This window comes from Poecilia reticulata, chromosome 22 (genome assembly GCF_904066995.2).
Source record: "Poecilia reticulata chromosome 22, P_reticulata-male-v2, whole genome shotgun sequence".
Lineage (NCBI taxonomy): Eukaryota > Metazoa > Chordata > Actinopteri > Cyprinodontiformes > Poeciliidae > Poecilia > Poecilia reticulata.
In genome coordinates, this window is record NC_088851.1 from 3189484 (window position 1) to 3735867 (window position 546384).

The 546384-nt window shown below is 39.4% G+C and overlaps 23 protein-coding genes and 3 long non-coding RNA genes across 65 annotated transcripts; 10 read left to right on the forward strand and 16 right to left on the reverse strand.

Moving 5' to 3' along the window:
• Nucleotides 1-292: 292 nt before the first annotated feature.
• On the reverse strand, nucleotides 293-4296 carry haus2 (HAUS augmin like complex subunit 2). Of its 2 annotated transcripts, none has more exons than XM_008398716.3 (7): nucleotides 4146-4296; nucleotides 3467-3553; nucleotides 3019-3117; nucleotides 2404-2473; nucleotides 1972-2104; nucleotides 1762-1870; nucleotides 293-899 (listed from the first exon to the last, which is right to left on the reverse strand). In XM_008398716.3, exons 2-7 carry the CDS (start codon nucleotides 3551-3553, stop codon nucleotides 759-761), a joined length of 639 nt encoding a protein of 212 aa, XP_008396938.1. In that variant the 5' UTR covers nucleotides 4146-4296; the 3' UTR covers nucleotides 293-758. The 2 variants fall into 2 exon arrangements, with proteins under 2 accessions (XP_008396938.1, XP_081459701.1); XM_081603575.1 differs by having other exon boundaries at nucleotides 4102-4278.
• Nucleotides 4297-4948: 652 nt separating this feature from the next.
• Nucleotides 4949-12796, forward strand: lrrc57 (leucine rich repeat containing 57). 2 transcript variants are annotated; one of them, XM_008398717.3, is made up of 6 exons: nucleotides 4949-5107; nucleotides 7850-8029; nucleotides 8270-8405; nucleotides 8489-8757; nucleotides 9571-9756; nucleotides 10586-12796. In XM_008398717.3, the coding sequence occupies exons 2-6, from the start codon at nucleotides 7946-7948 to the stop codon at nucleotides 10625-10627; spliced, it is 717 nt and encodes a 238-aa protein (XP_008396939.1). In that variant the 5' UTR covers nucleotides 4949-5107; nucleotides 7850-7945; the 3' UTR covers nucleotides 10628-12796. The 2 variants fall into 2 exon arrangements, with proteins under 2 accessions (XP_008396939.1, XP_008396941.1); XM_008398719.3 differs by lacking the exon at nucleotides 4949-5107 and adding an exon at nucleotides 5156-5290.
• Nucleotides 12797-14721: 1925 nt separating this feature from the next.
• Nucleotides 14722-40848, forward strand: tyro3 (TYRO3 protein tyrosine kinase). Of its 2 annotated transcripts, none has more exons than XM_081603616.1 (19): nucleotides 14722-15005; nucleotides 19605-19788; nucleotides 25816-25916; nucleotides 26012-26182; nucleotides 28681-28767; nucleotides 29724-29839; nucleotides 29919-30099; nucleotides 31144-31286; nucleotides 31805-31943; nucleotides 32796-32919; nucleotides 33079-33173; nucleotides 33640-33735; nucleotides 34340-34420; nucleotides 34826-34918; nucleotides 34997-35118; nucleotides 35199-35308; nucleotides 36043-36202; nucleotides 36320-36456; nucleotides 36625-36739. In XM_081603616.1, the coding sequence occupies exons 1-19, from the start codon at nucleotides 14942-14944 to the stop codon at nucleotides 36689-36691; spliced, it is 2271 nt and encodes a 756-aa protein (XP_081459742.1). In that variant the 5' UTR covers nucleotides 14722-14941; the 3' UTR covers nucleotides 36692-36739. The 2 variants fall into 2 exon arrangements, with proteins under 2 accessions (XP_081459742.1, XP_008396943.1); XM_008398721.3 differs by lacking the exon at nucleotides 36625-36739 and adding an exon at nucleotides 37183-40848 and having other exon boundaries at nucleotides 14725-15005.
• On the reverse strand, nucleotides 33138-34417 carry LOC145550098 (uncharacterized). Its single transcript, XR_014085942.1, has 3 exons — nucleotides 34332-34417; nucleotides 33614-33809; nucleotides 33138-33221 (listed from the first exon to the last, which is right to left on the reverse strand). It is a non-coding gene; the product is annotated as an uncharacterized LOC145550098 (long non-coding RNA).
• Nucleotides 36478-37760, reverse strand: LOC145550097 (uncharacterized). The gene is made up of 2 exons (XR_014085941.1): nucleotides 37652-37760; nucleotides 36478-37559 (listed from the first exon to the last, which is right to left on the reverse strand). It is a non-coding gene; the product is annotated as an uncharacterized LOC145550097 (long non-coding RNA).
• A 10499-nt stretch (nucleotides 40849-51347) lies between the features above and the next one.
• Nucleotides 51348-88015, forward strand: mgaa (MAX dimerization protein MGA a). 3 transcript variants are annotated; one of them, XM_008398720.3, is made up of 29 exons: nucleotides 51348-51535; nucleotides 56152-57304; nucleotides 59101-60820; nucleotides 61556-61673; nucleotides 61835-61933; nucleotides 62413-62541; nucleotides 62702-62821; nucleotides 63770-64503; nucleotides 65439-65715; nucleotides 65829-65956; nucleotides 66047-66124; nucleotides 66721-66835; nucleotides 66948-67312; nucleotides 68239-68943; nucleotides 69324-69642; nucleotides 71349-71627; nucleotides 73419-73703; nucleotides 74395-75002; nucleotides 75829-75922; nucleotides 76827-76918; nucleotides 77795-77946; nucleotides 78104-78158; nucleotides 78911-79033; nucleotides 79143-79254; nucleotides 82287-82407; nucleotides 82591-82645; nucleotides 83315-83429; nucleotides 85334-85633; nucleotides 86444-88015. In XM_008398720.3, the coding sequence occupies exons 2-29, from the start codon at nucleotides 56205-56207 to the stop codon at nucleotides 87073-87075; spliced, it is 9030 nt and encodes a 3009-aa protein (XP_008396942.2). In that variant the 5' UTR covers nucleotides 51348-51535; nucleotides 56152-56204; the 3' UTR covers nucleotides 87076-88015. The 3 variants fall into 3 exon arrangements, with proteins under 3 accessions (XP_008396942.2, XP_017157946.2, XP_017157945.2); XM_017302457.2 differs by having other exon boundaries at nucleotides 66951-67312; XM_017302456.2 differs by having other exon boundaries at nucleotides 59104-60820.
• Nucleotides 88016-92379: 4364 nt separating this feature from the next.
• mapkbp1 (mitogen-activated protein kinase binding protein 1) lies at nucleotides 92380-138825 on the forward strand. Of its 2 annotated transcripts, XM_008398725.3 has the most exons (32): nucleotides 92380-92872; nucleotides 114400-114491; nucleotides 118787-118849; nucleotides 119621-119678; nucleotides 119776-119946; nucleotides 120031-120168; nucleotides 120251-120433; nucleotides 121081-121098; nucleotides 121629-121789; nucleotides 122318-122507; nucleotides 124022-124156; nucleotides 124236-124444; nucleotides 124539-124630; nucleotides 126594-126719; nucleotides 127521-127591; nucleotides 127750-127871; nucleotides 128577-128652; nucleotides 128728-128839; nucleotides 128958-129021; nucleotides 129352-129480; nucleotides 129975-130075; nucleotides 130185-130222; nucleotides 130879-131019; nucleotides 131120-131236; nucleotides 131855-131979; nucleotides 132550-132677; nucleotides 132764-132949; nucleotides 133578-133659; nucleotides 134880-135271; nucleotides 135355-136059; nucleotides 136673-136758; nucleotides 137809-138825. In XM_008398725.3, exons 1-32 carry the CDS (start codon nucleotides 92756-92758, stop codon nucleotides 138046-138048), a joined length of 4668 nt encoding a protein of 1555 aa, XP_008396947.1. In that variant the 5' UTR covers nucleotides 92380-92755; the 3' UTR covers nucleotides 138049-138825. The 2 variants fall into 2 exon arrangements, with proteins under 2 accessions (XP_008396947.1, XP_008396948.1); XM_008398726.3 differs by lacking the exon at nucleotides 121081-121098.
• Nucleotides 138826-139586: 761 nt separating this feature from the next.
• On the reverse strand, nucleotides 139587-146031 carry LOC103458133 (uncharacterized). 2 transcript variants are annotated; one of them, XM_081603154.1, is made up of 16 exons: nucleotides 145976-146031; nucleotides 145661-145723; nucleotides 145523-145585; nucleotides 145383-145445; nucleotides 145115-145177; nucleotides 144960-145022; nucleotides 144822-144884; nucleotides 143066-143119; nucleotides 142751-142813; nucleotides 142613-142675; nucleotides 142473-142535; nucleotides 142058-142111; nucleotides 141288-141371; nucleotides 141127-141189; nucleotides 140506-140634; nucleotides 139587-140427 (listed from the first exon to the last, which is right to left on the reverse strand). In XM_081603154.1, exons 1-16 carry the CDS (start codon nucleotides 146013-146015, stop codon nucleotides 140147-140149), a joined length of 1272 nt encoding a protein of 423 aa, XP_081459280.1. In that variant the 5' UTR covers nucleotides 146016-146031; the 3' UTR covers nucleotides 139587-140146. The 2 variants fall into 2 exon arrangements, with proteins under 2 accessions (XP_081459280.1, XP_081459281.1); XM_081603155.1 differs by lacking the exons at nucleotides 142473-142535; nucleotides 142613-142675; nucleotides 142751-142813; nucleotides 143066-143119 and having other exon boundaries at nucleotides 145976-146030.
• Nucleotides 146032-149853: 3822 nt separating this feature from the next.
• LOC103458132 (uncharacterized) lies at nucleotides 149854-158712 on the reverse strand. Its single transcript, XM_081603582.1, has 20 exons — nucleotides 157918-158712; nucleotides 157027-157101; nucleotides 156867-156950; nucleotides 156091-156153; nucleotides 155219-155320; nucleotides 154405-154476; nucleotides 154268-154324; nucleotides 153643-153705; nucleotides 153491-153553; nucleotides 153343-153405; nucleotides 153066-153128; nucleotides 152911-152973; nucleotides 152773-152835; nucleotides 151298-151351; nucleotides 150983-151045; nucleotides 150845-150907; nucleotides 150705-150767; nucleotides 150437-150499; nucleotides 150282-150344; nucleotides 149854-150206 (listed from the first exon to the last, which is right to left on the reverse strand). Exons 1-20 carry the CDS (start codon nucleotides 158273-158275, stop codon nucleotides 150088-150090), a joined length of 1677 nt encoding a protein of 558 aa, XP_081459708.1. The 5' UTR covers nucleotides 158276-158712; the 3' UTR covers nucleotides 149854-150087.
• A 13979-nt stretch (nucleotides 158713-172691) lies between these two features.
• Nucleotides 172692-176680, reverse strand: LOC103458135 (tubulin beta-1 chain-like). The gene is made up of 7 exons (XM_008398728.3): nucleotides 176517-176680; nucleotides 176179-176287; nucleotides 175708-175818; nucleotides 175047-175291; nucleotides 174611-174933; nucleotides 174195-174539; nucleotides 172692-174127 (listed from the first exon to the last, which is right to left on the reverse strand). Exons 1-7 carry the CDS (start codon nucleotides 176571-176573, stop codon nucleotides 173980-173982), a joined length of 1338 nt encoding a protein of 445 aa, XP_008396950.1. The 5' UTR covers nucleotides 176574-176680; the 3' UTR covers nucleotides 172692-173979.
• Nucleotides 176681-179928: 3248 nt separating this feature from the next.
• brf1a (BRF1 general transcription factor IIIB subunit a) lies at nucleotides 179929-246837 on the reverse strand. Its single transcript, XM_081603156.1, has 19 exons — nucleotides 246205-246837; nucleotides 244790-244998; nucleotides 243507-243587; nucleotides 236405-236578; nucleotides 230766-230797; nucleotides 224730-224802; nucleotides 212339-212488; nucleotides 203611-203704; nucleotides 203327-203453; nucleotides 202052-202091; nucleotides 201526-201618; nucleotides 200897-201181; nucleotides 194661-194722; nucleotides 193049-193130; nucleotides 192249-192304; nucleotides 191064-191335; nucleotides 182706-182757; nucleotides 181283-181436; nucleotides 179929-180680 (listed from the first exon to the last, which is right to left on the reverse strand). The coding sequence occupies exons 2-19, from the start codon at nucleotides 244971-244973 to the stop codon at nucleotides 180643-180645; spliced, it is 2049 nt and encodes a 682-aa protein (XP_081459282.1). The 5' UTR covers nucleotides 244974-244998; nucleotides 246205-246837; the 3' UTR covers nucleotides 179929-180642.
• LOC103458136 (BTB/POZ domain-containing protein 6-B-like) lies at nucleotides 209141-224191 on the forward strand. 2 transcript variants are annotated; one of them, XM_008398730.3, is made up of 5 exons: nucleotides 209141-209258; nucleotides 218304-218667; nucleotides 220221-220311; nucleotides 220412-220530; nucleotides 222608-224191. In XM_008398730.3, exons 1-5 carry the CDS (start codon nucleotides 209228-209230, stop codon nucleotides 223638-223640), a joined length of 1638 nt encoding a protein of 545 aa, XP_008396952.2. In that variant the 5' UTR covers nucleotides 209141-209227; the 3' UTR covers nucleotides 223641-224191. The 2 variants fall into 2 exon arrangements, with proteins under 2 accessions (XP_008396952.2, XP_008396951.2); XM_008398729.3 differs by lacking the exon at nucleotides 209141-209258 and having other exon boundaries at nucleotides 217736-218667.
• Nucleotides 246838-247901: 1064 nt separating the features above from the next.
• On the reverse strand, nucleotides 247902-257015 carry zfyve21 (zinc finger, FYVE domain containing 21). Of its 3 annotated transcripts, XM_081603161.1 has the most exons (8): nucleotides 256811-257014; nucleotides 254909-254959; nucleotides 253414-253582; nucleotides 252641-252716; nucleotides 252469-252560; nucleotides 252211-252264; nucleotides 251764-251894; nucleotides 247902-251295 (listed from the first exon to the last, which is right to left on the reverse strand). In XM_081603161.1, exons 1-8 carry the CDS (start codon nucleotides 256934-256936, stop codon nucleotides 251260-251262), a joined length of 735 nt encoding a protein of 244 aa, XP_081459287.1. In that variant the 5' UTR covers nucleotides 256937-257014; the 3' UTR covers nucleotides 247902-251259. The 3 variants fall into 3 exon arrangements, with proteins under 3 accessions (XP_081459287.1, XP_081459288.1, XP_008396954.1); XM_081603162.1 differs by lacking the exon at nucleotides 252211-252264; XM_008398732.3 differs by lacking the exon at nucleotides 247902-251295 and having other exon boundaries at nucleotides 251769-252264; nucleotides 256811-257015.
• Nucleotides 257016-258684: 1669 nt separating this feature from the next.
• klc1a (kinesin light chain 1a) lies at nucleotides 258685-294872 on the reverse strand. 6 transcript variants are annotated; one of them, XM_081603158.1, is made up of 16 exons: nucleotides 294351-294872; nucleotides 288636-288903; nucleotides 286350-286580; nucleotides 285522-285600; nucleotides 283585-283813; nucleotides 282647-282734; nucleotides 280455-280556; nucleotides 276935-277108; nucleotides 276698-276797; nucleotides 275684-275736; nucleotides 275396-275463; nucleotides 275010-275118; nucleotides 274397-274531; nucleotides 265649-265782; nucleotides 262990-263056; nucleotides 258685-261887 (listed from the first exon to the last, which is right to left on the reverse strand). In XM_081603158.1, exons 2-16 carry the CDS (start codon nucleotides 288900-288902, stop codon nucleotides 261822-261824), a joined length of 1902 nt encoding a protein of 633 aa, XP_081459284.1. In that variant the 5' UTR covers nucleotide 288903; nucleotides 294351-294872; the 3' UTR covers nucleotides 258685-261821. The 6 variants fall into 6 exon arrangements, with proteins under 6 accessions (XP_081459284.1, XP_081459283.1, XP_081459285.1 ...); XM_081603157.1 differs by having other exon boundaries at nucleotides 274370-274531; nucleotides 294351-294870; XM_081603159.1 differs by lacking the exon at nucleotides 262990-263056 and having other exon boundaries at nucleotides 294351-294868.
• Nucleotides 294873-295473: 601 nt separating this feature from the next.
• coa8 (cytochrome c oxidase assembly factor 8) lies at nucleotides 295474-299071 on the reverse strand. The gene is made up of 5 exons (XM_008398742.3): nucleotides 298787-299071; nucleotides 297541-297738; nucleotides 296253-296316; nucleotides 295991-296081; nucleotides 295474-295617 (listed from the first exon to the last, which is right to left on the reverse strand). Exons 1-5 carry the CDS (start codon nucleotides 298910-298912, stop codon nucleotides 295497-295499), a joined length of 600 nt encoding a protein of 199 aa, XP_008396964.2. The 5' UTR covers nucleotides 298913-299071; the 3' UTR covers nucleotides 295474-295496.
• Nucleotides 298163-315145, forward strand: bag5 (BCL2 associated athanogene 5). Of its 3 annotated transcripts, XM_008398740.3 has the most exons (4): nucleotides 299693-300007; nucleotides 300081-300475; nucleotides 303673-304545; nucleotides 305955-315145. In XM_008398740.3, exons 2-4 carry the CDS (start codon nucleotides 300444-300446, stop codon nucleotides 306493-306495), a joined length of 1446 nt encoding a protein of 481 aa, XP_008396962.1. In that variant the 5' UTR covers nucleotides 299693-300007; nucleotides 300081-300443; the 3' UTR covers nucleotides 306496-315145. The 3 variants fall into 3 exon arrangements, with proteins under 3 accessions (XP_008396961.2, XP_008396963.1, XP_008396962.1); XM_008398739.3 differs by lacking the exons at nucleotides 299693-300007; nucleotides 300081-300475 and adding an exon at nucleotides 298163-298218; XM_008398741.3 differs by lacking the exon at nucleotides 300081-300475 and having other exon boundaries at nucleotides 299692-300007.
• A 9142-nt stretch (nucleotides 315146-324287) lies between these two features.
• Nucleotides 324288-330947, forward strand: LOC145550016 (uncharacterized). The gene is made up of 2 exons (XR_014085840.1): nucleotides 324288-325208; nucleotides 327429-330947. It is a non-coding gene; the product is annotated as an uncharacterized LOC145550016 (long non-coding RNA).
• Nucleotides 330948-334850: 3903 nt separating this feature from the next.
• trmt61a (tRNA methyltransferase 61A) lies at nucleotides 334851-357512 on the reverse strand. The gene is made up of 4 exons (XM_008398746.3): nucleotides 357249-357512; nucleotides 354862-355206; nucleotides 347714-347980; nucleotides 334851-335440 (listed from the first exon to the last, which is right to left on the reverse strand). The coding sequence occupies exons 2-4, from the start codon at nucleotides 355190-355192 to the stop codon at nucleotides 335130-335132; spliced, it is 909 nt and encodes a 302-aa protein (XP_008396968.1). The 5' UTR covers nucleotides 355193-355206; nucleotides 357249-357512; the 3' UTR covers nucleotides 334851-335129.
• On the forward strand, nucleotides 356549-364947 carry ckba (creatine kinase, brain a). 2 transcript variants are annotated; one of them, XM_008398743.3, is made up of 8 exons: nucleotides 356549-356674; nucleotides 361479-361666; nucleotides 361788-361942; nucleotides 362019-362151; nucleotides 362929-363100; nucleotides 364107-364230; nucleotides 364317-364506; nucleotides 364584-364947. In XM_008398743.3, exons 1-8 carry the CDS (start codon nucleotides 356652-356654, stop codon nucleotides 364760-364762), a joined length of 1164 nt encoding a protein of 387 aa, XP_008396965.1. In that variant the 5' UTR covers nucleotides 356549-356651; the 3' UTR covers nucleotides 364763-364947. The 2 variants fall into 2 exon arrangements, with proteins under 2 accessions (XP_008396965.1, XP_008396966.1); XM_008398744.3 differs by lacking the exons at nucleotides 356549-356674; nucleotides 361479-361666 and adding exons at nucleotides 359697-359855; nucleotides 360143-360344.
• Nucleotides 364948-366432: 1485 nt separating this feature from the next.
• Nucleotides 366433-411998, reverse strand: mark3a (MAP/microtubule affinity-regulating kinase 3a). 19 transcript variants are annotated; one of them, XM_081603316.1, is made up of 20 exons: nucleotides 411349-411998; nucleotides 404241-404423; nucleotides 403281-403334; nucleotides 393450-393498; nucleotides 391868-391933; nucleotides 390211-390281; nucleotides 388682-388738; nucleotides 387033-387269; nucleotides 384876-385016; nucleotides 383258-383357; nucleotides 380884-380996; nucleotides 380648-380795; nucleotides 380241-380458; nucleotides 379459-379562; nucleotides 379030-379212; nucleotides 375865-376134; nucleotides 372029-372108; nucleotides 371790-371837; nucleotides 368710-368754; nucleotides 367163-367288 (listed from the first exon to the last, which is right to left on the reverse strand). In XM_081603316.1, exons 1-18 carry the CDS (start codon nucleotides 411400-411402, stop codon nucleotides 371791-371793), a joined length of 2175 nt encoding a protein of 724 aa, XP_081459442.1. In that variant the 5' UTR covers nucleotides 411403-411998; the 3' UTR covers nucleotides 367163-367288; nucleotides 368710-368754; nucleotide 371790. The 19 variants fall into 19 exon arrangements, with proteins under 19 accessions (XP_081459431.1, XP_081459433.1, XP_081459432.1 ...); XM_081603305.1 differs by lacking the exons at nucleotides 371790-371837; nucleotides 372029-372108 and adding an exon at nucleotides 373848-373874 and having other exon boundaries at nucleotides 366433-367288; nucleotides 411349-411996; XM_081603307.1 differs by lacking the exons at nucleotides 371790-371837; nucleotides 372029-372108 and adding an exon at nucleotides 373848-373874 and having other exon boundaries at nucleotides 366433-367288; nucleotides 384897-385016; nucleotides 411349-411995.
• A 2091-nt stretch (nucleotides 411999-414089) lies between these two features.
• eif5 (eukaryotic translation initiation factor 5) lies at nucleotides 414090-424105 on the reverse strand. Of its 2 annotated transcripts, none has more exons than XM_008398751.2 (12): nucleotides 423952-424105; nucleotides 423185-423392; nucleotides 420793-421072; nucleotides 420618-420699; nucleotides 419104-419276; nucleotides 418796-418907; nucleotides 418545-418675; nucleotides 417581-417742; nucleotides 417150-417311; nucleotides 415744-415908; nucleotides 415431-415574; nucleotides 414090-414539 (listed from the first exon to the last, which is right to left on the reverse strand). In XM_008398751.2, the coding sequence occupies exons 3-12, from the start codon at nucleotides 420862-420864 to the stop codon at nucleotides 414441-414443; spliced, it is 1302 nt and encodes a 433-aa protein (XP_008396973.1). In that variant the 5' UTR covers nucleotides 420865-421072; nucleotides 423185-423392; nucleotides 423952-424105; the 3' UTR covers nucleotides 414090-414440. The 2 variants fall into 2 exon arrangements, with proteins under 2 accessions (XP_008396973.1, XP_008396975.1); XM_008398753.3 differs by lacking the exon at nucleotides 423952-424105 and adding an exon at nucleotides 423696-423893.
• A 2202-nt stretch (nucleotides 424106-426307) lies between these two features.
• Nucleotides 426308-433792, forward strand: vps29 (VPS29 retromer complex component). 2 transcript variants are annotated; one of them, XM_008398755.2, is made up of 4 exons: nucleotides 426308-426434; nucleotides 430825-431016; nucleotides 432231-432466; nucleotides 433278-433792. In XM_008398755.2, the coding sequence occupies exons 1-4, from the start codon at nucleotides 426432-426434 to the stop codon at nucleotides 433393-433395; spliced, it is 549 nt and encodes a 182-aa protein (XP_008396977.1). In that variant the 5' UTR covers nucleotides 426308-426431; the 3' UTR covers nucleotides 433396-433792. The 2 variants fall into 2 exon arrangements, with proteins under 2 accessions (XP_008396977.1, XP_081459424.1); XM_081603298.1 differs by lacking the exon at nucleotides 426308-426434 and adding an exon at nucleotides 426457-427992.
• Nucleotides 433793-438418: 4626 nt separating this feature from the next.
• On the forward strand, nucleotides 438419-448662 carry LOC103458148 (uncharacterized). Its single transcript, XM_008398756.3, has 11 exons — nucleotides 438419-438696; nucleotides 441008-441323; nucleotides 442662-442746; nucleotides 443316-443417; nucleotides 444662-444759; nucleotides 444923-445030; nucleotides 445638-445761; nucleotides 445867-446010; nucleotides 446177-446332; nucleotides 446411-446532; nucleotides 447517-448662. The coding sequence occupies exons 1-11, from the start codon at nucleotides 438609-438611 to the stop codon at nucleotides 447671-447673; spliced, it is 1500 nt and encodes a 499-aa protein (XP_008396978.1). The 5' UTR covers nucleotides 438419-438608; the 3' UTR covers nucleotides 447674-448662.
• A 4309-nt stretch (nucleotides 448663-452971) lies between these two features.
• Nucleotides 452972-461341, reverse strand: tnfaip2b (tumor necrosis factor, alpha-induced protein 2b). Its single transcript, XM_008398757.3, has 12 exons — nucleotides 461205-461341; nucleotides 460621-460869; nucleotides 459864-460521; nucleotides 457938-458049; nucleotides 457142-457264; nucleotides 456714-456808; nucleotides 456553-456636; nucleotides 456341-456467; nucleotides 456131-456253; nucleotides 455885-456040; nucleotides 453943-454064; nucleotides 452972-453542 (listed from the first exon to the last, which is right to left on the reverse strand). Exons 2-12 carry the CDS (start codon nucleotides 460802-460804, stop codon nucleotides 453392-453394), a joined length of 1935 nt encoding a protein of 644 aa, XP_008396979.2. The 5' UTR covers nucleotides 460805-460869; nucleotides 461205-461341; the 3' UTR covers nucleotides 452972-453391.
• An 11032-nt stretch (nucleotides 461342-472373) lies between these two features.
• exoc3l4 (exocyst complex component 3-like 4) lies at nucleotides 472374-502905 on the reverse strand. Of its 2 annotated transcripts, none has more exons than XM_008398760.3 (14): nucleotides 502687-502905; nucleotides 500656-501094; nucleotides 496867-496992; nucleotides 495662-495880; nucleotides 492292-492910; nucleotides 490122-490239; nucleotides 488332-488457; nucleotides 487417-487517; nucleotides 484410-484508; nucleotides 478913-479036; nucleotides 477906-478028; nucleotides 476390-476542; nucleotides 475027-475148; nucleotides 472374-472882 (listed from the first exon to the last, which is right to left on the reverse strand). In XM_008398760.3, exons 2-14 carry the CDS (start codon nucleotides 500882-500884, stop codon nucleotides 472663-472665), a joined length of 2379 nt encoding a protein of 792 aa, XP_008396982.1. In that variant the 5' UTR covers nucleotides 500885-501094; nucleotides 502687-502905; the 3' UTR covers nucleotides 472374-472662. The 2 variants fall into 2 exon arrangements, with proteins under 2 accessions (XP_008396982.1, XP_008396981.1); XM_008398759.3 differs by having other exon boundaries at nucleotides 500656-501196.
• A 24746-nt stretch (nucleotides 502906-527651) lies between these two features.
• Nucleotides 527652-544192, reverse strand: LOC103458151 (protein LBH). The gene is made up of 4 exons (XM_008398762.3): nucleotides 543964-544192; nucleotides 531619-531697; nucleotides 529160-529334; nucleotides 527652-528433 (listed from the first exon to the last, which is right to left on the reverse strand). Exons 2-4 carry the CDS (start codon nucleotides 531694-531696, stop codon nucleotides 528366-528368), a joined length of 321 nt encoding a protein of 106 aa, XP_008396984.1. The 5' UTR covers nucleotide 531697; nucleotides 543964-544192; the 3' UTR covers nucleotides 527652-528365.
• Nucleotides 544193-546384: the final 2192 nt, after the last annotated feature.

Here is a 546384-nt window from a genome sequence, read left to right on the forward strand (position 1 = left end):
CTGAGCTACAGGGAGCCAGTGTAGGGACTTTAAAACTGGTATTATGTGCTCCATCTTTCTGGTTTTAGTGAGAACGCGAGCAGCAGCTTCTGGATCAACTTGATTGATTTGTTGGACAGACCTGTGAAAACGCTGTTGCAGTAATCAATGCAACTAAAGATAAACGCATGGATGAGTTTCTCTAGATCTCGCTGAGACATCAGTCCTCTAATCCTGGAGATGTTTTTCAGGTGATAGAAGGCCGACTTTGTAACTGTTTTTACACAACACCTATAATACAAGCAACATAAGATAAGGTGATAAAAGATTTATTTAAAAACAAAATCTCTATATCAATAAGGCCCAACAATGCATTTTTTTAACAAAAACTTTTTCTTTTTTACAAATTTTGAAAATGAACAGCAAACCTTAGATCAAATACTTTTAACTCACACCTGTTAGGTTCACGCATGATCTTCTTGCTGCCCAAATCCACCAGAGGGGGCGCTGTGGCCAATCACCCATTTTGCCTTGACCGAGAAAAAGAGCGATAGTACTTTTGCAATAAAAAAAATGGTGGAAACTTGAATGGAAAAAAAAAAAAGACTAACTCAAAAAATAAAGATTTTCTTATGTGTAACTCAAGCGTGCTTTATTTAAATCTGAAGAGTCTGGGTTACAATAGTATGAGAAAGAGGACACTGAGGTCCAGTTGGAATTAAGGAAGCTATTCTGGTTCATTCCGGCTGGTTTTCATCAGAGGGGGCTCCACAGAGTCCTCAGGAAGCAGCCAGCTCAGAACTAGTCTGTGCCTCAAACGCTCCTGGGCGGCTGCACCTGATCGACCTCCACTGCTGAATCCTCTGGAACAACATCTCAGACTCTGAAGCCATAGTCAGCAGGAGGGTGAGCGAGTTATCCTGCAGAGGAGAGGCAGGGAGAGACTAACTTCAGAATGATCATGTCCCTGTAGCCTGTGATCAGAACATGCTTTATGCTAAATGTGCTCCAAATGTTCCCATGTCTCTGTTACTGAGCACAGCCCAAGGGTTACTGCTCATCTGACTGAGATAACTGCTACTGGAACAGTAGATAAGAATGGATGGACAAATGGACTGAAAAATATAAAACACTATTTACACTCTTTTCATTTATCCAGACTGACCGTCATTAAAGGGACAGTATTATGCGTTTTCCGGGCACATAGTGCCATTTTATGACATAATTAAGTAACTGTTACCTTCACTTGTTAAAGAAATGCTGCATATAACAAATATGACTTAAAATAAATTTTACTTCCTAATTTAATGCCTTGAAATTGGGTTTCTGTCTCTTTAAAAGTCCTGTTCTGAGACTCCCCCTTCAGGAAGTCATCACTTTATTTACGTTTTTACCAGCATTGCTCTGAGAAGTGACTCCTATAATGAGATCTGCAGATGAACAGTTCCACCAGGTGTTTTCTAATTGCTGTTGGCTAGTCTGAAGGAGCTGAATGGGGACGTCGTGGGGGAGAGCTGTAGGTGAGGAGGAGCTGCGTTTCAAAGGCAGAGCTAAGTCCAACCAGGCGTTTTGCATGGCTGAATGGTTCTCAAACATGCATGAAAAAAAATTAAAGCAACACTCCTGGTATGCTATTGATGAGGGAACAACGTTATAACATGGCGTAAAGCTCTAAAAAAGTCTATTTTAAATGTTACCGCCCCTTTAAGAAGTTCAGCACTGACATCCTGCAAACAGATACCGGGGTACAGTTTGTGGTTCCACGTCTGTGACGGAACTGACCAGCAGGGCGAGAGAGTTGGTGCTGGTGGTTCGGTTGTGGGTAGATCTCAGCTTCTCCTCCAGACACTCTATGAAGTCCATCATCAGCCTGATGGAGTCCACCACAGAGCTGGAGCAGAGAATTAGACATGAGCTGGAAATAAGACACTTTTGTCCAGGTCAGCACATACACCAGATGACCAACTCTTGTTATAAACCATCAGATCTTACGCATGCAGGTGAGCCAGGACGGGCAGGTTGGTCCGAGCAAGCGGCCGCATCAGCCTCTGTCTTAGAACCTTGTGCTCCCTCAGGATGCCCAGGAGGTGGTTACCAAGCAACTGCAGCTTCTCATTCTTCTGACCTGATGGAGAGAGGAGGAGTCGGGGGGTGGGGGGAGGTTAATCAGCAGTAATCTGACATGTGACTGCTCTGGTCTTTGTCATGTCACAAACTGAGCTGGATTTCTCATGAAGCACTGTTAAAAACTAGAGATGACTGATACAACATTCATATCTGTATTGCTCACAATATTGAAAAAAATAATAGATTGGGTAACGGTGACAATGTGTCTGATCCATAATGACAGGTCTAGTCAGTCTAATGCTGATTTCAGGTTAAAATAAAATGCTTGTGACAGAGCTGGATGAGAATGAGACTCACTGAGGTGGAATCCATGGGCGACGCCAGCACTTTGTTCATCCACCTTCAACAGCTCCAACTGCAGCTGCACCTGGATCAGTGGGACCAGACAGAACACGTGTACAGAATGTCAGCCTGTTGTTATAGCCTGAAGAACCAATAGGACGCAGCGGTTGCTAAGGAAACTGGGTTTTTTTCGCTTAACGAGAGGTAATTTTTCTCTGAAAACCAGGACTTTTCCTTCCTGAAAGTCAGACCGGCTCATCAACAAGCTACTTGAGGAGTTCTGGAAAGAACATATTTACAGGCAAAACATTTTTGTATCTTAAATGCAAAATGTACAGATTTTTTTTTGTACAGCTTTGAATTAATTACTGCTCTGTTCTTGTTCAACTTTTTTTTTGTCCTGTTAATGATTTATCAATTACTAAATTACAGTAAGTCAAATAATTGATTCATTACAATTAATTGTTTAAGCCCTAATAACAAACCTCGTTGTTACATAGAAATTAGATCCTGTGCACAAAATAGTCACTTTGTGCTGATTAGAGCAACAAGATTTTAATTGAAATTAGTGAAACAAGCACTTTAGGATGTAGTGCAACAAGCAGTGAGTGTGATCACAGCCAGGCATACCTCATCCAGCCGCTTCTGCTTTCTGATGAGCTCTTCTGCCTCACGCAGGCGGGCCGAGAAAACGGGACTCGGCTCAGAAAAGGCTGAGTCGATTTCATCCTAAGGGGAGATAGAGAAGATATCACTCCAGAGCGCTGACCTATCGGATATAACTCACACATCCAGATTCATGAGAAAAATGTAGGAATTGACTAAAATGTCTGGCTTTCCTGCTTACACCTTTAAAAACAATCTTTCAAGGTTCTATAAACATATTTGCACAGGTTTGTGTGACATGTTGCTCCATTATGAAACATTTCACACACAGTGAATCAGTAAACTGTGCTCGTATGTTGCAAAGTAAGTCATTTGATATCTATGTTTGTTTTTTATTTAATAAGGGGATAAGTAGGAAATAAGATCAAGAGAAAATAATTCATATAACAGCAGGGGGACATGATGTCCTGACCTGGGAGGCGGCTCCCACAGAGACGCATCTGGACAGCAAACTCGCAGCCGGAGTCACAGAGAACGGAGACAAATCCCACTGATGCATCTGGAAGTGAAACATGGACATTCAACTACATTATTAATACAGCAGATCTCAAGAGCAGCTAATGGAAGCTAATGCATCTCTACTGTTCTCTAATAAACATATGAGGTCAGAAATAAAACAACTGGATTTATACAGATTACATGACGCACAGCTGGGCTCTGTTTACTAATCAGGTAACTTCTGAAATTAGTTGCACTTGATTTCATTTAGAGGTTTCACAAACACAACTATGTATTGTGGTGAGTTTATGATATAAAATCATAACAACGTAAATTGAAGAAAAAATTATCAGTGTAATGAGAACAAAAGACGATATTTCTAGCTGTGAAAGTCCGGGGATGTGAATGAAACTTTCTGAAGGATAACATGGATGTTATCTGATCCTTATCTGAACAGCACAGGCTGAACGGTCAAAGTGCAAAGCATTAAAAACCAAAAGAGATTAATATCTCTGTCATTGTCTGCTGCCTTTCTGAGGTTTTTATCTTCCAAATAGACATCACAGCTATTGGTTCAACAGGTCTCACAGAAGACAGACTGTGTCTGACCTGTGTAGACACCGGGGTGGATGAACCGGAGGTTAAGCTCTCACCTTTGCGTCGTTACTCAGTCTACCGACCACATAATCGACCCGCTCTGTTTGACCCAGCGCCGGGGAAAGGCTGCGGCTTTTCGACTCAAATCTGAGCGCTTTTCCGCCAAGTTTCTTCTTCTTCTCCGGTAAACATCTTAGAAAAACAACACCGCCCCCTATTGGTCTGATTGTTGGACTCAAACAAAAGTTATTTTTTCGATGTTTTTTAAATTATTTTTTTATTATTATGATTTCACATTGGCACACACCCCTGTGGAGTGCCACTGTTTAGCGTTATGCTGCAGGGCTCTATTTTAACCTTTTATATCCATTTTATGGGAATGTCTTATTCAGGAGCTAATGAATACATGTTATTTTCCATCAGTATATTTAGGATGATGGTGTTGAAAACAGAATTGCAATCAATAAAAGGTATAAAACTATAAAAATCTTGTACGGTGTCATTGAGTGCCAGAAAGGCGCCTTTGAAATAAAATGTATTATTATTATTATTATTATTATTATTATTATTATTATTATTATTATTATTATTATTATTATTATTATAAAAGGGCTGTGTGCTGAGTCCCAAAGGCTATGCTTCCATATACTTCCACAGACAAATTTAAAAAAAAAAATGCCTATAAAGGTATTTCAGAGGAAAACGAAAAGGGCAAACATGGTGTAGTGATGGTTGTAGTTATTTTAACCTCTTTTTCTCAAAAGCCTCCATATCCTGGTCCATGCAGTCCTGATGGAGCCACAGTTCGAGCACTACCACTCCAGCCCAGTAGATGGCAAAATACAGCAAAAAGTACACGTAACTCCGCAAACGGAAGACGAAGAAGTCGGAAAGGGAAGAGGAGGAGATTCATTCTGAAGCAGCGACGCCCTCCTCACTGAACTTGTTTTCATCGGTTTGATCAGTTTAATTCAGTTTACTGATCCGGACCAGAACCGTCCACCGAGTCCACGGTGAGGTGAGTTAACAACACGGAACTCCCGGAAGTTAGCTGTAGGGTCACGTCACGTCACAGGGTAATCTGTGAGCAGAGAGGCTTTAACACGGAACACCAAGCTGAGAGGGTTCATGGAGCTCAGGCGGCTGTTTGGTACAGTGGAGGGGCCTGAGCTGCTAGCAGGAAACTGATGTGTGTCTGTAGGTGACATTCTAACGTGTTCTAGTAACTATGACAGTACAACAAAAGAAAGCAGCAATGCGTAGCACGATTTAACTGGTGCTAGTTAAAATCCTAAAGCAACAATAAAATCCAGCAGAACATTTATTAGTAAAGTTATGATAATAAAACGGTGACGTTTCTTGTTTAATATTCATAGTAAATGGATAAGCATAATAAAGAGGACCAATAGTTCATGTGTCAATATGGAGTGAAGTTATAAGTTTCATAAAATCTTAAATGATTAACTGGACTTATTAATTACTTTAACATCTATTTATTCATAAAAGTATTTTTCCTCAGTCTCATTAGGTTAAATGTATTTGCTCTCAATTTTATGAAAATGTGAGAGGGGAGATTCTTTTTGACATTAAGTCTAAAATGACACTTTATTCAAAGCAATAGATAGAAAATATTCATTGGAATCCTAATATTTATACTTTATTATAAATTCGATAACTATTCTGGATCAAGTCATGAAAAGAGTCAATGTAATCATGATTATATGAGCGGAATTGAGAATGAATGTTCTCGAAGAAGACTAGGGCTACTAAAACATGTGTTTATATATATATATATATATATATATATATATATATATATATATATATATATATAAAATTTTGATTTCTACAGCCACATAAAAAAATCACCTAAATCGTCATGTTCCTCCAGGTAGTTTCTTCTCCTGCACAACTCTCCTCTCTGTCTGGGAAGCTGGTTGCCCCTCGGTGCTCTTCTGCTTTGACGTCAGAATTGTTAACATTTTTTTACCATCTTATCTTTGAGAACGTGTTCTCGCATTAATCTGTAGAGGATTATCTTTATCCGATTTAACATTTAACTTGAACAACTCATCTTTGTGTAAAGTTATGCTTTCTCACACATATTTTTGGTTTTCTAAATATTAGTTTGAACTTTAAGGAAGAATTCGATAGAGATTCTACTGTCTGGCTCAGCCTGCTGGATGTTTGTATGCACTGCTCCTCTTTCTGAAATTCAAATCCAAATTATTGGCAAATTTAAAAACTATCTTGATGGAAGATTAAAGTTTGCAGTCATGAATGAACATCAGATTTTAAGTTGATCTATGGTTGGCTGTCACAATAAACAATAAATCAATTAATCGCATGATAAATAAAAAGAAACAAATTAATTTTCATTTGCTTGATTTACTGTTATTGTAAATCAAGCAAATGAAAATTACTTTGTTTCTTTTGGTGTCAAAACACCAGGTTTTTTGATAGATCATTTTGTTTGCAGAGATTTCATTACTCATTTTATTTGTTGTTTGTCTGTTCCAGCGTTTAATGTTCATTTAAATTTAAAGTTTATTGATCATTGAGAATGTGTTCTTGAATTTTTATGCCATTATTTATTATTATATCACTTGAAAATTGTCTCAAAACAACAATACTATTGTTTATCACAATACGTTCTGGGACTATTTATCATCCAGTAAAATGTGTTGTCATGACAGGCCTAGACCCAACATCTTGGTTCTGTCAGCTGGTTGGTCTGGCTCTCTCTACCGTCTCTTTGCTCTGACTCTGCAGTCACCCGTTCACAGAAATTGGAGATACATTCTCTAATTAATTAGATAGGAAAAATAGATTAAACTATTTGAATCCCATTTTCTTTACTTTCCAGTCGTCGTGTTGCAATAAATCAGTTAATTGCATGAAAAATTAAAACAAGCTCAATCATTTCTATTTGCATGTTTTCTCCTTTTTTCCTCTTTTCTCTTTACTTTCAACCAGCTCACTTGTTTTAGGGACAGTTTTGCTTACAGAGACTTCAGTTTCCATTTTATTTGTTGTTGTGTTTATTTATTTAGGATATTTAACATGTCTTCCAGTTCCAGTGTTATATTTAAAGTTTATTGATCTTTGAGAATGTGTTCTCGCATTATTCTGCCATTACCATTATATTACTTGAAAATTGTCTCAAAACAGCAATATTATTGTTTATCGCAATAACTGATGGAACAATTTATCCCGCAGGAAAATGTGTTATTGTGACAGGGCTACCTTTCAGAGTTCAGAACAAAGCTGAGTCTGTCCCGAAGCAGTGAGCTCATGATCTACTGCCTCCACTGAAGTATTCAAAGACAACAATTCATTCGTGTTCACAAGCTCAGAGTTTTAATCCAGCAGAAATGGGTCAGAATAACATATTTTTAACTGTGCAAACATCCAAAAAAAACGGTTGCATCAACACTGCATTCTGTGGAGTTTATGGCTGTTTAGTTCACTTGCAGGCCGTTTGCACAGAGTTGATCAGTGATATGTTTACGTCTGTGCATCTATGAGCATCTTCAGTCAGTTTTATTCTGTCTGTGTTATTTTACATCTGGAAACGATCAAACATGGACCTGATTTTCTGCGTTGCTGCACAGACGCTCATCAGGAAAGAAGGAAAAGATCCCAATACTGTGTTTCATTCCCACAGTCATGATTAGATGTCAGTAGCTGTCTGTCAGGAGGGTGTCAGTGTGTGGACTGCGTGTCCTGCAGGGATTTTATCCTCTGATCTCATTAACAGCTTCTAACCAGGAGGAGGGGGAGGAGCTCCATGGAAACAGCCCCACCTCTGGACGTGAGCTGGATGTGAGCTGGACGTCCAGATCCAGAGGGGAACATGGGCAACAGCGCGCTGAAGTCTCACCTGGAGACCTCCCAGAAGACGGGAGTGTTTCAGCTGACGGCCAAAGGCCTGCAGGAGGTAGGAGGAGCAGCTGGGAGGAAGAGTCACTTCCTGTCTGAGCAGTGCAGTCCCTTCCAACAGAATCAGGCAAAAAATAAAAGCAATGGGTATTGATGAATTAGTCATACGATTTACAGATAGTTGATAGGCGTTCTAGCGTCATACTACAGCTGTAAAACAGTTCTGGGTGCGTATTTTAAAGGGATTCTGACGTTGATGTAGCTAGATGACGCTGCTCTGAACTTGTCCTGGTTTCAGTTTCCAGAGGAGCTCCAGAGGCTCACCGCCAACCTGAGAACAGTGGATCTGTCCGGGAATAAGATCGAGGTTCTCCCGGCCTCAGTTGGAAACTTCCTGCATCTGAAAAGCCTGACGCTGAACTCCAACAAGCTGAGTGAGTGAGTGAGCGGTAGATGGTGTCTCCTCTGGGATATTCCAGCCACGCTTCCTCTCACATTTCTGTTTTTCCTCTTTAAGCTGGCCTTCCTGCAGAGATTGGCAAGCTGAAGAAGCTTGAGACCCTGAGCTTGAATGGGAATCAGATCCAGCAGCTGCCCCCCACACTGGGCCAGCTCAAGGCCCTGAGGACCCTGAACCTGTCCGGGAACCAGTTCACCGAGTTCCCAGCAGGACTGGGAACGCTGAGGCTGCTAGACCTGCTGGATTTGTCCAGAAACAGAATTCAGAGCGTCCCAGCAGCGGTCTCAGAGCTGCAGGCCATCGAGATCAACCTCAACCAAAACCAGGTTTCATTATCAATAATAGAGCAGCGTATTATATTCATATTCATATTATATTATATTCATATTCATGCATCTGTAAAGTTGTATGAATATGAGGAAAAGTTATGTTTTTAGCAATTTCAATTTCTTATGTATTTAGAGGTTTAGCTCTAGCTTCTGCTACTTTTTTGTTAGGTCCTACTAATTTTTCTATGGTTTAAAAATAACCTCTGCTAATTTTCTTTTACCTGTTTAGCGGTTCAGTGTTTGATTCCTGCTCATTTTCTTATGTGTTTAGAGGTTTACTGTTTGCTTCGCCACTTTTTAGGCAGTTAATGAGCTAAGATTCTTGTTTGGCACATTAGTGATTAGTGAACATAACGTTTTGGTTAGCTGTGCCCATCACTGGTGACTTTAGTGCAAACATATATTCTACATTACAACTATGGTGGCCATTTTGAAAATGCCACTAGAAAAAGGAGACACTAGATTGAGAAAATGTGTATCCTTTTATGGTTCAAAATATGTAGGCTGTTATTTGACACCAAAAGTAATCTGTGATAAATATTGGCAAAATTAGCAGAATAGAAGAAAATTTCCTTCATCATGCTAATAGTTTTTTTTTTTGTAAAAGCAAACTCCTGGGAACATCTTGTACCAAGTTAGGCTCTTATGTCCACATGTGAAAGATTTTACTGAAAATATTCAATTATTTTCTGCACCATAAGGCCCTGTGAGAAATATGTTAAATATGGGATACACAACAGCTGCTTTGAGACCTATGAGATGGTCCTTTAAGGGTTTTGGAGTGTAAGCAGGTCTTCTCCTCCCTGTCAGATCTCAGTGCTGTCAGCAGAAGTGTCTCGCTGTCCCCGTCTCAAAGTTCTGCGTCTGGAGGAGAACTGTCTGGAACTGTCCTCCATTCCTGAGTCCATCCTGACCGAGTCCCAGGTGTCCCTGTTCTCCGTGGAGGGAAACCTGTTCGAGGTGAAGAAGCTCCGAGAGCTGGGGGGATATGAAAAGGTCAGTTCAGTATTATTATTATTATTATTATTATTAACAATCCATTTGTTTTTTTCACTCTTTCTAAGCAAGTTAAGAGTTGAGCTGTCTCAACAAAGATCTTAAAGACTTAAATAAACTCTAAGGAATATGTGTAAATGCTGTAGAAGTTATAAAGCTGTCTTTCTCTGTCTCAATTAACAAATCACCAGGTTATGAAGCAGAAATATTTGTGTGTGTGTATATATATATATATATATATATATATATATATATATATATATATATATATATATAAAGGCAACTACTCCACCTGCATTGCTTCTCCGCTTCAGTTAAATACCCATAATCCTGTGCTGCGTCACTAACCCAGTCACAAGACCAAACAAATAACACATGATCACATAAACAAATGGCAATGAGATTGAAATAAATATCGATTGTTACAGCCTAGTTTCACTTATCGGACCCATACTGATGTTAAAGAACATCGTCCTGAACCGACATGATGATTAAATGTTTTGCTTCCCCACTTTCTGTTATAAGCAGAGTGAGACAGAGTTTATTCAGCTAATAAACTCTCTCTTAATCAGGATTTTGATTCTTCTTCTTAAAAAGTCTAGATCCTGACTTTAACAAGGAGATTTCCAAAAGATGTTCATGACAGATAAAACCAGACTCCTTAAGATGATAGAACACAGCGTCTTTGCTTCTGTTATGAGTTTAAGTTTAACAGCCTGTTTAAAAGCAGCAGCCTGAGGGTCAGGGGTCAACCTCTTTACCTCCAGACCAGCCAAACACCATTCAGAGCCGGTCCCAGGTTACCACGTCTCTCTTCCTCTCTCATCAGTACATGGAGCGTTTCACTGCCACCAAGAAGAAGTTCGCCTGAATCCCCGCTACCATGACGACTCCAGACTCGGCGTCGGTCTGAAACCCACCACCCCCCTCTCTTCCCTCCTGCACCAGCCGGAGCTTCTTATTGGTCTGCAGCGAGGTGCTTCCCGCAGCACTCCACACAGACACCGGACCTGCTGAGACACGGAGACAGACCATAATGGCGAGGCAGGCTCAACACGACCCCCATGAGATCCAGAGCGGCTTTTTAACCAGGATTTGCTTCCAGGCTTAGTGTTCACAGAGCGACATGCACCTCCAGGACAGGGACGTTTAAGTGATGTCATGCACTTTCACAAGTCCAGATAAGGACTTGTGATGAGAAAGATGATCTTGATTCAGAAGAGAAAAAGAAAAAAAACAGCAGGTTTTTTAATCAGTTTTTCTCTGCATGTTGTGACTCTTTCCCTGCAGCAGAGCTCAGGAGGCTTCGGACATGTTGGATGCTTCACGGCTGTTTTTGTCTTGCATGAGATCTGGTGGCTTTATAGTGCAGCTGCTCAGTGGGGCATCACGTCGTACTCGCCCATTAGCAAAAACATTAAACCGCTTCTCCCCCCCTCTCATGCCTTGCAGTTTTATTTAATCACCGCCATCTTTAGCGCGTCCCACCATGTGACCCCGAGAAGCTCTACCCAGCAGTGTGTGGACTCTAAATCCTTTCTTCTTTGAGGCAGCGTTTGTGTTGCTTCTTATTATCCATCAGACGTAAACATGTAATGTAATGAGTAAACAGTCGAGCTGGGTTTGAGAGTCTGAACCAGACTTCTTCTGTGAACGTCAGTGCCGGCTTAGTTCCCCCAACCAACCATAAATGAATAATTTCATGGATTTCTTCACACGTCTCATCAGCTCTGTATTTACATTTGATAATCCAGTCATACAAAGACACTTCATCATGTTTTACAATGATTTAAATCTGACTGATCCCACATCACAGGTTCCCCAATGCTGCTGCTTATTGAACAGAGATGATGAAATAATGTGAAAAGAAATGAGGGAAAAACTACATGGAGCACAAAAGGCCCAGATTCGTCCAGATCAATGCAAAGGTTTTCATACCCCCTGACTTCTTCACTTTACTGCCTCAACCTTCAGTGTTTTTCAGAAGAAGTGTGATCGACCAATCAGTTCACAGCATGAGGAGAATGCTGCAGGTCTCCCAGCAGACAGAGACATTCACATCTCTGTTTCAGTCGAACGGAGAGCATCTGAAAACGTCAATTTTCAGGCACTCCACAAATTCAGTTTGATTTTGAGCTTCGACTAGGCCATTCTAGCACATGCATGCAGTTTGATCTAAAGTGGCTCTGACTGCATGTGAAGGTGAACCTCCTCCCCACTCTTCAGTCTCTGAACAGGTCTTCCTCCATCCGACCTTCTTTCCCATGTCTGTTGGACGCAGACTGGACTTCCTGTTTCTGTCTCTCAACAAACAAAACAAAACAAAACAATGTTTTCCTTCTTGCTGTTCACGTTCAAAGCTTGGGATGTCGTTCTAGATCCTAACCCTGCTTTTTAACTTCTCCAGAACTTCCTCCCTGAGCTGCTGCTGGGTTGCTGCGTCTCCACGATGCTGCTCGTTCTCTAATGCTCTCACAAACCCAGCAGCTGCATCCAGACTCAGATTTTATTGCACAAATCTGGACTCTTGTGTACAATTAAGCGACTTCTGAAGGAAACTGGTTGTGCTGGAATTTATTTAGGGACTGAATAGTTCTGCATGTCTTTTTAGAGTTGCGGTTGTGAAGGACTTTGTGAAACGTGCCACCGTTTTCTTCCGACTCCACAGGTTTGCACTGCTTTCTGTTGGTTCATTCACAACAAAACGTATTAATGGAACGGAACTAAAAGTGGAAAGGTTGTACGTAAAACGGCCTGTGGATACTTTTTCAAAGTGTGTACTTACTTTTTACCATGACTGTAAGTAACTAAGACACTAAGCAGCTGTTTTCACTTACCGTTATTGTTTTAAAATAATCAACTGAATTGATATTTTGTTAAAGCCGGTCTGTGTTTTGCTCTGTGATTGTTTAAACTCTGTACTCTGCTGCTGAAACAAACAGGTGGAGTGAAGGAGTTGCTCTCCAGCATGTCCATGGAAATTTGTCTATAATCTTTTTTTTTTTCTTGTATTTAATTAAAGCAGATGCTTAACAAGTCAGTCAGTGTATGCTTTGTTTTTTTTCTCTTAAAACCTCACTGACATTTGAAAACCTTTTGAATCCAGCTTTAACAGCCTGTGTCGCTCTGTCAGGAGAAAAGAACTGCCAGCTGAACATGTTGGACAGGTTTGTGTATTCACATCATAATTAGCTCCATGTGAAACCCCACAGGCCTACGGCAGCAGGTTGACGTTAAAGCTCATAAAAAGATAATTAGCAAAATACAAAACCTGTATAACTTCTTTAGCGAGGTGGACAAAGGAAGCATGTTTTTTATAAGAAAAAAAACCCGCAACAGCTCTCGGGGACATTTCGTGTTTGGTCAAACAAACACGGCACTTTAACTGTCAAGCATGGTGGTGAAGTAGTGATGATATGGGCTTGTTTTGGAAACCGGGTGTCCAAACTGGGTCACCTAAAACTGTTGATCTACAACAGCATGGCTGTAATGGCCCAGTTAAAGTAAAATACAGCAAATCCAGATTCTTTCCCAACTAGCTTAATCTGATTCTGCTCACCAGAAAAACAAGAGATTAAGAAATGAGCTGATGGGAAAGTGAATCAAAGAAAACGCTGGGAAAAGATCAATAACATGAAGTTATGTTAATTCAAACTCTAAATAGTCCATAAATCCAAAGATGAGTGATTATTATTCTTACACATCACACATTTGAATTCTAATTCACTGGCCACTATTAATAAATATCTTTTTGATTTATTTTTATCAGCTTAATGAAACATTTTTTTAAATTGCTACCTAAAACATTTAAAATATTTCTGACATAAACTTTCACTGATAAAAAAGAAAAAATTATCAACGTAATTAAATGTTTGATAACCTTCACAGAACTTCATTAGACCTCCTGTAAACGTCTGAATGATCCTGTCCACCTATCTGTGTTCTCCAGCACTAAATGTTCTGGTTAAACTGTCTCTTTGTCAGCCAACGCTCAATCAACCTGGACATTGTGTGGCTGTAAACAGGATGTTCTCAACAGGAAGCTGCAGCAGAGACACAGGATGGCAGCGGACATCTTCTGGCCATGTGAATATCTCTCAGCTGCAGGGACATTTAAAACAGATTAGAAACATACATACATACATACATACATACATACATACATACATACATACATACATATGTATGTATGTACATACATATGTATGTATGTACATACATATGTATGTATGTACATACATATGTATGTATGTACATACATACATACATACATACATACATACATACATACATACATACATACATACATACATACGTATGTATGTATACATACGTATGTATGTATGTATGTATGTATACATACGTATGTATGTATATATACATACATCTTTGCAGAGCATTTTTCATACAGGCTGATGTAAAATTAAGTGATCTACAGAGGTCAAAAACAAAAAGACGTTTACTAGAGATGCATAATGAGATTATACAAAAAAAAAAACCCACAAATATTAAACAAACATTTGTGAAAGAAAGAAATTGGATGAGGAACTGTGGAAGTAGAATCATGAAGTGTACCGAGGAAACACTGGAAATATGAATGTTTAAGGAAAAAAATAAAATGACAAATGACGAAGAGTCACAATTTGTCACAAAAGGATAGTGTCAAAAAAGATAGTAAAAAGAATAAGCATCAACAAAATCCATTATAGCAAAGAATATATATCTTTTCTACCCTATAGTTTAGGTCATATCCTAAATAAGTCAATTTGAGTTATTTTGATTTCAGTTTAAAATAAGTCAATTTGAGTTTTATGAAATATTTTAAATGTCATGTTTTCATTAGTGGAAAGTCATCGTAGTTAACAAATAATTAATCCATATAATGTGCTCCGCTTAGTGATAAAGTTCCTACATTTTCAACAATATTCTATCTTATTGAATTGAGTGCAGTAAGTTTTCAGGACTTGTTCAGGAGGAGGAGCTCTACCACCAGCTTGTTTTCCTCCGGGTCTCCTCTGTGTTCCGCGGCTCCTCGAGTGTTTTCCTCCCCTCCCCCGGTCATTCCGTCGGTGTTCCTCCGTTCACAAGCTGGAAAGTCAGGCTTTATTAACGATGAGGAAGAGCGGAGCGGAGTGACACGTCGGTAAAAGTGGCAGATGAAGGAGCCCATTGAGACGATGAGAGGATGAAGCCGCTGCTGTGGGTCGTTGTTGTTGCTCTGCGGACTCTTACTGGGAGCTGTGGGAGCGGTGAGTGTTAATGAGCCAGTTAGCTGGGAGAGCTAATGGTTTCCTCACTTTCTCAGCCTCGGTGTCCCCTTCTGGGAACAGTCAGGTGGACATGCTGAGGACGAACTTTCAGTCTCACCTGTTGGACCGGGGAGGGACAATAAGTTCTGACATGTGAACTTTCCTCTCTAAATGAAGTAGAAACACCAGGAGTGAGGCTGTAAAACTGCTGGTCCACAATAAACTTTACCTCAGGTCCAACAGGAACATCTACCGAGGTGTGGAAGAGGATTAGGGCCACTGGGAAAAGAAAAAAAAGAAGATTCTGACATTAAAATCGGAATTCTGACTTTTTTTTTAATTCTGAGAAAATGTCAAACTTCTGAGATTAAGTTCTGAAGTCAGATTATAGTCAGAATGTAGTTTTTCAGGGGTCTAATCTAATCAGGTTCACAAGAGTGTGCACCAGTGCACAGGTGACTATTAAAGATCTGAACTTTGTACAGATTTATCTCACTGAATCATTTCATGAGCAGTTTAAATATTATCAAACTGCTCATTTATTTCAGTAATGACATTTCTTTAAAAAAATAATGAATATATTATACAGATTCATTACATAGAGAAGGATGCATGAGTGTTTTTATTATAGTTCACTGTGATTATAACGGCTTATGAAAACACAAAATTCAGTTTCTCTGAAAATTAAAAATGTCATCAAAATGACTCTGAGTAACGTTACTGAGATAAATTCAGTTTTAAAGAATTAAAGAATGAACAAGTTATTGTTCAACAAAATTACTTCAACACTCGCATCTGTCAGATTGGACTTTAGATCTAATATTAATAAAACTGGTACTTCTTTATGGAGGCCATTGTTCTTCCAGGTTTTCTCTGTGAACTGTGTGTTATGATTTGAACCCAAAGTGGAATTTCTCCATTACAGCAACAGCTCTACCAACTGCGCCACTGTGCAGCCCCATCTCAATATATTAATACATTTTTTACATTTATCAATAATCTTCTGTATATGCATCTTAAATGAAAACTTTTCATCAAACCTTACACCCAGATACCTTACAATATTTACCTGCTTTAAATTTTGCCCATATAACCTAAGATATACTGTAGGATTAACCCTTTTCTTTGAAAAACATATTACTTGTGTCTTCTCAACAGACAAATGAAACCCCCATTCATGTGACCCTGTTTCAACTTTATTAATTGCTGATTGCATTCTATTTTTTAAAATTAGTTCTTCCACCATCAGCCCCCAAGTGTCAAGCTCTGCTGATACCGCAGTCCTGCTGCCCTCAAGCTTTTCTGCCACCGACAATCAAGCATGAAGCTTGGGCCCTCATGATACTTCTTTATTTAGAAGTACTAAAGTTGAACCCAATACCTCAGTGTGCCTGTTTTATACATTTTTACAAGTGTATTGGTGAAGCCCCTGACCACAAGTCTGAATACAGATGGCTGCTCCTGTGGCTGGTCTGGTACCGACTGGCTGTCTTCGTGGGTTTCTTCTTTGGATGGCTGCTGGTTCTGCTGCTCCTCTCTGTCCCTCAGCCTATTGTTCAGCTGTTCAATTTCAAGCTGCAGTTCTGTGGTTATATTCTCCAATGCAGTGTTTTGCTGCTCCAAGGCAGTGTTTTGCTGCTGCAAGGCGAGGCATCTCTGCTGGAGGACGATGCGATTCACCTTCAGGGCATTGTTTTCCTCCTCCAAGATGTTCTTTTCCTGTCTGAGGATGTCGCTTTTCTCCTTCAGGTCGTAGTTTTTCCTCAGCAGATCAATGTAATCATCCTCCAGTTCGGTTAAATTCTCCTCCAGTTCGGTCTTTTCCTTCTCCAGGGCAGCGTTTATCTGCTCCAGGACGGTGTTTCTCTGCTCCAGTGGGGCGTTTCTCTGCTCCAGGGCGGCGTTTCTCTGCTTCAGGGCAGCGTATCTCTTCTCCAGGGCGGCGTTTCTCTGCACCAGGATGGCGTTTGCCTGCTGCAGGATGATATTTCTCGGCCCCAGGGTGGTGTTTCTCTGCTCCAGGGTCGTGTATTTCTGCTCCACTTCAGTCAGTCTCTGCTCCAGAGCGTCGTTTGTCTGCACCAGGTTGGCGTTTACCTCCCCCAGAGCGTTGCCTATCTGCTCCTGGGCGATGTTTGTCTGCTCCAGGGCAGTGTTTCTCTGCTCCAGAGCGATCTTTTCCTTCTCCAGGGTCTTGTATTTCTGCTGCACTGCGGTGATTTTCTGCTTCAGAGTGTTGTCTATTTGCTCCTGTGGACGGTCTGTGGACGATCATCCACAGACCGTGGACGATCGTCCACGGTCTGTGGACGATCATCAGACTGTCCTCAGTAAACTTTACTTTCACATGGACTGATAAGATGCAAAGCAAGAAAGCTGCTCTTATGGACAAACCACATGGCTTCAGGAGACAAATGAGAGAAAGACGGCACTCTATGGACACAGTGACAAGAAGTATGTTAGGAGGCTTTTCAAACTCAAGATGACCGAAGCAACGATCAATGACGGTGTTACATCAATGGTGCATTGTGCAAAGTGGATGGAGGATGACATACTGTATTTCAAATGAGCTGCTAGATGGTTTAACTGCGACAGAGTTGGGGGTTCCCAATGGAGGACAATGACCATATGGAGCGGATTCAGCAGTCTGAGAAGTTTTAGTAAAGGTAGACTCTATCCCAACCAGGATTTAGCTCAACTCTAGCTACTCAAGGAGACTGGCCAACGAATCTGAACAATGCCTCAGGTTTGTTGATGGTTCTGAAAAAGGTGGTTATCTGTAGTTGTGCTTCTATTACAAACGTGAGCAAATCTTCATCTAAATTCTACAACGACGTGTTAGGGATATGGTAGATAAGAGTAAAAAAGGAGGAGTAAATTTCAGTATAAAAACTTGGAAAAATTAAGATTAATCTCTGAAATTTTTGGGACAGCCAGTCCTCCATAGAGTGGGTCTTATCAGGGACCAGCTGTAGAACTGAGGAGTGGAAAGGATGGAATGTCCTGTATGGAGTCCTGACCTCAATCTCAGGACTCCATGAGATCTCTTGTGGGGTCAGCTTGAGCCCGTATCCATGGGGATTAGGGAGTTAAATGGCCTGCAATGAACTCAAACCTTCAAATACTTGGGACATTTTCTAAAAACACTGATAAATGTTTCATTTAAATAGGTCAACATCACATATACCTTAATAAGTTTTAATGTGAACAGTGGAAACCATCCTGGTACAACCACAGGAGCTAACCTCTACATGCTTCCTCATCTCTGCTCTTGGGAATACAGCCAATCAGAAACAAAGAAAATGGCTGCTTTGCAAATGCCAGCCAATTATATGTCATGTAGCTTTTTTTTGGTAATTTTTCAAATATGCTCTACCTTCGCCTGGAAATCTGGAAATAGGCACATTTTTCACAATTTGTTACATTCCACAAAAAATCAGCAAATAGGATCCACTGCATATTGGCTGATTTGCCTCAATTGCTCATTAAAGTTGCAGTATATAACTTCTATAAAAAATGTTTTTTACATATTTGTTGAAACTGTCACTATAATGTGACTGTGAGACAAATAATCTGTGAAAAAAAATCAATTTCCTCTGCCTTCTCCCAGGGCTAACTAACCAACCAATCAGGGCCAGGAGCGGGGTTTTGGTGCTGTCAGTCACACTCTTGTGTGGTGGTGCTCATCTCCGTCCCCTCTGCTCTATGTCACCACTACAACTTTTCCCTGTTGGCAGATCCTGTTGTGAATGCTAAGGCTAGTTAGCAGGACCCCCAATAAACGATTTTCCTGTAAAGATAAGTTGTTTTTCTGCTGTTAGCACATTTAGCAGCGAGTACGTGAGGTTGACTGACAGCACCTAGACCTGCCTCCTGACTCTGATTGGTTGTTTTTGGTCTGGAGCCGTTCATTTCTTCAGACGGCATTAGCAGCTCTGAGAGAAAGTGGAGGAGATCAAACTTTTCACAGATTCTCATACTATACTGTCACTACATGGTGACAGTTTTAACAAATATCGAAAAAATACTTGTTTTTGTACAAGTTACATACTGCAGCTTTAAGATCATCCGTTCACACCATGCACGTGTTCTTTATGGCTCATGATCCAGACATGGAATGGGGGGGTTAAGGTCACCGTACCAACGTAATTCACAAGCTCTTTACCACTGTGAGCTGCTACAGGATAATGCAGGATGACAGGACAAATACTGTGATCTGGTGTGAAGTGAAGGCAGCTGCAGAGTCAGCAGGAGTCTCTCCAAAGGACCACCTTTCACAATCAATTCACATCTGCTTTGGAGGGACAACTGCTACAAATTTATCATCCATCCATCCATGTGCAAATTCACAAAATACAGTTTATCAACTCTGGGACTTGAAATGTGCAAATGTCCTGCATTTATCCATCATGTTACGAAAGAAATCGGTAAGATTAAGAAATGGAAACAAATGGAAGTCTTTGGTGTACGTCCTGATCATTCTTATTAACATAGCAAAAATTAATTATTTTTCATCTGTGGAAAAAAAATTATATAAATCTATGTTTGTATGTATAGTAGTGTTGGAGTGGTTTAGGAAGTATCCCCCCTCTTCTGCAGGCGTGCTGTTCACGAAGCACCCGTCCAATCAGACGGTGTCTCAGGGGAACGAGGTGAGGCTGGGCTGCGCTGTGGAAGGCCTGACCGAACCGGACATCATCTGGATGAAGGACGGGGAGAAGCTGTACAGCACGGATCAGGTCTTCCTCATCCTGGGAGAGCAGCACTGGGAGACGTCCCACAGGTCCAGCAGCACCACACTGGAAATGATTGAGATCAACATGGCTGAGTTCACAGTGCCTTGCAAATTATGGGTGCACCGATTGTTGTTTTCTTGGCGGTCGTTGATTACCAAGAAACCTGATCGATTACCGATTCTGATTTTGGCCAATTCCAATTATTTATTTTTTTGCCTGAATGTTGCTAAATATAGAAAGAAGCTCGCTGAGTTGGCAATAGTGAGTTGACTGTTGTTAACTGCAAACATGCAGACATGACCTGGTGGGCTGGTCGGTCTGTCAAACCTCTCTAAAGGCAGAGCCGGGGTAACCCTAGGGTTGACAGAGGTAGATACAATCGTGGGATAAGATTTGCTTTTCACACAACTATCATCCAATCACCGATCTCTCAAAATTAAGGAAATGGGTACCGATAAGTCAGCTGGCTGGTAAATCAGTGCACCCCTATTGCAAATATATCCATATTGTCTGCATTTAATTACAAAACATGTTCATCCTTTAAACTTGTGAAAATGAAAACGGCACTGTGGCAACAGGTCCAAGCTTTGGCTTTGAAAAACAGGGAAGATGCCTGAATGAGTCACAGGGAATCTGATGTTGCCCAGACAACATCATCACTTTATTTTCCTTCTCTGGATGAAGAAACAAATCAAATCAGTAGATTAGGAGTGATTTTCTCCCCATGGCTGTAAGCTCTGGTTCTGAGTGAGTCTGTGAATGTTGCTGGTGTTTTTTCTGCTCTGTTGAAGGCTAAACAGCAGATCAGCTGTAAATAGAGGCTGGGCCGTTCTTTTGTTTTTAACACTAATCATTCTACTTTTCCCACGCCTCCCTGTAAACTTTGTCCTCCTCTCTCTTCCCTAGGCAGATTAAAATTTAACCTCTAATGCCCTGATAGCACGAAACTGTTACTGTTTTTTTTTTTTGCCAACTAGGTGACACGTTTCTAGATTACGGTCCAGTCTTAGCGTCATTTAAACTGTCTTCACCACAGTCAGGCCATCTGTCTTTTTTTTTTTTTATTCAAGAGGAGTCAGTAGCTGTGTTTCCGTCACAAACTTTGTCAACGTTCCACTTATGTCGAAAAAACATAATTTCACAATTGCTGTGTTTCCTCTAAATATGAAACACAATTTAAATCATACTTTAATTAGTTTGTTAATTGGATAAGTCATCCTCCTACTACTTCCTGTCATTGTCTTCTTCGTAGTTTGTGCCAGTGGTGACGTCGTGTTGTGATGTAAAAAAAAGTGTTTCTATTGAAATACATTGATTTTAACACGGCCAAAAGACGCCACCTAACACCAAACATTTGATCTAAAATGGATTGCACTTGTTTGCTTTTAGTGCATGTGCGAAAAATCACATCTAGTGATTTTCTGTAAAAATCCCTGGATGTTTGTTGTCCTTTTTACTACAAATAAAAAAGGAAAGTGAATAAAAGGCGGATGCTTTGTGTTGTTCTTAGCAGTTTCTACTTCAAGAAGATTTCATTTTGTCTGAATTTGTTGCATCAATTTGTCAGCAGTAGCAGAGAAGTGCAGAGCATAAGGAGTTCTGAGTCTTGCTGCAGGATTTCTGTATAAATCTGTCACTTTTTCAATTTTAAATCAGGATCTGCTTGACTAAAAGCTGTTTTATTCTATGCCAGTGAAATGAAAGAGATTTTTTAAAATTAATGTTATTGGGTGTTAGGCAAAGTAGAAAAGACTTGGACAAATAAGAAATAAATACACCCATGTTTAATTTTAAGTGGTCGTTATTTGTCATTCAGTGTGCTGAGGTCCTGTCACAGAGCTCTGTCTCCCACTGAAAGCAGATTTCAATCAGGACAGCATGCTTGGCAGCACACTGTGGCCCACTGGGCCACTCGGCTCAGACCTTTGTGGTCCCGCTCTGTCAGCAGCCATTCCAAACAGAAGAATGGTTTGGGAAGCAGTACGCTGTTCCAACGCTTCCCCAGAGCAAAGGGCTTGATGTAACGATCCCAACGCTTGGAAAGAAGCAGTTGCATGAGCCACTCAGAAAATCCAACCTTCTTTAGTTTTTATTTGAAGTAAGGAAATTCAATCACTTTCTACTGATTACTCTCTACTTATAGGCAAGAAAATGTTCACAGTATTTCCACAATATAGCCCCTTTAGTAAACATACAGTATTCTTGTGTTCTGAAAACAGATCTTTCCCTAAAGATTAGACAGTGAAAAGAAAGAGAATGCTTTGGAGGTTACATTTTAGGGAACAGCAAAAACAATATGATTTTTAGTTGATTCTGTAATTTGCATCTAAAGTGAAATGTACATAAACATCCAAAACATTGCCGACACTGTCATTAATTTCATAAAACTGAAGCCAAAATAGAAAGTATGAAGTCCAACCTGACTTCAAAGTAGATAATTAAATGATAATTAAAAAGTGCACAATCCTCAAAGAAATCTCAAGAAAACTTAAGTACTCCATCTCAGGTAGCACATGAACCCCTTATTATGTTAAAGACTAAAAATAATGGCAGTACACGTACAAGCCTGACTTGTTGGAAAGGTGCAGCGCTACTGATCAACCAGTCTTGTGGAACAGATGAGACCACAGTAGAGATACTTGGCTGTAATACACAGCTCTATGGTTGGAGAGTTATAGCTACATCACATGCACATATATATATATATACACCTTGATTTGTAGCCACAGAGACTGGGCAACTAGCATGGTCACTGGGTTGACCATAAATTCCTGTATGGTGTCCAGTATAAGATTTTCTGTCAGAGAGATGAAACAGTGATGGATGAAACAACTGTTTCAATCGGTGGGTTGCTGGTTCGATCCCTTCTTTGTCCAGTAGCTCCCCAACAACAGTGTGGGAATGTGTGGGTGAATGACTGAATGTAGTGTGAAGCACTTTGGGGACCTCTGGATGTGACAAAACGCTATACAAGTACAAGTCATTTTCCATATTCAATGTACAACATTGAATTTTAGCTTGCTATTTACAAGGGCTGGGACTTTAACAGGTTCCAGTCGGAAGCTTTGTGTTCATACACGGGACATTCTCAAACAACTACAAAACAAGTTCTCTTGGCCGACGGGAAGTTAAGTTTTTGATTCAAAAATCAATCTGATGAGATGCTGGAAAAGATTATTGTGCTAAAAGGAGTTAACCTACCAGTGAAGATATTCTAGCCTAAACTAGCATCTCAATTCTAAACATGTAGCAGCAATACAGAAGTCTCCAACGCTAATGTCAGCGTCCACAGTCCATATTTCTGAAGAATTTAAATGAATGATCAAGGCTTCCTAAACCACTGGAACGATGACTGGCTAGAATCCGATGGTTATTACAAATTATTAGTAATAATAATAATAAATTGTTATTAACTGCAATAATTGTCATTGGGGCATGCCATTAGCATTACATAGGAAAGAGCAGTGACTGTCACTGCCTCCCATGTAATGCATGGCAGGCACCTATTGTTCTACACCCAATAGAATGTCTCTTTATTATTCTTCTGTCACTGTTAATGCGGCTCATACCGCTGCGAGAAACGGCACAAAAAAGGTATCAAAACGTGCAGCTCGATCTCGGCATCCGGGCTATTATTTTTATTGGGGTTTCATGTAAAAATGGCGACGTAAAAAGCAAAAAATGACCGAAATTTCCAACTGCCGGTTTTTTAGAGTGAGAAACTCAGTGGATTTTTGACCCCAAAATAATTTTGAAATCGCTCCCAAGGCCGCAAAAATTGCTCTATTGGTATGAAAGTCGGTCATGTCATTGATATGCATGCCTGCTCCCATAAAATGTTTTCAAAATTTCTCTAGGGCTTACGGTTTTTGGTCCAGTTGCTTCAGAGCAAAATGATGGGACAGGACTGATGCTCCACCCCAGTGTTTTACATACATTTCTGAAAAATTTCTGAGCTCAGCGCACACCATATTTCTCTCATCAGTGCAGTTACTGTGAATGAGCTACAGATCTGAATCGTGGGACAATTGGAGACGTCAAATAGCCCTCTCATACATTTTAAGCGGTTTTTGGATCGGCCTTACGGATCCTGAATGGGAAGCAGTTGTTCGGACTGCTTTTTTCATCAAAACTGACTGGGTGTCTCATAAAGATAGAAATCTTCCTCCACCTTTCTATATCACACACACACAGCAGTTGGCTGAGGCTTAATCACTATAGCAACAGAATACAGAGAAAGGCAGAACTGCTGGTTTGGACTACAAAGACTCTGTAGTTCTAAACATGGCAGAACACTTTAATACAGAGGGCAGAGCAGAACTTCAGAACTACAACATGGTGGAACACTCAATTATTAAAGAGCAGGGCTGAGCTGGCATTTAGAACTACTTGCTCTTTTGGCCACTATATAGCTGGATTAACCAAACCACTGTTACATATTGAATTAGTGTGGTCATTATAATGAAGCTTACTGAAAGTTTCTAAATAAAAGCCTGCATATTCCTCTCATGTTAGTGCACCGCCATAGGCGGTGCAATAATATTAAGCCTTTTTTATGTTTTTTGTTTCATTAACATTAGCAAAAACATTAGCATTTCACTGCGCTTGATTATATGCTTCAAATGGTTTTCGGATCGCTCTTACAGATCCTGAACAGGAAGGAATTGTTCGTACTGCTTTGTTCAGAAAAACTAACTGCTTCAAACAGTTAGAATTCTATCTGTCCCTGTGTGTCTCACTCACATAACAGTGGAGCTGCTATTTAGAACTGCAGTGACTGAAGGTCAGAACTACAACATGGCGGAACTCTGATACCACACATTAGGGATGAGCTGCCATTTAGAACTACTTGCTGTTTTGGACATTATATAGTTGGATTAACCAAACCACTGTTACACATTTTATTAGTGTGGTCATTTAAAATGATGCATACTGAAAATTTCAAAAATAAAAGCCTTGACAATTTTTACATAATGTAATTGCTCTTTGGGGCTTTATGTGAATGGTTTAAACAAACCACTGTTAAGTATGGGATTAGTGTTGCCATTTCAAATTAAGCTTACTGAAAATTTCAAAACAAAAGCCTGCATATTCCTCTCACGTCAGTGCACCGCCATAGGCGGTGCAATAATATTTAGCTTTATTATGTATTTTTTCTCAGGACAGTAACATTTAGCCTTTTACCTTACGTTAGCTATTAGATAATTTTCTTACTTATTAGCGATGTTTAGTATACTGAATGGAGTAAGTCAATGACAGACAACAAGTGAGTGATGCTCCACATGCTGCTGATAGTCTTCACGCTAATATTAGCATTTTGGCAAATTTTAGCTTATGCATTCATTTTAACATACATAATGGTGCAGGTAGAGCTTAGTCCACATGCTTCTGACTCTCCACAGGTTATTGACTACATTGCAGCTTTCTTTAGCATTAATGCAAATTTTTAGCATCAGAACGCTGGGTCCAAGCCCAGCGTTCTGGGCTTGGACCCAGAACGCTGGGTCCAAGCGTTTACGGGACACACTTTGGCATGTCCCGTAAAATTTCTGCAGATTGTCTAGTTAATTACTATAATTTATAATTAATGATGATAAATATTATAAATAATAATAATAAATTATAAAAAATTGACCATTTTTAATAAATGATTAAAAACAATAAAGATCTTTGTTCTTTAATATGTCTATTTATTTGTCAATAATTTAGCAGCAAAAACGTTTTTGGTTAATTGAAAATGCTATTTACAATATCAGTATATACAGTAGTTTTCAATTAAAATGTAATTAATTGCGGACCCTCCAATTAATTAAATAAAAAATGTTAATTGAGTCTCACCACTACTACTTACTTGCAAAAACCATATTGGTGTAGATGCCATCAGAAGACAGCTGTGTGGTGCGGTGGAACAGTTTTCCTCCACCATGGAGGACCAATCCGCTTTGGTCCAGCAGATTGTTGTTGGTTGTCCGTTTGTAGAGGTGATGTCAGCTGCTTGTCGTTTCTGTTGGACCTGCAGAGGCAGCAGTGCTGAAGCATGTCCATGGTTGTGACATTCTACCTTGTGGTTGCAGTGTGAAGTCGGTCCAGCAGCAGGATGCTGGTCAGTATTGGTGTGTGGTGGAGTCCCACGGTCAGATGTTCTCCTCTGAACGAGCCTGGATAACAGTTGAAGGTAAGGCCATAAACACGCCGCGGCAGTAAATATGTCTCTGCGTTTGCTCCTGCTAAGTCCCCTGGTGGTCGTCCTCCTCTGTGCCTCCTCCACAGGCGTCCCTCACTTCACCCAGGAACCTCAGGATGTGGCAACGTTCCCCAACATCCCCTTTAACCTCTCTTGTGCCGCTGTCGGCCCCCCTGAGCCTGTGGAGGTGCTGTGGTGGCTGAAGGGAGTCCAGGAGGGAGAACCCCAACAATCACCCTCTGTCCTCCATGTCCCAGGTCAGAACCTCTGCTTGGATGAAAACCCCTCCTGTGTTTGTTCCTGAAAAGGCGCCATCTTGGTCTGACCTGACCAAAGCTCCAGCAGGGTTTTACATGTTGGTGTCTGGGATGGTAGGAAGAAAGGGTTTTAATCTGGTATCACTAGAAAACAACCAGTCAGCATGAAGATGGAGTCTTTGGACCCTGAGAGCTTCTGATGGAAGTGAACTGACTGATCGCAGTAATAGTCCAGGTTCCCTCTGGGTATATGTTCAACATGCGCCTGCTGAAGCCACAACTTTGCTTCCATCTGGTTAGAAGGGTAGCAGTGAACAGTGCAACATGTAGGCATTTCCAGGCAAATCATGGCTTCTAATGGAAATGTCTACAGGTTTGTACCAGAAGTATGGCTAAACCAATTGCTTTAATAACACAGCTCACTGCATACCAACACAAACCGCTTTACTGCAGCGTCTGCTATTATGCCAGAAGTAGCCAATAGAATTGCTCTGGTAGTAGTAGTAGGATTAAGTTGGATACTGATATAAAAAGGTGGGTTTAGGTAGGAGAATCTGCAAAATGGCTTCACTTGTAAAGTGCTTTATCAAGTCCGAGAACTCTAAAGCGCTTCACACTACAATTAATCAATCATTCACACATTCGTACACTGATGGTAGCCATGGCTACTACGGGCCCTTTGACTATCACCAGCAGACAAGATCCTCTTTCTTTCCTTTTAGAATTGAACATTTCTAATTTGATGTGTCACATGCTCCATACTCTTAAGAAGCTTGGAAAAAACAGGCATTGATACACTTCTCTGTTCTGGATCTGTCAATGATTTACAAACAAGGTGACACACACACACCCAGAGTGTTTCCTGTCAGTAAGGCATGTTGGGATATTGGCATCTGAACTGATCCTGCCTGTTGATGTAGATTGTAATGACAGGGCCTTACACACTCACTAAATACATGTACAACCACAAACTTCAAGGTATTTTATTGTCCTTTGTATAACAAACAGCACTAAGTTTTAGTAAAATCCTTCACAAATAAAGACCTGAAAAGTCTGACTCACACTTTTACTCACTTTTATTTATTCAGTCAAATCCAGTATTACCAGTTGCCTTCAGAACCTAATTGTAGTCAGACTTCTGCTTTGTGTTATTTAATCTGAGTTTTTACTTTTCTGCTTCTGGCCTAAGAGATTCTACAGAGAATATTAGAGAGCAAACAGCATCATGCAGACCGAGGGACCCATCAGGGATGACGCTATGGGTCCCTGCAGCTCAGATTTGCTTCAGATAGAAGTCCTGTCTGAAGCTGTCAATAGTCCATTTATGGGTCACATCGTGTGTTGTGGCAAGATAAATGCATACACAAGAACCATCTGGCCTACTGCTAGTGGAACAAGTGGCTCTTTGGACATGACATGACACCTGTCATGACCATGAAGAAGTCTTTATGAATGTTTATGACTGTTATGAAGTGAGATTCGGTAAACAATGACGCTTTTAATGCAAAGCTGCAATAGAAGTACATTAGAAGTGTTAACTTTGTATTATTTTGTAAATAATGTAATTTTTAATGCAAAGTTGCTCTAAAAGTTGCATTGAAAGTCCAGTAAGAGTGCCAACTTTGCATTAAAGTGTCATTACTTACCGAATGACACTTCATGACAGTCATAGACATTCATAAAGACTCCTTCATGGTCATGACATATGTTATGTCATGTTAATGACAGTGTCGTGTCAGTCTTATGCACACCCTGTCAAAGTGTTACCGTAGTTTTTTTTTCAACAGATCATATGACATTTGCAGCTCTAAGCAATTTTATTTCATTAAATGTTGTTGTAACTCATATTAATTCAAAATCCTTCATATAGTACATGCAGCCAGAGCTGTAATAGAAGGGTTTATCAAAGTTATGTCAAAAACAGAACTGTACCCATTTTTGATGTTTTACATTTTTCAGTTTGTATACATTATGTTGTGCCATTTTAAATGATTATTGCTTCAATTTTTAGAGTTACCTGTTTAAAGCCCAACTAGGGACAAGTGCTGCGAATTAGCTGTTGCTATTGCACCATGATGCAAACATGGGACTGCTGTTTTATTCAGTTTGTCTATGTTGATGTGTGTCTGTCCCTATCAAATAAACTTTATAAAAAAAAGAAAAAAAAAGTTTATCCTCATGAAAAAAACCCATAAAATGCATGAGCTGAAAAGGCCTAGTCAAAGTCCAAACCTAAACAGAGCTGAGAATCTTGGGAAAGACATGGTGAAGATCTGCAGCAAAGAGTTCTTCCATAAAATACTCAGGAGAGATGGGCTGAATACAAATTCACACCGCACTTTTCACGTTTTTATTCCTTAAAACTACAATGTGAAAAGCTCATCTCATTTTCCTTCAGCTGCTGTTAAAACTCCCGGTCTTTCCTGTCACTTGTGTGTGTGTGTGTGTGTGTGTGTGTGCGTGTGCGTGCGTGCGTGTGCGTGTGTGTGTGGGTTCAGGTGTGAACAGCAGCATCAAGTTTTACTGCGAAGCGAAGAACGCCAGAGGAATCTCTGTGTCCAGAACCGGAACCGCTCATATTAAAGGTGTGTCCTGCTCCAAAGGTGTGTCCTGGCTGTAGTGATGCACTCTGTCCTGAACAAAGTTTACCTTCTATCACCAGAAGAACATATCCAGGATTAAAAGACGAACGTCTCAGCAAGATCTAAAGAAAGTCATTCATAAATCATAAATTTAGTCGCATTGATTACTGCAACAGTGTCTTTATAGGTCTGCCTAAAAAAAAAATCAATCGGAACGTTGCTGTTGGCAGATAGAGAACATCATCCGGTTCTGAAGTCCTTCACAGAGAGAATAGACTTTAAAATACTGATGTGAGTTTATAAATCACTGAACAGTTTAGCAACACAATACATTAAATATCTGCTGTTGTATCAATCTTCCAAAACCTCTCAGGTCTTCTGGTTCTGGTTCTGCTCTCCATCCAGAACCAGAACCAAACGTGGATTCAGTTCTTATGCTCCACTAATCTGGAGCAAACTTCCAGAAAACTGCAAAACAGCCGAACACTGAGTCCCTTAATTCGAGACTTAAAACTCACCTGTTTAGAGTTCTTTGATCAGCAGGAACTGGAACATCAATCAGCTTATTGGCTGAGTATTTGCTTTATGATTTTGATTATATTTGACTTAATCTAATGTTTATTGCTTGTTTCATAACTGATAACTGATATATATATTTTAATTCTTTATTTGTGAAGCATTGAGAAGATTACTAAAGCTTGATTCCACCTAAAGGTCACAGTTTTAGTTTGTGATCAATTACAAAATTTCTTTTCTTTACCGTTTACATTTACAACAAAACAAAAACAGAATGTAAGGAGGGAACAAGGGGGTACTATTTTGAAAAGACATTACTTTTATGTACATAACCATAATGAATGGTTTTTTATATATAAATCTCTTTGAACTGCCTTGTTGCTTAAATGTTCTATAAAAATAAACTTGACGCACCAATCAGCCTCTCTGTCTGTCTGCTGAAGTGTTGCCAGCAGCTCCGGTGGACCTCCAGCTTCTCAGGATTACAGACAACAATGTTACATTGTCATGGAAACCAGGATTCATGGGTTACTCCGAACTGTCCACGTGTGTGATTCAGGTAAAACACACAAACACACACAGAAAGGTAGAGGTACATTGTCAGCAGTTGTGCAGCTGCCCCTGCTCCTCCTCTGCAGGTGGTGCGGGTGTCGGGGCGCCGGTGGAACCTCCCCCAGCAGGAGGTGCAGGTTCCTCCTCACATCCACACGCTAACAGGCCTGAGGAGTCACTCCAACTACAGCCTGAGGGTCTCCTGTGCGAACGAGGTGGGAGCCTCCCCGTTTTCCCCGTGGCTGACCTTCATCACCCCGGAGTCAGGTGAAGAAGCTGATGGTGGATGTGTGTTTAAGCTGGTTGCTGCTACAGCCAGGTGTTGAGCTCAAGGCCTGCTGCAGAGTTTCATCAGTAAACACTGGAGCTGCTGGTCCCCTGCTTAGAGCTGAACCCTCTGGGTGGGAGGGTGTTTGTTTGTGTGTGTGTATGTGTATGTGTGTGTGTGTGTGCGCGTGCACTGGTCCAGCTGGACCTACTCCAGTGGATTCCAGTCCTCTCTGTACAATGAGCTTTTGTTTGTGGCCTCAATCCATTTATAAGGGCTGGCTAAAGTGATTTTAGCGCCACCTGCAGGAATATGGACCAACATGTTATTTATTATTAGGAGTGTTTGATGGAGACAGACACCCAATAACATAGACAGACTGAACAAAGCAGCACTCTCATGCCTGCATCATGGTGCTTATAGTGTAAAGGTTTGTTTCGGTACAGGCTTTTCTAAATAATCTATCTAAAAACTATTAGGAAGTAAACTAATAAAACATGATATTGACAACATATCATCATCTTCCTAAAAACAAAAATAGACCACTTCTATTTTTGCCAAAAGATTATTTAGGAAAAAACAAATCACTTTTGGCAAAAAATGATGGTGATGACATTTAGGCCTGTTGCAACAAGCAATATGGTCTCATAACCATATTATCGTTTATCGCAATAACTTGTGAGAGAACTTATTGTCCAGCAAAATGTATACAGTCCTGGAGAGAGAGAGAAAGAGAAAGAGAGAGAGCTTTGAGCAAAACTGCTTCTACAGTTGCCGTTTGAAGTCGTTCTGGTAGCTCTGCTGTTGCCCTGCCATTGTTTAATGGCTCAGGTGCAAGTCCATTTTATTTAAACATTTGAAAAATCAGATTTAAAAAAATTGTGATTTATAAAATTGGAAAGAATACCGTGTCCAGCCAGAATTGACCTGAAGTGACCCACTTTCAGCTTTGGATTGTTCCACCAACATGGCAGCTGAGATTGTAAAGATGTTAAAGAAGAAATAGAGCTGGTGCTGACTGAACTGTGTGGCCCTGTCTGCAGTGCCCTCTGTGGCCCCCAGGAACCTGAGCTTTGTGCTGTCAGGGCAGAATCTGTCTCTGCAGTGGGCCAGGCTGAAGGAGGATGAGCTGCAGGGGAAACTGCTGGCCTACAAGCTGCAGTGGACTCATGGAGGAGAACCTCAGGTGAATGCTCCGTCATAGCACAGAACACCGTCCATGATTCCACCTCCTCATGGTTTGTTTTCAACATTTCGAGCTGCATTGTGTAACTTTTATAAGGAATATGTTGTGTCACCATGTCATGACAACTTAATATAGGACAGATTATACACGGGCTTGATTGATAGCACTAAGACCCGCCTCCTGGCTCTGATTGGTTGTTTCTAGTTAGCAATGGGAGAAACCAGAGAAGCTTTTTTTTTTTTTTTTTAGTTAATCCGTAATAAGCCAGGTGTGATGTGTAAGTATTTCATGTCTTGGAGTCAGAGGGAACTGGTGGTGTGTGTGTGTTTTTTATTACAGATCAGAGAGGATGTTATGTAGAGCAATCAGGACAGACTCAAGCAGCAGCTCTCTGTCGCTGCCATCAACCTGCATGGCCTGGAGGGCAGTCAGGGTCTGATGGGGGTCAGGGTTCTGTTTTGTCCTAGCAGTCCCAGAACCAGCTAAAGTTCCTCATCCCTCCAACTTTGTGTTTCCAGGAACCTCTTCTGTTTAAGGAGAACTCTACTCCAACGTTAGACGCAGCCCGTTTCTTCAACGCCTCCATCCAGGTGGCAGCCTGCACCGCGGTTGGCTGTGGGCCCTGGAGCCCCTCGGTGCTGGTGATGCCTGCCTCAGGTAGCCTGTCAGGGGTTGGCCTGGTTTATCTGATGAATGCTTCGTCTCAGGCAGCAGAATGACCTCCTGTTAAACAGATGTTTGCTTCCTATCAGGATCATTTTAGTTTTGTTTTTCCCAATACAGTCCAGTTTGTCTGATTCGGTTAGTTTTTAAATGTTTGCTGCTTTTTGTTAGTGAAATATTGTTGTAGTTCCTGTTTAGCTGTATTATCTATAGTACCGGTACTTGATTTTATTTTTTCATACATTGGTTAATTTTAAGGTGGAGATTTTAAAAAATCAAAATACTGTACTGTGATTATATATATATATATATATATATATATATATATATATATATATATATATATATATATATATATATATATATGGTAATGAACACTAAACAGATGGAACTATTTTCAAAAAATGTTTTCAGTTATTGTTAAACAACCAACTGATTCTGGTGTTTTCTCCCAACTTTTGCTGTTACTATTTTGTGGACTAACGTAACATATGGAGTAACATAATTTGCTGACAGCTGATGTAAACTGCTTGTGTGGTGGAGAATTATTATTTCACATCAGTTTGAAATGCGAAAAATAGATTCATAAACACAAAAACAAAGGATTTTATAATTACATTTTCCTTTTTTTTTGTTTTACAAACACACAATATAGTTGCTTTTAGTTATAGTCCCCCCACCCCCCATTATTTATTTTTTTTGTAATTTCATTAGTTAACTATAATAACCTTCCTTACTATATATGATTTCCTGTTAGATTCTTGGTTTAAGAGGATAAATTTTAGTTGTTATTGTGAAGGATTATTCTGTTCCATTCTGTTAAACTGGACTGATGTCTGCCGTCAGCTCCTGTCCAGGTGCAGCGGAGCCGCATGTGGGTGGGACTGCTGCTCGGCCTGCTGGTGGCCACCATCGTTGGGCTGCTGCTCACCATCGCAGCTCAGCGCAGAGAGAAGGAAACAAAGTTTGGGTATGATGCCTGGTGTGTATGTGTGTGTGTGTGTGTGTGCGTGTGTGCGTGTGTGTGTGTGTGTGTGTGTGTTTGTGTGTGTGAGTGAGATGTCTTGTTAGAATCTGAACACCCAGAGGAAGAGAGCTGATCTCGTTTTTGCGTTGTGTCTGTTTGCAGTTCGGCCTTTAAAGCTCCTGGTCCAGAGAGTTCGGTGTTCTTCACTGCTGCTCGGTCGTTCAGCAGAAACGTGGCTGATCTGCACGAGTCCACCTGTGAGTGAACGGTTTCCTACAGCACTTCTTCTGCTCAGAGCTGTGATTCTGTGGTTTTAGCAGCAATGAGATGAAAAGAAAAGAGGTTAATTGCACATTATTCATGATTAAACAAGGAAGGTGAAGACTTTTGATATAAAGCCAGGTAGGCTTCTTTTCATCTTTCGGAAACCTCAGGTTACTCAGGTTATTTTTGTCTGATATAAAATTTTTCTTGACTTTTACATGTGGCAAAAAAAAGCAACTAAAACCAGATTAATTCTGTAAGAGGTGAATATTTTCTTCCAGCACTCTACATCTGTCATCAGGCTAAAGTTGAAGCAATATGACAATTACCCATTTATAATATCTTAGTTCTCCTTTCTCTCCTATGCTTACCAGGAGATAAGTTGAAATGTATCACTTTATAAACTCAGTGGATAATTACAGGCCTTAATAACCTTTGACTGTGTCTTCCTTCCTTCAGTGGACAGTCTCTGCATCAGCAGTGAGCTGAAGAACAAGCTGCAGGATGTGTTGATTTCAGAGAGACTTCTTACTCTGGGCCACATGCTGGGAAAAGGTAACGCTTCCACATAAACCAGTCAGTAGAAACCTGACCCAATATTTGGTTTGGTAAAGCAACATGAAAATGACCTGAAAATTAAGAAGAAAAAATACCAGAATTGTTTCATCTTTATTCTGCTAATATTATGACCTTGATATTTGCAAGTAAGAAATAACATATCTTAGTCTTCTTGCCCTAATACTCCATTATATTTGCATTTCTAGCCTCTGCCGCCATTTTTCAATTTTTTTAAAAACACTTTTTACTGTCACAAACTTCTCCAGCTCTTCTCCTGGCAGCTGTGTACTCTGTCTGTGTAGGCTACTTCTTCTACTGGGTTCAACAGGTAGACGGTTGATTAACTTGAGCACTGCTGCCATCTAGTGACTGCAAGTTAATATAAGTAGTTAAAACATGAAAAAACTATTGAATCCAAAGAAGTCTAAAAAGAATTTGTGTTCTAAAAATATCAGATTTAACAAATATGTTTAAATATATTAGTTCTAAGACCAGTAAAAAAAAAACATTAACAAGAAATCCTTTAACAAAATAGAAATTCTGTTGTGGAGTGACGTGATATAGAAGCTGGATGTTGATGTGTGTATGTTAACCTTTGCAGGTGAGTTTGGTTCAGTACGTGAAGCCATTCTGAAGACTGATGACTCATCGATGCAGAAGGTGGCTGTCAAAGTGCTGAAATGTGAGTCATCATGGGATTTCTATCTCCTATTTTCCCAAATAAAAAAAAAGAACATAAGAAAGAGAGTATTGATTAATCCAAGTGGAAATGCTTGTTTGAATAGCAGAGTTTTCAGCTGGTATTTAAAGACAGACAGACAGACAGAGTCCTTTGCGGTGAGTGGGGAATGTGGAAGTGTTTTCCAAATGGAGGATGTGTTGAGCTAACTTGGCCAAAGTGCCAGCAAATTTATTAGGCAAAATCTCAGGAAATTTGCTACTTACATTTGAGTGAAGCTTTCCATCCTTTCATTATCTACTTTCTTCCAAAGATCAACAATCATGCTGGCCAGAGTGTTTGTGACATGTCAAAGAAGTGGGGGGTCAAAACGTTGCTGCATGTAAACGTGTGTGTTTTCTTGTGCAGCTGACATCACCTCCTCAGGTGACATTGAACAGTGTCTAAAGGAGGCTGCATATATGAAGGACTTCCACCATCCCAATGTCATCAAGCTCATTGGTAACACACCAGCAAAACACAATGAATGCTTCAACAAGCTGTCAGAAAACCCAGTTCACAGTCTGTTCTGTGCAACAGGAGTGAGTCTGCACCGGCGTCCTGGCCAGCGGCTGCCAATCCCAATGGTGGTCCTGCCATTTATGAAGCACGGGGATCTGCACACCTTCCTGCTGTTGTCCCGTTTGGGGGATGAGCCATTTGTAAGCAACTGGTTATGAATAATTTCAAGCTTGAACCTGATGCCTGATAAACTCCTGACAACATACTGTCTCTACTTCAGGACCTCTCTCTCCAGACGCTGGTGCAGTTCATGCTGGACATCGCTCGGGGGATGGAGTATCTGAGCAGCAAGAGCATCATCCACAGAGACCTGGCCGCCCGAAACTGCATGTCAGTCTGAACACTTTTCTGAGCTTTAGCTGACATTTACCTACTCCAGTAGAAAATGCTGGTCTCAGTTGGACCTAAAAGATTTTTTGATAATTTTATGATCTTTATCACCTTTAAAATGGACTAAAGTTGAAAAGCAGTGTAGCACTCCATCTTTCGTCTGTGGAAACGTGAAGAAGTAAAAGAAAAGCAGGACTACTTTTTTTCTTTCTTCCTTGGATTAAATTTGGTGTTGCTGCTGTCGTGACTTAAGCAATTGCAATATTAATTAGGTCATTAATTTGGCACAGTTAATGACCTCATTTGAAATGGAGTCCATTTGATATGTAGTCATTCTGACATAACTTTAGTTTAAATCAGCTCCTCATTTATTGAGTAAAAAAAAATGTGGCGAGCCAGCCAGGACAACTTAAAAAAAACGGGGAAAAAATTAACAGAAGTACTCTGTAGTACGTGCGTGAACCAGGTTTTTATATCCTTGTGGGGACCTATTTCTGTCTACATTGTGGGGACCACTGCTTTTTGTGGGACAGTTGTTGGTTCCCATGAGGGGAAATGCTGTTTTGGGGTTGGGGCTTCGGTCTGTGATGGTTAGGGTTGGGGTTAGGCTGTAGAAAATGAATGGAAGTCGATGTAAAGTCCCCACAAGTCATGAAAATGTGTGTGTGTGTGTGTGTGTGTGTGTGTGTGTGTGTGTGTGTGTGTGTGTGTGTGTGTGTGTGTGTGTGTTACAGGTTGAACGAGAACATGTCTGTGTGTGTGGCAGACTTTGGGCTCTCTAAGAAGATCTACAGTGGAGATTATTACCGTCAGGGCTCTGTTTCCAAACTGCCTGTCAAGTGGATCGCTCTAGAGAGCTTGGCAGACAATGTGTACACCACTCAGAGCGATGTGGTACTCACACACACATACACACACATTGCTATCAACACAACGGAAATGCTAATTTATTAACCTGGGGATTAGTTGTGGTTTTATGCAGATGTATTTATTTAACTATATTTGTTTCAGTGGGCGTTTGGTGTGACAATGTGGGAGATCATGACCCGGGGTCAGACTCCATATCCTGGAGTGGAAAACTCTGAGATCTATGAGTTTCTGATCAAAGGAGAGCGTCTGAAGAAACCTGCAGACTGCAGAGAGGACATGTGGGTCTTTACACACCAACATACGTTGAGAGTATTTAAGTTTATGATGTATCATATACAGTGTTACAGGTGAACTTTTTTGTCACGTTCCACCACCTTTTTTTACACGTTTGTTGGTATTAGACGGACGATCTGTGAATAAATGCAGCTCCTCTGCCTTCTGCCTAGAAACAACCAATCACAGTCAGAAGAAGGATCTGAGCGCTGTCAATCACCCTCCGTGTGGCGCTGCTGATTCCCTTTCTCTCTGCTATCCTTCATCTAGCATAGCCTGTGGTGAATGCTAATGCTAGCTAGCATGGCCACCAATGATGGTGTGTAAATAGTTTTCCTGTAACGGTAAGTTGTTTCATTTCTGCCGCATGGATGGATGGATGGATGGATGGATGGATGGATGGATGGATGGATGGATGGATGGATGGATGGATGGATGGATGGATGGATGGATGGATGGATGGATGGATGGATGGATGGATGGAAAGTTGCTTCCCTGCCGTTAGCACGATAAGCAAGGAGTACATGAGCTTGATTGACAGCACTAAGCCCCTCCTCCTGGCTCTGATTGGTTGTTTCTGACTGGGAGTGCAGAATTTTAACAAATATGTGAAAAATATATATTTCATAAAAGTTACCTACTTAATGTTTCAAAATGCTTTTACAGTGACCTTTTTAATGCATTTTCTGAATTTTTGCAGTTTTTGTTTTTTTTCTTCTTCTGTCTGCTAGTTATGAGATCATGCACAGATGCTGGAGCCCGGTCCCCAAATGCCGTCCCAGTTTCCCGCAGCTGGTCATTCAGCTGGAGACGCTGCACCTGTCCCTGTCCCCTGCCGCCCCTCTGAAGGAGCCTTTGCTCTACATCAACCTGGAAGGGGACAACAGCGAGACAGACAGAGAGGAAGGAGCTGTGGGGGCCCGGATCCTGGGACCGGAGGCCGCAGCGGAGGGTTCCAACTGGAGCGTCCCCTGGCAGCGCCGAGCAGAGGACGAGGAGAAGGACTGGCTCATGGTGGGCTCTGGGGCCGCGCTGGCCATCGGCGGGGACTACAGGTACATCGTGGGCCCCTGTGGAGCCATTGCTGAGGAAGCAGAGGAGGTGGGCTCTGTGGGAAGAAGAGGGGATTTAGCAAACGGACCAGTTGATGAGCTACGGGACGAAGACGATGACGTCGTAATTAACGTTTGATCGATTGACCTGGCATGGCCCAGATTTGCTCCTCTCTCCTGACCGGCTGTTCGCTTTATATCTGAGAGTGGCTGCAGTCGGTAGAGACCAGGCAAGGTACTAAAGGACCAACTCTCCCAGGCGAAGTGACCTTCATCTGTTGCCAGCACACAAACACATTCCTGGCGTGTCGTCGAGTGAGTCTGGTTGAGGAGCTCAGAATCTCTTGAGCCGTTTCAGAGATTTGCCTGTAAAAGGATGAAATATTTTTTTGGTTCCAGCTTCCGAGGCAGAAAAAATGAACTTAAATACCTTAGTGTATCACTAGTTTATCATGAGGTCAATAGTAGGAATAAACAGTTTGAGAACATTTCTCACCTCTGAGAGCTGCTAACCACCTGCTTCACGTTTGGTGAAATAATTATTAGACATGCGCCGAGAAATCAGCTGGTGATTCTCAGAGTCAGATGATCATCATCTGACCGGTGGCTAAAAAACTGGATATTTTTAGGTTCAGTAAATGCACCACGATGTGGAGGCTGTTACTTGTGGTAAGAACTCAAAATAAGATGATTTCAGTCTCTGTGAAGAGTGAGGAAGCACAGACGTGGAAGAAACTACTTAAAAGGAAACAGTGTTTTTTACAATTCACAGAGGGAGAGATGTTCAGCAGACCGGTTGAACAGAGAACAAGCAAATGGTTTCCGTTCATCTTTTTGAGTTTTCAGAGTCTGTTGTAGAGTTTTCTCTGGACTTTTCTAGAATATTCCGTTCACGACTACGATAACTGGTGCTAATTCCTAATCCAAGACGGTTAAAATGTTACAGCTTGATGCCAACTCGGCTAATTTAAATAATGACTTGTGATGACAGGGAGGATAGGGAAAGTGCTACAACAGCAATTTGGAAATGATTGAAATCGGGATCAGTATGTCAAAACTCCAGAGCAGAAATCAGCCACAGAACCATGATCTGTGGATCTGTGGAGGGTAACTGTCACTGGTTATCCGTGATACTGATGGTAAACGTTTGGACTTTTCCCTGTGGTTTTGCTCCATGTTACACAATAATTTAAAACGATTTTAGCTTCTTTATTGGTGACATTATGAAACTTGCTCTTTCTTCTTAAGAACTGTGAAGCTACGTTGTGCCAGGATTCTGCATTTGGGTGAGACGTAGTCGGGTATTGAAAATGGTTTGGAGTTCATCTACAAAAGTGAAGTCAGAATTATCTGATGGGAGCTGAGATCATCTCCGCTGGTGATTAACCGACTCCTTCTTGGAATGATCAAAGCAAATCCTCTGCAGAAGACACAAGGTTCGTCCTGCTGAAGGAGCCGCCTGCTGTAAAATCATGATTTGTCCGGTGTGGAAGACTTTCTACACGAACCGGTTTGTTTCCACTGGGAGAATACGGTTACTGGAGGAGAGGCTTGGAACAGGAGGACATACAGGGAGGCTGCACAGCTCTGCACCTGAGCTTCCTCATCAACAAGCAAACAAGCTGAGGAAATGGCAAGCGTCGGCATGTTTCTTATATTCTTCCTTGATAACCAGTGTACCAGCTAATCAGGCTGGAGTACGAGGCAACAGCTGCTGCCGTGGTGACACACTGCAGGACCTAGGCAATGAGAGAGATGGTATTAAATGCATAGTCAGTGATAACTCAGCAGTCAGAAGGGACGGCCCAGTTAGACATGCAGAACTTTAACAGGCAGGCATTAAACGTGCCTCAGTATCAGCAACAGGTGAAGAACGGTAATGTTGCTTTTCATTATTTTATTGATAACATTTCACACACTGTATTTCAATGAGTTGTCAGTAAAGCTATTTAATTATGGCAGCACTAAGAACTCTGGGTAAGCTTTTATTGTGTAGCAGAAGGCAATGAAGGTCTGACATGCCACTTTAAAACTAATAGTTTTTGTTTTGCAAACAGGTTATTTCACAATAATCAAAACGCTCTAGCTAGCTGTTAGCATCTTGTAAATCAACTTATTTGCATTCAAAAGCTCCCAAATCAGACCTTTTGTCCTGGGGACTAAACTGCTTTGGTCAAGTAGTCAAAGCCTCAGCAGGTGACTAGAAGATGAACCAGCAGCTGTTGCCTTGGTGAAAATGTGCTGCTCTATTTAACATGCTAATGTTAATATGCTGGTGTTGACTTTATTAGCCCCTCTGGGACATGATGTAGCACATGTGAATAGGCTTTAGACGTGTTTTTAACCTGAAGCGTGTTCAGTCTGCTGATCATGGTGAACTGAACACTTGCAGTTGAAACCAGGAGTTTACATAAATGAATAAAAAGACACATTTTAAATTTTCTCACTGTCTGAAGTTAAATCAGATCAAACTTCTCGTTTTAGCCTTATCAGAATCACTGCATGTCTACTTGATAATTGCCAGTAAACAAAGTGAGGAAAATGTTTTTAGAGATTATTTTGTAATGTTTTTCATTTTCAGAATTTTACATTTCTGTTGTAAGGGATACTTGTATTTTGAAGTGTATGACTTGGGTCAAACCTCTTAGGTTTCCTCTCAGATGTTTCTCACAGTAGTTTACTGGAGTTCTGATGGTCACACCAAAACATTGACTTTGTCGACTTAAGCCACTTTGGCCAGATGCTTTGGGTTATTGCCCATTTGGAGCTTTAGCTTCCTGGCTGATGTTTTTAAGGTTTCTACATCATGTTCTTTATTCATAATGCCACCAGTTCCTCCTTCATCAAAACGGCCCCACCACATGATGCTGCCTCCCCCATACATCAGTTAGAACGGTGAGGCTTCCAAGTGTCGGCCTTTACTTCCAAATAAAGTTTCCAAGGCGATGACATCATCATCTGGGCTTCCCCTTGTTGTTTGAAGAGATAATCATTCTGTATGTAAACATCTGATTTCAAAGATATAAATAAATAAATCTGTTTCATTCTCCTATTATTGTGGGATTTAGTTGTTAGAAATAATTTTGGTAATTCTAACTGACCTAAAGCAAAAGCAGGTCAGTCTGATTAAACTTCACACAGTGAGGGAAGAAAATGTGTTTTTATTCGGTGTATGTAAACTTTTGGCTTTAACTGTAGCAGCTTTAGGTTTTCCTAATGATGTGCTGGTTGCTGCATTGCAAGGTTTTAACTACCTTTTCTTAACCTTTCTGTAAATCACTGACTTCAGATCTGTGGGGAATACTGAGGTGGGCTGAACTTGTAAAAAATAAAGTGTTACTGGTGGCGCTGGTGTCTGAGGATTTATGCTGGCAGCAGCAGACTAACGATGTAAACCCTTACATCAGTACTGGACTGTAGGCGTGAAATGATAAGTGTGCCATAACACTAAAACATCCATATATAAAATAACTACAAATCATGTTATCACAGTATTCACACACTTCATCTTTTATTTGAAATGTACAACCAAAAATTGAAAGCAGTATGACGACTGCAGCAAAAGTCATCTTTACATTAATTACACTTAAAATATTGATTGTTTTAACTTTCATACAAATACATTAAATTCAGGTGAAGGTTTTAAAGTAGAAAGATTTTGGTAACACTTTATTTGAAGGGGTGTGCAAAAGACTGGCATAGTGCTCTCATAAACATGACATAGCATCTGTTATGAACATGAAGGAGCCTTTATGAATGTTTGACTTGTCATCAAGTGTCATTTGGTAAATGAGACTTTTAATGCAACGTTGTACTAAAAGTTGCATTAAAAGTGTAAACTCTGCACTAAAAGTGTCATTATTTACGAAAAGACACTTAATGACAACAGCCATAAACATTCATAAAGGCTCCATGTTCATAACAGGTGCTATGTTGTATATATATCTTGTATATATACATATATCTTTTTATGCTATGTTACGCACACCCCTTCAAATAGAATTACCAAGGTTTTTTTTTTAAACTTTTTTTTTTTTGCAAAATGCGTTGCTCCTTTTTGCCATTCCGATGCACATATCGTAAGTCTTGTTAAAAGCCAAATTTGTCTTATTTTTAAGCCAGGGAAAAGACCGTTCATTCAGCCAGCTGACCTGCAGTGTGCAGCAAATGGTGGGATTGAGGGGAAGCACAGGGTTACTTTATGCTTCAAAAATCTGAAGTCATTTCTGTTCATTCCGCCATTGTATTTTGTCTCACTGAAGCACATTTTGGTCTTGTATGTGGCCAGATGGTAGCAATGAGCAGACGCCTGGTGAGTCGGTGAAGGAACTGTTGGTATAGAGTACAACTTGATGTACCTGCTAGACTAGCGGTTCTCAACGTGGGCGGTACCGCACCCCAGGGGGCGCTGGCGGACATTTTTACAAAAGGGGGTTGCTGGGATGCCTTTGGGGGGCGTTTGGTCGAAAGTAAACTTTACACCTTAAATGCACAACAATGCCAGTTTAGACTTTGAGCAACTTGGTAAAACTATTGTGTAACATTAAACCATTCTTGGCTGCAGGTGTATCGATGGCAGCTCTTCTTCTATTCAGTGTTTGTTAGCTTCTTGGCGCAGCTCCATTCTGCTACTTTAGCTTCATCGCATCAGTTCAGCGTTAAACCGGCTGATGACGTTACTGATTCACTTTGTCTGGTATTTATATGTTTTGGCAGTTATGTGATCATGTCAAAGCAGCAACTTATATTAAAAGGTGTTTTATTTCCGTCTGGATGCTGCCCGCTTCCATGGAAGGCTAACAGACAATCGCTCTTACAAACATGTAATTACTAAAATCTCGATACCCTCACTGTGTGTCTCTGAAAAATGAACCCATATAAATCAAGAAATCCCTCCATGGGCGATACCACGATAGAGAGCGTTCATTTTATAGCGTTAACACCGGTGCTGTAAGAGGTCCGGTTTGAAACGGGGTGATAGTACAACACACACAGCACTTTTAAATTTCAATAATCAGAATGCAGAAATAGTTTCCGTTGTTTTAAAACGGAAAACGGAAACTATTTCCGTTTTAAAACAACATTTTTGCCTTTTCCCCATCGATATGACAATGACAGTGTAACTAAGTTATCACTTATTTATGTTTTTAATTAGATTTGATATATTTATTTCTTCAATATTATTTTTCATGTCAGTGTTAATGTCATGAGGCTGATGACTCCATGACACTTTCAATTTGACTCATTAGGATTTGATTAAGAACCAGATTTGTTCTTTGTAATTTCTGTCCAGTAAAACTATTAATCTATAACCAGTAGACGGGTCTATATAAAGATATAATCCATGTTTCTGTCTCATATTTGTATGGCATTAAAAGGATCTGGAACTTTAGTTTTTCCACTGAAAGCTCTGGTTTACACAATAAATGCCATGTGGGTGAAATTTTATGGATGATACTCTGATGTCCCATTCTCCTGAAGGCAGCACAGAGCTGCACCACCAGAAACTGACAGAAACACTGAAGAGAAGAAGAGCTATTATGATTAATGTAGTTACAGTTCTATCCATGTTTTAATGTTGCAGAGCTCAGTCGTTTTGCAAATAGTTCAAAGTTTAAACTGGCATGTTGAACATCTTTTATCAGGTCATTTTGTGGAATATTTAAAATGGCAAAGAATAAGAATATTTTTTCCACTGACTGGCTGCTGTTAGGTCTACCAAGTTTAACTTGAATGTTCATTGTATTTTTCATAGACACCTGTGAAAATAATTTCTATTCACATGGCTCTTTTGTTCTCTGGGAAATAATTTTTGATGATAAATACAGAAACAAGCATAAAAATCAAAACATCTACAATAGTGATAGTAATATTAATGATAAAATAATGGTCAGTGCAAAGTAGCCTGCAAATTCTTTGGTGGGGGGCGGTGAGGGACCTGGATAAGAGCTGGGAGGGGGGGGGCGCTGGCCCAAAAAAGGTTGAGAAACACTGTGCTAGACCATAAGACAACCCAGTTTCTTTGGGAGACGTATATCTGTAAAGGTGTTGTGGCAACGTTTTAGCAAGGGATGCACCGATGGGAAAATTTGGGCTGATATTGATATCCAATATTGATATTGCTGTTACAGCTATTTATATTTCACTGCCCTTTTGACATCAAGAATAAACAACCACACCACTGATGCTGCTTTTCTGCTTCAGTTAAACACCCTCCAATTCACGTGACACCATGCCAAAACCTACTTATTACAATAGGATGGAAATTAATACTGGTAATTAACATCTACACAATCCTACTTATCGTACCCATATCGATATACTACATCATCCGATACGATGTTAATGTAAATGTATCGTGCATCCCTGGTTTTAGCAGTTTTGAAACTTTAATTTTAATAAATTTAAATACCTATTTACACAAACGTATTAATAGAAGACGTCAGTCTTTCTTTAGGATGAAATATTCATTTGTCAGCCTTGGCCAATGATTTTATTTAATTTAAAAATGACAATGACAGAAAATTTAAAAATGCCTCAAAGCAGAATATGGGAAACTCCTTATAAAAATTTACATATTGTGTACCACACTGAACATGGGCCACAGGAAGCCAAGGAGATGATGGTCATTAGGAGAATGTCCTTCGGACAGATGAGACAGAACTGGGGCTTTTTGTCAAGGCATGTTAGTTCTTTGTTCACTGATGCAACACTGAAGCATACCAAGAAATGAACTCTTGGTTCAAGAAATGAAACATGGAGGAGGCTCTGTTATACTCTGGGGCTGCTGTGCTACATCTGGTGCAGGGCGTCTCGATGCGGGGTATGATGAAATCTCAAGACTCTGGGTATTCTGGACAGAAATGTGCTGCTTTGTCAGAAAACCTGACCTCAGTCACAGGTCATGGGGTCTTTCAATAGGATTAAGACTCAAATGACCCAAGAATCACCAAGAGCAAAACATTGAACTATTCCGAACTGGCCTTCACAGCTACAGAAATTGTTCAATCGCAGAAGTGATTTTCACTGGTCTATTTTCAGTAAACATTTATTCATTAGTACTTTTGTCAGTTTCAAGTTATTTTAGAGACCACTTTGAGTTTTCAGTCATCAACAGGCACCATCTGCCTCCTCAACACAAGGTGTGTTCTTTCACTTTTTGTTGCTGTGCCTCCATCTGTAAGCGTGTTCATCTTGATCTGAGTTGAACATTGCTAATCGCTACTTCTGTTTGGTACTTTTATATTAATTACACTGGGTTACAAAAAAATTTTTTTTGTTGTCGTCTATGCTTTTTCAGCTGAATTAGGACTATTTTGCACCACTGAATCAAAAAATGACATTGATTTTTCTCAGGTCAGGTCCTTATTCTAAATTCATTTAGAGAAATCTTATCTTCTGACTAAATTACATTTTAGTGACATTATCAGTTCATTTCCATTCATATTTCTCATCCAAGAAAGGTTTTAGGACAAAAAATATTCTAAGAGTGTATTAATTAAATGTTACAAACTGGGATTTCTATAAATTGAATAATAAACACTAATAAGGGTAAGTACATATAAACTGAACATTGTGTAAAATTCTCCGTCTCTTTCCTGTCCTGATGGAATCTCTCCTCCTGCTCATCACTCATTGATCAGATTCTCAGGAAACGGATCCAGATGTCAGAACAAGTCATGATTTTGATACTCATGTTGCTCCATAGTTCAGAAAGTTGACCTGATTGAGCAAAACCAAAGTGATTTTTGGATTCAGCTCATCAACATGACCCTATAACAGTTGGAAACCCCCAGACTATTCTTTTGGCTGTTGACCAGTGTAACTTATGCTGCAATATTGTAATTCTTTTTAGGAGATTTTGTAGGATGTATTTTAATAGCTGTTGTGCTCATTAGAAAGAACGATAAACTCGGAAGTGAAAGAGGGTGTACATCATTAATATCAACTTGAAATATATTCTCACACTGCGATGGTGATGGTGTTGGTGTTGAGGTAGAGAAGCTGCCCATTTATGGCATCTATAAGTCCTTGATGCATTCAGTTCCTGAGTCTGGGACTTTACTTGCTCTTTACCCATTTCCTATTTTATGTCTTACTTGCTGCAAATAAAGGTCACCTGAGCCAGAAAAACCTTCAATTTTTTTCACTAAAGCTTGATTAAAAGTGACATCAATAAAACTGGAAGATACAGTTTACAGATACAAAAGCTAAGGATCTATTCTAAAACAGCCTATATATAAAACGTCTCTGTTGAGAGAGACTCTCTTCCCTATTGCCACCCTCTGTATCTCAATGTGCGAGTGTCATTTTAATAGAACACCCTTATAATTGTGAGCCTTACTGGTGAAGTTTGTTATTTTAACTATGTCAGTTTTACCCATTTTCACTTTAATATGTTTAGTGCTTAGGGGTGTAGCGATACAATAATTTCACGATACAATACGATATTCTGGTCACGATATGATATGTATCACAACATTTGTTGAACGATACAATTCGCTATGATTCAGTGCATTTTTACGATTTTCCTGAAAGATTTTAGAAGGACAGAGTGATTTTAGTGACATTTTGTGTTCCATAGACATGAATTTAGTTCACTGAAAACTGATTAAAAGCACCAACTACACAATACCAGACTCTGATTGGACAGTCTAACAGTCTGCAGCTGAACAAAATGAATCAAAGTTGCAGTGAGAGAATTAGTTTCTGTCATTTAATTCATGTGGATTTGACATAAAACTCAAAAGTTTAAACGGTAATCCAGGAGCAGAGTGGGGAGATTATCAGCCTCTGTAGACTCTCAATATGCAAATGATTGCATTTATGTTTTTTCTTTTGGACACTGTGGCTGCATTTTGGAGTAAAAATGCAGCATTTTGGAGTAAAAATGCAGCCACAAATGCAGTCTTTTGGACTATGGGGAAAAGGCTTTTCTACCTTGGTTCCCGGAGTTAGCCGTGGCCGTAAACTGTTTACTACTAGCTGCTAAAGTAGTGGCTCCGCCTCACCCCGTAGTGATCGACTCCCTGCAGCTACGCAGCGCCGCTTTTCCCCTGCTTGGATCTCTGAGTAGCTGCCTCTCAGACTGCCAGGATCTCATAGTTCTCTCAGTCTGATACTCTTTGTCTGTTGCTAATAAGAATGATCGATCAGCCATTGTTACCATGGAAATCCTCACTGCGCCGCGGATTCCGGCTGGGGTTTTTCCCTCGTCTTCCTGCTCAAAACACAGCGCCGCTGCGCGCCCGCTTCGGATGTTATCAACCCATGTTCATTCTTCAGGTCCTTTATATATAGAACAGAAACCGCCAAACTAAAAACTAATTATGAAGTGAATGCTACCAGTCGAAATTTGCATTAATTTCGCGATCTCACTGCTTTTGCAGCTGCTCCGTTCCGCTTCTCTTTCACGGTTACTTTCGCAACTTTACTTCGTTTCTCAGCAACAAAATACAGTCCATCGTTATTTATTGAAGATTTTACATTTCCACAAACACATGAATCTAATGTTTCGTACATTTGGAAGCTCATTCCCTCACATAATCGGAAAAGCCGGGGAATGGCGGCGCTTTTGACATTTCTCTGACTTTCGGGAAAAATATGGTTTACTAATTTTAGCATAACTCGGTTATACTTGGCCCATTAACACAATTTAAAAACTGGTGTGTAGTTTATAATGTGCACTTTAAGCTCAAGTTGAAAGTGAGACTGAGGGAGGCGGAGTCTTGCTGCTACGCCGTAACAAACTAGACGTTAAAAAGAGCTATAAGGCTATGGACCTGGTTTAACGGATCGATACTCGCGAATGAAAAAAAGATACTTTCCTAGGGCGGAAAAGTTCGATATATTGCCGAATCGATTTATTTATACAACCCTGTTAGTGCTGTAAGAACAATTTGCCCCCTTACAGATTTCTGTTTTTACCTTTTTGTCATGTTTCAGATCATTATCAGACCATTCGTCCCATCCCATCCATTTTCTTACACCTTTGTCCCTAGTGGGGTCAGGAGGGGTGCTGGTGCCAATCTCTAGCCAGACATTTGGGGCGAGTGGTGGGGTACACCCTGGACAGGTCGCCAGTCCGTCGCAGGACCATTATCAGAAAAGTAAAATCTACATATGTATAAAATTATTTCATTTAAGGGAGACATCCAAACCAAACTGGTCTAATGGGAAAAGTCGATCTACTTTATTAAATTATGAATACACTGTAATTAACCATATTGTTAAAGTTAATTTCCACAGGCCACACTCAGGTCTGATTATTGATCAGACTTGTAGAATCAAGAAATCACTGAACAAGAACCGAACTGACAACACGAGGTAGGCTCAAGGATTTGGAAAACCAACACGACTGATTCAAACTAAAGAAATTCAAGGCAAATGTTAAACAGCTCTACTGCCATCAGTTTTCAAAAAAGTAACAAAACTGTTTCTAAGGTTTTGGAACTTCTTCCCAGAATTAGCAGGCCTCCAAAAAGTGTTACAAGAGTTTAATTTATGTGGTTGATGCAAAACACACAGCTAGCCAGTTCAAAGGATGGCTTCAATCTGATTGGCTTGCACATCAGAATCAGCTTTATTGGCCAAGGTTCTGTAAAAACAAGGAATAAGAAATTTGACTTTAATTTTACATGCTCTTTGTGTACAGACATTACATATAGACAAATCATTTTGGCAGAGATAAAATTTAAAAGGAAACTAAATCAATAACCCAGAAGAACTTCTAAAGTTCTGCAGGCCTCACCTGTCTAAGCTAAGTTCTGAGTTGATGATTAATCAACAAGACAAACTGGACAAAATGGCCTCCAAGGGAGGGTCCAAACCAGACTCACAGCTCGTAAAGAAAAAAACATAAAGACAGGCCTCTTGTTTACCAAAACTTTAAAAAAAAATATACATTTTCATGGTCCACAAAACGTTAGAGAAAATATTGTTTGGACTGATGGGGCAAAACATTCTGGAAGACGTGTCGGTCAGGCTATATGATTGCATCTGATGCTGGATGAGCTTGGTGTTTCATTACTTTTAAAATTAAGAATTCTGACCATTAATGTTCCCATTTTAATATATTTTGATCTGAAAACAGAGAAAGACGGCGGCTCAAAGAGCATGCGTATTACTCCTTGGAACCATGATCTCACAAGCACAAGATCCCAGGTTTAAATCCTGCCTGAAGCCTTTCCATGCTGAACTTACACCGTTGTCCAGAGGAAAACTGGAGCTTTAAATTTATGACAAGAAATGTTGAAAAACAGAAACCAACTGCTTACCTGTATTCTATGTGCAAATGTTTTTTTTTAACACATAGTTGTTACCATAACTGTGATAAGAAGGATAGTAGTTGAGCTCAGGATCTAAGTTATTTTAACTGGACTTGAATGACAATGAGATCTTGAAAATCAATTCCTTGTTAAAACAATGAAATAAAACAGGATCAGCTCAGTGAAACTAAAAAAATACAAGCATTCAGCTGTTTGTGTTTTCTGGATCAAATATTGATCCAGAAACTAGCCTGGTTCATGGTTTAAAATCTAATTAAAGAATGCAAGCAGATTTGTATTTTTGGACACCTTCAGTATCTTTAAAAAAAAAATAAAGGTAGATGGAAATAAGCAGGGGAAACAAAAGAAAATCCAGATCGATAGAGTGGATCTGGACCAATTAGTTCCTTCATACCTCAACATTTACTTTTTCCTCTTGCACAAACCATCTCATACTTAAACATGGTCATTTTTGCTGGTTCAATATTTTAGAGAATTATGAGAGGTTATAAAAATGTTCAAATCAAATTTATGTTTTAATCAAATTTTGAGAATTTTAATTATTTCACAGGATGTATGATGTAATATTAGTGTCAGCCTATGTTTGTGGGTTCCATTTAAGAAAATATTGGTATCGGTCCATAAGTAAAACTGTGCTGATATTAACCGATTTCCATCTTGGTCGTGTGGCATTAATAGTGATGCAGTGCAGGATTGAATTGTGTTTAACTGAAGAAAGAAGCAATAGTTGTGTTTACACCAACCACTTATTTGTGCAGTTTGACATTTCAAAAATGACTTTGATAAAACTTGTTCTTTGATTAGTTTTGGCACTACGATGATTGGCCGAATAAAAATTGGTTTATTTCACAAAATGCAATGAAAAAATGTAAGCAAACACTGTTTTTCGCATCACGAGTCACAGGCTCAACAACTGGATGGTACCACTAGAACAAACCAAAGACGACAACAGGAAGTAGTTGAGGGACTGTGCTACGGCACGTTTTATGAAGACTTGGCGCATGAACAAACTTTTTCACATGTGATTTTGTGTTTCTTATTTAATGGAAACATTGTCAAATTGTTTTTTTCAGCAATAGCGGAATATTGACAAAGTATTGCACACAGTTGTATTGGAAACACAGCTAATGTGGTTGTTTTCTCAATGTGTTTTTTTGTTTGGTTATTGGTCGCAGCAGCAATATTTTCAGATATCGGCCCAAATGTTCACATCTGTGCATCCCCAGATATTTAAATTTGAATTATGTATTGATAAAATATGATGCTTGCTCAGATCAAAACAAACATGGTCAAAAAATACCTTAAGTCATCATTTGTTGAAGCTGGTTAAGCTTAGCCAAGATTATTGGCAGTATGAAACATTTTGTGGCAAGCAGCTTCATTCCATTCCTGACTTTTTAGATCAAGAAAGATTAAACAACAAAAATGGGATTAAGGACCTCAAACTTGTAAATTAACAAATAGTCAATTAATTCAATTGTCAATTTACGTGGAGGGAGATGGCGAGTCATATCTTTCATTTTAGCAATAGCTGTTAATTACATCACCAGTTACCTAATATAAAGACATGAACCAAATACAGCTCCATGTCAAAGAGCTCTGCCGGTGTTTAACGTGGCACATCTCGCGTGCAGTTCACGTTCGTACGACACAAAAGAATACATCAGAATATAACTTACCAGCGCCATTTGTGGGCATTGCTATCCTCTACAACAGCGCCCCCCGTGGCTAGGTGTCTCCCCCTCCCAACTACAGTACAATCAAACTGACGTCGAAGGGTTCTGGCCAACAGGCCACGCCCATACGGCAAGCTTCGACATCCCATCCTGAATATCTTCAATATACACACAAACACACTTGTTATCAAAATATATGATTCTTTAACATGCAGTATGATTTGCAAGCAGCTATGCGGTCTTCTTGGTTCCATCCTTCACGGTCCATTTGTCCGGTTGGGGTCTGTAAGGGAGATAACAAGAGTCGAGGCAAATAACTCCCCCGCCCCGTGTGTGTTACCATGCTCCTAATCTCCATCTGCGGCCGCCATGACGGGATGACGGTGTTTAAACCCGGCGCAAACAACATGGCGGAGGCTAAACATAAGACTCGGACAATATATTAAATGCAGAACAGACCGAGGAGATGTCCACATCTCAAAGACGGAGACTATTAAATTAACTGTGTTCACACAACCTACTGTTAAAAGAACTGTTGAATGTCAAACCACGGAAACAATAAAGAAAGCACTATAATATGAACAAATAACCCGTTACAATCCAGATGAGTGATGCTTCCGTCGCAATTTCTTTAAGCTTTACTTCTGTTCACAGAAGAAAACATGGATCCAGATGCCTGCTGGTACTGATCTGAGAGAGCTCACCCTCGAGCCTCGAGTAGCTAGTGACATGTGAACCCCGAGAGGAAGGCGTCAGAAGGAGAGCAGAACCGCCCGAGGGTCTCTTCCTGTGTGTATCCAGCGTCAAATCCTGTACTTCTCCGTTGTTTGCCTAGCACGAACACGTTTCACGCAGGTGGCTTTTGTAAGATGGCGTCTGAGTCTGCGCAGTTCCGGAAGAAGAGGACGGTGATGTTGGTGACGTAACAAAAAAAAAAAGCGTGTTATGTTTTTTTTTTTTGAACAGTGAATGGTCCTCATGTGCACGCCAGACCGATGGAGTTATCGACGACACGGACGGATTTGATGTGGCATCAGGACACACTCCGTGTGTTCCTATAGGCAGAAGGTAATGTGCGTGCAGATAGAAGAGCACGTGCTGGGATATGTTTGATGTTTGGTGGGCAGCCATTACTGGGCTGTGACTATGGCCTGCAGCTAGCTAGGTATTTCTGGCTTAACAGCACAGTGATATATTTACTATCCGACCTACTGAGAGCACAGAACAAAGACAATCTCACTAACGTACACAGCATTTCATTTGACTCTTTTTATCAACTGCATTCTTCACCATCTTGCAGTCGCTGGCTAATGGCAGCTTTTACATCTGAAACATAATCAACAGAATAGTTAATAACAGAATACACGTGCCTTAGCAGAATGGGTTTTAAACTGAGCATACATTTGACCAAGTCTTCTAGGTTATTCATTTGATTGTGAAGGACTAATCTTTAAATCATTGTCCTTAGTCAAACAAAAGAGCAGCTAGTAGCTGTTAGCATTGATTCCAATATGGAAGAACCACAAAATCTGTTAAAGGTTACCTTCTTGGTTTTTTCTTAAATGTTGATATGTTTATTCTCTTTTAATAACAAACCTTCCCAAAAGAAATCAAGTTCATAATCTTAAATCAATGTCTAAGGTAGAAGACTGAGAAGCTAACCGCTATTTTGTTTGAACTTCTCCAGAATTTGACACAGTACCTGAATCATACCAATATTTAAGCTTCCTGTTGTGTTTCATACTATCCAGTTTTGTACCCCTGATTGTTCCTTGGGGATTGGTGCATATCTCCAGCAATCAAAAAGCAAGTGGCGGGTTCAGATCACCAGTCCATCACAGGACAAACAACCAAGCTTACATTTAGTGGCTTATTCTTAATGTTAAGAAAATTAAACAAGAGGCAAGTTAACCTACTATACATCTTTTTGGACTGTGGGTGTAATACCCGGAGAGAAACCACAAATGCATATGGAGAAAATGCAAAGTCAATACATAAAGATTCTGATTTGGGTTTGAACCCAGGACCGACGTACTGCACAGCAACAGTGATAACTGCAGTAAAATGCAGCCCCAACCAAGATTGTTTGACTTTTTATTAACTGTGCCCAAAAGTTGTAGCCTTCAACAGAAGGGTATTGAGGAAAGTTTCCTTCTACTTTAAAAGCCAATGACTTACAATAACCTTCTGTGATCTTGACTGATTCTTGATGTTGAGATATTCCAATGTTGTGAAAAGCCAGATATACCATCCAGTTTAAGGTTCTATTAATAGGACACCTGGATTGGCCAGTTTTCTAAATATGTTTAGATCGTAGTGCCCCAGGCGGGGGTGGGGGCAAGGCTGTTGCTGTGCGCTGCTGATCAGCTAGCTGGGAACCGGCTAAAGTTGCTTTCAGTTAAATTTGCCTCTTGGGTATTACTCTTTCAGTTGGAAATCTATTTGGCAAACGTCAAGTTTTAGGAAAGTTTGATGGCAAATATGTTAGAAAGTTTGATGGCAACTGTAAGCACATAGCTTGACTTATTAACCGACGTATAGCAGCTTGTTGTAGTTGTTACTATTTAAAGAACAGAATGATAAGAAGACATAATAAATATCATCACAATGTCTCAAACCGGGCTGCACAGTGGCGCAGTTGGTAGAGCTGTTGCCTTGCAGCAAGAAGGTTCTGGGTTCGATTCCCGGCCCTGGTCTTTCTGCATGGAGTTTGCATGTTCTCCCTGTGCATGGTGGGTTTTCTCCAGGTACTCCAGTTTCCTCCCACAGTCCAAAAACATGACTGTCAGGTTAATTGGCCTCTCCAAATTGTCCATAGGTGTGAGTGTGTGTGTGCATGGTTGTGTGTCTCTGTGATGCTCTGCGACAGACTGGCGACCTGTCCAGAGTGACCCCGCCTCTCGCCCGGAACGTTAGCTGGAGATGGGCACCAGCAGCCCTCCCGACCCCACTGAGGGACGGCTTGAGACATGGTTTGGATGTCTCAAACCATCATATTTAGTGGTTTGTTTGCAATTTTGCTTAAGTAAAAATAGTTGGAATAAATATATTTTTAGGACAATTTACTGACATGAGTAGGTGTGTTCTGTATTTCTACCTATTGTGACGCTCTTGTTAATTTGTCATGACATTTATTTCTGGCTATCCCACATTTTCTTCAATCTTTCTTTCCTGTCCATCTCCTCTCTCCCTGAATATTAGCATCTTGGTCACTAAGATTCATATCAGTTGAGGGAATAAAATGAAGTCTTTCAAACTCTATATTGTATTTGCAAGTAGAGTTTGAATGCGATGCTCCCCGAATTTCAGCCAATTTAAACAGTTGTGATGTTGTGCTAATTATGACTCCACATATTGTACAACTTTAAACTCTTCTGTCATCAGAAGGTCGGCTATGGTTGTTTTATTTAAATAAGGGGTTTGTCATATATGGTGGATGTAGAACCTGATTTTTTTCACTGTTCTTTTCCACACAACATGACAGATTGCTGGCTGAAAGCTGAATTCAGCCACTGTTTCAGCAGTGGAGACAAAATTTAACTGCTTTCTTTTGTCTAATATTGCATATACAGACATATTCATTACTGAAAAGTAAATTTTTTTCAGTATCTAAATTTACCAAGTCAAATATATTAAATAAAATAACTCTGCTTTTTTGTTACTCATGATGATTTTCTGCTTCCAGATAATGAAAACATGACATTTAAGAATAAAGTATTACATCAAATCAATAAAAATACGTTTTTATAGAGAAATGTGGTCTCAAAAATTAGTTTTATGTCTGCTTAATTTTCAAAATAAACAAATGAGAGTGTAACTAATTGAAAATGACTGTAGAACCGGAAAATGAAGTGCAGCTGGAATGCCTTCTCACCAACACAGCCATGTTGAAATTACAAGTTTGACTAATTGGGGAACATTTGCTTTGTAATATAGAAGAGTGCTATTAATATTTTAGGATTTTAAACCTTCAAACATTTGCTATCATACATAATCAATCAACCAAATTTTATTTGTATAGCACTTTCCAGCAACAAGGCATTTCAAAGTGCTTTACATCAGAAAAACTAAAATACAAAGTCATAGAACACACAGTCAACAATAACACAGTACTATGTGTTACTAAGATCCAATAGGAAATGCTAATAAATGTATTCATACAACTGTAATTAGATGTGCTGGGTTTTACAAGCAGTGGCCAGTTTACCAATAGTTTTTCTGGACAATATGTTTGGGTTTTTCTCCCCTAAAAACTACAAGACATGCAATATTATTTGTTGTAAAATATTAAATTAACTACCAAACCCGTGCCTCAGGTTTCTGGGTGGAGACGGAAGTTAGGAATCTGTGTGTGCATCAAAACCTGTGTGTAATGTTAATTTAGCTGACTGTGGGGTGTGTCTGTTGTTGTCATGGTTTTAACTCTGCAACCAGATTATAATTTTACGTAACAAAATGCCTGACTTCATAAACTACAGGGGCAGTTTACACACTCACACTACTGTTGTGCCTAGAAAAATTCATAAATCAACAAAATTGGCTTGGTGTCCAACAGTGAATGAGTTGTTTTTTGTAGACTGATGTCACATTACAACTATTTTAAGAGGGAAACCCGTTTCCCGCTGCCCATAAACGCAGCCTGATGAGCCACATTCCAGGTTGGAAAATAAGAAACCTGTCCTTTTTCAGAATGTATAAAAGTAGGGCTGGACAAAATGGCTTAAAATAACATTTCTGGTGGGGGGGGTCATACCAAAACCAATTTCTGATTACATTTTTTTTTTTTCAAATTTTCTTAAAAGAAATTACAATTGACAGAAAATATTTTCAAAAAAGGGATTCAGTCTCTGGCCTGAATTCAAAGTCCAAATATATACAAGCCGTAAAGCAAGATGGTAGGCCCAGGCTGAGCTGATGTCACTCTGAACAATGGAACCCCAAGAAATGTAATGGAGGGGGGGGAAAATCCAGATTTTTTCTCCAAAAATGAAATCATCATACACAGAAAGTTTGATTAATTGATAAAAATTTGTTTATTGCCCAGCTCTGTTTAAAAGGAAACTGCATTCTCTGTGATATATGTAGCTTATTTAGGCTGCCAGAAAGTGAGAGAGAGCAATACTTTCCACAGATAATGGCTTTCATTGTCTTTCATAAAATATGTAACTTATTGTTACATGCCAGTAACATATAATATAGAATATTATATGCTAATATAAGTATATTTAGAATTCAATTGCTCATTTAAAACAGTGGTGATATTCTGATTTACAGTGGCAGCTTCCACAGTAGCATAATTGTTCTGTGTTCCCAATATTATAAATTAACAACAGAGAATGAAAAACATTATTTGAATTTTGTTCTATCTTCATCTGATATTACAGTCATTCAAGAGAGATCCAAATCAGCTAACGTTGTTGGGATGAAAATGAGCTACAAAGTTCTGATCAGTTCTTCTTAACTGTGCAGTGTTGAGTGGGGTGCCTCAGAGTTTTTAGGGAGACTTTTTAGGATCAGGAAAATGTACGGTCCAACTATGTTTAGATTAAGACTTAAGGTACAGTTCATCGTTTACTCTGCTGCTCTAAGCTACACATCTAAGATTTGAAATATCAGTTTGCTGTATGCAAAATCTCACATGTAATGTCATGCTGTACTGACACAGTATGGATCTTGTTTTTCAGGATGCCATCTTGAAATATTATGCCGAGAAGTGGGATCCTTCAGGGGTCGGTCCATGGCCTCTTCGAAGACTCGTCAAGGTATGGTGATCCTGAAGGAAGGGGCGACTGCCCCTACAGCAGCTCCAACGGCTGATCATTCATCTGCATGCCTTGTGGCTGTGAGAGCAGGAAAGGTGCAAAACAGTGGGATTGTCCAGGGCATCTGTGTGTCTACTGGTGAAGCAAATATTAGTGGGAAACACAAGATGTACCCAGCCAAGGAGGCCATCATAAAGATGGGTGAACTCAAGCATCCCACCTGTATAAACTCTCCTTCTGATGTCCTGTCATCTGACTGCATCTGTAAAGATGTCAAAGTGACACTAGACAACAACGGCATGTGGAATGAGTTCTATAAATGTAGAACAGAAATGATTCTGACCAAGCAAGGCAGCAGAATGTTCCCTTACTGTCGCTTCCGTGTCACTGGCTTGCAGTCATCGAGGAAGTACTCGCTGGTCATGGACATTGAGCCTGTAGACAACAGTCAGTACAGGTGGACGGGTGAGAGCTGGCAAGTTTGCCGAAAAGCAGAGCGTCACGTGAGGAGTAAGCCTTTCGTTCATCCAGACTCCCCAGCAACAGGTCAGCACTGGATGCAGAGTCCAGTGTCCTTTTACAGACTGAAACTCACAAACGACACCTCAGACCAGGAGGGGAACATTATCCTGCATCCGATGCACCGTTATTTACCGCAACTGCATATGGTCCAGGCAGACAAAGCCATAGAAGACTTTAGACTGAACGGTCCCAATGTTCTCACTTTCACTTTCCCCCAGACTGAATTTATAACAGTCACCACATACCAAAACCCCCAGTTTACCCAACTGAAGGTGAACTACAACCCGTTTGTTAAAAAACTGAAGGAGGACCGGGTCAATACATGTGGCTTAAGACTCAAAGGAAACGCGGGCAAAGATTCGAACAGTTATGAAGGTAAGACGAACACTGAGCAGCATCCCGTGAAGAAGAGCTTAAAGATTTTGCTAGCAAACCACAAACCCAGAAATTTAAAAGCATTGGACGTGAAACTTCCACCTTCAAAAGAGCCTCAGGAAAAATCCACAACGAGCAACACCCAGCCAGCCGCCACCACTCCAGTGGAAAGTCCCAGGTAAGTTCTGACAGTTCAATGTGAAAAATATTTTACTACCTTTTTGCCAAATATGCCATTTGCAACTGCAAGAAGTCTTTAGGTCCAAGTAAAGATGTTATTAAGGCAGTGTTCTTCAAGAAGTCTCTGTTTCCACAGACACTCAAAGCCCTGAAGGTCTTGGCTGGTATTTTGTATAGAATGAATGGCAAATTTTATCTCAGAAACAATTCGCAGATCAGTCTCACTTTCTAAAATGTTTTCTCTTTGATATCTGGTGGTTCTCAGTGTTTTGTAAACTCCCTCTGATAGCATACCAAAATGGATTCTGTTTCTTGAGAAGACCTTTCTTCCTGTAGAATGGATCTGTCAGTTATTAAGTACTGACATTTGTCCCATTGTTGCCTTGGTTTTTAGCAAAAAAGCATTCTCTAAGCCTTTGTGAAACCAACCTAACATCGCTTTAAATCACCTACCTGCATTTTTTAAATATAACTGTACATTCCTCCTATTTAAAAGTAAACCCTAGTTTTAAAATTTAAATGAAAGATCCTTAAATAAAACATTCCTGCTTATAAAACATATATTTTAATACCCATGCAACAATAATTGTAATGATTTAAAATGTGTTTTTTTTTTTTTATTACAATTTTTTTCAGTTTGTCTTGTTTAATGCATCAACTTGTACTGACACTGCAGGTACCTTTACATTCATTTATTAACCATTCTACACAAGAACTTTTACTTCGCATATTAATGTGTGTCGGACGTGTTAAGGGTGTCATGAGTAGGTTTTAAAATGAAAATATGTATTTTGAACTGATGCATAATACATTTGTTTTCCTTATCTTCATTTCACCTTTTTTGGTACTATTGTTTACCAGGTTGTTATTAATAGATATTAAATAGCTTTATTTACAGTCATAAATAATAAAATAAAGGAGAATATTATTGCAATGTTCATTTATTTTCATAACTCCATTCTGTTGGTGGATGGCGCAGTTTAGTTAATACTCATTTAATACTCATTTAGTAAATGCTAAACCAAGACGTATTACATTTACTAAAATACTAAAATAGATTAAATTCAATGTATTTATATTGCACCAATTTACAATAAATGCACATTCAAAGCAATTTAGAAAAACAAATTCATATTCTTTTGTGTAGAAATATTATAATAAATTTGAGCTATTTCATGCCCACTATGGTTCAGCTTAATCATAATTATACTGCAGCACACTCAAATTCAGTTAATGATGCATTGACAGATGGTAAACAGTTAATTATTTATCTCTTCTTTATAACAGTCCCCCATTCAGTACTAATTTCTGTATTTCTTTGAGGTGTGACTTATCTATTTAAATTTTGAGTGATTTTGGTTTTTCCCCAACACACCTGCTTTTTAAATAGTCGAATGTAACCAGCATTGTCAATATACTCAGATACTCAGCGTCCCTCCACCAGAAATTAGCAGATTTAGGTCCAGTTACTGATTGGTGTATCACTGTTGAAGATAAAGATATGAATTCTGGATCTTTTTGAACTGTGCCTTTACAGAAACAAAACAACTACAATGCTAGGGATTCTATTAGGGGCGCAAGTGGCTCCAAACAAACAATTAAAGTTGTGCTTTTTTCTACTGTATGTTTTTAAATGTTTCTTTACCTCACTTTTTGTTGTCAGTTGTGTAGCAAAATGGAAGCGTACTTATCCGGTGCCAGTTTGAGCAAATTGACACAAGTAGCATCAGTAAATATTTAACAATAAAGTGTGCCGGTGTCACTAATGTGTCATTTCTTTCTGGTTTCCTTCAGCAGCAGTTCACGTCCAGTTCCGAAGTTAATTTCTGAGCTAATTTGTGAGGCTCATGTCTCACTGCAGAGATGTCACAAAGAGCAACGTGGCAGCAACCACAGCAACTCCTCCGGAGCAGCACAAGGCAACACTACGTCCACAACTTTGACAGACAGACTGACTAAACAGGATATTGCTCATAAGAAAAACGGATCTGTCACTACATTCACCAGGAAAAGTTCAACTGTTGAAAAATCCAGAAATATCAAAGACAATGAACATCTGTCTAACTCTATTGCCGATGTCAGAACAGTCTGCTCCTCTGCTGCTCCTATAGAAGAGGACGGCTCCTTGAACAAATCACACCAACAATGTAACGTAGGTGCCGAGTCGGATGGTGTGAAGCAACAGAAACGACCAGCTCGACTGCCCCTACCAGCACTAGCACTTTTTTTAAAGCAACATTCAACAAAATCTAAGAAGGCAAACAACACACCGGAGTCTGCTCCTCAAGCACCTCTGCCTGAGTCCTGTGGTTCTCCGAGTCCTGCCGTAGCGCCTCATCAGGAAACCAGCGTCAAACCCGTCATGGAGGACTGTGGAGGAAACCATCTTCTGCCAGATGAAAAGCTTTTAAATGTTACTGAACAGGCAGCTGAAACGAATCCCTCCCGCCCATCCGGTCCAGACCTTTTCACTGCTTTAGATGCAGCCGTTCCAGATACAAAAGCTAAAGATCCCTTCATCACTATTTCTGAATGTTTAAGCTCAGAGTCGACAGTCCTTGACCATAAAGCTTCGATATCCAACTCTGAGAATACATTTGACTCGCTTGAGATGTCTGCACTCACCCTGTCCTCATCTTCTACCTCTGGATCACCTGATTTGTCCTTGCATCTCAGTACAGCGTTGTCTCTCCCGGACTCCCCCAAAGCAGCAGCAGAGTCCTCCACACTAACTTCAGGCTCCCGCTCCTTGAAGATCGACTCTTTGCTTCCAGACCCTCAGTGTTCCTCGTTCGACTTTGACCCTTTGTCACCAGCGAGCTCCCCAGAACCTTTACCTCCTCTTCCAGCCTCATTAGCTTTAGAACTTGACTCTGCAACATCTGCTGCAGCGAGTACTCCGGACCCTCAACACTGCAGAAACTCATCAGTCTTTAAGTGGCATACAGTGTTACCTCTGTCTGGGACATATGCAAACCCATCTTTCACAACATTACAGCCCCAGCAGCAGTCGACTCCTGTAATGTCAATCACTTCGCCTTTGTTGTCCTGCCTTCCTGAGCCACAGAGTGTTATATCTTCGACGCAGACCACTCCAAAAGACTCCATTCCATCATTTCAAGACAGCGAACAGTCTCTGCCTTTCCCCACAGAGCTGTCTCCCCTTGCTCTCCAGCTCCCACTGTCTCCAACCTTCTCTTCACTGGACGAAGACGGCTTGTCGCCCACAACTTCCCTCGCAGAACTGGTGCACTTTTTCTCCACCGACGACGACATCGGGGTAGAGTTTTCCAATACGGACACTGCGGCCGTGACCAGCCAACCTTTGCCAGTTTCGGAACCGGCGCGGCCATCTGTGCCGGTCCTGCCAGTCTCAAGCACCAAGCCCTGCAAGAGAAAGAAGTCAATGAAGCTGGCCAGGTTGGAGGTGGGTCAGACTGGGAACGAGTACAGGAGTAAGCAGCCCAAAGTTGAAGAGGTTGAGGAGCAGCTTTTTGTCTCTTTCACATCAAAGGTAAAGTGACATTAAATGTTTAGCGGAAAAATGTTTAAAAAGGATAGTTCCAGATTCTTGTATTTGTGCTACATATGCCCTTTGGCTTTACCTTTAGTAGTGCTATGGGCTCCTTATGTTTTGATCTGGGAGATCTCAACCATCCACTGAAGAGAATTCCCTCTTTTTCCTGTGTCAGTTAAATACATGGAATCCTGTCAGGAAGCATGAACCAAATCCTAAACTTCCTCTGAACATTCTTCGTTTTTACTGCGACTTACTGGTGATATAGACTTCCTACACAAATTGATTTATTTATTTTCCAGAGGTGGAGAAACATCCATCCATTCATTGATTTCATCAATCTATCTCCATCTCCTAACTGTTTCAGTTGATCAATCGATCAATCAAACCTCACCATGAACTCTGCATACAGATGGTGAAAACATCAGAATTTATTATAAAAATGTCAAATATAATATGAACAAATCTGCATGTGATTAAAAGCAATGCTTCAAGCAGTCATGTTTCCAAACATCTGTCACTGCATAAACATTTATTCACAACTCTGTTTACATCAGTGGTATTGATTCTGATTCATATCATCAACCAATCATTTGTGTACATGTTATTTTATAGACTTAATAGTCACTGTTTGTTGTCATTAACATGTGGATTAATAATTTTACAGTATTTTAAATATCTACCCATTGATGTATTTTGAGAATAAGAATAAAAAGATTCCTATCGTTTCAGGAGGCCCTAAAACTCCACACTGCTGAGTCATCTGAAGAGCTGCTCCCTGACCCTCAGCTGACCTCTGACCCCAAACCTGATGAAGAGGCAGATGACAGGAGCAGCAGCAGCAGTAGGGGTATCACAACAAGCATCATTCTTTATCAAACCAGTTTGATTAACAATGTTTTCATCTAGTAAAGTTGAGGTTGTGTACCAGATTCTGGTTATCAGATGTTTGTCAGCTTTGGGGGCTGGGGGTGAATTCAGGTCTGACATGAACCTTCACAATTTCAACAGAGAGTCTGGAGGAGACAATCGCAGTTCATGAGGAAAATCTTCTTCGAGACTTAAAGCTTATGAAACACAGGCAGGTCATCCACCCTGTGCTGCAGGAAGGTATGCATTACTGCCTTCTAGGGGTGCACCGATAAATATGCCGGTCCATAAATCTACCCATGATTTCCTGCATTTTATGTGATCGGGGTTTTGGCTGTAAAACTGAACTTATACACTGATCTTATTTATCTGTGCTAAGATCTGAAGACGAGCCACTGTCCTCTTTTGCTCTACCATGAGACTGACAGACCTGCCCATTAGGTCACATCTACGGTTAATAACAGTCATCACAATTTTGCTAACTCATTAACTTTGTCGCTATATTTGGCAACATTTCAGACAAAAAAAACAAAACAACAAAAAAAAAAACGGTATTGGCCAAAATCGGAATCAACAGGTCAAAAAAAGAAATCATTAAAAATCATTGATCGGCCAGAAAACTACAGTCGGTGCACCCCTACTGGATTCCAGTGAGTTGACTTAAAGCTGTCATTGACTCTAAGATAATACTTTGTGTCTGGTGATGTTTGTGGCCTCAGTTGGTCTTAAGATGACCCTCCTGGATCCGGCACTGTCCATTGACCTGCAGTACCTGGGAGTCTCTCTTCCCATCCCCCTTCCTGGAGTCGTTACGGAGCCACTGACCCAGACGACCCCAACCTCTCAGGGTAGGCATCCTTCCAGACTGGGTGCTTTTATTCTGAAAGAGTTTCTGTGTTTTGAGACAAACAGAACTAACCATAAAATGTTTAGAAATAAATAACATGCTAAAGTGCCACTGATCCAGAATCTAATTACCTTTTTTTCTTATTATTCTTTTGTCTTTAGGGGTTTTTGCTTCATTTCAGTCCAGAACTGGAAAAACTACAGATTTGACCCAGATTAAAGGCTGGAAAGAGAAGTTTACCTCGTCAGAAGTCGAATCAACCTCTGCTCCAAAACCTGAAGGTGCTTCACATTATGTCCTCAGCTTTAGTCAATACAGCACAGTGCAGAAGTGTCCATAACTCTGGAACCTCTCCATGTGTATAACTACAAACGGATGCATTTTCTGAGGATTTTATGTCAGACACACAGACTAATGCATAAACTGTCAAGTAGAGAAACAACATACGTTTCCTTTATTTTTTTTATTTTTTTTTTTTCATGCAGTCCATTTGGAAAGTATTCAAAACGAGTCATTTTTTTCAGATTCTATGATATGTTATAGCGTCATTTCAAATTGTATCAACATCTTAGCTGTCATGAGGACTCTGGTCTCCTCATGGACCCGTCGTCTAACACATGAGCGGCAGTAAAAGTTTTACACACCTGAAACTGCTGCTCAAGTTATTCAGGTTGTTGCTAGGTAACCAAAGAGTGAGTGAGTTAAGTTGATGTCACCCATCTTGCATAGCTGACCCTGAGAGGCTGAGCAGCTAAAGCCTTTCCCCTGCCTTCATCTCCCAGCAGGCTGTGCGGTTCTGGATCAGAGTTCAGTGAAATTATTGAATATTCTATTCTATCAATGAATATATATCTCTTCATATATATATATATATATATATATATATATATATATCAACATAATATATCAGGATAGTGAACATAATATCCTGATATAATGCGCTGAAGTTTGTAGTTTTTGCAAAAAAATAAAAGAACACTTATTTTTTACACATCTCGTAATTGATTTTGAGTAAATAAATATGCCGACCTATTTACATGAACTTAAATTTGTGCTCAGACAAGAAACAGACACAAGGGAGGGAAAAAGAAAAAAAACCCCAGCAGACACACCAACAGTACCAATCACCAGTTTGCCTTCCCACATGTTGAATCGGATATCATTTTGAACTAGAAAATGAACACTTATGCTTTAAATCCTCCTTAAATGTCTCACTCTGTATTCTGTAGCTGGCCCCAGTGCCGACCTCCCAAAGAAGAACCTGTCTGCGTTCTGCAGCGACATGCTGGACGAGTATCTGGAGTCGGAGGGGAAGCTGATCGATGAGCGCGCCTCCAGTTTCTCCCAGCCGCCAGCCGAGGCGCCGTCCTACCGGCTCCCTGTGAGCAGCACCAGCTATGTCCGGACTCTGGACCACATCCTGAAGAAGCCCTCAGCCAGCTCGCCAGCCTCGGACATTATATCCGGGTTCATCCCGCCTTCGAAGAGATCGCGACTCAAAGAGAGCGCGGCCTGCCGGAGGGCAGAGAGGAAACCCAGAGGTCCCAAACCGAACAGAATCAAAGCTGCTTGTGCTGCTTCGGACTTTCCAGCAGCTGTACAGTTGCAGTACTCCGTGCCTGGTTCTCTGACCTCAGAACCTCTGAACGGACCCGCTTTTACAAAGAGAAGGAGGCTGAAACCCAGAGCGTCCTCTCAGACCCTCAGTATGTCCACGGTGCTCAACATGTCTGAGGAGATGGCTCCGCTTGAGTCTGACTCTGAGCTCAAACCAGACTCTGTGAGGAAGCAGCCTTCTGATCACTCTGTGGATGGCCAGAGAAAGGAGAGCAGAGTCACGGTGACCCGGGCCTACGCCAGGCTCAAGGAGCTGGAGGACAGCGTGATTCTGGAGGGCCGCTTCCAAACCAGCATCACCACAGAGAGGGCCACCGTCGCTCTGATGTCCCTCTTCACCCAAACTGTGAGTTCCAGTTTGTTTACCAGGATGGGTCTGTGTCTCTGTTGTCTCCTTTTAAAGATGAGACCTGCAGCATTCAATATGTCAGAGAAACTAATGAAGGCTCTCTCATTTCCAGCTTCAGGGTTAAAAATGGAGTATGTAACTTTTATAAAAATATGTTGTTTTTTTTACCCGTTTGTTAGAACTGTCTATGTCATGACAGTTTGGTATGAGTCAGGTGGCCAGGGTAACTAGCATTAACATCCACAACAGGCTCTGCTAAGGGGAAGAAGCTGTAGCATAGCAGAGAGTAAGGGGGTGCGATCAGTCAGCCACTCAGCTCCTTCAGACTAGCCAGCAGCAGTTAGCAAACATCTGATGGACCAGCGCATTAGCTGAGTTCATTATAGGAGCTACTTCTCAGAGCAACGCTGGTAAAAATATTGATGAAGGGTTAATAGAGGAGCCATGTTGTGATGACTCCCTGAAAGTGGAGTTTTAGAAAGAACAGAAGTTTCTTAAATAGACAGAGGCCCAATTTCAAGGTGTCAAATTTCTTTCAAGTTCTACTTGATACATACAGCGTATTTATAGCTACTGAAGGTGACATAGTTATTTGATAGTGCTATAAAATGATACAATGTGGGTAGAAAACACATAATACTGCCCCTTTCAAATGAACAATATCTACTTTCTTTAATGTGCTTGACCTCAAATCATGTATAATTTAGTTTATCTAATTAGAGATGAAATGAGGCAAGAAAGGGTTAAAACATGGAATACATTGATTAGTGGGACCAACCCATTCCAAGTGAGAGTTGATAAACATCCTTGTATGAAATCTTTCTGATCTGTTCTGTAAATTGTGTGTCAGTCATAAAAAAACGTATGCTTCTAGCTGCAGCGTAAGGTACCAACCTGTCGGCCCTGCTGACTGTTTTCCACTCCCCACTCAGGGTTTTGTGAGAGAAAACCCAACAGCGCCGATCAAGCTAAGGCAGAGACAAGCTGTGACCTGTCTGAACGAGTTCTGCAGGCTGGGATGCGTCTGCTCCAGTTTGTCTCACTGTTCCAGGATCAGCCACTGCGGCCGGCCGCTCTGCATGTTCGGCTGCAGCTGCCTTAAGCAGAAGGTGGTTCTGCTCAAGAACCTGGACAGCTCTGACGCCAGCCCCTCCCCCCTGCAATGCAAACTCAAGAAGAAGAGGAGAAGGATGATGAAGATGGCCTATGGTACATTTTTCAATTCTGCCTTCATTGTTTAACCAGAACAAATTATTTTAAGTAGAAGCAGGTTGTTGTTGAAAAGATGTAAGCGCACTCCATCCAACCTGTTGAACTTGCAGTCCTGAAAGAGGCAGAGACCGTGGCCCACCCTGCGGAGCGGGTCCGGACCCTGTGGAGGAAAATCGCTGACTCCTCTGATCCAGAGCCAATCCATGCGCCGGATGTTGCCCCCTTTCTCCAGCCACCTGTAATTATTCTTTACAGAATTGATACTGGCACAATACGAGTAAAGGGGGAAGATATGGGCTGAAGTGAATGTTGTGAATTTTTTTTAAAGACTGTCCAGGTGAGAAGGAAATATCGCAGCAGCTGTGCCAGAGTTCGAAGTTACATCAGGAAGACGCAGAAACAGAAGGTAATGATGCTCAGATCAGTGGTGGGGACCACCAGCCCTAAAACACTGACCCTAAAGCACTGGGCCTAAACCATTGGCCCTACAGCACTAATCATAAAAATTAGTTCTTCTAATGCTTAAAAGCGACACCAACGTTGGATTTGGAGGAAGCAAATGGCAAATTTAATCATGTTGACACCCAACATGTGTTGGAACAAAGTATATCACTCATCAGGATCAAATTTGTCATTGCACACCTACTTGGACGGTTTGTGCTTCAGGAAGTGATTGGTATAGAACAGACCTTTCACTCATGGTTTTGATTGAGTTTTGCTAACTCTGATTTGGCCTAATTGACCTCGTTAGGGCTTTGGGCAGAAAAGACTTACCTGTTTAGTGTCATTCTACAGCAATGCATTGTGAGTAGAGACTAGACATAATTTTCTGCACCACATCGGGAGTGAAGAACATGAGGACCGTCTGTTTTATAGTTGTTTTTATACAATAGCATTCTGTAAGGATATGACTAACGTTTTCCAAAAAGACAGATCCATATCTGAACTTCTCTTGACTCATTCCTGGACCATTTGACCTGTAGTCCAATATTTACCCAACAGGAGGAAGAATCCAAAGCACTGATGTCATCCAGGCATACAGCTGCAGGACATGTCCACAAACATGGAGAACAAGCCCCTACACAGACTAATGTTGCCACACCCAGACCTCCTTCTGGTAAGTTCATGACCAACCCATCATGGTGGATGTTTTCCCATCAGCTTTTAGTGCTAGTTGTATTTTCAGATTCATGTCCTGAGCGTAATGGAGAGCTTTTCTCGTTCTTCAGCAGCAGATGCAGGTGAATCACCCAGCGTTAGTCCTCCAGGTTCTTCAGAAGCACTCTGTTCCAAACCATCCAAACGCCTCATGATCCTGGCCGACTGCAAGTGGGTGAACGACAGCGACCGCAGCTACGTGTTGAAGAAGCTGTGTGAGGCGATGGCTCAGGATCAACTGGACAGACCTTTCTGGATCAAAAACTACCTCATCACTCCAATCGACGAGACGGTGGATGAAACTAACGGAAACAGGTGCATCGAGTATAAGGTCCAGATCTCAACACCCATTCTGGACAGGAAAAAGGCACCAGCCAAAAAACCAGGGACTCGTGGAAAGAAACGAGGCATCAAACCAGCAGCTCAACACAGACAGGTGAAGAACAAGTTGAATGCTGGTCCACATCTGGAATGCTATTTCTAAGCAACAGAATCTTATATGTCAACTTGAAGAAGATTGTAGAAATAACAATCCTGATAATACAGCTAATTGTCAAAAATCATTAATAGGAATTTATTGGTGTCACAATGACTCACAGTTTTCGGCATGACAAATTTTTTTTTTAATAATAACGATAAATGCCCAGCTCTATTGTTCATCTCTTGTATGGTGGATACAACAAACGGACTTATTAGCCCAAACACATCATGTCATTGTCAAGCACAGTTGTAGAAGGGTGATGATGTGGGCTTGTTTCGCATCACAAAACTTTGACACCTTACTGTCATTAAGTTGACCATAAACTTCTCTAAGCCAAGGTATTTTAGAGTCAGGCATGAAGCCATGTGTTCAGCAGTCCTTGTCCAAACTGAGTCAACGACTGGTCAGTGATCCCAAACTGGCAATGCAATGATCTAGTTTAAGTCCAGACCTCAGCCTTATTGAAAAGCCATGCTCAGGCCTGATTCAGAGGCTTGTGTTGGGAGATCTCACTGAATCATTTGGTAGACTCCGTTTTTCCCATGTGGTTATAATACAAAAATTAATTTCCAAATATTAAAATACTTTCTAATCATTATGATTGTCATCAATATTTCCAGGAATCTTAGCCACTTCTAGGACACTTCAACGTCCATGCAGAGATGGAAAAGTGTTGTATTTTCATATTAAGAGAAACTGATTATTCCAGTTTGTAGCTTCAAACTGTATGCCACTCAGGAGTGACTGTTCATCCATTTTGTAGTGGTTGCTGGTGACATGTTATGCGTCCTTTTTTCCACTGTAGTTTAAGTTGAATGGAATCGTTTGATTTTCTTGTTATAATGTGTCCTTGACCTTACCCAACATGTTTTGTCTTTTAGGACAACCGCTCTGATTTAATTTCAAAAAATGACAAGGCTCCTAAAAGCTCGAAGAATATGATGAATCAGTCTTTCACAGACTCTGTGTCCGTAGAGTCTGTGGAAGACTGGCAGAAGGAGGTGATGGAGGAGGAGCCCGTGGAGGAATGGCAGAAGGAAATGATGAAGGAGGAGGAGGAAGAGCTCACGGAGGACTGCCAGATGGAGGTGATGGTGAAGGACAAGCCCATGGAACCCTGGCAGAAGAAGTTAAAGGTGGAAATGGATCCTATGGAGCAATGCCAGAAAAAGGTGCTGGAGAAGAAGGAGCTTATGAATGACTGGCAGAAGATGTTAAAGGTGGAAGTGGAGGCTATGGAAGACTTTCAGAAGGAGGTGACGCCTACAAAGAACCATCTAAACGAGGCAGAGACCATAAAGGGGTTCCAAAAGAAGGTGGAGTCTATAAAGGACTTCCAAAAGGAGGTGGAGTATATAGATGACTGCCAGAAAGAAGGAAGGGAAGATTATATGGAGAAGGATGGAGAAGGCTTCAGACGTTATAAAGCCAGGCTTGAGCTGAAAAGAAGCACAGAGGGATTAAATTCACATAAGAAGAGGAGGACTGGCATGTCTCTGCCTTTCCCTTTACTGGTGGGACTATCACCTTCCGGCTTTCTCTCAGCCAATAAGAAAAAGCCAGGAGGATCAGATGATGTGATACAGGTAAAAGCTCATCACTTTTTTTCTTCTGCATTTATTCTAAGTGACACTCCTGGTTCTGGTTACCCTGCAACATGGTTTTCTAATAGGTCTTGTAATGACTTCACTTCATAGCTTCATCTTTTCTAGCTAACTCACACTACAGTAACAAAACAATCGCAATCTGTCAAAGGTTAATCTGAAGAATGATGTCTGTTGGAACCTTTTGGCTGATGGGGGGAATCTCGTCACATTGCTGTTTTTTATAGTCTGGGATCCATCTTAGCACAGATGACACTGTGGTTTATCTGTTCTCTGTTTTATTTTTCTTCTCTCTTTCTGCTGGTGTAGAAGCAGATTTCTATTGTGTTACTTTGAATTCTCATGTTTCTGTGGTCGTGCAGGTCAATGGGAAGCAATACCCTTTAGCAAAGATCAAGTTGGGCAGGATGGGGGCGCTTCATCCAGCCAATCGTCTGGCAGCTTATCTGACAGGCAGAGTGGGGTCTACGAAGCAGCAACAATCTTCTTCATCGTCCGAGCCGTCTTGCAATCTTCAGAGTATCCCCCACGTCACATCTTCAGCTTACTGTGTCCCACCTGCTCCTGCAGCCTCCACTGTTGCCCCAGCTGTGGTCCAGTCACAGCCGCCAGCCACTCAGCCCACTCTTGCCACCCCTCTTTCCTCCTCTCTTCCTACTCCTCTTTCCACCCCTTCTGCAGGTAAGCACATATATCTGCAAATAAGCATAATTGGATGATGAAATTATGAGTAGTGCTATTACTACTACTTGTATTACTAATAATAGTCACAGTATTAAATAATATTTTAACTTAAAAATTTACCAACAGAAATTACATCAAGAATTGTTAATACTAGAGATGTGCCGATCAGGTTTTTTCCTGCCGATACCGATACCGATCACCCATGAGGGCCGATCACCGATACCGATCACATAATTTTTTTAATTTTTTTATCATAAACACTACCGGTTACATTATGTGGAAAAAGGAACCACATGAATTCACCTTAATTTAGACAAACACTTGTTTTTAATAACTTTTTCCAAGAAGAAAACTAAACAAAACAGGCATTGTGCAAATTGTACTGCTATTGGTAATACTGTCTTTAACAGACTGAAAACATATGAAGGCTCTGAAGAGGCTAAATAATGCAAAGAGCCAAAATAAAACCTCTCAACATTGCCAAAAGATTCAAGTATAAAACTTAACATTCAAAGGCAAATACAGGTTCCATTACTATAAACAATCCCGAGTTACTGCATGAAAACTTCCTGATAGCATGGCGGCTAGCTGATTACTGCTAGTTCTGATTGGCTGTTTCTGACTGAGCAGCGTAATTATGCAGAACAGGGAGGAGATCGGTTATTTTTTCAGATATTATCTGTCTCATGTTAGGACAGCGAAAGTTTTAATACGTATGTAAAATGTATTTTTTTAGGTTAGATGCTGCAGCTTTAAGCAGAGGTTCAGTGTGAGAGTCGCTACCAGGTGGAGTAGAAGCGGCGCTCTGTCTGTGAAATATTACTACATGTAGCGCGTAGCAGCAGTTCAACAGCGAGAGCAGAAGCAGCGTCTTACATCGCAGCTCGAAGACTTAAATAATTTTCCAGGTTATTTGTTTAGCTTTCTGACCGTCATGCTAATCCGGGTGAGTGTTTGTAGCTGTGCGCTGCTTTACCTCCTATCTGATCCTCCGTATGTCTTTTTTACTGCAGTGAGCCTCGATGTAGCCAAACTCTGTCAAGTATGGCATTGTTTTTATGTCGTATTAGCTTTGTTGTGTTGATCCATTTTGACATGCTTCAATTTTCCGCTGCAACACGCAAACGTCCCCATTCACTCAGTGCGTTATAGTTCCACATAGCTTAGGATTTGTTGCTGCACGTTTGCACAGAGTGAAGGAAAGAGGAGACCAGCTGCACAGGCAGACTGAGAAATGAGATGCAGGTGATCGGTATCGGCAACATGAGCCAATGATCACCGATTATGCACTTTTTCACGAAAATCGGCCGATTATGATCGGTGACCGATCGATCGGCATACCTCTAGTTAATACTGTTTCATCTTGTCTGTCATTCCGAACTCTTTCCCATTCAGTTTTGGTCTTAAACACACAAAAAAAAGTTTTCGGCAATAAAATTTCTTTTCGACGTTTTAATGATGTAATGTTTTTTTTTTATTTTTTTTTATTTTTTTTTATCTCTCTCTTTCTCACTGATTATTTCTGTTTTTATTTTAATTATGTAAAGCACTTTGAAATGCCTTGCTGCTGAAATGTGCTATACAAATAAAATTTGATTGATTGAAAATTCATTTATAAACATTTCTTAAACTTAGGTTTCTAAGAACTGCGGTGTGTTTTCTCAACCTTTGAATCAACCGTCTGTTGTTTCATGCACATCTAGACTCTGAGCCACACAACATGGTTATTGGACCTCCAAATCCACCTCAGAACTCGACCCCTCCTCAGCCGCTGCTGATTCAGGTTCCAAATCCTCCTAACGTGGCTGCTCCTTTGCTCCCGCCCCGGATCACTCAGTTCCCAGCTCAAAGGATGGTCCTGAAGCCAGTCCAGTCATCAGCGGGTGTCCAGTATTACCGAAAACCTGACGGAACCTTGGTCCAGCTGATTCCCACCAGCCAGCTGAGGCCTGGCAATCCATCAACAACCATCCATGGAGGAAGTGAGTGTTGAAACATGATGAGGATTTGTTGAATTCTGTCAAAATATTATTATAGAGCAGTGGTTCTTAACCTTTTTTGAGGTACCAAACCCACCAGTTTCATATGTGCATTCACTGAACCCTTCTGCAGTGATAAATAAAATATGATTTTTTCCCCCCCAAATTCAAGACATAGGGGTGACCCAACTAGAGTCTAGTTGGGTCACCCCAAGATCACCAAGTCTTCTTAAAAGGTAGAGTCTCTGAGAACAGTTCTTCAAAATATAATCAGTGTTTTCAGCAAAGTTGAGCTGACTGTCCAGGAACGACCCAATGTATTTAAAATTTGCCACAGTTTCAACAGGTTGGCCATCGAGAGAAACTGGAACCACTTTAAGGTCTTGTTTAGATAATTTAATTAGCTCTACATTCTTAAGAGAATGAAAAAATAATAAAGACTTGTGTTATTCTTATTTAGTAATGTAATTATATTAGTTGTGTTACCACCCCCACGCCACTAGAGGCAGTAGCAATCCCGAAAAGATGCGACTAAGGAGCAGATTTAGAAGTTCACCGAAAGCTACAGAATTTGGTAAAAACTGTGAACTTTGCTGAAGTAATTAAAGACACAAGTTCAAATCCATGCTGAGAGTGGAGCTCCTTCAATCAGGGCTCCTCCGCAGCTCTGATTGGCTAAGCAATGTAACGTGATCCTCTGCAGCAAGTGAGGGCAAAGCGGGGCGTCATCACGACTTTACACAAGTGTGTCTTTACCTCTGCGGCAGAGGCTCCGCCGAACCCCTGGGGTTCGATCGTACCCAGGTTAAGAACCACTGTTATAGAGTATTAATAGTGTTATATTAGTGCAGTTCAGCTCAGTAGGATGAACATCACTCTGTGTAGAATAAGATGCTGGTGTTGCAAAGAGTTACAGCGTCATGTTTAACTTTACCTTTAATTTAGTTTTAATCAGTGTTTTGACTAAAATGCTAGTTTGAGTGGCATTCAAGACATCTGTAGTCATTTTGGCTTTATTTAAATAAAATAAGTCATAAAGAAATGCTTAAAAATACCCCTCTCGTCTTTAAGGAGATGTATGTTTTTTTTGTCTTAATTTGCTTATATAGGAATAAATAGGGTTATTGTATTTTGAAATGCACATATTATCATTTATTTAAAAAAAATGGATTTGCTTTTCCCATCTGAAATACGACGTGCATTTGCTGTTGAATACATTCAAAACTGCTTATTAAATAAAAAATGTGAAGGAAGTGCGACAGTTTTAAAAGCATTCTAACTTTATATTTTTCTAATGGAGACGATGAAAGGATGTATAAACATTATTGAATTAAAAAATTATGTAGAAAGATGAGGAGCAAATCTAATGATACAAGTTTTTAAAAACAAATAAGTTAATCTTTGTTAGGATCTTAAGAAAAAGCTTGTTTGAACGTCTTCAGCTTCAACAATGTGAAATCAGAGGGAACCTGTTCCATAGAGGTCCAACAGTGAGGACAGAGCAGAGGTCAGACCACCTGAACCCAGTTAGACCGTGGAGTTTTAACAGTTCAGTAAAACGGAGAGGAGCTTTTTCATGTAGGGCCCTGAAAGTTACATATACTAAAATGAACAGGTAACCAGTATATTAATAACCAGAATATTAATTCAAATTTTTAAAAATGAAACATTTTTTAACCCCTTACAGAAATCTCTCTGCTGGCCGGGGTGCTCCAATCAACACATACTGAGAAAATAACTTTGTTGTCTTTTCCAAACCTTTAATCAACTGTCTGTTGTTTCATGTACCTCTAGACTCTGAGCCACAAAACTTGGTTGGTGGACCTCCAAACCCACCTCAGAACTCGACGACACCTAAGGACCCCCAGCCGCTGCTGATTCAGCTTCCAAATCCTCCTAAGGTGGTTAATTTGCTCCAGCCCCGGATCACTCAGTTCCCAGGCCAAAGGATGGTCCTGAAGCCAGTCCGGTCATCAGCGGGTGTCCAGTATTACCGAAAACCTGACGGAGCCTTGGTCCAGCTGATTACCTCTAACCTGCCAAGGTCTGACAATCCTCCAGCAACCGTTCACGGAGGAGGTAAGTGTTGAAACCCTGACAGGGCTGAATACTGTCAAAATATTGGTTGCAATATTGGTATGGGATATTATATCAACAAAGATCTGATCATACCCAGTTAAGTCCATTTGTTATTTGACTCGGTAAATAAGAAATTGTTCACATCCTAAACCCAAACCGTTCCAGATTCAGTCTGGACACTTTGCTACTAATGAAAGGAAATGTGAACAAGATAGTTGATCTTCATGGTTCTGGAATAGATTTCATCCATCCATCCATCCATCCATTTTCTTGCACCCTTGTCCCTCAGTGGGGTCGGGAGGGTTGCTGGTGCCCATTTCCAGCTAACGTTCCAGACGAGAGGCGGGGTCACTCTGGACAGGTCTCCAGTCTGTCGCAGGGCAACACAGAGACACACAGGACACACAACCATGCACACACACACACTCACACCTAGGGGCAATTTAGACAGACCAATTAACCTGACAGTCATGTTTTTGGACTGTGGGAGGAAACCGGAGTACCCGGAGAAAACCCACGCATGCACAGGGAGAACATGCAAACTCCATGCAGAAAGACCGGGGCTGGGAATCGAACCCAGAACCTTCTTGCTGCAAGGCAACAGCTCTACCAACTGCGCCAGTGTAAAGTAAATTTTTTTTAGCCCAATGAAGTTTTTCCCATCTTCTTCCTCCTCCTTCCTCTTCCTCAGGCCATTCTGCTTCCTGCGCCCAGCTGCCTCCTGTAGCGGGGGTGAAGAGGTCGGCTCTGACCAACCTGTCCTCTTCGTCCTCTGTGGTTTTACCTTCACCGTCTCCAGGAACCTCGTCTTCCTCCTCCAACCCCCCCATGCCACCATCCGTTTTTCTGTCCCCGCAGAGCACCTGCACGTTTAGGATCGTCCCCCCCCACCAGGTCAAGGACCCCATCTTTATCCAGCTCCCTTTCCTGCCCCCCACCCAAATAGTGGGATCAGAACGCGGCCTCATACGACTCCAGGGCCCCAGCCAACCTGTGAACTACACCCCCCTGGACCCCCCAATGTGTGAAAAAAAGGACACTCCAGTTGAGCGCCACGGCGATTCACCACAAACCCTGCTGACCGTCCAGACTGCCGCTCACAGGGGGCCCTCACCTCCGGCGCGGTCCCCCCTGTCCGAGTCCACCCCGGACTGTCACGGCCCTAAAGAGGAGTTTGCCTTTGACCCCATGGACCTGAACGTCGTGTTTGTGGACGAAGTGGTGGACTTGGTGTCCAGCAGCGAGACAGAGGACTCGTCCGACTTCAGGGAGTCTGACAGTGAGGACGAGAAGAATCAGGTGATTACAGACCAACGCAATGTTTTCATTTTGAAAGTTTCTTTTTTCTCTCATTAAAACAACATGAAGTTCTTATTAGTTCAGTGAACATTATTTAGATTTGCCCCCAGATGGATGAATCAGTCAGGAACAACTGGTCAGCTGGGGAAGTAAAAGTTACATCATTCTGTGATGAGCAGATTTAGATTCTGGTTAAAAAAATAAATTAAAAAGCTGTGATGCATTGATCAAAGGTTTTGTTACCGATTTCATTTTTGTGATGGTAATCTCACCTACTTCCTGGTTTTTTTTTTTGTTAGTTTGTTTTAAAGTGTTAAGATTAATAATGTTCATAAACTATATTTTTCTACTTAATTCTTTCATCCAACCATAACATAAATGTGCGATATCGCAAGATTACTATTTTACTCCAAAAAAATGAATTGACAGAGTCGATGAGGATATATTTGACTGGTGAGATTGATCCATTTATTTATTGTAAGACCAGAGGTGAATATCTGTGAGGGAGAGCAGTAGGTGCTACAAAGCTCTGCAGTAATCACATTATTACAGTGACATTTCAAGCATTATTTTCACAGATTATCTGTCTCATCACAAACTGTCACGACATGCTGACAGTTTTAACAAACATGGGGAAAAACCTTTCTGTAAAAGTTACATACTTAAGCTTTAGGACCTGATATTTGCAATTATTAGGATTAGCACAGCTAGCATTAAGACAGCATTATTTCTTTTTTTATTTTCACAAACCAGCTGGCTGTGTGTGGAATTTTTTTTGTTTCTTTTTTTTGCTCTGGTGACGATCACAGCATGTATTTTTCTGCAGAATGCAAAGCGCTGTAAAGGAGACCTGAAGAAGAAGAAGAAAAAGCGGCTGAGAAGTCGTGATGAAAACCAGTCAGTTCTGCCTCCATCAGCAGGTCTGAACACACATTTTATTATCCATAAATCAGAGTCTAAAAGCAGCTTTACTGCTGTAGATTACATCATTTGAATCAAACTGTGGGATCTAATGGGACCTTTATGGCAGCGGTGTCTCTTTCATGTTTCTGTGCAGAAAAGGTTGCAGTGAAAAATATTTTTCTTTCAGATTTTCATTTAGCTTTAAGCCAAATAAGACAGGCAGCAAAATTAGTTTTGTAAAAAAAGATCTCTGCTGAGAAATACAAAGTGAACAGAGGCACAAATACTCAGTCAGTGTTTTGTCCTTCATTTGTCTCAAAGCTGATGAATTGGTTCAGTTGCTCAGTCTTTGGTGTTTTTATGCAACTTAAAAAGTCTTAATACCCATTTGCAACTAAGTGTTTCCATCATATATCATTTCTGAACTTTTTCCCACCTTTTTTACGTGACCTCTGACCTCCAAAACACAAAGACAAACGTCAGTCTCTTAGAGAATAAGTGATCAGAGGCTGTGGCTGAACCCACCCCAGGTATAAGAGGTGATGGGAGGTCAAGCAGAGTTGTTCTGTTTCTTCCTCTTGAATGATTACAGTTTGGTTTCCACTGCAGGAAAAAGTTCTGAAAGGATTTTTATTTTCTTCTATACAAACCAGGCAGTCTGAGAGGACTGTGCAGACTTTTCATATCAACTTTAAGGTGAACGAATCACCAAATATTTATGTCCAAATGTGAAGCAAGGTTTTTTTTTGTTGTTGTTTTTTTTTAGTTTAAGTGCTTTTGCATAATTGGAAACAAACATTTTTCTGCTTAAATAATCTAAACACATTTAGCAGGTCTGTCGGTAGCAGGTGTGTGTTGGAACACCAACACACACCTGGCTGACCTGACCAGTTCTGGGTGTGTTCTCTGGTTCTGTGACAGTGGGTCAGGCTGCAGCTGCCAGGATGGAGGTCCAGGGTCTGATTTACGTCTCATCTGAGGAGGAAAGCCCCAAGAGGAAAACGATCACTAATGTAAGACATGTTTACACAACTAGAGTCAGGTTATCTGCAAAGAGTCGCATCTCCACAGCACTTCTACTTCCTACTTTAAATTTGTTTTATTTCATCTGTTAACCTGTTGACTATGATGCTTTCATCATTAAAGTTCCATAAAAATGTTTGATCCACTTAAAGATATGTTTTTGTTTTGGTTTTTTACTGTAAAATGTTTCACCAAAATTATTTTCATAACAATCAAAGAGAACCAGAGTGAATATAAAAAGCAGTTTTCTGATAAAGACTTTATTAAGAAAAAAAGCAATCTATACCTTATAGAATCTCACTTGATATTTGAAATGTTTTGAAAATTGTCCTGATTTTTCACATTTCTAGGCAATCAAGGCAAAGTCAGTCAAATTTGTTACATCCCAATTTTTTGTGCAAGAATAAAAATGTCTACTAATAGAATAAAATAAAAATAAAAAAACTTGAAAATATTTTAATATTTAGTTTTTATTTGCAGATAACTTCTAAAATTATAAGTAAAAGAAAATTTTGTCAGACTAAAGAACAGGCCTTGAAACAACTTATTTTTCTTTTCTTTTTCTTCTTTTTTCTTTTTTGCCTTCCTGTACATTTTTCTAGTTCCAGACACATATTTTTCTCTCTGCTGTCTTTACATCTTTCTTGTCATGATGGCCTTTTCACTGAATCAGATACACTACATTATTCAGTTCATTTAGTAAAGCAACTCGTGCCAGAAGTTCCGTTCAAAATATTTGCACGGTCACAGAATCCTCCTCTGACAAACAAATGTGTGCAGCCACATAAATACAGATGCCAGACTGCTCTGAAGCTGCAAAATGGCTGCTGACTTGACTGGGCTTCATCTGTTTCTTGGTGTGGCAGGGCGCTGCTGCAGCTGCAGCTGGTGAGCTAACAGGTGATGGCCAGCTGGGAACCGGTCAGCAGGAGGCTTGGAGCAGTACTTTGGAAAACCTGGAGGGGAACAGTGGATGTGGAGCGGCTCAGCAGCAGATAGAGATGGCCATTAATTCAGAGTAAGAAGTGAAGCCACATCACTGTGAGCTAACCAGACTGGTAACTAGTTGGTTAGTTGGTGTTTGACAGGTTCAGCAGGTTCTCAATACTTGATATGTAACATTTCTAAGACCTAAACTCGTCTTCGTGTGTAATCTGGGATTTTCTGTTTTTCAGCTTGGAAGCTGAAGTGGACTCCGGAAATTCTCAAAGGACCCAGATTAACGTTCAGGTGTGTAATACTGTAACCGTGGGAGACCAGCAGGTTCTGTGATGCATCTATTTTTAGTGAATCAGTTATCAGATGTAAAAAATATTGGAATTTAGTTTATTTGTGCAAAATAAAGGAAGATGACCATTTGCAGTTGCTGAAAGTTCTGGTTAGGAAACATGATTAATATATGTAACGTGATTTTTTTTTTCCCTTTCTCTCTTTATGTTGGTGTTGGATACCATTAGTGGTGAAACGATTAATATGATTAATTGATAACTGAAATGATTAACTAATTTAGTAATCGATTACTTGTTAAATGGAGTATATAGACTCTTATAAAGAAAAAGTCATTTTCTCAAAGAACAACAATATTGAACAAAAAATCTATGCATTTTGCAATTAAAATAAAAAAGCCTTTTTCTGTAAATATGTTCTACCCAGAACTAAAAGCAACTTTTAAGTTTTTCTTATTTAAGAAATGAATTGAAATATTGATTGGTGTTTTTAATATTGTCTATAATAACAATTTTATATCCAATTTAATTGTCAGAATAATCAATAAAATAATTGATTAGTAAAATAGTTGTTAATTGCAGCCATAAAAATGATAGGAAAAAACAGCTAAACAAAAAAAAAGAAGAAAGCTAGAAAAATCCCATCTGCAGCAACTTTGATACATTTCACTTTTCATTTAAAGACTTGTGAAGCTTACGGGTGTGTGTGCGTGTGTGTGTGCGTGTGTGTGTGTGTGTGTGTGTATTTGTGTGCAGCACCACAAATCCAATGCAAGTTGCAGAAAGCATCGAGCCCAGATGAAGCAGACGTTCCTCCAGTTGAGGAGGGAAGTGTTACCAGCTGATGACAGCATGTCCAGAACCTCCCTGCTGGAAAAGGTGTGCAATCAGTTCTCCAACCACCTTTGTGCATGGGTGCGCGCATGTGTGTGTGCGTGCACTCGTGTGTGTGTTGGTCTGAAGACGTTCACAGTGTGTTCTGCTGCAGGCCGTACAGGTGATCCAGGAGCTGAGGAGCTGTGAGGAAGACCTGAAGAGGAAGAAAAGGAGCCTGGTGCGGAGACGGGATGAGTTCCTGTCCATTCTGGCTCCCTCAGCAGGTGGAAAGACTTCTTATCTGAGTCTAAACACAACCTGGGGATTGATCTGGATTACATCATTTAGACTAGCGGTTCTCAACGTGGGTGGTACCGCCCCCCAGGGGGCGTTCAGAGGACGACGGGGCGCTGGCGGACATTTTTACAAAAGGGGGGCGCTGGAATTCCTCTGGGGGGCGTTTGGTCGAAGGTAAACTTTACACCTTAAATGCACAACAATGCCAGTTTAGACTTTGAGCAACTTGGTAAAACTGTATTGTGTAACATTAAATCATGCTTGGCTGCAACGATATAGATGGCAGCTCTTCTTCTATTCAGTGTTTGTAGCTTTTGGCACAGCTCTGCTCCTGCTAGTAACTTCTCCTAGCGTTACAGTTCAGCGTTACACCGGCTGATGACGTTGCTGAGATTCACTATGTCTGGTATTTTTGCCAGTACTATGATCATGTTAAGCAGCAACTTATATTAAAAAGTGCTTTATTTCCGTTTGAAGGCTGCACGCTTCCATGGAAGAACAACAGAAAATCGCTCTTGTAAACATGCAATTACTATAATCACGATACCCTGACTTTGTATCCCACTGAAAAATGAACCCATTTAAATAAAGAAATCCCTCCATGGCTGATACGACGATAGAGAGCGTTCATTTTATAGCGTTAACATCGGTGCTGTCACGGTGTAAAACGGTGTGATGGAACAACGGTACCACAGCACTTTAAAATTTCAATAATCAAAATACCGAAATTGTTTCCGTTGTTTTAAAAGGTTTATTTCAGACTGCCTTTTCCCCATAGATACGTTTCACGACGGCCCTGCACCTTAGGGGGTTAAAAAAAAAATGACGCGCACATTGCGCAAAACTCTGAAACAGGAGAAGCGGGACATAAAACGGAGCGACGAACTAGATGTGAATTATGGCATAAAAACAGAGAATCCGACACTGAACAGTGAAAAATCAACACATGATGTGAAACACATGACGATTAGGCGGCGCAGCAGCTGATGAGTGAAGATTACTGATGGTGAGCGTCAATAAATGATCAAATAAATGTAGCAACAGGAAAGAAACTAAAACGGACATAGCAATAAACCAAGAGAGGATAAAACTAATCAAAGGAAACTAAATGGAACTGAAGGAAGAACAAAATGCAAGAATAAACTAAGAAACTAAAGTAAATACAGAGGAATAAACTGGTATGGCAAGACCTTTCACGCAATTATTAATACAGAGGACTGTCTGGCAAGAATAAACGGACACCATTTCCAGATAAAAGGCAAAATAATATGTTGAAATGTCATGGGTTTGTTGAGACCACATCTAGTACTGAGAATAAATATATTTTATAGACCATAACAGTAAAGAACTTATCACTTATTTATGTTTTTAATTAGATTTGATATATTTATTTCTTCAATATTATTTTTCATGTCAGTGTTAATGTCATGAGGCTGATGACTCCATGACATTTTCAATTTGACTCATTAGGATTTGATTAAGAACCAGATTTGTTCTTTGTAATTTCTGTCCAGTAAAACTATTAATCTATAAATCAATAGGCAGGTCTATATAAAGATATAATCCATGTTTCTATCTCATATTTGTATGGCATTAAAAGGACCTGGAACTTTTGTTTTTCCACTGAAAGCTCTGGTTTGCACAATAAATGCCATGTGGGTGAAATTTTATGGATGATACTCTGATGTCCCATTCTCCTGAAGGCAGCACAGAGCTGCACCACCAGAATCAGACAGAAACACTAAAGAGAAGAAGAGCTATGATTAATGTAGTTACAGTTCTATCCATGTTTTAATGTTGCAGAGCTCAGTCGTTTTGCAAATAGTTCAGTTTAAACTGGCATGTTGAACATCTTTTATCTGGTCATTTTGTGGAATATTTAACAACTAGAAAATGACACAGAACAAGAATATTTCTTCCACTCTGATTGGCTGCTGTTAGGTCTACCAATTTTAACTTGAATGTTCATTGCATTTTTCATAGACGCCTGTGAAAATAATTTCTATTCTCATGGCTTTTTTGTTCTCTGGGAAATTATTGTTGATGATAAATACAGAAACAAGCATAAAACTCAAAATATCTACAATAGTGATAATTATATTAATAAAATAATAGTCAGTTCAAAGTAGCCTACAGATTCTTTGGTGGGGGGCGGTGAGGGACCTGGATAAAGACTGGTAAAGACAACCAAAAAAGGTTGAGAAACACTGATTTAGACGGAACTGTCAAATCTGATAGAGGTGCAGGAAAAAAAATGTATTCAATAGAGAATCGCAATTCCAAGTACTGGGAATTCTGAATCAATTCAAAAATCAATTTTAGCCTGCTTGATTTTCTGTAAAATAGTAAAATTGTATTTGTAATTTTTAGATTTTTTTTTTTTTTAAGAGAAAGTCAACCAGCTAAGCTAACCTCATACTGGTAATTTGAGTGACAGATTTTTACACACAAACTTCTGTTTTGTTTAAATATAAACTGATGGAATTTGATACAGTATGGAACTTCTTAGAATTGTTTTAACTAGATGGTTTATTTGTTTACAGTGTCTTTCCTCTTAACACTCAGATGGTTTAAACAGGATCTCCAGACCGTTTGAACAGAAAAGTCGTTTCTTAATCAAAAATTGTTTCAGATCTGAATATAGTTTCTGAATCAAATCATGACCATAAAAATCAGAAACGAATCTCTAGACGGTGACAGATTTGCATTTCTAGAATCTGGCATATCTCCTAGAATAAGCTGCCATATCTGTAAATGATGCCAGTTTGTCAGATTAAGTTAAAGGAGAATTGCGGAATGTCGCTTTATTTGCACTTTTACCACAAACCTGCATCATATCAGTCCACATCCTTTTAAAATGGAACAAACAAGATAAATCTTTAAGTAGTAACTAAACCACAAATCAACCTCCCCCCGATAAACTGTCTTAAATTGGTCCAAAAGGGCGCCATCTTTATTTCTGTGCAAATTTTGACATTCTTGTGTAAAAAAGTTTAATTATGAAATGTATTGACATCAGGTGATGGCCAGCTGGGAACCGGTCTGGATTGGAGCGGAAGTTTGGAAAACCTGGAGGGGAACAGTGGATGTGGAGCGGCTCAGCAGCAGATAGAGAAGATAGAGATGACCACGAATTCAGAGTAAGAAGTGAAGCTACATCACTGTGTGCTGACCAGACTGGTAACTAGTTGGTTACTGGTAACTAGTGGGTTATTTGGTGCTCGACAGCTTCATGTCTTCAGCAGGTTCTCAATACTTGATATATAACATTTCTAAGATCTAAATGTGTCCTCCTGTGTAATCTTGGATGTTCTGTTTTTCAGCCTGGAAGCTGAAGTGGACTCTCCAATCTCTCCAGGAACCGAGCAGCTTGGTCAGGTGTGTATTACCGTAACCTTGGGAAACCAGCAGGTCCAGTAGATAGGTTATAATGTTATTCCCTCATCAAAAACATACCTGGAGTTTTGTTTTGATTCTTTCATGCATGTTTGGGAAATCATTTAATCTCCATGGCAACCATTCAGTTGTGCAAAACACCTGAGTGGGCCTAGCCCCGCCTTTGAGACACAGCTCCTCCTCAGAGCTGCAGTTTTCAAGCTTCTGCGCCTCACAGAGCAGCCCTCCCTCACTCAGCTCCTTCAGACTAGCCAGCTGCAATTAGCAAACACCTGGAGGAACTGCACATCTACTGGGTTCAGTATAGGAGCTACTTCTCAGTACAGTGCTTGTAAAAATGTTGCTAAATGGTTAATAGAGGAACTTATCATGTTGTGAAGACTTCCTGAAGGCGCAGCTTCAAAAAGAGCAGAAGCTTTTAAAGAGACAGGTTTCAAGATGTTAAATCAAAAGTAAAATTTTTAAGTCATATAGCATTTTTATAATAACTCAACATAGTAATTTGATTGTGCTATAAAATTGTACTGTGTGCCTGGAAAATGCATAAAACTGCCACTTTAACGATTAAAAAAAAAAAAAAAAGAAATTATATGAGCTCATGAGACGGCTGCTTTGTGGACTAAATGAACTTGGAGTGTTTGTGGGTTTTAGGCTCCTCAGGAGGTCCAGAAGCTTCCAACAGAGGCGGAGAGCCTGTTGTCCAATCAAAGCTTGAAGAAGGGAGATGATAAAGACGCACACACTGAGGACGACTGCAGCACACCAGGTCTGACACTAACCTTTTTTTACTTTACTTTGGCCTCTTAGAATGAATTAGAATCAGGGAAATCACAAACAATGATTGAGTTTTTATCTCTGCACAACTTCAGGATCATGCTGCATTCACTGTACCTCCAAAGTGTGAAATCAAACTACTTTTCTGCTCACCAGTCAGACTCGGTGCTTGACCACCAAACATGCTTGATTGTACAGTTGCATTTTAATTAGGACTGATCCACTTTTTAACTTCCAGTACCGATACAGAGAAACAGCTGAAACATTAGGTTTTTTTAAACACAGACATAAATTTACTGAATTACCGATTAATGTGCTAACTCTGCACCAGTACATCACACTGAAATACACCAACAGCTTCACTGGAAAAACAACTTTAGTTTAGTTAGTGCAATTAGGAGTAGAACAACCAATGGAAAATAAATAATAAAGAAACTGAAACTGACTAAAACAATAGATTGATTACTTTGGTCAAGCATGTAAAATAAATTTTAAAGAGGTTCAGAAAGTCCAATTAAGAATACTAAGTATGATGTAGAATAAATAATTAAGCATGATGGAGTTCAGAGCACAACACATAGAATTAGACTGAATGGATCTGGCTTTATGGATTGGGAACATTTTGGGCACAAAGCTCCTCCTCTGAGCTGCAGTCTCCAAGCTTCTGCTCACAGAGCTGCCCTCCTTCACTCAGCTCCTCCAGACTAGCTGGCATTAATTGGCAAACACCTGAGCTCATAATGCAAGCTACTTCTCAGTGCAACACTCCTAACAATGATTGTAAGCAGCATAATGGAATCGTGATGTTATGATGTTATGCTGAAGGAGGAGTGGCAGAAAAAGGAGGAGCTTCTTAAAGAGACAAAGGACCGATTTCAAGACATCAAATTACAAAGTCTAATTTCTTTTAAGTTATTTTTGATAAACAGCATTTAGATATTAATTAAGATAATAAGTCACCACATGTAATTTATGTTTGATGAAAAGCTGTGATTGTCTGTTAAGCAGTTTCTGCTTGGCTCCTCTGTGAGCAAGTGACATTTACAGAACCTGAGAGTTGGGCCAGTCAAGGATTTTTTTTTTTTTTTGTTTTTCTTCACCAAAGTAGTTTCAGTGTTAAACTGTTTTCATTTCTGCTGGTGATCGCTTTGCAACAATTCTTTCTTTTTCCCATTGCTGCAACCTCCGGGCCTGGTCAACTGAATCCAGCTCTGAGCCGGGTCATAGAGTAACAGCCGCTCTCATCAGCAGCTGGTGGCGTCCGATCAAAATGTTTGAAGTTTCTGACTTGTTTTTGATTTTTGATCTGCCTAATCAAATCAGTAAAAACACACCAGAGCCTCGCTGTGCAGGGCCGCTGGAGTCATTCATTAGATTTCCGTCATCAAACTGTCTCGGTTCACTGTGATCCTGTGAGACTGTTCTGGAAAACCAAACTGGTTCTTTCATAAAACCAGTAAAGAACAGAACCAGAAGCCGCCTGCCGGCCATGACTCGTGGATAGATACTTTTAAACTCTGGATGGGTAAACTGTGAAGGAGGAGAAGTGTAAATATTTATGGATCAGCTTGTCTGTCATGCCATCAGTGTGGTATTTGCTAATGTAAGCTCTCTCACTGGATGATGTGGTTCAGAGGACTTTTATAGTCCTGCATATTGCAAAAACAAGGCAGATTAGAAAAATCCTCTGTGGAGAAGCTGTTTTGATTTTGGTAGTTTTCATTTCCACACATTTACTTTGTAAACCTTCCTAAAGGCAGAACATTTTAGATGTTATGAGCGAAAACCTCCATAAATCACTTGGAAATATGTTCTTTATTATGGAAACATGTCAAGTAAATGTGATATGTCACATGTTTGGTGGTTTTCTTGAATCTGTTGTGTTTTTGGCTGCAGGGACGGAGACGCTGCAGCACCTGCTGACCAATCAAAAGCAGCCTGAGATGGAGAGGAGGCAACAAACAACCAATGACGTCTCAGTGGAGGACGTCCTCTGTGTAGCCATCCCTACAGGAGACGCTGGCCCCCTGCAGGCCCCGCCCGCAGCCATCCAGCTGAAGCCTCTCCGTCAGCCTGTCTTGCATGTGTCCGACGGCGCGCCGGCTCCTCCAGACACCAAACGGATAAAGACCGTTCCAAACATTCTGTCTCGCAGCAGGAACCGAGACCTGCCTCAGAAAACGTCAGCTGAGAAGAGTAAGACGGCAGCAGCAACATAACACGTAGACAAAACCACTTAACTGGGTCAGGAAGCGGATGAATGTAGCTGCGTTTCCATTAATGGTAAAATGGAAACGACGAAAATACATTCATTTGATGGAAACACACCAATGATGTGAAAATCTTTTTTGGAAAAAAACTCACGTTTTTTGGGCAAAAAGCTTTAGCGACAGGATGAGGTGGTTCCTCTGCCATATTGACATAGATGTATTTTGCAAAACTGCAATGGAAACATTTTTTTGTGATCAACATCTGGATGTTACTACTGGCGGAAACAACAAAGAGACAGGAAGTTGTAGGATATTTGATATGATATCATTTTTCTTTGGTACAAGCTTCAGTGAGACTTCAGAGGTTACACATGCCTTACGTTATTGATGTAGAAGGAAAATGATGGATAGGTTATAGAAATGAGGAGGAATGTAGTCTGGATAACTCCAATGTAAAAAAGGGGAGAGGTAAATGGGAATAACCAACACCAAAAATGTACAAAGGTTTTTAACGTGCACAAAAAAGAGCACATTTCAGCTACTGTACATGCTGAGCAAGCAATGTGAAAGATGAAAGGATGTCTAAACCAGTCAGAGTGAAGCTGGGTAATCAGTCCTGAAACACATCAAACCAAATCTCCAGTCAGTTCTCACCATGTTAGAGCATATCACTTTCTCCAATTTTTAAAAAATTTTTTGTTTTGACTGTAATTTTCCAAAATGGAACTAAGCTGTTATTTTTGTCTACCCTAAAAACCTCTAGTTTCCTGCTGCTGATTACTGTGTTTCTCCACAGCACCACCCATGGATAAAGTGCTGTTTGCCGCTCCTCCAGGAAGTACACCGCACCGAACCCAGGAGCTTCAGCCGCTGCTGGCTGCAGCTCCGCCTGCGTTTCTGCTGGTGTCTGCCGAACCCAGCCAGATGGGAGTCCCCCTCCCCAGGCTGGCCCTGCCCCCTCAGGCTCTGGCCCTGCCTCCTCAGGGTCCAGCTCCGCCCCCTCATGCTCTGGTCCCGCCCCCTGGTCTTCCTTACCCTCCCTTAGACGTCGGACAATCTGATCCTGCTGGACTGATGGCCCGACAGGACTCGGACAATGAGAGCCTGTCGTCCCTCCTTAACGAAATTGTTTTTCTTAACCAGCAGACTGTTGCCACGGCTACTACAGCAGTGATTGATCCTTCGATGGCGGGCAGATCCGAGGAACAGAAGCATGCCTCCGAGCACCCAGGGCCAATTTTAGGGAACGCTAATGAAGGTGTGCTGGCCCCACCCCCTCTGCTGCACATGAAGGTGGGAGGAGCCAAAGAGGCGGGACTAGGCAGTAATAACGAAGCAACAGTGGGAGGGGCTGGGACCGCGGGCGTGGCCTGGAGGCCCATGCCTAGGCTGGTTCCTCTGGGGCTGAGGGGAAACTCCCCCAGCTGACTTCACGTCACCTGAGCAGCGACCGGGAATGACTAGAAATGGATTTTCTTTCTACTCCCGAAGCCGAATCAGATGGATTTATTCAACACGGCTCTGATTTTTCTGTTTGATCTCTCACAATCGCCGAGTTCTGCGGCAAAGCTGCAACTTTTCTGCTTTAGACTTTGTGGACTGAGATGACGTCAGCCGCCTTGGAGCAGAGCAGAGAAGAGCTGATCTGCTGATCTCCACACATTTTGGTTTTCATCCTTCGATAGACAGAGAAATCCACATGAACTATTCAACAACCTTTCATCGTGCAGATGTTGCCACCCAAGAAAGTCTCAGCATAACCAGGCGCAGCAACCTTTGTTAACAGAATGAAAGGTGTTAAAGGAAAAAGATGGATGCTTCAAAATCAGACAGCAGAAACCTGGACTGGTTCAGAATCATCAGACTCTCATTAAAAGAAAAACTCAAACCAAGTTATGAATAACTCCCACTCCATAGTTACAATATCTGAGAGAATATAAGTTAATTTCCCTTAAAGAATATCTTTTTTTTCTTTTTTTTTCTCCTAAATTTTGACTCGATAAAGTTTGGTGTAAAATAATAAAAATTCCACTTTCTCCTAAATATTGTTTGCTGCTAAAGTTTCTACTTCTATCAGTCAGAGGTTTGTTGACATGCAGTATTCACTTCCTTCACACTGACCCACTCGTCATGTCGAGTCTTCTCCTGTCACCACCTGGGATGATTCCGGTGAACGTCTCCGGAGTAAGATGGTTCAGTTCGGTTTCTTTGTTTGGAAGTTCAAATAAGTGCAAATCGTTGTTCTTTAAGAATTCTGCCTCGTGTCGCTTAAGTTTGGAATTTATTTTTATTTGTGTTAAAAACTTTTGAAGTAGGTGATGTTACTTGTTTAACACTTTAATATTAATAAAGATTTTTTTTTAATAAACTTGTGTTTTTGGCTTTGATCTCCATCCATTTTCTTCCGCTTATCCGGGGTCGGGTCGCGGGGGCAGCAGCTTCAGAAGGGAGGCCCAGACTTCCCTCTCCCCAGCCACTTCTTCCAGCTCCTCCGGGGGAATCCCAAGGCGTTTCCAGGCCAGCCGAGAGACATAGTCCTTCCAACGTGTCCTGGGTCTTCCCCGAGGCCTCCTTCCGGTGGGACGTGCCCGGAACACCTCACCAGGGAGGCGTCCAGGAGGCATCCTGACCAGATGTCCGAGCCACCTCAACTGGCTCCTCTCAACGTGGAGGAGCAGCGGCTCTACTCTGAGTCCCTCCCGGATGACCGAGCTTCTCACTCTATGTCGAAGGGAGAGTCCAGCCACCCTGCGGAGGAAACCCACACAGCAAATTCAAAAGTGTTAAATGTTTTGGTGTTGGTAGACTTTATGCAAAAGCAGAGTTAATTTTACACTTATAGAGTCACATTCTGTTTATGTAACTCTGGGGTGTAAATTATTAGTAGTTAAAATCCAGTGTTAAAACAAAGTGTTTCCGTATCAAATCTAGAGGTGTTAAAATAGAGTCAATAACTCTTTACTTCTTAACTCTAAACTCCACCAGCGGCTCTAACACTGAAGGAGTTAATTATTTCACTGACTCCGCCCCAGAATCACAGATTCCCACCTAAGGAAGCGACAGAAGCCAAGTTATTTCAGGATTATTTACTTTCCACCTGTCTTGAGTTATTTACTGCGCTTGGTAAGTCATTTTTTTCTGAGATGGTTTATAACTATTATTTTGAGTTGAGCTCAACCTGTATGATAGACGTCACGTTCGCCACACGGCTCGGTGTTAGCATATTTAGCTTAGCATGCCGAATGTTAGCGGAGTATAAGTGTTGGAAAAAATCGAGTCGGTGAACATTTAATCAAATTATTGGCTAATTTGAACAGATCCGTAATAATCTGGAGTATGTTTTTTCATGATGTTGAACGTTTACATGCATGTTGGTCAGATTTATCAACCTTTCTGATCTTTTTTTTTTCCTTTGATAAAATGTAAAAGGCTTTTTCATGTTGAGAGCGTTATTCCCGCTGTTGTGTCTTCTTATATACGTTTTGCAGCATGTTTTAATCCTTTTATTGCCTTTTTGTATATATTAGATCCAGTCTGGTTGAGGATGAATCTCCAGTCGTCAGCCTAACCTCCCCCTCCCGATCCCTCCATGGATTCTTCGAAGATTCAAGCTCCAAAAATGATTATGTAAGTGTTAATATCTCTGAAACTCTACATTTCTGTAATGGAGGCTTGTTGTTAGAGTTGTAGTAAAAATGTATTCCTTCGTTCCATTCCTCATTGTTATGTTTTTTGTTTGTTATGATCCAGAGACCGACACTGACTGTCCTACTCAGAGACTGAAGACTGTCTGATGCAGTAGAGGAGAATGTTGGTGTCTCCGACCAAACTTCACGAACAGCCCAACAACCTGAAGACAATCTGTTAGTGAGTGGACATCTCTGGTGGAGTGCAGAGAAGAACTGTCTCTTATCAACAGAAACAGAAACTGGATAAGAAATGATGGATATGAATATCAGGTTGGTCTGTTATGTACTGTAATATCCAGTAATCTACCTGTTAAAAGAAAATGCACTCTATCATATTACATGAACTGCATGCATTGATAGTCTTTACTTTCTCCACCTTGTACTTTGAACAATTTCATGCAATGAAGAAAAAATAAAATTTTCTTCATTGTTATTGAAGAAAAATGTCTTAAGCATACTGCATTTTGTATTGAACAGCTGATATGTCAGACCTTTTAATAAGCAATATGTGAATGAAAGTTACATGTGAAACATGCACATTATTCCACATTGTAATATGTTTTGCAATTATGGTGCACGTTTTGAAATAAATGCATTTGAGAAAATCATTGCCTCTTTATTAAATGTTTATTTTACAAATAATTTTTTAAAGTTCAAAACAATAAAATACCTATTTAATATTAATTACAAATAACTCTTAAGAAGTTGAAGAAGAGTTAATATGTGAGAGTTAATATTAAGATCTAACACTGTATTAGTGTTAGTAAGTGTTAAATTATTAACTCCAGCAGATTTGATATTTGACACTTTATAAGAGTTCAGGTACCAACTCTCCAAAAAGAGTTAAATTAACGCTTTCTGGTGTGGACCCATATAGACACTTTAAAAGTGTTGAAATCAAATCTGACAGTGTCAATCTGGGCCTCCTGGATTTGCTGTGCATTTCGGCCGCTTGTATCCGTGATCTCGTTCTTTCGGTCATGACCCAAAGCTCATGACCATAGATGAGGGTCGGAACGTAGATCGACCGGTAAATCGAGAGCTTCGCTTTTTGACTCAGCTCTCTCTTTACCACGACAGAACGGTACACTTTAATATTAATAAAGTTTTTTTTAAAATAAACTTGTGTTTTTGGCTTTGATCTGCAGAATGAAAATGGGAAGATGCTTGGATGGAGTAACATTTAGCAGGGTGTCTGCACATCCTTAAAACATCTTAAATTTATGTATCTAATATAAAGGCCTTAAAATGTCTTAATTTCCATTTTTAATGTAAATTGGTCTTAAATTTTTGTCATGGCTGGACTATTTAATCTTTTATATTGGCGTTTATTTTTTTGTTCTCATGTCAGGCAAAGGTTTGAGTCATGCGCAGATATCTTCATATCGTTCTGTGACTTGAGGTGGTTATGATTACTGCTAAGTAGTTGCTAATATATCTAGCTAGCTTTTTCATGTCTATCATGGATAAGTGTAAATTTATCACCAGTTGACTAGAGGAAGTTTCTTAGCCACTGACTCACTTCTGTTGCCAACCCATACGATTTCTTTGTGATTTTATAGGTCTTAAGGTTCCATAGATGGTGGTTATAAAAAGGTCTTAATAGAACTGAAATTGGAGTTTTATGAAACCTGCACAAACCCTGCTTAAGTTATCATGCTGGATGTTTTGCATCCATCTGTTCAGCTCCATGGAGAAATTCTAGTTTGAAGTCTTTGGGTATGTCTCTGGACTTTGACTAGACCATTCTTATCACATTAATAGGCGTTTAAGTTGATATTTAGGGTGGTTGTCCTGCTGGAAGGTAAACCTCTACACCAGTCTTTAGTCTTCTGCAGAAACCAACAGGTTTTCTTCTGTATTTAACTCTTGTCATCTTCCAATTCACTCTGACCAGCTGCCCTGTCCCTGCTGCGTGATGCTGCCCCACCTTCTATCATTCTTAGATTATTGTACAAAATCATCAGATTTAGATTAATTCATTAAAAAGAGCTTAATTAGCTTACATCCAAAATGTCATTAGCTGCGTTTCCATTGACCATGTAATTGCCCAAATTGAATTCACAAAAAGGTACTTGCTTAATGGAAACACAAAGTGATTAAATGTTTTTGTACTTGGATGAGGTGGTTTATTGGCTGCCACGAAATGATTGTATTTTACAAAGTTACAATGGAAACACTTTTATTGGCATCACACTTACGATGTGATCAACAACAGGATGTTACTACTGACGGAAACCACAAAGAAGACAAAAGGAAATTATATTTATGAATAAATATAATTCAGTATTATCAGCATTACAATCCTCTGATCATTTCAACAATTGTTATATATAGCAAAGAGAATAGGGCCGAGAACAGAACCTTGTTACCACAAGGTTTTGTTCTTGGCCCTATTCTCCACAAGTAACCCTGGAGGGTGAAGATTTATCATTTACATAAACAAACTGGAATCCTAATATTCCAGTTTGTCCTAACAAACCAGCACCATGCTTCCTCCCTACAGCATGTTCAAGCATTTCTAAGAGAATACATATCCATTCAGTAAATTAGAAAATTCTTGAAAAGCCTACTTTATTTTAAATACTTTATCACTAAGAGAGAAACATTAAACACATTAATTATACAGAGATTGATGCTTGAAAGCCTTTTCTTACTGTGAATTATTTTTCATTTTCCAGTTATAATTAATAAAAACACATCACATTTAAAATTAGAATTTAACATCAGGCCAATAAATAGATTATTTTCAAAAACAAAAAATGTGGACTTAACGAAAAGTACAATGGTCTAAAGGTGGGAATTTTCAAAAAGTACTTTTAATCTGTACTTGCATACTAATTTATTGACTATCACTGTTGTGATCGACAGTGTCAAAAGCAACACTGAGATGTAACAAACAAAACTGATATGACAATATAATAAAAGTCTTATTGATTGTTAACAAAGTTCAACCAGAATATGCAGTTCGATGTTTTTTTTTTTGTTTTGTTTTGTTTTTTTTTTTAAGAAAAAAGAAAAATTTAAAGCAAAACAAAAATCTAACTGTAAACCGTTTGACATCCAGAGCGTACGTTAGTCATCTTATCGTGAAAAGCACTACCGGAAGTAGGTTGCACGTGCCGCATGCGAACTTAACGCTGTCGGAGAGTGGGTCGTCTCACTCCAGCCTGACTGGATTTACCTTTTACTGCAGCAGGAGACAAACAGGCTAATATGGTGAGCGCATTCGGACCGAATGAGCTTCAACCGAACCAGGCCCAGGCTCTCTGAAAGGCTCTGGTCCACCTCGGACTCTAGACAAGATGACCGCACCAACGGACGCTGGGGCAGAGCATAGGGCGATTTACGCTTGACCGTGAGCTACGTGAGAGCTGCCCGGCGCTGACAGACTCAACTAGCCGGCAGCTAACGTCGAGATGTCCGCGGAGGGAAGCGGAACGATCCGCACGCGCATCAAGAACCTGCTGCGCTCCCCGTCCATCAAGCTGAGACGGAGCGGAACCGCGCGGCACAAAAACGACCTAAGCAGCAAGGTGCGTACATGCCCACCACAGACCCTACACACACACACACACACACACGCACGCAGACTGTATAACGGTGTGTCTGCTGACCCGGTTACTGTGACGGCTGCTCGACGTGCTGCTACTCCTCCAGTAGTGTGTCTTCGTTTCTTTTCTTTATTAATAACCGTGGTATTACACAGTTTTAACAGATTATCCGACTGTCATTTGAGACTGTGAACCTTAAAGTGACATTCCAACGCTTTCAGGAATGTTTCACTCTAAAAGCAACATGTTTCCTCTGTCCCATTGTTCCACAGGCTCAGTTATTCACTTCCAAAACACATTCTCAATCCATTCTCTCTCTAAGAAAGTCTTTGGTTTGAACTTTTCTTGACCAAACGTTAGAGAGGCACCAATAAGGTTCTTTGCATTTATCCAATTATCCTGGAGATCTAAACAGCAGATTCAGATTTAAAGTGGTTGTATTTGTTTAATAAAGACACATAAAAATAGAAAACTGCTCCAGGAACCTTGATTAAGTTAGTAGCTTTGGATCCAATTAAAAATGAAGGAACTGCAGCCAAGCATATGAGCCATTTATTTCATTTTTATTCAACAGTAAAAGTGTGTTTCCATTACAAATGTGTTCAAAACTTTCTCTATATTCTGCTAATGTCAAAAAAGCACAATTTCGCAATTGCAGTGTTTCCATTATATAAGAAAGGCAATTTAAATCACACATGAATAAGCTTATTGAGGGATAAATGTCATTAAAAGCACATCATGCCATCATCCTATAAATACTTCCTGTCATCTTCTTCGTGGTTTGCGTAAGTAGTAACATCTGGTTATTGATCATGTGACTCATGCAATGTGGAAAAAATGTTTCCATTTCAATTTTGTGAAATAATCTTATTTCGATATGGCCGAAGCCCCCCGCCCACACCTCATCCTTGCACCAAAACGTTTGATCGAAAAGAGTTAGTTTTTTAAATTAACGTGTTTCCAGTCAGCAAATTTATTTTCAAAATGTCAAACTGATCAATGAATGGAAACACTGCTAATGCTCATGCTGCTAGTAGTTTAGCATACTGCTATAGGATGGTGTAATGTAATGTTTATATCCTGAAAATATGAGTTCTGAGATACTGTTAATCACTTGACAGATTGCCACTAACCCAATTACTGATCAGAAATGGCTGAGTAAATATTGGCCGGTTCCAAACTATGGCCTATCGCTGCAAAATATTTGTTAATCTTTTGCTTTTCAGAATCAAGTTATTGTTATATTTAAGCATAAAAAATATTCAGTGCTTTGCTATCCAGGACTCGGCTGATTAACCAAAATGCTTGTTCCCTCTCATTATTCCATTAACCACTCTACCAAGCTTCAGCTGCGCTCTGCACTCCTCTGAGCTCCTCTGAGGCTCACCAGACCTGTTTTACTGGTGTTGCGGGGACAAACATCTGGTCACACATAGCTGTGGGGAGAATTCAGCTTCCATGTGGGTACATAGCAGTCTTCAGGAAGTCATCCTTCCGTCTGTGCGTGGCATTGTTTTTTTAAACGAAGAAGCCGTTTGTCGTGAACATTCCTGCCTTCTGGAAACATTTGCGTGCTCATCCCTGCAGAAAACCTGTTAGACTGCTGAGATCAGATGTGCTGCAAGAGTTCAGCTTTCAGCCAGAATCAGTAGATCCTGCAATAAACAACTTCAGCATTCTATGCAGGTTTAGATGTGATTAAAAACATTTTTATCTGCAACGTTTATGTCATAAAGAGAGAAGGGCATCTCCTGATCTATTTAGGCCACTGTAAGTGTTTAATGATCTGTTTGTCAGTTGTCACTACAACTAATTGCAGTGTTTATGAGCTACACACATGTGGAAATCAGTCAAATTAATAACTGCACAGGACTATGGGCAGATTAAATCCGTTTAGGTTCTGTGGATGATTTTTGTCCTGATCAATTGTTGTTTTCAGTCTCTGCTGCCGCGTTGCCGTCCATCATGGCTCAGAGATGATCAGACAGATTCTGGTTCAGGAAGATCTGCTCTCAGCAGGAAGCTTCTTCTGTGGAAGTGGACGAAATACTTCAGACATCTGAAACTGTCGGGTACAACGAAGTATTAAGGCCATTGTATTTCAAAGGAAATAAAGAACATGAACATTGAGGAGTGCATTTCCATCAAAAAATCCCTCTAGATTAACAAGGAAGAAATTTTAATATTTCTAGATTAATTTCACACATTTACAAGAAACAAATTGGATATTTTGCATGTTGAAAAGTTCTAAATTTGCAAGAAATTTTTTTATTTTTTTTCATTATTGAGTGCATACATTTTAAATATTAAAAGTGAAATATTCTCTGACATTCTAAAGTCAGAAATTTGGATAAAAAAAAAAAAACTTCAGACATTTGCAACAAAAAATGCCAGAGGTCCTCTGAGGCTTAAGTAATAAATTCATGAGATGCACATCTGGATATTTTCCAAAGTGCAAGTTGCACATCCTGACTCAGAACATGTCCTGGGGGCAGACTCGTCATGAGCTCATCGAGATCTGGAATATAACATGGCCCATGGAGTCTGCTCCTGGGAAATGTTCTGATATCCAGATTGTACCTGAACTCACCACTTCAACCGGGCGTCTTCAACTCCCTGAGGGATGGTGTCCCGTTGCTTTTAGATTTTAGACTTCTTACAAATTTCTGACTTAACAATGAAAAATTGTCTGGTTTTTTTTCAGAATGTACAACTTGTACAACAAATACCAGATAATGTGCTTTTGTGGAATTAATATAAAACTTTTAAGGTTTATTTTTGGTGTATATGTCCTCCTCTGTGGCCACAAAATATTTTTTATTTGACTTACCATGGGCCTCACGCTCTATCAGTTGTCAGGAGTGTAGAGTTAACAAAACCAGCAAATTCTGATCTTCTGCTTGTTTGGCCATCTGCGCCTGACCTTATGATCCCGTGTGAAAACGGGTGACCTGGATGTTCACTATGCAGAAACATTGTATTCGTTTGTTCTTTTTACAAAAATGTGTGACGAAATCCTGCATTAAAAATGTACTGTTACATTACAAACTGTTGAAAAGTTAAATGCGTCTCTGGTCGTTTGCTTGAAGTTAAAGCAAAGCTATAAAATGGGGCTAATTCAGAAATCAGAGGAGGTAAATCTAGGATAATACAACTGAAGAGCTTACAAAATAAGATTAAAGAAGTAATTTTTTTTGTCTTAATACGTTGACAAATAGTAACAGCTGCTGTAAATATATCTTATGAACTAGCTCTTGAAAAGACAAAAGATTTCAGTGTTGAGTATACGTAAGGATATATAGATTTTAAGGTTGTTTTATGTATTTATTATTTTGTAGTGCTATTTTTATTTTTTTATCCCTTTATTTATTATTGTGCTTTAATATCAACCTGCTAATGAGACTAGAGATTAGACACCTGACTATAATCTATTGTATTTACCTGTAAATTATTAATGCCTATTCTCTCATTTTTTAAAATAAAATAGGACTTAAAAAAAAAAAAAGGGAAAAAAAAAATATATATATATATAACCAATTCCCTGATAGAGGTAGCAATGTTTTATTCATTCTAATGTTTTTCCCATTTCTGTATCACAGTCATTCACTAGAAATGCACTGATCAGAGATTTTGTGGCCAATATCTGATCTCTGATTTAGTAGATGTCTGGACTCGCTAATACCAATTTTTGTCATCTCTGTGTAACAAAACACACTTAAAAAAATAATCAAACCTTGAAAACTCCCTAGTAAATAAGTTGAGCAGATCTGACTGGTAAACAAAGAAAATCACATTCCACATTCAAACACATCTCTGAAGGAGGAGCTAGTTACCTGCTTTTCATTCTTTGTATGAAGAGATTTTATCAGAAATTACGCCTTTTAAGATCATTAGAGTGATAATTTTGTTTCCTTATGACCTCACTGGAAAATGGAAACAAAACAACTTTTTTTATTTACATGATTCATTTTCTCAGATAACAGCTTCCTCCTGAGACTATTTTCTTTTTCATCTCATTCACACACATTTCCTTCTAATGACTGCTGTATTCATATCAGATAAAAATGAGCAGTAGAATTAAACTGTCTCATTTGTGAACACCAGAGCTACAGGGATCTTTTTTTTTTTACCTCTACACTCAGCATCTTTTTCAAAATACAAAACAATAAATAAGAACATTATAACTGTAGGGAATAACACACTCATTCAGCAGGAGGAATGACTGTTGGTTTTCTATTAAGACAAATCAGTTAGCTGATGTGAATCTAATTTATATTATTGATTGTCATGTAAACGCAGTGAAACTGTGATATTTCCACTCAGGATTATCATACCAGGAGGATTTTATACATGCCTGGTTAGTACTGGAGCAAATGTGACCTTTCAGCACTGTCCCTTGTGAGAAACATTAGCGTTTTTTTGTTGTTTTTTTTTCATCTTATGATTCTCTGAAGTACAAACAAATCTAATGTACAGTATGAATGAAACTTCAAGTCAAATCTTTTTGTTACAAATGTCATCACAAGAATACTTGAAACCCATTGTAAATCCACCTATTTTAATAATTCAAACACCAAACACACCACAAAATGCATGAAAACACACACTGGATACAGTCTCAGGACTACCGCAGAAGCTAACATCTACAATATTCCACATGTCCACTCTCGGGGAACAGCCAATCAGCCGCAAGGAAAATAAATGGCGTAAGGGCTGGATTTACGGCTTTGAACATGCCAGCCACTGCGACTAAATATTTCAGTTCTCTAAGCTCTATTTTCTCACAAATACAAACCGGATTCCCAAAAAGTTGGGACACTAAACAAATTGTGAATAAAAACTGAATGCAATGATGTGGAGGTGCCAACATCTAATATTTTATTCACAATAGAACACAAATCATAGATCAAAAGTTTAAACTGAGAGAATGTATCATTTTAAGGGAAAAATATGTTGTTTCAAAATTTCATGACGTCAACAAATCCCAAAAAAGTTGGGACAAGGCCATTTTTACCACTGTCGCATCTCCCCTTCTTCTTACAACACTCAACAGACGTCTGGGGACAGAGGAGACAAGTTTCTCAAGTTTAGAAATAGGAATGCTCTCCCATTCATGTCTAATACAGGCCTCTAACTGTTCAATCATCTTGGGCCTTCTTAGGTGAAAGATCTGGACTGCAGGCTGGCCATTTCAGTACCCAGATCGTTCTCCTACATAGCCATGATGTTGAGATTGCTGCAGAATGTGGTCTGGCATTATCTTGTTAAAAAATGCAGGGTCTTCCCTGAAGGGGATGATGTCTAGATGGGAGCATATGTTTTTCTAGAACCTGAACATAGTTCTCTGCATTAATGGAGCCTTTCCAGACATGCAAGCTGCCCAGGCCACAAGCACTCATGCAACCCCAGACCATCCGTGATGCAGGCTTCTGAACGGAGCGTTGATAACAACTTGGGTTATCCTTGTCCTCCCTGGTCCGGATGACATGGCGTCCCAGTGTTCCATAAAGAACTTCAAATCGTGACTCATCTGACCACAGAACAGTCTTCCATTTTGCCTCACTCCATTTTAAATGACTCCTGGCCCAGTGAAACGGCTGAGCTTGTGGAGCTTAGTCAGTGGAATTGGTGATCCTCTTACCATCTTGGCTTCAGAGAGACACTGACACTCTAAGAAGCTCTTTTTATACCCAATCATGTTGTCAATTGACCTAATTAGTGTTAGTTTTTCTTCCAGCTGTTTGTTATATGTTCAATTTCCTTTTTCCAGCCACTGATTGCTACTTGTCCCAACTTTTTTGGGATTTGTAGACACTGTGAAATTTTGAATCAACATATTTTTCCTTTAAAATGTTACATTTACTCAGATTAAACTTTTGATCTGCCATCTATGTTCTATTACGAATAAAATATTGACATTTGCCATCTCCACATCATTGCATTCAGTTTTTATTCACTATTTGTTTAGTGTCCCAACTTTTTTGGAATCCGGTTTGTATTTTAGATATGATCTATGGAAAAAATACGGCAATAGTTACATTTTCTACATATAATTTGGAACAAATACTGAACCACTGAACCAGAAATATGAGGAGGTCCACTGTATGCATCATGTGAATCTGTAACCAAATACAATTAAAGATATAATTGAATTGTCATTCAATTATATATTTAAAATGTACATATTGAAATTTTGTTGCAAGGCTATTATTATTCATTCTGCATCACTTGCAAACGATCTAAACGTTGTAAAAGGCAATCAGAGTTTTTTTTGTCAGTTAATTACATATGCTGCTAGCTTCCTAGCATATTAGCTGATATTGTGTGGCAAAGACACAACAGCAGCCTTTGTTACCATGACAGTCCCCATCTATAGACTAACTACTTACTGTGTGGTATATAAATATATATATAGAAAGAAAGAGGATTGGTGTGTCTGCGTTTGGCTGACACACCAACAAGCATGTGTGCCGTTTCTTCCACTGTGTCCGGTCTTTGGACAATCGGTGCATTTTTGAAAAGAAAAGATCTTTCAGAGCTTCTTTTGACCCAAAAATGTGATTCAGACAAGAGAAGGGATCAGCATGTGACTTGTCTCTAAAACAAAGACTCTTTCCAACAGAGACAGGTAACACATGGCTAGGGTATTGTTTAGACAGAGCACCTTATATAGTGCTATATACTAGGCCTGTAGAGTATACTCTCTAGTATTCAAGAGGCTTATAAATCAGGACATGATAAAAAAAAAAGTGGGCCAGTTCTTTCCAGATTTTCACACTGTGTACATAGAACCACAGAGGAACCACTCAACATGACATAATTTTTTTTTCTCAAAACTAAACCAAAGTACAGAGTTAGTATATGAAATGTTCATACTAACCACAATAACACAGTGGTTTTTATGTTATTTTTGTCCTTTCTTGTTTACAACATGCAGCCATTCGTTTATTCAAGGTTTTTTTTAAAGGTCTCACTGCTAGTTTTTTCATTGAAATTATTTGGGAAAAATTGCTTGGAATTTCTTTCATATTCACAAGTTAATCCATGCCCTCTGTATGAACAAATAAATGATTATTCAGATAACTTTATTTTGTTGCACCAAGGCCAGCTGATAGGATTATTTGTTTAGGTTCTACCTTAAAGCAATAATCCTGAATTATTTAGCTGTGATAACAGAAGAACAGCTTTTAATAGAAATATCTTTTATTGTTCCACAGTGGTAAAAATTTAAAGTGTAACAGCAGTAAAGTGACAGGCAATCGCATGAGGTTCACACAAAGATAAAAGTGTAAAAAGTTATTTAAAAAATCCCAAAACTAAGTAATATACTGTACAGTAAGGGAAAAATTAAAACATAAAATACTGTGTGATTATCAAGAGTCGACTAAATTTGTGCATGTGTATTTGCGTATTAAAAACAACTGGCTATTTACAACATGTGAAAATAAAACCGTGCAGAGATGTGCAAATATCAGCAGAAATGTAAACCACTGTCACAGACTTTAACTGGGAGGAAGGATCACTGATGACGCTCCTTTGTGCGCTTAAGATCCAACTAAGATGCACTGAGTAAATTCTGTATGATTTTATTATGGACGGACACCAGGTGTAGTTTACAGTTTCTCATAATCTTCAGGGTTTTTTTTTCCAATCTTCCAAACAGAGCAGGACGATAGTGTTATGGAAATTTCATTATCAAGGAATGAGAATCTGTTTCAATAATAAGAGAAAGATTAATCTTTGTCTTTAAGTTTCTTTATTCGAAGGCAAAAGCGTTCGAAGACCCTTCTCACTGAGCGCAGTCAGTAGAAGAGCCCTGAGCAACACACATCACATCGTTATATAGTCACAGCAAGACAAAGACCCTCCCAAAGTCTGATGTTATCTCTACTGCCAGATGGCCACAGAGACACCCTGACCCCCGCCTCATGAACTATCTCTCACCTCTTGGAGGAGATGATTTTATGGCAGGAAAGACAGTTGATAAGGATTTCAGGAGGAACTTCTAACACTTCTTTGTCAGTTCATGGGTTCAGCTCAAACAGGGTACAAACTACATTCCACACATCAGTCCTTTAAGACAATCATTAGATCAAGCATTTTACCCAAGACGTCTTCAGGTCTCTTCTGCTATCACAGCTGTAGAAACATCTTAACATTATTTGCAAAACTTATTTAATGGACAAACACATCTTGCAGAAATACAAAAACAAAGCAGATATTATCAGTAAATAAATGGTAAAAAGTATCATCAGTTCCTTCAGGAATGAAATAAGACTGAAAACGAAATTTTCTATTACATTCCACCCTTTTGATTACCAAATAATCACTTACTCCCAAGAAAATTTCCATATAAAAAAAAATCCAAATGTCCTCCCAATCCACCTATATTTTCACCTCAAAGGTTTTAAGGAAAAATCATAAATAGAAATAGTCTTCATAAAACTGTATTCGTGCACCACACTCATGGTAACACATCACAGTGGTTCCACATCCCGCAATGCTGCGCATCGCTCATTAATCCATACAAGAGTGTTAAACATCATGTTTTATAATAAGAATCACTCCAAAAAAAAAAACTCACTCACACTATCCAACCCCCTGAACCAAACAATCTCACATACTCTAGAAGGAACCAGAATGTTTCTACCTTCATGCTAGGTAGAGAAACCCAAACATTTGTTAACATCTTACCAGAAATATTTACAGTAAACCTAGAACCATTGGGAAAAGCAGTACAATTCAATAAAACCATGTTATTGATACCAGGATCATCCCGTGCTGCATACGTCTTTAAGTCATCACAAGGCCTTATACCTGAACAGGAAACTTTCAAAACAACTCTTACAGCCTTTGGAAATTCCCAAAGGAACATCCATGTCATATGGTCGGAAAATACATATGTCTGGAGTTAGATAAGGATGATCTTGTCCCCGAAATTGATGAATCATCCCAGATTTTACAAATATATCATTAGTTTGAGTTGGAAAATGTCCCGATTTCCATATGGGACCTCACACCTGATGTCAAGGAACACACATTTTCAACCAAATAAACATTCTTCATAATAATTACAATTACTGCCACAATCCTAATCCATGTTGTAGGGACCAGTAACAACAGCAGATTGATTGGAATAGAAAGCAGAATTATAGAACAAACACACAGCTGGAATTGGTAACTCTCCTTGTCATTGTCTTCACAATTGCTAACCATGTGTTTCTTCTGGCTCTTGATGATCAATGTTGTGGTTAGCTTCTCTCTTCATTCTAACCAAAGGTGATGTTGTCGCAACAGAAGTTTCATTTTCTGCTTGCCGTCAGGATGCAGTTTCCCAAATTGAAATGGGAATGGTTACTAATAGGGAAAACCCAATCAGTATCCACAACATTTTCCATTTCCCATGTAACTGCATCTTACTTGTTAGGTGTTTCTTCTTTCTTAACACCACAAAAACAAAAACAAATCCTGGAATCCTGCTGCCCCTTCCTGGGTGGCTCTGCGCTTCACGCTGCCCTGTTACTAAGACAGGTGAGCAGTCGTTGGAACCCCCTCCTTAGGAGGGGTTCTGTCGTCTTCATCTGGACCTTCAGATGTAGGTGGTCCTGCGGTGAGCAGTTTACACTGGCTGGCGTGAATCCAGGCAGCTCGTCAGTCAGCAGGACGATATAAGGCCCCAACCACCATCTGGATTTCCAGTGCTGTCTGCATGTGTCCTTCACCAAAACCCACTGGCCAGGTTTAAAAGGGTGTAGAAGTTTATCAGCCACCGGAGGAAGGGCAGCTTTCACAGCCTGGTGGGCAGAGAGACTGTGACAGAGACTTACAATATTCTAACGTACTATTTTCCATGGTATGAGTAGTTAGTATGTATATATTTTTGCTGGTTTCTCCTCCAGTTGTTGCAGGTCGGCTAAACAAAATTTCAAAAGGGCTTAGATTACCTCTCGCTCTAGTCCTCATTCTCATGTACATCAAAACCAAGTGTAAAGGTTTTGGCCAAGACAATCCTGTTTCTTCACAACATTTTCCCAATTTGTTTTTAAGCATGCCATTCTCACGTTCCACAACTCCACCTGACTGTGGATGATATGCACAGTTTATCTTTAATTTAAACCCAAACAATGTGCTTATGTCTTTTAACGCCTGGTTTAAAAAATGTGTTCCATTATCACTTGAAATAAGGACAGGTATTCCCCATCGAGGAATAATTTCTGCCAAAGCTTTTGCTACAGTGCTGCTGTCTGCGTTTTTTGTAGGGAAAACCTCAACATACTTAGAAAACATATCTACCACCACTAAGCAATACCTTTTCCCTTCAGAAGGTGTTAGTTCAGTAAAATCCATCATCAAATGCTGAAATGGCCAATTTGGAGGTGAATGTGCTGCTTGTGGGGTCACTAAAGTTCTAGTTGAATTGTGAGCTACACAGATATGACATTTCTTACAAAAAACTTTCTGCTGTCACAGAAAAACCTTTTGTATATCATCTTTGCTTTACTGCCGCAAGCATTCCAGTTTTGAACACATGATCTAAACCATGTTCCCACTTAGGAAACCAGGGAAAGAAATATTTTGGTAGGCATGGTCTTCCATCCAACCTACACCATCCCCCATCATCTGTGTAAACACAACCATCTTTCCTCCAGATACGCTTCTCAGCATCAGTTGAAAAGGACTGCATTTCATGCAATGTGACCTCTGAAGGTGAGGGTAGGCAAAGGTTAGTGGAGCAGACATGTAATGGTTTTAATGCACCGGCCTTTGCAGCAGCATCTGCAGCTGCATTCCCTCTAGAAACAAAGTCAGAGAGGCCTGTGTGGGCAGAGCATTTCACAACAGCTATTTCTTTGGGAAGCAGAATAGCACCTAATAACTCTGCTACCTGGGTGGCATTTAAGATAAATTTCCCATCTGATTTCAAAAAGGAACGATGTTTCCAAATTGTTCCATAATCATGAACTATTCCAAATGCATATCTTGAATCTGTATAAACTGTTAAACGCTTGCCTTTTGCCAATTTACATGCTTCTGTTAGTGCCACAAGCTCAGCTGTCTGTGCTGAAAAGTGTGGCGGAAGCTGCCCAGAAGAAAGAATTTCAAATTCAGTACACACAGCATAGCCCACATGATTTATCCCGGTATCTGATCTGAAGGAGAAACCATCCACAAAGAAAACAAAGTCAGGGTTAGCAAGAGGCATGTCTGTTAAGTCAGGTCGTGGTGTTCAGACAATGTCTAAAACAGAGGAGCAGTCATGTGGCTCCCATCCTCCTCTGTTGGCAGCAGCATGGCTGGATTCAACACAGTTCAATGTTTACCTGTACTGTTTAGCATGTCCAATAACATCAATGAGATGAGAAACAAAGTCAGCATGCTGCAAAAGGGAATGATATTTCATGTTCAAGCAGGATGATAGTTACAGACTGCAGCACATAACAAACAAGGTGCTGCAATTCACAATGCTCTGCGAGGCCAGAGCAACTTTCCAGCTGCATTCACAGGTCCAAGGAAATCAGGGAAGCCCTGCTGCGCCTGGACCAAGTTTAGAAGAGTAACAAAATTTGTCACTATGAGATCGCAGCAGATTACATGAACCCCCTCTTTCCACTTCCACCATTTTCACACAGACTTATCAGGGTCAAGCAGAACCAAAGCAGGAACACTAAGTTGCGCTCTTTTCAACACCTCAACTCTTCCCCCACGTTCAGTAGTCAGGCAATAGCACTGTAAGCTGTGAGACCACACCCATTGATTAGAGAAGAAAGTGGAGCCTCAATATTTAAGTAGTTAGAAGGAAAAGTCCTAATTAAAATTGGTTCCTAAGAGTGGTATCATTTGCCCTGGGTCTGTGGTCTGGGAGCAGCTCAGCTTGCTGAAAAGATAGTGACTGATTCTTTTTAAGATGACATCACCTAGTAAAGTCACCTGTACCTTTACACACTGCAGCTTCAACGAGAAGCCTTATGACCCTTAAAAAGCAGTTTTAAAAGTGTCCTCCCTACATTGTCCCTTATTAGTCCTGCAGATCAAGGAGTCATTTACATACTGCTGGAAAACCGAATCTTCACTTAGTCCAAGGTTATTAAGATATTCTTTTTTTTTCTACCCTGTGAACAAACAATTTTCAAGGCCTAGAAATGCAAGAACTGGCACCCAAGAAAGAGACCTTTAAGATCACAGAAGGCTCGCTCTGCCCCAAGAGTCCAAAAAATGTATTAAAAGTTAAAAAAAATCCTTTATACACGTTAAAGAGGAAAGGAAAGCCTTCAAAATATCAAACCTTCCCACATAAAAATGACCATCCTGAAGACAACTAAAATCTCAAATCCTCTAATGTGACATTCCTTCAAAAAAACATTCCCTCAAAAACCCAAAAGTGTCAAACAGTGTCAAACTTTTACTTAAAAAAAATCACTTTGAAACGCACAATCACACTCTCATTCACTTCAACATGGAAACAAACACAAAAGACACAAACTGGTCAGATTTGCAGTCAGTCAAAACTTCATCACAGTCAGAAATTTTCAGTCAGTCCTCAATTTGTTTTTTTCCTCAAATTTTAAACATCAATTTACTGCAGTTTCATAAATTTTCAAATTTTCCTTTAACAATATATATTTTTTAATGATTCGTTTGGTCTCTAATCTTGCGAATCATATTTAAAGATATGTGCACATTCAAAAGAGATATCTCAACATATTTTTTTTTGATTCCGGAACAAACTAATCAATTTTCTGTTGCTGGAACATTTCACCAATTTTAATAAACTCCATTTGCTATTATAATGTTAAAATCTAATTTAACTGTTCCACTCAAAGGTGAACACACGTTTTATGCTATGTGAATAATCTTCAACACTTAAATATGTTGATTTCAACCAAATTCCCATTGATAACATTTTTATTTTCCATTACTAGTTTTTTTAAAGATAATTGCCCTTTTTCTCTTAATAGGAAACAAACAAAACAAACAGAATAATACATTTCAACAAAATCTGAACTATCAAGTTGACTATTTCCTAAACATCCCATATATATCTCTACAACCCATAATTCAGTTATGTTTTTTTGTGGAATTCCATGGCATAATTAATTAGCTCATTGCAGAACTTAAATGTTTGCAGTTTCACTTAACAGTTTCCTAATCTACTGATATTGTTCAGGACTCAGAGGTAACCAGTACAAGCTTAGAGAACTTCTCTAATATTGAGCATTAAGACATCTATTGAGACATTTTTGCTGTCTGGATAATTCCTATATGTGAACAGGTTAGTAAGCAAGCATTCTTCATTGCAGTGGCAGTGTGTGCATATAACTTATCTTGAATGTCTCGTCTCTCTCACTCGCCCTCCTGCTGCTGGCGTCGCTGCAGCATAATCCTCCCCCTTCTCTCCTCCTCCAGCTTCCTGTCAGTCCAACTGGTTCTGGTGTTTGATCTTTGGGTTGTCCACACTGTCCCTCAGCCAATGTCCATATTGTCCACAAATGAAACAAGCTTCAAACAGTTCAATGTGGTGTCGTCTTCTCCTCATGTCTCTGAATAAAATCTTTTCCTTTCCATGATGGTGGGATGATGCTTGCAATGCTGAAAGGGTTTTGTCCCCCAGCCTGGATTGTTGATTCAATTCCTGCTCCGTCCGCCTCTGTTGTGTCCTTGGCTAAAACATTCACTTGTCTTGCCTGCTTGTGATGGTCAGAGTCTCTGGCTTCTGTCAGACTTCACCCAGAGCAGATGTAGCCATGGGTCAGTAGGTTGCCACCATCATCCATATGCTGTAGAGCACCAGTTCCTATCCGAATGTCCAGCAAGAGACCTCATGAGTTTTCTCACAGTAGTCTCCTGCACGAGAAGGTTCCATCAGTCATCAGTTCCCAGATGTCAGCAGACACTTCAGTGCCTGGAGGGATGTAGATCTTCTTGATTCTGTGGATCTTGTTGATCACTTTTATCAGCTGGTAGTGTGAGAGGGACATCATCTAGTCCATAGGAGGACAAACTTGAGGAGTTGAGGTCAGAGGTCAGATGCACTGCAGCGAGGCTCAGACAGAGGGGAAAAGGAAAAACAAATGAAAGTCCATTAGGTTTGTTTTTTCTTGTATAGTTTTTCAGCCACCTATTTTCCTCCAAAAATTTAAGAACTCATAAATAATTTACTTATTCAAACACATAAACATAAAACATATTATGGCCTGTAACGTCTTTCATAAACTCAAACATTTCACCCTGAGGAGGAGTTGATTCCCTGGAACCATTTAAACTAATTTCTTCCATAACCTGGTTCCAAAAGAAACCCTAAGGTTTAAAAGCCAATCTCTTTTCCTCAGGGAGAAGGGTTCATTGGATCCTCTGCCATGTTAGATTTCACAATTTATGTTTTAAGTTATCCCATTAGTCTTAGTTATCTCACCAGATAACAATAATCCCAGTGCTGGAGCCGTGGAACCCAACAAGCAGTCCTCCTCTCATTAAAGCCTAAGTGAGGTAAGAGGCTGAGTAATGTCCAGGTCAGTACCTTAACACTGCTTGTCGACCTCCCCAGATGTCCACTCAAGGAACACAATATCATTTATTATTTCTTTGCATCCTGTTACTGTTCCTCTTAAATGTTTCCCTTGCATACCAGGACTTATCTTTTCTTTTCTCTACATCTTGCTTCTTCCATCCACAAACTCATACATTTATCATCCTTTCTTTCCAACATTTTTCATCTTAACCTGCTTTTCTTTCCTCTTTCTCCCACTTCATTTCAAACTTCTCCTTCACTCGTCCCAACTGGCCTTCACACTCAAACATCCTTCCCCATATTTCTTATTGTCATGCTTGGTAATGAGTCAGACTGCTGTAAACCTGTTGAGGATCTAGATCCCATTTTAACCTTTCAGGGAGACGTCTCTCCTCTGGCCTTCATTCCTTAAGGTGTAGAAGTGCTAAGAACCACCCTTTTATCACGCTTTGTGATAAAAAAAAATTCCAAACTCTTTTGAGTTGAACCTAACTCCCCTTTGGAGTTTCTCACAGGATCACAGTCGTCTGAGTCAAACCCAGTAATAATCATGAAACAGTTCTCACCCAATGGAGATCACTAAGTCCTTACGGATCCAGGCGGTCAGCAGCCGTGGAGACGAGACCTCAGATTCCCCTCATTGGAGGTGGACTGAAGACAAACTCCTCAGGTTGGCCAATACATCCGGTCTCACGTCGGCCACGATCTCCTGACACGCTGGATCCCACTTCTGACACCAGATTGTTATGGAAATTTCATTATCAAGGAATGAGAATCTGTTTCAATAATAAGAGAAAGATTAATCTTTGTCTTTAAGTTTCTTTATTCGAAGGCAAAAGCGTTCGAAGACCCTTCTCACTGAGCGCAGTCAGTAGAAGAGCCCTGAGCAACACACATCACATCGTTATATATCACAGCAAGACAAAGACCCTCCCAAAGTCTGATGTTATCTCTACTGCCAGATGGCCACAGAGACACCCTGACCCCCGCCTCATGAACTATCTCTCACCTCTTGGAGGAGATGATTTTATGGCAGGAAAGACAGTTGATAAGGATTTCAGGAGGAACTTCTAACACTTCTTTGTCAGTTCATGGGTTCAGCTCAAACAGGGTACAAACTACATTCCACACATCAGTCCTTTAAGACAATCATTAGATCAAGCATTTTACCCAAGACGTCTTCAGGTCTCTTCTGCTATCACAGCTGTAGAAACATCTTAACATTATTTGCAAAACTTATTTAATGGACAAACACATCTTGCAGAAATACAAAAACAAAGCAGATATTATCAGTAAATAAATGGTAAAAAGTATCATCAGTTCCTTCAGGAATGAAATAAGACTGAAAACGAAATTTTCTATTACAATAGTCAAACAGGATTATGGGATGTTTCATTTATAAAGCATTTCCTGGGGGTGTTTGTGGTCACTGTTGCATTTAAAAAAAAAGAATACATAACTAAGCAATTTAATAATATCATAATTTAATGACAGCTGTAATAATAGGCAGATGTTCTTACGTCAACTCATTGTCTGTCATCTTGCTGTGGTTTTTAAATGATTAGTGGTTGTTTGTCTTGTAGAAGGAGCTTCCAGTAAAACACCCGGGGGAGAAACTCCTCTGTTGGGGTTTTGCTAAAGCTCTTGTGCTGTCTGTCGTTTTGACATGAGTTTATTTTGAGTCATTTGAAAGTTTAGATCCCCCCCTAAGATTTTTGGATTGGCACAGTAAATGCTTGTATTTTTGCGCAGTACACTTTAACTTGCTTGGTAGTAATAACTAAAATCCAGCTATGGCTGAAGCCTTAAGTCCATGACTCTTCCGTCCAACACTTGGCCAAATAATAAGAACTGGGGAAAAAATGGTTTCTATTTGTTTTGTTGAAAATATGCCAAAACCTTCTGCTACTGAGTTTTGCAGGAACAATAAAGAAAAGTGTAAATATGTAGAAACCACTCAGTATCATCTCCTGCAGCAAGCCCACATCATCACAAATCTAACACTGTGCTGTAGTTGGTTTTCTCTAACCATTGTGTTGGGTGGCACGGCCAGACATCTCCTAACTTTGTTCTCATTTGTACAGAGTACATGCATTCCAGAAATCTTTTGTTTTGTTCCAAAGTTTGTCTGCAAACCTGCACTGTGGCAGGAACGACTTTTCCTGACGCATCCTGCCTTGAACTCTGACATTTGCCCTGCTAAGGTTAGTTTCACGCCAGCAGCAGGTTGTGTGCATTGTGAATGTGGAACAGCGTGGTTTACATTTTCTGTCCAGTGTTAAACAGATTAGAGGTTAGTCATGCATGTCTCAACGGCGTGCCTTCAAGCGTTCCAGCATGTTGACATTTGTCACGTTGAGATAAGCATCAGGCATGTTATTCCAAGGAAAACACTGAGCAAAAAAATATTTGTCCATCACCACATTGAGCTAATATCAGCCATAACATTGGATCACACTAGCAGCTGAGTGATTCAGTAGTTTTTTTCTTTTATTTAGTTTGCTTATTCTTTCATTCATATCCAACATGTTTATGAACAGCTGAGCAAATATGCGCTGGCACGACATCCCATAAACAACGCGGAAACAGTAAGCAGCATTTTAAAGCCTCCAATCAAAGATTTTACCAGTGGTGGTGGGTTAACATGTGATTCAGCCATACAACAGAGGAATCCCTGCTGATGTTTTCGCAGAATTCAAAATACTTCAGGAAAACGTGGTGGGATTAGCTCCACTTTTTCCCATTAGTCTGGATTCAGTGAGGATAAAGATGTGATGTGTGAACAGAAAAGATTAGGAAGCACCTCTAAAACTGCTGTGCTGTGTTCCTCACAGCATTGAAAAGAGCCTCTCTCATTCACCCTGAAGTTTTGTTTTAAAAATATATTTTAGATATATTTTAAAATATGTTGTGTAGAACCGGGACTTTAATACATTAATTTTGATTAATTAAACACAAAAATTTTAATGCAATTGTCATTTTCTTTTTTGTCATTTTCTTTTTTCCCCCCACAAATATTTGGGCGTAATAGATTGGTGGTTTGTTTGTTTATCTGCAAACAAATACGATGGATGATGAAGCTGCTTCTTTTGTTCCACTTTGGGTTAATTTTTGTTTCAGAAATACGATCTAATGGGACGCTGGAAAAGACCGTTGTGTTCAGGTTGTGCTAAAAGTAGTTAGCCTATCAGTGAAGCTAATCAAGCCTAAACTAACATCTCAATGTTAAACCTGTTGCAGCAGCACACACACAGACGTCCCTAATGTCAGAGCCCACAGTCAATATGTCTAAAGAAGTTCTGTGAATAATTAATTTTTATTCAACAATTTTGCAAAAAAATTGGTTTTTGATTTCAAAATCTTGCTTAGTTGATCAATAGCTTTTGATTAAAATGTGATTAATTGTGATCAATTAATTTCAGACATAGCAATTAACTCGATTAAAATTTTTTTTATTGAGTCCCACTGCAAATTTTGTAACACTTGTACAACCCAAAATCTTGATGTTTCACTTGGATTGTATGTCACAGACCAACATATGGTGGCACAAAAGAAAATCCTCCCTAGGGTGCTACCATCTGCCTTGAGATGTGTTGTTACTGCATGTCAGTACATCTGAATTTGAACATGCCCATAACAGAAATATATTTTTTAGTGAGCCTTGATATCCTCTGTTGTGTGTGTTTATTCAAACCATAAGGTCATTCTGGCTCTTTGCATATCCTCTCAACCTGAACTCCCACTAACCGTCTGTCACCCCGCCTCTGACCTCAACCTGTTCGCAAAGACAGAATAGGTCACTGGGGCTAAAGCAGCCTTGTTGTGTTCCACCCAAAGCACCACTGTTAAATTACAAAAATACTATGTTTTGCACTTGATCATCTTTGGTAAATTTACAACACAGCAACACAGCCTACTGACATTTCTATTCAGACTTAACAGAGCTACACCCAAACTCACCACTTCCAGTTTGTTATCTAAGCAAATGACTGACAAATGTAGCTATTAGTTCCAGTGCATGCTTAACAAATTGTTGACAGTCTGTAACCTTCTCCACTTGTTTCTAAAGAATGGTTGGATACAAGTACATATAAAATACAAGGATCTATAAACCAAATGTTAAACTGAGTCAAAGCATTCAAAGAAATGGATAGAGCTCTCAAAAACTCATCAGACTATCTTTCCCCTGTCATACAGGAACCACACAACCTTACCAGATATCAGAATAGAACCAATAGGAAAAGAGCCTACATCAACCATGTGCAACCTGCAAGCTGCCAAATAGCCAGCTAGCATAGAAAGCAGCTGCTCAGCTGAGGGAGACTCTAGTCTGCTGTCCCAAACTTAACTGCAGGAGGTCTGTCATCTACACTAGTGAGCCTGACTGAAATGCTGGTGTAAAACCTAAGAGAAGGCATATATGTCCATTTAGATTAAAGCTGCAGTATGTTACTTTTAATTAAAAGTATGTTTTACAACTGTCATAATGTCGTGTGACAGTATGGTATGAGACAGTTAATATGTGAAAAAAATTAAGCTCCTCTACCTTCTCCAGTGCTCTGAGTACTAACTAGAAACAACCAATACTAACTAGAAACAACCAATCAGAATTAGGAGGGTCTTAACGCTGTCAATCAGCTCTCCCTGTGGCACTGCCCATTCTCTTTGTCCCCCATGCTCTCTGCTAGAGCTAACAAAGCCTGTCATGAATGCTATTGGCCATGGACACTTATTAGCTGAAGCTTTTTTTGTGCAGTTCTTCAGCTAATCTGAAGGTCACATGAACTTTGAAGATCTGTAGATACTGACTGCAGAATGTTGGTGACCTTTGCTCACTGTGTGCCTCAGCACATTTTTTGAGTTTCAAAGCAGTCAGTCACTGGTCAGGCACTATCAAACTCATTCTGATCATCAACCAAATCTGCACTTGTTGCTGTTGCTCACTGTCTTGCTAATGACTTGCTACATTACATCCGTTGTCATTGGGTCAATGAGTGTGCCCTGCAGCTATTAAGAACATACCCACTAGCTTAAATTCCAAATATGATTGGCTGAACAAATTGATGATTCATGTGGTTCAGTGTCTTGGTTATTCTAACTAGGATACAGAATCCCTGGAGAAATAAAACTCTGCCAGGAGACTGAACATAACTGGCTAGTACATTTCCGTACATCAAAGTATTGCCAACATTCTTATACTTTTGACAATTAGCCTATTTATCAATTAATTTGATGTATATACTTCCTTTCAGTCATTAGACCCAAACAGGCTGGGTGGAAGCCTGTTTGGGCATCCCTAGACATCCCTTTATTATGTCCAGTAGTTTATTCACTTGTTGGACACTGCGACTTTATATTTAGAAAGAACGATGTGGTTTCTGTTTTTGATTTAAATTGCTTGACCACCATCAATAGCCTGACATATAAGAATAAGAATAAGTGGCAGCTGCTGAATCAAACAGATGGCCTTTTTCAGTCTCTTCTCACACTGAAGTCAGAGCAGAATGGGTAAAAATATAAATAGAGTTTGGTGCAGAAGGAGGAGAGTCATGTGAGAGGAGGACGGACTGAGTCAGAGCTGAAGTTTTCTGCTGTTAGCTTAGCACTGAGCTTCACAACAAACAGCTTTAAGTTCAGGCTGATAAACAGTTTTAACGGCTGATAAGCTGAGCATCTTCCTAACACTTTGGTCAGATCACATCAGGACACTTAAAAGAAGCATGGAGCATGAAGTAAGTGTTTGTTTGATCAAAGTCAGTTACTGTACTCCCTCAGTAGATAGACTATTTTAAGTGAAGACTAGTTTGTCTCGGAGACAAAATGGAAAGCAGTTTGTTGCGTAAGGGAACTGTTACATCTGTACTTGGAGCTCTAAAGATCTGAATTTATGACTTTCATACTGGTATAAACTTGGCTAGATCAGCTCACAGGATGACTTCATCCACAGTCAGACAGGGAGGCATCCATCCATATGTCCCTTCTTCTGTCCATCTGTCCCTCCATTCATGCTTCCATACACAAATGTACATGTATTTGCACTGTGAAGTGAAACTGATGTAATCTGAAGAACACCTACTTAGTACCTCTGCACCAAGAGATTATGCAAACTCTTCAAACAGAGAGAGATCCAAACCCAAGATGGCAGGAGCGCCAACTGCAGCTACACTGTGCTGGAAATGTATCCAAATTTGATTCTTAAGAATTCCCTCTGGAAGCATACATAAAGTAAAAAAGTAGCTCAAACACTGAACCCTGTGGTACTCCTTAGCATTCTCATCAACATGAACAACCTGAAACCTGTCAGACGTGGTTCCCTTCATTCAAACAAAATGTTTCAAACACAGTCAGTTGTAAAGAAAAAAAAAATCAATAATAATATAAATCATTTTAACTTCCACTGTCTCCCATTTTCCTCTGGCTTGTCTCAGCGCTGCCAGTTGCTTTGTGAATTGATTGGTGGGTCAGAGGTCACCATCATGTGTCCATAGGTTCTGCTTTAAAGGCAATGTATAACCTGTGGCATCTACTATAAATACTGGTTAACATTGTTTGTATAGCAATGTGATCCTCTACCACAGAAATCCAGAATAGAACAGAGGGAGGATCAAACCTTTGCTCAAAGAGTGATGTAATGAAAACTGTGGAAGAGCAGACCTGTTCCAAAGTTCTGTAGTTGCTTTTGTGTGTAACACCTCTAAATTTATACAAATTCTTGTTTTTCCTATGCCAAAGTATTTTGGGAATTGTAGTTTTTATCTCTAGTGCAAAGTTGGTCGCTGTTGTTTGGAGGAATGAGGAGAGATGAGAAGGTATGTCTCTCATTGTCAGAGGATCAGTCTCAATCTAAAGAGATGAGACAAACCTGAGTTTGGCACTTTTACTGATCAGGGGAAGTTCTGGCTGGGGTCTCAGTCTATCTCTGTTGGAGTTGTTGTTGAGACTAACTGGAGAATAAATATATTATGAAGCTACACCAAAATAACGTCTGACCTTTGCATTGCAGGTGACGTTGGAGAAGGTTCTTGGGATCACATCTCCAGGAAACCGAGCGCTGGCCTGTGACCCACGTACTGGACTGCTGGCGTATCCTGCTGGGTGAGTATTCACAGTGTGTGGATGGGATGTGGGCGGGGCCTGTGTGATGATGGTAAAAGTTGCTGGGATGTGATGTAGCAGCAGTAAATAATATTAAGAAGTTGAAATAAACCAAACCATATTAAAAACATTAGGAATGGGCATTATTTTTCACATTTTTAAAATAGTTTTATGATAAAGATGCACTGGGCCGATCTCTGATCTGCCGATAAAAGTTTTATCTAGTTATTGATGTCTTTTAAATACTATGTTTAAAAATTAAAGATTTTTTTGAATACTTTTTGAATAAATTTAAAATGTAACTTTTTTCTTAGCACTAAGAGTTACAAAGTTGACACTCTCTGCCTCACTAATATCTAGAAATCCAGTATGATGCTCCACATATCTGTTCAAATAAACTCACAACTACAATAACGTTTCACTCTTTTGTTAGAGATCTTAAATTTTAGAAATTTCCTGTATCATAAAATATAGGTGTGGAATTCCAAACACAGAAATCCAGTATAGAATCACAAATAGTAATTCTGCTAATTCCAAAGCAGTACAACAGCACGGTATTTCAGAAAGCTAAATTTTCATAATACTTTACATTATAATTTATATGCTGAATAATGTTGTATTTATGTTTATATCTTCTTCTCTACTATCTATATTTTATTTTGTTCCTGGGTGTTTCTTGTTCAAAATAAAGTTATAGGGCAAAGAAAACGTGGGGAGAGGAAACGGAACTGCTGCTTAAACAGTCTTAACCTCCTTCAAAATAAGAGCATAAATATAAACATCCACTTCAAGAATGCTTAGCTGTCGATAATCAAAACCTCAACTCATGGGTCAAATTTAATTCAACTGAAAGTTTAAAAACAACCAGGTAAATTAGTGCTTTAAAATTTATCAGGAAAAATTTAATTAAGGTAAGCTAAGTGCGCTACATGTTCTCAAAGTTGGCTAAAGGGCTAAACAAAAAATGAGCTCCTCTCTTAGCGCTTTAACAGATTAACTGATTAGCAGATGTGTGTCCAGTGTCCACCAAGATATCTTCTGTGAAATCAATTAAGAAAAAAATATCTGAGAGCAAAAAAATTCTGATTTGCATTTTATGTAGTAGAAATTAAATTATGTATTAATTTGTTGCAACTATAAATAAGCCTTAGGTGCAGCATACATTCATTTGGCACGCATTTAAAACGTGGAAAAGAACCATTGTTTTTTAGAAGAATGCCGGTGTCCACGGATCAGTCGCGTTAACTGCTGTACCTCAACACTGCAAAACTGAATTTTCCAATCAGTTGCAGATATGGGAGGCTATGGAGATTATGATTGGTCGATATGTGTTCAGGTTCCACATCAGCTCGACGGCAAAGACTTCAGCTTACTGAGAGTGAAGACTAGAGAGTGGGTTAGTGGAACGGTGTAGGGGGGCAGCAGGGGTGAATCTAGGTCATTCTGGGGAAAAATAAAGAGACATTCATGCAATACTGTAAATGTGATGTTTTAAGCAGAGCAGAAGGATTTAATGAGGCTGGGCTTTTCCTCATCGGTTTGATTCTGCAGACATGCTGCACAGTCTGTGTCTGATTGTGTTATGTCACTACTGTCTACATCATGGGTTTTACGACTAGGTTGCAATTACAGGCATCAGCTTTAGCAATCTGTCTAGAAAATACATCAAACTGTTTTTAAACTTGTTTTTTTTTACTCATCTGAAAAGGGGATATGATAACAGCAAAGACTAAATCAGCTGCAGCTGTGTTGTACCATGGGTCCAGTAGCATTCAGGAGTAACAGAAGGAGCCGACAGAGCAGAGGCCCCTCCTCCTGCAGCCCCAACCCTCTGCTGCATTGCAGATGTGCTGCAGGACCGTCCAGTTCACAGTCAGGCAAAGAAAATGCTGACTGGATCTTCTTCATCACGTGATAAAGTCCTTTAATACTTCAGCTCTGCATGGTTTCATACAGCAGCCACACAGGCTGCTTTCAGGACAATCAGCTGGAACCTTTTTCAGATCGTCAGCAAACACAGACTTACAGACTTTCTGTTTGAACCCAGAAAGTTTGACCTGAGCTTCAGTCCTAACTTCCTCAGACCCAAAGCAGTCTACACATTTACATCCACAAAGCTGTAGTTTAGCTTTCACCTTTATTTCCCCTTTTATGTCTTTTACTTTAGTATCTATTGGTGTAACACAGTGACAAAATTCAGGGCAAATTTGTATAGAGGAATAAGCTCTCCTTCCTGAGAACTTTATTCACTCAGAACTTTGAAAACGTTTAGTGCACTTAGCTTCCCATGAATTAATTTAGTGAACATTCAGTTCAATAAACTTCATTATATTCATGCTTTTATTTTGAACACACAACAGTTTGTATCCATTTAGTGAAAAGAGTATCTTAAGAATATTGATTTATACTATTGATACTATCAAATTATTATTTTTAAAACCTACGTGTTAAGTGGACAGATAAACTGGGTCTGATTTATCCATATTAAACATTTTCTCCAGCTGGAGCCCTTAGTTTTTAGAAAAGTTAGATAGATAATACGCTATTGGTCCCAAAAGGGGAAATTTTGTCTGTCCAACCATAGCTCACAATAATAATAATAATAATAATAAAAAAGAATAACATTTTTGATTAACCTTTGGCCAAAAAGATGGAAGCTTTTCTTAAGCCTTTTTCAGAAAACAAACCAAACCCTTTCACCCCTCTACCTCCCTGACTTCTCCCCCGCGATGAGGTTCTTCTCCAGTCTCACCCCAATAACATCCTCAAGCTTCCACAAACATACACACAATAAAATCAGGTGTACTAGGTGTAATACTCCGTTTTACACCTAGTACCAAGTTTGAATGGAAATAAAAACAGAAAACCATTCAACTGTGTTAAAAACAAGCACCAGTCTTACACAAAGCACCATAAAGACGCCTGGCGGTGAAGCCCACCGTCTCCAGAGTACATGAGGCTGTAGAAGATAATTGCAGTGAGGAATGTTGGTTTATAGAAACAGTGTGAAAGAAAGGTGACTATAATGCTGCTGATGTTGCAGCTTTCACACCTCCAGTCAGACTCGACATAACTTTGCTTCACACAGCCTGCTGACTCTGACAAGGTTTCTCTGTGTGTGTGTTTTAGCATTTCTCACCTTGGGAGGCCACAAGGCTTTCCAAGGTTAGAATAGAAATAGGTCTTTCTATTTTCACATTGACTTCCATTCATTTTTCATTTATTTTATAGCCTAACCATTGTCCTAATCGTAACCATTACATGATTAACCCAAGACAACTTCAACTCAGTTTAGACCTTAGTCCTAAACCTAATCTAAAAACAGCAGTTTTCCTTATGGGGCCCAAAGCCTGAGCCCCATAAGGAGCAGTGAATCTTGTCAGCATAGTACTTGTTGGAAAAATGGTTTGTGTAACTTTTTGCACCACAACATTGAGCCTGTGGGCGTTGGAGCATAAGCTGCAGCAGATTCACTCTAACTTGATTCAGACGTGCTCAGCCAGGAGCCAGGGCTGCTTAGAAAACTCTTAACTAGCTTTGGAAGGGAAGCCCAGCCCCGATTCCCAGCACCAGGTCATAATTAAGCTCAGTGTGTGTCTAGAGAGTTGTGGTTGAGCAATGAAATGGAAATAACAATGCAATGTCAGGCTTATTCATCAGGCATATCATTATGACTTCAGAACATCTGTTATCATCCATATGTCAAAACAGCTGGAAACTGGTCATACATTCCACGAAGAGTCATCCCTCATCTTCTCTGTCAACCTTTTTACACTAGGGCCTTGTGGGAAAGTCTGAAAGGACGTGACCTACAAGCTCCACAGATAATCTGATTTGATTTGAAGGTATCAATTTAAAAGAAGCCAAATCTACTTAAGTCTCGTCCCAAAATTCACAGGGGCCAGAAGTTCTGTTGGTAACGTCTTATCCTGTGTAGTCCTAAACACCCACAAATGTATTTGTTTGCAAGTCAGTGGGTTACATCCAGTCTTCACCTCCAAAGCAGTCTATCGTCAGGAGCGAGCACTGGGCAACAGCGCTAGGCAACAGTGCTAGGCAACAGTGCTAGTGTTCGCTCCTAGCACTAGTACTGGATCACTAGCACTGGCACTAGGAAGGATTCTTCTTAAGGGAATTCCTTAAGAAAAAAATCGATTAAAATAAAGAGGGTTTTTTTTTTGTTGTTCTGCTGCTTCCTTTGCCTGCCAGCGTGTTTTCATTTTTCTCTCTCACTCACCTCCTTTCTGTTTGTCTCGCTCAGCCTTTGAACTCTGTGTGATCCTGTGTTTCTCCAGGTGTGTCATCATCCTGCTGAATCCTCGCAAGAACAAACAGCAGCACATCTTGAACAGTTCTAGGTAAAATGACCCCTGACCTCTACATCTGCAGCCCAAACTAACATATCCAACTGTCTACAGTACTATTAACACGTTATCCTAAAGGAAGTCACCTTTCTGTGTACAGTGACAGAGAAAGGTTTACATCCACTCAATTACGGCATTAATCACCTTATTTATTTGTGCTTGTAATGGAACTTTTCTGTTTTTTCCAACAAAATGATGATCCAATAAAATATTTATTTCCTTTAAATAATTTAGCATTTTGATGTTCTCAGAAATGTTTGTGTGAAGCAGTTGAATCTGAAACTGCTCCTCCTATTAGTTTATCCAGAGAAACTGCTTCTAACGTATAAATGATGGAGTACTTATACTTATCTAGAAACTCAAAACAGGAGCATCTAGTTTATATACTTCACTCAACCCAGAACAGGAATCAAACCTATTAGTTAGAGCAAAAAGATTCCAAGAATCTTTTAGTTAATACAGAGAAACTCCTGGTGTATCTAATCTTATTCTGCTTAGCAACCCAGAGCAGGAATTTGAACAAACGTAGAATCCAGAGAAGCTATTTTTTCCTTTTCTATTAATTTATCCAGAGAAACTCCTATTACTTTATACATTATGGAATACGTTTTTTCTTTTGCTATTATTTTGTCTAACTCATGCAAAGCACTTTGAATGGCATTGTTGCTGAAAATGTGCTATATAAATAAAATTCCCTTATTTACTTAAAAGATCGGAATCATATTATAATCAGATGAGTGTGTACGTGTGTGTGTGTGTGTGCAGAAAGGCGATCACTACATTGGCATTTTCTCCCGATGGGAAATATGTCGTAACGGGAGAGGTGAGTGTTTGTCGACCTCCACATAAAAACATCAGAGAACGCAGGGTTGAGTTTTCCTGAACATGATTCTCATGTTTTCGTTTTTCGTCTCCCTCAGAGCGGTCACATGCCAGCGGTTCGGGTGTGGGAGGTGTCAGAGCACGCTCAGGTCGCAGAGCTGCAGGAACATAAATATGGAGTGTCCTGCGTGGCATTTTCTCCCAACGGGAAATACATTGTCAGTGTGGGCTACCAGCACGACATGATGGTCAATGTGTGGAACTGGAAGGTATACCTGCAGTCGGTGGGCAGGTGCCGGGGGAAACAGATCACTCGTCCCACCTGTTAACATGTTCTCTTGTGTGTTGGTCAGAAAAACGTGGTGGTGGCAGCCAATAAGGTCTCCAGCAAAGTGACGGCCGTCTCTTTCTCATACGACAGCTCCTACTTTGTTACTGCCGGTAACCGACACGTTAAGTTCTGGTACCTGGACCACACCAAGACCTCCAAGGTTCAGTTTTAACACTAATGTCGTTATGACCAGCTGAGAGTAGAACCGGAGCGGATTGTAGCCATTGTTTGTGTGCCTGCAGTTGAACGCCACTGTTCCCCTGCTGGGCCGTTCAGGGTTGCTCGGAGAACTACGGAATAACTTCTTCAGCGACGTGGCATGTGGCCGCGGGCGACAGTCCTCCTCCACCTTCTGCATCACTTCCTCAGGTCTGCTGTGTGAGTTTAATGACCGAAGGCTGCTTGACAAGTGGGTGGACCTGCGGGTGAGTCCAAGGATGTTAAAGGAATCTTAAGGATTTCAAAAATTACATTCCTGTTATTCTCTGTAGATGCACATCAGCCGTATTTGTGTTGTTTTTCTGTTTGTGATTTCTTATTTTCCACCTTTTGGCTGAAAAGAGATGTGCTGTCATTACAAAAATGTCAGTTGCACTAAATCTTAGCAGAGTTAGTTTCTAGAAAAACATCCAAAGTTTTGAACATCACAGAGCTCTGGTCAATCCGTCATCTGGACATGGAAACATTTCAAGACATGGACATCCATCTAACCTGACTGAAAGACAAGAACAGCATCAGTCAGCCTCATGGTGCCTCTGGAGCAGCTGCAGAGAAAGACCTTAAAAAAACCTGTATCAGTCGATCAACGAAAGCATTCAAGGGGTGTAAAAACTTTTCAGTGTTTCGCACAAAATCAACCATCGTCTCCTGAGCCGATCCATCAGGTTTATCCTGCTGCAGCAGCACAGATCTTGTCCTGGCATGTCATTGGCTTAATAGCAGTGTGTGCGTGTGTGTGTGTGTGTGTGTGTGTGTGTGTGTGTGTGTGTGTGTGTGTGTGTGTGTCGCTGATGTGATGTGAATTTTGCTCTAAAGTGAACTTCCTCTGCTTTCCCCTCTGCTTCCTGTGCAGAGAATCGACTCTGCTTGTGTAAGTCCTGTCTCACCTGGAATCACTTCCCTCAGGCTGTCATTTCTCACTCCAACATTTTCTGAATACTTTTTTTTATCCACAACCTCATACTCCATCATGAGATGCTCCACAGAGAATCCTCCTCACAGCTGCCAGCGTCACCGTTCACTCATTTTGATGCGATCCAGCACTCGCCCAGCCAAACTGCCCAGATCAACACAAGAAAGTTCATTGTTTGTCTCCGAAGACTAACTGGGCGGAAGATATCAAAAGACCCACTTTCTTCCTCTCACCCTCATTGCTCATATCAAAGCATGCATTCATGACTGGCTCGCCAACTGAACTAAGCCGACTGATGAATAAACCCGCTCTGATTACCGAGCTCCTTCGGTTCAGCATTGTCCGCCGGTTTCATCCCGTTTTATCGACCGTTCTAGAGTTGTTGGCTTTTTCCTCTGCGGTCATGTAGTAAACTAAGCTGCTTCATGGAACATGTCTCCATCTCTGAGTTTCTGAGCATGTCTGTCTGTCTGTGTGTGTGTCTCTAGTCGTCTCAGGCCACCTGTCTGTCCGTCACCGAGGAGTTTATCTTCTGCGGTTGTTCTGATGGGACGGTGCGAGTCTTCAGTCCTGTGAACCTGCACTTCCTCTGCTCTCTGCCGCGCCCCCACTGCCTGGGCGCCGACATCGCCTCTGTAGTGGAAGCCAGGTAAACCCACCTAAAGCTGGAACTGTTAATAAATTATTGAAATAATTGTCAACTGGTTTTAGTAACTGAATAATGGAAAGTCTGAGAGGTTTGTGAGAGAACATTGGAGAACATTAGCGTCATGGAGACTAAAGAACGAGCAGCCGGTCAGCAGCCGGTCAGCAGCCGGTCAGGGAGAAAGTTCTGGAGAAGTTTAAAGCAGAGTCATGATCTTCAACAACATCCCAGAGCTCTGATCAAGCCATCTGAACTTGGGGCTAAAACATAACATGTTCCACCTGCAATTTGCCAAAAGCAATGAAGGCAACACAACTCAAAATACATAAAACCCAGTATAATAGACATACTGAGTTTAGAGTTACAAATTATTGGTTGTAACTGAAGAAAGTATGTAAAGGGATTTTTTTCCTGTAGTTCATAATCAGACTCACGGTCTGCTTTAAATCTCATGCATACAGATCATTATGATGTCAACTGATCACTGGACAGCAACCCATTTACTTCTGTTCTCATCCTCCTCTTCTTCAGTCAGCTCTTCTCCTCCAGAGAAGACTCTCGTTACCCAGACACCGTAGCTGTGACCTTCGACCCCACCAATCGCTGGCTGTCCTGCGTCTACAACGACCACAGTCTTTATGTGTGGGACGTCCAGGAGCTCCGCAGGGCAGGGAAGCTCTACTCGGCCCTCTACCACTCATCCTGCGTGTGGGGCCTCGAGGTCCGTGTTCTGTTCTTCCTCATCTTGCTCTAATATGAGTCATAATAATAAGATGAAAACAGCTGTCTTTTAGTCATGATTCTGGAAATGAACTTGTACTTTGTAATAATCCTACACTATGGTATGAAGGAATTGAAACAATGAGTAGGCAGGAAAAGCAACTGAAAAGTCCAGCAACCAATTAGGAGCTGAAATACTGGGGGGCTTGATTACTGACAAGATGCAGGTGGTTGATTATAAATGGAGCACAGCTAGGAGAGAAGGCCAACAGGTAGACTGAGGGAAGATGAATCAAACATTTGGAAGCTAGACTAAAGAGTTAAATTTGCAACAGTTCACACTCCATTCCAAAATAGAGTGTGAACTGTAATGCACACCTAAAGTTTTTTTTTTTTCCAACTGCTCAAAAACCCTAAAAAATAGAAAAGAGTTAAATTTTGTGGATTACACCTGAGTCTGGTTGATGGTGGTAATGCACTGAGATTGTAAGCTGCTGATGAATTCTAAAGAAGATGAACAACTTCACAAGTTTGGCCAAACATGTAAAAATGGTTCAACTTCATTCAGTCAGTGCATTTAGGAGTGGAACATCCAATGTAAAATAAATGATAAAGAAACTGACAAAAACAATAGGATGACTGCTTTAGTCAAACATGTAAAAATAAACTGTAACAAACCTCCTTTCTTTCAGAAAGAGAAATTTTGAATTCTAAATATAATGTAAAATAAATAACACTGGTCAACAGCCAAAAAATTGTCTGGGGTTTTTCAACTGTTGAGTTGAATCCAAAAATCACTTTGGTTTTTCTCAATCAGGTCAATTTTCTGAACTATGGAGCAACATGAGCATCAAAATGCATAACTTGTTCTGACATCTGGATCCGTTTCCTGAGAATCTGATCAATGAGTGATGAGCAGGAGGAGAGATTCCATCAGGACAGGAAAGAGACGGAGAATTTAGCACAATGAAGACGACTTACCCTTATTAGTGTTTTTTGGATGAGAAATATGAATGGAAATGAATTGATAATGTCACAAAAATGTAATCAATTTAGTCAGAAGATCAGATTTATCTAAATCAAATTAGAATAAAAACCTGACCCGAATGAGAAAAATGTATGTTATTTTTGGATCCAGTAGTGCAAAATAGTCCTAATTCAGTTGAAAAAACATAGACAACTTCCAAATGATATTTTTGTAACCTAGTGTAATAATTAGAACTAGATTGAATAGATTTGGCCTTACGGGCTGGACACATTGTCATGATACTTAATCTAGAACTTTCTTCAACAACTGGACAACAAATATTAATATTGGATCGGTGCATCTTTAGACGTGACAAGATTATAAAGTTGTGTCGTCAGCATATGTATGTTGGAATATTTTGTAGTAGTCTATATGTTGAGCTAGAGAATTCATGTGGATGTTGAACAAAAATGGTTCTAGAATAGAGCCTTGAGGAGCCTCATGTGATCAGTGGGGTGTAACCCATCCTGCCTCTCTGACTCCTGCAGGTTTACACAGAGGAAGGAGGAGCAGGTGAGGCGCAGCTCCCCCCCGGCTCCTTCTTAACCTGCTCCTCTGACAACACCATCCGACTGTGGAACACCGACAGACACAGTGTCCTCCACAGGAACATCCTGAGCAACGTACGTCAGCACACACACACACACCTGTACAACCACTCTTCTGAACTACAGTTGAACATCTGCCTTCTTCCCCCATCAGGACCTGCAGAAGGTCCTTTATGTGGACAACAATATGAGCAGCCTCCTGGACATGGACAGCATCACAATAGCCGGTGCCAACTCAGAGAAGGCGGGGTCATCTGTGTCAGAGGGACATCAGATGGACCAGAACCGAATGGGCATTAGGACTCTGAGAGTGAGCCCAAGTGGAAAACACCTGGCCTCTGGAGATCGCATGGGAGTTCTCAGGTAAGCACATAGTAAAAGATCTCCCAAGCTTTCATGGTTTTGTATATGTCTGGATTGATGTATGTGTGTGTCTGGACGTGTGTGTGTGTCCTAGGATCCATGATCTGGAAAGCATGGAGGAAATCTTGAATGTTCAAGCTCACGACTCAGAGATTCTCTGCCTGGAGTTCTCTAAACCAGACACTGGTGAGAGTCAGAAGTCACACACTGCCATGAAATCTTTTCATCATTTAGGGGGCGTTTACACGACAACGATCCAACAAAAACGGCACTTTTGTTCCGTTTTTGTTGGATCGTTTACACGATAACGTTCTGATTACGATCTGTGTTTACACAGTAACGGTGCACATCGAAAACGTGTAATGCTCTCGCTGCGCCTAGTTGGTGCTAGGTTCTTTGAAACTTTGAAAGTGCGCATGTGTTTAAAAAAAGTTGTACTTGAAGGCATGTGGATTTCCGTGAGAGAACACGCATTGTGTGCGTCTGATTAGGGCGCATGCAGTTGGAAAAAGTGGGATAACTTTGCCGAAAAACCTTGTTTGAGCTTTCACGGTGTCTGTAGCGGCCCCGGACTGGAAGCTGTTTATTGTTTTTACCTTGGAATGGCCAACAGTCTGTTATTCCTATATCAATTTGATAAAATAGGAGTTCCCGTACGTCCCATATCCGTGTCCTCTGTTACCTTTTTCAGCAGTTAAAACAGTTTTATCCGTCGCTAACAAGTCGTAACCTGTTTTTCCGAGCCGCCTTCAAACGCAACATGAACGCTGAGACGCTTGCGCTGGGTTTACACCTGTGAGGCAGCGAAGGAGACCTGATGCTGCTGCGCAGGTGTGTGTTAGAATCATGGCAGCAAACCAGCAAAACGTAAATAACTTGGCACAGTTTTTCCCCCGAACTAACCGACTGAGTTGAGTAAAGCTGTTGGATGCAGGTGATGATAGCTAAAAGATGACTGGCTAATATCAATACAGCACGTTAAGCTTGTTAACAAGTAGCCTGTAGGCTGCTGGTGTTGTTGTCTATGTTCAGCTACGTAGACTCATAGCCCCCCCCCCCAAAATAAGTCGATGCCCCTCCTGTTAAACTCTTCTGGAGCCGGGCTGGTCCTGGTCCGTAGTTCTCTAGATAAGAGCGCTGAACAAGCAGCCTGTATTTTGCCACCTGGGCGGTGCGGAGCGGTGAAGAGACGCTGAGGGAACCGTATCTGATGGGGAAACAGTAACACCAGCATTGTGAGTAGTTTCTTCTTCTTCTGTGGATTGTAGGAAGCAGCTATGTTTTGCGTCATACTATGCATGAGCTGGGGATTCTCTGGAAGAAAAGATCCGTTTTCTAGGTTTACACGACAACGGAAAACGTTACGTTTCAGAAATATCGCACTCTGGAACCCGTTTTCAATCTGTGCCGTTGTTAGAGAAAACATTCGGTGGTTTCGTGTAAATGCGCACTACAAACGCAACAAAACTCTTCCGTTTTCCCCGAAATCGTTGTCGTGTAAACGGGGCCTTAGTCACATCCAAGGTGTGTTTGATTTGGTTTATATGGTGCACCAACACAAAGTAGTGCTTCATTTTGAGGTGGAAGCAAAATGTTAATTGGTTTTTAAGCTGATTTGCAAATATTGTGTTGAGCTCCTGGAGCTCCTGAACATAAAGACTGTGAAGCACATTCATGCAGCCAGAGCTGCAGCTTTGCTCCACTGTTGCTGCATTTGCAGATGCGCATCAACCAGATGAAGTACTCAGTGTGGGAGCTTTTCAATATTTGAACGCAGGATAATGATTACTGTATAAAATGCAAATATTGAAATTAATGATCCAAAGATTCAGAAATGTGAACTCAATAAAACAACAGCAGACATGTAATTTGATAACCTCGAATTAACATTAAAGAATCTCAACACTAAGTTCTGCTAAAATTTCGGTACTAAAATCATTCCTACAGAAAAATGTGAAATCAGAAATAAGAGACGTTTGTTGACATTCATGTAAAAAAGGAATCATATCTATGTCATAAAATTGTATGTGTTTGATTGCATCTGTCCTCCTGTGTGTGTGTGTGTGTGTGTGTGTGTGTGTGTGTGTGTGTGTGTGTGTGTGTGTGTGTGTGGGGGGGGGGGGGGGGGGGGTGTTTATGTGTGTGTCAGGGCTCCAGCTGTTAGCCACTGCCAGTCGGGACCGTCTGATCCACGTCCTGGATGCAGCCAGAGAGTACAGCCTGGTTCAGACTCTGGATGAACACTCGTCCTCCATCACTGCCGTCAGATTTGCTGGTTAGTTGCTGGAAACTCTGGTTAGGTGTGTTCTGCTGTGCGCTGCCATTCAGCTGGCTTACAGAAGACTGCTTCGCTTTTCTTGCGCAGAACATAGAGCAGTTCACCTGGATGGAAAGATTTTCAGATGTTAAGGAACAGCAGTTGCAGCTCACTTCAGAGTGGTCGCTAATCTAATATCAGCTGGTTCTACATGTGTGATTTTAAAAACTGAGTAGAGCAGAAAATGAGCCATATTCTTCACCATAACAAGGTTCCTACAGAGTCTAGAAAAAACTTGTAATTATGAGAAAATGATAATGATCCCTTTTTCTTTGTTTCCTTGTTCCTGTGTTTCTTTTACTCTGTTTCTTTCCGTCTTTACTTCTTCATAACTTTCTTTCTGTTTTTCTTTCTTTCTTAAAAGAAAAAAAGAAAGAAAAACTCATTTTTTTCTTCCTCCCTACAAAACACATTTGTAGGGAGGAAGCAACCTTATAATGGTTGCTTCCTCCCTTATGCACCTCTTTCTTTTCTTTTCTTTTCTTTCCTATGTCCTAAAATCAGGTCAGTTAGCTTTTGTCTTTCTTTTCATCCTCCCTTGTTTCAGTCTTTCCTACTTTGTTCCTTTGTGTCCTTGTTGATTTTCTATTTGCTGTAGAAGGATCTGAGATTAATTGTTTAATTATAAAAGGAAAGTACTGAAAGCTGAAGCTCTAGAATTTGTTCTTAAGTTGATCATACCGTTAGAATCTGACCCGGGTCTGTCTGCCTGTGATCCCTGCTGTGGATTTTAACTTCTCCTCTTCGTCATCCCACCAGCCAACGAGGGGAAGGTCTGGATGATCAGCTGTGGAGCAGATAAGAGCGTCTACTTTCGCACAGCTCAGCAGGTAGGAGCCGCATTACTTTCCAGCAAAGAATCACTGGATGATGTTAGAAAATAAAAAACAGAGGGAAAAGTGTTAATATTGCAAAATAAGAGTCCATCTATTCTGTTTACTGCCAGATCAGTGATAATCACATGTTTTTCCCTTTCTATCTTTCTCAGATGGGAGAGGGTTTGGAGTTCACCCGGACGCATCACGTTGTTAGGAAGACCACTCTGTACGATATGGACGTGGAACCAACCAGGAAGTACGCAGCAGTGGGCTGCCAGGACCGCAAAATCAGGTAGAGCCCCACGCTGCTATGTTTAGACCTGAGGACCTAAAACTGTGACGTACATGTTGATGTTTCAGTCTCCACAGGGCAGACATGATGAGGGAAAACCTTCAGATAAGAAACATTCTTTAGCTTGTTTGTTACACCCAGTTGTTTGAAAAAAACAGATTTAGAGGGACGGAAAAGGAAATGAGACTTTGTTTTTGTTTTTATTGAAGTTGCACTGGGATTTCAGTTCTACAATAGCACTTCACAGTGACACTTGATTAACCAGTGCTGAAGTCACATTCAACATATTCTAGATATTTCAAAATAAATGTATAAAATTAGTGCATTAATACATAATTTTACTTTCTAAAAACCTCATATGTTGTGAAAAAAAGCCTAAATTCCACCAATCCGCCCAGACTCGTTTTCTTCCAGCTCATGTTCAAAAAAGACGCCCTGCTGTGGGAAAACCTGCTCAATCTGCCAAAGCTGCCATTCAGTGTTTTTTTTTGTTGTTGTTCTCTGGCAGTGTTACAGCGCCACCGATTGGCCTTGCATATCTACTGCACCATTTTCTGCAGCGCTGCAACCTGGCCTGTGAAAACACATTTGTTCTTAATGGTTTACAAAAATATATTGTGCTTGTCTCTGTGTGTTCAGGGCCTTCATCTGCAGGTATGTGAGCTGCTGCTGCTGATGATTTTTTTTTCTGCTTCATCTCTGCAGAATCTTTAACATCGGAAGCGCCAAACAAAAGAAGGTGTATAAAGGTTCTCAGGGCGAGGATGGGACTGTTATTAAGGTAATCAGCTGCTGGTTACCCTGGTGATGTTTTAAAGGAACACTGGGTCATCCCCTTCTTCTTTTTCTTCTTCAGGTACAGATCGACCCATCAGGACTCTACATCGCCACTTCCTGTTCAGACAAGAATGTCTCCATCTTTGACTTCTTTTCTGGAGAATGTGTGGCCACCATGTTTGGTCACTCAGGTCAGTGGAATGTGTGTGTTATCCTCCATCTTATTTCTGTGTTACCTTTTTGAACACATGCCTGAAATCAGAGCAAAGCCGTTCCTTATAGTGAGTCTGGTTCCTGTCTGTGTTTCAGAGATCGTAACGGGGCTGAAGTTCAGCAGTGACTGCAGACACCTGATCACTGTATCAGGAGACAGGTACCTCTAATATTTATTGCTATAAAAATATTTAGGCGTCTGAACTTGTTCTGAACCTTTTTCATATTTTGTCGCTTGACCACAAACTTCAATGTAACAATTTTAGGACAGATCTACGCAAACTAGTGCAAAACTCTGAAGAGGAAAGAAAAATGCCGCAGAGTGTTCAAAACCTTTTCCACATATGAAAATCTTAAAAGTATGGCATATGTGTCTATTTATTCCCCTTTACTCTGATGCCCCTAAATGAAATCTAGAGCTCGCCGAGGTGTCTGGTCTTTACGTTCACCATCAACACTTGCACTGATCCATGTGTGTTTGTTCATGCAGCTGTATCTTTGTGTGGCGTCTGAACCCGGAGTTGACCATCAGGATGAGGCAGCGGCTCACTGACCTTCGACCTTCCAGCACTGTTCCTAACTCCCTCAGTGCATCTGAGCAGAAGGCTATAAAGCCCAGGTAAGACAGATCAATTGAGTTCAGTCAGTCAGGTTTATTTGTGTAGCACATTTCAGCAACAGAGCAGTTCACATCATAAAAACAACATGCAGTCAACAATTGAAAAAGAAGTAACAGATATTGCAATTTGATAAGTGCCATCATCGAAATTATTAATATACACTGAGTATGTTGGTCAATATTCCATTTATTATGGTTGAAAAGCAGCTCTAAGCAGGTGAGTTTTTAGTCTGGGTTTAAAGGAACTCAGTGTTTTAGCTGTTTTGTAGTTTTCTGGAAGTTTGTTCCAGATTTGTGTTGCATAGAAGCTGAATGCCGCTTCTCCGTGTTTGGTTCTGATTGAGATGAGAACCAAGAAAGTAAAGAACATTCAGTCAAGTTTGCCTTCAACAGAAACTTTATTTAAAGAAAGGATGAACAGTTCTAGTTGATTTGCACGCGTTGAACATGTTGCAGTGTGCTGACGTGTTGTTGTGTGTCGTCTGTCTGAGCAGCGGGGCCACGCCCAGTCCTTGTGTGGTCAACCTGTCCTCTGATAGCGACACAGAGGAGGAAGAGGGAGGGATCACTACAGACAGTCCGGAGGAGGCTGCAGGTCAGACACTGCCATTATCTTCATGTTAGACTTGATATCAACACAACCTTTAACCTTAAAGTAGTCAAGTAATCTCATCTTTTTATATTCATGTGTTTTTCTCTTTCAGAAGTATCTGATGAGATGCACAGCAAAGAGATCAGGAATGTAAGTAATTTTTTGTCTAATATTCCATGTTTAGTGACATAGAGAGAAACTTGCATGACTTTATGCAGAAAACGCCTAAAAACTACTAAAACTGATCTAAAAAAATCATCTAAACATGACCAATAAGTTCCCATCTCTGGTTTCATTTTGATCTTTGATTTCAACACATTTCTTTTTAAGAGCTACTGCTTTCAAGATAATTTGCCAGCCTTCCTGCTGTGAGCAGTCATTAAGTATTTGTTAGGATCAGAGGCACCACCACAATGAGCTGTTGAGAAAGAGCGTTTGTCGTAAAACATGAGCAAAATGACGACTCAGCGGATATTTTAAACTGGAGGCAAAGTCAGGCAAAGTAATGGAATTGTTTATTTGTATAGTTTAATGTATTTCTAATATTGTATAGAAAAGGCTTGGGTGGTTAAATGAAAAATCTGAAGAATGTAGCAATTTTTAAAATCCGATTAAAATAATCTGAATAATCTATAGAATAATCGGTCTCAAAAATAAAGATAGTATTTTTGAGTCGGTTGCCGGTCAGGACTGCTGAAAATTGGCAAATCTTTCCAGTTGATTTTTTTATTACATCTTCTCCTATAACGACAACTACTTACAGCAGACTAAAAACTCTGTAAACACCATGTGCTCTGACTCATCAGGAAACGTCAGAGGCTCCGCTCCCTCGCCGCCGCTGGTCAAGTAGGACAGCGAGCGCCGACGGTGCCCTGATGGTGAAATCCATGTTAGACCTGAGGCTGCTGGACTCATACTGCCTGGAAAGTCAGGAGGAGCAGGAGGAAGTAAGGCACACACCATATGGCTGAAGGCTTTATGTTGAAAACAAACTCCCTACAATGTGACACAATTATTACATTTCTACACTTGATCCTGTCCAATCAGGAGAGGGCCTGGACCTACGCGGACGACTCGACCAGGAGGCAGGATGTGGAGCCGATGATTCATCGGAACAGTGATGAGCTGCAGAGTACAGTTAGTCTTCTAGTTCCCTCTGTGAGGGTGAGAAACTCTTGATTTCAGTCGAATCCAGTAATGCTTTACCTTGAGGATGTTGGTTGGAATAATAAAAAACAGTTACATGCCAATGCCAAACAGTTTTTGGTGGAGGTAGTGTGATGATGTGGGGCAGCATCTCCCTCACTGAAAACAAACAAGGCTTGTTAACTTTGAGGTATTCTCAATCCAGAGAGATATGAGGATGAGATTCTGCAGCCAGCAGCTATCCCACGTCTCCACTCTTAGGGGCTAATCTTTATCCTCCAGGATTTTTAACCACAGACTACCTGCACAATTTAAGAGTGAAGAGGTCAACCTAATACCAGCACTGTGTCTAGCTTAACTTGTGTAGTGTGTCTCATACAGGAAGTCCAAAGCCAGTTCAGGTTGTCATCCTTGAATAGGACAGTTTTGTGTTTTTAGATGGTCTGACTTGGATTGACACAAAATCCACATTCAGACACCAAAATCAATCAGGTGTCCCAGATCGCCTCCAAATGTGTCCTGCTGAAAGGACTAGTTGTTCTAAGTCACTGATGACTTTACTTTGGTGTGTGAAATGTGAGACAATAATGAGTTTATGTATTTTATAGGTGATATTTTGTGTTTCTATCTATTTAGGAAGATGATGAAGTGAAGATCAGTCAAAGGCCAGACTTCTTCCTGCTGTCCCTTCAAAGCCTCGACAGAGAGGATCCAGTTCTATTTCCTGACAAATGGGAGGACAGAATAAGCCTGGTGGGAAGGTAACACACTTCATGGTTTATATAGAGTCCCGCTAAAGTATTCACACTCTTAAGCTTTTTAATTTTTGAACTAGTATCTGGCAGACAGTAGCATATTCTAAAATAGCCAACAACCTCTTCATGCAACACAACCACCTTTATATTGCTCCAGATTTACTGCATGCGTCTCCGCTATGCTCTGCTGCACACTTCACCAGCAGAGTACAGCTGTAATTGACCATCCACTTAGAGCACGGACATCTGTGCTTCAAAAACTGCCATCAGACTTGTGTATGTTTTTTTCCTCTTCATTTAACATGTTTTGACTAATGCAAGTAATCTTCCAAAGTGACACATAGTCTAATACAGTATTAGAAATAGAGCTGAAAAACATGTGCTACCTATTTAATCATCACTGGTTGTCCTTGGATAGCATTTTAGAAGTTTCATGAGCTTTAAGTTTGAAGGAGTTGGCGGAGTTCACTCTTCATCATCAACAGAATGATTCACAGCATTTCCTAAAGTCCAGCACAGCTACTTTTCCACTCTGAGTACAGATCAGCTTCTAAACACCTCCATACAACCTGTCAGTGACTTCCAGGTGAAGGAGGCGTGTCCCTCTGCTCCACATGGCCGGCAGGACAAACCCAGTCCGGACAGCGGCTGCTCCCTCAGATTCAGCTCTGCCTTGTCCAGTCCGGAGAGACCAGCTGCAGACAGTATGGAAAGGCGTCATACAGTGATATCTGGCTGAGATCATTTGTCAGCCGTTTGTGATTCTGTTTCCTTCCTTTGATCTCACCAGATACTGAGCGTACAGAACCTCTCAGTGTGGATGGGAACTCCTCAGAGCTGGAGATGGAGGAGGACGAGGAGGAGGGAAGACAAGAAAGCCGAGAGGACGGGATGCCTCAGGCAGTCCCTCAGACTCCAGACCAGGAGGCTTTCCTGAAGGAGCACTTTGTCACACTGGCTGAGCTGTCTGCTTCAGGTACAGCAGTACACTCTAGAGCCTGGGCTGATCACTAGCTGCGTTTCCACTGACCTTAAATTTGCATGTTTTTTGATAAAAAGTTTTTGGGCTAGTATGAGTTGGTATTTCAGCCATATCAAAATAGATTTTGCAAAACTGCAATGGAAACACTCTTTTTGCATCGCACGAGTCACGTGATCAACAACCAGATGTCCCTACTGGCACAAATAACAAAGAAGGCACCAGGAAGTAGTAAGAGTATCATGGTACTGCATGTTTTTTAATAACTTACTATGTAAACAAACTTATTCATGTGTGATTTTAATTCTTTTAATTCTGGAAACACTGCAATTGCAAAATTTTATTTTTTTCAACATTAGCAGCATAGCAACAAAGTTTTGCACATTTTTGTAATGGGAATGCATCTGATATGATGTTTGAAACTGTTGAACACAGCGTTCCATCTCCTCCACATGAAACCTCTTGTTTTCCCATTGTTTCCTTTCACACATTGTTGACCTTCATCCTGCTGTTCCCCAAAGTGCTTAAAGGGCTGGAATAAATACAAAACATGTTCCTTTCAGCAGTTGTACAACAATCTGCCTTCTGGGTCTCAGCAGGTTGTGTGAAATGTTTGTGTTACCAGGTGATCCAAACAGGACGTGTCACAGCTCCTGTGAGAGTCTCAGCATCTCCTCAAGGTTCCTCTCCCAGAACTTCTGTGGAAGGTAAAACATCTCTGATCATCATTACACAAGACTTACAGAACCCTCTGAAAGTATCCACACTGCTTAAACTGTATAACCTCAAACTTCATAAGACAGACAGTCAAACAGATACCTTGATAGATTGAAACTTTGTTAATTGTGAAGAAGAAGGAAGGACATTACTGGCTTTTAGATTCATTTAGAGTACATTCAGACCATCCCTTTTTAGTCCACTTTAATGAAACTTCAGTCCCTTTGCCTAGAAAGTCTGGTTCGTTTGGGGAGGTGTGAACGCGTAATCAAACTCTGGTCCATCTACAAAGTGAACAACCGAATAGTGTGGTTTGAATGCACATGTGAACGCCAAGTGGATCAGAGACTGCTCCAAAAGCAGAAAGTGGACTATAGCAAAAAACATTCTGGGTAAAAATAACCAAAACAAACTCACTAGTCCAGTGCTAGTGGGATAAATGGCATCTTTTTTCAAAGACAAAAAATTATAATTCCAACAGCTAAAATCTGATGCCACTCCATTTTTGTTTCCATCTCGAGGAGAAAGCTTTTTTGTTGTTACCTTCCATGGTTTTTGGTTCAGCGCCTCCACAGACAAGAGGCGGGAACGGGTTTTTCAAAGGTTTTGGTTCATTTGACACTGTAATGAAAGTGAACCACATTAGTTAAAGATGTAACAAACGTTGCAACTTCGGTCCGCAATCAAACCTAGTCTACCGAACTACTGAAGAACAAGCTTTCAAAAGTTGTTTTTTGTGTGTGGTTTCGGAGATTGACGGTCTGACAGGACAACTCTCCCACTTCCCCGCTGTCTGACCGTGAAATTTGCTGTGCTCCCACTAAGCATCAAAGCTATGGGAGCTTTGGCTATGGTGCGCCGTGTTAAAAACCACGCCGCACCATCATCCTCCAATTACTGTGTGTTGTGTTCTTCTTCATGGTTTGTGCCAGTGGCAACATCGGGTTGTTGATCATGTGACCCGTGTGATGCAAAAAAGTGTTTCCATTGCAATTTTTGCAAAATAAAGCACTTCTGATGCGGCAAGAAAACCACCTTATCTGGGTGGCAAAGCATTTTTTTTTTATTAAAGGAAATTAGTGGTTTTCATTAAGTAAATTCATTTTTGAAATGTCAAATTATGCAATTATATAGTCAATGGAAACGCAGAAACACACACACAGAGACACACTAGGGTTGCTGTATACTGAACCATTTCTGTGCTCCTCAGTCGGACTGACTTTCCTCCCCCAATGTGGAGCTCCCATGGAGGGGTGGGAGAGGTGAAGGCCAGGCCCCTGGTCTCTGAAGTCCGGCCCCTGGTAGATGGGATCCAGAGCCGGACACAGGACAGCCAGGAGTCATCGGACCAGCAGGAGACTTCAAAGACTCACCAGGACCAATCACAGCTTCCTTATGCACACAGTCAGAGTCTGCCCCAGGGGGACGGAGCAGGGACCACCAGCCTAACCAATCCCCCCACCAAGACTCCGTCACAGGAGAAGGTCCAAAGCTCAGTCGAACCCAGAGGGAAGCAAGGCCTGGTGGTAACCTCTGTTGCCTCCCACCTGACTTCAGGGCTCAAGAAGGCCCAGTCAGTCCACAGCCTGCTGATCTGCACAGGTAACCGTCATACCCCCACCAGCAGCAGCCCACCCTTATCCACCCCTCAACAGCTGATCCTCTCTGTTCTTTTGTTTCATCAGGAGACTCTCTGGACTCCCAGCTGAGCTCTGGTCCGTCCAGAGATGCCCCTCCTCAGCGTCCCACCACCCTCCCCTCATCCCCTAGGAAGCCCCCGCCCACAACACAGTGGAATCTAAAGGTCAACTCCAGCTCTCCCCGGTCCCCCCAACAGGACAGCGCCACGGCAACGCCAAGGAAGTCTTCCTCGCCCTCTCTGACATTATCGGCGCCTCGCTCCTACATGAGCCCCACCGCCAGCTCCATGGCTAAGGTGTCCCGCTCTGTCTCCATTGGCGACAACCTCCACATCTCTGAGCCTGAGGATGTTGCCGTGTCGTCCGGCTCAGTAGCGTCTCAGCTCAAAGAGACAGCATCCTACCCGCCTCTCGTTGCCGTGGTGCACTCCAACGCCTCTCTGGCCACGCCCCAACATGCTGCCATTGTGCCTGTTGTCGCCTCTTCCTCTTCCTCATTGCCTCTGTCAGCGGGTAGCTATGGTAACCGAGCAGGCCCTTCTTCCCGGATCCTCCAGGCTCGCGTCCCAGGCAGCAGCCGTCCTCTTCCGGACAAAATCTCCCTCGACTCCTTCTCCCCTTCCTCCAAGCCTGCTGGCTCCGCCTCCTCAGAGCCGTCTCCCCTAGTGTCCGTCTGTCCTGTGGGTCTGCCCCGACAGGAGGACACTCTGACTCGTGCAGGTACCAGTGGAGACGCCATAGACGATCCAGGTTTGGCCTTCCTTCTCACCCTCTTTTTCTTCATCACTTCATCCTGTCATGTCTCTGGCTCCGCCCCTCCTCCTCTCCCTCTGCAACGGGTGAGATGTGTCTCCTGTTGGCCTTTTAGCTGTCTCCCTTTTTTTCCCTTCTTTTCTGCTGCCTCCCTCCACTTGTATGAGAGTGTATTATTGTGAACAACATACAGTCACGTGAAAAAAGGAGGACACCCTATCACAGCCTGTGTGTTTTCTGACATACTTAGGCATGAATGTCATGTTTAGACCTCAGACATTTACCGTAATATCTGGAGTATCGAGCACACTCAGTAACTGCAGCCTTTGCCCTACCATCATTCAAGACAATTGCTAAATGTAGGTACTGAAGGTGTTCACAGTTAATATTGTTGACATTTAAGTACAAGATAAAGTTATTTGCAGTTTCCGTTGCTACGTGGTCGCTCTCCACTGGTTTTATAACTGACGCATTGAACGCATTTTCTCCCAAAAATTAAGATTGGTCATGATTCTTTCCCCTGACTGTAGTTGCTGCTGTGCTGTGTGTTTATTGTCTGTCTATAAAGTGAAGGTGGAAGTGAGCTGACCTGTTGCTGCTCCTCTTACAGATCAGCCGGTCAGCCTGGAGACATGCAAAGCTCTGACCAATGAGCTGCAGAGATGCTTTAAGAGAGCAACACATCTCTACAGGAAGGTGATGATCACATGTTGCTCAGACTGTCTGCTTTCCTCTGCTAGTCCTGCTGCAGCTCATTGTCAAGTTACATTATTTTGTCACTTTATTTCCCCCTACCAAAGCACATCTGCATCCTTCCTGTTATCTGCTGAAAGTATCTCAAACACTGTTTGATTTTAAAAAGTCCTTATTGCTTACACTTCTCTAAAAATGATAAAACAACTTTGCCATGCGGCACTCAGCCTTCTTATTATCAAGTAAAAGTCTTGCTCTTTACTCCCAAGAATGAATCACAGCCGTTTGTTGACATGGTGCAGAAAATAGAGTTTGGCTGTTTGCAGAACATAGCTAAATTGAAGTCTTTTTAAAAAAATAATATTGTGCATAAGGAAGAGTGACCCTCTGGTGCTTTTTACATTGTGTATGTTTAAGTCATCAGGGTTGATCAAGCTGAAAATCTCCTGATTTCAGTCATCAGCTCTTCTGATTCTTTTCTGGGCTTCCATCAATAAATCAGCCCAGATTTCCTTCATTGGTGGAGATCGGTCATCAGCCGAAACGTACATGTGAAGCCCATCTTTTTCCCTGATCTTATCTACCTCAGCAAAGGTCTAAATATCAGCCACTGTCCTCTTCTGCTGTGCAGTGTGACTGACAGACCGGACCGCCAGGTCATTGCTGCCAACTCAGCGACTTTCTTGGCTACATTTAGCGACATTCAGACAAAAACAAAATCACTGTCGGCCAAAATTGTAATCATCTAGTCAGGCTTTTTAAAGTGTGTAATCAGAAGACTGCTGTTGGTGAATCCTTAATTTTTTTCCACTTATAAGATGGAAAAAATGTCTTATTATAAGTGAAATATTCTGCCTGTGGAACTAGTTTTCTTTTATCAATTTTACAGAATTAAAACAAACTTCTACATCTTGCTGAAAATTACTTGTAATTTTGGTTTATCTTATTTCAAGTAAACTAAGATATTTGCACTAGAGACTAGAGCATAAATACTTGCTATTGTTTTGTGTTTTTGCAGTGTTTAATACATTAACATGTAGATTGTTGTTCCAGGTAAGCGGCTCCTCGGCAGATGACTCCTCCCCCAGCCAGTGTCAGATGTCTCTCCTCCTATCAGAGGCCTTCCAGGCCATGAGGGCGGAGCTGGACTCTCTCCCTCTGGGCTCACCCAGCATGCTGGGACTGGAGGGGGCCTTGGGGGGGGTGGGGGAGGTGAAGACGGCGGCTCTGCTTGAGGAGTACTCACTGCTCCTCCTACAGGCCGTCAACAGGAAGATCAACACCCCCACCTGAGCTGCTTCCACTCCACACATTAAACTCAAACTTCTTTTCTCTCCCTACTTTTGAATATCTTACTTTATTTTTTATTCTTCCTAGTCTGACACTGTTCAGTGAACCTTACAGCTGCAGCCTCACTCACCACTTTACCTCCTCATTCATCCTGCGCTGTTTTTTTCCTGAACATTCAGTGTGTTTTTGTCACACAGAAAGCACACCGGGGGCCAACGTGGGGCTCAGTTTTTGCACTTGTTTACGCGTCAACCAGAGGAGACGGGACCTGACGGACTCTATCTCTGCTTTGTGAATGACAACTCTACCTCCTGACCTCCAGCTGCCCCCAGAAACAGTGTCAAACTCTCTTTTGGACGCATTTTTAGATTGTCGTTTTTGTTTTATTACCAGGACCTTTAAAGTCTGTCTGAAGCTCTTGCAGACGATTGCTCACTGTAAGTAGGAGGAAGTGAAAACCAGCGATGAAAGAGCAATACTTTGTCTAGACTTGATTGATGTAAATGTTCCTGCATCTGCATGATTCCTGAAGCGATCAAATAACACTTTGTATTTATTGGTGATCTGTTACACTACTGACTCCGTCCCAAAGAGACCGGAGTGTTTTTAGAAGTCTTAAGGTGGAAGTCCTGATCTGAGCCTTAACGCACCTTCGTTCACCTTTTATGGCAAACGCTACGGGGCTTTGTCGGGTCAGAGCTGGGGAACTTTGTTCACAGAGACGTCAGAGTTCTGTTTCCTGTTGTTTTTTGTCACGTTTAATAAAAGTTTCACACTTTACTCTGATCTTCTCTTTCTTTAACTCAGTTCTTTACTTTGACTGTGCCACAACACACACAGCACCATCAGAAATTGGGATTGCTCACTTTTTTCACGTTAGATTGCAGACTCATTCTTTCAAATAAATCAACACAAAAAACAACTCTTACATCTCACAGTCAAAGCAGATCTTCAGAAATGTATAAAATTGATAGTTATCTGAAAAGGTGTTTGCCACCTCATTGATTTTCTTTTTTTCAGAACATCAAACCATTTAAAATATTAAGACAATACAAATAAACAAAATGCAGTTTTAAATGAAAGTGTTTATTATTAAGGAAGAAAAAAATCCAAACACATGGCCCTTTGTCTCGCCACTGGTTTTATAACTGACGCATTGAACGCATTTTCTCCCAAAAATTAAGATTGGTCATGATTCTTTCCCCTGACTGTAGTTGCTGCTGTGCTGTGTGTTTATTGTCTGTCTATAAAGTGAAGGTGGAAGTGAGCTGACCTGTTGCTGCTCCTCTTACAGATCAGCCGGTCAGCCTGGAGACATGCAAAGCTCTGACCAATGAGCTGCAGAGATGCTTTAAGAGAGCAACACATCTGTACAATCATGCATTGATTATCTCAATGCATTGATTTGTTCTAAGTATCTGTTCAGTGTTTGGATGGGTTTAGAGTCACCTGGTGACATCATAATGTAGAGCTGTGGAGCATCTGCGTAGTTATGGCTACTTGTGTTTGAGCTAGCAGGAGCATATAGATATTAAATAGTAGGAGTCCCAAGATTGAACCTTGAGGTCCCCCAAATGTGATTTTTCTGTCCTCTGCCATGAGACGTTACCTGTTGACATAAAAAGTGAATGGGTAAGATTCAAACCAGTCAAGTACTGGACTAGAGAATCCAACTCAGCGCTAAGGTGACTTTATTAAAATGTCAGAATCAAATGGTGTCTTTTTTTCTTTTCTTTTTTTTTTTTACATTTTTTTCCTAACTTGATTTTTCTGTTGGGATGGGATAGATGCGATATTACACTTCTTTTTTTTTGCCCCAGTTTTTGATGTCACTCAGCATTCCAACCATGACCGGATCTGTTCCCAACCTGTATGGAGAGACATGCAGGTTGGGATTAGATCATACACAGCATAGACAAGAGACAAACCACAAAATAATACACATATCCAACCTGATGAAATGTGTACTTATACTCATCAAGATGCTTCAAACTGAGTTTGTTCAAAATGGAACCACTGACTGACCTTTCCACTGACACAAAAAAATCAACTTTTATTTCAGTCTGAATGAAGACTCCATGTTGCTCCTGACTCAGCTGGGTCAGACCGGGAACAGCAGGAAACCTGAGAACACGCTGAAGTTTCTGGAGTCGTCATAGAGCCGATAGCTGGCTGGCAGAGCGAGGCGAACCTGATCACCCCGGTCCAGCTGCAGAGCCACTGCACTGGTCATGGAGGTGTACCCTCCGTGGTCATTCAGATCCAGGCTGAAGCTGACTGGCTGCTCGTTCCGGTACAGGTACAGGCCCATGTAACCCTTCAAGTAATCTGCAGCCGTGAAGCTGAAGAAATAAAGTCCTGTGACTGGAGCGGTGAAAACACCTGCAGTAGCAACATTCATTCATCAGTTCACTGCCCTGCAGTCAGAGAGAGCGTTTACAGAGACGGTCCTCCTGCTACCTGCAGAGCTGTTGTAGCCTCGGCCAACGTTGGTGATGGTTTTGGAGAAGATCAGAGTAGTTTCTTCATCAAATGGACCGACTATTCCTGAATCAGTCAGACCGGCTGAGAAAGCCACCTTCAGCTCATCTGAAAGAAACATGTTGGAGCCTCAGCAATCAATTGATCAATCAAATTTATTTGTACAGCACATTTCAACAACACGGCCTTTCAAATGCTTTACATCATAAACATCATATAGTCAGCAGTTGTGAAAATCAATAGCAGATTTTACATTTTGTCAAGTGCCGTCATTAAAAATCAACACATCAAATATGTTGGTTGGTCGATATTCCATTTATTGCAGTTCAAATGGTTCAACTCTAAACTGGCTTGTTTTTAGCCTGGATTTAAAGGAACTCTGCGTTTCAGCTATTTTTCAGTTTTCTGGAAGTTTGTCCCAGATTTGAGGTGAATAGAAGCTGAACGCTGCTTCCCCACGTTTGGTTCTGTGATGACATCAGAGCTGAAGACTTTAATTGTTCTCTCTTCAGTCTGATTGGCAGCTTAAATGAAACATCTTCAATATTTTTTCATTGTTTCTGAACGTCAGGGCGCCCAGAATGTCTCAGGAGAATTTACCTTCTGTGTTCCCCTGAGCCGCAGTCAGTCTCTCTGAAAGTGAAGCCAGTTCAGCTGCTCCAGCTGACACATAAAACACAAAACCCTTCATCCAGACACAATATGCAGAAACAAACTGCTAAAAAAACAACAACAACAAAAAATCTGTAGTTATCCGTCACCTAGACTTTGATTCTTCAGATCATCCAGAAGCTCCTTAGTCACATTCAGTCTGAAAGTCACAGCTGACAGTTGGGTTTCAAACTCTGAAAAATAATTCATTATAAATCATTATTACTATAATATGACTCATTAAAATGTGTAACGATGTTTAGAATCAGACTGGTCTAATTTTCTCAAACTGTTAACTAAACACTGAGTTTCTCCAGGTTTCACAAAGTCAAATTTAAGACTTTTTAAGACCATTATGAACAGAATTTAAGACCTGGTTCTCCACAAAAATTCATCCAGCCAGCCAGCCAAGTGCTGATAAGTTCGCACTTATCCATAATAGATGCAAAAAAGCTAACTCGCTAGCGGTTAATTATCAGTAGACTCAATGGAGATATCTGAGTGCAACTCAATATTTTTCCTGATAGAAAAGTCTCAGGGGAAAAAAAACATATATAAACCATTAAAGGTTCATGTCACGACAAAATTTAAGACATGGTTAATGTATTAAAGGCTTAAAAATAAATGTAAGATATTTTAAGGTCTGAATTGTAGATACATTCATTTAAGACTTTTAAAATACTTTTGAAAGAATTCCGGGACACACATATTTCCATAGAGTCCCACCTTTGTCTCATCAGTCCACAGAATGTTTTCTCAAATGTCTTAAAATTAAAATGACCTATAAATCTGCAAATATCTGTGATTTAAAGCCCAAAGATAATAAAAAAACATCTTGAAATGATTCATTGATCAAATGATTTGTGAAAATGTGACTGACCTGCAGTTCTGCTCTGTTCATCTGTCAGTCTGGACTCCATCCTGGAGAACTGAGCTGAAAGTCACACATGGAGTTGAAATAAACATCATTTATAACATCAGAATAGTTTAACCATGTAACTAGTAACAAAGCCACTCATTATTATCGTTATGTAATAATATTGATTTAAAACAGAAACTCATAAGTTTTAATCATCTATTTTAACAAGTTTGTTAGAAACATTATGGAATAACTGAGAGTCATTTTAACCTGAACCAGACAGTTTGGACTGGAGGATTTCTACAATATTTACATGTGAGACAGCAGATCTGGAGCAAGACGTTCTGTTTCCTTGGTTCGGATGGTAAAACAAACCTGCTCTAGCTAAGACAAGTTATTAAAAATGTTCAGAAAATGCAAAAGTGTCACATGTTACCTGAGCTTCCTGTTTCCTGCTCCTCCAGCCGTTTCTCACTGACTCTCAGTCTGACCTCCAGAACTAAACAGGATTCATTCATTCATTTTATGGTTTCACTGAGGATGAACAGAACCAAACACAAGACCTGATGATGGTACCTGCAGACTGATTCTTTAATTGGTCCAGTTGTTCCTCAGTAGAGCTCAGTCTGGTCTCCATGTCTACAGAACAGATCAGATTTTATTCATGGATTTTATACGATGACATTTTTAATTGCCTTCTCAGTAGCACCTTACTTGAGTTTCTAATCTTCAGATCTTTCAGTTGTTTTTCACCAGATCTCAGTCTGCTCACCAACTCTAAACACAAGAAACCTTTTTGGATCATTGTTTTTATTTATAAGACTACAAAGTTCCCTTTAAAATTTATACTTCTAAGTTTAAATGTTTACTTCTCAGCTTAGTCATCAACTGATCATGACTGAAATGCCAGAATGAATTAATACTTCATCTAATGGAACAAGTTGATGTAGTTGTGTTAGCATGCAGTTAGCAACCAGAGAGATAAATGAATGATTTGAAACCAAATGATTAGTAAAAAATGTGACTGACCTGTTGTTCTATTCAGTCCATCAGTCAGCCTGGACTCCATCTGGGAGAACTGAACTGAAAATAATATTAGAGTGACTAAGAAGATAGTCGAGGAGCTCATCAGGGTGGAGGGGGAGCAAATGGGCTGTTAGATACATCAGAACTGCAACTTTTCTGCTAGCCTGAGGCAAAACTGAAAACAATTAAATGTTCTCCTTCAACAGATGAAACACTTGACCCTGTCTGTCTCTGTTGACCCTGTCTGTATTTGGTTGACCCTGTCTGTATTTGTTTGACCCTGTCTGTATTTGGTTGACCTTGTCTGTCTTTATTTGGCCCTGTCTGTCTCCATTGACCATGTCTGTCTCTGTTGACCCTGTCTGTCTTTGTTTGACCCTGTCTGTCTCTATTGACCCAGTCTGTCTCTATTGACCCTGTCTTTCTCTATTGACCCAGTCTGTCTCTATTGACCATGTCTGTCTCTATTGACCCTGTCTTTCTCTATTGACCCAGTCTGTCTCTATTGACCCAGTCTGTCTCTATTGACCCTGTCTTTCTCTATTGACCCAGTCTGTCTCTATTGACCCTGTCTGTCTCTATTGACCATGTCTGTCTCTATTGACCCTGTCTTTCTCTATTGACCCAGTCTGTCTCTGTTGACCCTGTCTGTCTCTATTGACCCTGTCTGTCCCTATTGACCTAGTCTGTCTCTATTGACCTTGTCTGTCTCTATTGACCCTGTCTGTCTTTGTTTGACCCTGTCTGTCTCTATAGACCCTGTCTGTCTCTGTTGACCCTGTCTGTCTCTATTGACCCTGTCTGTCTTTGTTTGACCCTGTCTGTCTCTATTGACCCTGTCTGTCTTTGTTTGACCCTGTCTGTTTCTATTGACCCTGTCTGTCTTTGTTTGACCCTGTCTGTCTCTATTGACCCAGTCTGTCTTTGTTTGACCCTGTCTGTCTCTATTGACCCTGTCTGTCTTTGTTTGACCCTGTCTGTCTCTATTGACCCTGTCTGTCTCTATTGACCCAGTCTGTCTCCATTGACCCTGTCTGTCCCTATTGACCTAGTCTGTCTCTATTGACCTTGTCTGTCTCTATTGACCCTGTCTGTCTTTGTTTGACCCTGTCTGTCTCTGTTGACCCTGTCTGTCTCTATTGACCCTGTCTGTCTTTGTTTGACCCTGTCTGTCTCTATTGACCCTGTCTGTCTTTGTTTGACCCTGTCTGTCTCTATTGACCCAGTCTGTCTCTATTGACCCTGTCTGTCTCTATTGACCCAGTCTGTCTCTATTTACCCTGTCTGTCTCTATTGACCCAGTCTGTCTCCATTGACCCTGTCTGTCCCTATTGACCTAGTCTGTCTCTATTGACCTTGTCTGTCTCTATTGACCCTGTCTGTCTTTGTTTGACCCTGTCTGTCTCTATTGACCCAGTCTGTCTCTATTGACCCTGTTTGTCTCTGTTTGAAGTAAGTAAGTTCCAGAAGTTATGACGATAAATTATAATATTGTTGGTAATGGCAAATAATAATGCAAGAGCACATCCTAAAGGATTAATAAACTTTATGTTCTAATGAACATTTAGCACTGGATCTGGAAGACTTTCTCCTCTAGATGGAGCCACTAAAGGAGCCACTGCTGTCATTAACTGGTGAGGTTCTCTATGAGTTCAGACTAAGATGATGATGATGATGATGATGATGATGATGATGATGATGATGATGATGATGATGATGATGATGATGATGATGATGATGATGGTGATGATGATGGTACCTGCTGTGTGATTCTCCAGCTGCTCCAGTTGTCCCTCAGCTGATCCAAGTCGATCCTCCATGTCTGCTCAACAAATCAGCTTTTACTAATGAAGCTTCTTTTAATGAGCTTCATTTGCCATCATTTCTCTCAGCGTACCTGCAGACTGATTCTTTAATTGGTCCAGTTGTTCCTCAGTAGAGCTCAGTCTGGTCTCCATGTCTACAGAACAGATCAGATTTTATTCATGGATTTAATACGTCAACTTAATTTTCATGTTTATTGTGCTTCAAGTCACTCAGATCCTGTGGAACCTGTGATTGTTGTCTTCTGATCCTCCAGTTGTTTCTCTCTGGATCTCAGTCTGCTCACCAACTCTAGACAGAAAACTGACTGTTAGGAAGGAGTCACTCCAGGAACCATTGTTGGATCATTCAGTTTTATTCTACAGTCAAATTTGTGTTAAGACCTGGCTCACTTTTCAGAAATATGTGCTTTTATTATTTACAATTATAAGAGCAACAGCTAAATAATTTGTATTATTTCAAATTCATTTCAACAGGAAGACATAAAACATGTTACCTGAGCTTCCTGTTTCCTGCTCCTCCTGCCGTTTCTCACTGACTCTCAGTCTGACCTCCAGAACTAAACAGGATTCATTCATTCATTTTATGATTTCACTGAGGATGAACAGAACCAAACACAAGACCTGATGATGGTACCTGCAGACTGATTCTTTAATTGGTCCAGTTGTTCCTCAGTAGAGCTCAGTCTGGTCTCCATGTCTACAGAACAGATCAGATTTTATTCATGGATTTTATACGATGACATTTTTAATTGCCTTCTCAGTAGCACCTTACTTGAGTTTCTAATCTTCAGATCTTTCAGTTGTTTTTCACCAGATCTCAGTCTGCTCACCAACTCTAAACACAAGAAACCTTTTTGGATCATTGTTTTTATTTATAAGACTACAAAGTTCCCTTTAAAATTTATACTTCTAAGTTTAAATGTTTACTTCTCAGCTTAGTCATCAACTGATCATGACTGAAGTGCCAGAATGAATTAATACTTCATCTAATGGAACAAGTTGATGTAGTTGTGTTAGCATGCAGTTAGCAACCAGAGAGATAAATGAATGATTTGAAACCAAATGATTAGTAAAAAATGTGACTGACCTGTTGTTCTATTCAGTCCATCAGTCAGCCTGGACTCCATCTGTGCGAACTGAACTGAAAATAATATTAGAGTGACTAAGAAGATAGTTGAGGAGCTCATCAGGGTGGAGGGGGAGCAAATGGGCTGTTAGATACATCAGAACTGCAACTTTTCTGCTAGCCTGAGGCAAAACTGAAAACAATTAAATGTTCTCCTTCAACAGATGAAACACTTGACCCTGTCTGTCTCTGTTGACCCTGTCTGTATTTGGTTGACCCTGTCTGTATTTGTTTGACCCTGTCTGTATTTGGTTGACCTTGTCTGTCTTTATTTGGCCCTGTCTGTCTCCATTGACCCTGTCTGTCTCTGTTGACCCTGTCTGTCTTTGTTTGACCCTGTCTGTCTCTATTGACCCTGTCTTTCTCTATTGACCCAGTCTGTCTCTATTGACCCTGTCTTTCTCTATTGACCCAGTCTGTCTCTATTGACCATGTCTGTCTCTATTGACCCTGTCTTTCTCTATTGACCCAGTCTGTCTCTATTGACCCAGTCTGTCTCTATTGACCCTGTCTTTCTCTATTGACCCAGTCTGTCTCTATTGACCCTGTCTGTCTCTATTGACCATGTCTGTCTCTATTGACCCTGTCTTTCTCTATTGACCCAGTCTGTCTCTGTTGACCCTGTCTGTCTCTATTGACCCTGTCTGTCCCTATTGACCTAGTCTGTCTCTATTGACCTTGTCTGTCTCTATTGACCTTGTCTGTCTCTATTGACCCTGTCTGTCTTTGTTTGACCCTGTCTGTCTCTATAGACCCTGTCTGTCTCTGTTGACCCTGTCTGTCTTTGTTTGACCCTGTCTGTCTCTATTGACCCAGTCTGTCTCCATTGACCCTGTCTGTCCCTATTGACCTAGTCTGTCTCTATTGACCTAGTCTGTCTTTGTTTGACCCTGTCTGTCTTTGTTTGACCCTGTCTGTGTGTTGACACTGTCTGTCTCCATTGACCCTGTCTGTCCCTATTGACCTAGTCTGTCTCTATTGACCTAGTCTGTCTTTGTTTGACCCTGTCTGTCTTTGTTTGACCCTGTCTGTGTGTTGACACTGTCTGTCTCCATTGACCCTGTCTGTCCCTATTGACCTAGTCTGTCTCTATTGACCTTGTCTGTCCCTATTGACCTAGTCTGTCTCTATTGACCCTGTCTGTCTTTGTTTGACCCTGTATTTCTCTATTGACCCAGTCTGTCTCTATTGACCCTGTTTGTCTCTGTTTGAAGTAAGTAAGTTCCAGAAGTTATGACGATAAATTATAATATTGTTGGTAATGGCAAATAATAATGCAAGAGCACATCCTAAAGGATTAATAAACTTTATGTTCTAATGAACATTTAGCACTGGATCTGGAAGACTTTCTCCTCTAGATGGAGCCACTAAAGGAGCCACTGCTGTCATTAACTGGTGAGGTTCTCTATGAGTTCAGACCATCATGATGATGATGATGATGATGATGATGATGGTGATGATGATGGTACCTGCTGTGTGATTCTCCAGCTGCTCCAGTTGTCCCTCAGCTGATCCAAGTCGATCCTCCATGTCTGCTCAACAAATCAGCTTTTACTAATGAAGCTTCTTTTAATGAGCTTCATTTGCCATCATTTCTCTCAGCGTACCTGCAGACTGATTCTTTAATTGGTCCAGTTGTTCCTCAGTAGAGCTCAGTCTGGTCTCCATGTCTACAGAACAGATCAGATTTTATTCATGGATTTAATACGTCAACTTAATTTTCATGTTTATTGTGCTTCAAGTCACTCAGATCCTGTGGAACCTGTGATTGTTGTCTTCTGATCCTCCAGTTGTTTCTCTCTGGATCTCAGTCTGCTCACCAACTCTAGACAGAAAACTGACTGTTAGGAAGGAGTCACTCCAGGAACCATTGTTGGATCATTCAGTTTTATTCTACAGTCAAATTTGTGTTAAGACCTGGCTCACTTTTCAGAAATATGTGCTTTTATTATTTACAATTATAAGAGCAACAGCTAAATAATTTGTATTATTTCAAATTCATTTCAACAGGAAGACATAAAACATGTTACCTGAGCTTCCTGTTTCCTGCTCCTCCTGCCGTTTCTCACTGACTCTCAGTCTGACCTCCAGAACTAAACAGGATTCATTCATTCATTTTATGATTTCACTGAGGATGAACAGAACCAAACACAAGACCTGATGATGGTACCTGCAGACTGATTCTTTAATTGGTCCAGTTGTTCCTCAGTAGAGCTCAGTCTGGTCTCCATGTCTACAGAACAGATCAGATTTTATTCATGGATTTTATACGATGACATTTTTAATTGCCTTCTCAGTAGCACCTTACTTGAGTTTCTAATCTTCAGATCTTTCAGTTGTTTTTCACCAGATCTCAGTCTGCTCACCAACTCTAAACACAAGAAACCTTTTTGGATCATTGTTTTTATTTATAAGACTACAAAGTTCCCTTTAAAATTTATACTTCTAAGTTTAAATGTTTACTTCTCAGCTTAGTCATCAACTGATCATGACTGAAGTGCCAGAATGAATTAATACTTCATCTAATGGAACAAGTTGATGTAGTTGTGTTAGCATGCAGTTAGCAACCAGAGAGATAAATGAATGATTTGAAACCAAATGATTAGTAAAAATGTGACTGACCTGTTGTTCTATTCAGTCCATCAGTCAGCCTGGACTCCATCTGTGCGAACTGAACTGAAAATAATATTAGAGTGACTAAGAAGATAGTTGAGGAGCTCATCAGGGTGGAGGGGGAGCAAATGGGCTGTTAGATACATCAGAACTGCAACTTTTCTGCTAGCCTGAGGCAAAACTGAAAACAATTAAATGTTCTCCTTCAACAGATGAAACACTTGACCCTGTCTGTCTCTGTTGACCCTGTCTGTATTTGGTTGACCCTGTCTGTATTTGTTTGACCCTGTCTGTATTTGGTTGACCTTGTCTGTCTTTATTTGGCCCTGTCTGTCTCCATTGACCCTGTCTGTCTCTGTTGACCCTGTCTGTCTTTGTTTGACCCTGTCTGTCTCTATTGACCCTGTCTTCTCTATTGACCCAGTCTGTCTCTATTGACCCTGTCTTTCTCTATTGACCCAGTCTGTCTCTATTGACCATGTCTGTCTCTATTGACCCTGTCTTTCTCTATTGACCCAGTCTGTCTCTATTGACCCAGTCTGTCTCTATTGACCCTGTCTTTCTCTATTGACCCAGTCTGTCTCTATTGACCCTGTCTGTCTCTATTGACCATGTCTGTCTCTATTGACCCTGTCTTTCTCTATTGACCCAGTCTGTCTCTGTTGACCCTGTCTGTCTCTATTGACCCTGTCTGTCCCTATTGACCTAGTCTGTCTCTATTGACCTTGTCTGTCTCTATTGACCTTGTCTGTCTCTATTGACCCTGTCTGTCTTTGTTTGACCCTGTCTGTCTCTATAGACCCTGTCTGTCTCTGTTGACCCTGTCTGTCTTTGTTTGACCCTGTCTGTCTCTATTGACCCAGTCTGTCTCCATTGACCCTGTCTGTCCCTATTGACCTAGTCTGTCTCTATTGACCTAGTCTGTCTTTGTTTGACCCTGTCTGTCTTTGTTTGACCCTGTCTGTGTGTTGACACTGTCTGTCTCCATTGACCCTGTCTGTCCCTATTGACCTAGTCTGTCTCTATTGACCTAGTCTGTCTTTGTTTGACCCTGTCTGTCTTTGTTTGACCCTGTCTGTGTGTTGACACTGTCTGTCTCCATTGACCCTGTCTGTCCCTATTGACCTAGTCTGTCTCTATTGACCTTGTCTGTCCCTATTGACCTAGTCTGTCTCTATTGACCCTGTCTGTCTTTGTTTGACCCTGTATTTCTCTATTGACCCAGTCTGTCTCTATTGACCCTGTTTGTCTCTGTTTGAAGTAAGTAAGTTCCAGAAGTTATGACGATAAATTATAATATTGTTGGTAATGGCAAATAATAATGCAAGAGCACATCCTAAAGGATTAATAAACTTTATGTTCTAATGAACATTTAGCACTGGATCTGGAAGACTTTCTCCTCTAGATGGAGCCACTAAAGGAGCCACTGCTGTCATTAACTGGTGAGGTTCTCTATGAGTTCAGACCATCATGATGATGATGATGATGATGATGATGATGGTGATGATGATGGTACCTGCTGTGTGATTCTCCAGCTGCTCCAGTTGTCCCTCAGCTGATCCAAGTCGATCCTCCATGTCTGCTCAACAAATCAGCTTTTACTAATGAAGCTTCTTTTAATGAGCTTCATTTGCCATCATTTCTCTCAGCGTACCTGCAGACTGATTCTTTAATTGGTCCAGTTGTTCCTCAGTAGAGCTCAGTCTGGTCTCCATGTCTACAGAACAGATCAGATTTTATTCATGGATTTAATACGTCAACTTAATTTTCATGTTTATTGTGCTTCAAGTCACTCAGATCCTGTGGAACCTGTGATTGTTGTCTTCTGATCCTCCAGTTGTTTCTCTCTGGATCTCAGTCTGCTCACCAACTCTAGACAGAAAACTGACTGTTAGGAAGGAGTCACTCCAGGAACCATTGTTGGATCATTCAGTTTTATTCTACAGTCAAATTTGTGTTAAGACCTGGCTCACTTTTCAGAAATATGTGCTTTTATTATTTACAATTATAAGAGCAACAGCTAAATAATTTGTATTATTTCAAATTCATTTCAACAGGAAGACATAAAACATGTTACCTGAGCTTCCTGTTTCCTGCTCCTCCTGCCGTTTCTCACTGACTCTCAGTCTGACCTCCAGAACTAAACAGGATTCATTCATTCATTTTATGATTTCACTGAGGATGAACAGAACCAAACACAAGACCTGATGATGGTACCTGCAGACTGATTCTTTAATTGGTCCAGTTGTTCCTCAGTAGAGCTCAGTCTGGTCTCCATGTCTACAGAACAGATCAGATTTTATTCATGGATTTTATACGATGACATTTTTAATTGCCTTCTCAGTAGCACCTTACTTGAGTTTCTAATCTTCAGATCTTTCAGTTGTTTTTCACCAGATCTCAGTCTGCTCACCAACTCTAAACACAAGAAACCTTTTTGGATCATTGTTTTTATTTATAAGACTACAAAGTTCCCTTTAAAATTTATACTTCTAAGTTTAAATGTTTACTTCTCAGCTTAGTCATCAACTGATCATGACTGAAGTGCCAGAATGAATTAATACTTCATCTAATGGAACAAGTTGATGTAGTTGTGTTAGCATGCAGTTAGCAACCAGAGAGATAAATGAATGATTTGAAACCAAATGATTAGTAAAAAATGTGACTGACCTGTTGTTCTATTCAGTCCATCAGTCAGCCTGGACTCCATCTGGGAGAACTGAACTGAAAATAATATTAGAGTGACTAAGAAGATAGTCGAGGAGCTCATCAGGGTGGAGGGGGAGCAAATGGGCTGTTAGATACATCAGAACTGCAACTTTTCTGCTAGCCTGAGGCAAAACTGAAAACAATTAAATGTTCTCCTTCAACAGATGAAACACTTGACCCTGTCTGTCTCTGTTGACCCTGTCTGTCTCTGTTGACCCAGTCTGTCCCTATTGACCTAGTCTGTCCCTATTGACCTAGTCTGTCTCTATTGACCCTGTCTGTCCCTATTGACCTAGTCTGTCTCTATTGACCCTGTCTGTCTTTTTTTTTTAACCCTGTTAGTCTCCATTGACCCAGTCTGTCTCTATTGACCCTGTCTTTCTCTATTGACCCAGTCTGTCTCCATTGACCCTGTCTGTCCCTATTGACCTAGTCTGTCCCTATTGACCTAGTCTGTCTCTATTGACCCTGTCTGTCCCTATTGACCTAGTCTGTCTCTATTGACCCTGTCTGTCCCTATTGACCTAGTCTGTCTCTATTGACCCTGTCTGTCTTTTTTTTTTAACCCTGTCAGTCTCCATTGACCTTGTCTGTCTTTGTTTGACCCTGTCTGTCTTTGTTTGACCCTGTCTGTCTCTATTGACCCAGTCTGTCTCCATTGACCCTGTCTGTCCCTATTGACCTAGTCTGTCTCTATTGACCTTGTCTGTCTCTATTGACCCTGTCTGTCTTTGTTTGACCCTGTCTGTCTCTATTGACCCTGTCTGTGTGTTGACACTGTCTGTCTCCATTGACCCTGTCTGTCCCTATTGACCTAGTCTGTCTCTATTGACCTAGTCTGTCTTTGTTTGACCCTGTCTGTCTTTGTTTGACCCTGTCTGTGTGTTGACACTGTCTGTCTCCATTGACCCTGTCTGTCCCTATTGACCTAGTCTGTCTCTATTGACCTAGTCTGTCTTTGTTTGACCCTGTCTGTCTTTGTTTGACCCTGTCTGTGTGTTGACACTGTCTGTCTCCATTGACCCTGTCTGTCCCTATTGACCTAGTCTGTCTCTATTGACCTTGTCTGTCCCTATTGACCTAGTCTGTCTCTATTGACCCTGTCTGTCTTTGTTTGACCCTGTATTTCTCTATTGACCCAGTCTGTCTCTATTGACCCTGTTTGTCTCTGTTTGAAGTAAGTAAGTTCCAGAAGTTATGACGATAAATTATAATATTGTTGGTAATGGCAAATAATAATGCAAGAGCACATCCTAAAGGATTAATAAACTTTATGTTCTAATGAACATTTAGCACTGGATCTGGAAGACTTTCTCCTCTAGATGGAGCCACTAAAGGAGCCACTGCTGTCATTAACTGGTGAGGTTCTCTATGAGTTCAGACCATGATGATGATGATGATGATGATGATGATGATGATGGTGATGATGATGGTACCTGCTGTGTGATTCTCCAGCTGCTCCAGTTGTCCCTCAGCTGATCCAAGTCGATCCTCCATGTCTGCTCAACAAATCAGCTTTTACTAATGAAGCTTCTTTTAATGAGCTTCATTTGCCATCATTTCTCTCAGCGTACCTGCAGACTGATTCTTTAATTGGTCCAGTTGTTCCTCAGTAGAGCTCAGTCTGGTCTCCATGTCTACAGAACAGATCAGATTTTATTCATGGATTTAATACGTCAACTTAATTTTCATGTTTATTGTGCTTCAAGTCACTCAGATCCTGTGGAACCTGTGATTGTTGTCTTCTGATCCTCCAGTTGTTTCTCTCTGGATCTCAGTCTGCTCACCAACTCTAGACAGAAAACTGACTGTTAGGAAGGAGTCACTCCAGGAACCATTGTTGGATCATTCAGTTTTATTCTACAGTCAAATTTGTGTTAAGACCTGGCTCACTTTTCAGAAATATGTACCTTTATCATTTTTATTATTTACAATTATAAGAGCAACAGCTAAATAATTTGTATTATTTCAAATTCATTTCAACAGGAAGACATAAAACATGTTACCTGAGCTTCCTGTTTCCTGCTCCTCCAGCCGTTTCTCACTGACTCTCAGTCTGACCTCCAGAACTAAACAGGATTCATTCATTCATTCATTCATTTCATGATTTCACTGAGGATGAACAGAACCAAACACAAGACCTGATGATGGTACCGGCAGACTGATTCTTTATTTGGTCCAGTTGTTCCTCAGTAGAGCTCAGTCTGGTCTCCATGTCTACAGAACAGATTTGCCTTTTCTTATATATTTAATTTTTCAACTTGTTTTTAAAATAAGTTTCATTTTCAATAAAGTAAACATCATACGTGTGTTTAATGTCCTCAGATCTTTCAGCTGTTTTTCACTGGATTGCAGTCTACTCACCAACTCTGAAACAAACAAACAAAAAACAGTAAAAATAGTTTCCTTTTTTTCCGTCGGTCCTTGAAGCGCCCCGGGGATTGCTGCCTGTCTCCATCAGTCACTGGACTCTTATTGATTCCCTTTTCTTTATTCTAGAGTTTATTAACTTACTTTTAAAACTTTCCTGAAATGTTCTTCTTACATCTAAACTAATGCTCATTATCGATCAAAGCCATCCTGATTACTGCCTTCCTTTATTTAACTTGTGGATGTTTTACATCTGTTTAAAAAAACTCGATCCTGAAGAACATCTACGACTGCCATCAAAACTACTAAAATCATTATTTAATTAATATAACTAACTCATAAACAGGCTGACTGACGTACAAAAGTCAAATTCCACTGTCAGATTAGTTCAGTTGAGCTGTTTCCACTGCAGCAGCTCGCAAAAATAAAACCTGGTCTTTGAGGGCAACAGTAATCCATGGTGACCTGTAGGCTGGATTACTGTAATGTCCTGTATGTTGGGTCAGTGAGTCGGGTCTGTATGGACCAATCTGCCTTCACATGGGTCAAAGTGCTGCTCACCTGTGTTGTGGTTCCTGAGTTCATCCTGTTGTCTCTCAGTTTGGTTCAGGCGATGCTCTGCAGCAAACAGTTCAGTTCGGTGTTAACGGGCAGAATAAAAGAATCTGATCATATAACCGGTTGTTGAATGGTCTGACCAGCAGCAGCACTCAGGCCGTCCAGACCCACATGACTGGAACTCAGTTTGTTTTCCAACTCATGAATTTGACCTGGAAAGAAACAGAGTCAGATAAAACATCCAACTTTTTCTGATAATCAGTGGAGCTGAAATGTTGATATTCCAGTAAAATTTTTTTACTGCTGTTAAAGCAGACAATAAGTCAATAACTCTTGAGTATAGATTTAAAAGTTCTAGTTCCACTGGGAGATTTTTTTTAGAACTTAAAACAGAAAAAAATGTCTTGTTATAAACCTGTGGAGCTTGTATGGTTTAATCTTTATTCACGAATTATTGACAAAAACAAATGTATTTATATTACTGAAAAGTTACTTTTCAGTCAGTACTGTTTTATTTTAAGATATTAGAAAAAGCCCTTACATCTGTTTTATTTTTTAATTTTTTTTGATTTCACAAATAAAATGAATAATGAATAAAGCAACTCAGTTCTAGTTGAATTATTGTAAGCATGTCTGGAGGTCATCTGGAGGTCAGTAGAATAGCTCTGGCTAGCATGTTAGCCTTCCAGTATCGTCTGAAGTTTTCATCAAAGTCTCAGCTACAAGCCAGTTTCCCACTACAGGTAGATGAGCTTTGAATAATAAAAGGTGACAGAAACATGGATGTGATGTAACTATGGGCTCATTGCTGCAGCTGTTTGTGTTGCTAACAGCTGCAGCAGCTTTACCTGCTGATACATTACAGTGTCAGAGGAGAGGAGGCTGATGTAGAAGCTTCATGTGCTCTTAGTAAAATGTCTTCCAACATGTTGGACCCAGAAGGCTGACCGTTACCTTCGATGTCAGCCTTCAGCTTGTCCAGGTGGATGTCCAGGTGACTCTCCAGCACCAGAACTTCCGAATCCATCCCAGATGAAGTGTTGCAGGCCTGGATCTCTGGGAGAGAAGGAAATCTGACCAATGTTGTTCATTTCAACACAAACACTTGTGGTGACTCCTGACAGATACTTTCCTTTTCTACTCTTGCTGCCACTCAAACTGTTGCATCAGAATGATAAAAACGCTCCACTTCCCACATTTTGTCACATTACAGTCATGAGCTTCAATGTATTTTACTGGGATTTCATGTCATAGACGAACACACAGTTTTCACATTTTCTTCACAAATAAAATGTGAAAACTTTTATTTGTGAAAGCAGATGTGGCATTCTTTGAATCTGATCAAAGAATACTGATATGCTAAAATGGCCTAGTCAAAGTTCAAACATAAATCCAACTGAGAATCTATAACAAAATGTAAAAACTGATGTTCACGGACGTCCTCCGTCCAGTCTGTCTGAGTTTGATCCGTTCTGATGATTAAAGCTGGCAGTGAGGCTCAGAGCGTCGCTGATGAAATACAGTGAAGCTTGTGGCTGCAGTGAGACAACATGTGAAAAACCTCAGAGGGTGTGAATACTCTTACTGTAGTTCCTGCAGCTCTTAGTTTGAGATCAAACAACCTTTGCTAAATCAAACTGACTTCAGAATTTACTTTGAGCTGAAGTTTTTATTCAAGACTCCTGCAACAGAACTGAGACAACTTCAGGAAAACATGCTAACTAGCTACGTTTTCTAGGTCCACAAACATCCTGAGCTCTGTGTGATGAAACGTTTAGAAAGTCCCACTGAATCTAAGAACGAACGAGTGTGAGGAGCAGCCTGACCTGAGATCTGCCCCATCAGCTCCTCCATCAAACTCTCCGTGTTGCACAGTCTGCCTGCCAGAACTGAAAGCAGCAAAATGCAGGTTACTGACAGCAGGCATCCAGAAAGAAATCCACTGGATCAGATCCTACTGGCCTGTCCAACTCAGAACATGTGACAAATGTCTACTTAACAAACAATTCAACATTTTAGAATGACACATCACTTTTATTAACTGAGTGATGCTGTGAGAGCTCTGGTGGATCCAGCTGCACTTTGAGTAACAAAACACCCTGTCCTCCTCCTGTTACTTCCTTATTCATATCCGTGGCTACTTCCTGTTGTCTTCTTCTACATTTTCAAAAGTAGTAACATCCAGCTGTTGATCGCGTGACTTGTGATGCAAAAAAAAGTGTTTGTATTGCAGTTTCGCAAAATGCATCCATTTGATGTGACCAAAAAACCTTTTATCAAAAAACTTGAGCTTTTTCAATATTATTGTGTTTCCATAAAGCAAATTCACTTTTGTAGTTTCAGTTTGTGCAATTCTATGTTTATTGGAAACACAAGTCACGCCACGTTTTTTTAGATTTTCCAGTTTTTAAATGATCAATTTTTTCTGCTTCCATAGTCGTATGTGTTGGTTTGTCACAAAGGAATCCTAATTAATACAAAGAAGTTTGTGGTCGGAACATGAGGAGATGTGGATAAGGTCAGGGAGTGTGAACACTTCAGTGGAGCTCTGTGCTGAACCTAGAGAAGAAGTAATGAAGGTGGATGAGAGGAGGATGATGACCTGTGTCCTTCCTCCTCAGCTGCTCCACGCTGCTCTCACTGGCCCTCAGTCTGGTCTGCAGGAACGGCAGCTCAGCCGCAACAGCTGTGGAGACAGCAGCACCGAACTGCTCAGCGCTGCAGAGACACACCAGCAGCTTTTTGTTTTTCCTGGGACTCACCTGAGTTCTTCTTCTTCAGGATCTCCATTGAGTTCTCACTGCTGTTTATTCTGGCATGAATCTCTGATATCTCAGCTAAGAGAAACAAACAAGACAGGAAATGTCAGAGCTGTCTGGGGTCAGGATCACAACGCCTGAGAGAAGGATCCACAAAACATTTTCAAAACGGAGTATTTTATCAGTTTTATGTGCTAAATAAACATAAGGTGGAGGATGACTGTAAAACTGTTCATATATAAAATCTGATAAGTGCGGTGTGCATTTCTATTCAGCCTCACTCAGTCAGTACAATGGAAAACCAACTTTTCTCTCCAGTTCCAGCTGCAGGTGGTTGGAGGTTTGTCTCTTAGTGTTTAAACATCCACAGGCTGAAAGTTGTGTTGCTTTGTTTTTGTAAGAAAAAAAAAGAGCTAAAGCTCAATCATCTTCCTCTTGATAGGGTTAAAGGTCAGTTTGCTGGCCAAACGATCACAATACCCACCATGGACATTGAAGCAGTTTTTGGTATTTTTAGCAGTGTGGGCCAATACCAAGTTCTGCTGGAAAATGAAATCAGCATCTCCATCCAGTTTGTTAGCAGGAAGTAGCATGAAGCTCTCTAGAATGTCCTGGTAGACGGACAAAAGAAAACCCAGCAGACCAGAACTCTGCTTGTGGAACCGGGGACCAGAGATTTAGGGGTTGCTGTGCTGAGTTGAGACTACATCTTTTTGGAAAAGGTTTGGATAGAATTGAACCTGAACTCTCTGCCTTTATCTGTCCAAATATGCTGAACTGAACGGATTCTGGTTGATGGATCTCGCCTTCATCTCCTCATCACAGCTATGATCAGCCAATAGGATGATAAGGTTAATGAAGCACATGAACAGGAAACACAACAACTAGTCTGACCTTTGGTCTGCTCTTCCAGCTCCTCCACCTTCTTCCTCAGACCAGAGGTCTGCTCCGTCAGCAGGAGATCTAGCGCCATCTGCAGCTCATCCATGCTTTGCTTCTGCAGCTCTGCCTCCATCTCCCCGTCCCTCAGCCGACTCTCCACAGTCCGGAGTTCTTGTCGTTGCTCCACTTGTTCCCCCTTTAGACTGAGGACCAGCTGCTTCAGGCCCTGCACCTCTTCCCAGAGGACGCTCAGGTCCCTGGGGGGACGTGCTTCAGTCCTGGTGCCATCGTCTGCAGGAACAGAGATCTCCGCTCGGCCTTCACCGACAGAGCAGCAGAGCATCAGCAGGAACAGAGCAGCAGACCTCATGTTGAAGCCAGAAGCCGTAGATAAGCCAGTCCAGCAGCTTTAACACAGTAATCCAGCAGGAGAACATTCCAGGGTGGAGAGACGGGGGCTCACCATAAATCCTCTGATCATGCATGAAACAGGCAAAACAACACATTAACACTAAACTGTAATCATGATCCTCCCTTTATTCAGATAACCCTAAATAAAATCCAGAACAAGCCACTGCTGTCAGAAGTCACATGATTAGTAAAGAGAATCCAGCTGTTGGTTTTCTGGCCTCAGATGTTTGTTAGAGAACATTAGAGAACAACATGGAGACCAACAGACCAGGGAGAAGTTTAAATCAGAGTTAGGATATAGAACAACATGCCGATTGGAACAAATCCCACATCTCTGATCAATCCATCATCTGAACATGGAGAGAGGGAGCAGCTGCAGACCTACCAGGAGGTGGAGGTCCAACCTAGCTTTGATCAGAGAAGCAAACCGTGGTTACCAGGGAGATTTACACCTGAGGTGGAAGAATCTGTTGGTCAACCAGAGGTGAGTCAGTCATAGTTACATTCAAAAATGGCAAATTGTAATAGTACGAAGCGCACAAGAGTAATAGTAAAATAAAAAGTTTGGGAGGGCCAGTCCGCCCTCCGATTTTACTTTGCAAAGGTGAGCTTTACTAATTCGGTGCATTTTATAGTCCCATAGTTTCTTAAAAAATTTCTTAGGTAAAAAGATAGGAATATTTTGAAACAGGTAAAGGACCTGAGAGAGAAAATCCATTTTAATTGCATTAATTCTTCCCACCAGGGAAATGATCTCCAAAGAGAAGAGATCTCCAAAACAGAATGTTATTTTGTAGTTTTACCATAACGGGGGAGAAATTAGCTTCATACAATGAATTAAAATCCCTAGTAATCTTTATGCTAATGTAGGTGAACTTATTATTAGCAATTTTAAAAGGCATACTTTCCAAGATCGAAGAGTCTTTGAGCTTAATTGGCATCAGTTCACTTTTAGACCAGTTGATCCTAAACCTACCAAACTGAGAGATTGTATCTAGGACAGTTGGTACAGCACACTGAAGGTTGGTTATGAACAAAAGGATATCATCCACATATAAGGACATTTTGTTTATAGTCCCTTTAGTAGTGTATCCCTGTACAAGGGGGTTGGCGTGAATTGATTGTGCAAGTGGTTGTAGGGCTAAGGCAAATAGTAAGGGTGACAGCGAGCAGCCCTGTCTGGTGCCCCTGTGTAATTGGAATGCAGGAGATAATGTCTTATTGGTGACAATTCTAGCACAAGGTATGTGATAAAGGATTTTTAACCATTTTTCGAAATCATCACCAAGGTCATATCTTCTCAGGGTCGCAAAAAGGTAGTGCTGTTCTATTTGGTCAAAGGTCTTTTCCGCATCGAGGGAAAGGACAGCTAAATCAGAAGTTTCCTGCCTCTACGAGTAGATCACATTGTAAAGACGTCTCAAATTAAAGAAAGAATGTCTGTTTGGTATAAAACCCGTCTGATCAGGATGAATTAATCTGTCAATTAATAAACTCAACCTATTAGCTAGAATTTTGGTTAGTATCTTGTGATTATAGGTCAGCAATGATATTGGTCTGTAATGACCCACTTCCTCAGGGTCCTTTTTTTGGTATTAGTTTTATAGTGGCTACTCTCATAGTAGGCGGTAGTATATTATCTAAGTTTGCTTGGGTATATATTTTTAACAAATATGGTGATAAAAGGTCACTAAATTCTACATAGAATTCCCCGGGGTATTTATTGGGACCAGCCGTTTTCCCATTTTTTAGTGCTTTAATAGCAACATTAAGAGAGCATTAAGAGAGCTCTTGTCTTCTTGAGGTAAGGTTGTGAGACTACAGCCATCTAAACACTAGCAGTGTGTATAGCGTTATCCTTGTCCAGACACCTAATTTGTTGCTCTAAATCTACCAACTCTGCTTGGTTCTTTTTCTTCGTTGCTGCTTGAAAAGATATAATACCTCCCCTTAAAAAGGCCTTCATAGTTTTCCACAATATTGAAGGAAACGTTCTTGGAAGGTCATTCATTTCAAAGAAAAAAGTAATCTGCTCTCTGATAAACTTGCAAAATTCTGGTTCTTCCAACAATTGTGGGTCTAATTTCCATGTCCTTTCAGTCTGGTTCAAATGGTCTAAAAGTAGATCTAAAGAAAGGGGGGCATGATCTGAAATTGCTATATTATGATATTTTACTTCACTTGTATAGGGCAATAATTTTCCATTCAACGTTAGTCAATTCGTGTGTACACATTGTGAACATTTGAGTGAAATGAACAGGCTCTCCCCTGTGGGTTAAAAATCCTCCAGCTATCAAACAAATTAGAATTGCGTATTTAGATATTCCTTAAGAAAAATACTAGCATTAGACGCCGCTGCTCTACGTGTTGATGAACGGTCGAAGTATGGATCTAATACAAGATTTAGGTCCCCTCCAATGATTAGATTAATCTGCGAAATGTCAGGTATTTGGGCTAAAACATGTTTGTAAAAAAGAGGAGAGTCTGTGTTGGGCCATATATATTAACCAAAGTTATAGAAACAGAGTACAATTCTCTAATATTAGATATCTGCCTTCCTTGTCGGATATGGTAGACTTATGGGTAAAATGTGTACCTTTCTTGAATAATACTGCCACGCCTCTAGCTCTCACTGCACAAGTAGAATGATAAGCTTGCCCTGACCATCTGCATCTCAATTTTATGTGCTCATTCTTATTAAGGTGGGTTTCCTGAAGGAAGATGATGTCACTAGACAATGTCTTTAGCTGTGCTAATATCTTACCCTTCTTCACAGGATTATTCAAACCTTTAACATTCCATGTGACCAAAGTAACTTGTCCCCCCTTCTTTGTTTGTGTTACATCAACCTGCATAACTCAGATTAGAATGAGAAAGAGTATAGAATTCCTCCCAAGTGTGATAGAAATGATTATACATGGTATCTAAGTCCCAGCCCACCCTCTTGAACAAAATGCTTACTGTCTTGCCTATACTAAGAAGAACCTGCAAAGGAAGGCGCAACCCCACTAAGGAAGTTATAAAGAAAAAAATAGGCAAAAGAATTAAATTAAGAGTAACACTCTTACAACCAAGACACATTAACCTACTCAACTAACAACTTCCCTTACTTTTAACTCCTAATTAGAAGTTGAAAAAGGCTCTGCAAAAATGTACAGTTCCAGCACCAAACTGACATATGAACAGTTTCTAAACACAAGGGTTCAAATAAAACGATTGACCAATATAAATAGAATTTCACCCATTCTTGCATCTTGACAGAACTAACAGAAACTAAACTGTTTATAGATTTGTATCATGGAGAATCTAATTTCTAATCTTTATTTTAAGACGCATTCAATAGTATATCTGATAACAAAGGATGGCGCTACTGCTCGTCCTGTATTGGAATAGAAAGGTTTTCTGAACACAACAAATCACATAGCAACTAATAGGCACTGTCCAGTCCATATCAATTAGCAGAAATATGAAAGACTTAAAAATAATTAACTATACTACATTAAGAAATTGTATTTAAACCTCAGTGCTACATGAAGCTCATTTTGAAACAATGCGAGTTAAAAACAGTATTTTGCAACAAGTAAATCAAGTAAATTAATGTCAGAATTCTGACTTTAATCTGACCTTAAAGTCAGAATTCTATCTGATGGTCTCCAGCCATCAACCAGCTTCAGAACCACAGATGCGCGTTGTGGCGGACAGCTAACTAACGTTCTGGAGAAATATGTCTGATTGAAGTGACTTTTTACATGCCAGAGTCCCCGAAGTCAGGGACTTATATATATATATATATATATATATATATATATATATATATATATATATATATATATATATATATATATATATATATATATATATATTATTATATTATTATATTATATTATATATATATTATTATATTATTATATTATATATATATATAAGGAAGGCAAGTCCTGAGAAGCCAGCTCAATGGCAAGAACAAGATCCGTGCAATAAACAGCTATGCCTTACCAGTAATCAGATACCCTGCTGGAATAATTAGCTGGTCAATGGAAGAGATGAAGGCCACGGATGTTAAGACTAGGAAGCTACTAACCATGCATGGAGGATTCCACCCCAAATCCAGCACCCTGAGACTGTACACGAGCCGTAAGGAAGGAGGCAGAGGACTAGTGAGTGTGAGAGCCACTGTCCAGGATGAAACATCCAAGATCCATAAATACATCAAGGACAAGGTCTCAACAGATGATGTGCTCAGCGAATGTCTCAGGCAATGGGGAACAGAAGACAAGGTGCTGGAAGTACCATCATGGGGGGACAAGCCCCTACATGGGATGTACCACCGACAAATAACTGAAGTGGCTGATGTCAGGAAAACCTACCAATGGCTGGAGAAAGCTGGACTCAAGGACAGCACAGAGGCTCTCATCCTGGCCGCCCAGGAACAGGCCCTAAACACCAGAGCAATAGAGGCTCAGATCTACCACACCAGACAAGACCCAAGGTGTAGGTTGTGCAAGGAGGCCCCTGAGACAGTCCAGCACATAATAGCAGGGTGCAAGATGCTGGCAGGGAAAGCGTACATGGAACAACATAACCAAGTGGCGGGCATAGTGTACAGGAACATCTGTGCAGAATATGGACTGGAAGCCCCGAGATCAAAGTGGGGAACACCCCCAAAAGTGGTGGAAAATGACCGAGCTAAGATCCTGTGGGACTTCCAGATCCAGACAGACAAGATGGTAATGGCGAACCAACCGGACATTGTGGTGGTGGATAAAGAACAGAGGAAAGCCGTTGTGGTGGATGTAGCAATACCAAGTGACTACAACATCAGGAAAAAGGAGCATGAGAAACTGGAGAAATACCAGGGCCTCAGGGAGGAACTGGAAAAGACCTGGAAGGTGAAGACCACAGTGGTGCCTGTGGTCATCGGGGCCCTCGGGGCAGTCACCCCCAAACTGGAGCAGTGGCTCAAACAGATCCCAGGAACAACATCAGACATCTCAGTCCAGAAATGTGCAGTTCTAGGCACAACCAAGATACTGCGCAGAACCCTCAAGCTCCCAGGCCTCTGGTAGAGGACCCGAGCTCAGAGGATGAAACAGACCACCCGCGGAGGGTGAGAAGGGAATTTATTTTTATATATATACTGCTCAAAAAAATAAAGGGAACACTTAAACAACACAATATAACTCAAAGTAAATCAAACTTCTCTGATTTACTTCTATTTAGACTTTCTCCAGAATAATAACCTTTTTTAACCTTTATAGCTCCACCGTTGAAAATGAGGCTCTGTGTGTGTGTATATATATATATATATGACTGGCAAGGACTCCTTGTTGCCAGTCTGTTGCAAGGCAACAAGGAGACAGACAGGACAAACAACCATGCACACACACTCACACCTAGAGACACTGCATTTAGAGAGACCAATTAACCTGACAGTCATGTTTTTGGACTATGGGAGGAAGCCGGAGTACCCGGAGAAAACCCACACATGCACAGGGAGAACATGCAAACTCCATGCAGAAAGACCGGGGCCGGGAATCGAACCCAGAACCTTCTTGCTGCAAGGCAACAGCTCTACCAACTGTGCCACTGTGCAGCCCACATTACCATCAAAGTATCTAAAACTTTTTAGAACCAGTACCTCCAAATGAACCACCCAATTCAGGGGATGCTGCAGGTAACCAAAGAAAACCCAAAATTACAGGTAAACAACCTGGTTGTCCATTACAAAAAGAATCAATACATTCAAGGTGAGTAACGTCGTTTTCTCTTCATGCCAGGAAAGAAGGTCCAAAAGACTCAGTAGACGACGTGGCTTCCAAACAGAAAGTCCCAAGGACCCAGGTAAGGACCTCACTTTTCTTTTCTTCTATCATGTTTGTATTCATTTAGTCAGATAAGTAGTAACCTTTCTCCTCCAGCGAGGCGTATTTCAGTTTCCACCGAAGAAACAATAGAATCCCCAGGTAAGTGAATCAATTTTCTGTCCATCCGTCCATTTTCCTCCACTCTTTCTGGGTCATGGGGCAGCAGCTTCAGAAAGGAGGCCCAGACTTCCCTCTCCCCAGCCACTTCTTCCAGCTCCTCCGGGGGAATCCCAAGGCGTTCCCAGGCCAGCTGAGAGACATAGTCCCTCCAGCGTGTCCTGGGTCTTCCTTGGGATCTCCTCCCGGTGGAACGTGCCCGAAACACCTCAACAGGGAGGCGTCCAGGAGGCATCCTGACCAGACGCCCAAGTCACCTCAACTGGGTCCTCTCAACTTGGAGAAGCAGCGGCTCTACTCTGAGTCGCTCCCGGATGTTGGAGCTTCTCACCCTATTTCTAAGGGAGAGTCCAGACACCCTGCAGAGGAAACCCATTTCGGCCGCTTGTATCCGTGATCTCGTTCTCTTGGTCATGACCCAAAGCTCATGACCATAGATGAGGTGGGAACGTAGATCGACTGGTAAATTGAGTACTGTCTCTGTTTGACTCGGCTCTCTCTTCACCACTACAGACCGGTACAGCGCCTGCTTCACAGCAGGCACTGCCCCAATCCGCCTGTCGATCTTCTGCTCCCTTTTTCCCTCATTGGTGAACAAGATCTCCAGATACCTAAACTCCTCCACTTGAGGCAGGAACCCCTCTCCCAATCTCTCCCAGAGAGGAGACATTCCACGTCCCAAGAGCCAGGTTCTGCAACTGAAGATCAGGTCGACGGGAACCCCTCCCTCAAGCACCATCCAGATTCCGAAGAGGACAGGACAGTTTAGGACAGGAGTTTAGTACCAACGATCAGAGCAATGCCTGCAGCCGCTCCAAAGCCCAGGCCAAAACTCAACCCGCTCACAAACGACTCTCCACAATTGGACAAAAAGCCCCACATTTGATGAAAATGTTCAAGAATAGTTTCCACCATTTCATCTTCTTCTGCCGGATTTAAATTGTAAGATCTTTTCATTTTTTTCATCAGTCCTGCAATTTCATCGAGTAACTCCTCTGCACTTAAATATTCTAACCTCCTCCTTTCAACCCTAATATAAAATTCTTCGAGGTCCTGAAAGAACTGCGGATTCTCCATGCTACACGTTTTAAAGCTCTCCAGTCTCTTCAGGACTCGAATGAAAGATCTTGGGAAAGTTCAAGTACTTAGAGACTGTTTTATGATGTCATAACAAAAGAAAATGATATTATGACATCACAGAGAAAGTGATGTCATAACTGACATATATTTACATTTGCATATATTTATGCATTTTATAAAATATATTTATATGGTTTTCTTTTTTACATATGTTGAGAATGGAAATCTTAATCGATGAATCATAATTTGTATTGACACATGGAGCATAAAATCAGCTAACAAAAGCATTCCGACTTTACTTATTTTATTCACTTTCAGCGCTGAAAGGAGACGCTTTAACCATTACATTCGAGAAGTTTCTAAAAAAGTCTGTGCAGCGTCTGAGGAGAAGGAGGAGGTTAGCAGACTATATGGACTGAAGACACTCCCTGAAATCACACCATGTCTCTGTGGCCTGATAAGTTTCTGTTTTTCTGAGAAATGGGCCTTAGCGTCTAACAGAATCAAAAATGTAACTCTTTACAATGAGCCCTTTGTCTAACAACGTGTGACTCTTTCTCGACCTGGTAAAGCGTCTCAACATCCCCCTGTTGGGCTCTGAAGAGCCCAAAACAAAACGGGGAGACAAACCCTTGAGCAGAAACTGTCCCTATCCGGAAACGTCCCCAGAGGCTATTACAGATGTTCACATGTATTTGATCATTGATGTTCTCTTCCATGTCATCATTCATGTTGTCTTTCATTTCATTTCACTTGCATTTGGTGGAGGTAAAAACAGATGGGGCCTCCGAGGCGGTGGATCCAAATCACCATGTCCCCCTTACAACCTAATGAAGAGTATGTAAGGAAATAAAATGTTAATAGATGTTAAAGTGTTAAAAAAATAGCTAAATGTTAAAAAGAATAAAATATTAAGATGATATGTGAAAGTTAATGAGCTATAAAAGAGTAAAATATTAAAAGAATATTTAAATGTTAATAAAATGTAAAATAGATAAAATGTTAGGACAATATTTAAAAAGTGAATAAAATGTTAAGATAATATTCAAAAATTAATAAACCATAGAAAGGATGCAATGTTAAGAAATGAAATGTTAAGATAATCTTAGAATTAATGAGTATTTAAGGTATAGAATATAAAACGAATACAGTGCTAAAATTTCAAACCAACAGAGTAAATAAGCATTACATGAAGTCCGATAGAAATATAATGAGATTAATAAAATCACATCAGTTCAGTCTCTGTTATATCAAGACCTATCAACGTCAGGTCAGTTTCTGCGTGTGTCCAGATGTTGAGCCGGTGCAGCTAGATAGGAAACCCCGACAGCATCCGCCAGGCTTCAGTGGCGTTTCAGCTTTAAATTGGTCCACCAATCATGGAAGGCGCCACAGTCTCACATCCTGTCACACCCAGAAAAGATTGGACTTTATTCTGCGACACAAGAACAACAAAAGCACATTTAATGGATTTATATAATGAATACTAAAGGAAAAATATATTTTTTATCCTAGATACTAGTACTGAACTTATACTCTAGAAAGCCAGAGTTCCACGATCGTCTTTAGGTTCTGGGAAACCATCTGATAGACAGGTGGGGTTCTGTTGGTACCGCTGCCCTTCTCTGTGTTGGAAGTGATGCACTGAACAGCCGAGGACCTCAGGCAGGGAACACAGCAGCATCCACAGGTGATGAGGAGAGCAGGGAAGATTCTTTAAGATTTCTTTTTTTTAAAAGCTGCTCCTTGAAGCTTTTTATCAATAACATCTGTTATTTATTTAACCAAATGACCCTCTTTTGTAGAGTTTATCATATTTATCAATACGTTTTTGGCAGTTTTGAGGAGAAGTTTGATATAACTAAATTTATTAAATGATATAAATGCTCAGGTTAGACCTTTCTGCATGACTTGGTTAAAAAACCTCTTGCTTCAAATTATAGCAAGAGACAGAGATGCAGCAATCAAACAATCCGTTCCATGTTTTAAGAAACACTGTTTTGTAAAATCTATTTGACACGTGATATCATTGTTCATTTTAATATATTCAATTCAGAATATTCAGTATTAACTCCAGAAGTATCTGTTACTACACATTAGAAAACATTTCATGTAAAAAGTCTGTTTTAAAGCAAACAACAAGTAAAAGTTTCAGCCATTAAACGAGGAGCATTTTTAACGGCACTTTAGCATTTTTGCCTGTCTCCCTGCATGAGGACATACAGGCTCCATGTTGTCACATTTTGTAGATGCGCCACCAGGTTTGTCCCAACCTGATGGAGAGGAGACAGAAAAAACAGGCCATTAGTGATGCACTTATTTAAACAGTAAACAATTTGAGCATGATTCAGAGATGAAGGTTGACTTACAGGCTGGATATCAATGAAACCTTCTGAACTTCCAGGTTGATGGGTCTGAAAATCTCCCAAATGTGTAAAGTGGAGCAGGGCGGAGTACTGGCAGCAGCTCCAGGACTACATCATCTTGTCTGCCTGGCAAACATAAGCTTGTGTTTAGGGTTATATTTATTTATTTATTTATTTATTTATTTATTTATTTATTTATTTATTTATTTATTTATTTATTTATTTATTTATTTATTTGTTTTGTTTGTTTGTTTGTCATAGTACCCCCAAGAATTTAAAACTACTTTCACCCCTGGTTATAAAACAAAACTTTTCCTGTTTTTTACGGTTTTATTTGCTCTTCCTTTGAGAGCGGTCAGACAGGAAGGCCAGTAACGAGAGAAAGGAAGCTACACAGCACAGGTCACCAGGCCGGGACTCGACCCTGTGATGTCCATGTCCAGGACTGAGGCCTCCATACATGGGTTGTGCTTTTCCACCGCACCACCCCAACGTTTCTTGTTTTAAGTTAGTTAGAATTAGCAAAATTGTATTTGCAAAATTCAAAAAAACATGAGAACATTTTTCAGAGAGTTTTTTTTACCTTCTTCAAATTCAGCAGTTTATATACTTTTGGTTATTATCAAGGATAAATGTCTTTTAATGCATTTAGACTATAGCTTTTAGACCTGTTCAAATAGAAAATGAGCTTAATTAACACACTGGAAACCACAGCAGAAAAGTATTGGGTAAAGTAACATTTTATTAGCAAAACATTTTTTGCTAATCCCAATAATATGGCCATTACAATGACCCAACTTTTAAAACAAACGTTCATATTGAATATAACCTTGTGTTATACATCAGTAACTAAGTATAAAAGATCATAAACACTGTTGCTCTTGTAGTATCAAAAATAACATGTCATCTCAGATGCAGAGATAGAACAAGTGCTAATTGTTGATAAGATACACATACAAAAATCCATAACTTGTCAATAACAAGGACATTTGTACAGGTGTTAGATCAATACTTCATTTTAGAACGTGACAATTTTGCTGGAAGCTGATCAAATAACCTCACCTCTTGCATTGCAGTGTTTATAACATTAGGAACAAGTAGATTTCTTCAAAAACATACTGAAATAATCACACAGCTTGATGACAGATGAACACCACATATGCTTAGAATCAATGACATTTATAAAATAAAGGAAAATGTTGAAAAAAATTTCTATAACTTTCAATTGTACTCTTGTATTCAACAGCAAATACTAAAGACTAACACCTCAACCTTCATTAAAAGATGTATGGTGTGAAGAAGAAAAAAAAAATCAGTTTTCAGACACGAAAAATTCTTTGGCCATTTGCAAATGTTGAAACATTGTATAAAATTTTCAATATAAATTAGTTTCTTGTTTTATTCCATTTCTATTCCAGACCCAATTACTCCTTACCAAAAGAGTTTGCGATTTAACTAAACTGTCACTAAATATGTCTTCCATTAAAAAAAACTTAAAAGCAAATTTTATTATAACTTTATATGTCTCTAACAATATTTTTCTTGTTACTGCAGAAGGTTTCTATCCAGCAGCTGGAGATGTTAGATTTGGTCAAGATGCCCTTGGATGTAGTAATTTACAGTGTTTTTTTTTCATTTGTTTTGTGGCAACTTTATTGTATAATGTGAAACTAGGGAGAATAAAAGAAACTTGAATATTTTCAGCTAAAACTGAGCTTCCATACGGCTATCAATTGTTTTTTAAACAGGAATAATTTCTCTCAATTCAAAATACATATTCTTTATGTCTCTTTGTAGTTCTGCTCTACTCTGATTGAACATTTCAAAAGTAGTGCATTGCACTATGAATCAAACAACGTCCATTACCCAGACATTGCTTTCAAGAACTGCATTGAATTCAGAACGAAAATCTGGGAAGTTTTCATAACTATCTGCTATTTTCAGAGTACTTCCACGTGTGTCCCATCTTCTTGTGAACTCTGTCATATCTTGAAATTCCACAAATATACTGTTTAAATATACTGTTTGTTACAATAAGATCTGATCCAGTGCAAAATCGCATACATTTCTGAAGCTTAATGTCATCCAGCTCTCTTATGAATCTTTTGAGATGATTCTTCACTTCCTTTTGCTTTGGAGTTAAATCTACAGAAAATTTCAGCAGCTGACAGACTTTTTTGGAAGTTGGTTGCAGGTCTGAGAACAGCTTGGTCAGTGCCTCTGGGCTGAGGGACAGATGTGGGTAGATGATCTCCCTCCAGCAGTCAATGACAAACATTGGTTTTTGGACGAGCTCTTTGTGAGCTCTTTGATCAAGGATTGTAGGAAAACTTTCAGGAGTGATTCTTTTTCTACAGCCATAATTGTCAAGAACTTCCACAAGATCATCAAGGTCAACAGCAGAAAAATTCTTAACTCCCTTAAAACTTCACATTCTTGGCTGCTCACAAACTGTAGAAAATGTGCTTTAAAATCGCTGTAAACATTACTGAAAAGCACTTGTTCAAGAAAAGGGATTGCAATTTTATTTGGAAAATACTGACAGTCTTGGTAGCCTTTCAAAAGGATTCGCCCAACTGCCTTCCATTTTTCAGCGGTAAAGTCATGGCGGATAAATGGCACTTTGACTGTTGTACCAACGGTGCATCGCTCATAGAATTCATTCCAGAAGCAAGTGAGAACATCTCTCAGTAATCCTGAGCCAGTGCCTGCTTCTTCTGTGTTGTCTGGAAGTATGCGCTTTACATTCAGTGTTTTACTCATAATGTCTTCATCAGAGAATGCAGTAATAAGGTCATGTAAAGTGTCAGCATAGCGTACAGTGATCATGATTGCATCTTCTGGATTTGCTGGACTGGGGTGAACAAAACCCTCATAGATTAATGTGTCGTCTGTCTTCCTCAGCACCTAGAATGGGACCAAAAGTAATTTCTGAATCATCAAAAAGTTCTGAACTATGTAGGACTTCAACAGAATTACTCCTGACTTCCACCACCTGCAATGGATTAAATTCACTGCTACTGCTTTCCAAGACAAATACAACTTCAGATGTGTCATTGTCATCTTCTTCTGGATCTTTTGGTTTTGTTGCAATGTAGAAGCGTAACATTGACAGTCTTGCTAATCCACCATCAGTGGCCATTTGAATTTTTCTAGTGCCACCTCCCTGCTTCGCTCTCACCTGTTCGGTAGTTTTTCCATCATTATGTATCCATCCAATCTCAATATTTCGTGTTCCTTTTCCTTCTTTTTCTGCCTTCTATATTACTATATTTAGAGTATAGTTTTTGGATGCTCTACCCCGACTCATGGAAATCCACTTTAGTAGATTCAAGCTGCTCTTCATACTTTTGGCCAACAGGTGTCAGTAAAGAGAACAGCGTTGAAAAGCTTCGAGTAATTAACTTTTTAACATAACAAGCTGCACGGAGCTCCGTTTGGCCATCGGCAACTTCTAGTCTTGTGTTTCTTAGCAGCTTATAAGCAATCTAAAGACTACCAGAGTAATCAGGGCTACATACATAAAGCTGCTTTGAAAAGGCTGATAAACATGGAGGAAAGTAGTCATTTTGTGCATCATCCTAAATGTTTTATCAACTATAACCTGTTCAGAAATTGGTATATTTTCTCTACTTTATTCATTCACTCACTCAGAAACTCTAGTTTTTCTGAATTTTTCAAAGCTACACCTATTATCATCGCTGCAGTCATTTTTCTCATAGCAAATGGAGCTGATTCACACAGAAGGATCCTTTTCTGGAGTTTTCATTCAAAAGAGCACGTGACCCCATGTTTCCCTTTTATTTAAATGGTGGTGCTACAGAAGCATTAAAACGATTTGCATTAATCGGATATTTTTGGATCAAGAAGCAGTTGGTGAAACATACCCAGATGATTTGATGATAACAGAAAGCTACAAGAAGCAGTTTCTGCTGGTAACCTTCCTGGATACCTGCACCCTACAGAGCATGCTCAGTGGGATCCTGGTCGTTGAATTAATTCCCTCTTCAACGTCATGTGTCTGTTTTTTCTTCCCTTTCATAACTTTGTTGGATGGTTGTTTTTCAACTGATTGTCAATTTCTATTTACAAGCCACAGTTCAGATTCATTTAAAGATAGAATTTAGTTCAGTTTATGTTTAATAATTCATATTTATGTTCAACATCCAATCTTCAGTTCATATTCAACTCCAGGTCACCAAATGTTAAGCTACAACAAAACTCCTTATAACGGAATCCCCAAAGAGTTACATTTGTTTCACACACCAAATTATGTACTAACAGAAGAGAAATCATCAGTTTGTTGAATCACAACCATCGCAACATGAAAAATTAACTGCAACAGAAAATAGTTTTGAGGTTTTACATTTGTCAGACTTGTGCTTTCCCCTCTTTTAAAATGGAGATTCTGACACCATCAACCTGGTAACTCAAGCTTTATGTTTACTGTCTGCATGCAGAAAATAGATAAATAGAGCTACTAGTCAGGCTCTGTACGGTTTCCTGGGAACATATTTACCGTTAACCATTACTGAGGATCCTGCATTTGCTCTGACTTGAGTTTTCAATCCATTCAAGTCAAAAGTACAAACATTCATTATTACAGATTTAAAAATCTCTTATGAATGCTTGGAGGAAAAAAAAATCAGTTCACTACATTTCAGTCAAGTTAATCTTCCTGTAGGGTTCATTTGACTGGCAATTTGTTTTATCATTATATAACATCTACAAACTGACAGCTCTGCTTATCTAAAAGCAAATCAGAAGCTGAAGGCTGACCGTCTGAACAGACTGAGCCCTGTGGTAACAGCTGAATGTTGGACTGCAGACTGACGGCACCAGAACCCTTGAGAATGTTAAGAATTGTTATGCTTCCATTAGTGACAAAAATACTGATTCACAGCCCTGCTCACCAAACCTGTCAAAATAAATCAATTCGTCACGATACTTCAGCACCGAGTTGAAAGTGTTTATTCAAAATCTATGAACAAAAGCAGAAAAGTAACAGAGACCAGTCAGTCATTTCCAGTGTTGTAGTGCAATCAGTGAACTAATCCTAAATATGTTTTCCAGAGAAAATGACTAACCTCAGTAACTATGTCTGTGTAACAGGAAGTAACCAGCAGCTTGGAGGAAAGTTCTATGAACAGTGAACATGAGTCGGGTCTAATGGATCCGTTCTTCTCTGGCAAAGCAAAACCCAATCAGCTCAGAGACAACGGACAGGTTTAAAGTGTAACCAACCCCAAATGAACATTCTTGTTTTAATAAATTGTTTAAATAGGCTATAAAGGGTTCTATCTTTACATTTTTCAATAAATCATGTAAATATGTTTAGTTCTGTGATATTCTACGTAAAACGGTCTCAGTGCTCGGGTCCTTCAGTCGAGTGGTGAAACACACAAAACTCCTACATTTGTCACTATATTGGGGGCTGAAGGGAAAAACCAGAAGAGGAACAAACAAAATAAATAGGCAAGAAACTGGATAAGTCAACCGTGTTTCTGTCATCCTGACCACAGCGCCGCTCAACAAGCCTGTCGACAAATCAATTCATCACATGATAAATTAAAACAAGCTCAATCATTTCCATTTACATGATTGTGTTTCTCGTGTCTCTTTATACAAAATTCTTCAGTCTGGTGCTTTGGTGTAAACTAGCCTGTTTTTTTAAAGGGTAATTTTGTTTACAGAAACTTCAGCATCTATTTTATTTGAAGTTCTGGTTGTTTTATTCATTTCAAATATTTAAAATGTCTTCCAGTTCCAGTGTTAAATATTCTTTAGAAACTAAAGTTTAATGAAATTTGAGGATGTGTTTTAGCATTATTATGCCAATCTCATATTACTTGAAAATGGTCTCAAAACAAGAATATTATTGTTTATCGCAATAACTTCTGGGATAATTTATCGTTCAGCAAAATATGTTAATATTACAGGCTTACCGCTCAGCCCTACACCTGGCTGAGTCTTTTGGCTCTGCCTGCTTTGATACTTTCTAACAGGGGTTAGTTACACTTTAACATCACTAGAAGAGTCGGTTTTACACATTTAAAATACATATATTCCAGAAATAGCTCTAATGTAAAATTTAACATGATTCAAGCTGAGCCTGAGAAAATCCTTCAATCTCAGAAGCAGTAAAGCTGCTGCTGTTTAGCACAGCTTCAGTGTTTTGACCTAAATGCTTCCTGATTGTAACTGCAGATCAGGAGGAAAAACAACATGGTGGCTGCTTAGGCCAGGTCTTCTTCTCCCTCCTCTTCAAACTCTCCCTCCTCCTCTGCCGTGGCCTCCTGGTACTGCTGGTATTCAGACACCAGGTCGTTCATGTTGCTCTCTGCCTCGGTGAACTCCATCTCGTCCATGCCCTCACCAGTGTACCTGCGACGACACGTCAGTGTCTATGTGATGTACAGCACGCCGCTATGAATCACTGCATTGTACTCACCAGTGCAGGAAAGCCTTGCGGCGGAACATGGCGGTGAACTGCTCTGAGATGCGCTTGAACAGCTCCTGGATGGCCGTGCTGTTTCCGATGAAGGTGGCGGCCATCTTGAGGCCGCGTGGCGGGATGTCGCAGACGGCCGTCTTCACGTTGTTGGGGATCCACTCCACGAAGTAGCTGCTGTTCTTGTTCTGAACGTTCAGCATCTGCTCGTCCACCTCCTTCATGGACATGCGGCCACGGAAGATGGCCGCCACCGTCAGGTAGCGGCCGTGGCGTGGGTCGCACGCCGCCATCATGTTCTTGGCGTCGAACATCTGCATGGTGAGTTCAGGGACTGTCAGGGCCCTGGAAGAGAGACATTCAGTTAAAAGGAAGTGGGGTTGATCGTAATCTAAGGCTGGACTGAGAGACTTCACCGGTACTGCTGGCTGCCTCGGCTCGTCAGCGGGGCGAAGCCTGGCATGAAGAAGTGCAGTCTGGGAAACGGCACCATGTTGACGGCCAGCTTCCTCAGGTCGGCGTTCAGCTGGCCGGGGAAGCGCAGGCAGGTGGTGACGCCGCTCATTGTGGCTGACACCAGGTGGTTCAGATCGCCGTAGGTGGGCGTGGTCAGCTTCAACGTACGGAAGCAGATGTCGTACAGCGCCTCGTTGTCAATGCAGTAGGTCTCATCGGTGTTCTCTACCAGCTGGTGGACGGACAGGGTGGCGTTGTAGGGCTCCACCACGGTGTCTGACACCTGTCAGGAGGGGGCGGGGTTACAGAGAACAATGGAGCCTAGTTAAAGACCCAGAGGAAGCAGCTATGAGGCAGAGCATCTTATCTGAACCGATTTGAATGCTGGATGTAAACCTTGGGCGACGGCACCACGCTGAACGTGTTCATGATGCGGTCCGGGTACTCCTCCCGGATCTTGCTGATGAGGAGCGTGCCCATGCCGGAGCCGGTGCCTCCTCCCAGGGAGTGGGTGAGCTGGAAGCCCTGCAGGCAGTCGCAGCTCTCCGCCTCCTTCCTCACCACATCCAGCACCGAGTCCACCAGCTCAGCTCCTTCAGTGTAGTGGCCCTTAGCCCAGTTATTACCAGCACCGCTCTGACCTGGAACAGACCCAAGTAGAGGATATTCAGAGAATAAAGACTTACTTATATTAGGACTATCATGACTTAGTTGTCAAAGTTCACTGTAAAGATTTGACTAGTTTTATGACTTCATGTTTGATCCAGATTTCTTAAACTTGAACTAAATTGAGTGGTTTCCCTTCAGGCTGCTTCCTGTTTCCTTGCCTTCCTGGTCAACATTAGATCTGTTAGTGAGTTTAAAGGATTCTTTTCCTTTTCAGCCTCATTCAAAACAGAAATAATATCAGTTTGTCTCCAGTTCACCTGCATCATATTTAACATTAAGGCTTATATTTCTCTGTGGATTTTTTAAATACAAAAAATAGACAGTCTTCCAGTTTTGTGTGGCTGCTCTATGTAAATAAAATGTAAATATGCTAAAGCAATACACTCACCAAAAACAAAGTTGTCAGGCCTAAACACCTGCCCAAAAGGACCAGACCTCACGGAGTCCATAGTGCCAGGCTCCAAGTCCACCAGAACAGCACGAGGGACATACTTTCCACCTACAGGAGACAAAAGTAAATTGGACTAAAGTATGAAAAAATAGAAAGAAAAACATTTTCTCCATTAACTGCAATAATAATTTATTTTCTATAAAAGCCAGTGTGCGCAACATGTGGGAGAAAAGTTGTAGCAACCGGTTATCTGTTGCTAACAACTAACCGTTAGCAACAACTCTTCCTAAAGTTAACAGTCGCCGTTAGCAACAGCCAACTAGTAACCATTGAATTGAAAACCGGTGACGTGAAGGCCAGGCCCTCTGGTGGACGGTCGTGGTACTACAATGTTTCTTTGAGATATTGAATTACTTGGACCTCCAATGTAGTAATACTATACAACTATGAAGCAAACTATGAACCAACCTGACGCCTCGTTGTAATACACGTTGATACGGTCCAACTGAAGGTCGCTGTCCCCGTGGTATACCCCGGTTGGGTCAATACCGTGTTCGTCGCTTATCACCTCCCAAAACTAAAACCAAAAAGAGAAGAAAAATATTAAATTAACTAATTGAGCAGAGAGATTTACTAAAAACAACGCAAGCCAACAGTTATGAATAGCCTTTCAGCTAACAGCCACGCTAGCTTTTTTCCTGCTGAGCAAGCTGTTGGTTATTTAGCAGCGCGCACAAACTAAGTAATATTTCAGTCAGTGTCTCAACGAATTTAGGCCGAAGTTTCAAGCATGAATCCTTTCTAACCTTGGCTCCAATCTGGTTCCCGCATTGGCCAGCTTGAAGATGAACAATTTCCCTCATTTTGTCGAAATAAAGACTTTCTGACCCTTCTCGAACAGGCAAAGTTGGTGCGCTACTCCACGGAGAGGATTATAAACCTAGGAGGTGGGTGGGAACGTTGCTTAACGGTTGCTACGTGCCATTGGATGAGAAGGGTTTCACTTAAATTGTAAACGGTTCCTGATTGGACAGTGTAACTTCAGTTCAAACATTGGTAGGAGTGAGCGGGGTTACCGGGTTACCTTGGAAACCAAAAATAAACCTTTAACAACACCGCTGGTGTTTTCGCCAAAGATTTTGCTTCACCATATTTTTTGCTTCGTATAGTTACAAGCATATCATATTTAAAACTAAATTCATCTGTATTTATTTTTTAGTGATGAAAGTTTATACAGAACAAATGCGCAATAAAAATACATTAAGTACAAAAATGTAAAAGTTGAAATGACATTTTACACGTTGAATGTTTTTATTCAACGTGTATTCTTCTGCATTCTTATGCTCGTTTCATTGTCTAATTTCATTTCTCTTTAGTCATTTTGTTATATCCGTGTTCATTTGCATGTTATTTTATTAAATATTTTCTTACATTTTCTGTGTAATTAATGCTCGTCAGTATGTATTTATTTAATGAACTTGCCACAGTTGTCTCTTTCTATTACAATTTGGACAATTCTAAATAATATATATATAATAGTATATTTACACAATCTGTCTTCCTTGAAAACTGAGTTGTTATGAAGACATCATCCATGAATTTTTGCATTGCTTATGTAACCAATTTTATTGTTTATTTAAGACCGAGTTCTCAGACAGGAAATTGGTATTTCCTAAAAACAGTCGATTTTTAGCCCATCAAGAAGCCAAACAGGAGAGGTAGGAGTTTTGTTAGGAGTTATGAGATGATGGCTCTTCAAAGAATAATAAAAAATAGGTGAAAAAAAATAAAATGCACAAAAAGTGGAGAAGAAGCCATCCAGCACCAACAGATCAGACTGATATCAGATCACTGATTTTAAAAGGTAAGAGATTACAATTAGTTGAGGAGAAGCACTGCTATATTTTTAGAAAGCAAGTCTTTTTTTATTTTTTGGATTTATGTTTTTGTGCGTGTTTATGTAGGCAACAATCTGCTTCATTAGGAACTCACTTTTCTGGTTGAACTCGAGTCGCCTGCAGAGTTTCCGTCCTGTGTGGACTGTAAACTGGACCTGTAAGTCCTTGTACAGAGGAAATGTAGCTACAGAACACACACACATTCTCACAAATATTACACCAAACTTTGTTTTTTCTTCTTTCAGAAGACACAGTTGAAACCAGAAGTTTACATTCACAAGAATCAAAAGAGACAAACACATTTCTTTCTATCTGAAGTTAAATCAGAACTTCTCTTGTTTTTGGTCAATTACAATTTACAGAATTATTCCTATTTGTCAAATGTCAGAAAGCTTAACAATAACATTCCTAAATAATTTTTTGTAACTTTTTTCAAATTCAGAAGAAAACCTGTTATGTTCTTTGATTGGGCCTGTGTCCTAGAGTTAAATGGGTTTTTGTCCAAAACGAGTACAGACCACAGAAAAGCCAAACATGTTGTGGAAATGCTGCTGAAGCTGATAAGACAGATTCATTATCCAGTCAAACTGTCCTGGCCCATCGGTGGGCTGAAAGGCCACTCAGCGAGGAAAAAGCCTTTACTTCAACAGAAACATAAAAAAGCCAGATTGCAGTTTGCAGATGCAGGGATAAAGATCTTTATTTTGGATAGATGCTCTGTGATCTGATGAAACCGTTTGGCCATAATGACCATCATTACATTTGGAGGAAAAACTACATTTTCTGAAAGTCTTCCGAAGTTTGTTTTGCCTGTAGTTTTGAAAAGTGTGGAATTCAATTACAAATATTTTCCAGATCTTAATTAGTTGATCTTAATTGATCTTTCTGTGAAAATGTAAACAGAAACTGAAATCAATTAGAAACACCCAAAACTATTACAAAAAGCTCAATGTAAAGAAACAAAAGATGAAACAACACCTGTCTGATAAAAATCAGACACGTGCTTTAACTACACCTCTGTGTCTTTGTCTCAGTTGCAGGAGAAAAGGAATCTGAGATGAAGGAGAAAAAGTCAGAGGGAACGCAGCCACTGGAGAGCTGCTGCGGGCCGCGCCTCCCGTTTCTGTTTGACCTGCTCCACCGGAGAGCAGAGCTGCTTTCAGCACCACCTCCATCTTGGTGGTGTTGAACTGAACAACATGAGGCAGGTAATGGTTTGAGGACGTGGAAACAATAAAAGCACTGACTGTTTATTTATAAGATCAAGTTAATGTTATGTTTTTAAGAGTATGCCATGAGAAAAGTAATGTCAGCATATTAAAACTAAATGTTTTAGATGTCCTGATGACAAAGCACAGTCAACCGCAAATCCTCAGTTCAGTGAGAATGATTCGTTCACTGCCCTCTGGCAGCAGCGGAAGGAACAGCAAGTTGATCTGAAGCAACACAGACGGAGGAAAAGTCCCAGGATCTCTGGGAACACTCCGCTTGAGCTAAAGAACGGAACGTTGGTTACATATTGTAACCCCAGAATCTATGAGTATAGGCGCTTGTGGTTTGGTTCACTTTTCCAGATGTTTGCTGCCATTTTGTACCAACATTTGTGGATGATAATCAACAGCTTTAGCCAAATTATCCCAACTGCACAGACGAAACATTCTCAGGTTTCCAAACAGGAGTAGGAAAAGGAAATTGCTATATTTTAGCTATTCCTCCTCCTAAACAGTGTATCTTGTGTAGGATCTGTCAGCTTTTTTCACCAGGGCCACTTCAGCAATTCCAGTCAATTCTGGCTTTGACTGGAATTGAGGAGGATATTTTGGTTAGGAATTAATGACCGAGACTATATAGATTTTTATATTTAATTTCCTGCACAATTTGGTAACATTATGTTTCCCAGATTTAAAGAGTGCTTGAATTTTTAGAACAGTTCATTTGAGTGGAACTCACTGAGAAAAGATGTTTGTTTTTTTATTCCGATTCTGGTCTTTATTCTTGTATAGTTGGGTTGGATATCTGGTCCTTCAGATCTGCTTGTAGCATGGAGACCCAGCCCAGTTAATGTGAACCATGGGTATTTAACTTTATGTCATTGTAACTAAGCATGTCAAACCACAATTTGACAAAATATGGATTTTCTTTAGCTGACTCAGATGATTGAAGGCTACAGTAAGTAGCTTTTCAATAAAACATTTTTTAAATATTTGTTAAAACAATCACCGTGTTGTGACAGTATGCCATGAGACAAACAATCTGTGAAAAGATCTAACTCCTCCACCTTCTCCCTGAGATATTATAGTTATTTGAAGAAAGGCACGGCTCCCAGTTAGTGATGTCTTTAATGTACTACATAGATACATAATCACAGTCATCACTTCACTGCTCTGTCAATACAGCAAAAATAATTCTCACCTTAACATGCAATCATTCAAAAAGAGATCTCAGCCCTGACAAAACTCCATAATGCAAAATATATTAACAAAAATGTATTTCCAGCTTCTAATTTGAAAGCTTTCTGAGCCCTCCAAAAGATATTGGAAGCAACATAGAACCTGAATCAGATGTTACTTCCATATAAAGATGTTATGGTACAGCTTCAGCAGAAGGTAAACAGGGGAAGGTTATTCCGTTTCAACTTCCGTCCAAAAGGTAATGAGAACAACTAATCACAAAACAAAACCAACACAGATCTGGATGGAAGGTCTCAGGAGTGATGTAGTACCGGAGCAACAAGTCCAGAACAGCCTCAGCTTCTTTCTGACTGGAGGAGGATCTTCCTAAAAAGGTTGTTTCCACAGGTTAAAAAAATACAAAAGTCCAACCTGCAAATGATCCAGTGGGCCGTTCAAAGAGCAGCATTATAACCACGCTCCGCCAGCATCCGACCACCAGGTCAAAGCAGCACGGCGTTCTGTAAACCTCTACTCCTGTGTCCGATCCTTAGCAGCTTGTTTTAGGTTCCTGTTAGTGAAGGCCGGCTCCAACTTCGGATTACAAGGCCGGCTGGGAATGATGAGCCAGGTGGACGATGTGGCTAGTATCCGTCATCAAAATCCCCATCACATCCATAACCTGGACAGAGGGAGACACAGAGGGGGAAAAAGAAATGACCATGCAGTGAATGGGTGATTCAGGGTTGAGTTTATCTTCCCTCTGGTTCAGATCTGATTGTTTTGAGTCAGGTTTGAGTCACTCCCACATGTGGTCCTCAATCAGATTCCTGCTGGAGGTTTCCTCCTGTTAAAAGGGAATTCTTCCTTTCCGCTTTCACAGCATGCTTTCTCAGTATGAGGAACCGCTGCAGTGACTCAGTGCAATGAGCTGGACTGCCTTAGGTTGCATTTTATTAATTGGAATCTCAAACTCAAAATGTATGTATTGGACCCATTTGTCTTGTTAAAGGCATTTAAATGACAGATCGGCTACATTTACACAGCAGGTCTCAATGCTCAACTCTGATTTTTTGCTGAACTAAAATTTCAGAGATCTGATGAGAAGACGTTTCAGTTTCTCCAGATTTATCTTGCTATAAAAATTAGTGGTGAGAAAGCATTGGAAAATTTACAATATGCTACCACTTGTTTAAAAAACAAAAACATATTTAAGTACCAACTAACTGCATTTATTCACCAAGCACTCTCTAAGGTAAACACCTGCTGTGTGTTTAAACTGACCGTCGCCGCCCAGCAGCTCCATGGCACTAACACAGGTCTCCTCCTCTTCATCCTCTTCCTCGTCTACATCGTCATACAGGACAGGTCCACTCTCGACAACTGCTGCACTGGGAGGGGCCTCTGCAGTCGCTGCCGGAGTGGGAGGGGCTTCAGTCTGACCAAACGATCAGGAAGAGACGCTGATTATTTTCACCAGTTTAGTGGCTCATATGATTAAGTCAAACAAAGACATGGCAGTACAGCAGAGGAGATAGAAGTGCTAAATGTAGCATTGTAGTGTGACCAACATCTTTCCCCTTATTACAGTAAATGACTTCAGCACCTGATTTAAAAAAATATTTTTTTTAGATAAAACCGCCCAGCAGATCATTTAGATCATTTAGCAGATCATTTAGCAGAAAAAATGAGATATTAACCAGAGTTTTGGAATACTAATTTTCTTCATAGTTCAAAAAGTGAGTTTTTCTTTGTATTTCTAGTTCTTCCCATTGTATTAGTTAAGCTAACAAGTGTTCACTCCAACGGGTTAACTGGAAGTTGTCTATGTTTTTTCAACTGAATTGGGATTATTTTGCAGCGCTGAATCAAAAAATGACATCCAATTAGATCAGGTTTTTATTCTAATTTGATTTAAAGAAATCTGACCTTCTGACTAAACTGATGCCATTTTTTGTGACATAATCAGTTCATTGCCATTCATATTTCTCATCCAAAAAAGATTTTAGGTGAAAAAAAATGTTTTTCAACAGTGTATTAATTAAATGCTACAAACTTGGATTTCTATAAATTAAATAATAAACACTAATAAGATTAAGTACATAGAAATTGAACATTGCGTCTTCATTGTGTAAAATTCTCTATCTCTTTCCTGTCCTGATGGAATCTCTCCTCCTGCTCATCACTCATTGATCAGATTCTCAGGAAACGGATCCAGATGTCAGAACAAGTCATGATTTTGATACTCATGTTGCTCCGTAGTTCAGGAAGTTGACCTGATTGAGCAAAACCAAAGTGATTTTTGGATTCAACTCATCAAAATGACCCTAAAACAGTTGAAAAACCCCTGACAGTTTTTTGGCTGTTGACCAGTGTTATGATCCTGATGAAACCAGTCGCATTCAGAAATCACATGACCACTAAATAAATTCCACTTAACTTAAAGGAGAACTCCAATGAAAATCTCAAAATGTTGATATTGCGTGAATATTATTTACATAAAACATTTATCTGACCTAAAACTTAACTTGTTTTTAGCGGGTTCTTTTTGTCAGTTTATACATATGCGGGGTCATTTTTAGGAGGTGGAGTCGATGCGGTTGATGACGTGCTCTGTGCCAAAATATTGTCGGCCTTCTAGAAACTCAGAGTGAAGAATTACAGAAAGTGATGTATTAGGTGCAGAGCAAATGAACAGGAAGCTCACCTGCTCCACAGCCAGCTTCTTGTTGGGTTGTCTGCTGATGAACGGCTGCAGTCTGCAACACAATGACGATTAAAGACATAGAATCAGAAAAATCTAAATGGAATTACACTTTTAATCTTCAATAAAAACATAAAAATAATGTAATGGCTAAAAATATGAATCCCATTAATTGGCTCCATGTAAACAAAATGAATCTAGTTTAATTTGTCTTATTATATTAATGTTGAGATTCAAGCATTAGTGTTTGGGAAGGGATCTATTAAGTTAGCTAGCTTGCTTCTGAAGACTATTGCTACTATTACACTATATTCTTCATTAAAGAAAAAAAAAACCACACACACTTTTAATGAGCTCTGTTGTCCCTGAAATTAATGATTTATTTTCCTTTTTCTTGCACTGACTGTCCTTTCTCTTATTTCATTATATAAAGTCCCAATGAAATATACAGACGTTTTTGGTTGAATTGTGAGAAACAGGAAAATGTTTGGGGTGAGGCACTGCAGTCTCAACCTTTCATCTATAAAAGTCTTTGGAAATCAAGACGTAGATGACAAGTAGCTCAACAAGGCACTCTGGTGGACAATATGAGCTTCATGTTGACTGAAAACCAAACATAGATTTCAGTTTCAGACACTGATTGATCCAAATATTTGTATCTTGGCCACAAATCTTGGCCTGCGCTATGGCTACTTACCAATTGATTCTTTTACATTCATAATCTACAGAAACGCTGGACAATGTAGCCGATTTGCAAGGTAATACCAGCAAATAATGTTGTTAGAGTCCTACACTCTCTAAATCTCTATTGGCTCCAAGCATCTAGCTCCTGTCCCTGGAATGACAGTGAAATTGTGTGAATGAGAACGAGCTCAGACCCAACTTTGAGTGACATGTCTCTCTGAGAAGGAAATCTTTTCTTAGACAGCCCAAGAGATAATCAGCAATGAATTTACCACTGGCGGTAATTCCTAAGTAGAAATCCCACCACGCTGGCTGATATTAACATAACTCCCGGGGGCTCCCCACCTTCTTTCATGCCCACCCAGCCGGGTGCTGAGCTCAACTCTCACTGATAAGACGAAGAGTGCGAGTGAGCTTTTAATTAATCTGCTGTAACCGGGGTAAGAGGACGGGAGAGCGGGGAATGTTTCATCTTCACCCCCAACGCTACCCGCCTTCATTCTCAAACCTTATTATAATATCCCAGACAAGGTGGTGGACCACTAACTACGGAGAGAAATATTCAGGTCACATGTGTTAGACAAGAGCACATGTGGTCTGAGCTGGACATTGTCAAGGAGGGGAATGGTGAGGGACTATAGGTGACTGGTAGAGGCAGAAAAGCAAAAAAGCAAATCTGCAAAATGCAGGCAAAGGTCACAGATAGGTCAAGAAAAGAAGTGACAGTAAAAGTGATGGATCCATGGGTTTGATCAAAAACAAAACTCTGGAGTTTTAAACATGGTGCACACAACTCCATTGAAAGACCAATGACGCAATTTGACTTGTGGCCTCCATGAAGGTCACAGCTGAACTGCGTTGGTCTTTCAATAAAGTTGTTACCTAGAACTTGAAGGTAGTATCATCTGCACTACCTTGTTTCAAGATGACCAGCCAACTTTACACTGTTATCATTTTAAGTAAAAATTTATCTTAGTGGGAGGAAAAAACAACAGCAACAAAAACAGTACTAGTATATTAGAAGGACATTTGGGAGGGTGGTAAAAGTCAGTCTGGGAGTTGTGGGGTTAGTAATCTGTCGGTTCATCTTTTACAGATTTTTAGTTCTCTCTCTGTGCACCTTGGGAGTCGGTGAAGTCGTGTCAGAAACGGTTTGGATAACTGGCTGTTGCCCCTGAATCCACCTATATGACCCAGGGTTTACCAATTGGGTTGGGATTATGGTTGTTAAAAACAATCTATATTTTGATATCATCTGTACTAGGAAACTGAATTATTCAAAGTCTAAACCGACTCAATCACATCTGCCCAAACTATGGCACTTTTCCTGTAACTGCGCTGCAATAACAGAGACACTTGGCCTTTGTCATCAAACAATGAGCTGATGCTGGAAGTTTTAAACTCCAACATCAGAAAACTCAAACACCCAGAAAACACCATGGCGGTGGGGGGCAGCAGCTTCATGCTGGGATGATCCTTTACTTTAGCAGGCACAGGGAAGCTGATCAGAGTGTATGGATGGGATTACAAACAAGCCAATCCTTCAATAGTTTTTATGCACAACCACTGCACAAGACTCCACTGCTGAAGAAAAAGTCTGCTGAAGAAGATCCGAAGCTTGCTCCAGAAGATTTGAAGCCAGTGAAATACTGGGAGAAAATAGTTTTGTCGGATAATGCTAAAGCTAAACTCTTAGGACTTTACAGCCAACAGCCACATTTACGAGAAGAAAGCTTCTGCACATCAACCCAAAACCAACATGCCAAAAGTGAAGGTTGCAGGTGGAAACCTCATGGTGTGGGGACTGTCAACGCAAACAGAACTTAGAAGGTCAGATAGAGACATGTCTGAAGATGAAATGAGTTTTGAATCAAATTATCATCAATAAGAAATTAATAAAATAGACCAAGTATGACGAATATGTTAAGAAAAGGAGTAGCACACGTCTTTAGGGTGAGGATGGTGTCACATGTCAGGTAGCAAAACTCAGGCAAAAAGGAACCGATTTGCTGATTCTGTTTGGATGAGAAGAACTAACCAGCAATAAAGATTCACCACTAAGTATAACACACACATCTGTTGCTGTTCTCAGAATCTAAATCGGGTCTCTCAAAAGGAAACTTTTGCTTAATAAGAAAAAAAAATCAATACACGTTGTTTGATGTGAGAAAACTTCAAGTATTTTTACTGGGTGGTTTAAACCCTTTATGCTCCAAACTTTGGAGCGATAGTTCTCAACAACACAGATCTGCTGGCAAAGATTTTCCACTTTCTGTCATAATATTTATTCACAGTGAAGCTAATTGCTGTCTGTGTGACGGCAGTCGTTAATATCAGCTCCCTTCAGTCCACTGAGGAGGTCAAAGATCAAAAGGCCATCAGCAGTGTTGCCAGGCTAGCGGTGGCAGACTTCTTGGCAGCCTTTTATCACCATGGCGACCATTCACAATAGCATGGAGTGACTCTCAGTCAGTGGAGCAGGCGACATAGTGAGTACAAATAAATCACTCCCTCCAGCAGAGTACAATGGAGAGCAGTGAGCACTGAGATCTTTCCTACCTCTTGATCTCAGCATGTGGAGCCATTAGTACAGGGTCGACCAGTTCCAAACACTTCAGACGACGTCCAAAACACTGAAACTTAAATATGGAGAACCAGTGCTGCTCAATGGAAATACAACAAAGAATGTTTCTTGAAAAGTGGAGAAGAAAATTGTAGCTCACATGCAGTTGAACAACAAGCCATGCATGCAGCAATGTGTGTTTATTTATGTTTGTGAAAGTATTCACACCCTGTAACCCTTTTCACCTTCAGGCACATTATAACCACAAGTATGTATATTCACTATGTAATATAAATACACAGCACACACAAAAAATCTCATACATTTGAGATTAATCTCAAAAATTTTCTTGGAAATTTTTTTTTTCGTGTTTTGAAACTCAGAAATGTACATTTTATTTTTTTCTGGAAAATTTCTGAGATTAATCTCAAATTTCAGTTTTCTGATGGAAATTTACTCCTTTTTTCTATCTACAATAGCTTTAACATGCTGTCATACATATCAAACGTATGCCAAGAATTTAAAAAGTTATTTTTTTAAAACCAAAAACCAGAGCTTATTCTATAATATTATTGTTAGAACTGGAACAATCAGTAAGTCATCTTTCCAGCAGCAGCATGAATAACCGCAACCTTTCCTGCTTATCACACAATAAGAACATCCTACCAGTCCATGCCTAACACTGTCTAATTTCACCATGGTAATAATTAAAGACAGAAACCATTTGCTCCCTGACAGCTGGAATTGTTTCCTTTATGCATCTTAAGGCACATTTAAATATGACTCTAATGTAGCCATTGTATTAATTCACATGTCTTCAGGCTACACTGTAAGCCACTTAGCATTCATTACAGTAAAACACATGGATCCATTTAGCCTACTATTCAGGTTTGTCTTTCTTAACACTGCACATCATGTTACTTGAGTTCTTCCTTATACATCAGCAGTCAAACAGCAGTTTCTCCCCGATCTCATTAACCCATCTTTAAGCTGCAGTTAAAATATACACCGTAGATTAATTACCCAAAGAGATGCACCATGACACAGAATGATATCCAAACTATTAATCAGCCTCCCATCCTGTCCACCCCATTTTACTCTGTCTGCACATTCTCTTTCCCTCCCTTTCCTCTGCTCCGTCGCCGGCTTTATCCATCCACTCAGGCAAGACGCTATGTTGGGCTTTCAGTCTCTGCTGGGTTTAGCCGTGCGTTCCTAATCAGCTTACTGCCAATGACACTCAGCCTGAGCTGAAAAGATGATTGAGGGAAGTAGTTTAGCCAATGGCTGAAAACTGGTAATAGCTTGGTAAGGTGGAGGAGATGGTGCTGGTGGGGGTTCAGTAAAACAGAGCAGGAAGAGTGAATAACATGTAAGGTTTTGGGAGTGAAGACTAACACGGCAGGAAAGCTAACATAACCTTTAGGTAGCAAGGCACGCCTTCTTGAGGCTTCAGCAGCCATAAACTGGGTGGCAGCCTCAGGAAACCATCTATCACACTAAAATTAACTTAATGTGAACGTTGTTAATTGTTGGTTAGGCTGCATTTTGTTTTATTTGGCAGATAAAACAGGGATCTTATCCAAATGACCCAGTTTTTTTTACCCTGTAGCTTCTGTCATTATTTGTCTGTATTCATTAAATAGATGTGTGGCGGCTAAGAAGGATGTCTGGATGGCATTGGATGAGCTGCTGTCACTCAACTTAGCCAAGTCAAACATTTAGAATCAAACAAATGCAGTCATGTCTCTGGTCTTTATTAGAAACAGGCTCATCCTTAAAGACTACAAATCCAAATAAATTAGACTTAAAGATATCAACGAACTCTCGTAGCTACATCTTTAGATAACTAACCATAAAATCTGTGGTATATTTGAAAGCTAAACTCAGAATGAGCTAACTGTGAAAAATAAAATAAGACTTGAATGAAACGACACTTAACTCCCGTATTTATAATGTGCAGTGACGATTCTTGGGGGCTTATCCAGGATCTCAACTTGCCATGGAAAAATGACACAAACACACACAAACAACATGCTTTTTTGATTTCCGTCTGTCCGTCTCCACTTATCCAACATCAGGTTGCAACTGTAACTGGTCCCAAACGCTGAGACTCTCCAGGTCATCCTGGGGGAGTTCAAAGTGTTTTCAGATCAGAAAACACTTACATACATCTTTCATTCATGAACTGGTTCAGGGCCCTTCAAATTTCAGTGTTTTGTTGAGAGCTGAAGTCTGTTTCTATGCGGTAGGAGAAATTTATTTTCTTTTTTTCTATTTTTACACATTTTCCTCTAATTTAACAATCCACAAATCTTTCCACTGATCACCAACACATTGTTCACTCTCACTGCACCTAACAGAGACATAGAACGGAGAAGTTGATAACCAGGCAGCGACAGTAGATATGGCATTCATGTCCACTAATGTGAAAGCTGAAGTGACTTGCTGTTGAGGGATTTTTACATGTTATAGAACCATGACTGATCAAAGTCAAAAGTTTTAGTTTTAAATCTAAAAACTAAAACTTTTAGTAGTATTGACAAATCCAATACTATTGGGATTTGTCAAGTTATTGTATAAAGGTGATTCTAAGTCTTAAAATATATCTAGTGGAATTTCTGAATTCCTCATTGTGGAGAGGCAAGTAATAAGCCAAGTCTGCTGGAGGGTTTATAAATATGTTTAATCTAACAACAAAAGTAGCTTGTGCTAAAAAAAAAAAACATGATAAACTGCAACAGACTTAACAGACTTATCAAAATCCTTCAGCGTCTCTGAGACCAAACAGCACACTACATCGTGATTCAGAACCGGCTTTACAAAGGCCCTGCAAACGGCAACCAATGAATAGAGATGAAATAACCAAAAGATGAGAGACGGAGCCAACAGTGGGGCTTTACATCCCCTTAATCACCAAACAGCTGCCCCTACAGGGTTCCACTAAAGCTCAAAGATGGCGCCCAAAACCAGCGTCAACTCAAAGGGCTTTAGAAAACAAAGCCGTGTAGGAAAACCAATTCCTCCCAAAATCAAATACAGTGAAAACCATTTAGTTTTTCCTGTACGCCAAACCAAGAACAATTCAATTCTTCTGAAACGAGCAGAGTGGATCTTTTCTGTGATTGCTTGTTGTCAAAGCAACACCCACAGACAAATTCTGTCTGTGGATTTGAGAAGATGGTTAAAAAAAAGAAAAAAAAAAAAAAAGGAATATCCCCCAGGAGTGGAGAGGCAAACCGAGCATCTGTCCTCCTGTCGCAGCCGATTATCTTAGTCAGGCGGAAGAAGACGAGGTGGGGCCTTCTAGTGTTTACAGATTGAAGCCAGGAAAAAAAATTAAACATCTAGGTCTGAGAACAGCAGAGGAGGAGGAATGGCTGGTGTGGCAGTGAAGAAATAGCCGACATCTATATAGTCTTGATTTAATTAACTATCTGTTAGGAACAGAGATTATTTAATAGTTTGAGGATCACTAGGCTAACGTAATTATAGGCAGATTTATATGCCTAAGATGATAATTATGAGAGACACACTCACCTCTGACATAACCTACTGATTCTACAAAATCTTATAGCATTGGCAGAAACAGAGTAAATAGTCAAGATGGCATTTTTGTCGAAGCACAGTTGAAATCCTCCCAGAGGAGATGAGAAGATTTAATGGGGTTCTACATTCAAAAGGTACTCAGTGTTGTCTGAAATACAATCTAAAACAACCATCCTGATGTAGCAAAGGTTGATAAACTCTACTGACGAGCATGCCTCACCTTTCCAGAAGGATCCTACAAACAACTTTGTATTTTTCAGAGATTCACAAATACAAGACGACGAATCCGTCAATTTTTAGATTGATTGTCTTTGATTGCTGAGGGGCCAGCTGGAAGCTAAAATATTTAATTTCTTTCAGTCGGTGAATGCATCATATGTAAGCACTACCAGGTTGAACTGGCACCAACCCCCCACCCCGATTTGGTACAGATCCTGCTACTGAGATAAAAAACAAACAAACAAACAAACAAAAAAGAGTCAAAGTTGGTTGTCTTCAGTATTGGAAAAAGTGTTTAAAATAAGTTCAGAGAGCTATAGAGATGTAAAAGTGGTGCACTGATTTATCGGCCAGCCAATTTATTTGTGCTGATTTCCTTCATTTTGGGAGATCAATGATCAGCTGATTTTTACATGTGAAGCCGATTTTATCCACCGATCTTATCTACCTTGGCAAAGGTCTAAGAGTCAACCACTGTCCTCTTCTGCTCTCCGGTGAGAAACGTTTGATTGACACCAGTATGTCTGCATGTTTGCAGTTAAAGATAGTCACCCCGCTGTTGCCAACTCAACAACTTTCTTGCTATATTGAGCAACATTTCAGACAAAAAAATTGGTATCGGCCAAAATCGGAATCAGCAGGTTAAGCTTTTTAAAAGGTCGGTAATCGGCGATTGGTCAGAAAACTGCGATCAGTGCACCCATACTGATAGGTCTTCAGCCAAAGACAAGACAGAAATCCAACAGACGCTAAAATCTGAGGCCACTCCATTTTTGTTTAAGTTTTGTGAAGAAAGAAGTTTTGATCATGCGTTTTTCAGAGGTTTTTATGTAATTTCCTTCAGTGGTTATTGGTGCAGTGCCCCCACAGGCGAGGAGGGGAACAGGTTTTTCAAAGGTTTTGGTTAGTTTGACAATTTTGCAACTTAAGTTCCCAATCAAACCGAGTCTACTGAACTATCAGGAATAAAAACAATGCGACTCTCGGGTGAACAACTGGTTGGGAACCACTGCTCCATGTCTCAGCTGTTTGAATATTTCCATGACAGGTACTGGATACGTACTGCCTCTTCTCCAGGTTAGTGCTTCATGTTGCTTTTGTGGAAGAACAGACCTAACTGATGAATAGTAAGATTACTTGCTTTTCATCAAAGATCCAACATCATCACTTGGATATTGTGTCCTGAACATATACTGCAGCATGAAAATCACCTTAAACAATGTAAACGAGATGCACCAGCAATAACTCTTCCAATTCTGATTTTGTCAAATTTACATACCTGCTGTTTTGTTAGGAACATCTTAAGGTAAATGTTCCAACATTTTTAAGCTAACAGGACAACCTACCGTTTTCCCAGGGTGCTGAGCGGCATGCTGAGGCTCAGTGGGGTTCTAGTGGGCGCAGGTCTACGGGTGCAGGCAGGCGTCCTAGGGGCCGGCGGCTCCACCTTCGGGGACTCCTCAATACCAGCCGGGCTGCTGCCAGGCTTTACGACGAGGTCCTTTAACACGTCGTAGTTGATCTTGGTGGATATCTTCTTCTGCTCCAACATCTTCTCAATGGCCTCGTCAGCAGTGCTGGCTTTGATGGCAGGGTGCTTCTTTGAGGGCCGTCTGGGCTGTTCAAAACAAAAAGGAAGGATACGCTTGACAAACTGAAGTGTAGAAAATGTGACATTATTTAAAACGTCTGTCAATGACAACACTCCCAATTAGTTGTTAATCTAAAAGCAGACAAACAAAATAAACATTTCTACAGTTTGGCACATAACCACAAACAATGTATTTTACTGGGACTTAATGTGATACATAATTATCAAAATGGTTCACAAACCAAAAACAGACAACTTGAGATGAGTTTTTAAAAATTATTTATTTAATCCCCAATTCTCTGAGGTGAATGACCTTCTCATTCTCAATTCATTTACATATTTTAAAGCTTCATACAAATATTTTCTGTTTTGTTTTAAAGATTTAACCTAACAACACCACACTTACACTATGCAATGTTTTTGAAAAATAAAAACTTAGCAGATTTAAGAAAAATATGAATATTCTTACTATCTTGCTGTGATGTGAGAGATGAGTTGCTGTAAAACAGACTTTTATTATGACATTAACAAGAAACAATTGGCTGCACAGTTGTTCATTCTTCAATCAGGAATAGGTCTGATTTTTCGGTTTTCTACTGGCCAGTCTCCAGTAGAAATTAAAACCAACTCCTGATTTCCTGATCCAACTCGTAAATTTTTATTTTTATTTTATTCTACTTTTGCGACGTAAATGGCATGTTCTTTTCAGAATGTGTTTTGAGTGCAGATTGGGAAATCACAATTACTTCAAATATTAAAAGCGTATCTAAGGTACAGCACAAGTTAAGCTTTTAATAAAAGCCCACCTTTGCCCTTTTGGCTGACTTTTACTTTAAAACTGTCAGAATTTTTTTTACTTGACATTATTTTTCATTTCTCAGCTATTTGTGTTTCTGTTGAAATTCCAACAATTAACATTTCCAAGGTTAATTGGTTTTACCTTTTTTTCTTTATAGATCCCAAGCTCCTTCTCTTTTTGGATCTTTGCTTCCTTTTCTGCAAACAAGAACGATGAGCATAAAAACCAATAACCACGATCTGTGCACCTACAGACATGTTGTAACGCGCTAAATGTTGATAAATCACAAATGTATGCAATATACAAAATAAAAAGTTTTGCTATTAATTGTCAACACAATGACAGCTAGATTTGTGATACCAGCTCCAATGGTATCACATTTTCCAGGTCAGTAAAAAATTTTAATAAAAGAAAAATAGAGAGGGAGATGCTAGCTTGACTTTGAAAACCTTCACAAAGATATACTGCGGAATTCTGTGCTTTTTGGTTCAGTTGATTTAAAAAAAAAAAGGGTTGTCAGTTGCTATGACAACAGGTCTGTGAGTAGCGTAAAGCCAATAGTGGGTGAAAATAGAATATGAGTGATTGAGTTATTTTTCTGTTCACCAGTTTTTCTCTGGTACTTTCCATTTCAGGTGGCACACTGCACTAAATTAATAACACCTACATGTCCAGGCTTCATTTTAACAATTAAATTGTTCTACTGCAGCATCACAGCTATGGAAGGGCAGCAAAAGTATTAATAGGCTGTTTGCCTTCCAGAGTTGGGCGCATGTGCAAAATTTCCAAATGTAAACAATAACACTCGATAACGTGTCTATAGAGCTGACTTAAAAAGTGAAAGGTACATCAAGGTATGAAATCAGTCAAAGTATTTAAATAAAAAGAAAATTCTGCACTGAAGCACACCCTAGGCTGACCGGTCATGCGGCCTCTGGTACCTTTTTGCGCTTTTAGGTAGTCTGCATTTTCTGCCATCCAGAGTGCAGTTTTGATTTCAACTTCTTTGTCACTCAGCAGATACTGCAGAGATACAAAAGAAAATAGAGGAGTTAAATTCAAGAGGACATGTTTTTCCACATTTGGTTCCAAAATATGTTTGTATAATGAGAAGTTGAAGAGTGACTCAACCACTGCAGGGTGCTCAGCTTTTGTGGCTGCAAAACAAGGCCGAATCGTCACCCATCCACAGCCATTTAAGATTCATCTGTCAAAAAAAACTGACGGCTTTTGGTTTTCCAGGACTAAACTGTGCAAAACCAAAACACTACAGCCACATTCTGTTTAGAAAAGAGAGGATTCATTTTGGGAACCCTTTCATTCACTTGTTTGGCTTTTTCTGTCACCCAGTTCTTTTGTTCGCAGCCCGAGGAAAGTTAGTGTCAGTTTTCACAAGTCCAAGTCTAATTTAGTCTCGACCACATGTAAAGTTGTAAAGTGCTGGGTCCTTTATGCAAAGTAATCAGATTACATTACATATTTATCTTCTTGGGACAATAGGCTGGACTTAGGGACACACCGCAATCTAATTAGCTGGGTGATAATACTGTGGACTGGTCAGTGTCTGCACATGTCAAGCTGTTGGGATGTGATACAAAGGTGTGAGTGAGTATGTTGATTCAGACATGCTGCAAGACCTACTGATAGCAGAAGACCTTGAAGGTTCTACAGTGCTCAGTTTTATTAACAAAAACAAAATTCAAGTGGGATTCCATAAAGATCTGTTGTTTTAAACCAAAACTGTACAAAAAAATAAAACACATTTTGCATTTAGGAAAAAAAACCAAAAAACTTTTGTCTAAGTATGTTCTACATCAAACTCCTAAAGTGGCTCCATCCGTTTGTATTTTGGGAAACAATATCTTCTAGTAATTACCTTTTGTTATCAAAATGGCTGAGCTTTTTCACAGGTTCATGTTGGTAATATCTTAGCCGTAGATTCATTCTGTGCTATAAATAATCAAACATTCACTAAAGGAATGCTGTTATTGTCTTTTAGACAACATTTTTATTTTTTCATTTAAAAAAAAAGAACTGAATTGTGTATTTGAATGTTTTAATGTATTTCTAGATCTCAATAGGTTGATCCAGCTGCACAGCACAATATAAACGCCTGTCCAGAGCAATACTGAGCAGAAGTGACCGGGTCAAAACAATGTCATATATCCTGAGCAGCAGAAAGCAGAGCTGCTCTAGATGATCCATGTCAGTCCTATTCATCTTCCAACTCCCCACAAAAGCACATGTTTGATAATAAAAGCCGATGTCTGGATTTGTTTTTGGTTCAATGCTGAAATCTAATATGAAGAGCATGTAAATCTAAAGTTTTGTATTGTTCCGATTCCACATCTTTGTAAGGAGGTCAGAAATTCAATTTAGCCATCATAAAAAGTTAGTGTTCCCACTTTTCATTTGGCTGAACTGTGTGAAATAAAAGGTCTCCAACAATGTTTTTTTTTTTTTTTTTGCAAAATTGTAAAGTATTTTCTTCTATATGTAGGGATGTGCATAGATGTTTTCATACATGAGGATCCATGAAGAGGTTTTACATACCAAATTGATCTCACTGTCATCTATGCCACTCAGGTCCAGCTCTCCACTGTCAGCAGTACCACCTGTCATGGAAACGATAACCAGAACGGACAAGTTGAGATGATATTCTGCAGAGCACATCGTTACTGCAGCGTTCCCATTCCAGGGTTCACCCATAGAGAAAAATAACCAAAATATAAGTTTCTAACAGTGACTCTGCTCTGGATTGTCAAAAAACCAAACTACCTCCTTTATAGATTCTCTTCAAATGACACACTTGACCTCAAATAAGACTTTTATAGTTATTATACTTTAAAATTATTCTAATTTTAATTTTTTTGGATCAAGAAATTTTTTTGGATTTCTTGTGATTGACAGTGCTAAAAAAACGGTCAATCAGGCTTGTGTATGTGCAAACAAACTCAAGATTGCCTACTTGCTGCAACTATGCTAAAACGTAGGCAACCTAAACTTACAGAAAAACTGTTGCTAGCTAACTACAGCATTCACTGCAGGCTCCGCTATGGAGCAAGGGGCAGGAGGGAGGTTGTGGGCATTGGCAGTGCTAAGATCCGCCCCCTGGCTTTCATTGGTTGTTTCTGACAGAGTTGCTTTCCTGCAGATGGCAGTAGAGCCACAAGGAGAAGGCAGAGGAGCTTGATTTTTTTCACAGATTATCTGTCTCATTATAAGGTCAGGACAAAGTGACAGTTGTAGCAAATATGTAAAAAAAAAAAAAAAAAAAATTCTAAAAGTTACCTGCTGTAGCTTTAAGAACGTCCAATGAGCACGAGAAAGCAAACTATACTGAATGACACTTCCACCATCACCATGAACCAAGGAAAGCAGCCATCATTGTTGCTGTGGCTTTCTTGCTGCCACATCTGTGTATCCTTGCATAAACTGGATAACTGTTTATACAGAAAGTATTTTGCATACTTTAAATATTTTGGCCAAAGACGTGTCAAATTGTAGCATCTTCCAAACAGATAAAGTTATTTCCAATCAGCAGAAAGAAGAAATCATCTACACAGTGAGTCTAAAAAATGAAACCACCAAGAGACGAGTGGGATGACAGATGAAAGGAAGGCGAGGCTTAAAAATCTGTTACACATATTCAGTGTGTGATGGGTCCATCATCGTGTATGAGAATCAAACATTTAAAATGCTAGACAGCAGCCATAAAATGATTTTTCATCAACTAGTCAGATGTTACACCACACTGATGAATCAAACTCTGTTTTTATTTTATTCTCTCAAACAGATTGATCAAATCCGAACAATACATGAAATTTTCATCTGATGTAAAAGAAAGTAAAATGTGAAATACCAAGTCTTTAATTTCACCCACAGATCCTCCTGTGCTGCTCTGCCTGATCAGTCTGTGGCATTTCAAATTATCATGCGATTAATTAATTCACTGCGTATTGCGACATGCCTAAGAAGAAGCATGAGGAGTTGAGTAAAGTCAAGACAAAAAAAAAACAAACGTCAGCCAAAAATTGTAGATTAAGAGAATAAGAGATGAAAAAGGGGTGAAATGAAGAGATCTTCATTACTGGAACTGTAAGGCACTGTAAGAGCACTTTTCGCACTTTATCACTCTACTTCAAGCATAGATTTGCACATCAATAACAATTTGCACACAAGAAGTTTTAACTGTATTTGAGTATTTTTAGTGGTTAGCATGGAGCCTTTTGTTCTGGACTTTTGTTCTTGATGCCGTGTTCTGGAAGAACAAACCATTGCTGTTTCCACCTTACTCTGCCTCGACTTTCATCTTCACCGTAAATCCAGCCGCAAAAGGCTGCCTTGTTACAGTGGGTGACAGTCAAATCCGTTGTGACAGAAGCAAAAAGAGGAGTAGTTTCCTGCGTTGGCACCGCCTGCTAAATGGTAGCTGACATTTCCTGTCAGGCCGGCTGTACCAAACGGGACGGCTTCCCTTCATCTCCTTAGGCCAGAAGAAGCGCATCATCTCCAATCAAAGCAAAGTGCTGTGATGGGCCGATACTGCACCGACTGCTGCAGGCCCCGCAGACGCACAGCGTGATGCTGCTGGAGTTCGCCGCATAACAAGCTGTCCTACGAGAATACCACGAGTCTGAAGGAAACATCAGACTGGCTCTGTATCAGTGACACCTGTCTCCTCAGACTGTCAAAGCCCGTTTGTCTGCCACCCAATCATGTCAACCTTTCCCCTGAGAGGCTGTGCCCATTCAGCCATATGGCTGTCAACTTCAACTGTACCAGATCCAAAGTCGGGCCACGCAGCTGTCCTGCCACAAATACAGTGAAGAGTGGGTAAGAAAGATGCCATCAATTTTTTATAAGTCACAGTCAGAGGAACCATTAGCCTAATTTCTTTCTCTCAATACGCAGATGTGAAAATAATTACTTAACAGATGAAACATTAGCTGGTGACTAAATGTAAACAGCTTTCACCTTGCTTAAAAACAAAGCGAGTTAGAAATTTCTTTTATAATATAAATGTTATATTCCCTGTTTTTTAGAACAGGGAATATAACAAGCTAAATGCCACAGGACACAGTGAACGATAGAGAACTCCAATCTAGCTGTTTTCTGCTGTCAGTGTGGCACACGTACGCTAATCCGCTAATAGCATGTGCGATTTTTTGTTTAGGGCTTTTGCCAACTTTAAAAACATTTAGCGCACTTATCTTCCCCCAAACAAATTTCCCCAGACAAATTGTAAAATGCTGATTTATGTGACTGTTTTGTAAACTTTAAGGTGAATAAAGTTTGAAGTCTGGGATTCATTCATATTGAAACTGTCAATTCATTCATATTGAAACTGTTAACCCCCATTATGAACATACCAGATTTGGCTGTTTCATCAGGTATTGCTCACTGAGCCGGTTCTTAATGTAAAGACAGCTCAACATCTCAGCTCCGTCGTCTGTTAGTCTGTCTTTTAAAATGGGAAACCCCGTTCACACAATTTACTAACACACACAGTAGGAAGCCAGACAAAAGCACATTAAGAACAATAATTTGGGCAGAGGTCTGCTATTAATAAGCCCTAAAAACACTACTATTAGTCTAGGTTCTGCTTTATAATGGCAGAGGGGGCTGAACATACAGACGGCTTCTGAGAAAAGAATGACTCTCCTCTAATTACACCATGGAGGTCAACCTCTAATTCCACCAGCAGCCTTTAACCCTTCTGTCACAGCCATTTGTCATTTTAAAGGAAATTTTGTCATTTGTGGCTACATGCAATGAGTGCTGTGGTCCATGAATCAAGAAGGATGACATGGGCTAACGTCATTCTAAATCCAATAAAAAGGGAGACGTTTACAATTAACTGAAGGACTTGTGGAGTATAAGAGCACTTACTCAATGTAGTTGTGGCTCTTTTCACTCAGAATCTCACCCATAACACATATTTCCATAGCAATATTAGGTCAAGGAGGCTATCTGGATAAGGATGTTTTTTTTAAAGACTTTTATTCAAACCACTTTCATCATATCTGTTCCCATCATTACTTAGATTTATAATTTGCTAAATACTTTTAATCCCCTCATTTTTCCTAAAGGACCATTTTTATGTTTTTCTCTTCTGGATATACAGTCATAACAAAAATGTTTTTATGTATTGTATTTTAATCTAGTGTACATATATATATATATATATATATATATATATATATATATATATGAATCCATGCTCACACTTTTATTTCCAAATCAATGATGAAACATAGTAAGCAATAGGATTGCTTTATAGAATCCATCAAAAATACATTTGTTTTCTTAAAGGGGCAGTATTGTGTGTTTTCCAGGCACTCTGTCAAGTAAGTAAGTTACTTTTAGTTAGAGTTACAACTTATATATAAGTTGTAATATATATATAAGTTGTAATATATATATATATATATATATATATATATATGAATTAAAAGGAAAACTAACATTGTAATTTAATGCCTTGAAACTGGGCCTCTTGTCTCTTTAAAAAGAGACAGAGGACAGAGAAGGCAGAGTTACTTTCTGAAACTCTGCCTTCATCACAACATGGTTCCTCTATTAACCCCTTAACATTTTTACCAGAATTGCATTGAGAAGCAGTTCTGCCAGGAGTTTGCTAATTGCTGCTGGCTAGTCTGAAGGAGCCTAGTGGGGAAGTCATGGAGGACGGCTGCTCTGTGAGGCAGAAGCTTGGAAATTGCAGCTCTGAGGAGGAGCTACACCTTGAAGGCGGGGCTAGGTCCAATCAGGCATTTTGCGCACCTGAATGGTTAAAGGATTTCTCTAACATGCATGAACAAAGCAAGGCAAAAATTTTTGTTTTTCATGAGGGAATAACATTATAACATCGCTCACCCTTTTAGACAGAATGTTGTGAGGTTTGATGGTTTAAAGTGTAACAATCCTCTGTCAGGAATCTTTCATCGTTAGCTTGCTTCCTTACTTTTCATGTCAGACAGAAACCTCTGCTTCTCCTTCTGTTCACACCTTGTATTTAGTTTTCATAAGGATGAAATAACCACAGCCTCTCCCCACTGGAAGCAAACTGTTGTGATAAATACGTAAAAAGAGAAGCACGTACATACGTTTACCTAACTGACACCTAAACACAAAGCCAACTCAACTTTTCTGCTGGCAGGAAATAACAGAGTGCAAGTAATTGCAGCCTTTGTCACTGTGGCCCACAAACAGTTGCACAAATAAAGCCACTGCAGGGATCCGTCATACGTAACCCATAATTACCTCATTACAAGAGTAGGAGGCTCTGTGTACCTAACCTTCCTTATCTGGGTGTGCAGAGGCGCTGATGGATGTGATGTAATGGTGACATGCTGCTGCATTAGTTCTCAGGAAACGTGTTTTTATGGCTCTCAGTGGGAGGACGGGGTGGGAGGTGAATGTGTTCTGATGGGAGAGGAAGGGCTGTCTAATGTATGGAAAACATCTTAGGAAACTATGGCTCACTAGTTTGAATATGTGGATCTGAGTATCACAAAAGTGTTCATTGCTGAACCAAAAGCTGTTTTTGATGCATTTCCCACAGCTGCACTAAACGGTGGGAGGATCCACTTCAGAATTGCATTTCATTCTGTAGAGATGTCAATTTTTCAGTGTCTAGCAACTCGATTCGATTCCGATTTTTAGGGTCATGATTTGATTCAGAAACCAATTTTTGTACTCAAACAGTTTGGAGATTCTGTTTAAATTATGCAACTGACAAGAGGAAAAGACAGTCTGAACAAGTAGGACATTTATTTAAAACAATTCTATAAGGATCCATGTTGATTCAAATTCCAAAAAATTATATTTAAGCAAAAATAGGTTTGCGCATCAAATTCTTTAACTTAAGCCCAGTTCCCACTACATGATTTTTTGCCCCGATTTTGCCCTTTGGCCAATGATAACCGATCATGACCAGTTAGCTTAGCTGCCTGAACTTTTGTTAAATACAAAAAGTCTCAAAGAATTATTCAAAATCCATACGGTGGCCGAGCGGACGAATAATACGACAAGCAGTTTACTCAAAAATAGGAGCGGCAAAGACGAACAACTTAAACGCATTGCAAAATCAATTTTTGAGAGTTTGAATTGACTCAGAATTCCCAGGATTAGCAATTGAGATTCATTATAAAATCAATTTCTTTCTGCACCTCTAATTCGGAGTAATATTTAATCAGAAGCAGCAATGGAGTCACAACTGATGTGGAGGTTGCTCACACCTTCTGCCTTGCTCTCTGCTAGGCTACAGCTAGTTCCCCACAGCACAGCCTGTCATGGATGCTAAGGCTAGTTGGGGTCAAATAACGTGTTGACTTGCTGAAAGGTAATTGGCTAAGCAGTAATTATCCAATTTACAAGATGAATAGCAAAGGCGAGTGTCTCATCATTCTGATGCTTGTTTTTCAGTATTTTTATGTTTTTATGATGTATAATCGCTGGGATACTGTATAACCAGAAATGTTTGGAGCGAGTCGTTCATGTGTGGATGGCAGACAGTCGGCGCATTAGGGTTAAAGAGCCAATCACAGTGGGCTGCTAATGGCATGGGGAGGTCCAAACGCAAGAGAAACTGGCCACAAGATTCAGATAAGTGCATCTCTAGTAATTAGGGTTTAAAGCGTAATTAACATAACTGGGGTAATTCTGTTTTTACATAACTGTGCTACATCAGAAGAATAGAAGGAAATGGAATAAAAAAAAAAAATCCCAAGAAATAAGAAAAACTACATAAAAATTACCGGCTGAGTTTCTATTGGCAAACTTACCGATGTCCACGTCGCCCCCGACAGAGTGACTGAAGGTCTCTGAGAGGCCCAGAGAGGATGAGGAGGTCATTCTTCCCAGTATGGAAGCCAGTGAGGGGCCTTTTCGCTTGGGGACATTCTCCTCCTGGTTCTCCTCCTCTAACTCTCCCCCCTCTAGTTTGATGAGAGCCTCTAGGGTGAGCTCTTCCAGCTCTCTACCGAAGTGCTTCGCCACGGCCTGAAGCTCGTCGCCTTCACTCGGTTCCTCTTTAGATGACGAGGAGCTGTCGTCATCACTTAAGATATCTGAGGGGAGAAAACGTGAAATGAAGACATGACAAAATCAATTAATCATTAATCTGTGACACCAATTAATTTAAATCTAATGTAGCAGAACAATCTTCACAGTGGGTTTAGTTGAAAAAAGCTTTTGAAAGATTGGTGATCGGTCAGAAAACTGCAATCGGTTATTAAATATGTATCTGGATGAGTCAAGTATTAAAAAAATATATAATTTTGACAATTTTAACAACTGCTTGAGTACAAGCAACAAGTACAGACTTTTCTTTGCACAAGTAAACTTTCATTTCTGAATCAGACAATGTGACTGGTTCCTTCCCCCCTCTGAATGCAGGTGTGATTTCACCCACCTTCCTTGGTGTAGGCAGCGTAAACGCCTCTCAGCTTGGGTCTGCAGCTCTCCAGCTCTGCATCTATTTCATCCTGGAATTCCTGGATTTCATCTGATTCAGGGAGAAGTGAAGCGGTAAAACATTTCAGATCTACAGGCCAGATAAACACACTGGATTCTTTGGAAGCTTGGTTGATTTTGCAACTGCAAACTTCAGCGTATTTAATGGGATTTGTGCTAAGCCAAGACAAAGTAGTGGACAATAATGAAGGGGAAAAGACATGATAGGTGGTGTTTAATTTCTACATATGGTTTATTGTGACATGCCTTCATGTTTCATCCCCTAATGCAGGGCTGTCCAAAGTTTGGCCCCAAATGTAATAAAAGTGATACGAATATGTTTGAAATGCACTGTAGAATGTGAAAATAAACTAAGAGTGCTAGTAGAAATCAAAGTTACAGATCACCAACAAAGCCAACGAACAGAATTTAATTTGACATTGAGAATCAGAATTCCATTTGGAACAGCAATATTATTTTCATACCTTCAAAGTCACCTATCTTTTTCTGGAGCTCCAGTTTCAGCTAGAGGGGGAAACAAAATACCAAATTATACAATGAAAGCCTTTTCTAAATCTGACCTGTAATGCAGAGTGAGAGGATAACAGGAGTCTGATGTCAGTGCCAATACAAGACACGGCTCAGGAAAAATGCTCAGCGCGTCTTTCCAGAGGTTTAAAGGTCTGGTTACGTTCAAGTTTTTGTACACTTAAAAAAAATTAACAGTCTTAATTCTGATGTAGAGAGATTATTAACTATGGAGCCAGAAAAACATAATTTCACATAACAGTTAAAAACAGTCAAAAACATATCTGAACAATAATTTGCCACCTTTATTTTGTTTGTTTTCTTCTTCTTTTTTTTGGGATCAGAGAAATTTTAATACCAAACAGAAACTGGAGGTAGAGAAACTTCTTAAAGAGACAGAGTGGAACAGGATGGAGTTTTTGTTGAGGATTTGTGTGACATGAGAAGCAATTATGTTTGTTAAAAGTAACAAATATTTTATTTTTAATTTGAAGTGTGTTTTTCTGAAAGCCTGAGCTGAAATCAGTCAGGGTACCTTCACAACTTCATGGAAGAACTGCTCTGAATTCTCTGTCCCTCATGTTTATTTTAATTTGCAAACGGAACAAACTGACTACGAAATAACTAAAGTTATTCATTTTTCAGAGGTCAGGCTTTAAATTATTAATTGTAAAAACAAAACACTGGAAGAAAGAAGACAGGACACATGGACAGAATAAAGGAAGCAAACGGAAGGAGGAGATGAAAGGATGGAACGAAGGATTGACACCAGAAAGAAAGATGCAGGAAACATGGCAAGAAGAAAAGAGGAGAATCAGGACACAAGGAAGAAAGAAAATAAGGATGACAAATGAAGGCAGGTGGAACAAGACAGGATGGGTAGAAGAAGTGGTTGACAAGAAAGAAAAGGAAGGTAGACCTAAAGAACCTAAAAAATTGGAAGAAAGGACAAAGAATAAAATAATGTGGTAAAGAATTGCAGGAAGGACACAGAAAGAAGGAAAGAACAGAGCAAAGAGGAAGAACATGAAAGAAAGGGAAGATGCATAAAAGGACAGAAGGAGAAACATTTGGAAGAAAGTTTGGACATCAGGGGTTAAGAGAGGACCAAAACAATAATGGAATATGGAAAATATTCTGGCAATTCAGCTGTTTCTCCACACTGTTTTCTTTTTCCACACTTATCAGATGCAGAAAAAGGTTTTGTAGAGGCCAGGAACCCAAACAGATACCTGCTGGTCTTTTTTCTTCCTCAGCCCAGCTGTAAAACACGGTGGGTCACACTCCTCGTCCAGATCTACCCTCATGAACTCTTCTATGGTCAGCTGACTTGTGGGCGTGTCCTCAAACTCCGTCAGCCTGTTAGAAGGAGCATAACATCTTAAAAACCCCACACACACTCACTGGGCCATACTGATGCAGCTCAATATAGGTGGCTGAGAAACCTGGAGGGATCAGAAAAGCTGTGAGGATTCCTAGAAAGAGGAGGGGCCAAATCAAAATCTTCTCGACTCACCTTTTCCTCAGCGTGTTCTCACAGACCTTCACCACGTTCACAATTTCTTTGGTGGTGCGGCAAAAGTCGTGCAAACGAGCAGCAACAAGAAGAGCTGGAAAAACAGGCAAATAATAAATTAAAGTTTTTACTAGTGTGTGCAAAGTACAGTCCAATCATCGTCCACACCCATGGACATTTTTACATTTTATGACATTACAACCACAGAACTTCATGTGGCAGAGCGTCACAGAAAGCAGGAGAGAAGATGAAAATAATAAAAACAATTATTTGAATCTAATAAATGTTTTAAATACATTTTAATATATTTTTTTAAATCAAAATCTAACCTGTATTTCAATTATTTTCAAATCATTCACTAAAGTATTAAGCTCACTCTAATTTATCATGCAATTCATTGATTAACTGATTAATTGCTTATTGCTCATGATGTTATTTGTTCACTGTTGTTCTCTCATGCATTCACAGAACAACCAGAATCACAGACACTAAATTTACCACATATGGAGTCCATTTCTAACTTCATGTCTAAAAGCAGCTGGTGGCACGTGATTTTGCTGATTTGTATAAGAGTAAAATGGGCTGAACACAAAAACTCAAATTCTTGTACAGTTTTTTATCTTTACTGTAGTGTCTGATAAAGCAGAAGTCTTACACTGCTCAAATAAGGAAAGGTATGGATTCCAGAACAGAAGACCAGATATGGAAAGTGTGAATGCAGAAAAAAAAAACTGTTGAAAGTAAGACCTATATGTTGGGGAAAGCCAGATATGGCCAGACTATTAAGGAGGTCTCTAGTCTCCTTAATAGACTAGAGGCCTATTAAAGAGGCTGCGCCTAAAGGTCAACAGGAAACTGTGATTGGGATCGATTCCTCAGGATTCAGTTGTTCTGCAACTGTTCAGCTGAAGTCGTATCTGCAGAACCTTTTCCCCGCAGCATCTTTAGCCCATATTTTTTAAAGAAAATATGATTTTCCTTATACTTTATAATTATGTTCAACTATGTTTGGACTATCATATTAAATTTTCCCAAAATACATTTAAGTCTGTAATTTTCCTGGAAAAAAGCTTGAAGATTTTAAAGCTGCAGAATGTAACTTCTATTTTAAAAAAGGTGCTTTAAGCATATTTGTTTAAACTGTAACTATGTCATGACAGTATGAAACAGTCTGAAAAAAAAGAAGAAGCTCCTCCGCCTCCTTCCATTGCTCCTACTGCTATCTGCAGAGACACACCGCTCCCAGTCAGAAACAACCAATCAGAGCCCGGAGGAGAATTTTAGGGCTGTCAATCAGGCATCTGTACAAGCTGCTCAATGCGTTAATAGAGGAGAAACAGCTTACCGTTATAGGAAAACTGTTTATCTGTCATCATCGGTGACTATGCTAACTAGCCTTAGCATTCATGGCAGGCTCTGCTCTTGGGAAGAAGCTGTAGCAGAAAGCAAGGGGGAGGGTGGGAGCAGTGCTAAGACCCTCCCCCTGGCTCTGAATGGTTGTTTCTGACAAAGCGGTGTATTTCTGCTGATGGCAGTAGGACCACTGGGAGAAGCCAGAGTTGCTAAATATTTGACAGATTGTATCATACCATCACAACATGGTAGAAAATATTTTAACATATATTTAAAAAGTTACATACTTTGAGGAGGGAATACTTCTGAAAGGCACTGTACAAGATAAAACATATTAAAAAGAAGACTAAAATGCTTCATCTTATTACAAAAGTACCCAGCAAGTGTATATAATGCAGGCACTGAGCAGCAGTAGCCAGAGAGCAGCATTTCTTTTTGTACACCTTAAAAAGAACTAACAAGATGGGAGGCACCTTATGGCACTGAACCAACAGTCAGCCCCCACACAAAATCATTGCTGCATAAAAGAAATAACACTAACATTATGCAACGAGCAGCCATGCGAGGCTTGAGGGGGAACAGTTACATAACTGTCATTAGGCTTACAGCGCTCAAGAGGCTGTTAAAAGATGTATGCACCAATCTTCTTCCATATGCAGCACGCTTGTAGCAGCTTTTAGGAGTGAAAGGACGGCTTCAGCTAGAAACCACACACAGGCAAAGACATTTTCTTTTCTTTCGAAGTGTCTCCACTGTTCTATTCCTTTTCTCAAGCCGTTGTCCTCCGACTCATCATTGCAGACAGATTTTGTGATTTAAGGACTCATCTGTGAACCAAAGGAGCACAGGAATGCTTCTGCTGATCATTTTAGAAACAGATTACTGCTCTTTGAGTCTCAATGTTTTTCCCTCAATGATTTATGATAACCAATTAATTATTGAGGCAGAGCAGCCGAGGAACAGAAAAGGCAGAACATTCAAACTTGTGTGTAAACATGCAGGGAGAAAGAAAATAAAAATTGTGATTTTAACGAGTCAGAGGTAAAGATGGCCTTACACTGACGGACAGCTGAGTTCAGCACACACATACAGTAGCAGACCTAATGTAGAATTACATGGAGTTCAACTTAAACATGGATGCTTAGAAGAAAACAGCAAAAACTATCTACAGTACATATATAGAAATGTGCATACATATAAATCTATGGACATTGTTCATGTCTAGCATTCCCTGTTTAGGAATATCTCTATATAAACAAGAAAAAGATGTCAAAATGCCTGTGGGAATCTGCACACGATTAACAATCCTGTCAACACAAGGGAAGAACAGGAACTTCTCCAAATGAGAGGTTTAGATGCTCCTGAAATTATCTGCAGAAAAACGTAATTATATTTGAAGTGCCAAATCTGAGTCATCAGTTATTGTTATACTGTAAGTGAATGAAGTAGTACATAGAGGAATAGTTGAAGCTCATGTGTTTAAAACTTTACATATGTCTTCCTTGACTTGAATGTGAACAGAGACTTAAAAAAACCCTGAAACTATAGTTTACCCTGCAAAAAACTTACAGATATGAAGCAGAGATGCAAGAAATTGGTATTGAATCAGATGATTTTCAGCTTTTTGATTGGTCAGAATTTTTTATTTTTTTTACCCAGATCAGAAAATGCAATAAGCACTGCCAGCATTGCAGTAACAATAACCCCCATTTGAACTCTGCGGTGAGGGAGACAGAATTAAAGCTAGCTATTTTAAGCATCACTGCAGGACAGCGGGTCTTTCAGCAGAAAGAATGCTGAACAAAGTAAAGCAAAGTTATAATGTTTTATTATTTCCCCTCTCCTTTTATGTTTTTATCCTCCATTTGGAAAAGTGGACAGCCTTTAGACAACTTCAGAGTTAGAACATTAGTTTTGATTTTTAAGGTGATGTCCTAAAAACATATCACTGGAAATACCTTTACATGTAACACGATAGGTGTTGCATCACTGCAAGCTCATGAGAAGCTATACATTTTTCATGTGCTGTAAATAGTCTTTATAAAATGGAAAAATACTCCTGCACATTTTGTACATTTAAAAAGAATAGTCTTAATTACACATTTCTTTTGATCAGACTATGCTACTTTTGATAACTGCACAGTAGATTATGTTGCAACTCTGCCCTTACATATTATTCTTAATTTTGTTTGTTTTTAATACTTTGTCTTAACATGCCTTCATGCCTTGTCACTTTACTGGTATTACACCCATATTTCCCCAAAGTGGGATAATAAAGATATTTCTGTTCCAGCTACTCCTTAAATAGTTGGCAGCTACAAAAATCTAGCATCATTTTCAAACAACCATGAAACATACCAACATACCATCTATAATGCTGTTGCACAACTGACTGAAACAAAATCAAAAGTTCACTCCATTGATGGCAGAACTATAGAGTTGTTGTTGATGTGGGAATTATCAAGCTAGCAGATACAACTAGGCTAACCACACAGGAACACAGTTACTATTCGGTTGATCAAAGTGCAATGAAACAACTCTTATAGAATGTTAATATCAGTTAATGCAGCATTTTATCCCACTCATATAAAGTTTTTCAGTTCGAGTTGTTTTAAATAGCTCAAGTTAGCTAAAATGAATAGCGTACCTCCGGCTAGCCATTATAGCCTTCCACCACACAGATAACACGCTAACCATGATGCAAACACTAGTGGAGGTCAGATCATTTTTTTTACATTCTTTAAAAGTATATCCTTAATTAATAAATAAAGTAAAGTAAATAACTAAACAAGTAAATAATGTAAATAAATTCTTGGCAGGGAAAACTGTTAAAAAAAAATTACAAATTTGCTATAAAATTGTTGACAATGCATCTGTAGCTTGAAACACTGAATACCAATTGTAACATGAGTTCAAGGTGATATTTTAGAGGGCACAATATGCTTCAGGAGCTGGTCACCCATCTTAATTTTTGCCAGCTTGCAGCTTGTTCCCAGACTGTTTAGCAGAAAGACAGAATCTCTTGTTAAAACGGGCCATCTCGCCACAATGTCAGTTGCATTTACACACCCCATATAAGTGCTGCAATTACAGAATGAAGATGGTTTTGGTACCATAAACATATTCATCTTGTGGTGAGCAAGTAGAAATGTGCTCTCTCTCCCAGTTCCCTCCGTTACTTGAAACCCAGCACAGTTCATCATACGGCGTTTCAAATCCAACTTTATCTCTGAGCACAGTTCTAAAACCATTACCGCTAAAACCTAAAGCCAATTGTCATCATGAGCCAGAAAATCCTCTCAGTCATTAAACACTAGTTTTCTTTGCACTGCATCGTTTGCGATATTTTTCTGTAATACTAAAACCACTGCTGGTAAAGGCATTTTGTGCATGACTTTGTATTATGCCTTTCCTGTGTACGATAGTTTTAAAATTAGTTTCCTAGAATACTGTCAGAATGTCAAACTAAAAAACATACCATGAACTTGGCACGTGTTTCCATCAATGTTTTTTTATGCGCATTTTTGTCATGTGGTGGAGGTGATAGTGGTGAGGAGAGAGACCCAGGATGTGATGAAAATAATTAATTTAATGATAAGGTTCACAGTCCAGAACAGGCGGCACGGCAGAGAATATAGCACGCAGCTAATACTGGTAGCACTGATACACAGAAGACTGACAACTAGAGCTGATGCCGACACAGGACTTCCCAGTTCTACTGTGCTGGCTAGCTAACATAGACCAGGACATAAGACATGCGTTTGACAATAGACAAGGACCCGACAAAGAACACAGACAACAGGTGAGACTAAATACACAACGGGGTAATCAAGGGAACGAGACACACCTGGGAAACAATCAACGGGAAGACGCAGAGACAGATGGACATGGCAAAATTTGAAATACTTCCTCAATTTCGCATAAAAGTTTTTACGCTTGGAAAATTTTAAACTCCAGACCTCTAGGCCAAAAGGGAGGACTGTTGGCTTAAAGTGCCCAGTCAATAAAATAATTCAACAGTCTGTCAGAATCCCCACAGTTCTCTTCTGAGGTGCTATGGAATGAAGCAAAATAGCCAATCATGTGTCGTTGCTATGGTAAAAATAATAGCCATTTAGCCAATCAGCATTGTTTAATTTAATGTCTTTGAGCGCTGAGAATTTTGCCCTTGATATACCAGTATGTTTTGCGTCACTATGGTGATAAAGTTCATATGGTGAATACTGCAGTCTAGGGAATCCTTGCACCAAATTCTCCTCCTTGAATGAAAATGCAGAGGATTTTACAGATGGCCGGTGAGCTACAACTCATGTTCTTCAGCGTGTTTTATTAGCTTTATTTTCCATATTGATCTGCTCTTTTCCGCTGCTTACTTTTTCTGTTCATCAGCTGGTGTCAGTTCTTTGATGATTATGAGTTATGAAAGTTGCTGTGGTTTATTTGATGCTTCTGTTGCTCTGGCTAGCATAATGCCAATGCTCATATGATAAATGTTGCTACGACTTCTGTGATTTTGCAGAGCAGATTCTTATCTCTTCAACTCCTTGGTTAATTTTATGTTTGTAGCCGTGATAGTTTCTAGAGTGTTTCAGTTGTTTCTGAAACACTCTAGTTTATTCTCTTCAGTTTTAATCACACATTTTAAAAAGTGGAACTTGTCCATTTTTGTTGTTGCTTGAAAAACTTTTTACTCACTTTCTTTCTCACATTCTGTTCATCTTCTGGGGGCTAAGCCTCCCTTGTCCTAAAAATCTAGTGACACTCCTGAAAATCATACATTGGTTTGGTATTTTACACAGTTTTGAGTCCAATTCTGCTAGCTGTTGACAAAGTAAGTTACTAAACAGACCTTGTACTTATAACTAATTTAATACTTCATGTTGTTTTGCTGTTTGAAAAATATATTGTGAAATTTTAGTCATTTTCCTACTGTTCATTTGAATCTTTATACGGGGAAGGGAAATCTATTGGTACATCAGCCCACCAAGAAGTTTATTCACCAGCCACCATTGGGTGACTGGGGGGTGTCTGTTTGAAAGAGCCATGCAGAGAGACAATTAGGCAGATGAGAGAGTTTGAGGTAAGGAGGTGAGGAGCCGCCCTGACTATGGAAACCTAAGGAGGGAGGACGTTAGGAGAGAGTGCCCACAGAGAGGAGGTGGTGGAGAGTTGCTCTGACTCAGCAAGAAGGGAGGAACTAAAGCACAGTTTACCGGAACGCTCAATAACCAGGGAAGAAGAGAAGAAGAGAAATGGAAGGCAGGTTTATCTTATGGTAAGTTACAATGTTTCACCAGCACATAGTCAGTATTATTTACCACTGATGGTGACAAACAACCTGGAGACTCCACTCTGCCTCCCGAGTCACACGAGTCGTATGAAAGTTATGAAACTGTCCTTGAAAAACAAAGCAAAATCCAAGGACCCTAAATTTCAGACAGCTAACCATCCAGTAAAGGTCTCAAGGACATTAAGGTCTCAGGCTGCATTAAGCCTTAAAGGGGCAGTATCATACATTTTCCATTTAACTATGTTAACTTCAGCTATTATAGAAATACTGTATATCTAAATTAACACTTTAAAAACATTTTTATATTACGCCTTGAAATTGGGCCTTTGTCTCTTTCAAGAGGCTCCTGCCTTCAGGAAGTTATCACAACATGGCTTCTCAGTTAACCCTTTAACAATGTTTTACATGCATTGCACTGAGAAGTAGCTTGTATAATGAGCTCAGCCGATGTGCAGTTCCACCAGGTGCTAATTGCTGCTGGCTAATCTGAAGGAGCTGATTGGCGCAGTCGCGGTGTGTGTGTGTGTGTGTGTGTGTGTGTGTGTGTGTGTGTGTGTGTGTGTGTGTGTGTGTGTGTGTGTGTGTTGGACTGCTCTGTGAGGTGGAATCTTGGAAACTGCAGCTCAGAGGAGGAGCTGCACCTCAAAGGTGAATTTTGCACAACTGAATAGTTGCCACGGGAGATTAAAGGATTTCTAAAGCATGGATGAAAGAATCAAAGCAACACTCCAGGTATTTTTTTGATGAGGGAATAACAGTGTATAACATGATGTAAAACCCAAAAACGTCGATTTTACATGATACTACCGCTTTAAGAAACAACAGCCTCTGAATGTGACCCAGTCCACCCAATCCACAATGGTTTTATACGAGTCCTGACATGATATGTTCTGGTTAATAATTTGGGTGGCAACATGGTTTTGCGGTTCCAGTTAATTGTGTGAATCAAAACTTACCATCAAAGAGTTTTTCAGTTGCCTTGTAAGTTGTAGTTATCAATAAAGAGAGATTTGCTGCCGTCACATTGTGTTACAATGCATTTAAAACCTCTGCAACTGACCTCTGGGAATGGCTAAGAGTGAAAGTGAAACTTCTTACTGTTTAAATTCAGCTAACATTTAATTGACCACTTGGAGGCAAACTGTTTTGGTTTTCCATTTAGTTTTACCGTAGTAGCTTATCAAAACCCACACACAAAATCGAGGCATGGAATCCACAATGCAACAGTTGCTTTTGAACCCACCAGCAATGACAACATAGGAAACCATGTGACAGCAGCTTTAGGATGCACAGTAACATGGAGATTTCCAGACATTTTTCATGACAAAATGTCACTTTTTCAGTCTGAATATTCTAGTGTTTTAAGACCTTTCTTACCCATAAATAGGATTAAATACAAAATATCACCACACAATTCTATCTGATATTTTCATAATCAAATATGGAACATGCACAAATTCAGAAACTGATAAACAGATGAAAAATGGACAAATGGAAGATGAAAAATGGCAGAATAATAGATGAACAATAGTTGAACAAAAAGTAAATAGATGGATGCTGAATAGAAAGGTGGATGGAAGGTTGACAAAAGCATGAATGGGTGAACAGAGAGATGAATACATTTGCTAATTACACTGAAAAATCTAGTTTCATTGCCTTGGCAGACCACACAATAACCCTGGTATCAAAAGAGCTGCTTACTTCAGGAAAACGCTGCTCAAACGGTAGCATCTTATGCTGGCACACACTGTGTGTGTTGATCCTGTCAGTGCCACTAAGAGGTGTTTAATGGATGAAATCAGCAGTAAAAAAATGACTAACAAATAAATCTCTGCTGGAGTGAGAGAGTCTCTTCTATCAGGAACACTGCTGGCCTCTGCAAAGCCGTCTGGTGACCTGTGGTTTAAGCAGCTCATTAAAGACAACTTTGTTGTTGGAGAACTAAGAGCAGAGCAGTAATTACGTTCCTCCTTTAAATGTTTCAGCTTCTGCTGCTTCATAAAGTACTCTGTTGGAGGGGGGAAAAAAGAACAACCTTTTCCACAGCAAAGAGCGTACTTCTCTATTGCTGCCTCATGTGGTTACCTGCTCCACAGAGTCCAGATGGCCGCCTTCCCGTGTGCATCCAGTCCCTCTTCATCCGCTGAACCAGTCGCAGTGCCGTCATGGAGACCTCGCGGCTCTTCTCGCCAAATTCCAGCATTTGGGTGAAACGGGGTATATAAAGGCATGGGTCTGGGTAGGAAAAAAGAAAAACTTTTTTTCAACTGGGACTTTGAAAGATTCTAATACCCTCATAAATGTTTTTGCAGTTTTTGCACACAAAAACAACAGTTTGCCACTCGTGACATATCATGATTTAAATTAATTTTACGGTTGTAACAATTCAGTGAATTATTGGAGAACCTCCATTATTAAATTTCCTGTAGACAAAGTAGAGGAATTTGCCTAGAGGAAATTCCTCGAGGCTTCGTTACACTTACCGTTTAGTACGCTCTGTTGTGTTGCGCATGCGCAAAAGTCTCACTTCCAAAAAAGAGATGTTTACAACTGATAAGTGCTATTAGCATAACATGGGCTAACCAAATGTCCTCTTTTCCCCAGACAGGTTTACTTGTCACGTTCTTTCAGTGGGATTTCATTGATTGATGAAAATGTCTGGGTTTTTGTCGTACACTGACTGGCATGATAAGATGGCCTCTCTTTATTGGACGTCCTTCGTGAACTCCTGCCTAGTGGGTGGCCCAGAGCGAACGGCGGCAAAGTGGGTGTACGTATACAGGTGGAGCGGAGACGCATGCAGGTAGACAGAACACAGCGGGCTGCTCAAGTTTAGCTTGACAGACGAATCGGAAAATAATTTTCCTACTATTCCAACAAATAGGTAGCGGAGAGCACCATGGTGTGTATAAAGCTGGAATATCCGTTTCAGTGTGTGACGTAGGACCCAAAGATCCTGTCACTAACTTGGACACAGAGCCTATAATAAGGCTGTGCAAAGTGAGAGTTTATTAATTTGACTGAAGATGAATACGTAAAGACTGGAGCATGTACAGTTTAAAAAAAAAAACTGTCTTTGTGAGACAGCTGCTTTTTATTTGTTACCTTGAATAGAATTTCAGATTTTTCTGAGCAATTATTGATACAAGTTTACCAATATTTTATTTGATTACTCGAGTAATTGTTGGAAGAAGAGATAGATTACTTGATTACTAAGCACAGTTTACAGCAGCCCTACTGAATTTAAAACACTTTTCGGAGGGTTGAGGGCCACATCAAGCCCTTAGCATCAGGAAAAAGCTGCTTTGGGTGAAAACAGGAATATGTGAAACACTACTTCCACCAAGGGAGAAGTGGAGATGGTGGAGGAGTCAATAGATCAAGGTGTTCACCTGAACAACAACAAGCTGCATATAGAGGATAAGGGCTACAACTACTGATTGTTTTAGTTATTGATAAATTATTTTGACGACTAATCAAATAAAATAGCACATTTAAGCCTTTTTCTTTAAATACATTAAAAGATGCAAATAAACTAATTGGTGCTCTGTGTATATTGTTCTTTCAAAAAACGACATTGTTTTTAATCCGTTTACTCCAGTTAATTAATCAATTACTAAATTAGTTTACAATTATTTCAATATTCGATTTATGACGGTTTGGATTCTGCATCCCCAGAATCCAAACCTGAAGAAGCAGCATTCAGCTTCTATGGACCACAAATCTGTAACAAACTTCCAGAAAACTGAGAAACAGCTGAAACACTGAGTTCCAAAAATAAATAAACAAATAAATAAATAAAGGCAAAACAATCACCTGTTTAGAGTTGCCTTCGAACCATCATCACAGGAACATTGACCAACATATTTGATGCGTATCGATTGTGATGATGGTACTTGACAAAATGTAGTTTGTTACTGATTTCACAATTGGTAACTGTATGACATTTTTATGTTTCATGATGTAAAGCATTTTGAACTGCCTTATTGCTGAAATGTGCAATACAATTAAACTTGAGCGATTTATTAATCCGATTAATTGGGTCCTCTTGAGGACATTTAGGTCCTTTTACTTTTGCCTCAAGATATCACATATCTTACATAAATCTGTTAAGAGTGCAATGTGAAAAAAAAATACAAGTGTATTCAGGTCATGTCTCACTTTATAGTTTTTTTATATATGAATTATGCAAGTGTGATACAATAAAAGCAGAAAAAAAGGGAATTTTTTTTTTTACTCTACTTTGAGAACAGCTGCTCTGGATAAAGTTATCTTTAAAGTGGATATCAACTGTGCCATGTCAAAGTAGAAAAATATAAGATTAATAAAAATCTTGACTTTCTACTTTTACAGCCAATAGCATGGCTGATGGTTAATTTGCTTGTGGGTTCTATTTACCTCCTGCCTCTGAAAGTAATGCAGCAATCACAATTTTAATGAGAAACTAAAATGAGAAGCAATCTTTTATTTCCCTCTGGCCAGAAGTAGTAGTTTGTCTCATCAAGCTATGACAGCGGACATAAATATGTTTGAATTTAACGTCTTTTCTCACAAAGGAGTGCAGTGGAAAGCTGTGTTAGTCAGCTGGTAATAAGATTGAGGCTGATTCGTTCCTCCTCATCATCATCATCATCATGTAATAATGCTACGTCTGCACCACTGCTCCACGTTTTACTGGAAAATCTAACTTAAAAACCAGGCAGATAAAAAAAAAAAGACACCAGTTTACCCTAATGCACAATCCCTTCCTCTGGACCAAATTTTACCCAGACATTATCTTAATGCCTCTAAGAAAGAGAACTTGAATTGCCCCTTTCAATCAAACCCAAGATGAGCATAAAACTTGCAATGTAGTCAAGACAACATTGGACCCTTAATTCAAAACTAAAAGTCTCTAAAACTGCAATCCATGATGTACTGGATGGATGGGGGTATGTGATTGTTGAAGGTGGTTTCCTGCAATAACTTCATGGACCTGATGTATGACTTGTTACATTTTTTCCCATCTTCTTTGCCTTAATATTGACTGATGATTAATGCTTCACTACCTGGAGCATTATAAACGGTTTGTTGGTCGGAGGTTCGCTCAGTTAGATTCCCATGTGAGACCCGCCCACCAGCTAATATTTGCATGTTTAGAGGTAACAAATTTCATGAAGAATTGGAATATTTTCCATTCTAAATTGTATTATTACTTGTTTAAATTTTAAATTATTAATTAATTATGTTTTGGTAGCACATCTGTTAGTATACAGGGCAGGACCATGAAACTATCAAGTGGTCAATTAATTCACCTTTTTTTTTTAACAAAACAAAAGCTTTAGAAAGTACAATAAATGAAGACAGAAGCAAAACTATCTGAACTCTAAAAAAAATATTGGGGGTTGTAGGATTAAAATGCTTCTGAAATTCAGTGGTGGGAAGTAACGAAGTACAAGTACGTCGTTACTGTACTTAAGTACAATTATCGTGTATCTGTACTTTACTTAAGTAGATTTAATAATGGATACTTTCTACTTTTACTCCACTACATTTTACAGTAAGTATCTGTACTTTCTACTTCACTACATTTCTACAAAACTGTCGCGTTACTCGTTACATCCAAGTCGCGTTGTGTTTTTTTTCCGTTAAAATGTGAAGTTCAGGGATTTAAGGTGGCGCCGTAAAATCCGAGCAATAACGTGACTTAGTGTCTGTTGTCACCCATCGGCTCCACCTTTACTCGCACGCGGAGCTCCAAGACATGCGCAGTGGTTTTCTCTGAGCGTCAGTAATATAATAGTACGGAAGCGCTACATAAATCATAAGATATGGCGACATGTAAAATCAGCAGCGCTTCGCTTTCACAGACGGTGGGGACTTCGTCCAATTTTTAACGTCACTTGGAAGGAAAGCTTAAAGAAAGGTAAGCTCCGTGGACGTGATGCTAGCAAAGCTAGCTGTATTGACTGAGACACATGTTGCATCTGCATGACTGACATGTCGCAGATATGGGACAACGCTGTGACCAAAGTGCAATATTGTAATATGACATTCATGGACGATCCGATTCTTCTGGACGGATCTTGACTAAGTCCTATAGTGCTGAAGCCTCACTGAGAGCCGTTCTTTGTTCTTGTAATGCTCTGTGTACACTGCAGTAGCTATTTTATTTCATTAAAATATCTTTATATTTAATTGGCGAATAAATAAAACAAGAACGTAAGAACGCAGAGCATGCTCATTGCTCTTTGTTTTCGTCACCTGTCATGGTGGCAGACGTTGCAGCAGGAGGGAGGATGATAACAGTCATGGTGCTCCTCCTGCTTGGTTACATCTTGCTTATTGGGCCTTGGACAGTGTTCATAGTTGAGCGTTGTTAATTGCAATGGTGCAGACAATTATTATTTCTGACATTGGCAATATGGGCAATCGCACAGGGCGTTATTTCTTTAGGGATGGCAGGAGACCTGTGTGTATTGTGGCACAGAGATGAAAGCAAAACAGAATGAAGAAGAGTTTGAATTGTCACTGGTTACATTTATTTCAGCTCTAAGTATTAAATATCTAGGTGTTTTTATGGGAAAGTAAATCTTTCAGATCAATTTGAGAAGCAATTTTGATAGGTGCACTAAATTTTATTGTCATGTAGCACGGGGTGCTGGTTTTGATTTGGTCTTGGGTTCAGTGGTCCAGACTACAACTCTGCTACGTGGCTCCTTGGTTCCATGTCCTCCTCTGCCAGTTGGATTTCTTTCAAAATAAATGTGTGGCAAAAAAAGTGAAGTTCATGTTATGTTAGGACAGGAGACGAGATGTTTCCATCCCTGAAATTATGATGCATAGAATCATATATCTAAGTCTAAACTATGTTACAGAGTAAACGCAATAAAAACATGCTTTATCTGTGGCATATGATCATATGATCGGTACACTTAATGATATTAGCGATTAGGTAATGCATTCAGCAAGTACTTTTACTTTTAATACTTAAGTATTTTTAAAAACCTGTACTTTTTTACTTTTACATAAGTAAAATGTAAATGTGGTACTTTGACTTTTACTTGAGTACATTTTTGTCTGTGTATTTGTACTTTTACTTAAGTAAATTTTTTGAGTACTTTCTCCACCACTGCTGAAATTACTTGGGGTGGCAGAGGGGGAGAATATTTTTTTATTTTCCTTTCTTTTGTTCTGTGCCCCTGAGAAAAAACGACCCCACCCTGACCCCCACTAAGTCTGGTCTAAATACCGGCACTGAAAGAAAGGACTAGTGGAAACAATCCAATTCTGGTTGGGCTTGGAGGATGTTTGTGTGCCCCGGGAGGCGCTGCCTCTTCCTCCGCCCCTGGTCCTTCAACTCTCTGAGGCGCCAGAGGAGAACCCGACCGCCCCCGAACCCTCCCACCCCGCCCGCCACCAGTGACGCACTCTGCGGAGGAAGCAGAGGGAGGGACTTCTGCAGTTCTTACGTTAGCGCCATGCCTTGATATGATTGGTTCTCATCGAACCTTGGGCGTCAGTGGAGATCGGGACGGAGAAAAAAACGCAGTAAAAATAGAGCAGAGACCAAAAACTCAAGACTAATACCCATTTATTTGGGATGGCCGTGGATGTGGCGTGACGTCCCGGCAGGCTGGGTGTTCGGCTGCACGGAAAAACACGGAGGACTATCCGTGAGGATTACTGCAAAGGAAAGGCGGGGGAATAAGCAGGACTGTCCGGATTACTCTCGTTGGAAAAGGGAAAACAAATGAGGGCAATTTCCAGGGAAGTGAGGATGAGCTGAACGCCAAAAAAAGGAGCTAAAGTGTTTATATGGAAGCGGATGGGGAACATTAGTCCGGACCTGGACGGATGTTTATATTCCTGGATGACGTTTTAAATGCATAAAAAAATCCCCAAATTCTCCACTCAGGACATACTAGTACAGCACGTCCCGGAAAACCGAGCCAGTAGACCGGGCATCAACACGGAGAACTGCCGTTCGTGCCGATGCCAACGGCAGACTGTAGCTTGTTCCATCATGGCCGGATCATGAGGTGTTTGACTTATCTGCTACTGCTTCCAGAAACACTGAAAAAGTCCAAGAAGCTCCCGGGGAGGCTTCCGGCATGTTATGAGATCCTGACTTTATCCCTGTCGAGCACCAAGAAGAAGCAGCAGGAGGAGGAGAAGACGACGAAGATGGCTGCGGAGTTGTTTTCTGCCGCCGGACCCAACAGCACCAACCTGGCCAACGGCACCACGGTGGCGGATGCGGAGAAGGCTAAGGAGGCGGTGTGCCTGGCGAACAGCGGCGGCGGAGGCAACGGCAACACCGGCGGCCTGAGCAGCGGCAGCGCGGCCAGCACTCCGACCAGCCAGCACAACATCAACAACAACAACGTAGATCCACCCAGCTGGCAATGCAGCCACCCCACACTCAGAGAGAGGTAGACCCCGCTGCTAAACCCGGGCTCTGAACCGAGTTCTGGGCTCCTTACTTTTGATGCAGTATTACAGTTTTAAAGCAGTGTAATAATAAAGTTTCTCTTTAAGTACTCCAGAGGTCTGCAACCTGCCAAGTGGCTCTTTGGTCCGTCCACAAAGCCCTTAAAAACTTTGTCTAAAAAAACGACAAGCAAACGTCTGAATTTTTTTAAATAGATGCAGTTTGTTTGTTTTTTTTGCTTGAAATAGTTACATTTAATTTTCACAACAGAATGACAAAGTGACAGTCTTTTTTATGCGCATCTATTTTTCTTATTAGACTAGAAACTATGTGCAAACATCATCATCTTAAATGTAGCCATGTTTTTCTTTGTATTAAAACCTAAAAATGGGAATAAAATGATTGCTCTTTAAAAATAACAGATTTCAGGTATATATATTTACCATAAATTCAAAAGGTCAGGTAATAATTGTGGCTCTAAATCTTTTATTTTTGTGGACTGGAGGTAAAAATGGTTCTTTAGATTGCAAAGGTTGCAGAACCCTGAAGTATTTAATAAAGAGACAACAGCAGGACTACCATTTTTATTATGCTCTAATAATTATGTTAGATTTGTTTATTAGGGGACTAGAGGTGATGTGGCAATGTCTACAAGAGAGACAAACAAGGTTTTGCTCGTATGTTAAAGCAAATACAAAATTAGACTTTTGAATTCTTAGCCACAGTATCTGAGTGACTACTGTGGCTAGCAAACAGCAGTCTGAGTGTAATCCTCCTAGCCTGAACTCTTAAAGGCTGCCAACGTTTACCAATCTAGCTCAAAAGAACACTACAGATCATTGTTATCAGAGCAACTTGGAAGCGTTTATGTGAAGTTTGTTTTGGATGGTAGTTTGATCAGATTCTGGATAGGGAGGGTTAGCCTTGTGATATGTGTTTGGCCATGTGACAACGAAGCAGCACAGGTTTGTGGGATGCTCAGCTAAAACAAAGAATCAATGTAGGCAGTATGGTTGATTTACACATCAAAAGAGTAGAAAAAAATATATATATATAACACATCGGCCATCATGAGTGTTAATATCGGATGTTGAAATTGGTCCAAATTTTCAAATTGGTGCATCCCTACTTTTTTTACATGGGTTTGTGTAAAACAAAGCAACAATTAATCCAACTACTGCTGAAACAATAATATTATAACATTGTTCTTTTTCAGAAGCAACAGGTGGGAAAAGTTGTGGGGTTTCTCCAAACAATGTGAAATATTTCTGTTATTTAAAGATTTACATTTAAAGACAAAAAAGGGAGTTCTTAGTTTTGATGCATTGAATAAATGAGAAATGATCAGATTTTTTTTAGTACTGGAATCTACAATCACCGATTTGCTCTTTAAAAAATGATCTGATTGGTTGGTGCATCTTTGCTTTAAATATAAGCACTTTTGAAACAGAAAGCCTCACAGTTAAATTATGCACTAACTGGCATCTGTATCTAACATGACAGCAACTGGTGTTATACAATCCTGTGTCTCACTTGTGAAACTTGGTCTTTCAGGAATGCCTTGATGTTTAACAATGAGCTGATGGCTGACATTCACTTCATCGTGGGGCCCCTGGGGGCGTCACAGAAAATACCTGCTCACAAGGTAAAACCATGTGTGTGATTCACAGCTATTTCTGTTCCTTTGTTTGCCTTTAATAATAAAAAGCCAGGTATGACTAATGCGTCTCCTGTTTTCCTCCCAGTACGTCCTGGCCGTGGGAAGCTCCGTCTTCTGCGCCATGTTTTACGGCGATTTGGCCGAGGAGGAGTCGGAAATCCATATCCCAGATGTGGAACCTGCTGCTTTTCTAATTCTGCTGAAGTAAGCCACACATGACCGAGCAGAGGCCCACATCACAAAGCGCAGTCAGCGTCACTTCAAAGAGCGTCATTACTCATCTGAACGAAGCTAGGCGGAGGCAAAACGCCAGAGGTCTGGGAGTGGAGAGCAGAGGCAGCGATTACGCTCTGGAAATGCTGGGCTTCTCTTCACGACTTAGAAATCCTCAACCATCGTTTCCCATCTTCAGATGCATATTAACAGAAGTTACATAATTTAATGTAACATAGCATATTTTTTTGCGCTCAGCTTTGAATAATAGTGTATCACCTGTTGATGTTGATTCAAAAAGTGAAACTAATTTTATAAAGACACTTGACACAGAGTGATATATTTCAAACATCTAGGCAAGAACGACCTACCCGACTACAACGTCTCTCTGTTCCCGGCTTTCTAACCATACAGTCAGACAGACATTTAAAGAGGAGCAGCAAAAGCAAATGCAATGGATTAGCAGACTACTGCATTACTGTCATGAGACAGCCATTCTGCAACACTCTTCAGTCAGAGGCCTGTTTAGATTCAATGTAATACTGACTGCTACTGCAGATCCTTTGTAGAACACTTTCAAGATACTTGGATGATGTGAGCTAGCAGAACATTTCATTTCCCTTTTTACACAGTTAAAGTAGTTTTGAATCGACTCTATTTTGGCTCATTCTGATTATCCTAATTGCTCAAGCAATAGGAAACTCGACTATTTTTCTTTTTTTTTTTTTGAAGACATTTCGCCTCTCATCCAAAAGAAAGGCAAAGGCATTTTGGATGAGAGGCGAAATGTCTTGAAGGAAAAAAAAGAAGAAGTCTAGTTTCCTTTAACTTAATCACTTAGGCTTATCATGACAATCTGGCCTAAAGTTCAGTATTTAATATACAAAGTATATTCACATAATGTCTGGCCTGAATGTTTTTTTTTTGTTATGAATAATTGCATCAGTTTGCTATTGAGGTAATGTGACACCGCTGAAACTGTAAGGAAGCCCAGGTAGCTCTAATGGCAGCTTTCAACTCGCCTGTGTTGTTGGCTCAGATGTCTCATCCTCCTCTTAGCAACACATCATGCGTTCTCTAAGGGAGTTCAGTCAGGCCACCATTTTCTAGCATCCCTTTTAGAGGACTGAACAATCAGCTTTTTCCTTGTTTGATCTTGTCTGGCTGACCCTCTGTGTGGGTGTATGAGAGGCTCGACAACTGAAAAGTCAGCAATTCTCTTCATGACAGTGTAGGAGGTCACATTTCTGTATTAATTTTTCACTCGTTTGACGTACAGTAATATGTAGATAAAAAAAAACACGGAATTTCTGGTTTTCAATAATCAAAATTATCAGCAATAACTGCTTGAAATATTTAACTTTGTTTATACTGAACGAGTTCATGATTACTTGAATAAACGTTACTATTCTATAATAATTCATTCATTTCATTTATTTAAGAAAAAGTTGGGTAGCTAAGCTAACCAAATACTAAATTTGATGCACAAGCCTATTCTTGTTTAAACATAAACTGATGAAATTAAATACAGTATGGAACATCACAGTCATTTTAAATAAATATTACTTTTGTTTACAGTAGGGTTGCACCAATATGAAAATTGGGATTGATATTGATACACATGATAATATTGCTGTTATGGCCAATAACCGATATTTACTGATATTATATACATTTTGCCACTGTTTTGAGAGCCTTGGAGAAAAAATGACCAGAAACATACAGCAACAAGATGGAAATAAATATCGGTGGTTAATAAAATACAATATATTTTATTGAACCCCAAGGAGAAGTTGCTTAATATTGGTGTAGTTTTATTTATCGAGCAGATACCAATGTTAGTTCCGATATATTGTGCATCTCTAGTTTACATTCTTTTCCTCTCAGTTACATGATTTAAACAGAATTTCAATATTGTTTGAATAGAAAAATTGGTATCCAAACTAAAAATAGTTTGTGAATTGAATCGTGACGTTCAAAGCTGGAATTGAATCACTAGACACTGAAAGATTTGCATCTTTCAGCACCTACATTTATCCTAATTTGGTGATATTTTTTCTGCTCTCAGATACCTGTACAGCGACGAGATTGACCTGGAGGCGGACACAGTGCTGGCCACTCTGTACGCCGCCAAGAAGTACATCGTCCCGGCGTTGGCCAAGGCCTGCGTCACCTTCCTGGAGACGAGCCTGGAGGCCAAGAACGCCTGCGTACTGCTCTCCCAGAGCCGGCTGTTTGAGGAGCCGGAGCTGACGCAGCGCTGCTGGGAGGTCATCGATGCCCAGGCCGAGCTGGCGCTGCGCTCGGAGGGATTCTGCGAGATTGACCTGCAGACGTTGGAAATCATCCTGCAGAGGGAGACGCTCAACACGGACGAGGTGGTGGTGTTCGACGCGGTCATGAACTGGGCTGCGGCGGAATGCAAAAGGCAGGGCCTGGGGCCCACCACGTGCAACAAGAGGAACGTCCTGGGCAAGGTGCTGTTCCTGGTGCGGATTCCCACCATGAGCGTGGAGGAGTTCGCCAACGGAGCGGCGCAGTCCGACATCCTGACCCTGAAGGAGACTCACAACGTCTTCCTGTGGTACACGGCGGCCAAGAAGCCCATGCTAGACTTCCCCCTGACGCCGAGGAAGGGCCTGTCCCCGCAGAAGTGCCACCGCTTCCAGTCGTCCGCCTACCGTAGCAACCAGTGGCGCTACCGGGGCCGATGCGACAGCATTCAGTTCGCCGTGGACAAGAGGATCTTCATCGCCGGGCTGGGGCTGTACGGGTCGAGCGGCGGCAAGGCCGAGTACGCCGTGAAGATCGAGCTGAAGAGGCAGGGGGCGACCCTGGCTCAGAACCGCACCAAGTTCGTGTCGGACGGTTCCAGCAGCACGTTCCCTGTGTGGTTCGAGCATCCCGTCCAGGTGGAGCAGGACACGTTCTACACGGTGAGCGCCGTGCTGGACGGGAACGAGCTGAGCTACTTCGGTCAGGAGGGCATGACGGAGGTGCAATGTGGGAAGGTGACTTTTCAGTTCCAGTGCTCCTCGGACAGCACCAACGGGACGGGCGTGCAGGGAGGGCAGATCCCAGAGCTGGTGTTCTACGCCTGAGCTGCTGCCGCCGCCTTCTAGCCTTCAAGCTAATGTAGCATTCAGACATTCTGTTAACGTCACATTAACTAGCCTGCGTAGTTCCTCCAGAGACTATTTTAAAAGCAACGGGAGCCGTTTTATTCTATTTAATTTAAGGTTAATATTTTTTTTTAATTTAAGTGCTGATTAAAGGTTATTTACTCTGCTGCTTGTGTCGAAGGGCTGCATCTGCTGTGGAAACCAACACTCATACTGTGCTTATGTAATCAAACCTGGAGTGAGTAGAGACTGCTTTAAGACGTAGTTTAATACAATGTTGTTCTTACAGTTATAGCAGCAATATTCCACAAGGAGCGACCTTAATGTAGGGTTCTGAGTAGACGTACAGGGAGAGACGGAAACTCTTCACTAACGGTGGCTTTGCACTTCAGAGGACAACCTCACAAACATTTTTTGTCTTTTGTAAAATACAATTCAACTGTTAGCAGCTTGATGCTGTTAAAAACTGATGTGTTCTGTCCAAGAATGCTTACACACCTCATAATAAAATGTTAAAGTTCTAACGTAAACAGATGCAAATCTTTGTGTTGTGGGGATGAAGAGGGGGTTATGGTGCCCCCTGGTTAAGGAGGAATGACCTGCAGCCTATTTTAGTGAAAAGATCGATTACTCCATCAGAACAACTGATCATCTCTGATTAAGAATATTGATGAAATGTTCATTCATCTCAGTTATTTTATTGAAACGGTAATAGAATATTATTGTAGTGAAGGATAATCAGAATATTATTGTAGTGAAGGATAATCAGCATTATGTAATATTAACATGTTAAACCTTTTACAGTAATCGTATGCATTAACAGCTTTACCTTTTATACATTTATTAAAAGAAACGTATTAAACTATCCAAATGAACAAACAATTCGGTCCCTGAAAATTTCTTGTTAGCTTTTTCCCTCCACTTCCCATTTCTGGTCTAATTTGTGCCATCTATTCTGTAACATAGACTGACGTTTGTGGTTGTGACTACATCAAGCAGTTTGAAGCTACAGTGCCTTGTAAAAAAAGATAGAATGCTAAATGAAGAGGATGAAGTGAAAATCAATACCTATAGCTGGAGCGTTGATGCAAAGTTCTTTAGCCAGCACGAGGAAGGTTTTTCCCAGCACAAAGACATTCACCTGTGAACAAACACATAAACAAGTTGTTACAAAACTGATTAGACATGTGAAAACCTGGTGCTGTTAGATCTTCCTACGTCCTTAACAAACATTTGTACAGTATCGACTAAGCCACTGAACCCGCCCAAAGCCACAGACAGACTTCTAATCTGGCTTCAGACCATTTGGTCCACCAGTTCCAGTGTTTGTGTGAAGCAGACTGGAAGCTTCCTTTGCTTCCCAGACTGGTTTAGCAATCAGATTATGCAAATGAACCAAAGTGTGAAAGCATTTCACATGAACATGACCAATTAAAAACTGAGCTCTTACAGAATTTGAGCTGCACTCTGTTACTGCACCTTTTTCCCCCAGCAGGTAGAATTTCCACATCTCAACTAGAAATCTCAATGTGCCCCATGGTCAGACTGCACACACTTCTTCCTGAATGACTGTGGACTGCTGACATTTTAGCAATGTTTAGTTTTGATCATTTTTTTAAACTTTTGATTTATACAATGACCTAAGGCCTCCTTCAGTATGAACAGAGCTCTACTTCTATAAATCTACAACAATATGACCTTTACAGACCTGAGCCAAGCATGAAACAGGAAAAATGGTTCGTCATAACGATGAACATTCTTGTCTCCAATCTTAAACATTTTAAACTTCCACTATCCAAAAAGTTTGAAGAGTTTTAGAATGTTTCAGATCTTGTTAAAATCTACGAACCATCAGAGAATTTGCTCTCTGATGGTAGCTCCCGCTCAACTACTCTTTAGGCTCCAGTTTGGTCCATGGCCTGGGAGATCACTGAGGTAGTGTTACTCTTCCATCACCTTCATTTCTCCCATGATGAAAACCATCATCGTGGTTACAGCTTCTTCTGTAATCTTCAAATGAAACAATTTTTTATGTTCAAATTCAAGATTAGGCAATGTTTCCAACACCACACAATAAAGCGATCGACTGTATCTTTGGACACAGTCCCTTGTTTTTCCCTTCCATGCTTGAAAACAGCAGTCTTCAGAGTATCTCCATCAGATGACAGGCCTGATGCATTTAATAATACCTGATGGTATTATGCAAGTTTTGGAGAGATCAATCAGCTCCACAATATCCAAAACCAGAAATAAAAAATAAATAAAAAAAACTTTCAAGAAAAATTATTTGTGGAAGAAATGAAAGAAAGCTACTGTCCCTTGCACTGAACTATTCCAGAGTACAAAATATGGCAGTCAGTCTTTGGAATGTGTATAATATTAAGGTGGCAACAAGCATTAAAAAAGCTAGTTATAGTGTTTTTTTAAGAGTAAAGAGTTCATATTTGTATCTTAAAGGGCCCAAAGGACAAGAACATTACATGTTGCTGCTGTTGTCCTTCTGGCGCCTCCTGCACCAGGGATGCCACAGCTAACCAGCCTCACTCCACAGCTGTGCGCACACAAACTTGGCGGACGTTTTATGCTGGATGCCATTCCTGATCCCACCCCTGTAATTATTGCAAGAAGGAACCAGATTTGAACCAGGAGCCTCCAGGACCACCTCTATTGAGCTTCTACCACTTGAGTCACTGCTGACCACCAACGTGAGGAAATTAAATATCAACTTAAAACGATACTGACAAATATTACGTTTAGATACATGGTTAGTTAGCTTTTAGAGGGATGTTTGCACCGCTTCAATCTCACCCATTTAGTTTGATTTTTTTTTTTTACTGCTGAGTGAGTTCACTCTCGGTTAAAAGCTGTCCATGGCTTAGAAAGTAAAATCACTCAGTAAGCAGTGTCCCCCCCCCAAAAAAAAAAAAAAAAAAATCAGTTTCTGCAGAGAAAATAGTTAAAGGAAGGGAGGACGAGAAACATAGGAAGTTAATTTGTCAAAGTCCTGTACAGACGATGAATAAAAAGTAACAGGCTAGCACATATGTAATTAAAAAGCAAAAGGCACTCAAATAAAAGTCTGTTTTAGTTTTGCAAACTTGACTAAAATTGCAGTGTGATGAGTGCCATTTTATAGCACAATGAAGTAGCTATGTTAACTTCACTTGTTATAAAAAATGCTACCTATATCAAATGACTTAAAAGAAATTTCCCCTTGTAAATTAATTTAATGCCTTGAAATAGGGATTAAAAAAAAAATCCTGCTCGGATACTTCACCTTCAGGAAATCACCACAACATTGCTAAAAGTTTAATAGAGGAACCAAGTTTTTACCAGCGTTCACTGAGAAGTAGCTCCTACAATGAACTCAGCAGAGGTACAGTTCTACCATGTGTTTGCTAAATGCTGCTGGCTAGTCTGAAGGGATTACAAGCTGAAAGCAGTGCCAGGTCCAACCAGGTGTTTAACACAGCTTAATGGTTGCCATGGGAATTTAATGGATTTCTCAAAAACGAATGAAAGAATCAAAGCAACACTGCAGAAATGTTTCTGGTGAGGGAATAACATAACATGATGTAAAGCTAAAAAGTTACCTTATAATCTGCTCTCCTCTCTATTGGAGGCCAGTGCTGAGATTTCTGAACTGAAGCGATTTGTGAGAACTTACGTCTACCTGTAAAAAACCTTGTTACTGTGTTCTGCTGTGTGAGGCATCTTCCTGGGTAAACCTGATAAAAGTTTCTAACAATAGTCTAATCTTTAAGAAATGGACATGAATGAGGATCTGGACAGATTTCATCTGATCTGCTCTTATTCTTCAAATGGAAAAAGGCTGAGCTCGTCAGTCCTTTATGTACAGGTCAAGTAAAAGGCAATGAGTGGTCCAGATCTTTCAGATCAATTTTTGTAATGCACATACATATTCATATATAGGTGAGAGGTTACCCCACATTATGGTAGAATCAGACCAAATGGTGCAAAATACAAGAAAAATATGATTAGTGATATCTTCCTGAGATACTGAAATGATTCTATCAAGCAAAATGAGGTCGTCTAGTGTACTAAAAGCATCGGTGAGATCCAGCAAGAACAGGAGCTGACTGTGTATCTACAGCCAGTAAATGAGTCAACATCATTGGAAATCCCATTTCTGGAAGATGATTTTCCCGAAAAGCAGACTGTAGCAATTCAAATCGATACAAAGTTGTTAACTAGTCTCCATCTGAGCTGAATGTACTTCTTCAAAAACCTTTTTTTATAAAAAGGCAACATTTAAGACATGTGTACAGTTTGTTAGACATCCAGGCTGGGCTTCTTCTGTCAGTTTAATCACAGCATAAAAAATAACAGGAAAAAACAACCAGCAACCAAACAATTCAAAATAAGACACAAGAATCCAAAGTAGAACATATTTCTTCATCAAGTCACAATGAAAGTGAAGTATGGGAGCAATTCAGTGGGAATCCATAACAATATACCAGCTGACAGAGAAATGGATTGAACTCCCTCAAACATGGCCTGTATAACTCTGTAGCAGTAAACCAAACCCTCCAGAATTCATTATTTGGAGTATTTCTTATGTTTTCATCCCAGCTTTGAAACACTCTCAAAAAAGTTAGGTGCTTTCAGTTTCCTGCCACTGATCACTTTGTCAACTTGAGGTGATAATTACTTGATTGTGCAACAAATGACACTATGTAGCTGGAAAACAAATAATACTGCTACTTTAACAATCTGTGAGAAGATGAATCTGAGAAGACTGAGGGAAGCACAACGGCAGTAGGATACACAATAAAGTCTGAAAATACTCATATTTTCCAACCCTTTTTGCTTTTCCATACAAACACCAACCATGTCAAATAAAATCAAACTCCAAACTGGACACAAAAAACAACAACGTTCCCTTAAATTATTTAGTCTGATAAATACATCCTCATGCCATTAAATAAATCTCTGCCATGCCATTTTGTTTGTGGCATTATTAAAAACTTCAAACATCACTCTCACTGATAATGAATAAATTAGGGGATCAAAGAGTTTCTTTGAAACTTTGTGGAGCTGATGGAAGCAGGAGGAGCTGTGTGGGTGGAGCTGGGTGAAGTCTAGCAGGGCAGTACAATCGTCTGCGTCGGGACCGCCCATCACAGATGTTTCATTGTGTTTCAGCCCACTGGCCATCCAGAAGGCTCTGCGGTAAATTCGACCCCCCAACCCACCCTCTGAAAGGACATACTGATGGATACTGTGGAATAACAAAGGGACAGAGCCACATTCTACCATCTTCCTCCAGATGTAACAAAGTTAGCCCAAAATTAAGACCTGGGGCAGGAGGGGGGGCTTCAGTGCTGAAATCTGGAGCAGAAGGCAGCAAAGGCTAGAGAATAAGGTCATGACCTCCAGTGAAAGCTCTGCCATTCCTTCAGACAGTCTGCTCAGACCTCCTGGTGCTTAAGGAGGGCCAGGCGTCCAGGCCAGACAGATGGATGGAGTCTCACTGCAGCACCCTAGGGAGTCAGCAGGGACCCTGGATTCCAGCAAGGAATTTAGACTCAAACGTGGAAATGGAGACATATGCCAACATAAAAATGTGAGCATTAAAAACTGATCTTTACAGGGGAAAAAAAGCAAGCCTGTGGTGAGTAGCAACCTCTAAAGTACAAAGAATAAATAAAAAAAAACATTTGCAGTAACAACTGAAATCTGTTCTTACCATTATTCAAGTGAACAAAAATCAACCCTGTTTGATCAGCAGGTTAGAAAATTTAACTAATCCACTGAGTGATTGAGCGGAATGGGATGAAAACGCCTGCATAGTTACATATTTTTATTTGTAAGAAATTTAATCATTTTACAATCCTGAGCCACTGAGAGTTGATCTCTATCACATAAAGTCACAGTGATGATGCTGAAGTTTGTGGCAAGGGAGAGCTTGAGTTCATCCACCGGCACATCTCGTCATCCAGAGATTTCTTTGCACAGCAACAGGCACAAACGCAGAAAACGCCTCACAAAAGCTGCAGAAGACAGCTGATATTTAAAGGAAATTTTTTTGATGTGGCACAGTCATTCAGATAATGCAAGAAAGATCAAGTGGCTTGGGCGTGGATCCACTAAAAAACACAAGTAGTGGAATGGAACTGGCCCACAGCTGCCCAAACACCCAGCATTAATCACCCCCCTCTCAGCCCCTCGCCACAAAAAGACAACCCTCAGCCTCCAAATACCAGGGTGTATAGGGTGGGGGGTGGGGGAGGGGCCACCATCTACTGCAGGGCAGCTGGGAGCATAAAAATAAAAGCTCCTGACCAGCTGTGACTCAAAGAAATGTCCCACCATGACCACCACACCCTCCACTCACTGCAAATCGGCTGCCATTAAATATGTAGACTAATGGAGGTTTCTAAATTTACACACACACACACACACACACCTCAGGTTTTATTGCACAGAACAGACGTGTGGCCAAGCGGTGAGGAAGAGCTGCTTTTAGGCACAACCTGGTGAGGGGCTAGGAGCCAGTTTCTGCACTTTATGAACATTTGTTGGCAATTAAATGGAAAAAGAAATAGAGGAAGCATATGTTTATTTTTAGAGTTAAGCACACTACAATTGTTTCAGTAAATCATAATGGAATTACCCTCACATTGGTTAGTCAGCCTTGTAAAAGCCAAAAGAGGAAAACATTAGCAGTTTACATATACTTTAGAGCAAAACAAAATTTTATTTTGTATGTTTTTTTAACGGCACAGTAAAAAGATTCTATTTGTCACAATGGTTTTCAAGTCAAACTGATTTCAAATGCGCAGCAAAAAGCACAAAATCTGACCAAGTATTTTTCTAAATCTAATTTGTAGTGCAAATATTTCAATTAAAACAAAACCAAAACTTGTATAGCACCATGTTTTAGGTCAATAATTCTGGAAAATTGATTAAATGTTCTACTTCCAATGGCAGGGAAATGACCTTCATCCCCACAGAGCCAGATTTCTTCGGATAGCTTTTCACTAAAGTTAGTAGATGAAATCAGGTTTATGTATTTACTCCTGTTACCGTCTAACATTAAAACATGAAATTATTTTTCACAGCGCTGCACTGATAACATACCTGCAAAATGTCACTGAGATCCAGCAGCATGTCTGTGGAAAAAAGGTCAAGGCAAACAGGATGAAAAGAGGGACACAGAAAGGTTGACCACCGATGGGAAAGGACAGCTGAGGCTGATGATGGCTTCACTTCAATATTTTCTCTAAAACAATATTTTGAGAAAATAAATAGATGAGCAACATTCAATGCAGAGCAGTTCTTTTAAGCACGGTAGTAGAGGAGTGATGATTTGAACTCATCTGGACTCAACGCAGAAATACTTTGATAAACCCAAAGGATTTTAGGATTAAATATGCATCTATAATCTACAACATAACGGTTGAAAACGAAAAGGATTAAAGTGAAATCACCCTAAAACAAACCAAAAAGGAAGTTGAGTAACTGACATGAAGAACATAAGATTTTCATGAACTCACTTAAAGTGTTGCTTTTGGTGTGACTGTCTAGCAGTCCTGTACAAATTGAGGTTAATGTTAATTTCCAACGTCTTAAAAAAAGAAAAAAAAAAAAAAGCCAAATTACATACTAGTCTGAAAAGTGTTTCACAAAAATCAAAACACAAAAACACACCGCTTCGGCAACATCAGCCTCTGGATGTCTCTTCCTCCTGGTGCTCAGCTGGTGCAGACATTTGGTTGCCGTGGTTACAGTGTCTCCGTGGCGACAGGTGCACCTGTCTCCAGGGTGTCAGGCTGGATTAACGAGGCTCCTCTGAAACAGGCCTCACAATAGAATTAGCAAGCGTGCAGATGAGATGGAAAACATAATCCCGGCACACGACACCTGGAGATTAACGGACAACCTGCAACCGATCAGGAGAACCAAAACCAGGAGAACCCTAATCACACATCTGGGTTCTGCTCCTCAGCACCGGGAAGGACACAAGGTCCAGTTTGATGGGTGGTGAGCTTACAGATGTTTATCTTAATGTCAAGTTACAGCTTAGAACAAATTGTTCTAAGATGTAAAACAAAAAGCACAGCTGTTCATATGAGCAATGAAAACCTTTCAGGTAGATGAGATCAACCCTTTAGCCATCAAGTTTTAATGTTTCTGCAAACACAATACAGACAACACAATTTGGCAAAGCCTGGCTCTTGTCGAGAAAAGTCGAGCTCATCCCACTTCCCCATGCTGGAGATTTTAGCTTAATAGTAACAATAAATAAAGTTATCTTTAAAAATAATTACACAGGTGACATCAAGACCCAACAGTAGAGTCAGACTGTAATAAAATTAATCTGGTTGTGTGTGTTGTGATTATGTCCTGCAAACTTTGCATTACATAATCTTTGACATATGCAGTATTTCATAGAAACTGAAGGTAGCAGTTACTTGACTGCTATAAAATGATGAGCGTTTTATGGAGCTTTGCAGCACCATCATCGGAATAAAATGTGAATGTTTAGAGGTAGAAACTTATAAGACACACCACAACTGTATAATTATTTTCGTGCTGAATTTCCCTCAAAAGCCAATGGTCACAATAAAAAAAAAAAGCAACACCTCCAGCTGAAGTAAAACTGTGCGACTGGACCGGCTGTGAACCAGAGCGAGGCATGGCTCTGGTTCACAGTCGGTCCTGCTGGTTTACTGCCGTCACCACAAAACAATGCATCACAGCATCACTGCATTCCTCCACGCAGTACATTAAACCCAAACCGGGCTTCTTCTTTTGAAACAAATGTCATTGTTCTTTTAAGGGTAAAAAAGTAGCTGGTCACAGCAACATTTTTATCTGTTTTAGATTACAAAGACTTGTTATATATGAACACCTCAGCACAATTGTTACCAAAAAGTTGCTCCTATCTATCCATCGTGTTTCTCTGGGGTTTGTTACAAACTTTAAAGCCTTGACCCATCATTCCACTCTAGTGAACTGGCCTTCTTTGTCCACCAGGAGGTTGGGACATTGGTACACTTTTATTTGTGAGGCCTTGCTTGGGCTGCTGCCCTCCTACATCAGTGATCCAATCACACAGAGAAACACTGATTTTCACTCTGTGTTCAAATGATCATTTCTTGCTCTCTATCCCATTTCCTCACAAAGAATTAGGAACTACGGCTTTTGTTTACTCTGCTCCGTCTACATATGTTGCAAAAAGACTGGAAATTAACTAAACTTATTTCATTGAGCACCTTTAAATCCAGGCAGAGCATTAGAGGTAAATTCTTAAAATTGTGACTGTTTTAAAGAATTATTATTTGTATGGTATTAACTGTGTAACTATTTGTAATTGTTGTGTAACCTTTGCCGCCTCCTGGCCAGGATTCTAGGTTTTTAATCCCAACTGGATTTTCCTGGTTAAAGGAGCAGTACGAGTAAAAGTGCTCAATGACATCCATATAAATACAGACTGTGGGAGAACCACAGTTCTGGTTCTGTTGGACCTCAGTGCAGCTTTCGACACTGTTGTCCACGACATTTTACTGAATTGACTGGAGAGTTGGGTCGGACTCTCCACTGGTTTGAATCTTGCATAAAAAAACAGGGATTTCCTTGTTTCAATCAGAAACGTCTCATCAGAGAGGTCAAATGTTACATGTGGGGTACCCCAGGGTTCAATCGTAGTACCCCTTCTTTTCAATATTTGTATGCTCCCACTGGCTCAAGTTATAACAGGAAATAAGATCAGCTACCACAATTATGCGGATGATACACAGCTCTACATCACGATGTCACCAGGTGACTCTGAACCCATCCAATCACTAAATAGATGCTTAGAACAGATCAATGTGTGGATGTGCCAAAACTTTCTCCAGCTGAACAGAAACAAAACTGAAGTTATTATCTTTGGACCTAAAGAGGAGCGAACCAGAATCAATGCACAGCTTCAGTTATTACAACTAAAAACCAGCGATCAGCCCGAAACCTGGGAGTAGTGATGGACTCTGACCCGAACCTTCAGAACCACATTAAGACAGTCACAAAGTCGGCCTTCTATCACCTGAAGAACATCTCTAGGATTAGAGGACTTATGTCTCAGCACGATCTAGAGAAACTCATCCATGCGTTTATCTTTAGCCGCTTTGATTATTGCAACAGCGTTTTCACAGGTCTGACTAATAAATCAATCAAACAGCTGCAGCTGATCCAGAACGCTGCTGCTCGGGTTCTCACTAAAACCAGGAAGATGGAGACATAACACCAGTTTTAAAGTCCCTACACTGGCTCCCTGTAGCTCAAAGAATAGACTTCAAAATACTGTTGTTAGTTTATAAATCACTGAACGGTTTAGCACCACAATACCTTAAAGATCTGTTATTGCTGTACCAACCGTCTAGACCCCTCAGATCTTCTGGTTCTGCTCTGCATCCCCAGAACCAGAACCAAACGAGGAGAAGCAGCATTCAGTTTCTACGCACCACAAATTTGGAACAAACTTCCAGAAAACTGTAAAACAGCTGAAAAACTGGGTGCCTTTAAATCTCAACTTAAAACCCACCTGTTTAGAGTTGCTTAAGGCTAGATTAGGGTTAGACTGTGGGTTTTGATGTCTTTGATGTTCTTGATGTTTTTTTTTTATCTCTAATGTTATCTTTACTTTTTAATTTCTTTTTATTTCTCTTTCTCACCGTTTCCGTTTTAATGCTTTCTTAAAATCTCATTCCCTCTCACTGTTTATTCAATATCACATGCTGTTTTTATTTTAATTATGTGAAGCACTTTGAAATGCTTGCTGCTGAAATGTGCTTTACAAATAAAATTTGATTGATTGATTGATACGACAACTTTTTTGAGCTTTACATCATTACATGTTATTCCCTCATCAAAAACATACCTGGAGTGCTTTGATTCTTTCATTTCATGTTTGAGAAATCCTTTCATCTCCCTTAGCAACCATTCATCTGTGCCAAACGCCTGGGTGGACCTAGCTCCGCCTTCGAAACGCAGTTTCCAAACTTCAGAGTTTCCGCCTCCCTAAACACACCTGGAAGATCCTCAAAACCTCCTCAGTCCTCAGTGGTTCAAGGTGTTATCCTCTCTGGCCTGGCATTTACTAAACGTAATATTTGTGGAGATCAAAGAATGACTGTCACAGTTTACACTAACTTAGAAGTCTGAGGAAGTCCAACAAACACTCAGTAGTTCTCCAAGAGCATCTACTATGCTAATAGCTTAAACAAAAACAACCATTTAGAATATGTTTGATTGTGGCCTATAGTCTTCCTTTGTCCAAGCTCCAGATTTTCATCCAGAGGTACTTCTTTCATTTTTCTCAAACATACCAACAATGTGTGGGATTCAAGAGACTCGCTGTTCTGATTGCAAGCGGTTCCAAGGAGGAACAAAACGTTCAGATTTAGATCAAGGCCACAGCAACCTGCTGATGTTAAGCAGCTCTTTCCTCCCCCAAGAGAAAGCCCAGTAGCATCCCAGTTCAGAGATTCTGCGTTGCTTGGCCTCTTTTAGTAACTGGGCTGACCTCTCTCATTGGGGGAATTTAAAAATAGCTAACGGAGATGCTGCTGGCTGCCTACAAGAATGTTCCTCTTAATCGTCAACTCAGATCGGCAAGAAGTTCAAAGTGCTTGATAGTTATTTCTACTGGATAACAGGGGAAGCGGCAAAAAAGTCAGCGCTATAAAGTTAAAAGGAAACACAACGAAGGCCAGAAGAACAAAAATTGAAGAAGAACTGGCTGTGTGTGCATAATTGTCTGAGGTCTAAAAATGGATCTGTGTTCCAGACTGTTGAGCATCTCTATGCTGTTGGTGCTCATTAAATTCAACTCCAGGTAAGACTGAGCCTTCCTCCTCCACCTCCTCCTTTTGTTTATGTCCTGATCATCTCTACGACTTCACCCAGCTGTGGAAAAAGGAGGAGGGGAGGCAACTATTTTTAACCACAGCCTTACCCCTCCAAACACGCGTGAACAGATAGGCCTGTAGAAACGAACCCACACAGAAACACAGACACAAACAGAAGCTGAGTCAACAACGCAGCAGCAAAGGTCTCACAGTGCCTGCTCCCTCCTCTTTCATCAGAATAACAAACCCACCGGCGGTTGCGTAACCCAATCATCCTCACAGGCCAGGCGAGTCGGGAACGGCACGGCAAAGACACTCTGAGCCCAAATGTAAAGAGGTTCTATGTTAATCAAGAAGTCAAAAAAGTTCTTCCTGTACTTTGAATAATATTATTATAATGCTCCGCTGTAACATTTAGGTTTGCATTAAGCCAGCATCTTTTTTTAAAAAAATGTGAATCTTTTACAGACAGCTCATGTTGTCTTTCCTCCCCCAAGAGAAAAGACAATCTGTCCAGGTCGCCAATCTGGACAGATTGGTGACCTGTCCAGGGTGACCCCGCCTCTCACCCGGAACGTTAGCTCAAGATATCAACTACCAAAACCATTTCTAAAAATATTAAAATTGAAGCAGTGGAATAAGCTCTACATGCAAGAACATCTCACTGCAGTTAGAGAGGAGTGGTGCACACACTCCTCAGATTGATCCCAGAGACTGTAGGGTGTTTCATTTAGAAATGTTTCTGATGATATGTACTGATTCTGGTATTTTTGGTATTTAGTTGTAAATTTTTGCTTTTCCATGAGAGAAGACGGACTGAAATAGTTTTTTATTAGATCACAGAATATACTCATCCACACATAACACAATTGGTTACAGAAAGGATACGAGGCGTTCCCTCGGTGCGGCAGACCAGGTAGATGCAGGCGGCCATGACGTGATCAGACTTGCGGCCGCGTGTCAGGCTTTTATTGAGGGCCATCTTGTAGAAGTTGAAGGCCGTGTCCAGGCAGTGCTGGTTCATCTGGAGCTGGTGGCCCAGGGTGTTGATGTGTTGTTTAGCTGACAACACAAAACCACATATTCAGAATAATTACAGAGGAAGACGTTGTTCTACTTAAGCGCTATAGAATTTGGAGGCACAAAATACCTTAATTATATCACCATAGCAATATTAATGGGTGCAATATTAATATTGTAAAGGACTGCTTGCAGGGTAATTATTGTTTGCTAGCGTATTCCACACGTTATAAACTAGCATTTTTCATGCCAACAAAAAATGTAGCTCTTTTAGGAGAAAGAGGACACTTTTTTCAAACTACGAAATACATTTAAACTTTTTTCTTTTTGATAGTCCAATTCTTAGATGTAGCTGGAAAACCATTCAACAGTTTTTATGAATTAAGTAACTTTTGGAGAAAAGTAGCTTCACTATATTTTATTTCAGGATTCCAAAGCACAAGGTGACTATAAATACCAAAATATTCAGATTTTGTTTCTAACAAAAATAAAAACAAAAGTGTTGTAATTAATGTATCATTTTCTTTTTACTTGTCACATCATTTCATATTGATGTGACATGTTGTGCTGATATGACATAACATACGACCCAACATAATAAGTTTAAGTTGAATGATTTTATAAAGTCAATATAGATTTGCTTAAATTGCTTAAATTAAATAGTGCTGCTTAAACCCCCCCACAAAAAAAACGAGGTTCTGATTTATGCATTTTATGTCGTGTTGAATATCGACAGCATGGTCTGTAATGATGGTTCCAGCTGGTAAAACATAAACCACCCGACTACCAGGAAAAAAAATATTGTCCAATCACCATTTTTTTAATTCCACAATCTTTGTAAGGTAATTAGAATACTGAAAACATTTTTTTTGGAAAAAAAAGTTTTTTTTTAAAATATGATGTGTCCACTACAGGGGACATCGGAACCCCATATATTTGACATTGAACCTTGATGGCAACCAGTTTGTTCCAAAGAAAATATCCAAACATCAACATAAGAATGAATTTCACATTGACAAAACTGAGCACTGTTGCCTAGCACGAAGGTTCTGGGTTCAATTCCTGGCCCCGGTCTTTCTGCATAGTTTGCATGTTCTCCCTGTGCATGCGTGGGTTTTCTCCAGGTACTCCGGTTTTCTCCCACAGTCCAAAAACATGACTGTCAGGTTAATTGGGCTCTCCAAATTCTCCCTAGGTGTGAGTGTGCATGGTTGTTTGTCTCTGTGTTGCTCTGCGACAGATTGGCGACCTGTCCAGAGTGACCCCGCCTCTCACCCGGAACGTTAGCTAGAGATAGGCACCAGCAACCCTCCCAACCCCACTGAGGGACAAGGGTGTACAGAAAATGGATGGATGAATGAGTGGGTGGATGTATGGATAGATGGATGGATAGATGGGTTGGTGGAAGGAAGGAAGGAAGGATGGATGGATGGATGGATGGATGGATGGATGGATGGATGGATGGATGGATGGATGGAGGGAGAAAAAACAGAAAAATAATGTCCACTACAGAGGACAATTTTTAAACTTTTAAATACTACGATAAAATACAGTGAAAAATAATTCATAGAATGAATCCGGCGATCCGGCCGTCCGTAAAGGGTTAATTAATATGCTGCTAAGAGACTTATTTAGAATATGCCAACAAAATTTTAAACCAAAATTTGCACAATAAAAAGTTTTATGCACTTACTTTGTCTCTCCCCATAAAATGTGCTTCTACTGATGAACGTTATTTTTATGAATGAGAAAAAGGAAGGTACAAAAGTCCCACCCCTTCACATGTGGCATCATTTAAAAGCCCTAAATGTCCTCTGTAGATACCAGAAGGAATTAATTCAGTAGAATGCAGGGGGTGGGAGATGTTCAAGTTTAGAAATGTCCTCTACAGAGGACAAAAATGAACTACTGGTAGTCACGAGGATAAGCAGAAATGATTCATAACCCAAGAGAACAGTCTAACGCTCCATAAGAACTGCTGCTGCTCAGTCAAATATACAGTATTCCGTCATGTTCCATCCATCATTACAGTGGTATTGTTATTGCACAACTGCAAAGATTACATGAGTTCTATTATGAGTAAATACTCAGGCTCTAACGAGCAGCAGACTCACTCACTCAAACACATGTTCCCCATCTGCAGACACACACAGACTCAGGTACAACAGATGGAGAGCCAGGTCAAAGATGATTGCATTAAGTGCTGCCAGTAAGCTGTAGTGTGTGTGTCTATAGTTCATGACCTCATGTGTGCTACACAGGTCGCTGAAAGTTAACACACAAAGCCAGATGTGTGACCTTACTGAGTGGGTTGTCTGGGAATGTGAGGGACTGGGCTCATCATGCTGAGTGGATGTGGAATCACAAAGTGTACGCTGCGTCAGACAAACAAACGTTATCACAGCGCATCCTTTAATAGAAACGGTCCAGACAGAGTCCGGTGTGGGATGCAAAATGCTCTTTTTGCGTTTCTATTTAGAAATATAAGCACTCGACAAACTCCTCAAGTTTGACCTTATCAGCGCTCATTCAGCCGAGCTGGACGGCAGAGCAGCGTCAACTTCTTATTCAAAAGCTACTGATGTAATATACATGTAATGCTAGAAAAGCAGAAAGCATGACACAGCAACATTTTAACATGAGCAAAAACGACACAATGCCAATGAGGATGGTTGATTTGGGGGGTTTCCGGGAGATTATAAAGATGTTCAAGTTTAATGCGAGAAACCACAATTTTCTTTAAATTCAGTCAGTATATACCACAGCTGACGACATAAAAACAAAATACAGCACATGAAAAAAGAAACATGTCAACCTCATGATACAAGTCAAAACGCAGGTTTTGAAGTAAGTGGCCGCCTATAGTGAATTGTTAGTCTATTAATTTAATCGTTAGTTGATTGTTAGTCACATCTATAATAAAAATCAGTATCGTTAAGTGAATTAGCACTTTTTGCTATAACAAATTAACTACAACAGCTTGGTGCAGAAATAGAGTTCAAATAAATCACATTTTCCTGACAGAGAGAGACCGATTTAATATGTTGTAAAGTCTAGATTTATGTGTAAATTTGAATTAGAGATTAGATTTACACTGATCAGGCTTTTTATTTTTTTAGCTTTAGTTAGTCTGAATTGCTAATTCCAAATGTCTGTATACACACATTTCAACCCACTTGTGTAAACCACATATTTCCTGAAAGAGATGAACATCAAATCAAACAAATATGATGATATTAAAAGATTCCAATCATTTATGCATACTGGAGTTATCTGATTTTTACTGAAGAGCATGTGGTTTCTTGATGTTTGCACAAGCAGGTTGGGAAACTCTTTGTCTAATCAGTGAAGGCACCTTAGACAAACTAATAGGTAATGTCGACAACACTGGTAATGTCCACACTAATGTGTGGATGCTACTATTGAGAAAAGACAAAGTTAATTTTCAGTAGGTGAGGTGTCTAAAAATCAAATCAAAGAACAGAAATGTAAGCAGTTGACTGATCATCAATCTTCAAAAAGCCTGACCTGCAGTCCCACTATTTAGTGATTTTTATTAAAGCCAAGAATCATCAAGCAAAATTAACAAGCCTACAAATGGTACAATGTAATGTATAAAGGCTCCACACTGAACCAGCTGCTGTAGATCCAAAGCTAACGACAAAGATGGTTCTTCATGTAAGAGATAATAAGCAGGAAGTGAAATCAGCCTGCAGCTTTAATTGGAGCTCCTGGTCACAGGTTCAAACTATTCCACCCAACTGAGGAGCTAAAGGCTTGATCAAAGCCCAGAGATGAACCATCATCATCGGATGACATTTACACGAAGAGGAAGTAGGACACTGTGATGGTCTGACATTTACTCATCTATCTGACCAAATCAGCCTGGGAACAAACACATACAGCTAAATAAAAAAACAACCAAAAAAAGAAAACAAAAAACATGGTTTTTAGGGAAGAAAATTAAAGCAAGTAAAATAAACAGCACATGCACAGTTTAAACCTGGGATGGGTAGTTTGATATGTTAGGAGCTCAAGGCTGTTTTTCACTTGATGTTGTATGGGCAGCAAATGTACGGTGCCAGTACAGCTTACAGCGCCCCCTATTGCCTATATATATATATATATATATATATATATATATATCAGTCATGTTAATTTATTGCAGACAGAAAGTGTCCTAACTTTTTCTTGTGAAAGTTCAACTGTCCCATTCCCGAAATGGAATAAATGAAACATTTTAGAAGCTTTTTGATCCAAGATGGCAGTCCAATCAAATTATGGTGACGTTTTGGATGGACAGTAAATAGTTAAGTTTATTTTTGTAGAACATAGAGAAAGTTCATAGTACGCTACAAGGTAAAACATAAAAAAACATTAACACAGCAAAATAAAGTAATTCCCAGGTCAATAAGCCTTGTGCTTTGGTAACTAGACTTTTCAGAGTTGTGATGTCATTGCTTTGATTTCACAGTGGTTACCACTACACACAAAATAATAATAATAATTTAAAAAAAAAATCAAGAAAGAAAAAGACTGCAGTAATATCTCTATTTATTCTGTCACAAAACACCTCATGTAATCCTCAACAACAGAATGAAGAGACAGACAGTCTGACTATTTCAAACTCTTCTAAATGCTGTCAAAGTCAGAGTAGACCACTACTAAAGAGGAGACCACTACTAAATGTACAGGCTGATAAGATTTACCTTGTTTTGTTTTTTGATGAGATGGTAGATAAAAAGTTTAGGGTTACATAAAAAACACTAAACACAGAACGAGGTTCTGCATCAAGTGGAGGAGTTTAATGATCTCATGGTTTTGTTCACAATGTAGAAAAAAATCGATAGGCTGATTGGTGCTGCATCTGCACAACCGCTCTATTCTGTTGAAGAAAGAGCTGAGTCAGAAAGAAGATACAGACGGACGGATAGAGTTAAACCTTTATTCTGTTAAACACTGAAATGTTTGTTTTCACTCTTTAGATGTCCAGATGAAGTTGGTATTTAAAGTCCTAATTTCACACTAAAGGGACACTTCTTTCTCTTCTGTTCTTCTAAAGGAATCCAGAATAATCCAATAATCCAGGTGTAGTTGAAAGTTGATCATCGCATTGCAAACTTTTCTCCAGTCCATACGATCCCTATCCACCAACAGCAACACACACTCTGTCTAAAGTAATCCCCTGGATCCTTGAATGTTTTGCGATTACTCAGCGCCCGCAGCAGACTGATGGCTCTGTGACTCGGTTAATGAGTCAGACTGAGCAGACGGTGAGAGCAGCCCAGAGTTTCTCTTAGCCCTGTAAAGTTTAGCTTTACTGAACTCAGGGACTCAGGAAGTGAGACTCAACAATGAAGAATACTAAAGAACCCTGAGGAGTTAGGAAGGAGGAGAACTGCAGATATACACAAGTTGGCAATATATCCGAGTCATTTCAGATATTTCTACTGCAGCTCCATTTCAGACTTTAAAGCTTGTTTCTCATTAAAAAGAATGGCAGCACAGGTAAGGTGTGCAGAGAGCTGCGTTTGTATGACTTGTGGCTGAATGGCTTTTTGTCAGAGGAGACCCAGGGCAGACATGCTTGGCCCTGTTATGCAGTGACATCTATGGAGAGAACGAAACGCAGCATGTTCATGCAAATACTACACTTCACCAGCATGGTGGTGAAGCAAGACCAAACAATCAACCTTCCACTAAGATCAGATCATGATGTAAATCTGTTCATAACGTATTCTACTGCAAAAACCAAGGGGTTCTGTTTGACAGCTGAAACTTTGTCCTCACTGGGCCGTCAGCAGGACAATGAATGACCCCAAACGCAGCAGCAAACCTGCGACAGAGTGGCTGACAGAAATGAATCAAGATGTCCCAATGGGCCAGTCAATGTCTGGACCTCAACCTGATTGAAATGAACAGAGCTGTGCAGAAAGAAACGTCTGCAAATGTCTGAATAAAGAGTGGGCTGAGCCTCCTGCTCTCTGATGGAAGACACTGACAGTTATTGCTACCAGTGTAGAATCTGATGTGTGAGTTTATACACTGAAGGTTAAACTTAACTCATTTTACAACCTTTTAAATGCCAGGTCATTTTTATTGATTTTATTAATTTGTCATGATATGTAAAGTAACATAAGTGAAGGAATGCACTTTAATTCCTATAACAGTATATATGTAGCAGAACCTTAAACATGCTTCAGTTAGCCAAACCACAATATTTAAACTAAACTTATACATGACTGACAAAAAGGCACAAAGTCTCATCCTTTCATTGCTGTCCTGCATCCAAAGGACTAAACACACACTTCAAGATTTAAACACATCTATGACTAACCCAAATAAACGGAACCCACAGAAACATTATGAGCTATAATATATGCCATAAATTAGCTAATTGTAATCCCATAATGATTGAAAATAACCAAAAAAACTTGATAGTCATTGGCAGTTGTAATCTGCAATTTCTGATCATATCTACCATTACTGCCACCTGATGGCAGGTTTGTACCTTCTGTCGCCTTTGCAAGAGTTTCCACAAGAGTTTGTTGAGTTCGGTTTGGCTCAGGTTTGTTTGACAAATCCTGTAGCCTGACTTTCCTCAGCATAAATAATGTTTGAGTGATATTTGGTCTTTCAGTTGTGGAACAAAAAGAAGAAGGAAAAACCGAGTCCTTTCAGAATCTGTGAAGACCAAAAGTCGAGTAATGTGTCCGCAGTCTAAACATCTTCTGTTCAACAGTGAGACTTTACATTACTCATCTTTTTAACATTTATGTTGCAGCATGTTAAAAACGCCATGAAATGTTGAGCAGAATCAACATCACTCTTTATGTTTCTGTATTTCATCCAATTTTGGTGGAAAAAAAGATAAAAAGAAAGATCAAGAAGAAAAACTAAATCTACTTTTCATCAGTTCCACCATGGGACGTTTAGCTAAGCATTGTGGCTCCCTCTGCTGGTCACTCACCTCTCTGCAACGTCTGAGCTCTGGACTCTGACCCCATCCCTGAGAAGTGTCCATCCCCAAAAGTTGGATTTTTAAGACCACCTAAAAACATTATAAAAAGTTGTAAGTAACTCAAAGCATAAAGTGCTGAAATGTAAAAAATATTTCTATTAATATTTTTAATATTAATAGAAATATTAATATTAACATTAACATTCACACCATTAAGACCATTTTAAACCTTGAACAGATTCCAAAATACAAACACAAATTATAAATTGGCTAAAATTAAAAAACATCACCATCAGAAACCAACAAGATAATCTAAAGAAACCCGACTGTGTGATTCTACAGCGCACTCTAGTGGTCAAAAGGCCATCTACATAAATAAAACTGAAAACTGGGCAGTCTGATTAGACAGAATTGAAATACGGACTGGTACATGTAAATGCCTTTAGCCTTACAATAATTCAAAATGTATCTTTTATTGCAGTAGCATAAGCTCACTCTGGAAAATTTAGAATAATACAACTTTTAATTTAATTTAAATACATTTATTTATTGGGGTGATGGGATCATCAGTAGGCTCCATTAACACTTCCTAAAAAAGTAAAGCAAATGAAAGTAATACTTAATTTTGTATACTTTTTGATTTTTTAGGGAAATTTTAATTAGTAATCCAGAACTGTGTGTGTGTCTGTGGGGTATAAATATGACGTAACACACAGACTCATTTCTCCTAGCAGCTCTTCTATACAGCAAAGAAAATCAGAATCACATTTAAATAAGGGAGATGTGTGTTGATCCTCTAATGCAAAAAAAAAGAAAAAAATGTATATAGAAAGTTTTACCATATCTTAATAATAATAATAAAAACAAAAATGGTCTCTGCATGAGGACTGGGACACCGGGGGGCTCAACAGGTCCCAGGGGAGCAGGCAGTGTTAGGATAACAACAGGCAAGAGGAGACAGTCCAACATGGACACCAGGTCCCACGACTGTTGGGACCTGGTGTCTTTCCTCTGTCCTTCCTCTGCTGGAAACTAAACAGGGCTGGTGTGAATGCGCCCTACTTTGAGGTTACACAGACATTTTATTCATTAAATGGTTCATTGATGCTCTTTTAGTATCACTTTTTTTGTAACTTGTGTGAACAAGTCCTTCTTGTTCCAAAGTGAAATTGTGGATCTGAACATTGCTAGGCTGTGTAAAATAAAAGTGAAAAAAAAATAAAAAATTCACACCCTAACAAACCAGAAACCAACACGTCCGTACGCTCTGAGAGGCGTCCAATCAGTCTCACCTTCTGAAGACACAAACTGTCCAACAGCCAGGGATCCTCCACCGCCCGTCTCTACAAACTCCACCTCGGAGACGATGATGCTGTCCTCCAGAACGGAGCCGCAGCCCATGCAGACCGCATCGCCCCGCGCCTGGTCAACATCAATGTCCGAGCTGCCGCAGTGCTTACACACCCTGGAGCTCATGGCTTTGCTCTGCAGACCTCCAAACCTGAATCAAAATATGACAAGATGTCAAATATGAATTCCTTGATAAAATAAGAACAAAAACACACAAAAATTGTGCAACATTTATCACTACCGGAGGGGGAACTAAGAGACCCTCTGAGCACTCTCAGAGGGCTTAGACAGTCTTTAAGAGAATTTAGAGAAATGCACTGGGTCCAGTACATTTTTAATTATTTTTAGGATGAACCTTATTAGGAATGCACAAAATATCTGCATCAACATCAGTATAAGCCAATGTTTGTCCTTTTTTTTAACACATGGTATTGGTCCAATATGTAAAACTGTGCGGATATTAACAACCAACATTTATTTCCAGCTTGTTGTCATTAGTTTTTCTGGAGCGAGAGGCGACTTCTTACTCTAACTCTGCGGCTTTTGTAGTTGTTGACCCTTCTGGGTCACCATAAAGACAGCTGTAGTGTAATTTTTTTTGCCGTAATTTTTCTAATGGAAGCTATATAATTTTATATATACCCCAATTTCCAGTCAATTCCCATAAATCCTGATTAATTCACATAATACAAATAGAAAGTTTACAGTTTGTAAGTTTCAAATTTCCCCCACTTAACTTCTTTTAGAAAATGTCTTAAAGGTTGTTGCAAATCAACAATATTTGCAACCCTAAATGATAGAAATAAACTATTTAAAAAGTTAGCTTTCTTTCACAGGTTGATCTTTTAGTATTTTAGTACAATAAACTATGGAGCCCGGAGCAATGGATGCGCCCATATTAGTGTCTAAATCGATGCTGCGGTATTTCCAGTGTCTTATTCCGGTTACTGTATGGTTTCCCAGCACATTCTAATCTGCTGCTGGACTGTGAATGTCCAGTGAGCGTTCAGAAATGAACGCCTCAGCAGTGATTGTGCAGAACATCCCCCAGTACTCTGCTCTCATCCCTCGGTCAGCGACGTGGCACACGTCTCGCGATCCCCCAACCCCCACCTCTGCAGGCCAAGAAACAGGCTTTTGGGAGAAATTAGAGAATAAAAATGTGCTTAAAAATGTGCTGGTTGTTTTTCCTTTTTCAGTGGCCAATATGGACTATTTGGGAGCCACATGGAGCTGGTGAGTGCTGGGTGGGACAAGCTAACAGATGTCTGAAAGACACCAGCAAACAGTTGAACTCTACAAGACGTGCGTCTGCGGACACCATGTCAACACCGTGTGGCCAACAGCGGGTCCATACCTTCAGTCCGGTGAACTCCGACAGGAGCAGCGTCAGGTCACGCCGTGACGACACCACCCTTAGTGAAAATGAGTGTTTCCCACGTCAACTCTGTAACGCAAAGGCGTCGTATTCACTTCCACACTTCTGTCAAAGGAGCTGGGAGCGTAAGCGAAGCTAGCCGCGTGATGACATTTTACGTGAGCCTCATATCTGCTGAAACACCGGCGCAATTCCCAGCACAACACCGAGCACGTGCGCTTGCTGCGTTGGGGAGACCCCGACGAGACCAACTGCAGAGGGGTGTTAGCGGAGAGGAGGGGACAAATACTGGGCTCAAACACTGCTGCTTAATCTATTGTATTACTGATTTACTCAGGACTATGTAGTGTAATATAAAAACAACTGTTGTAAGACTGCAAATAAATACAAACACTTTATGATAATCATAGTTCCACCTATATTGTTTTGGAACTTTCCAACTTCCGTCTACACGTTTAAACGAATTACTATATTTTGAAAGTACAGTTATTTCTTTGCTATTTTTACGTTCCAAAATTTAGTTACATTTATTTAAAGTCAAATAAAATTGTAGTCATTTCATTGCTATAAATGCTAAACAACTTTCCCTCGAAACAATGCCACGTCTGAAAGGAAAACGTGTTTGTGGGTCAAGTTCACTAAAAACACGGTGGTGAGGAGTCTCAATGTGTAAAATGTCTCCATCAAAAACCTCCGATATAGATTAAAAAAAAAAAGATTAACCTGAGGTTCGAGAACTACAAGTAACTCTTTGGACTATTAATAACTTTGGATAAAAACTTTAGATAAAACCATGAAGACCCAACAAATGTTTTTAAATATAGATAAAAGAATAAATGTTTTAGCACTCTAGACACTTTTCCCACATGAAATATTTGCATTTAAATTCCACAACAAAATGATACTAAAAGTATAAATAAAATCTTGCAGTTTTTTTGTCATTAGGTTAGAAACTTAGAGGTTTTGAGATTTTTTGAAAATAATTTTTCACAAATTTCAACATCCCCCAGAAGAAAATGTATCCATACTGTTTTTATTTTGTTTTGATCCATTTTAAAGCTTCCACAAATCTGTCTCCCAAACTCTCAGAATGTTTGGACTTCTGTTATCCTTATTGGACGGCTCCAAAGATTTTCTTCCTCTCACAAAGTTGTTTTGTTGTAAATGCGTGGGTATATTTTGTCTTACTTAATTCCAAAAAATAAAACCCCTCATGTTTAGCAGACACCAGAATATCGTGGGTCAAATCTGACAAAAAAAAACAAAAAAAAAACCCCAAGCTCCTTCTGAAAAAAAGTAACCCTAGTAAATGCTGCAGTTGCCATGGCAAACATCTAGCTAGATTCTTGTACAGTATTTTTGTTTACATCTACCAAGTTCAAATAAACTCTGGCATATGAACAGTGACGTATGAGTCACTGGTTATATTTGTAACTGGACGCTGCATTTAATGCACCGATAAATGATTTCATATAGTAGACGAGACAATTACTACTCCCAGGTTTAAAGGTCTCTTGCTAATTGATGCATAAAGCATCGTCAGCCATTTTATTTTGTAAACGTCTAAAGCCAGGTGAGATAGTAAAACATCCACCTGTATTAATGTTTTTGAAAGACCAAAAATGCTAAATGCTACTCGGGGCACAATAAACAAAATTAAGACGAAAACAGAGACATTATGTATAAACATCTGATTTTATTCTGAACAGAAAGGTCCAACAACATGCTGCACCATCAGCAACATAATAAACAAGAAGAAAAAACAGGGTAGTGTACTCAGAGCAGAACAGATTGCACATGTACACAATGGCAGTTTACATTTGGTTAAAAAAATATATAGAAAGAATTATAATGAAGGGGTCTGTCACTTTATTTAAAGTACAATTTTGTTTCTTTTTTGGGGTTAGGGCTTGCTTTTCTCCATCTTCTGAACATTCTAAATCATGTGATCAAAAAACAAAACAAAAAAGATACATCTGTGCATTGAAGTAGAATTAAGCTGAAGAAATGTGTTTTTATCAGGGAGGTGAAGGCAGAATGCCAGCAGACATTTTGCTGATCAATTTTGTGCTAGAAGAAGAAATCTGATGTTCATGTGGAGAAATAAGATACACGCGATACACATGAGCATTTCTGGGGAGTCAGCGACACTACAGTAACAAACATTGGCATCTGATTTGTTACTGAGCAGTTTTACTAAAGAGTCTCCTTGTTAAATGATTAGAGATCCACAGAGAAGTCAGCTACTGACCAGAATCAGATTTTTAGCTCCACAGAACCAGAGAGGTGATTTGTTCTCCCCACCTCGACACTAAAGAAGCTTTAGAATTTATTATTATTGTTTACTGTAGTGTTTGTTTGCTTTGGGGACTAAGTTATTTAATGTGAATATGTATTAAGTGCATCACTGTCACTTGTTTTTCTTCTACGTTATAAAATTCAATAAATATAATGTAAAAAAAGAAAAAGAAAAAAAAGAAGCTTTGGAAAAGTTCAAGAAGTTTACTTTTAAATCAGAAGCTCCTTTAAAACCATATTTCCATGAATCCTCTTCATAAATCACCACGTGCTTTCAAATCCTTCACGTTAGCACGATGTTAACCCTTCCACCTCACTACAGCCAGGACTACAGAACCGTAGGAGCTTGGTGGAAACCTCTACACTCGTCTGCAACTTGTGGCTCTGGAGCCACAAGAGGCCCTTTAGGTCTTCAGCCATGGCTCTCAATAACTTTGACTAAAAATTAAACAATAAACCAATATTTTAAAATTTACATACAATAACTAAGGGGTTTTTTTTAAACAGTTTTTCAGTTTACTCCTGTCTTTGCATTTAATTTCTACAAGTACCAGCAAAATGTTTTTAATCTTAACTTTTTGTCATTAAGTTGGACTTTTTTGCCCCACAGGGAAAAAAAAAAAAGATCATATTGCAAAATTTGTTTGTCCTTAAACCCTAGAAATACAAATAAAATTGTGGTTTCAAATAAATTTCCTATAGTAGATATTCATCTCAATTTATAAGTTGTCTTTTTTCCCCAAATACAATGTGATAAATTCATGTTTTTTTTCCCCCCCAAGATTACACAAATACCCATAAGCCAATTTGAAATGGAACTCAAAAAATATCAGCAGCCTTTTTAAATTACCTGGTTTTATTTTACATTAGCACGTGCTAGGCCTGTTGCCAGGTAACTGTAATTCAGTTACTGTAGTGTGTTGCCTCTGCTAAAATGCTCCACATCATAACGAGGTGACAAATCAAAATAAAATACATAAAGTGACTACAATACTTCAATATAGTTTAGTTTTAAAAAAAGATGGAAGAACAGACAGGCCGTTATTCAAAGCAGGAATAGTTAACAAAATGGCTCATAGAAAACTTTTATACATGAAACTACAATTAAAGTTCCTCGGTGTTTATTCCTCACTTTGGTCAGTCTGAAGCTCATTAGACACAGAAGCAGACAGGAGTGCAAGTTAGTCAAAAGTTTTTAGCCCCCCCCCCAAAAAAAAACAAACAAAAAAAGGACCAAGTGACGTTAGCCTATCAGAAACTGGACAGACTGGTGTGTTTTCTGGGTTTGGCCTCATCCAGAAAATGCTGAACACTTTAAACACCTTTCAGTCCGTTTCTGTGCCTCTTTCTTGGGTGCTGCCTCTAAAGCCGATGACCTTCTTCTTCTCCTCATTTTCTATTAAAATTATGTACATATTTTGCAGCTGACTGAGAAAGTGTAGCAACATTTTATCAGTTCTCTGTCCTCCCTCGCACGCAGCATTTCTCACTTACGCCTCAGAAGCGGTTTTCTACTGTAATTAGCTAAATCAGTTCAAGAAATCCTTCAGAGTTGAACGTTAGCAAGCTAACATGTTCATGCACATTTAAATTAGAGACGCACCAAACAGACAGCTGCTGTCCTGTGTTGGGGACTTTAAGGTTGACACTAGGGTCAGACGTTCTGCAGACAAATGGGTCGCAGTAACGATGGCTTTTGGTGTGGAAGTTGTTACTGAGTGAAGACTGACAGTTAATCATTTTCACCATCAGTGAGGTGTTCCAAACTGAAGCCACAGGAAGCATAGAGATGGATGAAGCCTAACAGGTTTTCTCGACAGGAAGGATACAAAGAAAATTGTAATGCTGTTACTTACTTGTTTTTTCTATACTCTGCCATTGGTCTTTAGGAAAAAAAATTGTTTGGGCAGGTTAGAGCTTTACAAAACACAGACTGGAAACGTACCGCCAAGAGAATTTAGATCCATGCATTTTGCTGCACAATGTAGGAAAGTGGCAGCATAGAAAAAAGCTCTAGCAGAGACACAATTGTTGTTTTCAAAAGATTTTAAAAAATGTTTAAAAGAGCTCATGTAAAGTAGAACAGAAGATCCAGTTCTTATTTGTTTTCAAAGTAATTCAGAGAACAACTACAGCTTCTTAATGTCAAGAAAAACAAAAATATCTGCTTCTCAACCTTGTGTCACAAGTTAATCTGCACGTTTTCTTTAATGTGCTTAGAAAGAGTCTGGAACTGGAAGATCTGCTGAAGATACGACTTGATTCTGTCATCCCTGCACAAACAGCAGCGTTTAAAATCCCTGTGCACTGAACCGAGTGTTATTTCTCTGTGTAAAAAGTGTGTTGCACAACCTTCATAAGAATACAGAGCAACATTTCTGAATTAATATTAAAGCCTCCAACATCAGCAAGCCTCGACGCTCTGTAAAAATGTTTAATCTGCACGGCCCAGTTAGTGAGTGAAACCAGACTGGAGCGTTGAAAGGAAAGAAAACGCACATGTACAGAGTATTGCTTATAGAGGTGAGTGCAGTGCTCTTTTTCTCCTTTTAGAAAGATTTCTTGGGGACGGGGGGGTGAAATAAAAAAAAAAAAAAGACAATGACGAGCTGGCATAAAGAACCGATAAGAGATCAGATGGATAAAGTGAATCTGCGGTGATGAGAGCAAACCCGATCTGAATCCGACTCGGCTGGAAAACACTTGGGTGTGTGCTGCCTCCGTTCCCCCTGGCTGTCACTGGTCTCGAGCTTCGTGCAGCAGCTTGGCCGCCTGTTGTCAAGACAACACCTTCCCTTTAGTAATGGAGACTTTACGTTTTCATTTCTGACATTTGTAACCGCGTCAGTGTTTCTTGATAAAATACTCAGCACTGTTACAAGTTTAACTCTTCATGCTTTTGAAGTGCTCTGTGCACATCGTTGGCTGATGTATTAACTGCAGCATGTACGACAACAAAAAATACACAAATAATGCGGATATATCAGAGAAATATAAACACAAAAAATGCAGTTTGTGTTTGGAAAAAAAAATCCAAACAGACATGGACCTGTGTAAAGAAACTACTGTCAACAAAAAACAAGCTAAATAGATTTCACCTCTGAATGGCTTCAGAAAAACAAAACAAAGACTTTCTAGTGGCCTAGTTAAAGTCCTGACCTGAATGTCATTACTGCGGCATGACTGGCGCAGAGGTAGCAGATAAATATTAATTCCATATTCATGTGAGGTTTCCTGTACCTTGTGCATTGCAGCGAGCCACAGCGATGCCACCTTCTTGTCTTCTGCAGCCTCCATCTGTAGCTGCTGGGCATCCTGGGAGCCCATCGGTTTGTAATGGAGGAGCATCCCACTGGCCCGCGACGTCCCTCCTACACACACACACACACACACACATCACCAACTCAATACATTTTGGAAAAGTATCTTTTGACTGTCTTTACTCAAACACCAGAAAAAACTCAATATTAAATAGAGTAACTGGATGAGATGAGATATGAAAAGTAACTAAAATTGACTGAAAACGAAAATGGGAGAATAATTTCCCCCCTCAGACTCCAAATGATGTAAAGTAAAGTAAGTCAGGTGTTGCTTTCATGCAAACTCCAGGATGGGGTAATGGGATGGGGTGACATCAGGTCGGGGCAGAGGGTGGATGCAGACACTGAGGGGCGAGCAGCAGCCAACCTTCAGAGACACACAGGCCGTCCAGCAGGCTGGTGTAAGTGTGAACGTCTTCCTCTGAGTCCAGAGGAAGAGCAGAGCCGTCAGCGCAGCAGGGTTAGACAACAAAGACATTCTGGAGTCATCTTCTAATGACATTCAAAACAACTCATTTAAGAAGAGCTAGAAAAATGAAAAGGGAGCAAAAACTATTTATTCCCACAGCTGCAGAAATCAGGAAAATCCCACTGAGCTGAAACTGTGACGTCTGGAGTGTTTTACCTCCTGGACTCGTCCCGTCTGTCAGTATCTGCATGCTGGAGATGCGGGACAGCTCCACCTCAAAGTGACTTTCACCGTCCAGGAACAGGTATCTGATGAGAAGGTAAAAAAAAAGACTCAGTCTTCCTTCTCATTTAAAGGGAACTAACATTAGATCAAAGGTTAGACTGACCTGTGGTTGTTGGAGAGGCGGCATGTCATGGTTTCAGATTTATCTGATGTTCCCAAAGTGACGATGAACGTCCCTCCTGGAAAAACAAAACAAAAAGACTGAAGAGGGCAACCAACGTCTTTCACACAGACATGGGAGGAAATTACATTTCTGGTTTTTTTGGGTTTTTTCCTTTTCTCCAAGATTAGCTTGGTGAAACTTTACCTTGGGATAAAAAGACTTAATGATTTAATTTTAAGTTAAAAAACTAAATACGGAAATCAGTAATTAGGTCAAGGTTATGTGTAAAGAACATCTCAGCAGTAAAGACAGTTCAAAGTGTTTTCATATCAGTTTGTTCCTTTTTTTGAACGATAATTAAGAGATTTCATAATTCATTTTATTTGTTGTTTGTTTTGTTTATTTATCTTGGATATTTAAGATCTCTTCCAGTTCCAGTGTTAAATGTTTATTAGAATTTAAAGTTTATTGATCTTTGAGAATGTGCCCTTTTATTATTATGCTATTAGCGTTAAATTACTCGAAAATGGTCTTAAAACAACAAGATTATCGTTTATCGCAAAAACTCATTGTCCAGCAAAATTTATCATCATGACAGTCCTAATTCCACCTAGATTTTTTCCCCCCGCTGCATCATTAAAAGATTAATGTCAATATTACATTCCTGGCAACAGTAAGTGCATTTAAAGTGCCGACTACACTGTATACATAACTACTGGTGATGGCATGAGAGTCAGTGGAGCCAAACCAAGGTGAGCAGAGAGCCAGTTTACCTCCCAGCAGCACTTTGAGCTGCTTGTCGTAGAACTCCAGCTCCTTCTGTGAGACCAGGCTGCACTCTGCACACTGCCTGACCGGGTCAACGAAGCACATCCGGGGCAGTGCCACCTTCTTGCTGCAGCATTTATCGCAGAAACAGCGGCCGCAGCGCCGGCAGTGGTGCTGAGTTAAATCAGACAGAGACTCATGATGAATGAAAAGGATTGTGTGCAGGGGACAGCAACACAGCACATCGATGTAAACAGACCAGCTCTCTCCACGCATTCTGAAAGAGCCTGAGCCGTTTTCATCTAGAAATGATCAAATGTTCAGTGTCCTACATGTGGAAAACTGATGAAGCTCATAAAGCTTGTGGTAAAGTGTTAGCTCAGCAGGGCTGAATGCAAATACAGTTTGAGTTTAGCAGATGAGAAACCGGGAAAAACTTCAAGACAGAGGTTTGGGAGTGAATGGAAATCATTACTAGCAACCTTTTCGTTGTTTCCCTAGAAACAGGTTTCTGTTTTAAGAGGTATTCTTAAAAAATGTAAACAAATCAGCAGAGAAGTCAGCAGTGCAGCTGAATCTCAGCAGTCACTACAATAACTACTGATAGAGCAAAGAAATCAAAAATGAAAAGAAGAGGATAATGCAAATGATTAAAAAAACAACAAAAAAGATGAAAGCCAAACCAGCGGTGTCCAAAGTTTGGCCCAGGGGTCATTTATGCCCCTATGATTGTGTGTGGCTCACCACAACAGGTGGTTAATGCAGATTGAGAATTTTATTCGTTAATTTGAGCAAAATTATTAGTGACAAATTAAAATGTATACAATGGAAAATATTGATGATTGTAATCATTCATTCAGGTTATTTTTAACATTTCCAAACAAAAGAAAAATTAAAAACACAAATCTTTTGTCTTAGTGATGCTTTTTCCTTTGTCATTTCATAAATAGGATCACATTTATCATCTGACTTCTGCTGAGAAACTCAGAGGATTTAGTTGATAAACGTGATCTCAGTGAGAAACAGACTTCAGATAATCTGCTTTCATTTAATTGATTAAACCTTGCTTGAGTCACCATTTCTAAAGAGACAGTGACTCCAAACCTGTTCTTATTGCTGAGAAGAAGCGGAATGTTTCATTTGACTTGTTTCATCTGAGCCCAATAGAACGTGCAAACTGGATATCTTCCTTTTAACAATGTGAAAAACTCTGTATTGGATCTAAACTTCCCTTTCCCACAAACAAATAAAAACAAAAAATACATTTTTACATGTATAATTAGAATTATTGTATACTTAGTTAATTGTTGATCAGTGAAAAAGAAAAATAATTATTTTTTTTGTAGTTTTAGTTTTATTTATTTATTTTTTGACCCGTGTTTCGGCCCACGTGACGAAGGGTTTGGACATCACTGGTGCAAGCGGCCTGATCAGACAGTCTGGTTTCCTCTTTTCAGTCAGATAAAGCTGTGATTTTGCAGAAACAAAGACCAAACAAACCTTTCGTCTGATGAAGTCAAACTTGGTGTCGCACTGCATGCATCTCGGACACTGGGTGACAGGGAAAGAGAAAAAAACAGGATGTTACACAACATGCTGAGCTGAGCAGATTCCAGTTAAACAGCAGCCTGGCTCCTGCTCTGCTTCAGCCACACATCACACAACACGTACGCTCCGCTGGACTGTCACTTTTCCACTCAAAATTCCTACATCATTTTGTTTCCGTCTCACTCTGGAGGCACTGCAACCTAAAAGTTTTTAGGAGTTAAAAGTTCAGAGAAAAACAAACAGAAGCACCTGAACAGAGCTTAAAGTCAAGAATAAATTATTAACTGTGTGCAATCTGCTCACCAAACAGTGTTGGGCTCTGTCTGTGATTCTGATGCTCACTGAAAGGAGACAGACTCCCCCCCAACCCCCCACCACATTCTTTTTTGAGGAGTTAGCAGTGTTCCTTTCGCAACAATTTAGCTAAATACCATCATCTATGTGGGGGTGTGACAGTTGGCTAACACACACATAGGCACAATGTTACTGTAACAGGCTCCTACACTGATGCTAACCAGCTCTACTCTGGTTTTAGTTGGACGAGAGAGGCTTGGCTCGCAAACTTCTTCTGTTACCAGACTGGCCATGGCAGCCTGCAACGCCCAGTCCAGGAGCCAACTGCGATGTCCACACACATGTCAAGTTCGCGGCAGGTCGGAGCAGGAAACCGGATACGGCAACGTGTCCCCACAAAAATAAAAGCTAGCTTCGGAGGCGTCGAGTGGCGAAGCGGTAAGAGCGGGCGTCCCGGGTTCGAGTCCCGTCCTCGGTTCTTTGGCCGCACGTCTTTTCCCACCTCTCCTTGCCCACTTCCTGTAGGCTTATTTTCTAATAAAAAATACTTCAGGAAAAAAGAAATAAAATAAAAAAAGCACGGCATTTTAGAGCTTACCCAATTAAGAAAAGTTAACCTTGCGCTTAAAAATTATGGAGATCAAAATGTGTCATGAGTCAAAAATTAAGTGCAAAAAATGTGTCAATTTAACACCTAAAAATATACTGATGCTTTTTTTGTAGTTTTGCTACACTACAAAACACGTGTGTTTGAGTCACTATTTTCAATTAATCATTGATAAAAATCGCCACAATTAAAAAAATAAATGCCTGCTCATCACATATTATAGTGGTTCTTTTGAGGTATTCAGGTTTCCTGTTTAGGTTAATTGGTCTCTTAGGTGCGAGTGTGCAGTCGTGTTATGCATCTCTGTGTTGTCCCTGAAATGGGAAGGTAACTTGTCCCGGATGCACCACAGAGATGGGGACAATCTGCATTTTCACAAACTAGAAATACTTCCAGCTGCTAAATTTGTTTTTCCTGTAAGTAAAGGAAAAAGCAAAAGTCTTCTTATGCTAGTGGTGTGCTAAACACCATTAGCACCATGCTAGGGGAGGAGTAGCACTGGCTGCTCCACAGGGCACCATCAACTTTCACCAATAAAGTTTTTTTAGTACTTTTGTGTTGTGGGCTCCAATGTTTTTTTTTTTTTTTGTTTTTTTTTTTTTACTTTTTATTGTAAAAGGTTCTGCCATTAAATATTTATACTGCATTTAATACATTTCTCCTTACTGTAGTTTTTTTAATCCTTCATTTTTCAATATGTTTACTTTTAGTGAATCTGTGTTTCCATTTAGCTTAACACTTTGCTGGTACATTTGAATTTCCCCATTAAGGTACAATAAAGGATATGTATTTTCTACTATAAAGCGTCAGTTGTCACAATTTATTTTGACAAACTTCAAATTTTCTACATTTAATCTGAAAATACGAACCGGAAGCGCAATGTTTACTGTATTAGATAGCTTCGCGCTGCTGTGTAACCACTTCAGATAGCATTTGGCCGTCAAACGTCTCACCTCTTTATCCGGGACCCACTGCGGCTCGTCCAGGGAGAACGGGCTGTTGAAGGCGCCGTTCTCCGGAACCATTCGGAGGCCGCTGGGGCTGCGGACCAGCTTCTTCCCGTCTGGTACCGAGGACATTTTTCTTTAAAGCGTTTCCCCTCTCTTCTGTCGAGTCGTCTTCTTCTATCACAAACTCCAATCAAGCCACACCCTCCAGGAGCATTCAACCAATCAGAGCACAAATCTGAAGTCACGTGACACGTGTGAACGAGTGGGCTGTTTGTGTCCACTACAAGTCAAAACATACTGTCATCTACTCGAAAGAAACGAGAAAAAGCCTTTGTTTCGGAGTGTTTGCTAAGTGAACGATTTAGTTTATTCAAATGTAAATGAAGATAAATTGCAAAGCAATTGATAAACATTTTTGCAATTAAAGTTACATTAGTGACAGTCAAAAGTCATATAGACCTCAGTGTAATACTTGTTAATAATTAGCACTGACTGGTTCAAGTTCCCCATCTTCTGCTTGACTCAGCAAGTAGACTGACATGTGAACACGGCTGGGTGTTCCTCCAACAGACAGACAATTTATTTTGGAATGTACTCACCAAAAAACCACGATGAAAATGTGTGGTGTATGTCTTAAGGCTCAGTCTATTCTAAGAAGAAACGTGAAATATATCAAGCCACAATTTCATGTCACATTACTTACTTTTAATAATAAAAGAAAACGTAAGATTTCATTGCTACTTGTTTGTTTGAATCTGTATGTACAAAGTTGATCCTGTGTGGTTTAGAGAATACCAGCGATGAATTCAAACACTGATCCTGCTCTTTGTTGTACCCAATCTTGCTCTTCAAGGAACAAAGTAATGACACCAAAATGAACTGCCTTCATTCGGATACGTGTCTAAAGCTTTGATTGGTATGTTATTGTTAGATTTACTTCTTCAATTTATGTAGTTTTGTTTTTATAGTAAATTTTAGACCAGTTTTATCTCTAGCACTTCATTTTCTTCATAAAAGTCCTTTACACAAATGTTTTTATATAATAAATTTTATCTGCAAGTCCCTCATAACATCAGGATAGCATCTAAAGACTTGAGGTCAGATTTTCCAGCAAATAGTTTCATCAGCAATGAAATCTGATCCCTTCAATCAATGGTTGTGTTTGCAGATGAGCCAGTTTACTGCTATTCCCACTGAGGAGCAATATTCCTCCATAGCAGAGCTTTTCTTATATTACGATACGTACATTAAATGTGTAGTTCTCAGTTTGCAGTGATGTGTGCCAGCATCAAGCTAACCTGTTTTCCCAGATTAGCTTGATACTAGTTTTAAAAAATATGTTTAAAACCTTAAAGGAGAAATCACATCATGCATGACAAGAATCAGTTTAACTTTGCTTGACTAACTGTACCTGCAGTCCAGGTCTGTGTCTCATGTAAACTCTAAAGTGTTCTATGCAAAGGAGTTAAGACAAGATCCTTTTTTTCATAAATTTCTTGATGATACGCATCTTTAGTTGCAAAAGCTGAAACCAGAGTAATTCAAGTTTTTTTTTTCTTACATCTATTTTTGTTGTTGAAAACTTCATATTTTCCCTCAAAAATGTGTTTTTCTGAACCAGCTCTTACCTGTGAACATATTTGCTTTTCACTTTGACAGCCGATGATTTTCCTCATTTTTTTATATTTCAGTCATGTCACTTTCCTACAACTCAATTTAATACAAGTTTTGTGATTATGAATTTGATTCAAAGCATCTAGCAGGGCTACACAGCAAGGTTTTTAACTGTTGGATGTTGTTTAAAGGGACAGTGCGTTTATTCATCTGGTGTACACTACAGGAGTTTATTAATGGAAAACAAAAGCAGAGAGAAAAGCTCAGGAAGGCTGGAACGTTTAATCAAAGGTTAAATCTTACAGCTTTGGTTCAAAATGATCTTTACAAATTAAATTAGAATTGTATAGGTAGCTTGAATAGATTAAAGCAGAGCAGACTAGCATAACACATCACTGGAACTTTTTCTTCCTACAAACCTCTTGGAATAAAAGCATCAGAATACATGCTGAAATCTTGCGTTTACAATTTAAATCATCTTTAAATCGTATTCATAAATTGCACTTCACTCAAGTAAAGTCTTGTCCTGATCAAACATTGAGAACAACTGGAGATCTTTCTACTGGTACTGTTGGAAAAACTGATGAATAATTTCAAATTGTGTAAAATGAGCCTCAACTGTTACGTCCAGCTGATTCAGTTCCAGGTGACAGCGTGAACAATTATGAAGTGTTTTTTTGTTTGTTGCATAAACATAAGGATTTTCCAGAACACAGCATGGATAAATACACATAAAACAGCATTGACAGAAATGTAAACACAGGACTTCATATATCAGAAGCTAAAACTTCAATCAACACAGAACGTTTTAAAGAGGAAGCAGCTCAGATGAGGCCAGTCAAGTTTCAACTTCTGTCCTTCAAATATACAAGTGGATTTTCTGTCCCTTCATAAACTCAAATCAGACCTGAGAGCTAGCTGAGGAGCTAGCATTAAACTTTGACACTCGGAACAAGACAATCACACTCTTCTTTGTCGCTTTTCTCCTTTTTGCACAGGGAAGGCAGACATGTTCTAATGCAGATATTTTACCAGACAAACTTTGGACATTTGTTAGGTTTCATGTACAGGTTTTGGGTCACTTAACTGGTTTGTTGAGATTTTAAAGTTTTAAGTTTTCCAGTCAGTCATAAAAATCTACGGATGCTGGAGTAATATTAAAACCTAACTGAACAAATATTTGCTTTGCTTTTTTTTTTTTTTAAACAGGGTCCTACTAAAAGCTTGTAAGTAGTTAATATCTTACCTGCGGTAGATATGATTGAGACCAAACTCATCAATACCCCGGGCAGAGTCTGAGTTAAAACTGTTTTTATTTAGCTTTTTCTGATGTGAAATGAGATTAGAATCTCCCAATAGGTAAAACTATTTAAAATGGGTATTGATTCTGAAATACATATATATTTTTATATATTTCACATATTTTATTTAAAATTGTGTTTGTAAAAAATATGTAACCCATTTCAACACTGAATGGAAAAACCTTGATTGACGTTGCAGCAACTGTAAAAGGTAAAGGTTAGCAACTGTTACAGATGCTAACCAGCTTTATGGGTGTTTACACTGCAGTTTTAATGTCTCTTTAGTGAGCTCCAGGTGTTTGAGGCTGATGGGTCACCCCAACCTAAAGCTCCCTGCACATTCAAGCTGGGACTCCAAAACGTCAATATTTCTTCCAGTCAGAAGAAACATGGTGGGAAAATTTAAAGATGACTTCAAAACTAAATCAGAAGGGAGTGTGAATAATTTCGGGCTTAAGCATAACTCTGCTGCTGTTTTGATTTAGCATAAACCCAGATTAGATCCCACAGACTGAAGTTAATAGCTACACCAAACACCAAAGCAGACATTATATTAAGACTGTTATTTTGGGGGAATGGAGGTGTGGGGATGACCTGGGGTCTAACTAACATCTGTGCACCTCCAGGGGTCAAACCCACTCTAACACAAACCACTTAGCTCTGAACATTAGCCACGTCAAACACCCACGCACCGACACAAATGAAACGCTTTCAGATCAAACAACCAGACTACTATTACCTCTGTGTGCTCTACAAGATGGAGTCTTGATTTAATAAATGTCATTAGGATTCGCTCTTTATATCTCCTTTTTGTAGAGCAAATATGTCCTGGAAACATGCAGACGACCAGCTTCTCTATATGGTCTGCCAGCAATGCCAAGACTGACCCGTAAAAGAAAACAAATGCTAACTGCTTCTAACATTTCAACAAAACCTTACTTTAATTTTTTTTTTATATATTCCTTTAAAGGGGCAGTATTATGTAAAATAGACTTTTTTTTATGCTTTATATTATGATGTAATGTTATTCCCTCATCAATAACATATCTGGAGTGTTGCTTTGATTCTTTTGTGCATGCTTAAGAAACCCTTTAATTGCTATGGCAACCATGCAGCTGTGCAAAAACAACTTGGTGGACCTAGCTCCGCCTTGGGGCCAGAGCTCCTCCTCAGAGCTGCAGTTATAAAGCTTTGGTTCTTCCAGCCCCTCACTCAGCTCCTTCAGATTAGCCAGATTTAATTAGCAAACACCTGCTGGACCTGAGCATCTTTTGAGCTCGATATAGGAGCTACTTCTCAGTGCAACACTGGTGAAAATGTTGCTAAAGGATCCATGTTGTGATGCTTTCCTGAAGACAGAGTTTCAGAAAAAGCAGGAGTATTTAAAGAGACAGAGGCCCAATTTCAAGACGTTAAATACAGTCACATTTCTTTAGTCATATTTGATATATAGCGCTATGTGCCTGGAAAATATATAACACTGCCCCTGTAAGGTTAATCAATTATTTAATTTAGGGATATTTTTAGAACAGAACAGTGCATAATAATAATAATTATAATCTGAACATAGTTTTTCAAGAGAAAAGTTGTTTCTTTTGATGGCAGGTGACTCATTTCAGACAGTACTTTGTAGAAAATGGCTGCTAAACCACAAAGTTGTTTTGCCGTTTCTATAACGTCATAATTTCATAAAATGGAGCTTCCATCCCAGCAGTAGCTAGAAAGTTTCCCTCGGTGAAACAGGGGAGTTCATTTTGAGCCGTGTTTTGGTGAAGTAAAACCTGCGCCTGTGTCTGCCTTCAAACTAACTCCAGCATAATTAATATTTTTCATATCACTAAAACCAGGAAACAGTTTGACGTTAACACAAGCTTTCTCACAGACACACACATGCAGCAGACCACTGTACATTCACACTCCTGATACGCAGAGACAGGAGCGCAGGCTTCAAACCTGCAGCAGTGGGGTCAGAGTTCAGAGGCCGTCCAGTGAGCATTTTGCGTTGCGATGCTGAAGAACGACGAACACGCGAAGCTTTCCTACAAACAGAAATTTACAGTGAAGGCAGTCCGGCGGTCAGAGGTGGTGGTTCACGTCCTTCAATGCGCCAGATCGGTTTGGCTGGCACTCAGGTCGTGATGTTTTCTCAAACGATGATTTCGTTCCTGATGGGAACAGAGACGGGTCAGAGGTCAGTGCCAGATCAGTGATATTAGTGAAATAACAACACATATTATACTGTATATACACACCAGAGAGGGAGACATACAGGAGAAACAGGGGGTTCAGTTCTTTTCAATTTTTTAGAATTGAAAACAAGGTGTGTGTTTTTTTTTCCATCACTTTTAACAACTGATCACTGTACTATAGTTGCCTAAAATCTTAATTTTCTGTCTTCCCTTTTCTTGCAGCATCCAGGGTCAAGTTGCTCCAATCACAGACTTTTGTGTAAATTTACAATTTACACAAAAGTGTAAAATCAGAATTGTGTTGTTTTGTCATGAAAAAATTTGTTCTACCACCAAAGTCTAATTCTATGTCAGCCAAAGCTAAAAAACAAAACAAACAATAAAACCCTTCAAATTATCTTAATTTTATGGGTTGCATCAATAGTTTTATTCACCGTCATCACAATGGAGGAAAATGATTTCATATTTAGCTCAAGTTTGTTCAAACGGCTCCACAGGCAAAGAGGAACAGAAGCTCCGGTCTAACTCTGCAGTTTAACCTTGATCACATCTGGGTGGAGGAAAAACAGGAATCAGATTCTGCAAATTCCTTTTTTTCCTTAGTTCATTAAATGCACCACAAGAAAAAAAAACAACTAATTTTTGCATATCTGATTAATAAACGACGATATCATTGTGTTTCTTTCAAGCTTTTTGTTCCCTGATATCAGAAGAGTTCAGAGACTTTTGCTTTGACGCAAAAATGGGAATAATTATTTAAACAATTCCATTTGCTGTTAGATTCAAAACTCGTTTGTCCATCAAGGAAACTGAAGCACAGATATTTTAAATTCAGGTATTTAAATAGTTTACAAAATGTCATTTTTTCAGTTTTTTTTTTTTAAGGCAAAAATCTATGCATCGTCTTTCTTCCACTTAACTTATGCACTACTTTGTGCTTAACAGCACATATAATAACACAAATGGAACATGAATAATTGTGATAAACTTTAATGGTTATGAAAGCTTTTGGCAAAACGGCAGAAACAAACCGGAGAACTCACTGCAAACAGTTGAACCAATGTTTTAGCTTCCTTACTTGGTAGTGGTCTCTGGCAGGCTTGTCCGGCAAGTTAAGAACCCCCAGAGAACTGGCCCGCTTCATGCTGCTCCCACATGCAGAGAGGCAGGGTGAGGGGTCAGGGGTCAGAGGTGAGGGGTGGAGAGTCAGCAGTGAGCTTTAAAACTCAGTGGAGTTACATGAGGGTTAATGATAATGTCACAAAAAGGTTAGTTCCACAATAATGTATCAGATCTTCTGTATTCAGATTAGACATGTACAATGTTACCACCACTTATTGACGCAAATCCAAAAAAAAAATGTTATACACTTTGTTAAGTTGATGGAAAATTCAGCAGTTTGTGTGTTGTTAGACATCAGTTATGACATTTTGGACTGCATGTTTGTGTAAAATTGGAGGGAAAAAAATAAAGAAAAAATAGTCAGATTATTCTGCTATTACTTATGTTATAGCAATTTGTGACTGACAATTCAGATTGAGTTGAGGCTGGCAGACCAAAATGTGAAACCAGCTACTGATCTGTGCTTAGTTACCAACACTGGAAAAACACTAAATCTTTCCAAGTATTTTTGGAAAGAAAAAACACTTGAAATAAAACTAAGCTTTTCCTTTAAATAAATAATTCCTTAACATTGATTTTAAAAAGTACTAGTTTCATTGGGAGATTATTTCTCTTATAACATGGGAAAAATGTTCTGTGATAAGTGAAATAATCTGCCAATGGAACAAGTACTTGTCATCAATATTAAAGAATATTGACTTAAAACAATCTCCTGTATTTTGTTAAAAGGTTACTTTTAAGTTAGTTTTGTCTCATCTCAAGTGAAATATAATATTTGCTCTACACAATAGGCCAAAACACTTGGTAAGATTCTGTGTTTTTGCAGTGAATAAAAAGATTTAAGAAACACCGTTTTACTATGTTGTGCACCAAGACATTCACACTACAAGTTCAACACAAGCAAACTCAAAACATAAAGCATAAAACTTAGGTTTATGTGAATGTCACTGCAGCAAACATCCATCTTAAAATGCATTTAATGCTCCAAAGGTTTTGTAGGGTTTAAAAAAAAACAAAAACAAAAAACAACAACTTAACGTTTCACATTCCTCCTTAAATAGCCTGAAACAAATACATAAGGAAACTTAGCAAAGCCAGCTAACTGTACTAACTGGGATAATCACTAATGTAGAGATGCTAAACACCGTTTTAAATGGCAAGTCTGTAATTATTTTGGTTTAAATACGAGTAAAAAACTGATACACACATTCGTGATGACTGTTCAGAACAAATAAAAGGGGAGTCATTTTGTCAAAGATGTTTCTGCAGTGACGTTACATATCAGTGAGTCCGTCATGATGATGATGAGGAACACCAACATCCCGTCCATCACCATCATGAGGCACAGTGAAGAGCAGCACCAAGGAACACAAGAGACCAGCAAGAACAAAGATGAGGCATGCAAGTCGACATTCAGAAGAAATAAAAATTTATTCATAAATAAAAAAAGAAAAAGAAAAAAAAGAAAAACAGAACAATGAAAAAAATACATTTTTATTCTACACAGGACAGCCATGCAGACATTAAATAACAAAAAGATGGACTTATAGAAGTCCAGAACAGTTACAGTTCAGCCACAAAATGCAGTGAATAGATGGAACGATTAGTTGGAAATTATTTCCATGGGCACAACAAGTGCGATGGAAAATCACTGGGAGGCATTAGTAGTTAAACACGGCCCGCTACGCCTCGAGTAGAAAAACCTTCCCTCCATTTATCTGTTAGTCTTTGGTTTTTCACCGTGAAGATGTTCAGGTTTGGTTTACGGAGCCCTTAAAGTCCGACTCGCACACTTTCAAATCTCCGTCGTTCAAGTCAATCACAAAAAGGATCTTACACACAGAGGTTAAAGATTTTTTTACTATCGGCACTTTAAGGGCTGTGTATCAGTCAGTGCAAGTGCTAAAAAAAAATGCAAGAACTCAAACATTAAAAAAAAGAAAAAGAAAAAAAGACAATAGCAAATGTTCCTTAAATAAAATAAGGATTTGATGAATGTATTTTTTTTTTAAACATAATCTTTAGGAAATGTGGTAAATTCCTCGAGACGTGTTTTTCCATTAGGGCAGCACCCTTTTTAAAATATGCTTTTCTCTAAAATGATGTTTCTTATCTGGAGAATTAACAGTTTTAAAGTTTTCTTTAATGTTACAAAATGACCCCAGATGTAAATACCACTAATGTCTTTAATTTTTTTTTTTTTACAACACTGCACGTTTATATAAAATATATCATGTACTAGTTTACAATACTTCTAAAAGTACTTTGTCACCCCACATTCACCTAAAAAAAATAACCGTTTTTACCAAAAACCAAGGCAGTTTGCAGAAGTCAGAGTTTGCTTCCGTTTCATGTTTTGATTCACCTATAGATAATACACCTATAAAGAAATGTAGGGGGGAAAGTAATAATTGCATATGGGACAAGAGTCCCTAAAAACACTTATGTGCAAACACAGCTTCAGGGTTACACCACTTCACCACCGGCGAAGTAGAAGAGTTCACTTGTTTTGGTTCTGGTCAGCGCACCAGCCAGCTTGCTCCTCCTGGCTTCCAGTGTGTGACAGGAGCCACCTGCAGCAGTTACTGCAGGACTCTAGAGCTGTGGATAGTTACCCGGGGTTTTTGTGCTCGGCGTCTCGTGACGAACTGCCGCCTTTCAGCTTGCGGACCAGTTTCTCGCTGCTTCGACGGAGCGACGCCCGTAGTTTACTGAAGGAGCCACTTCTCTTCAGGGACCCCGATCCGTCCTGGTGGGACACATCACAGGCTTACCCTTACTCACGTCACTTTCTAAGATGTGCACAGATGTTAAAGACGTTCATATATGACCAGCATTTAGTTTGCAACTAGTTTGAGATGCACCAAGAAAAACTGGCTTGTGACTGGAATCTGATGATGTTCAGTGACTAAGGCCTACCAGGTCGCTCTGGTTGTGTTTCCATTGACTGTAAAGTTACGCAAATTGAAACTATGAAAATAAAGCTGCTCTATAGAAACAGACCAATTTTGAAAAAAACTCACGTTTATGAATAAGAAGTTTTTTGCGCTAGGATCAGGCAGTTTTTCAGTCGTATTGAAATGTATGTTTCTGCCGTGGAAAAACTTTTTTCACATCCCACTGGTGATGTGATCAACAGCCGGATGTTACTGATGGCAAAAACTAGGATGATGTTTTTGTGTTTTTTGGACAATGTACAGCCGTCTCCATCAGAGCTCTCACAGCATCACACAGGTCATAAAAAGTTGCGCGTCATTCCAACGTGTTGAATTCATAGATCTGTAAAATCACAACTACAATTTCCACTAGAGAGCGCCACACAGCCGCTCTCTAGTTGCTCCAACGCCTGACTGAGACGCCAACGTCGCCTCTGATTGGTTGACAGATGATGAGCGCTAACACCATGGCTGAATTATGAAAAACTCTTTACATCTATTGCTGCCATGATTTCTAATGACTTAAGTGAATAAGATATTCATGTGTGGTTTTAATTTAATTTCTAATTTAATGGAAACAATTACGAAATTGTGTTTTTTCGACATTAGCAGAATATCGACAAAGATTTGCACACATTGGTAATGGAAACACAGATACTGGTAGTAACACTTTCCTCAAACACAATTACTGACATCACCACAGAATAACCACCGGTTTGTACATGTACTTTAAACTCTATTATTTGTAGTTGTATGTACTAAAGTGAAATTGAAATTGGCTAATCAATACTGATACGTCAAACTTGGTGATTGGTCACAAATTTCTGCTTTGCGCATTTCTGGCGTCCAAGAAAAGGACGATCAAAGATTGGTACACTAATATGATAAACTGGTGAAACACCAATATAATTAATTCTACATTCCCAAGGCCTGGATCAGCGGTCTCCAATGCCAGATGGGAAGTGACTGCCCAGCAACTTTTAGATGAATTCAAGTTCCAACACAGCTGAATAAAATGAATGGCTTATAGCCAGACTTCTGAAGCACACAAGAACATGCTGGGGAGATAATTGTGTCATTTGATTCAGGTGTGTTTGAGCAAAAGGCTCATGAAGTCTGGAGTTGGAGACTCCTGGTCAAGAGTTTTATCAGCTTTTACACCTTTAACTAAGTGACATTTACAACTTTATGCAAAATAGTTTTATAATATTTCATACCAGACAAACAAGTGTTGCATCAGATCAAAAAAAAGACATCAAAAGAAGCACAAACTGATGTTGATTGACGTATCTGCACACGCATTGACAAGGCAGAGCGGGAACTTTAATGTGTGGGTTTAATTTTGACTCTGAAAATCTGCTATAGCCACTTTTACAGGAGTTTTACAGGTCTCTAAAATGTCACACAGAGAAAAAGTGATTTTTCACGCATAATGCAAAAAAGTACACGTGCATGTTGCCCTTACCCACAAATAAATTGGCAGTGCAAAATTATTCATACACTAGACTTAAGTAAATCTAAAAAAGGGCTAAAAAAACGTTATCCTTCTATCCATTTATCCGTCTAACAGCACTAAAAGAGATGGGTGAGCGCTGGGTGGTGCAGTTGGTGGAGCAGACGCACCACATGTGGAGGTTACTGTCCTGGGTTCGATTCCCCGTCTTTAAGATCGGTCGATAGTCGGTCACCCAAAGTTATGGAAATCGGGGCCAATTTTTCAATCGGATTCATCAGTGCACCTCTACCAATAAACCATCTTTTGGGTGATCAGTTTCTAGGTTCTGTGTTATCGTAATACACATACGTTATTGTAGGGCGTTACTTTTTTTTTTTCTCTGGACTGCATATTATTCTTTGCTCCTAGCAGTTGAAATCTAGCATTAAATTTAGTGGTTACCGTGGTAACTCCTTGAGTCTATTTGTCAATATTGGAAAATAATGACTAGTTACACTGTGATAATTATGCTACATTATTTCTGAAGCATAAAGGCTTTTCTGCTTTAACCTAAAACAGTTTGATCATGTTGTAAACTACAGCTGACTTTGATCTCAGAGTATCTGGACTATAGCTTTGACAAACCCAATGTCTCCAAGAAGTCAACTGATGTTAGTGAACTCCTAGACACCAAGCTACCCAGTAAACCTCTGGAACATGAAGACTGACAATTTGAAAGATAATTTAGAAAAATGTGGAATGAAAAATGACACAGGTAAGTGATATGAAAGTGTTTTGCTGCTCTGTTGTGCAGAAACTTCACTCTCATTCGGTCATGAAGGCACACAGAAGCAGAAAAGGAACGCACAAAGAGGCAAGAGGCACAGGTTCAGGTAAAGCAGAGAGATTAGGTTTTATTAGAAGTTAAAGACAAACTGGGAGATGCACAAACGAGACAGAGGACACAGAATATTAGTAGCAGAAGTCGAGGTCAGGCTGAGGGAAAGGCTACTTAAACCCCAAAGTTTCAGGAAATGCAACAACAAATGCTTGTTTACACCAAATGCCGTCACTTTCTTACTATCAACCCTAAGATAGATACACAGACGGTAAAGATGAAACTCTTTTTTCAGTCGAATTTATCTGAATACAGTTTTAAATTAAATAAATAAATAATAATAATAAAAAAAACTTACAGCTTTTCTTAAATCCACATTTTAATTCCTCCTGCATGAAAACCAGCTGCCATTCACATGCTCTATTGACCCCTGACCTCCCAGTAAACAGATGAGCACAAAGTGACAAACTACAGGCTACTGTGGCAGGTAGCGAGACCTAGATGTGCAGAACTACAAGCTACGCTGCTCCTGATCATGCTGATGCTGTTATTTACAATGTGTTTAGTCACTACTCGGATTATTTCTGTCAACAGAAAATGGATAATTCAGTACATTAGACCTGCAGGATATCATGACCTGGGGTGCGTTCACACTGCAGCCTGAAGTGACCCAATTCCGATGTTTTGGCAATTCCGATTTTTTTTGCCGGGGCCGTTCACACTGCCAGTAAATGCGACCTGTATGCGTCCTGCAGCGTGAACGGGCAAACGACCTGAAAGTGTCCCGCATGCGCACTAGAGGGCGCAATAGCGTCAGCGTTCTCAGTGTTCTGCCATCTGCCATAAAAAGAAGTGCTCAGTGTTTGCGGAAGTAAACATGGAGGCTAGCGGTGGAGCTTAGCTTACATATTTGAAGTTGTTGTCGACCGGAGCAGCACATTAACAACTTAATCCTCATATAGTCCATCATGGTTGTTGTTTTTCTTCCGACTTGCGTGTATCAGGACGCAGAATAGTGAGATTTGTTGATAAACAGTGACGTTCAGTTCGGATGAATACAGCCAGGACGTTAGGTCGCATTTGAATCGGATACGTATCGGATATGGGTCACATTCAAAAAAGAATCTGACCTGTGCTTTTCACACTGCCATGATTAGATCGGATACAGGTCGCATTACATCAAAAAAATCGGAATTGGGTCACTTCAGGCTGCAGTGTGAATGCACCCCTGGTGACAAAGTTTGAACAGCATCTACTGTGTGTTCTCCGACTGGAATAGGTCACGTCATAATGCCATCGACAGGTTATGTTTCTATAAGACATGAAGATTATTGTAGTGGATTTTAATAGGAGCTGATATGTTTGAACATCCTTTGATTCTGACCCAAAGGAAAATCAACATCAGCCATAATGTCTCTTATCTAATCTGTGTTATTTCTCTTCGTCCTTGACACTTCGTTACCGTTTTGTTTCATTTGGACACGTAGCCTTTAAGTCGGCTCCGTTTTTACAAACATGACTAATGACAGAGGAGCAGATCCAATGCTTGATCCTGATTATTTTTAATATAGGCGAAAACCTGCTTTTTGAACAAAACCAACGTTTCTTTTAAGGTTTTTGTCCAAACTAATTTCTGATAAATGAGATCCACGTTTCCATAAAACTGCATATACATACACAGGTGTCGTAAAAAACAACATGTGTAAGAATTAAAACAACCATCTGACAGCTGTGTTGAGCTCTAAACAGCTTTAGCAATTTTTATTTAAATGTGATGCAAAATAATTCATTCCCCCTTATAACTTGTTCAAGTCACAATCACAAACCTTTTTTTTTTTTGTGAGCTTTTAGGCAACAAACCAACACAAAATAGCAGCACATAACCGTGGACTTCCATGTCATTTTTGTATCCAGCTCTCTTCAGTCATTATCCAAACAGCTTTTTTTATCAACTCCGCAAAATAAATGGTCAATTAGTAAAATAAGTCAAATAAACAGTAAATTAGCTAAATATGATCAAGTGATGGAATGTTGTTATTAAATTTTAGGCAATTATATTTTTATTTTCTTATTTTGAGAAAGGAATTGAATTGTTTAGCTTTTTTTTTTTTTTAAACATATTTCTAGTATTTAATAGGCCTAAAAGGTTAAATGGAAAATCTGCATAATGTGCCAATTTCTTTATCTGAATAAATGTAAGAATACTTGATGAAATACTCAATTACTAAAATAATTGTTAGCTGCTCCCAAATATGAATGTAGATCTTCGGCCACTTGTTCACAAGTCATTGTCCATTTACTCTGACCAGATATTTCTTTTCTGTCTACACAGAATGGTGCTGCCACCACCATGATTCACTGTGGATGTTGTGCAGCAGAAGTACCGACTAATTAAGTGACTTCTGAAGGCAGTTGGTTGCTATGATACATATTTGTTAGTGCATCAAAGTAAAAGGTGCTGAATAAAAAAAAAACAAACATTGCCACACTTTTCAGATTTTAAATTGTTAAAGGTTTTGAAAACTGCATCTTTTCCTTCTATTTCACAATTATTCTCTACTTTGTGTTGGTCTCTCCCATAAAATCCTCCAAAAATCACAATGCTGAATTTTATGATTGTATCCTGACAAAAAGAGAAAAAGTTCCAGAAATATGAAAACTTTTGCAAGGAACAGTAACAATAAGCTCATTGTTTTGGAGTTCAGGCCAAAATGAAGAGAATTCCTGGGCAGAACAGCTATGTTTAAGGACACACTGTCACAGCGGTCGCCCACCGCCCACAGCAGATGAACACTTCAGTGGGGTTAGAGGGGCGTCAGAGTGATATCAGTGTGGTGTGAAGAATCCCTCCAAGGGAAAAAAAAAAAGAGCGAGGGGTTGGAGGGGGTTGGAGCCGGAAATTGAAGAAAACCGCAAAGCTGGAGGGGTGGAGGCGAGGTGAGGCCAGGCATCCGTCATGCAGAAGACAAGTTTTTAGAACCATTACAAGGCATCTGGAGTTAAGCCTGCCATCCAGACAGAGCAGAAAGACAAGAGAGAGAGAAATATAAACAGTGACAGGTGGAGGAACAAAGGCACATGAGACATGGAGCAAAAGTTGCAAAAGCAAAGCTAAGCAGGCAGATGGAGGGAAACAAAAACAGCAGCAGACAGGGTTTCCACCAATCAGACACAAGCTCTGTTCACCAAACAGTGGAAGGAGCCACTAGATCTGTACACACATCAGAAAAAACTAAAAAAAATAGTCAAACAAAAAGGCACAAATCTAAATATATATTTATGTCATTCAATATGGTAAACAATGATATTTTCCCAACTTGTGCAAGTACAGCAGGTCTGATTTCCACAAATGGGTCTAAGGTTCTTCAATTGGCTAGAAAACCTTTTCTCGACGTCTGGACTTCCATTTTCCACTATTACTTTATCACAAAATACTGCTTTTTCAGATTTGACCGCTAGGTGGAGCTATTTAACAGTTCACTGTGTTGGTTTAATCCTGTGTCTGAATTTGGAAAACATTTGAGACTTTTATTAGGGCAGTGGAAATTTGTTATTGTTAAAGCAAAGCAAAAAAACAGGAGAGGAATAAAAAACAAAACACGAGAGCAGCCAGAGCTCTGCTGAACCGGGTGGTTGAATTATTTTGCAAACAGATATGAGGGTTTTTGTTTTTTTTGCTCAACTTATTAAAAAAATGTTTACCCCCCATTAAGCTATTAACTTAGATATTTTTTCCACTTCTGATTTTTTTTCTTCTTGTATTTAAAATCGAGCTAAAAAGAGATAAGCTACGCACTGCAATTTCTTTTTTTCCTCTCTGGCTGCAAACATATTTAGTGACAAAGGTAAAAAAAAAAAAAAAAAAAAAAAACGTGAAGGAAAAAAATGAGGAGAAAAGTCACAGTTTTCATTCTCAGAAAGCAGCACATCAAACAAATACATGGACACATGCAGCACAATGCACACAGATAGAGAACATCAAGCAGGAGTACAGTACAGAGCCCTGGTTAAGTCAGAAAAGATTTTTAAGTTTGATTTATTAATTAGAGGGAAGAGAAGTGGTTTCACAGTTGCCTGTAGAGGGCGCTGAAGAGGAAACGATTTCTTTGACAAGTTGAAAACCAAAATATGGCTTTGAAATTGCAGAGAGATGGTGAAGTACAGGCATAAAGATGTAACAAATTTGACAATAATGTATTGTAAATCAACAGTTTATCATCTATTAATATAAATTCAGTTGAATATTTTTTTCTGTTAAGTATAAATGAAGACAAAAACAGTTCCTTCTGAAGCTCAGCTGGGTTCAGCTGTTTGGTTCGGCTGCATCCTCTCTAGAAACACTCCCACAGTCATGACCAGGGGTGGCTCAGATACTCATTGATTGTTCAGGGTGCTATGGCAACCGTTGCTATGCAAGAGGACTAGTTCAGCAGAAGCAGCAGCAATTTACAGCCAAGTCTACATCTACATGTAGTGTCACTGCAGCGACTAGAAGCAGAACACTGCAGACTCTCCAGAAGGTTAGAAACGTGGCTGTGCTGCAGAGAGTCAGACTGGATGGGTTTATACTGTATGTGGTAGATTTACTGTAGAAAAATGTTTTAGTGGGTTACAAAGTGGAACAGAGAAAATTTTAAGCTAGGAATGCTCAAAAAAACGAGCAGGCATCTGGGATCAAATGATTTTATCCTTGACTGGACCAGATCACCGATTGGCCTGCCTTAAACTAAACATACTCTTGGGCCTTGTCCACACATAGCTGGATTTCTGGGGAAACAAATATATTTTCATGCATTTTGTCCTTTCAGCCACAAAGCTCAGTTTAAAATCACTAAAAATTATTATTTATAAAACTGCAACAGAAGTGGAGTTTTTCCATGTTTGCATGTGCACGTGGAAAAACAGAGTTTTAGGTTCTGTGACAAACAATGCAACATCAACATACTTGCTTTGATAAGATTCCCAATCAACATTGTCTTATGTTTTAATAAGTATGCTTTCTAATAAGTTATTTAAAAAGCAGTTCAACCTATACGCCTGCCAACACAAATTAAGTCATGTTTAATTCCTAACAGGCAGTCGAGGTTGTTTTGAAGGATTCCGATTGGCTGACATAGATTTCAGCTCTGCATTACACTGCCCCCTATTGGTTTGGCATGTTTAAAACAAAGCTCAGATTTGGATTTGAGGGGTTTCATGCAGATGAAAACTTTTCTGAAACTGATCGCAAGTGTACAATTTTTTTTCTTTTTAAACAATGTGGTGGAGTTAATTGTTTTAATAAGAACCGCTACGTGTGGATAAGGCCAAAGTGTCGACTGCCATAAAGAAAACCATTGAATGCTACCAGGTTGAGCTAATAACACTTCAGTATGGAAGTTATTTCAGAAAGATGACTGAAAGTTCCACAATTTCAGTGTTAGTGAAATGTTTAAGAATGAAGACAGAATAAGCACAGATATACAAGAAGCTTTTAGAAAGGAAGCTGTATTCAAGCTGTTCCTTCAGGTGGCTAGCTGGGCTAATGCTGGTAACTGCTAATATAAGATGCTAAACGTTTGTTGTCATTGTGTCTTTGTTATAAATATACACAAATATAACTAGTTAATGCATCATAAAAGAAAAGCTTTGTGTGATTACAATAACTCAGTAACTAATAGCTTTTCCCCTCAAATGATGAAACTTCAATCTGTTTCATAGAAGATATACCATAATTCGTTTTAAAATGTTTTATAATTCAAGTCCAAAGGTTATAACCTTTGGATGTTACTATAACATTAAAAGGGCAACATTTGAAATTTCTGTTTTTAAAAACACTTTGTATGTATCTTTATTGAGAGAAGCCACCGAACAATGCTTTTTCCCCCAAACACCCAAACAGACATTAATTGTAATCTAATAAATGAAACGGGTGTTAAGTTTACAACGCTGACTGAATCAAAAACAAACAGAGGGAAGCAAACTTTCAGATGGTTATAGTTCTCTGCTTTTATCCTCACTCCCTTCATTCATTTGCAGCTATGGCTTTGGTCCATAAAGATGGAGGCTGAGTATCAAAGAAACACAGCTGTTGTTCCAGCTGACATGCTGCTGGTATAAAGCGCTGAGGGCTGTGTACTGTACTTACCCCGTTCCACTCCACGCTCATACTCACTTCCTCGCCACCGTCCGGCCCGCTCTCGTACTTCACCGTGTCTGAAGTCAGACTCTCTCGGCTGCGTTGCTTGTCGCCGGTCTCTGGTTCACTGAGAACCTCAGCAACGCGTTGCTTGTGCACGTTGTCCAGACCCTGAAACACAACAGAGCTCGGTAGGTTACTTTAAAAATGGAATGGGTTGCAACAAGTTCATGTAATTTCACTGCAGCTATGTCATAAACTGCAACAAAGTAATTCAATTAATTACTTTTTAATGTCTAGACAGTAATGTGTCATGTCATTCGCTGATCTGGACTTGAATAAGATATTAGGTGCAACTAATTCAGCATTTTGTTTTATCTCATACTGTTTTGATATATTCTAAACAAAGGGTTTTTGCCATGTGACTCTTCCAGTTTCACTTGAATATTCTCACACATAGTTCAGAAAAAGTTCTGCAGTGTGAGCCATCCTGCTCTGTTCTCTAAGTTTTCTCAAACAAGGAACCCACAATATTTTTAAATTGTTTAAATCAAAATGAGCATTTTCATAAAGTTTAATTTTTAACCCAAAATTAGACAAACACTTGTGGTGTTTGTCTCACTACAACCAGCAGAAGTGAAACACCCACCTGCTTTCTGGAGCGCATGGCTGCCTCCTCCAGAGTCTCAGCTGCCTCAAACTTTCCCTGCCGCCTGTAAAGAGCTCCCAGGTTCTTCAGGGTTGTGGTCACCGTGGGGCTGGAAAACAGTGAGAGGATTATAATGTCGATAAGTCACTTTGTTGATCAATAAAATAAGAACTGCGATTGTTTACTGATTTACTGCATGTTCATTTTAGCCATCTCCACAATACAAATTACAAATCTTTCAAAAGAAAATGTGTAAATTGGTTCAGGTGTGTCCTGTGGCAATTCAGAAGTGGGAATAACTTGGATGAAACTGGAATATCAAAAAGAAGCTTGATAATAAATAATATTTCAGGCTGATGATGCCAGATGTAGGAGGAAAAACTGACCTGTCAACTTTACATGCTTTGTACCAGCCTCCATATTCTCCAAATTGTGAACCGTCCTTCAGTTTCCCCTGTGAAATAACATACAAAACTATTCTTTAGAAAGAGAAGCCTGAACATACAGCATTTACTCAATGTTGTATTCCAATAACACAGGCAGGTTAAAGCCTTTGACTTGCAAGATTGAACCTGAAATTGTCAACTTATGCACCACTATCAAGGAACATCACAATGCCTTAGAGTAAAATGATTTTAAACAGACGTTTAAGACTCAGTGTGTTGCAGACTCGCCTTGCTTTGTTCCTCTCTCTCTTCAGCATGCATCCAGATTGGTTTGTTCTCATCTGAAAGGGAAAACAAATATCAGCAGTGGCAACTAGAACATGTAAACTAAAAAGTTGTTTTTGTTTACAGCTGTCTTCCTTTTGACAGCAGATGCTGGAGGTTGCTTAAAAACACCTAGTAGTTTGATTATTTTTGTCTCCGTCGGCTGTAACTCAGTCAGAACTACAGATGACCTCTAACTGGCCAGCACAACCCGTTAATTTTACACTTGGCAAGGGATGCAGCAACCACTTTGTTTTTTACTTCTGATAGCAATACCTGAGGTTTAGTATTGGTCGATGTAGAAAAACATTGCTAAATTTATTTAAAATGTTTCTTTATTTAAACAGAAATAAATGTACTGAATTACTAATTTACTTGCTAACTCTGTACCAGTACAGCACACTGAAATAAAACAATACATGTAAAAACATTTAAAAACAACTTTCATTTGTTCAGTCAGTGTAATTAAGAGTAGAGCAGCCAATGTAAAAATAAATAAAGAAACTGAAACTGATGAAACCAATAGGTTGACTACCTTGGTCAAACATGTAAAAATAAACCAAAACAAACCTTCTTTCAAATGGTTCAGAAAGTGCAATTAGGAATTCTAAATATAATGTAAAATAAATAAAACATGATGCCGCTCAGAGAACAAAGCATAGAATTAGACCAACTAGATCTGCCTTTATGGATGGAGCACATCGTCACCAATATCTGATCTATAATTTTTCTTTCTTTCAATATTGGGATGATATGAATGATAATATCCAATCAGTGCATTTCTACACTTGACCAGCTCTGATCAGTTGATACCCAAGAAACAACATTTTTTTTGTCCCCCCCCCACAATCCCTGCAATAGAAATCTGAACAAAGAAAATGATTTTCTTTAGGTAGATCAAGGATTGTTGAATACTTTTAACATGTTTGTCATAACTATACATGTTATTATTTAGTTGATATTCTTATATAATCTTACCATCAACAGAGCCAAACTCCCTCTCATGAGCGCGGGTGAGGATTTCTTTATACAGAGTCTCAGCCTGCTTAAATTTGCCCTGCTTTAGGTAACAGGAAGCCTAGAGAACACAGAGAACCAGCTATTGTGATCAGAATTACAGTGAAGAGATCCAACGAGGCCAACGTCTCAGCCTTGAGACAGGAGTATTTTATGCTTTGGAATGTTTTCCCTCCTAAAAACTTCAACCTTCCTCACCAGGTTGTTCTTGGTTTTGGCCACATTGGGGTCATCTGGTCCCAGTTTGGTCTGGTAGATCTCCAGAGCTCTCATGTAGTAATACTCCACCTCCTCATACTTGCCCTGGTTCTGGCACAGCAGGGCCAGGTTGTTCAGCTGCTTGGCCACATCTGGGTGGTCCTTGCCCAACACCTGGGGAAAAAAAGCATCAAGAGTTTTCTTTCATTAAAAAGAGAGAACAACAATCAAAACTCTTGAGCCATCTACACCGTCAAAGAGTTGTTGAAGGACAAAAAAAAAAAGAAATTACAAACGGCTCCAAGACCATCAACAAGAATAATGTTAACAACTGTTCATACAATTATTGTAAAATAAAACTCCTGGCTTTATATAAGATCTTTCCTCAATCAGAGAGGAAGATCTTGAGAAAGGTGAGGGTTCAGCAAAGAATTACACAGGATGATCTTGCTAATGATCTCAATGTAGTTGGAACCACAGTGGCCTATGCTTACTATGTTATAAAGGATTAAAATCTCATATTTACAGAGATCTCAATGACTCTGGAACCAGTGTTGCCAGCAGAAATCCCAGGGAAACATCATAATTTAAAAGGACATTAAAAAAAAACCTGAAGTCTCCTCGTGTCAAGGAGAGTCGAGCCCTGTCCAGTACAAATGGGATCTGGTTCTGGTCAGAATATAATAAAAAGAAGGGTTTGTTAAAAAACACTGCGGTTATAGGAGACTTTTGAAAGGTGGAGGTGGAAACATATTGCTCTTTGTTTGATAGAGATAAATAATGCTACAGCATTGACCTCGCCAATAGACACCGCTATGGCTCCCATCATGAACAGCTGATGAGAGAAAGATATTTTGTTTGTTCTCAGAGTTGATTTAAATCTCTCTCAGCTAGGTCTGTCACAATAAACAAATAAATTAATCAAATGATAAATTACAATTAGATCAATATTTTCCATTTGGATCTTTTTTTATTTATTTTTTTTACAGTTTTCTCTCTCTTCCTGGTGCGTTGGTCTCAACTAGCCCTTTTTTGATAGGTAATTTTGTTAACAGTAACTTCATAATCCATTTAATATGTTGTTTCTGTTTTGTTTACTTCATTCGGATATTTACAATGCCTTCCAGTTCCAGTGTTAAATGTTTATTGGAATTTAAAGTTTCCTGATCTTTGAAAATGTGTTCTTGCATCATTATGCCATCACCAGTTTAATACTTAAAATTGGTCTCAAAACAACGTTATCGTTTATCGCGCCAACTTCTGGGACAATTTATTATCCTGCAAAATTTGTTATTGTGACTAGCCTACTCAAAGCATAAGGAAAGCCTGAAACTGGCTATAAGATACTGATCAGTGAATCTCTGTTGGATCATTCAAGGCAGCTTGACATCATCGCAAAAGGTGTGTTCTGAGTCTGGCTGAGCAGCACAGCTGACCGGGTCAACAAGTCACCAAGCAGAGAAATTATAAAGGAAAGAGGAAGGATGTGTCACACGGCTGTTTGCAAAAGGAAACAGCAATCCTCAGCGTCGCTTTGCAGAGACAAGACAGGCAATAAACCCTCACACTAGCAAGTTATTTTTCCACTTTGGTGTTTGCTGTTAGTTCACTGAGCCAGTCTGTGGAAAGCCTCCACCCTGCAGGATTGCTTTGCAACCCACTGTGGACACACTTCAATGTCTGTAACCCACATGGTGGCTTTGATGTATCAAGGAAAATTTATTATCACTATTAACTTAGTCCTGACCGCCAACACTTCCTCCTGTGCTACAGAGGTGCTGGATCCCGTATCCTCACGTTGTTTATCTCAACCACTAGCACTCTCCTTTCACCACATCCCTTGGCAGTTCATTCAGGAAGAGGCTCAAATGTTCCAATGAAAATGGGAAACGCTTTCAAGAGGCAAGATCGGTTCTCACTTCCATAAACAGATGTGACTTAGTATGCCCTATGTGTTATAGAAGCAGTTATCCACTTACAGCTCACTGTATTGATATGAAACAAAACTATAAAGATAATGTACTCAAACTGATATCCATTGAATCAATGTAAATCTGGCAGATTTTTTTTGCCAGTATGCTAAAAGAAAATACTACATAATATCTCAATACTTTCTCTCAAATTCTGAGTGAACAGATTACTAATCAGACTGAAAATATAAGAACATATAAAACTTGCTGCGTATAGTGGCATTCAACCGTCTAGAGAGACGGGACATCAAAACAGCCGAACCAATAAGGTGCTTTCAGAAACAACTCGTATACATACGACACATGTTATCATACAACTACAAAGTGATGTATGTATGTCTTATAATCAACTATTAGTGCAATCTAATTCAAAAATGACCAAAAGAATAATAATTCTTGATCATTTTCAGAATGTTTTATTGTCACATAATTTATATAGTTGGTTATACCCGATTATCCTTAGTTGATTAGAAATATTCAAACCAACACTTTAGAGACATCCTTATCAGCCACTCTTCAAAGCTATCAAAAATTAATAAAATGGAACTATTTTCATAAATTTGAAAAATTATTTGTTTACCGTTGAACAAAGTAAAATAGTTTCTGTAGATAGAAGCAACATGAAAACATACAGAAGTGTAAATTAAAACCCAGGGATGTACTGAACCAGGACCTTAATGTACATTTATACACCTATTTACAATTTATTTACTGTCTCTGTTCTTGTATCAATAAACTTTCAATAGAAAAATACCAAACATTATTCTCTTGTTGAAAAGGCATGAATTATAATGCACATTTTAATAGTTGGTGGTATTGTGAAATATTTAAAATGATTTGATTTAATATTCAACAAACTGAATAGACAATCCTCTTTTTGCCATGAATGCATGCAGCAATTGCTCTGCTCTGATTAAACACCGCTGACTCTGGTCCCAGTATGTATAACATGTAAACAATGAAATTAAATGATCGCACTTAAATTCTGAGCATGGACATGAATTGCATCAAATGTCTCAAGATTTTGATGTTGATCTGGAGACTGAAATTACAAGTGCCATCTAAGCCAAAGTTTTGAAATCAGGGAACATTTCTCCAGTTGAAGTGATCAAAAGTCGACATAACCCTCTGAACGAGAGGTAGCAGTACAAAATCCTGCAGGATGCGCTCCAAAGCATCCCGTCTATAACTCTTCAAACGCACTGTCAGCTTCCAGAAAGCGAGATGAATTGAGGTTAGTGTCCAGTTCAGACATGATGCTCAGAGATAGTTTTTATCAATCTATATATTTACCTCGGCAATGTACACAATGTAAAGTTCAAAATGTCTGCGCATGTGCACCAAGTGGTTGGGGGGTGGGGGGGGGAACTGTAACCTCCAAAAATGATGGATGGTCTTCAGATTTTTCCTTCACTGTTTAAAACAACCCCGTCAAAGACAGAAAATATTCTGTGAACGAATTCCCTGGTTCAAGGACAAGTCCTTCTTTTCAATGACGTGTGGTTCGTTAGCACATGATCTTAAACTAATCCCACTGACGGCGGCCATACCTTTTCTCTGATCTCCAGCGCTCTCTTGCAGAGAGGCTCTGCCTCCTTGTACTTCCCTCTCTTCCCATATAAGACAGCAAGGTTATTGAGGGTAGCCGCCACCTACCAAGGACACAAAACATTCATTATCTTACAATATTTTTAAATGTTTGATCAAATTTCTCCACAAACAACTCAATCACCACCACACCAGTGTAGTGCAACCGATTCAACATGAGTAATTGACAAGGGGAAAAGTGAGGTGCCTCAAAAATGACATCATACAATCAGGACGTGATTGTGGTAACCAGTATTATGATCCAAATCAAGTTGATTGAACCTGTATTCGCTCAGAAAAAGGGAGGCCTCTGGAGGTGTCCTGTTGCAACTCAATTTTAGACTACGCTGTGAGGACCATTAGACGAAAAACCAACAAAATGATTTCCAGCACGATCATTTAACGATTTCCCAGAAAGTGGTGTTAACCAATATCATAAATGTCAATGTGCTTAAAACTGGCTTTGAAAAAAAACAAAAAACAAACATTAATTCAGACTTTATATCTTTTTACTTTATGAACCTCAAAAAGAAAATCAAATGAGCTAATCTGCCTTTATTTAGCTTATCCTGTTTTTTTTCCACATGCTATGCATTCATGTGTTCTCCTGTCAGTGTTTAGAGAAGTGCTTTGGAAATAAACATTTTTAATTATTATTATTAAAAGTCAGTACCAGCAGATCACATTTTATAAAAACTGGTGAATGAAATTGTTTTCTCTGCCTTTAAATCTTTTGGTATCAATTTTTTACATAAACATTGCCATTTTAGGATGTTAAGATGTGAAAACCAAATGCTTTTAGTTCTTTCAAGGACCAAACTGGTGAGCAAAGGAGACTGAGTTCTTTTAGCTAAAGCTATTAAACTGTAGAACAGTCTCCCATTACCAAAGATCTGCCAGGAGCTTGGCTGATTTTAAATCTCTTCTAAGAACCAAGTTGTTTCTCTTGGCTTTTAATTCTGGTGAGCTGGATAAATAGCTTGCCTGATTTAATGTGAGGCCATCTAATTAAGTCTAAAGGTATATAAGCGCTAAAATCTTAGCAAACAGAAAGGCAGATTTCTAAAAATAAAAAAATAAATAAATGTGATCACAGATGAGTCACATTTAGCTCATTTAAGATGTAAAAGGAAAACTATGAATTACAGAAAAACACTAAGAATGAGAAAATGGATAATCAGGGCCTAGTGGCAGATTGGAGAAGAGGAGAGGAGGGCTTACTCAGTTTGATAAACTGAAGGGCGCTGAGGCTCCAAACAGGAAATACACTGTCCTGCTGGGGTTAACATAGTTAGTCCACCTGCTAATGCTCACTTTGAAATGTACAAACAGAAGGAAATCGATGCATAAATCGCTTGTTTAAATTATCAACTTAATGAGTTATAACCAGAAAAATATACATTTTATATGGGTTAGTGCATTTTAATACCATCCAATTACATCTATTGTGAAAAGTGAGGGTAATGGAGCATGTTTGTGTTTTTCCATTGGGAGCAGGTCAACACATAGTGCAGTCATACTGTGTTTTGTGTGACAACATAAAATGCATCTATGTGTCTGACAAAGTAAATTTCTAAATTTTACATTTATGTATTCAGCAAAAAAAGCACACTCAAATCTTTGGGTCTTTTATATAATAAGAAGATGAAATCATATTAGGAACACAACAAGTAATGTCACTAGCAGTAGGTTAACTTTGATTATCTCCAAGTTAACCTACTGCTAGAGGAACACGACATTTGATAGTGTGGGATATTAACAATTCAAGACAACTATTACTTCAAATTAATTTCAACCATTGACAGTCAGACTCTATGGAGCAGTTTTTTTTTTTTTTTTTTTTTGTTTGGAGCTGTTTATAAATGCAACATTTCATTACAAATATATTTCACTGTTGTGACCAGACTATAACGAGCCAAAAAACAAAGTCATGAGCTCTCTAAATGCAGGATGGCTTTATTTCTACATCCTCGGTCTTTATGCTCAGTTGAGCAACTGGTTGTCACAACATGAATCAAGTATCTTTTTCATCTGCCATCAGTCATTTTACTTCTAAAAGAGTTTACTAGGCCTTCAGCTCTGTTCACAAATATTTCTACAAACCAAATGACTGAATGAGTATTCCCTAGTAATCTATGCAGGCAGATGTACTTACAGCTGGATGGTCTCTGCCAAGAGTCTTCTCTCTGATGGCCAGAGCATCGTTTAGCAGGTTGGCTGCTTCCTTGTATTTGTTCTGATCCCTTAAAGACACGAATAAAGAGTGGGGCATAAATACACAGAGCAAGATAGTACTTTGTTTCCTGCAGTGATGGATAAGTGAGCTGAGAAGTTGGGTTTCAAGCAACAAAACATCCAACAACAATTCCTGGCATCTTGGGAATGTAGTTTGTATTTGAGTACTTGGACAAGTGTGAAAAATGAAATGTATTATTAGTATTAATTTCCACCCATCTGGTGGAAGAGCTGGACACTTCCATTTTTGTTAGTGTAAAGCCATCTTTGGTTTCATCTGAACGCGAGGGAACAAGAATCTGAGAATCCAAGCTAAACGAGTTATTGTACCGAGACCATTTTTAAATAATGTAATGCTAATGCAAAAACACATTAAGTTCTAATGAACATTTAACACTGGAACTGGAATACATTTAAATATCCAAAATAATAAGCAAAACAGAAACAACAAATAAAAATGAATTATGAAATCTCAGTAACAAAACGGTCCTTCAAACAAAGGGCTAGTTGAGACCAAAACACCAAAATGAAGACTTTTATCATCTGGTTTTTGGCACAAAGAGAGAAAAGAGAAAACAAAAAATCATGCAAATGGAAATTATTGAGCTTGTTTTCATTAACTGCTTATGTGTGTGGTCATTGTCTCTCTCGTAAAAGGAGAAAAGGATTTCTGAGGTGGGCCTTTTTTAGTGACTTGTGGTCTGTGAACCTCTGCAGCCTTCACGCAAAACTTATGTTAAAACATATTTTAAGATAAAATGTTCAACTCTGCTTCTTATTGAAAACATGTTAAGACAAGAGAAAATGAATGAGAACTCCAAACACTACTGTCGTGTAGTGAAAGCTGAACTCCCTTACCTATAAACCAGCGCCAGGATGTTAAGCATGGTAGCTACGTCTGGGTGGTCGTGTCCAGAGGTCTTCTCCAGGTCTTCCAGCGCCTGCTTGCAGAGCGGCACGGCCACCTCGTACCTGCCCTGGGACGCGTACTGGATCACCAGGTTGTGAAGGGTCCTGAGGCGGGCTGGGATCTCATAGCCGCCCTGCTGGGCAGCTGCTGCCGCTGCGCTACCGTGAGCTGGCTGCACTGCACACACAAACACAAACACATTGCTGAAATACAAGACAACAAAAAACCTCTAGATTTTTTCACAGGTATTGTTATGATGAGTTTAACGGCTAGACCTCGTTAATAAACTCAGCAGAAATATCTCGTTATAACGAGAGTGTTTCTCGTTAAAATGAGGAAACTTTCTAGTTATAACGATGCAAAACTCATTAAAACCAGAAACTTTTCAGTTTTAGTCAAAAAGTCCAGTTTTAGTGCGATATAAAACTCATCTCATTCAAATGAAATATAAAACTCATCTTGTTAAAACTAGTTTTTTTTGTTAAAAGAAGATATAACTAACCTCACTAAGGTTATTTTCTTGTTTAAACGAGAAAGTTTCTTGATAAAACAAGAACAAGTGCTCTTTGGTTCATTTCCACGTTCTTGCAGTAAAATGCGTCAGTATATTGCAATTGTTACTCTTGCATCATTTAATAAAATCAAACTGGAACTTGAAACGTCACTTTTAATGGTGAACAAGAAATTCATCAGCTATATTACTTGCAGTTGCATTGCACTGCTTTAAATACTTCTCCATTGTTTTATTCAAGTTACAACAGAAAACTGTGGTGTATTTTATTGTAATTGCAGGGAAAATGGGCCTTTAAGCGGTGAGCTGATTTCAGTGAATGCAGGGCTGTCATCCCCATTGTTCCTGTCCCATTGACTGCAGTTTAATAAAAACCCCTAACAGCAAGTCAGGCTGTCTGAACAAGCTCAGAGCTCAGCTAAATCGAATCTTCTCCACAACTCGCCACAGATCCACCGCGTACCGACACTGAGAGCCTCAGGCGCCTCAGTTACTAAAAGAAGAAGAATAATGAGGCCCGTTTTCTTCACATACCACAACACAGACATCCTGTCTCTTCATACATTTTAAATATTTTATTTCAAATTTATACCAATTTATTTTTCTAGTTTTTTTCTCCGCTATTGGAACACAGTGAAGTGAACAGACACTGTTCTTGTCGACTTAATGTTCATAATGCAATATAAACAACCAGGTGCCTCTGCAGGTGGTATTTGAATCCAAAGTCTGTTTATACCAGACACAAAGAGTATCATTTTAACTGGTATTATGGAAGCAGTGGATGCTGGAAGAAGCAGGTGTTGCATGTTTTTGCATAAACAAGCTTATGTAATGCCTCCACACTCATCTCCATCTTATTTATCTTGATTTATTTTCCTTTAACTGTGTGATTCTCCCCACCTGCTCCACATCACCAGTATCACATTTCTAGGTTTCCATCCTTATAATTTTGAAAATAATGCAAGTGTAAAATTAACATGCGTTTAAACCGCCTAAAATCACTTTCAGTCAAATAAACACATTTGATATGCATAACATAGGGCTAGGACTTTATGTAATTAATGAATCAAAATTAACACATTAGACATTGAAGCATTAAAAACAAGAGTGAAAAAAAATCACCTTTTTTGCATAAAATGTTAATGGGACATTAAAAACAATAAATATCTTCGTTGTTGAGCTCGTGTGTATATTTATTCAATCATTTTATGTATATATGTGTATATTTATTCAAAAATTGCTCTGGGTGTCATTAAAGGTTATCAAAGATTTTCAGATTTTAAAAATAAATAAATAAACCATGTACCATACTATAGTTTTGCACAGTATTATGTTAATGTATAGAAAGCAGATGAAAGTATATGGAACACTTACTGCCTGGAGCTTGGTCATCCTGGTCATCTGGGAAGAGGTCATCCAGGGTCTCTTTACTGGAGTCACACTCCTTCTCTTCCTGGTTGTAAAAAGAGGGAAAAAATAGATTAAAAAAAAAACGAGAAGAGAATGTCAAGTTTTTGTCTAAAAACAGGAACAAGTTAAGTTTCAAAGCAGCCGTTCTGCACTCAGGTTTTCATTTCAAACTGATAATTGGAGCACCAATATTTGAAAATCCTGTATTATTCAAGAAGAGAGGATTTACATAGTTTTATGTATTTTTTCCACATATTGCCATTTATAGCACAATGTTACCTTCAGTTGTTAAAAAATGCAGTATCAATACAACTTAAAACAATTTGTACTTTGTAATTTTATGGCTGCTGGGTGCTCTGAGGAGGAGGAAGCTCTGAAGTCTAGAAATAATAACGGCAGCTTTGAGGACGAGCTTCACCTCAAAGGCGGAGCTGGGTCCACCCAGGTGTTTTGGACAGTTGACTGGTTGCCATGGTGATTAAAAGATTTCTCAAATATCTATGAAAGAATTAAAGCAACACTCCAGGACTGTTTTTGATCATAACATGTTATGATGTAAAGCTCAAAAAGTCAATTTTACATAGCAATGCCCCTTTAAACAAAACCAACTTACATTTACATTTTTGGTGTAATTATTTATAATTAAGGTTTCCATACAGTCAGGCTCAATATGACTAGTCGAACACTGGTCCATTAAATGTGGCTTGGTTGAAGTTTTCTAACCCATAAAATGGATCCATTTCTTTGCAGTTGATGCTCTGAACTCTCATACAGGAGGAGCTGAGGACTCACCGAGGGGGACAGGTCCTCGTCATACTTCTTCAGCTGGTTCATGAACTCTAGGTGCTTCTTCTCCTCCTCCAGCTGCGCTACACTCTGCTCGCTCTTCTGCAGCTTCTGCTGCGTTCCCGCCAGCTCGTCCCTCAGCCACTGGTTCTCCTGGCACAGCCTGCGTACCTGCGCCCGCAGCTTTTGCTTCTCTGACTCAACAGAGCTCAGGTGGCTGGACAGCGCCATCATCACCTGAGCAGAGACACGTTCCAGCACAGGTCAGGTAACACGACTCAAAGGTGGTGCATGATGTGTGGAAGAAGCAACATATTCCGTGTTGGGGATCTGGACTTAAAGTTTACCGAGATCATTGTGATAATGACAGAAGTGACGATAAGAAGGATTTATTAGTTCTTTTTTAGGCAACTGTTCTGTAGCCACAGAAACACTGCTCACATTTTTAATTCATTTCTTTAGGACACCAATCATTTAAAGAAGTGTGATTTACATCAAACTCCAAATCATAATTGCGTTTAATCAAATGTTCACATTAACTGATGTTTTCATTGATCAAACATTGTGTTTTTATTATGTAAAGCACTTTGAGCTTTACTGAAATGTGTTAGTTCACTTTGTTACTGAAATGTGTTGTACAAATAAACTTGATTGATTAAGATAATATTAAATCTAACAATCCTGGTAACAGACCGTTTTGGAGTATGTTAAACATCACTATATGGAGCTTAACGTGACAACGATAAATTAAAGAAGAAATTTATCATGATAAGTGATAAACAATGCAATAATGCTTGGAATTTCCTCGTCTTATCTGTACTAGTTTTCAGTCCAGCCTTGGCATAATCTTTTCAGATATTCCAATAATCGGTAAAATATGTGAAGAATCTCATTATTTCTTGCACGGTCTGTAAGAAAGGGAACTAAAGTAATGGATTTTGAACTTGGAATAGAAAATTCAAACTCTCTAGGTTTGCAACCATTGCAGTTTTTGACCAATCACTGATCTATTATAAAAAGCTAAAATCTTTTTTTTTTTTTGCCTGAAAACTCACCCTTTTCCAAAGGGGACAGTGGCTGGCTTTCAGAACTTTACTCTCATGTTATAGTTAAAGTACAAATTTAATGAGTTTTTTTTTTTGTGTAGATGATGAGTTTGCTGCACAGAGACATTAGTGACACCAAGCCACAAAACTAAAGAAAACCTACATGGTGTAAATGAGAGTGTGCAGATTGTTCATGCTGTGCAGTTTTATCTGACGGTTTAAGGCAACATGAATAACAACTCATTTATGACTCACATTGGCACAGGAAAGTTGCGATTTAAAAGAAAATCAAGAGCACTTCTGCTTTTGTTCTTCACTTCTCATTTCCTTTCAGTTTTGTCTAAGAATGTCTCAATTTAACCTGCAGCACACAAACAGTTTGCTGCAGTCTGCCAGGTCCAGACACACAAAATTCCCGTATTATTGCCATATGTTCAGTGTCTAATATTCATAACTGTGAACATCTTCAAATTTAGACATATTACAACAGTCTGTGCAGAAGAATAGCATTACCACAGCATTATGCTGCCACTGCTGTATATCATGGGGGGGCTGAGGAGTCCAAAGTGCAGCCCGGGGTCATTTGTGGCCCTTGAAACAATTTCATGTGGTTGAAAAGTTAAATTCTTCTTTAATGGAAAGTGTGAGGCAAAAAGTTGTTTTTAATGGAGCGGGGGGGTTCCCACTTTAATTACATAGTAAGTAGGACTGTAAACATCTAACGAAATTTTACTAGGAAAAAAAAAGCCTGTAAAATAAAAAGTTCACTTTTTTTGTTGTTAGAAATTGAGTAACATACTTTCTAGACCAACTAAAGTGAAAAGAAGTATTAAACAATTAATTAAGACTAAAAAAAAATGCCACTTTTCTCTCATTGTTTAATTTTTTGATATAAAAAAAAAATTAAAATCAACACAATGATTTTGTGCTTTAAGTTGGAGAAGACCATCAATGCTGTCAACTAAGGGTTTCTTGCTCATGTTGCAAAAAGTTTGTTCACCACTGATCTAAACTAATTATTATCCAAATAATGATAAACAATATGATAAACTCCCAAAATGAGTCAGTCAGTAGGGATTTACTTGTGTCATTTACTCCAGTGTTGGTTCCATGAGAACATCAGTATATAATATATGTTGGCAATTTTACCCATCCTAGCTGTAATATTTCCACCTGTCCTGAAAACAATCGAATCCTCCTGATTTCTAAAGGATCCTCATTCATCAAGGGCCAAAGCGCTGACTACCTGAGCCTCGCTCAGACCGAGCTCCAGCATCTCCAGGGACTTCCGGATCATGTGCGACTTCTCCTCCACCAGGACTCCCTCTTCGTCCTGCTTCAGGCAGCGCAGCGTGCCCAGCAGGCCCTCCAGGATGGAATGGTGCTCCTGCTTCAGGGCTTCCAGGCCCTGCATCACCTGCTTGGTCCGGGAGATGATCTCATCCTGAGACAGTTTCTCCCCCGGGTCCTCCTCCTCCTTCACGCACACCATGGTGGACATGTCCTCACGCATCCTGCACATTTTAGTGACAACAAAAGAAAAGAAATTAAAAAGAAGTGGTTACTGACTTGCAAAACCACATTATCCCAACAGAAAAACAGCAATTTAGTGCAAAAACATTGTATTATAGTAATAGTAATGTGTAATATATACCTTTCTAAAGAACAAGGTGTGGTCTAGATCAACAGAGATGCACTGAAAATTTGTGTGAGCGAACACAAGTCACACTACACTCTTCAGTGAGGAAGTTGTTAAAGAGAAAAGCAACTTTTCTGTAGCGATGCACAATATGACAGCACTATATCAGCATCAGCTGGAGCTGGACAATAAATCAATAACAATATATAAATGGTGATGAACACGATCAATACTAATAGATAAAACATCTGATAGAATAGTCACTGAGCTCCGATCCAGAACCGCACTCCTTTCTGGGAGATGTAGGCAGAGGAAAGAGTTTATCCGCTCAACCTCTCAAGGCTAGATAAGAAAAGTGGGTGGCATCACCATCATCAGAACTTGGGTTGCCTAGCAACAACCTGTTGAGTAACCTGTGCAGCAGCAGGTTCAGGTTTCACCACCGGGCCTGATAACTGCTTAAAAATAAAAAATTTAAATAAAAACGATCTGGAATGAAAACTCTGGATAAAACAGGAAACGTCACACCACCAGTTTGGCAGTGTTTCAGGTATTTACAATAAAAAAACTGATCAATAATTATTGATACTGCTCGATATGAAACACTTCATAAAGACATAATATCATCCAGCCCTAGAATCATCCAATGTTACACATTGATATTTTTGGTATTTTAGGATCGGTCCTACAAGTAAAACTGGGCCGATATTCAATAACCAATATTCATTTCCATCTGTCCAACAGACAGAAGTAAGTCAGAGTTTACAAAGAAAAAAAAAAAGTGAGGCAAAACTTTGAAAATAGTTCACACACACTCTATTGTATCTGGCTAAGCTTGAGCAATGTTGCAAGGCAACCATTCAGTCTCTACCGGTAGAGTTACTGCAGCTGTAACCTCAACAGTTTCCCTGCAAGTTACTGACTCACTGTTGATGAGAATTGCACAATTTTCAGTTTTGATTTATATGGTAATTTGAACGTCATGAATCCTTCTCGGTATGCTTCACATAGTCTTGGCCTGTGAGACATTATCCAATAAAATGCGTTGAACAGCGCTCCGTTTGAGAGCAGCAGCATCCTGATGTCTCTGGTGCCGTTGGAGGACCCGGTTCAAACCAGACGGCAGTCTGCTGACGGTTCTGAGGGCCGTGATCTGGGTTTGATTTACAGATAAGTGATACAAAGGATGGACTGCTGCACATAAAAACCTCCAAACATCTGACACAAATAATGAGGCAAATGTGCTGCCTCCTTAAACATCTCCTGGAATAAACAACGCTTCATAATGATATGATAAAGTTCTACACCAATCAGTTCATATATGCTCTTATTATGAAGATTTAGTGACAGCTTTTAATAACCTCACATACTTTAGACTTCTCCACACTCTGTTGCTTCTTTGCTTTCTATTATTTATGCACACGCACACACACACACCGCGTAAGAAGATTATAGTGGAGTGCTTTGTAGAACTTATAGCGAGCTACTAAATAAACCTCTTTTAGCACAGCAGACTAACTCCACTGATTTCAGCTGAATGATTAGAAAAGCACCATGTGGTTAAATGCAGAAATGAAACTCCTGTGTCTGTGTATCATTGTTTGTTTCCCCAATAGCGTTATGAAGCAGCCAGCCCACCTTTGTGTAAACGCTTCTACAGGTCCAGGTGGAGACGTCGAGTTCTGCCTCAGCTGCCACACACATTTCAGATGTCAGTGAACGCACCAGAGACAAGACGGCGAGCCGCAAACCAAACCAGGCGGACGGAGCGAGGAAAGCCTGCAGCTCCGATCGCTCCATGTGACACGGCAACCGGCCCTGAGCCTATCAGATCCACAGGAAGTTGGAAGCTGACGCTGCATGCGTATTGTTGTTACAGGACGGATGGGCGCAGAAGCAGCCGGTGACAAACGGGGTTTGTGAAGCGAGGAGGAACTATAGAGCCCCCAAAATATTTAAGTTAAGATCAAGCTGATTTTTTTTAGAACCAAAAAGGGTTTCAGAAATGTTTGTGCAGTTAAATGAAAAAATGCAACTTATAACTATTATTTTAATCTTTTACTTAATTAGAAAGTTGTTCATCAGCTCATATTACAAATCACAGCAGGACTATTATCTGATGTAAACACTGAGGTTGACCTTACTGAATGAGCATAATAAAATAATAAGTAAAATAAATTAAAAAAACAGTAGTAAATTATGTTTACACATTCAAAGGAGCTGGTAGAAGTATAAACTTATTTCACCCACCCCTCACATCTACAGCATTACCCAATAAATTACTACTCATGCTAACTGTGTTAACAGTCTCTTAGTTAGGATTTTCTATATCCATATCTATAACTGATACAACACATTCATTCATATTTCATGCCATTTTGAGCAAACATCCATCATTTTTAACATGTTAAAATTCTTTCTAAATCAATATATCAGTAATAATTGACATCTTCATTAATAGTAACAGCATTGATAATAGAAGTAATAACAGTAACTATTTCTCATATGAATATGCAGCGATGACCATCTTTTTAAATGACGTTTTAAACTGTTTAATGTTTAAAAACAAAACTTTGAAAATAGAGACAATATTAGTTCAGATCTGACTCACATTATGAGTTCACGGCGATAAAAACTGAACCTTCAATTGTTTTTATACTCTATACTTGCTGGTGTCCTGTATTGTACTCCTAGCAATCTGTGTGGCTTCATGTTTTTTTGCATACATGTTCTGTAAAACTTTATTATAACACACCCATATAAAGTACATTAATGTAAAATATCTGTGCTTTTCCTGTATTTCACCTTTTCACATTGATCTCACTGAGCTGTGGTTTCCTCAGTCATGTGACCTGCCCTGTGCTTGCATAAGAACATCAACATTTCTGCCTTCTATAAAACTGTTCAGAGCAAGTTAAACACTGGTGTTTAAATATGATGAAGTTCAAGTTTTAAGGTTTCCTGCAATGTTCTAGTCAAGCATGTTGGCCTACAACTGCTAAGCCTGCGTGGCCAATAAGCAGTTAATTAATTTGCATGATTATTTAAAATGAGCTCCATAATTTCCATTCAGGTGTTTAATATTTTTTGAATGGCAATTATGTTTACAGAGACTTCATAATATAGTTTCTTAATGGTTTTGCTTGTGTGTGGTTCTTAATTTAGTTTTAATTTATTAATTTTGGTTGTTGTGTTTTGTTTTTGGATATTTAAAATCTCTTCCAGCTCTTAACAAATTTACAGTTTATTGGACTTTAAAAAGGCAAACTTGTATTATGTGATTATCAATCTATTATTTGAAAATGGTCTCAAAACAATGAAATAGTTTATCATAATTTCTGGGTCCATTCAGCAAAATTCGCAAATCATTTGCAATTCAAAAGTACTTCACTAATGCTAGAGGGAGAATAAATGTAATGCGTCATTTTAACCAGAGTTGTCGTCGATGTCGATGGCTGTGGGCAGGAAAGATCTCCTGAAGCAGTCTGTGTTACAGTGGTTCTGAAAAAGCCTCTGGCTGAAGACACCATCGTTGCGCAGCAGTTTTATGAAGACGGGTTGTCTGTAATTTTCTTATACCAAAACATTTACACATCAGCTGGAGCTCCAGCTCTGGAAGAAATCCAGTGGGTGGTCAAACTCATCCCTCCACCAACACTTAACTATTATCATGGAAAATAATGTCTCTAAAACTCAACAATCAGAGGGGTCTAAGAAATTTGAAACAGTAACTGTATCTGGTAACTGTAAATCAGTCCAGACTGGTCTCCAGTTTTTTGCTGCTTTGCGTGATCCTGTTAAGACTTTGATCCACAACAGACATTAACTGTTGACTTGTATCAAGGTACATAAAGGTTGTGTTTCAGAAAAAAAACCTATGGTGAAACACCACCATGATCAGAGTGTTCTCTGGTTGCCTGGGGCTTGGAGGAGGACAGGCAGTGTCCCTCCCCCATTTGTTACTATGCACAGATGAGCAGCCAAAGAGAAGGTTTCTATAATCTACTTTTTTATTTCTACAAGAAATATTCTAGTTTAAAGATATCTCTGGTCAGGAAAAACATTCAGTCTGGCAACTAAAAGTCTCATCTCTCTTATTAAGGCAGGTCACCAGCAATCTGCAATCTAATTCATCTGCTAAAATCATCTTTTTTTTTTTTTTTTTTTTTTTTTTTACATCTTTAACTGGTAAATAGGCATCATAGCTTGCAATCAGAAAAGCTGTGGGTTCGATTCCTACCCTCTAGTTGCCTGCCATTGTGTTGGGTGTGTGGACGTGTCCCTGCTTGTGGGTAACTGTGGCTCTAGTGTGAAAGTATTTTGAATGACTAGTCCAGTAACCATAACTGTCCTAGTCAATGTAATATTATTTCAGCAGGAAATTTGAAAAATTCTTTACTGATTAAAATATTTACACTTAAGCCATGTTACACATTTAACTTTTTGGAGAGTCTTATACCAGCCCGTGTCTTATTTACAAAGGTTCTCTGTACTATTAACTATTAACATGAGCACATGTGCCAAGTCATCAAATCGTTAGCCTAATAGCACAGTTACCTAATTAAATATATATATATATATAGACTTTGGAAAATATATATGACTTTGCAGTTATTAAGTGTCATTTTGTTAGCGGAATAACACTTAATAACTGCATTGAAAATCTTGCAGTACATTCTGGGCGTCATCATTACTCAGTTCGTAAAAAGACGTTGACTCAGAAGGTATAATTGTCCAGGTGTGGCAGTGGACCTGTAGGAGTGGGAGTATCTCTGTGAAAACAATTAAACTTCCCTGTGGATCAGCACGAGCCCTGAAATGTGAAACATCCACAGCAGACACCTTCAGGTCTTCCTGGTCTCCCAGCTGTGAGCTGCACAGAGATCCACTGTCTCTTAGAAAGGGGACTGACCGACACTTCTCAATCTCTTCTGAATATCAATGAGATGCAAAAGACAGAGACTTTTTTTCAGGCGTTTTCAGAAGCTGACAGGCATACTTCTGTCCGGCCCGTGCTATTATTTGTTCACTTCCAAGTGGATTAACCAGAAGAACTAGTTAGCCAGTACTTTCCTGTAGAACCACAGAGCAAACTCCGAGCTGCTTGTGGCGTCTAATTCCTGGCATCAACGTAAACACTGAACCCATAACAGCCAGCAGGTTCCCCGAAACACCGCCGTTCAGTTTATTTACACGCTTTAATTTCAAATATGTGTTCGCTGAGAAAATGGTTTAAAAAGCACATTCTGAACGTTGTATGTAAGGGAGATGCGTTAATTAGCGGATGAGTGCCGCCCAATAAATACTCTGAGCCATTCTTACCGTTCTGTGGGACATTCGTTGCCAGTGGAGCTCCACTGAGTCGTTCCAATTTATCCTTCTCGTTTCTCCCCAGCTGCCCCCTTTTTCTGTCACCAACAGCTTATGGTTGTGAATAATATGAAGAAGGAAAAAACAGAAATTCCAACCAGTGGCTTGTCCAGTGGTGTGTTTTGGTTAGCTGGACCTTACTGCATCAAATGCTACAGTCCGGTAAGCTACATGCTAGCACCTAGCAGCCTTACGTCAAAACATTGAGTCCAACCGGAGCCGCTCAGGTGAATATCCTGTCCTGTTCCATACCAACAGCAGCTCCGCGTCACTGCCCAGACCGAAGCGTCACGTGACGGACTGAACAAATGAATCGGTGCTGCGGATGACAGCTCCGCGAGACGATGAGTGACTGCTCGGAGCGTGAAAATGGCGTTAACCGGCGCCCCCTTGGCCCTCCCCCGGTAATACTGATGTCATCTTGACAAGATTAAAGAGGAAGTTGCGGTGACAGTAATGAGCCAGATTTGTGATAAAATCTTAAGCGTTGAAAAAAAATTGGGGGCTCTCAAGGTATGCTTCAGAGTATGTTATCTAATGGGAATGAAAAATATCTTACAGTGATCGACCCAAGTTATATTAAAAAACAAAAAAAAACTGTTTAGTTCAGGAAGACTGTGGCGCCATCAAGGGGGGGAGCCTGGGAGGCAATGGTCACCCCTACAAATTTGGTGCACATCCTTGCCAGATAGTCTTAAACGCATATTTCTTGCAAATTCATGAGAGAAGTTTTAATAAATTTGATATAAATTTATATATGCTTGTACATTTATTCTTCTACAGCCTGCCAATTTTGAGTGATCTTATTCTCGCTCCCAAATGAAAGAATAATAAAACTGTTCAAATCAGGATCTGGCCGTTAGTTTCTGAGTGTCACCAGGTATGTCATGCTACAGTCAGTGAGTCAGCCGCTGCCATTTATGCTCCAGTCACTTGATTGGTGATTACTCTGCATGCCCCATTGATTTGATCTTTTTAATTGATTTTAAAAAGATATATCCTTACTTTCTGTCAGAATTTTACAAACATTCTGAATACATCATGCTAATGAAATCAAAACACAGTCAGACACATGGATGGTATGTAAATATTTATTTATTAAATTGTTGGAGTGCTGTTTTTCTTCTTGCGATGTTTTGCAGTTACAGTCCTCCAAAAGTCGTTGAGGGCAATTCGAGCCATGAGTAAAGTGATGGTGAAGTTACGTCTGTACCACTCTCTGGATGTGTGGGAGGAAAGGCAAAAAAATTCAGTCATGCAAAAGTATATTGTGTTTGCAATGTGCTGTTAAAACACAAAATTGCTGCTTTTGATACACATTTGCATAAAAAAAAGCTACTAGCTGGTTGATTACAGCTTATAAAAATAATGAGAATAATTAAAAACGAGCAGAAAGCAACAACAAAATCATCTTAAGAGTTGATGCATTTAGGCAGAAAACAAGTCCGCTAAGTTAGCATGTTTATTCACAAAACTCTCTCTAGAGCCTGTCATGATTGCTCTCTGCACACAGAGTGGTATGGCGCTGCTGGAGCACTGGGACATGCACCAGCAGCATCATGGGAAACATCAAGCATACAAAAACAACTCACCTGTTGTAATCTGCATGCCGCATTCTGTTTTTGTCCAAGAAGCTTTTGTAAAACACAGCCATCTCTTCGCTGCTTAGGGAATGCCGTCTGCCTGAGGGAGAGACCAAGATGCTTCACATTAATTCACTATAATGTCATCTTAAAACATCAGAGTGTACCCAGAGCAGCTTTTAAAGGAATTTTTATTATCATCAACTGTTCCTCTAGTCTACTGTACGCCTTGAATCCTGTTAAGTGTAATGTAATATATATATATCCTCACCATCTTCTCCACGCAAAGTCAATCCTTTTGCCTTCAGCTGTGAGATGATGAAAGCTTCTTTTTCCTATAGAGAAGAGGAAAACAAAGTTGTTGTTTTCTGCTTTTAAACCGGCTTCTGAAATGTATATTCACTTCTATTCTCTGAGTTCTTGTTGTGGTTCCTGTTTAATGAATTATTGCATCAGTAACGACATGGAGATCAGCCGTTGGTTCAGCTGAGGTGCAACAGAAGCCCAGGTTGTTTTGGTAGCTGCCTTTAGGTCGTCTGTCTAGTTGGTTCCGGTGTCTCTCATCTTCCTCTTGAAAACCTTCTAGATACTTTCTAGGGGGTTAAAGGTCAGTTTGCTGACTAATCAAGCACAGTACCACCATGGTCACTGAAACAGCTTTTGGTATTTATTTGGTATCTTTGGCAGTGTGGACTGGTACCAAGTTTTTCTGGAAAATGAAATCAGCATCTCCATCCATCATGTCAGCAGGAAGTAGCATGATGCTCTCCAGAATGTCCTGGTAGACGGACAAAAGAAAACCCAGTGGACCAACAGCAGCAGGTGACCAGGATGGGATCTTGATTTCTAGATGAAATGGAAACTAAACTTTCATCTGAAAAGAGAATCTTGGACCACTGAGGCACAGTCATGTTCTTGGTGTGTAGGATTCATCTGTATCCAGAACTCAGGCCAGTCCTTTGTGAAGCTGCTCCAAATTTTTGGACGAATTCTGTTTGGAAATCTACTTAAGTCTGCAGCTGTCCCTTCCTTCCTTCCACTCAACTTTCTTTCACTCTTCTTCAACAGAACCCTGTAAACAATCAGCTTCTTCATCAATGGCCTTTCATGGGTTGGTGGTTTGAGTTAATAAAGTTAATAAGCCAGAATAACTGCAGAGAAACAACGCACGCACAGAGAGAACTTGCAAACTCCATTCAGAAAAGACCCCAGGCTGGGATTCGAACCTATGACCACCTGGCTTCAAGGCATGAATCTATATATGAATTTCACTATCTGAAATGAGTGAAAATAATATGTACAATTTTTACAAAAAAAAAAAAAATATTATTTTTAGATGTACCTGTAGGAACACTGAAAGCATAATTATTTTTAGTATATTTTCTACAGACTGTTGTACATTGCTGCCCTCCTCTGGTAGAAATAAGGCTCTACACAGCCATGAGCTATGAATTAAATAAATTGAAATCTTCTGGGCATTTTACCTGTAAACAATATATGTGCTTACGTAACCCGATAAACAAATCAAACAAAATGAGTTGGAAAACGTGAATTCAAACCTTGCTGAAGTTGACGTTCTGCCTGGTCCAGAATACGTGATTCCAGTCCTCCGTCTCCTGCCTCAGTTTTCTCAGCTGCTTTTCCAGATCAGACTCGTTCTCACTGACGCGGTAGACTATGGGTCGCAGGTTTGACAGAGGGTTTGGGGGACCGATCCAGTCATGTGTGGAGCTGGGCTCCGGCCTTGATGCAGATATCTACATATATCAAAAAGTGGAATAAGCCATAGACGCACTGAATTTAAAAAAATATATATAATGGAGTTGTTTACAACCACTTCTCCTTTAGTTTGAACAAAGACTCTGGAAGTAATTTGCCTTCAATGAAAACATCTTTGTGTTCTCCACCAGTGAGGGTGAACACAACGCTTTTGATCCTCTCTCCTTCAATGATGACCATGATTTGAGCAAATGATGCACTGAGCCTAAAGTGCAACTAGATAAAATGATTCAAACAGGTTGTTTTTTAACTCTTCGTTTATGGTCGTCACTTTGCAGAATGCTAAAAAGAGGGAATGAATACTTTTTGCAAGGCACTGCAGTTGTCCTGTGCACAGATGGACGTCACAAGTCTTTAACTGAGATGATAAAACGCTGTGCTTATCATTTCTCAGCAGCCGTCATCATGGGAAAAGCGAGAAGAAAAACACGATCCAGGAGGCAGGGGCCAGGAAAAAGGTACACACACCTGAAACACACTGCTTCTCAGCAACCAAATGACTTATACCTAGATTATTTTCTTTCCTCATCCTTCAGCCGTTTATTTAGATTTAATGTTCTGTTGCATATATGCAAATAGCCTCACATATTATACTCCAGAATCTTTTAGTAAACAGAGAAGTTCAGGGTCAAATTTCTGACTGACTGCAACACAAGCCCAAATCATCATCACCCCCCCGTCACAGTGTTTTATACACACATGGTTGGTTTGTGTTGAGATGCTGTTTGGTTTCCTCCAAACACATATAAGAGTCTTGTGGTTTGTTCAGATGAAAGGGGGGGACGGAGGGCCATTAAAGTTGGTTACTAAAGTTCAGAATATGACGGTTAGAGGTGACTGCTTATAAATACGGGAATGGTTTCAAGGAGAAAACAACACGACACAAGCTTGAATAATCTTGAAAATGTACCCGCTCTCTTTGACATTGAGTCAACCCATGCTTTTAAAATAAACTAGGCAGTAACAATGGTTAGTAAACGCTTTAAACGAGTAGTCTACACATAAAATAAAAGCTTTGATACGGACCTTTATAGGTTTTTCCTGCTTGGAACTACAGAGCCGACTGCTGGCTCCTGACATCCGGTGCAGCCGCAGAGGGGGCAGCAAGAAACCACTGACGCTCCTCCAGGTCGCCGCTGCTTTGTTTGCCATTTTTAATTACCTCAACATTACTCCGTATTTGTGATGGTGATAAAGGAGAAAAACATTGTGCCCTTTGCTAGCACAATGTGCTAGCGCCCTCCTGTTTCTACTCTGTTCAGACAAACTCTACTTCCTTCGACAAATGTTCCTGCCAACAGCTCCACCTACCGGTCGGTGTCACCCTAATGAAAACGACTTGCCACAACAGCCAGCAGTCCTTTGAAGACATACTTTATTAAATACGTATACAAACAGACTTAGTCTTTACCAATGTAGCTCAACAAAAAATATAAAATTCTACACAGAAATTTAACAACTATAATTTTGTATCATGATTAATAAAAAAATTCTGATTCTTCACCAACTTCAGGTAATTCCCAAATAAATTATATGGGGTGTGAGTTTATTTGTTAAAATATGTACTTGTGAATAAAAAACAATGAAATGTAGTTAATCAGATTTTTTTTAAATAAAAGCTCCAATTGTAATAATTTTCACCGTCAAAAGGTGCAGATCGATTATAATAGTCGACCAATTCAAAACAAATACAGTGTATTAAAGTCAGAGCGCATAGACAAGGGGAGAGTATTTCGTTGGATACCTCGGTTCCTTCTTACGTTTAATCAAGTTAACGCAAAGGGGTGTTGTAGGTGCGCTCGAAAACTTCACCAGCGCGAACCCAGTTCTTAGAAACCCCGCCCGTCTCCCAGGTGCTTTCGGACGTACTTGCCTCTCCTCTGACCACTTGAGACTGCGATAGTAAAAGGAGCGCACCAAATGTTGGACAACAAAAACTTACACCGAGTTAGAAAATTGCAAAGTCGCTTATCAGAAAGGCGGCACTTCATTGTATTTTTCTCACTATGTAAAAATAATTTGCATGCGTTATGCAAACATTTATACATAGTGTGCTTTTTAATTACATAGACAACGTAAGTAAATTACCTTATACTAATTGGGAAAAATCCAACTCCGTGTAAGTTTACGCAGTTGAGCAGGAAAGTAACTGCTAGAAGGTAGCTAGGTAGGCTAATGTTAAGATTTAATCTACAAAGGAGCGTTCTATCCCACAGCAGTTCAGATGGCTGTACGCTGGTTATGCAGGTAAGGGGGGAGCTGCTATATTTTTAAATTGAGGGGTTATTTTAGATCTAAAAACCCGTTTTTGTTTCAGCAGGTGGGGCAGAGTCAGGTGATCATCGCCACTGAAACACAATGGTTTTAACAGTGGATGGAAGCTGTCTTTTTTTTATGCATTTTAGGTTTGAAATTATTCATTTAATCTGTGTGTATGCTTTAGTTACGCACTTATTTCTAAACTAAGTAGCTTTAAATGGTAGTAAATGAAGACCGTGGTTTCTATCGTGGGAGGGGCGACACCATTCCAACCGCAGTCATTCAGTCAGTGACAGAAGATTCGGTGGTGAGGTAGTGAAGCTGACCGGGAGCATAACCGAAATTCCTGCCTTCGTCTCACCACGTTCGGAAGCCTTTTTCTTTCACAGGCCGATCTGGCTGATGGAAACAGAGCTCGGCCAAAATGTGCGCGAATGTGTTCGGCGTTTTGAAAAGGTGAGACCTAACGATGATGTGTCGGTGTGTGTGAGCGGGGATGCAGCTGACAGCATCTGGAGATGCTTCGAGGTGTGTGTGCGCTGGTTCTTGATCCCTTAGCAACCAGCCGGCCGATCGGGGTATTCCGTGGTGACATAATGCGCAATGCCAGTGCAGGCAGCCTGGAGCTGGGGATGGCGCTTGGTGGTGGATCGCATGTTACCTGTAGCCCTATAAGCCTTCATGCTGGGTGACCGCTTGCTACTAGCTGCGGACGTTATCGTTCGCATCTTCCCATTAGTTGTTTTCCTAATCTTGAATGCCGTGAGGGAAGCAGGAGAGGAGTGGCTTTCCATGCTGGATTTGTTTTTCCTGAGCTTATCCTACTAGATATTCGGATTTGGAAGCTTTCGTCTGGCATGTGATCATCCACTATTCTGGAAATGCACATCCTCTCGCCCTCTTACATAATGGAATGTTGACTCCAAACAACATTTATTCCCAACAGTCATTATGCTGTTGATTAAAAAAACAAAACATTACCGGTATTTTGTGGAACAGCAACTGTTTTCTAGAACCATGAAACTGTGCTCTTTAGCATGCAGGCCAGAGGCCCATAGGACCGGGGCTGGAGACCTCTGCCCTTCAAGACTTGAGGGATTTAAAACTGAATTTCTAATTACTTTCTTTTATCAAAATCATCACTTTGGCAACCCTAACATAGAGACCGGGTCAAGGAGTACACCAAGTGCTGTCGTTTGTAAAATTTCAGTTAAAAAAAAATAAATGACAGCAATAATTTGGGTTATTTAGCTTGTAGAAAAATGAGGGTTAATTTTCAAAGTCATATTTTCACCATTTTATTCATTCATTTATAAATGTCATACCTTCAAACCAAATATTTAGTTAGCAAGCTAACTGGTTGGTTTGAAGCTAAAAATTTAGTTAGCAAGCAAAATACTTAATTTAACAACTAAATATTTAGCTCTGAACTCACAAAACATTTAGTTTTGTGAGCTTGAAACCGGCTTGAAAACTTTTCTTTTTAGACAAGCCTACTCCACTTTTAAATGACTGTCTTTTTTTGATTGTTGATTTTATGTTTTTAGCTGCGCCGTGTAGCTTTGAGATTTTTATTAATAAAAGGTGCGTTATAAATTAAATTATTATTAGTTTACCAACTAAATGCTTAGCTAACTGAGTATATATGTAACTTAGAGCAGCATATTTAGTTGGTTCACTAAATATTTAGCTGAAAAGTGACACAATTGGCGTCAGAAATTATATCAAAAGATGAATATCCAAAACGACAAAATATTATATGAATTCAAAACAAATGGCCAAGAGAGTGACATGAGTATATGGGGAATCATGCACAAAACTATAAGAGCTTCAAAAAAATCAAGCTAAAGACAGAACTACAACAATGAAACTAAAAGACACAGAAAGCATCAATCACAACAGAGCTCAAACACAGAACTACAAAGGTAGTTTGTAGTTCTGTCTACAAACTACCTTTGTAGACAGAACTACAAAGGTAGTTCTGTCTACCTTTGTAGACAGAACTAGTCCTTGTAGACAGAACTAGTCCCCTTCTCCCTTGTAGACAGAACTAGTCCCCTTCTCGAGGGAGAAGGGGACGACACTCGCAGGTACGTCTCAGTTTACTACAACTAAGACTGTCGCAATAACATTAACATTTAATGTTAATGTTAAAGAACATTAACATTAAATGTTAATGTTCTTTAACATTTAAAAAATGTTAAAGAAAACATTTTTTTAAATGTTTTCTTTAAAAAAAAACATTTTTTTTAAAGAAAATGTTATTTTCTTTAAAAATAACATTTTTAAAGAAAACAATTTTCTCAAAAACAGCCCAAAGTTTGCCCCTCTGCCTTACTTGAAGTGTTCAGATAGTTATGGCACAGAGGTGTTTCTAGAGCTAAACCCAACCAAAAGGTATCGCAGTAAATGAGCGTATCTCATTTACTGTTTTGGAGGACAGAATATATTACATTAAGTTTTTTTTTCTCTATTTTCTGTGATTATTTCCTGCTCAGTTTTAGAACATGATGCTGTGGATCCTTGTCATTGTTGCTTTACTAAATTCAGAATTTATGATTATTTGTATGAAATCTGATTTGCCACAATGGTACTAAATATTAGGGATATCTAACTAGCGATCCAGCTAGCGAGCTACCTACATAACTATCTAAGAGCTAAGCCCCTCTTAGACAGTAAACATTAACTGTAAACCTCTCTGTGCATTGCCAGCTAAGTATTAAAGTAATAGAACTGGACTAAGACAGATTAGTGTTCTTGTAACATGTGTCACTTTTGACAAACTTGACATTTGACAAATTTCCATGTCCTGTTTAAAAGTTGCAGCCCATCTAGAAGCTTACACATTTTGAACTTCCTCTTGCTGTTAGCACTTATGTACAGCGCTTTCACTGATCTGAAAAAATAAATAAATAAAACTGTCCAAATAAAGCTTGCCACTCTAATTTCAATGCTACTTAGTTTTTCTATTAGTTGGTGGTCTAATTCAGCAGGTAAATCCAATAACGATATCAAGGGTAACCTTCAACACAACCGTGTCTCCACTCAGACTTGAGACGTATCCACACTTAGCCCGGAATTTATAAAAATATCTTTCCCACATTGTTTTAAAGGAATATTGTACACATGGGATTGTTTTCAGAAAAGTTTTCATCCATACAAACCCACACAAATCTGCCACTGTGTTGTTTTAAACATGCCAAACACATAGGGGGCAGTGTAGCAAAGCTAAAACATCAATCAGACTGCTTGAAAACAATCCCAACTTCATGTTGGCCATTAAACATGGTGATGGGAGGTGCATTTGTGTGGACAGAAATATAGGTTGAAATACTTTTAAATAGCGTATTAGAAAATAAAGTTATTAAAACACAAGATGATGCTGATTGAAAATGTCATATCAACTATGTGGATATATTGCTGCTTTATTTGTTGCAGAACCCAAGTTTTCCCATGTACACACGCAAACACAGTTTTCTCAAATTTCTTGCTTAGTCTGACTTTTCTTAAATGATCATTTGTAGTGATAAGAGTTCTCATGAAAGGCCAAAACCCATAAAAATGTATTTGTTTTCCCAGACTGCTGGCTACATGTGCACTAGGCCTCAGTGCTGGTTGCTAATTGATCTGCTTCCATTGTGCTCCTTTTCCAGTCTCTTTGGGAAGCCTTTTGATGGTGGAAAAAGGATGGACCATGGCGGTCCACAGGACCAGCAGCAGCCTTACCATCCGCAGCATCCTGCGATGATGAGACTGTATGAGGTCCAGAAAGAGGTCTCGACTCTGGGGCCGCAGGTCTGCACCTTCAGCGGCCTGCAGAACGACCGAGAATACAAGCGCATGGAGCGCGAGCTGACCCAGCTGCTGCTGCAGGTGGACCAGGTGGACACGGAGGGAAAGCTGGAGCTGCAAGGAGCGCGCAAGAGGGCTGCGCAAGAGGTGGAGGGCCTCCTGCGGTACCTGGAGGAGAACGCCTCCCACCCGTCCCGCCTGGCCATCGAAGAGCTGAGCAACGCGGCACGGGAGCTGGTGGACGAGCGGGTGGTGGAGCCGCAGCGGGCCGGCGGGGTGGCGGAGATAAACGACGAGCTGGTGGACGCCCTTCAGGAGCTCGTCCTCAGGCTCACCCAGATCAAGACTGAAGGCCGGGTGCCGCTCCGCAAGGCGCGCTACCGAGCGCTCACACGGCTCTGCGCCGTGCAGGACGTGCTGGAGAGCCGCACGCCGCAGCAGACCCTCTCTCTGCCCCTGTCGGGCGACACCCACGAGGCCGTGAACCGCATCAACCAGGTCATGGTGAAGGTGAGCATGGCTCGCAGCCAGCTAGTGGCTTTGCTGATGGGGCTGAGCGGGAGGGACAGCTGCGCGCACCTGTCCCGCATCCTAACGGAGTTGCAGGTGGAGCTGGACGCCCTGGACGTCTCCGGGAACGCCGCAATCCGGAATTACAGGAAACAGGTGGTGGAGGAAATAAACGGCCTGCTGAAACACCTGGACCTGGAGGGAGAAGGGGACGACACTCGCAGGTACGTCTCAGTTTACTACAGCTAAGACTGTCGCAATAAGCAATTAACTATTGCAACAGCACATTATCAGCAGGGTAAAACTAACTTGTCTCACGACGGCCTAAACCCAGCTCACGTTCCCTATAATTGGTGAACAATCCAACGCTTGGTGAATTCTGCTTGACAATGATGGGAAGAGCTGACATCGGGTCAAAAGGCGACGTCACACCGTAAATGAGCTCTATAGTTTTCATTCTGATGATTGAAGGGCAATTTTGTTTACAGAGTCCTCTTCATACATTGTATTTATAGTTTCAATTGGTTTTTTTTATTCCTGTTTTTGGTTGTCGTATTTTATTTTGGATATTTCAAATATATTTCAGTTCTAGTGTGATTTCTAGAAGATTACAGTTTGAGAGGGTGAATCTGCATTAATATGCCATTATCAGTAAATTACTTGAAAATGGTCTCAACAACAATATTATCATTTATTGCAACAATTATTTGCGTCCAGTAACATTTGTTATGTTACAGGCCTAATTATAATGACATAATAGTAATATTTGCCTTTAACTGCCTGAATTTATAACAAAAGAATTCTGTTTTTGATGCCCATCAGATTGTAAATTAATGTTTTGGTATTTAAAATGTAAATTTCCTTGAATCGGCATAAAATGTGTATCAGCAGGCACCTCTGGTTTACACACACCACTTGGTGTTGTGGTTGGAGCAAAATTTGTGGCAAAGATCCACAAATCCAGAGTTTGTAGAGAGCAGCAACTGTCCCATGCAAATAAAATAATAAAAAAAATATGACATGAAATAAATATGTCAGCTTATCTTTAAGGTCCTGTTCTAACATCTGAAGCTGCCCTTGTATGTTGCTTGTCAGGACCATATTGATGGTTGCAGTTGTCACAGAGACAAAATTTCTCATTTTTAAGTCGTACCGAAAAAAAAGTCAACAAGAATAGCATAATAGCATTAAAGGCAAAATATAACAGGCCTCTAAAAATCGTGTTCAAATAAATTTTGACCCCATTTCCACAAAATTCTAAAGAAAACATTGGGATTGGACATGGGGATAAATATTGGTCGATTGCCGATCCACCGAAATTAACAAGCAGATGTATTGATGTGCCTCTAATAGTAAAAGTAAATTTAGAGATCCACAGCTCAAAGAAAGCCACAGCTCAGCGAGAAGAAAGCAATACGAGTTCCAGAAGCGGTTCAAAGCTGGTAAACATTTTAGACAACACTTGTACCTGGACATTGCAGCAAAAGATTGTTCCACATAGTTTTGTCTTATGGGAGCTGAACACATATACTAAGAAAGTTTGGAAACTTGTTCTGTTTTCCTTCTGGTTTCCATTATCCAGCGATGATCGGAAGTAGCGCTCAGTATGGTGAACCTGTGTCTGTCTCCGTAGGTACGATTTGGCGCAGAACAACTCCATCCGTGAGATCGAGGCCGTCCGAGCCCACGTCTCCCACTTACGAGAGGGTGTCCTGCGACACTGCGTGGTTGGTGACCTCAGTTTCCGGCCCAAAGCTGAACTCCAGAGCCTCCTCACCCACCTGGACCAGGTGGACACGGCCAAAAACCCGTGCATCAGAGAGGCCCGCCGCCGCGCCGTGGTAGAGGTCCAGGCCATCGTCACCTTCCTGGACCTCCGCGAGGCCCTGGTGTGCCGCCAGCCGGGCCCCGAGGAGCATCCGTCGCACCGGGCCGTGTGGCTAGTCCTGGGCAGCCTCTCCGACCTGCAGGCCCAAGTTTTGGGCTTTGACGGCAAGCGGGCCGATAAGAGCTACATGATGCTGGAGGAACTGCTGACCAAACAGCTGCTGGCGCTGGACGCCGTGGATCCGCAGGGCGACGCGTCCACCAAGGTGGCACGGAAGCAAGCGGTGAAGTTCGCCCAGAACATTCTCAACTACCTAGATATGAAGACGGACGAGTGGGAGTATTGATTAATCCCGGACCACGTTGGGTCGGACACGGCTGCAGGAATTAAAGGAGCTTGAAAATGGAGCGTCATCATTCCGTCAGCTGTAAATATTGCCTGAAATACCCAGAATCCACTGCAGCAGAGCTTTTTTTTTTGTCTCTTTGTGGTAGTCAAGGCCAACCCATCTGAAACTCCTTTTGTGAAACACATTTTGACACGTATTTTTCTGTGTGCTCTTCAACGATTGTGTGTGTGTGTGTGTGTGTGTGTGTGTGTGTGTGTGTGTGTGTGTGTGTGTGTGTGTGTGTGTGTGTGCGTGCGTGTGTGTGATTTGCTTGTTACTGTCATTGTATTTGGTGTATGGTAGTAGAAGCCTGCAGCCAAAGCACTGAGTAACGCTCGCTGTCTTCTCCTAAAGACTGCACTTCATATTGATAAAACGTTCAGTTAGAGTGATTGTAAAGCAGTGGCCTCTTTTATTAACTTGACTGTCAGTTGCTAATGGAGACAGCTGGTGATACGCTACCAGAGGCAGGGGTGGCTCATCCTGTATAACTAGAAAAACCAGGCAGTAGCTCTGTTTCCGTTCCAAATGTGTGCAAAACTTTGTCTATTGTGTTAGTGTAAAAAAAAAAAAAAAACACAAGTTGCGGTGTTCCCATTAGATGAGACGCAATTAAAATCACACATGAACAAGTTTGTTCATGCGGTAAGTCATTAAGATCCATGCCGCACTTCCAACTTCTTCCTGTTGTCGTCTTTGTGGTTTTCGCCAGTGGCAAAAACCACCAAGATGTGGTTCAACAATGTCCAGTTGTTGATCATGTGAATCAAAGAAAATGTTTTCTTTGCCATTTTGCGAAATAAACCAATTACCTCATCTTAGTGTCAAAACTTTATAGAATTTTTTTTTAAATAGGCGTGTTTCCAGTAAGCAAATTTATTTTCAAAATGTCAAATTGTGTAATTATATGGCCAATGAAAACACAGCTATTAGACATATACTTGCTCAATTTGACATTTTGAAAATAAATTCCCTTACTGGAAACAGGCCAATTTAAAAAGAATAACTAGTTTTTTTGATCATGTTTCGGCACTAGGATAGAAATTAGTGTATTTCACAAAACTACAATGGAAACGTTTTTGCATCACACGACTCACATTATCAACAACAATCAGATGTTGCCACTGGCGTAAACCACAAAGAAGAAAACAGGAGGAAACAGAAAGATCATGGTGCTGCATATTTTTAATATCACATGAACAAACTTATTCATGTGTGATTTTAACTTATTTCTTATTTAGTGGAAACACAGCAATTGCGAAATTGTGTGGGTTTTTTTTTTTTTTTACATTAGCAGAATATTGACAACATTTTGTGCACATTTCTAATGAAAATGCAGCTCCTTCGGGCTAATTTTACTGCATTTTCTACTTTACTACATCTTCAAAGGTCAGATTGCAGAAAAGCAAATGGATCTAATAACATATGTGTTCTACATGATGGAATTAAGACGGTAGGAGATTAGATTGCTAATCTACGGTCGTTCTCCACTAAAGAAGCAAGGATCTGAATTTTGGGGCCAACTTCTGATCTCTGATTTTTGTAAAGCTTTGACCTGCCGATGTAGATTTAGATCAGATCTGATTTCTTCCCTTGAGTTTGAATATAGCCACATCTAATTACAGCATTCAGAATAATTTCTCCTTCACAGCAAGAAGGCCAGAATAATGAGGTTATCTATCAGGAGGAGAGGCGACAACACACCACAGCAGCTGCTGTAAAATACAGTTTTGATCACTTAAGCATGCGTCAAACTTAAGGTGCGGGGGCCAAATGTGGCTCCCATAGTTTTTATGTGGCCCTCTAGACTCCAGAGCAGAGGCATCTAAAGTGTCTCCTGGTGCCTTTTGCGGCAGGTGATTGACGCAAATGGAGATTTTTAATTGTTACCAGGAAAAAACTGTTACAGGCAAATAAAAATCTTAAAAATGTTGGCTATGGTACAATGTATTCAATGACCAAGCTTTTTGCATTCTCTTGTGAGAACTACATCTATTCAGCAGACTTGACGTTTTGCCCCTTGAGACAAAATGTTTGGATACCTCTGCTTCAGAGGGGCGCATAAATAGAACCTCCACGAGAACAGCTTTGTGCTTGAATATAATTTTATCAAATTTAATCAGTTTTTAATCAGTAAACAGCCATATAACATCAGTCAGTCCCTCCACAGTTTCTTTAGATTTATCGATCACGGAAATTCACACAAAATCAGCAGATATCTACATTGTTTTGGGCGCTAACGCAGAATTTTGAGTTTACTGCAAATTGTCGAAAACGTTTGGTTTAAGAGATGCTAATCCTCACCTGCAGGTGGCAGTATTTCTTACTTTTAATACCTCAGAATTCTTCAAGTTATAATCCACCATCAACAAAACCACATTTGCCACCATATATATTAGTGTAAATACCTCAAAATTCTTTGTAAATATTTCTAATTAGCACCGAAAAGTCTGTGATTCTGATAGCAAAAAAAGTCACAAAATCAATCACCATGTCGTGGAGGGACCGCTCAATGTGGAAAGAGCTCAAGAAGTGAAGTTTACTTATCAAATGCAGAGATAGCTAGTTATTAATATTTTAACAGCTGTTGATGCCTTTTATCAAACATATTCTGGATAACTGGCCCTTTGAGAACATTTAAAGCAAAGACACTCATTGAAAACCACCTTTAGCATCTTATGTTAGCAACTAGCATGACAAGCTACCAAACCAGCGGCTTCAAAAAAATTCCCATATTCGATGACGGGCAGAGGGAGGTTACAACTAGCTCAAACGGAGAAAACAGAGCGACTTTGCTGCTAAGCCTTCATGTTATCAGCCCAAGTCTCGCTCTCTCACAGATTTTATTTTCTAAGCAAGCTAAAAGAAATGGTCTGTTTCAAGTCACCGACCTGTCAGTGATTCCCGAGTCTCGGTTTTGGGCCCAGGCCCGCCGTAGCGCCGAAGCTCCATTCGAAAAACAACCTAACAATTGACAAAGAAGCACTAAAAATCTATTTTAAGATTAGTTGGAAGTCATGGAAGAATGTTTTTTTTTTGTTTTTAGCAGAAAGCAGGATGTTACAGAGATGGAAGACTTCAGTTTTAGCTGCATCTCTTGTCGTCTGTTCTCAGATGTTTGTCCTGATCGTGTTATGATCACACAAGGCTGGAAATAGATCAGATATGAATCCTTTCAGGAGAAGCGAGGCGACATTTCGGCGTTGCTGCTTCTGTGGCTTCTCGTCTGTATGTTTGTTTCTACCCACTGCTTTCTGTTGTCGGAGGAGTGCGACTGAAGCCTTTTGAGGAAATTGGACAGAAAGAGGCCGAGGTGCCGATATCCGCAGGACTGGCGTGTCGAGGCGGAAGCTTGGGGGCCCCGCTGGAGGGCCCCGCTAGAGGGCCCCGCTGGAGGGCCCCGCTGGAGGGCCCCGCTTGGAGGGCCCCGCTGGAGGGCCCCGCTTGGAGGGCCCCGCTTGGAGGGCCCCGCTGGAGGGCCCCGCTGGAGGGCCCTCGGCAGGGAGGCACCGACGGAGATCACAGTCGACAGAACCTTCTAGAAACTTCTCCGAGCTGCTGGAGAAGGAGGAAGAGAGAGAAAGGACGTGTAGAGAAGTCTGAAGCTGTGCCTTTTTACTTTTCAGCCTTTTTTTTACCCATCAGTTTGTGTAAGACAGTGTTTTATGCAGCAAAAATAGAACGCGTCTCTTATGGTATGCATCAATGCACTAGAATAGGACACCAAGTACTGAATGTGTTTTATTGAGAGAGCACCTTGGCCAGTAGCACGACATGTGTGCACTGGTCGGAGTCTTTTTTTTTTTTGTCCCCCCTCCCTTTTTAAATATATGTATAAATGCGTATTTATTTCCCAACAAAGTTCCAATTAGACCGCCATCTTAATCAGGCAACTATACGAGTTTCTTTCTCCTACAGCGTCAACTGTAGCTCAATAATCTACTGACAAAACCATTTATCATTAGTTGGAGTGCCGCAAATAAGATGCAGTGTTCTGTAAAAATATTCATACCTCCTGGACCTTTTTCACAAACGTCACAAGCCACAAACGTCAATGTATTTTATTGGAATTTTAAGATAGGGAACAACACAATATTTAGATTTATTTGTATAATTTATATATTAGGGATAACAGCTTCACTTTGAGGGAATGTGAAAAAGTTCCAGTGGTTTGAAAACCTTCCCAAACCTCCGTATAAACATATAGGATAAATTCAGCCTCTTTATATAAAAGTGATGTCTGCACTGCTTACATCGAAGTGTTTTTTCTTTTTTCTTTTCTTTTTTTTGGCATGACTGTTTACAGCTGAGTTTCGTATTTAGGTCACTGTTTGGAAACGCAGTGGAATCTGCTGTTTATACACCAAACCAACATCCAGTGCAGGTTCAGTTTATTTATGTGAAATGTAAATTAGAGGTTTGTGCAAATATGCAGAAAAACTGCATTTGTATACATGAGGCACACCATGTGATGGGCTGTAGCTTCATAAAGTAAACTAAAGTAAACTCCAGCCGGGGCTTTGAAATGTACACCAGGCCGTTCAGCAGACACACTGTTGGCGTTTTTGCTTGAAATGACATAAACGGGACAAAAGTACAGCATAAAAATCCTTTTTAAAAACATCTAATCTCCTCTTAAAAATAAATGTTTAGAGCTGTCACTCCCCCCAAAGGTTACGTTATTGCACTGAAAAACAAATTTGGTCAAGAGAAAAGCATTTAATAAAAAGAAAAAGTCACAATCTGGTTCCGGAAGTGTGTGCACACCCCTAAACTAACACATCAGATGCAATTGAAGCATTCAAGTCTTTTTGAGTTTGCTTCTGTTAGTCACACTAAACCTGATTAACCTGAAGTGTTTTAGTATCACTGTGAGTCCAAACATATTAAAATAAATTAAATAATGTCTTCACCTGAAACTAATCTGTGGTTGTCACCTGAAGAGAGCTTCGGACAAAAGATACCGTCACAGTCCGGCTGAAATGAGTGTAATAGTGTGCACAGATATATGTAACCAGAATGTGGCTAGTTCTGAATATTTTTGACTTACTCTTAAATTGAACGGTGCAAAAATTAATTTGAGAAAGTATTGAAATAATTCATCATTGTCTTTTTTGTTTGTTTTGTTACAAAAACCAGCCATTTTTTAGATAAATTATTTGTATGTAATTAATGCAACTGTTTGTTACATTTTGGCATTGATTATCCTCTTACGTCATATTTATTTATGCATCTTTATATTTTTTCTGCCTCCAGTTGCTGGGTTTTTCATTGCAACACTCGTGTAATTTCATAAACATGCGCAGCGTCCACCTGTGTAGCCTTCCTCATTCTTCAGTTTGATTTATTTCTACTCTGGTCTTGACTAAGTCATCTTTTAAAGAAATATTTACAAGACAAATAACAAAACCTAAGTACGGTGGATTGGTTCAAAGCAACTTTAATAGATTTCCCACAGTGTTTTGGGTGAGCAGACTTCACAAACCAGTAGTTGTTTTCCTTGGTGCGGTTGCTGACAGGGTGAATGTACATTAGAGGGTCATATCTCCTGATGGTTTTCCCAAAACTGACGAGAACCGACCGCGTCTTAATACGTAGTAAAATCATATCTCATAAGATCATCGTTTATCTGCTGCTGCCACGTTTTGGCCTCCAGCTTTTCCTGTGTGTCCAGACGAATGTTGCGTCGTTTGCAAGCCATGCTTTTTACTAGTCACACAAGATAAACTCACACAGCCTGCACTCACTTTTTTCTACCTAATTCACAAAACAGTCATGGGGAAAAGAAAGTACACCCTCTTTTATTCAAAGTTTTTACCTTTGAGGAAACTCTGGCTGTACAATGAGTTCAGGCCTCAGGCTGAACTGTATCCTCACCCTGGTTTAGCAAATGATGTCAACATTATGAATGAAAATCAAAGTTCCTGCTTTGATTGAACAAGATTTTAGAGGGGAAGTAGCTGCTACTGATCAAAGAATTCGATTGGATGATCAGAATTCTGATCTTTTTCTCAGAAGCATGACAGACTCTTAGAAAATATGAATTTATGTCTAGTTGTTGGTCTGGGAGGTACCAGTGTGTATTGAAGGGAACAGCAACAAGTTCCCTTCAATACACTGTAGAAGCAACTGTTGTTGCCTGAAAAAGTTCATGAGGTCATTTCCAAAACGTCTATCATTTAGAAGCGAGAAATATTATTTACAAGAGGGAAACACTTAATGTCTGTCAAAATTCCTACTGTGCTCAGAGAAAAAAAAATCAACAGCTTCACAAATGTAGTACAACTTTAGTAACAGGTTAGGGAAGATGATTAGTTCCACTAAAAATAAAAAGAATTCAAATTTTTTTACTCAGAATTCTGACTTTTTCTTTTTTCAAAATTCTGACATCTTAAAGAATGAGACAAAATTCTTTCTCTACGACAAACAGGAAACATCAACTGAGCGTTAATCCTCCTGAAACGTCGAGGCTTCACAGGAAAAGAGGGCGTGCTTTCCTTTTACTCATGGCTTCACAAAAATGTCCTGTTTACTTCGTCCTGCTGCCTGCTTGTGTGCGTTACTTATTTTATAATTTAGCATTTTCAAACATTGCAGCAAAACAGATTTATACTTTGTGCTTCCTAAAGAGTTTAAAAGACAGGATGGAAGGTGGAAGAGAAGAAACAATCAACATAAAGTGGAGGATTTAGTTGAGATCGTGGCAGCCATGTTTACAGTCTTTTATTTACTGTCAGGATTACCTACCTGTAAGAATGTTGATCATTATCAATAACAGAGACTTTGAAGTGTGGATTAGACAAGCAGGTTTATCTCAATAATTTAGAATATTATTAAAAACTCCATTTTCAAAGTGAAACCCTTATTTAGATTAATTCCACACATTTTGTTATTATATTTTCATGTAAAATATTTTAATTTTCTGCTTACTGCTGATGAAAACAACATTTATCTGCTCAGAATATTCAAATATTATGTAGGAAACATTAAAAGGACATTTTTAAATGTGGGCTTAATGAGTATGTTTTTATAATGTGTCTCATCAGAACACACATACTGATTTACTGAGACAGACCTGTGAACTTTGCGTTATAACCGAATCAATCTGAGCCAGTATTCAAACATTTATCCCAAAGACTTTATATGAATATAAAAGCTCAGTGTTTTACCACATCAGATCACTGGTGTGTTATTTATTTGGGGAGGTTTTTTTTCTCTCTCTCTTTCTTTTCCACCCACTAACAGCTTCCTGCTTGTTAAGAGTCTGAACTTGGCAGGGGAAGTCCATTAAAGTGTAGTTAAAAACTCCGATCCAGATGGGATTCAAAGCCAAGGCCTTCAGTTCAGTTATTTACACGGAGCAAACAGTTTAAAGGTCAGATTTGACTCCACTCAGCTCAGTGTAGTCTTTAATGTCGGGTCTTTTTTTTTTTTTTTCTTACACTCACCGCCTTGCAAAAAGTATTCATGTCTTATGAACTTTTTTTATTTTGTCATATTTGCAACTGCAAATTGAAATGTACCGTTTTAGTATTTCATTCAATAGGGCAACACAAGGTGGCACACAAATATGGGTAAAAATAGACAGATAAGTTTTACAGCCTAATAAATACAAAACTGAGAAGTGTTCCATGCATTGTATTCTGATATTCATAAGTGAATTCCATTACAAGTGATTTCCCAAAGAAGACTAATAAGTACTTAACAGAGTCCATTTGTGTGTGTATTATTCTGCAAGGTTCTGACTAAAGGGGGCTGCATCCAAAAGCATGCCACACTTTACAGATTAGAAAAAAAAACAGGGAGAAAGTCGTCTCAATTTTCTCTCCACTTTTGGTGGTTTATCACATTGAATATGACAAAGTCTGTGGGTGTAATGTCATAAACCATGGAGGGGCGTGAATACTGTACTTTAACAAGGCATTGCAGTAGCACCATGCGTTACTAAAGAATGACAGAAAATGCCTCAAGATTGAATGATTGTGAAGCTACAAAAGGCCAGACTGGATTTATCTGGCTGTAAAAGTTGAATCCAACATTCATTACTTTCTCTTTTATGAGCCTCAGAAGAACAATGTTTGAAAAGACACTTTTAAACGTCAAACACGGTTCAATAATGGATGCTTAAAGCCGGTCTCCAAGCTAAATATTTCATCTGAAGGAGGCAACATTTGTATTTTTATGGTGGGGTCAAATTTAAATGGGACTTTGGTGCATCACCATTGCTTATTGTTTCAGTCTGATGATTTTATAGTCCATTTCTTTCTGGGTGGGGAACAGTAAACAAAAAAACAACAGGAATCTATTTTCCTAATGAAGCCAGTTTCTAACAGCCTTGCGTTTCTGTCTGCAAACACCATTACCCCCTTAAGCGGTGGCTGGAGTCCTGCGTGTAGTTGATTCCTCCGAATACCTGATGTTAAATTGCCTTTAACTGCACTGACTGTCACAGGCGTTTGATGTTTTTTGTTCTTTTTTTTCCCAAAAGCTGCGCTTGTACAAAAAGCACACCGCTACCGGACTGAGCGTGTTGTGTGAATGCTCCATGGATGGCTGTGATTCAGATTTATATTCCCAAATTCCAAAATAAAGATGGTCTTATTCTGGATGCTTCATCTGTCTTTTCCCAAACCTGCTGTTTTATCATGCTGCAAGAACCTCAGAAAACTTCAGACTATTTAAGATTCCTTCTACACACAGCGTTCAGAAAGATGGATCACAGAGACCTCGTATTAAAGTTTTAGTTTTTCACCAGGAGACGAAGAGGGGATTTTGTTAAATTTGTGGCAGAGGTTTTGCTCAATAAAAATTAACCATCAAAGTTGGGGGAAAAAAAGTGACATGTTGCCAGCAGAGGGCAGCATTCTCTCAGCAGAGGAGTCTTGTGCACCTAACGTTGAACTCACAAGCTTTCCCAGTAGATACAGAATATAAAATACATAAAACAGATTAAAAATACTGTACTGTAAGGGCAACATATCGACATGAATACAGTGTAGTTATTTAAAAAAACACACACACACACAATGGAGTCTAATCCAAAGGAATGTGCATCTGAGTTGGCTAATTTTAAAAATAATAACTATCTACAAAACTTATCATTTTATCCGTGTACAAGTACAGATGTTTTTCTTTATGTTTCAAATGAGAATACCTACAGAATGAACCTGAGTCCATTCATCGGTAATTCAGATTTTTCAGTGACTGTAAACATGCATCTGTGCAACTTAAACTTGCAAACAATGTTTCTGATGTCAGCTATTCATTTTTAAGCATTTCCAATTAGAGGAAATGTTGAATACTTTTTTTAATATGTTACACAAAAACAAATTTATATATTTTTTAGTTCAAGTCTTCCTCATGTGAGGACAGATAATTTAAAAAATGGACCCAAACATGTTGCTGTAGATCACATCTCTGCCACAAGGGGGAGACACAGGCTCCCCTGTGCAGAGGTAAAAACAGAAGTTTCTATTGTTGGCTGCTTCAATCCGTCTCTTCTTGAGGCTCCTCAGTCAGAGCTGTGTGTTTCTCTGTGTTTCTATTCTCTGTTTTCTATTTCCTCTGAGAATCCCATGACACAGTGACTCACAGGAACACATGGAAAATATGAAACAAACCATGATCTCTGGGCCAAAGCTCCTCTACCAGCTCTGTTTATAGCTGATTTAAATAAACTAACCCAGTGAGTAGAAGACCTACAGAATCCCACATTTAGGCCTGAGTTGTTGGAAGCTGTGTTCTTTGAAAAACTGCAGGACTTCTTACAGACCATGTTAAGGTCCCGTCTGAATGTTTAACCTAAAGATTGTGAAGTCATAGGGTGTGAATTAGATCAGGGAGAGTCACTGAGTGGAAGCAGAGCTCAACCGACTAACTTGAATGTGAATCTATTTCTACTAGTTTATTGCAACATCATTCACCAGACTGTGTGGAGGTGACATTAAAGCTGAATATTCCACTCTCATATTAAGAGTGAACTTTTCCCCCGGTATTTAAGAAACACTCTTGGATTTTGGTGTGGTCTTCCTTGTGTGACACTATAAAAAAACAACTTAAAGGGGCAGCATCATGTAAAATCAACTTTTTTTAGCTTTCCATCATGTTATGATGTTGTTCCCTTAAAACCATATCTGGAATGCTATCTCGATTCTATCTTGCATGTTTGAAAAATTTCCCATGGCAACCATTTAGCTGTGCAAATGGACCTAGCCCCACCTACAAGGCGCAGCTCCTCCTCTGAGCTGCAGTTTCCAAGCTTCTAAGCTTCTGCCTCACAGAGCAGCCGGCCTCAAAGACTCCCCCACTCAGCTCCTTCAGACTAGCTGGCAGATATTAGCAAACTGCACATCTGCTGAGCTGATAAAAACGTTTTTAAGGGTTAATAGAGAAGCCATGTATTGATGGCTTCCTGAAGCATTCAGAAAGAGCAGGAGTTTTTAAAGTAAGCAAAAAGAGCAAGTAAGACAATGACATTGCTACAAGATACTTAAAAACTTGAAGTGTGGAGTTTCAGTCCAAACAGTGACAAAGAAGTATTTTGTCCTGTTTTCTGGTCAGGAAATCAACACACTCCTGTGCTGGTAGCAGCCAATAAAATGTCACTGTGAGAGTCAAATGAAGCAGGACTCTGAAATATTTATGAGTTTTCCATACCTGCTTGATCCTGTGACTAGTGACCTGCTAGTGAGCGACGCAGACACTGGGACATGACTCAGACATGAACAGTCACATCCCATCTGCAGTTGGTCTATGCTATACACTGCCTGGCCAAAGAAACAGTCACCACCTGAATTTAACAGGTACAGGCTCATTATTGGACAGTTACTGCATGGACAACTATCTTAAGTTATTTAACCCCAGTGGCTTCTCATTTCTTACAACCATGTGGGAGGATGCATCCTGTGGTCATAGAAAACATTTTAGCCTGCTTAAGAAGGGTCAGATCGTTAGCGTCAAGCAGAGAAAACATCTCAGGAGATTCAGAAATGACTGAAAAGGGGCTGAGAACTGTTCAATGCATTACACTGGTCAACAGCCAAAAAGTCAGGGGTTTTTCAGCTGTTTTAGGGTCATGTTGATGAGCTGAATCCAAAAATCACTTTGGTTTTGCTCAATCAGGTCAACTTTCTGAACTATGGAGCAACATGAGTATCAAAATGCATGACTTGTTCTGACATCTGGATCCGTTTCCTGATAATCTGATCAATGAGTGATGAGCAGGAGGAGAGATTCCATCAGGACAGGAAAGAGACGGAGAATTTTACACAATGAAGACGCAATGTTCAATTTACTTAATCTTATTAGTGTTTATTATTCAATTTATAGGAATCACAGTTTGTAACATTTAATAAATACACTGTTATAAAACATTTTTTTTCTCCAAAAATCTTTAGAGTGATAAGAAATATGAATGGAAATGAACTGTTAATGTCACAAAAATGTCATCAATTTAGTCAGAAGATCAGATTTATCTAAATCAAATTAGAATAAAAACCTGACCTGACTGAGAAAAATAGATGTTATTTTTAGATGCAGCGGTGAAAAACAGTCCTAATTCAGTTGAAAAAACATAGACAACTTCCTAAAGACATTTTTTTGTAACCCAGTGTGATTACAGACTGGAAGGACAGTGGGGGACCATCATCTCTGTAGAAGAAATGTGGTTGGAAAAACCCTGAATAATCTTGACCTGTGATCTGTTAAACGTTTGGTGACATCATCTCTGGGAGGTGCTTAAAAGTTTACACAGCAAATTTGGAAGTGTTCCATCAACTCCTACAGAGTTGAATTCAACATTTTGAAAGTGTCTATATTGGTCCACTCTGGATGGTGTAGAAATTACACTTTTGAAAGTGTTATTTGTGATATAGTTGAATCAACACTCACAGTAGTCGAAATTAAACACACATCAGTGTTGACTTACTCAACACTAGTGTATTTTGTCAAAAGTTAACACCATGAATGTGTTAATCTAATACAGAACGATGTAAAGTCAAAGGTGGTCCAACAAAATATTAACATGACCTTTTTGTTTTTTTCAGTAACAACTTTCTGTTTTGGACCAGGCAGTGAAAGACATTCAAACAAAGCTGCATAAATCAGACCATGTAACACGATGTTACGTTTCCCTGATGCTGCTGGCCTACAGCTGCTCTCAGAAAAATATCTTCCTAAAAAGCTTTCTGCCTGTTGAACTGAGCAACCGTATGGAAGACCAAAACCAAGGAAAAGAAACTGAACTTGACATGACCAGAAACTAGAGTTCAAATGAACCTTTTTCAGGAGGATCAGCAAACCTTACTAAAGTCTGAAAACGTCACTCTGAGTCACTTCGGATGCTGAATCAATGTAAACTACAAGAACTGAATTTGTTTTCTTCAGTCTGCTTTGATTGGCCCCTTGTGTTTTCCCTCTGAAGTTCAGTCATTCTGATCACTCCAGGCTGCTGCTCTGTGTTGCTATCTTGCAGTTATCACAAGGTTAAACGCCGGCAGGCTAACTTGTCTTGACAGGGGTGGATCTACTGGGGTGGCACGGGGTGGCATTTGCCACCCCAAATGAGAACCTTGCCACCCCAGCTGGCGACTCTGAATTCAATAAATAGTTATGGCAAATCGGACAGCGCATGTCCGATTTGCGCTTAATGTCCGATTTGTTATCGGAATCTCTTTTTTCCGATAACATTGAATGCAACACAATGTAACCTGACATCACCAGCTTGAATTGACCAAAATTAGTAACTATTGTCAAGGTCCTCTCTACTTTCAAGGCAATATTATGCGAGTAAAAATGGCGAATTTGAACAGCGTCTGTTATCTTCCCTGCGTTCAAGTTTTTTCTTCTCTTTGTTGCGTTTATTAAATAAATGAAAGTGTGCAATACCGCCACCATCTGGTCTGGAGTGTGAACTGGAGTTAATGCAGGTTTCACATCACACATCTGAAAATGGATTGGGTACTTTCTTAAAAATTACATCATGATTATAATTTTTTTTATTGTATGCAATTGTTATAAATAGTAAAAGATTATTAAGGCACTTAAAAATTCATACTTTTTAGGTACTTAAAAAGTATGCCTACATATTACATTAAACACACTTTAACGGTGCCTAAAAGACATACTTCTGCATATGTATCAATTAGTTTTATTTTGTAATCAGGTTGCTGCGTGATGCAGACTTCTGCCCAGGTCCCTCTTGAAAATGAGATCTGGATCTCAATGGGGTTCACCTGGTTAAATAAAGAAGATTAAGGAATACTTTATTAGCCTAAAATTGAGATGTAATTTAAAACATACTGAAATTAATCATCTAGTAGTGTTAAGTGAATTTTAAAAATATATATTTTGAGCATATATTTTTAAATATACACAAAATATATTTTAAATACACTTGAGAAAGTGTATATTTACACTTGGACAAATATATATTTTGTTCACTTGAAGTATACTTTTATTTAATATATTAAAAGTGTATTTTGGTACAATTATGTTTAATTTCAAAATTGGTACAAGTATACTTTTAGTATACTTCAGATATACATATAGGTAGTACACTTAATACTTAGTATACTTAAAGTGTACTTTCACAAATTTAAGTATGTTTGAAATATACTAAAGTATACTTTTTTTTCACCTGGGTGAACTGAGCCATAGTTTGTTATGTTTCACCTACTGGTTATTTATTATAGTTTAATTGCTAGATCAAATCCCTGCAGCCTGATATTTTATTGGGGAATCAAAATAATCTTATCATTTACTTATTTATTTTTTATTTAAAAATCTGGGGTGCATTTGAGTACAGCATTATTACTCAGATACCCCAAAATAAAACTGAGTGAAATCAAGCACTATCAGAAGTAACCTGTAATAAACAAAGTCCATCTTTGTCATAGCATAAACACCAATGTTTACACTGTTTTTCAATGCTTCCATGCAATGCATGTAAGGCACCTATTGCTCTACACCAGTGTTTCCCAACCCTGGTCCTCAAGGCACACTGACCTTTTATGTTTTAGATGTTCCCCTGCTTCAACACACCCCATTCAGATGATTGCAATTCAGCAAAACCCTGTTAATCAGCCATTAATTGCAATCATGTGTGCTGATGATGCAGGGGAGCATCTAAAACATGCAGGTCAGAGAGCCTTGAGGACCAGGGTTAGGAAACACTGCTCTACACCTAGAATTAATTTGGTGTTAAGAGATGAGCGTTTTCTAAAGGTAACGAACTGCAACAACGTATAAATCAGATTTTTACTTTTCTGTTGAATGTCTGTTTTATGATATATTTACTACTAAAAACAAACAAACGAAAAACAACACTTTTCTGCAAAATTCAGCAACTGCACAGTTCTTATTAAATAGTGTAAGATAAGTAGTAGGCCTATTTGAAAAGAGCAGAAGAAATCTTATGTTTTTTGAACAATAACAATATTTGTTGCTAGCCTGTTGCTAAGAGATGGGTGTGTTTACTGGTAACTAAGTGCTCCACTTTACACATTTGGGAGATTTTCAGACCCATCAACCTGGAAGTTCAGAAGGTTTCATTGATATCCAGCCTGTAAGTCAACCTTCATCTCTGAATCATGCTCAAATTGTTTACTGTTTAAATAAGTGCATCACTAATGGCCTGTTTTTTCTGTCTCCTCTCCATCAGGTTGGGACAAACCTGGTGGCACATCTACAAAATGTGACAACATGGAGCCTGTATGTCCTCATGCAGGGAGACAGGCAAAAATGCTAAAGTGCCGTTAAAAATGCTCCTCGTTTAATGGCTGAAAGTTTTACTTGATGTTTACTTTAAAACAGACTTTTTACATGAAATGTTTTCTAATGTGTAGTAACAGATACTTCTGGAGTTAATACTGAATATTCTGAATTGAATACATTAAAATTAACAATGATATCACGTGTCAAATACATTTTACAAAACAGTGTTTCTTAAAACATGGAACGGATTGTTTGATTGCTGCCTCTCTGTCTCTTGCTATAATTTGAAGCAAGAGGTTTTTTAACCAAGTCATGCAAAAAGGTCTAACCTGAGCATTTATATCATTTAATAAATTTAGTTGTATCAAACTTCTCCTCAAAACTGCCAAAAACGTATTGATAAATATGATAAACTCTACAAAAGAGGGTAATTTGGTTAAATAAATAACAGATGTTATTGATAAAAAGCTTCAAGGAGCAGCTTTTAAAAAAAAGACATCTTAAAGAATCTTCCTTGCTCTCCTCATCACCTGTGGATGCTGCTGTGTTCCCTGCCTGAGGCGCTCGGCTGTTCAGTGCATCACTTCCAACACAGAGAAGGGCAGCGGTACCAACAGAACCCCACCTGTCTATCAGATGGTTTCCCAGAACCAAAAGACAATCGTGGAACTCTGGCTTTCTAGAGTATAAGTTCAGTACTAGTATCTAGGATAAAAAATATATTTTTCCTTTAGTATTCATTATATAAATCCATTAAATGTGCTTTTGTTGTTCTTGTGTCGCAGAATAAAGTCCAATCCTTTCTGGGTGTGACAGGATGTGAGACTGTGGCGCCTTCCATGATTGGTGGACCAATTTAAAGCTGAAACGCCACTGAAGCCTGGCGGACGCTGTCGGGGTTTCCTATCTAGCTGCACCGGCTCAACATCTGGACACACGCAGAAACTGACCTGACGTTGATAGGTCTTGATATAACAAAGACTGAACTGATGTGATTTTATTAATCTCATTATATTTCTATCGGACTGCATGTAATGCTTATTTAATCTGTTGGTTTGAAATTTTAGCACTGTATTCGTTTTATATTCTATACCTTAAATACTCATTAACTCTAAGATTATCTTAACATTTCATTTCTTAACATTGCATCCTTTCTATGGTTTATTAATTTTTAAATATTATCTTAACATTTTATTCACTTTTTAAATATTACCGTAACACTTTATTAATTTTACATTTTATTAACTTTTAAAATATTGTCCTAACATTTGATCTATTTTACATTTTATTAAGTTTTAAATATTCTTTTAATATTTTACTCTTTTATAGCTCATTAACTTTCACAACTTTTTAACATTTAGCTATTTTTTTTAACACTTTAACATCTATTAACATTTTATTTCCTTACATACTCTTCATTAGGTTGTAAGGGGGACATGGTGATTTGGATCCACCGCCTCGGAGGCCCCATCTGTTTTTACCTCCACCAAATGCAAGTGAAATGAAATGAAAGACAACATGAATGATGACATGGAAGAGAACATCAATGATCAAATACATGTGAACATGTGTAATAGTCTCGGGAGACGTTTCCGGATAGGGACAGTTTCTGCTCAAGGGTTTGTCTCCCCGTTTTGTTTTGGGCTCTTCAGAGCCCAACAGGGGGATGTTGAGACGCTTTACCAGGTCGAGAAAGAGTCACACGTTGTTAGACAAAGGGCTCATTGTAAAGAGTTACATTTTTGATTCTGTTAGATGCTAAGGCCCATTTCTCAGAAAAACAGAAACTTATCAGGCCACAGAGACATGGTGTGATTTCAGGGAGTGTCTTCAGTCCATATAGTCAGCTAACCTCCTCCTTCTCCTCAGACGCTGCACAGACTTTTTTAGAAACTTCTCGAATGTAATGGTTAAAGCGTCTCCTTTCAGCGCTGAAAGTGAATAAAATAAGTAAAGTCGGAATGCTTTTGTTAGCTGATTTTATGCTCCATGTGTCAATACAAATTATGATTCATCGATTAAGATTTCCATTCTCAACATATGTAAAAAAGAAAACCATATAAATATATTTTATAAAATGCATAAATATATGCAAATGCAAATATATGTCAGTTATGACATCACTCTCTCTGTGATGTCATAATATCATTCTCTTTTGTTATGACATCATAAAACAGTCTCTTAGTACTTGAACTTTCCCAAGATCTTTCATTCGAGTCCTGAAGAGACTGGAGAGCTTTAAAACGTGTAGCATGGAGAATCCGCAGTTCTTTCAGGACCTCGAAGAATTTTATATTAGGGTTGAAAGGAGGAGGTTAGAATATTTAAGTGCAGAGGAGTTACTCGATGAAATTGCAGGACTGATGAAAAAAATGAAAAGATCTTACAATTTAAATCCGGCAGAAGAAGATGAAATGGTGGAAACTATTCTTGAACATTTTCATCAAGAGCGGCAGCATCTGAGCTGGAGTGTGTGGGGCTTTTTGTCCAATTGTGGAGAGTCGTTTGTGAGCGGGTTGAGTTTTGGCCTGGGCTTTGGAGCGGCTGCAGGCATTGCTCTGATCGTTGGTACTAAACTCCTGTCCAAAACTGTCCTGTCCTCTTCGGAATCTGGATGGTGCTTGAGGGAGGGGTTCCCGTCGACCTGATCTTCAGTTGCAGAACCTGGCTCTTGGGACGTGGAATTTCTCCTCTCTGGGAGAGATTGGGAGAGGGGTTCCTGCCTCAAGTGGAGGAGTTTAGGTATCTGGAGATCTTGTTCACCAATGAGGGAGAAAGGGAGCAGGAGATCGACAGGCGGATTGGGGCAGTGCCTGCTGTGAAGCAGGCGCTGGACCGGTCTGTAGTGGTGAAGAGAGAGACGAGTCAAACAGAGACAGCTCTCAATTTACCAGTCGATCTACGTTCCCACCTCATCTGTGGTCATGAGCTTTGGGTCATGACCATAGATGGTCATGACCCAAAGCTCATGACCATCTATGGTCATGAGCTTTGACCATAGATGGTCAAAGCTATCTATGGTCAAAGATAGCTTTGACCATAGATGGTCAAAGCTATCTATGGTCAAAGATAGCTTTGACCATAGCTATCTTTGGTCAAAGATAGCTATGGTCTATCTTTGACCATAGATAGCTATTCGGATACAAGCGAGTATCCGTGATCTCGCTTGTATCCGAGATCACGGATACAAGCGGCCAAAATGGGTTTCCTCTGCAGGGTGTCTGGACTCTCCCTTAGAAATAGGGTGAGAAGCTCCAACATCCGGGAGCGACTCAGAGTAGAGCCGCTGCTTCTCCAAGTTGAGAGGACCCAGTTGAGGTGACTCTGGCGTCTGGTCAGGATGCCTCCTGGACGCCTCCCTGTTGAGGTGTTTCGGGCACGTTCCACCGGGAGGAGATCCCAAGGAAGACCCAGGACACGCTGGAGGGACTATGTCTCTCAGCTGGCCTGGGAACGCCTTGGGATTCTCCCTGAGGAGCTGGAAGAAGTGGCTGGGGAGAGGGAAGTCTGGGCCTCCTTTCTGAAGCTGCTGCCCCATGAAAGAGTGGAGGAAAATGGACGGATGGACAGAGGTTTTTGTTATCATTGCTCGGCATGTAACAGGATGAGGAGGTTCTACAAACAATTCTACGGATGATTTTGCACTTTCACTTCTTTTGCATGACCTGTGGAGGTCAAGTTTTATTCACCAGTTAGTTGTTTTCTCTGTTTAATTCCCTGAAATTGATTCACTTACCTGGGGATTCTATTGTTTCTTCGGTGGAAACTGAAATACGCCTCGCTGGAGGAGAAAGGTTACTACTTATCTGACTAAATGAATACAAACATGATAGAAGAAAAGAAAAGTGAGGTCCTTACCTGGGTCCTTGGGACTTTCTGTTTGGAAGCCACGTCGTCTACTGGGTCTTTTGGACCTTCTTTCCTGGCATGAAGAGAAAACGACGTTACTCACCTTGAATGTATTGATTCTTTTTGTAATGGACAACCAGGTTGTTTACCTGTAATTTTGGGTTTTCTTTGGTTACCTGCAGCATCCCCTGAATTGGGTGGTTCATTTGGAGGTACTGGTTCTAAAAAGTTTTAGATACTTTGATGGTAATGTGGGCTGCACAGTGGCACAGTTGGTAGAGCTGTTGCCTTGCAGCAAGAAGGTTCTGGGTTCAATTCCCGGCCCCGGTCTTTCTGCATGGAGTTTGCATGTTCTCCCTGTGCATTTGTGGGTTTTCTCCAGGTACTCCGGCTTCCTCCCATAGTCCAAAAGCATGATTGTCAGGTTAAGTGGTCTCTCCAAATTCTCCCTAGGTGTGAGTCTGTGTGTGCATGGTTGTTTGTCCTGTCTGTCTCCGTGTTGCCCTGTGACAGACTGTCGACCTGTCCAGGGTGACCCCGCCTCTCACCCGGAACGTTAGCTGGAGATAAGCACCAGCAGGGGTGAAAGTAGTTTTAAATTCTTGGGGGTACTATGACATATATATATATATATATATATATATATATATATATAGAGAGAGAGAGAGAGAGAGAGAGAGAGAGCAGCTCTCGATTTACCGGTCGATCTACGTTCCCACCCTCATCTATGGTCAAGGGCTTTGGGTCATGACCGAAAGAACGAGATCACGGATACAAGCGGCCGAAATGGGTTTCCTCCGCAGGGTGGCTGGGCTCTCCCTTAGAAATAGGGTGAGAAGCTCGGTCATCCAGGAGGGACTCAGAGTAGAGCCGCTGCTCCTCCACATCATGAGGAGCCAGTTGAGGTGGCTCGGGCATCTGGTCAAGATGCCTCCTGGACGCCTCCCTGGTGAGGTGTTCCGGGCACGTCCCACCGGGAGGAGGCCTCAGGGAAGACCCAGGACACGTTGGAAGGACTATGTCTCTCGGCTGGCCTGGGAACGCCTTGGGATTCCCCCGGAGGAGCTGGAAGAAGTGGCTGGGGAGGGAAGTCTGGGCCTCCCTTCTGAAGCTGCTGCCCCTCGACCCGACACCGGATAAGCGGAAGAAAATGGATGGATGGATGGATATATATATATATATATATATATATATATATATATATATATATATATATATATATATATATATATATATATACAGTCCAGCACATAATAGCAGTAATAGCAGGGTGCAAGATGCTGGCAGGGAAAGCGTACATGGAACAACATAACCAAGTGGCGGGCATAGTGTACAGGAACATCTGTGCAGAATATGGACTGGAAGCCCCGAGATCAAAGTGGGGAACACCCCCAAAGGTGGTGGAGAATGACCGAGCTAAGATCCTGTGGGACTTCCAGATCCAGACAGACAAGATGGAAATGGCGAACCAACCGGACATTGTGGTGGTGGATAAAGAAAAGAGGAAAGCCGTTGTGGTGGATGTAGCAATACCAAGTGATTACAACATCAGGAAAAAGGAGCATGAGAAATTGGAGAAATACCAGGGCCTCAGGGAGGAACTGGAAAAGACCTGGAAGGTGAAGACCACAGTGGTGCCTGTGGTCATCGGGGCCCTCGGGGCAGTCACCCCCAAACTGGAGCAGTGGCTCAAACAGATCCCAGGAACAACATCAGACATCTCAGTCCAGAAATGTGCAGTTCTAGGCACAGCCAAGATACTGCGCAGAACCCTCAAGCTCCCAGGCCTCTGGTAGAGGACCGAGTTCAGAGGATGAGAGAGAGAGAGAGAGACCAAGAGAGAAGGGATATAGGCATATGCTGCCACCCTCTTGCCACCCCATAGATATTTTTCTAGATCCGCCCCTGTGTCTTGGTGTGTATGGTGTCCAGCTGAGGTTAGACCGACTCAAAGCCAACAGGAAGGTCACCAAGCCTGTGTCTCCTATAGAATGCATATGACACCACACTTCCTCATTTAGACATGTTATCATCACCAACTGATATGAAAACTTCTAACAATTCTGTCATGTAAGCTAACTCAGATCAATGGTAAATAGACAGGATGGCTAAATGGCAAATAATTAACTGAATGTTTTTTTGAATGATCAATTTATGCCAACACTGAAATGCTGTAAGAATTTTAATCAGCTGTAACACAGTATTAAGTTGGGGTGTAAGGCTGATTACTGTGAAGTAATGTCAAAACAGTTGATTTTATGAATGTTAATGTGAACTGTTTTTCCTAAAATGATCTTTCCCCCTCTGTGTTTCTCCTCCTGCGTCTGCAGGACACAGGAGGAGTTTTCAGGGCTGCAGAATGTGACAAAGACTCAGCTGACAGCTCCGTGACGTCAGAGCAAGGCAGTACAAAGCCTCGCCTCCGACCTCTGAGAGTTCACCGCTGATAACACACACACTCAGCTCTGGCCCGCCTGATACAAAGAATCACGGTACAACACACACCCTACCACCAGACAATGCCTCCATCCGTGTGTGTTCGCAGATGACAAGAAGGACAAGGAATTTACACAAATACATAATCCAGCTCTGCCAAAATGAGGCCCTAATTATGCAAATGATGGACTTGGCACTAAAAGGCCCCTGCTGTGTTCCCATTTCCACTGATGGAACACGTCCAGCTACTTCTGCCAACGGTTGCAGGCAATCTGAGCAGCTGACCAGAACCTCTGATTAAACCTCCTCCGTTGTTCCCTCCAGAGTGACCGCACACATTTAAAGGCCTGGCAGGGATCCAGAACGAGCCGCAGGAATGCCAGTGAAGTTCCACAGCAAGACAAGGGGAGCCGGGTGTTAATGAGCTTAGTTCCCAGGAAAACAACAACAAGTGTCCCATCAAGTTCAGCAGACAGGTGGAGAAACCCTGAAGCTGTTTTTTTTTATTTGTTAAAACTGAAGATCTGTTTCATATATCTGGTGCTGAGTTTGGGGTAGTTTGAAGTTTCCAATGAACTGAACAAATGAATCCATAGGAGGATTTCAGAAACAAACATCCTACACTCATGACTTCAGCCAAGTCATAAGTCACACCTCAACTATTTTATCCTATTCACTGTAAAACTTAATTAGTTCTCCTTACTTCAAAAACAGATGCAAATTAAATTAAGCTGAGTAACTTGTGCAATTTTTGTGAGCATAATTTATGTTAATTTAAATGAGGTGAGTTAGATTTGTTCAGTTTTAACAAAGATTATATGTAAATAACAAGATACCTCTTCACCTGACCTGAGTCTGTTTAATTGCCAATGTGAGTATGCACTAATTACTTAAACACCTGAAACATTTTTTTTCTGAAGGCATTTTCTTAAACTTAAATACTTACATAAAAATGACTGGCTCCTGCTTTTTATGTGTTCTTCTCTCAACCTTTACCAGAACTCAGAAAATACTTAGTGTAATCACTTCTTTTCATCATATTGATTCTCATGAAAATGAACATACACCTGACTCACGGTGCCTTTTTATGTATTTAAATGCCATAAATAGCTGTACTGCTCTGAAAGTATCGGCTCATTCTTGATGAACTGACTGCATAGATTAAGCTTGTTCACCTCAACCATCTTAAAATGAATCTTGGTGACAAATATTATAGTGGAACAATGCATTGTGGGAAACCTTGCTGGCCAACCTCGACTGTCTCATACCCTTCCAGATTAATTCAAATGAACCAAGTTCATTTTGAAAACGTTTTTACCACTCATTGTATTTATGTTAAAAATAACTATCTAAATAAAAAACACGTTAAATGAACTGAATTTATTTATTTAATTAAAGTCAACATTTTAATTCACGGTACGATTTAATTGTAGTTTAACTGAGTGTTGGCAATTAAACAGACTCAGGTCAGGTGAAGAGGTATCTTGTTATTTACATATAATCTTTGTTAAAACTGAACAAATCTAACTCTGCTGTTTCTGACGGCTAGTTGGAAACATTAATTTTAATACTGTTACAGGCGTTCCCAGTCCAGAAATGATGGACTCCCATTTATTACTTCCACTTCCTGCAGAGATCGGTCAGATTGATTCCAGCCAGATGGTCTGAATGATCAGCATGTTGTCAAGGTTTCCACAGGTCTGGTACTGACCCAAATGTACAGGACAAACATCTAAAACATGTACTGCACAAAACTGGGAGGTTACACTCTGAAAATATTTCATATTAAAATAGTTAAGGTCACACTCTTCAGGAAGTAGTAAGTATTAATTTCTCATGTATATATACATGAACACTATCAGTAAATCTACAAACCAGCAGATTTCAGTGTATTTCTGAACCAATGTTATTTTTATTTTTTCAAGTACTAATTAGCCATGACACTAGAATTGACTGCTCCTTGTTTCTAATCAATATTTCATACTGTAATGAGATATGAGATGCCAGGCAGGATGGAAACTTGGTTTGCTGTGTCACTGTGGGAGAAACTGGTACAAACTTTTATCAGGTTACATTTTATCAGCTCCACTCAATTTATTATTTACTTTACTGCTTCATCAGCTGCTTTTTACCTCCTGTAACTGTTATAAAAATAATTGTAAAATAAATGTCTACACTTTGCAATACCCATCTGACCGAAAGCATGCCTTCATTTAGAAAAATATTCATAAGGATTGTAACATTTAGGAGATTTTATCCTATAAGGACCATAAATATTTAAAGCAGTATTTCATCTAATCAAATTGATAGCTATTAATAATAATACATAACGTCAACATTCAATTAAAATTTCATTAATTGGGTCACAATTAGATTTAATATTTGTTTAAATACTTCTAAATTGCTTTAATAATAAGTAGCATACTGAAAATTCTGTAGCAAAGTAGCAATGAGGAGACCAGGAGTAACACTGGAGGAGCAGCAGGAGTTTCAAACATTTTGTTGTCTTAGAGTCTCTTACACATGCGATCTGGTAGTCCATGTCATGAAAAATGAAATCCAACATATATGTCTGTTGAATTGTGTTATGTGAGTGTTGATGCTTCCACACAGCTGCAGCAGAGAAGCAGCTGTGAAGCCTGCAGCATTCCGTAAAGCAAAAACCTCTCGATTTCACTCGGAAACAACTTCAGGTCTGATGTGTTTGTGAGCTGTGGCAGAATGTGATGCTTCGGTAAGAGCTTTAAGCAACTTAACATGCTCACAGCTTTAGCGCTCTCAGCCTCTAATCTGATCACTGCTAATTTTCTTTTCTCTCCTCCCTGGGATTACAGAGCTGCATGAATCTAAAGAGGCCTGTGTGGAGCACACAGGGTCAGAGGAAAGCAGAGTGCCACACACTCCACACAAACAGTTTACTGAAGTCTAATATGGAGCAGTGGTCATTTTGTAAGGGTGGAATAATGATGATGGGTGGAGAGAAACAGCAACTAAAAGCTTTTCTGCATCAATATGACTACAAGAGTTGAAATGAATGTTGTTTTAAAATCTCATTTAAACACTCATCCATTTCAGCTCAAACGGCTTTAAATGTCAAAAAGAGTATGAAAAAAATGCTAAATGCTAAAAACTAAATTGTTGCATCACTGCCTCTATCTCCCTAAGATCTTCCTTCACAGGTGGGTGGACCTGCAGAGGGCTGACGCTCCTCCTCTTCCTCATGTGGCCCAGCTGCATGCTGGGGTGTCTTGAACAGCTCTTCATTTACGGAGCTAAATGTTTTGGTAATTAAAAAAAACAAACAAAAAAACAAAGATGTAATAGAAAAAGTAAAACTTGAAATTGAAAACTTAAGTTTGCCCCCTAAGCAAAATCAGGGCCAAAGGTCAGAAACAGAAGAAAAAAAAAAAGAACTGACCTGAAAGTGAAAAAAATAAATTGTACATGTAAAAAACAAATGTTTCTGAAAACATAAAATGTGGAGATGAAAAAAAATATATCTTCATATTTTGTTACCTTTCTTGAATAATGGCCTATGTCAATTTTTGCCAAAAGTGATTTTGGAAAAAGACTTAGGACATTATCTTAGGCAAAGTAAAAAATGAAAATTAATAATTTCTTCAAAAACCTTCCAGAATTAAATCAATCTTATTTGAACTGAGGTGAAAAACAGCACACTTCTTTTTAATTTGAATACATAATTGTATTTTTCAAGTTTTCATAAAAAAATAAAAAATAAAATAAATTTGCATCTTAGTTTTTCTATTACAATTTTGGTTTTCAAATTAATATAACATTTGACCCTAATTTAGCTCCATACTCCTCCTGCGAGGCGGTCAGGTCCCAGAGTTCCGGACTGGTCCCCAGCGGCTCAGCTGTTCAGAGGACAAGCTGATTAAGTGGCGGGATTCCAGCAGATCAGAGCTGCTATTCCCAGCCTGGTCCGCCAGGATTACCTCCTCCGTTCAGGGAGCAATTTAGCGTCATGTTGTCGTCCACCAAACCATTACTGCGACATACAAAAGTATTTACACCCGTCACCTTTTCATATTGCATCCCCTTATTAAATCCAGGTGTTTTATGAAGACCTCAGGTAACTTTATTTAACTTAGCAGCATTTATATACAGGATATGAAACTCAATTAATAGAGAAGTAGAGTTGAGTTCTAAAACAATATTCTGGCATTTAAGCTAAATGAATTATAACTCTGGAGGAGCTGTAAAGAGCAACAACTCCAGCTGAATAATTTATCAACACAACTATTAGTCATGCATTCCACAAATTTAGCATTTGAGGAAACACAAAAATAGCAAAAGATTTACATTGGGGGTGAGCAATATGGAAAGTGTTACCATTATATTTTGCAGTAATATTGTGATAATAAAAGTGATAATTGTATGACTGTCTGTGTCATGGCAACCAAAGCCCAACAAATACAAATATTGCTCTTACAAAACATTCTCATTTGTATTAAAGCTTCTTTAGGACACCAGTCACATAAAGAAATGTGATTTTCATCACTCAGCTGCTCAAGGTAACTTTATTTTAAAATGTATTGGTACATATTGACGCTTTTATTCAACAGTTGAAAAAAATAGTAAAATTATCAATCCCGACAATAAGGACAGTTTCGGGGGCGGGGGTGTAGATTATTAATTGGAATGTATGACAACAATAAGTCAAAATCTTATAAGAAATGTATCACGATAAATGATAAACAACACAATAACAACTAGACTGGTTGTTGCAGTTCCGCTCAGTTCTCATCTCCCTTCACTGTCCCATCTGGGATTTCTTCCATTCAGCTGGATTTCTCTGGTTGAACTTCATTTTGGTCAATCAGCAGGAAGAAGTAGAAATTTTGAAACATAATGTCAATTTTGTTTTAAAATTGTAGTCTGCCTCTCCTGTAGTTTTAGCAATGGCAGCAGAAGAAGTGAACAGTCTGTGTTGGTACAGCTTCCAAATACAGAGCTGTTTAAAGTTGCAGCAAGTGAAATATCTAAGGCATTTAAGACAAACATCAACAGAGGCTACGCCTTATAATCATTTCCTAACAGACCCTCTGTATGAAGCAAAGTGTAGAACAAGGGGCGGCTTTTAAACAGGCTGACGAGCTAAATACAAATACATTCCACACTTTTCATATTTCTTTTGTTAGTTTTAAAAATATATATTACATCTTTTTCTTTCTACTTAATTATGCATTACTTGGTGTTCGTCACATACAATCTAATGTTATTAAATGTTTGTTTGGTATTAATACTTCTTCATGGCTCTATATCTGCAACTCCTGATATAAATAAGCTTTTCAGCAGCTAAACAAGTTGCTCCCTTCACTAGCTAGCCATTAGCTGGAAAGATTTCTGAGCTGAAAAACTCTATAAATACGGCTCAGTGTTAGTCTTACAGTAAGCAGGAACTTTATTTTTGGCAAGTGCTCCTATTTACTTTTCAAACATAGTTAGCATGCTAATTCATGCACTGAGGAAGAAAAACTAAAGTTTCCACCTGAACTCTGCTTGCTGACTTAATAAAAGGGATAGTTGAGAATTTTTGAAGTGAAGGTTTTCAGCAGATAACTCATGTTCTTCATATACAATTAAATAACTTCCTAACAATAACAAACTGCTTTGACTCCTTCCAGTCTGGTTTTCGTGCTCACCACAGCACGGAGACGGCCCTTGTAAAAGTGTTCAATGACATCCATATAAATACAGACTGTGGGAGAACCACAGTGCTGGTTCTGTTGGACCTCAGTGCAGCTTTCGACACTGTTGATCACATTTTACTGAATCGACTGGAGACTTGGGTCGGACTCTCCGGTCCAGTGCTCAACTGGTTTGAATCTTACATAAAGAACAGGGATTTCTTTGTTTCAATCGGAAACTTCTCATCAGAGGTCAAAGGTCACATGTGGGGTACCCCAGGGTTCAATCCTAGTAGGACCCCTTCTTTTCAATATTTGTATGCTCCCACTGGCTCAGGTTATAACAGGAAATAAGATCAGCTACCACAATTATGCGGATGATACACAGCTCTACATCACGATGTCACCAGGTGACTCTGAACCCATCCAATCACTGAATAGATGCTTAGAACAGATCAATGTGTGGATGTGCCAAAACGTTCTCCAGCTGAACAAAAACAAAACTGAAGTTATTATCTTTGGACCTAAAGATGAGCGAACCAGAATCAATGCACAGCTTCAGTTATTACAACTAAAAACCAGCGATCAGGCCCGAAACCTGGGAGTAGTGATGGACTCTGACCTGAACCTTCAGAACAACATTAAGACAGTCACAAAGTCGGCCTTCTACCACCTGAAGAACATCTCTAGGATTAGAGGGCTTATGTCTCAGCACGATCTAGAGAAACTCATCCATGCGTTTATCTTTAGCCGCTTTGATTATTGCAACAGCGTCTTCACAGGTCTGACTAATAAATCAATCAAACAGCTGCAGCTGATCCAGAACGCTGCTGCTCGGGTTCTCACTAAAACCAGGAAGATAGAGCACATAACACCAGTTTTAAAGTCCCTACACTGGCTCCCTGTAGCTCAAAGAATAGACTTCAAAATACTGTGTTTATAAATCACTGAACGGTTTAGCACCACAATACATTAAAGATCTGTTATTACTGTACCAACCGTCTAGACCCCTCAGATCTTCTGGTTCTGCTCTGCATCCCCAGAACCAGACGAGGAGAAGCAGCATTCAGTTTCTACGCACCACAAATTTGGAACAAACTTCCAGAAAACTGTAAAACAGCTGAAAAACTGGCTGCTTTTAAATCTCAACTTAAAACCCACCTGTTTAGAGTTGCTTATGGCTAAATTAGGGTTAGAGTGCGGGTTTTGATGTCTTCCATGTTTTTATGTCTTTAATGTTTTTAATTTCTTCTTCTTTCTTTTCGATGTTTTAATGATGTAATATTTTTTGTTTATTTTTATTTTTTTTAATCTCTCTCTCACTGATTATTTCTGTTTTTATTTGAATTATGTAAAGTACTTTGAAATGCCTTGCTGCTGAAATGTGCTATACAAATAAAATTTGATTGATTGATTGATTGATATAAATCCAGTTAACTACTTTCAGAGGATGACTGATGGCTGATTGGATACAGACAGAAACTAAAACAGCTCAAATCTTAAAAACACTGCTGTTCACGCAAAAGGTAGTTATTACAGCGGCGGCACATTCACATTGTGTGGTTGTTTACACAGAAATCAGTTGTATATATGGAGAAATAGAGGGAGGAGACGATGAGAGAAAATGTAAAGTAGTTGGTAAAGCACCATGTAACAGACACAAAATCCTTTCAGTTAATTTATTGTTTTCCATGTTTTAGTATTCTTCCTTACATGGTTCAGTTCAACAGGCTGTAGTGTGAAAAACAATCCTCACTCATTTATTGACTGTATAAACAATGAAAAAATACTAAAAAAAAATAAACGCTCAGCAAACCTAAAAGCAGGTATAAAAGGTTAACCTTATAAAATCATAACTCAAAGATAAACATCCTGAATATTACAGAAGATGCTCCTGGTTTGAACTTCTGCTTGATGCAAGCAGCAAACGGCGGCTTCCAGCCTTCAGGTTCTGGGTTTGGTGGCGAAGGTGAGGTACCCCGTGTGGCCCGGCATTTCTCTGGGCAGAGTGGTGGTCTTGATTTTTAAGGGGGCGGGGTTTGGAGCGGCAGAGGGAGGAGCCTCCTCTGGGGCCTGAGAGAAGGAAGAGGAGGAGTCGGGGCCGAAGTCGGGCAGCTGCAGGGTGACGGGTCGGACGTTGTGGACTCTGAGCAGAACCTCCAGGGTCCTGACCTCCTCAAAGCCCCGGTCCGTCAGCGCCTGGCACGTCCTCTGAACCTGCTCTATGCATGGAGAGAAGGAGCACAGCCGGCCCCCTGCAGGACGACACGGGTAACCACACGCAGATGAGAAACTGGTTAATGCTATCAAGTCAGCACTTTCACGATATACACACATTTTCATACATTTCAAATTAATTCTTTATAATGTTAAATTTATTGCTTTGATTTTATGTATTAGAATAAGAAAAAAATATAGAAATCCCAGTAGTGTGGCATGCATGCATCAACACTTTGCAGATTTCCATGTAATACATGCAGGTGTTTTCAGGTAAGTCTTTACAAGCGTTACAATTCTAAACCGAGAAACGTTCCACCCATTCTCAATAGAAAGGGACAGTATTATAGATTTTCCAGGCACATAGTGCAATTTTATAACAAAATCAAGTAACTATGTTACCTTCGGTTGTTATAAAAATGCTATATGACTTACAAGAAATTTGATTTTGTAATTTAACGCCTTGAAATTGGGCCTCTGTCTCTTTAAAAACTCCTGCTCAGCTCCGCCTTCAGGAAGTCAGCACAGCATGGCTCCTCTATTAAACTTTAACAACGTTTCCTCCAGTGTTGCTCTGAGAAGTAGCTCCTATAATGCGCAGATCCTCCAGGTGTTCACTAATGACTAGTAGGGAAATCACGGGGAGAAGCTTGAAAACTGCAGCTCAGAGGAGGAGCTTTGCCTCAAAGGCGGGGCTAAGTCCACACAGGCATTTTACACAACTAAACAGTTGTCATGGAAACAAAAGAATTTCTAAAATATGCAAGAAAAAAAAAATCAAAGCAGCACTCCAGGTATATTTTTAATGACGGAATAAAATTATAACATGACGTAAAGCTCAAAAAGTCAATTTTGCCTAGAACTGCTCCTTTAACTGGACCACTGCATGAATATTTTTGAATCTACACCATTCCACTGTAGCTCTAGTTTTCTATTCGCCCTAAAAGTGTAATTAACCTCTTCTTGTGTGATGTTTTACGTTTTTAGTTTACGTTTGGTGTTTGTAAAGCAGTCTGAGCTCTGATTCTTTGTTTTCTTGTAAAACACCTGTTTATGAATGGTCTTATATCTAAATATAATCTAATAATACACATAAACAAAAACAAAAAAAACAACAAAAAACTAAAGTTTTACTGAGATAAAAATCAGTAAAACTTAGGTGGTCTAACTGGTTGAACAGGATTTTATGAAAAAAAAAAAGATTTCTTTTGCAAAAAACATAAAAAAAATCCTTTCACTGAACAATGTGACATGTAGACATAACATAAAATGTGCATGAATACATTTAAAGGCAGTGTGTTTTGCCAAAGAGATGAGATATGAAGAAAGAACATAAAAAAATAAAGATTCTTCACTTGCTAGTTCTTTTGGCTGAGACACACATGACTCCATGTTTATAGAAACCAGTCTGTGTAAAATTAGATGTTTTCTTTGAAAGAACTAAACATCTCTCAGGTAAGCGTTTTGGACAGGATTCCTGAGCCAATCTACTCTGAGAAAACATTCCCTCCTTTAATAATACAACTTCTACACATGCATTTGTTTCCCACAAAACAGGATATTAAAAACAAAAACATCCATGCGAATTGTTGGCTCCAGGCTGCAGCGTGCGGATCATCAGAGGATCACCTACTGGCCACGGCCTCTCATCTCCACGCTGAACCCTGAGGTCATCTCGGCGGGAGGTCGGAGAAACAAGCCAACAAGCCATTCATGGCTGACCTAAAGGACACACACTGACACGGAGCGGTGCAGCTGCACAGAGACCAGCTCTGGGTTAGAAAAATAAGCTGAGTTTTTGAGTTCAAATCTGAACTAGGGAGGAGTTTGAAAAAGTGAAACTTGGCCAGAAACGTGCAAACTTTAGCCCTGCAATGAAGAATCATTCATGAAGGTCACATGGAGGTGTGATCTTCTAATTATAGGTCTTTGATGAGATATATTTACTGGATGACCAGTTTTACATTCTCTCCTAACTCCAACGAGTTTTAATGGAAACCCTACTTATTAACTCAACTAGTGTTTCCAAGGTTATAAAAACAAACAGGTTGGCTGGTGTTGAACAGGTTGTGAACACAAGGTTTTAAGAGCCTCGTCTCTAGGTACAGCTGAAGACCTTAAAAAGAAAATAAAAGTAATAATTCACAATGGAGACTATAAAATGAGTTAAGACGCAATAAAACACTTTGTAAAGACAAGGAGACCTGTCGAATCAGCTGGCAAGTTAATCTGTAAACCCTGGTTCTCTCAACAGCAACCACTAACAAACTACAAGAAATGTTTATGACTGAAAATTGGGCTAAAGCCATCATGTTTTTGATAGTTTTACTGTGAAAGCTTCAGCTTAGCACTAAAAAGCTCACATGTATAGACAGAATATTTATACCAGGACTCTGACAGGCCATGGTATTGAAAAGTGGCAAAAATTACTTAAGAAGAAATCTGCCAAAGGAAACAAACAGTAACTTCCATGTCTGAGGCCACTGCTAGCTCTTTAGCTCACCTTAAAAAATAAGACAAGGTGGTGGGATTTTCAACAGCTTCCCCTCAACCAACGATTAGGTCAGTTTAGTGGTACAGAGTGCATGGCCAACATTGACCCCAACTTGAACTTTTCCAACAAAATACTAGACAGGAGCTTAAGGAACTTACAGAAGTATGCTGTAGTCCCAAGAAAGCTGGTTAACTGGAACCTTTAGAAAAATGTGTGTAAACTTGGCCAGACAGAATCCTTAGGAAGAGGTCAACGGTCGGGGTTCCCAGGATTCCTAACCAATCCAGAGACTGGTAAGGATGACCAATAATCCCACCAATAATCTCATGATGCCCAGTGTTGTTTTTAGAACGATATCGTCTCTGACAGTGATCTTGGTGGTGTTGCCAACTACTCAAGAAGGAAACTAGCTAATGGCTGTCCTAAAATGTCATTTAGCAAGTTGCTAAATGACATTGCATAATTTGTTTAACTAGTCACCTATATGATATTCTAATTTACACTATTGGAAAGAAAACAAATTTAGTAAAAGACAAAAGTCAGGTTGAAAAAAAAGGTCAATGTTGCCTCAACATTGACCCACTCAAGTGGCCCAATCAAGACTAGCTTAGTGTTTCTTCTACAATTATCCAAGAGGGGCACCCCGCCTCACCCATGAGGCTAATCGTGATGTGTAGTAATTGTATGTGTTCACAGTTTATTTAAATAATGCCAGATCATATTGTGAGCCATTTCTGTCCCTTAGTGATTGCTCATCTACCAGCAGCCCTTTCTCAAGCTGGGTTTACAGTTGAAGAGTTGACCTGGGCTCCACGGTGTGCATGCCAATCACTCAACATGCTTGCTCAACTCATGCTTGCTCTCTACACAAACTTTTATGTGTCAGTCCAGTTAAGTTCTGCTCCATTATTGGCTTCAAGGATCTACAATTCATGTGCAGTCTGTCACTGTGACTTAAGGACTCAACTGTCTGTACGTGTTTTAGGATGGGGGAGTGAATCATGGGAGCACCTGCTGTCTGTTAAATGAAATAAAATTATGGGCTTTCACTCCTAATGTTCCAAATCACACCAGAGGTCACTGGATTTATGGTTCATGGAATACGAGGTCTGAATACAAAGTAACCAATTTGTCAACCCTGGCCTGCATGAACCTCATTGTTGGTTTGGTTTAGAGTTTCTACACTTAAGCAGAGTTTATCAGAGTGCCTTAGTGTTGAGAAAAAGCCTGCTGCAGAGTGAAGGTATATTTAAATAATTAGGTTTTACCAGATTTGTTTCCATCCATTCATAAAAAAACATTTTTGTTGACATAGCTTCTAAACATTCCAACAAATGTAATTGCATTGCTGTACCAGTAGGTGGCAATGTGGAAATCCTGAACACGGCTAAAGCAGTGCAAGGTTAAAGATTCTATCAAAGTTCATGTTTTATTTGATATTTATCATTTCCTGCTCTTGTGCTTGAAGGTTACAGGTAGAGGTTAGGGCAAAGTACACATAATAACTATTCACTTATTAACAGATATTATGGTTAAAATGAAGTTACCATTTCTCTTTACTGGAATGGTGATTCACAACAATCAAACTAAGTATAAGACAAGAACAACTACTTGTTTGCTACACAAAAACCTTGAAAACTTAAGAAAACAAAGATTTTACTACTAAAAAAAATTTCCACAGCAAATATATCAGGAGAAATTTAGTGTCAATATTTTGTGACACCTTTGGTTTTGACAAAGTATTTTAACAAAGCATGGTTGTACTTGGCTTTTAAATCCAGACACCTAGATGGAATCAAACACATAGATTTCTAAAGTGACTTCACCAACACAAGGAAAATATATTTCATAAGCATCTGATGAATTACTTCCTCATGTGCAGATAGCCACGTCGTGCTTCTGCATTATGACCGCAGGAGCTCAACACTTACCTTTAAATGTGTTATTTGATCTATATTTACCTGTGTATTTTCAGGTTTTCTAACTCAGCCTCATCACACAGAGAGAGAGTCTTACTTATTCTGTCTTATTCAGAGCAACATTCACCAGACCAAACATTCTTTGCTTTAAGTTTTCATGTTCCCTTTCAGGCCTTTTAATAACTTCTGCTTGGCACATGATCCTTTCGGTGATTCACTGTACATCCGAAGGTTTTAATGCAGTTTAGCTTTTATGAGGCATGTGAGGAAAAGGTGCATACTATATGAAGTCCCAATAAAAAGCAAAAAAAAAAAAAGATCAAGTCTACAGAGGAGGAGTGCATTGTATCTGGTAACCATTAAATTAGACCGCAGCATACTTCAGATAGCAGTCGTTCCTTTGGCAAACAGGACCAGTGTTCCCCTCGAAACAGTCACACAGTTTAGTGTCTCCTGGCAACGAGACGAACACACTGGGAGGGGTCGGGTTGATCATTCAACAAGGGCGGCTCCAAGCAGCTGTTAATGCTGTCAAGTTTGGACTGAAAGTCTAAAATGAAAAGCAATTTTGACATAATCCTGTGATTCCTCATGGTGAAGTTCACGGTTTACAAGTGTTTATCTTCATGAGAAACACACACACAGAGAGAGAGAGACAGAGAGAGAGGGAGGGAGGCTGGAGATGCTTGTTAGGATTTACAGTCCGTCTCAGAGGTCTGGGCTGCAGGCCAGAACATCAGGAAAATTACAACTCGCAGTAGGGGGAAAAAGTATGCTTTCCTACACGATCCATTGGAGGAGAAGAACTTCCTGCAGCTTTTCAGCTTCAACTCACAGATACCACAAAATGCAATAATAAAGGAAGTCAAGAGATATTTTTTCATTTCACTTACTTGGGTTAGTATAAAGAGGAACACTTTTCCTACAGATTTTCTTAGCTTTTTATTTTTAACCCAGGCATAAACATGTCAGACTTTGGCTGGATCATTTCAGGACAGCAACAAACAGGAAAAAAACTCATCTTGTTCTGCAGTGGAAAGAAAACAGAACATTTCCATATGGAGTTCCATTCAGCAGCCCTCTGCTCATTGCAATACCCAGTATGGTCATGGGATCGCTCCAACAGTGATGTGGCAGCATGTTATTTATCTGGATCTCTGTGTGTGTGTGTGTGTGTGTGTGTGTGTGTGTGTGTGTGTGTGTGTGTGTGTGTGTGTGTGTGTGCGTGTGTGTGTGTGTGTGTGTGCATGAGGGAGGCTAGCTTATGAAAGGAATATGCAGCAGTGGCACCATAAAAGGGAGAGGAGGTAGGAGAGTTGCTCTGCAGCATAATGGCTCCTCCTTCAGATTTATCTTCATATTGAGGTTTAATGCTTGTAATGATGCTGTTGATCTCTCCTGTGATGCAGGGAATCTCCCTTTAACACTGAGCAACAAGAATGAGGGTTTGGGAAAAACTGAAAAAAACACAAAAATATCCTGACTGGGTATGATGACCTCAGTGTCACTCCAAGCAGGATTCACTATAGTGAAAAAGGTAAAATACAAAATAAAATAAAAAAACAAACAATATAATTCCGCATTTTGACCCTCCAATAAACTATTTAGTAGATGTTAATAATAAATTTAGCATTATGATGTAAGGAAATGTAATACTGGGCTCATAACAGGGCAACTCTAACAATATTTTTCGGAAAATCAAGAAATATTGTTGGGAGGGTTGAAGAACTTCAATAATTCTCTAAACATCCATCCATCCATCCATCCATTTTCTTGCACCTTTTTTCCCTCAGTGGGGTCGGGAGGGGTGCTGGTCCCCATCTCCAGCCAACGTTTCGGGCGAGAGGCGGGGTACACCCTGGACAGGTCGCCAGTCTGTCGCACACAGGACACACAAACATGCACACACACACTCACACCTAGGGGCAATTTGGAGAGGCCAATTAACCTGACAGTCATGTTTTTGGACTGTGGGAGGAAACCGGAGTACCCGGAGAAAACCCACGCATACACAGGGAGAACATGCAAACTCCAAGCAGAAAGACCCCAGGCCGGGAATCGAACCCAGAACCTTCTTGCTGCAAGGCAACAGCTCTACCAACTGCGCCACTGTGCACAACTACAAATTTAAAAACAGTGAAATTAACTAAGCACAATTACAAAATCAAAAGCACAACTGCTATGCAGGAATATTTTGAGTCAAGACTTGCAGCTTGTTAGCAATACATAGCTTTGTGACTGTCTTCTCACCTATCTAAAACAAAGAGAGAGCGAATGCCAGAATAATTTCTGGTTCTAAAGCCAAAAGTGGATTCATCCAATCAGCGATGTCTCAGGTTTCCCACTGAGACCTGCCTCTTCCACTTTGTTGATGTTTTGTTTTCTAAATTTGTAATTGTGCTGTGTTAATGCCATTATGTTTTTGAATTTGTTGTTGTGTTTTTAAATTTGTAGTTGTGTTTAATTGTTGAAGTGACTTACACATTAGAACCACCATAAGAATCTTTTTTTCCTTCCCTAAATACAACATACTTCACAAATCCCAAAGTGTGTTTTAAAGAATGTGTAATCTGTGTAGAATATCCCAATGGAAATTTAACTTAAATATAGTGGATCCCCAGGATGTGTGGGGGTTAGTGACCATTACTAGTTCCCCTGTGAATAGCTGAAATTTTCAAATAGTTTAGGTCTCCTCTGATGTTTGTAACAGCCAAATTTAATACTTCAAACACTAAATATACTTTAATATGCATTAGTACCCACAGGAGCAATCATCTTGGCCCAATCACGGAAGCTAACATTCAGAGTCTTCCCTTAAATCAGCCAGCCAATCAGTGAAAAGGAAAATAAACAGCGCACCTGATTTATCTGAAATGCCAGTCAATAGCGTATCTAGTAGCCTTATGCCAAACCACGTTGTGTCTATGCATGTATGTATGCTATACTGAAAAATGTGCAAATAGGAACATTTTCCATGATAAACAGAGTTACGTTCAAGAGAAATATTTGCAAAAAAGTCTAAGTGCAAATACTGAACAGTAAAATAGGTCGAGGTTCACTGTATTGTTATATTGTTTAACTCAGGGGTGCCCAAACTTTTTGAGAGCAAGATCTACCGAGATCTACCTCATGACACAAAGACAAAAAAATTGCAAATTAAACTCTATTGGCTTATTTTATATGCGAATATACATCAATTATAGCAGAAATAATAAAGTGATAGAAAACCTAATGCAGTTTCTTCCTCATTCTGACACCTCATTCAGTCCGTTACGATATCAGGTTTCCAGTCTTGATATTTATTTCTCGATTATTAATAAGCCTCTCATGAACACAGAGGTGGTTGAGTAGCTAATTTAAACTCTGCTCGTCAGTCGGTCGGTCTTTGAGTCGCCTTTTTTTCCTCTTTTTTTTGTTAATGGAACCGAAACGCACTGAATTGCGCAACAACTTGTTGAAACAATAACTACTGAGATTATTAATTTTAACATGTTCCGTTGACTTTTTATAATTATTCTTTTTTAATGAAGCTACAAACGTTTAGGATCTTAGTGAATATTTTTGATAAGCCTATCAGAAGAGGAAGTGCTGGCCTCAGCGTCCTGGCGACGTTCAGCTTGTCACCTGCCGAGATTGACTCAAAACCTTTCCGTCCATCGCGATCGACGGATTGGGCACCCCTAGTTTAACTAATTTTAAAGGTGGCCCATAAGCAAAAAAAGCATTGAAAATGATGCTCCTTTTTGGGTTAACAAATTTAAATAGTTCATCACGGAAAGAGGCTCTGAATCAGATGTTAACTTTAGCCTTGTTGGTAACTAACTTTTAGTCTTGATAGCCAGTCATCCTATTCAGCTTGAATATATTTTGATTACAGGTATAATTAAGTCATCTTTTACCATTTAATGCCCTTAAATGTTTAGTTGTCTAGTATCCTAACTTTTTTTAGAACAAAAGGAACCATTTGCTTTGTAACAATAATACATTTTCTTGGACCTGCTTTGACAAATAATTTATATAATTTTTTATAATCTACTTAGTTCCCTGTAAGGCAGTGTTTAGATATTATTCCTGGAAACAATGTCCCCACAGTACAATATTATTCATTTGGTTATATCCAATCCGTTTACTTCATCATAGTTACTTGGTCAAAATGAATTAAAGTACTTGGTCAAAATTAATGACAGTATGGGAACATCCAAAATTTACCAAAAAATAAGATAGAAATGATCATCTCTGGTAATTCATCATTTTTATGACCATTTATTTTATAAAAATACTAGATCCCCTTGAGGACAAACTATCATTGTGTGATCTACATGTTTTCTTTAGGTCTTGTGATTGAAATATCGCTCCATGGAATTGGGGACTGAAGTCATCCCACCAATATTATACACCCCCTGGTCTGCTTCAGGAGGTTGTTTCTACTATAAACTGTCAGGGGTAAAACAGGAAGGCAGAATGAGTGACATAGTGATATAGTACCAAGCAGCAGAAGGAGACCATGGTGCGCAGTGGGAGAAGACTAACAGAATTATCTTCCAGACTCCATCAAATCATGAGAAATATGTGGTTCAACAGAAAGGGATACAGATCAACAAAAAAAAAAAAAGAGTATTGTCCACAACATTTTTTTCTTTAATGGATGGATTTGAAAAGCCTTGATGAGGATTGAAAGGAAGTCAGTACTTCCCTTCTGGAATTTCCCCACTCTTCGTTTGCAGCGTTCAGGTGAATGTGGGGAGGTGTAAGCCATGATCCTTTGGTTCTGTAACCTCAGAACATCCCGTGTGAGCACACAGATCTCACACTACTGTGTGATCACACAGTAGTGTGATCTCAACTGATCTACTCATATAATGAGAAAGAAAGTGATGTGAGACGGGAAGTTTGTGGTTGCATATTTGGTGTGGAACTATGATCTAAAAAGGGATCGACTGCAAATAGAAAAAACAACAACAAAACTAATGTGCGGTAGTTTTAAGTGCTTGGATAGAACGGTTTGTTTACTGGTAGAAATTAGAAAAAAGGAGAGGTGAAATAGTAAATATCTATGAAATGTGTATATGATTTGGCAAAGAGGAAAATTGACCTTAAATTTTCTTTTAAGTGTAAAAGAAAAAAAATCCACCTATTTGCTGATTTCTTTTCTCCGATCATGACTAAAAAATTGCAAAGAAAGCACAGCTTGGGAAGATGAAAAAAAAAAAACATATGCTCACTGCTACTTGACTTGTTGACTGGTCCTTGCAAAGCAGCTAATCAATTTATTTCCGTTGGCATTGATTGGACAGAGATAACGAGGACCATGCATGTTAGCTTCTGCGGTAAAAGCAACCCGATAGTCCAAGCCAAGATCATTTTTATCTTAATTTTCCTCGTGAGCTGCACTGCAACTTAAAGTCTAAATCAGTGTTTTTCAACCTTTTTTGAGCCAAGGTACATTGTTTTAATTGAAAAAATCACGAGGCACACCACCAACTAAAAATGTAAACAAAGATACTCTGTATCCGCCAATATTACATATATAGTCATTCTTATCAAAGTGTATTGAATAGGAATTAAACACAAAAATTTATTTTTATCATATTTTACATTTATTTTAAATTGCACTTAACATGTCCACTTCAAAAGTACACCTGAACAGTGCCACAACACTGTCGTGTGTGATCACTAATTCTCTTGTTTTAATGTAAAATGCTCTGTACCTACTGCCATCTAGTGATAATAAAATTACATGATTACACCGCTAGTCACTACTACAGCAGAGACACTCAAAGATGGCAGATAATTAATTCGTTTTCAAAACATGTTTTAATTTAATTACCGTATTTTCCGGACTTTGAACGCACCATACCATAAACCGTGCCTTCAAATTTTTTGACCCCCGGAAACTTGCACATATCAGTATCTCTGCCGCTCTCGGATTCCCATAAGGACCCAGCAGAGGGCAGCAGAGGGCTGCGTCCTAATAACTGCTGGATATAAGGACGCAATTCTCTGTCTCCAAATCCGGTTTTGTTCACGCCGTGTTTACGTGCAGCGGCTCCATTTCCCTCCTGTACTGCCAGATCGATACTCCTCAACTTAGAAGCTACATCATATGAGTTTGAAAACATTTCTCCGTTGTGCCTGCTGCTAGCATGTGCTTGTTGTAAATGAAAATTAGTGCGTTCTTCTTTGATTTCCAATTTTGACTTCCAATTATTCACTTCCTGCTAAAGAGCCCCCTGGTGGTTGAAGAAAAATTCACAGAAAAGCCGCATGTTCGGCAAAAGAAATTAGCAGTTTAAAGTCCGGAAAATACGGTAGGTGAAATTGGATAATTTCCACGGCACACCTGACGATCACTCACGGAACACTAGTGTGCCACGGAACAGTGGTTGAAAAACACTGGTCTAGACCACACTCCTTACCAGGTGGTGGTGCTAATACACCAGGAAGTAACAGGAAAAAAAAAACAGAAGAAGAAAAGAAAAGTTAGACATGAGAGATTGTGGAAACCACAAAATAAATCTGTAGGTTTTGAGTTATTTGAAGAATAAATGTGGAGGGTATTAAAATGTATTAACTTTATTGTTTATTTTATTGTATTTATTACTTTTATTTCAAAAATATGCAACAACGTATGTCATGCTGTAGCTTTGATTTGTTAATGCAGTCAGAGGGACTGTAGGCCCACAAGAGCCACCCTGTTCTGAATAAATTAAATGTATTTTCATAAGTTATTGTGTGATGTAGTAGTAAAAAAAAGTTAGAAACTACGCTGTATAAGTGCTTGGACCTGACATGTACTTAAACTTAACTTGTATCTGTATTCTGACTGAAAAAAAAAAAAACTGGGATTGGTACAGCACTAAAAACTATACGTCTTGACAGAAATGTGCTACTCTAAATGTTTAGTGAAGCGGTATCTGGTGGGACTTGTTCTGAAATGTTTGAGAACCATGACCAAACAACATGTCTGCCTCTGATAATGCAATGTTCATTCTGCAGCTTTAGCACTCACTGGAAACCTTTGTGTGTTTGCGGTAATGTAGTGGAGAAGGATTGATTGAGAGAGTGAGTAGAAATGATAAATTATTATATTACAGAGAGGCAAAGTGCATGGTGAATGAGCAGATACATGGTTTATATAACAGCTGTGGTGCATCATGTGCGGCTGAGAGTCGCAGGTGGAGCCAAAGCCTGGGTGAGCTCTGGACCGAAGAGCAGAGTTCTGCACTTCATATCAATAGTAGTTAGTTCAATAATCCAACATCATTTGTTCCCCATTCTGTTACATTAAAAGGGCAGTATTATTTAAATTGATTTTTTTGAGCTTTACATCATGTTATGTTATTCCCTCATCAAAAACATACCTGGAGTGTTGCCTTGATTTTTTCATGCAAGTTGAGATATCCTTTAATCCCCATGGCAACTACTCAGCTGTGCAAAATGCCTGGGTGGACCTAGCTCCGCCTTTGAGGCGAAACGCCTCCTCTAAACTGTGGTTTCAAAGTTTCCGCCTCACAGAGCATCCCTCCTCCACAACTCACCCACTCAGCTCCTTCAGACTCGCCAGCAGCAATTAGCAAACTACTAATTTGTTGAGCTCATTATAGGAGCTACTTCTCAGTGCAGAACAGATAAAAACGTTGTCAAAGGGTTAATAGAGGAGTCATGTTGTGACGACTTACTGAGACAGAGGCCCAATTTAAATAAGTTAAATTAACAAAGTCAAAAAAAGTAAAGTCATATTTATAACGATTGAAGGCAACATAGTCATTTCATCGTGCTATGAAATGGAACCATGTGCCCGGAAAACACAGAACACGGCCCCTTTCAGTGATTCAATTATTTTGATGCTGCTCAACAAACAACTTGAAATTATAATTCCCTCATGGAGTCCATCTTACCGTGCTTCTTCATAGCAGCCTTGGCATGTCCCACTGCCTCCCAGGGACTGGGGATGTCCAGGAAAACTGCGTCTGCGACCCCCGTCACTCCAAACCCGTCCTTGCACACGTCCTGGTTCCTGACGGTCACCAAGTGATCCACACGGTGCTCCTTAAACTCCTCCACTACCTTTTCTGCCCGCTGCTGGTGGAACTCCACCGTGTGCAGGTGGCCAGTTGGGGCGATGGTGCGCAGGATGGCATGGGAGAGGGATCCACTACCGGTACCTATAGAACCATCAAGGATAGCAAGATGTTTATGAGTCTAAAGGTTTCAAAGATGTCTCTGCCTACATCCCCCAGAATGCTGTGTGGTTCTGGAACATTTTATGTTCACTAATAACAAAACATTATATAAACAAAACATTATCAGCTTATTTTATCTGAAGATAAAATACTTTGCCCAAATGTTCAGATCAAATCCTTATGTAAGACCCAGACTGAGATGTTGTCATTTCTCACAAAGAGCTGTAAGAATGTCCCAGTTGGCTCCAAGCAGCTCATAGCTGCTCACTCTGCATACTTTCAGAGTGCTTTACCAATAAGAGGATGCTCGACTTCCAAAGGGCCATTCATTTCCAGGTAGCAGTGCTTTTGGTGCTGTAAACAATGATTGCTAATGTACGTGATGGGAGAGCGAGGGAGAGCAGCCCTGTTCATGTGACTTACAGTAAGGGGAGGGCAAGCAAGAGTCCGAACCAGAGGGAGAGGCCAGCAGAACCCATCCTCCACCCAGACTTTTCACTTTATCCCATGAAGTGATGTCACCACCGCCTTTGTTGTGGAGGCCACAAAGAAGGCAGTGTTCTGAAACACGACTAGAACCTTCAGACTGCTGGACCGGATGGAGAGTCGCCATTAACAAACAACAATTAAGGTTCACGGTGGCGCTTAAAAAAAGGAGATAAAAACTTGGAAGATTATTGGATAAATGGTGAACAGCAAAAGAGACGGTTCTGTTCTATAACCCTGTTCATTACTGCATAAAACAAGTGTCTAATCAACATGATGAAGAACTCCCTGTTCAGACATTCAGTCAGTAACGCATTGAAGCCACATCTGATTACATCAGCACTCCCATCACCCTGCGGCCCACACTGGATGGAAACTAACATTCAAGTGAATTTTCATCAAAATTTATTAGCCGTTTGCTTTAAGTTCCATATGAATATGGTGAAAACAATTACACTCCTAGGACAATTTGAGAGATTTTTATTTTCTCCATAGAACTAACTTCTCAATAAAGAGATGTTGTTAGTTTCCAGGGTTTAGTCTTTGCTCAATACAGGATCTAAAGTCACTCTGATCTCTTCGTCTGCTTGTTAATGGAAAGTATTCTTGACATTTTAGTCAAAATATTCAACTTGCACACACCATAAATCTGGAACAAACATCCCAAAAAAAGTAAAACTGCTGAAACATTGAGTTCCTTTAAATCAAGGCTAAATACCCACCTATTTAAAACTGCTTTTGAACCATAATAAAAGGAACAATACTCAACATATTTGATGTGCAATAATTTTGATGCACTTGACAAAATATAATGTTTATTGTTTCACAATTGGTGAACTTGAATTAACTATGTTGCCACACAAAATAAACTGAAGCTAGTTTTTATATTTTACAATGTCACTTATGCAGCAGGTCATTTTGCCTCTATATCGTTTTATCAAAAACTTTTTCCCACGTCCAAAATGGTGCCATCCACCACACCTAATTAATACATTGTTTCTAAGCTAATTTTACAACAAGTAACAAATGAAGCTTAGGGATTTCAGCCATGTACTGTGTTGCAGCAGCATGGTTACTTGAGTCCTGTAGGATTCAACAAAAATCATTTTGCAAAATTAGACTCGTGCAGTTATATAAGCAGAGGTGTACTGAGACATTGCTCATAAATGAAACGTTTACTGTTAATAGGAAATAGCTTAGTGACTGCAGAACATTTTGTCATCAAAGAGTGTCTGGGTCCAATCTGCATTAGCTCAATAAATCAGCAAAGTCAGGAAGCTGATGGTTTTTGGTTTTTTGAAAAGTTCCAGAAATGAAAGGATGGACAATAGCCAGACCTCAGAGAAACATAAAACATTAGCCGTTTTGCTTTGAAATTAAAAAGGAATTTTCTTGTTTCTTCCCTAAAATAAAAGCTTTTCTATCACTAGTGGTCTTTATTCAACAGTAGGTGGGCAGGAAGAAAGACAGAGAGAGAAGAGAAAACTGCATATAGGACTTTTGGCGCCCATTAGAGAGTCAATTCCTATCAAATTCTACCACAATTTTACATTTTTCTTAAATAAAAACAAAAAAAAGTGAAATTGAGTAAAACAAATTTCAGGGAAGGCATGAGAATATCAGCACAAAGCGTGTTTAATGACCAATTGCACCCATAATCCAGATGAGTCTGAAACATAAGTTCTAACTTCAGCAGGAGGAACATGTGAGGTTCAGATGCAGCCGGATGGAAATCATCAGCTGACTGGAAAGATTTAACAGGCAGAAAAAAATCCACTGGAAACAGTGACTAAAAGTTCCAGTGTGACAGAGCTAAACAGAGGATGTAGTTAAAAAAAGGATTGATTCAAGCAGACGAGGCTCAGCCTGAACGACTGTCATCGGGCCAGTTGGTGGATCCTGCTCAGAAAGAAACTTCCACAGGTTTTGTTTGGACAAATCAAGACAAGGTAGCGCATAAAAAAAATTATACATGGTTTACAAGTGGCTCTATATGAATCTGAAATATCAATAGCCGGTTCTGTGAAAATCTCAGGGGTTTTTGATAACTTTATTGACTAAGTAACAGGATAAAGTCTAGACAACACAGAACATACAGCGCCTAGAAAAGGTATTCACTTCTTTGGAGGTTTCACCTATTTATTGCTTTTACAAATCAATTGTGATCAACAAAATATGGCTTTTTGACTTTTTTCTTGCATATAAAAATTTATTTAGTAAAATAATGACCAATAAATAAAAATATGTAATTTTATGTGCTGAAGGGGGTGCATCTACACCAGAAATAGCAAAAGCCCCAAACAGTCTAAAGTCTTCTCATGCTTAACCCACTGCAGAGGCTGATCACCTGAGCTAAGAGTCTAATCCCACATGTTGTAGAGCAGCAACTTGATGCCAACTCCACGTGGCGGCAGCTATTCTGGTTGACGCTGAGCTTACGTGGCGTCATGACACAATACTGGACTAGAACCAAAGCCGTGCTAAGCACTGCTTTGAGTCAGTACTAAGTTGCAAACTGTAATTGATTAACCATTTGTAGCAACTCACAGATAAAGACATCAAAGTTTGAACAGGGCGTTGTGACTTAAGAAGAAAATCTCTTATTTTTTTCACTCCAAATCTGATCTTAATCTATTTTTATCTCACTTAAAAAACAAACAAAAAAAATGACAAAAAACTATTTTCCAAACAGTGGCTTTTATTTCAATCATCTATTCTGTGATTTGTACACAAGCGTATTAGCACCAGGTTAATTGTGAAAATGTAGTTCTAATAATATCAGAATAAACACACCTTTACCAGAAAAACATGTCTTAAAATTATGAGAAAAAAAGTTGTTTTAATAAAAATAAATTTACTGGATGATTCTTTGAAATAGACAGTTGCTTACAAAGTTTTCTCAAAGTCCTGGGGACTTTGAGAAAACTGATAATTTATTGCTGAGGTGTCAAAAGATAAAATATTTCTATTAAGACTTATCTGTAAAATCAAAGTAAAACTTCACAAGATGCTCAACATTCCTCACTTTAATGTCTTGCTAGTTTTCGTTTCTCATAAAATACAACCTCATTCTTTTAATGACTAAGTCTCATACTTGAATAAATAAATAAAATCTTTACCCCTGACTAATATTATATTGTAGACCTCAAAGTCCAAATAACATATTCTGTAAAACATGCTTGTCAAACAGGATTGCTGCTCCGGGTGTGCTGACATCCATCTGAACTATGGAAACAAAAGGACTGCATTGATGGGGGGGACATTTTCATTTTCCAAAATGACATGTTCATAATCCCAAATTTTTATTCATTGATAAAACCAATTTATCACCCATTTTTAAGACACTTTTTATTTTTTTATTGAAAACTGATATTTTCCGATATTTTCCAAATCTCGCCTGTTGCCAAGTTAATCATTGGACATGAATGCTTAAATGAACATTAACCAAGCTAACGCAGGCGTGACTAAATGCAAAGCAGTAGCAAATGATTCAGAGTATTAGACCCTACTCTATTAGCAACAGCTGATAACAGACGGCTGAGCCACTGTGGTGGGCACGGAGTGTGAGAATGTTAAACAGCACCAACATCTCTAATCTCACCTTGTTTATACAGAACAGAAGCTCACACTGGTTAGTATCCTCCTCAGTAACATGTGTCACTTATGCAATCATAAAATGCTTTAATAACTCCTTTTACTCCCAGCTGTCAATGTTAAACCTTGAGAGCTTCATTGATTTGAACTCGTTTGCTGAATAAAACAGGGTGAGGTAATCCCATTTCAGCCACAGCAGTTGCACTAAGTGCTGAATAAACAGAAAGTATGTGGGAGTCATTTATATTATTGAGAAACTTAACATCTCAGATCACGTACACACCATTTATTACCCAAACACAATGAATAACGTGGCATTGTGCACTGTCAGCACACGCACAAACACATTTTTCACTTCCCACTGGCTGAAAGAAAGTCCAACACTCAAAAACATTTGGGTCATTCAATCTTAGTTATGGAACTAGAGCGGAAAACCGAATGAAGAAACGGTCTGCAAACTGGACAACAATATGCACTGCAGCCACTCTGGGGGAAAAGATGATTACAAACAAAACACTTCCCAGAATGCATGCGTGCATGCATGCGTGTGTGCGTGCGCGTATGTGTTACTGAAGCACCTGAGCTTCTCTGGGTGAAAACATCTGTCGCAGAATCAGAGGTGTGAACGTCAAAATTAGCCACTGACCGTCAAATAAATAAAACACTCATTACACAGCACTAAGCAGCAACTATAACAACTCTGAAGAAAATTGCATAATATGAGTTACAACAATTTCTAATAATGTATTTCTGAATTTGAATCATCTATCCCTGATTATACTACTTTATTCACTGAAAAAAAATCAACAAACAAAATTTCCAGTCTTTTTTCTACACTTTCCACTTAAAGCTTTAGAACATCAAATCAAAAATCATTTTAGAAACTGAAAAGGATTCTTTGTTTATTGCTGACTAAAGTAAAAAGGCCAAAATCCTATATTGCTATTTATTTTCTTGATTGAAGTGTGACGAAATTGCATCAAACCATCACTTTTGTTGTGTACCATCACACCACCAGAGTACACCCAATAATTAAACCTCGGTAAAGACAGTTGTTGCTGGGAATATACGGTATTTAAAAACAGTCTAGCCTAGGTAATATGCAACCTGCAGCTCCGGAGCTGAACGTAGCTCTTTGGAGATTCAAAAAGTCTCTTAACAACTTTGGCTAAAAATAATATTGATTTTAGATATCAATATAAAAACTAATGCAGGTCTTGATGTTTGTTTGTTTATTCCAGAAACACAAACTGCCAGTAGTAATGAGTTGTCGGGGTTTGCTGACTCGTAACAATCTAAACCCTTCACAGCTTTGGAAACGTCATGGATGGGAAGCTGGGAAACAGAAGGTGTGATTAAGTCATGAATAGAAGAAGGAGAAACAAGGGGGTTGTAGTAACTTTAAGGGTCATTTAAATGATTAGCTGTAGGAGACAAATAATACTTTTTTACAGCTTTGAAAAAAGCAGTGCAATGATATCTGCAGAGGTGGAAATTGTCACCAGTCAGCCTCTAAAGCCAGACTTTCTTGCAGCTGCTAATAGCCAATTCTTCCTCTGTAAGGGATCACTAGTACGACGCAGTATTGGAGCCAAAATTAAGACTACTGGACACCCAGCGGTGGCTAATTCCTTGTCACAGGAGGCTATATGTATTTCCAAAACCAGCTACTGATCTGATTTATGTTAGTCCAGCCCCGCTAACTGAGCAGCTGTTGGCAAATGAGATGGAGGCTGCTCACTAGTGTTTGCTTTGGAGAAGCTAACAACTAGCAGACTAGGCTGGTCATCCACTTTATTAGATACATACTTTTTTCTTTAAAGAAAACAGTTTAAAGAAAATGTCTGACAACATATCTGTAAGCGGCATGTATTTGGTTCATTGACGTGTTGTCTTGGTAGAATTTACTGTAATCCAACGTGACATCAAGCATAAGCATCCGTACACAATACTGATACTAATACGGAGCTGAAGTTGGCTTCCAATTGAAGCTTCTGGGAATTTTATTTAATGTTAAATAAAGGTTTTCGAAACTACAAACTGGGTTTCAAATATTCTGATTTTAGGGTTGAACAATCTAGTCCCAGTTTGAAGACAAAGTACTGAAGTTTAAAATACATGAGATTACAGCAGCAGAGAAAGGTACTAAAGGTAGTAAAAAAAAAAAAAAGTTCCCTTTAGCCATTTCTTGAAACAAACGTTACAATTTGAAGCCAACTTCAGCTCTTCATGTTGGTATTGAGTTTTAAATTTTAGTATTGTGACAACCATAACCAGGGGCTATGGCAAAAATCAAGATGCTTATTATAAGCATAATACAATATGATGATAATAAAAATACTTCCAGTTTAAGTTATAGTCTATGTCACAGTTAAAAAGATGCAAATCCTATAAAAAACATCTTTTGCAAAATGTCTAAGATCTCCTTTGGTGGCTTGAATCTGGATTCTTAATACTCCACACACTGATCACTTCACACATCCCCAAGGCCTTGTCCAAATCCCAAATGGATGACTGGGATTGTCAAAAATCTGACTGAAACTGAGCGAGAGGAGGGGTACAACCTGTGTGGGTTGCCAGTCCAACACAGAAACACACAGGACAACCAGTCACCTATACACACACCCTTACCTGAGGGCAGCTGAGTGTAAAAGACACTAGCCAGATGCAGCTACAAACCATGAGAACTATCAAAACCAACTAACACAACCCAACATGCTTGTAACTTCAACCACATTCAACAACAGTTTGTCAAACACACGTGACACAGAGACAGTTCCCACCTGACTCACAGACTACCGATCCTGGCTTCAGCTCCAGCATCATTGTCACCATGGCAATGTCTGTGGTGTAGAGAATCTGGGTGCGGTGAGGCAGCGCGACGGTCCACAGCTCAGGTGTGGGGTGGAGCACGTGTACCCATCCGCCTTTACTACAGGTTACTTTAGAGCCGTAGCGCTGACCGATAAGGTCCGTGGAATGGCGAATGACTCCGAAGCGAGTCTGTGTCTGAGCGCCGTGGTGCACTTTGACAGCCGTCACCGAGTTGTGGCCCAGGTGAACAATGGCAACATCCCCATCTTGGATTAAATCGGAATATTCAATGAAACTCATGGTTGGCAGTCAGTCTGGAAAACAGAGGTGAAGTTTGTTATATTAAAAAGAGAAAAATCAATATGGCTGTGCTTGTGTAGGCTAATAATGAAACTTAACATATAGCTTAAATTAAAGCCAATTGGGTACAATATAAAACTTTTATCAACAAAAAGGCCTAAAATATAAACAAACCTTCAACTAAAGCTTTTAAGGTCTTGACTGGGGACCAAAATTGCAACATTTGTTACATTTTCAGCTGAGTCAAACTAACCAAAACCTTTGCAAAAAAGATGTCCCCCTCCCCCGTCATCTGTGTTGGTGCTGCACCAAAAACTACCAAAGGAAATGACACAAAAACCTCTGAAGAAGACAACGAGGACCATTTTTGTTTCCTTCTTCACTAAATGGAAACAAAAATGAGGTAGAGATGGCAGAATTTCTCGTCTTTACTAAAAGACCACAAGTCTTTTCTCCCATAGCGCTAGACTCTCGCGTTTGTGTTGGGCGTATTTACCCAGAATGCCCTGCGTTGCAGTCCACGTCCTGCTTTATGAGCAGTCTCCAGTCCGCTTAACATTCTCATACAAATTCAAAACACACCAGAATTTGCTTTGACCGAACCGAGACCGAGGTTTGTAGACGGACCAGAGTTTGCTTCTTGAAGTCCGCATCAGAGTTTTACTGCGAAGTCACATATCCCACTTTCTACGCAAACAATTACAATTCTGCAAAGACTCGACCTCATGTCAGAAAAAATATCTGTTTTAAGAAGGGAAGTAAAATATCCATCAAGAATTTTAAAAGTGTGTGACAGGTGCATTTTGCAAAGAGAGGTTTAACCAATTGAGGATATGTCTATAATTTTGATCTTGAATCAAAAAATAATTATATACAAACTTAAAATATGTGTAGCAAATTCTTAGAAACATTCCATGCTGGAAAACAGAATGGGTAATAAATAAGTACTGGCCTAAAATGAATATTGAGCATACAATTTCTGTCCACAAATTTACTTTATAATTGTTGTTGATTAGTTTTGGGGTCTCCACCTCTCTCCAATTACACTAGTGACTGTTAAAATACTAACTAAGCCATGTATATTTTTCATCCCAGTTTAGTGATACTTTAATTAAAAGTTAATTAAATGCATTTTACAGTGAATTAATTTTTTGAAGTTTTTTTTGTGAATACCAAAACATTTTAGCATAGTAATGTCATATTGACCTATTTGGTGATAAGTTGGTGCTTCCATATTATATAATGTGACTGTTTACTTATTTTTCCACATGTTGAGGACATTCGATTAACTGTGCATATTTTCAAACAAAAATATAACTTCAATTTTCCACAGTTGCTATGGTAACCATTCTTTTTATACCACGCGCTCTGACTGATAGGACACTACTCAAGGCAGTTTTCGAAAGAGAGAGGAAAAACCTTTTTTTCTGTCTAAAAGGGAAAAAGAAAAGACGTCAAAATGTCAGACAACATAGAGAGAATGTGAGTAAGGTTTTCTAACAATTCCCTATAGAGTGTCAAGTTAAAATTGACATTTAAGTTTCAAAATCTAGTCAACTTGTAGTATTTCAGATATTGTTACTACCATTTAAATTAAATCTAACGGTTTAATCAATGGTTCAGCTTCATAATAGTTGACCTACTAGCTATAGCAAATTAGTAATTAAAGTTAAATTATTGAAAATCTTAAAATATCTAGGGATACAGTTCAGGAGTGAAAGATGGCAGTTTGTAAAAGACAAAATTGTCGGTTAGCCGCTAGCTAAGCAGAAAAAGTAAGCGTCTGATAGCCGTTTGCTACCTTAAGTTAACGTTAGCTTCTTAGCCACAATTTCTTGCAATTTAATGTTATTTAATTGCATTTCAGAGATTACTTCAGGAGCATAAAGAGGTGCAAAGCGTTTGCTAGCATGAGCTATTTTCACAAAACCGTTAAAAGGTGACCGTTGAACGTGTTTGGAAATTTTAGAATATGAGCTAATTCAAGCGACACCGGTTTCCTTGACCGGTGGTACCGTTTGACAAGCAAAATAGCCGTTACAAACTCAGCCCCTACCTTCTCCGAAGCTTGCCTATTTTGGTTAGAACTAGCTTCAACCAGTCTGCATTTATACGTCAAATAAATGCTGCTTTTAATGCCGCTGTAAGCGCGTGTAGTAAGTGACAGCTACTGCATTCATTGGCAACACACGTGGTGTTGTTTTCAACGGAAGTAATGTGAAAAGGCCCGGATGATGATCACCCGGAGAGGAAAGACCCCGGATGCTTCTCAAACATCCACAGCGGAGAACGGCGGTCACGTCACACCGTTCTCGGTGTGTGACATGACGCGTCACACGACAAGAATATATATATATATATATATATATATATATATATATATATATATATATATATATATATATATATATATATATATATATATATATATATATATATATATAATTAACATCTAATTGTATATTATTACAATAATAATATATATCCATCCATCCATCCATTTTCTTTCACCCTTGTCCCTCAGTGGGGTCGGGAGGGTTGCTGGTGCCTATCTCCAGCTAGCGTGCCGGGCGAGGGGCGGGGTCACCCTAGACAGGTCGCCAGTCTGTCACAGGGCAACACAGAGACACACAGGACACACAACCATGCACACACACACTCACACCTAGGGGCAATTTAGACAGACCAATTAACCTAACAGTCATGTTTTTGGACTGTGGGAGGAAACCGGAGTACCCGGAGAAAATTAGCCACTATTATTATTATTGTATAATAATTATGTATTATTATACAATAATATATGATTGTTTACGTACAATCATATATTATGATTGTACATTTATGTTAATCGCCATTGAGACGTAATAAAATTCAGATGCTATGACTCGTCAATAAGCGCTCTGCTCTCGAAGAGGTAAACTCCACCCACAGAGCCTCCTTCTCAGTTTTTTGCCGGGTGACTGTTAAGGAGTTTGTCCAGGGATAAAGAGCAAATAGGAACTTTGCTGTTTCTTTCTACGGCAAAATTAATAAACAAACAAAAAAGCAAAAGTTATTCAGTTCTTTTCGTTTGATTTGAAAAATATGCACGATTTGATAAATCTTCTTTTTTCCGTTTTAATGGCTCTAGTGGCCTTTATTTGATAGGGGGCAGACAGGAAAGTGGGAAGACATACGTCAAATGTCACCAGACCAGGATTCGAGCCTGCGAGGAATGACATGGGTTGTGCTTTTCCCCTGCGCCACCACAGCATCCCTTGCAGAAATTCTTTGATCTCCCGTGGCAACCATTAAGCTGGAAGGATAGCTCCGCCTACGAGGCAAAGCGTTTACTCTTGCCAAGCACCACCTTTTCCACAGAGCTCCTCCTTGGAGTTACGGTCTCCAAGTTGAGCCACCACCTTATTTAGCACCCTTTCCCAAGACTTACCCACTTAGCTCCTCCAGACTAGCGGCAGCAGCAATTAGCAAACACCTGTTAGAGCTGTTCATCTGCTGAGCTTATCATAGGAACTACTTCTCAGTGCAACACTGGTAAGAACATTAAAGGCTCAATTAATGTTGTCGTGATGACATGCTGAGTGTGAGAAGGAGACAGTGTTACAGAGGCAAAGGCCCAATTTCAAGGCGTCAAGTCAAATTTCTTTTAAGTCATGTTTGATATATGGAGCAGTTTTATAACAATTGAAGGTAACAGTTACTTAATTGTGCTGTAAAATGACATTACGTGCCTGGTAAATACACAATACTGCCCCTTTAAGGCAGACAAAGTGTCCTTATGTTAAATAGGGGTGAATAATTGTTTTAGGAAGTTTACCGGGTTTTTCTAGTTTCTGTTTCTCATTCAATACACTATTTGTATATTTGTGTGTATTTATTTACAATAGTAATGTGACAATATAATTTTTTAATTATCAGTTAAAAAAATCAGCTCATTCTGCTTTGCGTTGAATGACATAGGAGTTACAAGAACTGATCTGGTCAGCAGATTGTAAAGAAAGATTGAATATTAAATCTTTTGTAAAGAAAGATTGAATAGTTTTGCTGACCTTGGTAATGATGTAGCATTGCTGAAGGTGTAGGCTGCACTGCAGGTGGAGCTAACTGGTCAAATGTGGTTCATTATATGTGGCGGTTCGTTTCAGGGAAGTGGCAGCTGATGCAGCAGAGGAGAGGCATCTGGATGTAGCACCAGGGGGACTTGATTTTGAATACATAACGTCTCACGACATCATATAAATTGGTGAATACGTGTAAACAATTTTTAAAGTGAGTTTAATTTAAAAAAAAGAAATAAAAAGGTAGAATTAGTTGCAGGAATATTTGCTCTTGTTATTCTGGAAGTGCTGGTAATAAGTAATAAGCCAGTTGTAGTTCTTCTGCTGCAAATTACTGGAGAAGAACGTGAGTCGAGAGGAGCGGAAGTGATCGCTGCAGCCGCATTCACGCCTCCATTTGACTGAATGGACTACAAATAGTGGCCAATGGGAGCAGAGACGGTCATCTATAAATCCCATCCCAAGTGAAGGCTGGTCTGAGAGCAGTTAGGACGCCGCCGGTGGTGTGTGTGTGTGTGTGTGTGTGCTCTTCGGTCGGAAACATAGGGATCTTTGTATCAACTAGTAATAGTAGTAGTAGTACCCCCAAAGCCCGAACACAACAGGTAGGGGACTCTTTCAATTCTAGTCCGTTTTATTTGGGCCATAAAGAGGCAGCTTGTCTTTTTAACTGTTTGGATGTTTATTCGGCGGAAGCTTCTTCTTCTTTTTCTTTTTTTTTTCTTTTTTTTGACATGCGTTTTTCACACGGCTAATATGAAGATTTTTAATAGTTATGATAATAATAATAATAACAATAACAAAAAATGTCTTAGATGATTTAAAATCTACCGTTGAGGTGCGGGTTTGTGTCTCTGCTTTTCACCGCCTCTCCCCTCCATCACCCGCCCAGGGAACAGCCATGCCTTTCGGAAACACGCACAACCAGGCGAAGCTGAAATACTCCTCTGAGCAGGAGTACCCGGACCTCAGCAAACACAACAATTACATGGCCAAGATCCTGACTGCGGCCATGTACGAGCGGTTGCGGACCAAAGAGACACCCAGTGGATTTACCCTGGATGATGTTATTCAGACTGGGGTTGATAACCCAGGTAAACGAATTAAAAGACGAACAACAAAATTAAAACAACAACAAAATTAAAACAACAACAACAACAACAAAAAAGTTGATGCTTGATAATCAAGCCTGATTGGCTAAAAAGCAAGACATCAACATTTCGGACTTCGACCTCAATGAGATAAACTAGAGCCAACATTTTGACATAAAAGTTTTATGTGTTACAAACTGCCATCTTGCCTCAAATGTACTTATCTCAGAAAATGTGCAAATTTTGTTACATCATATGCCAAGCAGATTACATAGTTTATGAAAAACTGCCGCTGATAATCCCCAGCTGCTAAGGTTCGTGATGTCATCCATTTCTTGTGTAATAACCTGCAGCGTGAGAAAGCTTATCATATTCCTACACTGAAAAAAGAAAACAGGTGATCAAAAAAAAGTAGTTAATTTGTTACAAGTAATTAAATGAAGTTCCTCTAAGTTTAATGTTTTTGAATTTCAATTGTCATTTTAAACAAACTTTAGTAAGTTTGGCAAACTTCATTTGATTACATGTAAAAAAAAATTAAAGCTGCAGTATGTGACTTGTTGTGAATAAATTTGACATATTTGTTAAAATGATCTTATCCTGGTGTCTGAAAAAAATGGAACTCCTCTGCCTCATCCCAGTACTACAGTACAATTACTCTGGTGCTCACCCCTTCCTGTTTGGTCTTTGCTAGGCTACAGCTGGTTTACCACAACATAGCCTGCCACTAAGGCTAGTTAGCATAGCCACAGATGATGGCGGACTAACAGTTTTTGTGTAACTGTAAGTTGTTTTTCCACCATTAGCACATGTAGCTAATGTACAGGAGATTGATTGACTGCACTAAAACCCTTCTCCTGGCTCTGATTGGTTGCTTTAGACCGGGAGCGGTGCATAGTGACACTGGGAGGAAGTGGGCGAGATTGATCTTTACAGACATTCTCTCTCACACTGTCACGACATGGTGACGGCTTTATTAAATGTAAAAATCATACTTTTCATAAAAGTTACATACTCCAGCGTTGGCTAAATTGAATTAAGTTGGCGCTCCATTCTCTTATCAGTGTAGCGTTTTGTTTTGTCCATAATGTGCTAAGTGAAGTGTAGCCTCACCCTGTAGACCGTGTTTCTGTTTAGCTCTGAGAGCATGGCCAAGCTGTCAATGAAGTGGCTGTCAGCTGAGGATGAGTATCCAGATCTCTCTAAGCACAACAACCACATGGCTAAGGTCTTAACTCTGCCCATATACAAGAAGTTGAGAGAGCGGGTGACACCCAACGGCTTCACCGTAGAGGGTGTCATTCAGACAGGGGTTGATAATCCGGGTACAGTAACAGTTCCACCTTTAAGTCTGATCAAAGTTGACACGTTGAGTTGAGGAGAATGAAGAACTCTATGTAGTGTAATTTTTTATTTTTTGTCTTGCGACGTGACGTTTCCCTGCAGGCCACCCGTTTATCATGACCGTGGGCTGTGTGGCTGGGGATGAGGAGACGTATGAAGTTTTCAAAGAGCTGCTGGATCCTGTGATTCAGGACAGACACGGAGGTTACAAACCCACAGACAAGCACAAGACTGACCTGAACTCAGAAAACCTGAAGGTACTCCGGTTGGGGTTCACTGAGGGGCCAGGGGAGGGATGGGATCGATTTCTAAACAGTCTGTGCGTCCTCTCAGGGCGGCGACGACCTTGACCCCAAGTACGTCCTGAGCTCCCGGGTCAGAACAGGACGCAGCATACGTGGCTTCTGTCTGCCGCCACACTGCAGCCGTGGAGAGCGGCGGGCCGTGGAGAAGCTCTCTGTTGAAGGTGAAAGTCCTGAGCCTGGAGGTGCAGGGAGCATGGCTACTGCTGGGACTTGTAGTATTTATGTGTGATTATTATGCAAAAAACAAACAATGGATCCGTTTTCTGACAGTAAACCTGACTGGAACTTATTGTTGAAGGGAGGATGCCCTCTAGCGGTAGCAGTCTGAAAAATACAGAGCCGTTCAGTAAATGGGAATATTATTGAAAAGGCCATTTATTTCAGAAACTTTATCACCGAGTGAAACATATTGTATAGGTTAGTAACATACAAATGACTTTATTTATTTTACAATTTTACGTCAATGATTAATAAAAATAATTAGACTTAAAATAAAAATATTACATCAGACAAAAAAACAACTTTTTGTATAGAAATGGGATATTATTTAATGCCTGATTTAGGATGCTTTTTTAAAAAGTACTCTTAATTTGAGAAATGAATCTCATCAGAACACATATTGCCACCTTCCTAAAATAAAGGCAAAAGTGATCTTTGCAAAAAAAAAAAAAAAAACTTTTAGCAAAAAATGACAAACCATTATTTCAGGAAGAGGACAATATTCCAATTTATTTTACATGACCTCATTGTTCTGAGCTAAACTAAGTATTTCTGCCAGTCCCGCCTTTAAGTTTAATTTATTTTTTCTGAATCCATAGCCTGTTTTCTTCTATTGTGCCATGTTGACTGATTGATCCATTATTTGCATACAAACGGGCTTGAACAAACCCAGCCCTGCGTTTCAGCTGATGTCTGACGTGTGTCCTCTGTACCTGCAGCTCTGGCCGCTCTGAGTGGAGACCTGAAGGGGAAATACTACGCTCTGAAGAACATGACCGAGGCAGAGCAGCAGCAGCTCATTGACGACCACTTCCTCTTTGATAAGCCCGTGTCTCCTCTGCTGCTGGCCTCAGGAATGGCCCGGGATTGGCCGGACGCTAGAGGAATCTGGTGAGGATTCCTGTTTTTCCAGATATCAGAATGGGCCGACGTTCCAGGCAGAGATGCGAGATCATTTAACAAAAATACATTTCCATGTACCCCATCCAAGTGCTTTCAACTTGACAAGTTCGACCGTCATGGCAAAAAGTTTATAACAAAAAAAACAACCTCAGCTTTTTAACAAAAACTGTTGAAAATACTTTAACTGCATTAGCTGTGTTCAGTGTGAAAGTACTAATTCACTTAATCTAATGAAATGGTGATCACAGTAAACTCACCTTAAAGCAACTTGATGAACACATTAAATGATTCATCAGACTCAATGAATGGAAAACTTAACTTCTGTTTAAAGTGACTGGGAATGTAAACACACTCCAGTACTAACAGTCTGTCTGACTTTCCAAACGTCACCATGGTAACTGACTGCTTTAGTGAAACTAACTAAAGGGCAGGTTAAGACAAGACAACCTGGATATTTGTGGCTTGATAATTAATCTTCTACGTTTGTTTAAAGGCAGAGGCAAAATCAGACAAAGCTCGCTCAACTTTAAAGAATATACAAAAAAACAAAATGCAACCAAATTCTAAAACAAGTGGAACCAGCTTGTGTGTGTGTTTTTTTTTCATTCTTTTAACAATTTGCAGCTCAATGTAACATTGGGATGAAGGTATTCTGTACAATTATTGGTTGAAGTTCATATCTGAACCTTAATCGTCTAACGCCATCTCCTCTGGTTAGGTTTATTTTTAGAGAAATGTGACTTTTCCAGACTAAACTCTGACAGATTGATTAGACCTACAAGCAATATACTCTAGTAGTCCCATGTGTTTTTATACTTTGAGGAAATTGAATAAACTTCACGTGTAAATATCAATGTCATTGAGAATTTTTTTTCTATTTTCAAACTTTCATTTCTGCCTTTTTGGGAGAAAAATAGCTTTTTTCCCATCGTCATCATCCACAAAAACGGAATTAAATTAGTTTTCTTCTGACAGTCTCTCTCATCTTCAACAGGCACAACGACAACAAGACCTTCCTCGTGTGGGTGAATGAGGAAGACCACCTGCGTGTGATTTCCATGCAGAAGGGAGGAAAGATGAAGGAAGTGTTCACTCGCTTCTGCACCGGTCTCACCAAGGTCAGTCAGGATGTTTTCATTTCAGAACCGTTGTCTCGATGAAAGCTGTCCGCCGACCTAACGTCTGGCTTGCACCGTGTCGGTAGATCGAGACCCTGTTCAGGGAGAGGGGCCACGCCTTCATGTGGAACGAACACCTAGGTTACGTTCTGACCTGCCCCTCCAACCTGGGCACCGGTCTGCGCGCAGGAGTGCATGTGAAGCTGCCAAACATGAGCAAGCACGCCAAGTTTGAAGAGATTCTTACCAAACTGAGGCTCCAGAAACGGGGCACTGGTAAGGACGGTCGCCCCGGCGCCGGTTCTTCTCATCCTGTGCAGGTTTGTGTTAGACTTGCTCTTGTCCTCTCTCAGGCGGCGTGGACACAGCTGCCGTCGGCGGAGTGTTTGACATCTCCAACGCTGACCGACTGGGCTTCTCTGAGGTGGAGCTGGTCCAGATGGTGGTCGACGGGGTCAAGCTGCTGGTGGAGATGGAGAAGAGGCTGGAGAAAGGCCAGGCCATCGACAACCTGATACCTGCCCAGAAGTAAAGCCATCCTGAAGAGAAAAAAAAATAATACAAAGAATACTCCTGTTTCTCCCTTCCTGTTCCTCTCTAACCTCCACTATCTTCCCTCAAAGCCCTGCACTCTGATTGGCTGCACTCCCAGTTTCAGTTTTTGACTTGTGTATTTAAAGATCTGAAATGCAATAAAAATGGTTTGGTTCAAGTTGAGATCTGTAATGTTCCTTAACCCAAACAAAGTGTTTTAATATGAAAGATGAGTTTTCAAAAGATTTCACTGAGGGAAATAAAAACCAGGTCATACCTGACCCTATGTGAAAGAAGTAACTGATATGTTTTCTCCATTTGCAGCTCACTCTATCTGAATTATTATAATACAGAGCATGATGTGTTGCTTCTGTGATCTTTTCGCAAACTTCCTGTTGAGTTCTTGATTCTACAGCTTTGGCTAAAACTGAACTCTATTTTCACATATAGTCAGGGTCTGTTAGGCCACTTGTTTTAACTTATAGGGATAAATACAAAATCCTATTTTTAAAACTATCAAGTTATCATTGATAAATGTTTGATCTGAAACATGTACAGGTAAAAACGCAGGATTATGGAAAATCAACTTTTTAGTTTTACATCATTATTTCATGAGAAACATACTTGTCATGTTGCCTTGATTTTTTTTCATGCATGTTTGTAAAAGTCCTTCAATCGCCCATGGCAACCATTTAGCTGTGCACCTCGATGGAGCACGCCATCGAGGTGCTCCTCCTTCATGCTACGTTCTCCAGCTGTTGTTCCAACTCAGAGCTGCCCCTCCCTGTCACCTTCAGACTAGCAGCAGCAATTAGCAAACACCTGGTGGCGCCGCACATTTGCTGAGCTCATGAGCTACTTCTCTGTTCAACTGGAAGAAAGTTAAAGGAACCATGTTGTGATGACTTCCTGAAGGCGGAGTTGGAGAAAGAGCAGGAATTTAAAAAAAAAACACCGGCCCAATTTTAAGGCGTTAAATGAGTAAAATTTCTTAAGTCATTCAATATACATTTTTATATCTGAAGGAAGTTACTTGATTGGGCTATAAAATTTTACTATGTGCCTGGAAAAATACATAATAGTGCCCATTTTAGGCCAAAATCCACACCACTGGCAAATTCACGTTTAAAATGATTCAAGCCCTTTTCTCACAGGAATTGGCAGGCATCTATGCATGATTTTGAAAATAAAAATACAATTTGCATTTTATATATATATATAAAGCATGCTGACATTTCACTCAAATAAATGAAAAAAAAAATCTGGCATACATCAATCAACCCTTGTGATTGACCAGATGTCTGGAAGTTTTTACTGAATTTGATTTCGCTTTAAGGTTGGAGTGTCTCCTTACAACAACCCTAATTTTTAGTTTTCAAGTTTGGACTACTTGGTCGTCTACCAAGAGCCGCATCTAAACCTAAATATGCCAGGTGTATGAATAATTTTGGGCCTTACAGTCAAGAATGACCACATTTATTTTTCCACCACAGCATTGTACAATAGATACATCAACTGATTTAATGTATGGTTTTAAAGAGGGGGAAACTTATTCATTTGAATGTGAGCATTTTAATCCCATTTAATCAGACATGTTTTAATCCCAAAATGTCTGAACTTTAAAAGTATCTATCCTGCTGGTTGTGCTCCAGTGATGAGACGGGACGGTCAGGTTGACAGACGCTTTAATGGAGACATGAGTGAACCTTAACCATGTGGGCATCAACATGGACTTCCCATTATCTCTAACTTTTAACAAAATACAAAACAAAAAAATTTAAAAGTGTAGCAGTGAAGCCATCTTGAAAGCAAGATACATTATTTACACGAGAAAAAACAAAAAGCTACATCTTTTTTTTTTTTTTTTTTACCGAGAAAAATAAAAAGGTGAAATAAATAAGACCAGAAATGCTTTTTTTTTTTCTCCACATTCACAGCATGACAAATCATTTTCAACTTGTTAATGGCGACCCCTGGTGGTCAAAACAGACATTAGTAGATAATTCAGTAATTATTGCCAAAAGCCTGTATCTATACATTATAATGTTCAATACATACTGTGTTTTGTTTAAAAAAAGGAGACATTTGGAAACTGCTACTTGGATGATTGTACAGCTTAAATACCTCTGAATATAGATTTAATTTTTTTTTCTAACTTATACTTTTCAGTCCTTTTGTTCATAGTTTTAAGTCGTTGGCAATTTTGGAAGCAATGTTCTTGAAAGCGATGGATGACCCGGATATCCTTTTGAAGCGGACGCCGTTCAGGGAGAGACGGGGGAGCTTGCAGACCTCCATCTCCCACTGGACCAGATTCTCGGCACGCCCGTCGCCATGGACGCAGAGGAGCAGGAAACTCTCTTGCTGTTCGTAGTCGCAGTTGTTGGCGTCGAGCACCTTGCGGATCTCCCTCATGATGTCGCAGGGCTCCATGGAGCTGGTGGTTCTCATATTCCAGGTGAATCTGAGGGAGCGGGGCTTACTGTCTTTAATTTCCCCTTTCTGATCCCCAGGTACATGGCGACTGTGGGGAGAGACACGGAGGAGAGCTTCACTTAGTTTAGCTAAGAATAAATAAAAACCTTGCTGGGATTGTTTGCAACAAATCCTTCACAGAAGTGACTTTTTTTAGGGTGGGGGGGTGAATGAAACTATAAAGACTAATAAAGCTGAAGTTTTTCTTATTGTGACCTGAGCCGCTCTGAGTTCAGTTCATCTTTATGTCACATTTGGGTTGCAGCACAAAGCTGTGGAGCCTTGAACTAGACAAAATGTAGTCAACAGTCATTACATCTTTCTTTTTTTTTTTTGCTTGTGAAACCAACTTTTTATTCCAGCTTTATTCCAGTTTAAAGGCAAAGTTAAATCTTATTTTAATAATAAAAGCAAAAACAGTTTTAAATAATCTAAGACCATATTTACTCTCGTTATTTTTACTACATTTTGTCTGTGACTTCCAAACTGAGAAAGGGGAAGTAAAAGAAAGTAAAGCAGACTGAAGCCATCTCTGAAAAACCCAGAATATCCTAACATTAAGATTCGATTCATTTGAAGTAAATTAAAAAAAAAACTGTTGATAAGATATTTGAAACAAACGTCTTCCTACCTGACAGATGTAGATTAAAAACGTATTTCTGATAGCAAATGAAAACGGCATCATTCAAAAGATAATGTAAGAAAAATAAATAAATATTGACTAGCTTTAAAGCAATCAAACTGTTTTTAATCTTTTTTTATTTCTGATCATCTCTTTCCATGTTTCCATGTAGCAGAAGCTCCACGTCTTCTTACCGTCACTAGTTTATAAAATTAAAGGGATTGCTTCAACACATTTTACATTATAGCATAAAATCTTTTTTTTTACTTGAGTATTCTAATTTATATTAGATTTATTTGAAATAAATCTATTTCAAATAAATGGATTGTTTTTCTTGTGTTGTTTTGATTTGAAACTCCAGTAATTATTGGCTTAACATTTAAATCTACTTATTTAGTAAATAATTAAATTCTGGTCATTTTTTCTTCTCTGGCTTTACAAACCAGAAAAGAAATGTTTCTTTTCTGGTTTGTAAAAAAAAATAATTCTACTTTTCATATCCATTTTTTCTTTTAATTACTGACAAAAAACACCAAAATTTGACATTTTAAAATAGTTTTTACTAAAACTTCCCCCCCACCTCCACCGCTTTCTGGGTTTTTCATAGATCATGTAAAGGAGTATTTTTGGAGAATCTCAACAGAAACCGGAGACGTTTCAGCAGAAACAAAGGCTGACAAAAGAGCTAGCATGCAGCGTTAGCAGAGCGGCACGTCACACAGCCATGCAACTGCAGCAACAAAGCTTCAACAACACACTGCTGCAACTCCTACACACTCGGGGCAAAGCAGCGCGGGCCTGACGCTACATGGGAAGCGGTTTGGGGGGCGGGGCAGGTATAAGCTCACCTTGAGCCCTCAAGTCTCCCGTTTCTCTCAAACTCGGTTGAGACTCTGAGGCGCCGTGAGAAGATTCACACAGGGAGGCGTGGGGCAGTCGGGGGAGAAGAAAACAACAAAACAGATTGTGGATTGTGCACAACAGAAATCATTTCTGATCAATTTCAGTGAATGGAAAAAAAAAAAAAAGTGTGCGACGGAATACGTGAGCGACGGTGTGAGCCACCACCACCAACAAAAATAAATTAGAAACACAAAGAAAGATGGAAGAGCTGGCTTCCATTAATGTAAGTGAAGAAGAAGAAGTGATGAAAGAAACCAAAACGGTGAGGGTCGTTCATCTGGAAGCAACGACAGAAAACAGAAAAACAGCAGCAACCAAGCAGGTGGGATGAGAAAAGGAAGACGGAGAAGCTGCGAAAAAGTTCTCGGAAAAGATCGAGTCAACGCCTGATTGAAGAGGTTGAGACTGTAGATCTCATGTGTCAATTACTAAATGTTATCAGGATCATTTGGAAGAAGATTAATCGCTTTTCATTCACTAAGTTAGGAAAAGTCAGTGAGCAGATGAAGCTGCCGGGTTTGCAGTCAGCGAGATGTGAAGTTCACAGTCCAGTCGATGTGTTCCTGTGACTGCAGAATGCCAATGACCCAACGTCTAGTCCACCGGGAGGTGAGGAAGACGTCCTGGGCTTCATCATCGGGTTCCAACTCGTGTGTCTTAAAGGGCACGTTTAAAATGAGCTCAGTTTCTGATTGAACAACTTGAGAATGACACGCTGGACTGTCCACTGTCCTTACGAAAACTAAAAACGAACAAAAAAATCTCTCGAGTCTCACGTTAAATACCAGCAGCGTCTACTTTGCAGAATTAAAAAATAAATGCTGCAGACTGACTGCAAAACGTATATTTAAAATAAAAAAGGAAAAAAGAACAATGTTAAATCTATGGATGCACCGATCCACTTTTTCACTACAGATACCAAAATCTGAGGTTTAGCATCAGTTGAACTGACCTAAAACAATAATTCTTTTCTTTTTTAAACAGACATAAATGTACTGAATTACACATTTATTTTCCAACTCCGCACCAGAACAGCTCACAGAAACACACCAACAGTGCCACCAGCTGGTCAAACATGGAAAAACAACTTTCATTTGTTCAGTCAGTGAAATTAGGAGTAGAACAGCCAATGGAAAATAAATAATAAACTGATAAAAACAACAGGTTGACTACTTTGGTCAAATATGTAACAACTAAACTGTAACAAACCTCGTTTCAAATGACTCAGTATGTGCAATTAGGAATTCTAAATATAATGTAAAAATAAATAAAGCATGATGCTGCTCATGCATTAGTAGATTCAGTGTAGAATTAGACTGAATAGATCTGCCCTTATGGATTGAGAACATTGTCACAATTCCTGATCTAGAATTGTTTTCAATATCAGGACCGATCCATATATTAATATGGGATCGGTGCATCTAAAATCAAATCTGTCCATTAATGAGCGGACTGCTTTACTGAAATATTAGTTGATTTAATGTGAAATGATTTCATCTGCTTATGTGAAGAGACGCTGAGAAGTACAGTTTTTCCTCCCTTTAACTATTTTCTCCAATTGTTTCATTTTTTTTTCTCCATATTTACTAAAGACGCACCAAGAAATCAGTGCTGCTGCTGATTTTCAGCTCCACTGACAGACAGGAGCCGCCCTGCAGTGTCCAGATTCAGCTTTAGCTGTTTTCAGGCACGGAACATGTAAGAGGGCATTTAATAAAAAAGAAACCATTTTCACTCCAGATGCTTCACTCTGGTGTGTGTTCGTCACGTTATGTCTTTGATGAGTCGGACACAACTTTCCAGTCCGTTACAGGAGATCAGGTCGTGTTCTGCGTTAGTGTGGCTGGTTGTACTGGCAGAGAGGCGAGCTGACTTCAGCAGATAACAGGAAGGCTGATCATCACAGATGCATGTGAACCAACTCCAGTTTTCAGGCAGATGACCGATCTTTATAAAGCTTGACCGGCCTATGTTGACTTTTGACCAACCTGAATTTTTATTTTTTTTTTTACTGAAAAGTTGCTAAATATAGCGACAACGTTGCTCATTTAGCAACAGTGGGCTGGCTGTTAACAGCCAGCAGGTTTAAGTGCATCAAACCTCTCACAGCAGAGTATAAGAGGACAGTGACTGACCAGGAGTGACTGACCCCACAAGGGGTTTCCTCGCCTCTACAGCAGGGGGTCAACTCTTTCATTTTTGGCTATGACAAGATCCTGAATGTTCCCAAAAAGCCAATGGTACCAGAGGGAGATGAGATCGGCTTCACATGTATTGGCCGATTGTAGAACTCCAAAAACAAAGGAAATATGGGCTCATTTAACGGTTCACTCCTAATTCTTGCCGTTTCTCTATTGCATGATTTTGAGCTGTTAACCTCCGGCTGTCATTAAATACGATGGATTTGGAAATACTTGGCAGATTTCTGAAAATCTGAGGTGAAATAATGATTTACCTTTTCTAGAAAAAGCTGCAGAGATCCGTCGTTACTGCAAGAAACCCTAAACATCCAATACGCTAAAACAGCTAAAAACGTCAAGTCCAAATCGTTTTGCCTGTTTTAACACAGTAAAAATCGTATTTTCCCGTGACTCTCACGGCAGTGTGATGTCACCTTGGCAACCTAAATGAATAATGAGAACTCTGAAATAATTTTACAGACCTCTACTGAAAGTTGATCAAAAACGTCTTTCTGAGGGCGCTCACGTTGTTAAAAGCATTTAGATACAGAAATAACATCTAAATAATGCGACATCAAAACTCTCCTCTGACAGGACGGGTGTTCTGGACAGGCTCCCATCATGCACTGCAGCGAGGAGGAAACAGGACGTGTGGAATACTACAGTTTAACATCTAGAAGAGGACAAGAGGACAAGTGAACAGACGGGACAGACAGCAGGTCCTGGGCCAGCCAAAATGGCGCAGAACAACAAAAAAACACTACATGAGGAGCGACGTCTGAAAACCAGACTGTTTCTTTAGAGACTTCCTCAGGGACAAATTAGGAGATCGAAACAACCCTTACTCTAGATCTTCATCTTCCTACAACTCTCTATATCTTCTGCTCGAGAATCTGAAAGAAAGATTGGAATCTGAGGAAACTGAAACAACGGGGAAAAAAAACGAAGGAAAAAATATTAAAATGAATGGCATGAGGACGGGGCAAAAAAAAGAGGAGGGAAAAAAAGCATGGCAGGATGATGAAAAAGGAAGGAGGAAATAAAAAGAAAAATTAGGAAAGAAAGCAAAGGGCAGAAGACTTACTAAGGGTCTTTCCTCCCTGGGTAGAAGGGTTGGCAGGCCCTGTTTTGGCTATCTGCCGTTTGGCCGGGTCAATACTGACCCTGGGCAGAGAGGAAGAGCAGCAAGAAGGAAAAGTTAAGGACACGAGAAGGTAAGGAAGACAAAAAACACAGAAACTGTGAGGAGAGGAGAGGAGGTGACTCAGCCTAAAATGTCCTGAGGAGGGAAAAAAAAAAAGAAAAAAAAAAAAAAAAAGATGAAAACTCACTGATCAAGTCCCAAGATGTGAAGAGAAGTACGGAGACTCAGAGCTGACAAAATTTAGTAAAAGGTTATCAGACAGGTCAAAAACTACAGAGGGGGGATAAACAGCAACGGCTTCACACCTTTTACTACATTTTTTCACCTCCGCAGACATGAGAACAGAAAAAAGTGAAAGGTGTTTGAGTGAGACTGGAACAGAGTGAAAGGAAGCCCTGCATCGTCATGGAGATGGAGGTTCCCAGAGCAGCCACTGGAGGCCGCTGTCGACCTCAGGGCCAGCACTCCAGGAGCTGTGCTGCACTTTGTGCTAAACACGCCACAGTCTACAGAATGATCCACAAAATGATCCATAACTGTTTTTATCAACCCAAAGCTTTCGTTACGGCTCATGAAGTCAACACCTCGTCTCTTATGTCTTCTGAAGGAACCTGTCCGGTTCTTTAAGTCTCAACAGATAACGTTTAAAACCTTTACAGGGGGGTGGAGGGGTTTCCTCGCCTCTACAGCAGGGGGGTCAACTCTTTCATTTTTGGCTATGACAAGATCCTGAATGTTCCCAAAAAGCTGATGGTACCAGAATGTATTGATAAAACGGATTAAACTGTAAATAGCAATAGCTCTGTGTCCCTTCTTAAAATTACATACCCGAATCAGTCCCAATCAATCAAAATCACTAATTTTGTGGTGCCACTTTAGAAATATTTGCAAAAAATTGTGATATTTGCGCTTATGTATGACGGGTAAATGTGACTGTTATTTGCCGTACGATTGTGGACGAGGACTTATCAAGTAAGGCTGAGGCAGCAATGTAGTAGAAGAAACAAATACTGCCACTTGCAGCTGGGAGTTGGCATCACTTTAATCCGATTTTAAACAGCAAGACGAACACGGTAATGAAACGCCCACCGAGCTTTTATAGGAAAGGGACAAAAAAACCCAGGTTGTGTTTAATCAGAAAATGTGTTTAAGAAGGAGCGAACTAGTCTGTCGTTTGGTCTTTTTATTATTATTCATCAGTTGAAATCAAGAACGCAAACCAGGACTAGCGTACATCTGCACACCTAGAATAATAATGCAGGAGAATAATGTCTAAAGCACCGTCTAATGGCGGCTGTGTTATGCACCATGACGACTGTGGGGCGGAAATGACCCACAGTCAATGGCGGCTGGAAGAAGCAACCCCATGCATGTGCTGACGACTGATTAGTGACAAGCTGCTTCGTTGTTGCTGTTGGTTTATCGGCTGATTGGTCGGCTCAGCCAATCAGCTTTCAGCCACTCAGACCAACCGCAGCCAAACGGAGAGCATTTACACACATGGCTCCTCTCTGAGCAAAACAGAGGACAGAGTTTTACTTCATTACATCAGTGCTAAAGCATCTTTTGACACCATCCGTTTGGAAGACTTAGCAACGTTGGTCTGCTTGGAAGCTGTGTGTGTAGATGCCCCCAAACAGAGCAGGGTGTTAGTTCGGTGCCAGCAGCCCCACTCGGCTCAGAAACCAAGTCGCAGCTTCTCAGTGAGGCCCATCTGGTTATAGTTGGTACAGAGCGGAGAACAGAGCAGGAGTCCTACCTTTTGGCAAACCTGAATGACATGTTTCTACAACAGAGGCAGACAAAGAAACAGTGAGAATGGTGAAAGAGAAAGTGGGAGGAATAAGGGAGGGGAGTGGGGAGGGGAGGGGCATGAGGGGGCTGAGTGCATGAACAAAAAAATGGCGGTGGTTGGAATCGTCGTTTCTCCTCTGATTCATCATGAAATGATTACGACTCTTGTTTATTTTAGGTCAGTCGTCGTTGGATGTCGCTGACCTGACTGCTGCCGCTTCACACACACGTAGGCTGGGTTCCAACAGGAATACACAACAATGAGTTAAGCTAATGTTGGGTTTCGCTTTCAGAAATGATTTTCTGTCTTAAAAACTGAAGGAAAAAAGGAGCAGAAACTAGTTAGTGTGTGTGTCAGTGTGCAAAATATTAACACCCTTTTTAGGCTTGCCACATTCTCATAGAAAGAAACTTCAGTGCATTTTATTTGGATTTCATGCGACTAAGAATAGAGCATAACTGTCAATGGAAGAAAAATACATCTTACCAAGTAAGGACTCTAAAAATAATATATAGCTACAACAGACCCTTCAGAACTCCCCTGTTAGTAAATCATCAATGCAGATAACTATTCTGATGATTAAGAAAATGTACCTGCATTCTGACATCGACTCTGTATTATTGTCAAAATACCAATTATTCTGACCATTAATCGATTAAATGTATATTTAAATTGGCATATTCTTAAACGTTTTTATTTAGCCAATAAGCCTTTTTTACACAAAAAAGGGAAATAATTCAATTAATTTTAAAGAAGAAATTTGAATCTAGTGAAGCTAAAACTATGAGGAATTCTGAGTAAAATATATTTACAGAGAAAGATTTAAATATTTTTGTACAGTTCTGGCTGTCTGTATAACAATTAATCGATTACTGAATTAGTTAACGGTTATCTCAATAATTGATTCATCATAATTAATAGTTTCAGTTAGAGAATAAGTGGAATCATGAAGACCCAGGAACCCAGTGGACCGGTCAGGGAGAAAGTTCTGGAGCCTTAACCGTATCTGACTGCAGTGAATCCATCTGAAAACGGCATCAGCTGCTGGTTCCTCCACCGAAACAGAGAGGCTGTAAAAGGAGCCAGTTATTCAGAGAAACAGCCAAGAGGCCAAAACGTGAACTTTATGGATGAGCAGCATGAACTCAAACATACAGCCAGAGCTACAATGGAAAGGTTTGGTTCAAAGCATTTCTTTGTTATAAAATGGTCCAGTTCAAGTCCAGACCTAGCTCCTTTTGAAAACTGATGCTCACAAAAAAAATGTTCTATAATATGAAATCCCAATAAAATACACTGATTGTGATTTGAAATATGTCAAGAGGTGTGAATACATTTGCGAAACACTGTACGTTAGATGAAAAACAACTGTTACCAAAACACTGCTGTGTATTGATTTATTGAATATTTATCTGGTCAGGGTCAGTTACCCTGATCCTCATTTTTCATCGTTTCCCGTTCCTACAGCTGGAGTCCAGTTATTCCATCTGAAGCTCCTTCAGAGTTTCTCAGCAGCCAACCAGGCAGCGACATGAACTACTAAGATTTAAATATATTAATAAAACTTATAAAAATCATGATCCAAACACTGAAGTACTCCCATACAAGATGTTGATTAGGGATTAGGGCTATTGTAGAAAGAAAAAAGGAAGCAATTTTCCACCAAAAAATGTTTTTAAAATTGAGATTTTTTTTCTTGCAAATTTTCAACTTTCAAACTCAGAAATTGCCACATTTTTTCTAGAAAAATTTTTTGGTGGAAATTTGCTCCTCTTTTTTTCCTATCCACCATGGCCGTCCCCCTAGCATGGACACAGGTAGGACACAGCACTGTATTCAACGACCACATGAGGTTATCGTCTGCAAAGGGCCGGGATCATCCTGAACGTTCCAAGTTGGAAATAAGCGACATGTTTTAGAACAGTTGTGAACTGAACTCCAGCCCAGCTTGATAAACCTGCTGAGGAGCACGGACACCTACCTGCGGGTGAGTTTGGACGTGAGCTTAGAGAACAGGTTGCTGGTTCCACGGCTACGGGTTTGGGACAGGGGCGTGGCGTCGTGGGACAGGGTGGGGGACGCCGGCGGCCCGTTGTATGTAGCGGTGCGGCGGTCCCTCAGCTGGCCGCCGTGGAAGGTGCTGCGGCTGGCCGTGCCACGAGGGAAGCGGAGGCGGTCGGGCGTGGTGGCATTGCTGATGCTGTGGGTGGATGCCACCGGGTTCCTCTGGTCGCCGGGCGACACAGCAACACTGTCGAGGCGAAAGGAGGGAGAGGTCATGGTCTGACGATGCTTCACCTTTAACCTGCATTCCGGTTGTTTCAGTGCAGCGAGATAACATGCAAAATATTGAATATATCTGAAATTATTTAATCTGTGTGCATAACAAGATTTTTAAAGAGTTCCAGTTTGAAACGAAAATTGAGACTGAATTTGGATTTTGAGACGTCAGATATAAACAGAGAAAAATGTATTTGTCTTTGCAGATGGATTTAAAACAATGACACATTTCAGCACATGGCTGGAAAACCAAAGAAATCTGAAACACAAATATAAAAGTGTTAAGCGTAGCATAGGGCTGGGCGATACTTTTCACACCAGATCCAATTTTTTTTAATTTTTATTTCTTGACAAAAAGAAAATATGTTCAAAAAAGTGGCTTTTACTTTAGTCAGCCTTTTCTGAGTTCTACAATGGAGTATCAGGGCCAGGCTACAGGTATTATTGTTTAATTATAAGAATATAGTTATAATAATAGCAGAAAAGACACAATTTAACCAAAAGCAGGAAGTTTGCATATAGAGTTATGATTTGACATGACAAACCCAGTCTGTGTGGTTCTTTCAGCTGTTTGCACAGCTGAAACTTATTAGAACTTTGATTGTTTCAAAGTTCTAATAATTTGATGTGTTAAGAAATTAAGTATTACCATATTTTAAATATTACATTTTTATGTAGGAACTCATAAAATGACTCCTTTATTATACTTAAATGACCTAATTCTGGTTGTGTTATGACTATATTGTTGTATTATTTTGATTCTATTGTTGTACGACTTTATTCTTGTGATAAATAAAATAATACTTTTAAGCCTGGCCTTAGTACTTAGTCATAGAGCTGAATTCAACATCCAAATAAAAAAAAAATCTGTAAAGCAGGCTTTCCAAAGTGACGTTGAAATCTGACGTCACTTTGAACCATGTAATCTAAAGAGTGCATTGGTAAAAAAAATAAAATAAATAAATTTAAAAAATCCAGATTTCCCAGAGATTGACCTTTCAAGATGAAAAAAATTTGATGGATTGTTATAATAAACTCATCACCCAGCTGTAGTAAAAAATTGAATTTTTTGATCATTTATCTGTTAAAATGATGAGTTACTAGAACTGGAGTTCTTCCTATTCTCCTTAACAGCATGAATTACTAGAATTAGCCCAGTTTCAATTGTAAATCAGCAAGTTAAAGACAGACATTCATAAACTTGGGAAAACCTGTCTCATGTAAATTCACTTCACTTCAAACTACAACAGAAAAACAAAAGCCAGAGCAGCTTTCCACCCCGTACATGAATGCATAGAGGTGCAGAGTGAAGGGAGGACAGATGATGAGCAGAGGACATCCAATAGGAGGTGAGCAAGATAAGAAGTCCAGGGTCAGAGTTCACAGCAGAAAACTGAGGTGAGATCAGGAGCAGGTTGTTGATGTTCGCTGCAGCAGCAGCAGGGGATCATCAGGGGAAGGATGGAAATATGACAATATTCGTTGCTAAATCCCAGAGATTCACTCATCAGAATTTTGTGGCTCGTTTCCAACAACAACACAGTATTTAATAAAGTATAAGATACGTTCCAATGAAGCTCATTTGACATATTGGAAATAGCTTTTGAAAATTGAAAACCAGTTTAATACGGTCAGCTATTTAACATACTTTGGAAACACTTTTTGAAGGGGGGTGAATAAGACTGTCATGACACTTTCATAAACATGACATAAGACCCGTCATGAACATGAATAAGCCTTCATGAATATTTATGACTGTTGTCATAAAGCGTCATTTGGTAAATTATGACACTTTTAAAACAAAGTTGACATTATTCAAAATGTCTGTTATGACAACTTGACATTAACCAAGAAATCATTACTGATATAAATTTTACCTTTAATAACAAAGTTACCTAATTTTTAAAGTGCGATCAGTAATACTTTTAGGACAAATTTATAAACAAATTAGAAAAATCTTAGAACAAATTTACTGGCTAATTTCAGCCAGTCACTGGTCTGGCTAATTTCAGTCAGCCAACCTTCTTTTTTCCCTTCAGATAGTTTTTGCTGAGATCTGACCATTTCTGAATGGCTGTTCACATTCTGACCGCTGCCGCCATCAGACTCCAGGCTGGACGGTCTGTGGCGACCAGGGAGGCCCCTCCTCACACAGCACTCTGTACACTAAGGTCAAGACTGATGCTGCACATGTCGTCATGTGTTGATCAGTTCTGAAGCTGAGCAACAAAATGATGACTAGTAACAGGAAGTGACATGTCAATGTGGTTAGCTTGAGGCAATGGAGCCTAAAAGAGACAAAGCGGATACCTGCAACTCGGATGAGTGGTGGGTTTTTTTTTTTGGGTCCCATGTTTTTGGGAATAACTAGCATGATATAAAGCTCAAAAAAGTCAATTTTACAAGATACTGTCCCTTTAAATAGAGAAGCAATGATTGCTTCAAACATTATTCAATCTGGCCTCTTCCTGCTTTCCTTCGTGTAAAATCTGGAACACAAGAAGGCATAAGTTTGGAAAAAAAACTGGGTCCGGTCCATGTCTGATTTAAAACTACAAATCAACAGGCCAAAAGTCATATGGGCAGCAGAGGTGAATTAGAACCATTTTTACAAGCAGTAAGTATGGACCAACTAAATGAAAGTCATTTGTAGGCTGAAAAGTGTAAATTATCCTCAAACATGCTGACATGTTGAAGATCTTTTTACTTGTGTTTAATAAGTTTAATATACGTTTTTGTAAATGTATTCCGTGCTTTAGTTGCAGGGTTACAGCGTGAAGCTGCATGTGTGGGTTAGCAGGGCAAAACAGGGCTGATGCATAACAGGAGACAGACGGGGGGTGGACTGGGAGCCCTGCTGTCTTACTTGGCCGAGCAGCGGTCCAGAGCGTAGTAGGAGTGGGGCAGGGTGGCCCAGTCTGCCTGACAAGCATACAGAGGGCTGACGGTTTGATACCTCTGCTGTACCGAAGTGGACGAGGCGCCGAAAATGACGGCAGCAAAGGCAGAAGAAGAAGAGGGGCTAGTGGCACAAGCCATCTCAGTCATGCTGGGCATGCCGAAACGATGAAGGGAAAAAAAATACACATCCCACATCACAAACAGGTGGGGGAAGAAAAAAACCCAACAAAAAAAAACACGAGACAAGGTGGAAATAAAAGGAGGAACAGAAGAAGAAAAACAAAAAAATAATAATCAAGGAATAAATTGGACATTCCTAATGAGTGGTTCAAACTGAAAACTTGCTGTTCAGGCCAAGATGCGAGATCACGGCTGATTGATTTCTGGCTCTCACCTGTTCTCCTTCCCGTTGGGGATGACCGAGAGGCGGTCCGCGTTGTTCCTGTCGCTGCAGACGTACGTGTTCCTCCTGGTCATGCCTGCTGAAGCAGAGTTATTCTGCAGAGCAAAAATGGAGGACAGAGGCTCCAGGTCAAAACTCGATCATTCAAGATCTCAAGCTTTAGGTAGAAGCAGGCACATACAGAGTTTATGCAGGTTGCATCAACTCAGATTTAAGACTTTTAAAGACCCATTTAAGACCATCAATAAAATTTACTAGTAATATTACAACAGTGACGTACAAAAGACATGCAGGGGATCAAAACTGGAACACTTCTGGGCTTTTGCCAGCAGCTTTGAGCTTCTCACATGGCATACGACCTTAGCTAGCTAGCAAGTGGCTTGTTACCATTAGTCTCAACTACCTTGAGTCACAGACCAGCTTGAGTGAAGATGTCTGCACATGATTCAAACTAGCTAGAGAGCCATATCCTAGCCTCTAACGAGCTAAAAGATAGCTACTCGTGGCTTGCTTGTTTGCTAGCCAGCTAACAAGTATTAGCAGCTTGCTAGCAGTAGCCCTAACCTCTTTCCACCCCTTACATGAGAGTGAAGCTGAGGAAGAAAATTACTGGAGTTTCTTTTTAAGAGGAAGAAACGGACCGTCACTAAAAGATGTGACCGGAAGACAACTGCAAAAACAAAAAATATCTTTGGAGAAGAATCCAATAGAGGAAGCTGATCTCAGGCCCTTTATGAACTGGGCTCTACAGACTGGGTATGTGGGTTACTCACGGTCGGGCCGGTGGTGGCTCCTTTCTTCCGCTCAGGGATGTCAGCCTTGTTGGGGTTGTTGGCGTTGCCCAGCAGGGGGCTGGAAGGCGGACCGCCTCGGCCGCCGGGGGTGCCAGGTTTCCGAAGCGGAGCTCCACTTTCGTCCTTTGCACTGTTGTCCGCTGTGGTGGTCTGGCTTCTCTTTGGATGAGCCATCCCTGGAGGAACGTTCTGACCGACTAACGAACAGCAACAATATCATTTTAAACGGTTTCATCCAAGCCATCTTGAACAACTACTCAAACGCATTAACCATCACATCTTTAGGTTGCAATCAGTGGTGCAACGGTAAATCTGCCCCAATTTTCTTAATTTTGCATAAGACAGACTATAGCAGTGATAAAGTGAACGACCTGCAGGCTGCTCACCTTGCTCACTGTAACGCCTCTGTTTGTGGTTGGAGGAGACGCTCCTATGCACTTTGAGGTGGGATGGCGACTGGCCGTTAAGCTCACTGTTTGGTCTGGGTTTGGCCAGAGACAGATTGCTGCTGGAGGCAGAGTCGCTGGGCTCCAGCTGATATGGAAATATGCATAAGTCAAAACACGCAGGGCAGAAAATATTTTTGTCAACAAGAGAAACGGAGCGGTGTGTGTCTCTGTACCTCAGACGCTTTCCTGCCCAGCAACAAGTAGGTGGCTGTGATCTCATCATACTTCATCTTGGCCAGGGAGTCCTGGATCTCCTCCAGGTTATAGCCCATACCCACCATCACATCTGCATGAACAACATCAAGGAGCTCATTAAAGCTGAACATGTGCACCCAGAGGACAAAAGGCTAAAAGACGTTTTAAAAAATACACACGTCTTCAGCTAAAGTGAACCATTGGAAATTAATAATTAAATAATCAAACTTATTTTTGATGCACTTGTTGGCTGGGGCCAGAAATGAGGAGATGACTGTAGAGTTCATGCTGGTTGAATTAGAATAAAAGCATGACTGTTTTCCTAATATTTTAAAGAACATTAGTAAGTATACAATGCTTTAAATAAAATTATAACAGCACGAACGGAAAGAATACAGGAAATGCAAAGGGTGTTTTCACACCTAACAGTTCTGTAGACTAGGTTTGATTAGGGACCAAAGTTGCAGCATTTGTTCCATTTTCAGCTGCTACAGTTCTCCTTCACTGCACTGTCAAACCAACCGAACCCTCTGAGCAACCTGTCCTCCCCCTCACCTGTGGTGGCGCTCCACCAAGAACCACTGAAGGAAACAACAAGAAAACCCCTGGAGTAAACATCGAGTGCCACTTCAACTTAGTTCCCATCTGATCAGAACACCTTCTGGCACATGTTTGTGGTGTCCAATAAATGCTTTCTGGTTTGTATTGTAAGAGAAAGTGGAAGACTTCTTAGGGAAGAGTAGCTGCTGTGTTCAGACGTCCTGCCGATGTCCACCCGGTCAGAGCAGGCTGCTCGCGTTGAGCAGTGATATCATTAATACTCTGGTATTAAATGTTAAAAGTGCAGGTGAACTCCACCTGGAGACAAACTGGAGTTTCTCTCAGCAATGTCCAACTTCCTGTGCATCAGAGAGAAGAAGAAACAAACAAGCTGTGCTTCTCTGGCCAGGCAGAACTGGATCTGTCATCTTCCTCAGCCTGATCTCATCTTTCTCACTTTCATCCTGCAGCTCCTCTAACACTTCAGCTTCTTTCTCAGCTTCACAGTTCAGCTCCGCCGTAGAACTGCGAATCGCTGACTTCCAAAAGAAAAGATGCTCGTGAAAACTATTCAACAAATGTGGTGTGACTAAATAGTGGACATGATTTTTAAAGAGTAGAATAAGTCAGCCAGCAGACGCCGTACTTTTATGCTAAAGTCGGAAACGAGTGAAGACTTTGGGTGGTTCACATAAATGCCTCTTGTTGCTTGGCGCAGAACAGAAACTAGTGTTCTTTTCTGACGTTGAATGGTCAGTTAAAAAAAAATAAAAAATTCAGCCTCTGGGAGAGATTTTCCTGTTCTTATGTTTTAAGTGAAAGACTAATTTAGACAGCATAACTGGACCAACAGTGACCACCCTGGTGCAGAGAATGACACTTTTACAAGAGGAACAGTTGCACAGTTAGATAATTGCAGTACTTTCAAAATATATTGGAGTTTATAAAAAACCTCCAATATATTCATAAATAACAGAAATATTTACAGACAGGGAAGACGGGTAATTTGAGTGAGTGACAGAAGCCTTCCATCCAACACTAAACAGAGGAAACGGCCTCAGATTTCATCTTTCCAACACCTGCTCTGCAGCCTTGACTCGTCTCCTCAGTCGTTTTTCAGCAGTGGATAAATGTGACCAAAACAACTCGCATGGCATCTTTTGGGACTTGTTTGGATCATCGAGCGCCAACGGCCCAAACATTGATGAACAGTTCCTTACGCCTCCTAATTGCCCCACAACTGACTCCAGCAGCCCTCTGACCTCCGGGTTCAAGTCAAGGCCTTATTGTTAAATATATTTTTATTATAGAGGGTCATTGTGAAATGTATAATCACAATTGTGATCTAAGCATTACCAAAGAATAAAGCTGGCATGTTTCTAAGCTTATCACCCTACCTAAAATGGAGGATATTTCCGCCTGTAAAAGTTAGATTTATGACCAGAATTTAGACAATGCTTAAATCTTAGATTTCTTCTCTGAGTGATGGTGAGTTCACACCAACACATGTTCACATATAGCCAACCTCAGCTGCTGTTATGCAACAGCTCCCCCTTCTATTTCCAGCTCGTGTAATGGGGAAGGTTTCTGCCGTTCTGCACATGCAGCCGCACGGCTCGTGTTCATTTATTCATCGTCACGTTTCCTCCTTCCTGAGCTCCTCGGCTCCGACATAATGACTCTGCTCTGGCATTGAGGAGCCGTAACTGTTCCAACATTTAGCACATTCAAAATTCACACATCTTCACGCTGGACCGGAAACGAGAGCCAATGAGCTGAGCAGTTCTGAGGACAGCTGTCGTCGTTGGTTACCTATTCTCTTCTGATCTGTGATGTCCAGTTCTGGTTCGGTGTAAGGCTTCAGCTCATCCTCCTCGAATCCCGAATTGATCCACCGATCCTTCATGATTTGCTAAAAAGAAAGCAAAATGACAAGTTAAGCCTCATTCATATTATATTTATGAAATCAACATTTGTTTTGTCTGATTTTGTTATTTTTACACACAGGTAAACAGCTGTGAAAGTGTTGCTGGAATTACAGATTGGATGTGAACCGATCACATTTAGATTAGATCAGTTAACATTCGTACTGAACTCAGCTGCATCCCATCTGGAGTAAGTGTTGCTTTTAATTTGCAGCAGATCAATGGCTGTGTGGAGTTTTGATGACGGCCTGTCCAAACTAATTACCACAGCTCTGATGTAACTGTCACAGTTTCAGGTCAACAGTGTCACATCTACAGCAGACCGACCAGCATCGCATGCTTCTTAGACTGGATTTTATTTTTTAACAAGTCAGTGAAGATATGAGCTTGTTTATGAGGTTTTTTTATTTTACATTTTACACCAAAAACATAGGTTTATAGTCATATATCACAATTTTACTTTCAGAACTATAATCCATTATGCATTCTTTTACATCGTTTTGTGTGTAAAACAGTGTAAAAAGAAATTTCTGCATTTCAAATGTCGAACATTTCTGAGATTAATCTCAAAATCTCCGTTTTTTTGGTGGAAATTTCCTCTTTTTTCTGTCTATAATGACTCTAATATGCTGTTGTAGTTTTGGCATGCTGCTCCCTCAAAACCCACAAAAGATGTGCTACAAATATAACAAAATTATAATTTTAGCTTCTTTCTTTAGAAGTTAGCAGGAAAAATGTCATACCCCATATGTCAAAACTATCTGTAGTTTTTTGACAGATGATCAGGCTGAAGGACTGCCTGGGGTAACTCTGCTGCCTTTCAGGTATTGTGCAACAACAATATCTAAAAACTAAATTTTATCCAGATCAAGAATGAAAGTTCCATATTTTGCAATTATTAGCAAACAAAATTCATTTGCGAATGGTGACCGTTTTCATACAGGATATCTAAAATATTCATAAAAAAAAGATGCATTCTGGATAGCTGATGTACTTCTGTGCAATGCCGCTTGGAGTTTGCAAAACAGCCAATCCTGGAGCCCCATTTACCTTCCATGGCGCTGATTGGTTGAACCTTCAAGTGTATAGATACAGAAGGCCAAGGTTTGCTTCTGTGAAAATGTTTTCCACTGTGTGTAATAATGCACATGGAGGTATGTTTGGTATCTGAACCAACAGCTGATTGTAAATAAAACCAAATAATTTAACAATTGTACTTGCTTTACAGAATGCATCTATTCTTTCATCAGTTCGATATGAAGGGAGAGAGCTGACTGCATTAAATTTGGTAAAACAACAACAAAAACACCAAGAGAAAAACAGCTCAAATGTATTATTCATAGTTACAACATCAAAAAGGAGGAGGAGGAGTGTGGGCCAGATACACACAGAAAACAGGACACTGTGGGCGTTAGAGATGATGCATGGGCAGAGGGGGGAGTGAGGAGGGGGTCATTCTCCAACGTGCTGCAGGGAGGGGATTAAGAACCAAGTAACATATTTACATTTTCGGTGTCCTCCCTCACCTCGAGAGTACCACGCTTGGCCGGATTCAGGACCAGGAAGCGTTTCAGGAGGTTCTCGCAGTCCGTGGACATGTAGAAAGGAATGCGGTACTTTCCTCTTAGAACGCGCTCGCGCAACTCCTGCAGAGAATAAAGGGAGGATGTTAAAAAAAAAGAAAGAAAAGAATGCAGATCTTAAAGTCATTATGCAAGACATTAGAAGGAAAAAAACACTCATATTTTGCACCCAGACCAGAATGGATGCATTAAAAATAGATATGCTATATATAACACCAGCAGACTCAGCTAATCAGTCCCTCCAGGATTTCTTGCAATCAAAATTTAAAAATATTTCCAAAGAGTTTTCCAAATTTCTTTTTCTCATTAAAGCTCCAGTATGTTAAAATGTTTTTACATTTGTTAAAAATTATGTTGTGACAGAACAGCACGAGACAGAAAATCTGTGAAGAAACAAAAACAAAACAGCTCCTCTGCCTTCACCAATTACCGTATTTTTCGCACTACAAGGCGCACCTTCAATGAATGGCCCATTTTAAAACTTTTTTTGTTCCGTACTCTATTATTACACATCTGCATTTGTAAAGAACGAGTACTTTATATAGTAGACTGCCCCAGTCATTGTTTCACTCACGGTGTTGGTGTTGCGAAATTATGCCCAACTGCTTTCTGGGTAACACAGACCAACTGACACGCTGCCGCCGCAGTCTCTGTCTCTCTCAAGAGGAGGGGCTTAGTGCTGTCAATCACTCTCTTGCTTACCTCCCTTCTTGTTCTCTGCTACCAGTTGGTAGCCACAAATGCTAAGGCTAGTTAGCATTTGTGGCAAAACAGTTTTTTTTTTTTTTTGGAACAGTAAGTTGTTTCTCCACCATTAGCACATTTAGCAGGATGTAAATGAGGATGATTGACAGCGCTAAGACCCTCCTCCCGGTTGTGATTGGTTGCATTTCTTTAAATCGCAATTCTAGCTGCGGAAAGAACACCAGGAGCTTGATGTTTTCACAGATTATCTGTCTCATACCAAACTATCACGACACAGTGACAGTTTTAATACATATGAAAAAAAAAAAGAACATTTTGTATCTGTTACATACTCCAACATTACAAACTCTACAGATAGAAGATAAAGATAATGGCAAAGAAAACAAGCAGAAAGATTGGACTCATGGACATTTTTCTTTAAATAACTTTGATAGCTCAGTATTAGTTACGCTAAATATAGATCACAGATTATAACTCTTCTTTTAGTAAGGCAGCAGCACAAAGTAGTAGAATTAAGAAATACTGCCAACTGCAGGAGGGAGTTTGACAATTTTTTGACTGTTGCAGAAAATTTGCAATAAACTCACAATTATGCGTTAAATCAACAAAAAAATAATAAAAAAATAGAACGATTTTGCATGAATTTTTGCCATTGCGTAAAACTGGAGGAACTGTCTAATAGACTACCACAACATCCAAAATAAAACTGGTTTAATCGTTTCGTCAGATTTCGGAAAGGCATTTGAGAGGGTGAATTGGAAATTTCTATTGTAGATAAATTTGTACTTTGTAATTTCTTGTCGATCAGAATATTACAGCTCAACCAATGCCTGTGTAAAGAGAAATGGTTGGATTTCTCAGAGCTTTAGTACCGGACTGCGCTGACACCCTGACTTCACTGCAATGAAACCACGGGCAACTGCGATTCAACAAAAGAAAAATACTTATTGAATTGAAGCAGCCAATAAACCACACAAAAATTTGTATATATGCTGATGATGATCTGCAGATTTTTTTTCTTTCAGATTGTTAAGAACAAATCAAAATCCACTTCCATGTCATTCAGCCAACCATCTGTTTACATACTGAGAACATCGAGTAACTAGGCATCAATATTCCCAACAAGCTGACAAGTTTGAATTACACCCCATTAATTAAAACAGAAGACATGGATTACGATCTATATCAACATAGATTTAGAAAAATATTACATTAAACTGCTCTCTCAATTCATCATTTTTAATTACAAAATGCTAGACTGCATCAGAACTTTGCAGAGAGACTATAGGAGAAAATACTCCTGTGAACAAGTCAGAAACCAATTTAAACCTAGCCAGTAATCGGAGCATGAAGTCACACACACTGTGATCCTACCTTTAGGTTCTGTCCATCAAAGGGCAGGGAGCCACTGACCAGCGTGTACAGGATGACCCCCAGACTCCAGACGTCCACTTCCGGTCCGTCGTACTTCTTCCCCTGGAAAAGCTCCGGGGCTGCGTACGGCGGGGAGCCGCAGAACGTATCCAGCTTGTTGCCTAAAGTGAACTCATTGCTGAAGCCGAAATCGGCAATCTTTATGTTCATGTCTGCGTCTAGTAACAAGTTCTCCGCCTTTGAATAAAAGAAAGGGGAAAACGTTACAGAAAGTACATCTGGGGTAACACTTCCAACACATACCACCAAACAAGAAATCAAGACTGAACAATCCATACCATTTAGTTATCAAAAAAAAAAAAAAGTAGAATTCTGAAGTGAACAATGCTGGCGACATGATGTTTAGAAGACAAATGAGAATTATGAGAAAATGTTTATTTGTCCATTAAACAAAGCATTAAACCGACACACAGGGCCGAGGTGTTGGTTGTCCTTCATCCATAGTTAAAATATATATTTTGTTGATCTTTTGTTGATTAAAAGAGATGACGTTTTTACCTAAAGTTAACTTCATTTTTTCCAGTAGAGGTTAATTTGTGAGCCGTTTTCTTTTTTTTTTTTTTAAAGAACTGAATCATTAGCAGGAGATGCTAATGTTGCTACATGACTGCACATGTAGAGCAGGCAGAGGAGGCTGCTCTGAGCTCCTGTCTCATTAGCCTCTTCATGGATCATTGATGATCCGCAGAGGAAACGACTCAGCAGCTCATCTTGGCTGAAAGACTTTCTCTGCTCTACGGCTTAAAAAAAATAATGAAAAAAAAATGAATCACCGAAACATGAATATTTACACAAGGAAAGCACAAAGGGAGCGGCACGGCAACGGATGTAGCAGGAGCCACGTGAGAACAGTCCGAGACTTTGGCGTGTGTTTACGGACACACTCCAGTGGAACGCAGTGATCCAGTTCAAGACAAGCGTTGTCAGGAGGCGGCTTTCTGGGCCAAGTTAGAAACGAAGTTCTGACGACCTTTTCTACCAAGTAAGTCAGACATGACTGGCCTTCCAGGAGGGGAGTAGCATTAAGCCCTCCTATTATTGAAATTAATATTTTCAAAAGTAAAACTGTGTGTACGACTTTAAAACAACATGCATTTTGGTGCATGGAGTAAAATTATGGAATAGTTTGGAGGAGGAGTTAAAGAAATGCTCTACTAAAAATCAACTCAAAACACTGTAGAAAATAAAAAGATTAGATCAGACACTTTTGAGGTAACAATAAGGAGAATAATTTGAGGTTTGCAACTTATATTGTTAAGTTGCAAACCTTAACAATATACAGCCCTGAAAATTTATTCTGTATTTGTGACAGATTAATGCAAGATGATTCTTCCTCCAGCTCCTTTTTCACTCATGTATAGTGTTGTAAGAAAATGTAAATTAATGAAATTTGTTAAATCAAGCGAATAAACTGATTTATTCTTTAGTTGTAGTAAAAAAGAAAAACTATAATTTTTCCAGAGTATGTAAAGTTTGATCTCTAAGCCCCACTGCCGATTTCCACTATTCAATACTTTTAACTTTGTATTGTGAAGTGTGAAAACTTCCTGCGTGTATTTTCAGGTTTGTGATGATGTTGCTGAACTCACCTTGAGGTCTCTGTGAACAATGTGCTTCTGGTGGCAGTACTGCACCGCCGACACAATCTGTACAGGGAGGGGGAGACGAGCAAGAGTTCAGAACAGTGTCTGTCTGCTGTTGACTTGTCAAACTGTGATAAAGGATGTGGTGGAGAGCGCGATGCGGTTGGCGCCAACAGGAAAGATAATACTCTGTGAAGGTGGTGCTAAAGACAGGAGAGAGGTGAGAAAGTACAGGCAGAGGCTTTTCATCACCAGCAAAGGCCGAGTCCTGCTGCGCCTTACGACACTTATTCAAACCCCTTCAGCTTTTTATGGCACATTATGAAAGCAAACTTTTATATGGTAAACATGAAACAGTGTTGCAAGTACACATGGCTTTCAGGTTTTATTAACGCATAAATCCTTTGAAAAGTGGCATGAAGTTGTGTTTTGAATTTAAATTCTGGTCTGACCAGAAAACCTCCTTCTACATGTTTGCTGTATGATTTACATGGATCATAAAAATGTCAAGACTTCTTATGGCTTTCCTTTACAATGACCAGGAACGGCAACTTTATTTGGAAAGCATATTTCACCATCAGGGCAGTTTAAAGTGTTTTACACGATTAAGAGAGAAAAAAAAGTGGCACATTGCTCTTTAGTGGCAAAATAAAGGAAAGCAAAAATAGGCTATAATTCATGATATTGCAGTCATTATAATTCAAAGGCAGCTCTAATAAATAGATTTTAAGCCTCAATTTAAAGGAACTCTGTTTCAGCAGACTAGAGGAGCATAGCAGCTGAATGGGATGCAGAGCAGACCAGAACCAGAAGACCTGAGAGGTCTGGAAGGTTGTTACAACGAAGCCATTTCCAATAAGCAATACATTAATTCATCGCATGTTAAATTGAAACGTATATTGCAAACATTTATTGTTTTTTTTTTTAGTGTCTATCTACCAAAAACTGGATGATAAAAGTCCTCAGTCTGGTGCTTCGGTCTCAACTGGCCCTTTGTTTGAAGGACAGTTTTGTTTACAGAAACTCAGAATTCATTTTATTTGTCGTTTTTGGTTTTTATTTATTTCGAGATATTTAAATGTTTTCCAGTGTTAAATCTTTGCAAGAAATGATTGCATATTAATCTTTGAGGACTGTACATTAATATGACTATCATTATATTTATATTATTATTATTACTATTATTATTATTATATTAGTTGAAAACAGTCTTAAAATGACTTGTTTATTGTAATAACTGCTGAGACAATTTATCCCAATATGAGCAAAGTTGGTTAAGGTGACAGGCCCAGCCACACCTTATTGAATGTGTTGCCAGGTTACTTAAACTTTTCACTATGGAAGAATTGATGACGTCACCAGGCTTAAATAGTTCAGCATTGGGCCAGCTTCTTCCCCTGGCTGAGCGCTGTGTGTTATTGGTACGGAGAACTGATTCAACTTCTCTGTTCATTCTTCAGACAGGCAGCAGAAGGAGGCGGAGTCAGGAGCAGAGGTGTGAAACCAGAACACTGCAGGGGGAGAAAGTTAGGTACCTGTCTAAATTTAGCCCTGGCCTCCTTTTCCTTCATTCTTCCGTGTGCAACCAGGTAGTCGAACACCTCACCTGCAAACACAAACAGGGAGGTCAGAAAGCGCCTGATGGCGACTAAGGAAAGGTCGGGACTCCAAGTGGGAGAGAGACAGACGTGCTGAAACCGAGCGAATCACGACTTCTAAAGCTCAGCAGATAAAAATAACATTCTCATGCAGCTGGCGCGCTACGCCCCCCATGTGCATGGTTTGAGGGCATTTCTTGAGCATACTGACGTGCTCTAACTCCAAACTGAGCCCCTCCTGGAGGCATAAAGCTGCTGCTGCAGAGTTCCAGGAGCAGATGCTTCCCCGGTTAGCACGTCTACACACCGCTAGACCGCTGCACGGCTACAGCCGGTTGTGTTCTGAATCAGGCTGGCTGGGAAAAGACAAAACCAGCAAAAAGCATCCTGAAAACATGAATGAAGCCCCACTCCTCGCCCAGAGCTCACCTGCAGAGGCCAACAGTGTGTGTGTGTGTGTGTGTGTGTGTGTGTGTGTGTGTGTGTGTGTGTGTGGACGTGAAAGCTTAATCATCTGTGAGCTCAGACTCAGGAGCCAATGAGAGAGAGAGGTGGAGAGAATGAGCCGACACCCAAAAAGCAGGCCAGCTGAGCTCTGAACACGGGAAAACATTCAAGGGCAAAAAAGTTAGCAAGTTAGCTAAGAAAAAAAACTAAAGTGTAACACTTCGATAGAACTGGGACTGGAGTTTGAGCTGAACAGATATCTGAAACTGTGATTATCAGGAGGTAATTTAAGGTGCAAGGTAATAAATATCAACTAAATGCTAGTGTGCCTTTTAAACATACAGGATTTGTTGCTACAAGCTAAACAGTTTATGTGTGGTTATTAATATTGCAGTGGTAGAATATAATTTTGCAGTGGTAGAATATAATTTTCTAGCATCTCAAATCTATGCTCTGCATATTGATAATATATCTAATCTTCCATTTAAGCTCATCAAAAATGCTGATGATGCTGATTGTGGGATGACTTTAGGGACACAAAATTTCAATCTGTGAAGCTCAGAAATCTGCTTGTATTTTCTAGAAAATTTCTCCGATTAATATTATAAATTCTGAGATTTTTGGTAGAAATCTATTCCTTTTTTTCCCTTACCTTATTTTTACATTTAACATAGTATAAATCAGATTTTTTTTACCCCCTTTTTGTGTGAGCGCTGCAGCTTTCCTTTTAGACTATAGAATGTGACCTGCTGGAGCAAAGCAGCAGCAGTTTTTTTTGGGGTGTACCGACTGCAGTTTTCTGGATTATTGCCGATTTTGGCCAAAACTGATTTTCTTTTTGCCTGAAAAGTTGATTTTTAGATCTTTGTGGAGAGAGAAGATCAGTTTCCCTTAAAGGTATCAGCAAATCGCAGCTCTCAGAAAATTAAGGAAATCAGGACCAATTTATCCACTGACCGACGCATCAATGCACTCCTACTTCTCATCTGTTTTGCTTAGAAAAACTTTTGATTTGCCGTTGGGCGTAAAACTCATGTTCATGTTATCCCTCCATCCGTCTGAGAAAATATTGGTGAAATGTGGCGGACCGAGCGAAGTTATGAGGGGTTTTTATGTAACAACGCGAGATGAAATCGTTTCAGCTCACCTCCACTGGCGTACTCCATCACTAGGTAGAGGGTCCTCTCCGTCTCAATCACCTCAAACAGCTTGACTGCAGAAAGGAAGGACAGACAGAGGGAAAACCATGAATTCAATTATATTGAAAAAAAACGGGAGGGGAGAAAAGAAACTAATTCATGGACACGAACAAGAGCCACATGGAAGAAAAATGGACCTGTGTGTGTGTGTGTGTGAGGAGATAATGCAAGCATTGCATGATGAGGCAAATCAAACCTCAATAAGTACTGCACAACAAAATGGAGTGTTTTTTTTGTGTGTTTCTGTCGATAGCAGCTGAGACTCGTCCTGCTACATGTGGAAAAAGGTGGGAGAGTAAACAGAGATGAAGAAAAAAAATCTCTATTATTCTAATCACGTTTCCTGCAGAGGAAATTATGGGGCGAGCAGAAAGGAAATGAAAAATGAATCATCGTCAAATCTTGTTAAATGTTAAAAACTGTGACTAAGCCACGCAATGCAGCAGGTTAAGTGATTTGTCAAAAACAAAAGGAGGAGAAAAAATGCGGATGCTTAATATCAAGTTAAATATTTTATATTGAAAGGACAAAAGAAAACTTATGTATTTTGGAAGCAAGATATAAAACAAATATATCAAATGTTTAATAAAAAACGTTCCTATTCCTATTAGGTTATAAAGAATAATGTGCTGCATTTTTATGATTCTTTAACCTTTTTAACGTCCCATATACATAAAATACATCTATAAAGGCTCATTACTTAAAGGGGCACTATTGGGTGTTTTCCAGGTGAAAAGTGCCATTTTACATCACAGTCAAGTAACTATATAACTTCAGATGTTAGAAAAATGCTGTATATATCTAATATGATGAAAAGAAATGTTACTTTGCAACTTGATGCCTTGAAATTGGGTCTCTGTTTCTTTAAAAACCTCTGCTCTGTCTGAAGCTCTGCATTCAGGAAGTCATCTCAACATGGCTCCTCTATTAGTCCTTTAACGTTTTTACCAGCGTTGATCTGAGAAGTAGCTCCTATAATGAGCTCAGCAGTTCCACCAGCTGTTTGCTAATTGCTGCTGGCTAGTCTGAAGGGCTGAGTGGGGGAAGGCTGCTCTGCGAGGTCAAAGATACTAACAAAACATGATGGAAAGGTCAAAAATAATACATAAACATAATACTGCCCCTTTAAACTAAAATCTTAGCAAAATCCTTCATCTTTTATTTGCCATCATAAATTAACCTCATTTCTTTGACTAGGACTAGATTGCTAGAACCAGTAGTTTTGGTTCTCAGCCGTGATTGGTCAGCTGAGCCTTTTTAAAGCGAGGCGAAAGGCTGAAACAAAGATCAACTTAAGAGTGATGTCGTTTTCCAGGAATACCTTATGAATAATAACAAATAATTAAATGTCTGACAATGTGTGTGTTAGACAAAAACACAAAGTTACCAGACCTTAATTTGAGCAATGATCTTAACTTTTAAAATCATATTTTTAGCTTTTCACATGTGGACACAAGCGTCTCGCATCCTAAACCCCGTCAGTGTGATGTTGCAGTCTTTCTGTGTGGAACGGATCAAAGATCCACTTACCAATATTTGGATGATTTAAGATCTTCATTATTCTGACTTCTCTGAAAAGCTGTAAAGGACAGACAAACAGAGTTAGATTAAAAACTTTCATATTTTTGTTAAATCTACCAAAATAAGTCTGACACGCAGTAAAACACCAAATCTATCATTTGTACCATTTATAGCCCCAATTTTGTTATAATCCATGTAATTTTATTGTATGGTTTCTACAATGACTGAAGTTTATTATTAATATTATTCATATGGAAATATTCATCATGTAGAAATTTTATTGATTTATTGATGACTTAGGATAAAATATTACGCCAGGGTAAACAGATCGATGAAGCTGATGATTTGGGGTTTTTATTCTCTCTAAACCCCAAATAAACTACAGATTTTCCAGATTAAACTGCTCAATTTGTTTTTTTAAAAGTTCCCAAAACCCTTAATTTATTCATTTATTTCTCCCTTCTTGGTTGATATAATTTCAAAAAGCTGCTGAGCTGGGAGGGTCAACCAGTCTGACCAGGAACAATTTCACAAAATTCAATCAGAGGAGCGAGGAGAGCAGCTGCAGCCAAAACCGCTTCACCATTTGGCTGCACATCCAGAGCAGCACAAAGAGGAATGCATTATTAACCAGCTGTTCACTACACCATGCTCTTCCATCCCATAAAGAGCTAAAAAGGATTCAATCTTTCATGAGGTGGGGTGTGGGGAGGCGGGGGGCAGGCGTTATGACGTGGTCAGGCGTGTTTATGAACCGAACGCTGCTGATGAAACTGGAACACAAAAACAAACCACCACTTCCTTTATGCAACTGAGCAAAATGATGCAACAGAAGTTCTGCTGCATTATCATCAGAGAGAGGAATATTACCAAAACATCATTCTTTGGGGAGTTTTCAAATATTGTAATTTGTGTTGTTTTTTTTAAAGTGTTTTGAAATTGATTTTATTAGCATAATTTGGTCCAGTCATAAACACTTGACTGTATGATTCAGAGTCTGTATTGTAAAAATACGTCGCTGGATTGTTTAGTGAGTGTTTTTATGAAAGAAAATAGTATAGCTAAAAAAAACTATTACCAGAAACAAATTTTGTTTAGTGAAAAACTTACATGAATACATTGTTTTAATTCCTACAAACTAAACGCAGACCGACATCAGGTCACTAACAGGCCTCAGTGGGAGGACTGGGGGGAACAGATGGACGGATTCAAAATGTTTTTATTTTAGTCATTTTATTTAAAAAGTGGAACTTATCTATTCACTGCCAAGGCTGAACAATCGGATCAATCAATTACTGGAATAATCATCGATTAATTTAGTAATAAATTAATCATTAACTGGAGTACAGAGAGTCTAGAGTAATTAAGCCTAAACTGTACAAAAATATACACATTTTGTAATTAAGACGAAAAACCTTCTTGGTGTGTAGAGATCTTCTACTCTTCAAGTCTCAGTTTTAGCTTCACCTGGTTCAAAGTATGAAGAAAAAAAATGTTCTAGTAAGCACGTTTTGCTATCGGATTATGAAGTGGTTATTCAAAAACAAAAAACAACAACGAAAAATAACTAGTCAACAGATCAGTCAAATATTTATTTTCCTACTTTAAAAATGCAAATAATTTCTTTGTAGTGTATTTTTAATATTATGCAAAATACGCTTCAGAAAAATCTGCAGAATGTGCCAATTTTTTAATCCAGTCAACAGAATAATTGATCACTAAACTCGTCAACTGCAACCATGTTCGTTGTGTTGTCATGTTTCAGTTGTTCATCTTAAAATTCTAGTTAAAACCCGAAATTTAGCTCTGAAAATTACTAGAAAATAAATGTATAGAAAAAAAAACTTGGATTTTCATTAAAGGCGTTTGCAATAGCCTACAAAATCACGAGGAAGAGAAAGGTCAAAAATCCATTTTTCATTAAGTTATAATTAATCACTTTTACTTACTACATGTAAATAAACCCCATGGGGGGATAGTAAACGTATGTTGTGTTAGGTTGGGATTCTTTTCATTAGCATCCATAAAAATAATAATTTCCCAGTTTTTTTTCCCCCGTTTGTTGGACATATGCCAACACGGTGTGCTACTGAGTTTGGTGTGAACGTCATTTAAAGACAAAAAACTGAATGCATGAAGCGGCTCGCCCTGGCCCAGCGGTGTAAATAAAGACACCGCAGCAGGCAGAGTGTGTGAGCAACAGGCAGAGGAGTGTGGACTGATTCAGGCTGGTAGATGTACTGGGACACTTTCTGCCCAGAACCGTACACTGCTCTGCTCTGCCTAAAAGGCTAACAGATGGTGATAAACAGCGGGGGCCGTTTTCAAATTCAGCGAGGCTTCGAACATCGGGGTCGCCTTGGAACACGCACACACAAGTTTTATCCACACTTCTTTTGGGAAATAAAGCAACCTTTGATTCTAGATGTGATCACTTCACAGCGACCCCTAGCAGACAAACCGCTGATTCATATCAGTAAGACACCAGAGTGTGTTTGGAGTCCAGTTTGACCGACAGATCAATGAGACCTGAAGCTTTAAAACGGTCTGAGACACGGAGATGCTGACTGGGAGTTTTCCAGGCCTGGAGGGTTCTGACCAGCAAAACAACAAGCTTATCATTTCATCAAAAATGATGTGAAAGTGAGCAGTCAGGACAAATCTTCCATGTTACAAGGTGATGCAGCTGGGTGAGTCAGACTGAACTCTGGTAAAACGAGTTCAACAGCTTTCCATGCCAAATAAAATGGTACAGAATGTCACCAAGTTCATCATCTAGACTCTCGTTTCAAGAATATTCAGCGCCACTGAGATACATATGATCATTTAGGAAATGTCACCTGTTCAATAGCTTGTCTACTGAAAGGTTAAAACTAATTTACCCGCCTGTTGTGAATGTTGCTCAAGTCCAATTAACCGTCTGAATAAAAAGGGCAAAGAAAGTCAATTAGAAGATTTGATCAGTTCTGTGTAGGCTAGTTTAAATCAAACTAAGTTAACAGCATTTAACTACGTTACTCTGAACTGTTGTGCTAATATTGGCTAATGAACTGCAGTAGAAACTTTTTCTCTTTTTTTTTTGTAGTCATGTTCAAACAGCCAACAACAGCCATCCCATCTTTTACTGTGCCAGAGTTTTACAGGTAAAAACCTGCAGGTTCGTTCTGCTGGCACCGAGCGGTGTGAAAGTAGAGATCAATTAGCTCATGCCGAATGTGTCTGGAAATATCGCTTCAACCTCAGACAGTGCAGATTCAGTCTGAAATACTGAATCTGTACAGATTCCATTAATGCAGGTGATTAATTCCATCACATAAATAAAGCTAATTTTACAGGTCAAAATAAACGTGAATCTGTTCTTTGGTTGTTTTAGAGTATTGGCAGTAGGCTGTAACGATAAAACATTTTACCAGATGATAAATTGTTCCAGACATTATTGCGATAAACAATAATGTTGTTGTTCTGAGACCATTTTCAAGTAATCGCAAAATAATGCAAAACATATATTCTCAAAGATTAATAAATGTTCATTAGAATTTAAAGTTTAACAGTGGAACTGGAAGACGTCTTACATATCCAAAATAAACAAAAAAAAAAACCAAAATGAATCATGAAGTCTTTGTAAACAAAACTATCCTTCAAAAAAAAGGCCTAGATGAAACCAAAGCACCGCTCTGAAGACTTATTAAACAGTTTTTGGTAGAGATGAGCGAAAAACCATAAATCATGCAAATGAAAATCATTGAGCTTGCTTTAATTTATCATGCAATTAATAGATTTATTGTTTATTGCGACAGGCCTAATCGGCAGGTTTCAGCAAGACAAATTCAAGACTTTTTAGACCTTTTTAATAACTTGAATGAAATTTAAAGTAGAAAAAAAACAATAAATAAAAGGTTGGAGAAAGGAACGGCGGAATGAAATAAGGTAATCACACTATAAACTAGGTCAAGGACAAAAACGTGCCACTGCAACAATGCGCGGCATGCTCTGACTACATCTGTTTTGTCACCTATATCAGGCGCCTTCAGGGGAAGTAACACACAGCTCGAAGCTAAAAATCACAGACGCTGTTAGCTTTCACAAGCTAGAAGTCCAAAAGGAGGAACTGAGTCTGCACGTTCCCGTTTCCTGTATCCACTACAACTGATCTGGGATGTATAAACAAGTCTGAGTGGGTTAAACATTAGATCACTTCCTGGGCTTTATTTTTATTTGTGTGCTTTTGGAAACAGCCATTCCATCCGGTTACAGGCTGAGTCACAAACAACAAATTACAGCCTCTGGAGTTTTAACCAAGACGAAGAAGATGTGTGTTTGCCGTTTACTGCAGCAAAGCCACGTTGTTTATCTCAACTAGGACTCTGAACAGGTTCTGTTCAGCTCAGCCGGTCACTGGGATCATTCAGCTCTCATCTGGACAAACAAATCAGCCTGAAGGAACAAATCCTTAAACTAACAGATGAGCACACTTCAATATGTAATCGCTGGATCTGCGTCCAGCCAGAACATTTCAGCACAAGAAATCTGAAAAGTCTGAACAAGCCATCCTCCTGGTGTGGAAAGTTCTAACGTAAAACAGGGAATCAAAAGACATTGGTTTACTCATGCACCAAATTCTTCCACAAAAACAAAACAAAACAAAACCAAAAAAAAAGTGGTGATGCATCGATATTAATACTGCTGTTATGACCGATTACCAATATTATATACAATTCCCTACACCTACGACATTGTTTGAACGAGACTACATCATCTACATTGCTTTTCTGATTTAGTTAAATGTCTTCATAAGTTAGGGCTGGACGACATGGCTGAAAAACACATGATTTAAGAATTTCTCAACAGCCGATATCATAAATTATCGAATAGTTTTTTGTTTTAAATATGTGAATTATTACCAAACTAGTGATGTGACCTTTCCTGTGTTATCGTTTTGTCCACAGTTTTCTCTCTGTCATTGTTTTTTTATTTTTAAGCAGCTATGAGACACAGTGATGAAACCTGAAACTGCTGCTGCGAAAGTTACTCAACAGGTTGTTGCTAGGTAACCAAAGCATGAGTAAGTGGATCAATGCAACCAACATTTTGTTTTTAGCTCGCCGTGAGAGGCTGAGGAGATGAGCTCTTCCCTCTGCCTACATCCCCCATAATGCTCTAGTCAGTTAGTGGGCCTGAATCTAATTGAGGGGTTCTAGATGAAGAGGAGGCTGGATTTATTTGCACACCACACTTTTCTGATTTTTTTTTTATGTACATTTTTTTTAAATGGAATCAATGTATCAATTTCATTTTAATGTTATGCGCCAATACTGCCGTTATGCTAATGTTGGTCTGACCTGAAAACATTGATGGGGTACTGAGTGCATATGCAGGGCTCAGTAAGTCCTCAGGTCTCTTCATGTCAGAAAACCAAAAAACACGTCGACTTAAATGAGCCTCAAACATTAAACCTCCCACACAGGTTGAAACAGGGAGGCGCTAAAGATTAATTAACTCTGTTATTCCTTACATAGGGGAGCTTTTACTTTGGGAACCTCAAATAAGCAAGGCATGGTTTTCTTAAATTAAATTCCTTTTAATCCAACACACTGGATGAAGATGATCCGAGTTCAAACATAGCAAAGCAGTTATGAAAAACTAAATCTTCCAACAAAAAACATTTTTAACCTCCACCTTCTTTTTTTCTTCCTAAAAAGAATAAAAGAAAAAATGTTCATCCATGTCAAAAGCAGCAGCACAGATTTGCATTCCACATTCAGTGGGCTCACTGTTGTGCTAATATTGGCTAATGTTAGCTTACGTCAGAAGATACTGGGGCATCACAGACGTTAATGGGTCAACATGCTAACTTTAGCTTGGGAAATTCATTTCGAACAACAACGACTGCCTTCGGCTGAAGTTATATAATCCTGATTTAAAGCAGCTGGTTAACTGCAAATAAAATAAAGTTCTTAATGGAAGTACCTGATGTCTGATTAAACAATGCAGAATGAAGATAAAAACAGGGTGTTTTTTTGTTGTTGTTTGGATGAAGATTTGTTGTTGTGATTTAATAATAAAAAAAGTGTGCATGCCAACAGACTTAGCTTTAAGCCTCCTCTGTTTACATTTCATCAAGACTTAAGAGCTGAACTCCCACCTTGACCTTTGACAGCGATCCCATCCAGAGCTTTGGAGAGTTCAGATGTGTCAACTCAACCATGCTAACAATTAAACTACTGAACAGACATCTTTAGGTTCTAAAGACAAAAACACCCTCCTGTCTGCCATCAGCCTCTCAACCATTTGCACTGTTACATAAAAGTCTAATTCAGGTTGGCTGTTTTTCTGGAGCGCTGGGTGACAATCCTGCTGACAGGAAATTTGTTTACAAATAATTCATTTTATTAGTGGTTTAGATCGGAAATCGGGTTCATCTTTTTATTTACCGTTTTTGGTTGTGTTTTATTTTGGATATTTAAAGTATCTTCTACTTCCAGTGTGAAGTGATCTGTGCAAAATTAAACAAACTTGCGTTGTTATGACATTGTCAATATATTACTTGAAAATGATCTCAGAACAACAATATTACATCGACAACATCGAAATAATTTCTGAGGCAGTTTATCATCCAGTAAAATTTGCTACCGTGACTACCAATGGATGGGATCGGCTCCACATGGAAGTGGTGCATCCCTAGCCAGAAACTTCCTTTAAAAAAAAAATCTAGGGTAAAATTTACCCTTTATTTGTTAAGTGAATAAAGGGATGACCAGCATTCCATATATTTAGCTCTTTGTTTGGAAAAATAAAACATATTGCTGATAGGCCTAAAATATGTCATAATATTTTAGGCCTTGCCGCCTGGCTGTACCTAGCCCTATCCTAATTCTGCCATGTTGCTACTGTAGTTCTTTTTTGTGATTTAGTCATGTTCTATGACTCCAAACTATAAAAATATTACCTCTGTCCATCACCACCTTTTACGGTTATGGATTCTGAGGTCCGGACTGGAGAGGAATCAGACATTCCAGGTCAAAACTGAGACTTCATTGGGAATTCCAGTAAAATATTCCATCATTCAAGCGCATGGAGTGCAGTGTACCTTTAGCTTGGTAAATTAGCTCACTAACTGTTGGGGAAAAGAGTGTTTTAAAAGAATGAGTGAACGCTGATATTTCTTCTGTTAATGCCTGGCTGAACCAATCCGTGACTGGATTTTCTTCATCTCACCGAGAAAAGGAAAAGAGAAAACAGCCAGTTTGTCTATAAATGGAAACGTGACATTAACATGACTTCAAGTATTCAAACACTTTTTTTTTTTGGATCAACGTGCCCTGCTTCCTTAAAATAAACATTAAAAGAAGTCAAATACTTTCTGGAACGGCATGAGGAGTAATCTGACAACTATGTTTTTTGTTTTTTCTTGGCGGTGACAAAGCAGGAACCTAAAAACAACAAGAACCGACACAAAAGCTTCACGCCTTGTGTTTCTGTGAATGGCGGTGTCATGACTCAGTGTCTTTGTGTCACAGCAGACGCCAAAGGGTCCGGGCCCCTGAGCTACAAAGGCAACAATCAATGGAGCTTTGGAAAAACTGATGGAAAACCACTGGCCAAGCACCGAGGGAGACCAGGGGCAGAGAGGAGAGCCGGGAGGCGGGGCCGGCATCGGCAGCAGCCGTCCGGTCGCCGCTCTCATCTGTGTGACGGTTTCAAAAGAACGAGTCGATGCTGCTCTCATTTCCCCGAAAACTTCAGGGCCAGGAGTCACAGAGGCATGATGGGACAAAACACTCATCTGCCTTATTAGTGAGGACAACTGCACCCCCCATCAGAGACACAGGAAATGGAGCTCAGGTTGATGATCGCAGACTGATCATCTAAGAGCAGAAAACAAAGCTCCTGCAGATTTCTGGAAGTCAAGTTTAAGACTTTAAGACCTTTTTTTAATTGCACCTTGAATTAAAGACCAAAATCAAAATGTATGGGTTGGTAACAGAAGTGAGCCAGTAGCAAAACCAAACCTCATAGCCTCATTTGCACTTGCCCATGATACACAGAAAAGTTAGCAAGCAGTTTAATGTTAGCAGCTAGTTAGCGGCAGCCTCAAAAACCTCCAGTAACAGAAGGACATAAAGATACTGTATCTACACACGACTCAAAAATGTCCCACAAGAAAAACTACTCATGAAAAAATTATTTTTTTTTAGTCGGAGAAATTACAGATTACTTTCTTTTTTTAAGACCTTTTTAATCCCAACTTGAATTAAATTTAAGACCAAAAAAAAACTATAAATGTAGGGCAGTGTTTCCCAACCCTGGTCCTCAAGGCACACTGACCTGCATGTTTTAGATGTTCCCCTGCTTCAACACACCCCATTCAGATGATTGCAATTCAGCAAAACCCTGTTAATCAGCCATTAATTGAAATGATGTGTGCTGAAGCAGGGGAGCATCTAAAAGATGCAGGTCAGAGAGCCTTGAGGACCAGGGTTAGGAAACAGTGGTTTAGGGGATACTGCTGCCGTGTTGTTAAGAATCAAAAACTCCCATAATGCCAAGGCAAAAAAAAAAAAAAAAGGGGGTGGGGGGTTCTTTTTTCGCACAGAATGCACCTAGCCTTGAATGACTTAGTCAACTGGCAATAAATACTTTTTTTTTGGCTGTAATCAAATTTTTATTTGCCTGGTCATTAATGGTACTAATGACATGCAACCACAAACAGACTTCTGTGTGAACAGTTTTTAACCCCAAAGTGACCTGCAGCTGCAGAAGAAGAACGCAGCGCTCCGTTTACAGACTGATCATTCAGACTGCAGACACTTTAAAAACATATCTGATTTAGCTCCACATATAAAACTGGCACGGTTTGGATATTTTTTGGGGTGAGAAGTTTGGAATTGTGGCCAGAAAAATAAAATGCCTAGAAAAATAAAATGAAATAATGATTTAAAAAATTATCACATAGGTCACATTTGGGGGAACAAAACGACAACAAAGGTTTGGGTCACATTTGCTTGCTGTGTGAATGTAATCAAACTGCAGTCCAAATAGTCTTTTGGGATTTGAATGTTGCACAAACTAGTATTGCAATAATATATTTCTGATATGTTGTGCAGCTCTATCTGAGACTGTAACAAGGTTTCCCTTCTATCAGGACAACAACCCCAAAGAGTTATTTATGTGCTCTAACGGTCCAGTCAAAGTCCAGATGGAAAGCATCCTTGGTAAGCCTTGATAATTCACCTGAACTGACAGTCTCTATTCAGTCTGAATGAGCTGAAGATAAAAAAAAAGACAGACGGACAACAATGTTCATCTCCAAGCATGGAAAGTTGGTACTGAATGGTGGTGGTCTAAATATAAATGCACACCACACCTTTCAGACTTTTGTTAAAGAAAACGAAGAAAGGTTTGATTTTCCTTCCACTTCAGTGTGACTGTGTGGGCACGCGGCACAAAAACACACCAGAGCACACTGAGGTTTGTGGTTGGAACAGGACAGAATGTGAAAAAAAATTCAAGCAGTCCAAAGACTTTTGCCAAGAGCTGCAACAAGCAAATAAAAACCAACCCAGCTACGACCACCGGCCAGCAAGAAGACAATTACATTCATTCATCGTGGAGATTAAGACGACAGAGAAACTGGGGGGGGGGGGGAATCTTCTATGTGTAATGAGAATGATCAGATGTTTTTTAGATTCGAATCGAATGCAAAGGTCGTGATAACGCTGAGTCATCTCAACTTCACGAGCCAGAAAAGCCACAAGGTTACAGTAACATCTCTATTCTGACCCAGCAGAAGATGCTTGCTGGGTGCAATTTATACAGAAGAGACTGGAGAGAGCAAATTACCTTCTGAAGGCTGTTTGGGTTCAGTTGCGTCTTGTCTATTATCTTAATTGCCACCTGTGGAGAAGGGAAAAAATGATAACTTAGCCAGAGGTGGAAAAGTGTGAAAAAAGATGGAGCCAACACCTGCGTAATTAAAAACAACACAGGAATTGGAGCTCTATAAACCAAAGTGACTGTGGTGCTGCCATTCACAGTTTAGAGGTCGTCTGAAAGCACAACGGAGTGGAACGTCAATCATTTCTGAAATCAGACGCTCAGTAGCAGCAGTCTGGCTGAACAGATTTAGCGACCCGATTTCAATTCTTTATTCCACGAATTAGATCCCGTACAATTTAAATTCAATCTATAATTATACAGTTAAAGCTACAATAGTATGTGCATTTGTAATTTATTTTTTTATATTTCAAACTTCATGTCTGTTTTTCCAATTTCCACATTTTGCTACAAGCTATCGTTACATTTCAAATCAAAACAAAAACTACTTTCATTTTTAAATGTGGAATTCTATTTTTACTTCTGAATTTTGCTAAATTCTTATTTTGTTTTTGATTACATTTCCTTACTTCTAATCTGATTTTAAATTACATTTCTATTTTACTTGACATAACTACATTTCTCATTTCTACAGCTGCGGTATCATAGTGCCATTTTACAGCACACTAAAGTAACTGTTACCTTCAGTAGTTATAAAAATGCTGTATACAACTCAAATATAAGAAACTTGAGTGTAACTGAACGCCTGTCTGTCTCTTTAAGAAGCTCCTCCACTTTCTGAAACTCCAAAAATGTTGCTTTTTAGCAACATTTTTACCAGCGTTGCTCAGAGAAGTAGCTCCTATAATGAGCTCAGCAGATGTACTGCTCCACCAGGTAGTTGCTAATTGCTCCTGGCTAGTCTGAAGGAGCCGACTTTAGCGAACTTGCTTTTCAAAGTAAAAGACAGTGACCTCTGCAGCTTACCTCTCTGCCGGTGAGGATGTGCCGGGCAAGTTTAACTTTGGCAAAGTTGCCTTTGCCGATGGTCTTGAGCAGCCGGTAGTTGCCCACATGGGGTTGCTGCGACTCGTCCGAGCTGCGGGATCGCATGCCGGTCCGACCTGAGCGTGTGCCGAGCTCCTGGCGCCCGTTGCTGTGAGATGTGTGCTGCAGACAGAACAATAACGTTGGAAAACTACTGCAGTGCTTCAAGTACCAGTAAAATGTTGACAAATCAACTTTTCTAGTTGATCACAGATTAAAAAGGCTGATTTCCCGATTCTGGTTCTGTCAGTTATCTTTTTTTTTGCCGGAAAGCCTGATTTAATCAAGGCTGTAACTTAAATCAATCTAAACCACAGTAGTTCAGTAAGTCACCTCTGTTTACACATACCAGGTGTGAATCGTTACTTAAACTCATGACATTCTCTTATTACTAGCAGAATTGCTTTTTTAGTCCAGAGTTGGGCCATTTTCAACTTACTCAGCTACTAGTGAACTTCAAGATCTCACACTTTTACAATCAGTGTCAACATTTCATGCTGACCACAACATTATGTGGTGTGGAGGTTGTTACCGAGTGAAGAAGACTGAAGGAAGGAAGGAAGACGTCAAGCCGTGTCTGTTTTACTCAGGCTGCAGGAGACAGCTTTCAGCAGATAACAGAAAGACTGAATGAAGTGCAGCTAACACGATCTGTCCTGTTCTTTCAAAGTTTCAACTTGTTATGGAACATGCTGAATATGAAACGTTGGCAGCCTGCTGGAGGGCTCAGAGAAATGCTAACAGCTGGCTTAGCACTGAAATGCTCAAAGAGACGATGCTCATCGCACTAAATACTAATGCAGAATGATTGGAAATAAAACATAAATCTGACTGGTGCTGCTCGAAATATTACTACATTAAGTCATAGTCATTTCTTCAGTAATCAGCACAACCACAGAAATATGACTTATCTTTTCATCTAAACAGATTTCTGTTTTCGGTATCGGGGTCTGACTCATCCTGAAAGCTCCACATCTCAGCCTCTTCACTGCAGAACGGACACCAGGAGCAGGAGTTTATACAGAATCCTTACAAACCACTCCAGCTTTTGACTGTCCTTGGACATGCTTCACATAAAGTAAAGTACTCAAAAGGTTCATCTAAATTAATGCTAGTGTTATCATATATGACCACACAAAGCCTTTCGAGTTAATAGAACGTGTGTGTGTTACACGTGGAAGCTTTTCATCTTAGATCAAATGTACTGGTGGATCAATAAATCACAACAGTTTCCTTAATGTTTAGTGTTTGTCACCCCACTGTTGCCAACTTGGTCGATATATTTAGCAACTTTTAAGAAAAAAAGGAAAGAAAATTGGTATTGGTCAAGATTGGAAGGTCATGCTTTTTTTTTTTATAAATGTAAAAAATAATAGTTATAAATCGGTGACTGGCCAGAAAAGAGTAATTGGAGCACCACTAATACAATGTGCCATTTCTCACAAAACCGTTAAAACAGACACAGTTTGTTGGTTGTTGCCACCCTGCAGTCGCAGTTGACAGCATCTCTTCTTTAGTCGCAGACAGAACGGTCAGGATTGTTTTAATTGGCACACATCACGTTTGGATAAAGCTCCTGAAATAATTTGGAGTTTAGGATAAATCCATCTGTTGGTTGACATCCACTTTTTGTCAGCAGATTAAAAAAAAATAAAAAAAATAATCCGAGTTCATTTTAAAATTTTTGCTCAAGTTTCACAAATGTGGGAGGTTAAATGTTTACATCACTTGTAAGACTGACACTGCTAAATGTTACGGAAAAGCACCAGAGGCACGTTTAGTTAAACCTCTCTTAACGGAAAGGCATGCGTGTCTGAATTAAAGCCCAAGGGTCAATCAATTAACCAGTCTGGGTAAACAAGCTGCTAGTGTACAACTTATGCTAAAGAACAACCAGAGCCAACACACCTCAGATAAAAACATTTCATCACAGCTCTAATAATTAATATGCTAACAATGTTGGTCAACATTGTTGGTTTTCTTCGTAAAATCTGACCGACGGCTGCCTGGCCTCAGTCCCCGTGTTTTTCTGTCCCACTTTGATTAAAACAAAGACAAAAACTTCTTTGGAAGTGGACAGAAAAAAAAAATGAATCGCTCACACTATTTAAGGAATGCAATCAAGCTAAAAAATAAAAAGGAAATACAACAATGGTGGATAAGCTTTGTTATGATGCAACCTAAAATTAAGCACAGTCAGTTTAAAGTTGTGTCGTCACAGAAAAGCCTTTTTTGTCCCTTTGTCTCCAGACGGCTGGAGGAAACAAACTGAGTAGACTGATACTCTGTGTGGTTCAGTATTGATTAGCGGGGAGTCTCTACCCCCCTTCCTCTTTATCGACCCCCAACTACCTAATGCCGTTACCTCTGAAGAGTGTGTAGAGTAAAGTTTGCTGTACTGGTGCAGAATTAGCAAATAAATTTGGAATTCAGTAAATTTATGTCTGTTTAAACAAAATGTTCAAAGTACAGTTAGCAGTGTTTTTCTGACCGACATCGACTGATTATATATCTGAGTCGGGAGGGAGAAAAGTGGACCGGTGCGTTTCTACTGTTACTGAGAGGAAAATGCAGAGAGAACATTTCTATCAGATAAAGATTTAAATTCAAGACCTACTTCACTGTCAGAAATAACTTAACTTTTTGTCAACATACTTCACAATATAAGTTAAAATGACTTTTCAGCTCTTTGTGATTTTAGTCTCATATATACGTGCCAATATGTTTTCATGTGGCGATTGAAATTTTGGTTGTTTTCTTTTTTAAATTGCCAAACCCTAAGTTTACATTCTTTCCTGCAGTCAGTTCATCTCTTCCTTTTGTACCTTTAAAACTATTTCAGTACTTAAACCATGTTGTAGTTTTGATGAAATTGCATAACAATTGTTTCACATCCTATTATTTCTGCTCTGTTCCACATTCGGTCTGACCGACTTATGAAACATGACAGATTATTGATGACTCTAGATCAAACCACAGTAACCAAGTCAGCTCCAGTTGGTAGGGATTACTTACTGGAGTCATATAACCATGTTGCTTTACTGTAGACAATACATATTGCAAAAACTAAACGTTACTGTGGGCAGCAGAAAAGCTATGAAGAATGTTTCTTAAATCTGTTAATTATAGCGCTTAAAGAAAAACTGGAATAATAAAAAAAAACACTACTGACAGAATAAAATCTAGAAACATTCAAAAAGCAAAGGATGTACAAATTTAACACAAACAAATGTTAGACTTATGATAGAAAGTCTAATAAACGTCTTGACTTTCGTCCATTGCATTTCTCAAAAATGAAAAGTCAGCACCAAAGCTTTTATGGGAGAAGCAAAGAGCGTACAGATTTACTAGATACCTTAATGTCCAAGATCAATGAGAGGAAATCTGAAATTATTCATAAATATTTAAAGCCTAAAGTTAGGATGACTGAATTTACGTCTTTTTAATACCTCACTGAAACCTGTAATTACTTGACTGAAGGACGGCATTTTAGAAAATGCAGAGTACAAACAGTTCCAATACTGATCGGGACAGACGTCACACTAACAGAAATCATCCACAGCGTGTCATACAGAACCAAAGATTGAAAGGACAGAACTTTTTTTGTCTTTTAAGATATCAGTTTAATAATTTTAGTTTTATAGAATTGATTTCTCTCTAACCGGGAGATTTTCAGGAAAAATCTCAGTGACAGACTGAGCTCAGACCGCCAGACTAATGCAGATAAACCATCTCAGGCCGTCTCAAAGTGCAGAGAAAATATCCTCAAAACATTTCAAGTCCATTCCCACCTGTCTGTGGCGCTACCTGGGTGTGATCAGAAGATGAAATCAAACTTTATAAAAAATTTTTAAAAAAATAAAAATAAAAAAAAACTCAGTGGAGGAGCTGCAGTTCCAATTCTAGTCACTCGACCCTGAAAACACCAAAGCTTGAAGGAAGTATACGTGAAAAACATCAGTAGACCATAATAAGGTCAGTTTAACCCTGAACTCAGCCAGACGGATTTTCATTCTCTACAGGAATATTTTTGGGCTTCTGACTGGAAACAGCGCTGTAGATAAAAATATCATAAACTAGGATAAGGTCACTGCAGGCGGAATAAAATAACTCAATATTAGAACCTAACTGTGGCAAAAACAACATCTAATCCTAACATTTTGTTTCATTTTCCAGCTCCTGACTTCCTGTTATGAGACTGAAGAAAGAAAGAAAACATTCCCTGATGAAAGTGCTTCGTTTCTTTCGGAGAAGTTACTCACAAAGCTGCGGTGTCTCCTGGCTGCCTGGGACCCTGTCATGTCTCAGCCCGCTGATAAGCTCCAACAATGCTGGTTCGTCCCGACTCCAGAGCCCCAGTAACCACACAGGAAGAGAGAGCTCCCGTTTAGTCAAGCCGAACGCTGACACGCCCAAACCGGAAACCAGCCCCACACGTTTTCAAAATAAAGGCAGCTTCGTTCGCGTTGGGAACATGGAGTCCTACATTTCTTATCCGTGTTCCCATCAACTAAAAGTACTATCTAAAACTCCTTATTGGTTGGTTTGTTGACACAGAACGGAGGCAGAGCAGGCGCCGCACGCTAGCCACTGAAGAAGCCGTTGAATCAATAGTTCTGAGCCGTTTGTGCTCCGTGTTATCTCCAGCTGAGTGCCGCTACCGTGACGAGTCATGAGACGGAGGAGGTCACGCGCAGGTGTTCGGGGCTTGCAGCCGCAGAAACGGAGAAAGAAATAAAACAGGCTAATACTAGGAAACTCTTTTAGTGGTTAGTTGTACAAAAATAATAAGAAAATAAACGCAAAGTAACAAAAATAATTATATTAAAAAAATACAGATACATTTAACAATTCCCCCAAACTATAATATTTTCTTTAATTTTCTGAGCTAATTTTTATATTCGTTTCATTAGGGAACAAGCAACTTGTTTTAAAAATAAGGTTTTGATAAAGAGGACAGAAAAAACATTTCTAAATGAAAATTTTTTATTATTATTGTAGTTAGGGGGTGCTGTGGTAGACACACAACCCATGTATTCAGGCCTTATTCCTTGTAGTGGTTTGATTCCCGGCCTGGTGACATTTGCTGCACATCTTCCCTTTTCTCTCATTACCCACTTTCCTCTCAGACTACTTTCAAATAAAGGCCACCAACAAAACCTTAAAAAAAAAAAGTTTGTAGTTAGGGGGAAAAAAAATTATAAAACTAATATAAAAATATAAATTGTTTGCAAAATATTCAAAATAATTATAGTCAGCAGGAAGTTGAGAATCATGTTTTTTAATGAGTTATTGTGTGAACAAACGTGTGATTGTAACTGTTTCTTATTTAATGGAAAAACTAGTTGAAAAATGTTGTTTTTTTGATATATGCAAAATATTGACAAAGTTGTGTACATATATGTAAAGGACTATTAACGGCGCACGTGTCGACATGACCTGGGTTACAAAAATCAGCAAGCCACGTCTGTCTTCATTGTGTTGTGGGACAGTAGCAGAACCTTCTATTAGCGGTGCACTGATTGCAGTTTTCTGGGCGATCACTGTGACCTGTCGATTCTGACCAATACTAATTTTCTTTTACTCTGAAAAGTTGCTAAGCAACAAAGTCGATAAGTTGGCAGCAGCGGGAATGTGTAGATGTGAGCTGGTGGGTGGGTCCATCAGTAATGCCCTCTCTCACAGCAGGGTGAGAGAGCAGTGCAAACTTCTACAGATTTCAAGCTTCAACCACAGTATTGTATGAATTTCATTGGGATTCTATGCAATTAAAATTTAAAAATTTAAAAATTTTTAACAGAATTTGAAAAACAGAAGAAAATTCTCATGCTTTCATAGCATATTTACACAGAAAAATCTGAAAAGTGTTACTTTTAGAGTTGGAGGCAGTAAAACCACCATGCATCTACAATGAAATCCTGTGCACCTAAAGACTGAAATGTTTGCCATCTCCTTCTTCCCTTCCAGAGCAGCTCCAGTTCAGACAGGATGGATGGAGAACATTTGTGATCATCAGCTCTAAAGTCTTGACCCAGATTCTCTTACAACGGGGCATTGTGAGAAATAAAAATGCTGTGATGCAGCTCATTAGCTCTGGCTGCATCTTCAGAGTGGATGTCGTGTTGGAAAAGGAAACTCTCACCTCTATGAACTCCATCCATCCTGAAGACAGCATGATGTTGCTGCTACCATGGTAACAGTGGGTTCCGATTGTCACTTATAAGAATTTTGCATATTGACCAAAAAGTTAAATTTTGCACTCATCACATTTTACTTTTTTTTGTTGCAAAATGTAAATGGGATTTCTTATAGTTTTCTACTTGAAATATATATGTATATATCATGCCAGATTTGTGAGTGCACAGCTTTATATACTACTTTTAGTAAATCCGCACAAAACATACATTTAGTTTAACATTCTTATTTAAGCAAATTGATTCAGCATAGAGTATATGATTGTTAGATGTATTATTCTTTTTAATGATTATTTTCAGTTCACGTAAAGGATTAAAAATAGTCGGTTTAAAATGATTCCGACCGAGGCCCTTTATTTTTTAAATTTCATACCGGAAGTACAGATAGTTGCATCACAACCGGCTTGACAACTTTTTGTTACTCACAGGGGGGATTCAAGCTATCACGAAGGGGCGGGACCAAAGCAGCTCCGGTCTGGAAGCTGACTGGATGAAACCCATTCGTGACAGCTGCGGCAGCCAATAGAAAGCCGAGACCGAAACTTACTGTTGCCTGCCAGAATCAGCAGGCAAAGTACTTTAGTTTTGTTCGTGGTTAGGCCTAAACATCCCGACTGCACCTTATTATATGTAAGAATACAAATTTGGCGTCAAGAAAAGCATTAAGCTTAGAATAAATATATACATCCACATCAAGGATGAACTGGACGTGATTTGACGTAGAAGTTGTACTTGTTTACGATTTTCAAAGTATAACTCGCACTGAGGACCAATTGGGTTATTATGCACACAAACGATAAAAACAAATCAGTGAAATTCAAAGAAACATGCAATAAACAAGCTCTTCTACTTACACCCTCCGTCACCTTCTCGTTGACCGTCGGTAAAGGAGTTTTTGTTGACATCATTTATTTGGTCTTCTTTAACCAGGAGCCGTTTGAGGTGAAAAAATAATCCTCAGTTTTAAATCCACCAGCCAAGAAATCTGGTTATTATTGCTTTGCTTTGCAGTTCTCTGTGGAAAAACAGGCTCAGCATGGATCGTGACAATTTTCAGCCCAGACCGGACGTGTTAGAGCCAAGCACCTGAGATATTCCGGAGCGTAAAAAAATACTAAAATAAAAAATTACAATCAACTTGTATTTAGTGTTTAAGCTGCGCACTTAACATGTTCCTGCTGTAACCTTTGTTTGACTCGACAGGCTAGCCGGAGTCCGTTTGTCCGTTCGGCTTTCAGTCAGTGAAGCTAACTAAACTAACGTGAAGGCGCTGTCGGTCCTCACTTCCAAAAATCACCACAGTCCTCTTTCTTCCCCCCCAAAATGACTCGCTTTAAAAAAACAACATGACCTTCGGTGGTAAAGATGGGTGTTTGGCAGACGGTTTTAAAAGGTCCGGATGACTGAAACGCTCGCCATAGGCTCGGTTTCTCCCATCTCCAGCGGCCCAAAGTGCAGCGGGTCTGTCTGTTTTAGGTGGGACCAAAATGGCTACTCAGCGGCTGGGCTGGATTAAGATGCATTCAAGGACGCCTCACTTGCCCGGATATCAGCAAATCTTAGATTTAATTATTTTAAAATTGCTATTCGGGCGCTGTATTGTTGTTACTAAAAATATAAGCACTGATAGAAAAATGAATGAATGAATAAATAAATAAATGTCACTGAATTTTCTGCATCCATACAGAATAAAAGCAAAAACCGATTATAGGAGAAGGTGCTTAAAAGCACATAACTGAAGATGGAAAAAACTCATGCCTTATAAAAGGTACTTTAATAATCTCCAGACATTTTATATCAGTACAACAACAGATGTTGGATCTTTTCCATTTGTTATGTTAGAGAAAGAAAAAAGGAAGGAAGGAAAGAAGGGAGAGAGAGAGAGAGAGAGAGAGAAGGCAAGAAAGAAAATAATAAAGAAACAAAGAAAGAGCATAAAATATGGTGAAAGTGCAGATGTAAAGGGAAGGAGGTATTTTGCAGTTTCATGGGTCACAATAATTTTACGTTATTTTGCTTTTGTATTAATAGCATTGACAATATTAAACCGTTTAATAGACAAACCTTTAATTAAAAGAATGAGAGTAATTGTTTTGATTTCAAGTTGTTTTTCATAAGCAAGCTAACGCCATTCCGTAGCTTACAATGGTTGTCCAGATGGGAATGGTTGTCACATGTAAATGAGTTTTAAAAACTGCTAGTGTGGACACTGTTCTCATTTGTTATAGTAGTCCATCTTTTTTACAGTAAATATGGGATATTTATCTGTACATTTTTTTAAATTAAGTGTTTTATTATGGTCTCTAAAACATCTTTCAGCAGAAAAACCCCCCATAAAAGAAATTTGATTTCATAATTTGATGGCTTGAAATTGGGCCTCTGTCTCTTTAAGAAGCTTCTGCTCTTTCCGACACTGTGCCTTCAGCGTGACATCACAACATGTCTCCATTAAGTCGTTTACAAACTTCCTTAACTTCATAACACTGAGCTAAGAAATAGTTTGTCTGAGCTCTGCAGAATCTCAGTTCCGCCAGGTGTTTGCTAATTGCTCCTGCCGCTAGTCTGAAGGGGCTGGACTGCAGCATGAAAGTATTTTGCAGCCCTAAATGGTTGCCATGGGAGATTCAAGAATTTCTAAAACATACATGAAAGAATAAAAAAAAAAAACACTACCATTATATTTTTGATGAGGGAATAACATAACATGATAAAAAGCTATTATTTTATCTTATAATGCCCCTTTGTTATTTTTCACATGCAGATGCAAAAGAAAAACGGATCCGTTTTGTCGTATGCTGTTAAAAAGGAGCGTTAAGTCCCACATACCATGGCTTCTATTTTTTTGAGGTTTGCTTCATTCACTTTTGTGTCCGACAGGACTTGAAAGCCTCACAAGCATGTTTAGCTGAACGGGCGGAAACCGACTGACCCCGTTCCCACCGGACTACAAAGTATTGCGAGGACTGTCACCAGTCAGGAGGAAATGGTTGTTGTTCGCTTCAGAGAATGTCCGTGCTGCTCTTCGCACGCCAGCGTTAGGAAGGCAGAGACAGAAAATAACATCGAATATTTTAGATGAACATTTTAGTCTTGGATTTTTTTTGTATAAATGTATTGAATTATTCAATTTAGTTATTAAACATTTAGAGCAGCAGATGAACGTGTGCTCTTGACTAGATGCACGGATTTCTGAGGGCTCTTAAAGTGACAGAACACCTCTATTCCGTTAGCTCAATTTCAGCTAGTATTTAAATAGGCTAGCTAAAAAACAAGCTTTCGATGACATGCCTTTATCACACACTCTGATCAGTTCGTTTGAATATTTCAATATTTCTTTCCTTTTGTGTGCATGTTTTGAAGTTAAATTATATAACCATGTACTCCTGCTCCACTACAGTGACTAAAGCTTACTCTGGTATATGGAGATATAATTTCATGTTTAGTCTCAACTGTGGGAAAAATACCATCACAAAAACAGCTCAAACTACTAGATGTATGAATCAGTAAAGTTTAGGCGACATCAAAACAAAAGTATGCCCATTCTTGTAAATGTCTTTAAAATTTCCAGCACTTCAACCGAAACAGTCAGGCATGATGGATAGCAAAACATTCTTTATTGACTGGAAAAATACAGGGACCTCAAAACAAAAGAGGAAAGAAAGGAAAAGTGCAGTGAAAAAGATCCCATAACACCCTTGATTAAAATCCCACAAATCAACTTCATTTAATAAACTCATAGCAGAATTATACAGTTACTTTGTAGCAGGTGAAGCGCTATAATACTATATCATGCTGTAAAGCTGGAGGGCTGTATAGAGGGCAGTAGGACAGGAGGGATCAGGGGGGAATCAAGAAGGGAAAAGCTGAGCCGTATCGGTCGTACAGGGCCGGCTGAGTCGAAGCCACAACACAAGAGAAAAGCAGCAGCAGCAGCATCCAGAATCTCTCAGATTGCATCAATGTCAATATCGTCTTCTTCTTTTTCTGGTGTGTCTGGTTTCACGGTCTCCACTTTGAGCTCGCGGGCGGAGGACGAGTACACCACCTGTTGGAAGAAAAGCACAAAAACTTTCAGCCCACTGTCAGAAGGCTCCTGTAAGAGTATATCGCAGAGTTCAAGGGTTGCTTGTAAGCAACTGGTTTCTGCATCCATTCCCTGCAGATGTACTGCCGCTTCCTCCAAAACATACTGGCTTTGTCCGTTTATTTTCATGTCAAGGCCAGTAATGTAATGCAATTGGGTTAAATACTCAGATCTTATTCTGAAATATTTTCCACTGAGATTCAGATCAATCTTTGAACCACAGATAACAGGTTTCTGGCTAAAATGACAACGGAAGAAAGCAGATGTCTGCCTTGGTCTAACACTTAAAGTGGAACTATGGGCGACATCGTGCTTTATTATCCATTTTACATCATCTATAGAATTTATAATTGCTCTTTCTGAACCATTTCAATGGTTTGTTGAAGTTTTTTATATTTTTGACCAGTGCAGTCAACCTATTTTTTTTATGTCCGTATTAACAAAAAGAAACATTTTAAGTTCATTCAGGATTGATTTTCTATATAATCGGTATCAGCTGATTCTATATCTCAGATATCTATCAGGAATGAAAAAAGTTGATCAGTGCATCACTAGATAAGAGTGGGATGCTTTGACTTTATTTTGTTTTCTTGTTTGAATAATTTTCTTTTTACAAAAGACAACAGATCACCTTCAAAAATCCTAAAGTAAATATTTTTTTTTGTTTTATTTTATTCTCTTATTAATTGCATGAATCAATGCATTTTATTTTCCAAACAGGTGTCTGTGAATTAGCATAGGAACTATCACTTTAAAAACAACACTGGAAAAACAATCAGCTGCCAGTTTGGAGCATTGAGGGCATTTCCAGGAACTTTTTGCCCAAATGAGAAAGAAAGAGAAAAACCGTACCTCAACGTTTTCATCGTCTTCTTCCTCCTCCTCCTCCTCACTGCCCTCGCTCTCTTCCTCCGCCTCCTTCAGCCATTTGACAAAAGGAGCGGCCTTGGCATGGATCTCTTTGGCAAGTTCCTTGGAGACATACTTCTTAGAAACCTGAGGAAAACAGGAAACGAGAGCAGACGAGGGAAACATTGGATACAAGAAAAACAAGATGTGAAAATACTAACATCAAAGTGGTACGATTGGGATACTTTTGAGCCTTTTGCTCATATTTTTTGGAGACATTGAGAACTGAACCGACGGCGGCTGCCAGCTCACTGACCCTCTCAGCCCAGGCGAAGATGACGTCCTCCTCCAGCAGGTCGGCGTCGTACAGGTCTTTGAGGATGATGGCGACGCGCGGCAGCAGCTGCACCTGGTGGAGCTTCACCACGCACTCGAAGCCTCCCAGCAGATACTTCTGGGCTTTCTTGTTGTTGTGACAGAACTAGGATGCAAATATGAAAAACATACAGCAGATAAGTTACAGTCACTTCCAGTAGAAAATTAGTTTTATTCAACATTAGGGAGAAGGAAAAAAAAAAAAAAAAGTGATGTTTTCTTAGTGGTGTGCATGGAAGAACCTTTAACTGCAATACCACTGATGACCACAAGGTGCTGGTTTCATATACATTCAAACCATTAAAATAATTGACTATAAACATGGGTCCTCACAGAAATGCATTTATGTTAAAATGCGATATCAATAATTGATCAGGATTGCCAGAGCTTTCAGATGGTCACTGAACCTGGTCATCATGTCTGCTGATGGACTGAGTCAAGAACTTCTGCACTGAGAAATAAAACGGCTTATGTATAAATGAAAAAGACAACAAGCAGCCTCAAGCTGTGAATATTATTAATTTGTCTTCATTTTATATTTTAGAAATTGAGTATCAAGTCATGAGACTCTCAGATTATACGTCTTGCTCTAAATATTTCATGTAACAATGTTTTCCATCATCTGAAGAACTTGTCATCATTCTCAGTTTAACGTACAAAATAATTCTGATGACAGGAGATGAGCCGTTTTCCATAGCCAATGCTTAAAGTTCGATGAGGCCAATGGCTGCCGCTGTTTATTTACCTGTTAGTTTCTTTCATTCCTGTAACTGAAAGTTTGGAGTGTCAACATGAAACCTGAGCACTCATGAGCTGGGTTTCTTTTTCCTTTGGTAATTCTTGTAATTTAATCAGGGATACCAATAGCTGCAGATGCCGTTTTTCACTTCTCATCTTTAGATATGCCTGGGGTTTTTTTTAAAGGCAAATATTCACCATTAATAAGCAAACATCAGGTTGAATTAATTGGCAAGCTGACATCAATCCATTACTAAATTACAAAAGGTTTTTCACGATGCATTATTTGGTGAGTTCAACTGAAAACCAAAAACTAAGTAAAAGTTAAATTATAAACCAAAATGCAAATAATTTAAAAATAAAAAAAGATTAAAACCTGTGTGAAAACTTTTTACTCATTAGCACTTAAACCAACAGACTTGATTTTACTGATATGCATTTTAAATGATTGCATCGTTTTGTTGCGTTTGTAATACATTATTGTGTGATTATGTTTCTTTTATCTTGTTATTGCTGCTGTTCATCATTTTGTTCCAGCTATAGCTGGTGTTGAAGCTCTTTCTAAATGAAGTTGTTGTTGATTTTCAGACCGTTATAACAGAGACGTACTCTCAGGAAGTGGCGTTTGTACTTCTTGATCTGGTCCCGGATGTTCTCGTTGAAGAGGAGCTCGCTGAGGATGAGCGGACCCATGGCCTTCACATCCAGACGCTCCGCCTCAGCCAGGATCTCTTTGTCGGCGCCATCGATGGTTCCGCTCTCCTTCTTTTGCTGTTTAAGAGCAAACAAAGAGGTGAACAACCTTGAGAAAAGATTTGTTTCTGGTAAATCTAATAACTGGTCCCTCGACTGCTAAACTCGACACTGTTTGGGTGGTTTTCCTTTAGTAAAGTACTGTAAGCGACACAAACAAGGATGAACCTTCTGTGTTTTATTTTTTGTCCGATTCTGTTGCTGTTGGGAGCTGAACACCGACTCCGCGCCCTCAGCCAATCACACAGAATCTTCTGACGAAACGTACTCAGTCTCAGCGGTCTTACTTTCACAAAGCTGTAAAAGAGGTTGACCCTCTCCTCCAGAGGTTTCTCCAGGTCCTCGCTCAGGGTCAGATTCTTGGCGTGGTCACTGATCTCTTCCATCCGGCGCCGCTGTGCCTCCTCCGTTGTCTCCTCTGCCCAGTCCTCGTCGTCATCGTCTCTATCCTGGAAACGGGAAGGAAGAAGAAACTGCATTAAGCACCTGGTTCTATAAATAACCATTTATATAACCAAATGTTGAACAAACATTTAGGGATAAAACAGTATATGTATTTTGGTTCTGAACCGACAGGACTGGAGCAGATATTTTCGGTACCGATAGTTGGAGGTTTGTTTTACGTGATTAACCGTTTTTGCAATTGTGTTTTAATTTTAAAGGAGCAGTATTATGCGTTTTAGTGCCATTTTATAGTACAATCAAGTAACTATGTTCCCTTCAGTTGTAAAAACATAAGAAATTTGACTTTGTAATTTATTGCTTTGAAACTGGGCCTCTGCCTCTTTAAAAACTGCTCTTTCTGGAACTCCACATGCATTAAGTCATTGCAACATGGCTCCTCTGTTAACCCTTTAAAAACATTTTTACTTGAGCTGCTGAGAAGTTGCTCATATAATGTTTGCTAATCGGTGCTGGCTAGTCTGAAGGAGCCGAGAGGAAAGCAGCTCTGTGAATCAGGAACTTAGAAACTGCAACTGAGGAGGAGCTTTGTCTTTAAAGGCAGAGCGAAGTCCCCCAAGGTGTTTTGTAAGCTCAATGGTTGCCATGGAGAGTAAAGGATTTCAAACATGCATGGCATTCCAGGTTTGCTTTTGATTATGGAATAACATTATAACGCGACATAAGGCTGAAAAAGTCAATTTTACATGGACACTGCCCCTGTAACCTGACTGGCAATGACAGCTGACTCCATCTACGTTTGGGGATCATTCCTCCACTGAACCATCATGGGAATGACAGCAAACACACCACAGCCTCAGGGGCATCAATGTTGTCCTGGTTTCCAGTCTCGCCGCTGCCAGAGCCGTTTTCCTTGTCCTTCTTGCGGTTCTTCTTTTCTTTCTCTTTCTTGACAGATGCAGAACCGCTATCATTGCTCTCTGTTGACAGGAGGAAACGAGCAAAGCAAAACAAAAAAAGAAAGAAATTGCGTTATGAATGAATGAATTTAAGAGAAGAAATTCATTTTATGGTTGAGCCAGTGACCCCTCACTTCTTACCAGGTGGGTTTTTGAGAATGAACGTGCAGAGTTTGTGTCTGGTGTCTAGCATGCCGCGGTATCCACAGGCCTTACAGGAATTGCCGATTGTTTGTTTCTTAGGATTGACATGCTGTAGAGGAAGACAGAAATTAACCATGAACATAATACTACTATTCTGTCCCCTTTAAGCAAATTATCCTTTAGCTCAACTTCTCAAGACAAACTATGCAGTTCTTGTTTCTTCAAAACTATTTATAAAGAGTTCTGTCCTGTTTCCCACTGAAAGGCTTGGCCAAATATCTTTAAAGAAGCGGAAAACCATTTACCAGGTCAGTTTCAGGGTTGTCACACTCGGGACACAGCACAAATTTTCTGATGAACCCATCAAGCATATCCTGCAACTTGTTCGCCTCGTGGGATCCGTTGACGATGTAACGATCGTTTTTGGTATCAAACTGGGTCTGAGCACCAAGTTCACAACCAAAAAACTTGGTCGGGTCTGCAGAGAAGAGACAAGGCCAACAGTTAGAACTAATCTAATTAGAAAAATAGCACAATTAAGATATCCATGTCTTATGTTAAGCATGTTCATAAAATTTTAATTTTAGCTTTACAGCTTGGTTTCACTGCGTTTATAATCTGTTTTTATAATTATTACAGCTGCATGATTATAGGAACACATTTTGCAATATTATTATTCTGTATTGAGACGATATTGATCAGGTTTGACCCACATTTCCCTCAGCCTCTCTGCCATCATCATTACATTCCCATTACATCTTTCTGATGTCAGATTTGACATCTTTATTAAAGTAGACAAACATGACATCATAGATCATCTAAGTAGAGAAAAACATCACTACAGAATCTGAATGCACTGAATTTGAGACTCCAGCCTACCAAATAATGGAACTAGGCATTTCTTTACAAACTCAAGACTCGACACATCGTCTCTAAAAGTGATTCAATCTGGACTGAAATGTTCGATGTTAAATCTGTGTTGATGTAAAAGTACATTTGTGCGTTAGAAAGTTGCTGTAAAACTTGGTTATCAGTTTTTCATTACTTTTTGTTCAAAATATCCACAGAATTTCCACCTCAAATTTCACGTTTTTTCTGCTACTCTGTGCATTTGATAACATTTAACCGTCTTCGTTTATCCGTGTGTTCCATATGTTATAAAATGTGTAAAGTTAGCTTCTGGTTTGATGGTGTGGTAAAAGCTCCACACTGGTATGTGGAAAACAGACCAGTTCTGGATTCACATCTAAACCACTTACTCAACACTTCCCATATTGTGTTTTATTTCTCATACTTATCTAAACTTGAAAAAGGATTTAATAGTTTTTTACACTTTATAAGACTGTTATTAAACCTAAATTATAGAAGTGATCTATAAGATTTCTGATCTAGAGAAGTAGACCACTTATTTATATATTCAAGTGACTAAATAAATTATTAACTCAACTTACCACATTGGGAGCTTAATGTTGAATCTTATAAATCTCCATATTTCTTTTTAGCTGTACTCAACTGTCACGTTGTGGCATTGAATGTTGCTCAGAAATAGTAAGTCAACACTGTTCAATGATGCTACTAAAAGTTAACTTCGTTCACAAATACTTTAAAAGAAAACCAAAGTTTTATTCTTCACTTTTTTTCTGCTAGCATGAGATTGAGATTTTTTTGTCACTTATTACTGAATGCAGCATCAAAATTCCAGGGCAACCAACAAATTATTTTGATAAAACAAAAAATGGCAGATTTAATATTTTTTATTAATATTTTTTTACATTGTTCACCCCAGATAAGCTGAGGTAAAACGGTAAAGTTTACTCACATGTTGGAGGCCTGTTCAAAGCCTTTGCAACATCAACCATGTTGACAATGACCGTCTTGATTCCATTCCCTTTGCCTTCAACCTAAAAAGAAAACAGAAAAGACCATAAATCCCAGCACCAAAGACTTTTTTTTTAAATAAACGGCTGGGATAAACTTCAACCTGCCGGGGTTACCTTGGCAATCAGACGGGGCATTTTGTAGCGATAGAACTGGTCTGACACGCTGCGGTTAACGTTGACAGACATTTTGGCTGGATGTTAGCACTATCAGTAAGATAAAAGGATCTTGGTTGGGGATTTTTCGGGATCTTCTGTCTGGAAAAGAGGGGATGACATAAACGACTGCAAGCGTGCTCGGTCTCTGACATGAAAAACGTCGTGCCGCTGTGGCCGCAAGCTCCTTGCTTGAAGGCTAGGTTTCCACCACACAGGTTCCAACGGCTGCGCAACAGCTCTGAAAGAGGAGAAGAGGGACAGCCATCAATATTTCAGAAACAAAGACGAGCGCTGCCTGGCTCTAGCTAACCCCACTGGATGAACAGCATAGAGGAAGAAGCAGCTGTGGAAAAGGCAAACGGCTGTCTGTGTGTTGTGTAACATAGGGAGTGTTTGAATGGCCTTCATCTGTATTACTACCATTTAGACCAGGTAGACAAACTGGTAGATTGGATGTTTTTTTTCTCCTGAGTAATGGCTGCCTTACCTGTAGATGAATGTCGTCATGTCGTGAGTTTGTAATAAAGTGATGAAATTCTTACAGTAGAGGAAGGCTTAGAGATTCTGCTTAAGCAATGGGAAACATCTCAAACAAGATGTTCATATCCAGGAGATTAATAACCGTCTGCAGGTATTGAGCACCTAGATTACAGGACACAGCTGTCACAATGCAAAGAGCAACTTATACCTACTGACCAAGACTATTAAAACAACAAAATAAATCAAATTTTAGGAAAATATCTACTCTGACAACACTTTATGGATTCATTAAAAGAACCAGTCATTTTTCAGTCAAATTAAAAAAAAAAAAATCTCAACTTTCATATTTATGGAAAAGGCATGTAGTTAACCTAATGACAAGGGTTTAAAAAAAATCAATAAGAATTTGTACATTTACTTTAAGAACATCTTTCAGTTGTTTATTATTTTTAATTAATGATGAAGACTTATTATGACAACTGTTAAGTGGAGGGTCCTTAAGAGCCTGAAGCAGCTTTAGAGCTGAAGGTTTCAATTAGTTCAGTTTGGGATTATTGGAGTATTTTTAAACGGAGCTACAGATCCCTGGCCCTTTACAATCTTTAGAGAACACAGTTGAGTTTGTCAGTCATCTGAATCAGAAGAAAGTCCATGTCACTATGCTATCATCCCAATTGCAGAAGCTGAAGGCTGAAAAATTCCACCTCAGCTCTTCAACAGCTTCACTCCATCCTCAGAGGCTGACGAGCCACAGCTGTCAAAGCAGACTGATACAGCCTCAAGCAATTTAATTTTTTACACATAATGTAAATACTGTTTGAAGAAAGAAAAAAAAAAACTAACAACCTTCACATTCCATTATAAAACTACATAACGTTTATATCTGCTAATATATCATTGAAACCAATGGATACAAGTGTTAAAAAAGTTATCAAACCCAGCTGAAACTGACAAATCCTTCTGATTAGCAGCCTCCTGTTCTGAGGATTTACTTTTTCTACATATTCACTGCAAAAAAATATTTGTTTAATGCCGGTATGGATACCATTCAGAAACTCACTACAAATACACAAAATGATCCGTTTAAAAGGTAAAAAAAAAAAAAAGTTCAAATTTTTAGATTTCAAAAATGAAGAGAAATTGGATGCTGAATAGTTTTGTTTAGTACAAAAGAGTTCTTTACAAAAAAAATTGCTTATAGCCAATCTATTCTGAAATTTAGCTGGATTTTTTTTTAACATAAATTATCAAATCAACACCGTTTATGCATTGAATATGAAGAAAGAAAAAAAAGTTATCGGCATTCCAGACAGCATGCATGAATTGTAAATGAAAAAGGAAACCAAGCCTCTTAGCATTCAGCTTAAACCCCTCTTTGTGGCCACAATAATGGATTTGTATAAGCCTTTTGTCTTATGCTGGGGGCCCTCTGGCTTTTTGACATATAAGGCCTGCTCTTTTTAATAGGTCACAAACATGAGGCCCGTCAGCTGTGGTCCGACTGATGGAATCCGTACAAATCACACCTGCTGACAAACCACTATTACGGTAAATGTCACAAAATGAATGACAAGTGGCTGGTCTTCCATAAAAATCCGTTTTGGAAAACCAGAGGAGGGAGAACTACTCGGGTGGAGGCTAACAAACTAGCCCAGCTAGCGGCTTGGTGCAGAGTGCGTCACACAGCCACTGCACACGAGTGACGAGACTGGGAGAAGCCATTTTGAACAGTGGCTGAGAAGACGGGGAGCGCTGCTTAATACTGCAGAGTAACGGGAAAGCATACATGAGAATAACCCAGCTAAGAAAAACGTAGCTAACAAGAAAAACAAAACATTATGTATATCGAAATTCGGTTTCTACAACTTACCGTTTCTGCAAAACAAAGACATAAACACAACGCTGATCGTCCAAATGCCGCAGTGAACGGTGGTCGATAGCTGGTGGTGTATCGATTGCGGCAGCAGGGTGTCTAAAACGTTTTCTCAAAGCTTAACACCCTGAGGCGTCCAAATGGTGTCGGTGCCAGGTTCAGAGACAGAGGAGAGCTTTCTGGAACGTCCTCGATGTCCGGGAACCTTTTGGGGCGGGGGGGATAAAAAGGATCCATTAACGGCGGACTTAAATGCCAGCATCAGCAGGTGCGAATGGCGATAGTGTGCAGTCCGTTTTAACACTGTCGTCACGTCATTGTCATTATTCATTAAAACGCTGTACTAATTACCTCTAATAGAGCGGGGGAGAAAAGTAGACTGGTAACTTGATTGGGTAATGACTATGCGTTCTGGTTACGAAGCGTTTAATGACAAATAGTCATTTAAACACACAAATATAAAACTTATTATGCGTCTAATAACAAGCTAACAAAACTACAGTTTTACCGTTAATTATGTCCACTGAGAGTGCTGACGTTTACAGAAAAAAAGCCCCGTGCCCAAACGCAAGGCCAACTGACGCCACGCAGCTAAAGCTAACATGGTTAGCCAAACGCAGTCGACGCCATTCAGATATTATGATTAAACAACGTTCACAACACCGTGTAGCTAACTTCAATTTTTCTACTGTGTTATGTCCACCGTAGTAAAATCCAAAAAAGGACGAATAGAAAAAGCCGTGATGCAGTTATTTATCACCTACCTCTCGAATGTTCTGCGAAATGCAGCTTTTCGTGTCGATTTTTTTCTGACAAGCGTTAAAGTTGAATAAATTTAGCAACATCCGGTCTTTCTGTTGACCAACATTAAAAGTCTGCTCAAATATCTACTGTATTTTATTGATCGCACTAAAGAGGTTGGCAGTTAAAACATTGCTAAACAACGAGAGTCATTTTCTAGGTTAATAATGTAATAAAAAAAATAGTTACTTGAGGCTTTTAGCAATCTGAACTGCACAAATTAGATTTGCATGGGTTTTATTTTGAAAGGATAAGACGATGCAGTGTCTAGCTTGATCACGTTTTTTTCTTCGAATATGGACATGTAGAAGTAGATGTCGCCTGAAACCCAAAGCATACGTCAGTGCCGTCGCCATCTTGTGTTGAGTGAGCGCTCCTCCCTGCCATCCTGACCAGTGCGAAAAGGACGACACGGAGGAAAGATGATGAACTTGTATGGAGCTAAAACAGTGACAGCTCCATAAACTCGCTTACCAGCTGTAAGCCATGATCTTAAAAATTAACAGAAATTTGATGATTGTGAATCAGTGTAATATATGTTTGACATTTTAAAGGAATGTCAGACTTCACATCTCCATTTTTGTTTTGTATTATTGAGATGCACCTGTCAGTAACAACAAATTTCTATCTATTTTAAGTGCAGGTACAGTTTAGCTTATCTGCTCTTTATGCGTCTGTATGACCATGTGCCAACAAAACCACAACCATTGTAGCAGTAGATGGACAACCATGAGTGTTTCTATGTGAAGGAGACAAAGAATACAGAGTTAAGGGGAGCAACAAGACTACTACTACAGTGCAAAAAACTAACTGCTCTTCTAGCAGAGAAATACCGTCAAATGTAAAAGTATTGACCCAAGGGGATGGGGAGAGAAACATTCCAAAATAAATACACATTACATATTTTAATTTTTTTTAACATATATTTTAAATTCATGTTTAGAATGTGATACCTTCCGCAACATTTATTAATCAGAATGTACTAAATATGATGCATACTTACACATATTTAAGAATATAGTGGACTGCATTACTTAGAAATACTTAGCATATTTTGGATTTTTTTTTTTTATTTATGTAAGAAAATACTATACCCAAGTTAATTTCAAATTGGAAAAACTGGCTGCATTATTATTTTTTAGATTAACTCTTTTGTTTTTTACTATTCTGCATTTTTTTAGCATTGTGTGTGAAATAATAATAATAAAAAGCTACTTACAATCGTCTGAAAACGTGTGATTGTTCTTACAGAGAGTTTTTGTTACAATACTCTGAGGTTCTACATGGAGGACGCCCCCGTACAAAGATGGCGGCTGAGTGGGCACATTATGTTCCAATGAATGGCACCAATCAAGACGACTTCTACGTGGTTATATCTGTGATTTTCGCTCCTCACTAAAGGCGCTACGTCAGTATAACTGTCATTTTATGAGTGGCAGGTTCGATTGGGATAGACGTACAAATACTATTTCCAAGTCCTGGACGGCCACTACCCTGCAACTTTTAGATGTGCCTCTTCTGCGCCACACCTGAATAGAATAATTAGGTCATTAGCAGGACTCTGGAGAATTTATCTACACAAGGAGGAGGTAATTAAGTCATTTCATTCTAGAGTTTTGTACGTGTGGCACATCTAAGAACTGCAGGACAGTGGCCCTTGAGGACTGGAGTTTGACACCAAACACGTCAAATAGTGTCCTGAAAACTTTTTTTTTGGTATTAACGAAATACGACGGTGTATCACGGCCATTTCTGCCAAGAACTCAGACATTTTGAGATGTATCTGAGAAATGTTCTAGAAAAAAAAGTGAAAATTTCTGAATTTGAGAAGTCAAACATTTGCAAGAAGAAACTGAAATTTTGATTACTAATCGCAGAAATTTTATAGACAAAAACTGGAATTTTCTGAGTTTAAGAAGTTGAAAAATTGCTAGAAAAACTAAGGATTTTTTAAATTAATCAGAAATTTTCTAGAAAAAAAGGTTGAAGCAGAACATTTTTGATGTTTTAGACTTTGAAATTTCCAAGTATTTTAATAGAAAATTTCAGATTTTTTTTTTCCAGAAAAGTTTGGACTTTTTCAGGTCAGACATTTCCACGTTTATTTCTATAAAATGACTGTGATTAATTTGAAAATGTCAGAGTATGTAGGCGAATATTTAAATTTTTAATAAAATTACAAAAAATAATAATTAGATAGATAGATAGATAGATAGATAGATAGATAGATAGATAGATAGATAGATAGATAGATAGATAGATAGATAGATAGATAGATAGATAGATAGATAGATAGATAGATAGATGCTGTCGTAGAAATGCCACCCACAATATGGCCGACATATCGCCTTCCGGGACGCTCCTGTTTCGTCTACCCTATTAGCTTCCGTTACGTTCGTAGGCGCTTCCTCAACTGGACTAGCAGCAAACAGCAACAGACAAGATGGTGAGTCTGAAATGTCGAAAGGAGAACCATTTTCTGCATGTAGTGAGCCTTAACTACGCTTGGTTTATTAGCAAAGTAGCTGTCGACATAAAGAAAGCGACGTTGCGTCCCAGCCTCGTAGTAGGGTTTAGTTGTAGGGGTTCTTCTACTTTAGCTCGACCAAAAGATGGATCGACGATCACATGACATCCTTGAGTTTTTAGTATCCCAGAAAACCACTCTTGACAGTTTCACTCTCCCCTGTTGTAGCAGGTTTTTTTGCACGGTTCTTTCTTAGTTCGCCATTCTTGTTCTTGGAGTATTTTGTTATGACAGCAGGTTATATTTTATATTTACCGATCAAATTAGCGCTACAGTGGCTAACCAGCTAAAGGCAGCTTCATTTTGCAAAACATTTTCTTGTACTGCAACTGATGAAATATGCTTCCTGGATATTATCCCATGTTACACTTTGCTTATTAGTTATTTTTAAGACTGGCAAAGTAGATACTTTTCCTAGGGAAGCTGCTGTCATTATGTTTTTATTTATTCATTCATTCATTCATTTTTCCCTTATAATTTTTCAGGTTGATATAGTTGTCAGTCTATATAAAACTGGCTCAAGACTGTATGAAACTCTAAGCAAAACCTGACTTGTGGCTCCGTTTATTATGTGTTCAGTGTTATGGATTTTACGGAGTACGCTCAGATTACGTTCACTTTATTGATTAAAAACACTAGTTATTACTCGTACTTAGTGGTGCATTACATAGTAAGTAGAAATCAATAAAAATATATAATTTTTTTTGTTTATGACTTGATTTTAAAAGAAGAAATCTCAACTTTTTCTAAGTACATCAAAAGGCAGCATGCACTTTAATGGTCTCTTGAGTTTAACAACAATCAGATGAAGCTTAGAGATGATCATGTAATTCTTTAATTTGCTGATGCATTCAAAACTACACCTCTAGCAGGGTTTATGTGTTGCGTAACAATTGTAAATGTAAAAGAATTAAAAGTCTTTTTAAGTTTACTATTTATACAGCTTCAAAGCAATTTGTAAAATTTGTAACTACAAATTGGAGCTTTACATTGTCCTTTGGGCTTCGGTTCCCTAATCAACAGCTTAAATCTCTTATGCGTTGGGCCGGCTCTGGGTTTATAATATCAGTTAAAATGTCTCTGTGTTATTATTTGTCCTAAATTACAGTAACGCGGTCAGATTTGCTTTGGCACCTGATTTTGCACAGGCTGACACTCAGGTTCCTGCGTTGTTTTCAGCTTAGCATGATCACTAACCATCAACCATTAACAAATGTCTTGACCACTTTGCCATTTAATTTTTTTGTAATTTACTTTATTTGTTTTTGAATGATTCGTTATTTAATCAATTTAATCCATTCACTTTTTAATTTGTCACAACTTCTTTCTGTTTGTATTTTTTTTTTTACCCCAATCTCTGAACACATCCTGTGTCATGTACACATGCACCTCTTCCTCCTCCTCCTCCTCTTCCTCCTCCTCCCCTTCACTCCACCTCTATATCTGTCTGTCTCCCACCAACCAGGCTGGTCACCGGGTAAGTGTGCTCGCTTTATGCTGCATCCTTGTTTTTCTGCTCACCCTTCTGCCTGGCACTAACAAGAAAATGGGATTGCAATTTTGCGCAAGTCTGACGTGTTTTTTTTTAAATTTGTTTGCCTTTTTAGCAGAACGAGCCGCTGTTATTTTAAGAGCTGCTGTGAATTGAACTTATGCTGACATACGCTTGATCTGTGTTGTTAACCCAAATACAAGGATGTGGACAAATTAGTTGGCACTCCTGGTAAAGGTGTTTCAAAGACCATATAGAAATACATGACGCAGATCCGTTTCTAGGACAAGGACTCACGTTTAGTTAACCCTCACACAAATTTGAGTAATTTGGAGTTAAGTTCCATAGAAAAATTCTCAACTCTGTGTGTGTGTGTTTTGTTTTCTAGAAAATAGTGATTCTAGAAAATTGAGCTTGTTGGTGCATCCAAAAATGTTCCTTTTAGCCTTCTGTTAGAAGGTACGACTCACCCATGTGACACATTTCTGCATTTTATTTTCTGTTAACCAAATAAACAGATTTTTAATGTTTTTTAACTCACCTGAGCTCTAAACTAAGAAGAGAAATTTGCACCCACTGCAGAAGTTATCCAGCTGTTGCAGTTACAGTGGGATGTAGGGATTTTGTTAGCATTGAAGGGGTATTTTAGGATTGTTTACATGTCATGCAGTTAAAGTCTTACCTGTACTAGGTAACTCTCTTGAGGTCTTCACCAGATAATTGGTCCTGGAAGGCAGAGGAGCCAGGGTCAAAATGAACTCCCACCATCAAAAAAACAACTTGTAATTTTTTTCTGCAGATGATATTTCATGAAGCTTCAAACTGTCATGTTCATATTGGGTAATTATGGACAGAGAAGCATCATAAATACTTTACATCTCTGTTCTTGGCACCTTTTTTGACATTGGAGAACTATTGGTCAGACCTCTAAAATGAAGAAACATGGATTTATGCTCAATGAAAAACTCAAGATCTAATGCAGGTACAATTTTAATTTTAAGCTTTTTAACCAAACCTCATGTAGAAGAAAATCCTGAACTACCCCTTCATAATGCAGTTTGCTCATGTATGCTTGTGTGTCACGTAGGCCTGTCACGATAACACATTTTGCTGAGCGGTTAATTGTCTAAAAAATTATTGCGATAAACGATAATATTGTTTCAAGATCTTTTGACACAGATTTAATGGAAATGACTAATAATGCGTGCAATTTCCTGCCATAGATAAATACACTTTATTTTCAAAAGAACACATAACACTGGAACTGAAACTAAATGAACAAAACAACCAAAAACAAAAATAAAATAGATTCTCAATCTCCATTAACAAAAAACTTACTTGAATAAAAACTAAACAACATAAAGCCAAAGTGGAAATAAATACTGCATTCAACCAAAAGAGTGCAGATTATGAAGTCTGTATACTATATTGCCCTTCAGTAATCACTAGATTTAAATAGAGAAGATGGGCACATCCGACTTTTTTGCCGCTATTAATTTGCCCCTAATTTTAGATCGTTGGCCGATCTAAGATTGTCGGTGATTTCGTAACCGATCATCCTGCGGTGTGTGGTGTGTTACGGTAGATCGTCGTGGCCGCTCCGATCTAAATCAGGGTTTTTTTTTTCCCGACTGGGATCTTAACGCTGAATGTGACAGGTAGCCAATCAGAAAGCGCTTTCTGAGGGGAAATTATGAAGAGAATCCCAAACAGCTGAAACGGCGCAACATGAAGTCCAGCGGACATTTGGAGATTATATGTGGAAACAGCATTAATATTTATTCAACATTTCGTGCAAAGAATATAGAAATGACAAGGGGAGGAGTTGGAGCCAAATTGCTACCGCAGTTGATGAACCCGGTAGGTTTTCAGCTGTTCTTAGTTAATGTGACATAAATAGGTTATAATGATTTTCATTCAGTCAGGACGTTACGCTGACTCTAGCCACATGCATCACAGGTAGATTCTAGTAAAGCATTGATTAATGCCTGGTTTTAAAATTAGTTAACTGGACTTGTAGTCATTATTTTGTGCTCAGGTGGCTGGACACCACACGACACGACGAACCCGATCGAACTAGGATTTCTGTCGGCTAATGTGTGGTCTCAGGTTTTGAAAATGGGCCGACAATCGGCCGACAACTCGTGTAGTGTGCGCTGGACATTACACTAAGGAAATGAGGAAGGGAGGGGTTACAATCAACAGAAGGAAAAAAAGGCAGGAAGAGACGATAAAGCCAATAATTAAAATGAGGTCGATAGGTTTAATTTATCGTGTGATTAATTGATTTATCGTTTATCGTGACAGGCCTAGTGTCACTTCCTGTGTTTCGTAACAGTAGACATCTCTCCAGTCTGTCGCTGAGTGTCTGAAGTCCAGCTGTGCGTAATCAGTTCACTTTTTTTGTTGTCTTTTTAAAATTATTTTGGCTTTTTAAAAACTATTCATGAAATGACATTTAGAAGCCAGTTTGAATTCAGACACATTATATGTTCAGAATTGTACTTACAAATGTTGCTGATTTGATTTGGCTTGAGTGAGGTGTTGATCAGCTGTATTGGATTACTGGGTGCTTCAGTACAAGAAAAAAAGGTTGCATTATTCTATTGTAAAATAAAAAAACACCTTAATAACAGTAACTAATAAGGGTGTATAGGAGGGTTATTGTGGAGTTTATGTCTATTATTTTCTGCTACAGGTTGACCTACGGCACCCTGCAGGGCTCTGTCCTTGGACTATGTTCTTTTGCAGTCCTCGGACACCTCCGTTCATTCGTGGGTGACTAACTGGGTTTTGTGTGTGTTTGTGTGACATTAGTTGGTTTTGGTGTTAGGTGACCTGCACATTCCCCACCGGTGCAACACGTTGCCAGCCAAGTTCAAGAAGCTGCTGGTCCCGGGGAAGATCCAGCACATTCTCTGCACAGGCAACCTGTGCACCAAGGAGAGCTACGACTACCTGAAAACTCTCGCTGGGGACGTCCACATTGTGCGGGGAGACTTTGACGAGGTCTGTGCTCCTTATTAAGATCCACCGTAGTCATGACAGCCTTCAGTGGAAAAGTATTTAAGTTGAAAAATAAATAGTATTTGGAGAAAGAGGATCGATATTTCCAGTGGTGGTCACCGCTAGCTAAAACATTAGTTGCACCAACCTGAATCACTTATAAATATTAGTTCTACTATCACTAAAGTGCTTTATCAATATTGCAATTAGTGGAAGCTAACGCTAAAGCGTTATGTCATATAGTACTTAATGGAAGCTAACGCTAAATCGCTATACCAATATAGTAATTTGTGAAAGTGAAAGCTAAGTGTGCTAAATGTTTTCAAAGTGAGCAAAAAACGCTAAACTGCTAAAATGGAAAATTAGCTCTGCTATTAGTGTATTAGTAGAAGTGTCTTCACCACTGAATGTGTCAAATTGAGGTTCCCTGTGCCTGGCTAATGTCCCCATTCAAAAAATATCATATACATATTTCTACTTAGACCACAAAAGGAAAGGCTTGGCTTTTTTTATTTTTATTATTATTATTATTATTATTATTATTATTATTATTATTTTCATTAAACCTCATCCTATTCGGACTGGACTCAGAGGCTCTATAAACATCAGTTTTTCAGACACACCAGAAGTTATCAATTTTATTTCGATCTGGGGAATTCTAAGCAATCACTGCACTTGGTTCAAAATCCGTCTTTCACAGTTTGAATCTGACAAACTTCTCTGTCCCTGCACTACAAGAAAATCCCCACAGCATTATGCTGCCACCACCATGTTTTACTGAGGATGTTGAGTTCAGGCTGATTTAAACTCCTGTCTTATACTGAAAAAAATACTGTATTTTTTTCAGTATAAGACAGAATTTATACTGAAATTGAATTGCACACAAATAAAATCTATTTGCTAATAAGATGATCCCTAATTTAGATGTACCAGATTAATGTTTTTATTAATTTATAGAAAAAAACCCTTCTTTCCCCTCTACATTATGTGCTACTTGGTGTTAGTCCATCTTACAACATTACAATAAAACATAGTGAGATTTGTTTTTAAAGAGCAGAAAAGCTAAAAAAAGGGTAGGGATACTTTTGCAAGGCAATGTACCGAACCACTAAATACCAGGAGCTCTTCATTCTGCATTCAGGGTTTTCTCTCTGGTTAAAGCAGATCACTCCAGCTAGGTGTTCACTAAAACTGAACTGTTTCTGCCCTCCTCTCAGAACCTGAACTACCCCGAGCAGAAGGTGGTGACAGTGGGCCAGTTCAAGATCGGCCTCATCCACGGCCACCAGGTCATCCCCTGGGGCGACATGGCCAGCCTGGCGCTGCTCCAGAGACAGCTGGACGTCGACATCCTCATCTCGGGACACACACACAAGTTTGAGGCTTTCGAGAACGAAAACAAGTTTTACATCAACCCCGGCTCTGCTACTGGGGCCTACAACGCACTGGAAAGGTAGACATGACCAGAACCTGTGTCCATTATAAAGCAGGAAATATCCAAGCAAAGACTGAAAGTCTGATTTACTGCAGCACAGAACACAGTAGGCGTGTTTGAGCTTAACTTCCTGTCCATTAAGAGACTATATTCAATTAGAAGTACTTAGAAAATGTATTTTTTTCCCCAATTGTACATTGGAGGTGTTATTAGGCACTCTATGGTAAAAATGATTTGCAATATTTTTCATCATAACATGTCAACTCAAGAAACTTTGCAAAGAGTCCAATCATACAGAAAGTTTACAGGCCAATTACATACATTCCATATTGATCCAAGTTATTAAACAAAGCTCAGTTTATTATTAAAATTGTTTAAAAAAAAAAGTTTTCTATTGAAGGAAACTTGCAGCATTGGCTCCTTCTGGACGAACATGTCCACTGAAGACAGAGCAACAACTCTGTTAGTTTGGGTACCATTCTAGAAGAGTTCACATACAGCAACAAAGAGCTGGGTAAATGCACATCTCAGAGCCGCTAGGCTAGCTTTAGCATGCTTTCTGTCCAATAGTTTGGCTCTCTGCCTGAAAAACACGTAATACTGCCTCTCTAAGTATTTATATCTAGAAAATTGTGATATTGGAAAATTATCACAATTTTCCAATGTCACAATTTTATCAAATTTTTTCCAATATTCCAATTTTTAATTCTGGAAAATTCCAGAACTTTTGAATAGAAAACAATAGGAAACCCTGTATTTACCTGTTGTTGTTTTTTTCAGTTCTTTGTTAATCCTTGTAACGTTCTACATGTTGTGCTCTTTGTTCCAGAAACATTATCCCCTCCTTTGTACTAATGGACATCCAAGCGTCTACTGTGGTGACGTATGTTTATCAGCTGATTGGAGATGACGTTAAGGTGGAGAGAATTGAGTATAAGAAGTCCTAAAGGACGTATGGAGAGAAGGAGGAAAGGCAGAAGAGTTAGGTTAATGAGGCTCAGCGTCATGTTTCATTCCTGTCCACCAGGGGGCAGCAGCTCCCTCAGTTCACCGCAGTGTTAATGCTGTAGCAAAACTGTTCATAAACTTAACTCTAAAATGCTTGTGTATTATATTGTTTATAAGTCATCTGCATTAACTTGTAAGCGAGCTGTCATTAGAGGACACAATAATGTCACATGTTTTGCTATGAAAAATGAATTTGGAGACTTTTTTTGGATTTTTATTTTCACCCTTGTTAAACCTTGTCCATGTGACCAACACACCTTTAGCTTTCTGTGATCTGCCTTATTCATTCACTTCCACAATAAAGATGGGATTTCCCTCCATGTGTTTCCCAAGTAATGGTTTTGTTTGTAATTTGTTGTCAAATGTTGTGTTTTGTCATGGGGATGAAAAACATTGTTTCTGGACTTCTAAGGATTTATTTGAAGCTTTCTGTTCTTGGATTGAATGATTTTAAGGATTTTTACATTTTAGAATAGGGTACATAAGTTTTATTGCTTTATTTTTTGGAGACATGCAAAAAGTATAAAATGCAGGTCTTACCCCAAGCAAGAAAAAAAGAACTTGCAAAGAAAAAATACATACACAAATAAACACAATAAATAAGCTAACAGAAAAAAACTTCTCTTAAGTCATCCAGTTCATTTCTATATAATACTATTAATACAAAAACAAGGAACACATTTAGCAATAAAAGTAGTGGGAAGAAGACAAAACTAATTTACTCTCACTCCATGTTCATACACAAATAATATGGCTTTTTCTTACATTATGTCTCGAAAGTCGGTTACATGCAGTTACGCATACCATGTAAGATATAATATACTAACATATTACAATACATTGTGATACTTGTACAACACAATATGCTGCTATGTACACACATATACATATATATATTCCCAGTATACACATATGTTTTGAATTTATTGTTTCAAAAATCCATATATGATCAATAATAAAAATACAAGCTCAAAAACACGTTTGCATTTATCAAAATCGCGACATTAAGTGGAATTTACTGTTATGATTTAGGCATTTATAAAAAATATCTAGTTGTATTTAGAGTTGAAGGGATTTCCAAACAGCTACTAATGCTGTTTAATGTTTTTTAATTATTAGTTATTTAAACCACTACACTGTGTAGTAGTGCAGACACCAGATGACCTCTGGTTTCTGCATCAGAGGTCACCTGGTCTATTGAAAGTTTGAGCTACTTCAACTATGTTTAGCAATACATACTAAACTGTTGAGGTTAACCTCTTTTTCATAAGAATTTTGCAGTCCAATTAATTATATTTGTTGCAATTGATGAAGACAATTGAATTATGCCTCACTGTTTATACCTGCTCAGCCTTGAAGGGTTTTGGGGGCCTGGTGTTTCATGTTGGACAAGAGGCACACCGTGGACAGGTCACCAGTCCAAAGGGCAGCATAAAGAAAGAAAGTACCAACAATCTTACTTACACACACATGCACGCGTGTGTAAGGAATCTATCTTCTCATTGTATAAAAAAAGCACATGCCATAAAAAGAGGACAACTATTAGTTTGTCTTATTAAAACATTTCATTTAGAGAATCACAATATTGATGCATTATTTGAAGTTATTATTTGAGTATATTGGCACAAATTAAAATAAATCATTAACTTATTGGTAATCTCATTTATCTGTTTTAATGATTTATTAAACTAAAGCTGAAGATACCAAAACTGCTACTTGTTAGAAAACATCTGATCGGTCAAAAATCAGGTGACTTCATCAGGGTTATGGTTGGCATCTGCCTCTGAAGTGAAACTTCAAAATAAAACTGTCGCAAGAATAAACTGTGAAGAAGTTTTTCTAGAGTTCTTATTTCTCAGGTCTATTTCCTGATTTTGTTTCTAGCAGTAGCTGGGAGGCTGTGCTTACACGAAACTGTCCATGATTAAACCGCAAATATCAAACTTTGAATTTAAATAAAGCCCGTCACATAGCATTCAGGCTTCACCAACGTTTACCTCAAGCAGTCGAGTTGTAAAACAGGTTACCGCCTTGACACAAAGTATTTGTTGATTCTGGTGAAATTGAAGGGACTATTGCTCCCTCCCACGAGCAGTACTGGAATATCCCTCAATATTTTTACCATTAAAAACTCACCCAGCAGGGTGTTTTTAATCCAAAGTTATCATAAATGTTGCGTGCAACCTTTGATTCACCCTCGCAAGCCTGGCCTGACCTCAGGGAGAGGCTTTGAAAAAAGGGGATGAACAATGTGCTATTTTATTCCGCGGGGAAAGTTTATTACGCAATCAGGTAAAATGTTGATCTCTCCATTTTAATGAGCTAACACAAAAGGAGATGCATGAAGTAAGCTGGAGCTTATCTTTGGGAAAACACCTGAAATGTGTGGAGGACAGTTAGTGAAATGAAACACGAGGGGAGAAGAAGAAACACTGCAGTGTTGAATTTTGTTGACAAATTAATGATTGGCTCAGAGAAACTGTGATAAGATCTGATTGGCTTTAAGGAGGGTGTGAACACTTTGAGGCAGATTAGAGCAGATTGTGTTTACTAATGTGTGTGTGTGTGTGTGTGTGTGTGTGTGTGTGTGTGTGTGTGTGTGTGTGTGTGTGTGTGTGTGTGTGTGTGTGTGTGTGTGTGTGTGTGTGTGTGTGCGTGTGTGTGTGTGTAATTTGTGGAGATATTATTTTCATGTCATAAGGCAAACGACTGACAATGTTCATATTCAGATTGAACTTTATTGGACATTCTTGACAGCGCAAAGACCCGCCCTCTGGCTCTGATTGGTTATTTCTAGTTAGCGCTAGGAAAAGGCAGAGGAACTCGATTTTTTTATGTTGCACATTTACCACTGGTCAACAGCCAAAAATAGTCTGGGGGTTTCCAACTGTTTTAGGGTCATGTTGATGAGCTGAATCCAAAAATCACTTTGGTTTTGCTCAATCAGGTCAACTTTCTGAACTATGGAGCAACATGATTATCAAAATCATGACTTGTTCTGACATCTGGATCCGTTTCCTGAGAATCTGATCAATGAGTGATGAGCAGGAGGAGAGATTCCATCAGGACAGGAAAGAGACGGAGAATTTTACACAATGTTCAGTTTATATGTACTTAATCTTATTAGTGTTTATTATTCAATTTACAGATATCCAAGTTTGTAACATGTAATTAATACACTTTATTGGAAATCAATTTTGTGTTCTCCTAAAATCTTTTTTGGATGAGAAATATGACCGTAAGTGAACTAATAATATCACTAAAATCTCATCAATTTAGTCAGAAGATCAGATTTCTCTAAATCAAATTAGAATAAAAACCTGATCTGATTGAAAAATGGATGTCATTTTTGGATTCAGTGGTGCAAAATAGTCTTAATTCATTAAAGAAAACAAATTCCCAAAAATATTTTTTTGCAAACCAGTGCTCTCTGTCTCACTGTGATGACGTAGTGAGTTACAACAAACATTATTATTATTATTATTATTATTATTATTATTATTATTATTATTATTATTATTATTATTATTATTATTATTATTATTATTATTATTATTATTATTATTATTATTATTATTATTATTTTTATTATTATTATTTTATAAAAGTTACATACTTTAAGTGTCACAACAACAACAAAAAAATCAAAAACAAGAAAATTATATGGAGGCAAATGTTTTATCACAGGGCTGGAAATAAACACATCAAAGGATTCATCATGTTGTTTTCAAATTCACATTTCAGTTTGTAATAAAAAAGTGCACAGAAGGGATTATATGAAAAGTTTCAAGTTTCTGTCTCTTCTCTGTAATGTTTGGCTAGGATAGGTTTTTGTTTTATCCTGTCTCTTTTACTCTGTTACTTAAGAGAAGTCACATATTCTGTTCAAACTCAGAGCAAACTGTATGCACCACTTTGCAAATGCAAATGGAAGAAACAGCTTACCATTTACTGTAAACTCATTAAAACCTTTCCTAGTGTAGCTTTACTGTAACCATAGTGATTATCAATTAATTAATTTTTTATGTGAGACGTTTGTACTTTCACTTTCCAGTCAGGATCTGTCCCAGCCCCGTTTCATTTTCAACCTGTGACATCAGACAGTTGCTCTCATGGCTAATAAAAACATCAGCCCGCCGATGATTTCCAGGAAGCTCTTACATGAGTTTGAGCTTGTGAAAACTTGCCTTTTCTTCACTCTGCAAGGAGACAACAAAGCTGCGACTTTTTACTTCACTTGTTTTGCCGTTGAGGTTGTCGGTCTCTGTCATGTTCAAATAGAGCAGAGATTTTGGGTTGAGCCTGGGTGCAAAGTAAACATAAGCACTGTAAAGGAGAATGATTTATTTAACCTGCACAGACTGAACAAATAAAAATGGGGATTAATCTCCAGAATGACCCTGATTATAGGTCATAATAATCAGGGTCATTTAAGGAATCAGTCAAAGTTTGACTGGTCAATTTATTGTGATTTTAATGCTTTTCTAAAGATAAAGTGATGCTGTTGTAAAAACAATGAACAAATCATTTTTCTCTATTTTCACAAATCTATTAGAACTATTTAGTTTACAATTGATCCATCTGATTTGTAAATATACATATTTAACTAAAGATGATCAAATTTAACCTAGACTCATTAAAACTGTGGAATAGCCTTTACATTTAGCACCAATAGGAAACTTAGAAGCACATTTCAACATTATCGTTACTGTCTGGCGAGATGTTTTCATAGTCCTTAAGTTGCACAGTATTAAATATGCTGGTGCCGAACTTCAGTAAACACCGCCCAGATGGGGGCTTTTTGTGGCCTTTTATGTCCATAAAAGGGCATAAATAATTAATTTATGACTAAAATAAAACAATTGTAGCAGGACTATTTCATCAGACAAACTCAAAGTAGGGAAAGTGGTGGACAATAATCTCCGTGGGTACTTTACAAACAGCAGTCCTGGGATCTCTTATTCCATTCTGTAATCGCTTCATAGAAGTAGAAAGCGAAAGTAAAAGGTGCAGCTCATGTTGGACTCTGCAGTGGGAAAACCCTCCTCCACTCTGAGAGCTTATAAAGAGGAGCGACTCACAACAACACCGCGCACGAGCTGACAGGAAGTCATCCTGCGACTGAAAAAGGGAGACAATTGAAACCGCAAAAATGAAAAAGTTTTGGGACAAGAGACCGAAAAAGGTGCAAAGAATGGACAGCACCAAGCCTTTAATGGAGAACAACAACGACTATGACCGTGAGTGAGAACTTATCATTTCTGTCTATGCGTGGCCATATTTTCATAGCAACGCTGCACACAATGAAAGCTATTGTTGATAATCAAGCTAGACTCGTTTGGGGTTCGATTGGAAGTACACTTAAGTACTCTAAAATGTATTTAAGAACAGCAAGAAAGGCACACAGAGGCTTCAACTTTAAGCGTTCATTTTTCAAATTGAGTATATCTTATATTTTAGACATTTAAAATCAATTGTAATGTATGCGTAATCGAATCGACATTTGTTGTAATTTGGCGCTATCTAAATAAACTGAATTGAAGTGACTTGAAAAGACAAAAGATATAATATCTGATAGGTAGCATTCTTCTCCACACACCATACTATTTAGCATATTGTGTTGTAAAAGAAGACTTTGTCAAATCAGTTCAAAACTATTTATTTAATCTATATTCTGGAAAGAGAGATTGTGATAAAAAGATGCTTTATTGCAATAATCTACATAACCTTAAATTAACAGCTAATTTATAGAGAATCTGATTAGCCCTAAAACTCAGCTGATATTTTATGACTTTCTTGAATCTTTTGGTAATAACTTGGATCAAAATGATCTTATTGTGCAAATGTAGACATATATATTAAGATTATTGTGGTGCAAAAATATGTCTTTTGCATTCCTTGTTGATTTTACTTCTATCATGTTCAAAATAAATAAATAATATTAGGGGTGCACTGATTTATCGGCCAGCCGATTTATCTGTGCCGATTTCCTTAATTTTGGGAGACTGGTGATCGACCGATTTTTACATATGAAGCCGATCTTATCCACCGATCTTATCTAGCTTGGTAAATGTGTAAGAATCAACCACTGTCCTCCTTTACTCTCCAGTGAGAAAGGCTTAACTGACAGATTTGTGTCTGCACATTTACAATTAACAATAGTGACCCCACTGTTACCAACTCAACAACTTTCTTGCTATATTGAGCAACGTTTCAGACAAAAAAATGGGTATCGGCCAAAATCGGAATCGACAGGTTAAGCTTTTCAAAAGATCGGTAATCAACGATCGGTCAGAAAACTGCAATCGGTGCATCCAAACAATAAACAAAATATTCCCCTCTCTTATCATCTGAGAGAACTGAAGAACTTAGCAGAAAGAATGGGCATGTTTTAACAAGCCCACTGTGTGTAAGGCGCACCCTTTTCTCCTTGAAACAATTTGTTTGCTCTTTAGCTGAATCTCAGTTCCAGTGTTAACATATTTAAAAAACACAGACACAGACACACACACACGCACACACACACACACACACACACACACACACACACACACACACACACACACACACACACACACACACACACACACACACACACACACACATGCACACACACACACACACAATTAAAACCCTGATTAATGGACAAAAGTGCTATGCCAAAAGGTGAAAGTAAGAAGGAGAAATGTGGCAAGTTGTGATGAAAAGGTTTTGAAATGAATTTTGAAAAGAAAAAAAATTAACATTCTATTAAACAGAACAAACTGTTGAGATCCACTGTGTAATGTACATTTGCAAAGTGGAGGAGGTAAGGGTTTATTATTCATGTTGAGTGGTGATGAAATTCCTAGGGTATGATCAGCAGTAATTCTCCTTTCTCTGACTGAAGTGATAAGGAAAAAATTACAAATGCCTTAAACCCTCCTAGACTTATATGACCAGGGTATACTTAGAGCCATTCCACAGAAATTTCTGTAGAATGTTGTTTGTTGTTCATAATTAAAATTGTTGTCAAACTTTCGGCAGGTTTCTCCTAATACATCTGATCATCTCAGGTTTTTGGGTTCAAAGATCCTGTAGGGTTGTTTTTTTTTTTTTACTTTCCATCACATTACCACCACAAACAATGTATTCCATTGGAATTTTCAAATTAAAATTAAAAAATACTTTACTGATCCAAAGGAAAAATAAAATTTTTCTGTAACTCATATTAATTCAAAATTCTTCAAAGAGCCATTCTAGATGGTGATGGCTGTGGGCAGGAACAATCTCCTTCCTACAGCTGTCTGTGTTACGGCACATTTGATGAAGCCTCTGATTAAAGACGCTGTTTTTCAGACAGAACGACACATAGCTGTAAAACACAGCGCAGTGTTACTGTAACGTGACATGGGTGAAAGTTAATAGTTGTAAATATTTTCAGATGTTTTAACTGAGACAAATTCAAAAAGACACAGGCAGAGAGAGAGAGAGAGAGAGAGAGAGAGAGAGAGAGAGCTGTTAGACTGACAACAATTGACAATTTTTAAGAATCTTTTTCTGAACTTTCAGAACTATCTGAGACAGGACGGCTCTCACAGGAGCTTCGTTCAATGTGCTCTGATGACACTTCAGACAGAGAGCAGACTTCCTCCCATCACACTGAGAGGAGCGGTGATCAGAGATCCGAGCCCCTGAGCTTCGTAGAAGTTCCAGCAGACCTGGGAAAACATCTGGATCAGCATCTGGAAGTTGTAGATGAAATAGTCAAAAATAATCATGCCAGAGCCAACTTCCCTTGTGAGATACATCCTCACCTCAATGCTCTGCTCCAGAACATCAGCACCAGCAAAAGCTGGGCAATCCTGACAAACTGGGTCTCACAGAGGTACGTATCCGGGTGCTGCACCGTTACACTGTAAAAAATAACTATGTCAAATAATCTGTGACTCAAGACGAGCGGAGAAGGGAGTAAACAAATCTAGCAGTGATAAATACAAAAGAACCAACAACCCGGTAACATATAAAGCAAAGGAGGCAGAAACAGAAGACAAAGAATGACTAAGGCAGAACACAAACAAACAAATGATCAAAATGCAAATACCGAAAAACTCAAACAACACGGGATCCTGACGCTCCTTTTTCTCCACAGACAAAATAGATGTCACCCAGCACAGAGTCTTTGTTTAAAACAATCTGGAATATAAAACCTTGCGCTTCAATTTCTGAGTTGACAAGAGTTTCAAGTAAAAAAAAAAAATAGCAGGAAACAACTTCCAAAGCTAACAAATCTACTTTTTGTTGAGAAAAAAACTTTCTAAAAATTGCATTGATTTTTTTTCCACTTTTTGTTTTGACATCAATGTGAACCACTTCTTATGATCTTTTTGTCCTAGGACAAATAAGCAACCTAGCATGGATCATATAGCTGACTGTTCCGTCATCTTTTACTTGCTCAAAAATAGAAGTAAAACAAAACGTGGCATGAAACCCCGAAAAGTTTGAGCAGAAAAAGGCCATATTTCACAGTTACGATGCCTTCATGTAGATTAATATTCATCTGTATGTTAATAAAACAAAGATGAGGTCTAAAGATCAGTGTAATTCTTTAGAACTAACAGACTGGGGCTTAATTCAACCGTTCACTGTGACTTTACCAGCTAGGCGTCCGTCTTCATACTATAGTTTTGCAATAGAACTAGGAAATTTTCCACAACTAAAATAAATTCAGGGCTAGAGGTGATTAAAAGGGGTTTTCCAAATCTGTACTCCTGTTTCTAGGACACACCCTGGAGCATTTGTTTGAATGGGAAAGATAGGCAAACAAATTAAATCTGACAACAAATGCTACTTCATTAGGAACTAACACACCATATCTTGTTTATTTGATTATACAAAACTATGTGCAAAGATAATTGTAAAGTTTCCTTTTTACCATTGTCTTTCCTGGTCCTGCCCAGATTAAACCGTGGGTTTATCACGCATTCCTTCGAAGACTGCTATGAATGTAAAGAGGCGTGTCGGCTCGGCTCAGGTTTACACACTGAATGAGATCCTGACCTGATAGTTGTGAAATAACTCAGTATAGCAATGACGATGTAAACATCATAGATAGATACTTTCAATAGACATTTGTGAATCACTTTTTTATTTTTATGTAAATGCATTTCTGAAGCATTTTTAGATATACACATGTTGCAACCCAGTTGTTTTGGTTCTTTCACAGGAAGGATCAACTTGATCACTCTGACCTTGGTCTGCTGGATGAATGGGAATCAAAAGCAGAGGAGAAACTGCTGGAGATAGTAAAGGTAGGAATCAATCAGCGAAATGTTACTTACACACATACACACACGCGCGCACGCACACGCACACACACACACACACGCGCACACGCACACGCACACGCACGCACACACACACACACACACACACACACACACACACACACACACACACACACACACACACACGCACACGCACACATGTTTGCGTGGCTATCTTTGTGGGGACTTTCCATTGACTTCCATTCATTTCTACAGCCTAAACTTTACCTTTACCCTTTTTCTAACCCCAACTATCACATACCTAACCCTAACCAAAACTCAATTCATACCTTAGCCCTAAATCTGACCCCTGACCCAAAAACAGGGTTTGCCCTTGTGGGGACCAGGCTCCGGTTCCCACAAGGAGCAATTGGTCCCCACAACGCAGTATGTGTCAGGAAAATCGTCCCCACAAGTTATTACAAACAGACGCACACACACTCACACACACAAAATGGTCCTTAGACTGTATCAAACCCCCTAATCACCAGAGTGGCATTTTTTTAATGACTAATTTCTATTAGTCACTTAGTTTCATGACTGTATGTCTGCAGGTGGAAGTCAGAGATTCCCTGGGAAAAATCCTGGATGCTGATCGAACACAAACGGATCGCAGTGAGGAGACCTACACTCAACTTTATGTGGACGTTATTCAGGTAAGACAAGCCTGTGTATTTATGTGTATGTTGTATTTAACTGCCGCAATGCTTGTCATTTGGTAGCATGATTACTGTACCTTGTAAAACTATTCATGCTCCAATTAACTTTTTCCAATTTATCATACACAAACTTAAATTTGACATTTGTATCATACATGCATGGCTCTTAAGACAATGAAACCAGCCTTTCCTTCACTACAGCTGAAAGTCTCTATGACCTTTGCACATCTACAGACCAGTTTTGTGATTCATGAATTTATAAGGTGGCTCATCTTTGCAGGTTTATGATGGTTTTGTACTGTGAAAGTTTATGATGCCGTTTGTTCTTGAGCCGGGCGGCCTTTTCAGGACAAAGTGGGGTTTGTTCCCAGCGCCATCCCTCGTCACGACCCTGTTTGTGCTGTTCATGGACCAGATCTCAAAGCCTGGTTGCGGAGACGATTTAGGAAACGTGGTTGTGTGTGATTTAGGAACCTCTGGTCTCGTCTTTGCTTTTTGTGGATGTGGTTCTGTTGGTTTCTTCAGGCCATAGCCTACAGCGTGCAGTGGAGCGGTTCAGAGCTGACTGTGAGGTAGCTAGGATGTGAGTCAGCTCCTCTAGGTCAGGGACCGGATATGGACACCTCTGAGGAGGGACCTAGCCTCTGCCTCAAGTAGAGCAGTTTTTAAGTCTTTAGGTGTTAAGGAAAGCTGCTGACTTGCTGGTTAAATCAACAGCTTTCCATCCTGACCTGTATTCATGACAAATAGTTAATGATAGAATGATATGCCTGATGCAAATTGTCAAAATGAGCTTCCTTCATACTGTAAGCAGATCCCTGAAAATGAGGTGGAGAGTGTCACTAGCAAGAGAGATGTCTGGGTTTCCCTCCTGAAGATGTTACCCTGGAAACCCAATGTCAGATAAAAAGAAGATGGATGGACGGACGGACGGACGGACTGATTGATGGATTGATTGATTGATTGATTGATTGATTGATTGATTGATAGATAGATAGATTCCATGATTGTACCATAACAAATGATTGGAGGGTGTGAATACTAGCCTCGTCAGGATAACGAATTTTGCAGTACGATAAATTGCCCCAGAAGTTATTGCAATAAACGCTACTGAATACGTTTTCCAGGTACTAAGTAAAGGCAATTTATGTGACATTTATCTTTCAAATAATGGACCTTTCTTTCTTTCTTTCTTTCTCTCTCTCTCTCTCTCTCTCTCTCTCTCTCTCTCTCTCTTTCAGTGTACTAATGCAATGCCCAAATTAGTACAGGAGAAAAGATTGCTGAGTAATAAGGTGAAGAAGGTTTGCTTCCAAGAGCTGCAGAGTTTTGTGGAAAGGTGAGATGTTTTGAATTATAAAACAGATTGTTAATTTAATGGCATCTAAAAATAAAACAGTTCGTCTCAGAAACCATATCCTATGAATTTATACTGAAATCAGAATTATTATCATTTGAAAAGCGAGTCAATTGTCAATGCTGCAAATTTTTTTTTGTTGTAGGTATAACTCAGAGCAAGAGGAGATACTCCGTAAGAAAGCTGAAGCATGGAGGGAAAACCCAGAAACCATACACTTCCTGAAGACTCTGAAAACGTGTAAAGAACTAAGGTGGGTGATTCAGGACTTGGCTTTTTTTTTAACTGTTTAACTTTAAATCAAACTAAACGTTTTTTTTCCTGTTGTATGACAGCTAAGATTACTGAAAATGATTTCTGTTTACAAAATTCCAAAAATATCGCTCTGCCTTTAAACCATTTGGAATGAGGTTATGGCTTCAGGAGCTTCATAAGGTTAATTGACACTATTTAAGTTGAATGAAGGCTCGTTTGTACCCAAAAATTGTACTCCAATAAAACAGGTACCCGCCCACAAAATGACTGAAGTAAGAGTAAAAATGTTGCTAAAGCACCGAGTGTCTGATCAGAACATCTAATTTAATGTCTTAAAATGACGTCATCAGACAGACAAAATATGAAGCTATGTGTAAAGTTTTAAAAAAATAAAATGAAAAACAAATACAAATGAATAAGAATAACTAATTAAGGCAAAATAAACACTTTTATTAAGAAAAGGACAAGCTCGATTAGATTTTAATGTTACAAAGTGAATTTTTTATTAAAAATTGTGGTTTCTTTTTACATTAAACCATATATGAATTGGTCGAAGTGTATTTGTCTGCCCTGATTTTGACATGATTTACTTTGCTTGCTTTCAGGCAGCACGTCCAGGCTGAAGGAACCGCTAAAGCTGGCTCTGTTGACGAAACCAAGAAAACACTTGAAAAGTTGGAGGCTCTAACTCTGGAGCTCATAAAGAAAATTGCAACTGAACTTGCTGAGGTACCTGTTTGCAGTGACCACATTTACATCTCACAAAAACAAAATGGGAGCATGGAAAACATTCTGTAACTATTTGACATTTAAAACACATTTTCTGCCCTGTAGAGCTGCCTGAAGGATTACTTCAGATCAGCCAGCAGGCCACGTACGAGCTTTTTACTCCGCCAGCCTGGTGAAAGACACTGTGAGCTGTTTGACTCTCTGCGGAGCCATTTTCCCAAGCTGCCTTATACTTTTAATGAACAAAAGGTAAGCCATCTTTTTTGTCAAGTTCCTCCTAACAAAAAAAGTATACTATTGCTAATTGCTTATTGTTGATAAGTCATTTAGACTAAAAAAAGAATAAGTTTTCAATAGATTTGTGTCTGAATGTTTGGTACAAGATCTGACTGCTTCTGTCCTTCTGCCTCCCAAGATCGTGATGAATGAGGTTTATAAAGTCGTTGCTCACTCTTACTTCAAACATCTCCTCCAAAATCGTAAGTCAATACTGAAAAAGCAATGGAGTTCTGATGTTGGTAAAGCGATCCAGGAGGATGCCGATGAGCTTCACGACACCATCTCAGATCTGGTGAGACCAGGATCAGTCACTGCAGACAGCGATGTCTCAGTCTGATCAGACATTCCTAACCTGTACAATTTGAACCAGGCTCCTGGTGTCCAGAAGTGGAATCGCCTCCTACTGGTGATCCAAGAGGTGTCAGACTGCAAAGACCTCGACTCAGTCAAGCTCACCATCTCATTGAAACAGGAAGACATTGGGAAACAGAGGTAAACCGGTTTCTGATTGTACTAGTCTAGTGTTCAATATTCGATTAGATGTTCTCTTTTTTCCTTTATTTTCAATACATGTTAACAATTGGAAAAAATGTAATATAATCTTGGAGTTTACGGGAAACACTGGGTGATTGTGATTGTTAGGTAATAGAGTTCATCTCTGCTTGGAACCTTTTCAGTTCCAGTCCTTCATTCATCCGTCTTTAAAGGGACGGACAATATGTCTTTAAAGGGACCCTTTAAAGACATATTGTCCCTTTAAAGACAATATGTCTTTAAAGGGACAATATGTGAATTTATTTTGCATAAATTCACTTTATGCAAAATATTATACTTCCATTTAGATCTCCACTGGCTCTATAAACACCTCAAGCACAAAAACCCATTCATCAAAAGGCAGTAATTCATTATTTTTTTACTAGTCCGATCTACAGTTAAACCTCCGACTCGCTCTTTGACATATTGACATGAGTGAAAGCTCATCTCACCTCCAACTAAATCTCTTCCCAGCCAAAGTGAATCCGTATCTCATGCTCAATCAAAGATAGACAGAAACTTGGGACTCATGACTGATCATCATTTGAGACGGTGTCTCTAGCTGCGTTCTCACTGATCGTATAATTGGGCAATTTGACATTTGGAAAATAAATTTGTTTACTGGAAACACACCAATTTGGAAAAACTGATCAAAAGTTTTGGAAACACTGCTTTCGCATCACATGAGTCACATGATCAACAACCGGTAGTTGCCAAAAGGAAGAAGACGACAGGAGACTCACAGCGCTGCCTGTTTTTTTAATGATTTCTCTCTCGAACAAACTTATTCACATGTGATTTCAATCACTTTTTTAGTTTAGTGGAAACAGCTCAATTGTTTTTTCGACATTGGCGGAATGTCAACAAAGTTTTGAGCACTTTTGTATTGGAAAAGCAGCTTTTATGCCACTGATGACCTGGTTTTACTTTTACTGTTCACAGTGAGGACCCGGAGCTCGTGCCCAAACTGCTGCAGTGGAAGGGTCTTTCGAATGGTCAGATCAGTGAAGTTCTGGATGCTTTACCTGGCAGTCCACCCAAACCCAAGTCTAAACCCTTATTTTTGCGTTTCTGCTGCTGCTGCTGCTGCTGCTGCTGATGATGATGATCTACAAGCAACTGCACAAACCTGACATATGTAAATTTTGTAAATGTATTGATAAAACACATTCCGTTAAGACCGAGCCAAGTCTACTGTAAATCTCCTTCTTTCAGGTGTGAATTTTTCAGCAAAAAAAAAAAGATCCTCTTTGTAAAAAAGCAGACTTTCAAAGAACTGTTTCCTGCACCTTAGTAATAGCTGAGCCAGGCATTCTCAGGTTGTGTCTTGGGGTTGTTTTTCTTTTTGTCTGACTCAATATTCTTCAACTTGTGTGTGATTCAATAGCAGTCTGTCTTAACTGCAGGTTCTTTAATTAGGTATCGGCATTCTGTGATTTGTTGTTTCTTTTGTTGCAGTGAGTTTTTCCGCCCGCTCTGTTTTGTTCTTTTCTTTACATGTTCTGCTTCAGAATGTGTTTCAGAAAGGCCAACAAGCCTTTTAATGTTAATAGTTTATTTACTTTATTGTAGTTTACTGTTTTGTCACGTATTGCATTTTGTTTGTGATTTTTCATATGAATTGAGGTACGAAGGAGTTTCTAGAATATTCAGAAGAGTTGAACAATAATAAGGTACAGGCATACTCCTTCCTTTACTGATTACATCTTTTTAAACAGTTTTAGATAGCTTTTTATATGCTGCATTTATATGTTAATATTTATAAAATTTTATTTATGAAAGAGAATATTTTTTAACATTCTTTTATTCTGCCTGGTACTTGAATTTCCTGATTTTTCTTGCAAGTTCCTGTAATAAGGCTCCTGCAAAACAAGACAGGGAATAAGTCAACTGTAATTTCCACTTGCTAAATCACAATGTAGGCATGGGGGTACTGTATTGAATTGTAAATGTTTTTATTTTGCATTTCTAATTTTCTTTACCTCAGTTTCATTAGAGGAATGTACTGTTTTAAAGGACATTGTTTCCTTTTATCAGGGAGGAATTTTCTTGTACTGACCAAATGTCAATAAAATGAATTCAAAATGATCAGTTTGTGGCGTAATCGTTGTGCTATGAGAAAGACCACCAGAGGGCGCACTTCCCCAATAGGAGACCTGCTCCGTGACTCTTTTCCTTTGGGAAATGTTCTGTCAGAGACAAGTAAAAAAACTACACCACTTCCTGGAAGCATCGTTGCAACAGACGTTAAAATTCCTAACAAGATTCATGTCACTAATATGCATCCATAACAAGAAACTCCTCTCTGTACGATTTCATATTTGATCAATACATTAATTACTTGAAATGCATGTGTTGTGTGTTTCTTTTGTTTAACTTCACTAGCTTAATGCCTCACATGGATAACATTGAGAAACAGTTGATCAGTCAAATACATCTGAATTTAAATAAATTCAGCCAGTGACAAGTGCATGCTAAGATAGTAAAAAGCCCTTAACAAGAATGTAGGGATTGAACATTTTAATGTAAATTTATTTGAAACTTTAATTTACAAAACTTTGTTGTGTAGCTTGGGGAATGGTGAAGTAATTTTCTACATTAATGCTTCAGTTTAAGTTTTGTGACTGTTTGTTTCCCACCATGGCATTTCAATCAAGGTGATTTCTGAACTTTGACTGGGCATTTGCAAGGACCTGATTGATTTCTTTTTTTTTTAGCAGTTCTATTATGGAGTTGTCAATTTGGGCCCAGCTTCAGTTGCTGAACATATTACCCCCATAGTTGACTCTTGAATACTTTGGTGAGCTCAATCTTTATGAGGTATTGAGATAATTGAGCAGCAAACCACAAATCATTATCCTTCCACTGCCTGGCAGTAGGTAAGGGATGTGGGTAACACTTTATTTGAAGGGGGGTGAATAAGATCGTCATGATACTTTCATAAACATGACATAACACACGTCATGAACATGAATAAGCCTTCATGAATATTTATGACTTGTCATAAAGTGTAATTCGGTAAATTATGACACTTTTAATACAAAGTTGACATTATTCAAAATGCATTTTTATAACAACTTGACATTAACCAAGAAATCTTTACTGATATAAATTTGTTCTAAAATTATTACTGATTGCACTTTAAAAATTAGGTAACTTTATATTATTAAAAGTAAAGTTTAAACAGTAATGATTTCTTGGTTAATGTCAAGTTGTCATAACAAAGACATTTTCAATAATGTCAACTTTGTATTAAAAATGTCATAATTTACCAAACGACGCTTTATGACAACAGTCATAAATATTCATGAAGGTTTATTCATGTTCATGACAGGTGTTATGTCATGTTTATGACAGTATCATGACGGTCTTATTCACCCCCCTTCAAATAAAGTGTTACCGGCTGATACAAACTGGATGCTCTGGTAATTCTTATGAAAGACAAAGCTTGAACTATGGCCTCAGCCTTTATTCAGACGTGAGAAGGTTTTCCATCTGGCCCCAGTAAAGCCAGTGGAGTTTCCAGTGTAATTAAACCAGTGAATCAACTTACTGGCATTAGGGAGTTTCCTTTAGCTCCGTAATGAGCTTATCCTTCCCTCCCGCTTTCCCTTCATTAAAAGCTTGTTCTCGTGTTTGTACATCTCCCCTCACATCCTGAGCACACGTATCCTCCTGCATCAAGAAGGTGACAGAAAGTGTGACATATTGACAGTAATTCGCTGCAATACCCTCTGTACACTCACATCCTTCCCAGATCCTCTGGAACGGCCCAGAGGCATTGATTATTCTTGGCTGGAAATACCTCAGTGTGTTGAGTGGCCGCTGAAATCCCCATTACAAAGAGTCAATGAGTTCCCTGAATTGTTCTGCAGATTTCACCTTCTTTTGTCCGACACTTTCATGGGAAAAGCTGGAAGTCTGCTGCGTTGTTGTTGTTTGATAATCTAGCAGCTTGCAATTTAAATCTTGATTTTGCTGTTTGATTGTTCTGCTACTTTGGTCAGCAGAGAAGTCCTTCGTGTTGGCTACACAAGATCTGTTTTCTTTACAAATCTGTGCAAATCTTTGTCTATATTTTGCAAATGTAGAAACAATTGCAACTGCTGTGTTTTCATTAAATAAGAAGTGAAATTTAAATCAGTGTGTAAGCTTGTTCATGTGCTAAGTCATTAAAAAAGATGGCAACAGCGGATGCAACTACAATACATCTAACTGAAAAAACATCATCCTAGTGAGTTTGACATGAGTTTTTTCAAACATTTATTTTCTTACTCATAATTTATAAATATGAGGAGCCATATAATTGCACAAACTGAAATTGTGAAAATGAATTAACTTAATGAAAACAAGGCAATTTTGAAAAACCCTCTCATATTTTATGGATTAAAGGTTTTTGCACTAGGATGAGGTGGGCTTTCAGTCGTATCAAAGTAGATTTATTTCTCAAAACTGCAATGGAAACACTTCTCAGTCTCAGAATAACCCTCATTTGTTACCCCATATGCTACTGCTTAACAAATGTATTTGTATTTTTTTTATCTGTACACAGCCAAATGGTAACGCTGCAGGCGGCCATTTTCCTCCAGTCCCCAGACCAATATGTTTGATGTTAGAAAGTCACCAGGATGCGATTCTCCCATGTGACGCCGTGTGGAATCTTTCCACAGCTGTTTCTGATTGCAATCGCATCATTCACTTAAGGGAAGGAAAAATCTGTATGTGCTGTAATTCCTTTGAGTAAATGAGGAATTTTGCATTTTGCTACATTTGTTTCATAAAAGTTACATATTGCAGCTTCAAGCAGAGGACTTTAAAAGAAGAAATTGTTGTAAATGCCTGGGTTAGCATGTGCATACATGGGTTCTCAGTTAACTGAAGAACTGGTTTACAGAGTTTTTGACAACAATGTTTCTAAGTGAGTCATTACTTACATGTGGCATTTATGATTAAGTGTTTTTGCGCTTATTGCTTAATCTTTGATTCTTTTTTTTTTCCATTTCCTCCTAACAGCGGTGTTGTGTTGACCTTTGGTCACAGAAGTAAATGCAGTGGGGGACGTTCCTTTGTTGTGTTGAAGCAATGTTTGTGATGAAATTTGTGTTTGTTTGGTTGATGGTGACAGCTGCATGTCTGACTGGTGTGTCTCAAACATGTATTTGGATATTAATATCTCATGTAATAGTCAATAAAATCAGGTTTCTCATATTAGCACTGACCTAGTCTGTCCTTGTGTTGCTGCTCAGAAATGAAGTCCTCGGAACGTATTCTACTGTGATTCTAAGAAAACGTTTCACTTGAAAACAAGAAACTGCTCAAGCAGAACATCCCCAAGGAAAAATCCAAAAAGTGTACCTTGATCAATCAGTTCCAGTTTTTATTGTGCTCAATGGTTTTAGTTTAGTTTGTGCACTTATTGGAAATGTTTCCTGGTTGGATAGTTTTGGTACTCTTTTTATAGGGTGAGCAAATGAACAGAAACAATTTTTTTCATTTTTTTGTTTTCGTTTTGCATGGTTTTATTTATGATCACGACACAATGTGAAATATCTTTCACTGTATGAAAGCAGGTCATTTCATCATTGGATTCTAGAGTTGAGCCGCTCATGGTGGCAGCATGGTGGAGGATCTGTGTTTTGATTTCATTTTGTGGACTTTCGTTCATAATTTATTTAGTTAGTTGAGTCATTGCATTTTTGAACCATTCCATATTCCATATGGTTTTGGATAATGTGCGGCTGGGAGGATTTTTGCTCTTTTAAAAAAAAACAACTTTTGGATAATTATGATGTGTAGCCATGGCAACAAGGTGTTTTTACAACTGGGCGCAGCTGATTAGCATCTCAAAAGCTCAAATAATATCTAAACTGTGAGCCCCAAATCCCAGAGAAGTTAGAAAAAGGAATCTTCACGGATGCAGAGGAGGAACAGGAAGGTTCAAACCATCTCTTTCATTAATCGTTATGGACATGGATCAAATCCCCTACTCCAACGTCTCTCTGCACGACTTTCTAATCAGACAGAGCTTTAAAGAGGAGCAGCAAGATCAAATGTTATGAATCAGCAGAGATTTCTAACAACTGATGGTTTCATCTCAGACATGTTACTGTGAAGCATCGTCTCTGCTGGGTGGATATTTATCCGTTAGCATGTGGTGACAGTCATGACAACATAAAACAGCATCAGTGTTCAAGTGTTCAGTCAGAGGCTTCTTTGGATTTATTGTAAGACTGACTGCTACAGCAGACCCTTCCAGCCTACAGCGTCACCATCCAAGACGACTCTTCGAAGATATTTTGATGATATGAGTTACACCAAAATTTCATTTTCCTTTTGGATAAGTAAAGTATTTTTGATTTGAAAAAGTGAAGAAGAAACATGTTTAACACAAATTTGATATAAAACTATTGCTTTATTTATTTACAAAAACAAGCGCGCGCACACACACACACACACACACACACACGCACACGCACACGCGCACGCACGCGCACGCGCACACGCACACGCACACGCACACACACACACACACACACACACACACACACACACACACACACACACACACGCACACACACACACACACACACACACACGTTTTTTGTCGTCCTCAGAAACTAGAAACTCATGACGTCACTCAGAGAAGAAACAAGTCATATACTGACAGTGGTTTAGTTTCAGAGTACAAACTGACCAAATTGTGACGTACTCCCACACAAGCTTATTGAAAAGAGCATTCACGAAACCTATCACTGATGCTGCATGTCACAGTTCTCCACCAACATTTAAATAACTAACAGAAGAAAAGCAGGGCAGCTTATTTGACCACTACTTTAGAGAAAAAAGGACGAAACTCGGCGCCTTTGCTGGATTCTTTACGGGTGTCTGAAAGGGTCGCCTTGACCTTGTGCCTGTCCTCCTTGGAGATGTTTGACTTGAGTTTGAGCAAAGCCGAGACGTGTTTCTCACTGAGGATGAAAAAGGGGAGGGAAAGAAAAGATTTTTAAAAATGGCGGACTATTTATCAGAGAGGTATATGTCTAGAAATTTCAGCTTGCAGAGACTCTACAATCCTCCAGATAAACTGACTACCTGCTGTCACGCTACATAATAGCATGAGATATGCATTTCTGTTCTAATATTCCGCCTAAAAGCGCCGAGCATCCTCTGGGGTCCAAGCGCAGCTGCTGTTGTCAGGAAACACTTAAGATACAAAGAAGTCTGGCAGAGCTCACTTCCTGTCCTTCTCAGAATAGATTTATCCTCCATCAAAGTGGTTTGACGTAAACAACATTTTATCGTTCTTTATTTATGAGGCCAGACCCACTGAAAAAAAGAAAAGAAAAAGGAAACTGGTGTGAATTGTACCTCAGGTCGGGGTAAGCGTGTCCCAATGACACTATTTGCATTTGCAGGGCGGGGACGTCTTGGAGCTTCAGCACTTCTGCCATGTTGGTCAGGATTTCCTTTAGCCATTCCTCCTGGGATCCCTGGAAAGACACCAAGCTGAAGTTAGCTGCAGGTTGTAGGTAATGTCTTCCATTTTTACACTGCATTAATGTGAGAAATTGCATATTTATCACACTACTTGCTTTTTTTTATTATTTATTTTTGTTGGCATTGTTTATTTAACCTGCCACTTAAATAAAGTGGCAGGTTTCACACTGGTTTTATTATTTTACATTCACATGATGCTCCTAAGCAAGCAGTCTGCAAACAATCAGTTCTGATTTTATAATTTTAGTCAACTGAAGGATCAGAATCATGCTGTGAGAGTTTTAATCAAGTACATCACTCAAGTATGAGTTTTCCAGGTCAAGTTAAGGAAACAGAAAGTCTCCTAAAAACAAAAACAACAGGAGATGATTCTGTGAATAAACCGTCTTCATTGGCCCAATCCTGCTATGAGATAAAGATAATTACATTTGAAACTCTATATTGATAAAATGCCTAATTGCCAGGATAATCAAAGTCATATCAAGAGATTATATTTACACCATTTTTACTCTAATTATAAGAACAACTTGTTTTTTTTGTTGTTGTTTTTGTTCTTTTTACAAGTTTTTATAAAACTCAAACGCAGCAACAGTAAGCTGTGTCGTCTGTCTTGTTCATCGTTCAGTTTGGTCAGAATATTCAGCATTACGGTTTTTGAGGTTTGTAGCATTTAGTTCATCAGGTGAAATTGGCATCTTCACAGTCCTGAGGTTTCAGTTTACTAATGCTAATAATGTCCTTACTGTTCATTGGAAAATGGCTAAAATGTTGATAAAAAGCTTATAAGTTTCAAAAGGTTGGAGGTAATAACTTTGGTGCTGATGAATTCAGGACAATAATTAATCTAGCTAAAGTGCTAGAGTGCTGCATTCACTCTGCTGACATTGGTTCAGTTAAACTTCTCGCCTCTGTTTTTCCAAGAGCTGAGTAAGCAGCTGCTTTTCCTTTTTTCCTCTCCTGTTTTTATCAGGAAAATATTTAATACTTCCTGCTCCTCTGACTCCCTGATCTCTCTGTGTGTAAACAGAAGAGTCGAGTGGGGAAGTGTGTGTTCTATCTTTTTAAAGAAGTCATAGAAAACATCCATGTTTTTTGGTAGCTCAGAAAATAACTTTTATTTAAATCAATATATTAAAGTGAAATTCATATGAAATTATATAAATGCAGCACAAAAAAAAAAACTTTTCATTCCAGGCCTTCCTCTCCTTTGATGCTCTGACTCATCAGTATTTTTCAATGGAAAATGTTAAAGTGTTAGTCTATGGGCCAGAAGCCAAAACTTCACATTTTGGTCCATCTCAGAGAATCAAAGCTGAACCATAATTTTTGAGGAGATTATTATTATTACCTCCAGACAGTATGTTGGTATGATAGCCCTTCAATAGTGTTAGCTTAGTCATAGTCATCAGCTGTGACCAAGCTAATAACCCTTTTGGACAAATCTTGATTTTTGAGACAGGTGTATGTCCAGTCTAGGCTCATGTTATGGACATTTGTCAAAGATCTATAATGAAGAGTTTTGTATCATCTTAAACAGGAGCCTTGTGGCTTTCTCTAAGTTTTGAGTCCAAACACAGATCACTAGAGCTCATTAAACCAAAACCAATGCACATTTTTCCACGCCTTTCACCTAAACTAGATACATTTATTTTGTCCAAATGGCACCCAGGGACATCAGGGACACAAGAGCTAACAACCGAAATACTCAACAGACTCTAAGGATTCAGGAAATGTACAAGCCTTAGGCTACAACCTTAACTGGTTTGGTGTGTGTGCGTGTGTGTGTGTGTGTGAGATGTTGATCAAATCTCACCATGCTGGTGAAAAGCTTGTGTAAACTCTCAGCGTTGTCCATCACGGCGTTGAAGGCCCTCTGCTGATGCTCTCTGTCCTTCAGCTTGACTTCTCCTCTCAGGAGCCTCTTCACATATTCTTGTGTCACTTCAAGGTGAAGATCACCAATCACCCACTAAAAACAATAAAAGAACATTTCAGTCCTGCTATTACTAAAAAGCAGAAGCAAATGGACAACAATGTGCTGGAATCAGGAGGGTGTTACCTGGTAACAGGACGGAGCCAAGCCCTCCAGGTCCTGGATGCTGTTTTCCAAGCTGCTCAACAGCTTCTCAAACACACTCTTCTTCTTCAGCCAGTCTCCGGTTCCCAGCTTCTGGTACTGTGGCTGGTTGGGTTTAAACAGATGACTTTAAATAGAGCGACACAGACAAAATGAAAACGCAGTTTCAGTCTTTATTAAAACAACCCTTACCTTGAGGGACTTGTGCATTGAGCTTAATAAGCAGGTACGGGCGGATCGCCTCATTTCGGACAGGATAGTCAAACAGTTTTCCTGAACGTCATCTTGGAACAAATGGCTTTTCCTCTGCAGAATGTCCCTGTAGAGACAGAAACAAACCTGCAGCTGAGTGATGAAGCTCTGAATGATAATCCATCTCGTCTTTTGGTGGATCAGAAACACACCTGAACTGTTCCACACAGCCCAGGACGGCTTTGACGTGTGGTTTGCTGTTCTGTTTGATGATGTCATCTTGGAAAGCTTTAAACCTGCAGGAGTCGGTTCTTATGAGTTTTTGTTGGCATTAACGTTTCAGCTGGGGGGAGTCGAGAAGGTGTTGTGTTACCTCTGCAGCATATCGGTTAGTTGACGTGTTATCCTCTGGGCTTTCTGCTGGCTCCCTGTGACTGTTTCTGCCACGGTTACCATGCCATTAATGATCTGAAAACAGGAACAGATGGAACACATTTATCGACAACAGTCAAATAAAGTCAAGTTTATTTGCATAAAATATTTGAGCAACAAGACAGTTTCAAGTTCCTTCTATCATAAAAACATACAGTCACCTATTGTGAAACAAGCAGTAAACATTACATTCTACATTTTACTTATACTGAACAATGTTTTATTGGTGTTATAATCCAAAAATGTTGTTTACATGTAGAAGGAGAAGGAGTTATTAGTGTTAGATCTGTTAATGAGTGAAACTTCCTTGTTGGTTAATGTTTTCCTTAGTAGCTTGGTAAAGCTAGCTTGTTTAGCTAACATAGCTACCGGAATGACGTCGTGGGCCAGGGGGCTGGTGAAGCAGCCGTCCTCTGTCGGCGGTTGTTCTCCTTTTGTCAATTTCTTCCTTTCTTCCTCCAGAGCTTTGTTCAGGTAAACTGACAGCTCAGTCTGAACAAAAACAAACAGGTTATAAGGTCACCATGAGCAGCTTTCAACATAGCATGGACATTTTTGTTACACATGCAAAAAAGTGACATTTTAAACCTTTAATTAAATAGTTTAAACTTCATAATAAAATAGTGATAGCAACCAGTGATATCACGACCACTATTGCATTATAATTAGCAAAAAAAAAAAAAGAACAATGTCAAAATCTGAGGAGGAAGTTATTGACGCAAGAAAATAAAAAGCACTCGCCGAGAGTTTTCTAGTTTTAGAAAAGGGCTTAATTTATAAAAATAACAGAAATATTCATACATACTGCAGTTTTAATTGGCTCCAAGAAATGAAGTAATGATAATTTAACAGATTCTCAAACAGCCTGGTAATTTTGTTTTTTAGAAATTGTTTTTATTTGACTTGTTTATTCATTTTTATAACTTGTCAAGAAACTGCAATTAACTTGTGCTGTAATCTGCTACAGATTATAGCAAATCTAACCGTTATTTCCCCACTAACTGAAACAACGGCTTGAATAGTGACATTTATGTTTGAACTGTACACTATCCATTACAGTTTATTATTATTATTATTATTATTATTATTATTATTATTATTATTATTATTATTATTATTATTATTATTATTATTATTATTATTATTGCTTGTATGACTACATTACCTCCTGTGTGGTCAGGTACTGCTCCTCCAGGTTGTCCAGTAAATCTTGAGGCAGCAGTTGTCCCAGTGCTGCTGAATCAATTTCCTTGGCCAGTTCCGGCTTCTTAAGGATTCTGAAACGATGACGAAACACACCAGGAAATTTATTGAAAGGGATACAAGACTTTTTGATCAAATTTAGACTGACTTCTATTTTTTACTTTGTGTCAACCTGACCTTCAGAAACAAGAACAAACATGTGCCATAGCTGACATTAACTGGTTCATTCACACAGTGCTGCAGTTCTGCATGATTGTGCCAACTGCCATATTGCACACACTCACTGAAACAACTGCAGGGTGTGTGTGATGAGCTTGTATGTTAAACAAAGAACTGATGTGCAAATCTCTGCACAACAGGGCTGGGCATTATGTTTCATAGTTTTGCTGGTATTAGTGGTACTTAATGTTTTTTTAGAAGTTCATCTGGTGGTTCCCCTCCTGAATAGTTTCTCTGGGTTGTTCTTGTTGGTTTGTTGTTTTATTCCTTTTTTTGTCTCCTGTTAGTCAAAATCTTCCCATATTCTGTCAGTTTCTTTTACTCCTTGTTCAATCTAGTTTCATGGTTTATTATTTTGCCCTGATTATTTGTGTTTTTCATTTGGATTATTCCTGTCATGTTCTTGTATCAGTGTTTTGGTTTCTTACTATAATCCTTCCTCATTTGGTTTGTCTTCTCAGTTTAGCATCTCTTGTGTTCTTGTATTTGTCTTAAATTATTGTTTTTTTCTTTTTGTAAGACAGTAAACCATCCTAATGTTAAACTTCAGCAGTTGTCTGATAGAGTCCTTTGAGCAATATTATGAGTCAAAAGCAGAATCGCTTCATAACTTTGACACATGACTAACTCAGCTATGATTTACATTTAATTATTTGGAACATGCATTTCAATGAGCCTCGTTTGTCAGACTATAAGTACCTTTTGAAAATAACAACTCTTATGCAGGTATTAAACATACTTTTTGTTAAGCCCGCATTCATATATTAAAATATGCATATTTTTGGCTTTCTAAATTAATTTCTAAATTCTAAATGTCATGTTTTCATTTGCTTTAAGCGAAAAAATAATCATCATAGCTAACTGAAATAACGGCTTGAAAACACTGGTGTGTGTGTGTGTGTGTGTGTGCGTGTGTGTGCAGTTAGACTACAAAATGAAAGGGTGGATATGTCTACCATTAACTCTTATAAAATTTGAGCAGAAGTCATTTTTTAAAAAGAAGCTTTTGAGGATCAAAGTACACATAACTGGAATTGTTAATTATTGCACATTTTATATTTTGAACTGTTATTCATTTTCACTTATGTATGCTAAATCTACTGTATGATTTAGCATACATATAAGTGTATGCTTATATGTATGCATACACTACTGTATGCATACATATATGCATACAGTAGTGTATGCTTATATGTATGCATACACTACTGTATGCATACATATACTGTATGCATACAGTAGTGTTCTTCTGTATGATGTGTGTTTTTAATGATGGCAGAGTAGATAACAGTAATGTGTTTCACATGAACAAAGCTACTGATATAAATAAACTTTTCATGAAGTGGTCTGAACTTGTCTAGTCCCCAAATGCCTCCCACCACATTCAGTCACTCATACACACATTCACACACTGATGGTGGCACCAGCACTGAAGCCTGACAGAAGTGGTTGCTGAATATTTGTGTTCATAAAGCTTTAAAACTGCCATATAAAGTCAAACTCCCCAAAGAACGCCAACTATCCAGAATGAAATGTCATCCAACAGCATTGACTAGAAAAGTAGAACTGCTTCCAAGCCCAAATACTCATAAACTATTCCCAAAGAAGTGTTGCAACATGTATATGTGCAGAATAACTGTTTTAAAGGGAAATGGAGATGATGCCTTACCCTGGATAATACTCGTTGACCCAGCGCAGGATGAAAGTACAGTCTTTATCATCCAGAACAAAGTCCACAATCTTCTTGAGTCTGGCGCTCAGGTTTTGGTGATACAGCCATGCATAAAACTGACAGATGTTTGCCTCCGGTGGGTAGCAGCTCTTCAGCACGTTGACCACCAAGAGCAGGTCCTCCTTCAGCTGCCTCCCCATGCCCTGGACGTCCAGCTGGATGGACGACTGTCCAGGTTGGCCTGCGGGGGCCACTGAGGGGTTGTCCATCCGGCTCTCTATCAAACCACGAAGAGTTGAGTCATGGAGCTCCTTCCAGTTGCTTGGAGTCCGACTCTTCAGCTGCTTCCTCTGCAGGTCCTGCACCTCTTCCTGGTAGATGGCCTTCACAGCAGATTCTAAGGCCGTGGTCAGGGTCTGGACCGTCATCTCGTCGGCGACCTCTTCGAGCTTCAGAGTCAGACTCTTCTGCAGAGTCTGCTGTATCTTTTTTTCCAGCGCTCTGCGTTCTGCAGAAAGCCTTTCTATCTCTTCTGGGTGATGCTTCTGCACTTCATCGTCGGTTTCCTTCTCAAACAGTTGATTCTCTCTGTTGATCAGCACAAGGCTAGCCTCATACAAGCTTTGCTCAAGTAGTTCCTCGAAGGTTAGAGTATCTAAAGACAATGAAGAGAGAAGAAACGTTTTTTTTTTTAATCAGAGATTTTGAAGGCTGATGGTTCGAGTGAAGTGTGAAATCTTGGACGGTCTCTTACCATCTAGGGAATCTTCCTCCTCAGATGACTGGGACTGGGGCTCCTCTGTTACTGTTGAAGAGTCGACGCCCTCCTGAGGGCTGGACGGTTTCCTTATGTTCTTGAGTTTTCTTCTAATCCATCTGCCTCCTTGATAAATGACGTTGTTCATCCGGAGGCTTTCTGGAGGCGAGCAATCTCGCATTGTAAAGTCTGGTTCGGTCCAAATCCTCGTCCGGGAAGAGAAAAAAGATCAAACGACCACAAAAGCTAAAAAAAAAGGCAAAGTCAAAATGTCAGTCAGTGCAAATAAACTCATAAGAAGAGAAGATTTGGTGTAAGCTTGTGTTTAGTCAGTTTTTGATACTTTTTAATGTCGAATGATTTTAATATGCTTGTTATGTTAGTGTTAAAAATCTAAACAGCTTCTCAGATGACATTAAATGGCTGCTGAAATACAAACAAGAGCACCAGATAATTAAGAGTGTATGTTGAATCAAGTCTTAAACACTTTAAGAAACAGACTTAGTTAGACATCAGCGTGGAACTTGAACGGAGTAACAAAGTTGATGTGCATGAATCCTCCTTCAGAGGACGTTACTCACCCTGGTCCTGCAGCCGCTGCTCTGCCTCTAACACTTCAGCTGGTCTCTTTTAGCTCTGCTGGCTCCTCCCACGTTGCTCCCACTTATAATGATGTACTGTGGAAAGTCCAACCACCCCTTTGCACTCCTTCCCCTGCCCCCCCGTGCCCTACAAACTCGCACAGACAGGCTTTTTATAAACACCAGCACTGAGGCAATACCTCTCTTTCAGAGAGGAAAGCTTCCCCAGGCTTTTATGAAACTCTTTACTAAAGCTGTAGCTGTTGAACAAACTTTGGTGACCCCAACCTTCATTTTTTGTTTAACACCACAAAACTAGATAACTCTGTGTTTTTCGGTACCAAATACAAGCTACTGTAGACAAACCAAACTGACTGGCAAAACTAAGCAGAGGCTGGAACGGCTCTGTGGGAAGTTGTGATGAGGTGGATTTTAATATAACCAGTATGGCTTTCTGACCTGGGCAGAGCACCAAAGGGGTGGCAGAACAAAAAACACCCCCAAAAAACACCCAGCCAAGGGTCCCCACTTGTAGTGTGCACAGTGTAGACTGTAAAAAGATACTGGTGTACACCAGAGGGGGCTGATGATGCCGAAGTTACTTATTTGCAGCTTATCATGTGATGTATGTCTGTCTATCTGATGAACTAATTACAGTTTTTCTCAGTCAATTTGGTGCATTTCTCGAAGCCATTCATACAAACAGCCAAACAGCAGCCTCAGTTCATCTCTCAAAAGTAAATATGTGAGCCAGTGAACATGTCAGCGCCTCAGACTGACATGTCCTTGTGTCACTGCGCAGGGATAAGACAGTCCATTGATTTGTCATGTTGTCAACATGACTGTGTTCTCTGGAAGGATGTTTTGATGCGAACTACGGCTGAAGTTTTGATGAAAAGTGTGGTCAATTGTAATTGTGGGAGATTATGTAGTAGAAGTATTCACATTTACACTTCTACTGTTTGTTCTGTATTGTGTTGACAAACCAGGTCACTGTGAAGGAAAAGACAGAGCACAAAAAAAACAAAAGTAGAAATGGGAACATGAAACTATCTCCTTAAGAAAAACAAAGCAGTGCTGAAGGGATTATAGTGCAGTCTTCCTACATTTCCCATGATGCTCCAGACTAAATCTCATCATCATAAAAAATATCTTGTCTTGCAATACAGGATGGAGAAAGAAAAACAGTCATCTGGAGGCAGGTCATCTATGAGCTTCTACAGGATCCTGTTGGGAAAAACCGAATCCAGCAGCTGGACATGCTGCTCTTCCTGGTTATGGTGAAGAATGGGACTATTTCAAATCTTAAGTAATATCAGGTTTTCCTTTAGGTACCAAAATAAAAGTTTTGTGTCATTAAGCCTGAATACTGAGCTGCATGATGTCATAAAAACACAAGCTGCAAAGGTTGCCTCACTCTGCCTCTACTAGATTTACTAGACAATGATCGAAAAAATACTTAACTCCATAGTTACGACTTAACCTTACTGTTTAAAATCACTACTTTAAAGGTGAGTCTTACCTGTTACAGTCCGTTACTATTTGTTGTTCTCAGCTTCTGACTCCGTGGCATAATTTACCAATCCAGATCTGACATACATGTAGACTGTCAGTACTTATGAAAGCCTCAATCCTCAAACATGCCACCAAACTGTCAGCAGGGGTTTTGTCTCTCAGAGAACTAAGCCGGTCACTTCACTGAAAACTATGAGGGGAAAAAATTAAAAGCAGCTCAAGGGACTCGGTTTAGTTTTAGATTAACTTTTTTTTCTTTTTTTTCCATTTATGTTTCTCCTCTGGTGTCTGTATGCAGATTAAGCTAGTTTTTTTACACTTACATTTTTCCCAATAAGCACAAATAACACAGCTCGAGTATTTTTGTTGTCACACAAAAACATTAAGAAGTTATTCCCAAAAACAACAAGTAAAGGTCGGGTGGTTCTCTACTGTAGACACACACAGAGTGGACCTTGGCTCTGATGTGGTTTAGTGTATAATCAGGGGGAAAAAAAGGACATTTAATACTTTAGGAAGGCCATTACCTTCCTAAAGTAATGGTCTATGTCATTTTTTTGACAAAAGTAATTATGACCAAAAGACAAGTAAAAGATCCCTCCTTTGTATTCCCAAAAGATTATTTAGGTATAAAAAGAAAAATAACGTTAGGCAAAAAAAAATTACTAAGGCCATTATTTTAGAAAGGTGATGATATGCTGATGAAAATGAAGATTTGACCAAGGGTAAAGTAATCTTTGTGAACTGAGAGCTGAGGTGTGCTGAGGTCAGGTCAGGATTGGTTCCCGATAGCGGAGAGGTTCGGCCCTAAAATTGTGTCAACACAAAACCAATGATCTTTTATGATTGATCTGTTCTGTGACAGACTGGCGACCTGTCCAGGGTGACCCCGCCTCTCACCCGGAACGTTAGCTGGAGAGGCACCAGCAACCCTCCCGACCCCACTGAGGGACAAGGGTGTAAAGAAAATGGATGGATGGTTTGGATTTATCTGTTGTGTGGTGACAGTTTTAATAAATATGTAAAAAAAATAAAATAAAAAACATATTTTTTGTAAAACTTACACGCGTCTTTTGTTACTGTACTTAGCTTGTACATTTTTAATGGATCCTCTCTCCAGCCTCAGAAGTTGAGTCATTTCCTATTTGTACAGTGAAGGAGACACAATATTTGCCTCTTCTTAATGACTCCTAATCTCAGTGTTGCAGACTGTGTAAATAAGCAGATGAACTGATGTAAGAGTAGATTCTTTGTTGATAAAAAGCAAAACGTTAACAGCAGGAGAGGGAGAAGGATCAGCTGCTGGCAGGTCAGGGTGTCTCAGCTGTGAAAACAGAGTGCCACGTCTGGTGTAGCTTTTATGGAGACAAAAAAAACTGAAAGTTTACTGTTGAAGTTAAAGCACGTGTGATACTGATCCCATTTGTCAAAAATGTTGTTATTCTCTGTAGCTTTTTGTTTTTGATGTGTCCAATTGACTCTACCAGCAAAGTTTGCTTAGTTTAACCTTCATGTACCTGTGATAGAGACCAGAATGCAGCTTCTTCAATCAGGTCTTTATTAGGTTCTGGATCAGTAGAGAGAAAACAGTGAGATGTCCTGACTGTGGCACATAACGCCCCTGGCAGCCAAAGCAGCTGTGAAGGCAGCTGAGAGACAAACGGCCAGAAACACAGAGCAGAAAGGAAAGTAGATTCAGAGAAAGGAAACTGTTCTCTGAACTAAACTATGGTTCCACCCTATGTTTTAGGTTGTTGTTCTGATCATGGAAAAATAAATAAATAAATAAATAAAGCTACCAAGCATCTGTGATTGATAAAAATGAGGTAGAGTTGAATCATTTTCGCGAGAATGAGAACAGCGAGCAGTCAAGTTTAGTCTGATCTGTTCTAACTGCAGAATCTCCGTCATCTCACACAAATATGATTTCTTACTGGAATCTGGGATCCAGCTCCATCTTAAGCCGTAATGGAGGAGCTTCTAGCAGGGAGAAAACACAACGAGCCTCACAGACGTCTGGCTTCAGCTGGAGGAGATAACTCATGTTCCAGCTCTCACACACACACACACACACACATACCACAGCAATTTTCTATCATTCCTCTAACACACCACACGGCCCAGAAAGTCGTCCACGCAGGAATCTGTGCTGTTTCACACCACCTTTTAGATCTAGGTTCATTACTTGGTGAGGAAAAGATTCTGTAAATTATTTTGAACCACTGAGTATTTAAAGTCTGAATCTGTTTCCTTTTACTTTAAAACTTCTTGGCCTTAAACTGTTTCCCATCTTCCTGCATTACAACCAAAAACTTCAATGTATTTGAATATCGTTGTCGGTAAAAAAAAACCCAACAGTGTCAGTTTTATTAATACAGCATGTTAAAAAACAGTTGATCAAAGTGCTGCGCAAGACCAATAGGCATTGGAAAGGAAAAGGTAAAATTTTACAAAATAGAATAAGACAAAAGAAATAAAGGAAACAAAATGAAAAATAAAAACAGCTTAACAAGCAAACAACACAACATAGGAGGCCAAAAAATGAAGTCAAACTGCAGTGTGAGCATGAGGCTTCAGTTGGACCGAAGCCACAATGACATCTGGCTGGATCAGCTCAGTGCTGCTGATGGGACACGTGGCTCAAACTGCTTTGTTTGAGGAGTGTGTGTTGAAACATTTCAAACAATCAGTTTAATTTATACAGATATAGATTTTCAGTTTTAAAGGACGAATGTCTCAGCAAGAGAATCTTGTCTTTAGTCGCATTGATTACTGCAGCAGTGTCCTCACAGGTCTGAATAAGAATCAATCCTCCAGCTGCAGCTGATCCACAACGCTGCTGCTGGAGGTCTGACTAAAACCAGGAAGATAGAGAACATCGCCCAGCTCTACACCACCCAGCTCCACAACACTCAGCTCTACACCACCCAGCTCTACACCACCCAGCTCCACAACACTCAGCTCTACACCACCCAGCTCTACACCACCCAGCTCCACAACACCCAGCTCTACACCACCCAGCTCTACACCACCCAGCTCTACACCACCCAGCTCTACATCACCCAGCTCTACACCACCCAGCTCTACATCACCCAGCTCTACATCACCCAGCTCTACATCACCCAGCTCTACACCACCCAGCTCTACATCACCCAGCTCTACATCACCCAGCTCTACACCACCCAGCTCTACATCACCCAGCTCTACACCACCCAGCTCTACATCACCCAGCTCTACATCACCCAGCTCTACACCACCCAGCTCTACACCACCCAGCTCTACATCACCCAGCTCTACACCACCCAGCTCTACACCACCCAGCTCTACATCACCCAGCTCTACATCACCCAGCTCTACACCACCCAGCTCTACACCACCCAGCTCTACATCACCCAGCTCTACACCACCCAGCTCTACACCACCCAGCTCTACATCACCCAGCTCTACACCACCCAGCTCTACACCACCCAGCTCTACACCACCCAGCTCTACATCACCCAGCTCTACACCACCCAGCTCTACATCACCCAGCTCTACACCACCCAGCTCTACACCACCCAGCTCTACATCACCCAGGTCTACATCACCAGCTCTACACCACCCAGCTCTACATCACCCAGCTCTACACCACCCAGCTCTACATCACCCAGCTCTACACCACCCAGCTCTACATCACCCAGCTCTACACCACCCAGCTCTACATCACCCAGCTCTACACCACCCAGCTCTACACCACCCAGCTCTACACCACCCAGCTCTACACCACCCAGCTCTACATCACCCAGCTCTACACCACCCAGCTCTACAGTCATTCACCGAGAGAACAGACTTTAAAAAACTGATGTTAGTTTATAAATCACTGAACTGCCTCGCAGCAAATTATATTAAATATCAGCTGTTGTATCAACCTTCCAGAACCTCCCAGGTCTTCTGGTTCTCGTTCTGCTCTGCATCCAGACCCAGAATCAAACTTGGATTCGGTTCTTATGCTCCACTAATCTGGAACAAACTTCCAGAAAACTGCAAAACAGCTGAAACATTGAGTGCCTTTAAAAACTCACCTGTTTAGATTTGCCTTTGATTAATAATAAAACTGAACATAGTTTTGGTTGTAAAAGTGAAAAAGACTTTCGTACATATTCTCAATTTAACTGTTGTTTACGCTTCACAACAGAATCACAAATAGATCATTGGCTCAGAAAAAACTGTTTTGTTTTATCAAAAAATGAGGTTTATCAGCAGACATCCTACACCATTTCCAGCAAACACACCCAGCATTTCCGTGACATATTTCCCTGCTGGTTCTGTTTGCGTGTTGTCATGTATCTTATCTGTGGAACTGCTCTCAGGAGACCCATGGTTCTCTGATATGTTTACTGATTTGACTGGATTGTTTTTGTTCATGATATAGCACAAGGAAGAAATCTGTTCTGGGCGTTGCTTTGAAACGCCCAGACGATTCAAAGCAACGCCCATTCAAAGACGATTCAAAGACGACATCATCGTCTTTAATAACTTTTGCAAAGTGTAGCGATCTTTTTGTATGTATAAACTTCTGGCTTTGAAGAAAAAAAATCTGTAAAAAAATAAAATAAAATAAAGTAAAATCTCTCACCAATTATAGTGACTGTAAATCAAAGTTATTTTTGATCATCATAAATGACCTAAAATAGGAAATGTTTAGTCTTATTTAATATTAGTAAAAAAAACACAGTTACCTTTTTATACAGTATATAAATTATACAGTATATTTGCAAAAACAATTTATTCCTGTTGATGAAGCAGTCACATTTAAGAACTTTTTCCTGGATAGTTTCTATGTGAGGGTCAGAAAATACAGCTCCAATATGACTTTTTTTTTTTTTTTCCAAAAGTTGACTTCTGATTGAAATTACACAAAAGTTTGGACTTAAAAAATCTTCCCAAATAAAGATTATAGCAGAAAGATAGCAAATAAGTGATTCTATTAGAGATCCAGAAGTTGATTTTTGTTGCTCTTGTTCCCATTTTCATTTCAAATCTGTCAGCCATGATAGTCAAACGAACAAGCTGCAGCTTTTATGGACCAGATGTCTGGAAAAGAATGAGGTGGGGTGTGTGTGTGCGTGCGTGCGTGAGTGTGTGTGTGTGTATGTGTGAGTGCGTGTGTGTGTATGTGTGTGTGTATATCTGTTTGTTTTCATGTTGTTTTTGGGACTAAAATGTTGCCTGAGTCTCTAACAGCATTTTGGTCCAGGGTCTTTTTTGAAAATGTTCAATTCAGTTTATTCCTATTGGAGGAAATTCATAATAAATATAATCTCAAAACATTTTACAGAAAAACATGTCAATCCAATCACACACACAGGTTCAAAGCCATGTGCCTGCACTGCATTAACAAGGCTTTTTGCAAGAGTTTCTTACAGTCACAACTCTTACAAAAAGTTGTGGTCTTCAACTTTTTGAAGTTGCTTGTGCTCTAATTTTTGTAACCTGTAATAGTTGAAGAAAAAAATATGCTTTTAGAAATCCTTCCAAAATGTCTCAACATAAGATTGCATGAAGCCACAGGAGAGGATGTGGAGGTTACAGAGAAACAGAGAGGCCTTTTCCTGAAAGAGACAAAAAGGAAAGTTAAGACCTTCAACTGATGTGTCACTTACTTATAAAATGGCTAAAACACTAAGAGTAAAAAAAAAGTAATTTATAGTGGAAAAATCACAGTTCAAGTTTGGAAATGAAGATTTAATGTAACCTTTTGACTGTTCCAAACAATGAACAAAGATACTGATAACAACTGAAATAGAAAACTTGAAAAATTATACCTCGATCACAAGTCTGGCACTTCACCTTCACAGGGTACAAAAACCTCTACTGCAAGAAAATAAGATGGTTCTCCGAAATAAAAGAGAAAGGAAACCAGTTTTTCATTCCTTAGATAAATCATTCCATGTTTCTTCAAATTTAGCTTTTCTTTCTGGTTTCTTTCTAAGCTGTTAATGTTAAATCTCATGTTCTTTGATTTCTCTGGTGCAATTAATAAGTATTCACTATGTCAGACAACGCAGGAGGATGTTTAAACAACAGCCTGATTGATGTAAAATGTATGTAAATTAATCAACACGCTATTTTTTTTTTCTGCATTTTTACCTGACCATGACCTTCGGGAATCTTTTTTACAATAAAAGGAGGAAGCAGCCGTTCTCTTTTTGTAACTCGTAACATTTTTAAGAAAAATTGTTTTTTCTCATGATGTCCCAACATCTGACCGTCTGAATCTGTACAGAAGTGAAAGCAGTGAAAGGAGGTTTACTTTCTGAACACAGCGCAGCAGCTGCTTGGTAATCAGATTAGATTAGATTAAAGAACATGACATTTAAACACTGCAGTTCCACTGTACTGCAGAAAATCTCCTTATCGCTACATAAATAATTCGGTTTTTACTTCTGTGGTAAAATGATGACAACGTGCTGTTTGGGTGTTTCGGATGTGCAGAGAAACAAATTCTGATGTTTTTTCTCCAGGCGATTAGCGAACCGCTAACCTTCCTCTGAGTTCCTTTAAATCAGGGCTAACAGCCACCTGTTCACAGCTGCTTTTCATTTACAATAATTATAACACTGATCAATATGTTTGATGTGTATTTTGTAACAGTTCTTCATCATTTAAAAAATGCTTGTTTCCTAATTGGTCATTGTATTATGTTTTTATGATGTAAAGAACATTTCACCTAGTGGTGAAATGTTCTTTACAAATAAACTTGATTTGACTCGCGATAATTAAGTTACAAGATAACATAGACAGAGTTTCTGTATTCAAACAGAATAACTTCCTCTGAGTATTATGTTAGGTCTCTGACCTCTGACCTCTGCTCCCTCCATCCAGCTGACAGATAGCTGCACCGTTAGCATCACAAAGTTTGTTTCTATTATAGCTGACTGAAAAAACAAAGATCATATTGTTGTAATATCCTTAAGGCACTTTTTACTGTTGCATTTGTTAACGTGGGAATCATTTTTGTGTGTGTGTCATTTGCTTTCTTTCATTGTCAATGACTTCTTTTGTTTTGGTTGATATTTACAGTAAAAAGCATCAGAATCAATTTTATGATCTTTTGAACTTCAGTTCCTCCTGCTGGTTTAAAACACGTCTAAACCAGAAATTAGATAAATAATGTGGGTTTAGAAAATCATTCCTATCCTCCTTAGTCTTTTTGTACAGGATTAAGAATATTACACAACCTTCACAGTTATTTTCATCATTTCTTAATGTGTGTGACTTATTTTTTGAGGTGACTGTAGCTCAAAGGGTCTTGCAATGAAAACGTGTGTCTTTGATTCCAGCTTCTTCCTGATATGAGTACTGCTTAGTGTGTCTGTGAATATTCAGTTATATTCAATAAATTAGACAATTAATTAAAAAAATATTTGTTTTCAGTACCTCAGTTGACTGAACGAAACACATAGATGAATTTCACACAGACTTCTGTTTTCAAGCCTTTATATTTTTGTTCATGATTTTTCTACTTACAATTCATGAAAACACATTTCATACTACAATATTACATCAGACCAATAACAAAAAATTAATCTCAAGAACAGTAATGTGGGCTTAAAGAAAACTGTTTAATACACTGTTTAAAATGTATTTTTAATCTGAGCCCCATCAAAGTCTAGATTCTAACTTATTGAACATGATTGTATGTCAGTGCGATCTGGTGAATATGGCTCTAGAGTAAAGTGCTTATCGTTGTCATGACGATGAGAAGACATCCTCTCTACATTTGGTCCGTTTATCAGCATACAGTAGAAAGGTCATGTTACGCATTAGAAACAGATAAATAACCCAAAATGAATCTTTCCCAGGATCTTATGTTTGACACTTAAAAAAAAAACCCATTTTGAATTCAAATAACAAAAACAGGACAAGAGAAATATACAGTGTACTCCATCAAAGTTTTAAAGCTCCTATTGTTAAAATGTTCAACGTTTCATTTTTACATGGTTTTACATTTTATTTTGCTTTCTAAACTGATGCCTCCTGTGATGCCTCTGCACTTAACATCCAGTTCAGCATCATGTTCAATGCACCAGTGCCCACATTCTGACACACTGAGGAAGTAGGCGAGGGGATGACACCAAACCTGAAGAATCTGAGTTAGTTAGCTTGAAACAAAAAACCAAAACAGAATGCATAAAAATGCTTTATTTAGAAGAAGATTTTTGCTTCTGAACACATTCCTTCAGTGGGTTTTCCAGTTCTTGGTTTTTTTTTACTGAAAAAATGTGATGAGAGAAAACATTCACTTAGAAAACCATCTGTAGATTTACCTGAACTATTGTTATTACACTCAACACATCTACAGTGGCTCCCAAAGTAATAAACACCCCAGTTACAATTCTGCAAATGCAATCATCTTAGATCACAGTAAATCTATTTCAAACGCTTTCCACCTTTAATGTGAGACACATTATGTACTTATCAACTGAAATACAAATATAAAAAGTTTGCGTTGACATAAGTTAACACAAACTGTTGAGCTTATATTTTCTAGAAATACTTTGACTTTATTTCAGCATGGAGTTATTATATTCACACCTGACGTTACTTAAAGTTCAGCAATTCTGGCAGAATTTGTTGATGTGCTGATGTCATCGTTTTCACAGAGGTGGAAAAGATCAAAACAATCCCAATGGATGAAGGTATCAGTCAGGAGAGGGTTAATTTTTTTCCTCCACAGCATCATATAATTATATGTATATGTGTATGGTATATGATCATCAGTTACTGGACAACAATCCAACAATCTGGATGAAACCTCCTGGATATCTCTATAAAATAACTGTTTATTAATATCAAAGAGGCAATATTCTGTGTTTTCCAGGCACATAGTGACATTTTATAGCACGATCAAGTAACTATGTCAGCTTCAGTTGTTATAAAAAGGCTGCATATGTTTGTCAAATATGACTTTCTAATTTAACACCCTGAAATTGGGCCTCTGTCTCTTTAAAAACTCCTGCTCTTTCTGAAACTCAGAAAGTCATCACAACATGGCTCCTCTATTAACTCTTTGACAACATTTTTACCCGCTTTGCTCTGAAAAGTAGCTCCTATAATGAGCTCAGCAGATGAGCAGTGTTTGCTAATTGCTGCTGGCTAGTCTGAAGGAGCTGAGTCAGGGAGTCGCTCTGTGAGACGGAAGCTGCAGCTCTGAGGAGGAGCTTCGTCTTGAAGGTGGAGCAAGGTCCACCAAGCCGTTTTCCACAACTGAATGGTTGTCATGGAGATTAAATTATTTCTCAAACAAGCATGAGAGAATCAAGGCAACACTCCAGGTTTGTTTTTGATTAGAGAATAATCTCATAACATGATGCAAATCTCAAAAAATCAATTTTACATGATATTGCCCCTTTAAATTTTACTCAAACGCTTTCAGAAAGACATGAATACCAGTTTTTACTTTCTTTGACTTTATATATATTTGATAATTTGCTTGTTTTTTTTTGTTTGTTATGTTTAACCTTTTCGCTCATTTTTATTTTAATTGAATTGACTTATTGCATATTTCTGTTTTTTTGCTTCATAAATTGATCATACTCTTCATGAACTTAAACAACATGTGACTCTAACCCACAGTGTTGCTTTCCAGAGCAGGAAACATATAATTTAAAAAAAAAAATCAAATATTATGGTACAGACACATCTATAGGCTAACTTTAGCTAAAAACAACATCAATCTTGTGTGCTTTAGTTCATTTCTAGGCAGTGTTGCTTTGCTGAATACTCATTATTAAATGTCTGAACTCTGTAATGCAGAGGGAGGAACATAACAGTTCTGTTGTGTATGTACCAGACCCGACTGATGCAGAATAACGCATCCTGAGAAAAAATGCAACGTGGCGTCTCCTGCGATCGGTCCGCATGCAGAGCTTGAACAGGACGTTTCACCTGCATTTCCTTCTCAGCTGTGTGTTTGTAGGAAGCTGAAACAAGAGAAAGGCAGGTTGGACAGGCAGTCGGTGTTGGCTGTGACCTGCATGTCCCCAAATAAAACTTGGCCTCTCTCAGTGCTGGTGCTGCCCACTTCCTTTCTGAGTGCGGTGAGTTTCTGCAGGATGAGGTGGTGCTCGCGGCCCCTCTGGAGGCCCCTGAAGTAAAGAACTGCAACCAGATGTTTCTTGCTGCAGGTGGATGACAAAGACACACAAGTACATTAAACCACACATAAACACATACAGCATATGGCAAAAGTAAGCGCACTTCTAACATTGTGCTAATATCTTCATTTGTTACAATGTAGCTTTTACAACAGTTTAAATTTTACTGTCTCATGTCTGAACAACCAGCAACAAATCTGAGTGAAAATGTCCAAATTGTGGCAAAAATGCCAATATTTTGTCAAGCCTTTTGCTGATAGCATTTTAGACATTAAAGAGCAGCAGTGTGTGTTTTCCATCTACATAATATCATTTTATAGAACAATCAAGTGACTGTTTTACCTTCAGTTTTTATAAAAATGCTGTACATATATAATATGACTTAAAAGAAAGAAAAGAAAGCCTTGAAATTGGGTCTCTGTCTCTTTAAGAAACTCCACCTTCATGAAGTCATCGTAAGATGGCTCCTTTATTAACCCTTTAACAACGTTTTTACCAGCGATGCACTGAGAGTGGCTCCTATAACAAGCTCAGCAGATGAGCAGTGTTTGCTAATTGTTGCTGGCTAGTCTGAAGGAGTTGAGTTGGTCCACCCAGACACTTTACACAGCTGAATGGTTGCCATGGAGATTAAAGGGTTTCTCAAATCATACATGACAGAATCAAAACAACACCCCAGTTATGTTTTTGATGAGGGAATAACATTATAACATGACGTAAAGCTCAAAAAAGTTTATTTTTAATGGTAGTAGTTATTAGGTAATTCCCAAATTACAAGTTTCTTTATTCCTTATAAGTGAAGGAACAGAGTAGTGGTTGCTTTCAGCCAGCTGACTGTCAATGCCCAACAACTTGTGATGGAGGGGCCGTTATGTGTTGCTCTGTGCTTCATTCACCAGCATAAACCCAGGTGGAAGTTTTCCATCATAGCATAATAATCTTTCTGAATTATCCCAGTAAAATAACTGTTTTTAAGCATATTTTTCCGAGGCCTGGCTGCATACAGTCTATGTGTTTGCCTTATCTCTAAGCATCACATTATTAATCTGTGCTGCCACGGCCACAAAGAGGAAGCTCTGTCTCTTCTGTAATGTCTTCGGTGGATTTTGTTTTGTTTTTTTCACTTCTTTTGACAGCAAAACCACAGATTTCAAAGCGGTGCAGTGATGCAATAACCTTTAAGAGTGTTTCACTTTGAATAGGCCGTAAAGTTTATCATAAACTGACCTGGGTGGACAGAAAACCCCTCTATCAGCTGACTCAAAGCGGCTGCACGCAAACATCCCATCACTCCACATCGTTTTTATGCTTTTGTTTTGGTTTGTTTTATGATTAATTGCAGCTTATCTCGTACCAGTTCTGTTTTTCTTCCTGTGGAAAGGAAGAAAATGGTATTTCTAGAAGACCTTCACTCTGTCAGCGCTTAAATTAAAGCACGTCTTCCTGTCTGGAGGTTTTGTGTCAGGACCAAATAACAGAATCCAGTATTTCCAGGGTAGTACAAATATTTAAATCTAAAATCAGGTTTACCGACACACTGAACAGGTTCCACACTGTTATTATTTACTGAACAAATTCAAGCAAAATGCTTCCAAGGGGATTTAAAAGGGAAAGTAGAAGCCATGTAATCATGTGACGACTGCTGTCAGAGCGGCAGCTCCGGCTGGAGCATTCCAGCGTTAGCTAGATGACAGAAAGGGAAAACACCAGGGATGAGCTTTAACACGATGCTAACCGTCTATCCAAGAAAGGTTCCAAGACTCTGAAGGTCAACATTCAACAACGTTTATATGATGAATTTCTCTTGGAAATTCTCTCTTTCCAAGACAGAATTTCCCTGAAAAACCACCCGGATGTCAATGTGGGAAAAAGAAATGGAAAAACAAAAACAAAAGAACAAGGACCAACTCTTAAGTGGCATTGCATCCTCTGAAAACAATCTGTAATTTGTATTTTTTAAAAATGCTCGTTTTTTTTTTTTTATAACAGATTTGTTAAATAAATTGAGCAAGTAGCAACTATCTACACCAGGGAATCACATCAGCACAACTACTTCTCCACTCCATAATTTCTTCATCATCATGCCTTTTTGAAAACAATGACAAACCTGCAATAATCTGAGTTTGTGATTAATAAAACATTGTGACGACATCATCACGTCGTCATACCTGAAGTCTGGGTAATGTTCCACGAGAGGCTGCAGATGGTCCTTGATGTCTGCCTTGTTGTTTTGTCCGATGATGGTGCTCAGGTCGTGTCCGACATGGTGGAGCCACTCATGGCTAGACTTCTACATGAGAAACAAACACAACAAAAACAGGTTCTGCTCAGGTTGTTATGTGGCTTTTTGTACTGCTAGGCAGGTCCAAACGTAGGGTAGGACCATACGGCTGAAAATTATATCATAATCTAAGCGTTTCGTATCGGTAAGCGTTGACAATTATTGATTAGATTTAGTTTTAGACATCTGGAATACTGCCAAACTGGCGGCATGACCTTTCCTGTTTCACTACGTTGTTGTTGTTTTCTTATTTTTAAGCAGTTATGAGGCTCAGTGGTGAAAACTGAAACTGCTGCTGCACAAGTTACTCAACAGGTTGTTGCCAGGTAACCAGAGAGCGAGTGTGTTAGTTGATGTCTCCCACTGTGTTTAGCTAGTCGTGAGAGGTTGAGCAGCTAAAGAATTCCCTCTGCCTACATTTCCCAGAATGCTAGAACTGCACGTTCCCAAAAGCCTGAACCAAAGTGGTCCGCGCCATTTTTGTAGGCAAGTGCAGTGCAAAGCATAGATGAACCATGGCTTCGAGACCATGACCATATCAGTAGGTATACTGACACTCTTGACCAGCGTGCAACAGAAATATAGATCAACAAAATTGCTTTGTAAAGTACGTACAAACTCTTCGTGTGAATAACAAGGTTCTGGTGACTGGCAGAGTGAGTATATGTACTAACATACAAGTATGCTATATGTCCGCCTTAGCTTGCAGATCAAAGCTAAGTTAGCTAAGCTAATTTTGCTAGTTCGGCAGTAAATATGACTGATATTTATATTTGTATTACACAGTGGTCAAGTGATAGATGTGATATATTTATAGTGTTTATAAGTTAGGAATGAGTTGGGAGCTAGTTCTAAGCTTGTGACTTGTTTGTTGTTTTCATAGCAACTCCATAGCAACTGCCAGCAAGACGGTCGTCAGCTACAAAGTTTGCAGAAGTGTGACATCACATGAGAACTATTCTATATATTGAATATGGAATATTCTACTAGATGTATCAATTGGTATTGATCCAGCCCTGTCGAAACTTTCTACTAATATCGTTCTGTACATATCAAACCTCTTTCTTATGGCTTGGTTCCAACAAGAACCAGCAGTTTTTTGACACTGGGGTGTAATGTGGAGTTAAAACATATTTTGTTGTCTCTATGAAGTTCAAATGCTGTCTTAAAAGGCCTGTTGTTAAGTACAAGGTCCAGATTAGCTTGTGCTACTGTTTAATTATCAAGATTATTTAAGATTTCCGATTTACCATGTCGTCAAACAGATCGCTGAGCTTGTTCCACTGTTCGTTGATCTTTGCTGCAGCCTTCTCGTGCTTCCGGTTCCTGCACGAGTAGTTATTCTTCATCAGCTGCCCGACGTATTCCTTCACAACATGGTAATGAAGTCGGCTGGCAAACTCCTGTCCAACAGAAAGAGTGATGGATTATCGTAACAGGATGCAACCAGAAAAGAAAACGCAGGACGCTAAGTGTGTTTGTATTACATGATCCAAAGGCATTAGATTATGCTTCCACCAATTCATTGGTCTCCGTTGCTGGTCTGCTGGCCGCCACACCAGACTCAAACAACAATTCACTGGAATTTCTAAGATGGCTAATGAAAAAATCACATATATCATACAAGCTTTCCAAGACAGAAATCCCCAAGTAGAGCTAAAAGCTGATATTTCAAACCAGATCCACATTGAAACATGTCCAAGACAGACTGGACATGTGTTAAAAGGCCACTTTTTCACAAGAAAAATAAAAATAAAAAGCAAGATTGCAGTTTGCAAATGCACTCAGGTACAAAGACCTTCGTAGGGACATCAGAACATCCATCATTAGATTTAAGAGAAGAATATGGGACACAACCCTGCGAACACCAACCCAACTTTAAAGTACGAGGCCACGTATGATGTCAACAAAGCTACAAGGAAGATGAAGCTAAGTCGTGGGTGCCAGTTGTGTCCCTTTGTATCTCAAAGTCTTCCAAAAGAAGAATGACCAGTGAGCACTAAGGACAACCACAGTCAGAGTGTTGGAGTGTAAACTTCACCTCACAGAAACATTTCTAGGCAAAACTAAAAAGGTTTTGAGATTACAAAATGGACAACGAACGCATCTCTGTTCACTGCAAAAATGTTGGTCTACTTTGTAGTGCAAACATCTTCCTACACTTGAAATAAGACAAAGCTAACTTACAAGTAACTTTGAGGAGCTTGTTTTAAGTCAGTAATTACTTGATATTGATGGGGAAAAAAAGTGCTAGTTCAACTGGAAGATTATTTCACATATGACATCAGACGTTTTTCCAATGTTATAAGTGAAATAATCTGCCAGTGGAACTAGTACATTTTCATCAATATCGAGGAATTATTGACTTAAACCAGTTCTGCCTGGAGGAATGAGCCAAAACTCCAGCAAACTATGGCAAGAAGCTCCAAAGGCTTGAAATGTATGTAAACTACTGGATCCAAAATAGTAAAAATATTCTCTCTCTTTTTAGCCTGGCTCTTTGCAATTTAATGTCAGACAGTGAGAGAAATGGTCATTCAGTATTTGTAAAAGTCAGACTTTAGTTTTATTTTAAACCCATGAAGTCAATTAAGCTACTGTAAACAAAAATTCTGAATAGTATTATTTAGTTATTATTTTTCTGACCAGTGGTATCAGAGCAGAATTACAACTTATTTTGGTTCAGCTTTCAGTGCTCTGTTCACAGGATTGAATCAGATTTATAAAATCTGATATTTTTTGGGGGTCTTGTCAAATCCTCGTCACCTCTACGTGCGGAGGCCTCATGGATTCGCAGTGATGGGAAAGCCGCTGTATATGGCCGTCGAGTTGTTTGAAGTCATCGTCGTTGGTGAGCCACTTCCTCGTCATCATCCTCCTGAGAAAGGGCTGGAAAGAAATCACAAAAAAGAAGAAAATATCTTTATTGGATTTTGTATTAAATGCATTTATTTTTTTAATGTTTCCAGAACAAAAGGCTGATACGGCAAGACAAGACAGGAGAATTTGCTTTATATTCAAAAGGATTTGCCCTCAATAAAGATTACTGGGTAACATTTTATTTGAAGGGGTGTGCATAAGACTGACAACACTGTCATAAACATGACATAACATCTGTCATGAACATGAACAAGTCCTTATGAATGTCTATGACTGTTGTCATGAAGTGTCATTTGGTAAATAATGACACCTTTAATGCAAAGTTGCTCTAAAAGTTGCATTAAAAGTCCATTAAAATGGCCAACTTTGCATGATTTTGTAAAGAATGACAATTTAATGCAAATATGGCACTTTTAATGGACTTTCAATGCAACTTTTAGAGCAACTTTATATTAAAGGTGTCATTATTTACCGAATGACACTTTATGACAACAGTCATAGACATTCATAAAGACTTGTTCATGTTTTTGACAGTGTCATGTCAGTCTTATTCACACCCCATCAAATAAAGTATTACCGATTATTGTAATATGGCCATTTTTTTTTACATTTGCATCAACAATGCATATGTAAAAAAAAAAAAAAGCACGTTTTACATATTCACCTTCTGGAAACATTTTCTTATTACTCAACTTGTGTGTTTCTGCTAAGTGCCTCATTTCTAGACATCTAAGCAGCGACTCTGACAAAATGGTAAAGATCTTGTTTTCAGTTCCTCATGTTAAAAAAACCACAACAGCAGTGCTTTAAGTGGAAGTGAAAGGATGAAAACAGGAACTGGCAGTTTGCCTCATAAAGTTTCTATAGTATTTGAAAACACCAGATTGCATTACCTTGACATCCTCTTTAAACTGTTCCTCCAAAACTTCCATCAGCCTGACGATGAGACCTTTGATCTCCCGTTTGAAGCCTTCCACCTCTTGCGGACAGCTGTCCTGGTACGCTGCCATGTGTTCCCTGTCGGCAGACAACAATAAGAAACGAGAGAAAACGTCAGGTTTGGTGTGACTTTGAAGCTGCACTCCTACTCCGGAAAAACGTTCCCGTTTTTGTCACGCTACGGCCGCAAACCTCGATGGCTTTCACCAGAATTTGATGTGATAGAGAAACAAAAAGCGGTGCAGAACAGGGTTCTCAAACACATTAGGATTCAATATTTGGTAGATTATATTTTATTGTAATTACAGCTTCAGGGTTCCAGAAGTATGTCTCTATCTGCTGTTCTTTCCACTTTCTAACAACAGATGCAACAGTGGGCCGTAAAAGCTTGGAGCGTTATTTTGGATCCTAAACTTGGTTGAAGTGTCTCCAAAGCGAATTGAGTCCTCATAGTTTGGACTTATTTGTACTTTTGGTGCCTAAAGTCTGAACTGAACTTGGAAAGAAACCTTTTCAGTTTTCTGCTCCATCTTCTTGGAACCATTTGCAAAAATACATGAAAATAAATTTTGTCTCTAAATGCTTCTACGGTTCTTCTTACTGATTTTTAGTAGGAAAAATGTTGCATATTTCAACAGTGAGCTGAAATATTCTTCAGCTCACTGTTTTAGCTGAAGAATATTTTATTTGATTGATGAGTGATTGATTTTTCCTGTAATCTCTGTGTGCCAGTCTTGGCCAGGATTCTCTCTTGCAAAAATGTCTTTTTGCAAGAGAGAATCCTGGTAAAGTAAAGGTTGAGAAAAGGTCGGATGTGTTCCTCGGTCTTCATCATGTTCTCCTGTTTTACTCATAAACATCTCAGGCTCACACCGAGATTCAGTTACGCTCCTGAAGACGATAATTACAAACTTCGTAAGGCAAATTTATGTTACAGCTGTAGGACATAACTTTAATAAAAACATTTTTTCTTTACATATCTGTTTTTTACCATGTTGTGTGGTATGAGACAGATCGTCTGTCATCGTCTTAGCACCATTGATCACAATCTTGTGCGGCTATGCGCAGCTTTAAAGGTATTTCTTTGATGAACGAACATGTTTACCCATCCATGCGTTTATCTTTAGCCGCTTTGATTATTGCAACAGCGTCTTCACAGGTCTGACTAACAAATCCATCAAACAGCTGCAGCTGATCCAGAACGCTGCTGCTCGCGTTCTCTCTAAAACCAGGAAGATAGAGCACATAACACCAGTTTTAAAGTCCCTACACTGGCTCCCTGTAGCTCAAAGGATAGACTTCAAAATACTGATGTTAGTTTATAAATAACTGAACGGTTTAGCACCACAATACATTAAAGATCTGTTATTGCTGTACCAACCGTCTAGACCCCTCAGATCTTCTGGTTCTGGTTCTGCTCTGCATCCCCAGAACCAGAACCAAACGAGGAGAAGCAGCATTCAGTTTCTACGCACCACAAATTTGGAACAAACTTCCAGAAAACTGTAAAACAGCTGAAACACTGGATGCCTTTAAATCTCAACTTAAAACCCACCTGTTTAGAGTTGCTTATGGCTAGATTAGGGTTAGACTGTGGGTTTTGATGTCTTTGATGTTTTTAATGTTTTTATCTTTACTTTTCATCTAGTTATTAACTTCTTTTTATTTCTCTTTCACACTGTCTATGTAAAGCCCCCCGGAAAACGTCCCAGTTAAACAAATCTATATCTAGGGGTGTGAGAATCCTTGTTAAATGACATCTTAACTAAAACTCTGAGGTGTGAGACGTTTAACTGAAGTCCTACAAGGGGTGCGGGTTTTAATGTTTTTATCTTTTTTAACCGTTTTTTTTTCTTTAAAAAAAAATCTCTTTGTCTTTCTAACTGTTTATTCAATGTCACATGCTGTTTTTATTTTAATTATGTAAAGCACTTTGAAATGCCTTGCTGCTGAAATGTGCTATACAAATACAATTTGATTGATTGATTGATTGATTGATTGATTGATTGATTGATTGATTGATTGATTGATTGATTGATTGATTGATTGATTGATTGATTGATTGATTGATTGATTGATTGATTCGTGTGTGAGTTGTAATAATGGGATTATAACCCATCATTATGGGATTACTCATTGTTTCTTCAGCAGCAGCATCAGAACCAGGCATTTAAAAACGCTGAACAACCTGAAAAAGACGACTGGTTCTGTTTTGGGACCAAAACAGAACAGTTATGGTGCACCAAAGGATCCTTCATAAAATCCAAAAATATTACAGACAACCCTGAGCGTCGTCTTCCCAAGACCGTCATACAACAACACAGTGTCTTCAGTCAGAGGCTTTTTCAAGACCGCTGTAATACAAACTACTGCAGGAGATCAGAGCCTTCATCAGCTACCACAACGCTTTGAAGAAATATTGTATGAGTTGCAACTTTTCATTTCTCTTTGGGATTAATAAAGTACGTTTGAACTGAATTGAAGGTAAGATCATTTAGTTATATAGCCCATTTTCAGCAACAAGGCAAATCAAAGTGCTTTACGTGAATTAGTAAAAGCACTTTTTACAACAAAACAACAATGGAAAGAGCAAAAAAAAGCAAAAGAAAAAAAAAGCACAACCCCATGTTAAGAATAAGGAGTCAGTAATTTACACACTAGTAGGAGTTTCTCTGGATTACTGTTCTGATAATGTTGATCTGAGGTAATGAGTAGTTGAACTAGATAAGCTAAAAGAAGTTTTTCTTCTAATTCCTGAATGTAGATGCTAAGTATGAGTACTCCATAATTTATAAGCTAGAACAGTGTTTCTTAACCTTTTTTTGAGGTACCGAACCCCCCAGTTGCATATGCGCATTCACAGAACCCTTCTTATTCCTGTCTTTATCTTTATCTCTGCGGCAGAGGCTCCGCCGAACCCCTGAGACCGACTCACCGAACCCCTGGGTTCACTGAGCTAGAAGGAGGTTCTCTGGATAATCCTGAGCTGAATCATCTCTGTATAATCAGACTGGCTGAAACAAACCATGCAGACTTGTTTCTTTAAACATCAGCAGCGTACAGACGGCACACAAAAAGCAGAAATAAAGCGTGCAGATAAATAATCCCTGCTGAGTGAAACAGTAAACCACAGAGACTCAGGAGGAGGCCGCCTGGGGTAATCGTCATGCTTTGGGGCCAGGAGGGATTGGCATGCTCCAACTACTTCCTATTTTGTCTCTCTTATAGCAGAGCTGTTTCACATTCACTGCTCCGTTTCCATGAAATCATGTGACCTCTCACGCTTTCCAAGGCTCTGATTAGCCCTGCAGTCTCTCGTGATTATTCCCTTCACCTCTTTGACGAAGCAGCGTTTTCACAATTCCACTTTCACAATAAAGCTTTTAAAGGTTTGTTCTTCTCCCACTCCAGTCTGATCCTCACTCTGCTGCAGACGGAACGGCAGCCGGGAAACTCCCAGCAGACGGAAATCTCTGGGATGATGCATCCAAACTCTTGCATCAGAAGAGATTCGAGCGCAGCAAACTCTTCTGATGGTAGGACTGAGGTTTGTTCTCTGCATGTCAAAGTCAACACACAGAAACAATTCATAATATAGTTCCCAGAATAAAAGAATAAATGTAGGAATGAGATTCTGTTTTGAACAGGAAAGGTTTTGCTAAAACCATTTGAAAAATGTACTTCTGTTGTTTTAGACTACTTTCAAAATAAAAGCCAGATAAAAGACAAGATGGGCCAATCATAAAAGGAAGGAATTGGACGGGACTATAAATTATAACATATTTCATAATAACACTTTTTTTTTTGTGGAAGAAGAGCGCCACCGGATCAAATAAAGTCTCGCCACAGATCAGAACCGTCTCTGTCTCCACATGCAGAGTGTTTCATACGGAATCAGATGGACAGAGTGATGGGCTGGGTTACATAACGTGTAGATCTGGGTGATGCAAACCTGATAATGGTTTGAAAGTTCAAAAATGTAGATATGAAACCCATATGAACTTTTCAAGAATGTTCTTCTTTTTTAACAAAGTAGAAATCCCCTTGGTTTCTCTCAGACTGAGACCAAACTAATCACTACATACAGATGCCAAAACATGAATGTACTGCAGATATCACGGGCTTCAGTATAAGTTCTTATGATAAACTAAACAAACAAACAAAAAAAATCTCTAACTATGCCTTTAAATTTGTGTCAGCATGCAGTTGCAAAAATTTTGGAAAGGCTGTCCAACATTACCTCATAGGCTACAGCTGAATGATCTGCAGAGGAAAATCTGGATGTAAATGAAGGAGAGTCCTCAAACATCTGACAGCTGAATATGAGGATCTAATCTAACGGTCACATGAATAATTTCACTAAAGTAACCCGACACAGCTGCAAAATCAATTTTGTGAATAACTTTTGTTTTTTGAGTAAAACAAATTCAATATTTGATTCTTTTGGTTCAACCTGTTATTACCAAATTTTCTGTGGAGGGATTTATTCACCTGACTGACTGTGAGGGTTTCCCTTCAGTAACTAAGCCTGATGGTAGCAGATGTGTTATCAAGCGACCCATATATAATCATATATGGATGATTTTGTATGACTTACAAAATCATCAACTTTAGATAAGGTTCAATTCAGCCACAGTGTTTCCCTCACTGTGTTATAAGCCTGATGGGCCTCCAGGCTTTACTTGTGTCCCCACCAGGCTAAGCATTGTTTACTTGTTTATTATAGGTTTTGTTTTTCACCAGTACCACTGAGAGCAAAGACGGTTTAAAGAGTTTCTTTAAAATATAGCTATATCAAAGAAACCTTCCTTTCTTTGGTGAAAGATATATGATGATTTTGTAAAAAAAAAAAAAAAAACATAATCGATGCAACACAGAAGTAGAAAAGTCTTTGTGTTTAAATGGCGTATGTTATTTTTCTGCCAGAAAACAGAGCCTGACCAGAGGAGCTGCATCAAATACCAGAGTGAAAACATCACACACTTCCTGGATTTCTCATTACACAAGAGGCAGCTTGCGAATCATGCCTTCTATAATACTCATATTGTACTTCCTGCATTTTCAGAGTTCTGAAAATGCCATTTTATAATCTGAAGCTCAGTGTTAAATTGGCATCAGATTGTACAGTATAGTACACTCCTTTATCTAATGCTCCTGCTAAAAAGTTATAAACAAAGCCTTTATTGACTGAAACTGACTTTAGAGCCATGCAGTTGCGAGCAGACAGAACTGCTTCCATGAATAAAGACAACGCTAAACTCTTTTATATGATGTCACTTCGGCATGTAAAGACTACTTTTTACTTTCTGTTTTAAAGTTTGCCATCTGCAGTCGAGCCCCAGCAGCTGTTTTGCTTTTTGTAGGCAGAAGTGGGGGTAGCATGCTTGTGGGTTTGGCATCTTGTTCTCCTGCAGTGCATTGTGGGTATCTGTGTGAAATCACGTGACTTACTGTAAAGCCTGAAAGCTGTTGATGTACGTTATGTGATAGTCGGTCCACAGTGGCTGTGGCTGGAGGGCGCCGCAGTGGCACTTAAACTGGGTTTCAAATCTGGAGAGAAGAGACAAGACGTCTTAGTTAGAGAAAAAGAGAGGCAGAGCTGCAAGACTGAAGGGGGTTTTTCTTGAACTACTTCATTTTATGTGTAGTTAGAACCATGGATTTCTATGATTTTATGACATAGAATAAAGCAGGGTGACCAAAGTGTTGCCCGAGGGCCTTTTATGGCCCTTGGACTGACTTTCAATAATTCCCAAATGCAATTCAAGAATTTAACATATTTAGTCCTCCAGCAAAGATGGTTAACAGAGACTGGTTATTTTTTAAATTAGGAAAAAAATGATAACAAATAAAAATGTCTAGTATAACACAAAATATGAATAATACTCTTAATAAGTAGCCTTTTTGCATTTCTTTAAATTTATAGTCAATCTGACCACATTTATCCTCCACTCTGAAGCAGACTTGAATGCATCCAAATCTGTATTTACTGAATTCACACCAAACACAGCAGGTGCTTTCAGAGAAAGAGTGACCCAGATCTGGCTCTTGTGCCGAGACGACTCACTTTTTGTGTGTGTGTGTGTATATATATATATATATATATATATATATATATATATATAGTTTTCCCCATGAATCTCAAATAATTTGCAAACTGAATGCCTTTCTTCAAATGAGACAAACATGCAAAACTCCTTTTCAAGTTTTTCAGGGTTCACCTCAAATCGTTTGCCTTCAACATACAATTGAACTTTGTTTTATAAAAATATTGTACACTTAGTTTATTATTGAGCAAGTAAAAAGAATGACAATACATATTATCTATCTAAAACGTTCTGGGTACTTTGGACACCACTGGACGGACACAGTAACAGATAACTGTGAAGGGAAGGAATTTTCTAGAATTATTTACCAATCACAATCTGAAAAGTGTGGCGTACATTTGTATCCCGAGTCAATATTTCTTATATCTAAATACCTCTTTTTGCTTAAATGTTGAAACCAAGCTAGTTTTAATTGGGCCTTAAAAACATCTAAAGAGAAATGTGGAAGAGTCTCTACTGCAGTAAATGTGTCTACAGCACAGAGAGGTAACTTGAACAAGAGGCACGTCAAGCTAAAGCTAATCTGAGGAAGAACACGTTGCCAAAGTTTTGACCTTGACAGTTGCAGTTTGTGAACTTTAGAGCTGACAGATCCCCCTGCTTTTAGATCAGTCAGCAGTAATCAGAATCATGTTGATATCAATTGACTGCAAAAATATTTTTTTAGTTTAAGAAGTGTACATTCTGACAGTGACCTAAACCTAAAACCCATGTTTAGTTTTCTTTAAAGCGTTCAGATTAACTACGTATATATGCAAACAAGTCCTGTTTCCACCTCCATAATGTTTTTGAAATTAATCTCATATTTTATCATTGATTTGACTCAATGAATGCCTCTGTGTGAGCGTTGTGCGGGGATCTCCCTGACATCCCCACAGCGTCTCCAGAAGAGGAAGTTGCCACATATAAAGAAAAACAGAGGAAGGAGACACCCACACACGTCCATTCCTGACCCTCATGACTTATTGCAAAGTATAGATATAAATATATATGTATTAATAATGTGCAAGGTATTGTTGTTATATCTGACAGACCAACACAAAGTAACACATGACTGAACAGTGGGAGGTCAATGACACACGGCTTCAGAATCCCCTCAAATAGAAATGAAGAAATTAGGATCTGACTTTGTTTTCTGAACAATGTTTTTTGTTGTTTTTTTTGCCACATTTTGCATTTACTATAAAAATAGTTTTACTATAAAAATAGTTCATTTTTAAGCTCATCTGTTTTGTTTCTTTCTAATGACGATCTGAACAGAGCTCAGTGAAATGTTCTGGATCCTTTCTGCTGGGTTCCTCACGATTCATGATTCTGTTTGTTCAAACCTTTGAGGCCAGAAACAGATTTTTCTGGCCTCTGACCTCAAATAAAATGTATCACAACCATTCATGTATCACAGCATTTAGCTGTTCTAAATTACTGCATTTAGAACAGCTAAAGACACTTAAACTGGATTTTTTTTCAAGGGGTTCAAAGTAAAGGAGACTCATTGCAAATGTATGTCACACTTATCAGATTTTTATTTGTAAATTTACGCGTAAACTACCCTCTACTTCACAATTAGTGGCAACATGTTGGTCTTTTCCATAAGATTCAGTTGAAAAAATATATATGTGCCATAAAGTCAAGTATGGATATAAAAACTGAAAGGAAATCATGTTTAGGTGATATGAAAACTTTTGAAATGGCTGCCTAAACTATTCGAGCTTTTGACTAATTAGTTACATGAATTCAACGATATTTTGAGACTTGAAAATGAAATCCCAACCTGTAGTTCATAGGTGTCTTAGCGCCATCCTGTGGGGAGCTGACCTCAGAGCTACATCAGGATCATGAATTTTGCTCAAAAGAAAAACAATTTGAAACTGAAAAAAAAAACAACTTGAAGCTGAAAAGTAGACTTGGGCTTTTGTTTCCAGTTTCAAATCTATTTTCAATCTATTTTATCAATTTGAAGTCTCTTTTATTGTCAGTTTGAAACTTTTCTTCAGGTCCAAAATAATTTTTCTGTTTCAAATCTTTTGTGATTTTTGTGTGTGTTTTTTTTTCGGTTTCAGTGTTTTTTCTATTGAACAAACTTTTGAGTTTTTCACTGGTTTTACTCTGACAGGTTTGCTCTGGGTTTTATCTGCATGTTTTTATTTAATTTGAAGTGTTTTTGTTTGAGATGATTGTGATGGTTTCTAGTACAACTGAGTGAAAGTCTCTTATGGAGATATTTCCTTTGTTCTACACCAAATCTTTTTGATCACAATGACTTACATAATCAACACTTGAGATCAACTCAAACTTTTTGTGCATGTGAAATATGTGCATGTTACTAAAATTAGTATTATTTGTAATCATACTTCCTGGGAAAACTTTTCAACTCCTGCAGGCAGGAAACGATGACTTTCTTCACCAGATCAGGGTCCAGTTTTCCTGAGTGGTCCACTTTTCCTTGAACTGCCTGCAGGCAAAAACGGGAACATGAGGCTCTCTACTGCCATCAAATGGATGCAACCCTGCATTACATTGGATGAAATTTATACTTTTGTGTAAATTTCATGAATAGATTATATATATAATCCAATTGAAAATATGGAGGCTGAAAAAGAGACAAAAAGGTCAAATGTATCACAATATCATTCATATGTGATACATTTGAATGATATTAAAATGTATCACAATATCATTCATATCATATCAAAAGTTATCACATGGCACATTAATGATATTTTTTAGACACTAAAACTAAAACACTTCCTTCCAACAGAGTTGGGAAACAGAAGTGGTTAAACCAAAATGTGACAAAAGCACTGAAATAATACACTATAAAACTGATTTTTGGAGAGTTTTAAAAACAACCATTCAAATTGAAAGTTAAAGTTAAAACAAGCACAATAGTTTGTAAATATAATGCTTAAAAATGGCTAAACTCTAATGTTAACTACTTCACTTCAATGAGAAATTCCAGCTAAACGTTTTGATTAGAATATAACTAAAGACACTCAGTCAGCTTATGTCCTTATTCATGTAAAGTTAGCAGGACAAGGCTACAGCTGATATGTTCACACAGGTTAGATTATTAATTAATACACTGATTGGAAATGATCTCTTCTGCTGATAGGTAGCATTTAAAACCTGCATGAAAATTTAACTTTTTTTATTTGAGCTCTTAAATCTTCATAATTTCTTATTAGAAATATTAATTTAAAGAAAAATTACTCTGCTTTTTATTAGTTAAATTGAAGCAGAATGATTTATCAGTCTGGGGGTCTTACAGTCCAAATGTCCATAGGAAACAGAGAGAGCAGCAGGTTGTCTTCCCTCTGGGGCTCCGTCTTGTCTTTCCACACAGTCTCATGTTCGAGTTCAATCACTCTGTCCAGCAGAGCGCTCATGTCCTCCTGCAGCACACACACACACGCACGCACACGCAAACATTCATACACACACACACACGCACGCACGCACGCACGCACGCACATGCACATACACGTGCACACACACAGGGAGAAGCAGCAGGCCAGCACTGTCAAAACACGAGTCTCAGCAGGAAGGAACGGGATCATTTCAGGCTGATTACTTGGAAATTCGATTTGAGCTGAAATCACATTTTCTTGTTTGTAAATGATAGTTCAGTCTTAGGGAGTGTTCATTTATCTGTTTTAAAATACATAGACGTCCAGTGTCCAAAAATAACACTGTAGTCAACATGAAGAATGCTGACTGCATTATGCTCACTTTTCCCCAAATTAAACCTGAATATGAAAAACTATCTTTCCATTAAGCTGCAGCAAAAGACTGGAATAAATTTCAAAAAGTGATAAAGTTGAGCTTGTTCGTAACATTAGGAACTTTTAAAGGTATTTTGAAGAAACCCGCACATACTTCAGCTAAAAATGAAGTATTTTTCATTTTTAGCTAAATGAAAAATGCTCTGTATTGGTTTTTTTATTTATTTATTTTTTACTGTTTTATGATTTCAACAGTGTTGCTAATGTTTCTTGTTAATTGTAGTGTCCAGCATGACCTTCCTCTGCGTTCTTCCCTCCCCACCAGGTTGTTACTAAGTAAGTAAGAATTTGTTCTTGATCACTCACCCGGTGAAATAAATAAAAATAATTTTAACAAAATGAATAATGGAACCAAAGCAAAGGCCAGTGAACAAAATAAAATAAAATAAAAAAGAGCAGAGGTCTTTATATTATTTTTTCTAAGATAACACAGCAGTTTATCCTGATCCTACCACCACCATTGTCTAACTGAGATAAAGTATCCATAAACTCTGTCAGCTGCACTGACATTGTAGTTAATAAAACAATTTCAGCAGCAGATGACAATCACAACCAACTGTAGGAACTTCACACAGGACCATGTGCCGCTCCTCTCTTCCTGCAGACTCTGGGAACTTGATTTATGACTTGATTTGAAGTCATAAAAAATGGTCGCTCTATCAACCCTTTGGTTGATATGAGCTCAGCATGTGTGCAGTTCCTCCAGGTGTTTGCTAATTGCTGCTGGCTAGTCTGAAGGAGCTGAGTGGGGAAGAGCTGCTCTGTGAGCAGAAGCTCAGAAGCCTGTGTTGTGCCTTGAAGGCGGAGCTAGAGCCACCCAGGCATTTTTCACAACTAAATGGTTGCCATGGAGATTAAAGGATTTGTCAAACATTCATGGAAGAAACAAATCAATACTCTGGTAATGTGTCTGATGAGGGAATAACATAATAACATGAAGTAAAGCTGAAAAAGTTGACTACATATTTCTGTCCCTTTAAATTTTACTCATACTCTTCTAGAATGATTTGAAATGTCAGCTTTTACCTAAAGACCAAAATCTGCCAGATAGCGCACCCTACAGGCCAAAAGATGCTCTTTCACCTGGTAGAGAGGGGTATGGGGGGTTGTGCTGCTGCTGGCTGAGGCCTTGAGTTTCTCATCTTCCAGCTTTTTTTTCAGTAGGCTTGTTCCTACTTGTTCTTATTGTAAAGACCTGTGTGATTTTTATCTTGAAAGGTGGTAGCCTATAGGAATTTTTCTTTCTTTTTCTTTCTTTCTATTTTTTATGTTACCTTTACTTTGCAGCAGTACTTCTCCAAAAGCTGCTTCAGGAATCCTTCCTGTAGGTGCAGGTCAGCACTTTCCTCCGCCATGTCCGGCTGCAAGGAGAAACTTCCCATGATCTTCTCACTGTTGGAGTGAAAAAGAATACCAGTCACATGTTGCTGTTGTGACATGTGCCTGGCACCGAAGCAAGCTAAAAACAACACATCCCACTGAGGGAAGGCCTCATGTGAACAGACCTGTTGACTTAGAGTCAGAGCCGATCACACGGCTTCCTCGTGACATGAAAAAACAGTCAAATATTACAAAATCCATAATTTTCTAAGAATTTGCAGCCTATTGCAGTAGGTCAGGGAATTAATTCATATTATCAGATTTAGTAAAATTTCAGTGGTCAATCTCTACATTGCAGTTTAGAATATTGTAATACACAGACTTTGTTTCAAAGTAAATAAAAAGGATGATTTTGTGTATTGACTGTAGAATTCATGACTCTTCCCAATTTGTGAGAAACGTGTCCATGACCTGAATTGAATGTTTCCATTCTGCCCATGTGAGGTTTTTATATATATATATCAGATCAGCTGGGGGGTTTTTTAGACTCCAAATTTGCATTTTAAGCACATGTTGGTTTGGTGTGGTCTGATTCAAAGTTAAAATGTCAGCAAAATGATCTGTGCTGTTTTTTAATACTTCCTCCTCAGCGCCTCCCTGTTGATGGTACTCCAGTTCACAAATATGTTTTATGTGCTGCCCAGACATGTTTGTTTTCTGTTATGATTGTTGATGCAAACACCCATACAGATCATTCAACTCAGGTGTGTCGCCTGCTCCTGCAAACATCCATAAGGAATGGCTTTCACTCAGGAACTTTGTGAATTCCTTCATGGTACCTTGGTAGGTCACAAACTGTGCAATTTGTCCAGTTGTGAAATTTCCTTCTTACAAAATTTGATAGTAATCTGTTGTTATGGTATTATGACAAAGTGGGTGCAACTCAGATTCTTAGGCCACATAAAAGCAGGGTCAAGAGATGCTGGGACAAAGAGGACGCAAAGGCTGCCAGCTTTCTGCAGAGCCAATTGCAACAGACTAGCAAGCTGCATCTGCCTTTCTCGTTAGCACACTACATTAGCAACCCAATGTACAAGTGTGGGTTTGCCAGTTGCCATGAGGACAACACAGCTGGAGTAAAACAAAACTGCTTCACAGTGTTGTTGAGAAAGAACCTGACGAAGTTGCATAGAATCCAGAAGAATGTCCACTAATCTCAATAAACACACTCCTAAACCTTGTGGAAAACCTTTTTGTAGATGGATTAACAATGGGATGTCACTCAAGTTCATTTACCACTGTGTGTCTGTGTGCTAGATGACCTGCAAGGGTATCTGACCACATAACCTGTCACAGGCGCCGTCATCTTGCATGGCGCCTGCTCCAGGGAGCATTTATGCTGGATAAGGGACCAGTAGGTCTCAGGGTTGTTCCCTGGTGAAAGCCGATTCATGTTGAGCAGAAATGACAGCAGCCAATGATCAGCCACTGATACGTTACTGAGACACTGACATTATTTTTGTGGCATTCCCAGCACTGTTGTTAGAGTTTGTTTCAGTGTATTGCTTGACATGAGGAACTCCCCATTACATGGTTTTACATCAATGCCCTATTGTTAGAATATAATGGTAGAGTGAGCTTCTTACATTTTCCCCAACTTTGGCTCTGGCCGTTTATCTATGGTTGCCATCCAGCTTAGGGTTTTCTGGGCAAGTTTTAAGTTGGCTGCAGTCTCCTAAAGGTTTTCTTCCTGTATTGCCCCTTATTTCCATTAAGTCTGGAAATAAGGGGCAATACAGCTAACATTTGTGGTGGTTGTTATGTGTAGTTCCAATGCACTCGTACCTCACTTCACAATGCAGCACTTTGCACTGTTCAGTCATATAAAATCTGATTAAAATATATTTAAGTTTTTGTTTGTATGAATACCTTTGCAGGACAGTGCACACACCATCAACCAATGACTATGTTTAAAAAGTTATGCCCATCCCAAGGGGTACAAGGAACACCCTTACCGCTACCTATGCAACCATTCTAAGTCCACTGTCTTTCAAACAATGAGAGCATCAGATTGACAACCTTCCAATAGAAATACAGTAACAAAACATTCCTTTATTCCCTCACCTCTTGTATTTGTTGAGGATCCAGTCCAGCAGAGCGTACAGATCCTTTAACTCGGTCACCTGCGGCTCCAGCTTCCTCAAGTGCTGCCCGACGATTCTGTGGTAGCTCTTCACGTAGGTGCTGAAGACCTTGAAGCTGGGTGGGTAGGACCATCGCAGCTCCCGCTTCACATTCTCCAGATCCTCTACAATAGTTTTTCCCAGGAGCCCGAGATGGACCGCCAACCAGGATGAATTCTGTTCCTTCTTCTCCAGATGAACACCGTTGACCTTGACCTGCACGCCCTGGGACACCGCCTCCCTCCAGGCCTCCATCCAGCTGTCTGGCAGGCCGCCTGGTTCCTCAGCCCTCTTCTCCTCCTCCTGGATGATGCGAGCCACGTGGACCAGTAGTGCCTTGTTCCTGGCAGGAAAGGAGTTGGAATCACAGACTATGGTGCAAATCTTTTTCCTGAGGTCCGTATAGAGGAGGGCCAGGTCTTTCTCCTTCTTCGCCAACTCCATGGGGGAGTCGTCACCAGTTTGCTGTTGCTCCTTCAGAAACTCCAGTCGCATGGCAAGCAGGTTCAGATGAGCTTCCTCCAGAACCTCCATCTCTATCAGCTTGTTGATCTGCATAACTGAAGGTTAAAAAAAAAATAAATTCAAACATGTCTTCTTTTTTTCATGCCTGTAGAGTCACTTAGACGTCAGTAATCCATTTTTTAATTTGCTGCTTTCATATAAACAGTCCAAACCCAACAGGAAACATGAGGGAGCAGCATTACAAAACGTGTCTTTAAAACCAGCAGCAAGCGTTGCAAGCCCTGTTTCAAATTGCTTCTACTTTACGTTGTTGGAAATGATGTTAAATAAATTAAAAAGTTCAAAGAATTCTTTTAGAAAACCCTGAGAAGACTACAGATTTAAGAACTTGGCAGTTTCCGCTTATTGCAGTAACTGAAAGCTCAAAAATCTAACATTTTTTTATTAACGAATGCACCAAAATAAGTAATTGCATTAACCATAAGACTTTTCAGGTACCCCAGAGTCACTTAAAGTTAGTCACTTTTAGTATCAGGAAAGTGTTTAAAAATGAAGTTGAGATGAACCACTGGTTACAGAGCAAACGTTACAGTCAAAGAAAAAATATCAACAAACATTCAATCAGCCTTTTTGAGATCTCATGAAATCAGTTCTGGGTAAATTTGTTCCTTCATTATGAAATACACTGGAATCTGACCAAATCTCCAAGTTAAGATGGAGATTTTGACATGCTAGCATTACGGAGATTGTAATGCTAGCATGCTTTTCAAGCTAATCACAGTGTGGTTGGAAAGCTAGCGATTAGCTTGTGAAAGCAATTAAAGGGCAATTTAAAATGTTTTGTCCCTGTCATTTTGTCGCTGTTTTAAAAATAACTGCTCTCTAATATTCAACCACTGCAAGAAGCTTAAAAAACGTAATATTTTCACCGCTGCCACTAAAATTCTATTTATAGCTAGAACTTGTTAAAATCAGTCTAATATTTATGAAAACTTGTGATTGGAAATTAAGCACAAAGCTCAGATCAGTGCATCTTTAATGTGAATTTGTTATTAGTCATTACTGGTTGATTATTTACACTGTTTGGCCATTAATGTGAAAACATTAATGGGAATAGCAAAATGGGTTCAACTCATCCTCATCCAACATCAAATTCTTCAAATAAGACTAAATCTTCCATAGCAGTTTTAACTGAAGTGGATTATCTTCCCCTGTGAACGTTTACACTACAGACGTTTTCTGTGACGTTGTGTGTTTGTAGCTGAAACAAGATTATCTTTAGCTGCTTGTGTTGCAAAAACAGAGACAAAGAAGAGATCTCCATGTACAGACAGTCGGATGACCGGAGCTGCATGAGACTTTTTTCTATTCTTAATTCTTGTTTCCCCACAAGCGGTGAGAAATAAGAAGGCTGAACAAGTGGGACAGTACAAACTTTGCTTCTTAAACACAATAAAATGTGTAAACCTGGCGACTTTCCAGACAGTAAATGTCAAACCTGGAACTATTCATTTAGATTTTATTAGAATAGATGAACTCTATGAGATCACTGATTTTATTCACTTCATGTTGACTCCTTATTCAAATGCAGCTAACAATAAAATAATCCAGAGTAATGTGCAGTGACTTGTAAAACACAGTGACTTGTAAAATAATCATGTCCCTTTCCATTTTGTTTTCAAGAAGCAATACATTTTAGTGTGATTTTATGAGACATAGAAACACAAAGCTGAACATAATTGTGAAGTAAAAGGAAAATGATATTCATCATGGCTTTAGTTAAATTTCTCACATAAATACAATCTGAAAAGTGTGGTGTACATGTGCACCACACTTGTATCTAAGCCAAATCTACTTTACCAAAATAGCTCATGGTCAATCAGATTGAACAGAGAGCGTCTGTAAGAATCAATGTTCAATTCTTGCCATGGATTCTCAATTGGGTTAAGATCTGGCCTTGGACTGGGCCATTCTAACACATGAATATGCTTTGATCTAAATCATTCCCTTTGGCTGAATGCTAAGGTTGCTGCCCCAGTCCTTGGCAGGTTTTCATCCATCCATCCTTCAGTGCATGCTGAGCGCTGTCCCTGTGCCATAGACCAGCATCCCCCTTTCATTTCCGTCTCTTCTGACCGAAGCACATGTCAGTGTCTACAGTTCTTGTGGTAAAGAGATTAATACAAATGTATGCCACACTTTTTGGATTTTTATTTGCAATAGACATTGAAAATGTATTACTTTCTTTTCACTTTCCTGCTTTGACTAGCCCACCTTGTGAAATCCTGTTAAATTACAATAAAGTTTGGTGGTTGTAATGTGACAAAATGTGAAAAAGTTCATGGGGTGTGAAAATATGAAAGCCACAGCTGAGCATTTCTCTAATATGTGAAATGTCAGCTTGTACAATGTGTTATGTAAATCATCACTACTGATTCTATGTTTTGGCCATTTAAACTGGAAATGTATATTTATGTAAGTTAGTGATATTCTGTTGACATGCACACATAACAAAATGCAGTAGCTCTTATTTGTAGTACATAATTTAAATGGTCAAAAGATGAAAAACAAAGTTATAAAGAATGGCAGTAATGACGGCTTTCGGTTCCTTTTAAAGCCCCAGCTCCACCTCTTGCAGAACCTTCCACCAAGCAGAGTGCTCTGACATTTCAAAGGCGTCTTTTAGCTTCTACATGGGTGGAAAAGTCCATATTTACCGTCTAGATGTAGCAATATGGAGGGAGGACGAAAGGACTCAAAGCAGAAACCCTCTCCATTTATATCTGCTTTGGCTGTACCCAAATAAACTGATTGAGAAGCGTAAAATAACCTGTGATGGTGTGTACCTGACAGTGGTGTGTGTGGAATTTCAGGCAGCGTGTACAGCTCCTCCATCTCCTCCATATCAGTTTCTTTCTCCTCCCCCATTTCTGGCAGGGCCTCAGCGGCTGGAGGCTCCTGCCTGGCCACTTTGTCATTCTCCTTCTTGGAGGGAAACCTCAGACTTCTGCGAATTGAGGATCCTTTCTTCAGAATGGAGTCGGTCAGCTTAGACATGTTGGGATCTGAGAACAGAAAGCACGCAGTTTCTGTGAATGCACCGTACGTCTTACTTGGCGACACTGGATGAAGAAGAGTCAGTTAGCTGCTTTAGCGTCAGTGAGGTCAGAGGAAACATCCAATCTACAAGAAGCCATTTAAAAGGAAACTGTGCTGTGAGCAAGTGAGAGTAAAACTTTCAGCAAATAACAGGAAGGCTGAACATGTTACAGTGAAATGACTATCATCTCCATCCATCCATTTTCTTTACACCCTTGTCCCTTAGTGGGGTCGGGAGGGTTGCTGGTGCCTATCTCCAGCTAACGTTCCGGGCGAGAGGCGGGGTCACCCTGGACAGGTCACCAGTCTGTGCTTTCACACCTTTACAGGTTATATTTTTAAAATGTTGGCATCCATTTAAAAATTTCAGTGTCGCAGTAAAGTTTTTGATTATCTAGTTAGCCACTCTACCCGTGATAACTGCTAACTTAAGATGCTAAAACAAGTTTAAACATGTCAGATCTGTAATCATTTTATCAATTTATTGAAATACTAAAAGCTCGTCATACACTCACTGTTCTCTCACACAGCAGCGTGACTTCTGCACTGCTTTCAATTTAATGACTGACGAATTATGAAATGAAGGTTAGAAACACATAAATTAATTCAACTGTCAGACAACCTGAAAAAAGCAAAGGAAAAAAGCTGTTCACTCCAGCCAATCCTGAGCCGCGAATATGTGTGTTTGACTTCAGCTCATTTGCATACCAACCACTGAAAAACTACTTTCATTTCAAAACATGGCGTTGAAAAATGACCCACGCAGGGCTCAACTGGTTCCCAAATTCCGTGGGCCGTCACAGAGTTGCACCCTCAACAGAAACATGTCCAGTCACAATGTAAACCATGACCTCCACTGACCCCAAACATAAAGAACAGGAACAAAGAGAGACAGAAGTTTGGTTTTGAGACTATGGAAGCAAACTGGTTCTGTGCTGAACGACAGACGTACCTGTCTTTGAGCGAGCTAGAGGTTTGCGTTTGTGTTGTGTCATGTCTGTCAGATCTTCTTCCTTTTTTTGAAAGAAGCCCCCTCTGGTCTTCAAGGGTGATGCAGCTGGAGAGCCCGCACTAAGACCTGGTGGAGAAACGGGGAAGAGACGATGTCAGCGCAACGTTGAGTAAATATCCCTGTGTCAAGTCGTGTATCAGCAGGTGTACCTTATATATTTGTGTGTGTGTGTGGGTGTGCATGTGTGTGTGTGTCACCAGCTGGGTAATGCAAATGAATCTGAGCTGGAAACCAATGGCTTTTTAAGAGCTCTGACGGGGAACCACGAAGGCATAAGCAGGTTTGTCTGGAAAGTTTTCTCTGCACGTCAGCTGACAGTAAATACCATTAACACAAAGTCACGTGACTTACAGTCAATGAAACTGAAGCATTAAGATAAACTCACAATCATAACATGGCGTAACAGCCGGTGAAAGAAAGAGTACCCGTACAACCACTGACCGACAGGACAAATCTGGACAGAACATTTAACACCACTAAAACACACAGGTTTGTCCGTCCACCTGTAGAGATTTAAAGTGTTTTTTTGGTCTGTCAGAAGTTTGGGACATCAGATAAATTGTGGCATGATAAGAAAATAGGCAATTTCGCTGTTCCCTTGAATATTTCAGGCCTTGAGTTTGGTGGTATTCTAACAGACCAGTGTATTACCACCCTTTGTTTTACCTTTTAATTTCTAAGGTACTATCTTCTACCTATTCTGTTCCATATTACCTGAATTCAACCAATTTTAAAGCCTCCTAGAGGTGAATGTTAGCTTAATTATTCTCTATGTTGTATTTTGTTACATGTTGTAACAAGGTCATGCTGCTTTTTAAGCATCTGGGGAAGTTTTAGTGTTTACTAGATCTGGTTACTGAAGTCCTATGCAGGGGAATGTCTGCAGGGAATTTCAAACCTCAACTTAAAGATTACAGAAGGGAGATGTAAAGATAAGGTTCCCACAGGCTTCTCTTCTATCTGGAACACTTTTTATAAAGTAAATGCCAGCAAAATGACAAAACAGCTGAAACACTGAGTTCCTCTAAGTCAAGACCAAAAGCCCATCTGTTGGTGTTGCTTTTGAACCATAATAAACAGAACATAGACAGACATATTTGATGCGTGTTGTTGATTTTGATGATGGCACTTGACATAATGCAATGTCTGTTATTGGTCTGGTTGACCGAAAAAGAGTCAAAGATGGTTAATAAAGTACTCTATGTTTAAATATTTGGGTAGGGTTAGGATTAGGGTTTTATATTTAAATATTCGCTGATATTCGAGTTTCAGTACTATAGTGCTGTTACATCATATGGGTGCAGAAATGTGTAAGTTTCAGTGGAGACAGAAATGTAATGATTGTTGTAAACACATAAAAATATATTAAACTAACAAACAACTATATTAAGTAATTTGTTTCCTGATAGGTGAAAACTAGCCCCTAGTGCAGTGGTTCTTAACCCGGGTTCGATCGAACCCCAGGGGTTCGTTGAGTCGGTCTCAGGGGTTCGGCGGAGCCTCTGCCGCGGAGGTAAAGACACACCTGTGTAAAGTGATGATGCCCCGCTTTGCCGTCACTTGCTGCAGAGGATCACGTTACATTGCTTAGCCAATCAGAGCTGCGGAGGAGCACTGATTGAAGGAGCTCCACTCTCAGCATGGATTTGAATTTTTGTCTTTAATTATTTCAGCAAAACTCACCGTTTTTACCAAATTCTATAGTCTAAATCTGCTCCTTAGTCGCATCTTTTCGGGGTTGCTACCGCCTGTAGTGGTTTGGGGGTGGTTACACAGCTGATATAATTACATTACTAAATCAGAATACCGCAAAGTAGTTTATGTGTCTCGTGGCGTGGGGGGGTTGGAATAAGAACGGTTCAGTGACTGCGCATATGCAACTGGGGGGTTCGGTACCTCAAAAAAGGTTAAGAACCACTGCCCTAGTGTAACTCCATCAATCACTGCATACCAGATCATTATAACCGTTTTGTGTCAGCAACAAACCGATTGTTTTACCAGGTACCGAGGATAATGTCAGTTTGCTGAACAGGACCAACCAGAAAAACAAGAGCGAGAATGACAAAAGGTTTAAATTTTCCACCAACTTGAACTAAAAAAATATGGTCACATCATTCCAACTGAATTGTATGTGTCCTCTTTCGTTTTACTTTAATTTCCTTGATCGAAGAAGCCTGAATTCACCGTAGTGTCAGCAAAGGTCTAGTGTCCGAGCTTACCTGTTGATGTGACAACGACTTTCTATTTACGCCCAAACTCAACAATGCTCGACCTTTTCTTTGAGGTGTCTCTCATCTATTTTGCAGCTGAAGCTACTCAGGACCAACTTGTGCCAGTTTAATTTCCACCATGCAGAGAAACGTGACGATTGGATGGAGACCATCTGTTAGCATAGATTTTCAAGTCTTGCCACAGACCGGTAGACGTGTGGGCCAAGCAGTTCAGGTGTTTCCTCCTTTCACTAAAGTAACTTCTAAAGTAGCTTTGTTCCCAACATAGCTTACGGCTATCAGAGTATTTTACGGTAAAACGTTCTGATAGCTTTCTCCTTACAGTTGTCCTGTCAACATATCTTCCTGTTTGAGCTCCTCCATAGTAGCCAATGGGCTCTTTGTTGCCTCCCTTGTTAATGCTCTCCTTGCTCAATCAGTTTGGTGAGCAACCATGTTTGGTAGGTTTGTGTGTGACAGTTTCAACAAATATGAAAAAAAAGACTTTTTTCCGTAAAAGTGACATACTACGGTACATCTTTAAAATTGTTCTGTTAATGACTAATAATGACACTGCGAATAAACAAGAACTGGTATTTCATTTTGTTGGCTTATTTACCCTATTTTCCGCACTATAAGGCGCACCTTCAATGAATGGCCTATTTTAAAACTATTTTCATATATAAGGCGCACCGCATTATAAGGCGTATAGAATAGACCCTTCAGTTTGGGTTGCCGTGCTCTATTATTACACATCTACATTTGTAAAGAAGTGGTCCCCGAGTACTTTATATAGTAGGCTGCCCCAGTCGTTGTTTCACTCACAGTGTTGGTGTTGTGATATTGTGCCCAACTGCTTTCTGGGTAACACAGACCAACCGACACACTGCCGCCGCAGTCTCTGTCTTTCACCCCTCCACCAAACTTTATTGACAAACCATCGTTCTGACAACTATCCCAGCATGAACCGCGCACTTCTTCTACGGGCAAAAATGAAATTGGCGGCTGCTTACCGTAGTTGCTAGACCTGTTGTGGCTCAATATTGGTCCATATATAAGGAGCACCGGATTATAAGGCGCACCTTCGGCTTTTGAGGAAATTGAAGGTTTTTAGGTGCGCCTTATAGTGCGGAAAATATGGTAGCTTTGCTGCTGCCAGATTTCGCTCCGGTCCTCCAGCACCTGTATACCAGCTCACTTACAACACAAACATCAGGACAACAAGTTTACACAGGTTTTCTACATGGTTCTTTTGAAAATTTCTATTAGCTAAGCAAAAAGAAAATCAACATTACAACACCGTCTGTGCTTGATCACAGATTTCTTTAGCTGTGCTCTCAGTAGAGTTTCTCCCTGTGTAAAGGATTACCTAACAGCTACGAAGTTCACCAACTCTCATGTTCCTTCTGAGAATATTCAGAAGGTTAAAAGGTCACTGCAATGACATCACACCTGCTGTTCTAGGGGTAAAAGCTACAAGAAGGACAAGCTTTGGGGGCTGAATTTGAACGTTACTCACTGGGCGAGGCTGGCGGTAGAGAGGAGGGCGACTCTGACTCTGCTCTGGATGTGACCTTTGACTCCTTCCTGTTGGGTGAGCGGGGGCTCTTCTCGGCGGGTCGCCTAATGCTCCGCCTGAATGTCTGGAGCACGCCCAGAGCCTCTTTCACCACTCCGTTCGCCTGCATCTTTCCGTCGCTCTGGAGGGATACTCTGTCCTCCTCCGGGTTTTCGCTGGATTTATCCATTGTTGGTGAGTTCTAAGGCCATGCGAGACGCAATCGCCGGGAGGGAAATTTAAAATAAAATCTCCGGAAAATTGAAAAGTGAGTCCGCTCTCTGCTTCTGAAGGCAACAAACAGGGGATGTTCTGTGGTGTTCGTAGTCCTTAGCAGAGGCGGGCTATGTTTACAGATAACACGGGATCCAGTCTGTGCAGTTCTGATAACAAGAGTTCACTGTGAGGGGAAAGTCAAAGCACAAATTAAAAGCTGCAGAGAGACTTTTCACAGATAGTTTTGGACTTCCCACTGAAATGTGCTCCAGTTTCGCTCCAAGCCCTGAAAGCAGAAAGCAAACAGACAACCAGCAATCATCTACACAAACAAGGCAGTAATACTTTCTTCAGTGATTATGTTTCTGTGATCACAAGCAGAGAGTAAATCATTAATGTGTCCATTTTGCAGCAAATGATTAATCAGTCAAATCAAGTCAGACAATCCATTATGAGATCTTTAAATATTTGCAGTATTCGTGATGATTTTTGATGTTGCAACTGGAAGAATGATTTTAAGCTCAATCCACTTAAACCTAAAATATATGAATGGTTTAAAATACCTGAAAAACATTAAAAAAAATTCCATTCTATGTTTTCGACACATCTGTGTTTGTTGGTCATTGTGAATTAAATGTAAATTCATGGTTTACCTGTATTTATTTATGCTATGCTTAATAAATAAGCAAAGCATAATTATTTTTAATAGTTCTTTATAAATCTAAAAGTCAATAATTTTTTATATTTTTTATATCTCTCTGAAGTGCTTCCTAAATTATAACAGCATTACGCTTCCTCAGTTCTACATTTTATATGGGATTTTATTCTACTTGGCAAGTAGAATAGAACCACCAAATTTTATTCAAGTAGTTTCATTTTGCAAGAGCAGAAGTTTGCATTCCACATAACTGCAGGAGAGATGTTTTTGAAATAAATCCAACATGAGTGAGTGAGAGTGAAACAAAAGTTTGACCCAATTAGTGAATCCACTAAAGCAGCACTACCAGGTATAAATACCAATGCTATTGTGAGGAAACCTTTACTGAGGGAGGATGACTAATCAGACACGTTTACAAATGAAGAACAAAAGCTTCTAGAAATGAATCTGATTCATTCAGTCTGCTACCACAGGCAGCTGGACGTCAGCAGGCAAAATGAAGCTGAAGGTTTTACAGCTTCAGTTGTACTAAGGTAACAGTTTCTTCTACAAACAGGCAATTTGTTTTTTCATATTAGTCACTTACTAAGTATTTGCCATTACATGTTAATTAGTGGACTGCAATTTAAGAGAAAGGGTTACCCAGTTGAATTATTTTAAAGTGTAAAACAACATATATTAATAAATTATTAAATGTTAGTGATCCCTGAAAATAAAACTCTCATTGGTGCACCTCCATTTTATTGTCACTACGTCAGCTGTTTATCATAATAGTTGCTCCAAGTAGTTAGTAGACAAAGTAATTAATTGATTAGTCAAATATTATTAACTTAAGACCACAATAACAATGTGTTCTAGAATTATAGCACATAAAATTCACAAGGGTATCAATTTAGCAGATAAATCGAAATAGTTTGAAGCTTTTCCTCTCAAAAGTATGAAAATACTAATAGTCTTTATTTTGTAAGGATTATGAGGTCACTTCCACTTAAGGTGCTGCTGCTAGTTAAGACAAATGTAAAGCATGCAAGTCATTCTGTTTTGATCTGAGTTTACCTTCAGGCACAAATCCAAACCTAAGGACAAAGATTTAAAAAAAAAGAACAGTGTTGCCTCACCTTTGGACAGCAGCTCAGGTAAGATCCAGTTTTGCTTTCATTTGTTTCCACAAACATGACTCGCTAATTTCACATTTTTTGAAAGTTTTCAGGCAGATATTAACAAAATAAATGTTGTCAGAGTTCCAGGACAGAATAAAACGCATGAAGCTGAAGAAAGCAAAACAAGGAGCGCAGGCAGCTTGTTAAGGACACAGTCACCTCTGAAAGTAGACGTAATCTGAGCTCAGAGTGCCTAGATTTTTGAGTTAACCATTTACACAAGGAGGAAGTGATGATTACTGCTTGAATTGCAGAAAAATAACAGAATGAAAGATGGGTGGTTTCCTGTTTTAAGGGGGGGGAAATTACTAGAAGGGAAATGTCTTTCTCTTGAACGCAGAAACTTATATTTTGGCTCATAAATCAATAGATGTAATCATTTATGACCAACAGAATGAGTTATCTGTGTGCCTTAAGTTTGAAATTAAAACATCCTACTCTTACATTAAGATCCCTCACATACATAAACCTGCATGCATAATCTATAACTAGTTAATATGTCAAACTCTTTTCAAGCGCTTACATGCAATATTTTCCCACACCACTGGATGGCGATGTAGACCACATCCGTTTGTATTTAATGTATTCCCATCTGTTGTAATAAATCGATATGAATAGAGTCTTAACTTACATTTCAAGAAAGCATATTAATTTGTAAGTGTTATTTGTCAATGTTATAACTTGAAACTCTATTCAATTTCACTCCTACAGCACAACAGAATCAAATGAGGTTAGAGAAATTAGGTGGATAAAAAGATCTATCTATGATGATGCACCCGCTCCTACATTCACTTCCTGTTTTTTGTGTGTGAATGTTGTTGTGTTTATGATGTTTGCTGCAAGTCAGTTTCCTTTCGGGATATTAATAAAACTAACTAAATTGTTTAGAAATAATCACCAGTTTCTTTCTAACTAAACCTCTAACTGTATACATTATAACGATTTTAAGACTGATAGCATAGCCTGTGCATTTTTGAACTGCTATAAGGCGTATGAGGTTGGACTTGTTTTAAGATGGCAGCGGTCCGGCGCGGCGGTGGGTTAGGGTTAGACAGAAGGTAAAACCCAGTGGTGAAGCTGGTGAGGTTTCACCTCCAGCAGAGGCTTCAGTCCTCTACGTCGTCACAAGTCTGAATCCTGGCCTGTTAACCTTTGCTGCATGTCTTCCTGCTCTCTCACACACCACCTTCCTGTAGAAGAACCGAAAAAAATAAAGTAAAAAAAGAAAATAAAAGTTGTCTTCAGTCTACGCTAGCTTGGCAGTTAGCTTCAGCCTCCAGAACCAACGAATTTTGATTTATGAAGCGTAAAACGGAAGCGTAAAAAGATTTTAAAGTATTAAGTCTTTAAAATTTTTCAACATTCCCTCATTTCCAAAATCTTTAATTGTATCCTCATAAAACAAATATATATTTTGTATATCCATCCCCCTCTTTGCACTATTTCCATGTTAGCCTATTAATTGGTCAAATTCCAGCCATTATCCATTTCCTTCCTATTGTAGTTAATATGTAATACCATAATGCTTTTTTTTTTTTTTTTTACAAAAAAACATTTAATATGCAATTTTATTTATTTATGTTTTTAATTTTATTTCATGAATTAATCTTTTCCATTTCCAAACGTGTCATTTCAAACATAACCAGCTCAAAACAGCAGAGTTGAATCGTTCTAGTAGATGTCTGGGATAATTCATTCGAGATTATTTCTTCATTTCCTGCTACTATATTGTGGATTTTAAAATGTAGTATGACAGGCATTTCTACTTTGATAATCGTTAAGCTGCTGCTTAACTCAGCAGCCGCTCTGCCTGACAATGGCTGCTATTGAGAGTCAGCATTAGCATAACGAACGGAGAGCTGTGGCGAGAGTGGAGTGTGTCTGTGAACCCAAATGTTTCTAAGCAAAGACCATCTTCACAAAAGCTTGTCAAACTGTGTAGGTAGCTCAGGTCATATGGGCTGGTAGTATTTGCAGCCATGTTTTATTTTGTTGTGCAAAGTTATCCCTTCATTGCTGTGGCTCAGCAGGAACAGTGGTAATCATCTGGTTAGGAGTTCTGTCCAGATTTTCCATACAGCGTGTGAACGCCTCAGAAAGGACTTACCCTCCGTTATCAATAACTCTCAACATGTAGATAATCTGTATTGTTTTGTATGATCTACAGTGTAGTAGTTTGACTAATATTTCAGGACATTGTTTCTTTGTTGTATCTCTTTTGTATACCGTAAAATGCATAAATGAATGGAAAAATAATCACTCAACCCTCTGGTTGAGTGATTATTTTTCCTACTACTTCTATTACTTCTTGATATGACAGTTTTTCTTGATTGCTTTGACCTGCTTAAAGAAACTGGAATCCACTCAGTTTCTATCCTCAGTTCAATCTGGAAAGACTCAGATGGACACAAAGGGGAACAATTAAAATATTTAATGACAGGAATGAATAACAGTTCTTTGGCGCTCGGATCCCGGCAGCTAATTTGAGCTGAGATTTGATGTGAGCTCGATGAACATCCCGATAACTGATTAGGGATGCTCTCCCCCGGGGCCCGACACTGGTGGTGGTGGTGGTCAGGAAAGGGTGCTATCCTAGAGAGCTGACGGATGTGAGTGGAGAAGGGGAGGTGGTGGGTTGAACGGAGCTGGGAATCAGCTGACGGCTTGGATGTGGATCCTTTATGCAGAGCCTGATTGCTGATTGAACGCGCCAGGTGAGGTCCAGTGCTGAGGTCGGAGATGAGCATGACGTCGATGGGCGAACGGAGGAGGGGAGTCTTCCAGCCTGAACTTCCGCTTTAGCTCCATTTCCGTGTCCTCTTCCAAATGTGTTAACCATTTCTCATTGGTCTGACACATTTTCCTCAACCATTTGCAAAATAGTTAACACAGATGTGACTGAGGCAGTCCAAACTCCGTAGTTTTAACTATCGTAGCATCGTAGTTTCCTTTACACAAATCTTCAACTAGAAATCAGACTGCAGGCCCTAACGGGGCAGCATCATATTAAATAAATTTATTTGAGGTTTTCATCATGTTATGATGCTATTCTCTCATCAGAGATACACCTGGAGTGTTGCTTTGATTCTTTCATGCATGATCTGAGAAATCCTTTAATCTCGCATGGCAACCATGCAGACACTTGTGTAAAGTGTCTTGGTGGACCAACTCCACTCCCTCAGACTAGCCAGCAGCAATTAACAAACACTGCCCAAACTCTCAGAGCAATGCTGTTAAAAACACCTGGGTGGACCTAGCTCCGCCTTCAAAATGAAGCTCCGCTTTAGAGATGCAGTTTCCATAGCAATTAGTAAACACCTCGTGGAACTGCTCATCTGCTCAACCAATTTCAAGGCGTTAAATTACAAAGTCAAATTTATTTTAAGTCATATATGATATATACAGCATTTCTACAAGACCTGAAGGTAGCATAGTTACTTGATTGTGTTAAATCAAGTAAAATGGATGCATTTCTACTTGGAAAATACATAACAATGCCCCTTTAAATGGTGTAACATCTGTGTTTCTCTTTACCAGCATAGATCCAAGGCAGATGTGGCCCTGTCTTTAAGAGAGAAGAGACTGAGTATCAACGGTGGGTTTTTCTTATGCTGTAATAGATTTTATTGTTATTTTTCTTAACTTCCTAAGAAGAAGAAAAAATTTTGCATCAAAGTATTTATGATTCTAGATCCTTTGCAAGAAGGAACATCTGACACAGACTTAAAGATAACAAATGACATTGGCATGAGAGTGATGTAATTGACTGCAATGACAAGAAAGTTTTACATTTTATTGCCCGTTCTGTAATGATTGATTGGAAGAGCTCATACGCTTAGTTGCAGGTTGTGTTGTTTAAAGGCAATATTGACCTTTGTTTTCTATTTTGAACGTTTTGCAAATCTTTTAGAACCTTTTGCATGCAAAGTGTGTCACTGCTCAGGTGTGTTAGCTGTTTTGATAATGTGGAGTTTGAGTTGGCATGAAAACAACCAAGAACACCTGTAGAGCAGGGGTATTAAACTCATTTTCATTTTGGGCCAAATCAAGATCATGGACGCTCTTAAAGGACCGGTTGTGTCAGAATGTATTGATAAAACATGTGAACAAACTTTTAAAATATTAACAAATTCTTAAAATTACATTATATTGACCATATTTTCAATCCCTCCAGGATTTTGCGATTGGTTTTGTGATTAATTTAGAAACATTTGTGATAATTGCACATATGAATGATGGTAAATTCAACATTTTATTCCTCAGCAGTATAGATCATAGACTATAATTTGACATCAATTAAGGCTGAGGCAGCTTAATTGTACAAGTAAGAAAGTTAGCATCACTGGAACTCAATGTTTTTCATAATTTTTGCCAAAAAAAATTAAATTATAATAGTTAGCATTAGCACAAGTGTGGGAATTTGTTGATTTTGAATTTTCACAAAAATTTGCGCAAAAAAAAAAGCTGGAGTTACTAACTGGTGTAATCTGGCAGTATGTAGTTCAAAACTGCTTTGATTTGGTTGATAAAACAATACTTAAGCATCTTGACTGTTCTGTTTATGCGTCCCTCTAAAATCTAGAGGACCACATAAAAAACTATGGCGGGCCAGATTTGGCCCTCAGGCCTCGAGTTTGACATGTGTACCATAGAGTGATATTTTTCTTTTTCTGAATTTAGGCAATTACAAAAAAAACTGGGGACATGAAGAGATATAAATAAATCCTCTGGTCTGCACAAGCAGTGTCATGTAATGTTGGTGATTAAAAATATATATAATTAAAAAAATATTTAGTCTAAATGCTCTGGAGTGTTTGACTGAATCAGACCGTATGATGGATGTTTGGGTGTTTTGTAGAGTTTTGACTCTAGTGTTCCATTTAACAAATCATCTATGGTGTTGTGCTAATTATGTGAAATGTTATGAAAACCCTGTTTTCCAAATTGTGCTAAATAAATCGGAAAAAAACTGTAACTGTTACTCAATTCATTTTAATATGACACAATATCTGCAAAAAGGAATGGATAACAATTAACTTAGAAGGCTTTTACTAAATTAAATATAAAGTCCATGTTAAAAACGGTTTGCATTTTAAAATTGGATATATTAATTTTTCCTATTTCAGTTTGTGAGGTTACTTTTTTCTAATAAAAACATTGAATCCTTCAATATTAAGAGCTTTTGTTCCTGTAAATGAGTCAATTTCGCTTAGATGTCCACCGTTTTAGAGTTCTCTAGCTGTTAGTCTGTGTGTTGTAGTGAAAGTTTCACACACCCTCCCACACAGAAACACACACCACCCACATGAGTGCACCATGGTGTTACCTTGTACCCACAGGCAGCCCGGGAGAGAGCAGGAATTGTGATGCTGGAACTGGTACGCCTCACCAAAACTTCAACATTCATATAGCTAATACTGTCATAGTGCAAACACTAAAATCACACACGTTTTTTTTCTATACTAACATATATTTTTCTTTATTAAAAATGGTTTAAAAGATATATTGAATGTTGAATGGAACCTCTAAATTAAGAATTGTATTAATTAAATCTGTCAACAGCCTGACAGAAAAACAGGATGGTTTGATTTAAACTTGCTCCCACCATGACCAGCTATGCTTTGTGTGTGTTTGCGTGTGTGCGCGTGTGCGTGTGTGTGTGGGTGTGTGCGTGCGTGCGTGCATGCATGTGTGTGTGTGTGTGTGTGTGTGCGTGTGTGGGTGTGTGTGTGCGTGCGTGCGTTTGTTTGTAATAACCTGTGGGGACCATTTTCCTGACACACACTACGTTGTGGGGACTCACTGCTCCACATGGAGACCAATGCCTGTTAGGTCCCCAGGCTTATATATATATATATATATATATATATATATATATATATATATATATATATATATATATATATATATATATATATATATATATATATATATATATATATATATACATATATAAAAGCCTGTTTTATATTTATAACCATATATATAAGCCTGTTTTAATTTTCTTTCATGTCATATATCATGTCATATATAAAATATGACATGAAAGAAATTTGTCGTGGTAATTTAGCACCTTGAATTGGACCTCTGTCTGTTTAAGAATCTCCTGCTCTTTCTGAAATCCCGCCTCCAGCGAGTCATCACAACATGGCTACTCTATTAACCCTGTAACAAGTAGCTATAAGCTATGAGCTCAGCTGATGCACGGATCCACCAGGTGTCTGCTAATTGCTGCTGACTAGTCTGAAGGAGCTGAGGGGAGGAGTCATGCTGCTCAGTGAGGCAGTGCTAGTTCCACCCAGGCATTTTGCACAGCTGAATGGTTGCAATGGAAACAAAAGGACTCCTCAAATATGCATAAAAGAATCAATTCAACACTCCAGGTATGTTTTTGATGAGATGATAACATTATAACATGATATAAAGCAAAAAACAAAAAAAAAAGTCATTACATAATAATTTTCATTTAGCAGAATTCCAGGTCAGATTGACAGGAGTCTGGTTTTCATTGGACTGGGTTTCAACACATTTTCATAACTGATTGGCTTCATCTGGATTAAATATTTCTGCATATAATCAGTAGAAATTTACCCTATGCTGTCTGATAAGTAATAAAGAAATATGTGAATATTCTTGTTGAAATATGCTTTTTTTCTAGCTCGGGATTTCCCGGTTAACTCGTCCAGATGTGTAGAGCGCCATTTTCTCTCCAAATACTCAGATTTAGATTTAGATTCAGATACTCAGCTTTTACTCAGATTTTGAAAAAAGAAAAGAAAAAAAACCTCTCCTGTTCTCAGGTGAAAGAGAGATAACAGGTCTTCCACTAAAACAACTGACACGTGAACACCTGTAAACCACTTTGTTGAGAAACAAAATAAAGTGGGTCATTAGTGAATCAAAAGCAACCAAACTCAACAGAAACTCAAATAAACTTATTTTGTTCCTCTAAATTTCATTCTGTTAGGATTTCTGCTTTATGACTCATTCTGTTTCCACTTCTCATGACACTGGGGAGGGCGGCGGGGGAACAAAGGAGGTGAGATGGCTTTTATGCCTCTGCTCTCAGAAGCTTTGTGGAAATGGTTTTAGGGGGAAATGTGAAAAAAAAAGGGAGACAGAAGATAAGAAGACGAAGACAATTGATGAGCATCAGAGCGAGAGAATCTGACAGGAATATGGCAGAAAAGGGGAAAGATAAATACGGTGACAGATGAAAGTCGAATAGGAGAAATAGAATATTGAGTAGTGTCAAGTTAATGTATCTGGATTATAACGACAACAGGGAATTCTTTTACTAAACATTTACACTGCTATACAAAAGTCTTAATAGGATATAAATATTTTCACTGCATTTAATATACTTTAACAGCTTTTTGTGTGATTTAGAACAAGACGGCCTCTCTCAATGTGAAATTGAAAGAAAATTATTCATGATTTTTGTAAATAAAAAAAAAGAAATTTGAAAATGTTGATAGGGGTTTATATTGAGCCACCCTGAGTCAATAATCTGCAAATCCACTTTCAGCTACAGATGAAAGTCTTTTGAGGAATGTCTCTACAAAATATTTTATACATTATGCCTCATGATCTCCTTTTAGAATATGTTCCATAAGAACTTTACAGCGTGGGACAACTTCTGTTTCACGAGCTAAAGAATGAGCGCGAGGTTGAGGTGGTTTTTCAGCTATATCGTAATAGATGCATTTCTCAAAATTGCAAAATACAAAAAAAATCAACAGTCGGATGTTACTACTGGCAGAAACGACAAAGAAAATGACAAGAAGTAGTAGGAGGTGGATGATTTGTTTTTGTTTTTTTAGACAAGGTGCAGTTGACTCCATCAGAGCTCTCACAACTTAAAACAGTTTGTAAAACATTGTTGAATCCACAGCTCTTATGTAAAATCACCCACTACAATTTTCTACAAAACTTGCATGCGTAGCCACTGCAGAGTAGGCGGGGCTTGTTGCTCAAATGCCTGAATGAGACGCCGACGTCTCCTCCGATTGGCTGACAGATGATGAACGCTAGCGCCATGAATGAATTATGAATTATGAATATATCTCATGTTACATCTGTTGCTGTCATGATTGTTCATGGCTTATCACGTAAACAAACGTTTTCACGTGATTTTAATTTCATTTCTTACACTGAAAAAATGAGAATGGATTTCCAACTGACTTCATTTGTTACAATGAATTCAACAAACTTGTTTTATGTTTGTTTAACATGGCAGTTAAATAAACGTAATATTTTTATGTGGATAAATTTTATTTGAGTAACAAATTAACTTGTTTTTTTTAATTAGATCATCCATTTTCTTTATGCATTTAATGAAAAAACAGTAATTGTGTAATTATTTTTTAGATTTGCAATGCGCACATTTATTATGGAAACGCAACTTGGAGTAAAGAGGCGCAGATTTTATCTTCACCCACCACACTTAGATTTTAATAAAAACTTGAAACATATGATTTTTCTTTCACTTCACAATTCAACCTTACATTCTGTTGGTTGTCTGTAAAAATTCACAGTGAAATACCATGCAGTGCATTGTTGCAAAGTGACAAGATAAAGAAAAGAAGTTCAAAGGGTTTAAATACTTTTAAATGCTGTATGTGGCAGAGATAGCAAAAAATAAATACTTTAGCCTGACATCTCGCACCTCCTTAATAAGTGAAATCAAACTGATCTGTCGACCAGCAAAACAACACCTCTCCCATCTGCGAGGAATAGACGGTATCAGACACAAGTTGATTTGAAGATTAATATTCTGTCAAGTGCTTTTTTTTCCTTCAATGAAAGTGTTGGGTTTTTTTCACATTACAGGGCTTCCTTTAAAGAGCAGTCACCGCCTCTTCGCTGTGTGCTCTAAACATCAAACACATTCTGCCTCAGATGTATTTTTATCCCCCTCTGCAGCCCTCTCGTCCCCTTCCAGCCCACACACTCTCCTCATCTGTGAAGAATGGGCCCATATTAAGAACATAGCCTGACCACTTCCTTTATTCTCCCCGCTGATGGCTAATTAAGGTTGTGCAAATTAAACGAGGGAGCTGTCAGACGGCAGAAGACTGGGGGGGGGCAGACAGGAGGGTGGGTTTGGGTGGGAGGTGTGAAATGAAATTTGTGTGTGTGTGTTATGGGGTGTGTGGGGGGGTGTCCAAAAATAACCAGCCACCCCCGTGGCTTTATTGGTGCACTCCAGAGGACAGGGTATCCCAGCTGTGAGATGAACTGTCAGAGTCACACACACATCCTCTCTGCTATGTGGAGTCATAAGCATAAACACCCACACACACTCACTGACTCTTATTTCATTTGACTTTTTTTTCTTTTTGACTTATCGTTTTTCATTTTTCTGATGTAACATTGAGAACATTGGGTCATTTTTATCCTGCAGCCCAGTCTGGTTCAAACTGATGATTATGAACATGACACAGGAACATGTGCCATGATGTGTGTGAACGTTTTCTATCACTGAGCCACGGCAGTGAGAGCGTCTGAGGAAACTATAGACTGCCTGGTCCTTCTGGACTGAAACACGCTCAGCGCTGGGACAGAACCAGTCTCCTTCCTGAGATTATCATGGTGGTTGGACATTTACATCACGTCCATACTTACATGAAATAGTTGGAACAAATGAATTTGGAATTTTTTCCCAAGGATGAAGCAGACTGGAGCACATTCTCTTCCTGATAACTCAACTGATTTCCTTTGATCGTGTCATGTCAAACAATAAAGCAGTGTGTTTCATGTGTGGCCTTAAAGGGGAAGTAGTGCAATTTTATGGCACAATCAAGTAACTGTGTTAATGTCAGTTGTTATAAAAATGCTGTATATAACAAATGTGACTTGAAAGAAATTTGACTTGGTAAGGTAAGCTAATTTTATTTATATAGCACTTTTTCAGCAATAAGGCAGTTCAAAGTGCTTTAAATGAACTAGAAAACATACAAACAAAACAATAAACCAATGGAAAGAGCAAAAAGAAAAACAAGAAAACATCAATTTGGTGGTTCAATTTGCTGGTTCCATGTTTGGTAAGATTGGTGAGGCATAAAACTAAGTGTTAGTTCTCTATGATTGATTCTATAAAGTAGATTATGCTAAATGTTGATTTATGGTATTGAGTAGTTTCTCTAGAAAAACTAACAGAAGGTTCTCTGGATTCTAGTCATTTAGTAATTTACTAAATTTAGCATCTTGAAATTGGAACTCTGTTTCTTTAATAAATTCTGCTTTTTCTGAAGCTCCGCCTTCAGTAAGTCATTACAACACTGCTGCTTTATTAACAACCTTTTTAACTGTTTTACACTGAGAAGTAGCTCTTATAATGAGCTCAGCTGATACGCAGTTCCACCAGGTGTTTGCTAACTGCTGCTGGCTAGTCTGAAGGAGCTGAGTGGGGGACACCTGCTCTTTGAGGTGAAAGCTCAGAAAATGCAGCTCTGAGAAAAAGATGAGCTTTGCGTCCAACCAGGTATTTTTCACAGCTGAATGGTTGCCATGGGAGATTGAAGGATTTTTCAAACATGCATGAAAGAATCAAAGTAACACTCCGGGTTTGTTTCCTAACCCAGAAGTGTTTTAAGGAAACCCTAATGGTTTTCCCCAAATCACAGCTCAAAAGCCAGTTATCCCTGATACTAACCAAATGTATGTAAACTTTTGAATCTGAGGAAAGTTACAAAAAAAGTCTAAAAAAAATAAAATGTTCTTGTCACTTTTTTCTGGCATTTAGCAAATAGAAGTAATTTGGGTAATTCTAACTGACCCAAAACAAGAGAGGTTTAACTTCAGACAGTGAGAAAAAAGTACATTTTATTCTGTGTACTGTACACAGAATAAAAAGGACTGATGATGATTTCAACGGTAAATTCTTCCTTCTTTACAGGCATTTATCCAGGATTTCTTTTCTGTCTTTTTTAACCAAAAATATCATTCTACTGGGTTCTTACTTAAGACTGTAGATCTAAAAACAGACAATAAGACAGAACTCTTAAACAAACAAAAAAAACTTTGAAATGAATATCATTGTACTTTTCTCACCCTGCCTATCCACATGAACACACAGATGTGAACTAAACTCTGCGAAAGGGTTTTAAAAGGCAACCAATTAAAGTGCAAAGCAGTAGGAGCTGGATATATTTTAAATAATACATGACATGTGATCAGCTCTGTGCCACCAAAGACTCTGATGAGGGAACATTTCAACATTAAAGCAAAATCTGACACCTGAGCAATTCTGTGTAAACGCCTCTTTCTACTCAACTACCACCGATTCATATTTTATCGTCAGAACAGAGAAATTCTTGCGCGCCTTTTGGGGCCCATTTACTGTATCTCTGTCTTTGCCTATAAATCATAAATGAGGAACTCGGTGAGACGAGCGTTCGGTGCAACGCGGCGATTGCTCTGATGCACAAACAGTAAGTCAGTGCCGGACTGTTGAGCAAAAGTCTCACATGTTAAAATGATTCCATGATGTGAATACTGAAGTCCTTGTGGTCCCAGTATGAGCTTGGGTCTGGCAGTTGAAGAGATAAATCTGAATTTAACAGGTCACCACGGCATCCTCCGAAATGATCCCTCTTAGAAAGTGACGGCATGTTATGGTCAAGTTCAGACCGTAATGCTTCTTAAAAGGAAACCAGTTTTTTGAGTGAAACCAAAAACAAATCAATGAAAGGAAGTAAAAAAACAATATACTATTCCATGATAACGATAATCAAGTTAAAATCAGGTATTAAACACATTTCACAGCTGTAGTAAAACATGGCATCTGACCGAGAGACAACAAACTTACACCAAAAGGAAATGAGTAGGACGTGTTGCACATCCCAACACAACTTTATAGATGTTTGCGTCTAAAATTTATCAGTTATGTAAAATGAGCAAATTGATAAACAGGAAAAATAACTGAACTGTCCTTTTACCCTAAAAACAACCAAATGAGTAATCAAGATTAACTAAGAAGAGCGGTGGAAGATGGGAAAACAGATCATTAGAAACAGTTGGTTTTGCATCTAGCAGCTCTGTAGCATTTATCTGAAGCTAATAGTTGATAATCTGCTAACATTACCTGAGACGAGTCCAGAATGTGTAATTATTGTGTCCAACTGTACAACTGTATGTCAGTTAGCAGAGATTTTCTTGGACAGTAGATTATCACCAGTGGGACGATGCTGAGCTGGTTGCAGGAATTGTATTGCTTTGCCTTTGACTTGCTTGTCTTGTCACTGCATCACATTGCACAAAGGTTATAGGTTCAAATCCCGACCTGTTCTGACTCGCATGTGTTCTCCCTTACCACAGTCCAAAATCATGAGTGCTACCTGACTGGCCTCTCTAAGTGGTGTGTGTGCTTGGCTGTTTGTCCTCTATATCTCCGTATCCCACCTTCCCAGTGACTTATGGTCAGGCACTGTGACCCTGTGACCCTGTGGGTGTAGACAATGGATGGATGTTTTTGTTTTCTAGTAGGTTTGGTTTCAGGTTTTCTCTTTGGTTTTTGTTCTCTTCCCGTTTGGACTTAGGTTCCCTCGCTATGACATTTTGATCTGTTGATGGCCACTCTTTAGTTTGCCATCCACATTCTAATACTCAGATAGTGTCGGAAAGAGCAGGAGCTTCTTAAAGTGATACAGGCCAATTTCAAGGCGTCAAATTGACAAGTTAAGTTTCTTTAAAGTCATATTTGATATATGTAAATAGCATTTTTATAATAACTGAAGATGACAGTTGCTTGATTGTGCTATAAAATGGTTCTATATTACTGGAAAATACATAATGAGTAAATATCTCCTGCGTTTGTCCATGTTAAATAAAGTAATACTAAAAAAATAATAAAAAATACTCTGGACATTGACAGATTTATTATACAGACAAATTACAGAGTTTTAAAATAAACTTTAAGTGGATTTTTTTCAAATAAATTTTCAGATGCCTCCTCCAAAAATGTATTTTTTTTGCCTAAATATTCCATTTTTGTAGTCGGTTTTATCACTTCATATTCATATTTATATTTAAGCTCATTGGATTGTTGTTTTTGTCACAAAGCCTTTAAGAAGACATCTGGTTCAGTAGGCGGAGGCCGCTAACACCACCCTCCTCCCCTCCCTTTCCAGGCTCCACCTGCAGAGCCGCCCCATCTAAAATTGATTATGGTGACATTTACTATTCATAGGAAAGGTTACTACGGTAACCCTGTGCTGTGCTGCATGTTTGAGTGGAGAATTACTCCCAAACAAATTGCCAGATTGTTCGCTGTACAACCGTGTTCCGGTGGCTGAATGACAAATTGGTCGTGTAATTAGGAACAATACACACGTCTTGAATTTGTCTGGGATCATTATCATGTCTCTTTCAATGGTTATATATTTACCTGGAATGTTAATGAGTGTTTTGAGTGTTGCTATTATAACTTTTCACAAGCAAAACAAACAAGCAGAAACTTATGAATTAAAGCCCTAATTGAACGGTTTGCATTCAGATTAGACTCATTTGAACTTTTCATTTTGAAGCACTTAATATTCCTCAGAAAAACCGCTAAACCTTCAGCTACTGTCATTCAGAAAAATGTGTTTTCCTAACGTATTTGAACATGTTTATGTTTAATATCAACTTTATCTGCACTGACAATTCAAATAATACAGCAAATACTGAAAGCAAACAAAAACTTTTACAGTTTTTTGGTCAAATTCAATTTGCACCATGTTCTTTTTTTTGGTGAGGAACACATTTGGACCCACACATAGGCATATCACATCATCAGGTGTACATTAAATAAGAACTGAAATGAAAATCATGCATGAATAAGCTAGTTCACGTGATAAGTCATTAAAGGTCATGGTAGCAATAATGGATGTCAACAATTCTATAAAACATAATAATTCAGTCACTGTGCAAGCGTTCATCATCTATCAGCCAATCAGAGGAGACGTTGGAGTTTCATTCAGGCGTTGCAGCGACTACGTATGCACATTTTGGGAAAATTGAAGTTGGTGATTTTACAGAGGAATTATTCAACACGTTGGAATGACTGTGTGATGTTGCGTGCTCTGGTGGAGCCAGCTGCACTTTGTCTAAAAAAACAAAAACAAATCATCATCCTCCTACTTCCTGTCGTCTTCTTCATCGTTTGCACATCGGTAGAAACATCGGCTGCTGATCATGTGACCCTGGAGATGTTCAGTTTTGAGAAATACGTCTATTTTTGATACGGCTGATATTCCTCAGTCAGAAAACCTGGTGTTGTTGCTTTTTATTTAACAAAAAAGCTAATATATAATAATATATAATTTCTGTGCAACTAAATGATGGAAAAGTTAAATAACAATATCAGACATCGATATGTGAATGTCCCTTAGGAGCAAACAGAGAGTCTCATGGGGTGTCCTAACTTTTTACATGCTCACACAATTCATTTCTCTTACCTGGCGAATGTTAGCAGGTTGTAAGGTCTCAGGTGCCACAGGGGGGATTAAATTAAAGCTGCTGATATGATAATTTTACTCTTTAAGAATCACAGGCTGTTCCTCATCTGATTATCAACATGTAGACACTCCCTGGTTTGTGGGGAGAGAGAGGAAGATCCAGCTCAGAGAGTCCTTCTGACAACTAGCGCTGCTGAGGTGACTCTTCTTCTTCATGTTGCTTGTGATTGTTACATTTTCTACTTTTTAATGTTAAGATGATGATTCAAACTTGTCTGGTTCGTTTTTCCTTTGGAAAAAGGGAAATCAAAAACTTACAATGAAATAATTGTTCAAACGATGCTCTTTAGGGTTTTTTCCTCCCTCAGCATCATCTCTCATTTGTCGGATGATGTTGAAGTTAACATCTGGATCATAACGTGAATAAATAAGGATTTCTGATTTTAAAAAATCCAAAAAAAGTTTGATGAATTCAAGAGATAAAACACAGAACGTACATTATTAACTGATCCGTTTTAGGTAAGAATTGCGTCATCCAGGCTAAATGTTTTAGAGCATTTCTGACTAGTTTAGTTTAGTTAATTTAGTTTAAATTAACTAAATGACTCTCAAAAAAAGAAATATAAAATCCTGGTAATTAAAAACAAAGTTCCAAAAGTCAAGTTTTGATTCACACATTTCAGTAAAAGAAACAATCAGAATGAATACTCAACAGGTAGCAAAGAACTTTATAAAACAGCACAGCAACTCAATATTTACAGATTCGGCTATTTGCTGATTTATCTCAGAGCACGACTCCAAATCATTGGGAGGAAATTCGTCCACACACAGATTTTCTTTGTAGAAGATAGCTAAAATATTTAAAAGAAAATGCATCTTATGCAAGACACAGTGTTACTTGACACACTATTGGCTGGCGTTTTCAAAGCAGCCAATTCTGGAATGCCATTTAATTTCCTTGCTGCTGATTGGCTGCGGCCCTCAAGAGCGAGATAAGGAAAACATTTTCCTTATCTCGGAAAATGTGCTATATATATAATATATATATATATATATATATATATATATATATATAATAATGGTGCTATAAACCATCTTAGCTGTTAGCACTAAGATGGTTTCCATTGTTCATATTAACCCATATTAAAAAATCTATATATATTTGGTGTTCAACTATTAAAACAAGCATTTTTAGAGTTGTTAGGGTGTCAAGTATTTGTGGATTTCAGTTTATGTTCTGTGTTCATGCAGAACTAAAATAGCTGTACGTGTACATGTACAATTTCTCCTCTATGCAATATATTTGTTGTACGTTTCTAAAATGTTTATTTTGAAAGCAGATCTTTTGTAAAAAATAAAAAATAAAAAAAATCAAGCATAAAATTTCAACCTCAGTTTGAGTTGAAATAATTACATGTCCTGCTTAAGCCACTGAAACGGCAGCAATTACAGCTTGGCAGATGTCTCTTCACTTGATGTGTTTTTTTCTCTACACAGTTCCAATCACAGCGTCGTGCTTGGCAGCTCTGATTCTAATACAGTGGTGTTTTTGCCGTGTGGGCGTCCAACTAGAAGGCTGAGAGGCCTCACAGGAGACAAAGCTCCTTCCTGGCGGCTGTCCATGACGTGAGAGCCCTTCATAAAAATCAAACACACCGCATATCGCCGCTCTTTAACTCAGCCGAACACTTTGAGTGTTTCACCACATTTATGTCGTTGTTCGTTAGCCCAAACTTTCAGGAAATCTTTCGTCTTCGTGCGTCGCCTCGTGTATTGTCGAAGTTGAGGGAAACTATATTTAAGGAACAGAGTTTGTTGTATGTGGCGACAGAATCATTTTAGGCAAAAAAATTTTAATATTACGACTGAGCTATGTTTATATGGGTGCACATCGGCCCTGTTAAGTCCGCTTTAGTCGAACACTAGAAGGTAGGGTTTGTCTGGGGAGGTGAGGAAACGTTACTGAACTCTGAATGGACCAAAAAAGCTAACTCTGGCTGGAAACCTAGAAATGAACTAAAATGGTGCATACAGTATGTGAACACCAAGGTGGACCGGAAAGGAGGAAGTGAACTGTAGCACAGGGCATTCTGGGTAAATACAACCAAAACAAATGCGAGAGTCTAATGCCAGAGGGAGAAACGTCTTTTACCAAAAAAAGAGAAATCTTACAACTGCTAAAATTTGACACCACTCCATTTTTTTTTCATATTTTGCGAAGAAGAAAGGCACGCTCTGAGCCTTCTTCAGAGCTTTTCATGTCATTCTCTTCAGCGGTTCTTGCTGCAGCGCCACCACTGGTGAAGAGGGGAACAGGTTTTTCAAAGAGTTCAGTTTGTTGAAAATGTAGCAAATGTGTCAACTTTGGTTCCCAATCAAACCAAGTGTACTGGACTATCAGGCCGTGAAACACCCTAAACACGATGCTTTAACATGACAGTGAAATATGTCACTTGTCAAAAAGATGAAGTCGAAAGAAATAGCAAGAATATAAATAAGCCATTCTTATTGGTCAAAAATATGAAATGAACCCTGTTGAAAGTAAACTTGATAGGAAGTCCATAACAGAAACAGGAATAAAACAAGTTTCCACTTCTCTCAGCAACTGTTTATGGATAAGGAATCTGTTGTGTCACTCTGTGTAAAATGTGGCCAACAACGATGAATAAGTTATAAGTTATTGTAAATACGTTAGAAACTGCACAACAAAACAAGGATCTGTTTTTTTGTTGTTGGTTTTTAATGGCAATTTAGCATGGCAACTTATGATAGCGGCTAAAGCGTTTCCCTGTGACGGTAAGTTGTTTCTCTGCCATTAGCACACTTAGCGGAGTGTTCGTGAGGATGATTGACAGCGCTAAGACCCTCCTCCTGGCTCTGATTGGCTGACTTTGACCAGGAGTGGTGTGTTTCTTCAGATGGTAACACTAGGTCAGGGAAAAGGTGGAGCATGCTGCAGCTTTTAGGCCAGGGGTACAAATTACACAACCAATAGTTCAATCTGGAGAGACTCAGATGGAGAAAGAAAGCGATTAAAAGAGTTTAATGACAAAATGAACATAAAAATAAACAAAGTCCTTTGGCGTTCAGGCCCCGGCCGGGGACGTCGAGCTGGACTTCGATAAGCTCGATGAACATTCCTGATGCAGCATAGGAATGTAGACCCCCCAGGGTCTGTACTAGTGGCGCCGGTCGGAGGAGGATGAGGCCTGCGAGCCGGGAGCAGAAGGTGGAGATGGGGCGGAGGTGGGTTGATCGCAGCTGGTGAGCAGAGGAGGCCTTGGGTGAAGGTCCTTTTGAACTGGAGCCCAAACGATGATTGGCTGGAGCGAGGCTTGGACCGGCGCTGATAGGTCCAGGTTGCAGAGAGGGAGGCGCTGATTGATGAGGCAGGTGCGACAAGAGAGACTTCCAGACTGAACTTTTGTCAAGACTCCATTTGTCCTATTTTTGTCACTAAATGAATCTAAATAGTTTGCTCAGCGACCGTCACAAACATAAACATTGAACTTCCCCTCACATATAGCTTCAGATAAATGGAATGTTAGATTCTTTTAACTTTCAAATTTTTTTGCAATTCTCATGAGCTTTTCTTACTTAGCTTAGCAAATGCTGACTGAAATTTTTAGCAATTTACTTCCCTATAGTAATTGATATTTTATCTTTCCTTTGTGCTCAGTTTCTCATTTATGATTTCTTTCTTTTATCTTTTTCTCTTTTTTTTATTTTTTTTTTTTTTTTTGTAAATCAAATTTGTATCAGGATTTTGCTCCTTTGAATTTGTTCCGAACATAAAGTGACCTGAGAACATTGAACGCACCAATGTTAGACCTGTGGAACGCTACAGGACCAGCGTCGGGCCGTTCGCAGGCCGTGCTTCACGTCGGACCGATTTGAAAGAGGCGTTTGAAGCCAGCGGGGAGTGGGAGATGAAAGTCCTGCCACGGCACTTTGACATCATCAAAACACAACTCCGCTTGCAACGCTCGGCAGCTCTAATGGTTGTGTTAAAAGGTACTTTTAAATACACGCATTTACAAGCAGCCAGGAGCATTGTCTGAGTGTTCTTTGTGGCAGAAGCCTGCATGAATGAATTCCACGTAATGAAACAGGAGAGCAGCCAGAGGACGCGCGGCGGAGCAGGATGATGGTGGGCCGGGCGGATAGCGTCCCTGGAAGCTAATGCGTTTTTTTTTTTAGTTTTTTTTTTTTTTAGCTTTAGTCAAAACTACCTTCAGTTAATTAAACACAAGTGGGCAGAAAAAAAAATGACACTGAACCGTCAGAGGAGGCCTGCCAAATGTAGGAGAGTTGAGCTTTCAAAAGTGTAGGAATTTACACACTATTACAAATATGCGAAAGAAGTAAAATGGACAAAGATCCATTAGTATGGATTTTCTGGAAAGTAGAGGGGGGAATTACAACGTCATCACTTTTTGTTCTTTGCACACTTCCTGTCTTGGATGTCTTTACTGTGTGAGGACAGATTTGTTCAACTGTCCTCACACAGGACAGTTGTGTGAGGACACAAATGTCCTCACACAACTGACTGGTTTCAACAGTCGGTTGACTGCCGACTGTCAACCGACTGTTGAAACCAGTCGGTTGACTTATCTTGTTAAGTCAACCGACTGGTTTCAACAGCCTTCTAACTAGTCCCAAACACTATCAGAATCCCTAACATATACATAAATTATAACATTTATTCTATTAAATGTTAGTAATTTATGTCCAATATTCTTTTCTAATTTTTTGTTTCTTGGCTGATTGCTTCACGTACATGTCGATGTGTGCTTTCTGTGTTTCTGTCCAATCAGATTTCACTCTCTGTGTGTTGCCAGTGGCAATGTTTTCTCTTAACCAATCAGCTTTCAAAATCCATTTTTAATTTTTAAATCAAAGAAACATAAAGTTATTATGTTTCTTTTTTTTTTTCACCTAGAGGCAGGTGAAAAAAGAACCTTACTAAGTGAGTCAGATTGTTTGGATAGTTTTTTACCCCCTTGATAAAGGAAATCATCATTTAAAACCTTCATTACACTGCATGAGCTCCCTCTATTCCAATAAGAGTGAGATTCTATGAACAGAAGTAAGAAAGCAGCTACAACATGTCCTGGCCTCAAACTGCAAAACTTTCTTAGGAAATTGTAAACTGGCTAAAAGAAGAATAATGTAAAAAATTTTTTTAAAAACCCAGCAAAAATCACTCAGAACCTTGACAAAACGTACGGAAAACGTCTAACTTAGCTCAAAAGTATAATTTGATCTCGCCTGTACTGATCAGTAACAACGTTTTCCTAACTGTAGCCACACCAGCAAACGTAAAAGCTATGAATATGTAAAATACGACTCGACCTGTCCGTCTGAAGAGGAGAGGAAAGAGCAAGACTCCTCTTCTCAGAAAAACAGCTTGTGACATTTGAGAGATAATTGACGCTGCGTTCTTCTTTCCCCCTCGTTGCCTCCTTCCCCGCAGCTCTTGGTTCTCCCGGCGGTGACCCCGCTCGCTCCGATGAAGTGCACTTCACAGGGTTGTCATCGGAAAAGGTCAGATTCCGAGAGCGAGCAGGGCGCGGGGACGAAGTAAGACGGTAGATCTGGCCATCCATCTCGCTGTCTGGATCAAGACACCGGGCTGACCTTTAGCAGTGGATCAGCCTCAACAAGCCATCAGAGAGCATGTGGGAGCTGCGCTTGTGTTGACTGTTCATCTGCATGTGTGTGAGAAGAGGAGAGATGGAAACAGACGGGCAGAGATGAAGAACCGCTAAACTCACTTGATATGTTAGCAAAGCACCTTTGTTCCCTTTTTTTTTTTTTTTTTTTTTTTACATTTGTGTAGCAACAAATGTCAGGTAAACAGAGTTTTGGAATGTTGGCGAACATAAATCCATGTTTTTTTTTTTACAGAATTGATGTCCTTTATTGGCCAAATGTTTGAAATGATTTGATTTCACAAAGGATTGTCTACTTCTCCTGTCTTTTCACAGATTTCTCACTCCCACCCAGATCGTTGGGGCTTCTGTCCCTCTGCAGGAACTGTTCGCTCCAAATGTTTAACTCCAGGCATCTATTGAAAGATCATTTTACGACATGAGAGGTTTATTGATTCTGAAAATAAGCACATGCCTGCAATGTCTCCGATGAAAATAGTTTTGGATTGAAACTGTAGATGGTTTGGTTATTGGAAGAGAAACTTGTGCAGGCTGGAATGTTTACTGCAGGATTCTTGGTTGTGTTTGAATGGGGAAATAAAAGTTTAAAGCTGCAGCATGTAACTTTTATTTAAAAAATATGTTTGTTTGTTTTTTTACATATCTGTTAAACTGTCACCATGTCTTGACAGTTTGTTGTCACGAGTTAGATCATCTGTGAAGAGGTGGATCTCCTCCTCCTCCTCCCTGAGCTGCAGCTGCCATTTTGGAATCAATATAACACCAAATAAGTAAAGAACTCATTTACCTCACTAAATACAGAAATATGTAATTTGATATATTTGGCGAGCTAAATGAGAAGGTCTTCTAAAGACTGACAGAGCCATTTAACTGGTTCATAAACATGGCGCCAAGTTTTTCATTGACGTGAGAGTTCATTCTTTTGAGGAATGAACTCTCCATTTTGAACACTTTTGCGCTTATCAACTGGGTACTAATTATTTTGATAAAATAATTTGCTGTTGTGCGAATGACATTGGTGATGTAAAAAAATGCACCACAGCGACTGAGAAAAAACATAATTTCCAGGATGTGATTACTGGGAATATTTCATTTGAGTGGATAAATGTGTGGAAAAGCCTGCTTTTTTGTCATTTTTCTTTCTTCATCTGTGATGCACAAAGCTGCAGCGCCATTCGCAGATGTTAAGTCTTAACTTGCAAAAAAAAAAAGAAAAGTAAAGAACATTAATCACAGGCTGAAATGAGAGCAAAGATTCAGGCAGCAGTTTCCCCTCTGGGGAGGCAGAAACACACCTGAGATTATTACACTGAAACAGAACAACTTGCATAACTTGTTCTATGAAGTTATGTGATCATTAATATCTTTATGTGCAACTACAGCTATTTTCTATCAGTTCTTTGTGAGTGTTGCATGGGGAGTGTATAATTCTGCAATTTTTTTAAAGGACTATAAATAAAATCAGTTTACTAAAAAAGATTAATTTACTGCTGTATGTATTCTCGAGGAACAAAAAACAAAGTGTTTTGATGGCCTTCTTAGGATATGGCCGACCCCCACAGACCCCCACCCCTCACTCAGCTCCTTCAGACTAGCCAGCATCAATTAGCAAACACCTGGTAGGACTACACATCTATTGAGTCAATTATAGGAGCTACTTCTCAGTGAAACGCTGGTAAAAATGTTAATGAGGAGCCATGTTGTGATGCCGTCCTAAAGGAGGAGTTTCAGAAAGAGCAGGAGCTTCTTAAAGAGACAGAAACCAAATTTAAAGGATTCATATTCATGTCATATTTTACATATTTGTATATATAGTAACTAAGATAACTGAAGGTACTTTAGTTACTTTATTGTGCAATAAAACAGAACTGTATGCCTGGAAAATACATAATACTCTCCCTATAAAACGTAGTTACATATAGGTCTTACAATTGCACAACTTGAAGCACGCTGAATTAGTTTCCAAGTGGCTTAGATGTAACAAAGTTATGGTTTTGGACTGTCACACACAAGTAGGCAGCTTGTTGTAAGAGGTCAGAAGGTCAGACACTAACTAAAATATCCAACCCGGGGCAGAGCCCAGATTAGTCATTGTCTCTTTTCATTCCCAGTAAATTCTTCTCCTAACATCTCCAAAACTTTACAGATTAGCATCTGCCGCCATGCTATGCTACATGCTAGCATTTCATGTTTGCATCTGAAGAGGAAAGAGCAAGACTCTTTTTCTCAGAAAAGCATCTTGTGACATTTGAGAGATAATTGTATATATCAAATAATCCTAATAATCATAATAACCATTTTCCCAATAGGACTTGGTCTGCACACAGGCCATCTGTCCGCCGTCTCCCCGGCCGTCTGAGATGAGTCTGGCAGAGTTTCACTGAGACCTGTTGTAACATCTCGCCCCCTGAGAGGAACAGCTTCAGCCCCCAGCTCTGCTCCTCTGAGTGACAATGATTTTCCAACACCCCCGAGCCCATGTAGCTATTGATTAGAGTCGTGTGACATTTTCTTAAGCAGTACCGCCTGAGGGCTCAAAGGTCACACGCGTCAAACAATGCTTGGCTGCCTGGACTGTAAAAATACTAGGACTTTCCCATCGTCCGTGTATATTTGTATTTCCTTCAAATGTTCTTAGCATTTTTTCAAATTCGACACATTGGACTCGTGATACTCTCGCAATTTGAACGAAGTGCTGAGTCACGCTTAAATAATCCTTTAGAAACACGAAGCCTTTGGTGGCTGTCGTTTTGGACGCCCTCACCTGGAGGGTTGTCTAACCAATCAGCTGTCAGATACTATCCTAACAGTCTCATCCTTGTCAAGTTCAGTTATTACATAACTTTGAACAGCTGCGCTGCAAACTGACACTCTGCTGTCTTCAATACACAGCTCCAGCTTTCACCAGCACTGAACTACCATTACAGTGTTTCATTGTTGCTCAACCTCATAGCTGTTATGAAGAGCAGCGTGTTGCATTTTGCAGCTGTGCGTGGAGCCAGTAGCCGCAGCAGCAGCGCATGCTAACACGGACAGCTTTCATCAATAATCCACTGGATTTACTGAGTCTCTCTTTTTCCAGCCATCATTTGTGCAGCATATATGACTCTCACAATGTGACATTACTTCTTTTATATTCATTTGAGGCCATGCAGAAAATCTAAATTCATCATTCAATGCCAGCCTGCAGATTTGAGATGTTTTGTTGCGCATGCAGCCAGGGTTTCTTTGTGTTATGCACTCAAAGTGAGTTTTAAATATTTCAGGATTTTTTTGAGGCTTTAGCTATTTATGATTACGTAGCTCTGTATAATAAATGTCTGTTTTGTTTAAGGACATGAAGTAGCTCTTTAAAAGAGGAACCCAGACACTTTTAAGCATCCAAGTCTGTCACACAGGAACCTGTCGCTTCCATCTTCAGAGTAACCCAGATTTAAGGCCCATAGATCCATATTCAAAAATATTCTTTAGATGACTCATCTCAGTTTCTGATAAAAAAATAAAAAAAAAATTATATATATATATATATATATATATATATATATATATATATATATATATATATATATTATGAGCATAGCACTGAAAAATAAGTGCTAGACTTTCCTTTTGACAGGAATGATTCTCTTGGAAAATAAAGAATTCACTTTATGATAAATAGCTTGACTAGCTGATTTTAAAAATTAGACAAAATTTGACAGAACACTAAATTAACTTCTTTACATTCACATAGTATTTATAAAAGATAGTCAATTTTAATTTTAGATAGTCAATTTTTATATATATATATATATATATATAGCCCAGGTCAGGCGCTTCTGCTGCTGCTTCTTGTTCAAAAGTGTCTTGACCTTTGACCTGGGGAATGCAGCACCTGTAGCCCATTTCCTGCACACGCCTGTGCACCGTGGCTCTGGATGTTTCTACTCCAGACTCAGTCCACTGCTTCCCCCAAGGTCTGGAATCGGTCCTTCTCCACAATCTTCCTCAGGGTCCGGTCACCTCTTCTGGTTGTGCAGCGTTTTCTGCTACACTTTTTCCTTCCCACCGAGGTGCCTTGATGCAGCACTCTGGGAACATCCTATTTGTTCAGAAATTTCTTTCTGTGTCTTACCCTCTTGCTTGAGGGTGTCAATGATGGCCTTCTGGACAGCAGTCAGGTCCACAGTCTCACTCATGATTGCGGTTTTGAGTAATGAACCAGGCTGGGAGTTTTTAAAAGCCTCAGGAATCTTTTGCAGGTGTTTAAAGTTACTTTGTTGATTCATATAATCAGGTTAACTGCTCGTTCAGAGAACCTTTTCATGATATGCTAATTTTTTGAGACAGGGATTTTGGGTTTTCATGAGCTGTATGCCAAAATCATCAGTATTAAAACAATAAAAGACCTGGAATATTTCAGTTGGTGTGCAATGAATCTAAAATATATGATAGTTTAATTTTTATCATTACATTATGGAAAATAATGAACTTTATCACAATATGCTAATTTTTTTAGAAGGATCTGTATATATATATATATATATATGTCATTGCAAGATTTATGTTATTGCAAGATTTTTTCGCTTTAATTTTTTTGATAATGTGTTTTTCTTCCAAATGAAAGGTTTAAAAGCAGATTAACAGCTATTATTTTTCATAAACACTGAGTTAATGAACTGGTTTAACTCTTGGTCAGCCTTCACCAGTTTCACTGACTGTCAGATAAAAATGAACTCCTGTGAACCTACCAGGTCAGAAAACGTCTCATCTAATCTCACCAGCTCAACACACACGTTCATTCAACAACCACTACAGGGAGACAGAATTTACATATATAATTTATTACAGAATGGCATAACATCAAATAAAATATACATATTTATCTTCAAAGCTATCATTCAAAGTGAATAGTGAGACCAAAATCACCACGTTTTTACCACAGCAGTCAGCACGCGACAACGACTGTCATTTTTATCTAAGGAGTGTAAAACTGCACAAAATACAGCAGCTACCATAAGTAATAATATGGCACACAAGAGCTAAATACTTCATAAAGCATTTAGAGACATCTGTCCTCGCCAGATGTGCTGATGATGATGATGATGGGCGTCTGGACGAAGAGGGCTTGGAGCCAGAGAAAAGAGGAGTCAGATTTAAACTACAAATATGGACGAATAGCAAGAGTCTAATTAGAAGAAAAGTCTTTGTATTTATTGCTGCCTGGAGTTGTTGCTCTTTTTTTATATATATTATTATTCTGAAGTTTACCTACCTACAATTTACCTACTTTTAAGCAGAGTGATGGAAACTAGATGAACATAATATTGGTCCCCAGAAATAAAATCTTGTAACCTGTAAAATATAAATAAGAATAAAAAGTGACTCCCCTCCGGCTCCAGGCCCAACAGGCTGTCATTTAAAAATCTGCTTGTCAGCCGTCCCGCCTTATTTCAGCTTCCTGTTAGGTTCTGTCCTCACGAGGCGCTCTGCTATTCAGCTCTGGACAGACGTACAGTAACTGTATTTCATACGGTTTTGTTCAGTTTGACTCCTGCATCTCTACCCCTGAAGCCTCTTCCTTCTCTCCGGCATTTGACTTCTCCTCACCTGCAACAAACACAGAGAGGATTTTGTTTCAGATGAGGCAGAACATCCTCCTTCCACTTGGGCAGTTTTAGGCTCCCTTTCATTGGTTTCCTCAAAATTATTCACAGTTCTTCTTCTTACTCTTAAGGAACATTCAAGCGCCGTCATATATACAAGAAAGCTGATTGTTTTGTATGTTTCCACCAGAACACTTGGCTCTCAGTAGCTGGTATCAAAGTTGGTTTATTTCTCAAGACTGCAATGGAAACATTTTTTCCCCATCACGAGTCACATGATCGACAACCTCATGTTACTACTGGTGGAAACCATGAAGAAGGACAAGCTGACCACTTTTCTTTATTCTCCCACCTCCTGCTGCTCTCCATTTATGATTTTATTTAGAACTGTCGCTTTCATAACCTCCATGTCCTTTCTGTATTTTCTCACTCAGTGCTGTGGTCGCCGCGTTTAGCTGGGTGACCTTCCTGCCGGCTGAGCTGAGCGTATCGCTACAGATGACACACTTGACCGGATCGTTTTGTGTTCGACCTCGTCACACCTTCAGGACAAAGCTATTGAAGGAGTAACTGCTGTCACATACTGGACGTACTTTTTCTATCAAGATTGTAATCCTGGTTAGCTGTGTTTCTTTGTTTCATTTGTTGTATTCTTAACAAATGGCTCAGTACATTTGACGCTGCATCAAATACAAGATGGCCACCAGACCAGCCTGTGTGTCCTGCTCACCTGCGCTTTGATCGCCCGCTCTCCGTCTCTCACTTTGGGCGTCTGGGGATCCGGGGTCGTCTGGTGGCCAGCGGAGCTCGCCGCTCTCCACCTCAGCCGCATCCATCGGCTCCACCACAATGGAGGGAAGCCTCTTGGACAGCTTCGGAAACCTCTCGTGTGTTTCTGGGAAGATCTGTTCAAAACTTATGTAAGGTTACCGCCAGGTTTGTCATAGTTTGGGGAATTAGAACGACCTCATTCCAACGTCAAATTTGAAACCAACGGCGTGGCCACATTGATGGCAAACCAGATATAGAAAGGCAAATCCATGTACACTACTGATTATCTCATAGCATTTTAAATCATTGTTTTACAATGATTTGGAAATGTTAAGGCTAGTTTAGTTGCCAACACTCTATATCACTCTATATCACTGACTTTTTCTTTACGTTTGTACAAACTCCCTAAAGCTCTGTTTTCATTGAAATTCATATAATGGTGCACAATGACATTTTGAACATAAATTTGCTTAATGGAATGCGCCATTTAAAAAAAAAAAGAACAACAAATTTTTCAATAAAAGGTGGTATTTGTGGTTGTATTGAAATTAATGTAGTTCTCCCTATGCATGCGTGGGTTTTCTCCGGGTACTCCGGTTTCCTCCCACAGTCCAAAAACATGACTGTCAGGTTAATTGGCCTCTCCAAATTGTCCCTAGGTGTGAGTGTGTGTGTGCATGGTTGTGTGTCCTGTCTGTCTCTTTGTTGCCCTGCGACAGACTGGCGACCTGTCCAGGATGACCCTGCGTCTCGCCCGGAACGTTAGCTGGAGATGGGCACCAGCAACCCTCCTGACCCCACTGAGGGACAAGAGTGTAAAGAAAATGGATGGATGGATGAAATTAATGTATTCCACAAAGCTGTATTGGAAACACTTTTTTTGCATCATACCAGTCACGTGATCAACACCCTAATGTTGTCAAAAACCAAACCATGGAGAAGAAAAACAACAGAAAGTAGTTGGAGGATGTTTTTAATGACTTACAAATTTATTCACGTGTGATTTTAATTGTGTTTCTTACTTAATGGAAATGCTACAATTGCAAAATTGTGTTTTGTACAGATTGGCAGAATACTGACAAAGTTTTGCACACATCTGTAATGGAAGCGCAGCGTACAATACGACATGTTTCTAAAACAAAGTAAGCGAGTTATTACTGATGATAACTCTACTTTGATCAAGAAACTCAAATTTCTGTTTTGTTTCTCTTTCCAATACCTGACATTACTTTTCACTTCTATATTTTTATGCTTTTCATAAGTTCTGTTTGAAACTATACTTTCCAGTCACTCTGGCTGAACTTATTTAAATTGCCTGTTTTGCTCCCAGGCATATAAAGACTCAACAACTGTCATAAGAGACAGAGAAGCGCTGACCTACTTCCTGTTTTCACTGATATCGGCCTGGACCAAAAACAGCCTGTCCTCATTTACTCCGTCACCCAGCGATGTTTTTGAAGCTTTTCTAGCGAGTCTTGCGTGGGGCTGTGAGGTGTAGGATCGCTTGTGGGAGTAATCAAGTGTGACAAGGTGCAGGCAGTGGCTGAACGAGAGACCGAGATAGGCCCAGCTCCACCATGTGACCAGTGGAAACAGATTCAAATGCAATAAAAAGCAAGCGCTTCCTTCCCCAACCAAAATAACTGGAGGATAAATTGTTTCAACCGCAGAAACCATTAACATGGGGACATGTTTCAATCTGAACCGAACTGATGTAGCTGCATGTTCAGGGTGGTGGACCTGCTGGACGTTTACCAGTAATCTCCATTCTAGTCTTAAGTCTTTTTTTCTACTTTTAAGGCTCTAGTGGATTTTCTGGGGCTTCTGTACGTGGCCCAATTCATTTTCATATATGACTTAACTGAATGACGGTTTGACGTCGGCTCTACTGGACAGAATACACTTTAACACAGATCTGCTAACAGACAATTTCAACTTTAGTAAGTTTTCCCATTCCTGCTGAAGAAAAGTAACCAGTTTTACATTGGATGTTCTTCACCACATGTAGCTTTTACATCAAAATCAAAATCTAACAAAATAGATGCTAATTTGTTAGCTAGCGTCTGCAGTCTTCCTTATCTCTGCTACAGGGCGCAGCCAATCAGCACCAAGGAAAATAAATAGTGCTCCTGGATCGGCTGCTTTGCTAACACCAGCAAATAACGTGTGAAGTGGCACTGCGCTGGTAATGTTTCAGCTTCCCAGGCCTCATTACCTTTTGAATATTTTAGACGTGCTCAACAAAAAAATTTGTGAAAAGTCAAATCTGGATTACATCACACAGAAAGGACCAAATTCTGAAACTAGAATAGAAAATGTATCACTGTATTTATTTCACTGTAATACATCAAATGTAACTTATTATTATTACAGCTAATGAAATGAAAAACACAAACCAACAGACACAAAGAAGGATACTGAGTCCTGATCTCCTGCTGCTCCTCCTCCGCTGAAATCCTCTGTTCCAGGCTCCAAGGAGTTCATAACATCAGCCATCCTACAAAAAAAGGGAAAAAAAAACAAAAAACATTGCATATCATCAGTGATTAATCACATATTCATGTTTTTGTACTCAGCCTGTCTCGAGTGACAGGATGTATGTCCGAGGCTTTTGAATTAGTTCAGGATACTTTTCATTTTATTTGCTTCTATTACTCAGGAGTCATTTTGACATCGTTATTCACAAGCCTACTCAGGAAGGCCTGGAGTAATAGCTGGCATTGATTGGCCGACAACAATAGCCAATTATTGCCAACGATCCCACACACACCACAGAAGCGATGGGAGGTGGTCAATCAGCGGCGCAGGATTGTGGAGCAACAACAGCCGGCTGCCAGCTTGAAGAGCGCAGGCATTAGCATGTAGCAGCCTCAGCTCCAGGCTTTTCACGGCGCCTCGCTGCTTAAATGTTCAAACAGTGAACAAAAAAATAAAAAATAAAACAGGATCTCCAAGTACGAGAAGCAAACTAAAAGACAACAAGACTTGGATCTAAATCTGTGTGTTTTGTTGCCTTTTTGGCACCTCAGCCGCCGGCGGGGAACTTTAGCAAATAAAGAGCAGAATACGAATCTCCTGTGGATTTCTGCCATGTGAGAACAAAACAATAACTGGCCTGGTTGCAGTGCAGACTCAGCACACACTAAAAATACCTCAGACAAAAAGCAACGGGTTTTTGACCCGCTGACCAGTTAACATTAAACAGGAATAGAAAAACATGTCGCTCTCAAAAGCATTGAAGTCGGTTTTGAATACAGTAGGAAACATCCACATGCCTTCACTTAGACCAAGAACGAGTTTTAAAAAAAGGCAGTAAATGTTTAATGAAAAACAACACAGAATTTTAGATGAACCAAAACCAAACATGGAGAAGCAGATTTCCTAACTGGTTGCTGTGTTATGTTTCTTTGAAATGCCTTGTTGATGAAATTTTCCCTACAAATAAACTTCATTTGATGCATCGAGACCCAAAACTCTAAATTTTTCTGATGAAAGGAAAATTTCAAGCCGTCTGCCTCGATCCAATCCAATCCAGTGATTCTTAACTCCAAAGTAGCAGCAGCAGACACCCAGCTGAGCTGAACTATTTAGTGACTTTTCAGATAAAAATAAAATTGGCCAAAATAGGAGTTGGCAGGTCAAACCGCGATCAGTGCACCTCTAGTTTGAAGCTCTACTAAACCAAATATAAATATAAAGGTAAGGTAAGGTCATTTTTTGTATATCACATTTTCAGCAACAAAGCCATTCAAGGTGATTCACATGAATTAGAATAAATACAAGCAAAACAACAAAACCAAAACAAAGACAAAAGGTTGGAGGGGTAAAAAACTAAATGTTTGATTCCAGTTGTTTTGTGTCAATAGGTAAACTAACAGGAGTTCCTCTAGGTTTCCAATATTAAAGCTAAATGTTGTTTCTCCATGTTTGATTTCTGTTCTGGGATTTCTGTATAGCTATTTGTTTTACGTTTGCCCTGATCTACCATTTCTGAGTCGATTGTAAAAGTTGCATTCCTTGGTACTGAGCGCAGGGTCACAGATGATTTTTTTCATACTGAAGCTTTTAAAACTGAAGAATTTCTTCTGACAATATTCTCCACATCAGAATCACGGTGGATTCCTCTCATACCCACCGACAGCTGCAGCATCATCCTGACCCCGTGACCTTGTTCTGGGTACTTCATAAAGAAAAAAGGAAGACATATCTGCTTTCCCATCACGCTGCTTAATGAACGCTGCTGTTAAACGGATATTAATAAAACACTTACCGTCCTTCCATAAAACAGCAGACAATAACGGCGTGACCTTTCGTGTGACAAGTTATCAGAGACCCCACTTTGCGACAATCAGACAAGCAGTTGCTGTTGCCATGGGGACGAGCGATTGAGATTTAATGCCTCTGATTGTCTGAGTGGTGCACTTTGCTCCGACGCGCGAGGCCGAGGGCTGATTTGGGGGTATTCATGTGTGCCGCGACGCTGCAATTACCACCGCCAGGACGGGGCAGTGTTGTTCTGAGACTTTCTTTGTGAAACCTGGAATTGCTTCTGCCCTTCATCACCATCATCATCTCTCAGCGAGGGAAACAATACAGCTTTTATTTCTCATCAGAGGCCGGTATTGTTCGGCCGGGGAGGGAGTCGGTGCGGCCGGCAGAGCGCCGGCTCTCTGCTCCGCCACTCAGGAGGCAGCAAACACACAAGCCGGGGCAGAGCTTCAGTCCGATCATGTTTCTGCAAAGTGCTGCAGCTCTGCGGTGGCACAGAGCGAAACAGACTCAAGAATTTAAATGTTCAGGCCAAGCATGACACGGCAGACAACTTTTTTTTTTCTTTCTTTCTTTTTTGGGGCGATTCATGCTCACAGGAAGCCACTTCTGCTGCGCCTCAGCAGAGATGGGAAATGTGAAAACACTTTTCTGCTCACCTTTTGGATGGGGTCACATTCCAGCAGCTAGTGTTTTAAGTGCTTGCTGAATTTAAATTTAGGTAAATTCATGCGCTTTGTGAATACTGTTGGAATGTTTGAGCTCAAACCGAGTTGTTCTAGTGTATTTCTTGTTTTGACCAGATGGGTCCCATATGGGTTTGTCTACGTGTTCCACGGTGGCCCCACATGGGTTTGCCCATGTAGGGCCACAGCCCACATGGGCCCTACATGGGCCCTACACAGCAAACCCATGTGGGGCCACCCACATGGGTTTGTCTGTGGAACCCATATGTCTGCCTTCCTTTCCCCCATATGGGGCCCACCTAGGCATGCTGGCAGGGATTCAGCTTTTGCATTTGAGATTTGACATAAACTACTGACTTGACGTATGTATATCCTTTAAAAAATAAAAAATAAAAACATGTCAGAAACAAAACAAATAAATGTTTCTAAAAAAAATGCAAAAGGAGTGAACCGTCTGACATGCTAGACAAACCAAGGTCTAGCATGTCAGAGGTCAGGAATGCTTTCATGGCTATTTATAATTTAAAACATGAAACAACGATAAACTAAAGAAAAGACAAACTTATTCTTAGCCATTTTATGTAAGCTCCACTGTAAAAAGAAAAAAAATATATAAAAAAAGAAATGTAAAGTGATAGATTATGGATGTACAGCATTTTAAAACAAATCAATCCACTCTCAAAATAATTCATTTGGCAAAAGTGTTGTGATGTTTGATGCACCTCTTTGTTTTAAATTAGTGTTTACACCACCTGTCCTTATTTGCTTAATTTATTACCTTGTTGTAGCTCTCATTATAGCTTCCATTTCATTAAAGCCTCCTGTGAAGTGCTTTGATTTGTTTCATTATTTGTCCATGTAACACATACCTGTCAGTCTTCCGTTTTGGCCCGGAAACTAACGTTTTTTATCCCCTTTTCCTGCCGTGCTCCCGTATTATGACTTCCCCGTACATATCCCGTATTTGACCCGCCATCCGGCCCCTCCCACTCTTACGTCAGTTCCGCCCTCCTCCCCCGCTGCGACAGTGTTACCCGGATCCCGACATTTCCCGTATTCTCAAGTACAAAACTTGACAGTTTTGTGAGGTCAAATAAATAACGTGCTGCAAAATAGACAGCTAGTCTGCTGACAAGTTCACACAGTTCAGTAGGCTCTTCTTCTATTCACTACACATTAAGTACACACAGTGATGCAACACTCCCCCTAGCCCACTGCTGCCAGCTGGCTAAAAACAAGCTAACACTTTTTGTTCTTACTAAAAAAAAAAAGAAAAATTGTCTGTTTGGAAATATTTCCAAAAGCAAAACAAGTAGACACTCATGGTGCCTAAATAAGGTATGGTTTTCAAACTACAGTTGCCAAGTATACATTCATAACAGCAGCATGTCTAATATGACTCCAGGTTGTCTGCCGGAGCGGATGGTCCAGCTAATTAGCTAGCTAATATTAGCTTGTTATCCTTCCAGTGTTACTTTATAAGAATCAGACTGTCAAAAATGTAGTAAAGCCAAAAAAGGACTACAAAATTACTAATACATTCAGAAAGTGTTTATTCTATGTTTTTTATTATTATATGTGTAAAACTCAAAATAACAGTAATTATATAGTATTTCTTGATATGGTGAGAATAAATATTGTAGTAATGGTATTTTAAATGTGGTGTTTTACAGATATTACTATACTGTGAAAATACTATATTTAACCAAATAAACATACAGTAGAGGATAATAATGAATGCTACGGGGTTAGCTCTAAAGCTAAACAACACATCACAGCTGTGATAACATTTTGTTTGTTTACACAGTACGATGCAGATCGGATGAGGAGATACCGTATTTTCCGCACTGTAAGGCGCACCGGATTATAAGGCGCACCTTCAATGAATGGCCTATTTTAAAACTTTTTTCATATATAAGGCGCACCGCATTTTAAGGCGCTATGCAGGGGTCACCAACTCCAGTCCTCAAGGGCTACCATCCTCCAACTTTTAGATTCACCTCTGCTCCAAAATGTCTGAATTTCCTCTCCAGCATTCATTCCTCTGTGCAGTAGGCTGGAAATGAGCAGTTTATTTGATAAAGGTGTGTTTGAGCAGAGACACATCTAAAAGTTGCAGGACAGTAGCCCTAGAGGACTGGAGTTGGCGACCCCTGCACCACAGTTACCACCCATCCTTTATTGAACCTATACGGAACGCGATTTGTTCCGTACTCTACAAATGTGAATGTGTAACAATAAAGAAGTGGTCCATGAGTACTTTATATAGTAGGCTGCCCCAGTCATTGTTTCACTCACGGTGTTGGTGTTGCGATATTGTGCCCAACTGCTTTTTGGGTAACACAAATCCACCGACACGCTGCCGCCGCAGTCTCCGTCTTTCCACGAACAGCATGTTCGTGAAGAACATGGTGCTAAATGACCTGCAGACGACCTGATTATCATGTCGGTAGGTATAGCTACAACTTCAAACTTTGTTCACAAACCAGTTTTTTGACAACTATCTCAGCATGCACCGCGCGCTTCTTCTTCTACGGGGGAAAATGATGTCGGCGGCTGCTTACCGTAGTTGCTAGACCTGTTGTGGCTCAATATTGGTCCATATATAAGGCACGCCGGATTATAAGGCACACTGTCGGCTTTTGAGAAAATTGAAGGTTTTTAGGTGTGCCTTATAGTGCGGAAAATACGGTATATGTTAAGTACAGTCATTTGTGAATATCCTGTAAATTTGGGTCATCACATGTCCCTGTAATGCAAAACTAATAAACACTTCTTTTAAAAAAAGCATTAAAAGGTCTACATAAAGAGTATTTGTGTCAACTTTTCAGGAAATGCACTCCAAGTTTGCTGTAGCAAAATATAATCCAGATTTATGTATGATTCAGACATAGTCCTCTTAACACTATGTCTTCATCATAACAACAACCAATCCTGTATTTGCTGACTTGTAAGAAAAAAAAATGTCCTAAATGAACATGTTGTACTCAGCCAGGTATTCAAATTATGAGTGATAGAAGAAATGGATGGTATTAGTTGTTGCTAGGCATGAGCCAGCTGTTAGTCTCCAGTTATATCAGAACTCCTCAGCCGAACCTCTCACCAGATCAAGCAAACACAGTCATATCCGCCCTGCTCTGTCCTCACTACACCGGGTCCCAAGGATTTTTTTTTTATTTGCTTCAAAATTCTTGTGTTTTAAATGTCCTTGCAGGTGAGCACAAGACAAAAAGTGTAGTCACCAAGTTAGATACCAGGAAATAAAAAACCCTTGGCTGGGACATGACTTCAGTCTGATACTTGAGATGGGGGCGGAAGGGCCATGTCTACAAGTATCTGGAGCAAAGAGGCCAAATCTCCAAAAATGCAAAGTAACAAAGGAGCTGGGTTACCAAGAACTGTGAGAATTGCTTTGGTTTGGTAGTTCATCTATTCGGTTTCTACCACAGCACCTAGACTGCACCAGAGCAATTCAACACAGGTGCTAATCGTCTTCTAGAGGAGAACTGCCATCCTTTGCAGCTTATATATTCTTTGTCCGACTGCATGCAATTGATTGTGACCTCTGTACCATGACCTTTCAGGACAAATACACCGTTAAACCCCTAATAATAAAAAAGGATTCAAACATGAATTAGAAAAAGATGTGACTGGATATATTTTACCCCAGATCATTATGAGATTGTCACAGCATGAAAAACCTGACTAAAATAATACTCGCTCTTTGAGTTTGCGTGGTAACAGATTCTGTGTCTCTTTTAAATCTGAAACCGCATCATGATAATTATATTTTTTTGTTCACATCACCCAAATGTATCCATCCATCCATCCATCCATTTTCTTCCGCTTATCCGGGGTCGGGTCACGGGGGCAGCAGCTTCAGAAGGGAGGCCCAGACTTCCCTCTCCCCAGCCACTTCTTCCAGCTCCTCCGGAGGAATCCCAAGGCGTTCCCAGGCCAGCCGAGAGACATAGTCCCTCCAGCGTGTCCTGGGTCTTCCCCGAGGCCTCCTCCCGGTGGGACGTGCCCAGAACACCTCACCAGGGAGGCGTCCAGGAGGCATCCTTACCAGATGCCCGAGCCACCTCAACTGGCTCCTCTCGACGTGGAGGAGCAGCGGCTCTACTCTGAGTCCCTCCCGGATGACCAAGCTTCTCACCCTATCTCTAAGGGAGAGCCCAGCCACCCTGGGGAGGAAACCCATTTCGGCCGCTTGTACCCGTGATCTCGTTTTTTCGGTCATGACCCAAAGCTCATGACCATAGATGAGGGTGGGAACATAGATCGACCGGTAAATCGAGAGTTTCGCTTTTTGGCTCAGCTCTCTCTTCACCACGACGGACCGGTACAGCGCCCGCTTCACAGTAGACGCTGCCCCAATCCGCCTGTCGATCTCCCGCTCTCTTCTTCCCTCATTCGTGAACAAGATCCCCAGATACTTAAACTCCTCCACTTGAGGCAGGACGACCCCCTGACCCGGAGAAGGCACTCTACCCTTTTCCGGCTCAAGACCATGGCCTCGGATTTGGAGGCACTGAGCCTCATTCTGGCCGCTTCACTCTCGGCTGCGAACCGCTCCAGTGAGAGCTGCAGATCATGTTCCGATGAAGCCAACAGGTCCACATCATCCGCAAAAAGCAGAGATGCGATCCTAAGGCCACCAAAACGGATCCCCTCAACACCTCGGCTGCGCCTAGAAATTCTGTCCATAAAAGTAATGAACAGAATTGGTGACAAAGGGCAGCCTTGGTGGAGTCCAACTCTCACCGGAAACGAGCCCGACTTACTGCCGGCAATGCGGACCAGACTCTGACACCGGTCATACAGGGACCTGACAGCCCGTATCAAAGGGCCCGGTACCCCATACTCCCGGAGAACCCTCCACTGGGGCCCTCGAAGGACACGGTCGAACGCCTTCTCCAAGTCCACAAAACCCATGTAGACTGGTTGGGCGAACTCCCATGCACCTTCCAGGACCCTGCTGAGGGTGTAGAGCTGGTCCAGTGTTCCACGACCAGGACGAAAACCACACTGCCCTTCCTGAATCCGAGGTTTGACTATTCGACGGACCCTCCTCTCCAAGACCCCTGAATAGCCCGTACCAGGGAGGCTTAAGAGTGTGACCCCTCAGTAATTTTAACACACCCTCCGGTCCCCGTTTTTGAACAGGGAGACCACCACCCCAGTCTGCCAATCCAGGGGAACTGCCCCCGATGTCCATGCGCTATTGCAGAGTCGCGTGAGCCAACACAACCCTACAACATCCAGAGGCTTAAGGAACTCCGGGCGGATCTCATCCACCCCCGGGGCCCTGCCACCGAGGAGCTTTTTGACCACCTCGGCGACCTCGTCCCCAGAGACTGGAGAGCCCAACACAGAGTCCCCAGGCTCAGCTTCCCCAACAGAAGGCATGTTGGTGTGATTGAGGAGGTCTTCGAAGTATTCTGCCCACCAGCCCACAACGTCCCGAGTTGAGGTCAGCAGCACACCATCCCCACTATAAAGTGTTGGTGCTGCACTGCTTCCCCCTCCTGAGACGCCGGATGGCAGACCAGAATCGCCTCGAAGCCGTGCGGAAGTCTTTCTCCATGGCCTCTCCAAACTCCTCCCACGCCCGAGTTTTTGCCTCAACGACCACCCGAGCCGCATGCCGCTTCGTCCGCTGGTACCCATCAGCTGCTTCTGGAGTCCCACAGGCCAAAAAGGCCCGTTAGGACTCCTTCTTCAGCTTGACAGCATCCCTCACCAAAGGTGTCCACCAATGGGCTCGAGGGTTGCCGCCGCGACAGGCACCAACAACCTTGCGGCCGCAGCTCCGATAAGCCGCCTCGGCAATGGAGGCACGGAACATGGTCCACTCAGACTCAATGTCCCCAACCTCCCCTGGAACGTGTTCGAAGTTCTGCCGGAGATGGGAGTTACAGCTCCGTCTCACAGGGGACTCCGCCAGACGTTCCCAGCAGACCCTCTCTACAAGTTTGGGCCTGCCAGGTCTGACCGACCCAAATTTAACAGACAGCAAAAGAAAATTTTAGAATAAACACTTATTACGTTTCCTACCCATCCATGGTCTATACCTGAATATCCTTGCAAGGTCTCCACCGTGTTGCTCCTAACTCTTCTAGTATTTTTCAAACACATTTTAAATGTGTAAATGTTTATAAATGTACAGAATATGCTAACACTTTGCTGTTCTGCTTTTTATATATTAACATCCATCCATCCATCCATCCATTTTCTTAAACCCTTGTCCCTCAGTGGGGTCGGGAGGGCTGCTGGTGCCTATCTCCAGCTAACGTTCCGGGCGAGAGGCGGGGGTCATCCTGGACAGGTCGCCAGTCTGTCGCAGGGCAACACAGAGACACACAGGACAAACAACCATGCACACACTCACACCCGGAGAAAACAGGGAGAACATGCAAACTCCATGCAGAAAGACCGGGGCCGGGAATCGAACCAAGAACCTTCTTGCTGCAAGGCAAGAAGGTTAATATATGGGGCTGTGCAGCCCATATATTAACATAAATATTTTTTAAAAATTGTATCAGGTTGTTAATTGAACAGGATGTTCTCCGACATCGCCCACGGTCAGCTGCTAAAGAGACATGGTGAACGTAGCATGCTAACTGTCGTCTTAAAACAGCGTTACCTTAATAAGAAAAATGGCTACTGCTAGCCATATGGGTGACTTAATGCTTTGTATTTACTGAAATATGTTATTGTGACGCCAGATTTGTTGGTGTTTTTGATGCTTAAACGATAAGGCGAAGATGAATGAACCAAGAAAAATCTCTGAAACTCTTCAGTATAGCAGAGAACCACCAGTCACAGATCTAAGGTTGGAGCCAAAAGCTACTGATCTTTGAGTGAATTATGAACCATTTTATGCAGTTTTCAACTGAAGCGCGTGGCATAACGCTTTTCAGAAAATCACCCACAGTCTTACTCTTAATCCTCACATTTTGCTTTTAAAAAACACACACACACAGTTTGTCCTCTTTCCTGAGCCCATCAGCAGATTTAACACAGTCAAGACTTTTTAAGCGGAGAGCCTTTGGGGCTTTTCGGCAGCCAGTTGATTTCACAACTTTTCTTTGGCAGATCCAGAGCGTTGAGGGGATACTATGAAAACGACTCCTCCACTCTCTCTTACATCACTAAGGCCGCAATTTGAACACGTTCAGCTTAGCAACTAAAGGGATAGTCCTTCATTTTTAAAGCGAGTTTCTGTTAAAACAGGCAGTATCTTGCTTTGCAATAGATAATGCTCACATTTTTCTTAAAGCGGTACGACTTTATGAAACCTTTAAGACATTCACATGCCTACAGTCGTTTATTTACACAAAACCCAATGATTGTTTTTAAATGGATCCGCCCGTGATCGTCCTGAATAAACACAAAATCCAGATTTCATGTTCTGAGTAATTTTATTAAGGGAAATGCCTTCCAAAGCAACCTGGTCTTCTGTGAAACCATAACTGCTCTCTCAGCCTCGTTTCTGATTGTACCAGCTTTGACAACAACAACTGCCATCAGGCGTTTCAAATGTCTGGCAGGGAGTCTTTCTCATCGCTGAGGAGGAATCTTGGCCCAATCTTCTGCTCCATTGTTTTAATTCGGTTGCACTGGAGGGTTTATGAAAACCCAACTGTGCTTCAGCATCAGCGTTTAGCTGGACATGTTTACCAGAGAGCAACAATTCATGGTTCAAACAATTAACTATACAGGTCCTGAACAGAAAAGCAGTCCCAGACCATAACACCACCACTGCTGTGCTTTACTGTCAACAATGTTCTTTGTCTGAAACCCTGTGGAGGTTTTGTTGTCAGGTGAAACATGTTTCAAAAAGTTCAACTTTTGTCTCCTCGGTCTGTAGACTATTTTGTCAAAACTCTTCGGGATCACTGAAATACTTTTTTTGGAAATGGAAAAATGTTCTTTTTTTTCTCAGCATTGATTTTTGCCTCTGCGACAGACTGGTGACCTGTCCAGGGTGACCCCGCCTCTCGCCCGGAACGTTAGCTGGAGATAAGAACCATTAGTTGGAATGTATGTATGTATGATTGGACTGAAATACATTTCTCTTGTAAAGCGTCTCAAGACAACATTTGTTGTGAATTGGCTCCTCATAAATAAACTGAGTTGAACTGAATTTGATCATTTGAAACATTTAAGTGGAACTAAATAGCAAAAACAGAATAAGAGAAATATATGAATGGATTTTTTTTTATTCAAAGCACTATTGTTCTCAATTAAAGCATAATATTATAGTTCTTTTGGAAATCTTCATAAGATAGTTATTCTTTATCGTAAAAGTTTGGTTCTGTTACCAGTTACTACCTCCAGTTTCCATTTCCTTTTATAAATAATAACATGCTTCTGCATAAAAACAGCTCATTGCAAACATACGGCTGCACTGATAAATAGAAATATTTTTTTTTATTTTGGGAGTTCGGTAAACGGTCGATACTTACATGAGAAACCAATCGTATCCACCGATCTTCCTCTGCAGAGGTCTAAAAATCGGCGCCGGTCTCCTTTTGATCTGCCGTGAGCGGACTGGGTGACAAACCCGCTCATCTGTTAACACGTTTACTAAATATAGTAACTTTGTTCCTTTACTTAGCAACTTTTCAGTCAAAAAAATTCAACTAAATTGGCCAAAAATTGGAATCGATGGGGTCAGACGTTGATCGGCCAGAAAACTGCCGATCGGTGCATCCGTCATTTTAAAGGTTTACAAAATAAAGTTAGCATGAATCACCTGAATGTTTCTAGGACTGGAACTGTCTGAAAAAGTAGAAATTGACTACAAACATGGCCTGTTTTGGACTGGACCAAATAACTTGGATTTTTACTAAATGAAGACACCAACAGAGTTTGAATAGCGTAAGATCGAATAAATAAATGAGACACTTTATTAATGTCCAAAACTACACCAGGTAGTCCACCAGGTAGAAAGGACAGAGACACACAACTCTGCACACACTCACCACTAGCAACAATTTAAAGAGACCTATCAACCTAACAGTCGTGTTTCCAGACTGACGGAGGAAGCAGGAGTACTGAAAAAAATAAATACATGAAAATTAAAAAGCCAACAGACGCACAAACAAATAAAAACTACCCACAGAACTACAGAGAATCTCCCAACCGGAAGTAGCACTTTAACTGCATGCTGCCTTTCAGTGCAATCTAATTTCAAGAATGCAGAACTGTCCCTTTATAAAACGCCGTCTCAAAATGCCACTTTTCCCCCTAAATCCTGTGAGATTTGGGGCCGAAAAGAAAATTTCTTCGCGGCGCCCAAAAACAGGAGCGCCGTTTCCTGTTTCTGTGAAACGCCTCGCTGCCTCACTGCTGTCCTCCAGCTGAAGTTCCGTTTGATTCCTCCTGCTTGTTGCCCCAGTTCACCAGTCCCCTGATATTTCAGCGGCATAGAAGCTTATATTTCTGCAAAGCATGCACGTAACTTGAAAAAAAAAAGAAAAAGAAATGTTACATAAATGTCTAGACTAGCACAAGTTTAAACTAACTCCCTACACAACAGGTAGATGCTGTTAGAAAGAGCTCCACTACGTGCGGAAACACTCAAATCCCCCTTAAAAAATTTTCATGTCAACATTTGTTTTGTTTTTTTTTTCTTTCTTGTTTTAATTTTTTAATAAACTATTAAAATGAGCTTGAAGAGTAATACCATTTTATATATATATATATATATATATATATATATATATATATATATATATATATATATATATATATATATATATATATATATTTTAATGGTAAGAAGAAACGCTCCTACCTGTCTGCGGGCTGATCCGGAGTCTCAGAGCAGGAAGGTCTCCCTCCTCCGCTGCCTCATCACACTGATCCTGATGCCGATGATGCTTCAGCTGCTGCTGCTGCGGCTGCGGCTGATGATGATGATGATGATGATGATGATGATGATGATGATGATGAGGTGGGCGACAGGCGGAGGAGCGAACAAGGTTCTCTGTGAAGTTACCGCTCGTACGAAAGTGTTTCGAGTCTGCGCAGTGGAGCGTGACTGGTGCTGCCTTCACTGAATTCGGAAAGGTGGGGTTTTTAAAGTCAGGTTTAAATCCATTGTGACATGCTTTGCATGTTTTCCCGCGCGTTAGTTGCTTAGTGAGGGCAACAATTCACTTATAAAAAAGTAACTCACTGGTTTGTACGTGTAATCGTTTAAATAAAATTCGAAACATGTAAGTTAAACAAATAAATCTGCTTTTTTGTTTGTTTAACACAACTATTTTCTGTAAGATGAGAAATACATAGGTAATTAAATTTTGATGTTCTCAATTTAAATTTGAATACGTATGCACCATATTTTCTATATTTATTTGTTTATATATTTTGAAGCAATTTAGGTTCATTCAATAAATAATGTTATTTCTGAAACGTTCCCACTAAATGAAACGCATCGTACAGATTTATTACGCACAGATGGATTGTTGAAAGCCTACATTTCTGTTAACTATGATGATTTTTCACTTACAGTTAATTAAAACATGACATCTTAAATTAGAATAGTGCATCAAATCATTAAATAAAACATATTTAACACAGAAAAATGGGCTTAATAAAACTTTTTTTAATGCTATTTTCATATGGTACTTTTAATCTGACAAACGTGCCATCAACCTAAAATATGACTATTTTAGGTTGATGGGATTAACCCTGTCATGGTCAGGGGTTGACCAATCAAATGTTAGGGATTATTTTCATTTATTACATTTTTATAAATAACTGTCTATTTAAAATTATAAATATACATTTATCTAAACATTATAAATTTATTTAAACATATTTCACAAATTCTTTACTCATAGCGCCGTCACTATGCTGAGATAGACTTTTTATCATACTTCTTTCAAGTCATATTCCATTTTTGTAAGGGAAGTAGTTTTTATAACTCTGTAACATGGGTTACAGATGGTTCTCTCAAAAGTCTAAACACACTTGTTAAAATCCTAGATTATCATGATGTAAAATGAGAAAAATGCCATTATCCAGGCAGAGCTGGAGCTGCTGCTCCTCTGAATCGAAGGAGTCAACTGAGATGTTTTGAATGTCTGAATAAGTCCTGTCTTCTTCCTTTTGGTGGGCTTATGGGTAAATCATTTGAGATAGAGACCCTGGAACTATCCAGGAACTATTGGGGTCCTGCCAAAACAAAAGTGATGGTGTTGCTGTGGTGCACCACATGGGTTATGTGTTATCATTGAGGGTGCAGAGGAGATGGCGTTACAGCAAGTTGCTGTTACATCCAACAGTCTGTGAAAAACATGAGTAAGCAACCGCAGGCCACTGAGGATTCCTTGTAGATCCATTAAAAAGCATCAGGTGAAGTTAATGTGTGTGAATGAGGCCAGTTGGCTGGATTGGGGCAATTACCCAGCATGCAAAAGGCATAACCATGCAGGATGACACAACATGTGTGGGTAAACTTGCTCCAACTTTGGTCTACTACTGTACACCACGTTTAGATGCAAAATGAAACCACTCAGAACTGGTTAACACCCAGTAGAACAATCCATACCAACTCTATCAGCCTCTGAAATGCTCTTAACTGTCAGACCTGATGATCCTACCACTCCACTGGTGATGTCTCTATTTCTGCCACCTGTCATATTCTAGATATGACTCCTTTTAAATCAAGTCATCTGCATTCCCACAGCTGGTCTGAAGAGTAAAAATGATCAGAATTTTTCTTGCTGAGTGTTTAACTTGGTGGTTTTACGGTTTTTGCTAGAAGGCGGATAATAACTTTCCTAATTTTGATTAAATTTAAATGTTTAAAACTGAATATGTGAACTTATTTTATTCTTTTCCATGTGATTGGATTTCTACGTCACTGACAAATTTACACTAGAGCAAAACAAAAACTGTAATGATGAGGAAATAGTCAAAGTTGGAATTCACCAGGCAGCAAATGAACTCGTTTTTATTAAAAGAATATGAACTGTGTCTCCCTCTAGTGGAATATTTCTGCAGTTACATTTCCTGAAGCTGAGTCCAAAGACGGAGTTTGTGCTTTGCCTTCCGCATCAACTGGCCCTTTCAGATAAATGTCTCTCCTGTTGACGTAGCATAATCTATCAAAATAAATATCACAAAAATCCATTAATTCATTAATTCATCAAGGGGGAAGGGACCCTCCTTTAAGACATTAGTTTTTTATGCATAGTATAAATGCAAA

Excerpts from the sequence above, each read along its gene's own strand:
- mark3a (XM_081603305.1), bottom strand. The coding sequence starts at position 411,402 with ATGATGTCAACAAAAACTCCTTTACCGACGGTCAACGAGAAGGTGACG. Across the intron at positions 393,499-403,280 it reads ACCCAAACAGCCTTCAGAAG|CTTTTCAGAGAAGTCAGAAT; the intron begins GTAATTTGCTCT and ends TGTCCTTTACAG. Across the intron at positions 379,213-379,458 it reads CCCAACGGGAAGGAGAACAG|CATGACTGAGATGGCTTGTG; the intron begins GTGAGAGCCAGA and ends CGGCATGCCCAG.
- LOC103458151 (XM_008398762.3), bottom strand. The coding sequence starts at position 531,696 with ATGGCTGATGTTATGAACTCCTTGGAGCCTGGAACAGAGGATTTCAGC. Across the intron at positions 529,335-531,618 it reads CAGCAGGAGATCAGGACTCA|ATCTTCCCAGAAACACACGA; the intron begins GTATCCTTCTTT and ends AGTTTTGAACAG. Across the intron at positions 528,434-529,159 it reads AGCGGGCGATCAAAGCGCAG|GTGAGGAGAAGTCAAATGCC; the intron begins GTGAGCAGGACA and ends TGTTTGTTGCAG.
- exoc3l4 (XM_008398760.3), bottom strand. The coding sequence starts at position 500,884 with ATGGATAAATCCAGCGAAAACCCGGAGGAGGACAGAGTATCCCTCCAG. Across the intron at positions 492,911-495,661 it reads TCCACACACACCACTGTCAG|TTATGCAGATCAACAAGCTG; the intron begins GTACACACCATC and ends TTTAACCTTCAG. Across the intron at positions 472,883-475,026 it reads GAACATTACCCAGACTTCAG|CAAGAAACATCTGGTTGCAG; the intron begins GTATGACGACGT and ends ATCCACCTGCAG.
- LOC103458132 (XM_081603582.1), bottom strand. The coding sequence starts at position 158,275 with ATGAGGTCTGCTGCTCTGTTCCTGCTGATGCTCTGCTGCTCTGTCGGT. Across the intron at positions 152,974-153,065 it reads TCAGAAGACAACAATCACAG|ACATGGAGACCAGACTGAGC; the intron begins GTTCCACAGGAT and ends TCTGTTCTGTAG. Across the intron at positions 151,352-152,772 it reads GCTGGAGAATCACACAGCAG|TTCAGTTCTCCCAGATGGAG; the intron begins GTACCATCATCA and ends TATTATTTTCAG.
- vps29 (XM_081603298.1), top strand. The coding sequence starts at position 427,891 with ATGTACACATGCACCTCTTCCTCCTCCTCCTCCTCTTCCTCCTCCTCC. Across the intron at positions 431,017-432,230 it reads TGCGGGGAGACTTTGACGAG|AACCTGAACTACCCCGAGCA; the intron begins GTCTGTGCTCCT and ends CCCTCCTCTCAG. Across the intron at positions 432,467-433,277 it reads GCCTACAACGCACTGGAAAG|AAACATTATCCCCTCCTTTG; the intron begins GTAGACATGACC and ends TCTTTGTTCCAG.
- tnfaip2b (XM_008398757.3), bottom strand. The coding sequence starts at position 460,804 with ATGCGAGATTGCTCGCCTCCAGAAAGCCTCCGGATGAACAACGTCATT. Across the intron at positions 460,522-460,620 it reads GGAGGAAGATTCCCTAGATG|ATACTCTAACCTTCGAGGAA; the intron begins GTAAGAGACCGT and ends CATTGTCTTTAG. Across the intron at positions 453,543-453,942 it reads CACGCTTACCCCGACCTGAG|TGAGAAACACGTCTCGGCTT; the intron begins GTACAATTCACA and ends TTTCATCCTCAG.
- bag5 (XM_008398739.3), top strand. The coding sequence starts at position 298,166 with ATGGGAAAAGCGAGAAGAAAAACACGATCCAGGAGGCAGGGGCCAGGA. Across the intron at positions 298,219-303,672 it reads AGGCAGGGGCCAGGAAAAAG|TCTCTTTGGGAAGCCTTTTG; the intron begins GTACACACACCT and ends CTCCTTTTCCAG. Across the intron at positions 304,546-305,954 it reads GAAGGGGACGACACTCGCAG|GTACGATTTGGCGCAGAACA; the intron begins GTACGTCTCAGT and ends CTGTCTCCGTAG.
- eif5 (XM_008398751.2), bottom strand. The coding sequence starts at position 420,864 with ATGTCTGTCAACGTTAACCGCAGCGTGTCAGACCAGTTCTATCGCTAC. Across the intron at positions 419,277-420,617 it reads TTTGAACAGGCCTCCAACAT|ACCCGACCAAGTTTTTTGGT; the intron begins GTGAGTAAACTT and ends TCTTCTCTGCAG. Across the intron at positions 418,908-419,103 it reads ACAACCCTGAAACTGACCTG|CATGTCAATCCTAAGAAACA; the intron begins GTAAATGGTTTT and ends CTTCCTCTACAG.
- LOC103458148 (XM_008398756.3), top strand. The coding sequence starts at position 438,609 with ATGAAAAAGTTTTGGGACAAGAGACCGAAAAAGGTGCAAAGAATGGAC. Across the intron at positions 445,762-445,866 it reads TTGCAACTGAACTTGCTGAG|AGCTGCCTGAAGGATTACTT; the intron begins GTACCTGTTTGC and ends TCTGCCCTGTAG. Across the intron at positions 446,011-446,176 it reads ATACTTTTAATGAACAAAAG|ATCGTGATGAATGAGGTTTA; the intron begins GTAAGCCATCTT and ends CTGCCTCCCAAG.
- coa8 (XM_008398742.3), bottom strand. The coding sequence starts at position 298,912 with ATGGCAAACAAAGCAGCGGCGACCTGGAGGAGCGTCAGTGGTTTCTTG. Across the intron at positions 297,739-298,786 it reads AGCAGGAAAAACCTATAAAG|ATATCTGCATCAAGGCCGGA; the intron begins GTCCGTATCAAA and ends TGATATATGTAG. Across the intron at positions 296,317-297,540 it reads AGAACGTCAACTTCAGCAAG|GAAAAAGAAGCTTTCATCAT; the intron begins GTTTGAATTCAC and ends TCTTCTCTATAG.
- LOC103458136 (XM_008398729.3), top strand. The coding sequence starts at position 218,228 with ATGCCAACGGCAGACTGTAGCTTGTTCCATCATGGCCGGATCATGAGG. Across the intron at positions 220,312-220,411 it reads AGAAAATACCTGCTCACAAG|TACGTCCTGGCCGTGGGAAG; the intron begins GTAAAACCATGT and ends TTTTCCTCCCAG. Across the intron at positions 220,531-222,607 it reads GCTTTTCTAATTCTGCTGAA|ATACCTGTACAGCGACGAGA; the intron begins GTAAGCCACACA and ends TTCTGCTCTCAG.
- haus2 (XM_008398716.3), bottom strand. The coding sequence starts at position 3,553 with ATGCATCAGTGGGATTTGTCTCCGTTCTCTGTGACTCCGGCTGCGAGT. Across the intron at positions 1,871-1,971 it reads GTCCTGGCTCACCTGCATGC|CTCTGTGGTGGACTCCATCA; the intron begins GTAAGATCTGAT and ends TCTCTGCTCCAG. Across the intron at positions 900-1,761 it reads CCAACTCTCTCGCCCTGCTG|GATAACTCGCTCACCCTCCT; the intron begins GTCAGTTCCGTC and ends TCTCCTCTGCAG.
- brf1a (XM_081603156.1), bottom strand. The coding sequence starts at position 244,973 with ATGAGCTCCAGGGTGTGTAAGCACTGCGGCAGCTCGGACATTGATGTT. Across the intron at positions 192,305-193,048 it reads CTACCTAAAAGCGCAAAAAG|AAAAGGAAGCAAAGATCCAA; the intron begins GTACCAGAGGCC and ends TCTTGTTTGCAG. Across the intron at positions 182,758-191,063 it reads CTCAGCACCCTGGGAAAACG|ACTGCAGCCGTTCATCAGCA; the intron begins GTAGGTTGTCCT and ends ATTGTGTTGCAG.
- LOC103458133 (XM_081603154.1), bottom strand. The coding sequence starts at position 146,015 with ATGGAGTCCAGGCTGACTGATGGACTGAATAGAACAACAG. Across the intron at positions 145,023-145,114 it reads TCAGAAGACAACAATCACAG|ACATGGAGACCAGACTGAGC; the intron begins GTTCCACAGGAT and ends TCTGTTCTGTAG. Across the intron at positions 142,536-142,612 it reads ATTAAAGAATCAGTCTGCAG|TTCTGGAGGTCAGACTGAGA; the intron begins GTACCATCATCA and ends AATCCTGTTTAG.
- ckba (XM_008398743.3), top strand. The coding sequence starts at position 356,652 with ATGTCAGACAACATAGAGAGAAT. Across the intron at positions 356,675-361,478 it reads TCAGACAACATAGAGAGAAT|CTCTGAGAGCATGGCCAAGC; the intron begins GTGAGTAAGGTT and ends GTTTCTGTTTAG. Across the intron at positions 363,101-364,106 it reads CCGGACGCTAGAGGAATCTG|GCACAACGACAACAAGACCT; the intron begins GTGAGGATTCCT and ends CATCTTCAACAG.
- LOC103458135 (XM_008398728.3), bottom strand. The coding sequence starts at position 176,573 with ATGAGGGAAATTGTTCATCTTCAAGCTGGCCAATGCGGGAACCAGATT. Across the intron at positions 176,288-176,516 it reads GGAACCAGATTGGAGCCAAG|TTTTGGGAGGTGATAAGCGA; the intron begins GTTAGAAAGGAT and ends TTTTGGTTTTAG. Across the intron at positions 174,128-174,194 it reads CGCAAGGCTTTCCTGCACTG|GTACACTGGTGAGGGCATGG; the intron begins GTGAGTACAATG and ends GTGTCGTCGCAG.
- klc1a (XM_081603157.1), bottom strand. The coding sequence starts at position 288,902 with ATGCGTGAGGACATGTCCACCATGGTGTGCGTGAAGGAGGAGGAGGAC. Across the intron at positions 275,464-275,683 it reads AGAGAGAGGAACAAAGCAAG|GGGAAACTGAAGGACGGTTC; the intron begins GCGAGTCTGCAA and ends GTTATTTCACAG. Across the intron at positions 265,783-274,369 it reads TGAGCGTGGAGTGGAACGGG|GACGGATCGGGGTCCCTGAA; the intron begins GTAAGTACAGTA and ends GTGTCCCACCAG.
- lrrc57 (XM_008398717.3), top strand. The coding sequence starts at position 7,946 with ATGGGCAACAGCGCGCTGAAGTCTCACCTGGAGACCTCCCAGAAGACG. Across the intron at positions 8,030-8,269 it reads CGGCCAAAGGCCTGCAGGAG|TTTCCAGAGGAGCTCCAGAG; the intron begins GTAGGAGGAGCA and ends TCCTGGTTTCAG. Across the intron at positions 8,406-8,488 it reads GCTGAACTCCAACAAGCTGA|CTGGCCTTCCTGCAGAGATT; the intron begins GTGAGTGAGTGA and ends TTCCTCTTTAAG.
- mapkbp1 (XM_008398725.3), top strand. The coding sequence starts at position 92,756 with ATGTCCGCGGAGGGAAGCGGAACGATCCGCACGCGCATCAAGAACCTG. Across the intron at positions 119,679-119,775 it reads AATATGTCGTAACGGGAGAG|AGCGGTCACATGCCAGCGGT; the intron begins GTGAGTGTTTGT and ends CGTCTCCCTCAG. Across the intron at positions 130,076-130,184 it reads CAGTCCGGAGGAGGCTGCAG|AAGTATCTGATGAGATGCAC; the intron begins GTCAGACACTGC and ends TTTCTCTTTCAG.
- zfyve21 (XM_081603161.1), bottom strand. The coding sequence starts at position 256,936 with ATGTCCTCGGTACCAGACGGGAAGAAGCTGGTCCGCAGCCCCAGCGGC. Across the intron at positions 253,583-254,908 it reads TTGACTTCATCAGACGAAAG|CACCACTGCCGGCGCTGCGG; the intron begins GTTTGTTTGGTC and ends GATTTAACTCAG. Across the intron at positions 252,561-252,640 it reads CGCCTCTCCAACAACCACAG|ATACCTGTTCCTGGACGGTG; the intron begins GTCAGTCTAACC and ends CCTTCTCATCAG.
- trmt61a (XM_008398746.3), bottom strand. The coding sequence starts at position 355,192 with ATGAGTTTCATTGAATATTCCGATTTAATCCAAGATGGGGATGTTGCC. Across the intron at positions 347,981-354,861 it reads ATCGGTAGTCTGTGAGTCAG|GTACCGGTAGTGGATCCCTC; the intron begins GTGGGAACTGTC and ends ATGGTTCTATAG. Across the intron at positions 335,441-347,713 it reads GGCTGCTATGAAGAAGCACG|GGGGCCGGCTGTGCTCCTTC; the intron begins GTAAGATGGACT and ends GTCGTCCTGCAG.
- tyro3 (XM_008398721.3), top strand. The coding sequence starts at position 14,942 with ATGAAGCCGCTGCTGTGGGTCGTTGTTGTTGCTCTGCGGACTCTTACT. Across the intron at positions 33,736-34,339 it reads GGGCCACATGCTGGGAAAAG|GTGAGTTTGGTTCAGTACGT; the intron begins GTAACGCTTCCA and ends TAACCTTTGCAG. Across the intron at positions 34,421-34,825 it reads GGCTGTCAAAGTGCTGAAAT|CTGACATCACCTCCTCAGGT; the intron begins GTGAGTCATCAT and ends TTTCTTGTGCAG.
- mgaa (XM_008398720.3), top strand. The coding sequence starts at position 56,205 with ATGGCCTCTTCGAAGACTCGTCAAGGTATGGTGATCCTGAAGGAAGGG. Across the intron at positions 61,674-61,834 it reads GAGCAGCAGCAGCAGTAGGG|AGAGTCTGGAGGAGACAATC; the intron begins GTATCACAACAA and ends CAATTTCAACAG. Across the intron at positions 82,408-82,590 it reads GAGATGACCACGAATTCAGA|CCTGGAAGCTGAAGTGGACT; the intron begins GTAAGAAGTGAA and ends TCTGTTTTTCAG.